General features: G+C 38.5%; 2 protein-coding genes and 1 pseudogene across 11 annotated transcripts; 1 reads left to right on the top strand and 2 right to left on the bottom strand.

Moving 5' to 3' along the window:
• Positions 1–15,815: 15,815 nt before the first annotated feature.
• DLC1 (DLC1 Rho GTPase activating protein) lies at positions 15,816–440,498 on the bottom strand. Of its 10 annotated transcripts, XM_045879747.3 has the most exons (18): positions 439,169–440,257; positions 424,449–425,593; positions 328,544–328,693; positions 311,890–312,030; positions 220,029–220,062; positions 46,184–46,255; positions 41,243–41,324; positions 33,658–33,721; positions 30,173–31,596; positions 29,509–29,685; positions 26,252–26,411; positions 25,933–26,131; positions 23,797–24,010; positions 22,190–22,304; positions 21,374–21,592; positions 20,341–20,558; positions 19,196–19,369; positions 15,816–18,431 (listed from the first exon to the last, which is right to left on the bottom strand). In XM_045879747.3, the coding sequence occupies exons 2-18, from the start codon at positions 425,466–425,468 to the stop codon at positions 18,311–18,313; spliced, it is 4,584 nt and encodes a 1,527-aa protein (XP_045735703.1). In that variant the 5' UTR covers positions 425,469–425,593; positions 439,169–440,257; the 3' UTR covers positions 15,816–18,310. The 10 variants fall into 10 exon arrangements, with proteins under 10 accessions (XP_045735703.1, XP_045735705.1, XP_045735707.1 ...); XM_045879749.3 differs by lacking the exons at positions 220,029–220,062; positions 311,890–312,030; positions 328,544–328,693; positions 424,449–425,593; positions 439,169–440,257 and adding an exon at positions 191,588–192,185; XM_045879751.3 differs by lacking the exons at positions 220,029–220,062; positions 311,890–312,030; positions 328,544–328,693; positions 424,449–425,593; positions 439,169–440,257 and adding an exon at positions 62,004–62,357.
• Positions 365,749–372,738, bottom strand: LOC123847890 (large ribosomal subunit protein uL13-like; annotated as a pseudogene).
• Positions 440,499–489,366: 48,868 nt separating the features above from the next.
• On the top strand, positions 489,367–492,100 carry CUNH8orf48 (chromosome unknown C8orf48 homolog). The gene has a single exon (XM_045879528.3). The coding sequence runs from the start codon at positions 489,741–489,743 to the stop codon at positions 490,626–490,628; it is 888 nt and encodes a 295-aa protein (XP_045735484.2). The 5' UTR covers positions 489,367–489,740; the 3' UTR covers positions 490,629–492,100.
• Positions 492,101–576,716: the final 84,616 nt, after the last annotated feature.

Below are 576,716 nucleotides of genomic sequence, written 5' to 3' on the forward strand. Positions count from 1 at the left end.
GCCGGTCCGCCGGCTGCTACGTGACTGCGTGCTCGCCGCGCCCCTCGCCGCCCCGCCGGCGCCCCCGTCCGCCCGCTCGGCCGCCGGGCGTCCCGGGGGGGAGGGCGGGGCCTCAGGGGCGGGGCGGGGCCTCCCGGGCCCTCCGGCGCGCCCGCCGAGTCGGGGCAGCTGCAGCTGCAGACGCACGCACGGCCGGGTGCGGGCTTCCGTCTCCCTTCTCCATCCAGGACGCTCCAGGTCCCCGGCGCTCTCTGAGCCTTGCTTCCTCATTATTAGACGAGGGACTGGCGAGACTGTGAGGCCCCTCCAGCTCTAAGGTCTGAGGTTTTGGTGTCAGCAAAGCGCCATGAGGTCCTTGGGATCACAGGGCTGACTTAATTTTATCACCCACGGCTTTTAAAACCCACGAAAAGGCCACTTTAGAAGCAATGTGGATTTAGGTATAATAACCATAACATCATTACTATATAGTTTACCAGTCACTTTAAATGGTAGGTTGGGATCCAAATCATTGCTTCCATTTTATAGATGACGAAGTTAACATTGTTCCTTTTAATACTAATAATCACTATTACTAAAAATGTAAATTGCTAAAAAACATACAGATATGAAACTCCTTCTTCTGGAGCCACTTTCAAAGAATGCTCCTGATCTGACCTTAAACAAAAGGAAAGGGCAAAGTGATGTTATCTTTTAGGTCAGGAAAATAAACAGAGTTTTCTGTTTTCTTCCCTCTTTTGTAAGCAGTGACATTTGAGAGGTTTCTCACCAGCAGGTTTTTGCTTATGCCTGAAAATTATCTGACTGACATTAGCCTAAACAAGGGGCAGGGGGCAATCTGAGGGGACCTCCCTTGTGCTTTAAATAATATGTTGTGAGGCCACAGAAATGGGGGCTACAGTTTTCAGGGAAATAGCTTCTTTTTTTTTTTTTTTTTTTTAAAGATTTTATTTATTCATTTGAGAGAGAATGAGATAGAGAGAGCATGAGAGGGGGAGGGTCAGAGGGAGAAGCAGACTCCCTGCGGAGCAGGGAGCCCGATGCGGGACTCGATCCTGGGACTCCAGGATCATGACCTGAGCCGAAGGCAGTCGCTTAACCAACTGAGCCACCCAGGCGCCCCGGGAAATAGCTTCTTGCTCAGTTTATTGGGTGGGTTGCATAGTCTTCCCGACCCCTGAAAATGGTCAGGAGGGTAGCAAGGAATGAGATTTGTTGGCATCTGCTTGCTTCCTTTGTGAGGCATGGGTGATGTTCAAAGAACCCCAAGGGTAGAGGTCCAGCTATGGAACTGGTGTAGAGTGGGAGTAGTAGTGAGGGTGGTATAGGAATCCCATCTGCAGAGCCCCTTCTCACTGTGCATTTTAACCTGTACTATGGTCTGAGGAGATTGCCATGATTCTTTCTTACGTTATAAAGCTCAGAAAATTTGCCTCAAGTGAAACAGCTAGGAAATAATAATACAACTGGCTTTCAGACCCAGCTATCTGAACTCCAACTTCAATGCTGTCTCCTATTTCAAAGTCCTAGACATCAGGAAGGTTCTCAGGTCCCATCAGAGGGATAGTGCTGGGCTGGCTGAGACTTCCAGGGGAATGAGAGTGGGGGTCTCTAATCTACCATGATCTGGCTCCAAAGCAGTGGGACTCACTAAAAGCGGAGTCACACAGCAAGAACTGGCAAACTCGCCCATGGGACAAATCTAGCTCACGAAAGGCCAGCGAGTTAAGACTGGTTTTTATATATTTTAGTGGTTGGGGAAAAATTTTTTTAAAGATTTTATTTATTTATGTATTTACTTGAGAGAGAGAGAGAGAGAACACATGAGCAGGGGGGAAGGGCTGAGGGCGAGGGAGAAGCAGGGAGCCCAACGCCATGGGACTCCATCCCAGGACCCTGGGATCAAGACCTGAGCTGGAGGCAGACACTTAACTGACTGAGCCACCCACGCATCCTGGGGGAAAAATATTTTTTTAAAGAATATTTTGTGACATGAAAATTGATGAAATTCAAGTTTCCATAGCCATAAATAAAGTTTTATTAGAACATACCCATGCTCGGGCGCCTGGGTGGCTCAGTTGGTTAAGCGACTGCCTTCGGCTCAGGTCATGATCCTGGAGTCCCAGGATCGAATCCCGCATTGGGCTCCCTGCTCAGCAGGGAGTCTGCTTCTCCCTCTGACCCTCCTCCCTCTCATGCTCTCTGTCTCTCATTCTCTCTCTCGCAAATAAATAAAATCTTAAAAAAAAAAAACAAAAAACATACCCATGCTCATTGTGTCTATGCCTGCTTTCACATTACTAATTCTGACTTGAATAAAATCGATTATTATTCACCATAACTATGCTCAATAAAGTCACCAGGAATATTGAATTAGCAAATACTGAACCATTGCTCCTGAGGGAAATACAGGGTTAGGTTTCTGCAAGCCTCTGGTCATAACATTTTTGTCAACAGATGACTACATAACCTTACTTTATGTGTATTTCTGTTTAAAGAAATTTTATTTTTATATACTGTTTATTCACTAACATTGAACTCATGGTCAACTTGCTCTTGGACAAAACTTATCTAACACACACATTTGTCCCCTTCAAAGTCACATCCCAGCTGTCTTGCGCACTGGAACACTATGCTTGGGTGCCATTTTAAACACCAAAATCACTCACCAAACACACGCAAAAAATGACCCGAAATGGACCACAAAAAGGACATTTATGTTCAGTGTGAGAGCTGAAATGAGAAGACAGAATGTCGCCTTGTCCAACTTTACATCTGGGAACATAGGTGTCAGGCAACTCACATTTTTCACTGCTCTGCACATGTCCATGAATGACTGCAAAGGCACCACAAATATTGCCTTTGGGGTTATAAATAAATTTTAGTGAGTGGGACAAATTCGTAACTATGGAATCCAAGAATAATGAAGATCCACTGTACTTGCAGCAGGGACCATGTGGACTGCAAATTTTTGGGTGGCCCTTTGTAAAAAGTTTGCCAGCCCCTGCTATCCAGTGTTCTTAGCTTTTCCCCCAAAGAGAGGGAAATGGGCACAAGGGAACACCATCATGGTGCCCAAAACAGAGGGCGCTCATAAGGAAGAGCAAAATGAAATGGGTTATGAGGTCAGGAAACTGGGAGCTCATGTAATTGAAGGTGAAAAGAATTTCTAAACTGTCGGGCAAAGCTTCAGTTTCTTCTCACCACAGATGTCCTGGTTCTCATTCAACAAACATTTTTTCCAGTACCTTCTAATGTGCACGGATGGGTCTGTACTGGGTGTCTAGTTTAGCTAGTAACCCTCTTACTGAAACTGAAGCCGTGAAGGGCCGGGGGGTGGGGGTAGGGAGAGAAGACTTGAAACAAAGCCTGGTGGGTTTATCTTGGAGATACATATATATACTTGGATATATGGACTTGAATACGTATATACTTGGACAAGCAGCCTCTGAAACAGATGATTTTCAATACTTGTTTGCTTGTGATGACTTCCTGATTGCAGAAAAGGTTTGAGACAGCTCACAACCAAAGCTCGGGCTAACATGAGGATGAGGGAGACTAGTGGGGCGGGTGGGTGGGGAGTCTGAGAAGTTGTGCAATACAAGGGGGCCCTGGGATTGTTACATTGAGTTTCAAATCTGATTCTCAGGTTCGCATCTCAAAAAACTCAGGTTGGAGGAGATAAAGTCAGTTCTGAGAGCAAACTCAGGGGACAAAGGGCTTTCTGCAGTCCTTAGGAGTAAAACGGTTTCCTGATGTGAGGTTTCTCAGAGTGGAACTGGGAGGGACAGGGGCCCTGGCTCCACAAACTCAAGCCGATCCAAACCAAATGCTTAACTGCTTCCTACCACGATGGAAACGCAACTCTGTATTTTCTTTGGAACCTACATATTAAATGTCTGAATATTTACTTTTCCCATGTCTGGCTGTACCCGAAAGAAAGAACCTAAAGTACCAAGAAGAGTGATGCACTGAGTAATTTTGAAATAGCCCCTTCCAGGGGGACGTTCTCACCCAGCCTCTGGCTCAGGCTTGGAAGGCATCCGTTCAGCGCAGAGAGAGACCATAGTTCGTTGTTAATTGAGGGGCAATCCGTAGACTAGAAATTTTAGACTGCTGTGAGGTGTAGAGGTATTTCAGGCAAAGCCAGGAACTTTTCTCAGGAAATGGTTCGGGGTCCACCCTGGCCACGAACAAGTCACAGCTTTATTCTACAGGGAGGGCTAGAGGTGATTTCATCCTGGAAGATTTTCAAAGGCCACCACCCCATGAAAATATTCCAGCAATGCTTACATTTCTATGGACCAAATTAAAAAAAAAAAAAAAAGCGTGTTTCTCCTAAGCCCCTCGTGGAGACCAGTATACCTGAAGTCCCTTTATTCCTCCCCTGACCCTTCGTCTAGAAGACATATTTCTTCTTTCTAGTTCTTGACATGGAGACAGAGGCTCAGATCGATTAAGGACTGGAGCCCTAGAATTCTGCTCCCACTGAGATTTTCCATCGGTCAGGTGCTATTACTGCCAACTAGCAGTGCTTAGTGATATCAAAGTGTAGCCATGGGTGGAATATTAAGTACCAGGCTGTGTGTTGGGTGACAGCAGAATTCTGCTCACCCCCACCCCATGAGCACACACACTACAGAGCTATCAGCTCAGCCGCGACCTAAACCGACGTCATTCCCAAGCCCGACAAGTCGGGGCTGGCAAGTCCTCACGGGGAGGTGGGGTCAGAATTCATCCTAGCCACCTGAGGAGGTAACAGTCCACCTGAGCATTCGGTCGCATGAAGTGGATTTCACGTAAGGGGCGTCACCCAGCCAGTCATTGAACTGGGCATCTCTATATTGAAATCCTCTCCTCCCTCTGCCTCCTCAGCCCCTCCCCTCTGTCAGAAGTCTCTGCAGGTTTCTTTCTTTCTTTCTTTTTTTTTTTTTTTTAAAGGTTTTATTTAGTCATTTGACAGAGAGAGACATAGCGAGAGAGGGAACACAAGTAGGGGGAGTGGGAGAGGGAGAAGCAAGCTTCCTACCCAGCAGGGAGCCTGATGCGGGGCTCAATCCCAGGACCCTGGGATCATGACCTGAGCCAAAGGCAGACGCTTAAGGACTGAGCCACCCAGGCGCCCCTCTCTGCAGGTTTCTAAGCCGTTCCGTACACCTGAGACCCAGCAGGTGCTAGAGATAATGCTAAAAATATGATCAGACGAGTAGACTGTAAGCCCCTTCATGTCGGGGATTAATTTGAAGGGATTTGTCAAGTGCAGGGGTCTCCTCCTAGCTTGGTGGAATCCCAGACCCTCCTTATGGACTGGGGTGGAGAATCCCCTTGTGGAATCAGCATCTTTGAACCAAGATGCGGCCCCTCCCGTGGTCCTGGCAAGTGACATTTGGAAGCACTACAAACGTATGAGTCTCAACTCAGTCTGAACGTAAAACCTCAGTGCGTCAACCTCATTTACGCCTTTTTATTTTTTCTTCCCAGCTTGTTGCAACCCAATTAACTCTCTTTGTGGTTCCTCGTAGCTTCTTCCAGAGGTGAGGCTTTAGGCAAAGATAAGGGAGTGTGAGAAGAGGCCCTTTATCTGGGAAGAGAAATGTGAGGATTGAAAACAGAGGTCGGTGATTAAATTACATATAATACATTTCCTGTCCATTACAGACTGATGTGTGACAGTTCAAAGATTTTGCTTGTCTAAGTCTCGATTTCTGTTTGTGAGCTGTTTGTGCTGAGTGAAATAAGTATCTTCAGATTTCATTGCGTGTTATTTTTTAAAGGAGAGATGCTTGAGTAGGTGAGTAGGTAAATGCCTGGAAAAGTTAGCTCAGATACAATCACACCCACCAGGGCGCATGTAAAACAGAGTCCTAAGGAAAATCGTCAGAGTAATTTGAAGCCGAGAGATGGAATGCAATTACAAACAGCTCTGGTAAAGCCCTAGATAGCTGAGACCTTAATACAAAGGAGGGAAAACATACCCTGTGAGCGTTTAGATGGCCGTTTTCTGGAAAAAAACGAACAGACGCAGCGTCCAATGTGTCTGTCCATCCTCGCCCTAATTAAAATCTCCTCCAGGCTCCATTAGTCCTAACTCGGACGACAAATGCCGATTTAGATTGATGGTGTCGCAGAGTCCAGACTGATAACAAGGACAAGAAAGATACCCACCCTCCAGTTTCCTCTCCGCTCTCTGCATCTGTCATTAAGGGGGCACACTCCAAAGCCCCCAAGATACTCGCTTATGAATTGTTAGATTTCTGTTCCCTCAGTTAGATGGATGCTCCGAGTCAGCGAGAGCCGCATCTCCTGTTGGTTGTATGCTTGTAGCAAGTGCTTGGACATGTTTGCTGGGCGGCCGTAGGCACGGTCTGGAGAAAGAGGTTCCTTATCCAGCAGATGCTGACCACGAGGCAGCCTTCTTACCCTTTCATTTTTCCGAGCCTGGAGCTGGAGCCTGAACTTTCCCTAGTAGAAAATAGATATTCTTCGTCCTCTGTCTTCAAAGGCAAGTCTTGTTGTAAAGCAGAGTGTCTCTGTTCTGCTCCACACTTTCTTATGGAGCTCTGGGCCTATGACAGGCACCAGGTTAGGTGTTGAGGCGACAGAAGGAAGTAAGGTAATGTTTGCCCCTGACAAGGTTACTGTCTGGTCGTAGCAGACCCAGACAAAAACCCAAACAAATCAAAACAAAACAGAGCACAAATCCAGACGATGACAAAATACTGTGGCAACACAGAACCCAGAGGAAGGACACTTTACCCACCCTGGGGGCCTTCTTAGAGTCTCTCGAAGCATGGATTTGCGTGAGCGAGGCAGGGTTAAAATCTTCCACTTAGCCATTTCACAGAAGTGTTTGGAAATGTGAGCAGGCAGGACCCTTCGGTCACTTGGGGGAACATCTGTGGCACTGCTGGGTGGCGCCCACGTCAGTAACCAGCAGAGTGAGTAAGGGCAGAGCCTTGCTGGGGGTTTTCCAGCTCCTCGACACCCAGGATAGAGGTTTTATTTTGTTTTGTTTGTGTTTTCAACCCTCAGGGTCTTCACATTTTGAAAACTGGTGTCTGGTCAATGAAAGTGCATTAAGCAAACCTAATTAATTAGTTTTCTCATAATTTATCAAAACTACCTGTTACCGCCAATGGAAGCTTCTGATGATCACAGGATAGCAAATGACACCATACCGGGGAGGATGTAATTCCTTATACATCAGCAAAGTGTTTTAATCAATATGTACAGATTTTTGTGCTAAGATATGATTGGCATCAGCCTTTTTTGGGGGTCCTTTTTGTTTTTGTCTTTTAAAGCTATTAAAGTAGGGGCGGCTCAGCTGGCTAAGTGTCTGCCTTCGGCTCAGGTCATGATCCCAGGGTCTTGGGATTGAGCCCCACATCGGGCTCCCTGCTCAGTGGGGAGTCTGCTTCTCCTTCTCCCTCTGCCTGCCCCTCACCCTGCTTGTGTTCTCTCTCTCTCAAATAAATAAAATCTTAAAGAAAATAAAGATATTAGAGTAGTAACTGGTACACACAAGCTTTGTGAATCAGGGACTGTGTCTGAATATCAGAGAGTCTAGGGCGAATTTCTCACTTTTTTTTTTACTGATGTGCACACTTATTTCATTTAATTAAGTTTTTTGGTCGACGCAGGTCACTCTTTTTACATTCCACTTCGCCATGAAGCCTCCAGCCCACTATGGAAGGGATTCATGAACAAAATTCATTGTATCCTATAAACTAGGGTATTCGGGAGCCTAAAACATCAAGTTAAGAAAAAAAAAAAACCCCAAACCCCTAGGTTCCTGATACTTATCAAGGAGCCCATCTCCCTATTCCACGGCCCTGGAATCTTTTATAAGGTGACCTCTAGGCATGTGGCCAACACTCCAGGGCCCGCACAGCATGGGCGGGGCCTCTCTGTTCTTCCTGAAGCCAGGCCCCCTCCCTGCCATCCCTGGTTTCAGCTGCCCCCTTTACCCTTCCAAATGCACGCCTCAGGCCAGGCTTCTCTCGGGACCCTCGTGCCAGGTTTCCATTGGCCGTGGCGCAGCTTCACTTAGATGCCCTGCGGAGTCCGCCATGCACCCACAACTTGCCAGACTTTCCCATCCTCATCTCCAACCTGTTTCTGCTCCCGCCTGAAAGGCGTACATTGAAGGGAGAGCATCACCTTCCGCCCGGCTGCGGTGCGGGGCTGTGCGGGGCTCTGCGGAGTTGGAGCCTTATTGCCAATCACCAACCTCTCTCTCATCCCAAGGAGGCTGTCACCAAATCCTGCTCAGTCGGCCTCCTCATTAACTGTGTTCAGGGGCTCCTCCCGCTTTGTTGCCACGGCCCCCTCTTGGTTCTGGCGCTCATGGTCTTCTGTGGGTATTACTGCAAGGGACTCAGTTGCTGATCTCTTCGGGCCGTCCTGCTCCATCTGCTCTCCACACCACCTGCAGACTTCTCTTTACAAAATTGCATTGCTCCTCTCCTTCAAAGCTTTCTTCCGAAGCTTCCCGTTGCCTGTAGGGTGACACCCAAATTCCTAAGAATGGTATGGGAGGCCCTTCTCAATCTCACAGGTGCCTGATTCTCCGGGTCCTTCTCTTGCCAAACCTTCCCGGACAACCCCCCCACCCCCAGCCACGCAGAGCCCTTCTCTGCCTCCTCACCAAGCCAGACTCCTCCAGGCCGCCTGGAATGCCTTCCCGGTCCTCCATCATCCTTCAACACCCAGCTCACGTGTCATCTCCTTCTCTGGGCCTCGGGGTGGAGTTTCCACTATAGCACATTTTATTGAAATTATTTGTCTCCTTGAAAAAAGCTACCTATATCTCCACGTCAAGAGGGGTGACACACTTTTGTGCCTTTCCTCTGTTGGTACGTAGTAGGGACTCCACAAGTTTGTTGAATGATTAACCAAGTAAAAATCTGGGGCCAGTGGTGCTGGATTAGAGACTCCACAAAGAAACGAAGGCATCAGGCCTTCACCATGGGGCCTGGCCACTCAAGCTTGGACAGTGTCAATCTTAATTAGTATTAATCTTATGAGGGGCACCTGGGTGACTCAGTCAGTTAAGCGTGCGACTCTTGGTTTCGGCTCAGGTGGAGATGGAGTCGTGCGTCAGCCTCTGTGCTCTGCGGGGAGTCTGCTTGAAGATTCTCTCCCTCTGCCTCTCCCCCTGCTCTTTCTCTCTTTCTCAAAATAAATAAATCTTTAAAAAAATATTAATCTTATGAGTATGTGTGGTTTATTTTAGCAGGTGTTTTAAAGAGGAAAGAATAAGAAACAGACATTCAGAAGTAATAATACTTACATAGTGCTTCTAATGCATTGGGCACGGTTGTAATATCTTTATTATGATTATCTCCATTTTACATATATGAAAACTGAGGTTAAGAAACCATTTCCCTGAGCCGTTAGTATAAACGGTGGTTTGACCTCTGAGAATCTGTCCAGAGTCTGTGCTCCTACCTGGGACACAATATGAGCTCTAGTAAAAGGCGAAAGATTTATGCGATCTGAAGAGAAACCAGAGTATATATGAGCTCTAGAATAATAATAATAAAGACCAGCAACTAACAGAGCTGAGTGCTGGCTATGGGCCACATGCACGTTCTCTGCGGGGAACCCCGACAACCAGCAGCGCTCGGTTTTCCCTCATCTGCAAAATGGGATCATAATGCCTCCCAACCTCACAGGTTTGCAGTGAGGATTAAATAGGATAATACATGGAAAAACCAGAATCAGATAGACCTACCAGCTTAAATGAACAATTCCTCATGCAACCCCAGGGCTACTCCCAGCTTTGGGGAATAATGATGGCGAAAGTAGAAAGGACAGTGCGGGCTGACAGTGCTGGCTGGCCCAGCCCCAGGAGAGCTAGAGGCGTGACTGAGAGTCAGGGCCCCTCGCTGGAGGTAAACTCAGAGAAAGGGCTGACACTGAGTAGCGCATCTGCTGTTTTACTGGGGAGAAACATGTAAGCCCCTCCAGGGTGACTCTTTCCCGGATGCCAGCCTTAGCCCATGTGTCCCTGTGGTTGAAATCACAGCCCCTCTACCTCTGGTTTTGCTTTAGGAAAATTAGGTACTTGGGTTCGGCCATCTCACAAGCCCTGTGCAGTTCAACCTTCTCTGACTCCACGGCCCCGAGGCTCTGACTCACCAAGATACTTTATTAGCCTGTCCTTCTTTGCCATCCCAGAGGATTTCCCACCACAGAGGAACTTTGATGTCCTCGCGTACCCCTCCCCTCTCTGTTGGTGAACTTCGTCTTCAAACCTATATATTCACACCCCTTGGTTACTTCAAACCCACGCCAACGTGCCCCTGAACTTCAGAAACATTTTCCTAAATCTACTTTCCCTGGCTACCCCCCCCCCCCACGGCTCTCTCCTTTACCTGCCCGACTTGCTGAGTGACTATTAGCTCTCGCCCCAATGCCTTACTACCTCCCATGATATTCCCTCTAGAACAATTTGGATAGTTGTCCTTGGCCAAAGCAGGCAAACGCTCAAGATCCCAGAGCCTGCCTAGCAGAGACAGGCTGAATATCTGTATGTTAATAGAAGCAAGAGAAACACGAAGTCATCTTCCTGCTTTGCACATTAAAGAGATCCTAAGAAACTAAAAAGTTTTGTTTTTATAGTTTTTTGCTTTGTTTTGTTTTTTGGGTTTTTTTGGAGGATGTGGGGTGGGAAGGGGAGGCACAGGCAGGTGTAAGAAATGACAGAAATGGAGAAGGACTGAGGGAAAACAGAGGGAAGAGCCAACTTGGGAGGCCAGGGGAGGGCCCTGGAGTCAGGCTGGTTTGCAGGATCGAGAGGGACAAGTCATGGGAGAGACAAGGAACAAATATGTCCAGAGGGAATCAGATCCACCTGACAAGAGGACAAGAAAAGGAAGAGGCCAAGAAGTTAGGGTGAAAAGTGAAGTAAGAAAAGGCATTTCATCAGTCAACATGAAAGAGTCTGGCTCTTTGGGTGTCTCCCAAACACAGAGGCAGATGGAGGAGGGGTGGATCCTGACTTTAGTGAGTATTTTAGTAGTCAGAAATGCTGCATTGGTCCTTCTTTTGTTTGCTTCCTTCTCATACTGCTTCTTTCTTCTTTCGTTGCTCGAATGAGGGTTTTGTTTTATTTGGAGGCGCTGTCCCTCATATTCCCTGATTTTATCTCCATTTGTACTTTTCTTGGGATTAGGTGGGTTTAGGAGCAGAGAAAACCAGGACGTGGATGACAGCAAGTAAATGGAGTTAGTCTTCGAAACTCCTTTCTTATTCTGTTAGGTCTGCTGTGTCATGAAAAGGCAAAAATCACGACAAATGGCCCCTGGTCCCTTGAAGTCAGGCTGAACTATCCACTGAAGTCATTCAAGAGGGGAGGTCATGGATAGTCCCGTTGGATGTGTCAGGGTAGAAGGCCCAATTGGAGATGCCCACTGGTGGCACCGAGGCTAGAGATCAATCTGACTCAGGGGTGTTGGTGGCATTAGGTGGGTTAAAAACAAACCAACAAGCCCATAAACCAACCGCTATACCATTAGTCTGCCTTCCCAGCCAAGTCATGTTGCTTCTGGAAATTTAGCATCTTCTTTTCTTTGCATAAAGTGGCAGGAAAACATATTCCACTTTCAGTGTTCTGGGTCTTGGAATAAAATACTCTCCATCACTTTGAGATATTGCAACATTTCACAGGGTCCTGGAGGGTTCAGATTTCTTTTTGCTTTAATAATCTTTACAGAACTGTGTGAACTTCAAAATAAAGTTTGGCTTATCTTTGTTATTGGAAAAAATACACCCTATCAGCCAGCCCTAGAAGTCAGGAAAACTAGCTTCTCTGGAGCATGACATTAAATCCTCCATTTCCTTGATTATCTCCTGTGCTAAGTGCTTGCTTGAGCAGGGTGAGGAAGCTTCACTGAGCTTCCATGGGAGGAGTGGCTGGCCTTGGGACAGTCTTTAGCCTTAAAAACCTTCGTAAACTGCTCTTCCCATGACTTCTCCCTCTCGCTCCTGCAAACCAGCCTGACTCCAGGGCTTCCCACTGGAGTCGAGGAAACTGAGGGGACAGGCTCAGACCACGAAGGGACAACCGCTGTTTGTCCCAACAGCAACATCTGTGAGGATGCCTTTGCTTGCAGCCAGCAGAGCAGAATAATCTGAATTATTAAACATTCTCCCAGATCAGCTACATCTTTATCTCTGGTTTGGAAATGTACCAATACTCTGGCAGCAAAGGAAAGAGGTCAATCAACTCAAGCTTGAGAAACTCAGAAGGCTGCCATGGGCTGGAGGAGACGCAGTTTGAGTCTTGTGGCTGAGCTGAAATGTGGCCAGGGAGATTTTAATAAAATTTTAATAAATATTTACCGTATTCCTTCCTTCTTCCTTCCTTTTCCTTCTTTCCTTCCTTCCTTCCTCCCTCCCTCCCTTCCTTCAAGATTGTTATAGGTGGAAGAGAGAAATGGGAATTGGACTCCTTGCAAGTATTCTTTGATCTCTGAAATAGAACTTACACTAACACGGTAGCCGCTAGTTACACGTAGCTATTTAAATTTAAACTAATACAAAATTTAAATGGAACTAAGCATTCAGCTCCTTGGTCACATGAGCCACATCTTGAGTGCTCAACATCCATACGTGCCAGTGCTTACCCTATTAGCCCAGAGAAGGAATATTTCCATCCCGGCAGAATGTTCTGTTGTGCAGGCTGCTCTAGAACTTCTTGAGTCCCTTTGCAAATATTATACAGCTATTCTTTCTTTAAGCCTCCCTACCTCTTTGAGCTTCTTCATGAAATAAAAGGAGTCTAAAAGGCCTCCTTCAAAGGACTGCTATGAAATTTAAATGTGACATCAACTGTACGTAATGCACACATCCCGGTACCTAGCACATTATATTCCTTGGTAATCGGTGGCTCAACAAGTCCATTCGGACTGGAGCTAGACACACTCGGTCTTGAAAGGTACCTGTAACCTACAAAGCTTTCTGAAACAGTGTGTCCTTGGGAATTAGACTATTTTTCCAGGATCAAGTCCCTCACCATGGTTGATGAGAGCCATACTCAAGAGTCCTAAAGAGAGGAAGGCTTTTTGCTTTCCAAAACGCTCTGTATCTTAATAGGAAAGAGAGAGAAAGAAATGAAAATCTCCTCTGAGAAGCAATGTTTTTAGCCCTGAACTAGTAAGTCCAGTGAGATGAAAAATCTCAGCAAAGAGGTGTTTATCCTATAGGTGTCAACACAGCCTTGGGCGCAGACAGGCACACCGCCGCTCTACTGGGAACTGTGTATACACAGCAAGGGTAATTACGCGGGGCTACAGCTGCCAACGTGATTTAGCAAACTCCCTGCCTGCAAAGGACTGATCCTCCCCTGGAGAATGGGCCCAAATGCAGTGCAACTGCACAGACCTACCTGAGCTCCCCCTGCCACAGGCTCTTTGAGGTCTTTTGTAATTTGCATTCCTTAGGCAAATGGAATTTAAATTCCTTAGGCAAATTTCATCCTGATGGAACACCAAGATGACACGCATGCCATGATCTCATTGTTGAGGATTTCTGCTTTATAATCATTAATGTATGCTTCAACAGGCAGGTGAGGTAAAGCATTTGGGCCCAATCCCACTTTACTTTCACGAAAGCTCCTTTCCCTTTCACTAGCCCTTGCTTTTCAAAGCACCTTCACGAAGATCTCAGGTGTACTTCACGGTCTGCTTGTGTGTCGGAAGGGCGTAATGACATATTGCAGAAAGTCACAGGACCGGGGTTCTGGTGTGGGCTGCAAGTTAAGAAGCCTGTAGGTAGGGCGCCTGGGTGGCTCGGTTGGTTAAGCGACTGCCTTCGGCTCAGGTCATGATCCTGGAGTCCCGGGATCGAGTCCCGCGTCGGGCTCCCCACTCGGCGGGGAGTCTGCTTCTCCCTCTGACCCTCCCCCCTCTCACGTGCTTGCTCTCATTCTCTCTCAAATAAATAAATAAAATCTTAAAAAAAAAAAAGAAGAAGCCTGTAGGTAGATGTTTCCCTTGTACCGCTGCAGCAATGTGAGATCAGAGGGGTTGGGCAGGTTGCAATCGGAGCACAATCTAAATGTTCTGCGTTTGCAGATGGGGGAGGATCTGTCCTCTGTTTCACAGGGAGGTCTTTTACGTTTCAAATTAGATATTCAATTTGCAAACAGAACTCTACGTTCTTTCAAGCATTAACTTGGAGCCAAACTTTGCCTCATATTTATTTTTTCCTATGTAATACCACCTTCAGCATCTCAGTCGTAGGGATGATTTAATTTGAGACCTGGATTAATGTGATCATTTTGCTATGAACCTTCATTTTCCTAGTTCTTCTCAATTCTGATGCTGGGGCCATGTGGATTGGCTGCTACGATGAGAAATTTACCTCCTGATTAGGGGAAGGTCAGCAAATGAGATGGTTGAGGCAATGGACCTGGGCTGGAGTCTTGGCTCCTTCCTCCGGCTCTGGGTACCTTAATTATCACTACCTCTCTAAGCTGTATCCTTATTTTAGAATAATACTTATGCTTCATGGGGTATGTGTGAAGCTTAAATTAAGTGTGAAAAGTGGACAGAAATAAAGACCCACGAATGGTGTTATAAAATTCTACACACCTCTATAGCCTGTCTCTCCCTGCACACACACACATCTCACACACACACACACACACACACACACACCTAACTAGTGATGTTAGCACTGATTAGGATCATCTTAATTTTTCTTTAGATTTTACTTTTCAAAAATCTCACTTGTCTTCATCAGCTCTGAAAAACAGCTCTGAAAAAAAAAAACCTCTCTTAAAAGAACCATCTGATTTTGTTAGAATTTTCCAAGTTATTCTATCTATAAATTGGTGAGCAAGATGTTTTGAGTATAATAACTACCTTGACTTTTGTTCCATGAAGATCTTAAGCCACCCCTCCTGAGTGCCCAGGAGCCTGTCCTCAGTCAGTACATGGCGTATCATTTCTGTTCGTGTCTGTGAGCAGGTTTTAGCGTGAGGACATTTTGCTCACTGCCGTGTCTTCAGTACTGAGCGCAGTGTGAGGTAAACAGTAGGCAGTGAATAACTGACTCAAGGAGTGGACGAAGTAAATGGGTAGCCTGACAAAGCCAAATGAATCTACAGTGGCATCTAAGGATGTCTCCTCCCTCCTGGTAACCCTCTGCAGCCTGTCAAACAACTAAAGTTGTAGGTATTCCAGGCTTAGGACATGTTTTGAGTTTTTAAGATTTTATTTGAGAGAGAGCACAGAAGCAGGAGGAGTGGGAGAGACGGAGAGGGAGAAGCGGGCTGAGCAAAGAGCCTGACGTGGGGCTCGATCCCAGGACTCCGAGATCATGACCTGAACAGAAGGCAGATTCTTAACTGACTGAGCCACCCAGGCGCCCCGTGCTTTATTTTATTTAGCTCTGAGGAAACCGGGTCTGGAGGTAGAGAAGAGGAGGAAAAAAAAACCAAAAAAACCTTTGGTCTCTGTGTCTTTTAAAAATTATTGTGAAGTTTGGTTTTTTCCCCTCTACTATACCCAGGCTGAGTGTTTGTCAAAATAAAACCTCTTCTAAAATGGCAGCAGTTTCCAAGAAACAAGACTTAGGATTAAAACTCCATCACAAAGAACTCTCAATTTAGAATCAGTGTCGGCAGCCTCTATATACAGTATCCATGCGCCTTCAACCAGCTCAAACTTTAAGATTCCATTAGGTTTAACCATGTCCACTCTCTGCAATCTCAAAATGGGCAGTGATGCACCAAAGTGAGGGCTTACGACAGATGGCATCCCAGGTTCTCTCCCTTCTCAAATAACAGAAGCGGAGTCAATGAGTTCCATTTAGCAAATAATAAATTTATTAGGTGCCTACAAGTACAAAACACTGAAAGCCGCTGTAGGGGATTATAAAGATGTGTAGAAGAGCCCTGCCCTCAAAGAGCTTACAATCTAGGTGATTAGTCACAATAGTAAGTCATGGCAATAGCACTCGAGGTGACTTACACAGAGTTCTTGGAACATTCACATCCTTTGAATTCTCCTGTTGTCGTACGTGTAAGGAATCCTTTCTACAAGAAAGAGGACCAGTGGGAAAGAGACCTTGTGTGGACTTTAATGGTGACCTTGGCTTTGCTTATGAGCATCTTTCTCTCGCTGGCTCCTTATCCTTGTAACTCTCTCAGCATCGTTTCCTAACGACCTTTGTTAGGAGAGAATCTCCATGCTTCCTGAACCTTCACCAGGGTTTCCTGTTTGTTAGTGAGTGGCTCAGTGGCAGTTTGGCCTTGGAATGATTTGCAGTCCGATTTCTCCTTCAGCAAATCTGATTTTCATTTTAGTTGATGCTAGAATGATACGCTTTGCAATCTGTGGTTTTTAAGGGTAGGAGTGAGATGCAATACACAGGAAAGCAGGCCAGACCTTTCCCTTACTTTAAACATTTAATAGTGCACTTATGGATTATATTCTGTACAGATATAGAGCAAGTTATAAACCTCTTATTTTTTCTTTCACTTAGATTGTATTCATGTAAAGTGTATTTACATTAGGAAAAAAAAAAAAAGCCTTGAGGTACAAAACCCAAAAGAATATCTGAGGTATAAATACAAGTACATTTTAAATAATAATTTTTATCATGCTTTATCTATGTCTGAAAGCACAGTGGACATGTGTACATGTTTCTTTATCTTAATAGAATGGTATATACAACATATAATCTTACAAATCTGAAAGCTATTAAAATTGAATATACAAGTATATCTTCATGAGGAACACTGATAGCCAAAATACTCAAATCTTAAAACTCTAATCTCCCCCCCACTGCAAATTCTTCAAAGAACCTTTGAAATAACACTGACAATGGTAACTAAATTATAACAAAATAAAAATCCTTCTTACAGCTCTCATTCATACATTATTCACTTTTGATCCATACAAAATAAATTCACTAATACTGTCTCATGAGTCAATCTTTATGGTTACAGTAAAACCTGGACAAAGACCACCCACCCTTCCAAAAAACTGTGCTGGTGTTTTTTCAGTTTTTTTTCCCTGTGATCACTATTTTCCTTTACCGCTAAAAAGATAGTCCAAGGGCATCACTATAAAGGAAAAGAAAAAGAAATGTAGGGAAAACAAAGCACACACACAAAAAAAGTTGCAAAACCAGAAAAACTATTTGCTGAAAATTTCAGGACAAATCCAACAACTAAGTATGTGCAGCTTTCAGAAATGCCGTGACTAACAACAATCAGCACCTGTTGTTAAATTTTAATACCGTGGGTTGAATTTACAGGGATTTCCTTGGGACATACATAGTTTCCGATGTTTTCGGAGTGTCTTCAAGACTTTTGGTTATAAACAGGAAAATGCAAAGCATTCCAACAGGTAAAAGGTTCTGAGGCTTGATTTAGGAGTAGATGTTAGGGTGTTCAGTCATTGTATCTTGACTTACAAAACAAACACAAAAACCCCCAAATAAAACTGTGCTTTGGAGCTAGTTAGGGTGGGGCCTCGGGGGGGGGGGGGGGAGTAGTTTCTTCCCTGAACTAATCCATACTGGTTAAAAAATTATATCGCTATTTGCAATCAGGTCTAAAGACAACTGTGTTTGAGAAGGGATGCTGGAATCAATCGACTACAATTACTTCTAAGGAAAGAGGAGGTTGGTGAAAAAGGAATGTGCTTAATGACTTGGAAAAAGAAAGAAGCGACCAAGGGTGTTGGGTCCCCTTTCTGGATGGGTCCACGGGCGGTCAGTATCTCAGGTTAAACTGAACCTGGCGCATCAAAATCCTTCTAGAAGGCGTCCCAGTGTGCCAGACACTGTGATCCAACGTACACCTCTCTCCACTCAACCAGCAACAAACACACGTACAGACACTCCTCTGTGCAAACCTTTCTTTGCTCATCTCAGTGAGAAACAGGTCGAAGAGTACCAACGATTCCAGTGGATACACCGGTCCCCCAACACGCTGCAGATACGACGACACAGGGACACACACACCAGTATCACAAGAGAATGACGTCTCTTCATTATTTTCTGTAACGTATTTATAGTTTTGCTTCGCAGAAGCAACTTGAATAAGAACACTTTTTTTTTTCTCTTTTGCACAGTCTTATATATTCCAGGCAAGGTCTATGATCTAGACCTTCAACGAACAGGAAGCAGCTTTAAAAATGTCTTAAAATCACTACAGGTGATTCCCACACTCCAACTTCTAGCTGTCTTAGTTTCAGGACTAGACTCAGAACCCATTCTTCCAAGGACCGGCAAAGGGCTTCCAGAAACAAACGTCCGGACGGTGGACACAGCCGCTCGGCTTCAGTAATCACCTAGATTTGGGGTCTTTGGTTTCAGTGTTCTGATTGCTGAAAGAGTCTCGGATCTTCACGACTTCGGCTGCACACAAATGTCCAAAAGATTTTGTGTACCACTCTGGCATGTGGCCCCTGCAACGGAAAGGAAAAGCAGATGGGTTCCTCACACTGGAAAGCCCCGAAAGAAGCCGGACGGAGCTCCGAGGACACTTCCATGTCTTGATCCAGAAGCCACGTAAGCAAGGATTACTGCTAGTATTCCACGGTAACCTCCTGGCATAGCCATTACACTTCTGGAGCCAGAAGTTTCTCAAGGAACAACATACCGAGTACAGACACTGAGTGACATGGTTTAGGGAAAGCTTTAGCATACAGAACAAAAACAGATCACACAGATGACTGGAAAAGTACCAAGAGGTAAAGACTGCAAATGAGAATTTAACCACTGTGTAAAGTTTTGAGAGGTTCATGTTTTGGCTGTTATTGCTGCATTTCAGTGAGTTTTCTGATATGAACACACACTCATCAATGGCACCCGCTATAGGCCTGACTAATGGCTGAAACATACTCTATATATTCACATATATTCGTATTTTCAAATACCTTTGAATATAAAACGAGAATCATCTGCTTGCTAGTTCCAGCTCTCATTTCCTATGGCTTTAAATGCACGGCAGAAGCAGCGTATCACACCACCTTCTCTAAGGGACTGAGATCAGGAAGCGGTCCCCCAAAGACCAAGAAACAGGAAGGTGTTACTTTATAAAAACTGCTCTTTAGGGAGTAGACAAGGTACAATGATGTGTTCATTTAAGCCATTCTCTGTAGCAGACAAAAAAAAGTCTCATCTTCCTCATGACCCTCACCATGTCACAAAAATCAGAATCAGAACGTACCTTAAGTCGGCTCTGCACATGTAGGTGAGTTTGGATTTCCCCGACCCGCAGGGTTCGATCAGATACCAGGAGAGAAGCACATTGACTCTCACCCCCACCACAGGTGCCCGGTCATGATCCACGGAGGTGAGTAAAAGGGCACATGCGCCCTTCGGTAAATTAGTCCGCCATGTTCTGTAGAGACAAAACCAGAGGGGAAAAAGATGGAACCGCCAGGAAGCCAAGTTGAAAATGGGCCCCACTGTCAAAAGAGACAACTGAGGGGCAGGATCAGTTCCTATGCTGTGTGACCCAGTCCTAGATGGATGGCACCCTCCGAACTATTGTGCAAGGGCTCTCGAGTGAGGAACTCCGTACAGAGCCGCTACGGTGCGTATATATTCACACATCAGTTCTTTGAAAGAGAACCAACAAGAAGTGTGACTGAAAACCATTTTTACATTTCACGAATTAGCACATGGCCATCCAAATGAGCACTGCTCTGTTGGAAAGCTCTGGACTAATGATGTGCCATTTCCTCAAAGATTTTTGGAATTCCTCGTTCGATAATGTCTCCAGAGAATTTATGAATTACATAGAATTCAGCTTTAACCACAGCTCACTTGGGACTTAAATGTTATTTCCTGGCTTATGCATTCACTTGCTGTTTCTGGTGAGAAAAATCTATCCTAGAAGGGGCGAGAAACTGCTACCAATGAGCATATTCAATTGAAGGTGCCTCTATTTATTTATTGTATTTTTAAATATTTTTAAAGATTTATTTATTTGAGAGAGAGAGAGAGAGCGTGAGTGGGGAGAGGAACAAGCAGACCCTGCACTGAGCGCAGAGCCTGATGCAGGGCTCAATCTCACAACCCACAGATCACAACCTGAGCCAAAATCAAGAAGAGCTGGACGCTTAACCAACAGAGCCACCCGAGCGCCCCAAATGGGCCTCTATTTCTGAGTTCGATTCCAAAAGCGTTCCAACTATTTTCAGGGATGAACACACTGTTGGAATACATACAGACACATTTTCTGTATCTGGAAGGGTTCAACGCTATTTCACAGAGGCATACCTCCTACTTTACTTAATTTTACCATCTCATCACATTCAGTGACACCAGGCACATCCTTGCTACAGGGATTCATTTGGAAGCTCTCACCTCAAAACCACGTAGTCCCGGGCAGGGTGGGGCGCCATACTGTTTTGGACATACTGGTAAATTTCCGTTTGGCTGTCCAGGATTTCAATCACTTTGGAATCCAAGAGGTCTACGTCCCAGAGGTGCTGTTCTTTGAGGAGGCGCTTTAAGATTTCCTCAGGCATGGCAGGGACTTCGATGGTGGACCGCCAAAGCCTTAGGGGAGGTCCTTCGCTCACCTGAAAAGAGGATGTATTTTTCAGCACTAAGACAATTCACACACCCCTACACTTCGAAGGCCAATTGCCGGTTGTATGTAGAGTCATGTGTTTGGAGGCTAATTATTATCTATATGCTGGTATCCCCAAGTATATTCAAGAGCAGGCCAGAAGACCTGGCCTTTGGCCAATTTTCTGATCAAAATTATTAACATTTGTTTTCCTGGGACTCATATGAGGGTCAACGCAATAAAAATCAGATCATTTATCTGCATCCTAACACTTGCATGGCCATCCAGGTGCTGTCACTGTTTATTTCTTTTCAAGGTGGTAGAGACGGGATCACGAAATACTATCACGGGCCTATCATGCTAAGCCATACAAGACATCCCTGCCCTCTAGGGGCTTTTAGTCCTAACAAGTTAATTTCTCCCCCAAGTAATCCCCACTCATTAAAGGGCCAAGAGAAGAGTGGCTGAGAACAGAGGAGCGTGCAGGGGGATTCTGATCAAATTATGGAAATATCTAAGCATGTCATAGGATGCACTAAAGCCCAATACCTATAGCCCAGGGAACTGTACTGTGATTCTGTGGAACCAATGGATTTCAGTAGATGGTCCGATTCCTCCAACAAGTGTGAGTTGACTATGATTCCTTGCTGACCTGGATTCCACTCTTCCCTGGGGAACCGAATCACCTGGCTGGCCAGGTCTACAAGGAAGGGAATGGGTGACAGATGCCCATGGAGAGCTGAGCTGGCCCCAGGGTCTCACCTCTGATGAACCTGAACCCTGACCGCTGGAACTCAACCGGCTGACAACAGAGCCAAGACTTACCTTCTTATAGGAGAGCTCGGCCTGCTCAGATGTGGAGTAGCTGACCCAGCCTTTAAACTTCTCCTTGACCTCTTTAAACAGGCTATCCACACAGGCCTGGAGGAAGTGCTGGTAGTCAGCCGACTCGTCGTGATGCAGGCGCCCCAGTGCTTCTAGAGTGAGGGGCTTCAGCTCCTGTTCTGTGTAGGAATTCCGACATCGACTCATTTCCTCAGGAACCTGTGGGGGACGCGAGAGACCAAAAGGAGGTGAGTGTGCCTGTACTTGTTCCCGATGCCCATCAGGGGAAGGGGCGGGGCAGTGGCAACACGCTGGGCTCTCGAGGTGCTGCGGGCACCCCACCTGCTCCGTCTCCCTGCACACTAAGGGCTGGGCCTGCTGACCTCCCAAGGTATTGTGAGGACACAAACACGTCACCTTCATAAACGTATCCAAAAATCCTATTCTCATGTAAGGTGTTCTTCTTTGAAAAGTCACAGGAGGAGGGTAAATGACGAATACGGGGCTTAAGTGGATGAGGACAGGCTTCTCAGATACAGAATTATTTCAGATCATTGGTTGCTTTTGCTTTTTAAGTCAAGGAGTATGGCGATAGGCAAATTTCATTCAACACGTTAACTCTAATGAGCTCATACATTATAAAATAAGTAAGATGTTCTTAGAAAAGGAAAAAAAGAAAGACCTTCTTGAGCTATGTATATAATCTCCAGCTGTGGAAAGATCTTTTGGTAAGATGTGAGCAAACTCGGTGCCTAAGATTTTGTCCTCATAATTTACGTAATCCTCAACAAATAACAAAGCTCCCCAACTCCTTACCTGGAAAAGCTTCTTGCACTCAGCAATCATATGGGCCAGACCCTGAGTGGCAGCGAGGTTTTCATTCAAATCTTTCTGATCTGGTTTGCCCAAACTTTGCTTTCTTTGCATTACCCTAGGCAGAAGAAATAAGGGAGGGGGTAGATTCAGATATTTATGGGTGTTTAATTAATGTGTTATTCTAGGAAACCCAAAGGAGAGAAAAAAACCATTTTACCGGAGCCTATGCGTTCCCAAGAGGTTCAGGAGAGCTTTACTTTGGTCACTAAAATTCCTCAGTTTTATCAGCAAAGCACAAAAAACATGAAAGGGACTGTTCTCAGTGAGATCTAGGCTGTTTAAAGCCATCACGTTAAACAGGTTCCTATTTAAATAGGGCAGCTTAGAAGGTCTACGGCTGTTGGTGGGGAGACAGAGGCAGCTGCAAGGGGCGCGAGGACAGGAGGCGCTGTGTGGGGGTCACTCTTCTTTACAGTCTAAATAAATAAAATCCCCTCCTGAAGGCCAGGGGACCATCTGTTGTTTCCTAGAGGTGTCTCTTCATCTTACCTGATCTCTCTCTCCTGCTCATCTCTTGTTCCCTACCCTATTGAAGATGGAAGGCCTCAGTTCACGTGAGAACTAGATAAAAAGATATGTTAAGTATTGCACGGCTTTCAGAAGCAAAGCTGACTTCACCTAGCACAACCAGGCGTCAGGCCCGGAGCGAAGGAGTATCTGTCCAGGACCTTCGGAGCTGAGGAAAAGGATCAACTGGATGGGTCCGACGTGCGGGGTTAAGTCCCATTAGGGCCTCCTTTCTTACCTACTCAGCTGTGAGGCCCTTAAGGGAAACCTTCACAGCCGTAAGAAGCTCCAACTGGCTCGGCCATCTCCCCTGTCAGATGTGGGCAAGTTACTTATTACACTGACCCTCCCTGCAGTCTCACCTCCCTGCCAGGATCTTCACCTCCTGTGATTGTTCCCAGGATTAAATGAGAGAATGAATGTCAAGGGTGTAGTCCCGTGGTTGGGTCAGAATCAGTGCTGAGCAAATATCAGCCTTTGATATTTTCCAGATCCTCCGACTTCTTCTTCATCCACTCCCAGCTTATATACGTCCAAGGAGAAGCTTTGTGCACAATGGGCTTAGGCCAGGTCCTGGCTTTGAGGCTCAACGTTATCCTTAGTTCTTTTAGACCCAGCTAACCACCTTACAACTTCCAGCACAGGCTGGGGGCTTGGCTTTCTTGACCCCGCAGAAGCCAGGGCAGTGAGGACCTTATTTCCATCCAGTTTTTGAGGTGAGTAAATCCGCACGATTTTTTGCTGGCAGAAAGTGTGACGGCAAGGTCACAGAGGGTGCCGGGGAGGAGCAGGGCAAACGCTTGCCACGGCAAAGCACATACCCAAATCTCTCTCTCAAAACCTGGGTGCCACTAGACTGTCTAGAAAGTCACAGCCCCAGGGCTGAGAGGGAGGGAAGTGTGGGAGCTGTGAAGGAAGGAGGCAAACTGCTTGACTCAAGTGTGAATCCAAGAAACCCAGGGGGACAACCGAGAAGGAAAGACAGGCTGCCCTGGTCTGAAGAACAGAGCATGTGTGTGCACATCTCCTCGAACCCGTACCTTGGAGAAGAATTCTCTCTCTTCAGGGTGTTGAGGTGGAAAAGGGAAGGCGCTAGGCACACAGCCAGGTTGGTGGGAGTCATCTGGTTTTCTTTTACAGCTGCTGTGACGTCGCTCAAGAAGTAAAGGAGGGTCTGTAGGACCTCCCGGTTCTCATCAGGCAGGAGCATAATGGCGGCCTTGATAGCCTGGAGGCGCTGGTCCTTGGGCACACCTGTTCAACACCGACATTTCCCCCCGTCAGCTCAGTGCTTTTCCACGCACATCGCGAAAACGTCCCAAAGCAAATACCAGCCCCAACGACCTCAGCCCAGGACTGAACAAGCACTTGCAGAGAGTGTACTTGAGGGCGCCTGGGTGGCTCAGTCGGTTAAGCGACTGCCTTCGGCTCAGGTCATGATCCAGGGGCTCCCTGCTCAGCAGGGAGTCTGCTTCTCCCTCTGACCCTCCCCCCTCTCATGCTCTATCTCATTCTCTCTCTCAAATAAATAAGTAAAATCTCTAAAAAAAAAAAAAGAAAGTGTACTTGAGGTTAATATGTAAGAAATTAGGGACCGCCACCAGCGTCACTACCCTCTAGGATTTCCCGCCTGTGGAGGAGTTAACAATTTTTCGACACCCACAATGCCAATATCCTCCTAAATCCACCTCGGAGTTCAACTCCAGATATGATGCCTGTTCTTTTGGTTTACAGAATTAGTTTTTCTTTCCTAAGTATTTTTTTTTTTTAGAAATTCCTAGTGTACCATTCTCGATTACTGAAAACACACACATTTATACTTTGGTTTAGTCTCAGTGAAAAATCGTATCTAAGATATGTACAAAGGGATAAAAACTTTCTCAGCCTTTACACAAAATGTTCATTATCTCTGGGGACTTTCCATAATTATAACTGATCTGCTCATTCGTAAGATGTGGAAAGGAAGCTGCTAAAATACTCAGTTGAAACAACAGCTATTTTTACTAGTGATTTCCTTAAGTTTTGGAAAGCATACTAGGGGACGATTATAAAAATACGTGCTTGAGAAACAAGCCAGTAAAATAATATACATGTAGAAAATGCTGGGCCCAACCTTCAGGTCTCCTTTACTAGGCAGATCTGTCTTTTAAGAGGCATGTGGTGGAAAAATCAAGTCACTCAAGTGCAGCTCCATAGGACAAACTGATTAAAACAGCTCCATGGTTACAATACATAACAAATACCTTGGTGGGGAAAATGTGACCTGTGTTTTCATAAAATCTGAAAGGATGAAACAAATAATGAAATAATCCAGACCAGCTCCATTTCTCATAAAATAAAGTCCAATGCACTGGTTTAAAGACAATTCGAGCACGAAGAAAGAAGCTGCTTTTATATTACATTGCTGTAACACCACATTGAGCCAAGAAAAACACGGGGCTGTAAATGCTATAATCCTGATCTTGATCATTAATTTAGACAACTGTTTGCTTTAAGCTTTACTTAAAAGTGAGAAGGGCATGGGTATTGTTTTCCCAAGTATTTCTGGCAGAAGCTGAGATGAATAACAGAAAAAGATTATTTATTCATTTTACAGCAAGATAAAACACACAGACACCTGTGAAGTTTTAAACCCAACAGGCCCTGCTAGAGAGCTGCACATCAACAGAAATATCTTGGTACCTGCTCTTCTAGAAGCATCTTAGATAACACTGTTCTAGAAGCGAATGAAAAGGTGAGCTCCTGGATCAGCATGTAAGAATGTGGGGAGCACCTGGGTGGCTCAGTGGGTTAAGAGTCTGACTCTTGATTTCGGCTCAGGCCATGATCTCAGGGTCGTGAGATTGAGCCCAGCATCGGGCTCCGTGCTTGGCGTGGAACCTCCTTAAGTTTCTCTCTTTCTCTCTCCCTCTGCCTCAACCTCCCCCAGAAGAATGTAAGAATGTGTAACTGCTCCTATATTGAGAGAATGATGATAAGGGAAATTTATTTTTGCATTATTCAATAGGTATACAGAAACCTGCTCCACAAACAAGGAGAAAAGGAAGAAACAGATGACACATACTTCCAAGAGGTCATCGTGTGGGTTCCAGAGAAAGGCATGACAGGAAGCCACGGGTTTCAGCCGGTCCCACTTTTCCCCAAGGCCAACAATGTGGAAATCAAAGAACACTTACACTGATAGATCTGTAGAAAGGTTTCTGAGAGCTTGTTCGTCATTAGCGGCTCAGGAAGGTCTCGAAAATACTGCTTGAGCATGTCTGCCACATCATAAGCAGACTGCCCCTCATAGCTGACGCAATCTATGGCACTTTCATTCATCTGGCGCAGAGCCTGGATCCGGGATTTGACACCGGATTTTCTGAAAAGCCCCACCTGTTGGAAGAAAAACATGACATGTCAGGATAGAAGCAATATTTCCACTACAGAATCATAAAAGGAAGCTTGAGCCCGAGGCCCCATGATTCCACGGGACCTGCGCACAGCGGTCCTCACCTGATCCAAACAGTGGTTGCGGAGGTAGCGCATGGCCTGCTGGATGCTCTGGGGCAGGGGCTGTCCCGTGCGCTGCACATTGACCGTCAGAGGGACCCCGAACACATTCCGGTCCTTGTAGTCTGGGACCTTGATCCTTTTCATGAACTTGGGCACAGCCCTATTTAAAGAACAGTAGTAGAGGTGGGGAGAGAGGTTTATTTGTCTGTATACTCTTACCCATCTTTGCAGGTAAACCCTGTGGGCTTTAGAGCTGTGCTAATAAGGTGGCTATTTAAATAAAATTACAGATTTAGTTCCTCAGTCGTATTAGCCACAGTTCAGGTGCTCACGAGCCATCTGTGGCCAGGAGCTACCAGATGAACAAATATAGAACATCTGCACTGTCACAGCCAGTTCTGTGGGACAGGACTATTCTGGATCTTCTAAGAGTTGGGGGCTATGAGACCCAGGAATATTTTCTCTGTTGGGGATTCTCCTTCCACTATTAACTCTGAGAACTGGGTCTATATTCTTTTTTTTTTTTTTTAAGATTTTATTTATTTATTTGACAGAGAGAGACAGTGAGAGAGGGAACACAAGCAGGGGGAGTGGGAGAGGAGAAGCAGGCTTCCCACTGAGCAGGGAGCCCGATGAGGGGCTCGATCCCAGGACCACGGGATCATGACCTGAGCCGAAGGCAGCTGCTCAGTGACTGAGCCACCCAGGCACCCCTGGGTCTATATTCTTAAGGGAGCCGATGGGCTTCCTTACAAAATGGCAGCACAGGAAGGAATAAGAAACAGAAAACATTCAAGACCTGAATGAGGCGCTTCACTACAAAATTTGAAAAACATGTTCCCGTTTGTCCTGTAAATGGACAAGAATCATTTCTAAGTTTCTGATGAGTTTCAAAGCATTTAAGGTATAAAAGGATCATATAATGCTGGATGAGAAAAGAGCAAATACGTGGTGTTGGTCCAACATAATGAGAACCAACTCCAGAGCGCAACAATGGGGGCCCAGCTAATGACTGGAAGTCAAAATAAATCCTCCTGCTCATGACCCCGGAGAGTACATCTTCAGGTTTCTAAAGGAAGATGAAAAAGAACAATGAAGGTTTTGTGAGCCTACACGCCAGGCTCCCCGGAGTCCTAAAACCAGGTCCAGCCCCAGCAGTACACGGAACAGCAGGAAACCGATGTCACGCATTTAATGCTGTCAAGCAGAAACTTCAGCTCTAAAAGTGACCTCTCTAAACGGGACAAGAAAGGGCAAGGCCGAACAGGAAAAGAACTTTGTGCAGAATTTCTCCTTATTCCATGGATCCCACAATGCGAGGCTTTTACATTTGGTTTTGACTCACTGGAAAAACTGACCAGAGCTCAAGAAGTATTACGGACTTTCAGATTCTTGAGGGTTTGGTGGGAAGGGGGTGGGCAACTCAGAAACGAGAATGTAAAATATGTACTTTTAAATAGCCAGCAGGGAAAACAGGGCTCTAAGCACCAAGGAACACTGCAGAAGACAGGCTGCTTTGACTTCTGAGGGCTTCCCAGCAGCCACAACACGTTACTGTTTATAGCCCTACGAAAGGTAAAACGAAAGCGCAGAGCCAAATTTGTATTTCCATACAGTTAAGTATATGGTATCGTGGCCATAAGTGTGTATAATACTCGTGTTGTCGGGGGGAGAAAAGCCCAGCGGCGGAATGTGCAAAGAACACATTACGATCTCCACCGAGAATCTGAAGCATGTGGGGATAAACCGGTCAATACTTATTTCTGTCATTCAGAACAAACAACTTCTGTATTTAGCAAGGCTCACATAATAACAGCCTTTGAACGGGAGGTGCTTTGATGCTGAAGTTAAACTCACTACGAGTCCTGAGGAGAGGAGGACCTGGGGAGAGGAGGGACCCTTACGCTGCTTTGCCGACTCTCCCGGGCCCCTCTGGTCGCTGCTAAGGGAAATGGGCTGCTTCTCTGTTTTTATAAAAAGCAGAGGTTGTGCAACTGCGATGATAAACACTCAGATGACTGAAAAGGCTTAAGGATACCCAGCTGACACAGTGAAATGCACTTGGATGTCAATCCGGAGGTAGGTCTCTGCACCGACAGCAGAGAAATTAAGGTATTGCACGCATTAGGTCCCATCCATGACCCATGCAGCCTGACAGTCTCCAGCTCACGTTGCACACGCCAAGGGCTGTATTCTTGAAAGCAATTACGAACAGTTCTCCGATGAATTTTGCCTTCACGTATATTTTAGCCTGTAATATCTTAGAGCAGTGAATTCTTTGTGTTTGTTATTCACTGTTCAAGAGTCTCTTTTAGAAAAAAACATAACCTGAATTTTTTAGCACAGGTAGATTTTTGAGCGATGCTTCAAATATTTACATCAGAAATGATTTCTTTTTTTTTTTTTTAAGATTTTATTTATTTATTTGAGAGAGAGAATGAGAGAGAGCACATGAGAGGGGGGAGGGTCAGAGGGAGAAGCAGACTCCCCGCCGAGCAGGGAGCCTGATGCGGGACTCGATCCGGGGACTCCAGGATCATGACCTGAGCCGAAGGCAGTCGCTTAACCAACTGAGCCACCCAGGCGCCCCCAGAAATGATTTCTAAAAACATACACGAAAAGGGTTATAAGGCCAGGTGCTGTACGTCAAACATTTCAAAGTTGGTCTCAACATCCTATGATACGAACAAAATTTTTCTTTCCTTCTTTCCCTAAGTATGATCTGATACTATGCACATATTTACCTATGGGGGGCTATTTCTTTTTCTTAAGATTTATTGATTTTGGGGGGGGCAGAGGGAGAGAGAGAGAGAGAATCCTCAAGCAGACTCCCTGCTGATGGCAGAGACGGACGTGGGGCTGGATCTCACAACCCTGAGATCATGACCTGAGCCGAAATCAAGAGTCGGATGCTAAAGCGACTGAGCCACCCACACGCCCCTGGTGGGCTCTGCCTGACACCGGGAAGGAGGCACCTGTCCAGTGTGATGGAGCAGCAGTGCAGTCTCACCCCAAGAACAGGCGATTTGTCAACCTGAGAGCTGAAACTCACTCAAGCAATCCCGCCGCTTATTCCCTAAAGAGAGACTGGCTTGAGCAGTATCAAACACGGCCTCAAGAATGCAAAGATTACACTAGGATGATAGTCTAAAGGTATTAATAAAGGATAGAACTGCAACATACTCAGTGTTGGGACAGCTTCAAGGAGCTGACCAAAAACGCTTCCAATTAGTTTACTGAGCACCCTCAACCCTTACCAGCTAAAGCCATGCTTATTAGAAGGTGTGTATTTCTCCAGCAGGGCGGTTAACTTTAGGAGCGAGTATTTCTGCAGCAGGTTCATCTGGGCCACCGACTGGCAGTTAATCTGCAGTGACACAGAATTTAAGCTCGGCCGATGGGAGCTCTGGAAACTGTGCCATCTCAGCCTGTGCCTGTGGGAGAAGAGCGGGGGAGGGAGTGAGTACAAGGGCTCTCTAACAGGTAGACGCGAAATCAGCAGGGGCTGCGCCCTGCAGGGTGTCTTATCTCAGGAACGGAGAGGACTCAACTTCCATCCCATTCTTTTCCTTCCCCCGCTGAGGTAATATACACATGACATAAAGGACCATCTTAACCACTGCTAAGTGTACAGCTCACAGGCCTTAAATACCTTCTCGCTGTTGTACAACCATCACCCCCCAATCACCCCCAAGACTTACTCCCTCTTCCCGAACCGAAACTCCGGACCCGCTGAACAGTGTCCGTGCGTTTTGGATGTCAGGAGCTCCTGGTCTGTCACTTTTCTTGGGAGCCCACAAGGGGCGGCTACGAATGCCACCCCGGACCCTATCCCCCCCCCCTCCCCGCCCCCACGAGAGCGGAAGCAGCCCCTTCCCGGGCCTCCCCTCCCCCATCTCTGGAGGGAAGCAAGGCTCTCACCTATTGGACCTGGTCAGGGAGGCCCCAACCCCAGAATCCCTCCTTTCCGGGATGTCCGAGGGCTCTTCGGGTTCATTCAGGGAGTTGCCCGTACTGTCCAGGTCACTGGGCGTGGCTCGGTCGTTGTCCACATCCAGGTGTATCTGTTTGGGGGAGCTCGGGCACGGAGAGACCGAGTCCAGGGCTGAGTCAGAGTCTCCCTCATCCGAAAACTTCTCCGACCACTGGTTGACGATCCTCTGCATCCCCTTCACATGGTAGAGGATGTCATCCAGCTCGGGGAAGATGTCCTCGTTCTCCAGGTCGGCCAGGTCCCCTGAACTGGAATAGAGGATGGAGCCCGGCACGTTGTCATAGACACTCAGGCGGCTGCTCATGGAGCTGGAGGAATTGCGTCTCTTAAGCTCCTTGGGGCTGTCGCTGCTGTTTTCCCTCCGCAGGCTGATGTGGCCGGGCCCGTGGAAGCTCCCAGTCCTCCAGTTCACGGAGCTGTTATTCCCTGAGGGAGAGAAACTGCCGTTGGAGAGGGCCTTGGGGAAAGTGCCAGGCTTATGATCTTCCGGGATGTAGAACACGGCGTCCTCCCGGTAGCTCTCGCGGTTCTTGAAGTTCTGTTCCGTAACGCTGCTGAGCGTGGACTGACTGAACGGATCAAAGCCCTCCAGGTACATGCCCACCCGCTTGTTGCAGGCGCTGAGGCTCCGGGTCCTGGTGACCGGGCTGGGCGTGCTCACGGCGCTGCTGGTCTCCGACTGGCTACTGCTGCTGCTGGTCTGCGTGGAGTTGGAGACGCTCCGCTGGCGCACGGCCGGCACGTTGATGTGGTTGCCGTTGAGCGCGGAGATCTCCACGCAGTTCAGCTGCTTCAGCTTCTCCTCGTCCAGCCCCTCCCGCAGGATGGGCCCGCTGATGATCAGCCCCAGCTTGGACGGCGCCTTGTGCTTGCCGTGGTGCGAGCCCTTGAGCTTCAGGCTCTCCATGCGCTTCAGCAGGCTGCGCGTCTTGGACTTGGCGTTCTTCTCGGGGCCCTTCAGGCTGAAGCCGAAGCCCGACAGTTCCTTGGGAGACGGCAGGCTGCAGAACGAGTCATCGTTGCCCACGAAGTTGCCGGAGGAGCAGACGCTGAGGACCGAGCTGGTCCGGGGCGTCGCCGCGTCCCCGGCGTGGGGCGCGTGCACGGGGAGGCTGCCCGTGCTGCTGAGGCTGAGGACCGAAGCCACCTCCTGGCGCTCGCTGAGCTCCGTCAGCATGCTCTCGTGGCTCGCCGCGTTCCTCAGGGGGGTGTCGGCGGCGGCCCCGGGGGCTGGGTCCTGCTTGGAGGAGAAGACATCAAACTCTTCCAGCCGGGACCACCTCTTGCTGTCCCTCTGGAAAGTCCATTTGCCGCTGATTGCACAAGGCTCGTCCTCGTCCGAATCCTCACTCTGCAAGGACACAATGGAGGCATTCGTCACTGGGACCGGGCGGACAGCAGGGAGCAGGACGCGAGCTCATGATACGCCATCGGCGTCAATTCCCCCTTTATGTCTCTATTGCGTCCTGTATGATTATTTGATTTGATGACGACGATTTTATTACTGTTCTTTACATTACAAAGATGTACACCTCAGGACTTCAACAGGAAGAAGCCTGACCGAGTGTTTCAGGCTAAATAAGGGTTATTTGGTAGAAACTCTTGGATCTATAGGCTGTTCTTTAATTGCTCACAGAGGAAACCTCTTGAGATCTGTGAAAATTCCAGGCATGCAAAATATTTTGAACTGGAGTCGGCAACGGGTAGGACTCCCTCTGGTCTGCCTCCAGTTTTGCTGCCTGTTGATAGCATGTGTTTATATTCTCTTTTGCCATTAAAAAAGGTAGTTTTCAAATCCTAAGAAGAATGGTAACTGAAATCTGTAGCCACCCTAAAAGTGTACAACATCTCCTAACAGACCAATGGAGACACCAAGCCAGGTAATAAGCCCCCACAATTTTTCAGTCCGATACTTTTCTGCTTCTTACCTGTTCTTTTTCAGCCCCTCCCCCACCAGACACGGGGTGGGGAGCTAATGCCACACGTGTCCTGTGAAGTTTCAACCTCAGACATGCTCCAGGCCATTTAACAAGGCTTCACAAATACCCAGTCCTGACAGCGTGGAACATTCAAAAACGTGAAGTAACATCTTTGCTGACCTTGCTTGATTTATGGGCAGGACTCAGGGTTATGCCGCGTCACAAACTACTGCATCTGAGCCTTCTAGGCGGGATATCAAAAGGCACCATTCAGTCTGATGCAGGTCTTTCCCACTGGTGTGGAAAATATCACATGACCCACGTGTCACAGGACAATGAGTAGAGAGCATTAAAGCTGACTTGGAGACTCCTCTCCACAGCTCAGTGGGTGCTGAGGTTCCAGTTCATTTGTTTAAAAGGTTTAACTCCCCCCATGGAGGCAGCTTGCTGCAAGTCAGGGACTCTAGGATAATTAAAATTTGTACTCTGAACAGTCAGAAATATGTTCTTTGACCAAACTTATTCCTGTTTACTCTAATTTGTGACAATCACTCCCAGGACTACACCCACCTCTTCTCCTAAGATCTCATAAAAGGTCCTCACATTTCATACACAGAAGTTACATACCACCATTTGACTAGAATGTGTGGGATTTCCTGCCCTTCCCTCCGTCTCCCCCAGCTCTTTTCCTCCCTCCGGTCTCTCATTATTCTTCAGTACCCCACAAGCCAGCCTTCTCTTCCATCCCTGCAGCAGCTCTGAAACACGGTTACTGTTAAGTGTGGGGAGAGAGTCCCCAAAGAACTTTAGCTTTAATTTCTGAAGGGAATAATGGAGGATTCACTGGGATTGCCTAAGCCTCATTCCTTTAATCTGTAGTAGGCATTGAGTTAACAAGGCAAAATAATAGATGATTTGTTCCAATCAAAAACAGTTGGAAAAAAACCTTCATAGATACAGAGACCAGACTGGTGGTTGCCAGAGGCAGGGGTCAAAAGGTACAAACTTCCAGTTATAAAGTAAGTTTTGGGGATGTGATGTACAGCATGGTGACTATAATTCATAATACTGCACTGTGTATTTGAAAATTGCTAAGGAAGATCTTAAAAATTCTCATCACAACAAAAAAAAATGTTATAACTGTGTAGTGATGGATGTTAACGAGACTTATTGTGGTGATCACATTGTAAGATACATACATATTGAATCACTATGTTGTATACCTGAAACTAGTATTATGTATCACTTTTATCTCAATTAAAAAAAAAATAGTGGGAAAACGTCAATTTATTGGCTAGCTGCAACTACTGGTTTCGGTTACATAAGGCTACTTGATCTTTGGTAAACCTGACTGGATTGTAACATTAAAAATGTAGATTTTTGGAACAAGGAAGTAATAAGAATTTGAGAGACAAAACCTCTTACAAAACACATAATCCAGTTTTTGGTCTGCCTCCTTTCCTCCCATCCTATTACACATTTTATATACTCACTCTCTTCCGATGAGGACTAATTTCCAGCTTCATCACCGCACACTTGTTTAAAGTATTTAGACGCCTACAGGGCAAAGAAATAGTATTAGCAAAGATAGGAAACCACTGATAGGTAGATACGTATTTTTTTTTCCAAACAGGTGACATGTGTAATGAGTTTCTTTATTCTATAAAATATTATTCGATAATTTAGAACAGTGTCAGAAACTTCTTTACAAAGTGAATAGTTTAAAAATACCTTGACATTTCTTAAACTTCGTCATTTAGATTGAGTATTACTATTTTATAGTAAAAGGACACATTGCTAGGGTACTATCAGGTGCTTCTTATTCTTCACAGGACAAACAACTCTCAGTGAGGAAATTTATTCTTCCAAGAGTCCCTAGGTTGATCCATTAGGTAGCTCCTCATAGTGCCAAGAAGTAAGAGCCAGTGATGTCCCCTCTCACAGAAATAGCAACAGCAACAAGGAACCAAGCAGTGTTCTCGGTAAATAAAAATAAATGGTATATTCTATCTCAAAACAAAATTCAAACAGAAAAATAAGCCAGCTTTTAGACATAATAATCTTAGACACTCTGTTCAAAAATTTAGCGAGTTCTTATACAGAATAGAAATTGGAGCCTCTTTAATATCCAGTTCTTTTTACAACTTCCTGTATGGGACAGGATAATGTTTGGAACAGTCATAGCTATAGTGGAAATGATTACTGAAAAATTTCTCATACAGCAGCTTCAAGGGTTACAACAGAGCTCAAGAATCAGCACTTGAATCAGATTCTTCTTCGGAACAAGAGTGATATTTTTACCTTAAACACTTTTTTACCCCTGCCAAGGAGTAATGTCAATTTATAATTATGGAAATAATTTCGGTTTGTTGAAAATGCAATAAAAAAAAAACACAGGAAAAAAAAACAACCCCAAAATAAAAGTCCTCATCAGGAAATAATGAAATAGCTGGAAAGAGAAGACCATCCCATACTCAGAAACACACGGTATTGTAGAAGTGTGAATGACAGCCCCCTCTAACAGCTTCTAGATGACCAGCACTTGGTCTTCCTCACATAAACCTTCGGCATATCTGCTGTCTTCCACGCTCAGCTTTCCAGTTTTTCCTACAATTGCAATTCTTCCTTTTTCATAGGGTAAGAGCATTTGATTCACACAAATTCAAACTGACCAGGAGACTGCTTCTAGGCTTTATCTTTGGGATTCTGTTCTTGCAACTCGTCTAACAACTTGATGCACAAGGATAGAAAGTATTTTTGCCTGCTGATAAGACTGCCTTTGATTTTATAGATTACGTGGTAGCCTGTTTATAGAATAAACAAAGATAACTCAGAACGCCTATGTTGCCTGTGTTCAGAAAAATTCTGTTGATGGGGAGGGAAAGAAAACAAGTAACTAAGAAAAAGCCCAAACTTTGAAATGAGTGGATATTAGGTCCCTCCCTAAAGGGGCATGCATTACTTAAATGACTTAGATCCACAGTGTTTCGAGTTCTCAAACGTTTTCAAGATTTAAAGAATCCGGAATGGTTACAGTTAGTCTTACGTCTGGGTTTCATTAATCAAACCTGTAATCAAATACCCACTTGACTTCATTTGGGCTTTAATGGTTGAGTGGTGTTTATAACCAGGTTTACTAGGCATGGAAGCCTCTGGCGGCGGGGGAGGGGCTCACTTCACAAATTCTAGATTTGAGTCAAACAAAAAAGACCCTGGAGGCTAGTTTTATAAAGGTCAACATTATCTTTTTTATGTTGGTAGCAGCAAGCTAATGGCAGTTCAATTTTGAAGCCAAGAAGTCATTTCTTGGGGTTTCTGTAAGATTCATTTGTTCCCAGGACCTCCAAAGAATGCCCACTGGTGAGACCTTAGCTACCTGGAGAGGGACCACACTGACACAAAACAGTTAGAGCTAGATGGAAGGGGGCTCGCTCCGGGTCAGGCGCCATGCCCCGCACCACAGAGGTGTTATTTCATCTTGCTTCTCACAAGAACCCTATGGCACAGACACTACTGTTTTCCTTTTATAGATGAGGACATGGGGGTTTGGAGAGGTGACGAATTGCCACAAAAGTAAAACATGGCGGCTCTGACATTCAAAAACAGTATATCCTGTATTCTTTTCCAAAATCAATCTTTTTTTTTTTTTTAAAGATTTTATTTATTTATTCATGACAGACAGAGAGAGAGAGAGGCAGAGGGAGAAGCAGGCTCCCCGCGGAGCAGGGAGCCCGATGCAGGACTCGATCCCGGGACCCTGGGATCATGACCTGAGCCGAAGGCAGACGCTTAACCATCTGAGCCACCCAGGCACCCTTCCAAAATCAATCTTAATGATGCTAATACACAGGAGCAGCTTATACCTGAAGTATGATTCCCCAAATGAGTGGCAACTGGTATCCCGCACCATCTGTCCGGAAGGCGTGGTCCCTCCAACCCCCCTGGGCCCTCACAGGGCCCAGCTCCACAGGAATGTGTCAGTCTTATCTGCTGGGCAACTTGTACCCTGCTCTGAAGGGGGAGGGAGTACAAGGTGGGCCATCAAAGGCTCCTGAGTTTTGCGGCAGGAAGCTGCAAGCACCCTGATAAAAGCAAAGCAGGGGGGTTTGGGGCCCTTGTATTCAAAATTAAAACAGGGACAAGTACAAGACACATGTGAGAAAAGAAAAGGGAACTATTTTCCAAGTAAGACCTGACAAATAAAAATTGTTCCAATTCTTAAAAGATACTTTCTTGGAATTAGTGCAATTGCTTTAGGGTGGTGGCGTGATAGACACTGGGGAGGGTATGTGCTATGGTGAGTGCTGTGAATTGTGCAAGACTGTTGAATCACATGTCTGTACCTCTGAAACAAATAATGCAATATATGTTAAGAAAAAAAAAAAGAAGAAGATAGCAGGAGGGGAAGAATGAAGGGGGGGAAATCGGAGGAGAAGACGAACCATGAGAGACGATGGACTCTGAAAAACAAACTGAGGGTTCTAGAGGGGAGGGGGGTGGGGGGATGGGTTAGCCTGGTGATGGGTATTAAAGAGGGCATGTTCTGCATGGAGCACTGGGTGTTATGCACAGTGAATCATGGAACACTACATTAAAAACTAATGATGTAATGTATGATGATTAACATAACAATAAAAAATTTAAAAAATGTACTTCCTTTTAACAGAACAGAAATAGTAACAAAGTTGAAATCCACTATGTGGCAGGCTGCTTGACATTGGTTAGGCATTCAAGGACTGTTTTACAACAAAGTGGAGACTGACGATGATAGCTGGGATATGTACTTATCATGATATGATTATCACCTTATTTACATAATTCTTTGGTGTGTTGATAGGAGTCAGTTGTTAACTCCAAAGGAAAACAGTGATATGGAACATTTTTCAGAAGCTAGAGAGACAAGATCATCTCAGTGATCTATACACCCAGCGTGGGGCTCGAACTCATGACCCCAAGATCAAGAGTTGCATACTCTTCTGACTGAGCCAGCCAGGTGCTCAGAGACAGAGATCACTTCAGAATAGGTGTTCTAATAGTAGGTCGCAGTTTGCATTATTACTGTATATGCTTCAAGGCAAGCAAACCACTCCCCCCTATTAATACTGAATGTGACCCTCTCATGATCTTGGCCTTATCACTGGGGTTCGATTATACAGCAAAACTAGCGAGACTGGGACAAAAGCCAACCTCTCAAAGGAAACAAATACAAAAATCCCTTACAAGTGTAAGTGCAAGAATGTTGGTGAGCAATCCAAATCCCAAAAATGCAGTAGTTTCAAACTGTAACTTTTGGTCACTACTAAACTTTGTATTAAGGTACTATTACCATGAGGGGCACCTGGGTGGCTCAGTTGGTTAAGTGTCTGCGTTTGGCTTAGGTCATGATCTTGGGGTCCTGGGACTGAACCCCACTTCGGGCTCCTGCTCAGCAGGGAGTCTGCTTCTCCCTCTCCCTTTGCCCCTACCCCCGGCTCGTGTGCTCTCTCTCTCTCTCTCTCAAATAAAAAAAAAACTTTAAAATAATATTATCATAATTCTCAAGAAAACATTAAGTCGGGGGCACCTCGGTGGCACAATTGGTTAAGCATCAGACTCTTGGTTTTGGCTCAGGTTGTGATCTCAGGGTCATGAGATTGAGCCCCACATCAGGCTCTGCACTCAACGCCAAGTGTGCTTGAGATTCTCTCTCCCTCTGCCCCTCCTGCTCATGTGCTCTCTAAAATAAATAAATAAATCTTAAAAAAAAAGAAAAAGAAAACATTAAGTCTATGGCTTCTGCCCTAAGTAGACTCTGCTAAGAGATCAGCAAATATTATCCGTATAAGAATATTTATAATCGGGGCGCCTGGGTGGCTCAGTCGTTAAGCGTCTGCCTTCAGCTCAGGTCATGATCCCAGGGTCCTGGGATCAAACCCCGCTTCGGGCTCCCTGCTCCGCGGGAAGCCTGCTTCTCCGTCTCCCACTCCCCCTGCTTGTGTTCCCTCTCTCGCTATCTCTCTGTCAAATAAATGGGTAAAATCTTAAAAAAAAAAAAAAAAAGAATATTTATAATAAATTTTTAAGCAGAACACTAATGTGTACATGGGAGCAGTTTAACATTTATGTGTGGGGGGGTGGTAGGAAAGAGAAACCATGTAAGAATTATTTTATTTATTTATTTAAAAGATTTTATTTATTTGAGAGAGAGAGAGAGAGAGAGAGAGAGAGAGCATGAGCAGGGAGAGGGGCAGAGGGAGAAGGAAAAGCAGCCTCTGCTGAACAGGGAGCCAAACACGGGGCTCGATCCCAGGACCCGGGGATCATGACCTGAGCCGAAGGCAGATGCTTAACTGACTAAGCCACCCAGGGACCCCAAGAATTATTTTATTTAAAACAAACTTTAAAAAGTTTTCTTTAAGGTAAAAATGTTAAAATTAATGTTTAATAATATTTTATGAAGTAAAACTTTTCACCTTTCTGTAACCACTTTACTATATTTAAAATCAACTTCTCAAAATATTTCAACAGGGCAAAAGATGGAAGTCTACAAGACATCTGTCAGTCTGGAGAGAACTGGACAAATCACAAACTTTCAAACCACACCACAGCTTCATGATTTACTGGCCCCCAAATTCCATGGGCTGAGAGACTATGTGGAAGAGGCTAGCGTAGCTAATGAGATGGATATCACATCATCAGTAAAATAGGTTATCCCCCACCACTGTGCTGACAACTGGGAACCTATTGGGCATTTCAAAAGAGGATGCCCCATCATTTTCTTCAGAACATTTGTTTGGGCCTCTCAAAAGGAGAATCATTTGCCTTGGGAAGTCTGTGTGAACATGGATAAGAGCCCTTGGTGTTTCCAGTACAAACAAGTTGATGACCATTACTATGAATTCTGAAGCTTTTTTTTTTTTTTTTAAGGATTTTATTTATTTATTTGACAGAGAGAGAGAGAGAGCACAAGTAGGCAGAGTGGCAGGCAGAGGGAGAGGGAGAAGCAGGCTTCCCGCGGAGCAGGGAGCCCGATGCGGGGCTCGATCCTAGGATCCTGGGACCATGACCCGAGCCGAAGGCAGACGCTTAACCGACCAAGCCACCCAGGCACCTCTGAAGCATTTCCTTTTTGAAGAGAAAACCCAACTTCAAGATTTTCTCCACATACTCAAATCTGGGCCTCCGTTTTGGGCCTAATAATTTTCAAAGCCCTTTAACACCCATTACCTCATTTCTTCCTCACACTTAGCCTTTGAGACATCATTCTCTGCATCGGAGAAAAAAAGAAACCCAACCAGCATACACTGCAGAGTCCAAATACAGATGAAGGTCTAGCTGTTTTCACAAAAGATCCAGAAACACAGATTTATTCCCTTTAAAGGGAGGTGGCTTCTCGAACAGAACAGAGAGCCAGTGGAAATCACAAAGGGCAGAGGATGACCTTCTGCTCAGAGGAGCGCAACACAGTTTCAAACTGATATTAAAAAAAAAAAAAGTATTCAAGAATCTAATCATGAGCCCTTTGGGCTGCAATGTTGTGGTGATATTTTCATGACCCAGAAATGCCTAAGCTGTTGCTGCTGTTCAGATGGCCCACTTACTAAGTGGCGTAAAATGTGTGAAATGGGCGATCTGACTCAGTGCGTAAATATTTCCTAGGATCCATTTTATGAGTGACCTCATTTATATGCGTTATCACCAATGACGAATTGAAAAATAAATTAATTCTACCCCACAGCTAAGCATTAAAACATTTAAAAAATGTCTGGAGTAGTTTCTATTCCAGATGTTGACTTTTTCCCTCCCAAACTGCATTAGTGACATTTTCTCGTTCCCGATGACATAGCTTTGGTATTACACAGTGCAGTGAGGGACGCGGGATTAGAATGCTTTCAGAAAATGCGTCCATACTCTGGACAACCCTAAGCAGCCGTTCCATTGGATTTGCGAAGTGACAGTGTTTCTGTGGTTAATATGGCATTCTTTTTTTCTTCAACAACGAGAACTAGTCTTTTTCGTACACGATTCTAAAGATCCTACCTGTATTTCCCTAAAATCACTGCTTAAGTTAGTGGATTCAAAAGACACTGCATTCCATAAGAAAGGCAAAAAACTGTACTTTCCCTGAGCTACTTTCTGTGCCTACAAAGCAGTTAATAAATACCGAGTGTCATTCTACCTTAAAGATGTTCTTCCAAGTTAAAATAAGTACTGAATAAAAGAAAATTCATTTCAATTTTACATATAAAATCAATATGTGGATTTTTTCTGTGTATAATTTTTCCCCAGAATTCAGCTTTTATAGCTTGTAGACTTTGAGGAAAATGACGAAGCATGAATGACTTAAAAATGAGTAACATGTCACGAAGAGTTGGGGAGGATTATCAGTGTCTCATCATTGTCTGCTACATGTTTTATCACTTCTACTTCACTGAAACCCACCAGCTGCCCCTCAGCCGAAAGACCCACCAGCACAACGAACAAGGATTTCTGACAGTTTTATTCACGTCTCACATCAATGCTCATTTACTGCCTGTCCACTGTAGCTTAAAGGCTGTGCTGAGTTCTTTTACAAACTTACTTCATCCTATTGTTACTTTTTTGTACCTGGGGAGGCTGAAGAGATTCAGAGAAGCTTCTTTGGAATTCAAACAATGGTTCTCCTGACTCTAGCATGCCGTAACTCCCCACCCCCCCTTTATTCCTCTCAATGTGTTATTTTCATTCAATCTAACAGCAGCTTTGACTCTGTTATCAGAGTATCTGGCTGGGACTGTACACTCCATTACCCTGTTCCAAGTTTCCGGACCATCTGAACGTTCTCTGTTTCAGTAATCATATGGTATCGAATATGGAATGGTCTATTTGAGGACCTTCTAGGGCAGTGCCATTTAAGGGCAATACTAAACAACAAGATGTCACTTATTATCATTAAAAGGCCTATGATTTATAATGAAGTAAATTACCGTAACCATTCACTAATCAAACACCTGACTTAATTAGTAGAACCGACGTGAGCAAAACCCATTTTGATGATAATACCTCATTAAAACAAAAAAAGAAAAAGAAAAAGAAAACACTCAAAACATTTCCATTTACCTGCATAAAGCCTCAATGGCGTCTCTGTCCAAAAAATCATGCTCTCTCTTGACCAAGGAAATATCAATGGGGAACAGAAGATCTACAAGAAAAATAAAAACATACATTTATTGAACACCTAAATTCTTGCCAGTCTAGCCCAGCAGAGGGAAAAATAAGTAATTTCTTGAATACCTATTGTGCGCAGGACACCTTACTTCCTTTCAAGTGCTATGGGAGAATAAAGCAGTTTAGGACAATTCCATCAGTGTCCTCAAGGAGCTTAGATGTAAAGTGGTCTGTACACTCAAATATCCCTCTTGTCACAGAAGTGGTTCAAAACACGTTCCCCCCTTGAAACAAATGAGCAGGCAACAGATCCCTGCTGTAAATTATAGTTTCAGCCAGAATCAACACCAGAAGGATGCTTCCTTTCAATGGGGTGGTTGTTGTTGTTCTGTTGTCTTTCCATGTGTGTCTGCTCACATTTGGTCAGGGGAAGAGGTCATGGAAAACTGAGCCAAGGAAAGGTCTACAGAACAATGGCAAGTGGTAGGAAATGGAATCTAACCATTTGCATGACATCAAAAGCTAAAGAGAATTCAGGATATGCTATTTTTAAACAAATATTAGCACTTCCATATGGCTTTTCAGGAGTTTATATAACTCCCCTACAAAACAAAAGGCCAGCTACAAAGCTGCTGGAGAACAATGGGATCCCAAATCCCTTAATCTGCAGGAGAGTTCAATACTTTTAGAATACTAGGAGTTATATCAGAACTGAAAAGGAGAAAGGGGGAGAAAGTCAACTCAGTAGAAGAATTCCCTTTTTATCCCTTTTTGATAAAATACATTCAAGAAGAGGGGAGGGAGACCCGCAGCACCACTGTGGAAATTTACAACAGCTCTGGAATTGCCACTAGATAAAAACAAGTTACCCTCTTTGGAGTTCCAGCTGTTAGGGTATAATTGGTCTTTCCTGTAGAATGCTTACATAATATGATGAGTAAGAGTTCTTCTGTGCACCTCTGTAGGTCAGGAATGGGCAAAATAAATCAGCACAGCAGGAAACTGGGATTACCATAACCGAACAAAAACAAAGACAAAAATAAAAACAAAACAAAATAAAACAAAAAAACAACCCCATGGCCTCTGAAATGGCTAATGCTTTATACTGGGATAGAAAGGGCTCTCAGGAGATGCAAGTGATTAGTCATGTTCTAGTTCTTGGGTTGACTGTGACGTTTTCATGGTTTCCAACTTCCAGTCACCGGTTTCACAGAATGGAGCTCCTTATTCTTAACAATCTATTTGCTAGAGATAATGGTTAAGAGTACCTTTTTTTTTAATGTTGGAAAGAACATACTGTTACAGTCCAATTCTTTTTTCTGAAGGCATAGAGTTAGATTACCTTTATCGTTTCCTGAACAACGTAGGCAGACCAATGAGGCAGCCCATGATTTACGAAGAAATATGTGAAACTCAGTATTGCAGGAATTTCTCTTTTCATTATTTGGCAGACCAACTCTATAGGCTTATAGTGAATGTCAGCTATTAGTAAATACGGCGGACTGTAAAACTGTTGGAAGGTTGTCACATTTTATTTCACTTTGAGCAGACATCAAGAACTTTTAAGTATTAAATAACAGAGCTGACATTAAAGAATATATTTTAATACTTCCAGAGGGTAATGCCAGATCTATAAATGTAAATGAAAAGCTCACGTCTGTTAAGTGTATAGGAAACCATGACTATGTTATTTTAACAATTCTAACTTCATGTACCCAGAACTGTACTTTAGATTCCTTTCTGATCCAAATTAACTTTCAGATTCTGTTAAAACAAACAAACAAACAAACACCAAATCTAGGGTAGGTAGGGACCAAATATAAGAGAAGTGAAATAATTAAATAAATAAATTTCTCTTATTTGCCTTGACTCTTCTGAAAGGGCCGGCTTTTAAAAGATATGATTTATTGATGAATAGCAGTTCTCAGAGTTCTTTAGGTTAGAATTTGATCTTCCAGCTTGAGTGTAAGGGCAGGAAGTATAAACTGCCAAAGACCAAAATAAAGCAAAACAGGAAGACAAGGAATGTGTAGAGTGTGCATACTCACCCTACACAGAGGGGCGGGATGAAGGGCAAAAATTATCACCCAGAACAATATACAGTATATATCCCCCAAACAGGCTTATGCTTCAAAAGACTTGTAAATGAAAGGACCACAAACACATCCCGTGAAAATGCGGTCTGAATTTTAGGATTTACTAAGAAATAAGACAGAGACTGGAAATGAGTCTTAGCAAACATACACTCATAAGAAAGTGCTGCTTGGCAGCAAATCAACACCAAAAATGAACATAATTGAAGGAAATTTAATTTCTAAACAGGAGAACAAAAGAACAGAAGGACAGCCACCTTACTGCCCCTGCAAATGTAATTATCTTTCCCCATCTCCCCTGGAGTGTGAATTGAATGCGATAGAATGGCGGCCCCTCCCCAGCCCTCCCCACCTCCAAGCCTTCTGAAAGACAGAGATACTGTAAATGTTAATAGGTCAGAAATACCCTCTAACGGAAAGATAAGCAACTCCACCATAATAAGCACACAGGTTAACCAAGTACCTTAAAAAAAAAAAAAAAAAAAGGAAAAAAGAGAAACAAACAAAAAAGGGAATACTTTTGGAAATACTCTCTATAATGTAGGAATACTAGATCTTTTACACAGTCTAGCAATAAAATAATTCTGAATCCAACTTCATGGGAAAATATCGCACATTCAGTCTGGGCTACAATGAGTAATTGTTACCTACAATTAGGTAATGAATTAATTAAGCTGAGTGAGATAGGAAAATAAAAATGGTCTCAATGGTGTCTCTCTGCCTGATTTGCTTCTGGGGAGTACCCACCCACCCACTCCATATCCCTCCTCAAGGCAACCCGCTGATCCTGTCTAGCACTTCCAAGCTTACAAACTATACCCACTCTTAGCACCGGCTTTTTGCTCATGTGTTAAAGAAGGTTGGCAATGACCAGTATCTCCACCACAGAGCCCAATGCCACTGTTACAGGAAGAAGAATGTTACTATCCTAGAAGAAGAGAAGAATAAAAGACATGATTTTAAAACGATTTATCGCGAGAAGAGTCGAACATCTTTGGTGAAAGTATGTAAGTGACATCATTTTATACGAATCTTTTAGAAATTTTGTCATGTGGTGGCTATCTCTTAGCATCCCCTTCCTTCTTAAGCGATGAAAGAGATTATTTTTAAAATGTAATCAACCAAAACTATGTTTGTTTTTTTGAGATTCTGGAAGTCCCTTAAAGGTCTTATTGGCTGTTGGAATTATGTTTTTATTTTATAAAATATGTAGCATTTACCACAGTGTTGGGCATCCCTGTTGGTGTAGAATTAATAGTGGCTTGTTGGTTAGTTGAATGGATGGGATGGTGGATGATGAATGAATGAATGAATGAGAGACATCTAGTGTCTCTAGTGTTAGGGAAACAGAACGCTCAAGGTAGAAGCAGCTCCAGAAGTCATTTAACTTATTCCCAATTTAGGAATCACTTCACTATTCACCCAAACTTTGCTTGCAAATTACCCACAAAAATGGGAGTTCACTGGTTCATAACTCAAATTCTTTTTAAATGACATCGTGTAGAGTATGATAAAAATCCCACATAAATGAACAGCTTATTCATCTCGCCATGTGCATGGCATGCTCTACCCACACCAGGCAGCTAGAGGCTCAGGATGAGCCACGCCTGAGGAGCTCTTCACCCCTCAGCCACAGCATCCGAGTGACCCCCAGGGCACTGATGACAAAATGAAGGAGTATAAATTCAGCCTAGATCTTCATTTTTTTTTTTTAAGGTCCATTTTCCTTAGTTAAAAATTTGAATGCCACAGAAAAAATAATATTCATCAAATGACAACCTAAACAAAGGTAAAAAGCCTAATTACAACCCAGGGGAATATATCTGCAACATATGACCCATAAAAGCTTATTATTTGGAATAAAGAGCTCTTAGAAATCATTATGAAAAGTGCAATCAACTCATGAGAAAAATGGGCAACAGACATCTCACAGAAGAGCAAATACATATTGCTAGATGATATGAAGAAATGAGCATTATCATTCATGATTAGGGAAATGGAAGTCAAAATATATCCATGTGATTGGCAAAAATTAAAGCCTGACAATATCAAGAGAGAGCACATGAACAGACAGGTTCCTTATATATTACTGGTAGGGGTGAAAATCTATACAGGCACTTTTGAAAAATCTGCATTATAAAACTGAACATACAAGTGTTCTCTGTTACCCAGTAATTCTGCTCTCGGTATACAGACAAGACAAATTATTGCAGATGTCCCACGAGAGTACAAAACTGTACAAGAATGTTCTTAAGCCTACAGTTTATAAAAGCAAAACAGATAAAGCCAAAATGCCCGCCAATGAGAGTGTGAATGTGAATAAACTGTGGTCTACCCACACAACGGGCTATTACACAGCACTCAAAGCAAGTGATCCAGAGGGAGACATGGTATAGAAGAATCTTAATATATGTGTCAGAAGAAGTGAAGAAAACTAAGTCTTACAAGATTATATAGAGCATAATACCCATTTTATAAGCGTAAAAGCAACTTTATAAAAATATATATATTAGGAAAATGCCATAAAACTATATAAAAGGAAAGCAAGAAAATGACAAACAGAAGTTTCAGAATGAGTTGCTTTGGGTAGGGGGTGGCAGAGGGACCTAATGGGTGCATTATTATCAAGGTCCTAGTTTTTGGTTTTGAGTGGTGGGGGTCTTAGGACTTGCTACATTGCTTTCTTAATGAAATATTTTAGTAAGTAATAAAATGTCTGAAAATAAATCATAGATCAGTAATATCATGAACCAAGGATATGAATATGCCAATTAAAAAACCCCCAGCATTCCCCACTCACCTTCATAAAGCTGTGCATACTGGGGGAAACCAGTTGCCCGTAGCCAATCACAAGCTTCCTTGGCTTCAATTTCTGTAACAGAACCAAAGAAAGAAAGACGTATCAGTCACGTGCACCTCAGCATGCTTTCTTCCTTAACAAACTCTGATTTTGTTAGATAAGCAAAATACGTCTGTTGACAATGGATAAGCAAAATACATAAATACACATATACCTATATAAAGTCGACTTAATTCAAATGGTTTAAAATATGGTGCACCATGGGCGCCTGGGTGGCTCAGTTGGTTACGCGACTGCCTTCGGCTCAGGTCATGATCCTGGAGTCCCGGGATCGAGTCCCGCATCGGGCTCCCTGCTCGGAAGGGAGTCTGCTTCTCCCTCTGACCCTCCTCCCTCTCACGCTCTCTGTCTCTCATTCTCTCTCTCTCAAATAAATAAATAAATTCTTTAAAAAAAAAATAAATGGGGTCCTAGCAGTAGGTGACTCTGTGCTGCTTCTGTGTTCTGGTTACAAACGATTATGAAAATAGCGCGTATCGAGCAGGTTGAAGAGGGATTAAATAATTTTAAGCCTTGATGGTCTAACCTGGTTTACTTTTCACATCATGAAAAGGCCACCAAAGACAGGTGACACCCTGGAAGAGAACTAACCTGACCAAAGGAACAGACCTTCTGTCCCCCCCGCCTGGGATACGCAGAAAAGGCCCAGGTATGGTGCCAATGTGGCTTTAGGTGCATCCAGCAGTAGAGACCCAGGCTGTCAGGTGACCCAGAGGGCATTAAGTCAATAAATCCCACGATCCTGGCAGGCTGCAATGCCTAATAAAGCCCTACTTCCCTGTGGTTAACATCTTGTAGATAGTATTGATAAACAGCAAGGCCAAGAGCAACTGACACACTGTGTTCAAACTCACTCAAGCACGTATTTACGATCCCGTTAAAACTGACTCACAGAGGAGGTCTGGGGCACATTCATTAGTTTCTCTGCTTGCACAAAGAATATTCTTTCAACTCTTCTTCCCACCTTCCACAGGCCATCAGAGTACTTAGGTATGTAAGGTGATTCACTCATTTATAAATGTCTCAACATTGCTTAATTTATTCCAGATTCAAATCTTCATTAGGCATCTCTCTTCTGAGCCAGATGGAAGCAGATAATCCATATTAGTAGAAGTACCCATAGCTTACTTTTGTCTAGTAACTTTACGGTTTCGAAGCATTTTTTTTTTCCCTATTATTTCGTGAGTTCCTTGGCCTATAAAGAAAGGTAATTAAGAACACCCGAATTCATTAAAGCAAGTAGGGTTGTCCTCATGGAGCATCCGAAGAGAAAAACAACCTGCTGTCTTCTGATGAGTTAGTTAATACCCAAACTAAAAACAGCGAAAGCACTAGAGTGGAAATAAACGGCATGGCTAAGTCTGTTTTCACAAATTTTTTCAGTGTGGTGATGAAAGCAGCATTTTTAAACACGAGATTCAGGAGTGAATTTGGGGTTGGAGATAAGTGACAGACATGTGGAAGAACCTCAATGTTTGCGCTGAATAAAAGAATATATAGAATTGTCCAGTGTGAATTACCTGTACTTAACAGTTTATTCGTGTATTAATATGCACACCTTGTCTCAGAAAGGAATTAAAGCAGCCTTACATAAAATCATAAACATTTTCTAGAAAACTGTATTGCTGGAAAAACATATTTTTTCTCTATCTCTGTGGCCCCTGCTCACAGACATGGAAAGAAAAAAAGCTAAGTGCTTGTTTAAAAAAAAATATTTTAAATAACTCGCTCCTCCTGACTATTTAGAGGTTATTTCCGGGGAACAGACTGTTAGACTCTAAACAATAGATTGTTCAAAAGTAGTGGTGAGTAACCAGAAATTCTCAATGTGCACTCGATTTTGACTGTCTTCAGAAATGACATTGGATCAGCATACACACAAAAGCCTTAATTAGACATACTCCACCAGCCAGGATTGCCACCTTTTTTAGAGCATGTTCCTGATTTTCTGATTAAAATGGCTTCCTGACAAGAGGCACATAAGAACGCAACGTATTTTTCTAAAAAAACTTTACATTTATTTATATAGTACTTTACAAATTACCAAGTGCTCTCATATATACTGCTCGTTTAAGGCCCCGAGTGAGTTCAGGAGCCCATAAATGCATATTGCTGAATTGTCATTCTCTTACTCACTTTCCAACACTAAGGAAATGAAAAGCTCCCAAATGACCACAAATTCGTTTAAAAAGCTGTGTCCAAATAGCCACTCTGCTCAGGGCCCCTTCGTTAGAAATAAATGATGTGAACAGGCAAAGGTTTGTATCTTCAGCAGATAATCTAATTAAAGGCTTACAATGGCTAAAAAGCAGTATTTTCAAGAACTGCGAGATCCAGAAATTTGACCTTCCTTCTCCTTACCCTAAAACAGATGAAAATGTGTCTTTCTTTTAGATGTGAAACCATGGGAAATAGGCAAGTCTGTCAGTATCTACTTGTAATTTAAGAATGCCCACTCATGAAAACTTGGGCTGCATAACAAATGAAAACTTAACACACTGTTTCTGTGGAAATCAGAATGAGAACATCGGTAAAACTATAAAAAGTTGTCACTGATTTTTTAATAAACGGAACAATTATTGACTTCATTCCTACCCCCTTCCGATTACTGAGAGAAAATGGTAATAACAATCCAATGTAAGTACTGATTTTTAACAAATCAGTATTTTCATTTTATTTAACATGAAATGAACCTATGTCTATAGGTTAGTTGGGTAGAGAACACCCCTTCTAGTTTTACTACCCCACCCCCAATCCAAGCCATTACTTTCCTTCTTGTCTCCCAACTAAAATTCCACGTCTCCAATTCTCTCCTCTCTCAGAGAAACCATCCACCAGTCCTGGCTCATCACACCTCCAAAAGTACAGCCTTGATCTTGTCTCTCCCTCACAAACTTCACTAGGGCCCCACTGCTTGGAAAATGAAGTCTAAACACCATCTGCATGATTTTCTGGGCTCTCCATGAGGCACACAACCTAATTTTTCAGTTACCTGTTCTCACTCTACCTCCCAAAGTAAACTCAATGCTCATCTCCCCATACACCACCGTGACTTCCTGGCATGAAATGCTCTCCCATCTTCTCAGTGTCAAATTTCCCTCATCCTTCAAGGTCCATCCTAAATGTTGCCTCCCCTAGGCAGACCTCCCAGATGCCTCCTGACAATTCTATCAATGCTTACTTCTATTGCGTGCTTACTATGTGCAAGGACCTGTCTAAGCACTTAAGACATATTATATTAATTCATTTACTTTTCACACTGATCCTAAAACATGGGTTACTAATATCCCCAAGATACAGAGATGAGTAAACAAGCAGAGAAATACCTTTTTTTTTTTTTAAGATTATTTATTTATTTATTTGACAGAGAGAGACACAGCCAGAGAGGGAACACAAGCAGGGGGAGTGGGAGAGGGAGAAGCAGGCTTCCCGCTGAACAGGGAGCCCAATGCTGGGCTCGATCCCAGGACGCTGGGATCATGACCTGAGCTGAAGGCAGACGTTTAACTGACTCAGCTTTTCTTTACATTCAAATGCCATAGTGGAGAGAGAACTAAGACTCATAGAAATGAGCAAGACAGGGGCTCCTGGGTGGCTCAGTCAGTTAAGCGTCTGACTCTTGATTTCGGCTCAGGGCACGATCTCAGGGCTGTGAGACAGAGCCCCGTGTTGGGCTCTGTGCTGGGCAGGGAGCCTGCTTAAGATTCTTTCTCTCTCTCTCTCTCCCTCTGCCCCCGCACCAAAAAAAAAAAAAAACCCAAAGAAATGAACAAGACAATTCTTCACTTAAAAAATATTTAACAATGAGCGACATTTAAAATATTAAAACCATGGACACATTGCATTACTTCAGTCACTAAATCTCCTGTGCCTGTTTTTGGAGGCCTCTAACTGGCTCTAAAAGGTTTGACTTTTCCTTCAGGATATGCAACTATGAGGATTATTTTTTAAAAACATTCTCCACCAGGCAAAAATGGCACCAGAAACTAAAAGTACAAGGGAAATACAGTGTCACTCTAATGCCTGGGTTTTCTCTGAGCAAACAACAGACAAATGTGTTAAGGAGGAAACAGGAAATATTTATTGGAAACAGCTTTAGTGGTTAGTTGTATAAGATGAATGAGGTCCAGGAGACCCTTCTGTGTAAGGCTGGGAACTATTAGTCCATATTTGCACATTTCCTGACATGATGGGATGACCCTATCTTCCCTTTACCCCTCAACGGTGAGTTAAACAGAAATCCCCCAACTGCATCATCATTCTGTTGAACCCGCTGATCTCAACCGGTTGAGCAACAGTAAATGGGTCCAAGCGTTATGTGATTACTTCCATCTTCTGTGTGCCCTATCTGCCCAGTGGGAACCATCAGGCTCTCTGCCTTCTTTGACAACATGCTACCAAAATCAGGACTCAAGGCAAATGCCACAGCTACATGGAATGTATTGCTTAAATAAAAGTCTAAGGAATTGGAGGAATGCAAGAAAATCCCAGATTCCTTAGATTCCCCCCAACATGACAGACCCGTGGCCAAAGACCCACGGAAATGTCTATCGATGCTTTCATAACCACGGAGAAGTACATTCGCTGTGTAAAGGCAGGTGGTATTTTCGGATCCCAAACAAAACTCATTTCTCTGCCCTGGTCACACAGATTCCCTCCAACGGAAGAAGCTTCTTCTTACCCATTTTCCAGCCTCCACTGAGGTGGTCAATTTATAGGACTGTCGTGCAGCTGGGCACCAACGGTGCATCTGTCCCTGGCAGGCGGGCTTCACAGGGCAGCCCACTGGAGAAGCAAACCATGGTTTCAAAACCTTGATCTCAGGGGCTCTGAGCCCTGTATGCGGTAGGCATCACTTGGGAAGAGTTTTCTAAAACCACCAACCACCACCCACTCCCAGGCATCTGGATTGTCTCGGTCTAGGGAGGACCCAGGCAGTGTCTTTAAAAAAAAAAAAAAAGCTCTCTAGGTAAATTTAAGGATAGCCATGATTGAGAACCACGGAGCCAGGCAACATTTCTCTGCAATTCTTGCATCGGGAACTCTTTCTCCCCAGATTACCTTAAAAGTCTCCCAAATGAATTCTAAGCTTTGCTCCTTGCTGCCCACAACAAATCTATCCTAGTCCAAGAGTCCCTGAGCCCCCGGATTTGCTTTTATGAAGTGCATAATTCATTACATCACTCCCCTGCTTATAATTCTTCAGTGACTCTCTAGCACCTTCCAGATACAATCCAAACTCCTCAGCAGACCCACAGCCTTCTTAATTTGGCCTCTGCCTTATCCATTTGGCTCCTGGAAGGCCTTCAAATGCAAGCTTTGTTCATCTTACTGAACTCCTTGGGGTTCCCAGGAGGCACCATGCTCTCTCACTGCGAGCTCTTAATCTGTTCTCCCCTCTACCCCCAAATGCCCCCTTCTCCACCCCATCAACTCCTCTCTCCCACCTTCCCCATGCTGGCTGAGATGCACCTATCAAAAGTGTCCTGATTCATTTGTATATCCTGAAAAGACTACTCTTCCACATTGGAAGCACAAATATGCTTGTTTGAAGGAAAAGAGAATCTGTTACTATTTTCCTTCCTTCAAAAACAGACTAAGAACTATAATATGAACCCCTTTCTTTTTGCAATTAATAAAAATAAATGTTAAACACGACTGCCAAAGACCAGGTATCAGGATTTACTTATGTAAAATGAATACCTAGATGGGCTAAGAATGTCTGTATTAATATTTATCACACTCTAATGTTATCTAATCACAGCAAAGAGTTTGACTAGCAACTAACAGCATTCCTACCCTCAGGTGCCTAAAAACATTCTAAACATCTGTTGTGCATATTCTGAAAGAAACCAGTTAGGAAGCTTCTGGAAGACCAGCTGATACTAACTCAGTTTCTAAGGCTGTTTGGCCTAACAGTAGCTGACCCAGACCCACCTTCAGGTATATTCTAGTATAGTCATACATTTAAGGGAAGCCAACCATCCTTCAGGTCCCCCTTCGCTCAATATTTACTTATTGGACATCTCTCTTTTTTTTTTTTTTATTTGAGAGAGAGCACATGAGAGTGGGGAGGGTCAGAGGGAGAAGCAGACTCCCTGCTGAGCAGGGAGCCCGATGCGGGACTCGATCCCGGGACTCCAGGATCATGACCTGAGCCGAAGGCAGTCGCTTAACCAACTGAGCCACCCAGGCGCCCCTGGACATCTCTTAAGCATGCTGCCGACTGTGCTAGAGGTCAGTCAGACACAGGTTCCTGCCCCGAAGCAGGAAGCCAAATGGAAAGGTAATTCACAGTTGGGAACATGGTGTCCCATGGTCCCCTACTAAGGAAAGATCTGGTTTCCTAAGGGCTGTTCTAAGGTCCTTGTATTAAGTCCCAGGTGACCTAGTATGGGCATCACCAACGAGTCCCCATTTCATAGGTAAAAGCCCCGGTCTTAACTAGGACGCACGCACCCTAGCTTCTTAACATACCATGTCTGTCACCCAGTCTCCCTCTGCTATCTGATCCAGCCACGCTGGCCTCTTCTCAGCCACCCTATACTCCCTTCCCTGATTTATTTTTTCTCCTTCCAAAACATTTACTTATTATGTTTACTTTCTGTCTCTCCCCTCTGTAAGCTCCAAAAGGGCAAGTTTCTTTGTCTGCTTTACTCTCTGATCTATCCTGAGCATCTACGGCACACAAAGTAGTTGCTCAATAAATAAATATTACATAATACAGTATGATTTTTGTTCTAGTGACGGGGTCTTCTTAATTTTTTTGACCAGGATCATAATAAGAAATACAGTTTACGTTATAACCTGGTACACAAATGTATGCATGCATGTGTATACACACACACACACATTTGCACATGCCAACTGAAACTAGTTTCACCAAATAACACTTAAAATACGTAATGCATTCTGACATTTTTCTATTCCACTTAAAAAATAGTTGTTACCTACCAGAGCAACCAGTTTAAAATCTATTATTCTCACACCACAGCTTTTTCTTACAAAGAAAGAAAGAAAAAAATGGAAACTAAGAACTTACTATATACTTAATAGAGTACAGAGAAGAATGCGATGTGACCGTCTGAATTCAGAAGTGGGGGGCGGCTAGTTGAGCACATTGTTTACGCTCAGCCTTTATTGAAGGAGGGGTGATGATCTCACATGGAAGACTGGATGGGGAGAGAAGATTCATAGTAAAGGAGACAGAGTAAGTCAGGAGGAGATGCTGAAGCCCAGGTGTTTGTGAAAGAATGGCGAGCAGTCGGATTTACTCTAACACTGACCAAGGAAGGAGGCGGGTTATCCCATGGAGCACATATAAGCATCTCCTTAGCCTGGTGACCCAAAGAGCAGCCAACTTCATCTGCTCACATGTGAAACAGATTTGCATCTGAGTGTCTTGACACTTTCTAATAATCCGTCACAGAAAAAGAGGGCCAAGTATTACCTGTAACAGGTCAGGAAACAGGTCCAGGAAAGAATGCATTGCTTTGTTAAGTAGCCTTGAGAAAATACTCTCTGGATCTGCTTCCTCATCTGTAAAACCTGGGATTGCCATAGGCTTTGTAAATTCCCCAAGGTTCTGACTCTGGTTTTTCCTTTATGCCAACTTCCCCTTCTCCCTAAGACAACCTTTAGAATAGGTTACGTTTCTACTGTTAAGTTTCCAGATGTATCATCAATTACATGTGGAGACATTTCTCTTCCCTCAAAACACTGGTTCAATAGTTCAGTTCCCCAGTTTTGCAAAGTGACTGAAGTTTATTGCTAAAATTTCTAATTTGGTTTTTAACAGATCAGTTCCTTGTTCTATCTCATGCATACTACAGGGAACTCAAAACACTACATATTTTTGCTTATGTGGGCGTCCACAGTCCTCACACTAAAATTCATCTTTATAGGAGGAACACACTTAGGAGACCCTGAGTTTTCCTCTGCTTACTGAGCTTTTCTGTTTGTGCTCTCCCCCAACCCCCCCAGCCCCCACCCCCAGCAGCATCCTGGCTTCTACAGAATCAGTGGGCTGGGTGCTGAAATGCTTCTTGGCGCTTCTCATCCTTTCTCACCAATGAGGAAGCTGGTTCAGAGTCTGAGGTAATCTGCTCAAGGTTCCACAACTACCATCCTGCTCTCCCCACGCTGGAGCACTTTCTGCATACTTTGCCTGCCTGCAGAGATTACTCTCACTTTGAAATCACCAGATTGTTTTTCAGTGCAAGGAAAAACTGCAAATTTGGGAAAGTTTTCTTTTTAAATTTTTTTTTTTTCCTCTCTTCTGCTTGAGGTCTGGAGACAGATATGTTGCTTTCTAATAAAGGACATTCCTAGAAATAATATAAATGGGGGAAAAAAAGGACCCATTTTGCCCAATGACGTGATGACAACTTAATAAATGGTTTTGCCTTGAAAGAAGAAAACCATGAGACACACCCTGCAAGCCTCTACCTGGGATTATGCAGGTGAAGAGACACTGCAGCAATGTGAAATGAAATCAACTGAAATCCCCTTTGGGGATCATTTAGTTCAAGTGTTTGCAAAATACTGTTTCTTTTTCATATCAAAAAATAGTGCTCTTCCCTCACAAAGGTGAACGGCTCTGTATTCATTTGAGCCTATGGTTGACATGGTTTGAGCTCAGGTACTCCAGACTTAAACTGATCCAGTTATTTCCAGGAATAGAAAATATCTCCCAGCTAATCAGAAACTGGCACTTACTACCCAGCACAAAGAAGTCAAACTGAAGTGGAAATAAACTATTCAGGAAACGGAGAGTGCATCATCACATCTTTCTATTTCATTTCTATGTGGGGTGGATAAAAAAAAAAAAAACAACAAAAAACCAAACCCTTTGGTTTACATACATACACACAAACACATTTCTAATATTCTTTTTTTTTTTTTTTTTTTTTTAAGATTTTATTTATTTATTTGACAGAGAGAGACACAGTGAGAGAGGGAACACAAGCAAGGGGGAGTGGGAGAGGAAGAAGCAGGCTTCCCGCAGAGGAGAGAGCCCGATATGGGACTCGATCCCAGGACCCTGGGACCATGACCTGAGCCGAAGGCAGTTGCTTAACAACTGAGCCACCCAGGCGCCCCAACATTTCTAATATTCTACATCAAATATTTATGCATTTCCAACCATGCACTGCTAAGAAAAATGACTTGAAATAGCTCTTAAAATACAAAACTCTTTAAAGATGGTAATTGCAGAGATTAGGAAAACAATTTAAACAATTTCGAGTAAGGAATCAATCTAAATAACATACTTACAGGGACGCTTATTTTTCTGAGTCTCATTTTTTTTCCCGTAAAATGAAACAGATGTTTTAAGATTATATAATCCACTTCCTTTATAATTTAGATTCAAGGCAAAATACCTGGTTACAAACCTGAAGGAACACCCCCCCCCCATCTCCATGATGAAAGGTTTTTGCAGGCATATCAATTCTTTCATTTACATATTAGCAAAGCTTATTTAAGTAACCCCCAACCCCAATCTTTGGCTTTTGGCTTATAGAACTAGGTTCTATAGTGCCCTAGCTTGGGAAATAGAAATACTGTGTAACTGCAGAAACCTTAAATTAGAAAATAAAGGGAATAGTGCCGAATTCTAAAGAAACTGTCCACTCTGGTTTTAGTCAATTCTGACAGAAAAAAAGCAATAATAGAACGAAACATCAAACTGCCTTACACAAAGACCAATGAAAATAAAAAACATGGCAGATACTGGTGAAGATGAGCTGCCTTTGGGTATTCCTATGTGGAACCTCAAACAGGAAACACTGTATGATTTGACATTCTCAATTTTGTGCCAAAAAGTTTAAGAAAAAATAAGGACTACTGTCTTCTAGGTGAGCTAAAGAATTATTTTCATTAAAAGTGCTGGTGACAACCAGCCGCCCTGACACACAAGATCTCATGACCAAAATTTGATCCCGGTACATCTGTTTAGTTTGGGCAGGCTTCTGCTTTTATATGGATACATTTTCCCTAGGAACAGGAAGATCCTCATTTTGTTGCTATCCCCATTTTGTTTACACATGTGGGCAGGAAGGGGTTTGAAGCACCACGTAACACACAAATGACCTTGGACTAGTCACTGAACTTCCAGGCATCTCAGCGGCCCCGCAGTGGGGAAGAGGCAATGTTTTTCCAGGCTGCCTTTGCAAAGTTCTGGAATTTCCCATGAAATGACTTGTAGAAATGCACAAGCATTACGGAAGATCCCTTTTTCGTGCTATCCAGTTTGAAAATGGGAGTTGTGTGGAGATTGACCCCTGTGCGTTTATAGTTTCTCCAGACTCGGGAGGCGGAGATGATATTCAGAATTTTAGCATCTTCTATCTACTTTGTCACCTGGGTGCGACAGCCACGTCATCGCCAGGGTCCCTTCCTCTACGGCTTCCTCAGTGCTCGCAGCCTGGGAAATGCTACAACCGCAGGGTGTGGAAAACTTCTGTCCCTCACACATCCTCCAGAGACTCCTGCAAGGAGAAGGAAGGCGCCTTTCTGACAAGCTTCAGGAAGCTGCCTCCAATCCTCTCTGCGGGACACTTGAAGGTGGGGCGGGAAGGGAACAAAATGTGGATGGGAGGTGTCAAAGGCATCTGAGGACTCCTGCTCTACTGACCTCAGCCTTCAGTTAGTTTTTGATTTTCCTCCTGGGGACAGGAGGGGGTAAGACATGAAAAGGCCACCACGCAGAGGTTTGTGTGAATGGAAAAGGATACCCTTTCCAATGTGACACTTCGTTCGGTAGCAAAATAAAATACAAGGATGAAGGATTACGAGAAATCACCTCCCACCTGAGTACTGTATGATGGGGGCTTCAGTCAGGTGTAACGTTTTATCCTTTGCTGTCCAAGGACATTATCAAGATGCTATTCAAATGTCTTCACTGCCATCTGGAAGATTTTCCCTTTGAAGTATTATTTTCAGATACTTTCACGGCAGAAAGCATTATTCAGGACAGTCCACAGAAGCTAGAAAATGGAATCCCAGATTCCTTCCCTGAATGTTAAAGGCAAAGGCTCAAGTGTCCATGCACTAGGCCCCAGAGAGGGGACACAGAAACCTCTAATTTGTCCATTTTGGATCCTCAAGTTGTAACCCCCACCTAGGAGCAGAAGCCCCCTAAGAAACTGCAAAGTGACTGCCAGGCTCTCCAGGGCCACCAAATGCTGTCTTCTAAATGGAACCAACCGCAACTGAGCACAGCTCCCGGAGGTGCACGTTACTGCGACACACATCTGGTTGAAATCCTGGCTCTGCCATGTACAGTGAGTGATCGGAGGCAAGGAATGGAATGCTCTCTCCCAAGCCCCAGATTCCTCATCTGTAAAAGGGGAATAATCACACCTGCTTTTCCAGAGTTGCTGAGGTGACAGCTGAACGGGACCAGAAGAGCACACTACGCGATCAATTTCAGCTTCTATACTACTATTAGTATTCTCCCAAAAGTCTGTGGATTTTTTATAAAAATTGAAAAGGAGCATTCATACTAGAGACGGTTGACTGTTCCTTGTGAGAGACCATAAAAATATACAGGCTAAATACGCAAGGCATTCTTGCTGTCCACCATGGCAAGGAAGGTGTCCTGAAAAAAATGTTAAGGCAGAGTAGATCTAATTAAAGAATCCCCAGCAGGACTACTCCCTACTCCTTATCACTGATCATGATAATCCTTAACAATAACACAGGATCCCACGAGGAAAAGGACAGACAGACAGGAAGAGCCCTTCTCGGCTGGGAATCTTACCCCTTTTACATTAATTAGATTTCTGACCAATTTGAGGTTGAAAGAAAACACCACTGATGGCACTCAAACCCGTAACCCATTGCTATAAAGCAAATTTCAATCTTACAGCACATCTTTCTTCAAAGAGGAAGGACCCTCAAGTCTCAGAATTCCTCCATATGCAAAGGTGAAGAATCGGATAGAAGGAAGATTGTGAAAACTGCTCCAGAAAAGCATTTTCCTCTTAATTTCAGAAGAGGAACTGGGGACTATTGCTCTTTAGGGACACAGTGTTTGGATGTGAACATTTATGATTGGGCATTAATTCACCTGGATCATCTCAACAAGGAAAAATTTTTAGGTCCTGAATGCTGTGTACATCATTCCTTTGCACTGTAGTCCCACGACTCCAAAGTGTCTTAGGGGTCAATCCTGTTAAAAATGAGCGCTCAGTGAAACTCAGAGGAATGACCACGTTAGAAATTCTTTTCCTCTACTGCGTCCCAACTCATAGAATTCTAATCACTGAACTATGCAACATAGAAAATGAAGATCACCTTTCTCCCCCAGGTCCGTTTTATAATTTTGAGAACAGCCTTGGCATGATGTGTGCCTTGATGCCCATTACACCATGGGGCCAGGTTTGACTGCAGTGTTCTAAAGCTCCAAGAATTCAGTCTTTAGTGATCTGGCAATATCCAGAGAGGAAGGGGAAACATCTGAAGTTATTTTTACTTTTGCAAGTCTTCTGTCTGTACAGGGAAAATGCTAGGGTGGGTCAAGTATTGTCTGGAGCCCTTCAGGGCCTTTTTTTTTTTTTGCATGGCCTCATTTCCTTCTTCCTGTTGCTAGGAAGGAGAGTTAAGCATGAGAAACTCGTGTTTACAATACTGGACCATCCTGTCCAGCACAAGGCTCTCTTCAAAAATGTACGATTCACTTCACCCACTGTACTTTGGATGCCCCCATTCTTCTGGACCAACTCACCCTTTCCTGAATATTTTCAAATGGCCTATTTACCTGCCTCAGTCATAAAAATACCACTCTCATTTTAACATTGCATCATGGCTTAAAATCTCCATGGGGACACCAAGGGAAACTCAAGTACTTATTTTTGTATTTCAAACCACCTCTTGGAATCCCACCAAGCCTCTGATTGGAAGGCAACTTAATGGGGCCTCCCATATCCCCTCTAAGCCCCACGGTCGTTCTACAAGTAAGAGTTTAAGTACTATATACATTTTTCACTCTTCCCAGTAATAATTTATTCGATCATAGTATGCTTTTCTATTAATCTGGTATATTTTTCAGAAGCAACCAAATATCCCTTTTTAATGTAAAAACACCCTAAAATTTTGCTTAGTCTTTGCTCTTTGAACTATAGCATTGACCAGTAACAAAATAATAAACAACAAAAAAAAGGCTTTAGGTTAAAGGGCAACTGGCCTCTCACCTTCCCTCCAGAACTATGGAAAATCCTCTGGTTGGCCCAGTGTATGAAAACTTGGAACACTGCCTTCAATTAGCCATAGTCAATTGCTTAACTATTCAACCTTTTCACTCTTAAGGAGTAAGTGGTGTTTCTCATAAGATCTAAAATTGCTAAGTTAAAGTCATAGGTAAGTCAATGAAACCGTATTTCTCATCCACTTTAGGGAAAGATTTAAGTTGGAAGCTACTCATTTTTATCCTGGAGAGTCGAAGTTGGGAAACAAAGTCAGTCCCTGTTCTGGCCAGTTTGGTGTAAGGTGTCACTCAGATTGAATTAAAATAAAATCCGCCCCCCCCTTTTTTTTGGGGGTCAAAAGAAACTTTTAAAGCAGCTGGGAGAGAAAGTCAGTCTGCTGTGCTTCATTTTAAACTCTGAACAGTAGTGCTAATGAAAAAAATATGCAGCCAGGCTTGGGCCACGCTGTAAATCTGGCATGCCACAATAAAAGTTAATACATGCAATTGCCAACATTTTCTCAGAAAATGTCTTGAAATAACTTCTGAACGCACATCTGCTAACTATTTGACACTCATTCCCCAGTACTTTAGTTCTTCTATTAGGGGGGCTGTTGACTTACAGGGCACCCCTCTGGCCATCTGCTACAGTCTGCAAGCCAAGATGGCACTGGGTGCCACCATTAACTCCACACTTATGGTCTGCATATTATCTCTGCAGAGGACCAGCCTGAGTCCAGATGGATGCTGAATTAGTCAAACTCTTGGAGCTGCTGATAGATTTACATTCAGAGTTCTGCTGGGCTATTATTTTCCCTCATCCCTTCAGCAAACAGAGTTTGGGGGAAAAAATGTAATTTGAGACTCAGTATTCTACCTTGTCCAGAGCTGTGATTTTTTTTTTTTTCCTATCCAAATGCGTCATATATGCCACCCTCGTGAATCTTTCTGTAATGGATGGCTGTGCCTAGGCTGCACGGCTCCACCTCACCAACAAGGGCTGAAAGAGCTTCTGAATCCCGAGAATGAACCCATTCGCTAACTCTGTTGGGTGTAAAAAGGCTCAGTCAAAACTAGCGTGCGCCAAGGTTTTCTTTTCCGTGGTGCAGATAACTGTACGCAGGAGTTTCCTCCTACAGTAATTAGCATAAATTGGGTATTAGTGGAGCATCAGTACCAGACACGTGCTAAGCGCTTGTATTAGCTCTTTTGATCCTCTCAACCTCCTCGCGTGGTAAATACACTTATTACCCCCGTGTTGCAGATGAAGGAGGTACAGAGAGGTCTCAACACTTCCCAGATGCGCCCACCTAGCAGCAGGCTGCGGACCCGGGGTTCCTACTTCGCCAGCCTCACCCCGGTCCGCTCTAACTCCCCTCGCAACAGGGGCTGCGCGCTGGAAAAAACGAACGGATTCAGTAATAACCATAATCTGCGAATTACACGTGGCATGGCCAGTGTGCTGCAGCCAGGGGAGAAACTCCTCCGGAAGGATGAGAGTCTCAGCCCGTGACGTCGGAGATGGGGACAGGGGCAAAGAGGCAGAGTGGGGCAGGGTTCCCAAAGGCCGTGACTTCGCTACGAAAAGTCAGGTCGGGAGGCGGGCTTCCTTCCTTCCTTTCGCCGGCCCAGGAACTCGCCCCGCGCGGGCGCCTCCTCCCGAGCCAAGGGCGTGGGCACCTCTACCCGGCCTTTTAGGAAACCCGATTCAATGCCCCAGCACGTGAAGGCACACCGCAGCCCTCCCGGCAGGCGCCCCTCACATGCAAGCCAGGGGGCTTGCTAAATAGCTTCAACGCTCTCCCGGGGCCCGCAGCCACCAGACTTTCCTAAGTCGAAATTACTTTCCAGCGTTTCAAAAAAGTTTAAAATTAAAACAATTTTTTTCCCGAATTTACTTTCAAGCAGTTAAAAAAAAACCCAAATTATTTCCAAGTGCCACTGCGGCCTAAACATCGCTAAATGAGAAACTCTCAGGGAGTCCGCGCTGATTTTGGACTTGCATGGGTGAAGGGCTGCAAGCGCCCAGCTCAAAACATGCCCGGAGGGAAGATAGTGGAAAGGCAGTCGCGCCGCGCCCCTCGGAAGCAGAGGCCGTCGCCAGGGACTTAGAATAAGAATAGCAGGGCCGCCGGCGCAGCCGGGCTAGCGGCCGGCCCGCCCTGTGCCCCCGCCCGGCGTGCACCCCTGGCCCGGTTCGGCGTCCCCAGCCCGAGAGGGAAGTTAACATAGGCTTCACTTCATTAGTTGCGGTCACCCCCCGCCATCAGCCCTTCCCAGAACCCACCCAACGCGCCGGCTCGCGACCCCCAAGCAGCGAGTAGCCAAGGGTCATTACCCGAAATTAAGACCTCCCTCCCCAAACTATGACCCTTGTTTTTTCCCACACTCCACCTCCTCCACTCCGAGAAAGTTGGGCGACTCGGTCCCGAGCCTCCTCGGAAAGCCGTTTAAAAGCACAGAACGACAGGCACCGACTTGACAAGGCGGGGTGACATTTCCTCCGCGGCGAGTCCCCTCCGCAGCTGGCTCCCGCGGCTGGCACGACGGCAAGGCACAAGTCTAGCTTACGTGTTAGGATCATGATGTCCGGCTTCTCCCTGCACATCAACTGCGGCGAGGGGTGGCGGGAGTGCGCTAGGGAAGTCGAGGCAGCCCGAGGCAGCTCAGCCCGCGCCTGGACCCACGGAGGCACCCGAGACGCGCGCGCTGGCGGTCCTCAGCGCATCCTTGCTCGCCGCTCGGTGCCCCTCGCCACGGCCCCAGAAAGAACGCAGGGTTTTCCAGAGGTCGAAAGGAGAAAGAGCTCAGGGAGAGGGGCGAGAAGCACCGGAGCTGTCGCTCCTGCTGCGGAGAAGCTCGGCCATGGCGGGGTTAGGAACTAAGCGCCCTCGCTCGGGCTGCCAGAGCGCTCTGCCTCCCGCGCGCCCCTCCGGCCGCGCCCTCCCGCGGGGTCCGCCCCCGAGGGGAGGGGCGAGGCCGGGCAGCTTGGACTCCTTCACGCCGCCTGGGTGCTGGGCGGCAGCCCCCGGCTGTCCTCCTGCCCCGAACCCCGCCCCAGACCCCGCCCCTCGTTGCTCCGCCCCTTACCTCCTACCCGCCGCTGGGCTAACCAAGCGCAGCCTCAGGCGGTACTCTGGCCCCGCCCCCGCCCCCGGCCCCGCGCCTGTTCTGCCCGGGGCTGGAATATTTTCCCCTAGCCTCCCGGTCTGCAGGGGGAAGCGCCCCAAACTGTCCAACTGTTGGCCTCAGGGGTGAAGGCAGTCCCTCGAGGCGTCTACTTGTCGGGGAAGTCTGAGCTGGACTCTGGGACACCGCGCACTTCCCCTCTTTTTCTTGGTAGCTTTGCACACTTAAAAAAAAAAAAAATCTGTATGATTGTGCCTTATATCCTGGTGGGAACCGCATAAATTTGCGGAACGAAGGGGAAGCGGGAGGTAGGGATGAATCAGTGTTTCCTCATCTGTAAAATGGGGAGAAGATACCTGTCCCTTGGACGTTCGTCATTCATTGCTAAAGCCCGCCTTTAGGGATAGAGAACAAATGTAAGTAATTAACACTGCTCTAGAGAGGGACTGAATTTTTACTCAGCACGTGTTGAGCATATTGTGTGCACATTCACAGTGTTTTACAAACTATGGACCTTGGGCCACAACCCCATGCAGCTCCTGCAATTTGTAGGCCCTGCCTCTATGTCAGAATGATAATCTCTGATGGCGATAATCTGCGTTTTAACAAACTCTTGGGTGATTTGGAGGCATTGTAATTTGGGGGCCCTGATATAGTAGGAAGCTTCATTTTTAAAGATCACAATTGAATACGACCTATGCAAGATTTTTAAAAATTCAGACCGAGTTTTCATGAAAATTTACTTTGGGGCTAATTGGTGTTTTCTGCCTATTACCTCTGCGCAAAGAAAACTACTAAATCCATTCATTCAAAAAATATATCAACAGCATTTATTATGTGCCAAACACTGTTCTGGACTCTGGAGCTATAGCAGTGAGGAAAAAAGCCAAACATCTCTTCCCTCCTAAAATTTTCTTTCTAGTGGAGAAGATGCGCAATAAACAAGGTAAACACGTGAAATATTCATAGTGTCTTAGGTGGAGATACATAAAGCAGAGGAGGGGAGAGAAGGGTTGTGGGAAAGTTTCTTTAAATAAGGTTAAATGCAAATGGGAGACTTTAGTCTGTCTTAAATATAGCGTAAAATGTATTGATTTCATAGGCATGCCTTAGTGTACATACAGAAGACTCTTTTTCACCCTGTTTTTTTAAAAAAACAATAAAAATGCTAACTCCATTGGCTCTCTAATGTACCGGAATCAAAATTCTGGCTCTGGAGAATGGCCTTGCAGGTTTGGGGCTCTATTCAGTAGATATTTCCAGGGCTTTTTTACCTACTTATAATTGCTGGGGATGCCAAGGTAAGCAAGGTTACCCCCACCTCTGTCGGCAGGCACAGAGTTTACAGTCTGGTGGGGAAGTGACAAGGGGCGTGTGAAAAAGAGTTGCTGTGAACAAGGAGCTGGAAGTAGAGCCCAAGACAGAAAGAAGAAGAGCTGCCCTCTGAAGTTTGGCTGCTGGGGGAATTGCAAAAATGCCTGCAGTCGCCAGCAAGGTGCAGTATGATTCAAGGGGAAGTTGGAAAAGTAGGGGCAAGAACTTTTCAATTCCTGCGTGATTGTGTTAAGGATTGTTTTATCCTTTACAGTTATAAACAGTGAGAAGCCATGTTAATGGACGAAGGCATCCCATAGCCAGATCTGCATTTTGAAAAGACCACAGGCTGCAGTGTATACTTTAAATTACAAAAAAGGAATATACCTCCTAAACATACTAATTTCCCTTATTTATTAAAAATCCAAACCTTAAAAATATAGATAGCATCTCCTCCAAAGCATATCAACTCTCAGAATAAGTTCTTAATGTTTATTATTAGCTGGGTGAAGTTGCATTCAATTTAATTAAGCTCCTAGGAGTTTGTGCAATCCCTCTACACCCACCCCCCACTAAGTATTTCAAAATAAAACATGCTACTCTTTTTGTCTCTTCTTGTTCAAACTCCATTCATTTCTCCTTGATTATTGATGTCTTCTCTGGGTCTTCTCTAATTTCATCATATTTCTCTGGAGGTTTCTGCTATGTGGATTGTTCATCATCTAATAATACCAATAACTCCAAAAACAATTTCCTTGGTGAGATATTGTTTTGCATTTGGCCTTCATTGAATCTCATCACCTTCTTCCATTCTTTGGTTTATTGACATGGTCTGTGTCCTGGGCCAAATCCCAATTTTCATAGTTTTAGTTCTTTTTTTTTTTAGAGGGGCGAGGGGAGGGCAGAGGGAGAAGGAGAGAAAGAATCTTAAGCTCCCAGTGTGGAGCTCGACTCAGGATGAGATCCCAAGACCCCAAAATCATGACCTGAGCTGAAATCAAGAGTTGGATGCTTAACCGACTGAGCCACCCAGGTGCCCCCATCGTTTTAATTCTTAGCCCCTTTAGAAATGGACATGCTACAGTTTGAAGACTGCTGTACTTGTAGAATAGTGAATAGTGGTTGAAAGCAGGACTTTTGTAGCAGGCCACTTACTAGCTGTGTGATGAATACAATTTTTTGCCTCTGAATCTTCCGTTTCTTCATCTTTAAAAAAAGGAGGTTGAACTAGTGCCTATCTTATGAGGTTTTTAATGAGGATTGAATAAGATAATGTGTGTAAGTGCTCAGCACATAATAAGCACTTGATAATGTTAGCCATTATTATTACATATTACTAAGGGGGCATATCAAACAAAAACATGCAATTTCTATTTAAATAATCATCCAGGGGAAGATTAAAACAAAACAAAATGAGCCCTTGATTTTACCCTTTCTGAATCTGAGGAGCCTTCACAAAAGGGGGATGGAAGGAGTGGAAAAGTCATTAAGAGTATCAACAAAACAGGGGTGCTTTACCAGATGAAAGAGGGTTCCCAGGACAGCTCAGACTCCTTCTTCTTCATTCAACCTTTAACTCATCACCCAGTGTTTCATTTTCTTCTGTTGTGGGCAGATGACATTAGATTAGGCTTGTTAGCTGATTTGCATTAAGTGACATTGGGTATTGAAACACTGGACTCTAAGAAGCAGGGATTAAGTGGCCCATTTCCCCACCAGAAGTCTAGGATCCTCCAAAACCCCTTCAACACATGACAATAAAAAACCACCACAAATCACATTAGGTTTTGTTGCTACAATTTGACCCAAAGACAAGGACCTGTGCTGTTTACTTCCTGCCATGTTCTTCTCAGTTTGGGCATCAGGCTCATGGAAGCTACTCACAGGGATTTTTTATCCTGTCTATTTGGATGTTTTCACATTTAACGGTGTATTACCCAGGTAAGAAAAAATCACGTAGGTAGTTCCTAAATTGCATGACAGAAAACTAAATGACGAAGAGGTCACCTCTCTGGTTCCTATGCTATATTAATGATTGATACTAGGTATCACTGATACTGCCCAAGGACATCCTCTAGCATTTTTTCCACTATAATGTATTTAAAAAAAAAAAAAAGTAAAATTCAAGTGTCTATAGGTACTCAGGCAGATAATACTGCTGAGGAAGACAAGCCACATTGGGGTAGGGAGAAGTGGGGAACCTAGAACCTCCCCAAGGGCAGGGCCAGTCAGGCTCACTTGATTGTTGGCATGTGTTAACACAGCAGCCCCAAGGTTCTGGGTTTAAAGATTGTTCAAGAGCCTCTTACTTAGACTTTTATTTTATTTAAAAAAAAAATTTTTTTTTAAAGCTTTTTTTTTTCTTTTTTAAAGATTTTATTTATTTATTTGAGACAGGGAGAATGAGAGAGACAGAGAGCACACATGAGAGGGGGGAGGGTCAGAGGGAGAAGCAGGCTCCCCGCCGAGCAGGGAGCCCGATGCGGGACTCGATCCAGGAACTCCAGGATCATGACCTGAGCCGAAGGCAGTCGCTTAACCAACTGAGCCACCCAGGCGCCCTTACTTAGACTTTTATAATTTTATTTCAATCCTTCAACTTTTACATGCTGGCAACTAATTAAAAAAAAAATCTAAACCCATTCCAAGTAATTTCAACTTTGGGCTTCATTTAGCTCCAGGGCAACTAGTTTAAACCTCTGCTCTAGTGATATGAGCCAAGCAATGTCTTTGTAAATTTATTTCTCTCCCACAGGAACTAAAAGCCTCCTGAGCTTGGAAAATGTTGTAATATAATTTGTGTTCAATGGAGCATTGGGAAATCAGTGTGGAAAAAAATTTACTTGTAACATTCAAAGGAAATAAGACAAATAATAGGAAGTTTTGAAAATAATTTTTAAACAGTATTCAATTAAGAGACATAATTAAATTTGAAATTTAATGGTTGTCCTTAAAATATTCACTTATGTTTAAGTTTCCATGACCCATGCCTGGGCTCTTCCCCACTATCCACCCTGGTATTTAGCCTTTGCAGAAATGTTTAAAACCCAAATGCTGGAGGTGTCAGATAGGGAAAGAAGGGAAAAAGAAAGGATTGGGCAATAATATAGATTCACCTCCTTTTTAATTTTACCTAGAGCAGCTCCCTTGTTCAGTCAGACCTTTTTTGACTACTTCTTTTGAACAATTTAAAAGTTTAAAATATGGGGAAGGTGACTTAGTCTACCAGTGATATTTTTAGTTAGAGGGGGAGGAGACCTTTATTCCTGCATAAAGGTAATATAAATCTACTTTTGGGATAATCACTTAAGCCTGAACTATGAGCCAGCCTGACATAGTACTTTTATCATTCAACAAGTATTTATTAGACCCTGGAAAAGGCAGTGTGCTGGTGAAACAATAATGAACATGAATAAATACATCTTTGGGATGTAAAGTACAGCATAATGACTATAGTTCATACCACTGTATTATGTATTTGAAAGTCGGTAAGAGAGCAGATCTTACAAGGTCTCATCACAAGCAATGGGCACCTAGGTGGCTCAGTTGGTTAAGTGTCTGACTCTTGATTTCAGATCAGTCATGATCTCAGGGTTGTGAGATGGAGTCCCTGTCAGGCTCAGTGCTGGGCTTAGAACCTGCTTAAGATTCTCCCTCTGCCTCTCCTCCCCCCACCCTGCACACTCTCTCAAAAAAACCTTTTTTTCAGGGGCACCTGGGTGGCTCAGTTTGTTGAGCGTCTGCCTTTGGCTTAGGTCATGATCCCAGGGTCCTGGGATCAAGCCCCGCATCGGGCTCCTTGCTCAGTGGGGAGCCTGCTTCTCCCTCTCTCTCTGCCTGCCGCTCCCCCTGCTTGTGCTCTCTGTCAAATAAATAAATAAAATCTTTAAAAAAAGGTTTTCATCACAAAAAAGGTGTTTTGTGATTATGTGTGATGCCAGTGTTAACTAGACTTATTGTGATGATCATTTATACATATATATATATAAAATATTTCAACTCTGAAACTAATATTATGTATGTCAATTATATCTCAATAAAAAATACTTCAGTAAATAACAAAAAAAAAAGAACATGAAGAGAGAGCTTGGAGGAGAAAACTCTTAGGTGGAAAATAGGTACAAATACAGTTCTGTAATAGTAGAGGATTTAAATATACTGAATTCTCAATCCTATTTGATAAATCAATGGACACTCTTCCTGAGATAATTACAATATTTATAGTAGAGTCTCCTTTTAAAGACAATTTAATTTAGCAACTCGGGTACCCCATTAGCCTAGTGCCTCGCGGCTCAGCGTGCAGGGAAGGTGGGTGCCCAGGAGTAATGGCACCAAGTCAGAGTTCTTGCCACCCCCAGTTCCCATTGGATCTTCACCAATGACTGCTCTGGTTCTTTCATGTGGGCTCTGATGACACAAAAATCAAGCCAATGAAAAGTAAAAATTGATTCCATGAAAGAAACTGGGCTATTTTCCCATTGACTTAGCCAATTTTAGTGGCATGCTTTGATTCTTTGTCTATTCTGACATTGTTCTCCATTTAATAGTTATTTTTTGGACTTGTAGCAAATAATTCATTTAAAGCTGAGGATGGACAACATTATTAAGTACTACTAATATTTATCCTCTGCTTTCTTATTATTTAAATTTTATGATTATAAAATATCCATTGCTAGAAAGAAAAAAAAATGGAAAAGCATAAAGAAAAAAATAATAAAACCTCGTCATAATCACATTACCAGAGACAACTACAGACATCTGTATTCCATTTTTATTTCTATCCTCCTAGTTAGGTTTCTAAGTACAGATACTTTGATGTACAAAATTGAAATCACAGTATATATTGTTTTGTAATATCTTATTTCATTTAGTATAAATGAAGAATAGGGCATTTTATAGTTGCTTCATATTCCATCTTACGGATTTCCATGAATTAATTAACCAATGTTGAGTTTCTCATTTTCCAGCATTTTATGTGATGAACATTCTTGTATAATAAATTTCAGAGCGAGAATGATAATTTCTTTAAGCAAATTTACTTACGTACTACTTTGAACAAGAAGCCAAAGGGTTTTGGGACATTTGACATATATTTCTGAACTGTCATCCAGAAACTTTTTGATTATTTTACATTTAACCAGTGTTTGAATGTACCCATTTGTCTAATGGAAATTAGAATTTCCATTCCTCCTGCTAATTTAATGAGCAAAATAGTATTATCTCATTACTGTTTAAGTCTGCCTTTGTTTGAATACTAAACTGGCTGAATTTGTTTTATTGTAGTAAAATACACATCACATAAAATTTATCATTTTAGCCATTATTAAATGTACAGTTTAGTGGCATTATGTCCATTAACCTTGCTGTGCAGCTATCATCACTATCCATCTCCAGAACTTTTTCATCTTCCCCAACTGGAATTCTGTATCTCTTTAACAGTAATTCCTCATTCTGCTCCCCCAACCCCCAGCCTTTTGGGACCAGGGGTCTACTTGCTGTCTCTAGGAACCTGACTATCCCAAGAATCTTATGTAAGTGAAATCATACATACTTATTCTTTTGTTTCTGGTCCTTCTGTTACATTGGACTAGCTGTATTTTTAAAAATTACCTGTTTTGGCCTTTAGCTCTTTTTTTTTTTTTACTCAACGAAGCAGTTTGCCTTTTGTGACTGATTTTAAAATATTATTTATACATTAGGAATATTAACCATTTGTAATTTATTGTAAAATATTTTTACTAGTTTGTCATCTGCCTTTGAAGCTTGTTTATTTGTGGTATTAAAAAAATTAACAAGATTCAAACAAAATTCAAAGGTCTTACTTATTTGTTCCTTTCAGTTATTAACTAGGAATTTACTTAAGTAGTTTTCTCTATACAGTTTGAAGCCAGAAATGCTGACACAAAATCAATTTGCAAAACAAGGTCATTTAACACGTGGGATTTTTTTTGCTTTATTTTTAATGATAGGTTTTATTATTTACTCAGAGTCTAGCTGTCTTATTTGATTTTCTATCTTCCTTAACATCAAATAGAGATGCCCTGCATTGAGGAAAGCCCCCATAAAAGCCTCTGCAAAAAAGCTAGCAGGGTCAGAGTACCAGATGGAGACCTAGGGGCATTGAATTTTTTTTTTTTAGGGATACCATGTCATATTTAATTAATACAAATCACAGTAGCACTGAAAATGGCTCTACTGAGTGGGCCTCATTCAGTTTAGGCAGCTAAAGGGAGGGAGGATGTCCTAGTCCTCTCCCTGGAGCTAAATGATCATTTGGGGAAATGTGGGCTCTGGAGCACAGAGCTATTTTCTTAGAGGAAAAAAAGAAACTGAACTCCCAGCACTGGATAAAACTGCAAAAAGGAAGAACTGTGCTCAGGCCCTAACTACAAGGCCACGCCAAAGAAGGAAAGCTGGATCCTGTAAGCTTCTGGAAGAAAGGAACCTTTCCATGTGAAGTCTCTCCCCAGCACCTAGCACATAGTAAGGTGCTCCATTAGTGTGTGTTGAGTGAATGAACGTTCAGGGTTATTTCCTGATCATTGTGTTCAGGAGTCTACTGGGAAGGGCTTAAACCTTGAATTTCCCTTTTGGGAAGTCTCAAATGTGGTTCCCTCACTTGGAGAAGACAGATTCTGTGGGAAGAAGGCTGAAGAGGCAGCAGGGCATGTGTTTGCCCACAGCCCTGAGCCCTCCGAAGAGCAGTGATCGGGGGACTGCTACTCAACACCAACCTGCTGAGTCCCAAGCGCGAAGGGATTATTTTACGGCAGGATGTGGAGAGGCCCTGGGCTTAAGTCCAGTCACTGGCCAGCCTCTCTGGTTCCCTCTCTGGGACCCTGCCTCATTTCCTGTCCCTGCAGAGCACCCAGCACCACAGGCCTGAGGAACAAGTTCTGTTCCACATGGGCCCAGGCTCGATGGCCCACCCAGAGGCACCCCGCTGCTGACTAGGAGACCAGCGAGTGCCTACAACCTCAGCTGAGCCCCACACGGTGACACCTTCCAGGGAGGCCAGGACACCGGCACCTTGTGGTCAGGCTCCTCACATCAGCCATTGCTCCTTCTCTTTGATGAAGGGGGCATTGAATTTTTGAGAAGCTTTTTGACTTTCACATTCTCCCTAAGTGCAGTGTGTGTGTGTGTGTGTGTGTGTGCGCGCATGTGCACATACATATCTACTAGTAATAAATCTTGGGACATCTGAGTTTTTCTGGAACCAAGTACAGTAACAGTATGGCCATTTTAGCCTTTCATCTTGTGGGAAAAAACTATTTTTAGTATTGTTTTCTACCATCTTGTTCAAAAGAGCCATTTATTGGAAATAGATTCCACGCTCATGGATTGGAAGAATTAATATGGTTAAAATGTCCATACTACCCAAAGCACTCTATGGATTTAATGCAATCCTTATCCAGATACCAACAGCACTTTTCACAAAACTGAAACAAATAATACTCAAATTTGTAGGGGACCACAAAAGACCCCGAATAGCCAAAGCAATCTTGAGAAAGAAGAACAAGGCTAGAGGTATCACAATCCCAGATTTCAAGATACGCTACAAAGCTGTCGTCATCAAAACAGCATGGCACTAGCACAAAGACAGACACAGACCAGTGGAATAGAAGGGAGAGCCCAGAAAGAAACCCATGCTTATATGGTCAGTTAATCGATGACAAAGGAGGTAAGAATATACAGTGAGGAAAAGACAGTCTTTTCAATAAATGGTGGTGGGAAAATTGGACAATTACATGCAAGAGACCAAACTGGATCACTTTCTGACACATACACAAAAATAAGCTCAAAATAGACTAAAGACCTAAATGTGAGACCGGAAACCATAAAAATCCAAAAAAGGACATAGGCAGTAATGTCTGACATCAGTGGTAGCAACATTTTTCTACATGTGTCTCCCAAGGCAAGGGAAACAAAAGCAAAAATAAACTATCAGGACTACATCAAAAAAAAAAAGTTTTGCACAGTGAAGCAAACCATCAACAAAACAAAAAGGTAACCTACTGAGTGGAAGAAGGTATTTGCAAATGAATATCCGATAAGGGGTTAATATTCAAAATATATAAAGAACTTATACAACTCAACACCAAAACAAAACAACCTGATTTAAAAATGGGCAGAGGATCGGGGCGCCTGGGTGGCTCAGTTGGTTAAGCGACTGCCTTCAGCTCAGGTCATGATCCCAGGGTCCTGGGATCGAGCCCCGCATCAGGCTCCCTGCTCAGCCAGAAGCCTGCTTCTTCCTCTCCCACTCCCCCTGCTTGTGTTCCCTCTCATGCTGTGTCTCTCTCTCTCTCTCCCTGTCAATTAAATAAATAAATAAAATCTTTAAAAAAAAAAATGGGCAGAGGATCTGAATAGACATTTTTCCAAAGAGGACATACAGATGGGCAACAGGTACATGAAAAGATGTTCAACATCACTCATCATCAGGGAAATGCAAATCAAAACCACAATGAGATATATCACCTCACACCTGTCAGAATGGCTAACATCAAAAAGACAAGAAATAACAAGCGTTGGTGAGGATGTGGAAAAAAAGAACTCTCACAAACTGTTAGTGGGAATGCAAATTGGTACAGCCACTGTGGAAAACAGTATGGAAGTTTCTTGAAAAAATCCAGAAATACCATATGATCCAGTAATTCCACTATGGAGTATTTACACAAAGAAAACAAAACTAATTTGAAAAGATATACACACCTCTGTTTATTGCAGCATTATATATAATAGCCAAGATATGGAAGCAACCTAAGTGTCCATCAATAGATGAATGGATAAAGAAAATGTGGTGTGTGTGTGTGTGTGTATAAAATATATAATAGTATAGGGTGCCTGGGTGGCTCAGTTGGTTAAGCGACTGCCTTCGGCTCAGGTCATGATCCTGGAGTCCCGGGATCGAGTCCCGCATCGGGCTCCCTGCTCGGAGGGGAGTCTGCTTCTCCCTCTGACCCTCCCCCCTCTCATGTGCTCTCTCTCTCATTCTTTCTCTCAAATAATAAATAAAATCTTAAAAAAAAATATATATATATATAATAGTATATTGTGCAGCCATAAAAAAGGATGAGATCTTGCCATGGATAGACCTAAAGGGTATTATGCTAAGTGAAATAAGTGAGACTGAGAAAGACAAATACCATATGGTTGCATTCACATGTAGAACCTAAAAAACAAAACAAATGAATAAACAAACAAGTACAATCAGACCTATAAATACAGAGAAAAAGCTGTCGGTAAGAGGGTGGGCGGTGGGGAGATGGACAAAACAGGTGAAGGGGAATGGGAGATACAGGCTTCTAGTTACAGAAAGAATAAGTCATAGGAATAAAAGGCATAGCATAGGGAATACAGTCAATGATATAATAGTGTTGTATGGCGACTGCTGGTAACTCCACTTGTGGTGAGCACAGCATAAGGTAGAGACAGAAGTTAAATCATTATGTTGTGTACCTGAAACTAATGCAACATGGTATGTCAACTATACCCAAAAAACTAAAATTAAAAAAATTGTAAAAAGTAAAGAAGTCATTTATGTGTTTCCTCCTACTTTGACTCTTAAATCAATATCCAGATGTCATTCTAAAGCATCTGTTCAAAGAAAATTCTCTACCATGGTTTTGAAAATTTGGGTTTGTTTTCACTAAGTGGATGTTTAGTGTTTATCTGAGTTGTAATGTGTTGCTGTTTCTTCATATAGATTGAATCATAAAACAATGATAGTATGGCATGGGTTTGAGCAATGCCTGAAAAAAATAAACAGTTCTTTTTCTTAGCTGCTAACTACAGCATGTTGGTCATTACAGTGTTATTTCTGGAAACCCCTACACAGCTCCAGATCATTAACTTACTTTAATAGGCAACAGAAGAACGGGGCTGCAGTAGGTCATCAAGTTTGGTTTTTCATGCATAACCAACTCAGTCAATTATCTCTTTGGGATCCAGTTGAAGTAAACTGCATCTTGGGGAATTGCAAGGCAAAAATTTAAAAGTAGACCTGGCAATGAGACTCATGAATTGTGGAAAACTGATATTTGAAGACTGATATCAGGAGAGAACAGACTAGATTGGACCTCTCCAATACAGATATTCTATTGTTGAACAAACAACTATTTCTGTACTGATTGTTGTCATCTTTTGGGTGAATTGACAAAACAGACATATAAAGGGCAAAAAAAAAAAAATTAGAGAAGCCCATTGAATTTCACAATTGAGTCTTCCAGGTCTGAAATTAAAAAAAAAAAAAAATGAATCTGTGAGGATCCTGAATCCATGCATGTATAGAGGAAAGAGATCTGACTTAAGTCATGTTCCTAACGTGGTCATAAACACCATCAGTGGCCTTGAGTTGCTTATATAATACTATCTTTGCTCCTGAGTTTATTTTTAAAATATCATATATGATTTATAATATACTACATATTAATTATGTATTATTGTATATAAATACAAAGATATAATTTATATGACAGAACAAGGATACTAGATCATTTAGCTCAGGATTTTAAGTTGTAGACACAATATAATTGGGAGGTAAATATTATTATTACAGATAAGTAATTCAACTCAGAGAGGTTACATAGCTTGTTTGATTTCACACTTGTAATAATTAGAGAAGCAAGAACTTGAATCTGGGTCTCTCTGCAACGATGATTATGACCAGGGCTTTTAAGTCAAACTCTGTGAGTTTGGAACACTCTATCAGGTCTCCTCTTTCCTCAATTGTAAAATAAGAGATTGGACCAGATATTCTCTCATGTCCCCTCACTTTAGGTTCTAGTTTGTCTTGATACAGCGTGTACCAGTGAATTTATATTCACATTCACTTCCTTGGATAGGGTTCTAAACACACCCAGCATTCAAAAATGCTACTCATTAAAAGCAAAAATGTTGGAAAGGAAAAAGCATCTACTCTGTCGGCTACCATGCCTCACAGCAATTCAGAAAAGACAACCGTGGTCCACCGAGTATGCAGCTGCAAATCCCAGGACCATACCTGCCATAGTAGAACTCTGTCCTCTTGGGGGCCAGTCTCTTGGGTTTCGCAAATCTGTTCCAGAACCACACGCGTCAGAAATCCATAAGTTAAGCTCTACTCCTTTCTGGACAAGCCTCTCCTGCTACCACTGAGGCCTCGAGAGGTATGTGGTGTGGTCCCTATACTTGCTAATGAAATTTGGGCCCTGCAATTTGGTAGAATTTCGAGGGTCTTCACCCAAATGACCTACTTAAAAATGAATTCCTCTTTGTCTTCTATGCCACTGCTCTGATTTGCCAATGATATTTTGATCTTAATCCTCCCACCCAGCCTTTTAAAATGGAAGGATTGTATCATTATGTGAGTGATTTCTTTTGCACTTTTTACTAAGAATCGTTTCCCAACTTCTGTACACTTCATCTCTCTTCTAAGTGTATTCTTCCTTCGAAGAAACCTATCGTACTTATCTGAAAAGAATACTCAACCACCATCCCAACATCCCAACTACTCTTAGAATACTTTGCATTCAAGCGTTTCCTTGCAGTGACACAAACACTTTTTTTTTTTTTAAGATTTTATTTATTTATTTGAGAGAGAGAATGAGAGACAGAGAGCATGAGAGGGAAGAGGGCAGAGGGAGAAGCAGACCCCCGCTGAGCAGGGAGCCCGATGCGGGACTCGATCCCGGGACTCCAGGATCATGACCTGAGCTGAAGGCAGTCGCTTAACCAACTGAGCCACCCAGGCGCCCGACACAAACACTTTTGAGACAAGTACCACACTAATAAAAAGTGACAATGCATGTGCAGGCTGTCTTGTTTGCTTGTACTACAACCTTCTCCATCATTATGTTGTCTGGTATGTAATACTATTCTAGATTTGCAGAGTTCTCTTAAGTATACATTCTATTTCCCTTAACATTCAATAACTGAGCAAGGTATTTTGTTGTATGTTCTTTTCTCACCATCTGTCCCCTCCAACAAGCATCACCTCCTGCATTATCAATACTCTCCACCAGAGCGGTACATTTGTTACAACTGATCAACCCACGTGGATACATCATAAGCACTCAATGTCCAGAGTTTACATCAGGCTTCACTCTTGGTGTTATACATTCTATGGGTTTGGACAAATGTATAATGCCACATATCCACCATGATAGTTTATATAGAGTAGCTTCACTGCCTTACAAATCCTCTGTTCTCCACCTATCCATTCCTCCCTCCCTCCTAACCCCTGGCAATTGTTTTACTGTCTCCACAGTTTTGCCTTTTCCAGAATGTAAAATAGCTGGGATATAAAAGGCAAACAAATATGTTGGAGGGCTTGGGGTTATAGGAGAAATCTCTCTTCCTTCCTCTCAATTTTGCTATGAACCTGAATCTTCTGGAAAATATAAAGCCTATTAAAAATATATGAGAGGGGTTAGCAGAACATAGAATATTAAATGATAAGGTCAAGCATAAACATTTTGGTGTTCTGGAAGGAGTTAACATAAAGACTGGAGCAAAGAGGCAACTCTTGGAGTTCATAGTGGTTGAGGATTTTCCCTTTTTTTTTTAAATATTTTTTAATTTATTTGAGAGAGAAATTGTGAGAGCACACAGCTGGGGGGGAGCGGGAGAGGGAGAAGCAGACTCCCCGCTGAGCAGGGAGCCCAACACAGGGCTCGATCCCAGGATCCCGGGATCATGACCTGAGCTGAAGGCAGACGCTTAACTGACTGAGCCACCCAGGCGCCCTGGGGGAAATTTTTTTTTTTTTTTTAAAGAATAAGCATATGGCAAAATGCTTAAACCAATTATTAATCAAAATGCAAATTGAGATCATAATTAACTACCATTTTACATGTACTACATTTACAATTAAAGAGTCTGGCAATGCCAATTGTTGCCAAGGATGTGAAATGATGAGAACCTATATATGTTGCTGGTGGAAGTGTATATTGACACAACTGCTAAAAAAATAATTTTACATTTATTTTAAGAATGAACATTAACTATGCTATGATCCAGCAATTCGACTCTGAGGTATGTACCCTAGAGAAACTCTTGCATATGTGCATCTAGACAACTCAAAAATGTTAGCAGTAACATTGTATCAGGAAAAATTGGAAATAATCCGAATGTTCATCAACCTGAGAATAGATCTCTTGAAATGGCATAGTCACACAGTGGAATATTACACAGTAGTGAAAAATGGGTGAGTTACAGCTTTGTGCAACAACATGGATAAATGTTTACGACAATGTTGAATGAGATATCAACACTGAAAATAAAATGCTTATGTGGTAAAAATAATTCATAAAATGTGAAGGGAATGATAAATTCAACATTGAGGATTATGATTACCTCTGGGGCAAGGCAGGGAGACAGCTGGGGAAGAACTCAACTGGGTGGCTTTAACAGGAAAGGTAATATTTCAGTTTTTCAGCTGGATTTTGGGTGAATAGCTGTTGTATTATTATGTTTTATAACTTACATTCACATATATTTTTCTTGTTGGTATTAAGATTTTAAAAAAGAAGTAACACTAGAGACATTTGATTACATTGCTTAAAAAAAATCAACTTTTGAGTCAGATCCAGATTTGAATCCTGAAACTGCCAGCTATTTGCTGCATTATCTTGGAAAAGTTACTTTATCTTCAAATCTTATTTTCCTCCTCATCACATGGAAATAATAATACCTCACTGGGTAGTTGTGAGGATTAAAATTGATTATTTACAAGGGGCTTAATACATACTTATGCACTTAATAAATAGTAACTGAAACCTTAACTCAAAATCTATTTTTGGGGTGTGTGTGTGTGTTTAATCTGTTTAGGCTCTTAAATATACTATAATATTTGTAGTTGTAATTGCATTGCACTGCTATTCACCTGTGTCTTAAAAGGACTCTTTTTTGTTCAATTATTGTTCTGGCTATCCTCTGTCATAGTGTTATTACTGAAAAGTTCCAGAATGAGGCAATCAGTGATAGTGAAAAGAACAACCACTAACTTTTTAATATCTAAATTTGTAAGTTATTCAAAACAATTTTCTATACCTTATTGCCTTTATTTACATTAGTTTATATTGTCAAAGCTAAATAATATTAATAATAACAATAATGATAATTTGACTCTGTAAGGAAACATCTACTTTCCAACGTTTAAATTTATTCCTTTCACATCGCATCTAAGACACAGGCCTTCCATGTTTATTTCAGTTCTACGCTTAGAAAAATAGTGTGTCATGTTGCTCACGCTACCAGAATGTTTAAAGTTGGGAAGATAAAATCCGAGATAGGTTTATGGAAAGATTTATAATAGTCCCCAGCACAGAGAACCAGAGGGAAAAGCAAGCAGGTAATTTAATCTAGAAGTCACAGGGCATTCCTGGTTAGTTTTGACTTGACTCGGTCCTGATACAGCCCCGCTCCTAAACCATCCTTTGAAATCTGCATCAAATTTAGAAAGAATGAAGGAACACTGATTAATGTGGTATAAACTTTAAATCTTTCTGCAATGATCTATCTAATTTTAGGCAAGGTGAAGGCAGGAGTTTCCATCAGCATCCTCCAAAAAAGTGTTAAATATGAATCAATCAGCTCACAATTTATATATTTTTTCCTTCATTTGCACGATAGGGTAAATTGGCATGTCTGGGTCTAGGAGCTATACTTCCAGTGAAAAAATTTTTTTTTCCTCATGAGGTTATAACAGAAAAGGAACATATCAGTTGTATCATTTGGACTCTTCCTCAGAACTGAGCTTCTAAACAATACTCTCAGTCTCCTGGGGGGAAGTGACAGATCTAAGCAAATACTTGGGCCTAAATAAATCTCCAGGGCAAAATTGAAGAATGGCAAATGTAGGACCAGTAGCTTCCCTCAAGTAATATGTGTGGATTTCCCATCCCTCTTTTCAAAATGAATTTAGCGCTACTCTGTACTAACAGTTTGTGATCCAAATTGTCTATCCCAGTAGCTTTTATTCCCTCTATCACCAGTCTCAAATGTTAAAATCAGAAAAGGAAGTTCTTTCATGCTCATTGTCAGATCTTGTGGGTTACACTGATGAAGCTAAAGCTGGATATCCCACAATTATGGAGAGGCAGGAGTCCTCCTCTGAAAATGACATGCAGGGGGTAGCAGGTCTATTGCAGCGAGGTGAAGGTTTGAATAGTGCTCACCAGCATCTTCTGTGATTGAGAAAGTGGGGTTTCAGGGATACAGCACATCCAGCTTTGGTTTCTAGGCCACTAACAGGCAGGACTTATAGGGAGAAACTTCAACAGCTAAATCTTGTGTGTGCATGGATGTGTGTGCATGGACGCGCATCCATGCACATGCATGTGATACATAAATGGGGTATTTTCCTAAGGACCTAACCTTAAGTTTTCAGGGTCAATGCTGTCACTTCTCAACTCCTCCAGGCACTTCCTGGACAGCAAATACCCAGTGGTCAGTAGTAGCTGTTTAATATTTTTATGATACTGATCGGAAATCTCAGCAGGAACAACACACAGAGGGCACGGTCTCATTCCTGACAAAGCTTAACTTAAGCAGATTTTCAAGGTTTGCGTTTGTTTCCTAGTTCCAATCCCATCCCAGGATCAGGCTCTTTTTCCTAGCTTTTTGTTCATATATGAAGCCTATTCTTCTTTAATTTTCCCCAAATTCCAAAACAGTGCGACTAAGATGCCCCATTATACTCTGGCCATTAATGATCTCCTCATTTCCTACTCTGAGAACTCTCTCTGGAGCAGTCTTTTTCTTTCCCAGGGACAAACTGACTCAGGGTCTTCTCTTGCTCTCAGCTCTTTACTGAAGCATGCCCTGCTCATAGTCTGTCATCAAATCTTCCTATTTGCCCTCTCTTCGCCTACTCCTCACCTCATTCACACTGTCTGATCTGGGTCCTTCTTCTCGGCTCTATAGAAGCTGACCCACTCCTTCGCCCTCCCCAGACAAGCAATGACAGCCCTCATAGTTATCAAGCTCTCATTGATAGTTACTACTTTTTCTTCAATCCTCAGAAAGGGAAAGAGGTCCTATATACTCAGCTCGCTTTACCATCAGTTGGAAGAACATATGTACATAGGACGGGAAGACATAAAAACAAAGTGAAATCCTGGCTGACTGGGGCGGCAATAAAACAGGGGATTGTGAGGGAAAAAGACCCCATTAACCGTCTCTAGGGCCATCGGGCCTCTTGTCTGCACTTGGTTTGAGAAGGCTTGCCCAAGTGAATTACTCTCCAAGTCCGAAACTGAGATTTCATTCTGCTGGTAACCACAACACTTGATTACAGAACTCTTCCAAAGGATGGAATAGGCATTTTTCAAGATCTGTCAGCTCTGGGCCAGTATTAAATCAGCCATTCGTCTCTGAAGGGTGTAGTATTGCCCATAAAACCAACAGCATCTGAATGTCATTTGTGGTCTGGGATGTATACAAATATGTGTGTGTGTGTGTGTGTGTGTGTGTGTGTTAATACGCATCCCTCCCAATCCTCTCAGGTAGCTTAAGAGAAATGCACTGTTCAGACGGGAGTATACTTAGGGTTGGGGGGAGGCTCCGTGATCTCTTTTATTACATGCATCTATTTTTAACAACCTGTTTCTTTATTTTTTAAAAAATATTTAATTTATTTATTTGACAGAAAGCACAAGCAGGGCGAGCTGCAGGCAGAGGCAGAGGGAGAAGCAGGCCCCCCTCAAAGCAGGGAGCCCGATGGGGGGCTCCATCCCAGGATCCTGGGATCATGACCTGAGCCGAAGGCAGACACTTAACTGACTGGGCCACCCAGGCGCCCCAACCTGTTACTTTAATTAGAAAAAAAAATTATGAGTGTTTTCTTTTAAAATTCATCTCACCTTTAATGTAATAAAGGCGTCCTAAACAAGGAGAACTGACAGAGAGTAAGAATTGTAACGGCTTGCCCAACAGGCTCAATTATTCCCTTAAAGGTGTTTTTTTTTTTTTTTTTCTTCTAATTACATCAGGCAGTGATTGGGAGGATGGCAACCGATAATAAGGGTTTCATTGTCTCGCTTTTTTTTCTCAGTCACCAATACTCGAATTCCTCTTACATTGTCCTTTGCAAGGAGCTCTGGAGGAGCCGTGGTGTGGACCCCTGATCATGTGGCTCGTGAGTACAGCACAGGGCTATAAAAGAAAGGAGCCTGGGATGGCTTTAATATCCTGTTAGACAGAAGCATGACAGATTAGTGGGGGACTCCTTCCTTCTCAGGAAACCAGGCCTCTGGCTATAGCTTTGTCTTCAGTTCAGTCTTAGATCTTTATAAACACTTTCCCCCTGAACTTTAAAGGACCCATGCTTTTTAGCAACAGTTTAATGTGCATGAAACAAAAACTGAGATAAAGGGTTCAAGCATAAAATCTCATTGAAGGGTCTGATTTCTCAAGATGCTTTCTACAAACTGAGGCTTCACGTATAGAAAAATAGTTCAACAGAGAACTTTTTCATTAAGGAAAATACCAAGTCTTAAAAATGCATGGGCCTTTATAGGTAATGTTGAATCTTAATTGCTTTAAAGAAATACAACCTGCTACACCCATTAGAAACAGGTTGTAATCAGGGTCCTCAGTTGAATAAGAGATGTCTTGAATAAGAGATGTCTAAAAATGGAGCAGGGCAGTTGGGAGGCAATAAGTAGGAATTATAGGGATTGAAACCATATGATGGAGAAATATCTGGGGAAGATGAACTATAGAAAAGGGAATGTGAATCTTTATAGAACATGGATAAAAATCTGTAGCAGATGTCTGAAGACAGTCCACTCAAAAGAAGACTCACATACATAAAAAACACATGATATTTACTTGGGAAGACTTGGTAATTACATCCATCAGTTCTCTCTTAATTAATCCATCAATTTAGTGATATACCAATAAAAACAATAACAAGAATAATGATCAGTAATATGTATTGGGTGCTACCTATGTCATGCACTCTCTGCGTGTTTTCTTCCCCCAATAATCTTATGATTATTCATTTCCCCCTTTAAGAATTTAAAGACCTTGCCTAAGGTCATGCAGCCTGCAAACCAGAGAACAGAGATTCAAACCTGAGGATTCAAACTCTAGAGCTTAAGTATTATCTGTACTTTCAAATCAACAGAACTGAATAGTGAGTCTAGAAATTGACACAAATACAGGAATTTAGATTTTATTAAATGTCGCACTGCACATCATTGGATGACTATTCGTTATCGGAGGGAGACATCTGGAAACAAAGTTGGACCACAGCCCACTCTTTACGCCAAAGCATTTTTTAAATGTATCAAAAATTAAAACATGTAAAAGAAAACAAAAACCATCAGAAAGAAATGGGTGACTGAATGACAGATGTTGGGGGAATTTTATACTTAAATTTTATACTATTTTACACACTTAAATTTTATACTATTTCCATTTGTTGTCTGTTAAAATTAATTATTTTAAAAGAGAAAGAAAATAACAGAGGAGGGCTGCCTACTGTGAGCATGTGTGTCATGGATAAATGCCAGTGACATTCAGATCTGTTCCAGAAGGAATAGCTCTCTGGGGGTTCTCTCTACCCCAGAAAAATGTGGCTGTTTTGTGCCTATGTCTATGTGATATTAGAGATGGATCACTTTTTACAGTTTCTTATTAATTGAACAGTATAAACTTCCCCTCCAGGTTACTAAATAGAGCGTCTGAGTTACTTGAGTGAGAGACTGTGCTAGAATCTGAGGCACCCTGTGTTGGGGGGAGGCTGATCTTTTAGAGAATTTAGTTCAGTGCCTCCAAAAAGTGGCAGTTATGCCACACTTTCTGCACTTCACATATCCTGGTCCATAAGAGGTGTTCTGAAATGGCCCAGAAGATAGTAGCGGGTCATCGCCAACAATGGTTGACAAAACTGTGTCCTTTGCTTGACAAGTACAAATCAGTCTTTTGGCTTCATTGCAAGTTTTGAAACAGAACCCAATAATTCCGAGTTTATAGATATATATGCAAAAGAAATGCAATATATTTGATTAGTTTCAACAGTATCTTAAATGTGTTAATTGAAGCATCTTTGTTTAGTGAAGTGACAGCTTATGTACAGTAAATGAAGCACTGATTTTAATTTCCATGGATTATTGAGGCAACTATTAGAAATAAGTTGAATTATTCCCAAATATCCATTTTTAGAAATCCGACTGACTGTAAGCTTTAATATGAAATGAATGCTGTATTTTCATTATGTTTAAGAAATGGCCACACGCAACCACCTGGGACTTCATCAATTTATCTGAAAATCTGCTGCCATTTCTGCCTTGGGGAATTAGTTGGTGAGAGGAATTCATTTTAAGCTTATGATTTAATCAAGCTTTGGGTAACTATTTTGACCTTATACACTTTCAGGCATATCCCCTCCCAATATGTTGCTTCTGTACAGTTTTCTCTCTCCTGAGAATGTCCCGTTCTCTGCTTTAAAAATGTTTCAATTCATTCTTTATTACACAGTTACACATACTTAGTGTAGAAAAAATAGATAATACAGGGGCACCTGGGTGGCTCAGTCGGTGAAGCATCTGCCTTCGGCTCAGGTCATGGTCCCAGGGTCCTGGGATCGAGCCCTGCATGGGGCTCTCTGCTCAGCGGGGAGTCTGCTTCTCCTCTCCCTCTGCCCCTCCCCCTGCTCGTGCTCTCTTCTCTCAAATAAATAAATTTAAAAATCTTAAAAAAATAAATAATACAGATGATCAAGGAAGAAAAAAAAGATAAACCATTTCATCTCCCATCAAGAAATACGTACTACTAATATTTTGATATGTACATAAGAGAATTCTATTATACCAATCACTGCTTTTCTACAAATTCAAAAAAATTTATACATATAATACATGCTCACATTTAAAAGACCAAATATTATAGAATTGAGTGAATTCAAAAGTGAAACTCCCCTATTTATTGTGGTAGCTAGTCTGATTATGCTAATCATTTTCTATGCCTATATGACTATATTCTCTTTATATAGGTATGTATATGTTATATAAACACATCTTTTTTTGTTCTCAAATTTCTTTGTCTGCTGTTTTACAACTTGCCTTTTTTTTTCAACATACATAATATACATGAAGACATGTATATTATATATTTTGTAAATATAGATGTACTTAATTTCTTTAAAAGTTTGTGTAGAACTCTGATATATGGCTATACCCTAATTACTTAACTAGCCCTCCATTGATGGACATCCATAATGTGTCCCATTTTTACTGCTACAACTCTGCCAGTGAATATCCTGGTACCAGTTGGTTTTGCACCATGGACACATAACAAAACCCCCTCCTCCAAAAATCCAGCAGAAAGAAAGAGAGACCACATATGGTTGAACATCAGCATTTTTCATCTTAGAATCATAGATACAGTAATTATAACAAAAGTCCTAGTTTATAATTTTTTAAGTTTAAATTTTTAATCTACTTATAAGAAAAAGCATGTTCACCAAAATCGGACATTTTCAATGCCTCAGGAGGTTCACTAATAAAACATTGAGATAAATGCTTTTAGTTAAATAAAACTTCAATGTTCTAATATTATTTGTTTTATAAGTTCCCATATATTTCAAATTACATTGTTTACTGTATTAATTTGTAATGTGAAGGGCTTCATCATGCTAAATATCTTGCTAATTTAGGATCACCCCCAAACTGAGAGCTCCTAATAAATACTTATTGATGAAAATGCACTAAAGATATCATTTAATAGTTCACCTGAGAAATTAAAGAACCTAAAGCTACAGGTCAGTAGCAACTTTTCTGAATATATTAACTATAAGCCAAAAGCCTATAAAATGGAATGAGAAATTCCTAACTAGCTTTTGTTTTGTAAAATTAAAATATTTTTAAATAGATGAAATGGAAACTAGTCTGGTTTAAGTTTTCATTCCGATTCCTAATTTTTAAGAAGTTTTTAAAAGTAAGTGCTCTCTGGATTTATTCTGAATAGGGCATCCCTCCTTTTCTGACTTTTACAATTTGAGAAAATATGATAATTTATTTTCTTGCTGCTTTCCTTAATCAGCAAGAGAATCGACCCAGCAATCTAGCAATACTGGCTATAGTATTCAAGATGAATAATCCCTAAAATACAGTACTATTCTTTTCCACTGGGAAGTTAGTTTCAATTAATATATTATTAAGCTCATTGCTAACCAACAGTTCCAACCTTACCTTAAGCTGTGTCCTAGGGCAACTTCCTACCACCACCATGATGGCCAAAAGGCCATCCCAAAGGCTCGAAGTTATAGTCACACAAAGGATATTGAATACTTAGTTTTGTTTTGTTCTGAATTTCTTCCCGCTGTGCCAAATGATTACAAGGTTACGAGGTTAGAGTGTGCTGGATGCACCAGATGCTTTTTATATATTAGCTCTAACTTTGCCTCACATTGTTCTGCCATGTGAGATGCCCTGAGGAAAACTCTTCTCTTCCTTCCCATCAAAGCCTAGAGAGAAACCCATTGGATATTTTGTCTCTCGGAAATTCTAACTCTTGAGTCATTGGTGGGCTGTGTATTCACATACTTCCCATCCTTTCTTTCCAGGGCTTAATCATAGTTGTTAGTTAGGAGGAGGAAAAGGGTGGGTTCCTACATTTATAAAGTCTCGAATGAAAGGTTATGGAAAGTCCAAATGTTCCTGTATCTGATCTGGCCAAAGGGAATGTTTGCAACTCAAAAGTTTCTTGAAAGGCTTGCTGAGAACATCCCTAGGTAGGAAGCAGCCAGCAGGTCAGAACTATTACAAGACCTACTCAGGAGCAACTGAACGCCTCCGCCCCTCTGAAATTGAAAACCTCCCTGAAATCAATGTGTATTTTAAGAGAATACACTAGGGAGAGAAAGCATAGCCACCTTCTAAGAACTGCTCTTGTGAGGGAATAATTTTTTTCAGGTATGAAGATCAGACTAAAAAGGCCAGGCTTAACTGCAGTGGCTGGAATCTGATTCCTAGAAAGGAAGTATAAACAACTGTGTGAATGGCGTTCACACAGAACCTCCAGACTGATTTACAGGGAGCTCTTGGGAACTTGTCATGCATGTCGCGTGGACCTTGCAGACTCAGAAGAGGCAGGATACTTCTCCACACCATCACTTACAAATCAAATCCAGTTACCCCAGGCAACCACCTTTCCCCCTTTTTGGTAGAGAAGGACAAGTATGTTTGCAACACTCTGAGACATAAAGAACTCAGAGACATTAAGAATCTTCGGTGGTAAAATTAAAAAACAACAATGTACATGCCATTTGAGGAGGTGGGGTTGGAAAAGAAGCAAAAGTGGGAAGTGACATTGAGCCTGCAAGAGTGGGGGAAGAGAAGAAAATTCACCACAGAGAAGAACGTGTTTTGGCAAGAGAGACCCTGCCACTAGTCAGTTCCAGAGAGAATGATAGGAATACGAATAGAAATTTAAAAAAAAAAAAAAAAAAAGGAAAGGAAAAAAGAGGGGGCAGTGATTCAAGGTAATTTAGCATTTGAAAAATAACAAAGCATTGGTAATCACCACATAGCTATTTATTGGCTTCCAAATCATAGGCTAACTGAGCTTAATCTAGGCTGACTGAGTGAAGAAGGGTCAGAAGTCTGTCCCCTCACAAAAACAATAAATATATTACTGGGACAGTGACTTAAAGGAGAAATTCTTTTATTTTTTAAAAGATTTATTTATTTATTTGAGAGAAAGAGAGAGAGAGAGCAGGAGGGAGAGGAATGAGAGAATCCTTAAGCAGACTCCCTGCTGAGCACAGAGTCCAACCTGTGGGGCTCCATCCCAGGACCCTGAGATCATGACCTCAGCTAAAATCAAGAGTCAGACACTAAACCAACTGAGCCACCCAGGCACCCCTAAAGGAGACATTCTTAACAAATGCTTCTCTGAGCTCTAGAATTTAAATGGGTAACAATCTGACTCTATTTAAATTCTACCTAAATGTAAATCCTTGGAGATTCTCTGGTATACTTTTCACACTCTGAGTGGGAACTTAGCTTTTGTAATATTTATTACATTTGGATCACAATTATATTGCTTTTCCTTTCCTACCAAATCAATTTACATTTTTCCTCTCGATTTTTACTTATCATATGTAATGCTTGATAACAAAAATTTTTTAAAGAGAAAACATCACTTACCAGTTTAGTTTACCCACTAGTTTACAGTAGTTGAATTCTTTGAAACTAGATATCATGAGAATATTTCAGGGTTTGGAACTTGTGCATACAAAACAGCTGGGCTTTGTTTAAAAATTTAAAGCCTTCAAATATTTCACTGAAAGAAACCCAAGATATCTGTTTTTATAGGTGCCAAGAGGTCACATTTTTATTGGTTCATCTGTATGTCATATAAAAAGTCCTTAGTATTTTTAACCATAGTAGGTCTCTAGGTTCCCCACCTAATCACCCCATATCATCAAGTGGGGTTAATTTGAGTCTAACTTTTGTTAAGCACAGGATTTTTTATGGGAGCCACATTTAGTCAAACTGGTTCATCTTTCTATTAAAAGGCATGTAGTGGGACACCTGGGTGGCTCAGTCGTTAAGTGTCTGCCCTCCGCTCAGGTCATGATCCCAGGGTCCTGGAATCGAGCCCCGCGTCGGGCTCCCTACTCAGCAGGAAGCCTGCTTCTCCCTCTCCCACTCCCCCCTGTTTGTGTTCCCTCTCTCGCTGTCTCTCTCTTTCTGTCAAATGAATAAATAAAATCGTAAAAAAAAAAAAATGCATGTAGTAAACAAAAGAAACAAGAAATGCACTTGCTCTTCATGGAATGACCAGGCTACATTTTAATTTAGAAACAGTTGTGTTGAAATAATTTTTGCATTTGGGGGAAAATTCACGGTTATCTAACTGTACCTTGGCCCTAACTCCTCTATTCTCACCGAAAGCAAAGGTGAAAGTTGTTGTCAGACAAGGTGTTGAGGTTCTGGAACAGATAAAAGAGGGGGGGAATGCATCCCCAAATATCTGGTTATTCTTCCTCAGGTCAAACAGTATCTTAGGGGGTACCTGTCAAGCCTGATGATCCTTCCCATAGTGAAATCTGGAAGTTTCCACACTGATTATTTATTGCTAGTTACTGTTCACAACCAACACACACACACACACATACCTCTCTCGCTCTCTCTCCCCTTCTCTTTCTCTTTTTCTGTCTCTCTCATTTTTCTTGGATACCTCTGCATCATAGGACAGTTATTTGGCTTCATTTTATCGAAGAGTAAAACAAATCGAGGGTGATCTAACATAGTTAACAGAAACAGGACTAGAGTTTAGGAGTCTGAGTTCCAGACCAGGCATGGGTGCCCTGAACCCCCGTGTGGAGAGGTGCCATTTCTGGGAACCAGAGCTGTATTCGTATAAACAGCTGCAGAATCTAGCAAGGAAATTTATGTAATTAGCGAAGCAGGCAGAGATAGGATTTTTGGCTTCAGGTTCAAATTCCACTTCATGATTCCAAGGTGGAGAGTGTTTTGTTATCTACCCACGTGGGACTGATTTCCCTCTCAGGCCTCTAAATCAAATACCAGTACTGTGGCGGGAGCCCAAGAAACTGTAAGAGGCAGCAAGTTCTCAGGCGTCCACTCCCCCAAATCTTGGGGTCACCGTTCCTAAGGGAAATTCAAACAGGGGAAACAAAGCTGGGCCCTTGATACTATGCGCCTTGTCAGGTAGTGGTGTTAGCCACCCAGAGGCCCAGGACTGGGTCACTCGGAATGACCCCGGGGCACCGTCTTTATCAAGGACTTGGGAGACAGCTGCATATTCTTGCTTTGAGGTCTTTCTAGGGGTGGAAAAGGGACTGAGTTGGCTCTCTTTGCTCTGTGCCCTGACATGAAGCTTAAGAACGCCCTCCCTTGCTCCAGGCGCCATCTCCTTCAACATCCCTCCTTTTGTTTATTTATTGTGCAACCTATAGGTGTATGACCTCAATTAAAAACCCAGACAGGGGCTTTCCCCTCCTCACACCTCCATTCCCATTGTCTAATAACTTTCCTTGGGTGAGTTGGCACAGATCCTATGGAACCGGTCCCACACATGTCCACTGTCTCTCTAGGTGGCACCCAGGGCGCTGCTGGTCGGCATCCGGAGCCCCTGGTGGCTTAGCTGATGCCCGGTCCTCGGAATGTTCTCCCAACTGGTGTGTGAGCCTGAAGGGCAAAATGGCAGAGACAAAGCCAGGAGGGGTGGAGGGCCGGCGTGGAAACCTAGCAAGGAGAGGCGAGGGGAGGGCCGTAAGCTGTAAACCTTTTGAGTCATAAAGAATGACTCCAATGAGTGGACCGAATGCTGTTTGACTCAGAGAGTATTCCAGTACCTGTCCCAGCCTGACTTACAACCTTGACATGTTTCTCACATCTGCACATGGTTTTCAGGGGGGCTGCCCTCCTGGATTTGGCGCCTAAGCGGTCCCCCCTCCATTTCACCTCACTCACAGGGGGAGGGCCTTGGAAATGTCTCCCTGCTTTCTCCTTCTCCTCTCTCTCTCCTACTTGGCATCCGTTAAACTTCCAGAAAGGTTTGGCTCTGAAACCGCAAAAAGCTTAATGCATGCTAGCGCTCTTTGAGAGAGAGGGCTTGTATCACAAAGGGGAGACGAGCAGGTAATGACTGTCAGCGTCCTTTAATGTTTTTGGGGAAATGGTATGTAGGAGAAGGTGGTGATCAGGATGGATGGGGGGTGTTGGCAGTGGGGGAGTTTGGCCTATAAAAGATTATTCTGTATCTGACCTAATCTAATCTAATCTCTTTCTTCACTCAAAAGTCACCACCTAGGGGCACCTGGGTGGCTCAGTCGGTTGAGCGTCTGTCTTCGGCTCAGGTCATGATCCCAGAGTCCTGGGATTGAGCCCCGCATCGGGCTCCCTGCTCAGCAGGGAGCGAGCTTCTCCCTCTCCCCCTGCCTGCTCGTGCTCTCTCTCGCTCTCTCTCTCTCTCTAATAAATAAATAAAATAATAAAAAAAAGATACCACCTATGTGAACATGAAGCAGCACTGAAACCCAGTGAATATGCATATTAACAACTCTGACATAACAGCTCCAACAGTAATAAAGCTAAAAAGCCCAGGAGCAGTTTCCAGCATTTCAACAGCGGGTACAAGTGGGGGTGATCTTTTAGCATAACCCCGTGGGCACTTTTTCAAAGAAAAATTCCTGCCCTGATTCGGATCCTAAATTATAACCCCACCTCCCCACCTCGTCCCCAGCATGAGATTGACTGGTTCACGTGCCTCTGCTACTTCTGGAAATGTATCACCTCCCTTACAGAGAACACTCCCTGGCCAGCATACCTCCTGAGATAGAGGACACATAGTGAACAACACAGTGCTTCTCAACCCGTGGGATGTGGGCCCATTGCAGGAGCCTCGCACTTCCTGTAAAATGCTCGTAAATCTGTATTTGCAGCATTTGTAAACTGAAGGCGCCAACTAGTTCACTCAGATACCCACACTGTTATCCAAGCACAGGTCGATGCTTTCGTGATGAATAAAATGCAAATTCATTTCAAAGTGCACTAAATTCACAGCAGCTTTTTTTGTATCATATTTCAGTCAACAGGGAATACGAGTACAGATACAATTCTGAGGGGAATTACAAAATTTTTCTTTGCTTTTAATACAGAATTGATCCTTGGAAGGCTGAGAACCACCTCTGAAGGGTGCCCGCCTAGATACGGAGACTCCCGGTAAAACAAAGACTGTAGTTGCTGTTATTGGAGCAACTTTCCTACTTAATAGGAACATCATACGAAGGAGTTCAGGAAAAGATAAACAGGGGTATGGTCCTGGCAGAGGAACTGAAAACAATTTTGGAGACTGAAGAATATCAAAGGAAAAGCAGTTACTGTCTTGGCAACTAAATGGCGGTAGACTATAGTTTTATTAAACAACTGGGTTTGGGGATTCATAGATACTTCTCAGATTGGCAGATCTCTCTCAAAGTCATTGTCTGCATTTGTGTATGAAGCTGATACCAGGTAGCCTCTTTAGGTATGACGTTGAGCCTCCCTAAGCAATAACCAGATCTTATTATTATTATTATTTTTTAAAGATTTTATTTATTCATTTATTTGAGAGAGTGAGAGAGAGAGAGAGCACATGAGAGGCGGGAAGGTCAGAGGGAGAAGCAGACTCCCCGCCGAGCAGGGAGCCCGATGTGGGACTCGATCCCAGGACTCCAGGATCATGACCTGAGCCGAAGACAGTCGCCTAACTAACTGAGCCACCCAGGCGCCCCAGATCTTATTATTATTACAGGCATACTCCCAACAGGCATACAAGGCCAGCTCAAGGACAGCCAGGCAGCCCATGATTTTAGCCTCAACCCTAAATTTGTGTTACCTAGCTAGTAGTTAGCTGGAGTCCATCCTCTCATAATATCACCATACTTTAACATAAGTTAAAATTGCAAAAAACCCCAAATAGGAATTCATACCTTCACAGCACATTTCACCTGCATTCAGTCAGTACTATATTGTTTGATTGGTGAATTGCATTTTTAGCTGATCAAAATTGGGGAAAGAAACATAATTCATTTAATGTTTAGCACTAGATTTGAGAAAGTATCCAGGATCAAAAAATGATTTTGAAAATGGAAAGCTCCTTATTCTAGGGTTAGCAGACATTAAGGTGGAGGAGGAGTGGTTTCTCCAAATCTCACTTGAAGGATTAATTCAGCTAGATGCCTGTGGCAACACTAGCGAGGGTGGTGGTGGCCCTTGTGTGTGTGGAGTGTGGTGGGGAGGTCATGGGTAGGGGTGCACTGTGGTGGATGAAACAGGAGGAAGCAGGAGGAAAGGTGCTTACTACATCTAGAACAAGGTGACAAAAACTATCCAGTCTGGGAAGGAGCTAGCAAGATCAAGATGGTACTCATGGTCCAATGTGGTGGTCCAATATTCATTCATCAAACCAGGTGGACCGGTCATTGGGGAATATGGCCCAATCTCTTCCTTTGGTTTCCTAGGATCTTCTTGTGACTTCTCACCTCCTGATGTTTCTTTGAAGCCTCCTGTGGCATTGACTTTAACCAGATCTTATCTATATGAAAATATTAACTGGAGACCACTGGTATGGGACACAGTGTAAGGCTTAGTTTGGATCTCACCCCTCTGGAACTAGCAAGGTATAGTCAGAGTAGACATTCATACTTAAACAGCAGGAGAAAACTCTTTTCATAATTATGTTTTAATTCAGGGACTTTTCCTTCCAGAGCTTTTGCAAATGTTCTACACAAAAACTGCTGGTTTGTGTTGATTGAAGTTGTTTGTTGACTTGGATAATTCAGTGTAAGAACCTGCAAAACTACATTAGTGAAAAGGGGGCTATGATGGCTATAAAATTAAATCCAAATCAGTGGAGACTGTGAGTATGGATTTTCCACTTTCTGGTGGGTTTTGTGTATTTTGTGGGTGCAAGTCCATGAACATGTAATAGCCCTGGAAATCAGTAAAGGGGAGCACTATCAGAATAGGTGAGTTGTAGAATGGATACAGATCGGGCTCTGTGATTGGTTCTGTTGGTTTCTTTTTGTACTTGGGTTGCCAGATAAAATGCAGGATGCCTAGTGACATTTGAATTTCAGACAATTAGCTAATAATTTTTTTTTTTTTTTTTTTAGTATAAGTATGTCCCATGTGCTATTTGGGACATACTTATACTAAAAAAAAAATCTCATTGTTTATCTGAAATCCAAATTTTACTGGGTATTTCATATTTTTATTTGCTAGATCTCATTAAGTCTACTTTATACTGTGGTCTTAGTGGATTCTCAGTGTTAACTTAAAAAAAAAAGTAGATGAAAGGAAGATAAGTGGCTTAATTCAGAAAGGGAATAAATAGGCAAGGAATGTGAAGTGGTTTGGGCATGATGTACTGACAGGTGGCTGGTCCATGGACTGAGAAGCAGTATTTCTGTATTTCTAGAGATACCTGAACTTGTCACAAAGTGCTCCAGTCCTGAGCTCCTAGTTTCCACAGCCAGTAGTGGTCTTTACTCGAATGTTCTATGGGCCCCTCTAACAGTCCTGTTCACAGTCCATTGTGAGGGTGGACACATGGCCAGGATTTCTGTTTGCCATGGCTCCTTTGGAGAGGAAGATTTCGCCAGGATCCCTGAAACTTAAACAGCTGCTACTTCAGCTACATTTTCCTGAAGATATTGCACAGGCAGTGGATGTTCTGATTAAAACCTTAGCCTCCACACCTTCGTGTATTCCTCTGCTCAGGTACAATGAACTGACACACATGCGTGGCAATGATTGTCTTTCCACTTGGTCATGTGGCCTTGACCAGAAGTAGGGTGAATGGCCTCCTTGGATCCATTTCTTTAACTCACATGGCTAGATGAGTCCAGAAAGGCAAGCTGAGGAAAAAGTATTTAATCCAGGTCCACGGATATTACATCCCCTCGTGGTGCATCCTGATACTCTATCACTAGTTATGCCATTGAGTCAGGCCTCATTTCCTTAGAGGTGGGAAGGGGACCATGGGGTTGGGCAGGGGCTATATCTCTGCACCTTAAAGCATATAGCCAAATAACATTTCCCCAAATAACTCCCAACATTTCTTCTCAGTCTTTCGCTTAAGGACACGATATCATTTAAGTATACAGGCTCAGAACCCTGGCTTCTTTCCTTGACTGCCTACTCCTTACTGTTGTTCTCTTCCCCTATAGCTGATGAGTTATGAAGCCTGGCACATTCTGCCTCTGCACTGCTTCTCCCATTGCCCTTGTTTTTACCCTCATTCAAGCCGTCACTACTTTCCATCCGGACTACGGGCCATTGACAAGTCTTCTACCTGCTTTCTCTGCCCTTTAAGACATTTTACTTAAACTAATTAAATAGGCCAACTTATTCAGACTGCTGATTAATTTTTCTCAAGCACACCTCTGATTATGTACTTGGCTATTTAAAAATCCTTCAAAGACTCCACGTCTCATAGCAAGTCTGGCTGTGGGGACAGGAAAGCAACAGACGTGGAGAACCAGGTGGGGGCTCACAGGTGAGTCTAGGGGCCACTGGGAATTTGCGGCCCTGTGGTCCTTGAGAGAATTATTTATTTGTCAGAGTTGGCAAGGAAGCAGGTAGGCTAACTGAGCCATCAACTCATTTCCATAGGATGAAAATGAAGAACGAGTTGGAGGAATTTTGTCCAGTTCATCTTCTTTCAAAGGAAACAAAACCCTAAATACGGACTGAACTCTGAATGAACAATAAAAAGACGCCAAGTGGGCTGAACTGCACAAGTAGAGGAAATGAACAAAGGACCTCTTCTAGTGGAAGGAATCTGTGTACATTGTAGGGTAAACACTTGGCTAGAGGATAATTTGGCAAATGGTTACAAAGGGAGTTAAGGGGGTAAAAGGTACAAAAGCCAACTGAGGTAGACTTTGCTAAGCCTCCCTTTGTCTTAACATTTCCTATGTTCTTAAGTCTAATTGGTCGAGACTTTTTCTGAAAGGTTGTGAGGGAATTCAATCTATACATTAGGGATTTGGGGACTCCTTAGTAAGTGACTCTGATTACACAGAATTATATATATTATGTGTGTGACCTGGACCATAGCTCCCCTTGGATTTACCTGAAGTTCTTATACTCATTTTCCTGAGGATTATGGATTAAAACTGAATGGCTTCTCAGTGGGGAAAGTGGGGTATTTTATTTACTGGGTCTTGATGCTGTTATTTGTCGCCTGATTGATGATGCCTGAAATCAAGAGTCCAGCTCCTGAGGACAGCACAGCTTTTCACGTGAGCCTCGCTATGTGAGAAGTCACCAGGGCAACTACGAGAATGAATTTCTCAAGACAACTACCACTGGATCAGTGACGTAACTCCAGGAGGAGCCCTCCAAACCATGTGTATTTGATCCACACAGTCCTGCCAATGGCATCACCTCCATGGATTGTTTTAACCATAAAATCTCCAACTGGGCAGTCTAACTGACATTTGTTGTTTCATGAAATCATGACTTAAGACAAAAGCAAAAACTAAACCTCTTATTTTGGGCCACTCAATCAAAGAATTTGGCCTGTGACTGACAATACACAGTGAGGACCATTTCCTTAGTCTGTGTAGAATGTTATTTTGTTTAAAAAAAAAAAAAAAATAGCAAGTCCACATTCTCTCTTCATTTTCTGTGCCCTAAGGAAAATGAAGCTTTTGAAAATGAGGATCATGCTAGAAGTTGTCTCAGAGAAGGTCTCTCTATGTGACATTTCTAAAAACACTGCCACACTGTACTCACCTTCCATGGCTTATTCCCTTATTGTTCTTATGAGTCCATGTCTAAGACCAAAAAAAAAAAAGTGTCTTTAAGGCTTTTCTTGAAAGGCTGTAAAGAAATTATTAATTTGAGTATTAGAGGGTTTTCCACAACTTTAATGTTTGGGCGAGCCAGTATTATTTCCTAGATGAACTTCTCCTCAGAGCTCTGGTCTGCATCTAAATCTTGTCCCAAATCCATTTCAGTTCATTGGAACATCAGGTGTCAGAAAGGAATATCTAACAGGGCATTTTAAGTCTCTTTTAGCCCCAGCAGCAACTTGATGCTATTTCTATTGTTCCTGTCATGAAAATAAATGAGACAAGTCCCAGAAATTGATTTTTATGCTTAAAATACATAGATTAATGGTCAGGATATTATTGCCAATCAGGAAAGGGAGTGGAAAGGAACAGTCACAGGAACCTCAAAGGAAAGGAAAAGACACAATATCTTTTGTCTTTTGTTCTGAGATGGAAATAAACTGTCTCCAGTCCTGATAAGCCTCCTTTTGATCTTCCTCTTGCAAAAAAGGAGAAATAAACAACTCACTGTTTTGCATTTGCTTTTAAAATTCAATGTGAAGGCCACACCAAACTAATTATTGATGGGCATTATTTTGGTCAGTGAGCCACACCAGTGACCTTCTCGTTATTTTATCTATCTGCTTTCCTAAGGAGGCCCCAAAATCCCCCACAGCAGTCAGGAAATGGCCTCGATGATTAGAGTTCTGTTTTTCCTGATGGTGACCCTGTGGTTATGACCGTTGGATAGAAGAGTTTAATTTATTATGATAATGTTAAGGGGAGCCCATACTCCTCTGTGCATTATAGAAAAGGTCATGGGTATAGGAAATGAGATGCAGAGTTTTCTATGAAGTTTATTATTAGTCCAGAAATAGTACATAGCCATATATCTTTATCTTCACCATGTTATGGGTCAGAAGGAAATGTGATGTGTAGTACTTGGAAATTTGGGGGCTTTACTACTAGATAGGTCAAGGTTAGAACCTAATTCAACACGACATTTTTAAGTTTTGATTTATTTGTTTCTCATAGATAGGTCAATTATATCCAGTGAGATGCTATTTTTAGAATGTTTACATTTTATATATCTAAGAACCAGAACTAGAAGGAAGCTGTGGAATGTGGTACTCCCCGCCCGTGCCTTTGGAGTTTGGATATAGAGGAATTGAAATTTAGGCTCTGTTGTTGAATTATCTATAGGAACTTGGGCAAATTTCTTAATTCCCCAAATGGGAGTGGTGCATCCTGAAATCTAGGAACTAGGAAATCTACCCTATAGAGTTTGATTGCTTTTAAATTTAGAATACGTGTAAAAGATCTTGGACTATCAGCTGGCTTTTAGTGGAAACCTCAGGAGAGAACAGCTCTTACTAATAAAAACCACCACTGGTCAGGTGTCAGGGTACCTGGGTTTCTGTCCACACGTGGGTATGCTAGAGCTGGCTTTTTGGCTTTGGCTGAGTCTTAGCCTGTGCAATATCAATTGCTTTCTCTGAAAAATTAAAGAGGGGGTCTAAATCAGGACTTAAGGAGCATCTGATCGACCGGATCCTGGGATCGAGCCCCGCATCTGGCTCCCTGCTCAGCGGGGAGTCTGCTTCTCCCTCTCCCTCTGCCTGCCACTCCCCTTGCTTGTGCTCTCTCTCTCTCTCTATCAAATATATAAATAAAGTCTTTTAAAAAAGAAAATAAATAAATCAGGACTTAAAAAAAGAAAGAAAAAAAAACACCTATTGGCCCATTGGTTTTCATCAAATTCTCCAAAGGATTAAGAACATGAAAGAACATTTCATGAACTCTAAAATTCTGTGATTTATGAAATAAAGCTGATTTCAAGCTTAGTTAGCATACAAATTTTAATTTTTGCTAATTACTAGAGAAGGCTACTGATGTATACTAAAATTCATCAGGGCTAAAAGATATAAAGTTTACAATTCTATGTATTAGTATTTGAAGATCCAGCAGTTCTTGTAGGGTGAGCCAAACACAGTAGAAAGTTTCATTTAAAACGTAGTCATAGCATCTGAGAAGAACATTCATTAAACAGTCTTTCAAAGGAATTAGAAATGAGTATGTCTCATAAACTGAGAGTAAGATGTAAACAGGCATGCATTATCGATTCCGGAAGACCACTTTGAAAATGTATTTCTATACACTACAGAAAGCATGAGTTGACAGTATTTTGCAGACATCTAGTGCCTGAGGGGTAGAGTCCGTTAGGATGTCTGGTGAGAAAAATGAGAGAAGTGGTCTCAATCATGGGCTCTTAACCTGGGGTTTTAGTCTAAGGATCTAACCTTTTATACACTGCTCAAAAGCATGAAGGTCCACAAAAGACCACTTTGTGGCTGAGGGCTCCTACCACTCGGAAATTCTGTGACTGATGAAACAGAACTCAGTTCACATTTATTTATTAAGTATGTTAATTTCATTTTTTATTCACTGGTTTTTAGAGCATGCGAGGGGTGGTCATCTCAGAAGCTGCTGAAGCAGGGGGAGAGAGTGAACTGCTAAGCTTATTAAAGATTCAGAAATCCTTCAATGGTGCAGGAGAAACCAGCTATTTCCCCTCCCCCTTCTAGTTACAACTGGGGATGCCAAAGACAAAGAAATAGAGCTGGTACTAAATTACCATCTCCTCCCAATAAAGTGTCAAGGGTTTTTACAAAGGACTCAAGGAGACTTTCACGAATGATACAATTTATGCCATTTAGGCTGAACTGACCCAAATTTATTCTTATTCTCAATTCATATGATTTTTGAAAATTGTGAATAGATGTGCAATCAGTAGGCACCTAAAGAGTTCACTGAGCTTCCACAGGTTCTCCAATTCTTTTTAAAACTTAGTTTATATGCAAGAAAAAGCAGGTTTCTCTGGAAGGTCTAACATATAACATCTAATTAAGACTTGCAAGGGGTATTGCTAAAGATTACACTGAGGCTCAAATCCCTTGGGGAAGGTCAGTGTTTCTAGTGTAGGTGATGCCTTATGTCAGGACCTGTTGGGGAGGGAAGGAAGGAAGACACTTGGGCTTAAAGTATCCTACTGCTGTAGATAAAAGAATGCCTGTCCTTGGGAGCAGGCTTGCATCCATGCAGAGCAGAGCCTGGGATTAGTTTACGGGCTCAGAACTGAGTCTCTGAAGATAAGTAAGTCTACACGTGATCAACCCCATAAAAAAGTTGACCATAATAACACCAACCCAACAAGAACAATAATTATGCTTCATATATATGGCGCCATTCTTTGGAGAAAAAATGTACTTTTTATAGACATCATTTGGGGGTGCTATTTTTATAACTAATTTATAGAGTCTGGGGAGTTAAAGAGGCAATTATGTATTTTAAGAGTTAAGTTCCTAGCCTTGTAAGGTGAGTGTGCAGATGTTTCAGTAACATACTTTCAGCCTCCCTAATAGAGACCCCTGACAGGGTGTGGCAGGCGGCTCCTCAAAGCAAAATCACCGCTGGGAAAATATCTGAATAAGAGAAACCAAAGGAAGGAAATCAACAATTACTTAGTACCTAGTATGTTCCGCACTGCCCGGGTTTTAACACTTTGTTGCTCATTTATTCCTCACATTTAATCATTTCCTGTGAGATAAGAAGTAGTATTTCAGTAAGTGTTACTGCTACAGTACGATTAAATGAGGCCATGCGTATAAAGAATTTAGATCCGGCTTGGAAAACAGCAATCCCTCAATAAATGTCAGCCATTATTGTAATTCCCTTTTATAGATGATGCAATTTAGACTCTGTTTGTTTTAGAGACTTCCTAACTGACATAGTTAGCAAGTGACAAAGTAGGGATTTGAACTTGCCAGACATCAATTTGTCAGGAATATGTACCATTTTGAGTGAACTTCTCATACAGATTTGTATGGTTGTTTGAATTTCAAAAAATGGAAGTTCTATTCCTCAGTAGCTTAATTGATCTAACAAGAGTTTACTAAGTCCCGTATCAAAAACAACACAGGAATCAGCTCCCAGAATTGTCCCGAGGCTTCAAGATTCAATTTAACAAACCCCAGAATACTCTCATCCTGAGTTCCTTGTCTTTTGTTAATGTCTCCTTTCTTCTCCAACCTTCTCAAATTGATGTTGCTGCTTCTCTGATTTCAGACCCCCACTAAGTAACAAAAAAGGCATTAGTCTGTATAAAATATTTTCTCTTCCCCATATGTTTAATGGCAATTGATACTGCATTTCTTTCCAGCACATTTACGATGAGTGTTTTGAAGTGTCTTGAGCTTTGAGGAAACACATTTTTTAAAATCAACATATTTTTGAAAGGTGCTTTCTGGAATTGTCTTGAATATCTTGAAGTGAATAAATATTTGAGCCCTGTTCTTAAAGTTCCCCATCAGAAGTCTGGCTTCTTGCAAACTGATGGAAGAAATCCTTCTGGCCACACTCTAGGCTCTTCCCGGAGCTCACGTGGGATGGAAATCTAAGCTTTCCATGTATTCTCTTTTTTCAGACCAATCTGATTTTTTAACTTTTGGTGCTTCTCAGGAAACCAAATAACATTTCCCTTTCTTTCTTGTTCTGCTTTTTTTTTTCAGCTACTGGATTAAGGATAAAGCTATTAAGTTTATTGAATTTAAAGTACCCATGAAACTAGAGGTTTGGACTAATTTGAGAATTAGAATGCATTTTTGGAGCTTACATTAATTGAGCTGGACCATGTCTCTACCCAAATGTTAAGTCATAAATAAAGTCTACTTTTTCTAGCTTAAACATTGCCAACTGATGTTTATATGCTCGTCTTCTACTTTTAACCATCTCCCCACACTCTCACTTCCATCTTGTTTTTTAAACACACTTTTTAAAAAAATCAATGTATCTGTGAAATAATTATAGACGCACAAAAAAGTTGCAAAATCACGCAACTTTACCCCAAACCAGGAAACTGACTGGCGTCATACAAGTAACTGTAGACTTTAGTCAGATTTCACAATTTTTGCATTTTTTTTTTAACAATGTCTTTTGGATGATTCTATGACTCTTCATCACGTATGTATCAACATCATGTATATATAGATCCGTACAACCATCACCACAACCAAGGTACAGAAGTGTTCTGTCAACGCAGGGGAACTCTGTCCTGTTGCTCCCATGAAGTCACACCCTGCCTCCTCTTCTTTCCTAGCCTCTGAAATCACTTCTCTGTTCTCCATTTCTATGTTTGTCTTTCACAGAATGTTTTATAAATGGAGTATACAGTATATATCACTTGTTTCTTGAGAACAAAGAATAAACGTATCCACTTTGAGACATGAATCTCTAAATTCATAGAATCTTACTTTGTTTCTAGCTTCTTGCTTTGCTTTTCTGGATATGCACTTTCTTATTTCATCTCATAAAAATAAAACAAATCACAATCAGGTCAGGACCTGGTTTGGTTTTATGGCTTTTGAAGAAAATTTTAGTATGCCTTTCATGGGTACTCTGTTTCCTCTAGGGAAAAAAATGAGGGGTGAAAACTGCTTGCAACTAGGAACGTCTCTCCTCTAGAGAAGATGGCTGTGGTCGGCAGGTTACTGCCTCCTCCCCCGCCATGTCCGTGTGCTAAGCCCAGGGACCTCTGTATGTGTTATATTGCATGGCACCAGAAAATTAAACTGGCAGCTAGAGTTGTTTGCTAAACAGCTGACTTTCCAACAGGGAGATTATCCTGGATTATCCAGGTGGGCCAGTGTGATTACAAGGGTTCTTACTTGTGGGTAAGGGAGTAGAAGGGGAGGTTGGAGTTGATGCAGTATGGGAAGCATTCGATGGCTATTACTGACTTTGAAGATAAAGTCCTGGAGCTGAGGAAGGGGCATGGCCTCCAGAAGCCGACAAGGGCAAGGAGCCATTCTCCTCTAGAGCCTCCAGAAAGGAATGCAGCCCTACTACCACCTGGAATCGGGCCCAGGGCAGCCCATTTTGGACTTCTGATTTCCAGAACTATAAGACGGTAACTTTGTGTTTTTTAAAGTTTTGTGGTAGTTTTTTACACACATAGTACATTCACATTGTTTTAAGCCACAGAAAGTCACATGAAGTGATAGAAAATGAACTCAATGGGCAGCCCGGAAATGAGAATAGAAATATCTCTCTGTGCTCTTTAAGAGCAGAATTCAATTTAGCGGGTCTAGACTGATGGTGAGTTAGCAGGAAGCTCTGATAGGAGATTGGCCTATTACTTTTAAATTAAATTATTAGGTCAGAAGAAGAGGCTTCCTCTGAAGAGACGTTTTATTATAAATGATACTCTCAAAACTTAAAATATTTCCTTAACTGTCCTTCCTGTAAACAAATAATAAATGTCGAGAAAGCAATCGGAAACTCAGCTTTAAATAATCTCTATTAAAGACAAAATAAACAAAATAGAGGCCATGTTATTTTTATTTATTTATTTTTTTAAAAGATTTTTATTTATTCATTTGAGACACAGAGATACAGAGAGAGAGAGAGAAAGCATGAGCAGGGAGAGAGGCAGAGGCAGAGGGAGAAGCAGGCTCCTCGCTGAGCCAGAAGCCCGATGTGGGGCTCGATCCCAGGACCCTGGGATCATGACCTGGGCTGAAGGCAGACGCTTAACCATCTGAGCCACCCAGGCGCCCCGGTGCCATGTTATTTTTATTAAGAATGAAAACATATCATACACTTAGTTCTCGCATATCATCCATTAACCAATTTTTGTTCATTACCCGATACTTCCTGGATGAATTAGCAGTGTGCTAGGTCCAGAGAGATTCTGATGGAGTTTACAATTCTGTTTCCAAAGATAAGATTCACATGCAGATCTAGCCATAATTAACAATTCCACCAGAAGATAGATAAGGGTTCTACTTCTGTCAGACCTAAACTCTGTAGCAGCTATGAAGGGGACCTGTGAAGGTGGGAAGCTCACGGAGGGCTTCCTGGAGGTAGAGGACAGGCGCTGGGCCCGGAAGGACAAGGAGAAGTCACGTGGCTGCAGATGGTGTATATCCAGCAGCAGCGGCAGCTTCAGTGATACTTACTGAGTGCTTACTTTGTACCAGGCACTGTTCTAAGTAATCCAATTAGATTATTTAATCCTCGTATGACCCTATGAGGGAGGTATTATTATGATTCCCATTTTATAGATGAGGGAAGAGAGGCCCAGAGACTGAGTTGAAAGAGAGTTAAAACGAACTGGTATGGAGGAAATCATCGGGTTCTATATGACACCGAGATGGTGTTAGGTGAGGACCTTTTGCTTGGGTTTTTCGTGTGTTTGCTACATGCTCACAGGACCCATCAGTCCTCTAACAGCTGCCTGGAACTATGCCTCAGTGGTAACCAAGACACATCAGCAAAGGGAACACAGCAACTCTAAACTGTGTACTCTTGAAGGGAAATAAAATTCTTTAAGGTAAAAATTGTGAGGGAGAAGAAGCAAGGACTTTTCTGTTTTTATTAAAGAAGTAAAAGTCAACTAGCTCTGCTAAAGATTTCAAGTGTTGTTGCAACAAGAAGAAAACAGCCTAAGATGGAAAGCTTACTTGTGCAGGAGACCTATTGGTATCAGTAAGAATGAATCGTGTTCAGGGGCTCAAGGTGGTGATCCCTAGGAACAAGATACTGTACTTGGATTGGCCGTCGGTCATGGAGAGAGGAGAGCTGTAGAAGGGTGACAAGGCCAAAATGTGTCCAGTGACAACTGGCCTTGCCTTGGGCCCTCTGGCTTTTTAAAAATTATGTTTACAATTAGCGTTCAAAGAAGATGTTTCTCTGTGGGGTGTAATTATGTATGCACACAAACTGTCTTATGTATCACCCATAATACACATTTGCCTTGTTACCTGGATTACTCCTCATTAAAGACATAGTTTAAACGAAACTACATCTTCAAACTGGAAAGAATGCTCTTTGAATAAAGTGAAGGAGCCTTTCTCTGAGCCATTATCTCCAATTAGAAGGATGAGTGCCTTTGACAAAAGTGGGCCAGTGGTGGGCAAGGAGGGTGGCAGGGCCAGGCCAAGTAAATGGGGAACAACCTTGAAACGTTATTTTTATTTATTTATTTATTTATTTATTTATTTATTTATTTATTTATTAAAGATTTTTATTTATTTATTTGACAGAGAGATAGAGCGAGCACAAGTAGGCAGAGGGAGAGGAAGAAGCAGGTTATCCACTGAGCAGAGACCCAGATGTGGGGCTCGATCCCAGGACCCCGGGATCATGACCTGAGCTGAAGGCAGCCACTTAACCGACTGAGCCACCCAGGTGCCCCACTGAAACGTTATTGAACACGGTGTTTTTGTTTGTTTTTACCCTTGGAGTAGAAGTAGGTTTAACAAATATGTCAAGCTAAGACTGTTTGTAGCAGGTATTTATTTGCTTACTGAACCTATATGCCAAAAGGATTTATGGAAAATGCCCTCAAAACTGAAAAAATGAATTCCTACTTGACCCACTAATATCATCAGCATTTCTGTTGTGTCAGCAGCATACCTTTGTTGTGAGTGTGCATGCATATATGATGAGTCTGTGATTTTACATGTAATGTATGCATACATATATTGGTGTGTTGTTATTTTTACTTTTAAATTAGGTAGAAGAACAAATTTCCAAAATGAAACAGCTCAGGCAATTTTAGGAAAACAGTACATATATGAGAGACACTGACAGAACTCAGAAAAGCCTTAAATTCTAGTTCAAGAAAAATGCAAAAAAAAAAAAAAATGAGGAATAGCTACTGCTTCAGCATGTTAATGAATATTTGAAGTAAACTATTTTTGAAACTTTTATTGTGGAAAATTTCAAGCATAAGCAAACATAGAGAAAGATAATATAATCAATTTCTATATACCAATTACCCGGCTTCAACAATGGTTCATTGTCAATCCTGTCTTGTCTATATCCCATCTACTCCACCCCAACTTCAGTGGCTTACGGTGAAGTAAACCCCAGGCCTCATAAGAGTTCATCCATAAATGTTTCAGAACGTATCTCCAAAAGCTAAATTTAAATTTTTAAAAAAACTTAGCAATGATCACACCTAAAAAAATTATAGTTTCTTATAATACCTACTAAATGCTCACATTTCTTAACTCTCCCATAATTCTTAAATTTTTGTTTTTTTATAGCTGAGTGTCAGAATGATGCAAAGTATTTTTGTGTGACAATAACCTATTATTGCATCTACTCACTCTGAGGGATTTGAGGTTAAATTTTGTTTGAGCAACAAACTGTGTTATTTACTTGGGTTGTATGAAAATTCATCATATACATCCCACATTTTCTGTCATTCTCTCAAAGTGTTTTTTAAATATTTATTTATTTATTTGAGAGGGAGGGGGAGAGAGAAAGAGGGTGAGACAGGGGGAGAGGGAGAGAGAGAATCTTAAGCAGGCTCCACACCCAGCGCAGAGCCCAATGCAGGGCTTGATCTCACAACCCTGAGATCATGACCTGAGCCAAAATCAAGAGTCGGACACTTAACTGACTGAGCCACCCAGGAGCCCCTGAAACTGTTCTTTTAAATAAAAGCTAGATAGTGGATGATATAATATTAGTCTTCTGTATGTCATCTATTTAATTTGAGAAATGAAAATTGTCCTTGTTTTAGTAATTACAGGAACTACAAAGAACTGAAAAGCACATTTACGTGATAGCAGGTCTCAGCCAACTGAGTGTATCGTTGATCGACATTTTATAAGTGCTATAATCCCCAGCCATACTTCCCTCAAATTTCTCTATCAGAGATGTGGTAACATAACACACCCGAGGTTTGGGGGTTTATTGATATAAAAATCACTAAGCAATCACTCTTTCAAATGGAATTTGAAGGATGCAATGCACAGTGATGCAAGGGCTGCAAATGAAATTGTGGTAACCTAGGGCAAAGGTGTCAGCAATCCTATCCATTTTGCTATTTTATATTTCAGATACTGTTCCAATCATTAGTGTAACCAGGAGAAATTTTGGTTCTTAGACTGGGAATCATGTAAAAACCAGTGCTATTTCTGGACAGAATGGAAAATGCAGAATCACAGTAAAACTACTCCAATTTAAGATCTGTAGGATAGATTTATGGTAGTGAAATTAACTTATTCCTTCTCTAATTTCCTCCCTTCTATTTGCTGGAAATTTGAGTTAGTCTCACTCACACTCACACACACACACACATACACACCCGTGACACTTAAACTAAAATTTCAGATGATAGGGAATAATTAAGAAGATAGGCTATATTTAGTTATTTCTTATTTCAGTGGGTATAATATGTCTTAAGTGAATTGAAACACTTGCTTATTTCCATAAAATGTTTCTGAATCACTTGGATATCCATAAAGGAAAAAAAAAACTTAACTCTGACCTTATAACAGATTTTAAAAAATCAATTCCATGAATTGCAGCTCTAGATGTAAAAAGCAAACAAATACAGCTTTTAGAGAAAAAGTAGAACTTCTTCCTGTCTTAAAGGTATACAAAGACTTTGTAGGCAACCCCAAAAAGCACCAACAATACAAGAAAAATGACAGATGCTTTATGTTAAAATTAAAAACTTCTGTTTATGAGAAGATACCATTAAGACAGTGGGAGAAGGTTTTCATAATACATATATCCAACAGTTTTGTATCCAGAATATATAAGAACCTTCAAGAAAAAGACGGACAATCCTCTACACATCCACCAGAATGGCTAAAATGAAACAGATGGGAAATATCAAGTGTTGGAAGTAGAGCAAACCCAACCCTCATAAACTGCTGGTAGGAGAGCAACATTGTAATAGTTGGAAGTCTATTCGGTAGTATCCATCAGCTGTGATACAGCAATTCTACCAAATATATACCAAATAAAAATTTATCAAATAGAAATGGATACATCTGTTCACCAAAACACAAGCACTGGAATGCTTATGAGCAGCACTGTCTGTAACAGGTCCAAACTGGAAACCATCCAAACACACATCAACAGTAGAATGGATAAATACATCACAGTTTATCCATACAACAGAATGCTGCAGGGCACTGAGAACACACACATGACAACCACACGTGGCAAGAACGGATGAATCTCACGAGCATAATTCTGAGCGAGGGAAGACGGGCACAACACCGTGCACACTGCGTGACGGTATTCATGTGAAAGCAGAAGGAATCCCTACTGCTAGAAATCAGGAACTTTGGGGGTTGGTCGTCGTGGCGACTGCCAGGGGGCCCAGGGGGTCTTCTGCAAAGCTAGCAATATTCTGCTTTTTAATGTGGGTTCCTGGTCCAACAGGTATGTTCCGTTTTTAAAATTCACCAAGCTGTACACGTAAACATGCCCTTTTCTGCATGCATGTTGTTCTTTATTAAAAAGTTACAAAGGCAATTACTCAGCACACATGCTCCGTGTGCCTATGTGGTCTGATCCCCTTTAAAACGTGAACGCATCATTGGCTCGGGTGATCCCGGATTTGCTCTCGGTTACTGAGTATCAGTGGCAGCCCCCGAGGTACACCTTGAGTTTGTGGTGAACTCATATAGGTCATTAGTAATCCTAGCACTGACCAAATGCCGACTGTGTTTGCAGACATTTCTGTACCTCCTTAATTCATATTTCAAGGTTCCCACTAAAGGAGATGGCTTTCCTGAGGCCTGCCTATTGTCTTTAGTCTAAACTCACTGTCTGTTGTTCTGCACTTCCACGGTGCTCTGTTTGTACCTCTGTGACTCTATTACTTACGAAGTTTTAATTCGTTGTTTCTGCATCTATCTTATCAGTTAGATGGTTAGCTCCCTGAGGGCAAGCATCTTTCCTGTGTCACAGAGCACAGTGACTTCTACATATCAGATACAAAATAAATACTAGTTAGATTGCCTTTATTTTTTTGTTAAAGATATTTATTTATTTATTTATTTATTTATTTATTTATTTATTTATTTATTTATTTATTTATTTGAGAGAGACAAAGAACACGAGCGGGGTGAGGGGCGGAGGGAGAAGCAGACTCCCTGCTGAGCCGGGAGCCGGATGCTGGGCTCGATCCCAGAACTCTGGGATCATGACCTGAGCCGTAGGTAGATGCTTAACTGACTGAGCCACCCAGGCGCGCCTAGATTGCCTTTAGTACTCCAGATCTGTAGCCTTTTAAAGCCGGGCATTATTAAAAATCAAACCTAAGCGTAACCTTTGGGTTTGCTGCTCTGTACTTTTTTAAAATAAGATTTGTAATCAAACTCCGGCACAATGTGTATTAAATAAACAAACAAGGCCCTAGAGATTCTGTGCCAGAGGGACAGACAGGAGGAGGGTACGCTTTGCTTGTGTTGGTTGTGTTCCTGATGCTCTCCTTAAGAAATGCACAGACCAATGCCATGAGTCAATAAATAATTCAGATAAAGGACCCCTGCCAAAATTGACATTTGCTGTAGGCATAACCAGATGACTCATTTTATTGACACAATCATGTCAAGAATTTATGACTTATTTATGAACGTCAGAATCCATGGAAGCAGGGGAGGCAGGAGATCAACAAATCGGTAGAAACATGGCTGAGCACACAAATTCATTTTCTTCTTCACAGCACATGCTTCTTAACTATTTGTTTAGTTCCTTATTATCTTGCATGAAACATCATGCTTTCATATGGCAAGAGTCTGGAGTTTTAAACAGCTTCAGGACAGATAAGAGATGAATTGTAAATTAAAGATAAGGAATTGGCCTGAAAAGGGGTGTAGCAAAATGAACATAAACTGAGTACTTTCTTGAAGTTTTTCACTCTGTTCAAATGACACTAAGAAATATTTATATAAATATCTATTAATCATCCATCCATCCATCCAGCTACCCAGCTTTACTCCTAAATAATGACCTTGTTACCAAGAGAGTTCATTTAATTATTTTGGATAAAAAGAACCAAAAGGAGCATTCTGATAATTCTTATATTTTCCCTCTCTCTTTTGTATCATCTCGCCCTACAGAATTCCTTAATAATAAATTCTTGTTAGATGCAAGAGTTTAAACTATAACACCTAAAGGAAAATAGCTTTTATACATTTTGCTTAATTTTACAGAGGAAACATAATTTAAAGTAAATTTGATAATTCTTCAATGACCACAGAAGATTAAGTAAATGCTTTGCTGTTTTCCAGATGTGCCATAGTAAGTCTGCCTTTTAAATTGTTCTTCAACATGACTACACTGAAAAAGTTTTATGTGGCTTTCAGAATTTAAATGGATGTCACCTTTGATTTTCAAGGCTTTCATTTTTGTAGCCATAGCATGGGTTCTACAGTAGATGGTCCTAGGAATTTGCACAAGAGTGTACTCTTTGGCTCATTTAAACTCAGGGAGTCTCACTTTAAAATGTTAAAAACAATCCTTCTCCTACAGACATACCATGAGGCTAAATGCCTCAGTAAAGGTTAACTGTTGTAATTATGAGCCCTAAACTAAGCACTTTTGGGAGCCTTTGTCCAGTACACCATGAGTAGAAAGATCACAATCCTGGAAATAACATTCACTGAGAAGCATCAAGTTGAATTTGAGAGGTTTCAAAAATGAATGTTGTAGGACTGGTCACTAAATCAACCCATCCATATATAAGCCAGCTATACCATCGTTATTCATTGTGCAACTCATCTCAGTTCTTAAAAGGCTTATATTGTCCTATATCAACCAATATCTCATTAAGAATCCTACTAAAACCCAAGCAATTACATGAAACTAATTTTCTGAAAATGGAACACCTGCTGCATTTAAACACTGAAAAATGGAGAATTGCCCCATATGGGCAAATCCACACTTTTAGTAATGGATATAAAATATAGATAAGAATTTTTATTTTCTCATTCAGAATTTCTACTTATATGGAACGAATAGCTCCTTTTTATTTTGCTATTGAAGATACATATATATTTTTAAGTTTATCAGCAGTAAGTTCCCATTTTAGCTGAAATATGTATCTATTAATGTCTAGTATGGGCTTTCATAGTGGCTCAATATTTAATGGGAACAAAAGGAAGTTTTAAAGGGGAAGATGTAAGTAAAAACGATTTTTTTTTAAAGATTTTATTTATTTATTTATTTGACAGAGAGAGAGAGAGAGCGCGCACAAGCAGGGGGAGCAGCAGGCAGAGGGAGAAGCAGACTCCCCACCAAGCAAGGAGCCCTACGTGGGGCTCGATCCCAGGATCCTGGGATCGTGACCTGAGCCGAAGGCAGATGCTTAACCGGCTGAGCCACCCAGGCATCCCAGTAAAAATGATTTTTTTTGGAGGAGTGGAGCAGAGAGAGAGGGAAACACTTCAGCTTCATAATTTCCTACCACCTTCAACTCTTTCATCATGAGCTTATTTGCCAGGTTGTCCTTAATTTCATTTATGTATTCATCTAAGTGTAAGCAAAGACTAGATCCCAACTTCCTTGCCCACTTAAGGACTCCAGAAATTCTCCCCCTTTTCTCCTGCATCACCCATTTTTTTCTTTCTTCTAGATCATTTCTATAAGATAAAAACCCTCCTTGAATCCACTTTCCTTTCCAGGTATTTCAATTCATCTCCTTGTGCCTTTTTGCTGTGAAACTGTGAGAATCTTCTACCCTAGACTATCTTCAATTCCACTTCCTCCTTTCTCTTTGTGCCCACTATCTTCTCGCACTCCACCAGAACTGCCCATCTGGAGTCACACAAATCCAATGGTGAGTTCTCAAGGCTTCCTTCATCTTCTTGACTTATTAGCATCATTTGATAAGTTCATCATGTTTAATCATCCTTGAAAAGCTTTCTTTCTTTTGGATTCCAGAGCCCTACAACTGACCCTTGAACAACACAGGTTTGAACTGTATGAGTCCACTCATATGCAGATTTTTTTTTTTTATAAATCCAGAATAGTACTATAAATATATTTCCTCTTCCTTATGATTTTCTTAATAACAGTTTCTTTTCTCTAGCTTACTTTATTATAAGAATACAATATATAATACATATAACATACAAAACATGTGTTTATCAACTGTTTATGTTATCGGTAAGGCATCCGGTCAACAGTAAGCTATCAGTGATTAAGTCTTTGGGAAGTCAAAAGTTATACTTGGGTTTTCAACTGTGTGGGGGTTGGTGCACCAACCCTGTGTTGTTCAATGTTCAACTGTACGCTCTCCTGGTTTTCCTCTTATCTCATTGGCCACAACTTTCCAGTCTCTTGCCGGCTTTTACTATCCCCCAGACTTTTAATGTTGGAGTGCCCAAGGGCTCAGACACCTTTGATCTCTTTTCTAACTAAACTCTTTTTGGTGTGAGCTCATCCAGCCATGGCCTTGATACCATCCATATGCTAATAACTCCCAAATTTATATCTCTAGCTCAAACTTCTTCCCTGAAATCTACCCAATTGTCAAAAGGCATTTAAAACTTAATGACCAAACCAATAAACTCCTGATCCTTCCCTCAAAACGTATTTTCCCCTCAGTCTTCTCCATTTTGGTTCCTGACAACTCCATTTTTTTTTTTTTTTAACATATCTTCCAGTCATTCCCAATTCCTCTCTTTCTCTCAGGCCCAGATTCACATTAGCAAATCTTGTTGGCTCTACCTTCAGAATATACCCACAACTGAACCAGTTCTCGTCACCTCCACAGCTCTCAACCTGGTGTAAGCCAATGTCATCTCTTGCCTGATTATTCCAATAGCTTCCTAGTTTCCTCGCCTCCACTCTTGTCCCTTTGGAGTCATTATCAATGCAGCAGTCGCATGGATCCTATTAAAACTTAAGTTAACTAACATCACTCCTCCGATAACCCTCTGCTGCCTTTCTATTCTACTGAGAGTAAAAATCAAAGTCCTTTCAGTAGCTTACAAGGCCCTTCCTTCTGTCACCTCGCTGACCTTTTCTTCCACTACCTTTCCCTTACTCTCTCCTGTTCCCGTATTGGCCTCTTTGATGTTTCTTTAAAAGGAATCTGGGGGGAAAAAAAGGGACCTGCAGCTCGCTTTCACTTCATGACCTTTGTACTTGCTGTTTTCTCGGCTTGGAAAGCTCTTCCCCCAGAGAGCAGTATGGCACCTCACCCTTCATGTCTTTACTTAAATGTCACCTTCTCAGAGAGTCCTTCCCTGACCACCTGATTCCAAATGTCAGTCACATTACTCTTCCCCCCAGCACTTCTTTTTTTTTAAATTTTATTTTATTGTTATGTTAATCACCATACATTACATCATTAGTTTTTGATGCAGTGTTCCATGATTCATTGTTTGCGTATAACACCCAGTGCTCCATTCAATACATGCTCTCTTTAATACCCATCATCAGGCTAACCCATCTCCCCACCCCCCTCCCCTCTAGAACCCTCAGTTTATTTCTCAGAGTCCATAGTCTCTCATGGTTCGTCTCCTCCTTTGATTTCCCCCCTTCAGTTTTCCCTTCCTACTATCTTCTTTTTTTTAACGTATAATGTGTTATTTGTTTCAGAGGTACACTACACTGTTCTCCTTCTCTGTTTTATTTTTCTTCCCCACAGCACTTACTGCCTTCCAAAAGAATAATGCATACATAATATATAATTTCCTTACTTATTTTCTTTATTGTTTACCTCTCACCAGTAGAATATAAGCTCCAAGACAGCAGAAAATTTGTCTGTTTCAGTCACTGATGTGTCCCTGGAGCCTAAGAGTATTTGGCACATACTAGGTACTCAATAAATATCTGTTGAGTGAAAAAGTCTCTTTAACTTCTCTGCTTTTCTCACTAGAATATAAGTTCCTTTGGGGCCAGGATCATGTCATATTCATCATTCTGTCTTGCAAGTTTAATATAGCATCTGGCAAAGAGTAGGTGGTCATTAATATTTGTTGAGGTGAGCTGTTGAATAAAAACACACTCTACGATTCTTTGAGTACGCATTCCAAGATGGACAGACGGATGGTAGAGGACCACTTAGATGATACAGAGAAGAGACAGAGAAAGTCAGTTAACCAACACTTAACATAAATATGAAATTTTACATTATGTAAGAATGTAGGTAGGATTTAGGAAATAGACTGAGGCTAGGGAGGTTCTGGACTTCTACCACCAAGAGAGTAGGAGTAAGGAAATTAATCATAATCACCTGGGAATATCTGAGGTATTCAACATTGCTACCTCTTCAGGAGAGCCACTAACATTTGTGAAATGTTTATTATGTGCCAGACTTTTTGATGCAATTTCCAGTGGCTGCTCACTAGTGTTTTCTTGGCCCTTCAACCCTCTAGCTCCAGCCTGAATCATTGCATTTCTCTCTGTGGTGGCACTTTCTTATATAAAAGCACAATCATACAAGTTAATAATATTTTTTATTCTTGCCCTCCTTCCCTCCACCTCTTTCTCCTTAATGGCAAAATATTCATAAAAATAGGACAGTTGCTTTGGGAGTTTAGGTTGCTACATAAAATCCAGGATAAGTATTTTAAGCAGGCCCATACAATGGAGGTAGTTTTAAATGGCTAAACCAGCTTTTTAAAGCAGCTCCTTTGGTAGTAAAATTTTCACTAAAAGGAAAATGATAAACATAAAATTTTGACCAGTGGTTACTCTGGAAGGTGGGAGGGACTTCCTAAATTATTGGAGACAATTTCTTAAGCTGGATGGTAAGTGCAAGGGTGTTCATTTTTGTTACTTTTTCTAGATTTTTATGAAATTTGTACATTTTTATGAAATATTAAAAAAAGAAACTGCTCCCCTGAACCAAGACTCTTTTCAAACAATTATTTAAAGATCTTTAATGTACACTGGACTTCAACTCGCCAAAGTCACTTCTATAGCATAAAAACATTCCATGATAAAATAATTGTAAGAATTTCAGCGCTCTATGAATGACTCTTACGTAAGAGCTCTTCAACAACAGAGATTAAAATAGCTTCTTCTTGTGAAGTTATATACAGATTCATTTTGTTTATTTGTTTATCAGTTATTCGTTTCAAACTCCAAATACTCTTCTCTTAACACCAACATCATTGGAATTCCAGCCAAGACAGAAAAAGCCTATTTAATGCAAGGAATTCTAGTGATGATATGCAGGCCTTCACCCCTAAATGCAACTATAATTAGGTAAAAATACATTCAGATCCAAATTAAGAAGACAATTAGCATAGAGGCAAAAGAAGATAGGATTACTGGTGAGCACAACCTAAGGTATAAACTTGTGGAATCACTATGTCGTACATCTGAAACTATTGTTAACGCTGTGTGTCGACGATACGTTCATAAAAAAAAAAGAAGAAGAAGAAGAGGAAGATAGGATTCTTGATCTTTGCATTCCTACAAGCTCTAGGCTTCAGCAGGGCAGGAGAGAAGCATCTGGCCTGGAATAGGTGTGTTATGAGAGTTTGGAGTCATGGCTGTCCAATAAAAATATGACGTAGACACCTTTTTATTTTAAATTTTTCTCGTAGCCACTTTAAAAAAGAAACAGGTGAAATTCATGTTAATAATGTAGCCTATTTAACCCAACATATCCACAGTATCATCATCTCAATAGGTAATTGATATAAAGATCATTAATGAGAGATTTTACATTATCTCATAGTGAGTCTCTGAAATCTGGTTTGTATTTTATACCCAAAGAGTGGACCTAAGTGTCTTGAAACCTAATGTTACACAATTTTGGATGATGCCCTCTTTAAGAAAAAGACACCAGCTACTAATACAAAGTTAGGTGTGAAAGTGAATATCAATTTAGAACAAGAAAAGACATCACAAGGAATTCCTGGAGATTTGAAGATTCAGGTCTTTCTCTTTTGATATCGCTTGGCAATTTACCAGACACACGTACACAGAAGTGATCCAGTGTAGCTTCTCTTCTCCGCCTTGAACACCACAACTCCTGGCACTCACAAAGGCCCATCTAAGTTAGGGTTTCTGAAGTGTGAGTTTCATTAGTGTTCAGGCTGAATTGTGTCTCCCTAAATGCATATGTTGAAGTCCGATCCCCTATTACCTGAGAATGATACCATATTTGGAGAGGAGGCCTTAAAAGAGGTGAGTTAAAATGAGGTTATTAGGGTAGGTCCTAATCCATTTGATTGGTGTCCTTGTGAGATTCCAGGGGCACAAGTACACGGAGGTTAAGACTACGTGAGGACAAAACAATAAGAAGGAGGCTGCAAGCCAAGGAGACAGACCTCAGGAGAAACCAACTCTGCCGGCACCTTGATCTAAGCCGCCTAGCCTTTGTTATGCTAGCCAGAGCAACGAATACAATCAGCTTCTTGCTAAAACTTCTGCGGGGGGACTTTGTTCTTTCCTGTCTCATCCCCTTGCTCAACAGCACCTTCTTCCTCCCTCTGTTCCAATCCAACCCGACTCCAGCCTTCTGCCTTCTTGAGGTCTTCCCTGTAGAAAAGGACCTTTGGGGCTCAGAGCACAAGTACTCTCACTGACCTGCATTCATTTGGCAAGTGAGTATGAGTTTCCATGTGACTGCTCTTATATTATTATCATGTAGTATTACTTTTACTTTTCAACAGATAATATCTTCTCTGCCTCACTAGGTGAATCCTTTGAAGACTATCAGGGACCATATCTTTTATCAAATTTGAACATCAGAAACATTTCTTGAGTAATCCTTTTTGAATGAAGAGAGAGGAGTTCCCATTCAGGGCTGTAGGATGATTAAAAAAAAAAAAGGCTTAAAAAAAAAATACACTTTTAAAAGGATAACCTTCCTCCTGCACTAAAAAGAGAAAAGTGACATCACAACAGTGGTGGCTGAAGTCCCTGGCTCCCTCCCGCCCGTGGGTCAGAGGCACTGATCCTTGTTTCTGCCGTAGCCACCCATTTCTGGTTATTGCCTTCTGTTTTTCTACTGCTTACACCAGCAACGGAAGTTCACAAGAATATCTTCCAAAAAGCTTTGGCCAGAACCAAAGGAAGTGAGTACATTCAGGGGATGAAAGGATGATTCAACCTCTTTGCGTGCTTAATTCTTGGTATCCCTTCTGAAATTGCTGAAAAGAATGCCAACAAGTTGTAATTACCATGGTGCACCCTAGGAGGTGGACATCTGCCAGAACTTACTGGATTTCAACCAACAATCCATTTTAAGTTAAGTCATTGAAGGAAATGAGCATCTATTCTGGTCATCTATAGGGAATATCTGTGGCCCCTAAAAAGTCCACAAACATGCTTGATACACAGCTTCATAAAATCATGCTTCTCATTGGCATTTTTTGTGCAGGTCTCAACGTGCACTAAATATAGTAATTCACTGGTGACTGGGTGACAGAGAGTGGTCAACACTTGGTCTCAGAATACGAGTAAACTTTTCAAAGAGCTACCCACAGGGAATGCACACTTACTTTCTTAGTGAGAAAACATATCTGGGTTCAAAATATTTATCAAATGCCCTATTTTTCCACGGAACCCAGGTCCTCGGGGTGGGGGCAGTGGGACATCCATCATCATCCTCAGGAAAGTGAGAGGACTGCTTTTGCCATCAGAACAGCTTCCAAGGCCCTCGTGCCAATTGCCGTGCGGAATGATTCATCAGCTTCAGAAACTTCCTTGGGAGCTGAGTGGCCAGTCATGAATCATCTCTCGCCCTTTGCACATATCATTACTGATCTCCTTGGAATATTATGTGAAAATAATACCTTGCATTTTTGTGAAGAATGCTTTTCCTGATGGCATCAGACATCGGGACTGGAGTAAAAGCAGGCCCTGGTGAGCTGTGTACGTTGGGATTGGATATGTTCCAAAAACGTTTGCAAATGCTGTTTTGAGTCTGAATCAACACACCTGATCTGCAAGGCTGTCGCAGGCAGAGGCCAGCGGTGCTGGCAAAAGCTCAAGGACTCCGTTTTGGGGATTAAAAAGAAACGATGAATTTTATCCCCTTCATAGTCAACTTGAAGGGGCACTGTACACTTGAATTATCCTGTTTTGTTATGGATAAGAAAGTAATCCTAGGAAAATCAACCTTTCCTTAAAAAAAACATGGTGCACATCCACTGAGAAAAACACTGAGTGTGCTTTTCCCCTCTGAGAGAGCGATTTCTCATTTGCTTGGCCAGAGCTGATATCATAATAGTTTGTCATGGGGGAAGGAATAGCTAGAACCTCAAAATCTTTGGGGTCTAATCCCAAACTTATCACCAATTTGCCAAGTAGTTTTGGAGTTACCTGGACACCCCGAGATACCCACTGAAGTTGACTAACGTATTTTGTCAGCAACTGGAGATAGCAGTCATTGTGTCGTAAATCAAAAGCAGATGTGATGTCTCATCAAACATGTTCTTACAAGTAGCACCAGCTGCAGTGGCAGTTTTGAGCCTTCATATATAAATAAACAGCTCCTGACAATGGCGAACAATCCAGTTGATGTGACTGTAAATGCAGCTTGTTGTTCCTGGAACCATGTTCTATGAAGAACAGTTGACGGAAATAAGGATACTCAAATTTGTAGGAAAGAAGATTCAGAGAAAATCTAATAGTGTCTCTTTCTAGCAGTGAAGGAGAATTCTTCTGTGAAGAAGGAGAATTAAACTTGTTTCTCCTTGTGCGACCTCAGAGTATAGAATACAAAGTACAGAATAGCAGAAGACACGTGGAAACAGATTTCAGACCCACTCAGAGGACTATTTTCTAACAGCTCCTTAGAGATGATACCACAGTCCCACAACGCCCTTCCTTGGAGGTGTCCAAGTGGATGCTTGAGGGCCATGTGGCAGATATACGGTGATTTCATTCCCCTTCAACGTTTCAGAGATCATGAAAAATAAATAAATAAATAAAAGCAAAGGATCACTGTAGAAACACAGGCTGCAGCTTTTCAATTTTGCCAGTTAAAGGTACTTTAATTGTCACCATTTAACAAAATAAAAGATGTTCTAAGCTAAGAAGAATAGAAAAGAAATACTGTAAGAATGGATAGTTCTTGAATACGATCACGAATAATTCAATAAATTCAAATCTATGAAAGAGATATCATTTATGTAAATGAAAACACACAATCGATATGTACACACACACACACACACGCACGGATGGGAAGAAGACAATATCAACTCATGAGCATTGTTGCCTCTGGATGGGGAGAGGAGAAAGGGACTGGAGTGGTGTTGAAAAGGACAGCGTTGTCCTCAATATTTTATTTCTTTTGTAAAACAATGATAGCACAAAGAGGAAAAAACATCCACATTTGTCAATTCTGGATGCAGGATGCAAGGATGTTTGTTATATGATTCTTTTGTATTTTTCTGTATTAAAAAAATTGCTCTCTCCTCTCAAACAAAATACCAAGCTTTACCATATTGCCTTTATTTTTCTCATTTCAACAGCTACCAATGTAAACTATATTGTCCATTATTGCTGATCCACAGACTATTATTTGGGGGATAGATGACTATTCATTTATCAACTGTATCCTACAGGCTTACAGTGGGCTGTGTACCATGTTCATGCTTCCTCCCATCCTGTGATTCTGTAGTTCTACAATTCTTAATTTTCAAGATACTCCTTTTACAGTTTCTTTCAGATTTTATATTTCCTCTGAAAACAGAAAGAAACTCTTATTCAGCGATCCTTTGGTAATCTGTGCTGATTATCCTTTGGGGCTAAGAGAACTTTTCCCTATTTCACAGTCATGGTATTATACTATGTGACGTCACATACCTAATATCAAAATATCCTTAAGTACTTCTTTAAGTGAAGTCACCTATAATCATGGCCTGAAATGAACTGGGAGTATTTCTAGTGATGGGGATGTTTGGTAGAGGGGGCACAAGTGGGACTTTAATTTGATTTCACTACTTCAGAGAAGTTAAAAACCATTCCAAAATTTCCTCCAATTTATTTTTTCTCTACTTGGTCTTTCTTTACATCTCTTTTCAAAGTATCTGGCCTATGACATATACCGAGTAGTCATTTTTTTTTTTTTTGATGGATGAGTACCTATAAAATATTTCAGTTCCTGTTCTTATCAATTTCATACTTTTTATCTATTTCTGGGAATAGTTTCTAACCTAGGGCCCAAGGGCATCTAGTGGAGCAAAGAGTGATGTGTCACTGAGCCATTTGCAGATTTCAAGAAATCTGACTGAAAGTATCCAACTTATTTGAATGCAATTATAACTACACAGTTTGCTATCGGTAGCTATCATAAGGTGACCAGTCCCTAATTGGTAGGTATTTAAACCATTGATTTATTTTTTTTAATTTTTATCTATTTATTTTTTTTTTAAGATTTTATTTATTTATTTGACAGAGAGAGAATGAGAGAGAGAGAACACATGAGAGGGGATAAGGTCAGAGGACGAAACAGACTGCCCGTTGAGCAGGGAGCCCGATGCGGGACTCGATCCGGGGACTCCGGGATCATGACCTGAGCCGAAGGCAGTCGCTTAACCAACTGAGCCACCCAGGCGCCCTGATTTATTTTTTTAAAAAGGAAGTGAGATTGAAGAAAAAAAAGATTTCAAGAAAATAAAAGATCTTCTGGAAGCTAATGTTAGTCCTGGAAGAGATTCACAATCAGAAACATGGTCTGAGCTAATAATCAATTTTTAATGTAGTGTTGGCAAAGGGACAAAGCAAAAAAAGTTCACACTGAACTGACACCAGTAATTCTCTCGCGTTCATAGTTTGCCCATTTGTTTTGAACTGCACCACTTAGAAAGGCAAAGTGGAGATGTTGCTCTGCTTCTTGAGGTTACCTCTCCCAATATATCAGGAACTCAGATAAAGTTGCAACTCCTTGGCCTGGCATTTCAATCATGAAGTTCAAGCAACATTTACAACTAATAGTGATTTATAGCTTTGAAATGGACTTTCACATATAAACTCATCTTAATCACTGATCTCCAAACATGATGCTTTTTTTCCTTATGCCATTGAATATACTGACTAGCAAATTTCTCTTCATTCCTTAGAACAACCCTTGAAACGTCACTTCCCTTAGGGATCATTTCTTCCTGCTCTGATAGTCCAGACTTTTTACTGCCTTCTCTTTGTTCTTATTGCATTGTATATGTATTTTTATTAAATCATTCTTATTTTATATTAAAAGTTATTCATATTTTACATTAAAATTATTTTCATATATGCCTTCCACACAAGACAGTGAAAAGAGGATGTTACTTCTATGTGTTCATGAATTATCGATAACATAGGGGTCAGAGAAATGGGTAAAAAAGCAAATCATGGAGCCGATAGGTTTTAGAGCTTGAACTTCAAACTGGGTCTTCTGTCCCCAGCTCATGCTTTTTCCATTCTACGTCACCACTTTTTGAAGCTATGATGCTCAATTTTGCTAACTATTATAAATATCACCATGTTTTTGTTTATTAAATTTGTGGCAATTAAACATTTTAAGAGAAGTAACAATGACCCTAACAGCCTGCATTGATTGAGTGCTTATAATTGGCCAGGCAATGTCTAAGAGATTTAGACGTATCAATTCATTTAGTTCTTGTAAAAGTCCTACAAGATTATTAATAATTGCAAATTATTATCTTTCTCTTATAGATAAGGAAACTGAGGTACTGAATGGTTACATAATTTGCTTGAAGTCACCGAACTGAAGAGTGGCAGAACCGTGATTCATACAGAGGTAGTCTGGCTTTGGAATTCATATTCATAATGAAAGTAGACTGAAACACTGATGTTTTCTCTCCTCAGTGGAATTTTGGACATGAACACTGTCTACAAGATTGGCTTCCATTTTGACACCATGCAGACCACGGGACCAAGGTTTGGCTGTGGTTCTCCATTTCTAGCCTCAACTATAATTACAGAGCACAGAAGATAGATGGAATTGATTCAGATGATTGAATACATTGGATTTCATGTGGATAGCCATTATGAAACAAGTAGGGTTTTTATTTTGGGTCCCCCCGCCAACTTTTCAAATAATAAAGCAAACTGACAATTGAGGAAAAAAAAAGAGAAAAGAAAACAAATCCAAACAACTTGTTTCTGATTTGTTTGGGACTTCATTCAAGGTTGTAGGCAGCATTCAGAATTGCATTTCAGAGTGTCCAAAGCAGCACTCTCTTTTGAAATAACTTTGATATGAAAAAATAAAATTGTAAAATATGTTGTGTCAAGCTGTGTTAAGAACTTCTCACATGTGGAACAATAACGAAGGAAACAAAAATATTCATTACAGTTTACATTGTAAAGACCACCTGACTATAAAACCCAGATAAAAACAAAATAAAATCATGAACAAGTGCCTCGTAAATATTTTATGCCTTGTGATAATAATCAAGAACTTCATTAAGAAAATATATTTAAGAAGGTGATATTTAACAACTACAAGAACTCTAAAATGGACCCAAGAATGTGTCTAAAGAAAAATTTCTAATTCCTAATATATTAGGTTAAAATTCAGTCACTATTATAGTTATTTAAATCCTATTGTAGTCTAGCAATTTAGAAAGAAAACAACTTATGCCACTTTTTGGTCTCTAAAATATCTAGAATATATTCTGAACATTCTTGTCTATAGTTCTACACAACTAACCTACTTGTTCCTAATAGTTTGCCTAAAATACATCTTGAATGCTGTATATAAATCATTTCTGAACATGGGCCAAATGACTTGGGTCTTTATTTTCCAGACCTTAAATTACCTTCCTTCTTTTATTCATATTTCCTAACCTGCTTGTCACATTCACGCTCTTTGGGCTTCTTCTTCATTTCACTCTTATTCATCCATCCATCCATCCATCCATCCACCCATCCAACATTCATTTCACTTCTCACACCATGACTTTACTCTTATCAAACCAGAAGCTTCTCCCTTTTAACACATTACATTTCTTCTCTTTTTCAAGGAAAGCTTGAGATTTTAGTTTTAGAGTCAGTCTTTCATGAAAAATTAATAAGAAAGTGGGATTCACTCTTTTTCATCTCCTGAACACTCACCTCACACACTTTATCCTTCTTTGTCCTTTTTAAACCAAAAATGGTGGTAACATCATAGTATTTAGGTTGTGTTTACTTACATGTTGTTCAGTTACTAGTTTCTATGGTTTCCATTTTGGGTTATAAGTTACTAGAGGTAACTTAGCATCCAGTGTCAATAATCACCATCTTACTTTTAAAATTTTTATTTGGATGATTTTTTTTTTTTCAAACAATACCGGGGCTCTCCTCGGTATTGTGACTAGGGAATTCACTATGAAATTAGAAACAGGGGAGGGAAATAAAGGTGACAAGGAGTGTCTAGATTCCTTCCATCAGTTTTGGAATTGCGTTGGGGATTTGTGTTTCTAACTTTGGATTATTCCCAAAAGTGAAATGAAGATTGAATTTTCTCTGAAAAGGAAGAAGTTGAACAAAGCTGGAGGTTGTGTATGGTCCTGTCTAAATGATGAGTCAGCCATATGTGAACAAAAGTGACATGATAGAGTGGGCTGGGGTCTCATCCTCTCTTCTTGCCGGTTTTATTCTAAGAATATCTTTCCCCTCCATCTGTACCAGTTGTAAACACAGGCTCTTACTTTTTAAGGCAAGTGTTCCTCAGGGTTATAGGCAGAAGAGGAAATTCCTTTTAAAATAGCTTCGGGATAGGACTCTTGTCCCCTACATGAAATAAACCTTTTGGGAAATGAAATAGAATGGATGGGAAATAACATGATAAGAAAACAACTGTAGTTTCGTGTGAATTTTAAGTCCAATCTCTGCACTGGGGGAGTTGTTAATGGTTTGTGCTGACTCATTTCCCTGACTCTGCTATTACCCTAAAGTGAGACTCCATTACAAGTCTTGCACATACTCATAAGCATTATTAACTTCTTGGGTCTTTGATGTGCTTTTGGTCAACAGAATCATTGTAGTGTGCCTATCATGGGAATGGCTTTGAAGAGAGTCTTGAGGCTTGGAGGGGCAAAAATGCTCAGGGGGAAGAGATTCCTATTAAGGAAAATATTGCGGTAAAGCTAGAAAAAATTCCAAAGTCTTCATTTGGTGTAGTAAATTTCAAGGATTAGGACAAATGGACCCATGAACTAATAAATTCTGCTCTGTGAGCTAACATATAGGGTCTGTGTGGGCTGGGCGGTTGGAAAACAAAACCTGTGGATAGTGCTAACCTCTGACATGAGTGAATGTCTTTACAAAGCTCACTTACTTTCAGTTATTTGAAGGTCAAGGTAATGAGAACCCCTCACATAGGTTAAGGTTAAATACACTATTTCCCTCAGACTTTTAAAGATAGCTTTAGTATTCTGTTGATTAGTATTGATATGGGTAAAGCTCAAATTCCACATTAAAAAAAAAACCTTTCTACACAGAAATAAATGACTGTAGATGTAGACAGTTTCAGGCTAAGTTCAGCTCTTTTACATATGAATATATATATATTCATATATATATAATCTCCTCACAGGATTTAAAAGCAATAAAATATTTTATTAAGCTAAAGTCATGGTTATTTCATTTCATTATGAGTAGGATACTTTACAAAAGAAATAAATCCCTGGCAAAAGAATGCTGCACTTTAATCATCTGAAAACATAGATGGTTTTTAAATGGTCACTAGATATTTTGCTGATTTCACCAATTACTTGTCACACGTGGGCTGGAAATTCTGAACCATTCCATTCATTTATTAACTCAGCCAGGGAACTGTTTTTAAAATTTTATGAGAATGTATGTGGTCAAATTCCTTCATTGCCTTTACCTATGACTAAGTGGACAGAACCCTTTTCAACTGCTTAATGGTACAAGCGCCTGCCTTTTATTTTGCACTGTAACCGTAACTATGATGCTAATTGGCTTGCTTCTTAGCACCTTCTTGATCCTACTGCCTGAACTTGGCCAGCCTTGCAATGGAGCACTTTGTGATCACATGTAAAAATGAAACTGTTACAGACCAGATGGCATTATTGGGTGGTCACACTAGCAAAAACAAACTGCACTGCACGTTTTAATTGTAGATAGGAAAATAGAGATCATTCCAGTCTGCAGTGTGGTCTAATATACATCATTTGCACCTCTAAGAGTAGCTAAGACTCATTCTAAGGCAGCGGCCCTGAAAGACCCAGTTTTGCACCCCAGCGAGAATGCAAGAGGATCCTTGGGGTCTGGGCAGAAAATATGATAACTTCTATTTACAGGTTTTTTTATTAACAGAAAATGATCTTAGGCATTACTAATATTTATTTAGTATGTAGACTGACACTGATTCCCACCTTTATTCCACATGTCATGTCTACTGTGGGAGGATTGTGAATTTCATGGCTTGGATGGGTTAATAGTCTCTGGTACTCATTTGCTTTCAAGTAGGTTTCAATTTACCTGTGGGTAAACACTGGTAAACTTAAGGGATCTAAAAGACATATTATTGCATTTGAAAAGAAATTTGACTGAAAACAACGCTGCTGAGTTCATACAAAGTGAAGAGGAAGAAGTCGATATTTCTTCAACTCCTAATACGAACTCTTAATGTGTTGACAGTCTAATCAGATTTGGAAAAATGTCTGCCTCCATCCCCCCCTGCCATGAAATTATCAAAAGGATTATGAAAATATTAATATACATTCACTATTTTTCAGAGTGAAGTTTGACCTGGGGGAAAAATGTACCTTGAGGTATCAGGTAAGCATAGAACAAGGTCATCATGATTAGCAAGAAATTTTAAGCCTACACATCCAAAACAGTCTCTTGATTTCTTCTGTGATGTATGGTTATATGATACTCAACCTAATGTTTAATGCTAAAAGTTTAGAAGCCACACTTGAAAAATTTCACTCATGACTTAAAAGGTACATTAAGGAAACACTTGTTCTTCATGCCAAGATAAAAATGGCTAGAAGAATCCTTGAAAAACAATATGATGTCAAGCTACAATACATTCTTTTAATGTAAACACTGGTAGCAAATGCAAAGTAAACATCATTAAAGATTGAAGAAACAAGTTTTGTAAGAGGTAGTGTAAAAGGTTTGGGAGGTATAGTTAAATGAAAGCACAGATGTTTCTAACAGGTCTCAGACTATAATATTTGCTAAATTTTGTTTCAGTGATGGAATATAAATGATTACCTTCCTACTTTTATTATGAGTCACTAAAGGAAAGAAAAACCAATGAGGTGATATTCTCAATAAATGACTCTTTCAATAAAAATAATATTCTGCAGAAAAACTATTAATTTGACCACAGAAAGAATTCTAGGCTAAGTTTACAGAGACAACATTGGAAAATTAATAGATGAGCTATTTTAACAAATAAGTCAAAGCCAAAAGTGCACAAAATGCTATAGGTCAACACTGATATTCTATATTTTAATTTAAAAATTAATAAACTATAATGAGTTCTTTACCATATTTGAAATGAGGTAGGAAGTGACCAGACAAACCATTTATCATACAGCGACTTACTGGTTATCTCATCAAAAAGAACCTGAACCTGAAGATAAGTTACTCACTTCTCTTTAACAAAAAGCAAATACTTCAAATTTGCTGACATTTCTGTGATGACAAGTAGCTGTCACTATGTTAACTGAGCATACATTTTTCAGAACTCTATATATAATGTGTTTCTCCAAGATAAAGGTGTCATTTGAACAATGGGTGAGGAAGCAACTGCTTTAGAAGACAAACAACAACTTGTGTTATTTACAAAGCATTCTTAAAATATTTTGGAAATGTGCACATTGTTATATGAATTTATTATTGAAAATGATGTGTATGTACCACCTATTAACACTCCCATAGGTAACATTAAAAATCTTAATACAGTTTTCTCACCAGCTAAATTTTTTCTAAGTGAAGAGCTTCAGTAATTTCAAAACATACATGTTAAAAATATAAAAAATGCAGTTTCTTATTTGTATCCAAGACATTAAAGGAGAGATTTATTAGTAAAATTTCAACAGAATCCCTTGGATGACTGTTAGACTGGATGGAAAATTTTCTATCATGACTTACTTAAAAAGTTGCATTTTGTCAATAACAAGTTACACATCTTTTTGTCTCCTGATGGCCTTTAAAATCAAGTATTGAAATAAACTGAAGTTTGAATCATGATGCTACCTTTTGTTAAAGAAAGATTTAAAAGGCAATTTGAAGCATATTCTGTCACGATTCTGTCTCTGAAAATTATTAATAACATTTATAGGAAACCAAAATATTTTGGGACAGCACTACTCAACCTTAAAAATAGACATCTTTCATGTTTGCTTTACATATTAATATAGAATTACACATAAATGATTTAGAGAAGGGGTTCTTAACTGGGACACTTTGGCCCCCAGGGGGCATCTGGCAGTGTCTAGAGATGTTTTCAGCCCTTCCAACAGGGAAAGGTGCTGATGACATGTAGCTGGTAGAGGCTGCGGATGCTGCTTAACATCCTACAAGGCACAGGACAGCCCCCATGACAAGTTATCTGGCCCCAAATGCCAACACTGCAGAGGTTGAGAAACCCTGTTTGGAGATACATGAATGATTTTTAAAAATTTTTATTTTATTTAAATTCAATTAATTAACATATAGTGTATTACTAGTTTCAGAGGTAGAGTTCAGTGATTCATCAGTCTTAAATAAAACACCCAGTGCTCATTACATCATGTGCCCTCCTTAATGCCCATCACCCAGTTACTCCATCCCCCCCCACCTCCCCTCCAGCAACCCTCAGTTTGTTTCCTATAGTTAGGAATTTCTTATGGTTTGTCTCCTTCTCTGATTTCGTCTTATTTTATTTTTCCCTCCCTTTCCCTATGATCCTCTGTTTTGTTTCTTATGTTCCACATATGAGTGAAATCATATGATAATTAGCTTTCTTTGATTGACTTATTTTGCTTAGCATAATACCCTCTATTTCCATCCACATCATTGCAAATGGTAAGATTTCATTTTTTTGATGGCTGAGTAATATTCCATTGTGTGTGTGTGTATACACACACACACACACACACACACACCACATCTTCTTTATCCATTCATCTGTCAGACATCTGGGCTCTTCCCATAGTTCGGCTATTGTGGACATTAGCCATTGTGGGCTGCTATAAACACTGGGGTGCAGATGCCCCTTTGGATCACTATGTTTGTATCTTTTGGGTAAATACCCAGTAGTGCAATGGCCGGGTCGTGGGGTAGCTCTATTTTCAACTTTTTGAGGAACCTCCATACTGTTTTCCAGAGTGGCTGCACCAGCTTGCATTCCCACCAACAGTGTAAGAATGTTAATATACATAATATATAGTGTACACAAAAATATTTTACTCATGTGTATACTCGATTTAAAAAGTTTGGAGACTACTGTAGGTTACAACTTCTGAGAAGTTATCAGTTGATATGCTATTTGGTTCAAAGTGCAAAGTATTTGGTATTTTGCACAATATCTTTTGAGCTGTTTTGTTGTTTTTCTAAAGTACCAAAATATTTAAAACGAAGTTAGATTTGTACCTCTGAAACAAATAATACATTATATGTTAAGGAAAAAAAAAAAGAAGAAGATAGCAGGAAGGGAAAAATGAAGGGGGGGAAATCGGAGGGGGAGACGAACCATGAGAGACTATGGACCCTGAGAAACAAACTGAGGGTTCTAGAGGGGAGGGGGCGGGGGGATGGGTTAGCCTGGTGATGGGTATTAAAGAGGGCACGTACTGAATGGAGCACTGGGTGTTATATGCAAACAATGAATCATGGAACACTACATCAAAAACTAATGATGTAATGTATGGTGATTAACATAACAATAAAAAAACGAAGTTAGATTTTCATAAGGTCATATATACATTTGCATGCAGAATTCAAGAGATTTAATCTCAAAGTATGGGCATTATGATGAATTTCATAAAACTTATTCATATCTTATCACCTGTGAGTTTCTAGGCAAAGAAGGACTGAATTTAGAAACACAACTAGAGATCTTTGTTATCAAGAGTCCTCCTGGTCCCTCTTCCGGTCAGTCTTCAAAAGAACATTGTGAAGATAAACACAATTTTTAGTACTTATCAATCACTTTTTTTCAGTAAAATGAATATTAAATCTTACAAAAACATTTCAGATTCATAGTTTCAGTTTTAAAAACCTAGTACAATTAGTTTTCCTGTCTTCAGTGCATGGTTTTGGGATTAAAATTGCCCAGAGGTACAGTGATGACTCTCTAACTTTAAATTCTTCTTATCTGATATTCTATCGAATTTCTGTTTCCTTGCTGCAGTGTTCAGAGTTTCAGATCAATCATGAGTCATGACTTTGGAATAGAGATTTAGGGACTGAGTTACAAAATTAAAAAAACAATGGACATATGAATAGGACTACACACATACACACACACACACACATCCATTTTAGTATGCCTAATAAAAATATAAAGAAGCAAGATAGTGTTGTAAGTATTTCCTTAAAACCTGGAGGAGTTGATGATGGGGGAAGATCATAAAAACCTATGAAAAAAGAAAAACTAATTGTCTAATATTCATTATTCAGAGCTGAAGTTTTGAGAATGCCATTTATATGGTTTGTATTAATTATATTTCATATAATATCTTATTTTGATGTTAAGGAATATAAGCAATGTTAAAGAATATGAAAATAAAAAGAATGTTAAGGGTCACTGAGGACTTCTATTTTTCTAATTATTTTTTCTAAAGCCTGTAAATTCTAAAGCGAAAATACTCCCTTGGAAAAAAAATGTTTTGGGAGGTAGTGGGGGGGCTGGGAACTACCTGTTTAGAAAGGCTCTGACTTTTTATTTGATATATATTAATGTATGTGTGTATATCTGTGAATAGTCAGTCCTTTCTAGAGATATCTGTAGAATATCTACGAAGAGTACCTAAAGTTTTTTATGAGTGCATGCAGTCTTAATTTCCACAATTGTATATAATTTCCCCCCAAATTATATATAAATTTATATATAAAAATTGTATATAATTTTCCCCTAGTCCTTCAGGAGAGTTACTGAATATGCAACTGTAAGTAGAGAACAATAAAGTCATGATGAGATACAGATGTTGGGTAGTTGGCTAAACTCACTCAAGAGCTAGATGACTTCTGCCCAGGAGGCTCTCTGACAACAAAATTAAAGGTTATTTGAGATTATATAATGTGCTACTGCTCACAGAAATACCATAGAAGAAGATAGAAAAAAAAAAATAACAAAATCCTATAAATGTTAAATATGGGGATGGGAAGTCTAAGGCAATGAATTAAAAGCAATTATGGGCTTTCAAATGCAAAGATTACAGTTGATAAATTTTAGTGTGTTTTGGGGGGTAGAGGGTAGGGAGGAAATGTGTATGTGTGTGTGTGTGTGTGTGTTTCTTCCTTTCAAGTTTCTATAGTTAAATGCTACAGGAAGAGTAAGGAAGGAACAGCAAACTTGTTGCCCATCTGTCATTATTGATTGCTTGCTAATTTCTTGCCTTTATTTTCTTTTTAAAAACAGTTAACAAAACACAGCGTATTCCCACTTTTCTCTCCTGTTCCTCTGTCCTAAGCAAATGTCCCTCTCCCCCATCCTGGCTACTTTTACATATTGTTTTAGTAATACAAAAATATTCATTAAAGGAGCAGATCAAAGATTACAGCACTGAAAACTGTCAACAGGATTATAATATTTAATGGAGGCAAAACTTCAGAAGAATAAATAAATCAAAATACACTAAGCCTGCTAATAAATTATAAGGGACATAAGGTGAGCAGAAAAAACAGGATTTGATCTAAGATAGAGATCCATATTTCAAAGCCATATCTGCAAATTCATTTGCCATGTTAAATCAGTTTTGGAAATGCTCTTTCTCTGACTTTTGGAAAGAAGGAAATTGATACCTTGATATTGCAAGGCAGATGGTTCTCATTTGTTATTTGGTACCAGGTTGTTCAACAGAACCACTTTAAGTTTTCCACCTTTTAGTGGTTTGGTAGTTAAACATGTATTTTGACATCTTTTGAATAAATTGGTTTATGCCTTCATTATCTTCAAAATGATAACTACATAAAGCATTTGTCATTCTTGCTGCTTTTAAATCTTTCTCTAGTCTGAAGATCTGCATATAGGCCTTAAGTAATCTATTTATTCTAGGTCATTTCATCTGTACGAATATAATAGTACTTTGCAATGAATGGAGTCTTAGCTTTCTCCTTCTTACAGACTTATAACTACCAAGCAAAAAATAGTGAAGGGGATAAAAGGTAAGAGAAGGAGAGCAATATCTTCTTCAGGGAACTTTTAAGATAAATATTGATCTGCTTTCTAAAACTCATTGTGAGCTACTATATTAGTTATCAACAAATACTAGTCATGTTCCCTCTGCCTGTGATAGATAATATAATAATACCGCATCACGATTGGTAGGGAAATGTCAATTTCTTTTTTTCTAGTTCCTTGTAACTGAAACTATTAGTTACAGCATGATGGCTATATAACAGAAATAAAAAGGTAGGCTGGCATTAAAAAGAAAAGAAAGGAAAAGAAAACAAAAGAAACCCCTAAACCGAGGAGTCCTTTTTTTTTTTCGGTATAGCTACAGGAAGTCTCCGTACATAAAATGATCCTATGTATTGTGTATATCAGCATTCTAGAAAGGAAACTTAATAGACCAGACACATCGTATGTTGCCAACTAAAGCTGATCAACAGTGAGGTTACGTAAATCATAACCAGGACTTTAACACAGCACAGAAAAGCCATTCCTACAAACAGCTGGGACCATGCCTGATACCCAAGAGATAGCCAGTGACTCCAGTTTAAACAAACTGCAGTATAAATACGTAAACACTTTATGGAGAATTTAAATTAATATTACAAAGACCTCCATCTCTGCTGAATAACAGAATAAACAGCATTCTTTTTATTTTGTTCATATAAGATGATCAGCCATGCTGGCCTCCCAAGCTTCCAGAGTTGCCTCTATCCCTGTCTGTATCCCAATCCTCCCCTAGACCTGCCGTGGTTATTATGTCTCTGCCTGCCACATCTTGATATGAATGACTGATTGAATGAATGAATGAATGAATCCATGTTTGTTGTCTTCCTACGACCGTATTTTCTGCTTGTGTTGGTTTATGAGGATTTGGTTTTGGTATTGCTTTTGGCACTCATTTTACAAAAGAAGACTGCTTTAAGAAAATGTTCATTATAATGTGATATTTTAATGTCAAAAAATACTATCAGAGAAAGAGGAAATGGATGAAAAGTGATTGCCTGGTTTTAATGATGGACAGCACTTATGGTATTATTGACGGTGCTTATGTTTTCTCAAGTAGCTTTCTCAGAATAGTTTCAAGAACTTCAAACATGCCTTTCATCCTTGTGTTATCTCTGTGATACGTGAAATATTTTCAATATCACCATATAACAGCTTGGGAGGCAGGCAGGTCTGAAAGACAGAAGTCCAGAAATGTTTTCCATTTGACCAAATGGTTTTTTTTCTAATTCGGGGACTTGGCTCATTTTCATTTGACCTGATCAACATTTGCTTTATTCTAGGACATCGTTCTGATTTTTATTTGTGTAGCTTTCTATTTGCTATAGTAGAGATTTTTTTAAAATGGCTTCTACTTTCTTTTTAAATCTTTGAGTTTCAAGAAGAGGTGTTTAATGGAGTAGGAGTTTAACAGCTACAATTTATTTGTAATTTCACATTTACAAATAACATTTATTTACATTAATTGTATTAATTTATTGCCCTTCTCTTTAGTCACACTCAGAGACAAGATGAAAGACTTTAATTTTTTAAATTTTTTATTTTTTTAAAGATTTTATTTATTTATTTGACAGAGAGAGAGATAGCGAGAGCAGGAACACAAACAGGGGGAGTGGGAGAGGGAGAAGCAGGCTTCCCACCAAGCAGGAAGCCTGATGTGGGGCTCGATCCCAGGACCCTGGGATCATGACCTGAGCCAAAGGCAGACGCTTAATGACTGAGCCACCCAGTCGCTCCCAAGGTGAAAGACTTTTAATAACGACGCTGCACAAGACATTCTGGTGGCTCAGTCAGTTAAGTGTCTGCCTTCGGCTTGGGTTATGATCCAGGGTCCCGGGGTCCAGCCCCATGTCCAGCTCCCTGCTCAGCAGGGAGCCTGCTTCTCCCTTTCCCTGACCCCTGCTCATGCTCTATCTGTTTCTTTCTCTCAAATAAATAAAGTCTTAAAAAAAAACCCCAACCCAACTCTGCATGATATCATCAACATTACAAATGCCTTAATAATGAACTTAAAAACACAATTTTCCTCAGGAATGATTATTGGCTACAGGTAGCTCAGGAATGCAAAGTGACCACACCTACATACACCCATGCCCACTGCACACAGGCTCACAGTCGTGCAACTACACTCCTTCCAGGACACTATTCCAATCTTGGATACACTTTATAATCTTGAAATATGTACACCTAACAACACATACTTCTATATTTCCTTTTTTTTTTTTTTAAGATTTTATTTGAGAGAGAGAGAGCAAGCAAGCACAAGTGGGAGGAAGGGCAGAGGAAGAGAGAGAAGCGAGCTCTCTGCTCAGCCCCGATGCGGGGCTCGATCCCAGGACCCTGGGATCATGACCTGAGTCAAAGGCAGACGCTTAACCAACTGAGCCACCCAGGTGCCCCTATACTTCTATATTTCTATATAAAGATTGAAAAGGGAGGTCTCACTGAATTTATCAGGACTCCAGATTTTCAGAAAACGTAAATTTCAACTTGGGAAGATGTTGGAAAATTATTGGTTTTAAACCCAAGAATATACTATCTTCAAGGACATGGCATTAAAGAAGAAACCTAGTAAAGTTGGCTTTTCCCAAGAATCAATTCTGAAACTGGAGGGACTTCCATTTCTGGTGAAGAGAAACCCCGTGGTAGATTCCTTCCTCTCCTGAACTCCTCAATGATGAAATCTCACCTTTTAGGAGCCTTACTATGTCTGTAGTAAGGCCCCAATGGTGCAGTAAAATCTCAGACCAATGTTTAATGAGAATTTGATAATTCAATGCATATCAGAATAAATACCTTTTTGTTTGCTTGCTTTCCTTTATAAGAAGATATATTTTGAGTAAAATATCCTTGGGCTTCCCTCCTACCAAACGAAGACTTCAAGTATCATAAGGAACACCTTGCAAGCTGATGTGGAAAGTGAAGAAATGATATTCACGACAAGGAAAATGGCTAACAAGGATGGAAAATGTGCCAATGAGGGACCTCTTAACTCTGTAGGGCACCTGTAAATGACCTATTCAGTGTTCTTCCGTTGTTATAATAGTTTCTTAGGAAAGCTATTTTTTTTTTTTTTTTTTACATTTTCAGAACGACGTTGGCAAGCTTTGAGGGTAGCTGTCCTATTTGTTTTGTTTGGTGGCCTTGCAGCCCTACATTGGGAAACATGGCCAGTGGTGTGTGGTGATTTGTTGGTGTTTCGGGCTTCTCTTATCATTGGCAGAACTGGCGTACTGTCAAGTCTTACTGAAGAGCCCTTATTTCTGTAGCAGTCGAGTTGACTGGAGTGCAACCATCCTGCCAGATGCACACCCTCCCCTGGGATGTTTTCTTCTTCGGGAACATGGAAAGGCCACTCTTGGGGTAAGGTGTAGGGAGACAAACCAATTCCACTTCCGGGGGGCCGGGGTGGGGGTGGGATTTGATCCCTTTGTGCTCTTATCTTCCTCCACTTCCAACTTTACTGATTTACCTCTGCTAGGTTCCAGAGGAGGTAAAAAGGAGAGGAGAAAACACTTGATTTGAGTGCTTGTGGCCATGAATGAGTGACAATAGATGGGTCTCAGTGAGACAGCTTCGATAACAGTCTCAGTTCATGACTGGGGGTCAGATACTGTCATACCCAGCACCCCAGAGGCACACAGCACTCCATCAATCACACAACCGTCTAGGAAGAGTCCACAAACCACGTATGCTTCTTGTTCATTCGGACATTCTCTCACTCATTCGACAAATAATTTATTGAGTGCTATCATGTGCCGGGCACTGTTCTAAGCACTAACATTAAGGCTGTGAACAAAACAACCCCAAATCCCTGCCCTTTGGAAGCTTACATGCTAATGGAGCCCACATTCTCTACATTCTTGTGACAGTAAAACTGCTGGCCATCACCCAAATGTCTTAGAAAATAAATTATTTTAAAAAATAATTAATATCGGAAATTTTCTGTCTTGGTGCCAGGCTGGGAGAATTTGAAGTAATAAACGTGGGAAAATTAAACCTCAAAGAACTATGAAAATGCATTCCTTTACAGGAAAGCTTCAGGAAATATTACCATGGTAGTGCTGTTGAAGGTGAGACAAAGCTCAGGGTAAATTCAGAACCCACATTTTCATAGAGTTCCACGTTGATGATAAAATACTAAACACTCAGTCTTAGAAACCACATGTAGTTTTCACTCAACACTTAGGACTAGTGCATAAGGTCATGGAGGGACCTGCCTCGTTTTCCGTCCACTTCTACAAGAGCCATGACTTATCCCTCTGCGTGCCCCTGGAAGAGCTGCTCAAGTCACTTTACTGCCACCAGGCTGTGGATGAGCGTCCACAGGGGAGGCAGCTGCCTGGAACATGGTGGCACAGTGCCTTCCACCAGCTGCCTCCCCTGTAGCACTTGTCAACCACCCACGCTGTTTCCCTGGAAAGGTGTCCTAGATGATTTTCCTCACTATACTCCCTCCCTGCTCCCATCTTCCCTGCACACCGTATCCAAGTGAACCTTCCACAACATCACTCCCCTCTAACGGCTTTCCTGCTCCAGATGGTCCCAGAGATCCAACCCCCTCTCCTTGCTGGGCTTTCAAAGTCCTCACACTCTGGAACCAACTCAATCTGGTAACAACCACAATGATAAAGTTAACAACAATACTTTGTATTTTCAGTTACACAATTGTTTGTACACAGAGGATCTCATTTGATTACAATTATCCCCATCAACAGAGGGTTACACTGAATTTCAGAAAGGTCAAGTGATCTGCTCAGAGCCGCTCAGCTGCCAAGTAGAATAAAAAGGGTTAGAGACCAAATCTGAATTCTAAACCATTCTCTAGTTGCTGCTGCTTCTTTTATGACACACTCTTTGCTCAAATCCATTTCTAGTTCCTACTACTGGCTACACTCCTCCTGACCGGTAATGCTATCTTGATCTCTTTGCCCCATCCCTGTACCTACTGGGACCTGCCCGCATTCCAAGGCCCACTGAAGGGTCCCTTCCTTTTGGTAGTCTTCCTGAGAGCTCCTGCAACATTTGCCTCTTCTTTCTCTGAAATATTTACCCTAGTAAAGTGCAATACAGGGTTTCTGAACCTCAGAATTACTGGCCCATTGAAACAAAGAATTCTTTGCTGTGCAGGAGCCATCCTTGTATGTTGCAGGAAATTTATCAGCATCTCTGGCCTCTACCCATTAGATGCTAGTAGTGCCTTCCAGTTGTAACAGCCAAAAATGTTTTCAGGCATTGCCAAATGCCCCTGGGGGCCCAAACCATCCCTGGCTGAGAACTGGTTTAGCCTGTAGTTGTTCTCTAGTTGAAGAATGCAGGTCAGGTATGTCTCCGCATGAGATCTGAAGTGTGGGCAGGATGTTTGTATTTTCTTCGTATTCCTTGAAGATGTTCTGCATTCAATATGTGTTACAGACCCTTCTCTTACCTTCCAGTTTCAAACTGGGGCCACCAATCATATCTTCATATTTCTGGTTGACTTTGAGTTATATAGTGTAGTCATTAAAAACCTAGGTTATAGAATTTTAAGAAATAGCTATAAATATCACCTCTATCACTTACTAGTGTCTCTGTGAGACACTTGCTTGATTTTCTGTTTATCTATGTCAGTATTTTCCAGTGGAAATATAATATATGCCACATTAACAGAGTAAGAAGGAACAGTGAAATTAGATTTATGATATTTTATTCAATCCAACATACCAAAAATTTATCATTTGAAAATGTAATTAATATAAAAATGACTAATGAGGTGTTTGACATTCTTCTTTTTGTATTAAGCCTTTGAAATCCAGGGTGTATTTTGTTCTTTTAGCAAATCTCAATCAGAATTAGGCACATTTCGAGTGCTCAATAACCACATGTGTCTGGTGGCTATCCAATGTGCTAATTTCCCCCACTAGTCTATGAACATCTTGAGGGCAGAGACTGTCCTACTACTTTTATATTTTAAAAAGATTATAAATTATCTTTTAAATAAATTACCCTGATTTTCCTGGGTCAAAATCTTGAGTTGTCTCTGACTTTTTTTCCTACTTTGGAAACCATTTTAGCCCTTATATAAAACATAGGAAACATTAAAGAAATCTATCTCCTCCCTTGAATGGGTTTCTTATAGAGAGAGGACAGACATGTATGGGTAACTGAAAAAAAGCAATATACAATTATTAAGTAAAACACTTTTGGCTTTCAAAACTGAATGGTTCAGGGAAAGAATAGTTTCTTCAACAAATGATGCTGGGACAACTAGATATCCACATGCAAAAGAATGATGTTGGACCCTTACCTCATGCAATATACAAAAATTAACTCAAATTTATCAAAGATCTACACTTGAGAGTTAAAACTATAAGACTCTTAAAAAGAAAACAGTTATAAATGTCTATGATCTTGGATTTGGCAATGGATGCTTAGGTATAAGACCAAAAGTACAAGCAACAACAACAAAAAAAGCTCTAGGCAAACTGGACTTAAACTTAAGACTTTTGTGCCCTATTAAGAGAGCAAAAAGACAACCCATAAAGTGGGAGAAAATATTTGCAAATCAATAGCCATTTTCTCCAAAGAAGGTCAGCACATGGCAACAAGCACATGAAAGATGCTCCAGGTCATTAGCCATCAGGAAAATGCAAATCAAAACCACAGTGAGATACCACTTCACACCCACTAGGATGGCTGTAATTAAAAAAAAAAAAAAGGAAAATAACAAATGTTGGCGAAGATGTAGAGAAATTGGAACCCCATACATTGATGGTAGAAATGTAAAATGGTGCAGCCTCTGTGAAAAACAGTTTGGCAGTTCCTTATTAAGTTAAAAATACAATCATATGACCTAGCAATGCTACTCCTAGGTATATATCCAAAAGCACTGAAAATGGGTATTTAAACAGAAACTTGTGTAAGGATGTTGATAGCCGCCGAAAAATAGCTAAATAGCTAAATACATTTCGTGAGAGCTGAAAATTATAAATGATCCAAATGTCTGCTGACAGATGGATGAATAAAATGTAGTATAATCACACAATGAAACATTATTCAGTCATAAAAAGGGAATGAAGTACTGATACATGCTACAACATGGATGAACCTTGGACCCGTTATGCTAAATGAAAGAAACCAGACACAGAAGGCCACACATGTTATGTAATTCCACTTATATGAAATATCCAGAATAGGCAAATCCATAGAGACAAAATGATTAGTGGTTTCTAGGTGCTAGGGAGCTACATAAATGGGGAGTGACTGCTTAATGGGAATGCTGGTTTCCTTTTGGGGTCATCAGAATGTTTTGGAACTACATAATGATGATGTTGGACAACACTGTGAATGTACTAAATGCTCCTGGATTATACATTTTAAAATGATTAAAATGGTGAATTTTATGTTTTGTGTATTTTACCACAATACACCCAACTGAATGACTGATAATGGTTTCAGGGGTGATGGTATCAATAAGGGCCTTTTTGAACAAGGTAAGCTTCTGAGCACAAAGAAGACGTAAAATTTGAATTTCCGGCAAAGAAGGATAAGATAAAGAAGGACTCAGATAGACAGAAGCTGAGCAGAATGGCTTGTGGGACAGTGGGGTTCATTTGGAAATGCTCTTTACATTTAAAGGAAAGTGTCCTTACATTCTGTTATCTATTACATTCTATAATTTTGATCCAAGCAGGAATTGCTTTAAAGCACAAAGTATATTTTCTTAAGAGACCAGATGTTCCCTAATTGTTAAATATAACTATCAGTAAGTAAACACAGAAAACAGGATGACATATTCTTTGGATCTTGTAATCAGATATTATGTTCTTACTGCTCTGAAGAAAAGAGGCAAATATTCCTTGGGATCACTCACAGTTCATCACTTTTTACAACATTTGTTTTACAACACGGTGTCACCGTGGAGGAGAGAGGTGGGGGCACACACAGCATATTTATTTTTTCTATATCCAGAGTGAATCCATACATTATTGTTTTAGGAACTAAATACAGGCAATTTGTTGTCAGTTTATTATTGCATTAATTAAAGTACAACCTGAAATATACAGAGTTCGAAATGCGGATTGTTAGCCGTTCCCGTGGAGATCGATAGCCTTGGGAGGTATGACTGCGGGCCCTGCCGGGGAAGCTCCGTGTGAGAGCCACGCAGGCACAGCGGAGAACTAAGACCAGCTGCTGGCTGAGTGATGAAAGGCAGCTACACAGAAGGTGTTAGGTGATGAGCATTTTAAACTGAACGGCATAGACTTGGGCCACAGGAGGCCTGGAGGTTACTCCCATGCAGAAGGTGAAGGGACGATCTTTTGAAGCTTCACTCCTTTGCCACTTTAAACTCATTTGTTTTCTCATCCCTAAACTAAGGTCATCACCTTTCACAAGTTTTCCCTACAAACTAAACAGAGACTGTCCACCTCGGCAGCTCCAAGGGGGATGTTAGACGCCACTGACCCAGCTGACTGCCACTGGCAACACACCCAAACAGAGACATCTAGATTGGGAAGAGGGCTTAGAAACCGGCTGTCGACCAGAAAGCTCACTCCGGACCCATTCTACTCCCTGGGAAAAACTGCTTCCAAAGGTGCTCCGTTTCTTAATGTCAAGGAAAGCACTGCCAAATAGAAGTTAAACTCAAGCTGTTCTTCTAAGAGACATCCAAGAATCCGATATCTAAGAAGGCCTTTTTATTATTTTTATCAATTAGTATCTCCTGGCAACCTCTGGCATTCATAGTGCTGTATAACAGAATATATCAGAGAGAACTGCATTATAATTAAAAAAAAAACACTTAAGGCCACCCTCAAAAATATTTTTATTTAATCTCTTAATCACCCATTCTTGCTATCAAAAGTAAGAAAAAGGCTAAAGGAAGGGCCACGTCTTAAATCCTTATAGTTTACTAAGGAAAGTTAAACCTAAAAAGGTGGTTGGTGTAAATGATCCTCTATTAGATTTTGAGCTCTTAGGTTAAACGTTTTGAGAAAGGAAAATAACATTCCACGTCGGCATGTTGTTGAGTATACTGATATTTTATGTAAGTTAGACACATCTTTGAAAAGGAATACGATACTAACATTTTTTCTTTCGCTTTTTCCCCTCAGACCTTGCCATTTAGATTGCTCCGTCATCCGAAGTGCCCAAATTTTACCTGCTAAAATCACAAAACTGTTTCTGAAATCTGAGTACCACCTGGTGATTCCAGAACTCTTGCTTCTCACTATAGTTTCCCTCCAGATTCTGCTGCTTATTTTCCTGTGATACTGCTATTCTATGCCATTCTGCTTTCTAGTTACTGCACTTTCTTTCTGTATTAGGAGGGGGGCTCAGGATTTAGAATCAAACAGACCTGGGTGAAATCCTATTTCTATCAGTTACTGGTGGTGTGACCTTGTGCAATCTTCTTAAATATTTGATCCTCAACTTCTTCTTTTGCAGAATGGGGAGAGTAACACTAATAGGTTTGTTAAAAGATAATGTGAAAGCCTACCACATATTACAGAGCAATGCACAGAGTAGAAACTCACTAAAATTCATTCTTCTGACCCATCAGACTGGAACTGTCCCTGTCCTGCTAAGTCGTTCAGTTGGTGCCTGATATTTTACGCAGCATCTCTGCACATAAGCCAGCTATGCTTTTTTTTAAAGAACGGTAAATGCTTAAACACAATAATCTATTTACCTTTGTGAAACCTTGTTTCTGTTATGCCTATTTTTGATTATTCCCTTGCTATTTTTCTATAATGTAACAAAGATTAAAAATTCTAGAAAAAAAAATTGACTACAATGATATTCATTAAATATGGTAAAAAGAGAACATATAAAACTAACTTTAGTTTAATGTAATGTTCCAAACCAAACTATCAACATTAATTGGTATAGAAACATTTCTTTGTACACATTTTTGCACAGGAAACTTTAAAAAAGAATTACTTAGTTGGCTAACACCATTGGAATGTCCATTTCCAATAAACAACGAGCACTCCATTTTATTGGTCTGCTAGGAATACATATATATGAAAGTAGAGTATTATAATTTGAAAAATTTATTTTAGCCTTAAAGTCTTAAAACTGGCTTCAACTGTTCGTATTTTTATATTGCTTTTAATTTTTCAGTGGTTAGTACATTTCAGTAAAAGGTGGAGAGTTTTAAATTACACAGTAAAACAGAAACAAATCAAAAGATTTCCTAAAAATGTGAAGAATGTCTGAAACCAACTCTAATAAAAAGCAAAATGTACTGAAAGTATGTGTAAGAAGCTGTTTCTTTTTTGCATTTATTTTACCCTGAATTGCCACGATCAGATTATGTAATTTTTGGAGTGACTCTGCGTTCTGAGGGTGTATAAAATAACTGGCACACAAACAACTTTTTTTTTTTTTTAATAAAAACATTTGGGATCTTTTGATTAGAAGTTATTTAGTATTTCACATAAAGTCTTTCCATCTAATACCTCACAATTTTAAAGTGTGGTGGTCATTAGAGCCCGAGGTTTTTTACTGGGCGTATGTCATATATCACATTTGTCCTTCACCACCTTCTGGAAGACAGAGATGTCTATATGGCTTGCACTGGCAAATAGGGCATTTCTAAGGAGAGGTCTTTAAGAGCTAACCATGGAAAAATTATAGGAAAATATGCTGCATACTCGAATGTGCATGACAGGGTGAATGGAATGTAGAATATAAGAAATGTGAGGAAGCTGGTAAAGCAGTGGTCAAGATTATGGAGACATTCAGTGCCAAGCAGAAGCATTTGAACTTTATTTTAAAAACAGTGGAGGAAGGTCTGTGAGCAGAAAAATGAAGTGACTAGAGCTGGGGTATAGTAGAGGCTGGAAAGATTTGAGGTGCATGCTAGAAAAAGCCTAAGCACAAAAAGTAATCGTGATGGACCATTAAGGGTGATTCTGGTGGCAGAAAGAAAAAAGAAAAGAGAAGTAGGCTCACATCAGACACTGAAGCTTCCAGCACTTTGATCTTGGACTTTTGAGCTTCCAGCACCAGGAGAAATAAATGTTTGTTGTTTAAGCCAAACAAAACAGAACAAAACAAAACAAGAAGTTACTTAGAGCCAGGTGAATGCAAGAAATACTCATTTACTCTTCCGAGGAGGCTGAAATTCTTTGGGGAAATTAAATTTGTTTGCTCTATAAAGCAACCATGCAGCTTTTATAAAAATAGTGAACCTTCTATAAAAACAATGAGTATCTTGGTTTTTTGAGACATGTACATGAAACCAGTCTATTTTCTAGAGGATCTCATTGTCCACAAGCAGATTTCAGTCCTGTTGGTCAAACAGCTTATCTATGAAATAGCTGGCCCCTAAATCTCATTAATTTTTTGTTTCTCTGCTGTTGTTGGGGGTATGTAAAATTCTTTGCAAAGTGAGAACAAATGGTGCAGACTCATCTGTTTATGAAGGACAACTAAGTAGTATTTGAGAGCTACAAATGCCAGTGACATTAATTTCAGAAAAATATCCATGATTGTTTATGGGGAAGGGCAGGCTCAGACAGGTTTTGACATGTGTAGCCCTGTCTGGCAAAACTTGGACATGGGGCGAGGAGCCTGAAGTGGTAGTCAAAGGTGAATTCTATTCTGGGAAGGTTCTGATTTGTTTTTCCTGCACTGCCCACATCCTTACTCAAGGAGCTGCTTCCTCCTAAACAGTATTTCCTCACCTCCCCCAATAATAGCACAGGACAGGGTGTACAGTAAAGGTGAGACAGGGCGGTATCCATAGGAGTGAGTGCTTATATGTTTTCTCTCCTCCTGCTACTTCTATGATAGCTACTCCTCCCAGGGTGAATGGCCAAGTTACTTAGCCCATCATAGTATTATACATTAAGTAAGTTAACCTCCAAGGACAAAACCAAAAGGAATTTTGTAGGTGATTACAGAAGATGGGCTCTTGGATTAGGGCCTCTGTCATTCTTTTCTTTGATAGGTTTTCAATGAGTTTTCCTATGAAAGGCCAATCTGAAGAATTCTTGGAGAGCCCAGCCACTTAATCTCAAGGAATTAAAAGTCTGTTGCATAGGTTGCATGGGGCTGAAGTGTCTGTTTCTTTTATACCTCTCTGTGACTTTAAATAGAAAGCTGATATTCTTATGTAAAGTTGGGAGTTCTGCCTTTAAGAAAATCATACTTCTTTTGCAAAGTGGCTCTTAACTAAGAGCAAGTTTCCCCTGGATTGCTGAAGTAGCCCTAAGACGCTTTCAAAGGCTTCCTTCCTCAGGCACTCCAACCAATGTCATCATCACATTTACATTTGAAGATTTCCCAGACATGGTAAGTCAGATTTGTCTAGCAGAGTTCAGGAAGGAATGTGAACAATCTGGCTGTCACCTACAAGCAGAGGGCAAACATTTCATTCGCTCCTTTCCCCCTGCACAGGTATTTCTGATCTCACCACTGGTTGAAAGGGAGCTAAAAACTCTAAATTAAGTGTACAGCACATAGAAGGTGAGATTTCCATGTCTAAGGGTCCATTTTTGGCAAAAAACACCCCCCCCAAAAAATGGAGACTTCCTTTTTTTTTCCACCATTGGAAAATTGTTATTTTTCCAAAAATATATTAATCAATTTGAATGTGACACTCTTGGTTAGTATTAATTTTAATTTATATTTTTAGTTTTCTCTGGGAAATTAAAGGTATTTTCACATATGCTTTCATATTCTGGTAGACACAGAAATTAGTGTTTCTTACATGACAGTGAGCAGCACATAGATTTATATAGCACTTTATAATCCAAAGAGATCTGCCCTACTGTTTTATTTAATATTCATAACTGTCAATAGACTGACTAAACTTGACTCAGAGAGCAGTTACCCTTTCCCACAGTGGACCGCACAATCTGCTTGCGTGGTCAGGCTCAGAACTTAAATTCTGGAAGTGTGAACTTTGCTTCCCAAGCCACCAGTCTGTCCTTTGGGGAAGATGCTAATGGCATCTCTTGAAAGTCACAAAAATATGGCAATCGTAGGTTCTAGATTTTCCAGGATGGTCTATATATACAATATTCTCTATTGTCAGACCATGGGACCTGTCTCATTTCAGAGGATATTTTTCTTTATGTGGATGGAAACTATTTGATTTTCTGCCGTTAATATAACTTTAGAGTTCCTCTTGGCTCTGGAACCTTGGCAACCCTGGAAAATGCTTGGGCATTGATCTGAGGAAAGATCCTGGTCTACTTTAGTAGATTGTTCTAGGTATAGACTTGATTGCTTCTGAACCTCCTTCAAGTGGTTTGAATCAGTCTTGGGTATAGACTAAACTGGAACTCCATGGACTAATGCTGTGAAATGGTAATCTCCATTACAACTGTGGCAGAAAATTGGGCTCAAATGAAAAATAGTTCATAAGTACTCTGTGTAGTCTATGGGGGACGGGGAACGGGACTGCCTACTGAGCCTAATCCGTATCACCTGCTTGCTTTAGCGATAATATTAACAAAAACAACTCCTCCTACTTTTACATACAGCCACACGTGATGACCAGCAATAAGACCTGCAATACCATGTCATTATTGCTACCTCCTACTCGGATACCAGAAGATCATATCTTTTCTTATGCTCTTCCCCCCTTGTATTTAGGTCCCAACCCCTATCATCTGAGAGATCATGCAGCAGAAACCTACAGGCCACACAGGCCAGGAATAGGAATCTTAGTGGATTTCCTAGATGAAGAAGATAAAACTGGGAGAAGCTTGTGGATTGCCTAAGGTCACACAGCAAGTTAACTGTGGAGTAGTGTGTACTATTCTCAGGAGTATATGCATCACTGCTGGATAAAAACTCAAGATATATCCTCTATGGTTGTACTGTGTTCCCAACAGCAGTGTGCACGGTCAGGGGAAAAGACCTATGTGTTGCAAGACAGGATAAAAGTTCAAGTTTTTTGGATGTTTCATATCATGTGATTATAACTATGGCTAATTTATCGCAACAGAGACAGTTGTTTTACTTCTCATCTCATATTCAGATAGCACATACAAATGTGCATAGTCAAAAAAATCATTTGTACAACTGGTTTGATGGCTTTTGTATTGTGTTTAATGAACTTTGGCCTGAATATTTTCACATTTATGTAGCTGGTGTTTAGGTTGGATTTAGTCTTAAGTGTGACAAAATACTTGACTAAATGTCTCCACCCCTTTTCCCTTCCCCTATGTTTTTTTTATTAGTAAACAGGATAACTGTAATATTTCACAGAGTTGATTACAACAATTATGTATATCATGATACTTTGTAAACTCTAACTGTGTATACAAACATGAATAATTACTGTTGCAACAAAACTAAAATGGCCATGGTAACTTTACTTACTAAGTTCTTGTTCTAATATTATTAGTTTTTTTTTCACTTTGATTTTGTATATTTGGCAAGAAGAGGATTCTGAAATAGACTTTATTTCCTCTGTTGTGACTCATGATTCCTTTTTAAGGAGTCTCCTACTCAAATAAACAGGAAATGCACAATTCCCAGAGAGCATTTAAGTAAAATTAAAAAGAGAGATTTTGAAAATCATGTATTTGATAAAGGATTTGTACCTAGAATACATGAAGGACTTATAACTCAATAATAAATAGACAAATAACCCAATTAAAAAATGAGCAAATGATCTGAATGGACATTTCTTCAGGGAAGACATATAAATAGCCAATAAGCACTACAAGTTGCTCAACAGCATTAGCCATGCATAGAGAATGGGAAATACAAATCAAAACTGCAAAAAGATACTACTTCGTACCACAGGATGGCTATAATAATAATAAAAAAAAGAAGACAGTAACAAGTATTGGTGAGGATGTAAAGGAAATGGAACCCTCATAACATTGCTGGCGAGAATGTAAAATGGTGGTGTTGCTTTGGAAAACAGCCTTGCAGCTCCTCAAAAGACTAAATAGAGCTACCATATGACACAGGAACTCCACCCCTAGGTATAGACGCAAGAGAAATGAAAAGTTATGTACACACAACTTGTACATGAATGTTCACAGCAACATTAATCATAATAGCTAAAAAGCAGAAACCACCCAGATGTCCACCAACTGATAAATCAATAAATCTAATATATACATACAATGGAGTATTGTTTGGCAATAAAAAGAAATAAAGTACTGACACATGCTACAACATTAGGAACCTTGAAAACATTATACTAAGTGAAAGAAGCCAGTCATCAAGGACCATAGATTGGATAATTTCATTTATATGAAATACTCAGAATAGGCAAATCCACAGAAACTGAAAATAGATTAATGGTTGCCTAGGACTGAGGGTGGGGGAGGTTTGGGGGAAAAAGGAGAGTGACAACTAATGGGTACAGTTTCTTCCTTCCTTCCTTCGTTCCTTCGTTCCTTCGTTCCTCCTTCCTTCCTTCCTTCCTTTTCTTCCTTCCTTTCTTTCTTTCTTTCTTTTCTTTCTTTTTCTTTCATCCTTCCTTCCTTCCTTTCTTTCTCTTTCTTCTTTCTTTTTCTTTCGTTCTTCCTTTCTTCCTTCCTTCCTTTTCTCTCTCTCTCTCACTTTATCTTTTCCCCCAGTTTTATTTAGAAATAATTGACTTATAACATTGCACGAGTTTAAGGTATACAGTGTGTCAATGTCACATAGGGTTTCTTTTGGGAGTGATGAAATGTTCCCAAATTTCACAACTCTGTGAATATACTAAGAAGTATTGAATTGTACACTTTAAATGGGTGAATTGTAGTATGTGAACTCTATCTTAGTAGAGCTATTGAGAGAATGAGAGAGAAAAGGCAAGAAAGAGAGAGAATCCCTTTTCCTGGATTCAGAAGTTTACATGACATTTCCTTAATGAAAACTGTTAACTTCACAAGATGCATGAGCTCAGAGGCTCTCTACCTCCAGACTCGTAAAGAGAACTTGTCCCCTGAAAACTAATGATAAATACTGAAAGTGTTCATTTCCCTCAAATTGGTGACCTGCACTTATTAGGAACATTTATATCTTAGACCAGATGGATTAGTAAAATAAATTCGGTCCCATGTGGACCAAAGAACCTAATGGCCAAAAGCTTTGATGTTGTCAAACAACTAACCAAATAACACGTTGGATAAAAAGAAAACAGATGTACAGACACCACTGACAGAGGCTTTGATCTCTACTGTGGTGGCTGCACGGTCATAAAGGACACTGGAAACTTTGTTGCTCTTCCTAATGAGCCCTCCGTGCTTTATTAGGTTCACTGATTTCATGCACACCAAACAGGCGGGAAACAGCATTGCTTTCTAAGAAAGGACTTTGATGTTTTACTCATACTAGCCAATAAACGATTCTTGCACTCTCAGCCAGTAAATAGTGATTATAGGATATCTTCAAAAATATGATATTCAGTCTTTGCTGGTGTGAACAGACAGCATACCAGAAAGGGTCACAGCCAAGAGTGAAGAACACCTTGGAAATCCTAATCAGACTCATGCAGCAATTTGTTCTTACTAGTTTATTGCATTTTTTTAAACTTAAAAGTCATTGCCTGTCTGTCTGTCTTATGATAATGGCAATTTTAAACGTAAACTGTAAAGCAAGATTAGGTTGCAAAACATCTAGGAGAGCTGATGCCGCTCCTCTTTTTGGTTTTAGCACTTGGTGAGCTGAGGGGAGATAGGCTGCCTAAATGGAGTGTATGTCAAGGTGGCTTCGATCCAGAGACAGACAGCATTTTCAGGATGACTTTTTGAAGGAATTCATGCCTAAGGATTTGGGCATTTGCCACTTTGTTTGTGGTGTGGAAAAGGGAAGGGGGGGTGGGTCAGAGCAGGGAGAGGAAAGGGACCTTCCTAATCTGGGCCAGTGTACTAAGTACAGGAGAAAGTGGGGCTAGCCTTTGCAGAACGAGTATACTTTACAAATCAGTGCCTGGACTTCAAGTTCTTTAAATTCTTGGTTTTATTGCTAGTCCTCAATGTTCTTTTAAATCCTGATAGGAAGATGAAAAAAATCAAGTGAGGATTTTTATCCTGCCATTTCATGTTTAATGCTTCCCATGTATCACCAAAGAGCACTAGCCTAGGGGTCAAAGGAATTTGGTCAGGATCCTGGATTCACCATTGACTACTGTGTACATTTGGGCAAATTCCTCAACCTTCTCAATCTTCTGTGACCTCATTTATTAAAGGAGATGATCTCTAAATTTTCTGTTCCTGTATATTTTAAATATTAAAAAAAAAGGATACAGATCAGTTATTACTTCCTAATTTACAAAAGGAATCTCTGTTCCTTGTAGAAAATTTAGAAAACAGAGATAAGCAAAGAGTTGGAAATTTCTTTTAGTTTTATTGGTCCTCAGTCCTCTACAATCTTGTATACTTCCAGCTAAAGGTTGATAGAGCAGGGAGATACAGCAGTAATCTGGCCCAACCTCTTATTTAACAGATGAGGAGACCAGATAGGATTTGTCCAAGGTCACAACATACTTTATGGACCACATCACTGTGCTCTAATTACTTTAAAATGTCTTGTCCTCTAATTGTTTGCAAATGGAATTTTTTTATCTTCACCTCGAAAGCTCTCACCAAAAGTATTAACTGTGAACGATGATTTTTTTTTAAAGATTTTATTTATTTATTTGAGACAGAGAGAATGAGAGACAGAGAGCATGAGAGGGAGGAGGGTCAGAGGGAGAAGCAGGCTCCCCGCCGAGCAGGGAGCCCGATGCGGGACTCGATCCCGGGACTCCAGGATCACGACCTGAGCCGAAGGCAGTCGCTTAACCAACTGAGCCACCCAGGCGCCCCGAACCATGATTTTTAATATGCAGATACACTGAGTTGCATTTTCTTTACAAAGGGAACCTTTGTGGACTTTTTTTATAGGCTGCTATGTCCAAATGTTGGTGTCTCCAGAAAACAAATAACCCAAGAATCCTGCAAATCTGGCACATCCCATTTAGCCCACTGTGTTTACTTTTGTTCACTCTAAGACCATCACAATGGCCCTTCTTGGGTCCTTCGTTCTTTGGTCAGTGTGGTAACAGCTGTTCTCCTATGAAAAGAGGTGGCCCCATTGCATTCAGCCATTGATATCTACAGCAGACATCGTATTGGGTTAGGGATGAAATAGTATCATGAGAGGAAAGAGCCAAGCATGCAGGGTGGAGGAATATAGACCGTCCCAGACCAGTAGATGCTGAAGCTGGGATGGGCTACAATGCATGCGGGCAGCTTAGGATTCCATCAGCCATACAGACGAAGTAAATATGTAGTCATTCTTATTTCTTTGCTAGTCCAACCTGATGATTTAACTAGAATCTTAGTGTGTGAGGAAAGCCATGGCTGAAAAGCTGCCCCCCGTTACCCATATTTGTTTCAAGTGACATGAATATTGCCTTGGCACTTGCAAGAGACTTATGTCTCTACCTCATCAGTTTTGGAATTTTAAATGCAAGTACAAGTTAGTTCATGCATAAAATGTCATATTGTATTAAACAAAATTCTTAGAAATAGCTATTTATCTCATTACATTGTCTCCTTCGTGATAGGTGAAGCTTTTTTTTTTTTTAACATAAAGGAAATAAAGGTCTTTCCTTTACTGGTTCTGTTTATTTGTCTGCTTTCTCTGAAGGAACAACAATATTTTGGGAGAAATAATGGCATACTAAGCAAAACAAAGTATTAAAATACAGTATTTATTTACTATATGTATTTATATGCATATGTATTAATACTATATGTATTTATTTATATGTATATGTATTAATATTCTATGTATTATAGTATATATTTACACTTTTGACTACTCCTAAATAGGAACTTTACAACCTGGTTTACTTTGGTTACAGCCCATGGCCATCGTTAGCCTCATTTCAGACAGATACTCTTAATTTTAGCTGAGAGAAATTTCAATACATTTAAAGATGTTTTATTTTTTTTCTAACAGTTCAATTTTTTTTCTCAAAAAAACCCCCAAGATATTTTAAAGACTGAATATTATTTTTAATATTTGATTTGGATCACAGAGTATATTCCACAGAGAGAAACTGCATAGGATAAGAATGTACTCCACAGGAATTTCAAATAAAGGTCCTCTAATCTCACAATCAATATGCACCTCATCTTCTATCACATTGCTTCAGTTTCAATAAAATATTTCAGCACATGAATGAAAGTGGCATAATTTGGCCTGTCCTCTGGATATTTTGTCAATACAATGTTTTGATACTTGGGACACGCCTGACTTGTTCATTTTCATCCAGCTGTCTGGTATTAAATAAATACAACCTTCATGTGCCATAAATCCTTAGAGTAAGAGTCTTGAATTGAGGATCTGGTTGCAGGGAGATGAATTCTATTGTTGATCGTCTATCTCTGAGGCTAACATGATAACACTGAATGCCTCAGAAGTTTCACTCAAAAGCTATAATAAGTACTGTTTCCTTTCTTTATTATGGATCAGGCTGTAGTTATTTTTCATACAACTTATTTGTCTTCAATGTAGTTAACTCTAAACTAGATACTGGGCCCTCATCCATTAGATGAAGACAAATGCAAGTTCCAACAAAACATTTAGTTTGTAGCCATGTAATGTAGGTCTATTTCAAGCCTATCTCCCCTTTACATAAGCATCCAAGTCTAATTCTAGTTAGCATCCTGAAATCAGCCTTAATTAGTATTTATATTTTAGCTACATTGTTAACTTAAGAAAACACACTTAGCCTATGAAGAAAAGTTCTGGACATATGGAAATCCAAAGACAATATTAAAAATGAAGAGAATTGTTTCTTAGCACTACCATCTTAGAGCAAAGGAGTCTAGCCAGGATAATATCTGTTAAGTGATAAAACACCTTTGCTCGATTTCTTTTCTAAACATCTGCCTTAGGGGCGCCTGGGTGGCTCAGTCGGTTGAGCGACTGCCTTTGGCTCAGGTCATGATCCTGGAGTCCCGGGATCGAGTCCCACATCGGGCTCCCTGCTCGGCGGGGAGTCTGCTTCTCCCTCTGACCCTCCTCCCTCTCATTCTCTCTGTCTCAAATAAATAAATAAAATCTTAAAAAAATAAAAATAAAAAAATAAACATCTGCCTTAGGTTCCACTTAAAACAATGGTGCTCGGCAGTTACACTTGTCAATTAACGCTGGAGAGCTGTATGGGTTACATTTTGAGGCCACACTGAGCAAGATAAAACACACAAATGCTGAAAAGTTGAATCTTGGTGGGGGGAGGCTGCTTTGGCGTGGAATCTTGGCAAAGAAAAGAGAGATTTATCTTAAAAAACCCAAACCCAAACAACTGATTTGTAAATAAGGTATTTGAAAAGAAGGCAAACCAGAAGATATTTTGAACTCCTTAGTAAAGGTATGGATAGGCAAGGCTGAATTCTGGGGCCTTGACAAGCCTTGTCTATGAAGTTTTGCTCTTATTCTGCTTTTTTCAGGGAAGGAAAGAGAAAGGAAAGGTCATTCCCAGAGTGTCAGCTGAGTTCTAGCCACTGCAGTCAGTGGTTTACCAGTTGTCTCCTTTAAACACAATTACCATTCTATAAATGAAATATTATTATTCCTATCTTTGCAATGAACAACAAAACTGAGATCCAGGAAAGTTAAGTACCTTGCCAGGACACCCAGCTATTAAACTGCATGGACAGAATTTGAACTCAACTTTTCTTTACTCCGAACCCCATGCTCTATGGCCTATGGCGAGATCCCTCTCAGGACTCATTTGCACTACGTGGGTAGGACAATATGTAATCATTGCACATGTTCTACCAAAAGTGACCATTACCATGGTATATTAATTTTAACAGGTAAGGTTTAGCAAATTTATGCAATAAAAAGAGGCATTTTGAAAATGGAGTAATTTGTGTACTTTTAACATTTGCTTCATCATATTTGCCAGATGTTTCCCCAAAGAAAAACCAGTTGTTTAAAGCATACAAGTAAGTTGTATAGAAGCATATAATACATTCATTAACAGCCAATTAATTGACAATGGCTGTTATATTCTGGTCATTTTAGTGTGGTAGGGTTGTACCCAATAATTTAATAATGGAAGCATGTTGAGTTTTCTTGCATTTTTATAAGGATGTCCATTTAATAATGAAGCAGTAAAAGAAACAGGTATACTTCATCTTTTACTCCAATTTTATGGGTGAAAATGAAGTATCTAATGTCTTTTGGATTGTGGAGTCCCATTCAATGGGCCACGGATGGTGGTGGCCTTATTTATATTTGCAAAAAAAGATAGGTAAAAGCTGGGTCTAAAAGCAGTACTTTTTTTCATGTGGGATATAGAAGCAAAAAGGAGAGAGAACACATTGCATTTCCAAGGTGTAAGGCTAAAAAATTTGCATATTCAGTATCTCTAATCTTTATCATTTTTCATTTTCACAGAGTGACAAATTTCTTTAGTCTGTTATTCTAAATCCACGTATAAAAATAGCTATTCTGAGGATAATTTGTGTCAGTTTTCTTGTGCAGTAGAAATAGATGAGATACTGAAGGACAGATCCTCCTGAACTAAAATTTAAAAATAATTAATCCACAGGATAACGAGAGGTTTTGTTTAGATGAAAGGTAATTAAACCTGCTCCCAGAAATCACCCTCATAGAGGACATTTCCTAAGAAATGGAGCCAGATGGCTCATCATCACCCACCAGGCCACAGTAATAAGTTAATTTGGACAAATTGCCACATACACACTCAGCCTTGGCGACCTTTAATTTCTAACAGCTTTAAAAGCATCCATTAAAGTAAAATAGAGAAGAAAGAACTATAAATAGCTGACAGTCTTCAGAAGGACTGTTTGAAGATTAGAACTTTTGGTACTTATTATACAAAACCTTAATAGTAGGAGGAAGGAAGAAGCAGTAAAACGTAAAGTGAAATTAAAAAAAAAAAACCCTGCAATTAAGGTTATTACCTATTTTCTGAAGTTAATGTGGAGCCCATTTTTGAAATTCTGAATAATTTATTTGTAGTAAATCTAAAATACATTCTGTGAACACAAAACATAGAAAATCATGTAAAATATAGAAATAACTAAGAGAATGCCAAAGACAGCATCAGCATAAAATGTTGCAAGATCAAGGCTCATCAACCTTTCTTTGGATATGCTCTCTTTAAATCTCATCCACTTTTCCAACACTTACTGTTACAGATTTTGATTTTCTATAAACTTCACGGGTTATAGTTACTAGTGCAATTCTTTTTAACAATCTTAGTTGAGGTGATTGTCTGACATCAGTGAATGGCGTTATTGTAGAGTTATCTCAACTAATGGAAGATATGATTACAAGATTCTGTCTGCTCCTCTTTGTAAAGTGATGTTAAAAACAGAATTAAGGGGCGCCTGGGTGGCTCAGTTGGTTGAGCAACTGCCTTCGGCTCAGGTCATGATCCTGCAGTCCCAGGATCAAGTCCCGCATCGGGCCCCTGCTCGGCAGGGAGTCTGCTTCTCCCTCTGACCCTCCCCCGTCTCATGTGCTCTCTCTCTCTCAAATAAATGAATAAATAAAATCTTAAAAAAAAAAAAAAACAGAATTAGAACTTAAAATCTCGGACCCACTAATTAGCCTGTCAGCCTTGTCATACAGTTGTTTTACTCACATCCATAGGAAATTGCCTACAATCATGTCGACAGTGAACAAAAGAAAAATGGTAATTTGTTGGAGTATACCAAACCATAGATTCTTGGATTCCTTTAAAAAAATTATTAAACTTGGGCGCCTGGGTGGCTCAGTTGGTTAAGCAACTGCCTTCGGCTCAGGTCATGATCCCAGGCTCCTGGGATCGAGTCCCACATCGGGCTCCCTCCTCGAGGGGAAGCCTGCTTCTCCCTCTCCCACTCCCGCTGCTTGTGTTCCTGCTCTCGCTGTCTCTGTCTCTGTCAAATAAATAAATAAAATCTTTAAAAAAAAATTATTAAACTCTAACAATCTTCCTGTTACAACTCTGAGAGAAGTAAATCTTATTGTACTCGCTTTGGAGATGGATGGAGCCAAAAGAATAAATTAGGAATATTTATGATAAATTGTGTGCGGTGCAAGGAAAATCACTTTTTTTTTTTAAGATTTTATTTATTTTTATTTGAGAGAGAGAGAATGAGAGAGAGGGAGTCCATGAGAGGGGGGAGGGTCAGAGGGAGAAGCAGACTCCCCACTGAGCAGGGAGCCCGATGCGGGTCTCGATCCAGGGACTCCAGGATCATGACCTGAGCCGAAGGCAGTCGCTTAACTGACTGAGCCACCCAGGCGCCCCCGGAAAATCACTTTTTATTCCGAAAAGCTTATCGAAACCAATGCAACTTGAGATCAATATTATGAGATTATCTCTACCTAAAAGGATTTACTGCTTCCCCAGGTGAAATGTTAAGTGCAGGGAAAAAACAAAGCCATGGTAGATGTTTCTGACTTCTGAGTCAGAGGGAAAGAGGAGACATGGTAGCTTCTGAAAATAATTTGACATTTCTAAAACAAGAAATAAAATACAAACCATTGCACCTTTTCAGATTTCAATTTTCTCTCTGTGAAGTGAAAAGACTGATTGTTTAGATGGCTACGAAGTCCCTTTCAACCCTGGTCTTTTATGATGATACACAAATTATTCTCACACAGCAGTCCTTAGATGCCGTTAGTTGTTTTGAAAGGAGAGAATGAAGCTTTCCACTGCTCTGTCTCCCTAGCATTTTGCTGGCCTTTCTGACCACAAGGTTGCACATCTCTTCCTGCATTATAATTGATTATTTTTAAACAGTAAGAACCTAATGCATCTATTGAAAGAATAAATGAATAAGTGAAGGAATCATGAACAGGTAAAAATGCTTCCTTCTGACATCCTTTTGAGTAAGTTAATAAATATTGGGCAGCTCTGTGCTCCTAAAAATTTCATTTGCAGTTATCTTCATTTTTACCCCATATCAAGTTCTGTGTGTGTGTTTGTGTATAAATATACATATGTTAACACATGCATTTATATTGGTAGTCAGATGTATTTTTATATTTTTAAAGGAAATCTTAAAAAGAAATCTATATAGACTCTGTGATAAAAGAAAACTAAAATCTCCCAGCTCGCTAAACTAATTTTGATCATCTTTCCTTTCCCTATGTTATACTTGAACCTTGCTAACCCACACAAAACCATAAATTGGGAAAAGGTGCCCTCTCAGGAGACACTGCCCCGTAGGTGTGTGGCTTAGTGAGGTATCAGTACCTTTTAACAAATTAGAAAAAGGCCTCCCTTCTTCAGCTGGAGCTGTCTCCCCCCCAGGGCTTAGAGACCCAGGGACAGGCTGGACTCCTGCTCCCAGGTGTCCTCTTGGCTGAGAGCCCCTGAGCTGGGCATATCCTGCCCAACTGTGGCTCTGGGTTACACAGTTAGCAAAGGGAATCGGCCTAATTTCCAGGAAGCTCGTAAAAGTCATTCCTCCCCAATGAGGTACATGTCCTTTGAGGTGTTTTTTCAGGAGGGGCATGTACTTACTTTGGAACGATCAGAAGCTGAGCAAGGCATCTGCTGAGCCTCGCGTGTGCATTGCACTTTGTCGGGTGGTAGGGCAGCGTATGATTAAGTTAAGACAGGTCCCTGCCTTCAGAGCGCAGTCTAGTCGGAATGTCAGAACAAAACCAGGCAATGTGGTATGATCTGGAAGTCAGTTTCTGAATATACAGCCATTTGGTTTTTCTCTTTTTATATAAAAAGGAGATCGGGCAGGAGGATTTGGGGTGTTATCTACCTAGGGTAATAGGTTTTGTAATCTCTAGTCTGCAAGAACAACTTGCAAATGTTTTATCTACTGCTCACTGTGAAGAAACAACTACAAGAGTTACATGCAACTGGCTGGGAGGCTTCTTAACATCACTTCACATAGTATCAAATCAGTGGTGAAGACCAGGGTGAACATTACAGGGGAAAGGGATTGCTACAGATGTGTGTGGAATAGAGGGGAATCCAAAATAACTGAAGCCAGGTGCTGATGTTGGGTTATACCGCCAGAACCTCAGGTAAGGGCAAGATCAGACTGGGGTCCGGCACGCCATGCTCTGCAACTGACCACACGCTTGTAGCTGCCAAATGATTTGGTATCATTTGGGGATGTGAGCTGGATCTGTAGCTGCAAAGCAGGCTTCTTCAGTGTGAAATGTTCGGGGACTGAATCCAGCATCCTGGCCAACATTATACCACGCTCTTAGGACCCAACAAAACAATTAACCAACTCAGACGCACAATCACACTCACGCACGGGCACAGAGCTCAAGAGGGAAACGATCCTGATATGTAATCTCTGGCCTGTGCTATGTTCTCCTACTTCAAAGGGGAACCCAGCGAAGGGAAGTATTAGAAATGGGAAGTTTTCCAGAAGAGGAGTGTTAAAAAATCAACTCCTATAGAACTGTAACCCAGCGAGAAAATGTTCTCCTCAAACAACACCACCATTTACAAAGCGGCTTGAAGTCAGTCAGAGAGAACGCAGAGTTTGGGAGGCGAGCCAAGGATCCTGCATTTCTGTGATGCTTGTTCTCGTGCCAGTGATAAACATTAGTGCATCCCTTCGGCCCTCAGCCTCTGGAGAGCCATCTAAGGGGCCGCAGTACCCCCTGAACATAAATAATCTTCATCTTCAAATGGACAGTAGATGCATGGGAACAAGATTAGGGCGACTTTTTTTTTTTTCTTTTTTCCTGAGCTCTTTATGGAAACTTCCAAAGGAACAAACTGCAGCCTACTATGGAAGTTTCACTTTGAGTAATGTCTCTGGAGACCAGGGCGTACCTCTGTGCCATTTACCAGATGGGACTTGCTCTTTTCCCATAAGAGTGGCCCCTAAGTCTCAGAGGCCTTAGAACACGTAAGAAGCTTAACCAGATGCAAAGGTACAGTTTGAAGGAACATAAAAATGACCTTCATCTGTGTCATGGGACGGTCACATGGACAAGTTCATCTACCTTTCCTTAAGATGTTTTTAATTTTGGTAGGAGAAAAGGATGCAAAGACCACTGGGTGAAGTTGTTTGTTTGTTTTAAAGCAACTCTGGATAACCAAGTTATTAATGACTGATTTTTATTCAAATGGAAATATACATAGTCTCTTTGATTTGAAAATATCTTTGCTCTGAATGGGGAAAACCCCTAATTGTGTAAAATCTGATCCTTTCCCAACACAGACTGGGCTGTTGGTTTCACACTGTCTCACGGTCAGCAGGTGAGTGTGGTTTGGCATGCCAAGTATTAGGTTATAAGTTGTTCTGGATAGTATTAGGCTCTCACTTCTCATGAGGCTCCAGAGGCTGAGACAGAGATGGTAGGGAAGGTCGAAGGGAAAATGGAAGTAAATGCATGAGGAGAGAGGGAGGCAGTGGGGCTCTTCTCCACCCCAGTTATTCTTGCATAGACTCAACATTTGGTTGAGAGATACTACACCTCCATAAAGGGGCTCTGGGAGGTCACACTGGGGATTTATATTATCCTCGCAAGCACACACTCTGAGTTTCTCTTCACCTGACACGAAAGCAGATGCTTGCAAATTATCCAAAGAGGTGAGAAGTGCTTTCAATTAAGAGTTAAGAAAAGGCCACTTAGGTGAGTAGTATTATGCAAATATCCACTGTAGACACCGTGAGTGTGAACGTGCAGGAGGCTACATCACACAAGTATACAAGTTTTCCTATGCTAAAATTCTCAGCTCGATTGGGGCCACATTTTCCTTTTTCCTTGGTTTCTGGTTTCCAAACTCATTATACCCTGTTGTATGTTTTTATATTATAGATCGAGTTCAACTGGGAGACCATAAAAGGAAGATATCTCAAAAGTTAATATTTTGGTAGGAGTCTCTATGAACGTGGCAGAGAAAATGTAAGAAAAGCTTTCCCCTTTCCTTCTTCCCCTTCACCCCCAAGCCCTCTAAATGGCAAAGTAACACTGTGAAGAGGGGCTTTCAGTTCTTTCAACAGGGACAAAGGACACCGTTGAGAATCTCTCCTTCTGCAGTGACCCCCCCCTCCCCAGTTGGTGCTGGATTCTTCCATGGAGGCCCTGCTGAGCTGTTAGGAAGTAAGAGGCATTAGCACACCACTCACTATCTTTCAGGGGCCAATTAGCCAGTTTGGAATATACAGACCCTGGGTTCCTTTCATTTCTCTTTCAGCAGCTTGCCTTTTGGTCATTTGCTATGCTTCATTAAGAGGGGGCAAAGCTTAGATCTGTCCATTTGGCTCACCCTTAGGAGCTCTGATGGGAGCTTTCTTGGGGAAGGCAATTGGAGCCATTGAAGGGAAGATGTGGGGATTATCCATAGATTAGGATTATCTTAACCAGTGGTTTTTCAACCCTTTTAACTAGGAGAAACCCTTTTATGGGTGGAAAAAAAAACAAAAACAAAAACAAAAACCAAAAACCCAAACTTGTGCATGCCTACCTGACAGTAATTATACTGAGTAAGGCAAGCACCTGATCATATGAAGGACAGGCTTGGTCTTCTTGTCTTCCTGGTCTTCAAACACATTCTGTTCCCCTGCCAATTCCTCTTGGAAAAACATCTTTCTTAGGGCATCAATATTCTGAATTCTTTGTCATTCAGACTCGAAAAGTAAGGAAGATATACAGAGGAAGCCTGGTGGAAACTCATACTAACACACAAATATGGATTGTTGAGATGTTTTGGAATAATGAACACTAAACACCAAGGGAAAAGACAAAAAAAGATAACCTCTTTCCATTTCATTATAGATGTTTCCATTTGTGAAGATTTAAATTTGGAGATGGTTAATGATTTTCGTGTTTAGTGATTCTGCAATACGTATGTGGATCAGAAGGAACGAAGTCAACTGTGACAGTGTTTGAGATTATACAGAGTATGACCCTAACATGTTTTTAGCAATGTTTTCACCTATTTCATGAGTGGGACTCAGGGTTAGAATTTCTGAGGACAAGTAGAGGGCATTGGGAACAATTACAAAGACTTGCACAGTACCAACAGAGAAAACTTTATCATCCCCTTTGTAGGATCCATATTTGTTGTTTCTCTTTGTTTTAAAAATTGTTCTCAGTATTTGGGCTCCACCTTCTCTCAACATGGAACTTTGTTTTCATCATCAAGAAAATTGAACTACTTCAAGTTATTAGCAACATCTGCATTCTTGAAGCCAAAAAAGCTGCTTTGTCTTTTCCATGTATCCTTCTTAGACTTTCTCTTTTCCTATCTGCTGATCATTCCCAAGTTGATCTCTCCTGCCCTGCCTTCTTTCCCAAGTTTAGACTCAGACACACACGCGACCACTGGCCACGGGCACCTGCACTGCCACAGGGACCTCATCCTCACCATCTCCTCCCTAACCAATTCATCCTACACAATTCCTTGTCTCACTGGAACCAGCACACCTCCAAGCACCCAGGGTCAGAACCTGGTGGCAAACCTACACTCCACCCACCCAATTAACCCCCCAGGATTATTTTACGTCCTTAATATTTCTCAAATCCACCCCTACTAGTTAGCTCCAGCTATATACTCCGTTCAGGCTTTCATAATCTTTACTCTAGATACTGACAATGACCCTTAATGACTCTACACTGCCTGAAAATAAGGTCCGGCCTGTTAATATGACACTCAAGACTTCTCATGACCTTCCGTTTCCACTTTCACCTGCCACTCTCCACATTCCACTTTACCAAACTGCATACACCGAGCGGCTGCTTTTATTTCTCCTACTTGAAATCTCCTCCCTACCTCCATTGGATTGACGTTAATCCATTTTCTCTGAACCCATGACGAAGCTAAGTGTCACTCCTCTGTGATCCTATTATACTTTGTACCTACCTGTTTCTGATCACCCTATGTTATGTTATATTGTAATTATCTACTCGTTATATTGTAATTACTTGTTATTTCATATTTTGCCTTCCCTTTGATGCTTCTAGTCAAGAAGGAAATGGTTGCCTACACTGTGACAGATTTTTTTGGTGTGTTTTGTTTTTAGAAAAAATGCTAGAAATTCTTTGACATACTTCCACTGAGAATTGACCTCTATTTTTCCCTCCCCTTAAATTAGGGCAGGATCATCACTTAAAAAAAAAAAAAAAGATTTTATTTACTTATTTGAGAGAGACAGCAGAATGAGAGAGAGAGGAGCGCACACAAGCGGGGGTGGGCAGAGGGAGAGGGAGAAGCAGGCTCCCTGGACTCAGGGCTCCATCCCAGGACCCTGGGATCATGATCTGAGCTGAAGGCAGACGCTTAACGACTGAGCCACCCAGGTGCCCTGGCAGGATCATCACTTGCTTGTAACCAACACAATGTGGTTAGAAGAGTTAGCTTAGAAAAGTTGAGGCTGCTTGGCCTTGTTCTCTGGGACATTCGTTCTGGGGCCCTGTTCTACCTGTAAGGAGCTTGACTGCCCTGAGACTGCGGTGCTGGGAGGAAGTCCAGGCCGTGTGAAGAGACCACGTGTAGGTGCTCTGCTGGGCCCCAGCCGAGGTGCCACCCAACAGCTAGCATCCACCCCCAGACGCTGCTGAAGAAACATCTAGGTGATTCCAGCCCCAGCTGTGGAGGCATCCCAGTCTTTGAAACTTTCCAGTGGAGGCCCCAGACCTTGAGAGGCAGAGGCCCCCATGCCCATCCTAACTCCTGACATGCAGTCTGCGAGCATCGTGGGTGGAGCTTTTACATGGCTGACTTCCGGGGCAGTTCTGCAGTGGGGTAGCTGGAACACAGGATCCCGGCTGCAAGCTGCTTGCTAGCCCCTCGTAGGCTCCCCTCACTTTCCGAGCTCTCCTCCTTCCTTCAGTGTGTCTCTGGGGCCACATCTTAAATATACCCCTTGCACCCAAATCATTGTCTCAGGGGCTCCGAATTTCAATTCTGTCCAGACCCCAGACCCTGCCATCAGACGTTATTCAGGTGGATGTAAAACGTTGTAAGATGCTTTAAATAACACTTTAAACAACCTGCAGAAGAAGCTAAAACTTGGACCAGGGAGGTGGTCCTGAGGACGCATAATTATGAGAGAAGGCAGTTGGGCAGGTAGAAGGAATCCAGTCATACTTCTGCCTGGAACTGAGATTTTTAAAGGCCCTTTGCAACAATGGCAAATTAAAGGAAGAAACTGAAGTTAAAGATACATTTTCGTTTATGCAGTTTTCATTTGGAGAAAAAAAACTTTGCTTCTAAAGGTCTGAAAGCATGCCTTTTTAAATATCTTAGACTTTCTTTTTCTATAGGATTCCCAGCTAACTGTTTAGATAGGATTGATTTGATCAACAGAAAATTAGGAATTAAGATGACAATAGAAATACCATTAGTATAGAGTGAAGTTCCTAATGGTTCAACATTTACCAGGATTCCTGGTATTGGCTAGATTCGGTCATACGGCAGCATCCTGGATTGTGTTTACGTGTGTGTACCTCATCTGAAATAGAAGAATCTGGTGCTCAAAAAATATTTCAAAATGAATACCACTCAGAAATCTTGTTGACCAAAGAGTACACGGATAGCAGTCCACACCAATCTAGATTCCAACCGTGTTTGTAATAAAGATACCTATGAAAGTAGAATAAGTCAAATGATTTTTTCTTCACACGACAACATTCCATCATCCAGCACTCACTTGCATACCACTGGCTTGCTCATCTCTTTATCACACTTGTCTGAGTCCATATTTAAGTATCTGCAGATAGTCTAGGGAGCAGGGCTATGTCCTAGGGTCTAGCACAGTACCTGAAACATATTTACAATATTTGTTGAATGAATAAAGCAGTGCATCGGGCCAATGCATCCCATCATTTAGATCATAAATACTGTTCATTCCTGTTTTGTTGTCAGTACAGTGCCCCACCTAGAAGTGACCCTTGATTGCAAAACTCTGCTGAACAAAACCCAGACTGAGTGTCTCTCTTAAATACAGGCAGAAACAGACTCCGCTGTTAACAAGCATACCATCCAGATATCCCATGTCCTTAATCACGTTGCAAGGAGTTTCACCTATCGCCCAGAAGTAAGTTGCTTTTCACAGGTATTTAATGCATGACCACTGCAAATCAAGAGACAAGAGGCAAAAATACTGCTGAGATGATGACAACGATTCATTGTTTGGTTGGGTGCCAAGTAAAAGTTCCAGTTGTTCCATTAACAGTCAAAACTTCAGGCACTGCCAAACATGACTGTCTGCTTGTGCAATTTGGCACAGTTGTTACTAGGTCAGGATTGCAACTGCAAAGACAGCACAGCCAATACTTTGCCAGCAGGACTGACTATAGACAATATAATACCTTTCGAAGCGTGTCACATTATGTGCAATTATAGTAACTGTTAACACTTACTTAGCACTTCCAATGTGCCAGACAGCTTTCTAAGTGCTTTGCTTTTTCTGACTCACTTAATCTTCACAGCAACCCTGTGTGGTAGATGCGCTAACGTCATGCCCATTTTACAGATGTGGACACTAAGGCACAGAGAGGCTAAGGAACCTGTCCATAGTTACCCACATTATGTAAGTGGCAGAATGAGAACTGAAACCCCACCAGTTATTCTTAGTTGTCACATAATACCGCTTGTCATAACCATGATGTCTAACGGCCCCAAATTGGCACAAATACCTGACTTCCAAGGTATGTTACAGGTATGCTCCAACAAGGGCAAAGAACAGACCTGCTTTGTATTTAAGATGAATTATCACAGACTTAAGGCTAACAATGGTTCTAGAATAATTTTCTAACCAAACTGAGCAATATTTTAATAATATTGTAACTAGCTTCATAGTCCTACCTGGAACTGCTCGAAGCTGAAAGCACCTTCTGGTTTGCATTCATTTTAGTGGGAGATTGCTTATGGCAATTTCGGGTAAGCAACGTGTAAATGCTTAGCTATAGTTTTGCCCTGACCTGAGACCATGCCTCTGCTCGCTGTAATCTTTAGTTATGAAATGAATGGCCAACCGTGTGATACCGAAGCTCCAGGAAGGCAGGCCCTTGGTTACTTTTGGTCCTCAGCTGTGTCGGCCTGGCCAGGTGCTCAGGAGGTCACAAAAGCATCTCTCCCACCTTGCTGCGTGGCACTCCCTCACTCCTGTCTCCTGGCTTTCCCCTCCTCCCACCCCCTGTTCCTGGGCCACTGGCCTCACTTCATTGTTCCCCGTGCTCTCTCACATCCCCAACTTGGGCAGCAGCTTCCCCACCTCCTGGTCCTAATGGAAAACCCAGGCCACTCCTGCCCCCTCCTCTTCTTGTGCAGCTTTCTCTGGCTTCTGAGAAGTTCTCTCAGCTGCTGTCTCCCAGTCCTTATTCGCCGGTCTCCTCAGTCGAGCATCTCCCATTGCTCCTCCTTTTTCACTGAAGACTAGCACTCGGTTCACACATTTCCCTTTCCCTCCAACTTCGGCAGCCTCATCAGAAGAGGCAAGGTCCTGGTAGACAGCCTACACACACTGTAACCTTGCAACTCCAAGGCCATCACTGGGCATCCATCTATGCCATTTTATTCCCTACAGTGCATCATTCTTTCGTAAGTCTTCAACTGTGGACTCAGTCTCCCATCTGGACGCAGCCTCCCATCCTATCTCCTGCCCATAGGGGGTTTCTGGTTGTGCCTGTCATTTATTCCTGGCATGCACCTTCAATTCCCTGGATTCTTGCTTCTTCAGTGCCTTCAACCAGGAAAACCTCCACACTGAATTAAACCCGCAATCCCCCCTTTCTTCCCTCTCTCCCCTGAAAAGGTAGCAAATTATTACTGGAGAAAATGCCAATGCTTTGTAAATCACAGTCATCACCAATTCAAGCACCCTAACCTCATTTTTGGACTTGACCCTCTCCATTCCTCCTCGATTCCTCTGAACCTCCCCCACTCATCTCAAGCCCCGATCCATTTTTAGCAGACTGTGTTGTCAGGGGCTGCAGTAAGAAAGTTGAGGCCATGGGCTATGGTCTATCTCAGCTCCCCAGACACTCCTTGTCAAGTTATCTGTTGCCACAGCAATCTCTGTCCCATTTCCACTGGTCTCGGGGTGGGGCTGCACGCCTCCTAACGAAGACTTTCCTTCACCGTGCCTTTCACCTATCTCAAGTCCTACCTCAACAATGTTCTTAGCCCGTACTCAGAGTTTCAGCTTCCATTTCTTCCCCCCACCCCACCCCTACTTTAACTGGCAACTTCCCCTCAGCCTGTCTCTCTCGCCCTGATTAAAAAACAAACAACCCGAGCGCCAAAATAACAAAAATAGCAATAAACAGAAAACCAGAACATACCCCGAAGCCATTATCTCCCACCCCAGACTATTCCCATTTATCATTCTTTTTTCCTTTTCAGGCAAATGTCTCCACTGATGTTGTCACCTCCTTCATACATGTGACCACTTCCTGCGTCTTTGGATGCCATCCACTCTCCCTGAAATATCTTTGCCTGCCAGGACGTTGAGGCCTCATCTGGAGTTGCTTTGGGACACTGGCCCCATTTCTACCACCGCACTCCCCTCACTGTCTTGAGCACGAGACCGTGAGCCCCTTCTGTGCGTGGGATGTGCCACGGTCACTGGTGTATCCTCACTGCCTGACACTGCCTGGCACGTGGGAGAGGATCAGTAGGGGTTTCTTGAATACACATTTCCATATAAAGTTCTACCAAATGATTCTGCTCCACTCAATATTGCTTCTACAAAGCTTTAATATGATTTGATCATTTTTGACCCAAAATATTGCTGCTCCCTGCCAGAAGAATATTGTTCCCATCTGCTGCACTAAGCTTCGCAAAGATCTTAGTTCTTTGTAGATCAGAGTTCTCCTGGTTGAAGTCAGCTGAAGTCAGATCATCACTGCTACACTCACACGGTCTCCTCTAACACTTACCGATACCATAGACTAGTAACGTTTCCAAACTATATGGGCACAGGATTGAATTGCTAACCTTTACTATCTTAAGTGAATGTATTAATCTACATCACCCAAAACCAACCTCTATCATCACCCTAGTTCATAAGCGAGGATATATTAATAACAATAAAAAAGTAAGAAGGGCAGAAAAAGGACAGGGTTTTAAACTGAGTACATTTGATACGATTAAAAATTCAGTACATTGCTGTTGGTCAGCTTGGGGCTGCCGTAACAGAAGAGCACAGACTGGGTGTTTGTTTAAACAACAGAAATTTATTTTCTCACAGCTCTGGAGGCTGGGAGTCTAAGATCAAGGTGGCTGTCAGGGTTGGTTTCTGGTGAGGGCTCTCTTCCTGGCTTGCAGACAGCTGTCTCTGGCTGGGTCCTCACATGGCCTTCCTCTGTGTGAGCTCACTCCTAGTATCTCTTGCTCTTCTTATAAGGACATCAACCTTATGACCTCATTTAACCTTGATTACCTCCTTACGGATTACATCTCCAAATACTGTCACATTGGAGGCTATGGTTTCAACATATACATGGGGTGCGGACACAATTCAGTTGATAACAATTGGCCTCTTATTTTCTCATTTTACTGCAGATCATTGGGAATTTCAACCTGGATTGGCACCAGTCTGTAAGCCAGGATTTGGAAAACACAGTTCTAAATATTATAAATACCACACATACAGACTCTTAAAAAATTACCTACTGTATTTATTTACACGTTCAACTCTTGTTACTGCACTTGCTAGTAAAATGGAGCTTAATTTTTGTTCTTGGAGAAATTGGCCAGCTCTTTTAAATGGCAAAATGCTTTGAGGCAAAGTCCTTGGATAGAAAGATTTTTTGAACAAATTTATCTATTCAAAAAATATTCATTGAGCACCTAACCATGCAAATAGAATGCAATTGAATCCTGTTAGCTGTGGTATCATGGAAAAAAAACAAAAAACAAAAATCAAAACTGTATTTAAAATAACAAGATCTGGATTCTAGCCACCTCTCTGAACTTCAGTTTCTTAATCTTTAAAATGGAGATAATCAGGGGTGCCTGGGTGGCTCAGCTGGTTAAGTATCTGACTTTTGATTTTGGCCCAGGGTCCTGAGATCAAGCCCCGTGTTGGGCTCCATGCTCAGCAGGGAGTGTGATTGAGATTCTCTCTTTCCCTCCCCTTGTTCCTCCCCCGCAAGTCTCTCTCTCTCTCTTTAAAATAATCTTTAAAAAAATAAAACAAAGATAATCATATATGTTTTCTTAATCTGTTTAAAAGGATTTTATGAATGTGATTTATGTTGAAGTATTTTTTTAAGTGTAAAATACTATACAAATAAAGGTACATGCTAATTATTAAAGATAACATAGTTGGAGTAAAAATATTGAAACATGCAAGAATTAAACAAAAAAGCAATTCTTAATAATACCTGATACCATTTTATAAAGTTATTACACGAGTAAATCAGAGAAATGGCATGCCTCCTTATATCAGCAAAGCATTTTGCAAAATCTTAATGATGTTCTTTTAGGCTGAATGGGTGCTGGAACAATTAGATAGAGTCATATTTTGGCTGAGCAACTGGCTTGTAGGGAGTATTGACAATTAAAAATGAATACGGACCTAAAGAGAAATCTCTGTTTTGTCATTGATCATATCCTAAGTAGTATTTTGATTAAATTAAGGCCAAAGTCCCTGACTAAAAGTTCCAGGTGGTGTGCTTATAAAGTCTATGAGTGTCACAAAGCTGAAATAAAAAGCTAATATATGAAGAGATAAAGACTCCAAATTATCTCAATAGGCTGAAATGATGGGTAAGGGAAGGTATATGTAAAATGAACAAGATTAGATTTGACTGGGACATATGCCAACCTTATATCTGGGCCTAAAAAAAACTCTGCTGCAGAAACAAAAGGCTTGAGGATTCTATTTCATGTTAAAAAGATCTGCTTATACATGATCACAAGCTTAAAATGAACCATCAATATGGTGTAGGTGACAAGGATATGAAGAGTAAATGTATTGCAATTATAGGTTATACTAATATTGTCATAAGGCCTAGAACAAGAGAGGAATTCCTACCATATCCTACCTTGCTCAGAGTACATGTAAAGTATCTTGTTTACTAAAGAGGACTATTAACAAACTAGAAAGCATCTAAAATGTTCACACAAAATCATCTAAAGGACTGAGAAAAATGGGAGGCTATCATATGATCTGTTCCCCAAAACTTGCAATAATAGAACAGAACTTGGGGTAACTCCTAGCAAGTTGTAAGAATAGTTTCAGGTTAAACCAAAGCTGAGTTATTAACACCAAGTAATAAAATGTTTGGAATGCATATGGAGTTCATTAGCATAAGAAGGGAAATCAGTTAAAAATATGATTAGCCATGTGAATATTTTAGATAAATTAATGGATATAGAACTAAAATGGGTTTTGAGGGAAGAAATCGTTTTGGGAGATTTTCTTAACTTCTTCACATGGATGTTAGGGAGTAACAGTGCCTTTTTCAACCTGTCCTTGGCTGCTCATTGGAAATGGCTCTGCTGTAATGTGGTTGCTGTTGTGAGTGCTGGTTCCCCTCTTCTAGAACAATAAAAACAGTGTGTGTGTGTGTGTGTGTGGTGCTTATATATGTAGAGATATATATGTATGTGGATATATAAAATTAAAATCAGATTAAAAGTCAACAACTGTAAACATTTTGGAATATTTATTATTGATTTAATTCCTTTTCCTCTTTCCTTCCTATCGGGTATTAAACATGAGTAGACTTATTAGTCAATCACATAGACTGTTTTAACTGAAAATAGCAACGGAATGGGAATATCCTTATCTCAGCAGGCCCTGGAGCCTGCCTTCCCACAGGCTGCACGTTCTGTGATGGCCTGAGACTGTGTTCAAAAGGGGAGGCATTCAGCTACTCTGGGTCCACGCCGTATGCTAATTTCATCTCCCCTCCTTCTCTAATACCTTCATTTTTAAGAAGTTAGAGTCTGAAAAAACAAAACAAAACAAAACAAAACCAACAAAGGCAGCAGATGCTTAGAAGTAACAAAAACATTGCTAAGTTATAACATCTGGACTTCATCACTGCAGCGCTGACGTCAGGACACAGCCCAGATGTTAACTATAGTAACCATCTAAAGTTTGGGTGAATGCGGTCTTCCCTTTAATTTGCAAAATCCTTTTTGCAAAAATGTTGAAAACATAACAGGTTAGGGATATAAGTAGTCTACCAAATATTTAGGAGACCAGGTTTGGGATTACACAAGTACACCAGCTTTCTAGGTGTATTCATTTCCTTGTGTTGTGGTCTCTTACTTGGAATTCCCACTCTCCCCTACCTCCCAACTCCCCTTCCCCACAAAAAAAAAAAAAAAAAAAAGGTAAAGGAAATAAAAACACCTAGAAAAAATAGCCAGAAGGGAAATTGGGAATTTAAAAATGAGACTGAGCCTTAATAGACATGTGGACATAAGTCAGCATGCTCTTCTTACCCATTCAAGGGCAGTTAGTTGTAGCCTGCTGGGATAAGCATCCTGATTTCTATGTTTTATGTATATGCCTCCACATTTTCTAGGCAGTTGAAGAACAAAAGAAGACATTCGGATGCAGATAAACCATATCTTAAATTTTTGTTCACCTTTAGTCATTATATTGAATGCATGTGTAAATGATGGCTGGTCCAAGTTTTCACGTCGAATAGCTAATGAGGCTATGCTACATGTGCTCATGTTTAGGATGATGATTAAAATAAAATGGCATAAAATTTTCATTAGTGGTCTCTTAACCTCACCACACCCTCTATTACCAGGTATCATTGGTAAAACTGCTGACTGGAGAAAGACCAAACTACAGTTAAAGAAAGAAAAAAAAAAAAGGATCTCTAGGAGTAAGGAAAAGGGATATAGATTTCTGAGTTACTCATAGATGGAAGTTCTGAAAATAAAAGATATTCTTTTTTTGTGATTTCATATGCTGGGGTTGTGACATGACTAAAAATCACTTTGCATTAACAAAATATCTGGAGTTTGTTTAACAAACACTTAGAAGGCAGAGTAGTGCTGATTAGGGGCACAGACCCTGGATTCAAATCCTGACTCTCTCACTTACTGTATGATCTTGGAAGAGCTACAGCCTGCTGGGGTAAGTTTAAAATATTGCCAAGTAAATTTCATCCACTATAAAATGGGGAAAGTTATATCCACCTCACTGTATTTTTGCAAGAGTCAGTTATAAATGTATGCAAAGCCTACAGCAGTATCTGCTATATAAAAGTTTAATAAACGACATTATTAGTTATTTACCTCCTTGCACTTTGCCTCATTTGCCTGAATTTATTAATCTAGTCCCATCACCACCTCTGTCACGATCACTTTCCAGACAACTCCAGGGACAGCTTCCTTGTAATGCCCACAGCACTGGGGGACATTAATGGTGTCCAGAGCCATCTTTGTGGCATGTGGCAGGGTGCTTAACCTATAGGAAGTACTCAATTTATATGTGTTAAATGAAGGAATACTGCCCTTTGTGATGTTTAATGGTTAATGTACCTGTCTTGAGAGTAGAGCCCGTGTCTTATACTTTTCACTCCAATGCAGCACGGCAATGAACAAATATGTAGGCATATAGCAAATATGGATACCCCCGTCTCTCCTGAGGGAGAACATGAGGATTACATAAAGTTTGACTTGCTTGTCTCACAGAACTGGTTTAGTTCCAGAGTGGGGAATACAAATCAAAACTCCTGACTCATGACTCCTGGTTGAATGGATGAAAAAAAAAAAAAAAGTTTTAAAGGAGGTTTATTAAGTGATTATATGTATTTATTACTATGTAATTGAGACTTTCAAAATTCCTAAGAATTCAAACAAGGTCTTCCTTAGCCCACATTATTGCAATAACAATGACTTGAATTGTCACAGATTTCTAAAATAGTTTAACTAGTCTAGAGACAATGGCAGGCTCTCTGGAGATGGCTATAGGTGTTCTGGAGTAAATAATGTCTACCAGTAACATATTGATTAGGGTATAGAATGAGGGATATTCTTTTTTTTTTTTTAAGATTTTATTTATTTGAGAGAGAGAATGAGAGACAGAGAGCACAAGAAAGAAGAGGGTCAGAGGGAGAAGCAGACCCCCTGCTGAGCAGGGAGCCCGATGCGGGACTCGATCCCGGGACTCCAGGATCATGACCTGAGCCGAAGGCAGTCGCTTAACCAACTGAGCCACCCAGGTGCCCAGAATGAGGGATATTCTTTAAACACATTTTGCAGTCTCAGACCCTCTATTTAATTTGGGGTCTGTGTGCTGTCCTGTTTGTATTGGAAGATATGATCAGGGACCAAGTTCCACCCTAAACTTTTGTAGCACTGCAACCTGGATGTCCTAAAACTTGTCCATGGTGGTCGCTTGTGTCACAAAACCAAGTTCTCTCACGAGAATTCTCTATCTAATCTTTTTTAAAAAAATATTTATCTATTTATTTGAGAGAGAGCTAGAGAGCAGGTGAGTGGGGGGAGGGGCAGAAGGAGAGAATCTGAAGCAGACACCCCGCTGAGTGGGTAGCCCAATGCAGGGCTCCATCTCAGGACTCTGAGATCATGACCTGAGCTGAAATCAAGAGTTGGACACTTACAACTGTGCCACCTAGGGACTTCAAATCTATCTAATCTTGTCAGGCAGTTCCCAGGACCACATATGCTTACCTTAAAAAAAAAAAAAAAAAGGTAAAAAGTCTAACATGCCTATTGAGCAAGTGAATAGCAATTAAAGCTATTGCTAGCAATGATCTTGTGTGATATAATTTACTTTATATGTTTTAGTCATCCTGTGAACGCTTGCTCTGGTTAAAAAGCAGATTCTCGAATAATGAAATGTCTGCTGTACTCAGCATTGAAAATAATTTAGAGAAATAACTTTATTGTATCAAAAATGTTAACTGAATACAGGATATGACGCCAACTTTGTTTATGTCAGCTCCAGAAAAAAAAAATAAAATAAAAAGAGGAAAGAAGCTGTGGGAAAGCTGTATGCTGAAGGTAGAACGTTCTCCTAATCCTAACCAGCTGTTCTTGCTTGAATGCATGGGAATTTAATAGCAATCTCTCCCTCTCTCTCTCTATGTGTTAACAGAGTAGCAAGCTTGTATGCATTTTATTAAAGCAATGACAAAGCTGTTTTCTAGCTACAAAAGTATCTAAGAAAACACAAGAGGGAAATAATCAAAAGTCACCTTGAAATAAAATATATGTACATAATAACTACAGATTTCTCCAAGGCTGTTAAATGGCAAGAAGCCAAAATTAAGTAATTACTTAAACACAACAAGTTCAAATTCACTCATACTGCTTTCGAGTGGCTACTATCTCAAATGGAATCACGCAGCAAATCACAAGAGCAAGGGTGACAGAAACACAACATTCCAGCACCTGAAGATAAATAGCCCAGGCGTCACACTCCAAACTCTTCAGATCTTTCGACTCCCCCTCCTTCACATTTTTCTTTAGGGACTGACAAATTATAAATTCTTGACTTCACAAAGGAAACTGCAACTTTACTCTGAATCTCTTGAAGTAACAGGTCAAGAGACTACAGAGTAGTACAGAAAAGAAATAACATTTTTACATTTTGTTTACATAAATATACTATGGGAAAATATGTAGATAGGAGGGTATTTAAATTTTTGCTAGTTTCTTAAAATGGTTATCCGTATATGCCGCAATTTATTTGTAACATCTACTTCCTGATTTTTGCTTCAGTCTGTAATGTTTAGGAACATCATGGGCTTTGGATTCAGAATTGAACTCACCTCCAAATTCAAACTCTTTCTAGTTATGTGACTTGCAATAAGTTACTTAACATTTTCAGCTTGGGTTTTCTCACTTGTCAATGGAGAAAATGATTATCTGCCTTAAATAGTTATTACAGCACTCAAAGAGATCAATGACTTATGTACACTGTTGGAATATAGTAGGTCCTCAATGAAAATTCATTTCTATCTCTTCTGACACTTAATTTCCTGTTTGTCCAGGGTTCTGTCATTTCTCATATGGGCAGGAAACAGTCTAGAGCTAGCCTTAGAACACCCAATTTCATTTTGTGACTAAGGAAATAATGAGACAATAAAAAGCATAAAAATCATAATTAAAAAACACTCGTTCAGTCACTCCAGTGGTGCTTGGCATCAAAAATTATGGATACAAAAGGCCTTGGCCACCTCACATTGCTCTTGCACCTCTCATTGCTTTTTAGAAAAAGCAATATATGTGATTACAAGGGAGGGGTTGCTGACTTGAACAGCTTCTGAGTGTTTTGATTGATTTAGAAACAATACCATCCAACATGAGAAATTATGAATGCCGAATGCCTACCGACAATCCATGATGACCTGAATTGAGTGCACTTAGACTATCTTACTTTTATAAGTTTTACAAAAACATGTGAACACAGTGCTAGGGTTCCCTTAGGACCTTATAGGGAAGTGGGCAAGTGAGGGATCCTGACATTACATCAGCTTCATTATAAATCTGCCTCTGACTATGGGGTGTGGGGAATCAGTGCTTTGTTGTTGTTGTTGCTATTATTATTACTATGATTATTATATAGATACTTCAGTCTTAAATCTCATAACTTCTCCAAACCATCACATTGTCCTCGTTTCTTTCCCACCTGTCCTACTTGAAATGGCATGTAAACTTGTTTTCTCTGAGTAAGCAATGAGAGTGTTGACTTACTTGAACTGGTGTGTGTGTGTATGCTGCCTGAAAAAAAAGGACTGGTATGCTATGCGGGTGCATTCCAGCACTATATAAAGTACATGAGATGGTTTTTTTCTGTTCAAGTAGATTCCTATCTAGTTGGGTGGAGAGGACTAACACATGATATAGCAACAAGATGAAATAAATAAAAAGAAGCATAAAATTAATTACGAACCTTTTAAAAATCGGTAAGCACTACAAGATTTCAGATGAAAAGGACATCAGTAAAGGCTGACACTGTTGTAAACATTATAAAGACAAGAGAATTGAGAAGTGCAGATTTGGGTTAAGGGGATCATGTTACATTTGTTGGCGAACAGGAGCAAATGATAGAGAAAGGAACACAGTGCTTTGGTGGAACTGTAAGGCGACAAGTACGATGTAAGAAAGCACAGCCAGATAACAGAGCATCGTCACCAGCAGGTAGAGGCGTTTTGGTTTTATGTGCCTGGAATTGCATGCCATTGAAGGTTTTTGAGCAAAAACAGTGACAGGATGAAGATGGAGGTGGCCTACATGATGCTGGAGTCACAGGCAGAAGCTTGGAAGACGTTGACTCTGTGTAGGTGGGGTTAAAGGCGGTTGGTGCCATGGCGGTACATATGGGATGAGAAAGGAAGGGGCAGATACAGAGGGACACAGAACGTAGAAGGGATGGGATCTGGTGACTGACTTAATGTAAGGGATGAAAGTGAAGTAAGGCAGCCCGTAGAAGAGGAACAGACTCTGAGCAACAGAGAATGGGGTTAACCTTGGAACTGGTTTGAATCTGATGTTGCAAGACCTCCAACATTTACTGGTCATGTCCAGTAGATAGTTAAAGATAAGGGGTCAGAGTGTAAAGGTATGGATAGGTCAGATTAAGAGAGACAGATGGATAGGTAGGCAGGGGGACAGAGAGAGAGAGAGAGAGATGAGAGAGAGAGAGAGAAAGGAGACTGATAATAGATGAATACAAGTGTAACTCTCATATTATTTGAACTTTAGGAGTGATCAACATTGAAACAAGAATACGATCTGGAAATAATTTATGAAAAAGCAATATATGTGATTACAAGGGAGGGGTTGCTGACTTGAACAGCTTCTGAGTGTTTTGATTGATTTAGAAACAATGTGAGGTACACATGTTGCATCTACTCCCTGGTATCTATTTTTCCTTCGATGTGGTCCTACACAAAATGCACTTGTCTTTTAATATATAATATTCACTTACGCATTTCTGCATTGGCAGTATGTGTGTGTTCATTTGGGTTTATACAATTGTCTATGGATTAAATCATTCTACAAACGTTTGTGCGTCAGGCACTGTTTGAAGCACTAGGAAGACCTAGGTGTACAATACTGAGTTCCTGGCCTCAAAGAGAAGCTTAGATTCTAGACAGAGAAAGAGACCATAAGCAAGCATATACAACATGCTGGGATAAATGGATTACAATTGGTTGATAGGGCAATGTCATTTTATTAGAGGGACCCAGAAGGGCCTTTCAGTAGAGGAAACATTTTATGAAGACTTGCATGGAGTGAGGGAGAAAGCCTTGTGACTATCTGAGGAAAGGGTGTTTCAGGATGGGGGAACAGCAATTACCAAGGAACAGCAAAGAGGCCAAAGTACGTAGAATGGAGTAAGCCGGGGAAAGAATATAAGAAGGCAAAGTAGGAGGGGTAGGCAGGCCCGGGTCAGGTAAGGACTTCTTGACCATAGAAGGGATTTTATTCTAAATGTGAGGGACAGATATTGGAGGGTTTTCAGGTGAGGAGTGACAGGACATGATTTATGTCTAAAAATGTCACTCTGGTTGCCACATTTGAAATAAATTATAGGAGGGGGCAAGGGTGAAAGTAGGGAGGCAGTTAAGAGGCAGTTAAGGATACAGGTTCGAGGTGATGGGTGGCTTGGCCTAGGGTGGTAGCAGTGAGGGTGGTAACAAGTGGTTGGATTCTCCACGCATTTTGCAGGTAGAGCTGATGTGATTGGCTGATGGAAGGAATGTACGGTCTGAAAGAAGAGAGGAGTCCTGCCATGAATGGAGGTGAAAAAGATGAGTTTTACAAGAAAGTGAAGAAGCTCAATTTTGGACATATCAAGTGATTTCTGGCAAGATACATAACATCCCTGGACATGTTTCCTCATTTGTAAAACAAGGTTCATAACAGAATCTACTTCATAGGGTTACACAAGCATTAAATAACAATGCAAGGAAAACTGACCAGAGGCTAGCACTGCATGTTAGGTGTCCAGCTAAAATTAGATATCAAGAAGTTGAAGAAAAACTTCAATCTTTTAATCTATGACAAAAGAGGCAAGACTATCCCATGGAAAAAACACAGTCTCTTCAACAAATTGTGCTGGGAAAATGGGACAGCTACATGCAAAAGAAGGAAACTGGACCACTTTCTTATACCATACACAAAAATAAACTCAAAATGGATTAAAGACCTAAATGTGAGACCTGAGACCATAAAAATCCTAGAAGAAAGAACACACAGTAATTTCTCTGACATTGGCTATAGCAACATTTTTTTAGATACGTCTCCTGAAGCAAGGAAAATAAAAGCAAAGATAAACTATTGGGACTTTATCAAAATAAAAATCTTCTGCACAGCAAAGAAAATAATCCACAAAACAAAAGGACAAGACAACCTACTGAATGGGAAAGGATATTTGCAAATGATGTATTTGATAAGGGGTTAATACCCAAAATATATAAAATATATGTACAACCCAACACCAAAAAAAATCCAGTTAAAAAACAGGCAGAAGATGGGCGCTTGGGTGGCTCAGATGGTTAAGCGTCTGCCTTTGGCTCAGGTCGTGATCCCAGGGTCCTGGGATTGAGTCCCGCATCGGGCTCCCTGCTCCTTGGGAGCCTGCTTCTCCCTTTGCCTCTCTCTCTCTCATGCATAAAATAAATAAATAAATAAATAAAACAGGCAGAAGATATAAACAGACATTTCTCCAAAGAAGCCATGCAGATGGCCAACAGATACATGAAAAGATGCTCAACATCACTCATCATCAGGAAAATGCAAATTAAAACCACAAGGAGATACCATCCCACACTTGTCAGAATAGCTGACGTAAAAAACACAAGAAATAACAAGTGGTGGGGAAGATGTGGAGAAAGGAACCCTCATGCACTGTTCCTGAGAATACAAACTGATGCAACCACTGTGGAAAATGGTATGAAGTTTCCTCAAAAAGATAAAAATAGAATTATCATATGATCCAGAAATGCCACACAAAGAATATGAAAACACTAATTTGAAAAGACATATACACTCCTATGTTTACTGCAGCATTATTTACAATAGCCAAAATATGGAAGCAACCTAAATATCTATCCATAGATGCATGGATAAAGAAGTGGGACACACACACACACCATGGAATATTATTCAGCCATAAAAAATGAAATCTTGCTATTTGCAACAACATGGATGGATCTAGAAGGTATAATGCTAAATAAAATAAGTCAAATAAGGCAAATATCATATGATTTCACTCATATGTGGAATTTAAGAACAAAACAAATGAACAAAGAAAAAAGGGGCAAACCAAAAAACAGACTCTTAACTATAGAGAACAAACTGGTGGTTACCAGAAGGAAGCAGGTGGAAGGATGGGTGAAATAGGTGAAAGGGATTAAGAGTACATTTATCATGGGGCATCCGGGTGGCTCAGTCGGTTAAGCTTCTGCCTTTGGCTCAGGTCATGAGCTCAGTGTCCTGGGATTGAGCCCCACATTGGGGCTGAGCAGGGAACCCACTTCTCTCTCTCCTGTCTCTCCCCCAGCTTGTGCTCTCTCTCTCTCTCCGCCCCCCTCGGTCACTCCCTCTCTCAGCTAAATAAATAAAATCTTTATTTTAAAAAAAAGAGTATACTTATCATGATGAGCACCGAGTAATGTATAGAATTGCTGAGTCACTATATTGTAAACCTGAAACTAATATAACACTGTATGTTAATTATACTGGAATTAATTAACTTAAAAACCCCTTCAATCTCATATTGTTTCTGAATCTTAAAAAAAAGGGGTCTTAAAAACCCTTCCTACAATTTCTTCCCCATCCCCCCTTTTGGGATATGGGTGCTACTGCTATGGGAGAGAGTGTACATTCTAAATGTCAATCATGTCATGTGTGCTAAAAATAATAATAATGCTGATGGTGATTGTGACAGAATAAGTAAATGAGGTATAGAAATCATGGTCATTAGAGAGCAGTTCAAACTGAAATCAGGAGACTATAAAGAAGAGAAAGTCGTTTATATTCTGAAGAAAAGAATTTAAAGAATTTCTTGAGGGGAATATATTCCATGAGAAATGATAAAAGGCATTAAAATTAGGAGGAAAAGGGATAATGATGTGATGATGAAGAAAATCAACACATGTTCTACAAAGTATGACTTATCTCCTTTTGGACCTTACATTGTAAAGAGATGACTTGTGGTCACCTTAATAAAATGAAAAGAGATTATTTAAGACAATATGGCCAGGCAACTAGGAGGGGCTGATTGTATCCCCATTTTAAAGATATCTGATATTTTCCCAACACAATCTAGTATGTTGCTCCCAATTTATCCATGTGATGAGAGGAAAGACTGCTAGGTGGATGGATGAATACCAGTGCAGAATTCTCCATGTCCATGTTCAGTAGCTTAAACTTCAAAACTGAAGAACCATCATGAGTGAAGTATCTCTCTGGTTAAATGTTAAGGTAGAGACACAGGTTTTTACCATGCACATCATGTTAAAACATGATGCTTTCCTTACAAAAGACATTTAAAAAAATAAATTATTACTATTTACTCCCCTGATAGGGTAAAATTTAAAAAATTCTATGCTTATTTTTGCAAATTAATGCTTCCTCCACTTAAAGATAATTATCTACTGTTTGAGGACAGGGTTGCTTTTCAATGGCATTCAAATAGTTGGTCCTCTCTGTCAGGTTTTCATACTTGGTTCCAGGGAACCCTTGGTCTTCACGAAGCCTCCAAGAGATTTGTATCCAGGATGGTGGAGGGAGGTATTCTGTTAGGTATTCTTGTAAGCATTTCTTAATATAAGTTATTGGGACGATGTTCTCTGTGAACCACATTATTTTCACTTCCTCTCATTCTTAGACTTTCCTTTTATTCTCTATTCTCATCACCTACCTCAGCTGCATTTGTACCCAAATACAGGCTCAGAATGGCACAAATGAACTTAATGTTTATTATCACCTTTAAAAAATTTTTAAATTCCAGTTTATGTAGTTAACATACAATGTTATATTAGTTTCAGGTGTAGTTTAGTGATTCAACAGTTCCATAGGACACCCAGTGTTCATCATGACAAGTGCACTCTTTAATCCCTACCACCTATTTCACCCATCCCCCCACCTTACCTCCCCTCTGGTAACCATGTTTCTCTATAGCTTCTCTATAGTTAAGAGTCTGTTTCTTGGTTTGTGTGTGTCTCTTTTTTTCCCCCCCTTTGCTTGTTTGTTTCTTAAATTCCACTGATGAGTGAAATCATAGGGTATTTGTCTTTTCTCTCTGACTGACTTATTTCACTTAGCATTATACTCACTAGCTCCATCCATGTTGTTGTAAATGGCAAGATTTCATTCATTTTTATGGCTGAATAATATCCATTGTATACATATACACCATATCTTCTTTATTTTTATTTAAAGATTTTATTTATTTATTTGTCAGAGAGAGAGAGAGAGAGAGAGAAAGAGAACACAAGCAGGGGGAGCGGCAGGCAAAGGGAGAAGCAGGCTCCCCGCCAAGCCAGGAACCCGACACAGGACTCGGTTCCAGGCCCCTGGGACCATGACCCGAGCCAAAGGCAGACACCCAACCAACTGAACCACCCACGCATCCCCCATATCTTCTTTATTATCACCTTTAAACAGATACTTAATTACATTTTTGCTTGACCTATATTAAAAAACCACACTAAAATGAAACATTATTATTTACAATCTTCATTCCAAATTTACTCATCTAGTCTTTGCTTAATTCTATTAAAATTTAAAAACTTTCCATGATAGTTATATATATGATATAAACATATACATTTATATATGTATGCAAATATATATGTATATATGCACATATATATGTATCTACACACACATATATATAAAACTGACTTACTATCCTACGTATACCATTTATATTTCCATGTTTTTCAAAGTAAATATTCTATGATTTTTATAACATTTGAAAACTTCTCTGCTATATTGGGTATTATATATCATTGGTGGGTGTGTAATACATGTTGAACAATTTTGCCATTTAAGATGTGCGTATCTTAGACTATGAAGTTTTCTCCTTCGATGAATACTCTTCCATAGAGAAACTTCTACACATAAATCCATGGAGGTATGAACGATTGTACTACTAATAGCAGGTAATTGTAATAGCACATAATTGGAAACAACCTAAATACCTCTCAACAGTAGAATGATTAAGTAAATTATGGCATAGTTACATAACAGCAGTAAGAATAAATGATCTTTATGCTTCAACATGAACAAATCTCAAAAATATAATTCTGAGCAAAATGAATTGCCGAAGGATATCTGCAGTATGGTATCACTTCAAACCTGAAATGTGAAAAACAGTAATTATTATTGTCTTAGGTTATTTAAGTATGTAGTAAGACTATAAAACCAGTATAAGAATGATTCAACACCAAGCTCAAGATCGGAGAATTCCAGGGGGAGTTGGGAGGAGGGAGGAGGAAAATATGATCCAGGAGGCGCACACAGTAATTTTACATTTTAAACCCTAAACAGTGATTTTAATTTTTTATTACTTAAATGGGTTTCTTAGATTTCTAAAATATTTAATAAAGGTAATACTGCTATTAGTTAATTGATAAGGTATCTAAAGATAGTTTTAGAGAAAAGATTTTTGGTAAGCAAAGACACCAATTTCAGATGCTCCCAAACTGTACTGAATCAAAAAACAATGAGTATGTTATGAAAACAGCAACTTAAGCCACCCAAGATACTTGGATCAAATTTCCCAGGGTATGACCACATGGACGATTAGCTATAGCAACATCACCTTTATTTTACAAAAGCAATTAGTACATGCTTCAGTCTTCAAAGTGAGCAAGGATTACCTACTCTTCAAAAGTTATTAAAAGCACTTGGCTTTTGACCCTTAGAACTCAACTGGCACAAAGTCTTGGGGTCAGCTTCTTGCTTTCCTAATAAAAGTTGTCAAACATCATTTTCCTAGACTCCGTATAAAAACAGAGACATTATATAAGTTATTGTGATTTGAAAACATGCACTTTTATGTAGAGATGAGTGGATAGCTCAAGTAATGGTCTTTTATTAATCAGTTAAAATATTTTAAGTCAGAATACGGAGAAAAATCTGGAACAAGGAAAAGCATGTACACACAAGGACAAATTACTCATTGTAAGCTTATTAAACTCAGTATCTCACTTAAGTACAAAATGAGTAAAGAAAAAGAGTAGATAATCACAAAGAAGTTTGAGAGTTGGGGGTATGTGTGGGTTGGTGGTAGGGATTAATCACGCAAGGCCACGAAGGTTCACTCAGGGAAACTTTAAACAGCAAACTGGGAGTCATGCTCAGGGTCACAGAAATACAAACATTTTCTGTGAACTGGCCTCACAAGAATGGGAGCTTGGAATGTCTGTGGCGGTGGCTGAGAAAGTGGGTGTGTGGCTTGGATTCAATTGTCCTCGTCTCCAAGAGGGCAGTATAAGCAGGCGGCGGTTTGCCCTCACCTCCCTGGTAATGCCCTTCCCAGACTATACTTTCTTTTTTCCTTTCATTTTTTTCAAATTAAATGTTTGTTTCCCCCTTTCCCAGACTCTTAAATTTGGCTCTGATGTGCTGGCTAATCCTTGGGGTATGAGCAGAGGGACCAGTCATGGACTGCTGTTATTGTCTTAAATGGTGCAAAGGGCATTTACAATAGATTTTCAGGCACCATTTTGAAATAATTTTTCTGAAGTTTACCCTCTATGTTTATCTTCAGTTGTGCAATGATTATGCTGTGCCAAAGAGCTTTGGCTGGAAACACATTCTTGGGTTCTAAGTCATCAATGTACAAAAGGACTGAAGGACTAAAGAAAAACATTTCTCTATCTTCCCTTTACACCCTACCAAAAACAAAAACAAAAACAAAAAAACAGAAATGAAGAGGCTAAATTTATGCACAAACTGTTGCATATGGATTAGAATTGGTTACCAAATGTACATCTCACAAATTTATAATATCCTAAGTATAAAATTTCCAGTGTTACTCTCACAGGACTGCTGTATGTTCCACCTGCATACAAAAGACAAGAGTAAGGCAGACACTTTGGGCTGTCTGGTCATCCTTCTACATTCCCCAACCTGGTGCTCCTCGCTGCAGGCATGTTTTGTTGGTGTTAAGTTGGATGTGGTCTGAGGCCCCAGCATAAAGGATGGGCCCAGTTTCCCCCCGGGACTCAGTGGCAAAGTACTTTATTCTGGTGGATTCTGGCTCTTAAAAAAGCCCGCTGCAGGGGCCTGGGTGGCTCAGTCGGCTGGTTTTGGCCCAGGTAGCGATCTCATGGGTCATGAGATCCAGCCCCATGTGGGGCTCTGTGCTCAGTGGGGAATCTGCTTGAGATTCTCTCTCTGTCTTCCTCTGCCCCTCCCCCTGCACTCTCTCTCTCTCTAAAATAAATAAATAAATCTTTTTTTTAAAGCCCTCTGCATAGTTTCAATACAGTTAATAACTCTTAGAATATGATATTCAACCCATGTAAAATAAAACTTGAGAAGACCTGATAGTCTACCCATCCCCACTTGCTGTGGGTTTGGTCCTGTCATCTCTTTTCCCGTCCCCACTGGTTTGTCATCTCATCTGTCCACCCATGAGCTACACATGAGTCAACATGCATGTGTTAATTTCATTTGGTTGGAATTCACTAAATGAAATTCTAGCTTCTTGTAATAGCACAAAGGAAAGATGTTTCTACTGCAGTCTGAAATTACATGTTCAAACTTGTTTTCATCAGTGAAAAATTATAGTCCAAAGACTGTCTTATCAGAGTTGAAAAACAATATGTTTGATGACATCCTTCTCAACCTGAGATGGGCTTCATTTTAAAAAGTTTTATTTTAAATATAGCATATTGTAAGGTAGATTAGGAATGTTCTTACTCATCTAGTTTAGTTTTTTTTTTCTTTCTGCCAGATATTTATGTTGGTGAGAAACCAATAACACTGTCTAGACCTCTAGGATACAGTAATCAAGCATGAGTAGAAAACATTCAGAGGTCACACTTCAATCTGGACCCACAACATCCTGCTATTCAAAACCAGATTAGAGATGATGGATCATGATAAACAGAACCACACTGAATGCTGAGTCAGTGATTGAGTTGTCTGCAAAAAGCTAACTATGTCACAAAAAATCTACAACATAAAACAAAGTCTAGACATCATTAAATGTGCTGTACTCCCACCTCCACCCTAAGTTATCAACAACCAGATGCTACCTTGTGACTTTTACATCAGCATCCTGTAAATCAGGAATCCTCAATTTTTTATGGAGGAGTTCCTTGAAGTGATGACTTCCTGAGGCATGTGTGTGTGTGTGTGTGTGTGTGTGTGAAATCGCCTACATGTGCTCATGCAAATAAATGCCCTAAAAAGAGAAAGAAGAGAGAGAAAAGTGATATATGGTGTCAGGATGTTCAGAGATCACAAAGCAAGATTTTACCAAGCAATAATATGCCATGTTTTTTTACTATGTCTTGGTGGTTTTGTCTAGAAGTCATTAATTTGTTTTTATTTAGAGTATTTCAGTTCTTGACTGAAATAATTGACTGATTGGAGATTCCTGCTATGGAGGATCAAAACTGACACCTCTCTGTCATGACACCAAATTCAACACTAAGATAATTTTACTGTCAAATAATCAGGAGTCAGGGTCAGAGTCCTGGCCAATCATAAAAATGTCTTCTTCTCACTCTCCACTCACAAGTCCTTATTGAACTTCTGGTCTGGAACACATTTGAGTTACACGGAATACAAGATGTAGGTCAATGACTGTCTCAAAGAGGGCAAACCTTACTGCTTCCTAAGGCAAACTGGAGTAAAATCATAGTGGAGTACTTTATGTTTTTGTTTTATTTTTTTAAATTTTTATCCAGTGGAGGGATCATCCAGGTGAGTCAGTTACTAGTGTAAGAATTTCTTTAAACATTGAGGAACAGCCAAATAACTTACCTGGCTGAACGTACCAATGCTACTATGCAAAACAATTTCAATCTGCAATCCCTGTATTTACCTTCACGCCACCCTCCTGGCACGTGCACGCGCACACACATCACTGCTGTCACACCCTCAGAGTGGCACAGAGGCTATGTTGTGCAATGGTTCAAATGCTTTCATTTCCAGCAACAGTGAAAAAGTGAAAATTAGGACTTTAAAAGTTAGCTGCGTCAAGGAAATTTTCACTTAAAAATAATGTTCATTGGAGTACGAATGAGCATGACTGACAAAATACAGAAAAGTGAGTGCTGATAAAATAGTGTGGATATCCTTTTGTTATAATGCACTTGGACCAGAGGTCAATTCATGCTGCAGAGAGGAGAGCAGGAGACAGGGAGGGAAGGGCAGTATTGACTGGTTGAGCAAGTACCATATGATACCTGTCAAATCAGGCCTTAGGGTCTTGCCTTCTCTGTAGGTCACTTTTTCCTGCCAAACAGACTCTAGACTACTGAAGTCCAGACAGTTTTTATCTTTGCGTCTTTTCTACCACCTAGCATTCTGTCTTTCATATAGTGAGGGCACAATCAATATTAGCTAATTTGTAGTTAATAAAAGATTATGCCCATTCAGTACAAAACCCCTCTTTGTCACTTTTTGTGTCAGTGGATGGATGTTTTGTCTGCCTTCTTGACTCTTCAGTGTCTGAACCATGTCCCATACTTTCTCTGTTTCTAAGCCCCTTATTTGAAGGTGAAACATTCATTCTAAAAAACTTTCCTGCTTTCTTTCATCCTTCAGCCTTTCTACCCAGCCACACTAGAAGCCAAAATTAACTAGATTCTTTGAAATTACTAGTGAAATCACTCCTAAGAGAAAATAAGGCCATGATCCATGAACATATTGTCAATATTTAAAATATGCTTTAATTAAAGATGTAAAAGCTAATAAAAGCAATTTATTAATGCAAATTCATACCTTCTTTGGTAATTCTATCATTGATTTCATTAATATCTCCACTGAATAGATGATAATTAATTTTCAAACTACCGAAAGCAATCTAGGATGCCATCGATCCAAAATGGACTAGAATTTTTAAAGATCATCTTGTATATGCTTCACTATGATTATATACTTAATCCTTCAATTCTATCATCTCAACTATTTTTCTACTCAGTGTGACATAATTTTGGTTACTGGTAAACATTTAATAATATAATAATTATGTCATATTTTTTTTAAAGATTTTATTTATTTGACAGAGAGAGAGAAAGAGCAAAAGCAGGGGGAGTGGGAGAGGGAGAAGCAGACTCCCTGCTGAGCAGGGAGCCTGATGCCAGGCTTGATCCCAGGACCTTGGGATCATGACCTCAGCTGAAGGCAGATGCTTAATTGACTGAGCCACCCAGGCGCCCTGTCATATTTTTAATATAACTCACCCATCATTATTTTTCTTTTCCTTTAAAAATGCAATATGACTCTCTCTCTTAAATTTATGATGGAAAGAAAAGACGTCCTGACTTCCAGTTTGGTTCCGTAAGAAATTCTGTGGAATCACAAAAGACTTGGGACAAACTATTTCAGTTCTATAGCCTATGTATTTTGAAATCTGAGAGTAATCTCCATAAATTGAGATATTTAAAGTACAACTTCCAATTTTAGTTCATTCTAATTCCTGAATGAGTCCAGAGCACCCTGTTTTAGCGAGTGACATATTTTATTTATTTATTTAAAGATTTTATTTATTTATTTGACAGAGAGAGACAGAGAGAGAGGGAACACAATTGGGGGAGTGGGAAAGAGAGAAGCAGGCTTCCCACGGAGCAGGGAGCCCGATGCGGGGCTTGATCCCCAGACCCTGGGATCATGACCTGAGCCAAAGGCAGACGCTTAACAACTGAGCCACCCAGGTGCCCCTTAGCGAGTGACATATTTTAGACTTTAGGGTACTTAAACTTTGGGAAAAGGTCAACATCTCATCTTTAAAAAAATGATTAAAGATATGGCTCCATGGTACTTTGGAAGTCATGAGTCTTTGTCCTGTGGAGACGAGAATGGCCAGTTCCTTAGGGAAGATGGACTAACTTGCCTGTTCCTTCTTTGCAGAGAGGCTCTCCCCCCGATGGGCACTCTGCTGATGGTCTGATTTCTTATGTGTACAACTTATTCTCTGCTCATTAGGGGAGCTGGACCCACAGAGACCAGTACAGCAGTTTAAACTTGTAGTTTTCAAGCTTTGTACGCATGTCCCGTCCCTCTCACCCATGCTTTCCTTCTCTATTTTCAGCATTTTGTACTATGAAGACAATATATTGATCGAGTATATTTTTAAAAGCTACATACGCTCTTTCTGATACTGTCCCTAACAAGTGTGTCTTCTTCCATCTTCCTGAGAATCACTGGCTTAAAGAACAAATCACGGATGAGTTTTAGACATCCCTCAGTGTCCAAGAGACACCACATACCTCTCCCTTACTACAATGGAGTTCACTTTACCATGTAGGTCCTCTCTTGAATTCAAAGGTAGAATTCAGGTGTTATATTCATGGCTGGTAGGCAAGGACCATGTCTGCCTTGTTTGTCAACCATTATCTAGCACAGTGTTTTGCATACAATTGGCTCTCAATAAATATTTGTGAGATTAATTAATGATGACTGACAGATTTGGATGTTTCTGAGTTTTGTCCCTGGATACTCAGTAATTTTTAAAGTATTACCAAAAAATATGTAAATGGGAATAAAAATAGTAGTGTATACCTCTCAGGATTGTTTTAAAGATTAAATGAGAAAATGCTTTTAGAGCCTTCAGCCTAGGTTTTGGCACTCAAATGACAACTCAATTGCTGTCATTATATTATTTGTCATAAAAAATGCATCCAAATGATAATGACCGCCTACTGCCAAGTGCCATATTTAGTTCATATTCCACGCCCAATCTTCGGCTGTGCCTAAGAAGTATAACAGTAGTACTACAGTCATGAATTTAATTATTAAAGGGATAGATAACTTTAGTCTTTGGTTAACTTTAGTTAAGTCTTCATCAACAATTCCAAGCACATGCTTCAAAAGTATCAGAAGTTGTTCTCAAGCAATAAGGAAAGAGCACAGGAGGAAAAGTGCAAACTCATCATCATTATCATACACATACAATCCCACCCTGAAACTTCTGGATGGTATATCCTCTTTCTTCAAAAATGACAGGTTACAGAAGACACACAGATGGCCAACAGGTACATGAAAAGATGCTCAACATCACTAATCACCAGGGAAATGAAAATCAAAACCACAACGAGATATCACCTCACACCTGTTAGAATGGCTAGAATCAAAAAGACAAGAAATAATAAGGGTTGGTGAGAATGTGGAGAAAAAGGAACCTTCATGCATTGTTGGTGGGAATGTAAATTGGTGCAGTCACTACAGAAAACAATATGGAAGTTCCTCAAAAAAATTAAAAATAGAAATACCATATGATCCAGTAATTCCACAACAGGGTATTTATCCAAAGAAAATGAGCACTAATTTGAAAAGACATATGCAGCCCTACGTTTACCGCAGCATTATTTACAATAGCCGAGATATGGAAGCAACCCAAGTGTCTACCCATACATAAATGGATGAGGAAAATGTGGTGTATATATATACATATATATATAATGAAATATTACTTAGGCCATAAAAAAGGATAAGATCTTGCCATTTGAGACAATATGGATGGACCTAGACAGTATTATGTTAAGTGAAATAAGTCAGAGAAAGACAAATACCCTATGATTTGTTTTACATGTGGAATCTAAAAAACAAAGAACATGAATGAACAAATAAAAGACAGAAACGGACCTATAAATACTGAGAGCAATCTGATGGCTGCCGGCGGGGGTGGGGGGGGGTGGGCGGGGCGGGGCAATGGGCAAAATGGGTGAAGGGGAGTGGGAGGTACAGGCTTCCAGTTATGGATGCTGTAAAGCACTGTTTGGTGACCGACGGTAGCTACACTTGTGCTGAGCACAGCATCACACAGAGTTGCTGAATCACTATATTGTACACCTGCAACTAATGTAACAGTGTGTGTCAGCTAAACTTCAATAAAAAATGATAGATTATTATGAAAAGCAAGGGACTATAATCAGCAATTGGAAAATATATACAATAGCAAGTTTAACTTCAATCTGTACCTTAATGAATTCCTCTGGAATAGAGAACTTGCAGTAGAATGTTCCTTTATATCAAGTTTTGGCTTCAAGATACAGCTTCAGATCCTTAGGCATACCTGTGACTAATTAATCTATCCCTTCGACCACGCCTTTGACTTTGGATACATTTTGTTATTGTAATTATAAGGACCTTTGGCAAAATACGCAGACAGCTTACAAATACTATTTTAAATGAGGGAAGTTGCAGAAGTTTTGCTCCAGAAAGGGAGGTGGCCAAATACCCCTTTCGAGTGGCAGCCTTGACATTTAGCATACTTTTTCCCATACCAGAGCTGTGCCGCGTGCTTGAAACCCCAGCCTGCTGGTGCTGGTGCTCTTTTCCATGTTTGGCTCCATCTATGTAACAATTTTCAAAGCAGGTTCCAACTCGTTTGGGGAGACTTTCAGATATTGTATATGCAGCTTGACAAAGTCAAATGCAAGGACTCATTTCTTCACCAGTGTGCAAAAACAGCTATTCTCATGAGTCATTTCATTTTGGAATTCAACAAGGTCTGCACAGAAGTCACCTGATTTTTCTTTTTTTTTTTTTTCTTCCAGAGGTACAGAAATAAATTCCATCTGGCATTGATATTTTACCTTTTATTTTCTGTTTTTGGACTGGTTGAGCTATTTTTGTCCAAAAGGCTTAGACAAATTATAGTGGTGTCATGCTAGCAGGGTGAAGCTTCTATGGATGTCGGGCATGGGGAAAGAGAAGAGGGTTTAAAACAACGAAACTGATGAAGTACTTTACTATATGCCGCTGACTCTTCTAAGTACTCTACACAGTAGCTCATTTAATCTTTGAAATAATTTTATGACATAAGTACTATGATTATCCTCTTTATATTGGTAAGAAACAGACTGACCTTCCCAAAGCTCTCAAGTGCAAGGGCCAGGATTCAAATCCAGAAGTCTGATGTCATAGGCAGCTCTCTTCGCCAATATATTATGTTTCCTCTCATCAAAGCTGACCTCGACATCAACATGCTCCTCTATTATTGAAAGAGTAATATCTAATTTAATAGATACATACTACATCTACCCTCCATAAATGTGATAGGGTCTCATGAAGCACCCTTAGTGGTTGTCTCTTAGACCCTTAAAATGTTATACATAGTATTACATACAGCCAGGGAAGTCTTTGTTTACTGGAGGAGCCTGCATATTTTGAGGCATACATCATTCTTGGTTAGAAGGCATTATATATGCCCTTACTTGCTTTTCACTGTGAACCAATGAGCAGAAGACAGTTCACAGGAGTCAGTGTTTGTGGTTTCTCATCGTGGGAGGTGGGCCAGAATTCCTGATGCCCCACTGAATTGAGAGCCAAAATACTACAGACCATGTCAAACATTCGTTTTGCTAGTGAATTGGAGACCTGGTCAGCATAAATGGAAAACTCTATTTCACAAAAGACAGAAGCTACCCAACACTCAACAGAATACCCCCAGGGGATCCAACCTAATGTAGATACTTGAATTCATTCTATGTCCATTGAATCACACTTGGATTGAGATTTGTCTAAATTTTCCTGCCTTCTTCCTAGACAATTCAGTTTTCTTCCATCTTTAAATTGTTTAGCTATGGAAGTAGGGACACATGTCCCACAATAGGCTGAGGCTTTTATATTTTTTTCCCCTTATATGTTATATTTCTCTAATAGAATAGATTGAATACTTTTTAAACATTCGGTGGGTTTTACACTACATAAACTGTGCTTACCTTATGAGATGCCATTAAATAAAGGCTAATATTTAATTTCTTTTTGGTTCATTTATCCATTCTACTTTGTAAACTGATGAAAGATACTGTACATGTGTATAGTCGGGGTTCTGCCTTTCTTTTAGCCTCTATCTCTTTCTAGTCTGAATGTTAGGATCTTTTATTTTTCCTTAGAGGCAGTCTAATTGGTACATCAGTCCACACTTGTCTGCGGAGCTTTGTTGAACATACATCAATGAATTCCAGCTCTCTCATGTATGAGAGCCCAGCATCTCAGTCTATGAGAATGTTTGACTGGAAGTACTGGGAAGGCAAAGTCTGGATAAAGCAGGGATTCTTAATCTAGGGTCTACTGGTAGAATTCACAGTGTCTATGACCTTGGATGAGGACAAATTTCACTTTTTATTTTCACAAAACTCTAACTGGAATTTAGCATTTCTTCCAATTATGAATGTTGACAAACTGCTACCTCCTCCTGCCTCACACACAATGGTATTAGCTGTCCCTGTGTCTTTGTCACCAACAGAAACCAGACTTTTCCATAGCATTTAGAGTCATTTTAGATATCACAAAATATCATTTACACACATTCCTACTCCACAGTTTGGGGAGTTAACAAACCTGCTCCAGATCACACTTGACTGTGGTTTTTGTGCAATCTACATCCACAGATGTTCACGTGACATCGTGGCTGGCCCCATTCAGCCACCGAACAGTAAAGTTGAAAGTCTGCACATTGCTGACCTAGATGTGGACGTTGCTCCCCAGTGTTCTATCTATAATGGTTGGTGACAAGGAGATGAATCAAAGACTACTGTACAGTTCAATGCTCTTTTTCTAGCTAGCAATAACAATCTACACACTGGTATCTTTACAAAATATTTAATTTATAGGTACTTCCCTATATTTTAAACATCATAGTCTATTATACAATTCACTCATTTTTTTATTACTATACTACAATTTTGTGTTTGGAATACCTTGGTAACTATATTGCACTATAATTGATTTCCTTCATAATTCTATGCATTTTATTCATACATCAAAAAATATTTTTCTGAGAAGTGATCTGGAGGCTTCACCTGCTAAATGCTAAATGCTAAAAAGATCCATTAGCACAAAAAAGGCTAAGAAGCCCTATTTGAGAGAATTAAGGGGTAACAGGTTTTGGGGAGTGAGATGCACTCTGGAGTCAAGAAGTCTGTGTACCCAAAGGGAAGGAAGAGGCAGTGGAGGAGTTGTGGTTGATGAGGGGTGCACAATTTGCCCAGAGAAGGGCTGTCTACCTTATCCATCACCCACTGTTAACCTCAACGTTGTAACTCCCTGAAAACTAGATGTCATCCTCTGCTTTTATTTATTTTTATTTTTAAAAAGATTTATTTTATTTTTATTTTATTTTGATGGGGGGAGGAGCAGAGGGAGAGAGAGAGAATCTCTCCCTGCTGAGCAAAGAGCCCGACACACAGCTCGATCCCAGGACCCTGAGATCATGACCTGAGCCAAAACCAAGAGTCAGACGCTTAACAAACTGAGCCACCCAGGCGCCTCCATCTTCTGCTTTTAGGAAAGAGACTGTATACCTATGGGTTTGGGAATAACGGTCAGAGACAGAATAGGAGTAAGAGAAACTCTATGGGTTGTGGTTGGGCAGAAAAAGGCACTTCCATGGAAAGGAGGATACAATTAAGACAGTCTGTTCCCTCACTCCTTACAAGTTGAAGGCCTTTTCCTAGCAGCAATTCTGTATTTCATTTACATAGGGACAGGAATCCTTAAAAATAATAGGCAGAATCCCTGTTTTATATATAAAGGATTTTAAGGTAAAGAAATGTTAATGATGGGGGCGCCTGGGTGGCTCAGTTGGTTAAGCGACTGCCTTCGGCTCAGGTCATGATCCTGGAGTCACAGGATCGAGTCCCGCATCGGGCTCCCTGCTCAGTGGGGGGGTCTGCTTCTCCCTCTGACCCTCCCCCATCTCATGCTCTCTCTCTCTCTCATTCTCTCTATCAAATAAATAAATAAATAAAATCTTAAAAAAAAAAGAAATGTTAATGATGGTTTTCATACATGGCATCATGTGGGGTAGAAGAACTAGGAACTGTTAAGTTATGTAGAGTGTGTGTATTTGTGTGGGTGAGAGAGACAGAGGGAAACACACACATACAGGCAGAGAGAGAGAGAGAGAGATTGATTGATTGAGAGAGAAAATAACCAAACAAGGAAACTTAAAACTTTGTCTCATGGCCAAATATGTTAAACCTCTGGAAGAAACTGAAATCTCAGATTAGTGTTTGAGAGACTTGATCAAAGTCAACAAAGTAATGATCATCATGAAAATAACACTTCGGGTAGTATTAAAAGGAAGTATTTTCCTCAGAGGCTTCAAAACACTTGTTTACCTGTCCCTTCATTAATTTCACAACATGAAGTGAAGCAGGAGATTTGGACTTGGTACTACTCTGCAACAGAGGGCAGAGTGGTATGATATAAAATAAAGACTGTATCTGGTGTTTAGAGAAGTGACTTTTTGTGGATAACTCATAACTATCATTTAGCTTTGGTCGGCAGGAAGGTTGGGTGCAGAGAAGTTTGAGGAGAAGGAGAAAAGTAAGTGCTCTTGAGATCTGGATGTGCACCAAACTGGTCTCCATCTGACAAACACTGATTGAGCTCTGAGCCGTGTGCCAAGCACAGGGGAGGCATGAAAAGGGTCCAAGTCCCTAGTCACCAGTCAGTTGTGGTAGCCAAAATTCTTTCTTTCAAGTTTAGTACCTGGATTCTCTACTGTGTGAATTACCTAATAGGTCATACTCATCTTAGAAAAACTGGGCAATATAAAGAATTTCTTCAGTGGACATGGAGTAGGTAAAATCCTATTTGCTGTTAAAGCTGTGGAAATGTTTAACTTTCCTCACATATAAAAAGTAACTATTTTTCTTTAAGTGTTTTTCATTCGATGCTACATTTTTTACCCCATATACATATACACACATATATAAATGACAAGACAGGGGCAGCAACTTTCCAGGGATAATATCCTTATTCTAGGAGGTCAACAGCTGTCAAAATCTCATCATTTATGAAAATATAAGGGGAATCCTGAGAAGCAGGAATGTTTGATTTAGTCTTACTCTCAAGTTAAAACACCAAACCACAAGATACTTTTGTGTTGTCTTTAATAAGACATTATTTGTGGAACCTTTCTGCTTGTGACAATGGATTTGTCAAATAAGACAAAAATGAATGATCTACTTTTTTTTTTTAAAGGCCAACCAATTAGAGTTGTGGATTTTACAGTCCCATATCTTATTTCTTAAACTTCCTCTGGCCATTTGCAAACTGTCATCACTAGATACTACAGCTTAAAAAAAACTTATGGAAAGTTGGATTTCTTTAAGGCATCATATTTATTCTAAAGCCATAATAAAATGGCTAAATTTAAAATATTTTGCTCTCTCTCCCGTACTTTATGATTAGACTTGACATTGTTTACCCTGCCCTGTACTGGGCAATATTGTTTAGTTTAACAAAGAGAAAGATTTTCATGAGCATTTAGGACAAGCTTATAGCCTACGAAGGGATATAACTAGCATGTTATCTTCATAATCTGTTATCACAATCACAACCCTTAAATTTCCCTCTCTTCAAGTCATGTCAGGACTATTATGTGAAAGTCAAAGGACCTTTTATCAAGAACGCACAGTGCAGAAATCTGTTGACACTTGGAGGCCACTTGTAATATTTTTAACAATTCAGAACTCCACCACAGAATATGAAAAGCAACTAGATTAACCAAAAAGGTTAAGAAAATATCATCTCTGACCCATTCACGTAGATGACATAAATACAGAGACTTACAGAGCAAACAAGGAGGAGCCATGAAACAGGACTAGGATACCTGTCTTGAACTCAGAGAGATTATTTTATCGTGAGATGCTATTTTATATCAATTTACATTCTTAATACCAGGATCAGGCAGAAGTTGTTTTAGTGTACCCCTTAAAACACCGTCTGCCATTTGGTTGCTGTCACATGAGCCCTAATAAGCCTGAATTGCACCACTGTATTTATGTTTTATTATATTTCAAACGCCTGCTTCTAGCATACCTGACACCCTCTTGGAACTCAGAGCAGCTCCAGGCTGCCAGAGGAAATGCCAGCAGGCTTTCACTGGGCAGCGCAGATCACTCCTGGGACACACAGCCCTTCTCCAGCAGAGACCAGGCCACCTGGGGCCAGACCAGCCCCACCACGGACCCCCGCCAGCACAACAGACCTCGCTCCTTCTGCCTGCCACGGCTCATCACCGCTGATTTCCTGACACTCAAAAGGACCTTGCTTTTCTTTTCAAGGTTAAAAAAAACCACACCTCTCATAAAACCTTATCTAGAAATAATCAGACCAGAAACCAGAGAGGCATTAGAGAAAAAAAACAGCCCAGAAACGTTAAATACCAGAGGAAGGTAGATGGAAAGCATTGCCATGACGGTGATGAACTTTATCCAGCCGATGAGATCATTCATTAACCGAGTTAATATCTGCGTCTGTGCACTGAATTGCTTTCCTTTTAATACCTCTCATCCCTCCCTCCCCCTCGCGCCCCTCACCTGCCAGCCTTCTGTCTCTGGTGTTTTTCCAAATAACATCCAGGGCTCTAGCCGTGGAGTCTCGGATGTGATCGCTAAAGGACCTCCGGAGAGGGGCTCGCAGGGGCCGAGCCATCACGTGGGCCTCGGGGTCCCCCATCCACGCGCAGGGGACTTCAGCGCAGCCCGGGCGCCGAGACCATGCTGGCCTCCTCCCGCTGCAGACGTCCTCCGCCGCCTGCGGGCTGTGGCTCTGGCGGGCGGCCGGGCTGCGTGCGCGCCGGGCCCGGGGGCGAGCCGCGAGCGAGCCCTGCGCCCTCAGGATCCCGGCATTGCGGCTCGCGCTGCGGCCCGGGAAGCGCCGACTGCAGGCGGCCTCCTGGACGGCCGCCAAGCGCGCGCGGCTGCCACATCTGGAAGGGCTTACAAATGAGCCAGCGACACGCTCGCGCAGCGCTCGGGCTGCCTTCGTGGCTATCTAGATGATTCTAGCTTCCTGTGTAATCCAATAACTTGACTCTTGGTACAAGCTCGGCCGTTCGTCTATTTAATAACTTGTCTCCTTCCCTGGCAATCCAGGTTAACCTTGCACTTTTGAAGGAAAAGGCAGAGCAGGAGGCAAAAAAGTGAGGGAGGGAGATGAGGGGTGGCAGGTAGGGTTCTCTTCAGCTCTTCAAGGTAAATTCTCATGCACCTTTGCATTTGATTTGTGTTTTATTTTTTTAATTTTTAATTTTTTTAAAAAAATTTTATTTTATTATGTTCATCACCATACATTACATCATTAGTTTTTGATGTAGTTTATTACCTCGTGGTTTTAGATTAGGCTGTTTATGACAGAGAAAGTTCAACCTTTAGTTGTGGGTGAGGGAAGGAAGGCTGTAGCGAGCATCCTACACGTCAGTCTGGATTCTCTCTAGGAAATGGATACCTGAGTTTTAAAGGAAACACTAATCACCTCCTCATATCCCCTTCTAACTATGCTTCTACTTACTTCAAGTGGTGTAATCAAATAATTCTAGGTTTTGCCTCCAAATAAGGTTCAAATGTCCCCTGGTTTTGAAAATCTTTTAGTTCCAAGTAAGCAAACTTCATCATTATAATTGCACATCAAAAACTCTCTCCCAAAGGGTAAAAAAACTGCCAAGCACCAAGAAATCAAAATATGGGTCAACTGTTTCTTTAACAAGATCTGTTTTTGAGTTTCTAAAATGCCGAATAAATCTATTTCTTTGCCAATGAATTTGGTTGATTTTCTGCTTTTTCCTCTCTCACTCTCCATTAAATGCCATCTTTTAACTTTCAAGGTTTGGCATGGAGGCTGACTATCGGCATCACCATAGTATCTAAGGGCCAGTCCATAACCTTTGCGAAATTAGAAAATGCTGTAAAAGTACTTTGTAAATTGCAAAGTACCATGTGAATGCTAATTATTATCATAATTGTTTTTATGCACGAAATCCTTTTCAACTTACACTAATCTCCTGAGTCCCCAAATTTCTACAGCATGCAACCTCTTTCCCATGAACTTTGACAACTTAATTATACAAAAGATGATAATTAAAATAGCGAGATTGTGTTCATGAGTTATAGCTAACACTCGTAGCACTGCTTATTAGTAACCCACATGTCTTCAATCATATTGTTCCCAAATTGTTAAAGCCCATGAGTCTCTCCAACAGAGAATGTGCATCTCGATATTGTCTTCTTTGCCTTATCATTGGGCTGGGCATAGATCAGGAGGTAACAAGTACTAACTGTTGAGGTATGTGGACTTCTGTGCCCCGTGGGAGCCAATTCCGAAGGAAAATTCTCCATTAAAAAAAAAATCTCAAAAAATTTGATTGCCTAATACATGGCTCTGTTTTAAAACAAAGTACTGGAAGTCTGCGTGTGCGTTGCGTGGATGTGTGTGTGTGTGTGTGTGTGCGTGTGTACGTATGTGTTTCTCCTTCAAAGAGGTCTGGGCACCTTGAAACAGGTTGATTCATTTCTGGTCAGGTTGAACAGGGCAGGTCTGTTTGTAGAGGAACAGTATGAAGTAACCATACATAAGTAGTGAACCACACTCTGCGTTAGGCATGGGGAAGTTGAGGATGAGTAAGACATCAACTCTGTCTTTGAGGAGAAATTCCATTGGCCACAAATCATTTCAAAATAGTGTCATAAATTCTATGACAGAAGCATGTACCAAGTGTTATGGTAGCACAAAGAAGGAAAAGGTGGCTTGGATTCCTAACTCCTCTTAAGCACTGACCTCACCTAAATTTCCAGTCTAGATTTACAACATACAACCATTCTCAGCACGAATATCAACAGCTGATTGTATGAGTCATGCAAAGTGACTGACTGTGATGGCATGAAGTTTTTCTATACCCAAACATAGAACAGGAAACACCATTTATTGAGTCCTATGACATGCCAAAAACTCTTCTAGCACTGTAAATAGATAGACCCACGTAGGTAGACCCCTATAGGTATTATTATCTCCTCTTTAGAGATGAGGAAGCTGGAGGGCAGAGAGAAGAGATTTGAGAAAGGTGAAATAGTAAATGCCAGACCTAGGATTCATACCCAGAGCTGTTTGCATTCAAAACTCATTAGCCTCCCAATCAACTTGATTGCTCATAAATTAAATGACATTAAATGACAGTGATGATAATGACCCATTAGGGTTTATCTAGGCTCAGCTGATACTAAGATAAAGGCCAAAACTCTTTAATCTTAGCCAAATAAAGTCACCACTGGGCCCATGGTGTGAAAGAAGCCTGAGTCTCAGAGGGTATTTAGATGATCCCAGCTATGAAAACTGAAGGGCAGTGAATCAAGAGAACAAAGGCCTAGTCAACACATATTGCTTAATGATAGGACACTCCAAATGATCTCCAAAGTATTCTAAAATACCCTCCTCCTCCGTGACATGCTCTTTCAAAGACAATACTCCTAGTACTTCACTGTAGCTCATCTCAGCAGGTATTAAAAAAGCCTACTTATTCTAAGCACAGGTTCCATTTGGTAGAAGAGTCCAAAGACCTAACCTAATATATATATTTATATATATATGCTTACGAACATAAATGTAACTTTTATAAAATGACAGCCTATTGGAGAAGGGGATCACAGCTATATTTTCAAGCAAGGTGGGCTTAATTATTGATTTTACCATATTCCAAAGTAGGGCTGGCAACTTTACCCCTCATTTCTAAAAACTCATTAAATTCAAATTTCATTGTGAAGATATTTCAACTCTTTGTAAATGAGTCTCAGCCATGTATCATGGGTATGATGTAAAAACTATCTAATACACTGCCAATTTTAAATTATTTTTATTTTTTGTTTTCTGGCTGTATTTATTGGCCATTAGAAGAAATGTTCCATGCAGAAGAAGTGCTTTTCAAAATTCACCATTTATAGAATAATTCCTCAAGTTTTATTTCCACAAATTTCAAATAACCCAAGTCTCTTCTGACTAAGAGGTGAGGATAGTATACCATACTTAATGTTATCTCAGTTTGGCAGATGGGGAAAGTGGGAATATGAGAAGTTTATTGATTTTTTTTCAAATCCTGCTGGAAATTATAAGAGAAATGAAGATAGCAACATTATGCTTTGATTGCTTTTCAGTTCCTTTTTCTTGTGATAAAGGGCTAGTTTCAGCCATTGGTGGAGCTGCTGTCTGAACTGGGGGACTCTTGTTTGTATATTAAGCCAGAGATTCTTGCTCAAGTATGTCCCTAATATTTTCCACCTAAGAAAACCATTCCATTTTGGTAATGTATTATAGATTTTATTTAATTTTGTCTAATTTATAATTTTTGTCTTCTTACTACAAACAAAATTTTAATTTTATAGTGTTTCTAGGTCCTATATGCTTTGATCTAATGTTAGGGACACCTTCTTTTCCAAGCCTGTGTAGCATAAATCCACTTTGGTCTTATGGCTACTCTTATTTGCTAATGCAACTAATTTAAGCCTCCTTTGGAGTAATGAGAACATTAGAATTACCCAAAGTGCTAGTAGGTTCCTTCAAAATAGTATGACTAATGATGGGAAATGAAATGTTTATTAAGAGTCAATGCCATGCTTATATCTGGGTCTTTGGAACAGGAAGGAAATTATTAAAACCCCATTTGGTTAAGCCCTGTGAGAGACCTAGCCCCTGCAACAGGACAACAGGTTAAGTGAATGACAGTGGCTATCTGGCATAATAGGTCTGCTTAAGGGCGGCAGTTCCACAAAAGTTCTTCTCCATTATGTATCTATGTCTCCAAAAGCCCATGACAAAATTCGTAGTATGAAGCTTCTGTAACTCTGAGGACTATATAAATGGTTCCTGTTTTTTTCCAATGAAGAATGCCTAGCATATAGGTTACATGCTGCCAATCCCTGTTTCCATTTTGAATTTTGTTTATTTAGCATGACCATCTTGAGTGCATTTACTCTGGTGCAAGTGGCAATTTTGTTTGTTAATTCACTCCCACAATTGGAACCCTAAGGATTTCATTCAGTTTGGTTGAGAATCTCCTCTGTGATAAATTGTTAAATATCTTCAACCAAAGGGTTCAAGGCAAGGTTATTTACACTATCAATTAGGTATCTATTGATGCTTGATAGGCCAATAGGCCACAAGGACAATATTCTTCAAACTGGTGATCTCCAACCTGAGGGCAGACAAGAGTCTCTTTGGAGGGCAAGAAGAAAACCTTAGAATCTATGTCTATTTATAAAGCTCTTTGAGTTTTTCTATTTTTCTAATATATAGAGGACACAAATACAGTGATTTATGGATAAAATTTATAAATAAATGTATATATTGGGGTTCTAAACTCAGAAACTAATGGGAGTTAGCAATCAAAGATCTTCAGAGACTATTTCTCTACAAATCCTGATATATACCAAAATCACACTATCTTTCAGAATAAAATCAACTTGTTGGGGGAATACTGTTGAGTAATGCATGTTTTTTTTTTCCCCTCATATTCACTTCTTGTGATACATGAGGAAAGTAAAAAACAAGAAGTGAATATGAGGAAAGAAAAACGTTCTTTTCTTCCTGACACAATAATACCTTCTTTCCTTTTTAACTACTGAATCTCATTACTAACTGCTTTCTGAAACAAAGTTCTTCATCTGGGCTGAGAAAAGTCACCTTGCCTGTGAGAAAGGAAACTGCTCTATACTGAATGTTTGTGTTCTCCTCCAAATTCATATGTTGAAACCTAATCCCCAATGTGATGGTATTAGAAAGTGGGGCCTTTGGGAAATGATTAGGTCATGAGAATCGAGCCATCGTGAATGGGATTAGTGCCCTATAAAAGAGAACCTGGGGTCCTCCTTGCCCCTTCTCCATGTGAGGGCTCAGCAAAAAGATGGTGTCTATGAACCAGGAGGTAGGTCCTCACCAGACACCACATCCGCTGGCACCTTGATCAACTTCACAGCCTCTAGACTGTGAGAAAAAAAATTCTATTGTTTACAAGTCACCCAGTCTATGGCATTCTGTTAAAGCAGCCCAAATAGACTAAGGCAGAGACAGACCTTATTTCAGTCCTGCCCCTTGATAGCTTTGTGATCTTAGGACAGCATTTTCACAATTGCTATAAAGGGGATTAACTAGATCCCTGATTCTGGTACAGAAGGGGATGGAAGTAAAGCATACAGAATCCCACAGGATGGGGCCTGTCCTACTGAAGTGGGGTAGGACTTCAAAAAGATTAAAACAAAAAGGTTAAACAAAAAGGTTAAATAACTCTACTGGGGTAGGTGGTCTCATTCCTCTTCTAAAAAGTATCTCCATAGAATCTAACCTATTAGTAAATTAATTGGCCATTTTTACACTTTCCTCAAGCTATTTTCAAGTTGCTTTGAATATGTGTCTTTGGAGTTGTTCATTTGTTTGTTTTGGTTTACTCCTCTCTCAATTATTTCCTTTCCATTTTTTGTTGACTAGTTCACTCTAGTTTTCTATACTTGTAATTTTGGCAGAAAGACAGGAAAGAAAAAGTACTAGAGAATGGGAAGAAGAAGTAGTGATGCTTCCAGAATTTTTTTTTAATGTAAGGATATCTGATTTTTTTTTTCTGTGTCATGATTTCAGAAGGTTAAAATATTTTCAGTTATATAGAAAAATTAACAGGGGTGCATCACCAATACTAGTGCTAAAGAAATAATACATCTATAATTTATATTGCCTTAGCAAAGGATAGACTATCTACTGGTAAAATAAATTTCAGACATAGTTAAAACTTTAGGAGGAAATTCAGCAAGGAAATGTCCTTGCTCTTATTCATTTTCTTTTATTCCTTTTATTCTTCCTTTTGTCATTTTATTCTCCTATTGTTTATTCTTCACAGTATAAAATTTCAGTATATTATGAATTAAAGGAGTCCAACATATGACACAGAATTACAGTGATGTAATTTCTCTGCTTACTGAGACTTAAGAGTATATTATGACTATTTGAATTGCTTTTAAATTGCATTTATTTCAATTCATACTAGTTTTATATGTATCTTTATGTTGACATTGGAACCAAAAAAATCACACTCTTGCTGATTCTGAATAAAAGATTTCCTTCTGAGAAACAAAAATAAATATTCAATGTTTTGTTTTACCTTCATGTAAACTCACTGCCACAAGTCTCTATAAAGAATGTCAGATGTTGATTATCTTTTGGATCTTAACAATTATCAATAGCCTCTAATAATATGCTATGCTAATTATAAAATCAAAAGCAATTAGGGATAATAACTGAATGGTATACTCGAGCATATGCATTCAGGGATAATTTTGAAGTCAGACCAAACAGGAACACAAATATTTTTCTATGTTAATATAACCTATTGATTATACCTTTTCAACCATATTATTAATAAATGTTATTTATTAATAGGACCCCCAAAACACTGCCAGTACTAACAGGTTTGAATATTTTCATAAAAAGTTATTTCACAGGTTGCCTTAGCTTTTGTCCATGAAAGGATCCTGATGATATGCCACCACCCCTACCACACATACACAAAATATAAAATAATGTTTTTCAGAAATTGCACAATAGGTAATGCAGGATTGTGATTTCTGAGAGTTAAAAAAAAAAAAAAAAAAGATGAGCTCTACCATGGCTCCAGCTTACTGCCTGGGGGTATTTTCTAGGCACAGAGTAAAGAGAGGAAAACCAAACATAACCTGAGAATCTTGAGGTGATAGACATCAGAGTTTATGGAGACTGAAGCAATTAGAATTTGCAAGTCAGAGTACCAAATGGGTTAGCCTGGTGATGGGTACTGGGGAGGGCACGTACGGCACATAACTCGGTGTTATATGCAAACAATGAATCATGGAACACTACATCAAAAACTAATGATGTAATGTATGGTGATTAACATAACAGAGTAATAAAAAAAACTGTAAAATATAGATGATAACACCAAGAAAAACAAAAGAAAACTAATGATGTATTGTATGGTGACTAACATTAAAAAAAAAAAAAAAAGGTTAAACATACCCTTACCAACTAAATCCACTCAGGTATTACTCAAAAGAAATGTAACATATATTTGTACAAACACTTGTATGATATTGGCAGCACCTTCTTCCATTTACAGATAATTCTATAAAAGACACAACTACAGTGATAGACACTAGCTCAGTGCTCACCAGAGGCTGGCGATGAGGGAGAGGGTAGGGTGAGATTCACTATAAGGTACATGAGGGTTATTTTGAGGGTGATGAAAAAAAAAGCAGAATGATAAATGGAAATATTTTCAACATAAATAACCAACCGAGTGTTAATATCTATAATAAAGCACTTCTACAAATCAGAAAAAGCAAAATAGAAACAACTCAATTGAAAAAATTAATGGATTTTATGAGAAAGCATTTTACAGAACATATGGAGGTGACAGAATTGGGAAATAGATGCTCAGGGTTCACATTTTGATACCACTGAAAATTCTGGGATAAAAGCAAATCATCAAAACTCTGAAGCTTTGAGAATCAGATATAAGTCTTCACAGAGAGGTGGGGAGGAATCTGCTGCTTAGAGTGTGATTACTGGCTTGGAGTGTGTATGGGATGTATATAAGGAAATAATATCCCAGTGCTATGTTACTGGGCCAAATTGTATGAGAGAGTTTTATAATAAGGCACTTTAGATACTATTAATAATAAAATTTATTTGAATGGTGTCATGAAAGACTCATTCTATGTTGAATAATTATTAGTATAATGTCATGCAATGTTATTAGTATTGGCATGTTATTAGCCAAAACAATAAAAAGATTTCAACTCAATAATGACAGGTTACTATTGGATTCCACTATTATATTTGGATATGTTATTTGTGTGGATATATATTCCTTTCTGGGGCACCTAATGGAAACTTAAAAATATGATTATTTAAGTAAACAGGTATTTTGCTAACATTAGCAGAAAAAGAAAATATAATTTTCACAGTCTCTTCCTGATAAATAGGAAGCCAAAAATCTCTTCACAAATATTTTAAGAAAAAAAAAATAGGAAAAAAAATGAAACTTACTTTTCTGACTGGCAAAAAAAAAAAAAAGCTAAATAAATACAAGTCAGAAGAAGAAAGTAAAAAAGAAAAGTTTTGAGAAAAGGAAAAATAGTAGAATTAAGGGAGATGGAACTCATTTGCATAAATTATGCTGTACAGGAAGTGGCAGTCTGCAAACTTCACCTGAAAAAAAGGAATCTGCATAGAAGGTTGAGCATACTCCCTACTGAAGAAAAAAGCAGATGATGGAGGGCAGTGGAAATTATTAGCAAGTGCTTCTTTTGGACAAATTCTTTTTTCTTTTCTTGTTTTTATTATTTATTTATTTATTTATTTATTTATTTATTTATTTATTTATTTATTTATTTATTTATTTATTTTTGTGGGGGGAGGGGGAGACCCTCATTAACAGACTTAAGAAACATGGTGCCTGCACTGCTTCCTTAATCTTGAATTGGAGACTCAGGGGGTTCTTTTTTTTTTTTTTTTTTTAAGATTTTATTTATTTATTTGACAGAGAGAGAGTGGGAGAGGGAATACAAGCAGGGAGAGTGGGAGAGGGAGAAGCAGGCTTCCCGCCAAGCAGGGAGCTCGACACGGGGCTCAATCCCAGGACCCTGGGATCATGACCTGAGCTGACGGCAGATGCTTAACAACTGAGCCACCCAGGTGCCCCAACTCAGGGGTTTCTGACCCTAATTTTCCCTCACACTCACTATTGGCTTGAGCTTCTTGGTCTTTGAGAATTTTTGTTTATTTATTTTTTTAAGATTTTATTTATTTATTTGACAGAGAGAGAGCACAAGCAGGGGGAGCAGCAGAGGGAGAGGGAGAAGCAGACTCCCCGCTGAGCAGGGAGCACGATGCAGCAGGACTCTATCCCAGGACCCTGGGATCATGACCTGAGCTGAAGGCAGACGCTTACTCAACTGAGCCACCCAGATGTCCCTCTTTGAGACTTTTTAATGTGAGGCCAATTGCTGGTCAGAGTCTGGATGAATGACTAGAGATGAGCATAGGAATCTAGAGGAAGCATTTAGAAACTTATAGTAGTTGGACAGAGTAATTTTATGTGTCTTGAATCTAATGATAAAACACTTTGGCTTCTATGTTTTTTGTGGTTTTTTTTGAAGATTTTATTTATTTATTTGACAGAGAGAGATAGTGAGAGAAGGAACACAAGCAGGGGGAGAGGGAGAGGGAGAAGCAGGCTTCCTGTGGAGCAGGGAGCCAGATGTGGGGCTCGATCCCAGGACCCCGGGATCATGACCTGAGCCGAAGGCAGACGCTTAATGACTGAGCCACCCAGGTGCCCCTGGCTTCTATGTTTTATGCTTTGTGTCCCCCCCCAATTTTATTTTCTAGTACTCTATTTTCATATTTTAAAATGGTATGTGTCACCAGAAGAGTGAAAAAAAAAAAAGGTCACCATAAACAGTTTAGGAAAAGTTGCTCTAAATATATGTATAAAATACCTAGAGATAATAATTATTTGCATGTTTCAACGGGTGGTACTTTAGCTCTCATGTGTCTAGATGGAGAGAAAAGGTAAAAACACTGTTCTGTGCAGCATTTAATCAGCCTCTAAATTAAACGATTGTTGGTATTTGCACATTTCTTATTATTTGTTATTTACATGGAAGAGCAACATGGTAGGCATTCTTAATATCTCAAACTGGAAAAAATGTTTAAAGGAAATGGAAGCATTTTTGCTTTTGCAGTTTCATGCACAATGAGTGGTTCACATCTGGCACCAAGATTATAGATCATCAGTGATGCAAGAACGTTGCAAACTGAAATATTCAAAGAAAAACAAAGGATGGATGGCAGGAAATAGAGCAGGCAAATTTGTCATTTAAGTGTAAAATATGATTATTCTAAAGTAAACCTTTTTATCTAACTAGTTTTTAGGAAATGGTTAGCATTTCTTAGGAGGATAATTTGCTCTAAAGTCTGAAAATTGGAGATCTTTAAAAGAGGCTATTTTCATTAGTTCTCTAAATTCATATATCTCTTCTTTATCTTAATGGTATCACTTGTTATTTATTATCATGAGCAATGGTTGAATTATAATAAAGCAGAATTCAATTTTTAAAAACATATCACCAAAAACAAAGCACAACTCAAAAGCTTTTGACTTTTTTTTTCCAACCTCATTTACTAAATCCCCTGTAATATATACTATATCAAAAGTCCTTATGAATAGTTAGTATCTGATGGGTTTCTGGTATTGTAGTACATCATCTAAAAAAACCTGGGGTTTATAATAAACATGTTATTATTCAATGAAAAAAAAAAAAACCTGGGGGTGCCTGGTTAGCTCAGGTGGTTAGGCATCCAACTCTTGATTTCTACTCAGGTCATGATCTCAGGATTGTGAGATCGAGCCCCACGTTGGCTCCCCGCTGTGTGTGGAACCTGCTTGGGATTCTCTCTCTCCCTCTCCCTCTGCCCCTCTCCCCCTCTAAAAAATAAAAAGATTGTTTCTGCCTCTTTTTCCTTTACTACTGACTACAGAGTTTAGAATAAGGATTTTTTTTTTTTTTTTTTTTTGCAGCTGGGATAGTACCACTGATTAATAAGATTTACTATTCTTAGTAAAAGTTACAATCACTCTCCAAGGCCTGATGAGTCTGGACCCATCCCATTTTTCCAGTTTTCTCTCCTTCCAAACACAAACTCCATGCTCCAGCTAGCCAGGCTGCACAATTGCATCATCGTTCCTTGTGCCTTCCCACTGTTCTAACTTTGCCAAGTTTTCCATGCCTAGAATTGTCTCTGATCTCCCTTTCCATTTTTTCAAGGCTTTCCTTTCCCCCATGTCCTCTCTGGACCACTCCAGCCCAGTGAACTCTCTCAGCTCAATGTCTAGGGTTTCTTGAGTGTCTTGCCACTTAACTGTTATGACTTATCTTGCTCAGCAGGCTGGAAACATTCTGAGGGGATATGTTCTTAAGGTCTAGACCAAGGAAATCCCTAGACAACAGGAGGAAGAGCAGGACACATCAACATCATTTGTTCCTAGTCCTTGTTCCCTTTGCCACTGGCCCTCAGCTTTCTAGTGGAGGGGGGAGAAGTGAGAGAGAAAGAGGGTAGTGAAGAGAGTCAGATGGGCTGACGTTTGGCTGGACTTGGGTTAACCTGGAGCCGGGAAAATACATTCCATTAAGGGCAAGCTGAGGATTGTAGTCTTATTGGAGAATTAAAACATTTATATTCGTTTTCAGCAATATGTGGTAGTGATGTCACTTGGGCTGTTTCTAGGATTACAAAATTGAAAAGTAGGTAATGTTTGCTGTGTCATTCCCCCATGTCCCTCCCTGAACATCTTCACACCAGAGATCTCTTCCTTTTCCCTAAGGCATTCAGTCCTTCTGCCATCTGACTGTCCAGAGTCACCACTGCATGGTGGTGTATTTCTTCTCCCTCAATGTCCCCCCATCTCACAGTCTCACAGAGATCAGAATTCTGTTATATGGGTTCTTGATAAATACGTGCTGGGTTATTCCAAGAGGAAGTTTAAGCCCTAGGAGAGGAGGAGGAAGTATAGAGCTGTAGAAAAATTTATATATATATATATAACATTCCACATATAAGAGAGATTATACAGGGTTTGTCTATTTTGGGTGATTTACTTCACTTAGTATGATGCTCTCGAGGTCTATCCATGTTGTCACAAATGGTAAGATTTCTTTCTTTTTTATGGCTGAGTAGTATTCCATCGTGTGTGTGTGTGTGTGTGTGTGTGTGTGTGTGTATAAAACCATTCATCCATTGATAGGTTATTTCCATATCTTGGCTATTGTAAATAATGCTGCAATGAACATGGAGGTGCATATATCTTTTTAAATTAGTATTTTCATTTTTCAAGATAAATACCCCAAAGCAGAATTACTGGATCTTATGGTAGTTCTATTTTTTAATTTTTTGAGGAACCTGTTTTCCATAGTGGCTGCACCAATTTACATTCCAACCAACAGTTCCCTTTTCCCCACATCCTTGCCAACACTTGTTATTTCTACTCTTTTTGATAATAGCCATTCTAACAGGTATGAAGTAATATCTCATTGTGGTTTTGATTTTCATTTCCCTGATGATTAATGAAGTAGAGCATCTTTTTATGTACCTGTTGGTCATCTGCATGTCTTTTTTGGTAAAAAACAATGTCTATTCAGATCTTCTACTCGTATTTTAATTGAGTTGTTTATTTATTTTTTGATATTGAGGTGTATGAGTTCTTTATATATTTTGGTTATTAGCTCCTTATCAGCATATAATTTGCAAATATTTTATCCCATTCCGTAGGTTGCCTTTTTATTCTGTTGATGGTATCCTTTGCTGTGCAGAAACTTCTTAGCTTGATATAGTCCTGCTTGTTTATTTTTGCTTTTGTTGTTTTTGCTTTTGGGGTCAGATTAAAAAAATCATCACAAAGACTTATATGAAGGAGTTTACTGCTTATGTTTTCTCCTAGGAGTTTTATGGCTTCAGGTCTTACATTGAAGTCTTTAATCCATTTTAAGTTAATTTTTGTGTGCAAAAAGTAGTCCAGTTTCATTCTTTTGCATGTGGCTGTCCAGTTTTCCCAACACCATTTGTTGAAGAGACCATCCTTTCCCCATTGTATATTCTTGGTTCATTTGTTGCAAATTTATTGACCATATATACATAGGTTTATTTCTGCACTCTCTATTCTGTTCCATTATTCTATTTGTTTTTATATAGGTACCACACTGTTTTAATCACTGTAGCTTCATAATATAGTTTAAAAATCAGGGAGGGTGAAGCCTCTGGCTTTGTTCTTCTTCCTTGAGATTGCTTTGGCTATTTGGGGTCTTTTATGATTCCATATAAATTTTGGGACTATTTGTTCTATTTTTATGAAAAATGCCATTGGAATTTTGATAGGAAATGCATTACATCTGCATGTTGCTTCGGGTAGTATAAACATTTTAACAATATTAATTCTTCCAATCCATGAACATGAAATATCTATTTATTTGTGTCTTTTTCAATTTCTTTCATTAATGTCTTGTAGTTTTCAAAATATAGGCCTTTCACCTCCTTGGTTAAATTTATTTCTAGGTATTTTATCCTTTTGATGGAATTGCAAATAGGATTGTTTTCTTAATTTCTCTTTCTGATAGTTCATTATTAGTGTATAGAAATGCAACAAATTTTTCTGTATTAATTTTGTATCCTGCAACTTTACTGAATTCATTTATTAGTTCTAACAGCTTTCTAATGGAGTCTTCAGGGTTTTCTATATGTAATGTCATGGCATTTTTACTTTTTCCTTTCCAATTTGGATGCCTTTTATCCCCCCTCTCCCCCCTTCTTCTTCTGCCCAATTGCTCTGGGTAGGACTTCCAATTATATTTACTACTTTAACATGTTGGTATCTTTAGTTGATTGGATAATGATTAGGTTGACTAGTGGCAAATATGTGAAAATATGACATAATATGGCATCTTTGATTACTTTGCTTGTTCAATAAACTTTTCACATATATCTTTTCTCTCACCTTGACTGTAAGCTCTTTGAGGATAGTGTCTTAAATAGTTTTATAAGTCCAGTACACTATTTGGTAAAAATAGACACTCAGAGATATTTCTGGTTACATTTATAATACAGTATAACCTTTCACTAGTCATTCAGTGTCACAATCATTTGTCTTAAGCTTTAGGATTTTGTTATGCAGTACAAACTTGGAAGTACATATTAAGATTGTATGCATGTGGTGGAAGAATAAATGGGAAACTTTCATTGACATTAACCAGTGATGCCTCAAACTTTATTGTGGACAAGAACTCTCTGGGGAGTATATTACCTTTGAGATTCTTAAGCCTATGGGATTCTGAGTCAGCAGGCCTGGAGGTATCTAGGAATCTGAATTCTTAAAGAAGTATTCTAGAAAATTATGAGGTACATTTTAACAAACATTGCATTAAAAAGGTATGCCTTTCTTTTCTTTTTTTTAAAAAAACATTTATTTATTTTAGACAGAGAGAGTGTTAGTGGGGGAGAGACGGGGGGTAGGGGAGAGAGAGAGAGAGGAATTCCAGCAGGTTCCATGCAGAGTGTGGAGCCTGATGTGGGACTTGATCTCAGGACCCCGAGATCACGACCTGAGCCAAAACCAAGTGTCAGAAGCTTAACCAACTGAGCCACTCAGGTGTGCTGGTATGCTTTTATTTTCAAATTGCAGATGCTATTTTTCTTTTAAGCAAAAAATAATTGAGTGTCCTTTAGGTGCAGGACATTTAAAGATAAACTGGACATGTATTTTATGATATAATAGGGAGAACAAGTCTTAGTAATCATAATAAAGAACATAAAGGAATAAAAATCTTATGAGAACTTCAAGTCTAGTATTTGAGAATTCTGGGGAAAAGGGCTAATTTCAAAGCAGAGGAGGTCATGGAAGGCTTCAAAGGGGAGGTAAATATAGAAATTTGGAAACAGTATGAAAGGAAATTTCTGGAAAAGGTAACAGTATTAGCCAAAACACTGCAATAGAAAGCGTAGGGCATGGAGTATGGGTATTTCTGTGTTGGAGTCTCAGGGGCAGCTGAATATGAGGAGGGTGGCTTGGTTGATAGGCTAGGGGCTGGAGATTGTGAAGACATAGCTTTAGTTGGGTGAGATTCCCATGAGAACGTGTAAGGACAGATAAGAAAAGAAAAGATGGACGAGAAAAGAAAATCCAAACATCATGCTGTATAATGTATTTAAGTCTTAGGAGGGGATTTGGTGAGGTGATAATTTAACAGTAAAGATCTCTTCTTAATCATATTAAATATGATACCAATGAGTGCTATGATACAAACATGTAACTTTATTTCTATGTGTTTTATGATATTAACTTCTATCACTTGAGACAAACAAAATAAGACTCTTAAAATTAGAAGTTTAAAACCAATATTAAAACCATTAAAATAAAAATCAAAGCATTATCTACCTAGTGTATTTCTAAAATATAATTCCATAGAGTTGATCAGATATTTGTATTTGTTACTGTCTATATCACTTATGTAGACATGTCAAGAACTATAAATGAGGCTAAATTCTAGAGAATCACAAAAACAGTGTGAGGTATTCCCTTGCTCTCCTTCCTCCTAAAAACAAAACAAAATAAAACAAAACAAAATAAAACACCCAAACCCCTAAGGGTTAAATAATTTCACTAAAGAAAACAAAAGAGAGGTAAGTTGAAGTCACAGGAAATGGAAGAGAAAGAGCAAAAGGCTGGAAACCTACCACAGATGGAGCAAAGATTTTCCAGATGTGGAATTCTTTCTATGGATCAGTGCTGTTAGCTTGGCTCACTTAGGTTCTACCAGGAAAAAAAAAAAAAGGAACTATGGCTTCCTTTTAACTTCTATCTGTAATCTAACTAAACCTACTTTGCTGAAATTTTATATTTTGTTTCCTTTAGGAAAATGTCTTGATATCTGTGATCTGTAGTTATTTTTCAAAACTGAGCTTACATTGTAGATGGGAATGCTTTTGGAATGCCTGAAGATATTTGTATGTGTGTCAGAATATCTCCATTTGGAAAGACATTTCTAACATCTCTATGTCACGGTCCCCTTGTCTGCATCACAAAAAGACCAGGGCACTGTCTGCAATCTGAGGATGAGGGGTCACTGTTCTGTTTATGTTCTGTTGTCATGGACCATCTGGGAGGATGGTTCTTGATTAGCTGCAGAATGATGAGTGCCGTCTCAGTGTCAGGGTCACAAGTTACATGGAGATGCCTTTTTCTTAAAGGCCCCCAAATTTGGTGCTCAAAAATATTACAAAATAATGAAAGTTTCTGTGTATAATAAACAAGCCAGCTTCCCACTTCACTATAGTCATAAAAGAAGAAAAGCCTCATGTCCCCTTTTGGGTCACCTGGCTGATCTTTGCTTTGCATCGATGAAAGCTTCTGTCTTCATCATTGTAGCCATTGTACAGCCATTGGCTCTTAGGGGGAAGAAATCACCAAAATAACCCCCATGTGAGTGTTTTTTTAATTAAAAAATACTAAGTCATAGAATACAGGTATGTCTTGTGGAATTCTGATTTTTTTCTCTGAAAGGTATTTTATTTAAAAAAATGTATCAAGTGTCTCATACCCTGATTATTTGTCTGTTTATTCTTCCTTCTTTTGGTTTTACAATGGTAGCTATTATTATTTAATATCTTACTAATTGTGTTTAGTGGAATGAAGGAATGTGAATATAGTTTATTGAACATATTAAATTGTTGAGGGCAACCACACTTGACAAAGACATTACAATGCAAATTAAAAACCAAATGGCATGTTCAGGATCAAGTTGAGTGGTTTTAAAAAAGAGATAATTTATTTGGTCAAGGGGAAAGAGAAAAATCCATGAACCTCATAAGATAAGATGGTGCTGATGTAGATGAGTGTAGCTAAAAGAGCTGGGAGAGATGTTCTATGGGTTGCAGGTAATTATGAAGTTGTAAGATATCTCTATAGCCTAAAAAGGCAGTATAACTCTGAAAAATTAAAATTTTATTGAACATTCATTATATACTTAGGTCTTGGTAGGTCTTACGGAGTAAAATTAAATAGCAAACAAAGATATGTCATGGCTTTTCATTGAGGCTGCTTAATTTTGGAGGATAGGACATATATGTAAGAAGCAGAGAATGATGTAAGACATCAGGTAAAATTAAGTAATATATTAATTTTGCATGCAATGGGAATTTGGAGAAGGACGATCTAATCAACTGAGTGCCAGGAACTAATTCATGTTTGGTCCAACTAGAAGCCTGAGGCATGAGGATACAGAGATATTCTGCAGATGTGGGACAGAGACCTCCTAAGTGTTGGAGCTGACACCTAGGGAGTCATCTGGGATAGAAGGAGTTACTTTTTTCATGTCTTTCTCTAGTTTGCATGGTCTCTTACTTCTCTGTTTTGGCCCAGTTGCACCATTATTCTGCTTTTCTTTGCAGGATGGTTTCCTCTGTTACTTCACCTCACAGTCCATGTGAACTTTTAGCCAAAACACCTGTTGTAGGTTGACTATTTCTTCAGCTCATAATTTAACTGAGAGAGAGAGAGAGAGAGAGAGAAGAGAGAGACAGAGGCAGAAAGAGAAAAAGAAATTGTCCATTGGTCAGCCAGTGTATTCTCTGACCTTGAGTCAAGTGTGTCCCCCCGACTCAACCCCTACCTGCCTATCTCTGGTCCAACGGACTCTGGCATGGGTTAGGATAGGTGGTCACAAGGAACTAGGTTGCTCCTTTCAGGAGCAGAAGAGAAGATGAGCAGTGAAGCCTGTCTGATTCAAGGGAAGAGTTCATTGCAGAATAGAGCCATCGGAGGAGGCTCGGTGGAAAAAGTGGCACTCAAGTAAGTCCTTGAAGGAAGAGCATGGTTTGGAGAAAAAGAATAGAAGAGTATATTGGGGGCAGTAAACTTCAGGAGCAAAGTCGTAAGGACAGAAATATGTATGTAGATCATATAAATTATAGGAATTAGTATAGTCTTACTAATTTTGGTCATACTTTTTTTGAACATCAGATGTGGAAGAAATGGTGATGTTAGGCATGAAGAGGTAGAAAAAACATCAGCTTTGGAGCCAAAGGGATTCATGTACCGTGTAGCTTAGTATAAGGAGGCATCTAGTTCTCTTCTCAGAAACTACATGGTAGTTACACAATAAATAAAAGCTGTTGTAATACATATACTTAGTAGTAGTATTTTTCATTTGAAAACTTGAAGAAATTCCACAGGAAGGAGATGAAGTAATTGAAAGTAACTGAAATCAATGGCTAAGAGAATAGTTACTTTTGCCTAAAGAAGAAAGGATAAAGATTAATGTAAGTGGAACGTGCAATTTATTTTATGATCAATGAGTTTTTAAAAAGTGTTTACATTAAGAATATATTAAGTAAGCTCTTTAAACTGAGGCGTATCTATATAATGAAGTATTACTCAGGGGCTATAAAGAAATGTGCTATCAAGTCATAAAAAGGCATGGAGAACCTTAAATGTGTATTACTCAGTGAAAGAAGACAATCTGAAAAGCCTACATGCTGTACCATTATAGTATCACACACAATACTTTCCTGTCCCCCAAAGCCTCTTCGTTTCATCAATTCATGCCTCCCTACCCCTAACCCCTGATCTTTTAACCATTTCCACAGTTTTGCCCTTAAAAGAATGTCATATATTTGAACTGTACTTTCCGCTAAATTTTTCTGTGACTCTAAAACTGTTCTAAAAAATAAAGTTTATATATTAAAATAAACCCTTTTAGGTGCACAGCGCTATGCTAAATGACTTTTAGGAAGATGTTTAAGACTACTGGAGGCAGGGCGCCTGGGTGGCTCAGTTGGTTAAGCGACTGCCTTCGGCTCAGGTCGTGATCCTGGAGTCCCGGGATCGAGTCCCACGTCGGGCTCCCTGCTCAGCAGGGAGTCTGCTTCTCCCTCTGACCTTCTCCCTCTCATGTGCTCTCCTCTCTCTCTCTCTCTCTCTCTCTCTCTCTCTCTCATTCTCACTCTCTCAAATAAATAAAATCTTTAAAAAAAAAAAAAGATTGGGGTGCCTGGGTGGCTCAGTTGGTTAAGCGACTGCCCTCGGCTCAGGTCATGATCCTGGAGTCCCGGGATCGAGTCCCACGTCGGGCTCCCTGCTCAGCAGGGAGTCTGCTTCTCCCCCTGACCCTCCCCACTCTCATGCTCTATCTCATTCTCTCTCTCAAATAAATAAATAAAATCTTTAAAAAAAAAAAAAGACTACTGGAGGCAATGCTGAGACAAATAAATCACTCAACAGACAATGACAATCCACATATCATTAAGTATGAAAATGGCAATATTTCAAAAAGTATGAAATTAATACAAGTAGGAGTTGTCATAGAAGACTTCATGGGGAAGGTGAGACCCAAATGAGACCTTGGGAGCTGAGGGAGTTAATTTCTGGAAGGGAAACAGGAGGATCAAAGGTCAAGTTATGCAAAAGCAAATTTAGGCTAAAAGTGTTGTTGCTACCATGGCTACAGCGGAAGGTGCATATGTTAGAAGAGGATGGGAGATAAGGTTGGGAAGGAAGGCCAAGGTCAGATCATGGAAAAATTTGTTCATCAGCCTGAGGAGTCTTGGCATTTAACACTACACACAGCACTGTAGTTAAGAGCATGCGTTCTAGTCTGGGTTGCTTGCTTTGAGCCCTGCCTTGAACAAAATGTGACTTTGGGTAATTTAGGAAATCTCTGAGTCTCAGGTTCCTCGTCTCTATAATGTGGAAAATAGTAATACTTAACCTTATAGGGTTGCTAGAGGATTTATTGAGTTCATATCTATAAAGTGCTCAGAAAAGTGCAGGCACAGAATAAACGCTTGCTATTATCATTCATTCAACCATTCATTCGACAAACATTAAGTCAAAAACCTTCTAAGAGGCTGGCATTACATAGATGCAGAGAAAATGTCTGCCTTTCAGGAAATCAGAGCACAGCAGGGAAAATATTTGGGTAAATATATCAAAGAAGACCATAGACTTAAAAAGGCAGGTAAATTAAACAAGTGAAGAACTGTACTATTATCCTCCATTTATCTACTTCCTTAAATCCATAGGAAAGAATTGATTGAAAATTTGTATTAAGAAGAATTCTATAACATTAGCAGTTGGGAATCACTGGAATGCATTTTCTGGTTAGAAAGATTTTAAAACCAAAACCAAAACCCCATTGTGGTGGGCAAGTGAGGGCTTTGGGGAATCATTTTGCTTAAACATCACTTACAGAATTCTGTAAGATTTCTTCTACCCGATTACAGGAATCAGGACAAAATGCCTTCTTAAATCCATGATCCATTCTCCTGAAATAGCCAGACTGGTGTTCTGCACAGCCTTCACACAACAAAATGGGCACCAGCCTTATCTTGGGCATCAGTAAATTTGTTATGGTTGTTAATAACTGTCTTGGATTTCCCACTTAGATAAACCACATCTCAAAATCATATTTTTAGTCTACAATAGAAATGCTTACAAATCCATCTGTAAGAGATCTTGATCTCAAACTTTTGCCCACAGAAAAACAAATCAAAGTCCTTCAAACCAGGGGAGGGTCAATAAGAGAAGGAAAGCATAGTCATACCAGTAGAGTTGTAGGTCATTTCATACTCAGACAGGTTGAGGTAATACTTTGTTATATGTACCTTTCCAAAGTCAGTGCACCTCTTTGAAGAAAGCAGAATCAATGTATAATTATCTTGTGGGTATATATTTGTGTATATATTTATATTATTTATTTATTTTTTAAGATTTTATTTATTTATTTATTTGAGACAGAGAGAATGAGAGAGACAGAGAGCACATGAGCGGGGGGAGGGTCAGAGGGAGAAGCAGGCTCCCTGCCGAGCAGGGAGCCCGATGCGGGACTCGATCCCGGGACTCCAGGATCATGACCTGAGCCGAAGGCAGTTGCTTAACCAACTGAGCCACCCAGGCGCCCTGTATATATTCATATTATTAATAAAAGTAACTAAACTGTAAAATGTGCATTGTGAACTCTATGAAGGTAAATATTTGAGGGCATCTAAAAATGGTCAGATATGATTTTCAAACTAAATTTAAGTTCTTCTATTGCTCTGTAAAATAAAACTGATGGAAAGGGAGCTTTTAATAAATTGCTATTCAGGGAAGATTAGAAACGACAAATTCATTTTTCTATTGATAAAATGTCAATGTCAATTAAAATACCGAAATGCAAAAGTGTCTTATAGCCTGGACTGGTAGTTCCTAGCTACTCCTTCACAGTCCTGATAGCTAGTCTTTCAAGGGATAAAGTAGGGAGCAAAATACTCACAAGACTTTTGGAGGAAGAAATTTTAAGCTCGTCAAATGTGAAAAGTTATGGTTATTGATAGACTGGAGATTAATTTAGTGTCTGCAGGAGTTGCTGGTATATCAAAAAATGGATTGACTCAAAACTACTTCTTGGGCATCTGCTTGTGCAAGGATACTACACTGGGTGTGGGGTGACAAAGATGAAATCAGGGCGTTTATGCCTTCAGGAGCTCAGAGCCTGATATGGAAGATAATTCGTGAACAGAACTACATCACAAGTATCACTATATGCCATAGAAAGATATAGTCACCTTTGGCTATGGAGACCTGGGAAGACAACTCCAAGTAGAGGAGAAATCATTCAAATTGGAACTCATGAAAGAGAAATTATCATGTACCTGTGTCGCTTGAAATATAATTGAGAAGAAAAGGAAATACGTTTGATTGGTTCTGGTGATAAAGTAGATTTATTTTCCTACTTGGTAATAAACGAAATTCCAACAGAACATTTAGAAACAGATTCAGAAAGTTATCTGTATTGGAAAGTATCCTATGAATTCAAGATTTTTGGCATTTAAGAATAGCTTACTTATATTTTTCATGAATTCCTTGATACCTGAAAGCTAATGTGTTTCCTCTCAACAGCCCAGTCGACCACAGCCAACTTTTCATGGATTAGTTTACATTAGGTTTCAGAGAAACTGAGAGGTTATGTGTGGGCATACCCTAAATTCCTTCCTCATAAAAAAGCAGGCAAGCAGAGACCACAATACTAAGAAAAGTGAAGCAAGTGAGTATTTATAAGCTACTAGTATAAAAATAATGAAATTCATTTTTGGAGAGTGAAAGGGAATACAGAATGTGGAATGTTGGCCAAAGCCCAGCCTGGCCAGATAAAGACACTTTTCAGATCCTGTCGAACCCCGTAAAGCAGTTGTCACAGAATGGTAAGATTTTGCTTTTGGCTCTAGGAGTATTACGCATATGGAGTAAAGCATGTGCTAAGTGCTTTTTAAAAAAGATCTTATTGATTCCTTTATTTGCCAAACATCAAGCAACTACTGTAATGTCAGGCATAGGGAGTATGAGTTGAATAAAACAAGATTCTGTCTCTCAAGGCGCTTATAGCCTAGTGAGTACAACAGTACTAAAACTGGTCCCATCTGCACTACAACAGAAACATGATATAGAGCAGAGTCTTCTCAGAAGGAAAACTCTGAACTAGAGCGTCCTGTTTTTATTCTTTCATTAAACCTCACATCTATCTGTAGATGTTGAAACATGACTTAGAGCAGCATACATCGCATGGATAATTCCCTGAATAGAGCAATTATAATCAGATTGGAAAAGGGGACACATCTTTGCATTTCGGTTTTTTGTTTGTTTGTTGTTGTTGTTGCAGTCTGTATTTCCCTCCTCAGTGATCAAAGGTGGCCAAGAAAATTCATACCAAAAGGCACCAAATCTAGGCTTTGTTATTAGTATGTTTACAAGGGACTTGGTATGAAATTATGAAAACCCTGATTTTCCCCCTCACATACTTGTCACAAAGAAGCGTTTGATTTCTGTGTTCTTCCTTACTAGCCTCAACACAACGTTTGGAGAGAGTGGGAATCTGTATGCTTCTGAAAGCTATCTTTCACAAGTGTTTCAGGCTACAATTATTCATTATCTTGATTTTAACATTTTCTGGCCAAAGAACTAACCTAGAGACAGGAATACAAACATTCTAAGAAAAATGACCAAGGAATGCAACCAAAGTCAGATTCTAAGTCATCTTTCTCAATGGTACCTTTTACACATTTGTATGGGATAGATCCCCAAATAACACCATTAATTAATTACCCAGCTGAAATATTTGGCAGTTGTGGGGGTAGTAGGAGTCATGGGGGGGGGGGGAGGAGCAGTTAAATAAATTTTTAGAACCATATCAACATTAAGTCATTAAGATTGAAACCAAAGCATCTTTGTAATTATAATTTATTGGTTAGCATGTATTTATAGAACACTCACCATGTGCTTATTAGCTGTTTTAATTACAGGGCACACAAAGACAATATTCCTTATCTAGAAAAGATCATGGCTGAGAGATGAGGACATACAACAAAGCAAGATAATAAGATTGCTGCTGTAACAAACATAGAAGAGTTTTCTAGGAGCACAGAAAAATCAATGACTAATTCTGCCTGGGACATAATTCATTAAGGAGACAATATTATTGGATTTAATAAAACAAGTAGAATTATCAAGATATACAGGGCAAAAAATTTGCCATTTTTGGCTAGTGATAATGGTCTATTTTCCAGAGGTGCCATGCATTCTGACAAAATTTGCAAGGTGTTCTGTGATTTAATTTTTTTTAGAACAAGAGATTTCATATTACTCTATATTGCTATTTTCAAATATGCTCAGAGAGTCAGTCACATTTTGGTAACTAAAATGCAATGCTAATATTCTAATTTATATGCATCTAAGCAATAAAAGACACATTCTAAATCGTAAGTGTAGATATTTTCTCTCCCATACAATTAAATGAAACTCTATTCATTTAGGATGAAGAAAAACATGGTCCATATCTTTTTTTTCCCCCTGAATAAGCCATTTCTCTCCTTCTCTATCTCTGCCTATCATCTATATTTTTTGAAAGGTAGTTGCATGATCCAGGCAAAAGTAGAAATTTACAGAGTTAGAAAGTGTTCCATGACTGTATGAGGTGGCTGAAATTGGATGAACAAACCAGCAAACCAACACAAGAGAAGACGAAGAAGAGAACATATTGGTAGGTATATTGGTGAGACTCCTAGCAGGAAACAGATGGTACACTGGGTAAGCTGAGGAAAGCTTAGTAACAGAACTATTTACAAAGATTAGGAAAGCCAGAAGGGCAAGAAGAGAGAATGGTTTTCAGCACCTGGGAACTTGTGTGGAAAGGGCCACCTAAGAGAAGCCAGCAGTGATTCCTTGGGAAACAGATGGGGGATAACTACCCAACCTCACAGTCCCACTGTCATGCCCCACCTTCCTCTACTCCCAGTCACCTCTGGCTTCTCATTCATGGAATAGGGAAGACAAGAAGGTGAGCAGCCCACTAGATCTGTCCACACTGGTCAACCTCCAGGACACAGAGCTGGGAAGAAGTAGTGGATCTGAGTGACAAAATGGCCATATCCAGTATAATAAATTATACTGCTTCCAGATTACAAATGGCCAGGTATGATGCAGGAAGTTTGACCTTGCCTGTCGAGAGCAGGGAGACAAAGAAAATGTTAAGGCAGGAATTGATATGACCAGGTGGTGCTTTTCAAACATCACTCTGGTGACGGTGTACAGAGTGGATGGGCGTCATGACAGGTTGAGGCAGGGAAACCTGCTGCGAAAGTCCAGTGGGAAGTGGAGGGCTGCATTAGTGCAATGGCAGGGAGAAGGCATGAGGGTTGATTAGAAGGCAGTGTTGACAGGACTGTGTGCAGGAGGTGAGGGAGATAGGATGGGAGCTGGGAAGACAGGATCCAATTACCCAGGGACTAGGGATGCAGTGGATAATGCAGTCATAGGAAAATAGGACGCAGGACATATATTTCTCATGGACTCATTGTTTGTGAAGATTGAAGATTATCTATTCACAAGAGAGAATTTCACCCTAATAGAGACAGGAATTTCTAATGAGAGGTTAAAATATGACCAACTCTGCCTGTGCTGTGATAACTTCTGTCTGAATTAACTCACTCAGAGGTTTACAGAGAAAGTGATCTCTTTTCCACATGGACAGCTGCTTAACTGTTAATTGGTGCCCTGAGGAAGCATTTAAGAACTCTTGGAGCAGACATGGGCAGCAGTAACACAGCTAGCTTCTATTTGGCTTGTACACATGGTAGTTAGAAGCATAACCAATTATCATAAAAAACAGCTACCATTTTTTAGGGCCTATTTTGTGCCAAGCATTGTTGCCTTACAACAACAACATGGCAGCCCCTTTATTTATACTCTAGAAATGGGAAAACGAGGTTAAGTAACTTGCTCAAGGCCACACAGATAGGAAGCAGATGTGCTAGAGAATATACCAAAGGCATTGGGCCTACTCTTTAGGGGCATACAGATGCTGGTGGCGTAAGGCAAGTTATATGAAAATATTATGTGTTGGATACAATTACACATGAATACTTATGTGATTAATTATGTTTTAAAAACAAATTAATTCACATCCTGAGAATGTACATTTTGATACTTTGATTCTTTTCTTGGGAACTTTCTGAATAAGGTGGCTTAAGAAATTCTCAATTGAGAAGAGGAAAAGGAAGATACTGGCTCAAGGGAATATTCTTGACCAGACTGAGTTCCTTCAGGGCAAGGAACATGCCTTATTCATAAACTGCTTCCTTGATAGAACCTAACAAAATGCCTAGAATATGCTACTGTTCAATACGTATTTTTGGAATGAATGAACCAATGGGAGGCTCCTTCAAAAGTGTTTCCCTGTGGAGATTTTTGTCATCACAAGGTGGAAGATGAGCAGCAGGGTTAATTCCGCCAGGATGTATTTACATAGCAACATGGATCAGAATAGAAGATGTCTACTTAAAGCACACACAGAAACAACCACACAACTGTATCTCAAGAATTATTAATGGAATGTACCCAAAATGGTTTTTTTTTTAGCGCTTCACAAGGCTTGGTGGGATTGGTTCCAGTTGGCTTGGATGGGAGGTCACACAGATTAAAAATAGACTTTCTTAATATGGAACAATAGGCTACATTCATTTAACAAGACAGAAAAAAAAAAAAAATGACAGGCCTTAGGGGCGGGAATGAAGCTTAATCCTATTTAAGAGCTCAATTAACCCCCAGAAGATTGAGTAGGTCCTCCGCCTTCATTGCCATTCTTCTGTCTAGCAGAGCTTAAAAACAGAAATTCGTAAAGAGGAATAGAGATTCACATTTGTATATGATATTGAAAATATTTTAAATAGGGCATAATAAAGTTTAGGAATATAAGAATTAGTTTGCTTAGACTGTTACAGTCCTTTAAAACTTGAAATAAGTCATATTCTCTTTTAATTGTCAAATCTGTTACCATTGTTAATAAAATATTCAAACACAAGCCTTTATCTTGACACATAAATTCATTGATTTTTAAAAAATAATTTCTTTCTTATAATTATATTATCAAACAAAATTACATTTCCTTCTGAACTAATCAGTACATTCTCAAGAAATCTATATCAAAACCATGTTGGAGTACATTCCAGTCACTCTAATGTTTTAATACACAGAAGCCAGGTTCTGTTCAAATTAGTCCAAACCAGGTTAAGCATCTGGGGGCTTGGGTAGGTCATTTGTATCAATTGCTAGATCTTACTTTTCACAGATCACCCTACGGAACCTCTGTGAATGGAATTTATCAGCTCTTTTCATTTGTGCCCCAGCATTACAGAAATGACTCAAATTGAAAAAAATTTTCAAATTGAAAAGTGACAATTTCTCATTTGTGTTTTTGCCTTTGGATTATGATAAAAAGTGGTGGTTACATTATATGTACACTTTTTGTTCTTTGTTTTAATAAACATATTTTATGTTTATTAAGTATATCTTTGAGTTTTTAACTTTTTAAATAAACATATCTGAAGTATTTGAGAAGCTTGAACAATTGAAGGTTTTCTCCCTATCACATTGAAATCATTTAAGTGGCAGAAGGAAAAGATCACTTTTTGCCTCTCCATTCCTTCAAGCAGTGGCATTTCCATCCTTTCTTCCCCTTCCCCACCAGCCAAGAATTCACATCCTAATTTTCTCCTTGGGGTATGAGAGAATTTGCTGACGTTCTGGAATATGATGACAACTTTGCTCTGTTATACACTTTGTTTAAATTGTAGCTACTCTTGGAAATTACAGAGAATGTCACAACCCAAGATAAAGCATGACTTTGGCTACGTTTCTTTCTCTTTGTGACGCAAATGTTACTTAACCATTTATTTCTTGTCCCAACTAGACAGCTAACACATCTATTTAAGGTATTAGAGCACTGGCACTATAATTGGAATTCAGTTATTACATGCTACTAATCCATGTAATACCACTCCCTGTTAAATTGAACAGTTTTTCTCTTGAACCGACACATGATGCCAGTTCAATATTTTTCTTCTGTTTTGAAGGGCTACCTTCCAACATATTAGAGTAAAGAAAGAAATCAGATGCAGCGTAAACATGAGAGAAACGTTTAGCTCATGGAAGGATACAAACTATGAAAACTTTTGTGTGAAAACTACCTTGCGGTGAAAATAAGATCACTAAACTAGAAAGAGAAGATCCTCCATATAAAAATCATCAGAAAAACTAATGTTTTAGTGTAGAGTCATTTAAGTCATGTCATCTTTTAGATGACACTATAAACTCTTAATACGGCTCTTCAAAATCACAAACATCTAATTTCTAAGTGATATGCTTCAGTTTTGGTAGTAAACCCTTTCAATCTCTTTTTTTAAGATTATTATTATCATTATTATATATAAAACATAAAACAGTATTGAGGAAGATTAAAAGATTTTTTTAAAAGCACCTGAATCCACCAATCTAAGTCTAATTTTTCACATTTCCATGTTTCTCATCAGCCCTTAATCTATCTCCCATGATCCTCCTAAATAGTTACAATCATAGCACAGAGCATAGAAACATATTCTAATTTTCTCATATAATTGTTCATTACTTCAAAATTATATTTTTGATGGTATAACATCAGCTTTAAATAAGTATATCTCATTCTCTGACTACTATATAAGCTACTTAAGATGACAAAATAAATCTTGATAATTATTGACAATTGATTTCCAAAGGCTGTTCCCCAGTACACTAAGCAACATCTCATTCTTTTCCCCAAGAAAAAAAAATTGTGGATATGGTTACAAGTAAGTCTACAAGAAGCATACATCTTATTCTCACATGATATAATGTTCTGTTAAGAATCTGAGCAAACCAAATTGATTTTTCAGGAATTAAATCATAACATTTGCTCAGAGATTGATGAGATTGCCCAGAGATTGATGAGACTTACACTTTTAATATTTAATGAAACGTCTACATGAAGATGGAATTTTATTCCAAAATTGGATGGAAAACATAACCAAATGTCAACTTACCAGCCGTTTCCTTGTCTGAAATACCTGGAAGTGCCTGAAAAAAAAATCCACAAAATTACGTTATTACTAGAAAGAAATATCACAACATTATCAGGAACAAAATGAACTACCATAAATGGAGCAAAAATTAAATAGAACCCAACAGCAGAAAAATGAGCAGGCAGAGGAACTGAACAGACATTTTTCCATAGAAAGCATACAAATGGCCAACAGGTACATGAAAAGGTGCTCAACATCACTAATAATCAGGGAAATGCCAAAATCACAACGAGGTATTACTTCCCAACTGTTAAAATGGTTATTAAGACAAAAAAATAACAAGTGTTGGCAAGGATGTGAAGAAAAGAAAACCCTTGTGTACTGAATGGAGTGTAAACTGCACAGCCACTATGGAAAACAGTATGAAGATTCCTCAAAAAATTAAAAAATAGAGGGGCGCCTGGGTGGCTCAGTCGTTAAGCGTCTGCCCTCGGCTCAGGTCATGATCCCAGGGTCCTGGGATCGAGTCCCGCATTGGGCTCCCTGCTCAGCGGGAAGCCTGCTTCTCCCTCTCCACTCCCCCTGCTTGTGTTCCCTCTCTTGTTGTGTCTCTCTCTCTGTCAAATAAATAAATAAAATCTTTTAAAAAATTAAAAAATAAAACTACTATATGATCTAGCAATCACACTTCAGGTTATATATCCAAAGGAAATGAAAAGAGGATATCAAAGAGACAGTTGTATTTCCATGTTCACTGCAGCATTATTCACAACAGCCTAGATACAGTAACAGCCTACATGTCCATCAAGGAATGAATGGATAAAGAAGATGCGGCATATATACAATGGAATATTATTCAGGCATGAGAAAGAAGGAAATCCTGCCATTTGCAATCACATGGACCTGAGGGCATTATGCTAAGTGAAATAAGCCAGACAGAGAAAGACAAATGCTGCATGGTATCATTTATATGTGGAATTAAAAAAAAAAAGGGTGAAACTTCTAGAGTCAGAGAGTAGAAAAGTTACATGGGGCTGGAGAAATAGGGAGAATTTGGTAAAAGGGTATATAAACTCTCGGTTATAAGATGAACAAGGTTTGAGGATCTAATGTATAACATGATGACTATAATTGATAACACTATATTGTATAATTAAAATTTGCTAAGAGAGTAGAACTTAAGTGTTCTCACCAATAAGCCAAAAACAAAAACAAACAAAAAAACCCAACAACAAAAAACAAGCCAAAAACCAGATAAACATGAGAAGAGATGAAAGTGGTAATTAAGTGGAAATCCTTTCACAATGTATATGTATTCCAATCACCATGATATAAATTTTAAATATCTTACAACTTTGTCAATTATACCTCAATAAAGCTGAAAAGAAATAAAAAGAAAAAGAAAAATGAGGGTTGGGGAACGATCAGTAAAGTTACCAGATCCAGGTGTAATTGTCAGTCATCATGTAATTCTTTTCTTCTCTGAAAACACATGTTACCCTTAAAAAGATATTGACAATAAATGAAACCAAAAACAATCTTTGAATTTAGGTAGAATTTTTATAGTTTAATTTCTCTGTCCTGTTTTGGGGGACAGAAAAAGTAAATGGTGGTGGTTTCTGGGCATTTCAAATCTCTGCCCTGTATCTCCAAGGCTCAGATTCCTCCTTTATTATTATTATTATTGTTAAAGATTTTTATCATTTATTTTAGAGAAAGAGGGGAGCAGGAGCGGGGGGGAGGGGCAGAGGGAGAAGCAAACTCCCCGATAAGCAGGGAGCTCGAAGCAGGGAGCTCAATGCAGGGTTCCATCCCAGGACCCTAGGATCATGATCTGAGCCAAAGGCAGATGCTTAACCAACTGAGCCACCTAGGCACCCCGAGATTCCTCTTTTATTAGATGGGGACAATCACATCTACTTCCTAGGGTTACTGAAAGGACCACCTGTGGTAGCTTCGATGAAGCATTTGAGGTCTTCAGGAAAAGGTAACTGCTGTTACTATTTGTTTCTATGGACATTGGGCCAATGGGCCAATTTACTGATAGGCATGGTTTAGAAGTTCCATTCCCAGGAACTATCATCTATCACTATCATTGTTTAAAAAATAAAGTTCACAAGGAGATGTTTTCAAAAGACTTTAATGTATAAATGTCTAATTCTACTCTCAGTGGATATTCTAAAATAAATTAAGGAAGTTGAACTTCTGGTTGCCATTCACCTCAGTTAGTCATGTTTATAATATTGTGAACATGAAGGTATAACTTGTATTGGAAGACTTCAATCCATCTGACCCACTGGGATTTGGATTTGATACCTTTTTTTGATTTGATACCCAAACCACTGACCAAACAGGATGTCTACGACTGACATTTCTCCTTCTCTTCAGGGACAAATTCCTCAGAGTTGGGGTAAGAGAAGTAGGCTCAAATGGGTAATTAATTTTGTTGTGTGTGCGTGCACATGTGTGTACACATTCTTTAGCATCGATCTTCATTTCCAGAAATATCAAGTATCAAGATACCTATATCTTTGTGAGATACTGATTATTGCCGAGATCCTCACTTTTGGAACTTACAGAATTTGGAGATTGAGGCAATTTTCAAATAAGAGGCGAATCTCTCTATGGGTAAAAAATAGAGGGGGGGTTTATTTTGGCAAGATTAATCTATAGTGAAGGTATATTTTGACTTAATTTCTATCTACATTTAGTGGTTCACTTCTTGTTCTCTGAATGTGAATGCTGACTGCATCCTGGCAAAGGTACAGCTGTGAGGAGAGTATCAGGTGAGTAAATGGCAGAGTGGAGGGTCATGTCCAGAGACCAGGGCATCGAAGGGACTGCATAGGCTTTAGGCATCTTCCTCAGCATCCTTTCATTTGTAGCAGGGTCATCTATTTTTCCCTCTCTTCAAGAAGAACTGTGTGATTCTACACTGTAGAAAAGATGTTTTCCCCTTTACAGGAAAATTATCACATGGTTTTAGTGATATTTGTTGACTTGTTATATATCTTTTTTGAGAAGGGTTTATTTAAAAATGGACTTAAATTGGGGGCACCTGTGTGGCTCAGTTGGTTGAGGATCTGGCTCTTTATTTCAGTTCAGGTTGTGGTCTCAGGGTTGTGGGACTGAGACCCCCCTAACAGGCTCTATGCTGAACATGGAGACTGCTTAGGATTCTCTCTCTCCCTCTGTCACCACCCCACTGCTTCTCTTGCGTATTCTCTCTCTCTCTCTCTCAAAATAAAGGACTTAAATTCATACTATGTGTTATATTTTAAGCTTAGCCCCTGGATTTCCTCCCTCACTGGAGATGAGGTCTTTCAAATTAAATTTTCTCTTCTGTGACAAGAAAATAAACAACAAAACCAAAACCTTTCCATTGAGAAGATTGTAAAGGTCGGTGATAAGCAGTTAAAAGACGTTCATGGAGAAAGCGCCTCAGAAGGAAATAGTGAACACTTACTAGGTTCTGAATAGGTACAAGGTACCGTTTTAAGCTTTTGCCTGCATAAACTCACCAAATGCTTAGAATAACCTATGGGGTCCTGGAAACTTTTGCGAGGTCACTGTCGGTAATGGGAGCCAGGACACAACCACTTGCATGTTGGCCTCTGAGGTCACTAACACTAGTTTCAAAGTACTAATCAGAGTCTTTTTGAAACAAGGAAGAAGAAAAATTTGGAGAGATTCCATGATAAAATATTGACTGGGATCACAAAATATCTGTGCAGGAATATCTGTATGAGCTATTTAGAAATTATCTAAGTAAGTTCTCTCTTCTTATAGCCAAGGCCTTTAAGACAAATTGAGTGTCTTGCCCCAAATCACAGGTTGACCAGTGACAGGTCTTTTCCATATTTTGTTCTATTTGATTGCAAAGTGTGTCACTGAGCATGTATAAGTAAATATTTAATAAAAATGTTAAGCAATGAGTTGTGCTACAAAGCAAAAATATTTTAGCCTCCATGTAGCCAATTCCTATTACTTTAGAGCCTCACCACATTCTGTATGATTCTTTAAGCCACCAAGGATCACTTCCATGAAATAACTGTCAACAGTTTCATGCACCCAGAATTTTATAACTGCCCTTTCAAAGTAAAACCAGGCAGTCAACAGCTGAATGTCTCTCAGCTGATTTATCTTTGAATTTGAGGGAGAACTGTCTCTCTAGAAAAGGTTTATAAATAAATTTTAAAAATGCTGACACTCCATTTTCAATTAATTGAAGCTATCTGTTGATTCCTAAATTAAATGCCTCACATTATCCTGTGTGCAGAAAGCCTTGGCAAAATGTTCCTTCTTTGTGGAATTCACAATCCCGTCGAAGAAGGTACATGAAAGACAGAGAATAGTTACATACAGTGGGTGCTCAATGGTCATGATTAGCACCATCACTGGTGTGACATCAAAAGGAGTGAGAAGACAGTCGATAATTAGGACCACCCAGGTGGAAATGGAATGGTTTTCTTAGGCACTGAACTCTTTGGAAGGAGACGTTGGTCCAAAGATTCTTTTTGCCTTTGAGTTCAGAGAAGAGGCATGGCTAGATTTGGGCTTCAGGTCTTGAGGTTCCGTAGTGTTTTATCTGTTCCTATGCTTGGAACAAAACAGCCCATGCAAGGTGGCTGTATAGTCTGATATAGAGTAAGTGTTCATCAAACATTTGTGGAATTAAAGTACCAAAAACATATTCACATATACAGTTCAAATAACATGTATGACTGTTGCTTATGAGAAAGGTCCTATAAAAAGCATATTTTTGAATTCATTAGGGGCTTTTGTTAATACTTGCCATATGTTTCATTTGAACTATATCCTCAGGAAGTGATTTAACATTTCTGGCAATAAAGCAATTAAATAGGACTTTCCTGCTGCCCATATGGGTTCGCTGTAACTTCATATTTTCTTCTCTCATTTCTTAATGGAACAAAGGGAAGTCTACTAATAACTTCCAAATGAGAGAAGAAAATCATTCGTGGTCTTGTTATTCTCCTTTGTGATATTCAAATGATAGGATAACAATCTTAAATATTTTTTTAATGGCTGTACTGACCCTCCAGTAGTTCCTTACAAGTAAAGATTTTCATTTAAGTTGATCTGTTAAGGTGTTTTATAATTGAATTTTTAAAAAGCCATTAAAGAGAAAGCTTTTTAGGAAAAGGGGAGAAAATAATTCTCTTTCTCTTAATGAGGTCTTTTAAAGCTGTGTGTGGGAGCTTAGTCTGTGTGTGTGTGTCTGTTTATGTTTTTGACGTGAAACATGGTTGGGGGAAATGCTGGTTTTGACATGCCTTCCGGAACTGTTGTAGACATATGTTGATTCTTTTGGTCTGTTGCTAGAATGACTTTCTACACTCAGCTGGACACCTTTGAGGAACTCAAACCAACTCCACAGAAGCTGCTACCAAACAGTCACATCAGTAATAGATGTCATATCTGAATTCATTTTTGTGTAATGATAATTTGTTGACCTAATTTCTTTTTGATGATTTTAGTTGGAAATGGAGTATGATTTTTCCTCTTTAATGTGCTATTTTCATTAATATGCCATGTCCCTCACTTATATAAATTACTTTTTCTCTTAGTTCTTTGGAATCAGAACCATAGAATACTACCGTTAAGAAGGACCTTTGAAAGCCAATCCTTCAATCAATGGGCAGCTAGGATAGACTGAAAGATCCTACTCATGTTCTAGGAAGGGATTTTTTTTTTTTTTGGTCCTGCAGTAAACAACAAAGCACTACCATTTATTTTACATTTTCTCTCTTTATAGGCAGTACTTGTTTTGCATATTTTATTAGACATGTTCACACAGAAATGTCTAGGATATTCTGTTTTGTTCTGTAGGGATTCTCTTCATTGGCCTTTTTAAAAATGGCAAGAATCAGTGGAAAAGTAATTTATTCCTTTCCTTTAAAAACATTCACTTTTGTTCCCACAAAAATACTTTACAGACAAATTTCAAAATGGGTAATTACGTCCTTAGAAATTGCAGGAAAACATCCCCCAGTGATGGAACAGCCTCTGTCTCAGATGAGGGCACAAGAGCCCATTGTGGGCACAATGGGCAATAGGAAGAGTTTGGAGATTCACATTTTGGGGAAGACATGAAAGACTACATAAAAGAAAAGAAGGTACATTGAAAAATGGGTTTGTTTCCATCTCTTTATTTAGACTCTTTTGAAGTCAGTCCAGTCTGTGATATTGTTAACTAGTCAATGATTTCTATTTGATCCCAGTTGAACAAAGAAGTTCATTGAAAAGCTGTGTCTGATTGGTAGTCTGATATCATCTGTTTTGGTTTACAAAGTATTTCTCTAGTTTTGACAGTCACCATTCGTTTATTAAAAATACAGACTCTTCATGGTGGAAGGGACTTAGATATCATTTAGTTGTATTTCCCAAACTACTTCAAATACCACCTTTTCAATCTTAACTACATACATGTAACTTATAAGTTATTTATTTAATAAAATTTAAATATTAAATTTAAATAATATCCTCTTTTTTACTTGCTCTAAATAAGAAAAATAAAATACATGAATTTATGGGTTTGAATTATTGGTTATATTATTCATAAAACACATGAAAATAACTATTAAAATTTAAAATATTTATCCCTGTATCAGCTGATGTTCACCCGTAGTCTATGAATCCAAATGTTGGGAAACACTGATCTACTTCTTTCTCTGTCATTTTGCCTATAAGGATGTTGAGATCCAGAGAGATTAATGATTTACTCAATGTTACAGACCTTAAGTTGGCCAATTGGGGATTAGAGTAGAATCTGGGTCTTTTTTTTTTTTTTTTAAGATTTTATTTATTTATTTCAGAGAGAGAGGATGAGAGAGAGCACATGAGAGGGGGGAGGGTCAGAGGAAGAAGCAGACTCCCCGCCGAGCAGGGAGTCCGATGCGGGACTCGATCCAGGGACTCTAGGATCATGACCTGAGCCGAAGGCAGTCGCCCAACCAACTGAGCCACCCAGGTGCCCTAGAATCTGGGTCTTAAAGCACTGTCTACTATACCTTTAAGACTGGTAAAGTCAAAGGTCACCAAGGTTTTATCCCCTTGCATTCATAATTTCAATTTAACTTAGTTTCTGAATCATTCAATGGAAGATAAAGGAAATTCAGTTACAGTGGAAGAGACAATGTGCTAGTATGAGGATTGTCTCCAGGGTACACATATATATGACCAAAGTGAAATAAATGCATGCATAATTACCTGAGAAACGTAATTGTGTATCCTTATTTCCAAAAAGAATTTGACATGTCTTATTTAATGAAAGTTGTCAGCCTACTGAGGAATCTTTTTTTTTTTTGGCCAACATCACTGACTATAACAACTGTTTATATATAGGTGTACAGACTGAAACCATGGCTTCATCTATATTCTATGGTATAAAAATTTGGGGCCTTGACTTAAATTAGTTGTGTAAGCATTTAAGCAAACACAAAGTTGATTCTTAAAGGATGTTTTGGTGTTTATCACTCCTTTGAACAGAGGTGGCATGACCCTCTCTGGATAAAAATGTAAGTTGGGCTTCTAACATTTATTTTTTTATTTTTTATTTTTTTAAAGATTTATTTATTTGAGAGAGGGAGAGAGCAAGTGAGCAGTGGAGTGAGGGGCAGAGGGAGAGAGAGAATCTCAAGCAGACTCCCTGCTGGGTGCAGAGCCCCACACGGGGCTTATCATGGAGCTTGAAGTGGGGCCCGACTTGGGACTCTGACAAATCCCACCACCCTGAGATCATGACCTGAGCCAAAATCAAGAGTTGGACGCTTAACCGACTGAGCCACCCAGGCGCCCCTGGGCTTCTAACATTTAAAAACATTTTTTCTTTTTTAAAACACTGGCATTTCCTGTATTCAAAGCTGTGACTCTTCAACAATAGTCTCATTCCATGCTCACTTCAGATAGCTAAATAGTGATCTTAAGTCTGTCCAGCTCCTGATAAAACTCTTATTAAGGCCATTTTTAGTTGGAAACATGGTTTAAGAGAAAAGCTACTTATTATTCTAAATTGAAAAGAAAATCATTTCTTTAGCAAGTTAGATAAACAGAAAAACCCATGGCTGGGTCACATTGACTTTTCTCAGCATTTATAGAAGTTCTTAATTTTAACACTTCTGTATTTTCAGTAAATCACTGATTAAGATATTATTCATGACAGAACTCAGTATCTTTTAGATACATTTTCATGTTATAAAATCTTTTCAAAATTTAACAAGTCATGTCTCCCTCTCCAATTGTAATTATAAAAGTTCAGTACTAAATGCAATGTTTAATTGTAGTAACCATTTTGGTATAATTGTTTTACCTTTTACATGGTTTTATATAATTTTGGTATTTTATTAATCCTACTTTGTGACTTTTGCAGTCAGTTGCTCTATTTTTGTGAATTTGTAAGTTATGTATTTTAAAACATCTGATTTTATGCTCAACCTTAGTAATTCTGGAAAAAGAATTGTTGCCGACGTACCTGAATATGTTCACAAATTTCACTACAAAAATTGCATTATTTCTTCCTTCTTGGATATTTGCAACTTCTTCAAAAATCAATTTGTGACTTCTTCACACAAGTATTCTTTTACTCTTTGGTACAGTGATTTGCATATGGTAGCCATTTAGAAATACTGATTATTCAAGGAAGCTTTGTTTTTATTTAGAGTCTGGTTAATGAAAGTTCACAGTTAAGGAGCACCATAGACATGTAGACTTATTTTCAGTAAAGATGATACTCAAGATAGGTGACTTATTCAGGGAGCAACTAACTCAGATTGGCTGTTTATTTTTCTTGGTGGACAATGTTAACCAGCAATTCATCTGCTCCTCAGTGTTAAAGGTGTGCCCTTTACTCCCCCTAATATTCCTCATAATGGATTTTTTCATTTTGTCCATATCCTCATTTTTCTAGCCTGAGTCATAGTGTTTTGCTGGTGCAACCCTCCTTCTCACTATATCTGATGGGCACTACAAAGGCAACTGGCCCTGCTAAAATTTATTACTATACCACTGTTTTCCTTAAAATGCTTTAATGACGACCTCTTCCCCACCTCCTTCCTGGAATGCCTGGTCATTAGTCATGTGCTCTGAGATTCTCATCCTCTTCTGCTTCGTTCTAGCGACTCAGTTAATAGACACACATGTTAAGTATCCACTGTATGCACAGCCCTTTACTACGTGCTGTGGTGGCACTAAATGAAATAAAAAGATAGGCTTTAAAAATAAGTAATTATGAATTCAAGACTGAAGACTAAAATAGAAAATCAGAGGTAAGATATGAACAAGTACTAGGTTCCTTGCTGCTACCGATTGGCTCTGTTACTTTGGACAAGTTTTTAGAACTCTCTGAGCTCAGTTTCTTCATCTCTAAAAAGAGGGTAGAGGTAACATCTACATCTCAGGGCTATTTGTGACAATTCAATGACATGCTGCACAAAAGAGGATTATCATAGTACCTGCCCAAGTGCTCCCTAAGTGTAAAGTATTCCTCTTGTTGGGTTTGTTATTATGATATGAGAGTAACTACATATTTATTCTGAAATAATGCAAAGAAGCATGGGTTGTCTGTCTCTGCTTCCTTCCCTGCCTTCTCTCAGATTAACTTGTTTTCTCAGGTTCATTCCTCCTTTATTTATTTTGAACTATTTATAATTATTTTCTGTGTTATGTTTTTTTTTAATTATGTTATGTTTGTCACCATACAGTACATCATTAGTTTTTGATGTAGTGTTCCATGATTCATTGTTTGCGTATAACACCCAGTGCTCCATGCAGTACGTGCCCTCTTTAATACCCATCACCAGGTTAACACCTTCCCCCACCCCCTCCCCTCTAGAACCCTCAGTTTGTTTCTCAGAGTCCATAGTCTCTCATGGTTCGTCTCCCCCTCTGATTTCTCCCCCTTCATTCTTCCCTTCCTTCTATCTTCTTCTTCTTCTTTTTTTTTTTTTTAAACATATAATGTATTATTTGTTTCAGAGGTACAGGTCTGTGATTCAACAGTCTTACACAATTCATAGCGCTCACCATAGCACATACTCTCCCCAATGTCTATCACCCAGCCACCCCATCCCTCCCACCCCCGACCTTTTGAAAGAAATGTTTCTTTTTTTTGGTCAGCTACTTACTTTAAGTTTCATAAAGCCCAGTTTGGAAGCTATCATCCTCAGCCCTCACCTTTAATTTGGAGCCTGTCACCAACTGTTACTAGATGGCTCTATTCTTGGCCCCCTTAGGTGTCAACAAGTGAGGATATTCTTCTTAGGTCCTTACACTGAGGAATAGGCTCCCAGTTCTACAACCTGGAGCAGCAGAGCCTAAGGACATATGTGGAAGTCATACCTGTATCAGAAAATGTAGAATATTTGTCTTCTGCACTCCTAGGACCTTTCAGTGACCTCTGAACTATAAGAGATACCTGGGGCCACCACTCACATTTAACCAGAACTCTTGGGGCGCCTGGGTGGCTCAGTTGGTTAAGCGTCTGCCTTCGGCTCAGGTCATGATCTCAGGGTCCTGGGATTGAGCCCTGCATTGGGCTCCCTGCTCAGCAGGAAGCCTGCTTCTCCTTCTCCCACTCACCCTCCTTGTGTTCCCTCTCTGACTGTGTCTCTCTCTGTCAAATAAATAAATAAAATCTTAAAAAAAAAAGAACTCTTAATGGGATTTATCACCTACTGAACTTCCCTGAACTAAAATGAATTCCATACATGATTCAGAAACTATTGGAGATATATATAGATATAGATATATATCTTATATATTGTATAAAGTATAATATAAAATTGGTTAATAGACTAGATATATATATATGAATATTATACATAATATAATATTGGTTAATAGACTGGATAAAAGTATAGAGGCAAGTAAACACTAATAATGAAGTAGCAGAAAGAGAAATTAAGAAAACAGTCCCATTTACACTGTACCAAAAAATAATAAAATCCCTAGGAATAAACTTAACAAAGGAGGTGAAAGACCTGTACTCTGAAAACTATAAAACATAGATGAAAGAAATTGGAGATGACACAAAGAAATGGAAAGACATTCCATGCTCATAGATTGGGAGAACAAATACTGTTAAAATGTCCATACTACCCAAAACAATCTACAGAGTCAGTGCAATCCTTATCAAAATACCAATAGCATTTTTCACAAAACTAGAACAAATAATTCTAAAATTTGTATGGAAGCAGAAAAGATCCTGAATAGCCAAAGCAATCTTGAAAAAGAACAGAACTGGAGGTATCACAATCCCAGATTTCAAGGTATACTACAAAGTAGCAGTAATCAAAAAAGTATGGTACTGGCACAAAAATAGACACATAGATCAATAGAACAGAATAGAGAGCCCAGAAATAAATCCATGATTATATGGTCAGTTAATCTCCAACAAAGGAGGCAAGAATATGCAATGAGGAAAACACAGTCTTTTCAATAAATGGTGCTGGGAAAACTGGACAACTACATGCAAAAGAATAAAAATAGACCACTTTCTTACACCATACACAAAAACAAACTCAAAATGCATAAGAACTTAAATGTGAGACCTGACGTCATAAACATCCTAGAAGAAAACACAGGCAGTAATTTCTGACATTGGCAGTGGCAACATTTTTCTAGATATGTCTCCCCAGGCAAGGGAAAGAAAAGCAAAAATAAACTATTGGGACTATATCAAAATGAAAAGCTTCTGCACAGCAAAGGAAACAATCAACAAAACTAAAAGTCAACCTACAGAATTGGAGAAGATATTTGCAAATGAAATATCCAAAAAGAGTTAATATCCAAAATATATTAAAAAAGCATACAACTTAACCCCAAAGAAACCAAATAATCCAATTAAAAAATGGACAGAAGACAAGAATACACATTTCTCCAAAGAAGACATACAGCTGGCCAATAGATACATGAAAAAATGCTCAACGTCACTCATCATCAGGGAAATACAAATCAAAACCACAATGAGGTATCACTTCACACCTGCCAGAATGGCTAGAATCAAAAACACAAGAAATAGCAGGTTTTAGGGAGGATGTAGGGAAAAAGGAACCCTCGTGCCGTGTTGGTGGGAATGCAAACTGGTGTAGCCACTGTGGAAAACAGTAAGGAGGTTCCTCAAAATATTAAAAATAGAATTATCATATGATCCACTAATTCCACCACTTGGTATTTACCCAAAGAATATGAAAACACTAATTCACAAAGATATATGCACCTCTATGCTTATTGTAGCATTATTTACAATAGCCAAATGACGAAAGCAAAGTGTCCATCAGTAGATGAATGGATAAAGAAGATGAGGTATACATATATATGTATATACATACACATGCATATACACACATACAATGGAATATTACTCATCCATAAAAAAGAATGAAATCTTGCCATTTGCAATGACATGGATGGATCTAGAGGGTATAATGCTACGTGAAATAAGTCAGTCTGAGAAGGACAAACACCATATGATTTTTATTCATATGTGGAATTTGAGCAACAAAACAAAGAAAAAAGAGAGAACTAAAAAAATAAGACTATTAATTATAGAGAACAAACCGATGGTTACCAGAGGGGAGGTGGGTGAAGGGATGGATGAAACAGGTGAAGGGGATTAAGAGTACACTTATTGTGGTGGTGCCCGGGTGGCTCAGTTGGTTAAGCGTCTGTCTGGCTCTTGATTTCCGCTCAGGTCATGCTCTCAGGATTGTGAGACCAAGCCCCATGTTGGGCTCCTCACTGGGTGTGGAGCCTGCTTAAAATTCTCTCTTTCCCTTTCCCTCTGACCCTCCTCCCCAGTCATTCTCTCTCTAAAATAAAAACCTTTTTTAAAAAAAGTACACTTATTGTAATGAGCACTGTGTAATGTATAGGATTGTTAAATCACTATATTGTACACCTGAAACTAATATAACACTGTATTCATTATACTGTTTCAATTATACTGGAATTAAAAAAAAGTATAGAGGCAAAGTATTTGTCAATGCTTTAACATAGAATTGCATATAATATCTATCTTATAAATAAAATAACTTGCATTATGAATTTATTTGTTGTATTTTAACTTAGTCTATTAGAAGGCTGAGAGATAAAGAAGCATTTCACTGATACCCCATCTTGACCAGGTTAGTTACTACCAGTTATATTCCAATATAAGTTTAGCTTCACATCAATAATTCAATACCTACATGTTCACCTGTATTACCTAAAATTTACTAATATTCTCATAGCTTCCTACTTTCCAACTTAAGAACTTTTGGCAGAACTAAACTTTTGTTAGAAACGCAAAACATATACCACTAAGTCATAACTGCAAAAAGAATACAGATTACAACTACTTAAATGATATATATATAAATCTTTTTATGACAAATTATAACCTTGTTCATTGAACTGGAATTTACTCTTATCAAATATTACTTCATGTAAGTGGGCTCTTGGCTGGGGACCAGAAACATTTTTGTTACAGGGAGATATTCATTGTAGTGGTATTCACTAAAAAAAATTTGATTTGAATGAAATATGTATTTTATGTGTGCTCTAAATCACAGACCTGAGTGAGGACAAGAATGCACTAAATGTGACTGGGACCTAACGACAAAACTTGGAGTAACAGAGGACAAATAGAAACTGAAAAAAAAAAGAAATCACAAACCTAAAACTAATATTATACTGTATGTTAACTAACGGAATGTAAATAAAAATTAAAACAAAACAAAACAAAACCCCACAAAGGCTTGTGAAATAAGGATGCTAATCAAATAATAACCAAATGTTCAATGCTTTTGAAGCTTTGTATGAACACTGTATGGACATTGAGATATTTAAAAATGTTCTGCTCTTTGAGAATGCATACATAGACAGAAGAGGTGTCTGTTACTATTTCTGAGGTACATGCCTGAATTAAGTCATAAAATGTAAGAGGTGTCTACCCTATGAGGAACAAAGATGGGTTAATTTATATAAACATTATGTCGGGGCCATTCTTTTCTTTTTTTTTTTTTTAAGATTTTATTTATTTGAGAGAGAAAACACAAGTGGGGGGAGGGACAGAAGGAGAGGGAAAAGCAGACTCCCCGCTGAGCAGGGAACCCAACTCGGGGCTCAATCCCAGGACCCTGGGATCACAACCTGAGCCCAAGGCAGACAATTAACTGCCTGAGCCATCCAGATGCCTGTAGGGACCTTTCAATTGCCTGCTCTTGATAACATGACAAATATTCTAGGACCTTCCTCTCCAAATCACAAGGTCATGGAGTCCAAATCCATTTCTTTAACCACACTAGTGACTCGAATCCCCTTCTTTGCTGGTAAGTTTCAATTTGACCTTCCAGATTTCCCTTCTACTCTGTGCAGGAAGTCTGACCTGGATGGGAAAGGGTGCCATATGCCCTGGTTTACCTGGGATAATCCCAGTTTATATGGGCATCCTGGTCAGTTTAGCACTTGTCTCAGAATGTTCCTTTAAAAACAAACAAACAAACAAACAAACAAACAAACAAGCAAACCAGATATTATTTTTTAGGACAGTTTTAGTTTCACAACAAAATTGAGTGGAAGGTACAGACATTGCCTCTCTGCCCACTGTCCTCACACAGGCACAGCCTCCCTCAGTACTGACAGCCTCCACAGAGTTGTGCATTTGTGACATCTGTTAATTGATTGGCACATCATGGTCACTCAAAGTCCATAGCTTACATTAGGGTTCACTCTTGGTGTTGTACAGTCTATGGATTTGGACAAACCGATAATGACATGTATCTGCCATTACAGAATCATACAGAATGGTTTTGTTGCTCTAAAAATCCTCTGTGCTCTGACTATTCAACTCAGCCTCCCCCCAACCCCAGGTGACCACTGATCTTTTTACTGCCTCTGTGGTTTTGCCTTTTCCAGAATATCAAATAGTTGGAATTATGGAGTATGAAGCCCTTTCTGGTTGTTGTTTTTCACTTAATAATATGCATTTAAGTTTCCTCCATGTCTTTTCATGGCTTGATAGCTCATTTCTTCTTAGTGCTGAATAATATTCCATTGTCTGGATGTACTAGTTTATTGATCCATTTACCTACTGAAGGACTTCTTGGTTGCGTTCAGGTTCTGGCAATTAACTATGAATAATGCTTCTATAAACATCTGTGTGCAGGTTTTTGTGTGGACACAAGTTTTCAACTCCTTTGGGTAAATACTAAAGAGTGCAATTGATAGATTGTATGGTAAGTGTATGCTTGGTTTTCAATGTTATTTTTTAATGACATAAAATTATGAATAGTTGTATTAATACGAGTCTGGGCATGTTTGCCTTTCTGGCTTCCATAGTCTTATCCAGCAGTGTGTGATATGCCTGTGAAGAGAACAAAGTTCTCACTTTAATATATGGTTACATTTGAAAGATGACTAGTGATAAATAGCTTCTCTCCCTGACCCTTTCCAGACTCCCTATGAAGGGAGTACTGTCACTGTTCCATTTTACATAAGGGGAAATCACAGAGAGACAAGGTAACTTACGGTCCATGGTGTCACCTTTTGTAAATGGTCAAGCCAAGAACTGAACCCAGGATTTTAACACAGATTACGTGTATGTTCTTAACCCCTATTATACATAGTTTCTCTAGACTGACATGTTACTTTTTCTGTAAATACCCAGATAGCAAGAGAAAAAAAAGTGAGAAACCAAAGATACTGGTATTGTTTTTAATTACTGGGAAGCAAAAACCTAACTGGAATGTGAGCTTAAAGGAATAATTGAACAGTCATCATTTTTGAGATGCCTACTGGGTGGGTGCCACAAATTCTAAAGCAGCAGGGGACTTGAACACAAAGTTCAACACAAAGCTCTGGCACTTTTCCTTTTCTACATGTCAGTCCTGGGCTGGTCACCCCTTCCCCCTCTTCTTTCTCAAGCAGACATCACAGGCTAAGAGTACACTTAGTGAAGTAAAAGGAGAAGTCACTTAATTTTTATGACCACACTAGAAAATGTTTATACACTTTCACAAGGCAGATTGAATGCTCTGCAGTTTGGCGTCACGTGATGTCTCTCTCCCAAAGAAACACAAGAGAGTGAGGTTCACTCCAAAGCTGTGTGCTGCAAGGAGCACTTCAAATGGAGCTAGCTTTTGCAGACCTGGAGTTTTTCCATCAATCATCAGGGATGCTAAAGGGCTGATTTATACCTATAATGCGTATGCCTTTCATCAAGGTCCAAAGTAATTGATTTAGCGGCTGTTTCATTTATAAGACTGTTTATGATTACAGGCACATCCACAAAATAAAAAACATTCTCCCAAAGTGAAACTAAGGCAGGAAGCGTGTGATAGACACCTGACCCTAAAGAGTAACTTTGCATGATGAATGAGCTCCCATTATTTCTGCCTTGTCTGCTTCCCCCACACACCCTTTTCAGCATCTTCTCTAGGCTGTTATTCAATTCTGAGAGTGATAATTAGGACTGACAAAAAGCTGGTTTGGGTTTTAAACTAACAATCAAATTGGCACTACATCAAATGATTTCTAGTTCTACATATCAGCAACACACTACTTCATTTTCTTTCTTTTTTTTTGTGGGTCTTGGTAATTATAATACTTCTTTAAAAATTTTTATTGTTATGTTAATCACCATACATTACATACTACTTCATTTTCTTAAACTGTGTCCCAACCACATTTGGGATATATGGCCTCCTTGCGATTTCCGCAATCCATGAAATGGGTTAAAAACTTGCCCTACCAATTCTTCACTTTGAGAACTCAGGCTCCTCTTGGAATAACTCTTAGCTTTTGCATTGGGTACAACATTGTCCATTGATCTAGTTTCTGTAATTAACAAAAGAAAATATTTGGTAGCATGTTTTAAAATAACAGTATGAAAACAATATCATATTTCCCCTATTTAAGGGTTACAATATAGCAGGCTCCTGAACTCACAGAACTGACATCAATCCAATAATTTAAAATGCAAAATCTCGTAGTAGGAAAGGATCATACATTTTTTTGAATATTTAGATTTATTCATCTATGTGCTAAACAGGGAAATAGTCAAAGGAACTAGACACTATAAAGTGATTCCAAAATAGGATACCTAACGAGGTTCTTTCCCTTTTCAATTAACCACTGTCTTTCCTATAGGAAGTTTCCATTATATGAGCCCTGAGTCAGGGGGATAATTCATCTAGTTTTCAGGAAATTTCCTTCTTCTTCTTCTTTTTTTTTTATAAGAAACAAACGTAAAAATTGGCTTTTAAAAGTGGTTGTTATAAGACATCCAAATGGCCAACAGACACATGAAAAAGTGCTCAATATCACTCGGCATCAGGGAAATCCAAATCAAAACCTCAATGAGATACCACCTCACACCAGTCAGAATGGCTAAGATTAACAAGTCAGGAAACGACAGATGTTGGCGGGGATGCGGAGAAAGGGGAACCCTCCTACACTGTTGGTGGGAATGCAAACTGGTGCAGCCACTCTGGAAAACTGTATGGAGGTTCCTCAAAAAGTTGAAAATAGAGCTACCCTATGATCCAGCAATTGCACTACTGGGTATTTACCCCAAAGATACAAAAGTAGGGATCCGAAGGGGTACGTGCACCCCGATGTTTATAGCAGCAATGTCCACAATAGCCAAACTGTGGAAAGAGCCAAGATGTCCATCGACAGATGAATGGATAAAGAAGAAGTGGTATATATACACAATGGAATATTATGCAGCCATCAAAAGGAATGAGATCTTGCCATTTGCAACGACGTGGATGGAACTGGAGGGTATTATGTTGAGTGAAATAAGTCAAAAAGAGAAAGACATGTATCATATGATCTCACTGATATGAGGAATTCTTAATTGCAGGAAACAAACTGAGTGTTGTTGGAGTGGGGGCTGGGGTGGGAGGGATGGGGTAACTGGGTGATAGACACTGGGGAGGGTATGTGCTCTGGTAAGCGCTGTGAATTGTGCAAGACTGTTGAATCTCAGATCTGTACCTCTGAAACAAATAATGTAATATATGTTAAGAAAAAAAAAAAAGAAGAAGAAGAAGGTAGCGTGAGGGGAAGAATGAAGCGGGGGAAATCAGAGGGGTAGACGAACCATGAGAGACGATGGACTCTGAAAAACAAACAGGGTTCTAGAGGGGAGGGGGGTGGGAGGATGGGTTAGCCTGGTGGTGGGTATTGAGGAGGGCACATTCTGCATGGAGCACTGGGTGTTGTGCACAAACAATGAATCATGGAACACTTCATCTAAAACTAATGTTGTAATGTATGGGGATTAACATAAGAATAAAAAAAAAAAAGTGGTTGTTATTTGTAGGCTCTCCAGATAATGACTCCCAGCAAATCCACATGGCCCAGATGAAAGAGGTGACTTATATAAGAATTCAGTAAATGTGCTACATTCTCTGGCAAGCCTATTTTTAATTCCCACAGCCCTTTTCTTTAGTATTTGGGTCAAAATTCCATTAACAAAGGGAACTTTTCTACGTATTCTCCACTTTGGGAACCTTGAGTACTAGAAAATTAAAGATTTATTGAAGTAGACCTGAGAAATATTTCTATTCAAATGTATTATCTCCACTGGGGTTTTGAACATGTGTTTTTATCAAGAACTCCAGTGAATTTTTCTTTATAATGAGCAAAATTCTGAATAGAAAATAAATCAAAATTGCTTTTATTAAATCCTTTAATTTCTTAATCAAAACATTTAAGAGATTATCTGCTGGCTGTTTTAACTGGTACCCACTGCTGTTGAAGCCCCTCAATCATTTTGGTTTTGAAAGACAGGAAAAAAAAAAATAAAGGGAAGGCAGCAATATGTTGGTTGATAAAATAAACAAATAATAGTCTTAATTGTGTGGTTATGTTTGGAAGCTTTTTGTTCTACTTAAAGTGCAAGTACCTTGAGGGCAAATACTATAGTATTTTTATCTGTTTATATCTCCTATAAAACTTTCTTACTATGTTTCTTACTTTTTTTTATCTATTTCTACCTCCTTTAAAACTTTACAACTTTCATGAACTGTTACATTGAATTTTTATTGTTACCTTGAATTCCATGTAAAGGTGGACATTCTAACATGTAATTAAACCTCCAAGAATTTATAGTGGGTATCTAGGGACCTCAGATCTTGTCCTGTAGCCTTAAGAAGGTTAATCACTTTGGATCATAGTTTTCTTACTTACATAGTTTTAGCTTATCTTTAAAGTTCCAAATTCTAAATAATTCTTAATTTGTGCTGAAGCATCTGAGTTTCTCTTAGAAATGTTTCTTAGCAAAATACTTAACCAAACTGAAACCATATGAGCTCTAGGAGGTAATATTTCTTTACTGCACAGAGGTGGCATTACCCATAGAGCTTCCTGTAATGGTTTTAATATATGTCCACAAATTCTTTGACACTTTCTCCCTTTAAAAGGTAGAGCCTCATTTCCCTCCCTGAGTATGGCTGAAGTAACACTGTTACTTCATAAAAAGTGTAGCAGCTTCTTCCTCGCTCTCTCTTTTGGATGGCTTGCATTGGGATAAGCTAGCTCCCATGTCAGCAGGACACTCAAGTTGCCCTATGTGTTCACCTGGCAAGGAATGGATGCTCCTGCCAGCAGCTGGGTGAGTGAGTCTTATCAGAAACAGATTCTCCAGTCCTAGTTACACCTTTAGACATCTTAACTGCAACCTCATGAGAGATGCTAAGCTAGAATCAACCAAACTCCACCTGCATTTCTGACACACAGAAACTGTATGAGTATAAATGCTCACTGTTATTTTAAGTTGCCAAATTTGGGGGTTATTTGTTATGCAGCAATAAGTAATACACTTACCTATGTATTTAAATCAGGAACTTTTGTAAATACCAGCAAAACTGCAGCTAAACTAAAATTCATCTATTTCCTAGAGAACTAGGTTTTTGAAAGTCCTTTAAAAGGCTATTTCAAGTTTAAAGACATCAATATACTCTTAATATAAAAAAATCACAAATTCCCCTGCTACAGTTAAATAGCATTTCCTTTTGTGGCCGACCTAATGAAAATGGGCAGAGGGCGCCTGGGTGGCTCAGTTGGTTAAGCGACTGCCTTCGGCTCAGGTCATGATCCTGGAGTCCTAGGATCGAGTCCCGCATCGGGCTCCCTGCTCGGCGGGGAGCCTGCTTCTCCCTCTGGCCCTCCCCCCTCTCATGTGCTTTCTGTCTCAAATAAATAAAATCTTTAAAAAAAAAAAAAAAAAAAAGAAAATGGGCAGAAAGCTGGCCTCTCTTCTTCATTATTATTCTTTCTTCATTCTTTGCAGTTAAGCTTTCTGCTTGGGTTGATGGTCATCATTTATTAATTTGTGTTTATTGAGCTTCCCTGTATATTTTGATTCAAAATAGGAACCATATATAGCATAATAAAAGTTAATTTCTACTCTTAAGGAATTAAGATTTTCAACAAAGAATGATGTGAGCATACACAGTCAGACATATCGTATTCATACCATATTGATAAACACAGAGATAAGGTAATGCAACAAAAGGAATACCTTACTGTAATTAAATATTTATAATATATAGTATCTTATTTAATCCTCACAGTAATACTATGAGGCATAAAATAAGCATTTCACTAGTTGGTGGTATTATTTCTTTTGAAAATAAGTATTTTTCTGGTTATACATGTATTTTAGAGACTTTGATAATATGGAAAGATAACCCTCGTGCAGTGTTATTGTAAATCATCCAGCAAGCTGGCTTAAGAATTATGTGATATAGTTAATGTATCTTAATGCATTTAATTCTGTGGCTTCATTAGCGCCTACCAGGAAGTGCTACTGAACACAGGCAGGACAAGTCTGTTATTTGAGAACAGTGAAAACAGAATCTAACGTATCAGACTGATTTTTTTAAAATCATACAGTAGAGAGAAAACTGGCCATCTTTTAAAACTTTTGTTGTTGTTGCTATTGTAGTTTTGCCTTTTATAATACTATGTTTTTGCATATCTTTCTTAAAAGTGTTAACAAGGGGATCCTCCAGAAATACCACAGAAAGAAAACAGAAGATTTTTTAGCCACTCATATTATTGAGGAACATGTAGTAGACATGTCTCTAGGGTAATTCCTTAAAAGTAACTTTAAAGTAAGCTGAGTTAATTTGAGTAAGCCCTTAGCTTCCAAACCAAATTCAAACCCTACGTACTTTTACTTATGAAGTGACAATTGGAAGATTTTTTTTTCAGATTAGAATCTTATTCCATATCAAGCTGTTTTACTAAACTTGAAAATTTAGAATTTAAACCAATCAAAATGCAATTACAGTTGTGTTTTTCTTGATAAATCTCAAGAATTTATCTTGAACATATATATCATAAACCTTATGTTTGTGTGTGTGTGTGTGTGTAATGTGTGTGTGTATATGGTTTTTTTTTTTTTAGGCAACAGTTAGAGTATCACATAGTCTTTTGACAATACTTTGATGATGCTGTGTAAAGATTATTTACCATAAAATCACTTGGACTCAAGTGATTGATCTGTTTAAACATTGTACGCTAAAAACTGTTTCGAGTTTCTTGAAATTACATAGGCATATAAATTAACTATATAGAAAACAGACACAACAAAAGTACTGAGAGTGAGGATCACAACAGAGAAATGTTTTCAGAGTCCTGTAACTTATGGTGATTATTTTATAAAACTAGGGGGGAAAAAAGAAGAAAGGAGAAATCTCAGAAGTTGGTTAGTCTTGGGTCTTTGCTTGTATGGTTTGTTTAGAGCCCTGAAAGCCTGGAGAGAAGGAGTGAGGCTAATGAACTTGGCTTTCAGACCAGAACCCGTCCCTTGAGGAGACTGTTGGGTTATTTCCCATATTGCAAGAAGGGATAATGTGATACATAGAAAAAACTTTTTCTTGCTTCCAATAGTCATACTAAATTGCACAATACTTTATAGCACTTCTCAAACACTTAAACATGTTCTGGGACAAATAATTTTATACGTACACAGAGAAAATCTCAGAAGGCCATAAATGCTGCTCTGTTTCATAAAAGGAGGCTGATGAGCGGGTGGTTTCTGAGGCCTGATCACAGGTAGAGACATAAATGAAGTGGGCGGTCAGTGAACAATTCTTGGTAAATAATTGGTCTTTCATGTGAAGACAAACAGCTGCTGGAACTCTTTGGAAAATTCTAAAGAGACTTAAGGATTCATAAAAAAACGAATTTGTGGCATTATCACATATGAAGGTCAGGACGGGATGTTCTCTGGGAAAGGTAAACACGAAGGGAAAAACTGTCTTCTTGTATCACATTTTAAAACACACAGTGGTTTATATTTATTCCAATTTAAAGTAAGAAAATGGCTCTTGTCAAACACTTGAAACATAGTATTGTAAGGCAATGAGGAGGGTATTAAAATTATGAAGTACAATTCCTAATCTCAGTGAATTTGAGATTTAAGAGAGAGAAAAAGACATTTACATGCAAATTTCACTAATGATTCAAGAAACTGAACGGTGATGTTTGACTTTAAGAGGGTCTAGCTTTTTACTTAAGAAAGGCTTGTCTACACTTAGACCATAATTCTATGAAGATCAGTTGACCTCCACTTAAGTGTTCAAGATGTGGTATAGTAGAATATCCAAAGGCTCACAACATTGTTTACATAAATGTATATATTACTATTTGTAACTCAAAAGCCACCGGAGCCAGCTTATTAAGTTGGACAAGCAATTATTTGCTCCCAATATCTTTCCTCCACTAAGTCCATTAAAAGAGCCTGCCAAATTAGTTACGTTTAAGTAATAAAAAAAGGTAAAACTGGGACTTCCAGGCATTCCCATCTCTGATTAGTTAGGTCAGGGCTTCTCAAACCGATTATGCATCAGAATCACCTGCTGGGCCCTGCTCCCAGAGTTCTCAGATTCAGCAGGTCAGCAGATTTAGGGCGGGGCTCCAGAGTTTCTATTTCCTCGAAGTTCCCAGGTGCTGTGGTCATTGCTGCTTTGGAGACCCTACTTTCAGAACTGCTGCACTAGAAGAATAAGCTGGTTTGGTTGTAGTTCTGAAAACAGAATCAGTGGCTGGAGTCTGGTGAAGGAGAGAAAGGATGGCATGACATGCTACAGAACTAGGTGGTGTCCAGGTCATATAAGAGCTTGTCATTTATGGGAAGCACCGAGCATCTCTACGTGGGGTTTTTTTTAGGTAGATGCGTGATGACGTGATCCCCACTTTGGCTACTCGGAAGAGAACGCAGGGGGAAACAAGAGGGCCAGAGACGGCATTAGCGGGTAAGAGATGAGAGTTTAGGAAAGAGAAAGGACTTGTTCAGGCTACAGTGAGGGGATGGGATGAAGATGGGAGAAGTGGTCAACCCTAACTTGCATTTTGGAGGGAAAATCATCAGTGGACATTTGGTAATGGATTGACTGTGGGAGTTCAGGAGAGATGGCTGCCAAAGAAGACGGTCAGCCTCCTGTCCTGTGAGGCTGAGTGGATGGAGTATTGCCGGGAGAGAAAGCTGCAGGGGGCTAGGACTAGGTGGTAGCAGGAGCCAACTTCAGTTTTGGATAAGCTCAACCAGACTTTTTTAAACTGATGGTTACAGACACACGGAGGTCAAAAGAGAGGTCTGAGCTAGTATAAATTTGCTGGGGCCTGAAGCTAGGGAGAGGAGTCCTCATGGTGTGAGAGTAGGACATGGGAAAGGAGTGGGCCGGGGACTGGATGCTGGTCTCTGAGGGTTGGTCAAGAAGAAGTCAGCAGAGCACGCTGACAGGACCAGTCAGAGCAGAAAGAGAGAAACCAGAAGGCTGTGATGTCACACAGGCAGAAAGAAGAGATTTTAGAACTGAGAGGGGCATTCTGGAGATGGGAGGGATACTATAAGATGAGAATGAAAACGTGATCATTTGATATAGCAGCATGGGGGTTGAGGAAGTGGCTGAAAAAAATCGGTCCAGGTAGATGTGGAGACCTGGTGGGAATGGGAAGTTGGGCTGGAGTGTGTTGAAGAGAAAGGGCAGAGAAGGAAGCCAAGACAGTTGTTAACGGAATCATTAGTCCAGACATGGATTCATCCAATTCTATTTCACTTTTAATTTTTTAAAAATATTTTATTTATTTATTTGACAGAGAGAGAGCACAAGCAGGGCGAGCTGCAGGAAGAGGAAGAGGGAGAAGCAGGCTCCCCGTGGAGCAGGGACCCTGATGTGGGACTCAATTCCAGGACCCTGGGATCATGACCTGAGCCAAAGGCAGATGCTTAACCCACTGAGCCACCCAGATGGCCCCATCCAATTCCATTTCAAACAGATAATATGCAAAAGGCATCTCAGCCCTGGGGAAAAGATGAAGAATAAGGTTCCCACCTTGGAGTGGCTCATTACAGTCTAGGTGGGAGACACAAGTAAACACCTTCTCCATTCTCCCTCTCCCAGACTTTCCTCAAGCAAGTGTGACTTCTTGGAGTTGTGACTATCTGATGGTCTTGAAGAGCTTCCTAATTTTTTCATATCAAGACATACATAAAAAAAATGATAATATTGGTACAGAACATTGGGATACCTAGAAGGGCTACTCAAGGCTGGGGCTGTATCCTAGAAAAACTCATCACTGTCCTTGGCTCCAGCCTGCAGGATAAACAGAATCTCAGTCATCCTCAGACAGATCCCACCTGTCATCACCTCAACCTGTGGTCAGTTCTATTCATATCTAGGTTCTTCTCATCAACATGATAGTTCAAAAGGCCTGGGGGAAAGAAAAGACTTCCAGAAATAATGATATTTCTGCTGAATTTTTGGGTGGCCTGACTTTGGGGTATTTTTTACACATATGTTTTATGATCAGGAAATAGTACCACTACTAATCTAAAATCTTTCTGATACACATTATTATTTAAAAATCTTTTTATATATTCTTGTATATTTATACTGTCACAACTTACTTCTTTTTTTTTTTAATTATTTATTTGAGAGAGAGAGAATGAGAGACAGAGAGCACGAGAGGGAAGAGGGTCAGAGGGAGAAGCAGACCCCCCGCTGAGCAGGGAGCCCGATGTGGGACTCGATCCAGGGACTCCAGGATCATGACCTGAGCCGAAGGCAGCCGCTCAACCAACTGAGCCACCCAGGCGCCCTGTCACAACTTACTTCTTGAACTAAACTCTAAGATCCTTCAGGATGGGACCTATTTCTTTTTGTTCTCCCTATGCCAGCATAGTATCTTTCATTTTGTAAGTGATGCTTATGATGAATACATACACAGATATGTAAAGTCCACATATGATGCCCAGGCTTTGTAGTACAAGAGAAAGGAACATTGCTTGATTACCCAATGTTTAAAATCAAGACTGATTTTTGCCTTTGGCTGGTAGACTCATCTGATACTAAAAGAGCCTGGCAAAATCTGGCTGAGGTGGAGCTTTAGCAGACTATGCACACATACTCTGGTTATTGATTATTAGATATTTAACTCAATACATGTGAACATTTGACTGAACACAAAGGTCTTCCTCACTAAACTTGGTGCTGAGTCTGTACCTCTTTTTTTTGCTTCACCTTCCATTAGTAGAATGTTGCATATTCTGTGAGCTCTGAGCAATTATAGGTAATTGTTTTGAGGCCAACACATTCCAACCAGTCACCAGCTACCTTTCTACCTTTTTGCTAACTGGGGACCTTTCTCTTGTGTGGCCGTGGTGCTTCTGTATCACGTTTCCGGGCCCCAGATCCCGGGTATGCAACAACACACAGGAAGAGGGTAAGAGGCGATTGTCCAGTCTCGGAGGTGGGGGGGTGGTGAGGATTCCATACATCTGTCTTTCCTTACTTTACACCTTTTCTGTTTGTTGGTTTGCTTTACTTGTTTAACTTCTCTCCAGACTCACACAACAGCTGAAAACAACTATTCACGGCAACCTTCCTCACATGTACAGAATCATGAGCATGGACACAAGTCAGCCTTATAGATAAGGTTTCCTCACTCTGAAAAATGTTCACACACCGGAAATTAGGCTAAAATGAATAAAGTAGATATGAAATAAAGTAGATATCTATACAGATAAAGGGAAGAAAGTGCCAAAAGGGGCTTAAAAGAAGTCTCAAGGATAAATAAGCCGGTAGGAAAGAAGCTCACTCACTCATTTATGACTTGCTCTGAGTCAGGATCCTCTGGTCACAGAGGTTTCCGTGGATTCCTGGCTTCTTTATGCCAGATTCTGAGTAAACAGGTTCTCATATTGGTTATGCTGTATTGACGGTTTGTAAATAAGCTTAAACTTTCAATTTTTAATTTTTATTATTTTGTAAGTACCAAATTGCTGTTTTTCTACTGGCAAGTACCTAGTTTCGTTTTAGCTTAAAGTATTTATAAACAACAGAAGACAATCCAAGTGGCATTTACTTCTCTGAGTCAACCCTAATTCTGCAGCATAATTTTTAACAGAAAGGATTTTGACTGCAATAAAAAAATACGCCCCTCTCTTGACAATTAAACTGAGGCCTTGTGAGTGGTGGTTACCTTTTTATTTTATTTTATTTTTTTAAAGAATCTATTTATTTATTTGACAGAGAGAGCAAGCCCAAGCAGGGGGAGCAGCAGACAGAGGGAGAAGAAGGCTCCCCGACTCGGGGCTCAAGCCCAGGACCCTGGGATCATGACCTGAACCAAAGGCAGACGTTTAACCAACTGAGCCACCCAGGAGCCCCGGTGGTTTCCTTTTTAAAAAGACGCTTTCTTTGCTTTCATGTGGAAAGTAATAATTGATAGGAGAAAATGTATCCTTCTCGTGGGTGGCAGTTCCAATTTTTAGGATTCCTTTTTGCTCAGTGATCTGATCAGGGCCATGAAGCCATGGCCTAGATGCATGAAGAACAAATTCTAAGCCTAATAGTATTTTAAGAAGTCTGACTCAGTAAAAGGTGACATTCCGAAGAAGGTTGAGAACAAAGCATGTCCAAACTCAGGACTTGTTAAGAGGATTCATATTGTTTTGTTAAAACAGCTATTTAGGGACACCTGGGTGGCTCAGTCAGTTAAGCATCTGCCTTCGGCTCAGGTCATGATACCAAGGTCCTGGGCTCAAGCCCCGCATCAGGCTCCTTGCTCAGTTGGGAGCCTGTTTCTCCTTCTCCAATTCCCCCTGCTTGTGCTCTCTCTCTGTCAAATAACTAAATAAAGTCTTTAAAAAAATTAAAAAAATAAAACAGCTATTGTTTTGGAGGATCAAGAAGGACAGAGAAGGGGCGCCTGGGTGGCTCAGTCATTGGGCGTCTGCCTTCGGCTTGGGTCATGGTCCCAGGGTCCTGGGATTGAGCCCCGCATTGGGCTCCCTGCTTGGCGGGAAGCCTCCTTCTCCCTCCCCCACTCCCCCTGCTTGTGTTCCCTCTCTCGCTGTGTCTCTCTCTGTCAAATAAATAAATAAAATCTTAAAAAAAAAAAAAGGACAGAGAAATCAATATGCCCAATTTTTGTCACTTAGCTGAATTCTGTTTACTATAGCATGTTTTCAAAGTTAAAATATCTGTGTCCTAATTCAGAAATGATGCAGACAGAAACATCAATAAACAAACAAACCCCCAACCAAAAAAAAATTTTATATCAACCCTAAAACTCAGGATGTCCACTTTCTGTTTAAAAATACAATCTATTTTTTGAAATTTCTGAGATTTCAGAAGCACAAATATTTTTCATACCAAAAAGAGTAAAATACTGATACTGGCATCAAGTCAGGCCTTGCTCCTTGTTTTAAGTGGCTTTAATAGTATCCTTTCTGTGCCTTATTCCTTTTTGTTAGTCTGTTCCTTGACATAATGCACTGAGAATGTAACCACAGTATAATGGGTGTAACTTCTGAAGATGAAGACTCAAACCATGCTAGGTTGACATCAGCATCCATAAAACAACAACAAAAATCATTTTAAACCGATGACTTAGCTTCAGCATTTTTAATGATCTCTAAATCACACACAGTAAAATCTTGAGTGACCAGAATGTTTGGGAAATGGAACATAAATTACATTTTTTCCTTAATGTAGCTTTAAATTTAATAAAGGAAAAAGTTACTTTCAGCCATTGTGGACAATCGTTGTAAAGTGGATGGGATGTTTTCCTGCCTTAGCAAATAAAGCATAATGAACACAATGTAATCTCTCTGTCAAGACTTTGGTTCTTGCAGTACTGCCAGCTTCCAAGGATCCGAGCTGCCCACCCTCTGGTTTCAAGAAGTACATGTGGAAGCCACAGAGCAAGCCCAGCCCACACGGCGTGCATATGTACCCTGGAGGCTGCTGGAAACAGTAAATATAGGTGATTTTCTTGGATTTGCCTTTTCTCTGCAGAGTAAATTATGGGTCACTTGATTAACCTATCAATTAACCCGGGCTAACTGATATTTTAGAGAATTAAGATAGTTTATTTAGAACAATATATTTGAATATGATCTTTTTGGAATGATACTGAGTAGCTAGTGAAATTAACGCATAAGGGTGGTGGTGGGATTCTGCAATCTGTCCAGAAGGTTACAACAATGAGATCTCTATTTCTCCTCCTTGAAGGCAGAGAAATGGATGAATCACTTCTATAGAATGTCTAGAGCACTGTGATTCTTGAAAAAAAAATATTTAAGTGAAATAACTAACTGAATTTAATTGTATTTTTAAAGAAAAGATTGTAGTATTTTTCATATAGCACTTATTACTGTATAAATAATTGAAAAAGTTTTTTTGTTGTTGTCTGCCTTATGATTAAATACATGAGAAATTCTTACAAAATAGCCTTCTCCTACCAATAATTTTCTTTGCAATGAAGAATAAAAATTTTCTAAGACCCAAACTGCTCAAAGGGGGAATTTAAAGCCGCAGAGGGAAATGGGTCTCCAATTTGTTACAATGGGTCCTTTATATCTTGTCTTCCCCCATTTAAAACATGGCTTTATTTAGAATATATAAAACAAAATGCACAGCAACTCAACCTAAATGGTCCAGAACGACTTATTCTCCTTCCTTACCTAGCATCAATTTGTCACTACCTACAAACACATGGACTTTATTAGACTCTACTTTAGAGCAGGAAACACATTATAAGATCGTAGCAAGCCCAGAGTTGGTCAGACCAAAACATTTTTCAAATGCTTCCTCTGTGTCCCAGGCACTGCTCTAGTACTGGGAAAACAATAATGAACAGAACCAGAAAATCCTCTTCGCTCACAAAGCTAACTTTCCTGTTGGGTAGACTGACTAAAACCATGAAGAAAAGTAAGCTGATGTCATATTCAGGTAAATGTGAGGAAGAAGAGAAAATAAGGCCATGTGCTGGTGAGTGACAGAGTCTTGGAGAGGGCGGAGAAGGTGTCTCTATCCAAAGTACTCAGGGAAGTCAGCTCTTGGGGAGGTGATATTTGAGTTGCCACCTGAGTACTAAGGAGAGAGCCCTGCACAGATATGGGGAAGCAGCGGGAGCTCTGAGTGCAAGGTCCTTGGAATGAAAAGGAGTTTGGTGTGCTCAGAGGACAGAGATAAGCCTAGAGTCACTGTGGCATAGTGGAAGAGGGGCAGGATAGAAGGGCAAGAGGTCAGGGAGCAGGGCACATGTAAGACCTGTAAGCCCTTGTGGGCATTTTATGTTGATTTATAATGGGAAGCAGCTGGGAGGTTTTAAGCAGGAAGAGTAGCTTGATCTGATATGTGCTTAGAAAAATTACTCTGTGCAGAGGATAGACCGCAGGGGCAGGAGAGAAGGCAGACCAGTGGGGATACTGGGAAACAATGGTAACTTGAACTGGAGTTATGGAAGGCAAGTATCGATGGTCTCCAAACAAGAATAAGGAAAGGGGGAAATATCAAGAGCTTTTTGTAGGTAGAGTTGGCATGACTTCCTCAAGCATGCATTGGATGCGTCATTTGAAGGAAAAAGAATCAAGGATGGCTTCTTGGGTGTTTGGCTTGAGATACTGGCTGGAAACTGTGTGTATAGGAGATAAGAAACCAAATTGTCCTGCTCCTGTCTTGTTAAGCATGAGATCCTTGTTAGATAACCAAAGGGAGATAAGTACTAATTACAGCTATGTTTTATTAATACCGGCTATGTTCCAGACACTGTTCTAAGCCTTTTTAAGTGTAATAACTAATTCATTCCTTTCAACTAGAGCTGGAAGTACAGGCAGCTTGTATGACTGCTAAGGTTATAATAAATGGCATAATCCAAACTAGCCCACAGAAAACCTGGCTCAGGAGTCCTGGCCAGTTGTCACCGTGCTAAGTTGAATGAGAAGAGGCAAGTCTGTGTTCAAGGGCTAGAGATCTAAGCTTCACATATACATTTTAGAGTCATCAGCCTCTAAGGTATTTTTAAAACCATGGGACAGGATGAGATCTCCCAAAGAAAGCATGCAGACAGGGCTGGAGACAGTGTCTTGGGCCGTCAACAATTTAGGTCTCTTGAAGAAGAAAGAGCAAAGGATCATGAGAAATAGCAGCTGGTGTGATTGGACGAAATAAGGCAAATGGAAATAGAATCTTTTTCAACTTCATAGAGTTCAAATATAGGACTTTTTTTTTTTTTTTTTTTAAGTAGGCTCCTTGCCCAGTGTGGAGCCCAATGTGGGGCTTGAACTCAGACGACCCTGAGATCAAGACCTGAGCTGAGATCAAGAGTCTGACGTTTAACCGACTGAGACACCCAGGCACCCCAGGACTTTTTTCTAAAGACAACCATATTCAGAGAATATGAAAACTAAGGACATGGGGGTCTAATATTTTCTTCTTTGAAATTCTAATATTTGTAGAGAAAACAAGGTGAGCACACAAGAAAATTCAGATAACTTCATGTTTACTATCAAGCCATTTGACTTTCTGATGTAGGGTGGAAGACAATTAAGGGAGGGTTGTCTGAACTCTGACATTTTTTTTTTTTTCAGGTGACATGATCTTTTTTTTTTTTTACCATTTTTTTTTATTCTTATGTTAATCCCCATATATTACATCATTAGTTTTAGATGAAGTGTTCCATGATTCATTGTTTGTGCACAACACCCAGTGCTCCATGCAGAATGTGCCCTCCTCAATACCCACCACCAGGCTAACCCATCCTCCCACCCCCCTCCCCTCTAGAACCCTCAGTTTGTTTTTCAGAGTCCATCGTCTCTCATGGTTCGTCTACCCCTCCGATTTCCCCCGCTTCATTCTTCCCCTCCCGCTACCTTCTTCTTCTTCTTCTTTTTTTTTTTTTTTCTTAACATATATTGCATTATTTGTTTCAGAGGTACAGATCTGAGATTCAACAGTCTTGCACAGTTCACAGCGCTTACCAGAGCACATACCCTCCCCAGTGTCTATCACCCAGTCACCCCATCCCTCCCACCCCACCCTCCACTCCAACAACCCTCAGTTTGATTCCTGCGATTAAGAATTGCTCATATCAGTGAGATCATGATACATGTCTTTCTCTTTTTGACTTATTTCACTCAACATAATACCCTCCAGTTCCATCCACGTCGTTGCAAATGGCAAGATCTCATTCCTTTTGATGGCTGCATAATATTCCATTGTGTATATATACCACTTCTTCTTTATCCATTCATCTGTCGATGGACATCTTGGCTCTTTCCACAGTTTGGCTATTGTGGACATTGCTGCTATAAACATCGGGGTGCACGTACCCCTTCGGATCCCTACTTTTGTATCTTTGGGGTAAATACCCAGTAGTGCAATTGCTGGATCATAGGGTAGCTCTATTTTCAACTTTTTGAGGAACCTCCATACAGTTTTCCAGAGTGGCTGCACCAGCTTGCATTCCCACCAACAGTGTAGGAGGGTTCCCCTTTCTCCACATCCCCGCCAACATCTGTCCTTTCCTGACTTGTTAATTTTAGCCATTCTGACTGGTGTGAGGTGGTATCTCATTGAGGTTTTGATTTGGATTTCCCTGATGCTGAGTGATATTGAGCACTTTTTCATGTGTCTGTTGGCCATTTGGATGTCTTCTTTGGAAAAATGTCTGTTCATGTCTTCTGCCCATTTCTTGATTGGATTCTTTGTTCTTTGGGTGTTGAGTTTGATGAGTTCTTTATAGATTTTGGATACTAGCCCTTTATCTGATATGTCATTTGCAAATATCTTCTCCCATTCTGTCGGTTGTCTTTTGGTTTTGTTGACTGTTTCCTTTGCTTTGCAAAAGCTTTTTATCTTGATGAAGTCCCAATAGTTCATTTTTGCCCTTGCTTCCCTTGCCTTTGGCGATGTTTCTAGGAAGAAGTTGCTTCGGCTGAGGTCAAAGAGGTTGCTGCCTGTGTTCTCCTTTAGGATTTTGATGGACTCCTGTCTCACACTGAGGTCTTTCAACCATTTGGAGTCTATTTTTGTGTGTGGTGTAAGGAAATGGTCCAGTTTCATTCTTCTGCATGTGGCTATCCAATTTTCCCAACACCATTTGTTGAAGAGACTGTCTTTTTTCCATTGGACATTCTTTCCTGCTTTGTCAAAGATGAGTTGACCATAGAGTTGAGGGTCCATTTCTGGGCTCTCTATTCTGTTCCACTGATCTATGTGTCTGTTTTTGTGCCAGTACCATGCCGTCTTGATGATGACAACTTTGTAATAGAGCTTGAAGTCCGGAATTGTGATGCCGCCGGCTTTGCTTTTCTTTTTCAATATTCCTCTGGCTATGTGGGGTCTTTTCTGGTTCCATACAAATTTTAGGATTATTTGTTCCATTTCTTTGAAAAAAGTGGATGGTATTTTGATGGGGATTGCATTGAATGTGTAGATTGCTCTAGGTAGCATTGACATCTTCACAATATTTTTTCTTCCAATCCATGAGCATGGAACATTTTTCCATTTCTTTGTGTCTTCCTCAATTTCTTTCATGAGTATTTTATAGTTTTCTGAGTACAGATCCTTTGTCTCTTTGGTTAGATTTATTCCTAGGTATCTTATGGTTTTGGGTGCAATTGCAAATGGGATGGACTCCTTAATTTCTCTTTCTTCTGTCTTGTGGTTGGTGTATAGGAATGCCACTGACTTCTGTGCATTGATTTTATATCCTGCCACTTTACTGAATTCCTGTATGAGTTCTAGCAGTTTTGGGGTGGAGTCTTTTGGGTTTTCCACATAAAGTATCATATCATCTGCAAAGAGTGAGAGTTTGACTTCTTCTTTGCCAATTTGGATGCCTTTGATTTCTTTTTGTTGTCTGATTGCTGTGGCTAGGACTTCCAATACTATGTTGAATAGCAGTGGTGATAGTGGACATCCCTGCCGCGTTCCTGACCTTAGGGGGAAAGCTCTCAGTTTTTCCCCATTGAGAATAATATTTGCTGTAGGTTTTTCATAGATGGCTTTTATGATATTGAGGTATGTACCCTCTATCCCTATACTCTGAAGAGTTTTGATCAAGAAAGGATGCTGTACTTTGTCAAAAGCTTTTTCTGCATCTATGGAGAGGATCATATGATTCTTGTTCTTTCTTTTGTTAATGTATTGTATCACATTGATTGATTTGCGGATGTTGAATCAACCTTGCAGCCCAGGGATAAATCCCACTTGGTCACGGTGAATAATTCTTTTAATGTACTGTTGGATCCTATTGGCTAGTATTTTGGTGAGAATTTTTGCATCCATGTTCATCAGGGATATTGGTCTGTAATTCTCCTTTTTGATGGGGTCTTTGTCTGGTTTTGGGATCAAGGTAATGCTGGCCTCATAAAATGAGTTTGGAAGTTTTCCTTCCGTTTCTATTTTTTGGAACAGTTTCAGAAGAATAGGTATTAATTCTTCTTGAAAGGTTTGGTAGAATTCCCCTGGGAAGCCATCTGGCCCTGGGCTTTTGTTTTTTGGGAGATTTTTGATGACTGCTTCAATTTCCTTAGTGGTGATAGGTCTGTTCAGGTTTTCTATTTCATCCTGGTTCAGTTTTGGTAGTTGATACATCTCTAGGAATGCATCCATCTCTTCCAGGTTATCTAATTTGCTGGCATAGAGTTGCTCATAATATGTTCTTATAATTGTTTGTATTTCTTTGGTGTTGGTTGTGATCTCTCCTCTTTCATTCATGATTTTGTTGATTTGGGTCATTTCTCTTCTCTTTTTGATAAGTCTGGCCAGGGGTTTATCAATCTTGTTAATTCTTTCAAAGAACCAGCTCCTAGTTTCGTTGATCTGTTCTACTGTTCTTTTAGTTTCTATTTCATTGATTTCTGCTCTGATCTTTATGATTTCTCTTCTCCTGCTGGGTTTAGGCTTTATTTGCTGTTCTTTCTCCAGCTCCTTTAGGTGGAGGGTTAGGTTGTGTACTTGAGACCTTTCTTGTTTCTTGAGAAAGGCTTGTATTGCTATATACTTTCCTCTTAGGACTGCCTTTGCTGCATCCCAAAGATTTTGAACAGTTGTGTTTTCATTTTCATTGGTTTCCATGTATTTTTTTAATTCTTCTTTAATTTCCTGGTTGACCCATTCATTCTTCAGTAGGGTGCTCCTTAGCCTCCATGTATTTGAGTTCTTTCCGACTTTCCTCTTGTGATTGAGTTCTAGTTTCAAAGCATTGTGGTCTGAAAATAGGCAGGGAATGATCCCAATCTTTTGGTACCGGTTGAGACCTGATTTATGACCTAGGATGTGATCTATTCTGGAGAATGGTCCATGGGCACTAGAGAAGAATGTGTATTCCGTTGCTTTGGGGTGGAATGTTCTGAATATGTCTGTGAAGTCCATTTGGTCCAGTGTGTCATTTAAAGTCTTTATTTCCTTGTTAATCTTTTGCTTAGACGATCTGTCCATTTCAGTGAGGGGGATGTTAAAGTCCCCCACTATTATTGTATTGTTGTCGATGTGTTTCTTTGCTTTTGTTATTAATTGCCTTATATAATTGGCTGCTCCCATGTTAGGGGCATAGATATTTACAATTGTTAGATCTTCTTGTTGGATAGATCCTTTAAGTATGATATAGTGTCCTTCCTCATCTCTTATTACAGTCTTTGGTTTAAAATCTACTTTGTCTGATATAAGGATTGCCACCCCAGCTTTCTTTTGGTGTCCATTAGCATGGTAAATGGTTTTCCATCCCCTCACTTTCAATCTGGGGGTGTCTTTGGTTCTAAAATGAGTCTCTTGCAGACAGCATATCGATGGATCTTGTTTTTTAATCCAGTCTGTTAGCCTGTGTCTTTTGATTGGGGCGTTTAGCCCATTTACATTCAGGGTAACTATTGAAAGATAGGAATTTAGTGCCATTGTATTGCCTGTAAGGTGACTGTTACCGTATATTGTCTGTGTTCCTTTCTGGTCTATGTTGCTTTTAGGCTCTCTCTTTGCTTAGAGGACCCCTTTCAAGATTTCCTGTAGGGCTGGTTTTGTGTTTGCAAATTCCTTTAGTTTTTGTTTGTCCTGGAAGCTTTTTATCTCTCCTTCAATTTTCAATGACAGCCTAGCTGGATAGAGTATTCTTGGCTGCATATTTTTCTCATTTAGTGCTCTGAATATATCCTGCCAGTCCTTTCTGGCCTGCCAGGTCTCTGTGGATAGGTCTGTTGCCAATCTAATGTTTCTACCCTTGTAGGTTACAGATCTCTTCTCCCGAGCTGCTTTCAGGATTTTCTCTTTGTCTATGAGACTCGTAAGTTTTACTATTAGATGTTGGGGAGTTGACCTATTTTTATTGATTTTGAGAGGGGTTCTCTGTGCTTCCTGGATTTTCATGCCTGTTTCTTTCCCCAAATTAGGGAAGTTCTCTGCTATAATTTGCTCCATTATACCTTCTGGCCCTCTCTCTCTTTCTTCTTCTTCTGGGATCCCAATTATTCTAATGTTGTTTCGTCTTATGGTATCGCTTATCTCTCGAATTCTGCCCTTGTGATCCAGTAGTTGTTTATCTCTCTTTTTCTCAGCTTCTTTATTTTCCATCATTTCATCTTCTATATTACTGATTCTCTCTTCTGCCTCATTTATTCTAGCAGTTAGCGCCCCCATTTTTGATTGCACCTCATTAATAGCCTTTTTGATTTCTACTTGGTTGGATTTTAGCTCTTTTACTTCTCCAGAAAGGGTTTCTCTAATAACTTCCATATTTTTTTCAAGCCCAGCTAGTATGTTTAAAGTGATGATTCTGAACTCTAGATCTGACATCGTACTAATATCCGTATTGAGTAGGTCCCTGGCAGTCGGTACTACCTCTTGTTCTTTTTGTTGAGGTGATTTTTTCCGTCTCGTCATTTTGTGCAGAGGAGAATAGATTAATGAGAGAACAAAATGCTAGCAGAGTAACCATGTCCCCAGAAAATATACTCTAAACAAATCAGAAAAGACCTTCCAGAAAGTGGTCGCTTTTCTGATGAGAGAGTTGTTGCTATTCTTTTCTTCGATCTCCTGTTGAGTTTTTAGGTGTTCAGAATGGTTTGATCCTTATCCAGCTGAATTCCTGAGAGGAGACGAAATCCAGGTCTCCTACTCCTCCGCCATCTTGCTCCGCCCCCTGAACTCTGACATTTTTGAAAGCATATTTTAAACTAACATCCTATCGTTCCTCATGGTAAAGTCATTCCTTCCTCAACCTGATGAAAACCCCTATTCTTCATAAGAACGGGTCTCAAGAAGTATAGGATAACATATATCATATATTCTGCCCTAAGGAAAACACTAACAACAAACACTTGAACGAGCCAAATCTGGATCTATTGTTCCATAGAACCACAGCACTAGTCCATTTATCCACGTGATATAAAGTGCCACAAGTGCATGACAATATAAAGAAGCAAAATTAATCAATCATTATTCATTGGACCTATATCAAAATATGTATAATTATAACCTTATTAATTAATATTAACCTGATTTTTTTGACAAGAGGATAGGTTTTCATAAACGCTTGTTTTTCAAATTATGAAAAAATACTTCATTTATGTAGGCAAAGCTTATTACATATTATACTTGAATTTTAGCTAGGAGATGAAAAGATATGCTATTCAGAATCCTTCCAAAAATTGCAAAGAGTGCATATTTCCAAAGGCTTATCTTTCTTTTGAAAATACAACTGAGTTATTTTCCTTCTGAAACTTTTAATAGGAGCTGGAGACCATTCATCTGAATCTATGAGGTATATTCCATTATTTGCTAAAATCCAGGGAAGGAGAATCTTTAATAAAATTTATTTTTCTAACAAATACCCAGTCCCAAGGTGAAGTTGCTTGATTACCGGATAGTATGGTTTACTATTGGGACTGCAGGTATAATTGCAATAGTAGAAATTACAGTGTATCAATACATGTTATGATATTTGCTAGAGTAATTTAATATTTCAGACTAGGAAATGTAACAATTTTATTAACTCTCAAAAAGAGAAGTTCTATTTTTTCTCAATGCATGAGATTAGTTTGTGCGTTATAGTTAAGTTTATAGCTACTGAGACCTTATAGAGATAAGGCAGTCAAGATTAAGTAATTGTGTTGACCCACAGAGCTAAACTATATTCTATGGTCGGAACCTGCTGTGTGATTAAAAAGAACTGGACGAATCAAAAGACTGGCAGTGAAGACAAGCTCTGTCACTTACTAGCTACATGCTCTTGGCTTCAATCTCATCTTTTTCTGTTGTTTGTTTATAAGAATAACAACAGTACTTGCAGCATTGTTATGATGATTGATTAAGAAATTTGAAAACAGGGCGCCTGGGTGGCTCAGTTGGTTAAGCGACTGCCTTCGGCTCAGGTCATGATCCTGGAGTCCCTGGATCGAGTCCCGTATCGGGCTCCCTGCTCGGCGGGGAGTCTGCTTCTCCCTCTGACCCTCCCCCCTCTCATGTGCTTGCTCTCTCTCATTCTCTCTCTCTCAAATAAATAAATAAAATCTTAAAAAAAAAAAAAGAAATTTGAAAACACTATGAAGTACACCACCCAAATATAGACTGGTATTATTGCTATATGACATTAATAGTACCTCAAGAAGACAAAATCAAAACACTAATACTGGTGTCAAATTTGTCATTTTTTTCTAACATACTTTAGATGTATATATAAATCATTGGGTAGAAGTGAGTGATTTGCTAAATAATCACTAAAGATAAAAGAGATAAAATGGAAAATGTAAACAAAGTACATAAAAACAAAATCAATTATCTCTAGCCAAAGGCAAAAGGGAAAGTATAACCTTCTTCCTGGAGGAAAAAATAGAGATAGAATGAAGACTTGTTCAAATACTTGCTTGACAATACTTTTATGTAGAACTGAATTCCAGAATATTGTAAGAACATTCAATTTTATTGTATTTCTGCTATGCTAAAATCTTGATTATGTAACATATAAAAGGAGGTCTTTATTAAAGAGTATATGTGGATATATTATTTCTATAATACATATTAAATATTGGCAATATAGTTTTTGAGTTCAAGTAAAGATACTTTCGATTCAATGAGGATTGTTTTCAAATTAAATAACCTATTATCTGCCTCATTTCAGAATGATGAATTACCTCATTTGTAATTAAGGATGAATTCATTCATAGTTACATAAAATAATTGGTCCAATATTTTCAAAGGTCATGATACAGGGTATTAACATATTCTAGGAAATTTGTATTTTGTAATTATTTTTAATGCCTTGATTTGATTTAATAATCATATTAGCATCATGGATTGTAAATATATGGAAAAGTAAGGGGGAGGGTTCTGATGTCCCACCACATTGTTCAAATTTACTGCATATGTATCAGAGAATTTAGGAGGATATGACAAATCAAGAAAACTGAATTTCTAAGATAATGTGTATATTACAATATGTATATACATAATTATACCTACAAAGCACCTTCCCCATACATTTTGATAAAATAAGACTAGAAAGCACAAAGTTATGATTAACAGAGACAGATTCAGGACAATAAAGAAAAACTTTATATAGTATTAACTAAATGACTAAATTAAGCAGGAGTTCCTTAGCGTTGAGTCCCATTTTTTCAACTGTTACTGATATAAACTGCATGAAAAGAAATATTTTCCCATAATATTAACTGTATGCAATTTTTAAAGTTAAAACAGCTCAACAAAGGGATGAATGTAGTTTAAATGATACAGTAATTGGCCTCTAAGTCAGAGAGGACAAGGCACAGTATGTGACTCTTCCGGCCTCAGGTGACCACCTGTCTAGGGTAGAGTATTTATAAGAAAGAGTTGACGCATGTGAAGCATTTAGTAGGGTGCCAGCAAATAATAAGTGCTCAAGAAGTAGAGTATTTGTAATTCTGTAGTTTCAGTTTACCATTTTTCCCTTTTAGAGGGTCTGTTGTTAGGAATGATCATATCAGACAACAGATCACAGTTTAGTATTTGAGATGTTTTGTTCATATTTTTGTTTGTGTGGTTTTTTGTTTTTTTTTTTAGATTTATTTATTTATTTGAGAGAGCACACACATGCACATGAGTGGGAGGGGCAGAGGGAGAGGGAGAGAGACTCTGGAGCAGACTCCCCGCTGAGTGCCGAGCCTGATGCTAGGCTCGATCCCATGACCCTGAGATCATGACCTGAGCTGAAATCAAGAATTGGACGCTTAACCGACTGAGCCACCCAGGTGCCCCTTTGTGTGTATTTTTAAACCACACTTGTTTTCTGGCTTAAAACAGGGGAGAGATGCCCTATCCTTGTTTCAGTTTTGAAATACGGAGAGTGGATTGCTCTCATCCCCAGAAAATTTTCTTAAGTATCAGAGATTATTTCTGATTTAATTTTAAAAGCCCATTTATACAAAAGTAAACCTAAATATAAAGCAGATTTTCTTAACCTGCGACCCCTAGTTTTTGAACCCCTAAAATTGCATGCTGAATTTATTTGTGCATGTGCACATTTATTTAAGAAATAAATATCTTTCATTAAATATACAAAGGGACTGTGATTCTCTCAAAATTAAGGATTATTGGTATAGAAAGTCTATAACGATTATAATTTATGATGTGTTTCATTTGTGGCTCACGGGCTCATATTCATTTCTTCCTTCTTTCCTTTTCCATTCACTTAACAAATATTGATTGAATGTCTATTATGTGCTTGGAGCAACAGAAATACAGCAGTGAATAAAACATGTAAAATCTCGCTGTGCTCATTGGACTCATATTCTAGAGGGGGGAGATGGACAAAAAGCAAGTATAAAATATAAGATCAGCAAGAAAAGCAATTAATATAATCTAAGTTAGTAACAGGTGTTATGAAAGAAAGCAGAGATTGGGGTAGAGCATGATAGGTAGGGTAAGATCCCAGATGGGGGCTCAGGGTGTCCTCAGAGCAGACACCTGAATGAAGGGCAGGAGAAAGCCACCCACAAATCCTTTAAAGGCATTCCAGGTACCTTTTTAGGCTAGATTTCATCCTCAATGTTGTATATTGACTTTTTTCTTGCATATAGTCCTGCTTACTTTTTGTCACTCCTTGTTTTGGTTGTTTTCTCTTTCATAAGCCCAATAGATGTGAATTTCTACTCTCAATTTCCTCTCCTATTAAATGAGGGTGTTTGGCTGATTCCTTAAGATGTTAACGCATCGTAGTGCCTATTCTTGTTTCATTATTGTTGTAAACTTCACGTTTCAATGTTCTTCCAAACTCAGTAACAATCTGGGCTAAGTCATCAATTCTAAATTAATTCATCCATCAAAGATTCACAAAGAAGTAAAATGTATGCCTTTGCTTCTGAAGAGCTTAAAATCTGACAGTGACATACTTCTTGGAAAGAGCTCTATGGCTATATCCAATTGCAGGTGAACTATTCTTGTTCTTTGAGGTGGTTTTACCAGCACCTGAGTCTGTCTGAAGGTTTAGGGCTTCCCAAGCCGTGGTACTGACAAAGGCATATTCTCATGAAGCTATAGGGTTACTCAGGATCCATAGTGCTCCTTTGAGACTCACGCTAGGGCCAACACTGTTTGGTAGGATCCGAGTAAAAATAATGAATATAAGATCACATTTCAGCAAAAATACTGTTTTTCATGTTGAACCAATTTCTCTAGCTTGTAATTGTAACACTCTCCAAAAGAAATTAGTAATAAACAAACAGCAGAGAAGAAAAGAAAGGGAAGGAAAAGAAAACTCTCAAGAAACTGGACAGCTTCCCGCATGTGATCATAAATAGCAGGACCACTGGGAACTGTCCAGTCTCTATGGCCTTCTGTAAAACAGACCAGCCTGCAGACAGGGATGAAGTAGGTGAACCCGTAATGAAGCCGTGAGTGTCACTCGCACCTCAGGGGTGGGCATGTGCCATGCCTCTAGCTTAGAGCAGGCTCTTGAACTCTAGCGTGCACGGGGATCCCCTGAAGGGCTTGTTGAGACATAGGTCTCAGGGGCCTCAGAAGTTTTGATTTCTAATAGTTCCTAGGTGATGCTGATGCTGTTAAGACCACATTTTGAGAGTCGCTCGCTTGGAGAATTCCCAGATAGTTCCTGACTGAAGCACCATGAGGGTGTCATGGTAGCTGGAATGTTGTAAAGAATCCTTGTGGAAGGCCTTGAAGCAGGGCAGTCAAGATGGTGAGTGTAGTAAGTGAAAAAGGCAGGCTCATCTTCCTGGTATGCAGCTGCCGAGATGCAAGTCACTTTTCAAACATTGTGCAGCTTTTAGGTTGGTGCCCCAGGGAGGAACAGGCCCCATCAAGGCCAGCCAAGAGCAGACTGATTGCATCTGTACTCGAAGTGTAAAGGCCCAAAAGTCATCCATCAAATTCTCTAATCACATGTGAACATGAGATCAGCCAAGTTGTCAGCCGAACAATCTTTCAATAAGTAAAATAATAAAATACCTAAACTTTAAGCCTTTCTATAAGACAGGTAGTATTTACTTTAGCAATAAAGACACACTTTAAATTTAAATATATAAGATCAAGAGGATACATCTGGCAAGTGTCTATTAAAGGAGTTAATTTGCTTACACTCTGTGAATTCCAAACTAAAAACCATTTCCAATCATAAAGAATCTAAATACGATTGATCAACTATGACAAAACAAGAATAAAGCCCTACTTTTCTTCTATAAGGACATATTAAATATGAAGTAATACATGACAGGTTATAGGCACTACCCTATTTACAATTTAATTTACTACAATTTACTATCATACAATAAATTTACTATTTAATGCAGATACTAAGAAACTGTCACTTCATATTTTCAGGAAAAAATGTTTAAAAATACATAGCACTGGGTGTTATACACAGACAATGAATCATGGAACACTTACATCAAAAACTAACGATGTAATATATGGTGATTAACATAACATAATAATAAAAAAATACTTAGAAAATATGGAGGAAACTCTGGAAGATTCTATGTGATTAGAATGGCAAGAAACGTGAACGGTTTGGTCAGGCAAGAGGTATGTAATGATCGAATTTATGTGTTAACTTGTCCAATCTATGGTACCTAGCTGTTTGGTCAAACACAAGTCTAGATATTGCTGTGGGGAAGATATATATATATATATATTTTTTAGATGTGATTAACATTCAAATCACTAGACTCTGAGTAAAGCAGATTATACTTCATAAGGTGAGTGGACCTCCTGCAATCAGCTTCCCAAAGAAGAAGGGCTTCTATCTCAACACTGCAACATAGAAATCTTGTCTAACTTTCCATCCTGCTGCCTTGTGGAGTTTGGACTTAAAACTGTAACATCAACCTTTCCTGAGCTTCCAGCCTGCCCAGCCTACTTTAGGATTTCAGACTCGCCAGTCCCCGTAAGCACACGAGCCAAGTCTTTAATATAAGTCTTTCTGTTTCTACCTGTGTCTGTCTTTCTGTCTTGTGTCTATCTCTGTGACTCTGTCTCTCTGTTGTTCTTTTTCTCTGAAGAACACTGACAAATATAGTACATATCAAAGTCAAGACTAAATCAGAGTAGAGGTGTTGAACTCTATTTTTAATAAAGTTCAATAGAGTTTAATAGAGTTCAATAGTGACTATGGTGAATGCAACAATCATTTTTACTTTGACTACTTGAGAGTGATTTAATTTCCCTCTTAATCTCCATTGTCTCCACCCTTTACCCACCAAAAAGCAGAGATGCTTATTTGCTATTTATTACTGATATTTCTGTGAGGCACATTTACCTGTGCTTTCTATAATTTCTTTTGCTTGGAAGATGCAAGGAGAGGTGGATTTATGATTTCTCAGTGATTGAGTGGTTTGAGAGATTGGATCGTCCACTATGGTGCTTCCTCCAGTAATTTCATGTTGTTAGCAGCCCTACGTGTAACTACACCAAGTGATTATTCTCACCAGAAAGTGATGGCTCATTGCCTGAGACAGGAACATCATGTACAAGGCTGCCGTTTACACAACTCCTGGGATTATGCAATGTGGTGTCGCCAATCAATTATGTTCACTGAATGGAAAAAAAGCATTAAAACTGCATGTCTTGGGGCGCCTGGGTGATTCAGTCAGTTAAGCGTCTGCCTTCGCTCAGAACATGATCCCAGGGTCTGGGATGGAGCCGGCTATCTGCTCAGTGGGGAGCCTGCTTCTCGCTCTCCCTCTACTGCTTGTGCTCTCTCACTTGCTCACTCGCTTTCTCTCAAATGAATCAATAAAATCTTTTTTAAAAAACTGCATGTTTAGAGCTTAAATGTTCTTAAATAGAAGTTATAAGATGGAGAAGAATTTATTGTCCAATCTGTGCAAGGCACTATGCCAGGTAACTTAGATATATAATCTTATTTGATTTTTTAAAAAAGATTTTATTTATTAATTTGACAGAGAGAGAGAGACACAGCGAGAGAGGCAACACAAGCAGGGGGAGTGGGAGAGGGAGAAGCAGGCTTCCTGCCAAGCAGGGAGCCCCACGCGGGGCTCAATCCCAGGACCTTGGGACCATGACCTGAGCCAAAGGCAGACGCTTAACAACTGAGCCACCCAGGTGCCCCTCTTATTTGATTTTTAAACATGTCTGTAAGGTAGATGAAGAAGGAGGAGGAGGAGGAGGGGTTAGGGAGGAGGAATAGAAGGACTCCCATTTTCTGGGTAAGAAAAACAAGGTCTAAGATTAATAAGTGACCTGTCAAAGTCAAGCTGTTAGTAAATTAAAAGGCATGAATTTAAGTCCTATTTGATTCCAAAGCCTATATTCTTTTCTTACACTGGATTGCCTTTAGGTGAAAGACTCTGGCAGTGGAGAACATAGTTTTAATGCCATTGGTTCAATATATAGATATACCATCCTGATTTTTCTTAGAGAAGTATCTTTTCTAGATCATTGGTCTGAAAATAAATCTGTAGCAGGTAAACCTAAAGTCAATATTTCATAACATTTGGACATACTATGGACCCAAATTTTAAATATTTAGTTGTGTAAGTGTCCAGAATTGTAGCACAAATGGGTTAAGCCATCAAGATGTTTGGTTAGTACTATTTCCTTTGGGAAAGTGATGAGGGTTTCTCTGAATCTTGGGATTTCTTTTGCTTTGATGTTTTCTGAACTCATGTTATTGTCTTATAAAACACTCATTCATCTACTCGTTTACTCAATCAATATTTATTGAACACTTATTTTTACCCAAAGTCTATATTTCATGTTTAGTAGAGTACAAAGATAAATTAGCTATAGGTTCTCCCCTTACAGTACTTTCAATTCAAAAAGAAGTTCTAGTAAATAAGTAGAAGACAGAGTACAGAGTGACAAGTAGTTTTTGATGTCTGCCACCAAGCAGTGCCAGAAAAACAGTTCTTGCAAAAAGGTGGTGGATGAAATAATGCACACGGTAGCCATTATTCCTCTATAGCTATCACAGTGACCATGATCATAATACAAGTCAGGCTGACGTGGCAGGAAAGCAAGTGTGGATAAAATCATTTGGGTAGATTGTTTTCTCTTGGGGCTCAGAGATAAGGGAAAGAAAGCAATAACCCACAGAAGTAGGTTTCACTTTGTAATTAGACATAGTTTGCATATGGTGAGGAAGGAAAAAAACCTAATTGTGCACATACATCTGACCTACTAAGTTTAGTCAATTTCTAATTATGTAATTATTTTTGCCAAACTGGATAATAGGTGGATAATGAGAAATGATAAAGCTACTTTAGTAGACAGAAAAGGCAGATAGATATAATTCCAGAACAGTGAAGCAAACAGGAATTTAGAGCCCTCTCTCTCTCTTTTTATTTGGCATGCGAGGAGAGTAATTCTCAGAGGGGAAACACATTTGTCCATACGTGATAGAACTGGTGGAAGAACCTGGGATGAAACTTGAGAGGACAGAAACCTTGGGGACAGAACTTGTAACCCTGTTTATCCCTTCTCAACAATATCCAACTGTCATACACTGTGCCTAACGTGTCAAGAGTTGCTGTCCTAACAACCAAATTGAGAGTTGAAAAGACAATTGATGTCAGTTCACCTAGAGTGAAAAGACAAAGTAATCATTGCAGAGAAAGCAAAGGAAATAGATCTCCTTGAAGCAGGAGTTAAAGGCTACCCTGGGAGGGAAGGAAAAGGAGGGAAGTAGCTAGAGACAGTTCAGAGGTCAGGGGTGGGGAGGATGAGGGAATCTCTTGGGAGAGATCATCTATGTCTGTGGTTAAATCGAGGGCTAGCTGAAGTAAGTTTTTCATTCACACTTGCAAACTCAGAAATGAGTTAGGGTGAAAAGATGACCTTAGAAAAGGACTTATAAAGCTTTGGTGGTGTTAAAGTGTTATTCGTATAAATACTAGAAAAAATTTCATATCTGTTATTTGGGAGTTTTGGCTGCACATTTGCTGTATCATGCTACATAAGCTAGATACCTGTAACTACATTAGGAAATGACTTCACAAGAATCTTGGACATTGAAAAAGCTCTTTCAAAACACTTCCAGAGTTCTGTACTTTGGGATTATATAGTGCTATCCTTGGAGAATATTATGTTACTCTCTAAAACTTGGCTAAATTTTGAGTGTACATATTTTCTTATGTGAAGAGATTCACAACAGCATTCAGAAGAGTCTCTTTCAATTCAGATAGAATTTTGAACCATATTTCAAGTCTACTGGCTTTGAGGGGAGAAAAATTTTTCACAATCATAGTCTAAGATTTCAATCAGCAGCAGGAATGAAATGTAGACTTGTTTGAATTTGTAAACAAGTTGTGGTCTAAATGTTCACTTTCAAGTCTGCTGTATGGAACTCTGAAATCATCTTTTTCAGAGACAAAAGGACTGACGTGGTGGGCTGGATTACCAGGTCTGCTCACAAAATCCCTCTAAGACATCATGTACATAAAGTTTAACTGTTTTTCTAGTTCTTTGTAACATGAGCGGGAGGTACAAGAACTTGATGGCAAAGTGCAGAGTTCCTCTCATGTAGTGGAATCACTGACTTGCCCATTGTCCAGGGTGGGGATGTGTCCAGAAAGGAGGTAATGGAGTGGCTGGGTGGTCTTGCCAGTGTAAACCTCAGTTCACACTATCCTTTTTATTTTGCAGCCCCTGTGATTCGTTCTCTTGCTTCCCTTTTCCCAGGTGCAGCAGATATTTCTAACAACGTTTTATTTCTTCTGGAATCCAGAACAAGAGGAAACATACCTAAAACCAGAATATACTGCTTTTGGTATTCTATGAATATTTTAGAAAATAAAAGGAGAAAAAAATCAGGTGACCATTAAATCAATTTTTTTTTAGTGCATCCCTTTCTCTCTCACTTTATGAAAAAAGCCCAAATCACACTTCAATAATAATGGTGATGAAGAAAGCTTTTATCTACATTTCGGAAGAAAATCAGATACAGCTCCAAGCATGTCATCAATAGAGGTTAAGGGTGTATGAGTGTTTTGAGAATGAGAGCAACAGGGCTGGGCATAGTTGGAGTAGCCATGTTGGAGGTGGCAGCATGAGAAAGATGCAGGTCTGGGTATTTAATCTCTTCTGTAATATACAGCCCATTTGGGACCATGCTTAGTGTGCAGATTTAACCCTCAGTTAAATCAGTTTGAGGGTTAGAGGTTAGTCCCAGGTACCAGTAAGTAGACAGGGGAAGGAGGAAAGAAACGAAGTATCAGAAATATGTCTGTGGCCATGTCCAGGAGGTTTTGGTCTTAAGCAAATCAGGAAAGATGAATAAATAACAGTCCCTGTCCTGTGGGCACAGAAGATGAGAAACTCATTTCTGTATATGAAGTATGTATGGATAAGCTGCTTTCTATGAGTACAGAGTAGGGGCTTCTAATCCTCAAGAGAGAGGGAATTAAAAAACAAATGCTTCCTGGAGATGATCTCACTTGCAGAAATATGGTGTATATGGGGAGGAAGAAGAAAAAAAAAAGTATGTAGTAAGGCAAGGAGGTAGGAGAGAGCCTGATCTCCATGTGAGGGTTTGTGTGTGTTTGATGGTTGTGCACAAGCATCTCCATTTGCTGGAGCTTAAGGTACATGATGTGGCATGGAGTGCAAAGCCAAGCTAGAGGGAAGGGACCCATCAGGGTTGTGAGCCATACTAAGGAAGTTGGATATTATTCTCTAGAGCATAGAGAGTAGTTCAAGTAGAAGTGACAGGGAGAGATTTGCATTTTGGATGGATGAACAGAGAGGTATGTTGGAAGTAGATTTAAAGATGACAGACTGCAAAGGTTACCAGTTAAGAGGTTGTTGCAAGAGTCCATAAGAAAGATGATGAAGACTACGAAGACTTTTTTGTTAGAGTATAGATAGTAGGAATGGAGGGTATGGTTTCAAATTCAAAAAGTATTTAGGTACTTCTGATTCAATAGGACTGAATAAACACATTCATTTAACTTAGATTTCCTCCCCCAAATATATTATAATAGTTAAAAAAAAGCAGAGAGAAAGAAAAAGAACATACAAGGCGAAAAATGGAAAGGAAGGTGACAAAAAAACACAGAGAAGATGCAAGCCATATTAGTAACATTCTTACCTTGGAAAGATGGACTGTTTGTAGCTATGTTATAGGCTGCAGAAAGCTGTGGTCTCAGCCTTCTTGGGGGAAAATCAGTAAGAGGGAAATATATTCATTGAGCTAAAAAAAACTCAGCCCTGATAGTGCTCAGGAATTGGGGATACCAGTTACTCTGGAAGATCTGGACAGCTATATGGGGATGAAAAGAGGAGGAATGGCTTTATATGAAACAGTTAGATTCCCAGATCCCAAAGTCTATGCTGTATAGCCAGTTAACTGTCCATCGGCCATTTCAGCAGGAGACAGGAAGTTTGCTCTCTGGAGAAACTAACTTGACAGGTTTTGGACCCAAGGATACTGGGCAGAGCTGAGGGCAGGATGAAGCATAGCACTGAAAATAGAGAGTAAGTGAAAGTCAGCATTCGCTTCTGCTCGGATCCTTGAATTCTGATAGCCAGGCATTACCTAGGAAGTGCTAGAGAATTTCTTTCTGGAGAAACTCGTCAGCCAAAGAGAGAAGACTGATAGATGGTAAGATTTGAAAAATTTCCCCAAAAGACTTGGGTCTCAACCAGATTACTAGCCACCAGCCAACAAATCATAGATTACCCTTCTCCCATCCCCATTCCAATGCACAGCATCCAATCACTTCTTTTTAAAGATTTTATTTATTCACGAGAGAAAGAGAGAGAGAGAGCATGTGAGAGACTGTACAAGAAGGAGTGGGGCAGAGAGAGAGGGAGAAGCAGGCTCCCTGACCAGCAGGGAGTCCCAGGCAGGGCTCAGTCCCAGGACCCTGGGATCAGGACCCAAGCCGAAGGCAGATGCTTAACTGACTGAGCCACCCATGCATCCCAGCATCCAATCAATCACTTTTAATGACTTATTTTTATGTAAGTAGCCAAACTCACCAGACATATAGGGAAGGTTGCTAACATGAAAGGCAAAACAAAAAAGAATACATACAAAACATGAAATTTGGAGGAAACAGAGATAATGCAAGGAGGAAAAGAAAAGGCAAAGGAAACCATAATTAGAATCAATATAAAACTAAGTGATAAAAAAAATGCCATAATAAGACCAGGATTCCATAGAGAAGGACTATGCAGAGAACATGAATGGCCTCAGGTATCTTTTTAAAGGGAAATTAAAAAATGCAATAGAGGTTTTGGTAAATAAATTAGTATAAAATTTCTCATAAAGAAGATTAAAAAGAATAAAGACCTAGAAAATAGAAGACAAAGGTTATAAAAATTAAGGGTAAGTCCAAGAGGTCTAATATATAAATCATAAGGAATTTGAAAAGAGAACACAAAAAAACAAGAGGAAGAAATTATTTTTAAAAATGCATGAATATTTTCAGAAATGAAAAAATGAGTTTTCAGATTTTTTAAAGGGACAAAAAAATAGAGAAAAAAGGGAACAGATTAACACTGAGGCATTGTAAATCATTGTAAATTCTCACTAATTAGAGATAAGTAGAAGACTCTAAATTTTGGATAAAGTAGATGAAAATAGATCACATATAGGATTGGGACTGAGAGAGACATTGGTCTTCCCAAGAGCAAAACAGCAAGCTAGAAAGCAATCAAGTAATGCTTAGAAATTTTTAGGGAAAATGATTTCTAGCCTAGAATTCGATACCTAACTGAACTATCAACCTAGTGTCTAGGCAGATTAAAAGCATCTTCAGACATGGAAATTAATTTCAAAAATTACATTCCTTGAACTGTTTCTTAGTCATTAGAGAATCTGTTCCATCATAACAAGGAAGTAAACCAAAATAGGGAAATATGAACAAATTCTAGGAAATCAGGGATCCAACCCAGGATGAGCTAAAGAAAATATCCTGGATGATGGTGTCAGGTTGACAGCTGGGAAGACGGATAGATAGCACATAGTCCACAGAGAAGCAGAAGAATGGAAAGCCCAATGAGAAATACCCTCAAGAAAAAATTAAAGACAAAACAAACCTGATAGATACAAGATCAATAATATTAACATACTGAAAAAAGTTTTATAGTTCTGGCAGAGAGTTTGGAAATGAATAAGTAAAATGAATGTAGAAAATAAGCCCTGTTTCACTCAAAGGAAGCAACTAAAAGGAAAAAAAAAGAGTTGTTTCAAATAAGAGAATGTAATAATATAATATAGTGTGTGTGTATGTGTGTGTGGGGTAGGAGAGCGAAATCCTTACCTTCTATAGCTAAATAACTAAAAGGGAAAAATCAAGAAATATCAGCATGTTATTAAGCATGTTCTTTAGAAATATATAAGTAGGGGCACCTGGGTAGCTCAGTTGGTTGAATGTCCAACTCAGTTTCGGCTCAGGTTGTGGTCTCAGGGTTTGGGAGCAGAAATCAGGAGAGGGGAGAGACAGAGTACAGGTTTGCTCATTTTTGTTAGACACGGATACAAAAAAGGAGTAAGTATTACAAAGAAAAACAGGCAAAAGGATCTGGATTTGATGTGGACTGGGTAGGTGAGGTGAGGGAGGAAAGGAAACCTGACCAACTCCTAGTTTTCTAGGTGAATTCAGATCAGGCAATATGAAGCTGACTATGAGAAAGGAGCAGGTATCTGATGGTGAGAGATATGGAGAGGAAAAAGAAGATATGTTGCATTTCAGACATCCTGAATGTGAAGGCGGCTGTGGCCTCCGGGTGACTGGATCTAACGGTCTCAGGACTCCCTCATACTCCTTTGCTTGTCTTTGGTTTTGCTGACTTTAATTTTTGACACCAGCTTCTCCACTCAGTGGGCAACACGACTATAAGCATATTGGGAATTATATCTTTTAGTCTGTCACCAGAAAGTAAAATAAGCAGTCTTGTTTGAGGGTCCGAAAAGTTCGGGCGCTGTTATGAAGAGCCAAGCTAGATCACGTGCTCCCCTCTGTGGCCAAAGGCCAGATCTGTTACTAGGAGAAGGTGTCTGGAGAACCAAAGCACTACATACCACACCTATATTTTCTCTTAAAATTTGTATTGCCTTCCTCCAAGGCCCACCCCCAAATGTACTCTAATGGTAGATGTTATAACTACTTCAACTGGTATCCATTTAACCTTCCTCCATAATACTCCTTGCTTTATTACTTGTATGTCCTTTATCATTTATGGCACGTAGTTGAATTTTTTTATGTGTGTAAATTTCCTCTCCAAGATTTTAAGCTCCTTATGTGAAAGTGTGAAGTGTAATTATAAAGAGAAGCACCAGAAGGATTATATATAAATGAGAATTGTTCACGTCAGGATGGTAAGCTTAGAAGACCGCAAACTTGAATGATTCCACTAATCCCACCTTACCAAGAAGGCCCTCTTTGTAATTGTTTTCAAACTTAGTACTTGTTCTTTTGAAATATTTGTCCTTTTCAAGATAATTATATTTTGAAACAGTCAAATCTAGTAATAAGTTTCAAAGTCGATTTTTGATACAAATGTTTGATTTAGATTTAGATTTTTGAAATGGACAAATTCAGGGACAGTTTTCATGAATAAAATAGGTAACTATAGTGTGGTGATGTTTTCTCCCAGGATTTGTAACCTGGCTTTAAACGTCTTTCTAAAGGAGTCCTAAGTATTTTTAAACAATAAGGTTATGTATTTACTAAACATAAATGTAGTATTTATTATATACCAGGCACAGTTGTAAGTGCTTCATATATATTAATTCATTTATTCCCACAATATAGTAATGAGGAAGGTATTATTATTACCCCTATTTTATAGATGAAGAGCCTGAATCACAAAGAATTTAAGAAATTAATGTCACAAACTAGGAAAAAGAGTTGGGGTTCGGTCCCAAATCCATGTACTTCACCACTGATGATACGCTACACTCTCAGTGTAATGTTAATGTTTCCAATATAATCACTAAGAAAAGGGTTGCGCGCTTATGACTCTGAGCCAAATCCATCCTCCCCAGTTTTTGTATAGTCTGTAAGCTCTATTTTTTGATGTTTGAAAAACAATGAAAAAATATATTATGGCACATGAAAATTATATGAAATTGAAATCTTAGTGTTCACAAATAAAATGTTATTAGAACACATCCAAGTATATTGGTTTATGTATTGTCCATGCTACTTTTGCAGTGGCCCACAAAGCCTGAAATATTTACTATCTGACCCTTTTTACAAAACGTTTGCTATTAGAAGCATAGTAATTTTCTGAATGTTTAGGTTCTGACACATTTCCCAAAAGAAATTCCAAGTAAAGCCAGTTGAAGCAGTTATCCTTTTTCAAATTATTTTCAATTATATTAATTTCTATGCATATAATAACATATAGCCAATCATTCAACAAATGTTTACCTCACATATGCCAGACATTGCCTGTGGAAACTTTAAAAAACAGGAAAGTATAAAGAGTTAAAATAAAAACCTTTGGTAACATTTTTTACAGTCAGTTCTCATGCTCCCCAAAACATCTATGTAGTGCTTTGTACACCATTAAGAAATCAATAAATCTTTATTAGTGATTAATTTTGTTGTATTTTCCACATAGAATATGTTTCCCGTTATGCCCTGAATGGCTCCATATGCTTATAAAGAGATAAAAGGAAATCATGTAGAGACAGCTTTATGATGAAAAAAAAAAAAAGTTAAATACTAAATGCAACTAGAAAGAGTTAATGGAGCACTGTGGTTGAAGGCAGGTCATGGAGCCAGGCCGTCTGCCTTCAAATCCTGTTATACTATTTACTTCCTACCCCAGCTACACACAGAAGCACTCAGCTGGATAGATCACTCACTCTCCCTGGCTTTGGTTTCCTCATCTGTAGACTAATGGCTTTGAGATGAAAGGATTTGTAAGGTCTCAAGAATGTTATGAACACATAAGGTTACAAAAAGGAACAGATATGATGGGTTTCACTTTTTAACATTAATTATTAAGAGACATTGTTTGGTTTGGTGTAAAGTACCAAGCAGATAAGAACGAGGTCAAATAAATATTTACCACTGGCTAAACATTAACCCTTGCTTTGTAATATTAGATGAATTATTTTATCCTTTGTTTAAAAATAGAATGTTCACTCATGTGTGTATAAGCATATCAATCCTTTTAGTTTTCAAAATAAGGTGATAAGTATATAATAGCATATATATATATATATACACATTTATATATACTATAGATAAGTTTGATAACTGAACGAATTGTCCAGAACTATAGTTAAAGCTGAGTAATTTTTTCATTAAATCAAAATATCTGGAAAATTCCATTTTATTCTTCAATTCAAAACGTGACTGATTTAGAAATATGTAGAGATGGGGGCGCCTGGGTGGCTCAGTTGGTTGGGCAACTGCCTTCGGCTCAGGTCATGATCCTGGAGTCCTGGGATCGAGTCCCACATCGGGCTCCCTGCTCAGCAGGGAGTCTGCTTCTCCCTCTGACCCTCCTCCCTCTCATGCTGTCTCTCATTCTCTCTCACAAATAAATAAAATCTTTAAAAAAAAAAAAAGAAATATGTAGAGATGGGTAATAGCCCATTTTGGATAAATACTTTTCATCTAGAGTTTTACTTTAGGATACTGTACAATGTTCATTTCCCAGATGATATCACTCTGCCTTCTTGGTTGTCTGTAACATAGACCACTTTGTCCTGAAGGGTGGCTAGAGGTGGCTTTGCTCTTTAGGCTACAACCCAGACAGGCTGTAGAAGTTAAGCCACAGTGAGGCTTGTCCTGCTCAGTTCTTTGGAAGAGGAACTCCCAGGGAGAGGACATGGAGAGGAGGGGGCATTCTGGTCAGGGGTTTCAGACCATCTAAAGAATTTTTCTTTCTCAACAATATACGTGGCATATCTTCTGAGTCAGATAGCGAAAATATGTTTGAACTTATATATAATACCTATAAAACGTTTCACAACCTCTTATTGCTTGTTTACTTAAAACAACAAAGGATTATTTTTTCAAAGCCCCCTCCAACTCTCTAATGTTCTATACTACACAGTGACACAGTTCTCGATTTACTCAAAGATGGTTGAGAGTGAAATAGGCTAATGGATTCGTTCATGGAGACATGCTTCTCTACATTTCAGCCTCTTGGGATTCTGCCTTCCAGCCATATTGAATTTCTTTTTGTTTCTGTAATTGGCTATGCTCTTTCACTTCAGACCTTCAAACATGATGTTTACTCTGCCTAAGAACTCATTCCCTACCTCTTTGCTTGACTAATTCCTACTGATTAAAATTCCTTCATTTGACATAGTTACTGGTACCTTATATATGCAACCTCTTTCCAGGCTTTGCTTAAATAAACTTTTTCTAGGAAACCTTTCCTGGCCCTTCTAACCAGTTAGAAGCTCTTCCTGCATGCTCCCACAGCAACCTGTACTTCTTCCATAGCCCTTAACATACTTTACTGTCTGTCACTGCCAATTTCATTGTCTTATGGACTTGACTATGAGCTTTAGTGAAGACAGAGAGTTATTCCCATTTTTGTCTATTCCTAGGGCCCTACATAGTATCTGGCATCAAGCAGCTGTTAAAAGATTTATGTTGAGCGAATACTAAAATAATTACCAGAGATTTTAGTATAGCCATGCACATAAACAGAGCTCCTTGGGCACATGATATGATGAGCACTGGGTGTTATGCTCAACTAATGAATCATTGAACATTATATTGAAAACTAATGATGTACTATACCTTGGCTAATTGACTTTAAATAAAAAAAGGAAGTAAAAAAAATTAAATGAACTTGTTCGATTTGAAATTCACTTACATACCAAGTTCATTAGCCCATTTCAGTTCTTTGTCACTAATACTTAGCTCACTGATAAAGCTCAGATATGTAGACAATGAGAAGTTTAAAATCAATGATTATTCTCATTTCAAAAGAAATGACATCACTAGAAGGGCTGTTATTTTTTAAAAAGATTTATTTATTTATATTAGAGAGAGAGAGAGAGAGAGAGAGAGAGCACGAGTGGGAGGGGCAGAGGGTGAGGGAGAGAGAATCTCAAGCCAAACTCAATGCTGAGCGTGGAGCCCAATTGGGGGCTCTATCTCATGACCCCAAGATCACGACCCCAGGATCATGACCTGAAGCAAAACTAAGAGTTGGAGACTTAACTGACTTTGCCACCCAGGTGCCCCTGGAAGGGTTGTAATCATCATATAGTTGTAAGATCTGTTAAAAGCATAGTATTTTCTAGTGCTTGATAATTACCACAAAGAACTACTAATTCAAAAGTTCTAAAAACTGCAATCACATTTTAAAAATAGATTTTGATATCTTAACTGAAACTTAAAAAAATCTATCCCATAATAAATGTCATTTATTTTCTATCTGTATTAGTCGGCTTGGGTGGCCATAACAAAATGCCATAGGCCAGGTGGCTTAAATGACAGAAATTTATTTCTCACTGTTCTGGAGGCTCTAAGCCCAAGATCAGGGTCTAGCAGACTTGATTTCTGGAGAGGACTCTCTTCCTGGTTTGCAGCTGGCCATGTTCTTGCTGCATCCTCACATAGCCTTCCTCTGAGTATACACGCCAGGAGAGAGCAGGCTCTCTGGTGTTTCTTATATGATCAGGGCCCACCCTTATGACTTCATTTCATTTTAATTGCTTCCTTACTCTAAATATAGTCACACTGGACATTAGAATGCAATATACCAATTTTGGGTGATCCAATTCATTCTGCAGCTTTATCATTCTAGAATAACATTTTAAGTAACTCAACTTGAAATCCTGGAAAGTATTCTTCTTGCATGTATAACACAAAGTAGTGTTGATGAAATCTTGCCATTTGCAACGACGTGGATGGAACTGGAGGGTGTTAGGCTGAGCGAAACAAGTCAATCAGAGAAAGACATGTATCATATAACCTCATGATATGAGGAATTCTTAATCTCAGGAAACAAACTGAGGGTTGCTGGAGTGATGGGGGGGGTGGGAGGGATGGGGTGGCTGGGTGATAGACATTGGGGAGGGTATGTGCTATGGTGAGCACTGTGAATTGTGCAAGACTGTTGAATCACAGATCTGTACCTCTGAAATAATGCAATATATGTTAAGAAAAAAAAAAGAAGAGGATAGCAGGAGGGGAAGAATGAAGGGGGGAAATCGGAGGGAGAGACAAACCATGAGAGACGATGGACTCTGAAAAACAAACTGGGGGTTCTAGAGGGGAGAGGGGTGAGGATGGGTTAGCCTGGTGATGGGTATTAAAGAGGGCACGTTCTGCATGGAGCACTGGGTGTTATACGCAAACAATGAATCATGGAACACTACATCAAAAACTGATGATGTAATGTATGGTGATTAACATAACATAATAATAATAAAAAAAAAGAGAAAAAAAAAACAAAAAGTCACCCCACCTTGCACTGATATGATGATGTAAGGAAGAGTATTCTTCTGGAGTTTGGAATAACAGTCACTAACTTGGCACTATCTTTACAGGAATTGATATTATCTGGCCAGATTTCATACAAAGCATTTCCTCTTGAACTTTTAATGTAATCTTATTTAGACTTTTAAACTTGGTTATGAACTCAGAAATGGTCTGGTCCAGCTCCCTTATTTAAAGATGAGGAAATTTAGTCTCAAGTAGCCTGTGTAGCCCAAATCTCTTAGCAAGGTATTCAAAACTTTTCACAATTTGTCTCAATTTACATTTTATCTCAATTGTCTTTCTGCACGGTGTATTTTCATCATACTAGATTACTTGGTGATTACCTTTCAAGGTCCTGACTGAAACCTCTCCAGATGCTTCTGCTTGCACTCCCCACAGAAAACTGATTATCCATTTGTCTCTTCAGAATTTTTTCAAATGCTTGCATATCATTTCTCAAATGTATCATCATACTTTGCATTAATTTATACTCTTTATTACATTATGAGCTTCTTGAAGCCAGAAAAACAAAACAAAACAAAAAGAAACTGGTTCTATATGCACCAGTCTTACCCTACAGTACCAGTCTTAATCTTAGTACAGGACCTTAATAAATGATTTCCAAACTTCATTTCTGAAGGTCACATGGCTAATAAGTGGTACATTAATAATGGGAAATCTGACTTTCTTACCAGTGTTCTTTTTTTCACTCCTATGCCCTATTTCACTTTTAAGATGCTAGTTTTAGAGTTCTAGAAGGTCTTTTGGTTCAAAGCACTTCATAAGCTTAAGTCAGAGAAGCCTCAGGAAAGTTCTTCCCTGAGTCAGAGGTTACATCCTAACTCACTGACACCTACGTGTTTCAAATATGCCATCCCAGAGAAAACGGATATATTTCTTATTGGGCAAATTTACCCCAACTCTACGGCACCAAAAGTCAAGTTTGACGTTTGCTGTTACAACTCTAGCTTGCAGGGAAACTATGCAAGGCTCGAGCATGGTCATGTGGTAAAATGCCTTATAGAAAAATCACCGATGCCCCAAAGAGATTAAAGGTCAATGAAATTAAGCCTGGGGCAATTGTTCTTTGAACTCTGGCACATTCTTACTGGTTTTCTGCCATTTTATTGTGTTTGGCCTTTCCTTTATGGTTTAGCAAGGATTGTGAAATTCTGAATAAAGTTACAAGAAGACATGTTGATTCTCTTTTTGTGAGTCAACTCACAATTTTTCAGAATTTCCTTTCTCTAGAATTACAAAAGTTGAGATTTTTTGTGACAGATAATGAACTCTTATGAAAATTGGGATGAATGAAGAAGACCTATTTTTTTCAATGCCCTGTGAGTACCCTGGATTAGTAACATACTAGAAATTTTGCAATTCTCTGAAGACGTAAAAATGCTTGGAAGAAATTAGAAGTCCACTGGATAATACAAAAAAATACAAATTCCACTTAGGATACACATTTTATTAAAGTACCTGCATATATATTCTTATACATTAGGTATTATCTTGAAAGAGATAAGAATTTTCTATAAATCCCCAGGTAAATCTTTAAAGGCTAATCTTAGTATAGCATGTTGCTTTTATAACATACATTCTATCCACCTCAAGTTTTTTGGAACTGACAGCTATAAGTCAGATGTCTTATAGAAACTGGTGATGTCAGAACAGGTCTCTTTCCCCTATATGCAAATCCACAAATAAAATCTACCCGTATATAGAAGTACACGTACATAGATGTTTTTACTTATAAATAATAAAATAACTTCAAGAACTTCATTAAAGCTCTGATCAGACTTCCATCTCAAAATACCAGTTTTGTTTCCTCCAGATTACTGAGACTGCAAAATATAAGTGCTATCTTGGTAGAAGGATGAGGGATGACCTTTCGTTTGCATTTAGTCCAAAAGCCCTTGATTCCTCCAGTAAGTACTTTTTTCTTATTTGTTTGTTTAGCAGCATCGACTAGCATTAATTTGCCTCCTATGTTTTCTCCTAATCTACAGTAGATGAAAGAGATGTCGTAAGAGTTCTTTTTTTCCTTTTATTAAAGAATAGACATTAAAATATTTTTTCTATTTTATCCATTATAGTACAACATAAAACTTCCTGCTAAGGAAGGAGCCAAATAAAAATGCTAAAAGATTTCCCTTTTATCTGAATCCCAGCACCCAAGATGGCCATTTCTTTTTTCTTTTTCCTCTTCTTTTTTTCCCCCCTCTTTTTGTATATGCTCACTGCCAAAGTTATTCAATTTAAGACTATGTTCCACTGAAAGTTTGTGGACGATATTTGGTTGCAACATTATTTGAAAGGTAATGTTTATTTTATCATGCAAAAGCAAAACAGTTACAAATGATCTTTTTAAACAGTATTTATTCTCTGGCTTTTCTGCGATCTCACAAAACCTGCCCCATAAGCTGATCCGGAATTCCTGGTAATTGAAATGGCTTATTTTGTATCCTCAACCCATCAATTTAGCTTTATTGGGTAAAGTTACGCTCAGGTAATGCTATACAAATCTGGGCAAATGAGTTTTACTTCAAAGGCCTGGGACTCAGATTAATAGAGAAAAGGGCCCCGTTCTGCTGGTGATGTGCACCTGCAGTTCTGCTTGAGGTCGGTGGGAATCTCGACATCTGAAGGGGTGAAGTGTACTTTCAGCCAGTTCAGCGAAACTCAACTCATTCGAAATGAAGCATCAGAGAGGAGATCTCAGCAAATCCAGTGATATTGAAATCTGTCTGGAACAGATCAATCCCAAAGCTGGTTTTGTGACATCCAAGAGTGTCTTCAATTATGTAGAGTTTTGCAAAATTCTTTAAGGAAGTCTCAAAATATTTATTACCAAAAAATGATGTAAAATAAAATAAAAATACCAACCATACCATGATTTCAGAAGACGGACAGTGTCATAAAGTTAAGCAATGAGACACTATTATACATTTTAACAAGTTGGAAGTTTAAATTCTAAAGCATTATAATATGCACCAGAACATACCTGAAGTTTAATGCTATATACGTCATTAAGGAATAAACAGAATGTCCCAGAAATTGCAGATGCGTTTATACTTGATGGAGATCCACATGGAAATTGAATAGGGCAAATTGCTAAATGAAAGACTTGATATGAAGAGCTACTGTATCAACAATTAAAAATTAAAAGTGGGTATGCCAGATTCTCCATTAGGGAATTTAGAAAGCATTCTTCCCAGTTTCCCCATTTCTCCCCAAACTGGGGAGAATGCTTTCTTTGCCTATCCCCACATGAGACAGACAACCTGGGTTTAAAAGAGGTAGAGGGGCACCTAGCTGGCTCAGTGAGTTAAGCGTCTACCTTCAGCTCAGGTCATATTGAGACCCATGAACCCCATGTCAGGCTCCCTTGATCAGCAGGGAGCTTGCTTCTCCCTCTCCCTCTGCCGCTCCCCCTGCTTAAGCTCTGTCTCTCTCTCTCTCTCTCAAATAAATAAATAAATAAATAAATAAATAAATTTAAGAGGCCAGTTGCCTAGAGCAATTTATTTCATGTTTTTGAGTCCTAGTTTCCTCTTCTGTGAGATGCAGGTAATACTACCCACCTTGTTGGATTATTCTGAGAATTCAAGGCACATAAAACACTCAGCTCAGAGCCCTGCCCAGAGTGAATATTCAACTCATGTTAGTTTACCTGACAGTGGTGGGCGACCCTGTCTACACATCAGAATCACCTGGAAAAATTTAGAACATACTGGTGCCAGGGCCCTACTATAAACCAATTAAAATCCGAACCTGGGGTTAGGGACCATATACTGGTCTTATAAAAACTCCCCAGGAGATTCTAATTGCAGCCAGAGTTGCAAACCACTAAGCTATTCAATTAGTCTACCGGTGGTTCTTAACCTTGGCTGCCCATTGAAATCACCTGGGAACTTAAAAATACTGATGCCTGGGTTTCTGCTTCTGATTTCATTGGTAAAAAGCTCAGCCTGGGAACTGGGAGTGTTAAAAGTTCTCCAGTTAATTTGTTTTTTTTTTGAATCCACTTTTTGAGATCTGACTGACATACAAAAAGCTGTCCATATTTAAGATCTACAACTTGATGAGTTTAGAGATAAGTCTACACCATAAAACTGCCACCACAGTCAAGGCCATAAATGTATCCATTACCCGCAAAAGTTTTTTTCCACCCCTTTTATTTATTTAATTTATTTTTCCCCAGGTAATTCTAATGTGTTCCAGGTTGAGGACCACATAGAATCAGGAGAATGACACTTATTCTGTGCATTCTGGCTGTACAGTGTGATTGCTTTTCTCTTACAGTCTATTTTTTTCTGATTATGCAAGTAATCCACACCTTAAAAATTATTAAATACCGAAAACAATGAAAAAAAAATAATTTAAAAAATCCACAATCTCACTGCCCAGATACAGATATCATCTAAGTGTGGTTTGTTTCCTTCTTTGTATGCTGTTTTACACCATGGGGCTCATGCTGTATACAATCTTATATTCCCTTTCTTTCTTTACAACACAAGTATTTTCCATGGAATTTAATACACATATCAGGTATCAATTTAAAGAAGTGGCATATATCTAAAAAGTCTCCTTGACCTATTATCATTTTGCATATTTCAAAGAAAGTTCCAGACAGAGTCTCTAGGAACTTTTTTGGGAAACTTCCCTACCAAAATTAAATGTCCCTCCTGATGGGGTAGGAAGGAATAGACACAGGCTTCTTGTTCAAGGCAGAACTCCAAGGACTGACAACACTAGTGTTGCCCAAATTCTCCTAATCAATCACATTTATCAGTAATCTTCCATAAGGAAGTCATGGCATTAGACATCAGGCATTGGGCCAGGTAACGATTTGATTGCTAAGTTGACCTAAGATGACCTAAGATGGATTTCCAATAGAAATCTATTTCTATTGGAAATAGATTTCCAAAAAATTCTATAGAAAGAAGAAAGAGGAACAGAGAATGTCCTAAAATCAGAGAAATAAATCTAAGGTCAGAGCCATAAAGCCACTGGACACAATAAATGCCAACCACTAGCATTTTGAAAAATCAGCAGAACTTTCCATTTTCCTGCCCCAAAGGAAGAAAGTATTAAGAAGTGGCTTAAGTTGATTCTGCTTACGGGGCAGATATGAATTAGCACGTACTTAGTCTATGGGGTTAGACTGCAGACAGAATCTGCAAGGAAGGTGAACTTGATGATCCTAGAGGACATGAAGGCTAAGGAATGAAGCCTAGCTGACTTGCTGGCAGGCAACCAATAACACTGGAGAAAGAGCCTGTGTTTGGGGCATTGTGAAGTCCGCCTTGGGAAAATTTCCTAGACATCCTCCAAAGTGGAGGCAACCGAGTATGAAATTAGAACACTTTGTCTTGGTGCAGTTAAATTTCTGGGTACTCTGTAAAATGGGGAGCCAAGTGCCTGATAATGTAATAATCTCAAGGATAAGCCTGAAATTAGAGGTGAATTCTGGTGTAGGTTAACCTTTCCTGGATGCATTAGCTCACATCCCTTCCACTTTTGAACATGGGCATCTATATCTCATAATCCATGATTAATTATCCACACTCTAGTATTGTTGCCTAATTTTTTAATGTATGTTTGTCTTGTTACCAAAACAAAACTATAAACAAAGAGAGGCGTGGAAGAAGGAAATGGAGCTTACATTATGTTTAGAATAAAACTCACACTTAGCATAGTCTGCCAGGCCCTGTGGGATCTAGCTGCTCACCGAACATCAGCGTCATCGGCCCCTTCCTGTCTCTTAAGCATTCCACACTCTTTCCTGTCTCCGGGCCTTTCCCCTGGGTATTTCCTATCTAGAATTCTCCTCTCCTGGGTCTCTCCCTCCACATGGCTGGCTTCTTCTCATAATTTACATGTTCCAGATTCCTAGAGAAGCCTTTCTAGACTATCCTAGCAAAAGATTTACTCCCTCATATCTCTGTTTTCTCAATTATACTCTTCTGTTTATTTCTTTACCACAATGCGTTCATTCATTACTCTGTACCTGTGCATATTTACCACCTCTGTGCATGGTATGGGCATACAGTAGTTGGTCTCCGCCATCACAGAGCCTACACTTTAGTGGGGGACATGAACATTCATCACACCATCACATGACTACTTGCAAAATCCGAATTTTGTTAATATCTACATGAGAGCCCATGGAACTAACCAGCAAGTATTTCATGTGGGATTTCTTTACAGTTTGCTACCTATTTCTCACTTGAATATTTGCTCCCTGAGGGCAGAGTCTTTGCTTTGTGTGTGGATCTGCACTGTATCCCCAGAGCGAGCATGCGGTGGAGACTTAACAGAGGCCATTGAATAAATGGATGCTACACATTTACATTTACTCTTTCTTTTAACTTCATGGTAACCATGAGAACTATGTTCAATTATCCTTATTTTATGAATTAACAGCACAGAAACTCAGATAAGACATTGGTCCAGGGTCATAAAGCTGGTGACAGAACTGAAATTTAACCTAGTCATTATTCCAAGTCATTGCTCTTTTCATTACACAAAGGACATGGAAAAGGCAAAGAATAAATTATTGTAAATTGTTTTACTATAATGTAGAACTAAACTCACTGGTTAAATTATTTTCACATGCTCTCCCCATAAAACCAAAATCAAAAAACAAACAGACAAAAAAAAAAAAAAATCCCCCAGAGTCATGCAAAAGAATCCTACAACTTCATTTCCCAGGAACATGGCAGGACCCATAAAATCTCACCTCACCAAGCATACTCAAGTATTTCTTAGTATTTGGTGGTTGCAGAACTGGATTTCATTTGGATCTCTTTACATTTGGCACCAAAATGATAACTTGAAGGATCAGGAACAAAGATGTGTGCTGGCGTGGCATTTGCTTTACTTGGCTAAAGGAAACCAGGTACAAAGGTACATGCTCTCTTAACTCTTTCTGTACTCTCAGAAGTTCTCTGAAACTTGAAGCAATTCCTACAGTGGTCTCTTTGTTACTTATGACTTGAGTGCCAGCAGGGAGGAGGAGGAGGTGTGTGTGTGTGCGTGAGTGTATGTGAGTGTGAACACATGCAAAGGTGTGTATTTTGCAAACATGTATGCTTTCCTCTCTTTCCCCTCCCCCACCCCCCCGGGGACTTCTTCCAAATCTCGGATAATACAGTGCTCAGTTCCAGCTTTCGAGAAGAGGCAGGAGAGCAAGGGAAGACAGAGAACAACTACTAAGGTGGTTTCTGGTCCATAATCTCAGATGACACACTGAACTCAGCATAGAACAGCAGTCTGTCCACTTTCTACTCAGATTTGCTCTCCCAGCGTCCTCTTCCTCACAGTCAAGCATTATTTTTAAGTTTCCAGGCCTCTGGCTAATGCCATTCCTAGCTCCCCTTTCACTTGGTGGCCTCCAGTACTGGCCCATAAATCTCTAAGTTCACAAGGACTCCCTTTTTGGATAGGGATAGGTGATTTATAAATCTATCACGTGCTACAACTTCTTTCCAAACCTTTCAAAGATGAATCAAAAGTCAACACCTGTATACACAGAAACACGTATATTTTAAGGAAAATTGTCTCATATCTCTAATTCAAAACATAAGAATGAACTGTTGTCTAAGAAACTCTGTTGTCTTAAGGTACTTGTAAAATTTCCCCCTCCTATTTAATGAACCTCATATTTTGCCAAGGATTAAACTCTTGGTATGTTTGAGATTGCATGGTAAATCTGTGCCCAAAGACTTTCAATACCTCCTTTAACTGGGACAAATGCCTTCCTGTTCTGATACTTAATCAACGTTTAATCCAACCTGTATTCCATTACTATCATCCTTAGCCATCCAATTCCGATTTTAATTTCCATTTCACAACCTCTATCCTATTACTAGCCTTTACCTACGTCAAGAGAATGCCCTGTAGGGATACCTCCGTTGACATAAACTGAGAGATTTATTGACTGATTACCTCTGTCCTTTGGAATAGAAGCATGCTAGGCTATACAATGTAATCAGTCAAGTGCCCACATGGCTTGCTAATGTCCAAGCTTATGTATGAGGAGCTGATCCATCCCTTTAAGTGGTGTGTTATCCTTCCTTGTAGGTGGAATTACTGCCCCTCAGTTCACCTCAAGATACTATGATATTTCTAGGATCCTCTGGAAGGTCAGATGATTCTGTGCCTTCATCCAAACACCTGCGGGGGTGTTTGGCCCACAAACATAAGACACCTTTGAGTGCACTGGAGGGACAGATGCCAGATGCCTAAGGTGCCACCGATTTCTCTTTTGAGAGACTTGGAGTCTGCCTTCCTCAATTAACCGCTTACAACACCTTCATTGTATACCACTGAGCAAGCACTTGCGAGACGGTGTTGCTTCTGGGTTTCCAGACATGTGTCATTTCCACCGCATATTTAGTAGCACATAACTGCCTGAAGTGGGGAGACCGGAATGTGAGGCATGTCTCACAGCGGAGTAGGGTTTTTATTTAAAAAAAAAAATCACTCAACTGCTAATGGAAACGTCAACCTCCCAGCCCTATTCTTAAAAATAAATAAATACAAGGAGTTCCCCGTGTGAGAGGCACATTAGGGACGCAAGATATTCATTTCCATGAAGTCACTCACAGCAGGCCTGTCTGGAAAAATGCTTTCATCTTCTGCAAAGGGAGGGGGGAAATGTACAGCAAGAAGGTTTAAAGACCAAGACTTTGAAGTAGAGTGTGAAGTGGGAAAAGCGATCCTTTAGTCAGGTGAATTTAGGCCAAACCAGATGAATTTCTACACTTCAACTCATTGTGTGCTACACAGAAACCAAAGAATTATGATTGGTAGAAGAGAAGCCAATGGTGTTCAGACTGGGTGTCCCACAGTCCTGGTGTTCCCATGGGGGCCCCGGGGTGAAAGAGGGCAGGTGAGGTCGTAGGGTGCCACATTGCTTCGGCCAGGATCGCTCTTATCTGCCTCATGGATGGTTGTCTGCTTTCATTCATCTTGCACACATCATAGAGCATCTACTACGATGTGCCGGGCCCTGTTCCAACTGTGGTGACATGGTAATGATCAAGATAGACATGGCCTTGGCCTCATGGAGCCTGTGGTCTGTGCAAGGTTCTTTGTGGGCTGGTGGGAGGTGTGTGAATAGGGAGTTTCTACTGTTAAAACCCTGAGTGGCGTTCCAACATGCTCATTTTAAGGATGAGTAAACTGACACCCAGAGATAAGAGTTCCACCCCTAATGAACTGAAGAGTTGGCAATAGAATCCAGAGGCCTTGACTTATCCTCCAGTGTTATTCCTTCCAAGTTCAAACAGGAAGAGCAAAAATAAAAAAAACTGGAAATTTGCTCAGCTCGAGAGGATGTGAATTTTGGTCCATGAACTTCCCCTGACTCGGCCTTATCTCCATTTCTATCATTTTGAGTGCTCTCTCAAGATGCAAGCAGCGCTGTACATCCTTGGACATGGGGAAGATCATATGCACGGCCTTGTCCCTTCTAGACCAACATCTCCGTTCCCCTCTGATGAGAGGTCATCTGGCTGCAGCTCATCCCAGGGGAGCCCCCATCAGTCACTCTCCATGTTGCCCTACTGCACGGTCATCTCTGTGAAATTGCTGGGACTCGCTTGCATTCTCCCTGCATTGCATCACTTCCTTCCTTCCTTCCTTTCTTGTATGCACAGGGAACACTTTCTCTCTAACCCCCATTCCTGCCTGCACACTCTCCCAACCACTAACTTTGCCTCTTTCCCCTTTCCTCTCTATTTTCCCCTTGAGGCTATGTTACTGCATTGTATAATGCTGAAAATTAGAATAGAGGTAGGATAAAATTCAGTTTATTTCTCTTTTGATTCTGTGCTTCTGCCTTGTTCTCTCATTCTCTTCTAATTTGGGATTCAACTTTAGTCCTGGTCACTTGAACTGCCTGCTGTGCGTCCCTTCCCCTTCACCGCATCCGTGATCCTGTCTCCTGGCCAAGTTAGATCTGATCAGGCTTATATAAAGAAAGGCGACCTGCAATGTTTGCGACTCAGGATGTGGAAGGCTCCTTACTCAGCCAGTCCAGACCTTGACCTGCTAGGAAATGTGGCACAGAGAATTGCTGGTCATGATCCCACACTGTCCTCAAAGGTCCTGTGACACACTCAGCATCCTGTTCTGGGAAGCTGCCTGCACACTAGCTCACTCACCTCTCTCCTCACCTCCTCATTGGGGGCCCGATGGAAGGAAAGCCAAAAGCAGCCTGCACCTACCAAAGATCTTTTCCTGAATTATTTCTTTGTGCAGCACTGTTTCTTTATTACAGCAACAAAACAAAAAAAAGTGGCCCACTTGAAGCCTAAGCCAGATCATGAAACGTCTCTCCTGTGCTTATTTGTTTTTGAAAAGGGTTTTTTCGGTTTCTTTTTATTTTTTATTTATTTATTTTTTATACAGACTAACATACTAAATCTTTTCTTACCCTCTAATCCTACAGTCAGGTTCTCTGTAAGGTTTAGTGACACAGTTTATGGAAATCACACTCTGTGGCTTATTCATCTCTTTTGTATTTTTCTGCATCTGAATTGGGCTACTTGAGGCTGAATTCAGCAGGCTTGGCCTATCTGCCAGCACCATTGTGAAGAAGGCAGAAGAGGAGAAAGTCACAAGAGATTCTTGGAGTTAAATTTGCAAATGAGGATGATGTGGTATTGTTAGAACAAGAACCTTGGGGAAGTTTTCCATTTAGAGAGCAACTCCGCAGAAATAAGCACGCATTCTCTTCTAGCCCCAGTTACGATTAATCATTGTGTGTGGTTTGAGTAAGTGCTGATGGCGTTCAGGCTGTTTTCTGTGTGTCAAGCTAGTGGGTCTAGTCAAGGACCAGATATGTGACCCTGGCTTCAAGTGACCACTGTGTTCCAAACAGCTGAACTGACTCCAGTGAGACAGAACTCAAGAGTGGGAAAGATTAGAGCTGTTTTGTTGGAAGAAACGATACGGAATTGTCAAATGGATAAGGTTTTGATCCCCACTTCTGAGCTGAGAGATTAATGTCCCACATTGATACAGTGCCTTTAAACATCGCGTCTTCTATCTCCTCAGGCAGGATATTTTCCATTACGCCAAACCCAAAGTCACGTGGTGTCTCTCTTTCTTCCCCCCCTTTCTTTCCCCAGAGCCTCAGCACCTTCTCCTTCACAGTAAGGGCATTTCTAGCTGATTGAAGTGTTGCCTTTGCACTTCATGTGATGGCACAATAAGGTTACTTACTATTCACTGCAGGCAGATCACGAAGGCCTGAGGTTGAGACAGTGGGTTGTTACCCACGTGAAAATGCAAGACAGGTTTTCCCAATGTGGAAAAAATTCTTACAAAATGCCAGTGTTCTATCAGAGGACACGTTCCATTCAAGCTGTTCCTATTTGTGTACTGGGCAGGCAGTGCTGGGAGGTGAACCTCGGTGGTCTGGAATGGACACATAGGCTCTGAGCTTCTAGGCTAAACAGCCCTCACAGATGGTAAAGGGAGTGCTGGATTTTTCCTGAGCAAAAGAGAAGTGGTACTGATGTTAGCAGTGCTCTTCTTACTCAACCGTTCTTTGATGATGTTTAGATAATGGAGGCGTGCAGGGCAAGGCCGTGTATGACTGCCTTATCCATGTTCCCAAGTGTCTACAGAACAGGTATTGTGTCTTCAACCTTCGACCTCTTCCTGTCTCCCAGCACATTGTGCATCAAGTAGATGTGCTGAATTTGATTGAGCCTCAGATAGGTTCACTCTTTCTATTCAATCTAATTTTTTTTAAGATTTTATTTATTTATTTGACAGAGAGAGACAGAGCGAGAGAGGGAACACAAGCAGGGGGAGGGGGAGAGGGAGAAGCAGGCTTCCCGCTGAGCAGGGAGTCCGATGCGGGGCTCGATCCCAGGACCCTGGGATCATGACCTGAGCCGAAGGCAGATGCTTAAGGACTGAGCCACCCAGGTGCCCCTCTATTCAATCTATTGATACACCTCCTTTCATAGTCTTGGCATACACTTTGGGGGAAAAAAAAGAAAAGAAAAAAGGATGACAATACTATGCCAGGTTTTACCACCACCACTGCTACCCCCTTGGCCCAGCCACCGTCCTGTCTGGGACCTGCCTTCTCTGATTCCCCCCTTGCTGTGAAAGGCTATTCTGACAGCAGCCAGAATGGCCCACTTGAAGCCTAAGCCAGATCATGAAACGTCTCTCCTGAGAACCCCCTCCACAGGCTTCTTATCTCACTCAGAACAGAAGTGAAAGTTGTCACTACGGCGCACAAGGCTTTTGCGGCCCTGGTCCCTCTTCCTTGCTCACTGGGCTCTAACTCACTGCGCCCTTGCTGAGTTTCCCAGCACAGCGGGTGGGTGTCTGCCTTAAGCCTTCAGGGCTTGCTGTTCCTGCACATACTGTTCCCTCACATGCTGTTCCTGCACCTGCCGTGTTCTTCCTAGGCTATGTATATCATTTGCTTTCTCACTTGCTTCCAATCTTTACTTAAAAAACTGTCAGACTTCTTAGTGAGGCCTACCCTGATCACTGTCTGAATACCCAAACTCTACACCTTCCTCCTATCTCTCTTTTCCTTGAACATATCATTATTACAAATACGAATATGCTTTTTTTGGTTGTTTCCTTTTCCTTCCACTATTCTATCAGTTCTAAAAGAGCAGAGACTTATAATTATTATTATTGTCACTTTTGTTCATTGATGTGGTATTTGTTACAGAGAAGGTGCTCGATAAGCATTTGTTGAGTGACTAAGTGACTGAATGCTGGTGTTTCCCAGGATTTTCTGTCCTTTCTCATGTCATTGGGTGATCATTTCATGTTTAAAATCACTACCTGCAGATAACACTCCATGGCAGATTTCTCCTTGGAGCTCCAGACACTTCTGTTTAAACTGCCTCCTAGACATTGCCCTTGACTTTGCATTCACTAGGACTCTCTCCTACACATGTCTTAAGCATATTGATGTGCATAACCGAAAGTCCAGTTGTAGAAATGGGTGCAGGTGTGGCAGAAAGCAGAGCTCAAACAATGTTACCCAAACCTGCTTGTTCTTGTTCCCTCCCTTAACTCTTCTTCTCTAGAGTGGCTACATTCTTAGTTTCTCCTCGGGGGGTGGCAAGATGACTACAGTAGCTGTACTCACATATTCTTACAACTCCAATTCCAATGCAGAGGAGAAAAAAGCCTGTTTTCCATAAGTCCCACAAAATTCCTCATATTCAAACCCTAACTGGACTAGCTTAGAGCACATGGATCCTAGCCTTTCTCCCTCAGCCACCAGCCACACAGACACACATATTCACACACGCTCCCACATCACCTCGGCCATGGGTCGCAGCACCGACTCTGATCTGGATCACATGCCATGCTCTTGGGGGCAGCCTTGCCTTTCCATGTAAACTGGGTATTGTGGAGGGATCCTCCAATGGAAATTAGAGGTTGTTTTCAGAAGAAGGGAATGAGGAGGCCAAAGATATTCCCTGTCGTGGTGTTATCATCGAGTTGCTCAGTCATTATGAGGTCTTGCTTCCTTTCTCCTGTTTACATCCAACATATTGCTTTATTATACAGATTATAATTCCTTAATATACTTTAGATCTACCCATGCCTCCTCCTCAGCATTCCTGCCATGGAGGCCTTGGTGTTTTGCTTTGTGCCTGGGTTGCTATGAAAACCCTCAAAATAGTGCCTCTCCTTAGAGTCATTCCAATGTGTTCCCTTGCTATTCAGAAGAAACTTTTCCAAAATGCATACATGATCACCCTGCTCCCTGATGTCCTTTGCTAGTCTCTCATCTTCCTTGTCATGGTGTAGGAGACACTTTTGAATCTGACTCTCACTGGCCTCTGTAGCTTCTGCGTTGAGTTCAAAGCCCTTGAAATTGTGCTGGACCAAACCATCTGCTAGTCCCCACACGAGCTATGGGCTTTCTCACGTCCATGTCTTTGCTCTCACTAACTGCTTAGCCTGCACATTTCTTCCCTTGGCTCTCTACACCTTCACCAGGGTAGATCCATCTGTCCTTAAATATTAAAGAAATATTTGAGAGCAGCTACTGCATGCCAACTTTTCCCAGTTGCCTCAGAACTAGCCTAGATGTCCTTCCCTGCCTCCCTTGAGTTCAGATTAGTTGTTTATTAGTGTGTCTCCCTGTTTAACTGTGAGCTCTCTGAGGAATCCTACTGCATCTCTAATATACGGCACAATGCTTGGTACATAGTAGGCCTTCAGGAAATGATTACTGGATAAGGAAATGAAATGTAAATAACCAGAAGGTAATATGTGGTATTTAAAAAACATTTTCACTCCTGAGTAAGTACATGATAAAAGGATCCAATGAAAGCTATGGTGCTATAATGATTCATTCTCAAGAGCCAAGTCCTCTTGAAAATATGTTCACGGGGGAATAATGAAGGCAGATAATGAACACATTAAAATAGATTGGGGGTCATTCATTTGACCTGCGATTTGAGATTTTGCTTATTAGGAAGTACTTATGCCTCCTTATCGTTTATATTGCATTTGTTCATTCTTTCAAAAATGTGTGCATGTGTGTTTCGATAATGGGAAACAGGATACTAAATGTCTGGAAAAAATGGGGCCAAAGAGAATTGATCTTTACCCCGGATCATTTTAAAAGTCCTAGAAAATTCTGAGTCAAAGGTTCAAAATCATGCTTTCCCTAAAAATTGCTAATAAAGATTAAACATTTACAGAGAGAAGTGCCATCAGTATAAATCACTGTTTCTGCGGGGAGCCTGTTTATGACCACTTTGTACACAAACAGCAGTGTTGTTCTGGGACTGGTAGTCAGTTCACTAGCATTCCAAGAAAAGGTCCAAATTCTTCTATGGTGATGTGGGAAGAGCATCATTTCTTCAGAGGCACCAACACAGTGCAGAAATCCCTTCTTTAAATGTTTGTATTCATCATTGATGAAAACTCATGCTTACTTTTGCCATTTGAATTACTGCAATTACAAGACAAAGTTCATGAACTTTCTGTCGCATTTTAACCAAATGCTAAAGTATTTCCTCATCTTCTCAAGTACAAAACAAAACAAAACAAAAAAACACAAAAAAATAAAACATCACAAAACATGCCATTGATAAAAAAAAAAAAAAGAAATAAAAAGGAAAATTAAGAGAGGTATACAAGAGACTTCATTTTAAAAGAAACAGTCTTATTAACTCGTCTTAAGATACTATTTAGCACAAGATTTTTGCTCATAAAGAGGCCTGTGCATTTAGCTATTAAGAAGCCAGAGAAACAAATTTGCCAGGAATATATGTATTTCTAGTTTATAATGTATGTTCTTTGGAATTTTTCCAGTGAGGAAAGGTGAGTAGGACACCATAAATACCAAGACCTGGCATCCACCATGGGATGGCTTGGAAAACAGCAACCAAGAAGCATAGCTACAGGAAGTAACATAGATGACTATAGCTGAAACCCAAATGACAATTATTAAGATGGATGCAAAGAGGGGTGACTGAATTATTCATCTTTTTCATAATCCTTGTCTTCCCAGATAATGACCACATTCATTAGTGTCATTTTGAAAACAAAAGTATGCTGTGGGGTTTTTCTTGATGATAAAAGGCTCCTTCATCTTTCACTTTCCTCCATGGTGGGTATTCCAATCTTTCTGGGAATCTGACTCTGTAAATTGCTCCTTATCCTATGCTGGGACATGTAGGACAAGGATGTCCTTTCTGGGCTGTTGATCTTCTTAGTTAACCCAATTGTCTTGGGTTGCCCTTTTTGAATTACAGATGGTGCCTCTCCTTAATTCATTCTAGTACAGAAAATACTAGAATTTGATTCAGCACAAAGAACAATTTCATATAGAACTTAAGCAAAATGCAAATATGATAGTTAAAATATTATTCTATTCATCATAAAAATAATTGTATTCCTCTTAAAGAACATATTTATTGTATATATTGAAGTATAATACTGTCATTGGTAGAGGGCTTACTGTGCATTGAGCACCCTACTAAGCGATTTACTTCCACAAATCATGGACTCTTCTTAAATACCCTTTAAAAGGAGCCAGTTAAACTATTTAATTGAAATGAAAATATTTTAGAACTACTTTATTAAAAATACAAAGAAAGCAAAAACATAAGTGTGCCTAGCTTTATAAAATGTTAAGAATAATTTTATAAATCTGTATTGCTTTGTTCCCTGAAAGTTTGACTATTGTTTCCAGGCCTGGATTGCTTTAACAAAATTTAATACGAACCTAATCAATTTCTAAAAGAATCCCATAAAACAGAAAAATAGAAAAAGCATTAATGAGGAACAAATAATATGTACCTATAAGGTGATATTTTCTGCTTAAGGGCAAATGCTATAAATGAAAGAACTGGATCTTCTTTTAATTTGTGATTTTTAATATTTAAAATTTTGCCTCTTTAAATAGTTCTCAATGGAATAGAAATGCCGTGTCAATGATGGTGTAGTTTGTTACGGACTGAGATCTTCCGCAGTGAACATTCTGAATCCAAGCTTCCACTTAACCTCTGAACCAGGAGGACGAAGGGCAGGTTGACACAATCTCAAATTCTTTAAATCTACTATCTTAACTGAAAATTTTAATAGCTATTGTTTTTTTTTTGCTCTATGATGAGAATTTAAAAAATTATATATATACTTCACAGCTTGGTTGCCATTCTAATTCAAAGAAGGGCATAAAGTACATGTAACTATGGTATAATGTATTAAACTTCGATTTGAAAACACAGGAATACAAATACTACATAAAACATATGTCAGCTCCAAAATAGCAGGAGATATTGATATCTAGGATAATTATAAGAGTGACTTGTAGATTTCCTAATTTTTATCAGTGTGAAGGCTGAAAGAGTTTAAATTGTACTCTAACAACTGCTCTAAGAAAAAGCATCCAAAAGAAGAAGGGCCATCCTTCTGCAGTCTTAGTTGGGTCTTGAAGGTGAAGAGAATGGTTTGACTGAGGAACTGATCACATGACTTCTTAAGAATATGTTCTGCGCAGTGGCTCATATTTTCTCTTACAGAGAATACGGAGAGCATTTTCATATAATCCCTTGCACACCACTCAGCAATGCATGTGATCTTTTACCTGTTTCCTTTTGATAATGGGGAAAATAGTAGAGTGCCATGAGTGAAATAAGGCAAAGCTGGGGAGAGCTGCTAACGGCATGCTTTCCTCCTTCCTCTGAGCTCTAAGGTGGCTCTTCAATGAGCATCCTTCATGGCACTTGGCACTGTCTGCTCTGGATCATGCCCTGCTCTGGAGCACAACACCCTTTCCCTTCTCCCTGTCCAAAACCAACCTCTTTAATCAGGCCATTTTTGAACATAGCTAGGGCAGTATATCTAGAATACTGTCAAGTAAGTCAAATCAGTGGGTCTCACTGTGTCAAGATTCTTCACCTATTAAATATTGGTTACTGTGCTGATTTCATGGCTATTGGGTGTGGATTTTATGTGTCAGCAAATTGTAAATATGATGAGGGGGAAAATAAAAAATTTGGCAGAAAGCATCAGTGACAAAAAGAATAGCTCATGAGTCTTTTAGATGCTTCATACTCTTGCACTGTGATTTGCTAGTTTTGGGTTTTGGTAGATTAAAATGTTTTTGATGGATTAGTAAAGACTGTGTGTGTGGTCCAGGGAGGATTTCTAGGACTTGGCTAAAGGAACCCACTAAATTGCATGCTTTTAAATCTAAGGATGGCATCTTCTGTTTGAATTTTCAGTGCCTACTACAGAGATTGGCACATGGTAAGAGCTTCAGTTTTTTTAAATGAATCAATAGAAAGGAATAAAAACTAGAGTGTGGGAGTAGGAGTATACATACAGGGAGTTACATATACTTGTGTATATCAAATCTAGCTCTTTAAATTACATATCCTTTAATAAATAACTTTAAAAGAAGTACAAATATAAGCAACTCTACGACAAAAAGACAGGTGTCACCACAAGAATCCACTTTGTTGAAAGGGGGACATTTACTACGGGTTTTTATAAAATACTACAGAAATATTCTTTTAAGATGAGTTACTTAGAAAATTAAAGGTTTTAGAAATGAACGTAGCAAATATATGTCAAAATTGCTTAATTATTCTTAGCCATAGATTTTTTTTAAAGATTTTATTTATTTATTTGACCGAGATAGAAAGAGCCAAAGAGCACAGTGTGGGAATGACAGAGGGAGAAGGAGAAGCGGGCTCCCCACTGAGCAGGGAGCCCAACGCAGGGTTCCATCCCAGGACCCCATCCCAGGACACTGGGATCATGACCTGAGCTGAAGGCAGATGCTTAACCAACTGAGCCACCCAGACGCCCCTAGCCAGAGTCTTATAGAAGTAGAACAAAGTCATATATTCCCTACAGATACTTTGCCTTATCTGTATTTCCCTATGCATTTACTGTGCAATGTATATTTTGATAGCATTACCAGTCCTGAAACAACTTCTGTGAATTTAACTTTCTAAAGTTCCCGAAAATTATTTAAAGCTCTTTAGTTTGGGGACAATAGAGGCACAGATCTTAAATAGGTGACCCCTAATGATAAAAGATGAATTTATATAAACCTAAATTGCCTCATATTGTGGATCTTTTATTTTGTGTGTTTATATTACTTCATAGTAATATACAATTTGACCAGAAGATGGCAGCATTCTGAAAGAAAAAAAGAAAAGAAACCAAACATAAAAACAAAAAACAAGATACTGCAACTACCTTGGTTTTTATTCTTCAAAGTTTTAATGATGACACTATTTTAACTAGTGTTAATCTTTTATTTGGTATATTATCCTTTTCAAGGTGTAAAACTTCCGCATTCCAAGAAAAATAACTTAGTAGTTGTTAAGAGCCTATCTGTACTATTTTGGCACCAAAGAAGAAAGTCTTTTGAAAGATCTAACAATCATCTGAAGGCTACAGAACTTTAAGTCAGTGGTATATTAATTTTCTGCTGGAGTAAAATATAATATCTGAAAATAATATATTTAATAATTAAACTTATGATCCAAGAGATTAAATGTGTTAGAATTTTTCTCCAAAGTAACTTTTTGGGGTGGAGGAACATTCTTTTTTTTTTTTTTTTAAAGATTTTATTTATTTATTTGAGACAGAGAGAATGAGAGAGAGCACATGAGAGAGGGGAGGGTCAGAGGGAGAAGCAGACTCCCTGCCGAGCAGGAAGCCCGATGCGGGACTCGATCCAGGGACTCCAGCATCATGACCTGAGCCGAAGGCAGTCGCTTAACCAACTGAGCCACCCAGGCGCCCCTGGAGGTACATTCTTATGCACTGTGAAATATATTATATAGAAACACAATTTAAAAAACATGAAAAGATTCTTCCATGGAGAAAAAAATATATAATATATATAAAATACTATATACAATATAATATTCTATATATATTTTATATACTAATTTTATTTATTTACAAACCCCTCAAAACAATGTGCTCTTAAGTCTATTTTAAATTTAAATTCTGATTATGTATATTTTTGTTTGTTTGTTTATACCAATACTGAAAGTTCTTTATCAGCCTGAAAGAGTAATATAACTTTTCTTATGTGCCAACTTACTGACAACTTTAATTGAACTGATTTGAAAAGATGCACAGGGGAGCATATAGTCATGCCCTTGTAATGCCCCTTTAAACTTATACAGCAAATGGAATCATGGATAATCTATGACAATATTCTTTAAACCAATCAATGAGTAATGTTTACTCTGTGTAACTCAGAAATGTGCTAGGAATAATTATGGAAAAAATAATAAATATATGATGTTAACAGTAATAAAAATATTGAAATGATTTTAATTTTGTACCTCCAGCTTTTAAGTGGCATTATATAGTTTTTGTCATATATGCAGTACTTCTTTTCTGGTTTGATGACAATATTTTAATTAAAGTTTTCAGAAATTTTGTAAGAAAAAATTATGTTTAATATTCTATTGTTTTGAAAAATTTAAGAAAAATAGTCCTTCAGCCTAAGTATAAATATAAGTAGGTATCCTTGGGACCTATTCCTGCTGTCTATGCAGCAACTAAGCCAGAATATATCATCTTTCCTCCCCTGGAGCGAACCTGACCTGATTCCCTCCACCCATGCCTATCTGACCATTTGAAATCTAATATGAGTACTTATTGCTGAAATCTATCCTTCTTCATTTCCAGAAGCTGCTGAAGCTTCTGAATCTCAGCCCCAAATTGAACTTCCAGAACCTTTGGCCAGACAGAGCCCATCCTTTGTCATAGGCCTTTTCCTCATTACACTTCCCCAAAAAAAGTCTGACTTGTGTGGAAGGATGTTTCTTTAGCACTTGGAGCTGAAGAGAAAACCAGGTCACATAATAGAAAAAAAAAATTATGTCATGTAGACCATAAACTAGAAAAAAGTCAAAGTCTAGGCAAACTGCTATTTTTTTCTCCCTGCAAAATTACTATGATTTATTATCTCTGCCATTATCAATTTAAAATTGTGTTCAAATTTGTTAATCTATGGCTCCATTGTAAGTCAACATACAAATTATTTTGTGTTGTTTTAACATGTTACCTTATTAGCATGTATTCTGACAGTATATTGAAGGAAAACCAATTTTTAAGTATTTTCCCCCGCTTTGGGGTATATAAATTCTACCTTTAGCAGGCCAATTAAGGAACTGAAGAGTGGTGGTCAACCGACTTTGGGTTGTGTGTATCTTATTTTTAGTCCTGTCTGAATAAGGTTTTAGTGAGTGACAAAAAAATACCACCATAACCTCACATCTGTGATTTTATCTTAATCAAAGTGTTCTCATCTCTCAGATACCAGCAGAGAGCAAATGTGTTCCTGGCACTCATACCCCCAGTTCAGGACACAGATCCCTGTGATAGGATGTTAAAACTGAGGTTTGGACCTAAGACCTAAGGTGACAGGTTTCATATCAAAATGAGTAGTGATAAGGACAACAATGTAGAGGCTGCAAAATGTATTTTGAGGACAATGTGTCAAGTGTTCCCTCCCCCACCCCAAAGGATATAATAGGATCAGGAATCAGAAGATTTTGGAAGAAGTGATTTCAGGGAGAGATTTTGGTGTGCGATGAATCCTCCCCTACATCTTGCCCTGAAGTGTTAGTAAGTAGGGTGTCTGCTCTCATTTCAAGGCTGGTTAAAGGGGCTTCAAACATACCCTTCAGACACGGAGAGTCTGGTATGTGTCCCTGCAGCCTGGGGGACACAGGACCCTGATCTGGCCTGGTTGGGCTGCCTAGCTGGTGATGAGTCACAGGAGAAGTGGCTGTATTAGTATCAGCTGGATTCCTAGATCTTTCAGGAAAAGGCAGTGTGAGTGTTTCTTATGGATCAGAGATGTATGCATGGCATAATTTGAGGACCTGTTCAGAGGACTGACTAGAGGTGTCAACAGGCCTCAGCCAGGAGAAGCTACAAGTGTCTGCCTTCCTAAGGGCTGTGGAAAAACTAAGTGACCTGCAAAACTAGAAACATAAAGACCACATTAAGGGAATTAGAGATGTGGTAGCTAATCTCCAAGACGTCTCCCAGTGAGCTCTGCTTCCTGGGACACATGCCCTGGAAAGTCCCCTCCCACACAGATCAGTATTGTATGACCAAAAAGAATACAACAGACATTATGGTGTGTGACTTTCAAAACTAGTTCATAAAAAGCATTGCAACTTCTGCCTTGGTCTCTTAAATTTCTTACCCCGGGGAAGCCAGCGCTATGATGTAAGGAGACTAAGGCTCTCTCATGAAGGGACTCACTTGGGGAAAAACCAATTTGCCAACCACGTGAGTAATTATCATTTTGGAGGTGGATCTTGCACCCCTAGCCAACACGTAACTGCAACTTCACCAGAGACCCTGTACTAGAAGTGCATGAATAGGCTAGTCTTGAATTTCTAGTATATGAAAGCCATGATACATTGACCACTGTTTTTCTATGCTACTAAATTAGGCTTGATCTATTATGCAACAACAGACAACTAATACAGATTTTGGTACTAGGGATAGGATGATACTATAACAAAAAAGGTAAAAACTGACAAAATGTGGGAGTGGCTTTGGGATCAGGTGGCAGGTGAATGTTAGCTGGGCCTTGAGGGGAGTGCTTTTGAAAGGCTAAAGGACCCCAAAGATACTGTGAGCACTAGCTGTACGGTCTTTGAGGAAGCTTTCAGTGAGAGCTTAAAGAAAAGTGAGGGAAATATTATTAGAAGAAAAGGATCCTTTTCATTTAGTGACAGAAAGTTTAGGAGGACAGTTGTGTGTGGTCCTATGGAAAGCAGAAAATGTGGAAGGTATTTCAGTGATCTAGCAAAGGAGATCTCCAGGCTGGGTTAAAGGTATTGCCTGCCTTCTTGTTCCTTATACTAAAATGCAAAAGGAGGGACATAGGCTTCTTCACAACTTCTCCAGATGATGAATGATAGTAAAATTAAGAAATCATTTCTGGGTAAGATCAAATCTAGGTTGCAGCCAAGAAAACATATCTAAAGATAAAATTCTTTGCCAAAGCCTCAAAGCTATTTAAGATAATGCCTCAGAAAATTGTCCACACAAAAAGTTCACCAGGGATGTTTAGGATGTATCACAGATCCTTTATATTAAACAACAGGATTTCTAAGAATCATCAGGGCACTGCCTCTCAGAAGCCCTAGTGGGGGTCCGAGGTAGGGAAAGACTTATCTTGAAGAGATTTGTAAGTTGGTTCTGTCTAATGGAGTAAGCTCTTATAAGACACACAGGAGATGCACAAAGTTTCAAAGATATTGTACTAGCAGAAACACCTTTATCTTAGATCGAAAGATTCAGACACAGTGCAGAACCAATGGAAGGCTTTGGAACCCCCAAACTCTATAGGCAGAATCCAAGATGAGGAAACTACTTAGCTGCAAACAGCCGTCAATTTCATAAGAAAAAGGAAGGATGACTCAAGGGGCAGAACCAAGATCTCAAAGGGGGTGAACCAGGAACCACGGAGAATAATTCCCAGGAAGTAGTAGGAAAGATTCTTAGCCAAAACATTCAAGTATCTGCTATTCTGTTTTTCAGAATTTCTACAGGCCACTGACTCCCATGTGCTTCTTTTACCCTCTTTGTGTATGGGAGAATTTATAGTGGTGATGTGGTCTATCATACCACTGATTGTTGGGCATGTTCACAGGCCTTCAGGTCAAGAGGGCTGTACTTGAGGAACTGGGAAGTCTCACTGAACTTGGATTTGATTTATATGACAAGATCTTGAACTTTGATTTATATGACAAGATGCTGTCATGAGATGAGTCTTCTGAGGGCCTTTGGAGGCGGTGAATGTCTTTGCATGTTTGAGAAACATGGCTCATTTTGCTGGTCAGCCTTCAAGATGGCCCTCAATATTTCTCACCTTTATAAACATGTCCTTGTTTGATCTCTTCCCATATTCAACCAGGGCTGGTCTGCATGACCAACAAAATATGGCAGGCATGCTAGTCTGACTTCTTGATTTCTTTGACTCCCTCTGGGGGAAGCCAGGTGCTATGTACAAGGACACCCAAACAGCCCCACTGAGTGATCCACATAGAAAAGAACAAATTTTCCAGCACTACTCTCCCAGTCACACTGAGTAAGCCAATTTACAAATGGATCTTGCAGCCTCCATAAAACTTATAAATGACTGCATCCCAACAGATACTTGACTGCAACCTCATGAGATACCTTAAACTAGAACCACATGCTGGAGTTTCTTTCAGATTCTGAACTTATTAGAAACCATGAGAAATAATAATAATTATTATTTTAGATCTTAAAGTTTCAATATGCTTTGTTACATAGCAACAGATAACTGATAATAGCAGGTAACAGTTTCTTAGATATCTTCCAGACCCATAGAGCATTCATGTGCATCCAGTGAGAACTTTTCTGTTCTCTGTGTTATCCAACCTCTCATGACACAGCTGCTAGCCAGTGATGCATGGAGTGAGCTAGGCAGGAAAAGGAAGCTGAACCTCTACTCCCAACCTTCCCTATCTGTAGGCAGACACCTGCCTTCAGCAGGACCAAACTAGGAGACAGGGAGAAACCTTACAGGTAAAGGAAGACTGAAATGTTGATTATTACAGAAATTAAACCTTCTCATTTCTGATTCATGATTGCTACATATTGGAATTTAAAATGATTGTAAGACTCATGGGAGTCTCTGAGTTTTTGTCTAATCAAGGAGGGAGAAAAGTAGCTGACATGGGTGTTTGTTGTGGAAGGTGTAATAAAAAATTAATGTGTTTTGTGATTTCATTCTATTGGGTAGTGCATGTTTAGCTAAGATGACATTCCTGGAAAACAATAAAACAATGCAAAAAAAAAAGGATAATAAAAATTCCCTCAATAAAATTTCCTCTGCTAGCCTTTGTTTTTCTTTCTTTTCATTATTACCAAAAACATTCTGGAGGTACACACACTTAAAATGGGTATATTTTATTGTATGTAAATTATATCTTAAAATAAGGTTGATTTAAAAACCTTGCTTTTTCTCCTTCTCATTCTTACTTCTGCTTCTTTATCCCTTTAGTCCATGGCCCTACCATTGTCTTACTTCTTCAAGATGTAAATCTTGAATCCACTTTAAATTTTTTCCTTTTGCTAATCCTTTGCAAAAGGTCAGTTTTCAAAGTCTATGAGTTCTACCTTCAACAGTACACATGAGCCTGCATCTTCCCTGTTCCTCAGGGTTGTTCCCTCCGGGTCTTAATAACTATAATTTGGTTCTTGTTAACATCTTTTCATACCCACATGTTTGGGTATCTGCTGCTCGCACCAGAGAATGCACCCTATGAAGGTGAAGGTCATGGCATGTGTGGTGGAGACTGCAGAGCTACTCCCTCTTCAGGGACAGTACGTCAGCTCCCTTCCTGCAGCCAGTGTGGGAAATGCCCTGCCAGCAAGGAACTGGCTCACTCAAAGTTACATCACTTTCTAGGGGCAGCCTAAGACTGACTGGCTGGTGCCAGGACCTAACCCTCTTCCTCAATTTGCGACAATGCTGAAGGGTCTCCCAGCTCCAGAGATCTCCATACAACCAGCTGAGGCCACAGCTCTTACTGTACTGCAGCTGAACCAACTCTGCCTTCTGACCAGTTTGGCCTTCCTCACTTCCAAACATGTCTGTATCTCAGAAACCCTTACTGATACAACTTCTCCAGGCAATTCTTGGTCCCAGAGCCCGATTCCAGAGATTCCAATCACGTCCTCTCCCTCCAAACGTTTTTTTAAAATTCTATCCCAGTGCCTAGCACAGTGGCTTACACGTAGCTATAGCAAGTTCTTACAGCTTCTTGAAAAAAAAAAAAGAATTAGAGTCCATAAAATTAATGTTCATAGCATTAATAGTACTATAGTTCACCTACTAGAAATGCTTTTTAAGTAAAATGTAGAATAATTTTATGAAGCCATGAATATATCAGTTATTACACATGGCTGCTAATATTGTTCTTTACCTTTTTATTAAAGTAAGATGTACAAATGTCTGATAAATATAAAAGTTCTCTATTACTAGTAATAAAAAAATTTCTCCTTAACAAATACACAATTCCTCTTTGGTCTATGAAACCACATAAGAGAATTTTGGAAATGCAGACAAAAATGTATACAGAACTGTCCATTGTAGTGTTATATATAATAAACACACACACATATATAAATGATAAATGTTTTACAAGTAGGGAAATGATTGTACAATTTTGATATCAGAAAATTCCAATTGTAAAATTAAATACTTAGCTAATATTTGCTTAAGAAATATATCTAAATGGAAATTCTAAATGTTCTGAGTTCTAAATGTTAATCCATTAAAAGTTATTTATTCATTTATTTATTATGTTATGTAAATCACCATACATTACATCATTAGTTTTTGATGTAGTGTTCCATTATTCATTGTTTGCGTATAACACCCAATTCTCCATGCAGAATGTGCCCTCTTTAATACTCATCACCAGGCTAACCCATCCCCACCCCCCTCCCCTCTAGAACCCTCAGTTTGTTTTTCAGAGTCCATAGTCTCTCATGGTTCGTCTCCCCCTCCGATTTCCCCCCTTCACTAAAGTTATTTAAAATTCTGACTTTATTCCCCAATAGAAACAAAGTATACAAACAAAAAGGCAAACAAACCTATCTACAACCCAATGTTCTGAAGTATAGAATTTGTTTCACATTTAAAACCTTAATGATTTGGGCCAGCAGAAGCCCAGACCCAGGAGAAGTCAGGTTGTTCTGATACAGACAGTCTTCTCTCTCTCTCGCACTTAATCTTATCTCCCAGAGTTTGGGATTCAGTGACGATGAAGCTTTAGGAATGAATAGCTTGCCCTAGCAGCATGGGAGTTCTAGGGGCAGCTTCATCACAATGATCTTGGAAATGGAGGAGATATATATCAGAGGCTCTCTGGACACACACAAAAAATTCTTCAACATTTTCTCAATCTTATTGTTTAGTCTAGGATTTGGACAAAATTTATGCTATGGATTGACCAAAGAAGATCTCATTCATAAGGCCAATATGTAAAAGAGATAAAAGTAAGTAAGTCTGGTTGGGGCAGGTGGAGGAAGGCAGTTCTGGGGGTGTCCCAGAGCACGGTCTGAACAGCACTAATTTATTCAGGTAGTTTTGCCTGTCTGTATGATTCTCCGCATTTTGCATTATGGATAATTTGATAAGTGCCCATTTGGTGAATTACTGTAGTATTTACATACAAAGATGGGGCCTTCAAAGTGAATCAACAGAACAACAAAATAAAATGGATAAAGCAATTTACAGTGAACAGGAAACAATGAGAGTCATTTTCATGAACATCAACTGATTTTACTTTGAAGGAGTTTACAAATCCAGAACTCATCTGGATTACACTAAGCCATTAAAGTGGAAAGAAAAGAGAATCACTAAAAATGGCAGTGGCGGCAATAATGTGAAGAATATGAACTACTGACTTAAAAAAAAAAGGAAATTAGCACACAAAATGTTCATTAAATACCTAGAAGAGTCAGGAATATTGATATTTTTCAAGCGATGGTGTTTTAGGACATCGTGAATTGAAAGTAAATAATTCCTTTACTTTCATACTTTTGTTATATGACTCCAAAGTTTAGATGTGTGATGTTCAGAATACTCGAATGCATGGTGGATGTTTTTACTTTTTCATTTAGAAACTTGTTATGTGGTAGACAGCTCACAACTGAAGAAGACCCAACTGTAAACTTCGTGTAACTGCTAGTGAATGTTCCCATGGAGTCCTTGGTTCAACATTTCAACTGACTTCAACTGTCTTTAAGAAGTGAGTGTTGAGGCCAACAAATGCCAGGGCTGAAATTAATTATCAATCAAAGAATCAAAGTGGAAAAGTTAAAAAAAAGGGGGGGGAACATATTGAATATGTAATTAGAGCTTTGGGACAACGAGGTCTGAAATGAAGAGAGCGAGGACTGTGAAAATGACTTAGTGGTTATTATTATTGCTCAGTGCTATGAATTATATTCTTGGTTGCTGTGATGTGGCATGCTGCTGGCTTGCCATTTTACATTGCCCAGAAATAACTGGAAGTTGTTATTGCTCTTGGACGAAAATATGAGCTGGATTCGAGAAGTAACAACAGCACATGGAAAAACTAAATTTTTCTCATTGTAATGATGATAACGCACAAAAGTACTATTCATATGACTAAACCTTAGATTGTAGAGATGATTTTTCATTTTGCCCTAATGGAATCTATTCAATTCTAACTGTCCCATGATCCATATGTGTTCCATTCCCTACCCCCCCTTTTTGGGGGGTTTTAGGAATTCTCCTCTGGACAACTTAATTAACTAGACTATTATAAAATAAACACAAACAAGATAGAAAAACACTTTTGCAAAATTGAAAAATTCTTTCAATACCATGCAGTCAGTGTTTAGTATTAAGGATCAGTGTATCTGGGTACAAGTTATGCTTATTTTTGACAAAACAAAACTTCTAGGTTCAAAGTGAAAAGGCTGATGTGAGGAGGTCATTGTGGAGATCAAATAACCCATCCCAAATGAGACTGTCATGAATTAATGTGTAAATGCATTGGAAACAGATGTCAATATCTTCAAACACAAGAAAGGAGAGAATTTTGAATTTATTTTAAATATAAAAGAAAATGATTATAAAAATATTTCTATTTTTCAAAGCCCAAGGTTAATGAATTACATATTTATTATTTCAAAATCCAGAATATGTGAATGGATGCCTCTATGCTTTACAATCATAGAATTCTAAGAAACATCTCATTATAATAATCACAGAATGATGTCCTTTTTAAAAACATTTTTTTCCAGTTCTTTAGTGGCTCAGTTTTTCTTAAAAAAGCAATAAATTTTGCTTTATTTTTCTTTCTCATAAACAATGAGGATCTTAGTGAACAAAGACAAATATTTCTTTAAAACTCCACATACTTTAATGTTACTGCTTTTCTATGTCAAGAGTAAAATTGCCACATTCAAAAGCATTACAATCAAAGACATTTTTCTAAGACCATTACATTTTGCACTTATTAATGGTAAACTGTACTAATTTAATTTTTTTTGATGTTTCAGAAGAGGCTGACTTAAACTTTCTTCAAAAATTCTGTGTGTCATTTTTTCCTTAACTATGCTATTTTCTTTACTTATCATGTGACATTACGAAATACTATTAAATTCTAATTAGTTTTATATATTATCTTGAATTTTTTCCCCCAGACTTCAGTAAAAAGGAGTATTTGCAGTTCCTCTTTGTAAAAAAGACAATAATGCTTTATCCCTCTATTTTGTTTTAAATAGTGGGCAGCATTAGGAAAAATTACCAGTTGTGCTAAAAATAACCATCTGATAATGATTTAAACAAAAATATAGTATATAACATAGTATATAATTTAAAAATATAGTAGGTAATACCCTGGTAAAACAAAATACAAATAGTACTAAAATTCTATGTATGAATTGGGTTTTAAAAGATACTTTAAAATGATGTGATTTGGACTCCAGAATCTATATTCTTGTTTTCAGTTTTAATGCCTGCCATTTAATACATCTCAAGCATAATGAGGTTAGCTTAATGATCATATGTATAAGATATGTGATTTCATTTAGATATAAAATTTGATTTACAAAAAAAAAATTGATTTACACTGAAACTATTATGGGAAAACCCTAATGATTTTTCTTTTCTTTCTTGGATCATTTTTAATTTTATTGAAATTCTGTATAATTGAGACAAATGGTAATGGGTACTCTATTCCATAGCAGAATTAGTTTTCACATATCCATGAAGCATAGCCTAATTTATTGCAAAAAGGCTACTGTGGAATTCTCCACCAGGAAATAAACTTGAATGAAATAATTCCTGTCAATGTGCCTGAAGTATATTGTTTGTAACAAAGGTGTTCTTATGCTCATCAGATCTCTTCACTGGAAAACTGGCTGAATCATCAAATCTCAAATGAGCATTTCTTTATGGTAGGCTTGGAGAGTCTTTTGAGAATCTGATGCAGATATTGACAGTCTTCCCACGTGTAAATGCTGGTGTGCATATACAATTTAAAATACAACTTCAAGGGGTTCAGGCACCCTTTTAAATAAATCCATAAATTCCAGGTTAAGAATACTTTTTTAAATCTTGTGTGGCTAATTCGTCATAAATTAATATCATACTCCCAATCAGACTGTCTGTGACATCTTTAATAAATTACTCTCTATCAAAACAGTATTTCATGAGTTTTATATTTGTTATTTTGAAGTAGCCTACATGGAAGTCCTCCTTTTACAGAAGCAACAATTAAATTGATTATTGTTTGTCAAAGGTGTCCATTAACCTCTGTCCTCTACCTTATGAGCTTCCCTTTAGAAACCCTTTCTCAAGCCTTTTCAAACCTTACATCTCCTAACCCAGATACAGACATCACCACACCCCACACCTGGTAACAATGAATAGATCTGCCTTTGTAGTTTCTGTGTGTTTCCTAAGAAATAGGCTTAAACAAAATTAATATAAAAATTTATACTGGATAATAATTTTATGACTATATAAAAACTTAATTACTAATTTGGTTTCATTAAAAATTGAACCATTTGGTTAAGAATTACTCAACACAGGTTTCTGGAAAATAACACCAGAGAATGTATGTCTGTATATACACATATATACATACACACAAATAAATGTATATATTTTCTGATATATATATAACACATATATATGTGTAATTTAATACACATGTATATATATACGTACAAACACGTAAAAAATCTATGGTAGACAGATGACCTAGAAAATGATGTTAGAACAATATGACCTATGCTATGCTCTGACGAACCAGTTCTTTATTGTGCAATGAAACTGTGCTTGTGCACTCTGATAACTCAAACATCAGCGGCAATTTGCTTCCGACACAAAACCTCTCAGACCAATTTATGTTGATTCTGAAGCCAGGTGGTCGGCAGGTGAATCTCTGCATAAAGCAGTGTTTAGGAGCATGGAAGATCTGGGTGTCATCCTGGCCCCATCCTTTCCTAGCAATGAGGCCACAGGCAACTCAGATTAGCCATTATAAATACTAGTTTCCTCATCGATGAACTCTAGGAAATCATAGCATCTACCTAAAAGGCTGTTGTGAGGATTCAATGAACTATGCCCTACCAGTCCATAATATAATATCTGCCACATAGTGTGCACTCCATAAATGTTTGTCCTTTTTCTACTTGATACTATTATTACAGAGGAAAAATGCTTTTCTCCATAATTATTACCTGGATAAAACTTGCGGGTCTTTCTTAAAGTTCATATTCTTGTTGTCTCTGCTTTTACCATGGGGAGATATAGATTCATAGAAATACTATGAGTGACAATTTATGGTTCTCATATGCACAGTGCCCAAAATACAAATTGATACTTTCAAGAACAGTGTAGATTAGACCATATCTCATTGGCTGAAAAAAGGGAAAATAAGATCCTGGTTTTTAAAGACTTGAACTTAAATAACATTTATTAAAAACGACATGTCAAAATTCTCACCTAGTGCCATCATCACCCTCCTTTTCTCTACACCTCAAAACATTTATACCTTTTAGGGAGGACAATGCTTTGACAAGTAAATGTCACACCAGAAAATTACTATTTTGCTTCTATCATGCAGAGGGGAGAAAAATAATAGATTGTATGTAAATGCCTCACTAAACTGACTATAGCATAATCAGTTGTGTTGGGGGTCATATTGAGAGATTGTTCTCTTCAACAATAGAATAGACCATGCAAGTTTTGGAACTGTCAGTAAAAGCAGTGGGCTATTATGTTGATTATAGTATCGGGAGTCTTTTTAAAAGTCATCTAGAAATGATCATGAACTGTAGTGAGGGCATACTCCAGAGCTCTATTTTTGTCACACCATGGCAGCCTTTAGGCAAGATTTATTTTCAACTTCTCTCTAAAGGAGTTGGCAGGGTCTGGCTGGGCATCATTCTGCCTGCCCTAAGCTCCCATCCCTCCACCAGTTGATCTTTTCCCTCATCTATCCCATTGCTATTTTGGTAGTAATGATGAAAAGATGAGGGGTGTATTCAATCTGTGGAATTAGACCTACTGTTGCCACCTTGAGTTAAAATAAGATGTATCTGTCTTTTTTATTCTGTAGCAATTACAATAACGAAGGTTAATAATTTCTGCTGTTTTTGATGTCTTCAATAAAAGGGTTATTTTCCAGTACATAATACATTCTGATGTGAATGCCAATATGTTTCAAAATTCCTTTAGATAGTTTAGGACATACTCAAAGCTGCTCTGTCTAGCTGTGGTTCCAACATGCCCAAATGATTGAGGGTTTCATCACTGTTATTAGAATTCTATCACAAGGCAACTAAGGGAGTTTCTGGGACAAAGAGGGAAGAGGAATTTAGACTAAATTGAAACCATATCCTTGCATTGCTCTTTAATGATGCTCTCGGTTATTCTACAGAATGCTAGACTGTCCCTGTTCCTCCAGTTACTTATTCTACAAATGAAATACGTTGTATTCTTTATTTTCTAGGGCTCGGTTTCTCTCTTCATAAATGTATGATGAATAGTAATTTAATGAACACCTACACTTACAAGTATCTTCAGAAAAAACAACAAAACCCCTGAGGTTTTAGTGTCCTGCTTTAAAATCTTTCATGTAACAACCCCATATTCATGAATACAGGAACAACTTAAGCAACTGATACCATGGCCAGAAGGATGTCAGTATATCATTCTAGAATGAGTCATAGCACTTTGTATAAAAGTAATATGACTAATCATGGGTTGTTTGTGAAAGTGTCTCTCAAGAAAGGCATTATGAGACTGTTTCAAAAGAAAAAATCACAGATTTTGGGAGAGAAATTGGTGATTTTTTGGACATGAAACACTAGATCTCTTTTTTCTAATGTGTGTTTTGGTAGGTACTGGGTATCCTACCTTTGGACTTTTTCATTTTTGTGTGAAATACATCACAGAAATCTACTTTAATGCTCACTCTTTGGCATGATATATACATAGTCTTCATGAAAAATCTGAAGATTACTCATTGGTCCTGTTCTAATAATACATATAAAAGAAATCTTATAGAAAAAATAGGCACGGAGAAACCCAGAGGTCTTACATACAAAAGGAAAGCCAAATATTTGTGATAGTTAGTCACCATTATAAATAGATTTCACAGCAGCAAATCAAATGTAACATTAAATAATTCTGAAATAAAAGTAAACATTTTGTAAACATATTACATTATGGAGCAGAAGTTTAGTTCATTATGAGTGGATGTTAGAAGTAGGTGTTCTTAGAATTTAATGTTTCTGCTTAATATTAAATTTGGAATTTTAGTTCCTGGTGAAAAGAATGGCTCTGTAGGATACTGGAGCTTTCTCGCTTTTCACAAAGGAGCCAGACTGCCATTACACAAATAGATAATTTCCCAAGCTCCAAATTGACAGGGTAAATATCTGTTTACTCTCTGACAAAAGAGGTAAAAGTCTTCATTCTAATATTCCTACCCAGAAACAACTGAAAACATAGAACTGACCCATAAGGCCAAAGAATTATTTTCAAACTGTAGTAAAAAGGAATTGTACTCAAAAGCATCAACACCAATAATAACACAAAATTAAATACACACACACATTAAAACAACCCTTCCCCCAAAACAAAAACTTGCTTTTCAAGCTATTTTAATTATTGGCCATTTTCTTTGAGAAATTTCCTAAAAGTCAGTTGTCTTTGACAGTGGGGTGTTTCTTTCTGGGTCCTTCTCATGGCCTGCTGGAGAATTTTACTAAATTATAGTTCAGTAGCTGGACAGAGTTTCATGTACAGTTCTCTAACTGCCTGTGGTATTGGTCAAGATGGGTTAAGCAGTTTTTGGTTGTCTTGAAGTGGAATATTGTGTTTGGAGGCGAAGTCCACTGCATAATGATTCCCAGTGCTCACTGACTAATGAGGGGTGGCATTACTACGAAGCTGTGACTGTGCGCCCAGGTAACAAGTCACACCTGAACAGCTGGGTAGAGAGTCACAGTTTTATCCAAAGTTGACTACTTTTCAGTAAATATTTGTTTTAGGGGCATGGAAAAGTATGTTTCTGTTCAATAACTGATTTTAGTATTTCTTTTTTTAAAGATTTTATTTATTTGAGAGAGAGAGAGAGATCACCAGCTGGGGGCTGGGGGTGTGTGTGCAGAGGAAGAGGGAGAAGTAGGCTCCCTGCTGAACAAGGAGCCTGATGTGGGGCTGGATCCCAGGACCCTGAGATCATGACCTGAGCCAAAGCCAGATGCTTAACCAACTGAGCCACCCAGGTGCCCCAATTTTAGTATTTCTTAATTTTGCCTGTGGGGTGAATAGTTTGGTCAATTGATATGGCAAACATGAAGAATTTGAAAACAGACCCATCTTCAAGTATTTTAAAGGATTAAAGTCCCCCCCAAAACTGATGGTTTTATGTTTCTCATTCTAAAACTTTATATATATATAGACATATCTCGGTAGAAATGCATTTATAAACATGAGCACATTTATAAACATGGGGGTATTGAAGAAAAGGGACAGAATTGCACACAAAGTTGTAAAAATTGTTACAAATCATAAGGTGATCAAACACTAAAATATGTATCTTTCAAGGGAGAAATAGCAGATACCAATGGTAATTACTCTAAAGTAAAAGATGAGCGTGGAATAAATATCAGAGAGAAAAGAACTGCTCTTCAGGATAATAGCATGTGCTTTAAAAAGAGAATTTAAGCATAAATACCTTTAAAAAGTGAATTCAACTTCCTTTCTACTTTTTTCTTATAAGTCAGCCCCATACCTGTCCCAATGTTCAAAGAGCCAATGCTCCAATGGTTCCTAAACCTTCAGTTTAAAACCATTGAGAGGCTTTGACCTTTTACTTCAGTAAGAATGTGGTGAAGTGAGATCATTTTGTTCCATATTTAAATTTTGCATTTTAACCTTCTTTACCCATTATGAAAAATAAGAGCACCAATTCATTGCAGCTGCCTGTTGACACACATTATTTTTGACCCTGTTTTTCATTGTACCCAACAACAGCATTATGTAGCAGATCACTGGTTCCTATTTCCAATTTTTTAGCTCTACCATATAGTATGATATTGCATTTCACTGTTTACTTACCTACCCCGCTTTGCTAGATTGTGAGCTCTTTAAAGATGGAAAATATGTTTTACTCCACTCCCACTCTTTCATCTAGCATAGTGCACTCAATAAATATTCTATTAAAAAATGCTCTAGATATTCTTGCAATTGAACATATCTACCATGTTAAATTCAGAGTATTCTCTTTTGAGTCCTATTTCAAACTTGCCTTTTATTTTAAAGTCAGGCAAACAAGCAATCCAAACTTGTTTCTCTGTGTTAAGCTAACATGGGCATTAAAAAAAATAATACGCCACTGTGATTTTCACTAAACTAGGAAAGGTTATTTTTGAGCTGCTGGGACTTCAGATATTTGAAGTAGTAATTACTTCCTCCATAAATGTTACCTTTTACAGTCAAATACTGCTTTCCTGTAGCCGTTCAACTTTTTACTTAAAGGAAAATGTCTTTTATTTACAATACACCCTGCTATATTATTACATGTGGTAATTCTCCTTTTATTTGTTTTGGTAGCACTGTAAAGTTGAGGAAGCATCATAATAATAATGACGGTAGCTTACATTTACTCAGTATTTATTCTGTGCCAAGCATTTCACTAAGTACTTTACATGAACTATGTCATTTAATACCCACATAAAATTTATGATGTGTGTGAATTTATATATCTCTATCTCTCTATCTAGTCTTAGGCGATTTTCTGACTAGTAAGTGGTGTGGTCAGGATAATAATTCAGGGAGAACCATCTCTAGATTTTTTGCTCTTGGTTCTTTAAAGATCTGAGTGTACAGCAAATGTTTATACTATATTTTGATACTATATTTTACATAATTCTAGAACCATGACCTGTTTTAGTGAAGTACTTGTGTTATCGGTTATAAAGCAAACAAACAACATATGTTGGATTGTACTTAATTAAATGCTATCAAGTCACTGAAACTAAGACTCAAGGAGTATTTCTTCTATATTGAATGGATGAGATATCAACTCTTACCTTATGATTATCAGCATTTCATGTTAAAACTGACTGTTATCATTTATAACTTACCGTAGACTTGGGTTTGGTTCCAGAACTGGCCACTGGGCTGGAAGATGGTAGGTCGGTAGATTCAGAGTTGGAAGACAAATTTATTTGTGTCTGATTTACTGAAATGGTATCTGCTCCACTCTCAGATCCTGACTCCAGATCCTATTAAAAAAATGCATTGATATGAAAGGCATGTACATACTCTCTTCAGGCCTTTTTCCCCTGCTACCAGCATCTTTCCACCTCTTCCTACTCCCAACACACACTGACATGCTAGAGTTGCTGACAACTGACACTGACATGTCACCCATAACCATGCATTAGTTTGTAATAAAGAACTGTAACTTTTCAGAGGGTCTGATTTTAAAGGGCAAATACTAGAGAAAGTGTTAATATACTTCTTTAGTAATTAAACAGCTTATTGAAAATTAGAAGGGCAGTAGTGGGAGCTAGCTGGGCACTGCAGTAAGTCAGGAGGTAGAAGCCCATAGATACCCCTTACTCACTATATGACCTGAGTAACTCACTTAACATCCCTTATGCAAGAGGGAGATTGTGAGTGTCAAATGAAAAGACAGTTCTCATTTCTCCTCACCTCATTTTTGTCTGTGTTCTCATCTGACCTCCATGGTGATACCTACAATGGCTTGGATTCATTTAGTCTGTCTACCTAATAAATTATGAGCTATTTGAGTGCTAAGAATTATGCTTTGACATGTGTGATTCAATTCCCTCATTTGGAAATGGGTATAATAGAGTTCAGGTTCAAGATGGTGATGTAGGAAGATTCTGAAATCACCTCCTCCACAGATCATACCAAATTACACCTATTAATAGAACAAATCCTTGTGAAGAACTGAAAATTGACTGACTAGCTACTGAACAACTAAAGACAGAGAGAATGGCAAGAGAACAGCAATAAAGATGGATGGTAACAAAGGGAACTCCTGCTCCTAACACTGCAAATGGCAGTGGGGAGGGAGGGATAGCACTGAGGGACCAGGAACAGGCCCCTCTGTCTTTGGGCACAGAAAAAACAAAAAACAAAACAAAACAAAAAACACAAAAAACAAAACATGGTTTAAAAGAGCAACTAGCACAGAAAACAGACAACAATAGAACTCTGCCAGGCTGCAAAGGAGCTGCAAGAAAGCTCTCCAGGTCTGAGGAACTGGAGAACAAGCCGGTTTATATTCCCATCCCACCTTAAAAGCCTAGACTGCAGCAGGATCCAGACACCATAATGGGAGTGCCCAGTTATCTCTGTGAGTTTGCAACTCCAGTGAGCCCAGGGTCTGCAAGCCCACACCAGCCCTAGTCATGCTGGGGCACAGAAAAGAGAAGGCAGAGTTTAAAAGGGCTGAGGAACTGTGAGGATGCTCTCTCCCCCTCAGCCTTAAAAGCCCAGGCTGGAGCAGGATTTGGCTGTCAAGAGGAGAAGTTTCAGACACCACAAATGGAGGGTCCTAATGGCATACCAGGAAGGTCCTGATGGGTCTAGTTGTCATAGGGAGTTTGTAGTCTCAGTGAGCCCAGGGTCCACCAGCCTACACCAGTCACCCTGTGACTGGGGCAGAGAAAATAGGCCAGCCATGGTTTTGTGTTTTGTTTTTTTAACTTTTAATTATTCTAATTTTTTTTTTTTTTACATTTTAAAATTTGTCCTGTCTTGTTTTAATTTTATTCTTTTTGATTTTGTTCTTTCTTCTCTTTTTTCTTTTCTTCTTTTATTTCATTATTTTCTTTTGTCTTTTATATTATTTTTTTCTTTATTTAATTTTTCTAATTAATTTTTTCTAATATTTAATTTTATTAGAAAATAACTAGCACATACAGCTAGCCAACAAAAGCACAGCGCAGAGTCTACATAGGGGACACCATACACAAGACCACTCCTTCAACTTCAGGACAAGTAGCTGTTTCATCTAATCCACAGAAACAAACAACAGGAAGTCAAGCAAAATGGGGAAAGAGGAATATGCTCCAAAAGAAAGAACAAGAAAAAAACCTCAGAAAAGAACTAAATGAAACAGATATAAGCAATCTGTCTGATAAAGAATTTAAAGTAATGATCATAATCATGCCCACTGGGCTAAAGAATGGAAGAGCTCAGTGAGACCTTCAATAAAGAAATAGAAAATATTAAAAAGAACCAAGAAAAGTTGAAGAATACAATAACTGAAATAAAAAACACACTAGAGGGAATCAACAGTAGATGAGGGGATACAGAACAGATGAGTGATCTGAAGGAAAGGATAATGAAAAGCATACAAGCTTAAGATCAAAAAGAGAAAATAATTTTAAACCATGGGGATAGACTGAGATCTCTTGGACAACATCCTGTGAACAAATATTCATATTATAGTGATCCTTGAAAAAAAGAGAAAGGTGTAGAAAACAGATAGAAATAATAACTGAATACTTCCCTAACCTAGGAGGGAAATAGATACCTAAGTCCAAGAAGAACAGAGAGTTCCAAACAAGATGAACCCAAGGAGGTCCATGCCATGGCACATAATGATTGAAATGTCAAAGGTTAAAGATAAAGAGAGTATCTTAAAAACAAGAGAGAAACAAAGAGTTACTTACAAGGGAAAACCTGTAAGATTATCTGCTAATTTTCCAACAGAAACTTTGCAAGCCAGAAGAGAGTGATATATATGATATATTCAAAGTGCTGAAGGGGGGGAAAAAAAAACAACCTATAAATAAGAATACTCTATCTGGCAAGGTTATCATTCAGATTTGAAAGAGAAATAAAGAAATTCCCAGACAAACAAAATATAAAGGAATTTATCACCACTTTACTAGCCTTACAAGAAATGTGAAGGGAACTTCTTTAAGTGGAAAAGAAATGGCCATAATTAGACATAAGAAAAATATGTATAAAAAGATATAAAATATAACAACATATATTCTTTCTTTCCTTCCTTCCTTCCTTCCCTCTTCTTTCCTTCCTTCTTTCAATGTGTTTGAACTTAAATGACCATAAAATGAATATGGACTGCTATTAACTTAGGATGTTATATGTGAACCTCATGAAAAATCACAAACCCCAAACCTATGGTAGATACACAAAAAATAGAGAAATAAAGCCAAACAAAACACTACAGATATCCATCGATTAAAAGAAAGAGATCTAGAGAAGAAGAAAGGAACAAAGAACTACAAAAACAACCAGAAAACAAAATTTTAAAACGGCAATAAGAATATACCTATCAATAATTACTTTAAATTGAGCCCAGATGTCCATTGACAGAGGAATGGATAAAGCAGGTGTGGTATATATATACAATGGAATATTACTCAGCCATCAGAAAGGATGAAATCTTACCATTTACACTGACGTGGATAGAACTGGAGGTTATTATGCTGAATGAAATAAGTCAATCAGAGAAAGACAATTATCATATGGTTTACTCATATGTGGGATATAAGAAACAGTGCAGAGAATCCATAAGGAAAGGGAGGGAAAACTGAATGGGAAGAAATCAGAAAGGGAGACAAGCCATGAGAGACTCTTAACTATAGGAAACAAACTGAGGGTTGCTGGAGGGGAGGTGGCTGGGGGGATGGGGTAACTGGGTGATGGTCATTAAGGAGGGCATGTGATGTGATGAACACTGGGTGTTACATGCAACTGATAAATTACTGAACTCTACATCTGAAACTCATGATGTACTATATGTTGGATAATTGAATTTAAATAAATAAAAAATAATTACTTTAAATGTAAATGGCCCAAATGCTCTAACCAAAAGACATAGAGTGGCAGAATGGATAAAAAAAAACCAAGACCCATCTATATGGTGCCTACAAGAAACTCACCTCAGACCTAAAGACACATATAGTCTGAAAGTGAAAGGGAAGGAAAAGCATTCGCCATGCAAATGGAAGTGAAAAAAAAAAAAGGCAGGTTAGAAATACTTACATCAGACAAAACAGACTTTAAAACAAAGACTAATGAGACAAAGAAGGGCATAATATAATGATAAGTGGATCAATTTAACAAGAGGATGTAACATTTGTAAATATCTATACACCCAATACTGGAGCACCTAAATACAAAAAACAAATACTGATGGACATAAAGAGAGAAATTGATGGTAATACAATAATACTAGGGAACTTTAACACTTCACTTACATCAATGGATGGATAGATCATCCAGATAAAATCAATAAGGAAACAATGTCTTTGAATGACACACTGGACCAGATGGACATAACAGATATATACAGAATATTCCACCCAGAAACAACAGAATACACATTCTTTTCAAGTGCACATGAAACATTCTCCAGAACACATCCACATACTAGGCCATAAAACAAGCCTCAATAAATTTAAGAAGACTGGTATCATACCATGCATCTTTTCTGACCACAGTGGTATGAAACTAGAAATAAATCACAAGGAAAAAAACTGGAAAAAACACAAACATGTGGAGACTAAACAAGAGGATACTAAACAACAAACATATCAATGAAGCAATCAAAGAATAGAAAATTTAAAAAAATACATGGAGAGAAATGAAAATGAAAGTACAATGGTCCCAAATCTCTGTGACAAGGCCAAAACAGTTCCAAGAGGGAAGTATAAAGCAATACAGCCCTGCTTCAAGAAATAAGAAAAAAAACAACAAACAACCTAACCTTACACCTAAAGGAACTAGAATAAGAACAAACAAAGCCCAAAGTGAATAGAAGAAAATAAATAATAAAGACCCAGAGCAGAAATAAATGACATAGAGACTAAAAAATAAATAAAATGATCAATGAAAACACGAGCTGGTTCTCTGAAACCAAATCGACAAACCCTTAGCCACATTCATTAAGAAAAAAAGGGAAATGACCCAAATAAATAAAATCAGAGATAAGGAGGAGAAGTAACAACTGACATCACAGAAATACAAAGGAGTACAGGGGAATACTATGAAAAATTATATGCCAACAAACGAGACAATAGAAGAAGTGGATAAATTCCTAGAAACATACAATCTTCCAAAAATGAACCAGGAAGAAATAGAAAATTTAACAGACCAATTATAAGTAATGAAAATGAACTGGCAATAAAAAAAACTACCAAAAAATAAAAGTTCAGGAACAGAGAGATTCACAAGTGAATTCTACCAGACATTTAAAGAAGAGTTAAGATCTATTTTCCTCAAACTATTCCAAAAAAAAAAAGAAGAGGAAGGAAAGCTTCCCAGTACATTTTACAAGGTGGGCATTACCCTGATACCAAAACCAAACAAAGACACCATAACAAAACAAAACAAACAAAAACCAAAAACAAATTATAGGGCAATATCCCTGATGAACATAGATGTAAAAATCCTCAACAAAATATTAGCAAACCACATACAACAACGAATTAAAAAGATCATTCACTATGATCAGGTGGGATTTATTCCTGGAATGCAAAGATGGTTCAATTTTTGCAATCAATCAACATTATACACTACATCAACAAACTGAAGGATAAAAATCCTATGATCGTCTCAATATATGCAGGAAAAGCATTTGACAAAATTCAACACTGATTCATGATAAAAACTCTCAACAAAATGGGATTAGAGGTAATATACCTCAATATAATAAAGGTCACATATGAAAAACCCACAGGTTACATCATCCTCAATGGGGAAAACTGAGTTTTTCCTCTAAGATCAGGAACAAGCCCAGGATGTCCTCTTTCAACACTTTTATTCAACATAGTACTAGGAGTCCTAGCCACAGCAATTAGACAAGAAAAATAAATGAGGCATTTATATTGGTAAAGAAGAAATTAAACTGTCACTATTTACAGATGACATGATAGTATACATAGATAATCCTAAAGACTCCACCAAAAAACTACTAGAAGTATAAATAACTTCAATCAAGTGGCAGGATACAAGATTAATACCCAGTAATTGGTAGCATTTCTATACACTAACAATGAGGTAGCAGAAAGAGAAATTAAAAAACAAAACCATTTACAATTGCATCAAAAAGAATAAAATACCTAGGAATAAACTTAACCAAAGAGGAGAAAGATCTGTATTCTGAAAACTATAAAACACTGATGAAAGAAATTAAATGTGACACAAACAAATGGAAAGATATTCTGTACTTACGGATTGGAAGAATTAGTATTGTCAAAATGTCTCTATTGCCCAAGCAACCTACACATTCAATGCTATCCCTATCAAAATACCAACAACATTCTTAATATAACTAGAACAAATAATACTAACATTTGTATGGAACCACAAAAGACTCCAAATAGTCAAAGCAATCCTGAGAAAGAACAAAACTGGAGGTATTACAACCCCAGATTACAAGTTATACTACAAAGCTGTAGTAATCAAAACAGTATGGTACTGGCACAAAATAGACACATAGATCAATAGACTGAATAGAGAGCCCAGAAATAAAGCCACATTTAAATGGTTAACTAATCTATGACAAAGGAGGCAATAATACACAATGGAGAAAGGACAGTCTTTTCAATAAATGGTGCTGGGAAAACTGGACAGCTACATGTAAAAGAATGAAACTGGACCACTTTTTAACACCATACACAAAAATAAACTCAAAATGGATTAAATACCTAAATGTGAGACCTGAAACCATAAAAATCCTAGAAAAGAACACAGGCAGTAATTTCTCTGACATCAGCCATAGCAACATTTTTCTAGCTATGTCTCCTAAGGCAAGGGAAACAAAAGCAAAAATAAACTATTGGGACTACATCAAAATAAAAAGCTTTGGCACAGAAAAGGAAACCATCAAGAAAACAAAAAGAGAACTGACTGAATGGGAGAAGATATTTGCAAATGATATATCTAATAATATCCAAAATATATAAAGAACTTATACAATTCAACACCAAAAACCAAGCAACTTATTAAAAAAAATGAGCAGAGGACTTAAACAGGTATTATTTCAAAGACACACATATGGCCAATAGACACATGAAAAGATGCTAAACATCACTATTCATCAAGGAAATGTAAATCAAACCCACAGTGAGATATTACCCCAACCGGTTAGAATAACTAAAATCAAGAAGACAAGGAACAAAAAGGGTTGGCAAGCAAGTGGCGAAAAAGGAACCCTTGTGCACTGTTCATGGGAATGTAAACTGGTGCAACCGCCATGGAAAAGAATATGGAGGCTCCTTAAAGAATTAAAATAGATATATCATATTATGTAGTGATCCAGTAATTCCACTATTGGGTATTTATCCAGGGAAGATGAAAACACTAACTCTAAAAGATGTATTCATCCCTATGTTTATTGCAGCATTATTTAAATAGCCAAGACATGGAAGCAATCTAGGTGTCCATCAGTAGATGAATGGATAAGGAAGATATGATATATACATATATATGGCCATAAAATATTTCATGGCCATAAAAAAGGATGAGATCATGCCATTTGAGTAACATGGATGGACTTAGAGGATATTTTGCTAAGTGAAATAAGTCAGACTGAGAAAGACAAATACCATATGATTCCACTCAAATGGAATCTAAAAAAGGTGAGTAAACAAAAAGAATTTCTTTTTTTTTTTTTTAAAGATTTTATTTATTTATTTGAGAGAGAGAGAATGAGAGACAGAGAGCATGAGAGGGAGGAGGGTCAGAGGGAGAAGCAGACTCCCCGCCGAGCAGGGAGCCCGATGCGGGACTCGATCCCGGAACTCCAGGATCATGACCTGAGCTGAAGGCAGTCGCTTAACCAACTGAGCCACCCAGGCACCCAAGAATTTCTGTATAAATACAGAGAACAAACTGATGGTTGCTAGAGGGAAAAGGGATGGGAAGTTGAGCAAAATGGGTAAAGGGGAGAGGGAGATACAGGCCTCCACTTATGGAATGAGTAAGTCATGGGAATAAGAAGCAGAGCATAAGGAATATAGTCAATGATAATGTAATAACAATGTAATGGGACAGATGGTATCTATGCTTGTGGTGAACATAATGTAATATATAAACTTGTCAAATCACTAAGTTGTACAACTGAAACTAATGTAACATTGCATGTCAACAAAACTCAAATTTAAAAAAGGAAATGAGTATAAATAATAGCATGCACTCATAGAGTTTCATGAAGATTAAGCAAGATATATGCAAAGTACATGTTATTTTTAATATCATTATGTCTTCTTAAAACTAGTACATGGTATGTATATAAGACATGTCTGCTGAGTAATGCAATTACTTTGTAATCTCTCCAAAGGCAGTGCATTTAATCCATCAAATGTTCTGTTTATGTTACAAGGTAGCCTGAGAGCATAAAGGAAAGTTGGGGGTGAGAGGAATCCCCAGAGGAGGCAGCAGAGGCTCATTTCACTTTATAATTTTAACCTGAGAGAACTATGAGTTAAATACCTCTGTGCCTACTCTCTACATCTCAACTTTCTCATGGCCCATATGGTTGAGTATCATGTACACTGCATTTATACTTTCTGGCCTTATGTTCTACCATTCTCTTGTTTCTTGGTGTGCTTTAGCCATACTGGTTGTTTTTCAGTTCTTTTTTTGTTTTTGTTTTTTGTTTTATTTTTATTGTTATATTAATCACCATACATTACATCATTAGTTTTTGATGTAGTGTTCCATGATTCATTGTTTGCGTATAACACCCAGTGCTCCATGCAGAACGTGCCCTCTTTAATACCCATCACAAGGCTAACCCATCCCCCCAGGCCCCCTCCCCTCTAGAACCCTCAGTTTGTTTTACAGAGTCCATCGTCTCTCATGGTTCATCTCCTCCTCCGATTTCCCCCCCTTCATTCTTCCCCTCCTGCTATCTTCTTCTTCTTCTTTTTTTTTAACATACATTGTATTATTTGTTTCAGAGGTACAGATCTGCAATTCAGTTTTTCTAAAACACCAAACTGGTTTCTACAGCAGGAACTATGTCTTTCTTGTCTCTCGTCTCAGAATTTCCCTTTGCTGGCCAACCAGGTTTTGCTTGAATATTCATCGACATTTCAAGCTAAAGGAGTTTCTTCCCTTCAACCTCTACAGTATATCATTATTTTATAATCTATTACCTTGTTTATCTACATGTATCAATTATATCCATCCATCATCCTATTTATCTATCCATCCATCTGTCCATCCATCCACCCTCCACTCATCTCTTTTTCTAATCTTATGTTTCTTTTTTTGAAGATTTTATTTATTTATTTATTTGACAGAGAGAGAGAGAGAGAGAACACAAGCAGGCAGAACAGCAGGCAGAGGGAGAGGGAGAAAGAGGCTCCCTGCTGAGCAGAGAGCCCGACGTGGACTTGATCCCAGGACCCTGGGATCATAACCTGAGCTGAAGGCAGACACTTAACTGCTGAGCCACCCAGGTGCCCATCTGTTTCTCTTTATTAGAATCTATGTATCACAACAGTATGGACTTCACCTGTCTTGTTCACCGATATATCATAGTTCCTGGCATGTAAAACATGCTCATTAAATATTGTTTTAAGAAAGAATAGCTAGACTCAAAAATATTAATAACTCTTTCTTAGTCCTCACAATCAAAGTAGTTTTATAGTTTTTTTGCTATGAAATAATAAATCACCAATAGCATTGAAAGGGTCCAAGGGGGAAAGAGAGAGGGGTTGGTAAAAAGGGTACAAACTTTCAGCTATAAGATGAATAAGGTCTGATGATCTAGTGTAAAATACAGTGACTACAGTTGATAAGACTATATTAAAAAATAATAATTGAAATTTGCTAAGAGAGGGTGCCTGTGTGGCTCAGTCAGTTGAGCATCTGACTCTTGATTTCAGCTCCAATCATGATCTCAGGGTTATGAGATTGAGCCCCATGTTGGGCTCTGCAATCAGTGCAGAGTCTGCTTGAGATTCTTTCTCTCCTCTCCCTTGGCCGCCCACCCACTCTCTCTCTCTATACAATAGATAAATGAATGAAATCTTTAAAAAAATAAATTTGCTAAGAGAATAGATCTAAAATGTTCTTTTCACCAAAAAAAAAAAAAAAACAAAAACAAAACCAACACCTAAAGATAAATATGTGAGGTGATGGATGTGTTCATTAACTGGCTGATGGGAGTTTTTTCACATGTATACACATATCAAACCACCACAAAGTGCACTTTAAATAGATCACAATTTTATTTATCAACTATACCTTAATAAAGCTGAAATAAAAGAAAAAGATAAAGACTGAATCATGAAGAAAGAGAAAATCTTGACAGACCAATAATTACGGAGATTAAAGTAGTAATAAAAAATCTTCCAACAATGGAAAGGCCAGGATCGGATAGTTTCACTGAGGAAGTCTACCAAACATTTAAAGAAGAATTAATGCCAATCTTTCTTAAACTCTTCCCCAAAAAAATGAACAGAAGGGAATACTCCCAAACTCAGTTTACAAGGCCAGCATTACCCTGTTACCAGAGCCAGATAAAGACACTATAAGAAAAACAAAACAAAACAAAACAACAAAAATAAAAAAAAAAACTACAGGTAAATATCCTTAATATAGGAGGGGTAGACGAACTATGAGAGACGATGGACTCTGAAAAACAAACTGAGGGTTCTAGAGGGGAGGAGGGTGGGAGGATGGGTTAGCCTGGTGATGGGTATTGAGGAGGGCACATTCTGCATGGAGCACTGGGTGTTATGCACAAACAATGAATCATGGAACACTACATCTAAAACTAATGATGTAATGTATGGGGATTAACATAAGAATAAAAAAAAGATTTTCTTAATAAGAACTAAGGAAAAATACAAGGAATTTCTATAGAAAGAGTTGATTTGGAGAAAACCTTGCCTTAATAAACATCAAATATACTTTGAGCCTGTTTAAAAAAAAATATCCTTGATATAGATGCAAAAATTCTCAACAGAATTCTAGCAAACAGAATTCAACAGCACATTAAAAGCATGTTACACCATGATCGAATGGGATGCAAGCATGTTTAACATACACAAATCAACAAATGTGATGCACCACATTAACAAAATAAAGGATAAAAATATAATCATCTCAATAGATAAAGTATTTGACAAAATTCAGTACCTTCTCATAATAAAAGCTCTCACCAAATTGTGTATAGAAGAAATATATCTCAATATAATAAGAGCCATGTATGACAAAGCCACAGCTAACATCATATTCAATGGTGAAAAAAATGAACTTTTCCTCTAAAATCAGGAACATGACAAGGGTGCCCACTCCCATCACTCCTCCTCAATTGAAAGTTCTAGCCAGAGCAATTAACCATGAAAAATAAATAAAAGGCATTCTAATTGGAAGCAAAATTTCAAAGTGAATCAACATCAAATTGACAGTTGTAAGTAGCAGGTAATTTATAAGCCATTTATATTTGACCTTTATGTATATCAGAACTCCTTTTGCCTTCCTGTTTATAATTTGATTAGGTGATTAACAGGGTAACCTTCTGCCTTTCTAACAATACAACAGTTCTGAGGCAAACTGAGAAATATTTTAAAAATTTACCATTTACTGTGTTTTTACCTTTTAAAGACAATGCTATATAGCAATTACTTGCTTCAATATTCACCAACCCTATGAGGATATTATCATCATCACTTGACATGATAAAGTTAAGGCTTAAGGCAAGTAATTTGACCAAATTCACATTGTACAGCAGGGCTGACATTAAAACTCAGATTTCTCAGACCCCAGAGTTCAACTTCCTTAATAGCTACTGTGACATTCTGCTGGGAGCTTAAAACACAACTACGGGAGTGATTTAAGGAGGGTCACAAATATGTAGTTTAGTACAAATCTTTATTATTTTGTTTGCTCTCTCTTCACTGTGAGAGATAAAATGCAAGCTCTCTCAGAATCTCTCACATCCATTCCTTCTTTTCTTTTTCCACTGCTACCATACCTAAAATACGTGGTTAACAAGCCCTAAATTATCATTACAACTGCCATCTAATCATTTCCCTGTGACTCACCTTTGCTTTGTATAATTCATCTTCCACATCATCTCCCTACTAGGCTCCATTTATCACTGTTACCCCATGCTTCAACTGTGCCAGGCAATGGGAATATAAAAATCTTGGAGTAGTTCCCACTATGGTAGGGAATACAGTATGATGTGCTATAGTAGAGATGCATACACAGTACAATTATGGCATAAGGGAGTGAGTAGCTAGTGATCCACTGGATATACAGATCTGGAGATAGCAAAAAAGGTCTCACTGGTGACCCTCAAATATGAAGAAAAAGTCATGTAATCCATGGTGATTTCCAGAGAGAATATTCGGTCAGACATAGAACCAAATCTAAAATCTGGAGATAAAATTTACGGGGTAAATATAAGAAGAGGAGTCACTTTAGTATATGAAAAGTACATTTGAGGATATGAAAGAAAAGGAAAGAGAGGAGCCAGAAGTCCAGGGAGTTGTGAAATCCAAGGAGGAGAGGATGTGCAATTGCATCAAATGCTACAGCTGAAGACTGAGGAGCTACTACTGGATTTTTCAGACGGAAGATGAGTTGCAGAGAAATGATGGAGCAACAGACAAGAATTAAATCACAGAATATATACTAGGTGAAGAGGAGCTTGGCTCACAGGGGAGGATGTAGGAGGAAAAAGGAGAAGAAAAGGAGTACCTATAAATATTTGCAGTTGTGAGGCTGCAAAGTTCCTGTCAATTGTCCATTTTCTCTATGAAGAGGAATGCAAGGATGTTTGCTAAGAGATAGGGGTAAGGGTTGGGCAGCATTTGGGGAGAAGAGTGAAATTCTTGAATAGCCTCCTTGGACTATGGGAAAAGGTCCAGGAAGGCCAAAAAATACTGTAGATCAGTGCTGGAGGTTCAATTAAAGATAGTGAAATGGGTTCTGGCTTATATGTTTCTTAAGCTTCTCGATGGCATGGATGAAATACCTGAAGATATTATCAATATTGCCTTGTTTACATGTTAATTCAAACCCAATTAGTAACTTAATATTCAGAATACCTTGTTTGTTTGTTTTTTTTTTTAAGATTTTTATTTATTTATTGAGAGAGACAGTGATAGAGAGCATGAGAGGGGGAGAGTCAGAGGGAGAAGCAGACTCCCCGCCGAGCAGGGAGCCCGATGCGGGACTCGATCCCGGGACTCCAGGATCATGACCTGAGCCGAAGGCAGTCCCTTAAACAACTAAGCCACCCAGGTGCCCCAGAATACCTTGTTATCAGGAAAAAAATTCCTCGACTGTCAGAAAAGGGGATTCTGGTCCTGGAAATGGCACTTATTCCATTGTGAATGAACAATTTGCATCTTGGGAAGGGTTATAATATAGAGTAATCAGCAGAATATAGCAGAATGAGCATTGAAGTCTGACATATGTGGAAATAAATCTTACCATCCGTCTGTCTGTCAGTAAATTACTCACCACTCCCCACCTGTATGACCTTAGGTAAATTACTCATCTTCTCTGGAGCTCAGCTTCTTATTTTAAGATTGTTGAGGGTAAATGAAATAACATATATACAGATTAGTGCTCAGTAAATACTACTGTCTTCTCCATTCCCCACTCGCATTCATTCCATGAGATGGGCCATCATTTGCCAGCTCTAAGAGATTGACACGAAGTGGGTACTTGGACAAAATCAAATATTTGGACTTCAGAGGAGAAAACCAGATCCTGGGCTGGGGTGAACCACCCAGGTACAGCCAACTTGCAAGTCTCTATCAAGTCAGCCTCCTTTAAATCTTTATTTCTATTCTGTTTCTATTTCTATTCTTATTTTATTTATTTTTTCATCTTCAAGCCATTCTTAAAGACTTTAGTCTATTATTTTATTCCCTTTATTATAGATAAAAAGCTTACTCCAGCACTTTCTCATAAGGAATCTCAAACTGAGATCACTGTTTCATTTTGTGTCTTGTCTTTCCTGTTAAACTGTAAATTGACAGGGGAGTATAAGGGTGTGAAAGAGGGAGTGTCTCCTCCAAATCTGGGACAGTGCTCCTTGCTAGATGATCAAGGTCATAATCATGCTGCTATATTCTTTTATTCCATGGTGCAATTATCAAAAGAAATGGAAAGTGCCTGTGGAAAAAATTTTGAATGATGAGAGAATTTTAAAATTAGCTTTAAATACCAAGGAAGAGAAATAAAGAACAAGTGAGGACCTAGAAAAACCAAAAGACCAAAAAGATGTCTTGAGCGCTTCAGGCTATGTGTTATTCATCTTCAGCCTAGTGCCTGGTGTGAGTACATGGGAGAAGGAAAGGGAATAGCACATTCTAAATATGTGCTCTGTGTCAGATCTGCACAATACATCTTAACATATATTCTTTCATTTACTCCTCCCAATGAGCCATTAGATAGGCAATAATATTGCCTTTTTCACATGAATTTGAAGTTGAGAAATCAAATATTCTTCTTGTATTTTAGATATTCAGTTGTAGAGCTTGTATTTGAACCCAGGCCTGCAAACTTTGAAGTTCATAAGGTTTCTATGGTATTATTTTGCCTATTCCAAATGTATACTGAGCTGAAAACTTAGAAACAGATCTCTATTCATATAATCAACCATTGCTCAGCAATGGTGGTGATATTCCATGAGACAGTGCATGTAATTAAAATCTAGTTTATATTTTAAATGGAGGCAGAAGATGTAGATGTAGGTGAATCCTAAAATCATCACCTGTATTTGTTCCTGTTTTTGTTTTGTCTTTACCACTGAACAAAGAAACATGTTTAGCAGAGAAGAGCTGTCTTGCTTTCTGAGATGGAGATGACAATATGAAGGTGCATTCAGCAGAAATCTGGGTTGGGTTTTTTCCTCTAAATACATGGGGATTGAGGAAAGTTCAATATAGATGGAAAAGGGGAGAGATTAAAAAGATAGGGAGATATTAACAAGAGAAAATGTGTCCTGTGCCTACATTCATGGCAAAGAACTACTAAGAAATACCTCTTATTGAAAAATATGGTTATTTCTGGCTTTAAAAGTGATGAAAATGAGTATAATTGTTCTACACACCCTTCATATGTAATCAAGATTAAAACACCCCTTCTTGTTGGTCTTCAGATTACTTTAATTGTATTTCTTCCATTGGGATGCCTGTCCTATTAAAGTATGTGCAAGACACTATGGCAGCACCATGGAAGGAGCAATTGATTATGGGAAGACAGAGGGAGATGTAGGCAAGATTTCACTGTAAAGATGAAATGAGATGAATCCTGAAGGGTAAGAAAAAATTATCCAGAAGGTCACAGGCAAAAACAAAGATCTCATACTATTAGATTTTAAGCTGAAGCACCTAATTTCTTTTCCTTCCTTCCTTCCTTCCTTCCTTCCTTCCTTCCTTCCTTTCCTTCCTTCCTTCCTTCCTTCCTTCCTTCCTTCCTTCCTTCCTTCCTTCCCTCCCTCCCTCCTTCCTTCCTCCCTCCCTCCCTCCCTCCCTCCCTTCCTCTTCATCTCTTTCTCTCTCTCTCTCTCTGCATCGATCTGTCATCTATCATTTGCTTAAGCTCTAAGATATCCACCATAGTCAGCTAGAGAAAGCAGTGGTGTAGTGGTTAAATGACATGGCTCTAGATCAAGCCTCACTGGGTATGTACTTCAGCTCTGACACATATAATTACTAACTTCTCTGTTTCACTCACTTGAAAAATGTGAGGAATGAATGTGTTAACATATATAAATCATTTAGAATAATACCTAACATATTCCAAGGTTAGCTATCATTTTGTTTATTTACTTTGAAATATTCTGCCTCATAGTCAGAATAAGTCTTGAATAACTTCAGAATCAATGATAGAACTACACTAATTAAAGAATATGATCTAGTTTGGTAGGTGCTCAGATTCATATATATAGGACTTTCCACCCCTTTGATCTTAGGTAAATGCATAATTTCTTGCCTTAATGTGTTGATTATTGCATAGTGAAAGTAATAGATTAATTGAAAAGGGATTCATGGCTTAATTAAATCTACCATCACGTTTGCTTGATCTATACAAACTAAGCCATTTAATATAAAGCTAATAGTAAATATGTAAAGTGTACAGTCAGTCCTGGCATCTGCCTTCCAAATTTTATTTTGAATGTCAGAATCTCAGAGGAGTGTCTGTCTTATATGAAATTAATGCACAATAGAATAAAATTCTCCCTCTGGCCTATTCATTGTGTTTCACAAAGTGAATTTTAGAGTACTTTCAAGTTAATCTCATCTAAATTATTTCTTGTAGTATGCTGGGTCAGTCCAGCATCCATTCATCCATTCACGCATCTATCCAAACATCCACGCATGCATGTGTGCATGCTGCAGATATTTAGGCATCTTTCACATGCAATGTAAATTTGTGAGATACTGGAAAAGAAATATTAAACAAGATAGACATAGCATTGTGAATGGTGTTCATAGGATGTCAGAGAAGACTGACAATGAGAGAAACAACTACAACAAAGATGATTTGATCTCTAGGAAACATAATTTCCCCAGGTGACCCTCTTTTTCGTCTAACTAATAATAACCATTTCCTTTTTAATCACACTTCTCTTTTAAATAATATTGCATCAAGCACAGAATTACTTGAGTGCTCTTTATGGAACACTTATCAGGGCCACACACAGGTAGTGCTCCCATCGAAGATGTTTCATTTGCAAGAGGGACTGTATGAAATAAAGAGGTAGCATTCTCATGGGGAAAAGAAGCAGAAAGGAAAGCTCACAGGAATGTGCCGCCGCAGGTTCGTTGGTGTGCTGGACGGAGAGGAGCTGGTGCTGAGGGCATTCTCAATGTCCTGATCAAGTTGGTCCAGTTTCATAATTAGCAGCACCATGGAGTCCAGCCGCGCCCTATCTCGATCTTCTCTTATTTCCTGAGGAACAGAACATGTTGTTACTGAATCTGAAAGGCCATTTCTTAGAAAGAATAAAAAGTTCCCTGTTCCTCAGTGTGACAAAAAGGACACTGAATAATAGGCAGCCTTCTACTCAACAGGGAAAGGAAGTTCTATTCTGTATCATCAATGGGCTCTTCATTGGGAAGATACTGACCTACTGCCAAGGAAGCATTTTACTTGAATTTTAAATATACATCTTTTGGAAAAAAGTGCAATGAAAAAGTAAAACATCAGCGAGGACTGATACATATTTACTACTTTTCAGTTCATTATTCTTGGGAAAAGTTATACATTACTTTTTTCATGGTACAAATCAACTATGACATACTAACTGTTTGTGGTTAGACATTTAAGGATCCATACAAGAGAATATTTTTGAAAGAATATTTCTGAGTATAGTAAAAAATTGGGAAAATAATCAAAGAAGGCAGGATTTCAGTTTGTGCAGTGGACAGGTTTTTTTTGTTTTTTTGATTTTTTGTTTTTTGCCTTGTACTCTTTATTTTTATTGTTATGTTAATCACCAACATTATATCATTAGTTTTTGATGTAGTGTTCCATTATTCATTGTTTGTGTATAACACCCAGTGCTCCATGCAGAACATGCCCTCTTTAATACCCATCACCAGGCTAACGCATCCTCCCACCCCCCTCCCCTCTAAAACCCTCAGTTTGTTTCTCAGAGTCCATCATCTCTCATGGTTCATCTCCCCCTCCGATTCCCCCCCTTCATTCTTCCCCTCCTGCTATCTTTTTTTTTTTTTTTACATATAATGTATTATTTGTTTCAGAGGTACAGCTCTGTGATTCAACAGTCTTGCACAATTCACAGCGCTCACCATAGCACATACCCTCCCCAATGTCTATCACCCAGCCACCCCTTGTTTGTTTTTGTTTTGTTTTGTTTTTGCATGGGGCCATTTACCTACTGCTACTTCAGGCTGTATCATTGTCAATATTTCTCTTCAAGCTTCTTTTTCTTTCAAACACTTGAAAAAAGCCCCCACAGTTGTATATATTTTTGTAAATGATCACGGTTACACGTTCTAAATTCTCTATAGTAGAGAGATATGTTTATGGAAATACTGTTGCTTACAGGAATACCTAAAGCTTCTCATTAACCTTATAGAGTTATTTGGCCATGACTACTTACTATTCTTGCATATTCAAATCAAGTCAATTAATATTAGGAATCTTCCAGATTCCCTGTGTGTTGTTTAAGGTATCAAGGTTGGGTAGAGTATTGGGTGGGGGAAAAAAGGCCATGGAAAGCACAGTAAGGTTCTTCAGAAGCAAAATCTGTTGAGAGATATAACAGACTTGGGGCTAGCCCTTTTGAGGAAAATCATTTGTCACTCATGTTGCCATCTTTTCATCTGTCTTTGATATTTATCTGGATGAAATCAGCTTTGAAAGGAACACTAGTAGAGACCTCAAAGGGAAAATATATCACAACAGAAGCTTGAGGGGTGTGGGTACAAGAGAGCTTGTGATGGTATTGGCAGTGGGATGGTAAGATGACTGCCTGAAACAGACCTATTGTTTTTGGCATTTTTCTTTTAATCCCCTAAATTCTCTAGCCATCATTAGGAGGGAACCTCAAAGAACAGGGACTTACTAGGGTAATTCCATGATTAAATAATTCTATAGGGGTCTCTGTATCCATAAGAGCTAGAGCAGATTGTTAATATTACAGAGCATTATTTTCCAGATGTCAAAGAATTGGTTTATTAAATTAAATTGTTCGAAGAATCATTAATTAAGTTTGGGTATTAATTAATACCCAAGTAAGTTATTTGGGTAAGCTGAACTTGTGTTTGGTTTAACAGACTAATGTCAAAATGAAAGAGTTAGTCCTACTTCCAAAAGGACATCAATTTTGAGAATAAACTAAGAATTTTTTTGTTGTTAATTACTTCAGAATACTGTGCTGTGATTATTACTTAAATTTCCTTTCATTGTCCCTGCTGTCTAAAACATGTAATGAGACTCTGACACAATTACAGACTCTTGTCATCATAAAGTTTTATGCTTTGTACTTAAGAGTGTCCAGGATATTTGCAAACAGACTTAAACCTTACTATATATCATGTCCCTCAGTGTTATAGAACTTTATTTTATTCAAAAGAGCCTTATTGGGGTACCTGGGTGGCTCAGTTGGTTGAGTGCCCGACTCTTGGTTTCGGCTCATGTCATGATTTCGGGGTCGTCAGATTGAGCCTTGCGGTGGGCTCTATGCTGGGTTTGGAGACTGCGTGAGATTCTCTCTCTCTCTCTCTCCCTCTGAGCCCCACCCCGACCCTGCTTGTGTGGGCACACACGGTCTCTCTAAAAAAAGCAAAAAACAAAAACAAAAAAACCCAAAAGAGCATTATTTATAGTAAAATCCTGCTTCTACATTAAAATGGAGTCCTGGAAATACTGGAGATTATTCAGTGTAATTCTCTTTTAAATACCCGGAAAATGGAAAATCTGACTAACAGACGACTCAAAGTCCTCTTAATTACTTCTCCAATGTATTTGCTCGTATAATTTCCTTCTTTTTTAAACCAAAGTTTGTGTTTGGCAAGACAATGTTCTTTGCATCTCTATATCCACATATGTTTTTTGTGTGATTTTCATTTCCCAATTATAACATCCTCAAGCACAAAAATTATGTTTTTCTACCTGGCAGATGAGTCAAGTTATACATTGCACATGCAATATGTTTTTAGGAATAACAATAATGAAATCAGTGGGAGCCAGTGAAATAACATCTCCCAAAGCCTTAGAAAGTATATCTTGATATTTTTCCAGCTACTAAGTTAATGCTGGATAAAGCAGGATGTCATGAGTTGTCCTAGCCCTACCAGCAGTGGTCTCAGAAACAATTTGTCTTTGAATTAACTGGATGCTGAGATTGTGCTTTAAAAACATTTTCAAATCCATGGGCTGAGCGTCAAATTATTTCAAATGCTCTGCCAAAAGGAATAAAACCAAACATCCCTGGTCTAAATCATTCCTTTAGAGAAATAAGCCTATTGCTTTCCCCTTCCTTCCTGGATACTTCCTTATTCACCACTCATCACACTCAGCCTAAGTGTCAAATACACAGACCAGTATCCTGTGTTATACATCCATAAAACTTCACAAAATAGAGCTGACTATAAATCAGATGTTTTGGATGAATTTTATTGTCTTTGTTTTTAAAGCCCAGATATTAATATCTTACTGTTCTAACCTTTCATATGCCTATGGCTAAATTCCAGCAAATAGCTCATGCCTGAAAACAGAGCTGTATATTTGCAGGTTTTGGCTAGGTTGACTTCTATAGTGAGCCTTTTACTTCATGCTTTCCCTGTCGTCCATGAAGAGGAACTTCTTAATAAATGAAGCCACCTATTAATGAAGTTTTCAGTATTTCAATAACTTAGCCCACTCAAATCAAGGCCAAGACATTAAATTCTCCCCCCTCCCATCTTTCCTTCCTTCTTTCCTGCAGTCATAGCTGTTATGGGTCAAGCACCATTAAAGGGACAAGATAGTCACCAGTGATAAGAGATTAAAAAAAAAAAAATCCCGGCTTTCCTGAATATTATAGTCAACCATGAGAAGACAGACAACAGAAGTTAACAAATTCATAAGTAGGATGGTTTCATATAGGAACAAGTATAAGAAGCAAATATATAGGGTAAGAAGCTACAAAATCACTGAAGAGGGGTTGTTTGTCCCACTTGGCATAGGGTGACTGGAAAAGAGTTTTCTGTGGAAGTGAGGGCTAAATCATGATCAGGAGAAAAAGAATGGGGTAGAAGAGAGATATGGAGGTGGAGATGGAGAGAGAGAGAAAGAAAGGGAAAAGAAGGAAGGAAGGCAGGAAGGCAGGCAGGCAGGAAGGAAGGAAGGAAACAAGGAGGAAGGGAAGGAAAGAGAGGAGAAAGGAAGGAGGAGAACTGGGAAAATAGTATTCCATGCAGAGTGTTGAGTGACACCAAGATACTGAGACAGGAATGAGTTGGATGAGTAAGAGGATCGGATAAAAGATTGGGAACGCCGGGAAGGAGAGTAACAGGGAAAGGAATGAGTGCTAGGCCAATGTGAGGGTGAGTATAAACAGGAGCCAAATTATATTGTTATGAAGGTCACTGTAAAGAGGCCAAATTTATTCTTTGTAGTGGGGCCACTGGCAGGATGTCAGCAAATAAGTGGTCCTCTACCCCAACTTTTAGGGTTCTTACCACATATTGACAACTAAACATTTTGGAAACATCACCCTACTTTACAGCCAGTGATGCCACATAACTAATACACACTAAATAGTTCAATTTATCTTGATTATTTTCTAGTCCTATAGTCTTTTTTTCCCCCTGAGGTCTGAATTGGACCCATTATGGTAATTATAAGGAAATAACAAATTTAAGAGCACACTTATCTTGATGAGCAATGAATAATATAAGGAATTTTGAATCACTATATGGTACACCTGAAACTAATATAACACTGTGTGTTAACTACAGTAGATTAAAAAAAAAACAACAACAATAAATACTTTCATAGCATGGCCATACATATTTTGAGATCAAAGTGAAAGAAGAAGGCACTCTTTGGGGAAGCTGTTTCTTGGAAGTAGGGAGTGGTATGTTGGTAAATGTTTAAAAACTAGATTCCACATAAAAAGAAAGTCCTGATTTGTAGCATGTGTCAATTTTTCTGTGACATAAATACTGCCATGGCCTATTTCCAGCTACCAACGAGACATTACTGAATGCAGAATTGGAAGAGATGCCCCAAGTTTTCTCTTGTGAGCTTATGTGAGCTGGTAACCAATAGTTGTAACTATGGTTTAGTCAATGTAATAACATATTGAAATAATGCATTTTATTTATTTAATGCATTTACTTTCCTTAACTTTTGCTTTTGTTGCCCAGGTAGAGTTCAGGCTAAATTTTAGACTTAAATTTAGTGTTTTTCTGGAGACTTCTTTTTTCTTAGTAGTCCTCACTTATCTGCCTTCCTTGAACTATCCATTATTTATGTTTGTAAAATACCTTAAAATTCATTATAATTAATATATCTTTATACTTGTATTTTTGACAGTAAGTCAAAACATATTTCTTTGAGGAACTCATTATGTACTTGGATACCTTCCTCAGAATTTAAGACTTTAGACATCTAGGGTGCCTGGGTGGCTCAGTCATTAAGCGTCTGCCTTTGGCTCAGGTCATGATCCCTGGGTCCTAGGATCGAGCCCCACATCCGGCTTCTTGCTCTGCGGGAAGCCTGCTTCTCCCTCTCCCACTCCCCCTGCTTGTGTTTCCTCTCTCGCTGTATCTCTCTCTGTCAAATAAATAAATAAAATCTTTTAAAGACTTTAGACATTTAGAACTCTAGGATCATGGCTATTGGTTCCATAGTGTCCTGACTTTGCAGAAGAATTCCAGGGAGCTTTAAGTCCAGATTACTTCTCTTTTGACAAACTGAATAGAATAGAGCCCATCTCTCCTGACTCTCTGTCCTGGTCTCTTTACAATATTCCATTTTGCTTTCCTTTCATGGATGCAATTATTAATTTAATGCCATTTAGGTATCATTTATTCTCTCCTCAATTCCTGCAACCTGGTTTCATTCCTTCCAATATACAGAAACTATGTTTTGGAAGAACACCAATAACCATGATTAAATGCACAAAACTTTTGCATCTAGGCTAGTTCTTTAACACTTTTATTTAACAATAATTTGCTATGTTTATCGACCATCTCCTGTGTGCTATGCACTGTTCCCTAGGAAGCTACCTATTTCATATTTGTACAGTTATAATGTTTATAAAAGCCATGGAGTCCAGTTATGCCTTCCTCTAACTTCCCAGTTTCTCCCTCCAGAACTAGACAGCATAAAGTGGTGTCTATTCCATGAAAGAGTCTTTTAAATATTTGAAGAACTCCGTTGTGCCCATTTTCTTCCTTTTCTAGGTGAATCATCCTCAGTTCCCTTAATGATTTCTCATATGACATGTTTTCAAACCCTCATTAGTTATGTTTACTCTTCTCTGCATACGACATAATTCTGTCAATGACCCAATTAATGGTTGGTGGCCCAGAATTAAATATATTACTCTACACGTTGTCTGACCAGGGCAGAGTAGGCAAGTATTTCCCATGTTCTATACACCCTCTTTAACACAGCTAAGAATTAAGTGCCTGTTTAGAACATGAATAGGCTATTCTTAATAGGTTTGCCATGATTTGCTTTTTTAATGAGGAAAAGCTATTTAGTTGCCTGTGAGCTGACCTTGAGTCAATGGTGTGATATATGTCTCCTTTTCCCAATATATGCCTATGTAGCAGTAAGAACAGAAACATCCTGTTGTCTTGACACTGTAACTAGCTGTTGTCAAGGTATAGATAATATATGTCACTGTTGTGGAAGAAATTTCCAGTTGTATTTCTTTCTTAAACTCATCAGTGGGATACTTAGGGAAATTTGGAGAAAAACTGTTCAATTTGATTTGTTGTCAAAAGCCTAATATGGCCAACCCACATGGTTTTTCACTGGGAAATCTGAAAGATGATCTTTATTTACCCCCAGTAGCTATTTAGTCCCTGGGCAGGGAAGTCACTTTGATCACAATGGGATCTGGGGGAGATAAACAGGGTTTTTAGGGCGTCATTCTCTCCAGGTCTCTGAAAAGGAATTCTCTGAACATGAGACTCCACTACTCTTCTTTCCTTCTATCTGGGGAAGATAATTCCAACCCTCCTCTTTCTCCAGATGCTCTTTATTGAACAACACAGGACACAGTACACATACACGGAGTGGGGAGGAGGTGGAAATTACCAGACATTTTACAGACTGGGCAAATATGAAGTCCAGAGAAAAGGATACTGCCCCTAGAGATGCAGGGGCTCTGTTTTCCTAATACCAAGCATTTGGAAGAAAACCAAAAAAATTCAGTAAAAGACCTAAATGCTTCCAAATAGTGGACATTTGGCTCAGCAAATTTCGCACTGCCTGAATGTTCTGCTTGTCAGTGAGTTGCGGCATCACATAGACAGCCATAATAAATTAAAGGCTAGGCCAGGAATAGAACTAAGACTTCCTGATTCATAATCCAAGGTTCTGGCCCCTACACTGTCTTTGATTCTATATGCATCTTACTGGCTATTCTGGGCTGGTAATACTCCTTGTTCACCCGTAGTAGAAAGGGACCTTTTAGCAAAAGACTTGGCCCAACTTCATTCTGAATTATTTGATCTGCAGCCAGCTGGACTAGTATGAAATCTCATATTAGTGTTATACATTTCATTGGACAATAAATTCCTCACTCTAGACTTGCCTTTCTTAAAATAATATCCTGCTTAAAGAACCAGAAAGTTATTAATTTTTTTTTCTTCAGAAGCAGTGAAGATTTTCATCTGAATAGCAGTCAGAAACTAAAGATAATATAATTATCCTAGGTCAGAATTTCTAGGCAAGTTAAAAGAGTCAACCTTAATTTTTATTCTGGTACATTTCAAGATGAAACTTATGTAGATTAGGAGGTAGGTAATAAAACAAACCAGGAACTATCTCCTATTTGCCAGATATAGTCTGTTCAGCCACAAAATCTTTGCATGCTATCTTTAATTAATCTTAACATGTGCCAATATCATTTTAGTATTAGATGACACAGAATGATAAATAATATCCTCATTCAACGTTACTACAAGGCAGCTTTTAACTGATATGTAAATCATAGCTTTATCTTAAGTGTTTGTATTCATTTCCTATGTGTCTCCTCCCATTTATAAAGCATGGCGTAGAAAACTGGTTTCTCCTTTGCTTGATTTTTAAACTCCAATGAGTCTTCAGATAGAGCATTTTTAAGGTGGGACTTCTGTCAATTGTTTACACAGTCTCCTGCATAGTTTCAAAGGACATCTATGCAGGTCCTAAGGAGTGCTCAGAAGTGGCAGGTGTGAATGGGGACGAGAACTGTGTGCGCAATTCCTTTCTATTCCAGGGAAATCTGAGGATGACTCCCTCCACTAGGTTTAAAGGCCCATTTGGGGGAGTGGGATATAATTTCTACTGAAATAATTTGGTAGACATTATGAAATCAGTCTTTAAGGGCTAAAGTTGAAGACTGACCTTCAGGGACACTTAGTACATTTGTAGATACAAAGTCAGCCTTTCTGGGTTGATTATTTATTCTGTATCATCATGCTGACCTGGTATCTGCAAATCCCTGCTGTTTTTGCTTTTTTTTTTTTTTTTTTTAAATAATTCTCAGTAGTTCTGTCCTTGGGCTCAGATATTTAAGGATACATGACTTTTCCCAGTTTGAAAACAAGAAAAAAATCCATTTAACATTAAAATTCCATCAGTTGTTTTCAGGAATATTATGATGGTCTTTCTTTAGGTGTGGATAACAGAGAGAGACAAAAGTAAAAATTTCTTCCTCTTCCATAAAAATATATGACTTAATTTAGAAAAAAGTCTATATTGACCTGGCTTCAACTTTTCTAGTTTTAACTCTTACACTCTTTCTGATAATGCCCAGTGTTCCTCAAATGTCTGTCATATTGAGGACTACAACTACATAATTCTTAATATTTTTCTTTAATTAGACTCACCTTTTTTTACAGTTAAAAATAAATTTTTAAATATCTTCATGCTATATATGTGATAATTTTATATTTTCCTAATGTATATTAAACAATAAAATTATCAAAATAAATTATTATACTATCTGATGTGATCTCACGTAAACTATACTATGTTTTAGGAAATGCTTAGAAGTTCAGAACTTCTTTTGGTTTCTCGAACATGCCATGCTCTCTCTCTCATTGCAACCAGAATTACTAGGTTTAGCAAAAAAAAAAATAAGAATAAATTAAAAAAATATATATATAGGATACCCAGTTCTATTTGAATTTCAGATAAACAAGGCTTTTTAGTGTAAGTATATCCCACACAATATTTGGGTTATACTTATACTAGGACATTTTATGTTGTTTATCTGAAATTCAAATGGAGCTGGGCATCCTGAATTTTGTCTGGCAACTCTATTTTGACCCATGTTATCATGCTCCTTTGGTTAACATACTTCTCCCCTGCCTGGGTATAATAGAGGAAACCTTTGGTTTTGAGTACAATGTCACTCTAATGGAGAGTTCTTAAAAACGTTGTGTCCTTGAATGAATGAATAGTAATTGCCTCTTAAGTTTAGTTATACAACTTCAAAGAATGGAAATTTCCTTTTCTCAGTGTCTTATTTAGTGTTATAATCCCAGGCAAATCTAAGACTTCCCATTTTGGTTTTTCTTCAGTAAAAAAATAAAATTTGATAAATGCATGAGGCTAGTCTTTTTAGAATTGCAAATTTCTTTGAATTGTTAATATTTTATATGAAATTTTCTAGGAATGCATAAATTCAGATTGAAACTTTTGCCATTGTCTATTTCTTCACTACTAGCATGTGCAATGTGTCTGTGGCTTTGTTGACACAAATGCAGAGTCCTCACATTGAAAAAGTATGGGAACTATTTATCTAGCTCCAGCTTCTCATTTTTTTGTGATGACTTACATTAGCAAATTTAAGACTTTCCCAAGCTACAAACTTAGGTTAATGGCAGGATTGGAAAACAAAGGTTTCTTGAGTTCATCTTTGCTTCAGGTTACCCAAATAGCCATTAACAGTATTAGTCCTCCAAGGCACTTTCTTCAAGTCTACAGGTGACCCGAAAAGATATATTTCCCATACAAATTTACATGCATTGAGAGATCTGGGCTGAATATGTGTAGATTAAAAAAAGAAAAGTCACACATGGGTGGCATCTTCTTACTGTTATTAATCTATAAATTTAGAAGATAAATCATCTTATTGATTTGTTCCTTTCTACCACCTTCCCTCCCTCCATCCTCCTTTCATTTTCTTTTCCTTCCCTTTTCCCTTCTTACTTTCCTTCCTTTCTTCTGTCTCTCCTTCTGTCTTTTTGTTAACAATTAACTCTATCAGTGGTTCTCAAATACGACTATGCATCAGAACTCCCTGAAGACCTGGTTAAAACACAGATAGCTGCTGATTCAGTAGGTCTGTGATGGGGATGGAACATGTGCATGTTTTACAAGTTCCCAGGTAATGATGTGGCTGCTGTATGGGAAGCTACACTTTAAGAACCTCTGAACCACATGTTAGAGTACTAGTTCTCAACAGTGGCTGATTATAGGTATACTGGTATAGCTTTGGAAACTTCCACATACTAAGGCTCCACCCACCAAATTTCATAGGTGTAGGATGGGCCCAAGCTAGTGTGTTTTTAAAAAGTTCAACAGAGGGATGACTGGGTGGCTCAGTCAGTTAAGCATCTGCCTTCAGCTCAGGTCATGATCCCAGGGTCCTGGGATCGAGTCTGGCATCGGGCTCCCTGCTCAGCAGGGAGCCTGCTTCTCCCCCTGCCTGACACTCCCTCTGCTGATGTGTTCTTTCTCTCTCTCAGTCTGAGAAATAAATAAATAAAATATTTAAAAAAATAAAAAGTTCAATAGACGTATTCAAAGCATAGCAAAGGTTAAGAAACATTAAAATAGGTTATAATTTAACAGATTCCAGAGAAAGCTATTCCATGGTTTCTGACAAAAAATAGGCATAGATTCTTATCCACAGTGCTTCCACAATAAGAAATCCATTAATCACTTATATTAACAGAATAATAAAAAAATATAACACATAAATGTCAAAAAAGGAATTTATAACATTCAAGACCTATTTTAAATCACTTGTTAGTGGTTTAATAAGCAGAACAACAACAAAACTCTCTCAGGTAGTAAGGATTTAAAAGGTAATTAGAGGAAGTTTTGAGGATAAATATTAGAAACATTTCTATACTATTAAGAAAAGGTAAGAATACTAATTATCACTCATTTTATTTAATGTTGTGATTAAGGTTCTGGCCGAAGCAAAAAAACAACAAACAGTAACAACAACAACAATAACAAAAACAGAGTTTATTATATTACAAAGGAAGAGAGTTTGTACTTTAAAAATCACAGAGAATAATCTGATAATCAACAAAGAAAAACACAGGAACATCCTTATCCACTGTCATTAGCCATTTAAAAAACAGAATAGGGGTGTCTGGGTGGCTCAGTTGGTTAAGCATCTGCCTTCGGCTCAGGTCATGATCCTAGGGGTCCTGGGATCAAGCCTGGAGTCAGGTTCCCTGCCCAGCGTGCAGCCTGCTTCTCCCACTCTTTTATACTCCTGTTCTCTCTTGCTATCTCTGTTGTTATCTCTGTCTCTCTCTCTCTCAAATAAATAAATCTTCAAAAAAATAAAATGAAAAACAGAATAGAAAAAAAATAAATCACAGTGACAACAAAGACTAAAATATCTAGAAGTAGCTGAACAAGAAATAATCAAGATTTTCATGGAGAAAATTAAAAATGTCACCAAAGGATGTAAAAGAAGACTGAACAAATGGAGAGGTACATAATTGTTCTGGATAGGAACATTCCTTCTAATATACTTTAAAGTGAATTTGTTATGTATATTGTCTGTTTCCCCTCTAAAATGTAGCGATCATTGCCTCTTTTGTTCGTGATACAACCCAAGAATCTAGAGCAGTCGTTAGCACATAATTATCATACAATAAATGTTTGTTGAATGAATGAATGAAACGTTAGCTGTCTTGCAATTCATTTTTAGATCCAAAGTAGTCTAACCCAAAACTCCCGGAATTTTTTTTTTTTTAAAGATTTTATTTATTTGACAGAGAGAGATACAGCGAGAGAGGGAACACAAGCAGGAGGAATGGGAGAGGGAGAAGCAGGCTTCCCGCTGAGCAGGGAGCCCGATGCGGGCTCGATCCCAGGACCCTGGGACCATGACCTGAGCCGAAGGCAGACGCTTAACGACTGAGCCACCCAGGCACCCCAACTCCCGGAATTTTTTTAAAATGAAACTTGCAAAGCTGATTCTTAAAAAACAAAAATAAAGAAATCCCAAAGGAAACAAACAAAAAACGTCTTTAGTATAAGTATCTTTAAGCATATATGAAAATACAGAAAAAAATATTATAATAAACTCTGATGCTGAATGTGCCTGTCAGCTTAAAATTTGTTAGGATTTTGCTAATTTTATGTATCCCTCCCTACTTTTTAAAAAAACGATATTTTAGGTAAATCCCTGACATTATATTTCACCCACAAATGCTTAAGTCTGATAAATTGATTTTAAAATTCACTTGCAAAAGGAAAGGAGGGAGTATTAATTGTAAAAATCTTGAAACAAAACAATTCAAACATTCTTTGACACGGTATAAGAATCTACAAATGAAATTTAAGAAACGAAACAAAGAAAAAAAGAGACCAAAAAAACCAGACTCTTAACTACAGAGAACCAACTGATGGCTATCAGAGGGGAGGTGGGTGGGAGGATGGGTGAAATAGGTGAAGGGGATTAAGAGTACACTTATCATGAGGAGCATTGAGTAATGTACAGCACTGCTGAATAACTATATTGTACACCTGAAACTAATATAACACTGTATGTTAACTACACTACAATTAAAATTAAAATCCACAAATGAAAAAAACATAAAAGTTAAAAGGCAATTGACAGACCAGGAGAAAATATTTGGAGTATATATAATGGAGAATTAAGAAATTATTAAAAAATTAAAAATGGCAAAAGCATTCAGAAAAGCTATTTTATAAGAATCACTAATTATTTAAAACTCTAAACTTCAGTGGTAATCAAAACAATGCAAATTAAATAATGAGAATTATTTTCCATCCATCAGATTGTCAAAAAAAAAAAAAAAATTCTTGACCACACTCAAGATTGAGAATGTCTTCGGAAATGTAAATTTCTGCCTTTTTTGGAGGGCGGTTAGGCATTATCTATTAAAATTAAAATAGGGGGGGCGGAGCAAGATGGTGGAGGAGTAGGAGACCTGGATTTCGTCTCCTCTCAGGAATTCAGCTGGATACGGATCAGACCATTCTGAACATCTACAAACCCAACAGGAGATCGAAGAAAGGAATAGCAACAACTCTCTCATCAGAAAAGCGACCACTTTCTGGAAGGTAGGACGTGCGGAGAAGTGAATCCGAGGCGATATTTGGGAGGATAGATGGCGGGGGAGGGGCCTCCGTCGGCCGCTTCTGGCAAGTGATAGAACCACGGAGCACAAAATCGGAACTTTTAAAAGTCTGCTCCCCCGAGGGACGTCACTCTGGTGGCTAAGCGGGGGGTGGAACCCTCCGGGACAGTGTGGTCTCAGGACCCTCGGGATCACAGAAAGACTGGGGGTGCCTGAGTGTGGCAGAGCTCCCAGGGATCGGAGCGGGGAAGCCGGCTGCAGAGGCGGAGCCCAGGTGCGGGCTCTCAGCTCGGGGTCGCCATTGACCGTGATCCGCGGCACAGTCGGGCCCCTGCTCCTCCAGCAGGGACCCAACAAGCGGCAGATCCGGGGAGACTCACCTTCCTCCCCCAGGAGGAGCCGCGCGGGAGGGCACCGCAGGGATCTGCAGGGTTTGGAGACTCCACTCCGGGTCGGGTGCCAGAGATAGAGGCGCGCGGTCACAGGCCGGGTGAGCACGGAGTGCGGCCGGAGACCGGGGAGACGGGAGTGACTGACGGCTTTTCTCTGGGGGCTCACTGAGGAGCTGGGCCCCGAGTTCTCGGCTCCTCCGGGGGGCGGAGATTGGGAGGCCGCCATTTTCACTCTCCGCCTCCAAAGCTGGACGGAAAGCTCGCAGGGAACAAAAGCCCCGGAGAGCAAACCCGAGCAGATGACTTAGCCGGGAGGGGGCAAGGGCGGGGCAAGTCCGCCTCCGGCAGAGACATTCGGAAACCACGGCAACAGGCCGCTCCCCAGAAGATCAGCGAAAACAGCCAGCCAAGACCAAGTTTACCGATCAATGAGAACGGCAAAACTCCAGCGCTAGGGGACTACTGCACATAGAATTCACGGCTTTTTTACCATGATTCTTTAGTCTTTTAAAGTTAATTTTTTTTTAACTATCTTTTTGTCTTTTTATTTCTTTTTGAATTTTTCTTTTTCCCTTTTTCAACCAACATCTTATCAATCCCTTTTTTTAAAAAAAACATTTTTATTTTTCATTTTTAGAGTCATATTCTATCCCTTCATAGTAGTTACCCATATTTTTGGCTTATATATATATAAGTTGTTCTCTCTTTAAAATTTTGAGATAGTTTCTTCTAACAGATTAAAATATACCCTAAATCTCTAGTATATGGTGTTTTCTATTCCCCTGCCTGATCACATCCTCTCCCTTTTTTTTTCTTTTCTTTTTCTTTTTTCTTTTTTTAAATCCTCTTCTTTCTTTTTTCAAACAACTTCTTATCAATTCCTTTTATAAAATTTTTTATAATTTCCATTTTTACAGTCATATTCCATCCCTTCATCATATCAACCCTTATTTTTCTACATATATAAGTTTTTCTTTCTTTAAAATTTCGGGAGGCACTTTCTTCTAAAAGACCAAAATACACCCCAAATCTAGTGTGTGGCACTGATCTATATACCATATAGATCATATTTGATCACATTCTGGTTTTTTTTTTTGTTGTTGTTGTTTTGTTTTGTTTGTTTTTTTTATCTTTATCTTTTTCTTTTTTTTTTCTTTTTCTTTTTTCTCTCTTTCCCTTTCTTATCCCACTGCTTCAGGTCTTTTCTGATTTGTTTAGAGTACATTTTCTGGGGATGTTGTTACTCTGCTAGCATTTTGTTCTCTCATTAATCTATTCTCCTCTGCACAAAATGACAAGACAGAAAAAATCACCTCAACAAAAAGAACAAGAGGTAGTACCGACTGCCAGGGACCTACTCAATACGGACATTAGTATGATGTCAGATCTAGAGTTCAGAATCATCACTTTAAAGATACTAGCTGCGCTTGAAAAAAATATGGAAGTTATTAGAGAAACCCTTTCTGGAGAAGTAAAAGAGCTAAAATCCAACCAAGTAGAAATCAAAAAGGCTATTAATGAGGTGCAATCAAAAATGGGGGCGCTAAGTGCTAGAATAAATGAGGCAGAAGAGAGAATCAGTCATATAGAAGATGAAATGATGGAAAATAAAGAAGCTGAGAAAAAGAGAGATAAACAACTACTGGATCACGAGGGCAGAATTCGAGAGATAAGCGATACCATAAGACGAAACAACATTAGAATAATTGGGATCCCAGAAGAAGAAGAGAGAGAGGGGCAGAAGGTATAATGGAGCAAATTATAGCAGAGAACTTCCCTAATTTGGGGAAGGAAACAGGCATGAAAATCCAGGAAGCACAGAGAACCCCTCTCAAAATCAATAAAAATAGGTCAACTCCCTGACATCTAATAGTAAAACTTACGAGTCTCATAGACAAAGAGAAAATCCTGAAAGCAGCTCGGGAGAAGAGATATGTAACCTACAAGGGTAGAAACATTAGATTGGCAATAAACCTATCCACAGAGACCTGGCAGGCCAGAAAAGACTGGCAGGATATATTCAGAGCACTAAATGAGAAAAATATGCAGCCAAGAATACTCTATCCAGCTAGGCTGTCATTGAAAATTGAAGGAGAGATAAAAAGCTTCCAGGACAAACAAAAACTAAAGGAATTTGCAAACACAAAACCAGCCCTACAGGAAATCTTGAAAGGGGTCCTCTAAGCAAAGAGAGACCCTAAAAGCAACATAGACCAGAAAGGAACACAGACAATATACGGTAACAGTCACCTTACAGGCAATACAATGGCACTAAATTCCTATCTTTCAATAGTTACTCTGAATGTAAATGGGCTAAATGCCCCAATCAAAAGACACAGGCTAACAGACGGGATTAAAAAACAAGACCCATCGATATGCTGTCTGCAAGAGACTCATTTTAGAACCAAAGACACCCCCAGATTGAAAGTGAGGGGGTGGAAAACCATTTACCATGCTAATGGACACCAAAAGAAAGCTGGGGTGGCAATCCTTATATCAGACAAATTAGATTTTAAACCAAAGACTGTAATAAGAGATGAGGAAGGACACTATATCCTACTTAAAGGATCTATCCAACAAGAAAATCTAACAATTGTAAATATCTATGCCCCTAACATGGGAGCAGCCAATTATATAAGGCAATTAATAACAAAAGCAAAGAAACACATAGACAACAATACGATAATAGTGGGGGACTTTAACATCCCCCTCACTGAAATGGACAGATCGTCTAAGCAAAAGATTAACAAGGAAATAAAGACTTTAAATGACACACTGGACCAAATGGACTTCACAGACATATTCAGAACATTCCACCCCAAAGCAACGGAATACACATTCTTCTCTAGTGCCCATGGAACATTCTCCAGAATAGATCACATCCTAGGTCATAAATCAGGTCTCAACCGGGATCATTGCGATTGGGATCATTCCCTGCCTATTTTCAGACCACAATGCTTTGAAACTAGAACTCAATCACAAGAGGAAAGTTGGAAAGAACTCAAATACATGGAGGCTAAAGAGCATCCTACTGAAGAATGGGTCAATGAGGAAATTAAAGAAGAATTAAAAAAATACATGGAAACCATTGAAAATGAAAACACAACTGTTCAAAATCTTTGGGATGCAGCAAAGGCAGTCCTAAGAGGAAAGTATATAGCAATACAAGCCTTTCTCAAGAAACAAGAAAGGTCTCAAGTACACAACCTAACCCTACACCTAAAGGAGCTGGAGAAAGAACAGCAAATAAAGCCTAAACCCAGCAGGAGAAGAGAAATCATAAAGATCAGAGCAGAAATCAATGAAATAGAAACTAAAAGAACAGTAGAACAGATCAACGAAACTAGGAGCTGGTTCTTTGAAAGAATTAACAAGATTGATAAACCCCTGGCCAGACTTATTAAAAAGAGAAGAGAAATGACCCAAATCAACAAAATCATGAATGAAAGAGGAGAGATCACCACCAACACCAAAGAAATACAAACAACTATAAGAACATATTATGAGCAACTCTATGCCAGCAAATTAGATAACCTGGAAGAGATGGATGTATTCCTAGAGATGTATCAACTACCAAAACTGAACCAGGATGAAATAGAAAACCTGAACAGACCTATAACCACTAAGGAAATTGAAGCAGTCATCAAAAATCTCCCAAAAAACAAAAGCCCAGGGCCAGATGGCTTCCCAGGGGAATTCTACCAAACATTTCAAGAAGAATTAATACCTATTCTTCTGAAACTGTTCCAAAAAATAGAAACGGAAGGAAAACTTCCAAACTCATTTTATGAGGCCAGCATTACCTTGATCCCAAAACCAGACAAAGACCCCATTAAAAAGGAGAATTACAGACTAATATCCCTGATGAACATGGATGCAAAAATTCTCACCAAAATACTAGCCAATAGGATCCAACAGTACATTAAAAGGATTATTCACCATGACCAAGTGGGATTTATCCCTGGGCTGCAAGGTTGGTTCAATATCCGCAAATCAATCAATGTGATACAATACATTAACAAAAGAAAGAACAAGAATCATATGATCCTCTCAATAGATGCAGAAAAAGCTTTTGACAAAGTACAGCATCCTTTCTTGATCAAAACTCTTCAGAGTATAGGGATAGAGGGTACATACCTCAATATCATAAAAGCCATCTATGAAAAACCTACAGCGAATATTATTCTCAATGGGGAAAAACTGAGAGCTTTCCCCCTAAGGTCAGGAACGCGGCAGGGATGTCCACTATCACCACTGCTATTCAACATAGTATTGGAAGTCCTAGCCACAGCAATCAGACAACAAAAAGAAATCAAAGGCATCCAAATTGACAAAGAAGAAGTCAAACTCTCACTCTTTGCAGATGATATGATACTTTATGTGGAAAACCCAAAAGACTCCACCCCAAAACTGCTCGAACTCATACAGGGATTCACTAAAGTGGCAGGATATAAAATCAATGCACAGAAGTCAGTGGCATTCCTATACACCAACAACAAGACAGAAGAAAGAGAAATTAAGGAGTCGATCCCATTTACAATTGCGCCCAAAACCATAAGATACCTAGGAATAAATCTAACCAAAGAGACAAAGGATCTGTACTCAGAAAACTATAAAATACTCATGAAAGAAATTGAGGAAGACACAAAGAAATGGAAAAACGTTCCATGCTCATGGATTGGAAGAACAAATATTGTGAAGATGTCAATGCTACCTAGAGCAATCTACACATTCAATGCAATCCCCATCAAAATACCATCCACTTTTTTCAAAGAAATGGAACAAATAATCCTAAAATTTGTATGGAACCAGAAAAGACCCCGCATAGCCAGAGGAATGTTGAAAAAGAAAAGCAATGTCGGCAGCATCACAATTCTGGACTTCAAGCTCTATTACAAAGCTGTCATCATCAAGACAGCATGGTACTGGCACAAAAACAGACACATAGATCAATGGAACAGAATAGAGAGCCCAGAAATGGACCCTCAACTCTATGGTCAACTCATCTTTGACAAAGCAGGAAAGAATGTCCAATGGAACAAAGACAGTCTCTTCAACAAATGGTGTTGGGAAAATTGGATAGCCACATGCAGAAGAATGAAACTGGACCATTTCCTTACACCACACACAAAAATAGACTCCAAATGGTTGAAAGACCTCAATGTGAGACAGGAGTCCATCAAAATCCTAAAGGAGAACACAGGCAGCAACCTCTTTGACCTCATCCACAGCAACTTCTTCCTAGAAACATCGCCAAAGGCAAGGGAAGCAAGGGCAAAAATGAACTATTGGGACTTCATCAAGATAAAAGCTTTTGCAAAGCAAAAGAAACAGTCAACAAAACCAAAAGACAACCGACAGAATGGGAGAAGATATTTGCAAATGACATATCAGATAAAGGGCTAGTATCCAAAATCTATAAAGAACTCATCAAACTCAACACCCAAAGAACAAAGAATCCAATCAAGAAATGGGCAGAAGACATGAACAGACATTTTTCCAAAGAAGACATCCAAATGGCCAACAGACACATGAAAAAGTGCTCAATATCGCTCGGCATCAGGGAATTCCAAATCAAAACCTCAATGAGATACCACCTCACACCAGTCAGAATGGCTAAAATTAACAAGTCAGGAAAGGACAGATGTTGGCGGGGATGTGGAGAAAGGGGAACCCTCCTACACTGTTGGTGGGAATGCAAGCTGGTGCAGCCACTCTGGAAAACTGTATGGAGGTTCCTCAAAAAGTTGAAAATAGAGCTACCATATGATCCAGCAATTGCACTACTGGGTATTTACCCTAAAGATACAAAAGTAGGGATCCGAAGGGGTACGTGCACCCCGATGTTTATAGCAGCGATGTCCACAATAGCCAAACTGTGGAAAGAGCCAAGATGTCCATCAACAGATGAATGGCTAAAGAAGAAGTGGTATATATATACAATGGAATATTATGCAGCCATCAAAAGGAATGAGATCTTGCCATTTGCAACAACGTGGATGGAACTGGAGGGTATTATGTTGAGTGAAATAAGTCAAACAGAGAAAGACATGTATCATATGATCTCACTGATATGAGGAATTCTTAATCGCAGGAAACAAACTGAGTGTTGTTGGAGTGGGGGGTGGGGTGGGAGGGATGGGGTGACTGGGTGATAGACACTGGGGAGGTTATGTGCTCTGGTAAGCGCTGTGAATTGTGCAAGACTGTTGAATCTCAGATCTGTACCTCTGAAACAAATAATGCAATATATGTTAAGAAAAAAAAAAGAAGAAGAAGAAGGTAGCGGGAGGGGAAGAATGAAGCGGGGGAAATCGGAGGGGTGGACGAACCATGAGAGACGATGGACTCTGAAAAACAAACTGAGGGTTCTAGAGGGGAGGGGGGTGGGAGGATGGGTTGGCCTGGTGGTAGGTATTGAGGAGGGCACATTCTGCATGGAGCACTGGGTGTTATGCACAAACAATGAATCATGGAACACTTCATCTAGAACTAATTATGTAATGTATGGGGATTAACATAAGAATAAAAAAAAATTAAAATAGGACATGTCCTTTAACTTGGCATTCTAATTTTAGGTATCTATCCTAAAGAATTACTTGTATACATGCAAAAAATTAGTATGCCCAATACTATTCACTGAAACATTTTTTTTTCTTAGTGGCTAAAGAACTGGAAATAACTATGTGGCCATCAGTAGAAAACTGTTTAATGTAATAAATTATAGTACCATTATTGCTTAGCTCATTTTCCAGTAGTAACAAATATGAGGTAGGTTCACAGGCACTGACACAGCCGCGAGTAACCTCGTCAGCTCTTGAATGTAAGTTAGAAATTGTGGCCCTTGGAGGGATACAGCCCTGTGCCAGGGTTCACTGCTTGACGAGTAAAACACGGTTGCCCAGGAGTTCTCACTTTTGTCTGGTGTCCTTGTGCAGGGAACAGCCTGCAAAATTGTACTTGGGGCCCTGCTACTCATAAGGAAAGTACTCCAAGAAGTTTTGTTAAGTGGAGAAAGAAATGTGAAGGACAATATCCTATAGCATGAAATCTTTTAGGTACCAAATGAGCACACATAAATGCATGCATGTGTGCACACACAGGCACACACACAAACACAGACATGAAGCAAAATTCTGTATTTCCATATGCATATATATAGATGCACAAACAAGCATCTGGAAAGATACCTAGCCATTGGGAGTGGGGGTAGAACTGGGAGGGGGCAAAGGAAGCCTATATGTTTTTCCATATAGTTTGAAATTCCTACAGGGAATATATGATTGTGAATTACATTAGTGATTATTATTTTTTATTAGGTAAAAAAATAAGTATTTATTCAAAACAAGAAAATAAAGCACTACAAATTACAACTTAAAAAAGGTGATAAACATCACAAACACGAAACTGCCCAGAAAAAATTTTGTTAGTGAACTGTATAACACACTTTGTTAATACGTTTTTTTTTCCTCCTATTTTTCTGTTACCATGAATGATTTTAAAAGACTTGGTATATCCATATATTGTCATACTGTGAAGCCTTTAACTTAGTGATTGAAAATCCTCATTAATGATATGGAAAGATGCCCACACATTCAGTAAATAAGTTTACTAAATTGCAAGGTTACTAAATTTTCACATGTGAAGAGATGATCTTGCCCATGGTTCTACCTCCCTGAGTGCCACTCTCTGCAGCCAGATTTGTTGAGATCTGGTGGTCATCTCTTTCTGTGACACCACTTTCAATAGATTGCATCCTGGCTGGAACCATTTGATGGTTCCTGATCTTCCTGGTTACTCATCAGAGTTACAATTCTCTTCTTACAGATTAGACAAATTCCTGAATAGGTGCACTGTTTCTTTTAGCCCAAAGATAGAAAAGAGTACCATTATGACCTTGGCTCTCCACCATAAAGCCAAACTGACATTTTGTGAGAAATGATATAATGATACCCCATACAGAAAAGCTAAGATTTATAGAGCTCTAGTTAGTAAGCATATAAAATATAATTTAGATGATTCTGTATTTGCGATTTTAAGGCTAAGTTTTAGGGAATTAGCTACATACTTGCAATGAGCTAAGAAAAATATCTTATTTGACAACATTTTATTTTCTTAAGTTAAATGGCAGCTAGTGCCATGCAATGTAACTTGATAGAATTTAATAAAATTGTTGACTATTGATAAGTACTTAACCCAAATAGTGATTTAAGTAAACATATGTCAGAGTTTTTAAGATATTATTAGGCAATCTGTTATGAAGGAACACCTACAGAATGGGAGAAACTATTTGCAAACCATCAATTGATAAGGGCATAGTATCCAAAATATATAAAAGAATTCATATAACTCAATAACCCAAAGCAAATAATGTAATTAAAATATGGCAAAAGACCTGAAAAGACATTGTTCCAAGAAGACATACAAATAGCCAATAGGTATATGAAAAGGTGCTCAACACCACTAATTATCAGGGAAATGCAAATCAAAACTACAATGAGATACGACCTCACACCTGTTAGAATGTCTAGTATAGAAAGACAAGAGAAAACAAATGTTGGAGAGAATGCAGAGAAAAGGGAACCTTGTGTGCACTGTTGGTGGGAATGTAAATTGGTATAGCCTCTATGGAAAACAATATGGTAGCTCCTCAAAAAATTAAAAATAGAACTACTATATGATCCAGCAAAAAATTCCACTTCTGGGAATATATCCAAAGGAAATGAAATCAGTGTCCCATAGAGATGCTCACTGCAGCATATTCAAAATAGCCCAGATATGAAAACAACCTACATGTCCATTAAAGGATTAATGGACCACCCCTAAAGGAATATTATTCAGCCATAAAAAAGAGGGAAATATTGCCATTTGTGGTAACATGGATGAAGCTGGAGGACATTATGCTAAGTGAAAGTAGCCAGACAGAGAAAGACCGCATGGTATAACTTCTATGTGAAATCTTAAAAAGAGAACCTGATTTTATAGATTTTTAAAGATTTTAGAGATTTTATGGATATGTAGATTTTATAGAATAGAATGGTGGCTGCCATGGGCTGTGGGATGGGGAAAATAGGGAAATGTAGGTCAAAGGGTACAAACTTTCAGTTATAAGAAAAAGAAGTTCTGAGAACCTAATGTACAGCATGGCAACTATAGTTATTAGTATAGTGTTGCATATTTGAAAGTTGCTTACAGTAGATCTTAAGCATTCTCCACACACGCACGTGTGTGCATGTGCACATGTGTGCGCGCACGCACACACAAGAAGCTAACCATGTGAGGTGATGGATCCTGGTAATCATTCCACAATGTGTATGATAGCATATCATCATGTTGTACATTTTAAATATACACAAATATATTTGTCAATTATTCCTCAATAAAGTTGATCAAGATGAACACAAATCATTGACAGTTAAATTCCAGCATGTATACAGTTTCCTTTTAGTATAGATATTTCTTTCATTATTCTCTTTTTGATGATCGCTAAATTAAAAAGGAATAACCAGTCAGTAGTAGCTCCCTTATATTATTAAGCATTTCATGCACATTAGTCTCCCCATCATTTTGAAAGTCTGCAGGAGACGGGGCATCCAGCTTCCCTGGAACCACGGAAGTACTCAGCAGAGAGAATGAATGTAGTGGAACTCAAAAGTATTTTTTGATTAATTAATAGTTGTCTACTAAGTCCCAGTCTTTAATGACAATATGATCAGTCTCTGAAAGTCAGTTTCTACAGAAAGAAAGTATGAACAGCTGCTATGGAACTTTCCCTTTTCTTTCTTTGTGTGTGTGTGTGTGTATGTTTGTGTGTGTGTGTGTTTTATTATGTTATGTTAATCACCATATATTACATCATTGGTTTTTGATGTAGTGTTCCATGATTCATTTTTTGCGTATAACACCCAGTGCTCCATTCAGCACGTGCCCTCTTTAATACCCATCACCAGGCTAACCCATCCCCCCACCTCCCTCCCCTCTAGAACCCTCAGTTTGTTTCTCAGAGTCCATAGTCTCTCATGGTTCTTTTTAAGCGAAGAGGACTTTTCAAATGCACTGATTAGAAAATGTGTTGGCCGTAGAGTAGGTCATTATTTGTGTCCTTACAAGACTTCATAGAAACTCAAAAACGTCTTTGTGGTATAATGCTTCTGAGGGAAAGGGACATTTGAAAAATAGCTTTTTGCTTCCAAAATATTGAGGTTACTCATCTTCCAAGTCCCTGAGATCATTAAGACCTGTTTGTTTGCCTTTCTCCTGTGCATAAGGAAACCAAATGATGCCTTCTTTTTTCCCAATATGGTAATAACTCTTAACTCAAATTTCTGCCTGGGGAATCTCTCCAGCACATGGAAGAAATTTTTTTCTTTATCTATATATCTTGTTTGTTCTCCATATAAACTATGTGCCCATAAAAGGGACCAATAAGTTTCTGTGGCTTTTAATTCAAATAGTTAAATTCTATAATATATGAATCTCCTGTAGTGTGGACTTGTACCTATTTCCTACGATGGGTAGTAATTCCTTGGTTATCATTTGTGTAATCAAAAATAAACACAAATAAAAATGTGACTGGTAAAGTTTGTGAGTTAGAGAGCTTAAGAATATTAAATGGCATTTTAAAATGGGATTCACGTTCCTTTAAAACATTGTTTGAAGTGTATATATAGAATATGTATGTAATGAGAGTTAAATAATTAAAAGTAATTTTCTGTGTTTTCAAAAGGTGAGGGTTAAGAGAATATAATATCACTCTTTTCAGAAGTCCAAGGTAGATGGGACATTACTTGGTGCTAAAATTCTGTTACTTTCATGGTAAAATTATGAAACAAACCACAAAGTAGTAATTTAGAGCTAGAGAGTACTTTAGAGGCTGTGTAGCTTTTTAACCAATGGAAAAACAACTGTCTAAGATTAGTAATATCAAGAAACAATTGGCTCACTAGGTTTTGACCACAGGAGAAGGTTAGCTGGAGAGAAGATTAAAATATACCAAGGAAAACTACACATGGTTCCTGCGTATGATGGTTGACAAAAGGGTATTTTGGCACCTGTAAATCTCTTCTTTTTGAGTAGTTAACTTACTCTTGGGGCAAATTTGGCTCATCTCTCTTTCTCTAGCCCTGGTTTCAGGGAGAGGTCTGTGTAATTTTTTTCCATATTTATTGAGCAACTATTAGATCAATTAACACTATTTTGTGTTACAAGAGATGAAACAAATCCTCTTTTCTTTTAAGAAGTTTATATTACATCTTGTAGACTGCCATGCAAACAAGCAACCAAAGGGGGAAAAGAGAGAGAGAGATTGTGATTGGATGATACGGGGTGAGCTTCACAGAGAAGACCACAATTAAACTGAGCCTTGAAAGCTGAGTAAGAATGGGAAGGACGGTAGGCATGAAGTGCTAGGGATGCTGGGAACAGGACATGAAACATGTTAATAAAGTAAGTTTGCACCTGATTCAGTGGAGGGTGGTCTGAGAATAACACTGGCTACAATTTTGTACAAAGTGCAGTAAAAGATATAAACTAAACACACATAAATAGTTGTCTAACTGAATTGAACTGCACAGCTTTGCCCTGTCTCTCAAGCTTACCATGCTTGTGTTTATCTATTTTTTTCTCTTCACCCACCAACTCCCCTTTTCCAGGTCTTTATTATGATACTATTATAAGGAAAATAATTGTATTTTTGTAAAAATATTGTGCTCTCTCGGCAATCCCTACTGCCCCCGTGTAGGTCACCTCTGTTTAGGGTCTCTAAGTGGCACAGTATTTCTTCTGTTTGTTTCAAGGTGAACCTGTATTTGCCATTTAAGTAATTTGCAGACATAGACATATTTTACAAGTTGGTGAAGAGGATACTCTGCTGCGTCAGTGAAGTTTTACCTCATTGTTCTTTGTGGCCAATAGTTGAGTCCTAGTATAAAATAGTAAGGATAATATATTTTTACATATATCAAATTAATGGGCACTTCTTAAACATTCTGTGACTACTTAATCAGAAATGTCATTTCCACACAATTTCTGCTTTGGTGTGTGCCATTATTCAATTTGATTAAATTCTATTCAAATTGTATTCAACCACAAATGTTTGCTGATGACTAAAAGGTCAAATACATGAGAAAGCACAGATCTTATAGTATTCCGACCTGTCACCATTACTGATAAAATAATTCAAAGTACATGTTCTTCTACTGAAAGCAAGTTAAAGGAGGACTGGATATTTTTATTCTAAATGTTTCCTTGTAAATTGAAAGCACTGATTCATTACAGACTTAGAAAGTCCAACCAAGGGGAAAATAAGAATTATGATCTCATTATTTTTAAGATTCTGTTATTTGCTTAGAAAAATATAACCCAAATGTAAATTTATAGCCATAAAAATGGGAGGTAAATTAAATAATCCCAATAAATGTCTTTATTTCACTTAATAGGAAAATAAGGAGATATTTCCTTATGTTATTGAAAATAGAAACACAGAAATACTCTTCTGGTAGATAGTTGTCATGAACTTCGGGAATTACAACAAAACAAAACAACTCATTGTCCCACCCGGGAAAAAATAACAGCAATGGCAAAAAAAAAAAAAATCAGATCTCCATTATTTGTCTTAAGATATTTCTTGTGCTCTTGGTCAGAAATTAGTTGTTAATAGAACTGACCTGTTTTTGAGCAAGTATTTATAACAACCCCTGTATTCGGTAACACAATGCACCCGCGCATATTGAATTTGAATGGCCATAAATATGATAATATGCCTTAACTGCTAAATTTTGTGGGAGAGTGAGTAGTGAGAGTTCTATGAATTTTCTCACACACCACATCTCTAGGAATATTGTCTTAAAAGCCTTCTAAGCATTTAGAGTATGCTTCTTTCTACTTCCTGGAACACAAAGTGCAGCAAAGGAAGAAGGGTTAGGAAGAAAGGGTCACTATCTCTGAGGGAAATATGCAAGCCCCACAGATGTACGAATCAAGCTGCTATTTCCCACAAACTCCACAGCTCTTCTTGAGCACAGGAAAGGGAAGAAAAATCCTCTAAAAAATTAACCACATGTTAGTATTGAAACGTTGCCAGGAACACAGACAGCCCTAGAGGGTTTGTTTCAAATCAATATTGATGGAGCCGTGTGGTGGGTCAAGAGAATGGCACATCTTGCTCTCAGAGTTCACAGGACTGAGTATTTTTATTCAGCCAAAGAAGAAAACTCAGAAAACAAACAAACAGCAGTGGGAATGATACTAGCAACACTAACAGTCTGACATTTTTAGATTCATGTATAGTGAGAAAGTGGTTCACTACCTCAATCTTTTCATTTAATGAAATCCCTGGGAGGCAGAGGGGCTGTGTTTGGGCAGAAGGTGGTGTGGAGTATTACAAAGCCCTCCTGGTAAATGAGGCTGCTGCAGGTCGCTGAAATTTTTGAAATATTGGGTGAGTATTGTTATTATACCATTTCGAAGCAAAAATATGCCACATTACCATGGCCACGCTGATTGTTGTTTAATGCATATAAAGCAAAAACAACCGTATCCCCCTAAAAAAAACACCTAAAAACTGTTTCTCCCCCTTTTTTTGAGTGGATCTATTTGATTGTATACAAATTGAATAGCGGCCCATGCTTAATCTTTCAGGTAATTGTTACATAACAATTTTTTTCCACAAAGAAACTATAGCTATTAAGTACATAAACATCTAACATAAAGTTGGCAAGCAGTAGACAAATGCCTCCTTTCACTTCTGAGCCTCCATAGCACTTGCTAAATTACATACTGCTTTAGAGATGTGAAGGGGTTGGATTAGTAGTATTAGCAACAATTGCCTTGGTAATAGTGAACCAGTATCTTTTGGTTATCTCAATACTTGCGTCTATATTGTGATAAAAGCCTTCTTTCCATTTCTCAGATAAAACACTTCTGACAACACTCTCTACGTTCAAGTGAACCTTTACTTGGCCTCTTTGCCTCATTTTCTCACTCTACCTCTTTGTTCTGATGATCACAGAATTTAAAACTGAAGGAGAACTTGAGACCATTTAGAGTGACTTCATCATTAAACAGATAGGACTTCTGAAGCCAGGGAGAGCCTTAGTAGCGGCAAGGTAGATGGAGAAATCGGTCGTTCCTACTCTCAGATCTGTGTCCCAACATCTTTTTTCTATATCCTTCATATCCCATAGGGCCTCCTGTTTTTATAGTGCCATTGCCTAATTCTCTCTATACTTTCCCTTCTCTTAAAGAGTTGCCTACATTTGTCTTACCCTAGGATTTCCTTGAATTCTCCCTGCAGTCATTAGAACTTACCTCAAGTTTACTTACAATGAGACCCTACTGAAAAGTGTCATGTCAGGGGTTTTTCTTAACTTTGTCCGGTTTTTGCCTACAACTTGCCACTTTGAAGTATTAATTCCCTTAGCTTTTTTCTGAAGCAGATGTGGCCCAGACTTTAATCTGTAGGACTTCCTGCTATTTGCTTTGAGCCCACACCCCTTGCACTATTCTGTGATTGCATAAAGGTGGTGAGCGGCACTGGGCTTCTCTCCCTGTCTACTGAGTTCAGCACCCTTTCTAGGTAAAGTCCCAGGTTTCCAGCTGTTTCCCCAAACTTTTATCAGCTATCAATGCACTGCCCCCTCTCTTCCAGCTTTTTCCACAGCTCTCTGTGGACTCCTGGCTCTTAGGGCCCTGTCCTGACCCTGGGGTGTTCTGTATGCCCTCTAGGCTTCCCACCCAGGGATGATAGGCCAGCTCCAGAGGATCATTCCACTCTTCACTCATTTCTCCTCTCTCTGAAGGTGCATCTTGCCTAATGACAGCAACATAATGTCACGCCAATTGTTTCTAATTTCACAGAATCTGATTTTCTTAACATACATAAAAATTAAACAAACCTTTCTTAACCTGTTTCTGTCTCTGTCAGCCTAAAATCTATGCTACCCTTCAGCTCAGAATCCACCTCTTTCCCTGTTCTGTGTGGAAATAACTTATCCATTCTCCAGGGCATAATTTATTAGTCATCCTCTCTATGACCCCTTTCTTAGTCCCTTTTCTCTCAGAATTAATCAATCCTTTCGCACTGCCCTCATAGGCTCCTCATTCTGTGATAGTCATTTTTGTCTATTTTCTTGAAAAAATGGTGAGCTCTTTGAGGTCAGGAATAAATCTTGTTCCTTTCAATTGTATGCTTTTCTCTAGAGCATTTCATAGTTTCCACCCTTGTTAGAAACAAACTCTTAATCCTTTATTAGACTGAAGCTCTGGGATGCAGGAATAATATCTTCTTATGCTTTTGCACTCCTCACAGTTCCTAATAAAATGTTAAGTACATGGTGGTCACTTTATATACTGACTGCTTGACTGTCTGGCCAGAAATCTGGTAGCAGAGTTCCCAGTTTGGTCTTAGAGAGACAAAACCCTCTGTATAAATGGCTTCTTTGAGAACAAGGGAAGGGCTATGATTAAAATGTAGAGCTCAGGAAGGAAAGGACTTTTGTTTTTCTTATTAGTCTTTTAATCTCAGTGATTTCTAGGTCTTTGTGTGAGAGTGTGCTAGTGAAAACAGATAAAGTTGGGGCGCCTGGGTGGCTCAGATGGTTAAGCGTCTGCCTTCGCTCAGGTCATGATCTCAGGGTCCTGGGATCGAGCCTCATGTCAGGTTCCCTTCTCAGCGGGGAAGCCTGCTTCTCCCTCTCCCTCTACTGCTCCCCCTGCTTGTACTCTCTCACTCTCTCTGTCGAATAAATAAATACAATCTTAAAAAAAAAAAAAAAAGAAAGAAACCAGATAAAGTGGCAAAAGAGAACAGAGGGATGGCAGATGCAAACATATTTGCTGGGTCTATGCAAGTCATGGGATAAGAAAATATGTCTATTGGCAAGAGATGCTGTGTGCTTTACTTTAATCATAACTTTATTTCAAGCACACACATGGGCCTAGCTTAATGTTCTCCAAATTGGTACTTGAGGATTTTAGCAGGGATTTTTCACTCAAAATGTTAAGAGTTGTGACTTGAGAGAAATGTTTGAATAATCAAATTTGTGAAATTCTGTTTTCTATGATTTTTGCTTTCTGTAATTATTTTCTGAATCATCATAATGTCCATACACATATTGAAAACTTTGAGAATTCCTGAAGTAAATAAAATAATTTAGCTTTATTTAACTGAGCATTTCTCAAACATGTCTAAGCATAGCACCTTTTTCTCCATTTGTTTGTTTTTCATAGAATAGTACTTTGAGGAATGCACCACTACTCCATGGTGACTTGAGTTCGGAAAAAAAGATGCTCCCCAGGAGATTATAATGCACACTCTATCTGTTGAGTCTCTGAGAGGTAAGAGCTAAGTTGTCTAAGATAGATTTCCTGCAGGGTGGACTTCCAGGTGGAAATAACCTCCAAAGAGCTCTAGAAACTGGCCAAGCTAATGCTGAAGTAAATCAATTTTAAAGGTTTTATTTATTTATTTTATTTGCGAGGGAGAGAGAGAAAGTGGGGGGAGGGGCAGAGGGCAAGACTCTGAAGCAGACTGCATGTTGAGCATGGAGCCCAACATGGGCTGGATCTCAAGACCCTGAGATCATGACCTGAGCCAAAATCAAGAGTCAAGAGTCAGATGCTTAACAGACTGAGCCACCCAGGTGCCCCGAAGTTAATCAATTTTAAAAAAGCAGTGTTTCTCCAACTTGAAGGGACATACAAATATCCTAGAGATCTTGTTAAAAATACAGATTCTGATTTAGTAGGTCTGTTTTGGGGCCCGAGATTCTGAATTTCTAGCAAACTTTAAGGTGATCCTAATGATGTTGATCTTTAAAAAGCCCCTTGAGTTGCAAGAGAGTGGAATATTGGGATGGTGGAAGAGATCTGGAATCTACCGGGCTATCATGGACCCCAGTCCCATTATCATTCCAGGGAAAGGGCTGGTGCTCCCCAAGCAAGGAATGCTGGGATGGTAAAACAGGGCTGGAGGCCAAAGGTTCTGCAATGTCATATGGCTGTTTGGCTCCAGTTCTGTTTTTTTGCAGCATCTAATGTCTGTTCCAGCTGGATCCCAATGGGTTGTACTTCAATGTGATGGGCAGTAGTGGAAATTCATGCCTGCTGCCACTTCTGTCTCAGTTTCCCCCATATATTCCATTCCAGAAGGCCAATGAATGTTCTGCTGGCCATTTGCTTCTCTTTATTTGACAGTATTTTAGGGTAATTTTTCTGAATAGAGTCGTAGAGGAATTGAGAAGTTTAAGAAATTAGGAAATAGGTTAGGAGTGAACTATTCATACTGTTCTTCAAAAGTTCCTTCATACACTGATCTTAAGCCATCACTGCAACCTGATTTTCCCCTTTTCCTCAACCCAGAGCTCATAGGCCCTTGTATTCTAGTCTCTTTCTTAGCATACTCACATGCCATGCTAAGGTCCTCCTTCCCGCAAGGGCACATCCATGTGTTTCCTTTCTTTCTAATTCTTATTCCAATTCGAGCCTAGTTCAAGTTCTGCTTTCTTGATAAGGCCTATTCTAATCATCCCAAAGCACATAGTACAGAATATAATTTGCACTAGTACTCTTTGTTTCTTATTCTAGTTTCACCATTCTTGTCTCACAGTTACACTTTAGTTTCCTTGAGAACAGGGGACATCTTATTATCTTGTAATTTTTTATTTTCTTTTCTTGTTTTCTGCTTCTCTAGGCTCTCATATTTTCTAGCTTTATGCTCATGGGCAGCAAAGAAAATTTGTCTAAGGACTTGGTTATCTCATTTGTGAAATACAAACATTGGACTAATTTGTGGTTTTCATATTTCTTGAAGACAAAGAACCATTTCTTCAAAGAATATATTACACAATAATCCAATATATGGAAGAGATCAAAGGCAGGGCTGTAGGGCAACATGATGTGGTGAGGGAAGGCAGAGACTTTACCCTTCTCTGTCCTTCTACTCTTTGTAGAATCTCTGCCTAATCATAAAGTTACACAGGAATCCAGAAAACCACTTGATTCAATGAAGTCTAAGGCCTTTTATTACTCTGAAGACTTTGATTTTAATCATTAGAGAAACTTTGCTGGTTTATGATAAAATGGGCAAACACATCATGACAAATAAAATGAAATTATAAGATAAAATGTACACGCCATAGTGGTATTTAAGGTGTGGCTCATCAAACAGCTCTGGCAGAAACGTTGTGATGCTTTTTAGAAATGCCAGATCACAGATCTCCTTCCAGGCCTACCAAATCATAGTGGGTGAGACTGGACACTTGCATATTACCAAGTGCCCTAGATGATTCTTACAAACATTGAGGTTTGAAACCCAATGATACAGAGTAGTGATTTTAAAGAAAAGAATCTGCTTAATTACTCTCAATCAGTAGATATGAATATTGGACTTTTAATTTGTGATGGGTGCTAAGTGACAATTATGAATTAGAATCCAAGAAGCAGGAGATACACTTGAGGGTCACAGACCACTGAGATACCTTAAGTCAATATTTTGAAAAATGGCTTTTAGTTGTTCTTTGGTGGCTCAGTTGGTTAAGTGTCAGACTCTTGATTTTGGTTCAGGTCATGATCTCTCAGGGTCGTGAGATTGAGCCCCGTGTCAGGCTCCATGATGGACATGGAGCCTGCTTAAGATTCTCTCTCTCCCTCTGCCCCTCCCCACACCCCCATATATATGCACTTGCTTTCTCTCTCTTAAAGGAAGGAAGGAAGCAAGCAAGCAAGCAAGCAAGCAAGCAAGCAAGCAAAAAAAAAGAAAAATGGCTTTTAGGATTTGAGGTTGTACTTACTGTCTAAAAATTTCTACTGTAGTTATGAAGGTGAAAAGTAGAGGTTCAACTTGGAAATGCACTTTCTCCATTGAATGAAAAATAGGCAAAATTACCTGAAATACTTTAGTCTATGGAACTTGGTAATTGATCCTATACAATAGAAAGGCTGAGAAGAATCAATATCATATTTCTCAGAAATACTCAATCTTAAAACTAAATGTTATAAAATACAGAATTTTATAAACTACTAGATTTTTTGTAAAATGTATTTCATTGCCACAAATTCCAAACAATGGGTTATATGATGAATAGATAGTTATTGAGCTAGAAAAAAAATTCACAATATAATTTGAAGTTTAAAAGCATTATAACATGGCATATGCAACTAATTGCTGTTATATCTAGCTGCATGAAGAACATCGATAAATGAAAAAAAAATAAGAGAGAATGAATACGAAACAAATAAGGATAAGCTATAAAATCCACAATTAATTCTTCCATGTCAGTCAAAAGTCAAGTGAGGGTTGATTAGGCTATGGCATTAGTTTGAGTTATTTTAGTGGTCCTTCACTAAAAAGAAAACTAAACAACATGGTGTACATGGGAATTGTGATTGAATTTGGGAGGAAAACCCAAAAAAAGTTAGTGTGAATAGTTACAAAACAATATATTATCAATCACTAAATGATATAATACATCTTATAGGCACTCATGCAAATAGGAACACTAGAATTCTCATTTTAATCCCACAGTTTTATAACTCACACACACACATAGCAAGTTAATTTACATTCTAACATTACTGGGGAGGTGTTCAATTCTTTTCACTAAAAAAGACAATACTCTAAATTTTAGGGATGATCTTTGCTTTACAGCATCAGGGCTGGAAATCTCTTTCTCCTATAGGAAGAGATTATTGGTAATAGAGAGTGTGATGTGGTCTGTGAAAATGCAAGAAAAAGAATCAAATGCCTTTTAGTTTTGGCAACTAGGAGATGGCTGGTGATATTTGTAGGAGTAGTTCCAGTATAGTGGTGAAGGTGACAGACAGAGTCACATGAGGTGTAAACAGGAGGTGAGATTATGAAGAGAATGATATCAGACGGGCCTTACAAAAGGCTAGGCTGAGAAGAAAAAAAGGGTTCCAGAGTAGCTGCTATATGATTATGTACAGTTGGTGCAGGTTTATTTCTTTTTCTTTGTCCTGCCCTCCTCTCCTTTTTTCTGTTTTCCTTTCTTAAAGATAGAGAAGACTAAATCTAATTTGTAAGTAGAAGAGAAAGAGCCAGTAGAAGGAAAAGTTGTTGATAGCATCGATATTGAGGAAAATTGATGGAGCAGAGTCACTGAGGTAGAAGGGATGGGATCCAGGAAACAGGTGAAGATATGGCTATATGGGAGGCAAGTGGGATTCCTATTTCATTAAGGCGGAAAGGAAGAATTCATGAAAAGACATGTACATTTGTGGGGAGAAGGAAAGGAGAAGGAAATATGCGACCCGTGAATCTATATTCTCTTTGAACAAAAAGGCAAGTTTCACTGTGGAAAGTGTGTGCTGATGTTTTGGGGCAAGGGTGCCCAGGAAGGCTTGAGGGAAGTGGTGAAAGAAATCTTTGGTATTGCCACTCTGGAGGGCGTGGTGGAGAGTCACATTTCCAACAAGGAAATTTCTATTAAGGTAACCTGATGTCAGGAAAAAAGCATGGACTAAGGGTTATTTTGGGGGCACCTGGATAGCTCAGTTGGCTAAGTGGTGGACTCTTGATTTTGGCTCAGGTAATGATCTTAGGGTTTTGGGACTAAGCCCTGCATCAGGCTCCTTGCTCGGTGGGGAGTCTGATTGAGATCCTCTCTCTCCCTCTCCCTCTGCCTGTTCACACACTCTCTCTCTGGAATAAATTAAATCTTTAAAAAAAAGTTGTTCTCACATAAACCAATCACAAATGTCTGTCCCTTGTGTGACGAGTTAACAATTAAGTCTGTTTTTCTGATTGTCAAATACCTAAGTGGTAAATCCTATTATAAGTTGCATGACTCTTAAGCTTTCTTCATTCGAAATGGCAAGTAAATGATTTGTTTTATCTCTAAAACTCACATACTGAAATAAGATTATGCAATTACATTCAGGCCGTTTTCTTCCATTATGTATGATGTCAGGGTACTTTGGTCCTATAAATTTTGTAAGACATGATCTGTTGACTCAAAAAAAAAAAAAAAAACCCTCTCTTTTGGGAACAAATATAAAAAATGACAAAATTTTCCCCAATTACTCTGTGTTCACTGGAAGGAGAAAAAAAAGTGGATGTTCCTACAGAATCATGCATTTGATAACAAACTCTAATTTAATCATGGACTTGGTAACAAACTAATTCTAGAGTGTTACAAATGAGGATGATATTCCAGATAGTGCTCCTATAACTAGCTAGCTAACTAGAACTAACAAATTCGGGGTATAATAATGACTTCTAAGCCACCATTCTTTTTACAAAATAGATTTCTATAACCCAACACGTCCCTGCTCCAGATTTTAAGCATATTTAGAGGAAACCAGTAGTTTCAGTTTCCCATTCTCAATCCACAAAATTTATTAGCATTATCTTTGTAACTGTAAAATTGTGCAGGCACAGGAGTAAACAATGGGAATGTACTGAGAGAGAGAGAGAGAGAGAGAGAGTGTGTGTGTGTGTGTATGTGCATGTCAGCATAAGAAAGAACGAGAGTGACAGAAGGATGATGTGGCTGAGGACTCTGGGTGGATGTTGGCAGGATGAAACTGAACCCCATAACTATTGTGATAGTCTGTCAATTGAGTCATTATTGAATTATCTGTGGTATATAAGAAACCAGACTAGACTAGGGGGAGAGGCAGATAAAAAACATAATACCTTTTAAGATTTGGGAATTCAAGATACACTTAAGTATTTAATAAAAATGTAAAGCAATATTTGATAAATTATCAAAGCGGGTAATAGTGAGCTGGAGTGGATTGAGTTTTGTTAACAAAAAATGAGGTGAAATTTCTCTCGGCCTCTGTCAATAAATCTAACTATTCCTTGAATTTGTAGGATGCTTTATTGGACATGGTAAACAAACAGGCATGAAATACAGACCAGAGAGTAAATATTCTGATTATATCTCATTTAAACATAATCTTAGGTAGCTGAGTGGTTTCATACACATTGTTCTCGGTTGAACTGTGTTCCCCAGAAGATATGCTCAAGTCTTCATCCCTGGTACCTGTGAATGACTTTACTTGGAAATAGGGTCTTTGCAGATATAATCAAGTTAAGATGAGGTCAGACTGGATTATGGTAGGCCCTAATCCAATGACTGGTGTCCTTCTAAGAAATCAGAAATTTGGACCTAGATGTAGACACACAGGAGAGAAGAGTGAAGACCATGTAATCACAAAGGCTAAGGTAGGAATGATGCAGCTTCAAGACAAGGAATACCGAGGATTATTGACAACAGCAGAAGCCAGGAAGAGGCAGGAAGGGATTCTTTCCTACAGCCTTCAGAGGGAGAAGGCTCTAGATTTAAACACCTTGATTTTAAACTTCTAGCCTCCAGAACTGTAAGAAAATAAATTTCTGTTGTTTTAAGGCACCCAGTTTGTGATACTTTGTTACACAGCCCTAGGAAACAAATACACACATATTCTGATAAACCTACCGAGGGAGTACAAATGGTAAGTTAACCAAGAAAGAGTTATAGATAAGGAATTTTAGAGCTCTGGTACAACTTTCTCAATTATAAATGAGGAAATTTAGGACTACAGAAATAACAATTACTTTCCCCAAACCAAATATGGGAAGCAGGGACCAGAATCCAGGTATCTTGCTTCCCACTCTTTTTTTTTTTTCTTTCATATTGTCCAAATGTATATAGGAAACATGTGTTCTGTAGAGATAAATTGGAAAAAGAGACTACTACTCCTGATTTGGGCTTATTGTATTAGGTCAGCAGGTTTGTGCTTTTCTTGAAAATAACATTATATCAAATTTTACTGTCCTGTATTCAATTACCTATCAAGACTAATCCTTGAAATGAGAAACTGTGTCAGCACACCAAAAGCACTCACCCTTTTCCAGTCTTCATTATTTTCACTTTTCCAGACTCTCTCATAAAAGAAATTCTTAGATTTTTTTTTTTTTTAAATCATTGTCTGGACAATTGGGGCTTTATAAATTTAAAAATCCCTTTAGGAGTAACTAAAAAACTTTTTTTTTTTTAGTTTAACACACAGCAACTGGACAATGAAGAAAACAGACAAGCTGAGGAGGAAATTGTGTTTTCCCAGAGCTCTGTTCCATTGCTCTATCTTTAAGATCCAGTGCCATGTAAAAGATGCTTGATGTTATAATGGCTTATTTGTTTGACACATTGCCAAAATTTATAAAACATTTAAAAAAAATCACATACTACTAGAAATGTGAGAATGTATTTGATCACCAGATGCTCACGGATTTAAGGTTTGAAAAAGGAACTTTCCCTATGTCTTTGTACCTTTAGGGGGAAAACTAGCGTTATGTGACCCAGCTCTTGTGTTAAAGGAGAATGAGGGTTTCTTGTATAAAATAGTCAATAAAAATCTGCATTTCTAAAAATATATGTTAAAATGCAAACCTTGAGAGAATATATTTAATTTATAGACACATAAGTTTTGAGTTAATCATCTTGAGGCCTGTACCCGAAAACACTGAAATCATTTTCATCGTGACACTAAGATTTACCAAAAGCTCGGATGACCTGCTGAGCTCCTACTTTGTCCTCAAAATTTATGTAGCTCCCACCTCTTTTTGCCCTTTTCTCCTCGATGCCATTTCTACTGTTCCTGAAGTTGACAGGTGGAGAACTGAAGGCTCTAGCAAACAGACCCAGTTTTCCCTTGAATGAAAGCATTAATCAAGGTGAAACAAAAACAGGGAAGGAGAGGAAGGAGTGATAGTGTATTTGAAAGCCTGTGGCCTGATTTTCATTAGACATGCTGCTGGCTCTCTTTTAGGTCCACACTGATTTCTTCTGTTTCCAGGACATGCCTGTGAACATTTTAGTCAATGGAACATCTTTTGAATGTCAAACTATGACTTCTATTTTCTTACAGTCAAAACACAGAATTCTATCTCACACGTGATCGAAGCCAAGTGAATCATTTTCACAGTAAGAAGGTCTCTTTTCTCATGATTGATTCTATGTTTATTTCTTTCAACAAGTCACATCAGCACACATGACCTTATGTAATGGCTATGTCTGAGGCTTAGAAGGTCCACATGCTTATGTATAGCAAATAATATTGTTGTATTACTCTGGTAACTAGCTCCCAGAGACCCCTGTGTAGGCAGATCTGCAGCGGCCTCTGTGGCTATCATTAAGGGGCTTGTCTGGTCACAGATGACTGTGTTTAAAACTTCCAACCTATGAAATTCCCTGCCAGCAAACACCATCAGGTCATAAATGTAGTACAAATTGATTCAAATAACAGAATTGAGAGGCTGCTTGGGATCTCTAAAGGCCATTTGATACCGACACATCTAAGCAGAGTTATGCCTCCTTCAGACAACGAGGTCCCTGATCTGATTTTAAAGTTGTCCAGGGCACTGAATAGTTCTGAGATTCTTATAAAGTCCCTAGAAAGAGTGAACTTCTGGACAACTTAGGTTACACATCAATCTGCTTTCTTCTATGGCACTGTATATTTAGCTATCATATAAAATTAACATTTTGGGTGCCTGGGTGGCTCAGTTGGTTAAGCGACTGCCTTCGGCTCAGGTCATGATCCTGGAGTCCCAGGATCGAGTCCCGCATCGGGCTCCCTGCTCAGCAGGGAGTCTGCTTCTCTCTCTGAACCTCCCTCTTCTCATGCTCTCTATCTCATTCTCTCTCTCAAATAAATAAAATAAAATCTTCAAAAAAATAAATAAATAAAATTAACATTTTGTTGGTCTTGTATATTTTTCTCTAAAGCACTGGTTCTCACTCATGGTTGCACATTAGAGAGGTCTGGAGAGCTTTAAACAAACAAACACACAAAGAAACAAACAAATCAATGTCCCAAACCCCACTGCAATCAAATTAAATCAGGATCTCTTTGTGTACTTTAGCACCTGCATTTTTTAAAAACTACCAAGGAGATCTTATTATGCTACCAAAGTTGAAACTACTGTCCTCATGTATGGCCTTTACTGGTGACAGGTGATTAATCAGTATTATCTTTGTAGCTGATGGTAGAAGACATATTACAGTTTTCGTTTGTTTGTTTTTTATTTTTTATTTTTATTTTTTTTTTTTTTTTAAAGATTTATTTATTTGACAGAGAGAGAGACAGTGAGGGCAGGAACACAAGCAGGGGGAGTGGGAGAGGGACAAGCAGGCTTCCCGCGGAGCAGGGAGCCCGATGCGGGGCTCGATCCCAGGACCCCGGGATCATGACCTGAGCTGAAGGCAGACGCTTAACGACTGAGCCACCCAGGCGCCCCTCGTTTGTTTGTTTTTTAAATTTAAAGTTGCCCTACTTCATTCTTAGTTATTTCTCTGGAATTAGTTTTCAACAAAACAGCCAGAATGATTGTTTTAAAACAAGTGAGTTCATGTTACTTCTCGAACTCCGAACAGTTCAAAGGCTTCCTACCACTCACAATCAGAATCTACTGTTGCAAGAAGTAGTGATCTGGCCTATCCCAAGGCCCACGTCTCCTACTACTCATGCGTTTCTCACGTCACCCTCTGCCCACTGCATTCCTAGTGTTTCAAACTGCCAGGTGGGGTGCCTTTGCCAAGCAGACTGTTCCCAGAGTTTCACAGGCCAGCTTTCTCACTTGTTTTCAGGTCTGTCTATGCTCAAATGTCATCTCTGTGCAGAGACGTTTCCTATCCAAAACAGTCACCTCCTCTCCATGATTACTCTCCATCCACTGACCCTGATTCATTACACATATCAGTACACACACCAATACACTTTGCAAACCAGGAGGCAGCAAACTTTTTTCTATAATTGGCCAGAGAGTAAATCTGTGTGGTTTCATGTGTCTTAGAGCCTCTGTCACAACTACTCAGTTCTGTTCCAGCACAAAGGCGGCTATAGACAATATGTAAACAAATGAACATGATTGCGTTCCAATAAAACTTTATTTAAAGAAAAGGCAGAGGGTCAGAGTTGGCAAACAGGCAGTAGTTTGCTGACCCTTGCTGAATAAGTGAAGTTCTGCCACATGTTTGGGTTTAGGTACTGCATTTTCTGTTATTTATACAACCCTCTCTAACTGAAAAAATTCCAAATTGATAATGCACCCAAGTGTAAATTAACAAACTTTAAATGTAATTAGTATTTGCACCAATCTTAGCATCCTTTCAAATTCTAATAGGAACATATACCTTGTATGTTATTTTTGAGTCAAAATTCCACTGAAGGATAAAAACCAAGCTAAAACTCAAGTTTTTTGTTTTTGTTTTGTTTTTTTCCTTAAAGATTTTATTTATTTATTTGAGAGAGAAAGAGAGGGAGCACAAGCAGGGGGAAGGGCAGAGGGAGAGGGAGAAGCAGGCTCCCCGCTGAGCAGGGAGCCCAATGAAGGATTCGATCCCAGAACCCTGGGATCACGACCTGAGCCGAAAGCAGATGCTTACCCAACTGAGCCACCCAGGCGCCCCTAAAACTCAAGTTCTTGTGTCTAGCACTCTGGGGGACTTGTAGCAAATATGACATCAGAAAGCTACAACTAGTTGATTGTGGTTTCCTAGGAAGAAGTGTTACATCATCTTCCAAGTACCACTACCCAGTTGAGGCAGACTTGGTGCCTCTGTCTTTCTTATACCTGTTTAGTACAGGAAAGAATGTCTTTTCCTTCACAATTCATTTGTGATAAAGAAGCTTATGATAGCTCTAGACACAATCATCTGGTAGAAATGATTTTTTTTTTTTTCTGGACCAACAGCTTTTTGAACTTACTCTAAGAATACCCTTCCCAACAGGAGGATAACATGACCATAAAAACAGTTCAGCGTTCCTGGAAGTGTATTCCAGTGAACACTGGATCTGTGAGATGATCATAGGTATTGGAATGGAAAAAGTCTTTGGTCAAATAAATTTTGAGAGACACTAGTTTCTTTACTGCAGGATTTTCAGAACATCCTTGATAAAAGTAGCTATACATTTCTAGTATCTATGAATTATCAAGAAAGTCTATAAATACTCTAGAGTATGCCCAAGTTTCTTATTGTTTTGATCACAGAAACCTGTTTTACCTATAGTTTATCTTGCAAAAACAGGATTCCATGGAATCTAACTTGAGAAAAACAATTAAATTCTATGCTCACTAAAAGTTATTTAATGATCTCTGGAGACTTCCCTTGGTATTATTGAGTTTCACAAGTACTACTCATACAAACGGCTTTGTTTATTATTATTATTATTTGAAAACATGTTAGTAAACATAAAGAGATATGTAAAGTAGTTTGCCTATAAAAATCTTAACATTCTTGTCTCAGCTCTTGTTGATTAACCATATATCTCAGTGTAATGTCTACAAAGAGTGATGTTACTTTTACATACTTAAAATTTCAGTAGAAATTTAAAGGCGCCCTGCTTATTTTTTTCTGAATCATCTAGTTCTTTTTCTAAATAATACAGAAATACTTCAGAGTAAGCCATGGTGGTGAGTCCTAAGAATAAAAGCTCAGTAAGAAAGGACATTAGATGAAAAAGTACACCTAAGGAATTCTGTAACTAGTGAGAAGGAAGGAAGCAATTTAAAAAGACAGAAGTGACAACTACTTCTCTCCAACAATAATTTCCCTGTCACTTTACTTCTTAGCATTTTGTGTTGAATTACTTTTACTCTTTATTCACTATCCACATATATGCCTAGAAATATTTTGCAAGAACAGTGCTTTATTCATACCTCCTCAGAAAGTGAATTCTAATTATGATATGTGATACTAACAAATAGTCCAAACTTAAAATATGTCCTGGCATAATTCTACCAAACTACCATTATGAAAAATTTTATTCATCTTCAATATATTCAAAGCCCCCAAATGGACAAATGTTCAGGATTTGGAAGCCAGAAGAAACATGGTAGTCTGTACACATCTCCTTCATCCCTATTTTGTTTTATTGCCCAGTTTGAGTTGAAACTAAAGGAGAATATGAGGGTAATTCCAGGAGCACAGAGACTAGCTTTGCTTTCCCCTTAACAATCATTATCTATAGTTCTTCTATTAGTTAAAAAAATAGAGCAAAAATTTGAGCTAAAAACAAACAAAAAACCCCAAAAAACTATAACAAAAAACTCAAGAGAAACAATATATAAACATGTTATAATTCTAATGCCTTGATTTTGTCTACTACACACATTGGTCCTCCATGACTTGTTAAATTATGCTGAACTGATACGAAATCACCCCCCATGGCCACTGGAAGCTTCAAGTTCTAATTAGTGCTTTATCGAAGTGTTCAAACAAATGTTAATTTCAAAGAACATCAGTATTAACTAAGGATTAATAGTAAGGATTCTAGTGGCTACTTAATTTGAGAAACACGGGCAAAAAGATCTTCTTGGAGAAAATGTAATACTTCTCTCAGCCTTTGTATGACAGTGAGCATTATGAATATCCAAAAGCTGTTGTACTGCATTTCTCTCCTTCCCCTTAACCCAGGATTTACTGTTCTTACTTAGATGCAAGCTTAGTCAGCAATATCCTGCAGTTATCCAGAATCTGCAAAGCATTGTATTAGTCAAGTCTGTGATATAAATACACCAATATGTTTTTAAGCTTTAGTGTAGGTCCATAATGCACAAATTCTTCTTAATAAGCAAAGCAAAAATATTTCAGAATCATAAACTCAGAGGATAGGCTTAGAGTTCCCAGTCTTAAGTAGATAGAATCAAATGAATAACAAAGAGAAATTTGCAATGATTGATGTGGTAGGTTTAGGTGCATTCTACACTTCCAAAGCAATGAAGAAAACCACTGTTAAAAACTTTAATGTGTTATTTTTACGACCAACATAATACTGACTCTTTGATTAATTCAAGCTACCATATTTTTCTTCTCACAAATTTGTCTTGATCCAGTTATTTTTTATTATAAAATATTATTCCACAGCACTCTGCACTTTCTTAAAATTACAAGAATACAAGTAAGTATTATTCAGTGTTAGAAGAGATTCAGAGTGATTATCTGCAGTACTTAGTGACAGTTACAGTTTATGAAAATCTTCAATGTAATTTGAAAAACAGTCATCTCACTTCAGTAATAAGTTTTTGCTTTATTCCTTTAATTACATTTCTTATTGGTTTGTACATTTCCATTTTCCTCATTTCTCTAACTGGAGGCTCTATATAAGCTAGGCCCATTTTCTTCATTGATAAGGCATTATAAACCAATAGTCATAATACTCATACGATTCTAGACTTTTCCCTTATTTCTCCTCAAATGTGTACTCCATTGTATCTAACAGTGCAGGTACTACGTATTTAATTATTGCTGAGTCACTTGTTCTTTTAGGTATATTGTTCATCTTTTGATTATAAGGCTGTTTTTTTTCTACTTGCTTTTAAGATTACCCTTTTGAATTTTAAGTTTTATTACAACTTCCCTAAAAGATTACCCTTTTGAATTTTAAGTTTTATTACAACTTCCCTAAAAATGATAAAAATATCATTGTATTTATTCTTTTTTTTTTTTAAAGATTTTATTTATTTGACAGAGAGAGACACAATGAGAGAGGGAACACAAGTAGGGGGAGTGGAAGAAGCAGGCTTCCCGCAGAGCAGGGAGCCTGATGCGGGGCTCGATCCCAGGACCCTGGGAGCATGACCTGAGCTGAAGGCAGATGCTGAACAACTGAGCCACCCAGGTGCCCCATTATATTTATTCTTATCTGTATTTGTAACATTCTTGAAATTGTCTTTTAACCTGTTCTGGAAAATTCTTTTTTTTTTTTTTAGATTTTTAAAATTTATTTATTTGAGAGAGCGCAAGCGAGTGAGAGAGAGCATGAGTAGGGTGCGGGAGAAGGAGTAGCAGACTCCCCGCTGAACAGGGAGCCCGAGGTGGGGCTCAGTCTGGGATCATGACCTGAGCCAAAGGCAGACACTTAAGTGACTGAGCCATCCAGGTGCCCCTGTTTTGGAAATTTCTTTTTTTCTTTCTTTTCTTTTTTTTTTTTTTAGGAGTAAACAGTCAATTTTATTGGGCTCAGACCAGGAGTCCGTGGGTCTTGAGGACCTGTGTGTATTTGTCAATTTTTCTTCTGGTAATGGATCTTGGCCTTCTCCTTCCTCTTCTCCTCCAGGGTGGCTGTTACTGCGTGGTACTTCCAGCCAAATTCATGAGCAGGGCACCCCAGGTAAGCAAACTTCCATGTAGGCTTCAGGTGCACCACCTTGAGGGCAGCAGGAACCACCATTCGCTTTTTCCTGTCCCTGGGGTGGCGGGATCCCATCAAACATATTAAGGTGGTCCAGGGCAGCCTGGCCTTGCTTGGTCTTATGGGCAGCATGCCTCTGTCTGCCAAAAGATGTGGCTGGGTGCTTGGAAGTGGTAGGGGCCACAGGATGGGTTGGTGTTCACGCAGAGGAAGGCCAGTACTTCAACTTGTTTCTGTAGAAATTGCCAGAAATGTTGATGCCCTCACAGCACACGATTACAACCTTCTGACTCAGAAGCACCTGTTTGGTCACAGTGGCCACCAGGCAGCCCAGGAGATGGCCTTGGCCATAGAGCACCAGGACCTGCTACTCCGCCATCTTCAGCAGCCTCCTGGGAAAGGGTTTTGGAAAATTCTTGACCATATTCTCTTCAACTATTGCTTCTGTCCTTTTTTTTTTTTTTTTTAAGATTTTATTTATTTATTTGAGAGAGAGAATGAGAGAGAGCACATGAGAGGGGGGAGGGTCAGAGGGAGAAGCAGACTTCCTGCCGAGCAGGGAGCCTGATCTGGGACTCGATCCAGGGACTCCAGGATCATGACCTGAGCCAAAGGCAGTCGCTTAACCAACTGAGCCACCCAGGCGCCCGCTTCTGTCCTTTTTCCTATCAATTCACCTCTAGAAATCAAATTACTTGTTGTTAATATTTTTTAAAAAGATTTTATTTATTTATCTGACAGAAAGACACAAGCAGGGGGAGCGGCAGGCAGAGGGAGAAGCAGGCTCCCTGCTGAGCAGAGAGCCTGATAGGGAGCTCCATCCCAGGACCCTGGGATCATGACCCAAGCTGAAGGTAGAAACTTAACTGACTGAGCCACCCAGGTGCCCCTGTTGCTAATATTTTTAATATCACATTTAAAAATTCCATTGTTTTATCTGTGAATAAGCCTGGCTACTACTGATTTTCTAGGTCAAGAAGTTAAATCTTTTATAAAACTTGTCTATTAAAATCTTAATTCCAGTCATGTAGGTTTTATACCTAGAATTTCCATTTGATTCTTTCTTAAAATTTTTGAAGTATTTATTATTTATTTTTTATTCTTATGTTAATCCCCATACTTTACATCATTAGTTTTAGATGAAGTGTTCCATGAAGTATTTATTTTTTGAGAGAGAGAGCATGTACATGAGCAGGGGAGGGGGGAGAAGCAGGAGAGGGAAGCAGGCTCCATGCTCAGTGTGGAGCCTGATGCAGGGCTAGATCCTCACAACCCTGAGATCATGACCTGAGCTGAAATCAAGAGTCAGATGCTCAATGCACTGAGCCACCCAGGCGCCTCCCACCCCCAATATGATTCTTTTTAATAGATGCCTCTGGTGAATTTTGTGCATATCTTTGTTAAAATTCTCTATTTTATTGCTTGTTCTCTTCAATATTCTCACCATTTTTTTTTTATTATGTTACGTTAATCACCATACATTACATCATTAGTTTTTGATGTAGTGTTCCATGATTCATTGTTTGCGTATAACACTCAGTGCTCCATTCAGTACGTGCTCTCTTTAATACCCATCACCAGGCTAACCCATCCCCCCATCCCCCTCCCCTCTAGAAACCTCAGTTTCTTTCTCAGAGTCCATAGTCTCTCATGGTTCGTCTCCCCCTCCGATTTCCCCCCCATTCATTTTTCCCTTCCTGCTATCTTCTTCTTCTTCTTTTTTAAACATATAATGCATTATTTGTTTCAGAGGTACAGGTCTGTGATTCAACGGTCTTACACAATTCACAGTGCTCACCATAGCACATACCCTCCCCAGTGTCTATCGCCCAGCCAGCCCATCCCTCCCACCCCCCACCACTCCAGCAACCCTCAGTTTGTTTCCTGAGATTAAGAATTCCTCATATCAGTGAGGTCATATGATACATGTCTTTCTCTGAGTGACTTATTTTGCTCAGCATAACACCCTCCAGTTCCATCCACATCGTTGCAAATGGCAAGATCTCATTCCTTTTGATGGCTGCATAATATTCCATTGTGTATATATACCACCTTTTCTTTATCCATTCATCTATCGATAGACATCTTGGCTCTTTCCACAGTTTGGCTATTGCAGACATTGCTGCTATAAACATCGGGGTGCATGTACCCCTTCGGATCACTACATTTGTATCTTTGGGGTAAATACCCAGTAATGCAATTCCTGGATCACAAGGTAGCTCCATTTTCAACTTTTTGAGGAACCTCCATACTGTTTTCCAGAGTGGCTGCACCAGTTTGCATTCCCACCAACAGTGTAGGAGGGTTCCCCTTTCTCCACATCCCCGCCAACATCTGTCCTTTCCTGACTTGTTAATTTTAGCCATTCTGACTGGTGTGAAGTGGTATCTCATTGAGGTTTTGATTTGGATTTCCCTGATGCCGAGTGATGTTGAGCACTTTTTCATGTGTCTGTAGGCTGTTTGGATGTCTTCTTTGGAAAAATGTCTGTTCATGTCTTCTGCCCATTTCTTGATTGGATCATTTGTTCTTTGGGGGTTGAGTTTGATAAGTTCTTTATAGATTTTGGATACTAGCCCTCCATCTGATATGTCATTTGCAAACATCTCCTCCCATTCTGTCGGTTGTCTTTTGGTTTTGTTGACTGTTTCTTTTGCTGTGCAAAAGCTTTTTATCTTGATGAAGTCCCAATAGTTCATTTTTGCCCTTGCTTCCCTTGCCTTTGGCGATGTTTCTAGGAAGAAGTTGCTGCGGCTGAGGTCGAAGAGGTTGCTGCCTGTGTTCTCAAGGATTTTGATGGATTTCTGTCTCACACTGAGGTCTTTCAACCATTTTGAGTCTATTTTTGTGTGTGTTGTAAGGAAATGGTCCAGTTTCATTCTTCTGCATGTGGCTGTCCAATTTTCCCAACACCATTTGTTGAAGAAACTGTCTTTTTTCCATTGGACATTCTTTCCTGCTTTGTTGAAGATTAGTTGACCATAGAATTGAGGGTCCAGGGCGCCTGGGTGGCTCAGATGGTTAAGCGTCTGCCTTTGGCTCAGGTCATGATCTCAGGGTCCTGGGATCAACTCCCGCATCGGGCTCCCTGCTCCTTGGGAGCCTGCTTCTCCCTCTGCCTTTCTCTCTTGCTCTGTCTCTCATGAATTAAAAAAAAAAAAATCTTTAAAAAAAAAATTAAAAAAAAAAAAAAAAGAATTGAGGGTCCATTTCTGGGCTCTCTATTCTGTTCCATTGATCTATGTGTCTGTTTTTGTGCCAGTACCATACCGTCTTGATGATGACAGCTTTGTAATAGAGCTTGAAGTCCGGAATTGTGATGCCGCCAGCTTTGCTTTTCTTTTTCAACATTCCTCTGGCTATTTGGGGTCTTTTCTGATTCCATACAAATTTTAGGATTATTTGTTCCAATTCTTTGAAAAAAAGTTGATGGTATTTTGATAGGGATTGCATTGGATGTGTAGATTGCTCTAGGTAGTATTGACATCTTCACAATATTTGTTCTTCCAATCCATGAGCATGGAACGTTTTTCCATTTCTTTGTGTCTTCCTTTGAATCTAACCAGTTTTTTTTTTTAATATTTTATTTATTTATTTGACAGAGAGAGACACAGTGAGAGAGGGAACACAAACAGGGGGAGTGGGAAAGGGAGAAGCAGGTTTCCCGCAGAGCAGGGAGCCCGATGCGGGGCTCGATCCCAGGACCCTAGGATCATGACCTGAGCCAAAGGCACACACTTAATGACTGAGACACCCAGGCGCCCTCTAACCAGTTTTTTAAAGTTTATGACTGATAACTTTAATATCTAGATCACTTGTGCATCTATTTGTTATTTGCTTTTCTTTGCTCCTCTTTCTCAATATGCCTGGATATATATTTTTTTAATGGATTAAAGATTTTATTGTTTTTATGGTCATCTCTCATTTATTTCATTTGAAGTTTCTGGCAAAATTAATTGTAGAAAAAATACATATAAGTTGTATTATGTCTTTGTAGGCATGTAGCATAAATAGCTCTCATATAGTTTATTCAGCATGTGCATACATTATAAGATTTTAGAAAAAGGTGTTAGAAGCCTATCAGATTAAATATGCTTTCTGCTGTTTACCCAGATATTAATAACTCTAGCTTTCCTATATAGATGCCATTCTATAACATCCAGAAGTTAATTTGTCTTTCATGGTAATTTTAGATAGGAGATAACTCCAGTGTGAGTTTCCCAGAAGTGCCTGGATATTTTTGATCATCTGTTAGAAATTTTGAATGAAATACTGTAGAGACTCAGGATAATATTTTCTTCCTTCAGATAGAGTTCAACCTATTTGCTGGTAAGCATCCATAGTGGGGGCCAATCACATTAATTCAACTGGGAACTGAGTTACCTTTTGGCCGGGTTGAAGTCTTGGTAAGATTTACTGTTTCTGGTTCACTCCCCTTCCAAGTGTGTTACCCTCCAAGTATCCCAAGTGAGAACTGAGGGGTTTACTAATCAACTTCTCCTTGGTTAGACTTGCTCTTCAGTTTTTCTCTCAGCACCATATGGCGGCCGAAAGCTCTTCTTGGCTTCTTGCTCTTTGGTCCTGCCTAGGCTTAGAATTCAGTAATGTCCTAAATGTAAACCCTTGCGTATCAGGCCCATTTTCCTGTGCCCCTTCTCCATGGAATATATTCCTCATGTCCTGGCTGTTGTGACACCTCTCATTGCCAATATGTCTCTCTTTAATAAGAGACTGCTGGAAACTCTCTTGCCTTCTTGCCTTTTAGCAGTGGCTCTCTTCCTCATTCTCTGTCTCTTTTCTCTCATTTAATGCTTGAGAGGATTAGGAAATAGTCTGAGAAGAATGTCACCTCACAGTAGTTGGGGCGACCTCTCCGCAATTCCCTTGTTTCTGATATCTTGAACACTAATCCCTACCTGCTTCAATAGCTCCCTGATGCTTTCATATATAGGGTTTCTTTTGTATTTATTTTCTAGCATTACTATTATTTTTAGTGGGAACATTGATTTGCTGTGAACTATTCTATCATGGGCAGAATTTTAAATCTCTATTTGGTTTTAAGTTGGCAGACTCTAAGAGACTCCATGAAAACTGAAAAATTAAACTCTCTGTCACAGTTTTGGAAAAAGTTGGAATGAGGCTCCTGACCCATTTATAGATATATCAAACTGATGTTTCAAAAGAGCACATACATACTGAATCCTAAAATGTAGTAAAAAGGAGACCTAAAACATAAATATATTGTATCTTTAGGAAAAATTTACCAGAAAAACTGAAACTAAGGAAGACAAAAGCAAAATATGAAAAATATATAAAAATATAATTAGAGAAGAAAATGATTTGCTTTACATTTTCTTTTTTTTTTTTTTTAATTTATTAGAGTGAGAGAGAGAGAGAGAAAGCACATGAGAGGGGGGAGGGTCAGAGGGAGAAGCAGACTCCCTGCCGAGCAGGGAGCCCGATGTGGGACTCGATCCCGGGACTCCAGGATCATGACCTGAGCCGAAGGCAGTCGCTTAACCAACTGAGCCACCCAGGCGCCCTGCTTTACATTTTCTAAGATAATATTCAAGTAATTGGTGATCTTTTAATACCTTTATTTTGGATTGGCTTTTATAGAAATTCAGTTGAATCAACATCATTATAAGTGTGTGTGTTGGGGGGGGCAGAAACTATAATTTTAAACTAAGTGTAAGTAGTATCAGCCTGTCTCCAAGAGGGCCTTGACTTACACTTTAGTTTAAATACGGAATTTGGAAAATACATGACTTTATTAATGAATGTCCTAGTCCTTTCACTTTTGGGGGGGGAACTTGTGAACTGAGTGATTTTAATTTGGGGACTGTTTGAGGAGAGAGGGAAGCAGGCAGAGAGATTGTTGTTTATTGGCTTCATGGTTTGATCTTATTGCAAGCTCTTGGTATCTTTCCACTTCTGTCCAAATCAGTAAGCAGCTGGCCTCAGATTGCTATATTCATTTCATCTTTAACCAGGAAAAGAAAGCAGAATTGTTTTGGAAAAGAGGAGGGAGAGTAAATCAGTGATCTAAAGAAGGAAGCAGGAAGCTCTAGGCACTAACAAACACAAGCCTGTGCTTCAGAGATAAAAGTACAAATACATAGTCTATATCTTCACAGAACTTGTAAACCAGAGAATGGAACAACAGCTGCGGAGCTTATAGTATTTGGCTTTCTACCCTAAACATAGGCACAAAGTAAAGAGCCACTAATTATTAAAGCTATTACCTAGAACAACCCCAAAAAGTAGAACATCTGGTTAATTCCACAAAAACCACAGTAATGAGTAGGGACAAGATTAGTATCTACGACATGCCAGTGACTACAGACTTAACTAGACATTATTGTAGGGAGGCCTCTTTTTTGAGTGATATCATCCTACTCTGAGGTGCAACAGCTGAAAAAGGAAAACAAAACAAAAATAACCCGGACATCCCTCCTTTTCTAGATTAAAAACCTGAGGAATCTGCATACTCAGCACCCAAGAGTTTTCCAGGGAGCCTGACTTAATTCAGCATATCAGTGTACTGAGAAATACAAACAGAGACACATTTCAAACTCTTGTGTCCATATTTAACATACTTCATCTCTAAGTTAGACTTAAAGAATCCTGAGAAAAAAGCTGGGGAATAGTTTAAGTCATTATGGAATGGGATGGTTATTGACTGAAATAGTGATCAACCCACTGGCAAAATCACTATAGGGAAAGATTTGGTAGTATATCAACTACAAATCAGAAAAGTCACAACAAAACAAAAAACTTTTGATTTGTCTTCTAAAAATTAAAGAAGAAAAAGGTCCCCAATGGTTAGTTAGTCTTAAATTAGCTTTATGATATTCAGTGAAAGAATGGTAAACTTCCCTCTGGAAAGAATAAGAAATAACACAGACAAGTCTTCCATAACTGAGAACAAAGAAACATGAAAAATGAGACAGAAAATAATATTTGCCCTCAATACCAATGAAATTTCTACCTTGCTTATTGTACTGTCCTGGTACCACTTAAGCAACAATCCTCAGGAATGTAAAATATCGGATATAATGTATTTCAGTAAGAGTATAACGGAATTTAATCTCATGTGTAATATACTACTTTGGGGCATTAAAATACGTCCATTTGTTTTCTTTCTCTGTTACTTCCAAATTGTGAGAATTGAAAAAATAACACTCATTTTTTGTTTTCATCTTCTGATTTCCACAAACCCTTCCCAATGGGCAAAACTTATTGGAAACCATGGCCTAGGCCTGTTCATTTAGCTATGACTAAGATTTAAATCATCATACACTGGAGGCAGAAACTTTTGGCCCTATGTAAATTAAACAATACTAGGACTCAGCTCTCATGTCTCTTTTGACTTTAAAACACTCCTCCAAACTTACTGTGTTCAGGGCTCAATCTTTCAACTGCATTAACTGAGATATATGCTGTTGAGTCTTTACTTACTAGCAACATTTTCTCCAAATGTTAATTTTTGGAATCTGATCACCCTGGAAGTCTTCTCATCTCCCAAACTGAGATTAAAATATAAGCTGTTTTTTACTGAACATTTTTGTGTGTATGCATTTGCTGTTAATATCATCCCATTCTTACATTTTCTTATTAGGTATATGATTTATGGTATCAACTGTTTTGTGACATTGAGTAATATCTATTTGGCATAAACTAGATTTGGTTCAGGTGAATGTGTGGTTGTAGAGAATTGATCTGCGATACATTTTCAAATGTTTTATCTTTATTGACCAGATTCACTCAACCATTAACTGGTGGAGACAGGATTATTGTCCAGGCAATCTCACTTCCAGAGCTTTTACTCTTTACTAATTCTCAAAACTATTTCAAAAAAGAAAAATGTAAGTTGTTTATTAGATATTTAGTCTTTATTTCTTCCAGGTCATAAACTTAAAATAAAATCTTTTTCCTAGATTTTGTCAATTTTGGTTTATGTAGAGAATAGGTTAAGAATTAAAGTACAAGATCATATAAGAAAAATTTAATATTGGCTTCCATTTTGGAATAGGTGTTATTGTAGTTTACTTGTCCTTTATTTTTTATTTTTATATTTTTTTCCAGTCAGCCCAGATAAATTGGTATTCCTGATTCTTTGAGAATACTTTGTAAATTATTACAACATGAAAGTGTTCTGCTTACTTATTTAACATTTTTCAGAAAACATACGCATACACTCTTTCAGGTTTTAAGAGATTTTAGAATACTATACATTTAAATCCTCCTAAACTTTGCCCCCAGTACACTGAAATATATAGGTCCAAAGTACTGACAGCATGGATAAGTAAATGTTTATACACTTTTTACTCTGAAGAATAGGATTTTAAAAATAAAATTCATCTTGAAAACTACTTCTAGTTGACTTGGTCAACATCAGTGATTACGTCTGGGCGGGCTGCTTACCGGGTGACTCACCCCCTTTGCAATTGCTCAGTCCATGGTATCCCACTGTTGGTATCTACTTACACTCACATGGAAAAAAGGTTGGTAATGAATCATGAAACCCTGGAATATAAGCATACTTTTAAGCAAAATGCATGGGATTTCCCAGGGTTGAAAAAATAGTTTCTCTCCTATATCTCCTAAAATGTTTCTTTTTTTCAGAATGTTAGCTACATTATCCTTAAAATTAATCCCACCCCCATCCTTTCTCCATAATGTTCAGTGTTTAATTTTTCCTTTTATTTTATTTATTTATTTATTTATTTATTTATTTATTTATTTATTTATTATTTATTTGACAGAGAGAGACACAGCAAGAGAGGGAACACCAGCAGGGGGAGTGGGAGAAGGAGAAGCAGGCTTCCCTCTGAGCAGGGAGCCCGATGTGGGGCTCGATCCCAGGACCCGGGATCATGACCTGAGCTGAAGGCAGACGCTTAACGACTGAGCCACCCAGGCGCCCCTAATTTTTCCTTTTTTTTTTTTTTTAAATATTTATTTATTTTTAATGAGAGAGAGAGAGCACATGAGAGGGGGGAGGGTCAGAGGGAGAAGCAGACTCCCTGCCGAGCAGGAAGCCCGATGCGGGACTCGATCCCGGGACTCCAGGATCATGACCTGAGCTGAAGGCAGTCGCTTAACCAACTGAGCCACCCAGGCGCCCCCTAATTTTTCCTTTTAATTTCAGGAACATTCTATCTCAGCTTGGAATATTTTTGGTGCAGATGATGTAGTTTCTACTATACAGCCACAGATGTACAATAGTGGAAGTGACAACAAGGGGAACAACATCGTTTCTTGACCATTTTCTGGAGCTACAGGGGGCTTGCAGGGGAGGGGGATCTGTGCTTTCCTATTATGGGTCCCTTTAGCCATTTTCTTTTGAGACCAGGATGGACACAGGCAACCGAGGCCAGTTTGCAGGCACTTCATGGATTACTGAGGAGGCCAGTTTAATGAGCATCTTGTACCTTACAAGCCACAATCATTCCAGAGGTTAACCTTATGAAGCAATTAAGAAAAATCATCCCAGTATTGTGAAATGACCTAGAATCAGAGATCACTGGCCCTAACAAAGACTCTTTTTATGTAGAAAGTTAAGTATACAGTTGGACTTGAGTAAATAATAGTCTTTGGAGATGTGGAGATTGGCACATAGCTTAGCTCCAATGAAGCTGATATAATAGAAAGAAATAGAGGTAACTTTTGCCTCTGTAAGAACAAGGAAGGGACATTTGGAACTCATGAGACAATATTTCCAGTGTCATTTGAGGGATAACTGTCTCTTTCAAAGAGGAGATTACCTTGATTTGTTTTAGCTAATGCAGGAAATGCAATTGCCAAATTTTACCTATTATTTACTGGATATTGTATGCACCACAGGCAAACATAGGACAGAAATTGACAAAGAAGATGGGAATCCTGGATTGCTCCTTTGCATGCTAATGGCAAGTTGTGATGTGATGTGAAGAAAAATAAAACTCGTGATCAAAAACACAATGGCGTATTCTCTAACTGAAGAAAACTTTTCAACTTAGTGACAGATACAACTTTGTAATACCAGATTACAGGTTTCTTCAATTCTACATTTACTGTGGAAGTCTCAATAATTATATGTGCTATTGGGATTTTCGGTTTTTACTCCCCAAACCTTATCATAATTCACAACTCTTAATATCATTTTCTTATAAACTTAAAAACACATTTTAAAAAATCAAAGACAAATTCTACAACAAAACATTAAAATTAAGGGTAATGAAACCTAGGTTTAGTTTTAAAAGAGAATTAGAATTTGAAAAGTGAATTTATTTTTAACTGAAATTGTACACTTTATTTTCTGAACGTTTTTTTCTTTTTCTGTGTAAGTGTATAAGTGTTTCCTTTAAGTGTATAACTTAATGATGTTTTGATGACTTTTTATTTTAAGGCTAAAAAGTTTTCCTTAATAAGTCTTGCAAAATCAATGGCCATAAATAAATTTTTCCAAATAAAATAATCATCACAACAAAAAGAAAAGATATACATATATGTATATCAGATTTTCTTAAGATTTATTTGAGATAAAGGAAAACAGATTAAATAAATTTGAGAAAACAAGGTGTATAATTATCTTTTGCCTTATTTAGGTCACATTAAATTCATTTACTGGCTATTTCTTAATCAGACTTTGCTGACATTAAGCCTGACTTGTTTTCAGTTGCATCCAGCATCCAATTTTGTTTGAGATAGCTTTATACATCTTACATAAAAGATGAAAGAAGACTGCAGCAGTAGTTGAAGAGTTATCTAATGAAAAAAGTTAAATATAAGATACAAAATAACTTTACTTCTTTCTTCTTCTTTTTTTTTTTTTCTTTTTTAGAGAGGGAGGGGTGTGGAGGAGGGGAAGAGGGAGAGAATCTTAAGGTGGGGCTTGACCTCACAATACTGAGATTATGACCGAGCCAAAATTAAGAGTCGGACACGTAACCAACTGAGCCACCCAGGCGCCCTCAAATAACTTTTCTTCATACATATATCTTCATAGCTATATTAAAATTAAGTTAGTTTATTTTTGAAAATTGTTACCATATCATAACTATACCTACATCTGCCCATAATTTGACTAACCTTAGCACTTATATCTGTTCTGAAATCTAAACATCACCCAGAATAAAAGTGTTACTCAACTCATGTTATTCTATGTTTGGCTAGAGGAGATACTGAAACATTAAAATATCCAGATATCCTCATGTCAAATTGACAATGTGATGGCTAGAGTTTTTACTTTTCAACTATTTCCTGAAGGATTAGATACATATAATCATCATATAATCACCAGAAGGAAGCAAAGTGGCTAACTGAAATTATTTTTCTCTTCTCCAACTTGAGCTGCTTCCATATACTACAGTGATCCCAAATGATCTTAGAATTCAAGCGGCTTGCCCTGGAACTTTGCATATAGCAACAGTGGTAACCAAGACCTGGGAATGCTGACTTAGCTGTACATATGATCAGTCTAAACCATGCTGATCTCACCTGACCAAATCTTGAGTCTCACAGTTAGTGTAAACCTACAATCATACATGCTTGGTTGTTCTGGGGCTGCTGGGTTACCTCAGTGGGGCATTCCAATGACAAGGTTGTCCATCACAGCTGTATTTGCTCAGTACATCCACAGCTGAACCACCTGCATCTTCCAAATGAGAATGACTGTGATATGAGTAATAATAATGAAATGACAATACTGGCTTATAGTTCTTGCTTTTATTCCTTTCAGAATGAATTCACAGTTATTACCTTACTTGTTCTTCACAACAACCTTTCAGGCAATTTAATCTTTAACAGAAGAACTGAAAAATAGGTAAGTGACTAGCTCATATCACAATGAATTTCTTCAGTATTTCCATCAGAATCAGTGGATGAAATATTTTTAAAATATATAACTACTTGTAAAATAAAAAGGAAATATAATTATGTACATGTAATAATTACTCATTTTATCAAAAAAGAGTAATAAAGCAGAGTCATTTATATTCCAGTTTTTGTTTGTTATAGTTATGAAAATAGAGAAATTCCTTATATGCTTACTAACAGAATAGATAGCCCAGAGTATTTTTTTTTTTTCAGAGAGAAACGTTTACTGAGTCTAAACTAAACCACCAATTCATTTGTCTGGTTTAAGAAAGCATATCTCATTGGAAATCTCATGACTATCCTCAAAAGAATTTATAGAAATGCCACTACCCACTACCCTGGTTAGGTTTTCTTTTTATTCAACTTCCTATAATTTGAAACTCAATAGTGCTTCATTACCATTGTAAAAATGCTATTACTTTATAGTTAAATGTAATTTCAAAAATGACTTCTTTATCTGCTGAAATAGATTTTAGAATCTCTGCTAAAATATGTATTAGGATGTAAAAGATATTGATTTCAGCTAATTGTTTAAGCAAATAAATACATTCTTCAGTTGCAAACTATGACTGCCTTCATTTTTCTTCATGTCCATTCAGCTTACAAACAACAGTTGGGAACACACTGTAAAGGCTGTCTCAGATTGTTAAATTATTTCGTTCTATGTGCCAAGGTTTGAAATCCTCCTCATGGTTAAATGATAAAATTAAAATGTCTCAATTGCCATTATACTAGTATTTCTTGAATATGGCATTTTAAAAGAGTGTGGTGAAAAAGGCAGAATTATTTTTTGGACTACGTGCAGTTTGGCTTGTTCATGTAGTTACAAAAAACAAATGTTTGTCCAACAAAATGCTGAGAGTCATGTCTCCTGGGAAACTTATACAAGGTCATAGTTTCATGAGCATAAAAAAAAAAATCTTGTAAAGGCAAACTAGCATGTAATATGAGAAAGTAAAAAAAGTGGTTGGGGAAAAAATTGATTCTGTTGGTTGAAACATCAATTAAGAAAAAAATAAGTCACTGTCTTCTTAAAATACTATATTTACAAACACACTCACAGAGTAATGATCAAATTCCAGCAATGTTACAGAGAAGGGAGGAGTCAGACTTGGAACAAAACTGCTTGAGGGGTACATAATGGAAAAGGGGGTGTGAAAGAGCTTAATATTGTAGAATGTGCAGTATTGGGATAATTTGCTGAAGGGTATATAGATGGTAAAGATTATGAAGGATAGACAAGTGTGGCTGTGACTTCTATCAACGCTAGGATCCTGTTGGTTTCATTCACTACCAAATCCCCATGTGCCAAGTGCCTGACACATTGAGGACTCTCAACAATTACTTCTTGAATGACTGAATGAGTAAATTGTAAACAATCTAGTTAGACAAAGCTATGATCGTTGATTTGATATCAGAATCTGTAGACAGTTCATCACCTCAAATTAGGTGAAATGACTCCTCTGTTTATAAATTGAACAAAATGACTTCTTTGTTAATAATAGCAAGTATTACAAACAAATATCACAAGCATGAAAATATTTTCCCTTGGTAAAGGAAAAGGGAGATGGCACTCTGCAAAGAGAATCATTAGTGTTCAGATACCCACACTCTATACTCCTTGCCCACACAGAAACATACTTGACTGGCATGTTAAAATGTGAGTATCGTATCATGTTACTCTTCTCTTCAAAACTTTCCAAAGGCTCACATGACATTCAAGGTAAGAGCCATAGGTCCCAAAGATTCTCACTTCTTGGAGCTTATCTCCTGCAGGCTTCATCTACCTCACTCTGCTCCAGCTGCACCTGCCCCCCGCCCCCACCTCTCCGCAGCTCCTATTTTAAGCCCTTCCTGCTAGTTGTGTCCACTGACTTGGCAGTTTCTTCACCCACACCCACACCAGCAAAGCTGGGTCACTCTCTTGTGTCCTTTAGGTCTTTACTCCAATGTCACCTCAGTGGGGCATTTTTTGGCAACCCTGTCTAAACTTGCATTTCCCACTCACACTGTTTGATAAATGGTTACTGAATAAAGGAATAAAACAAAATTACTTTATTTTTAGAGATTTCATTTATTTATTTTAGAGAGAGAGAGAGAGAGAGCACTAGAGCAGGGGGAGGAACAGAGGAGGACGGAGAGGAAGAGAGAAAGAATCTCATACAGACTCCGTGCTGAGCAGGGAGCCCCACATGGGGCTCAATTTCATGACCCTGAGATCATGACGTGAGCTGAAACCAAGAATCGGAGGCTTAACTGACTGAGCCAGCCAGGCGCCCCAAAACAAAATTACTTACTTGAAAAGTCATCATTTCTATGGCTATTTTGTTAGATTATTTAAAACATGCTCCTGTCAAACAAATATGATTATATATTATGACATATGCTCCTGTCATGTTGTATTATAATAATGACTAGAAAATTCTTAGATATTAAATCTGGAGTGATGAAGCCAGAGGTGAGATGTATCTTACAAAAGATATAAAATGAAGTAGAAAATTATTTTATAAATATCAGCCATGAGAGAAAAAAAAGAGAGAAGTAGTATAATAGTAATTTATTTTTAAAGCAGCTGTAGTTACTTTACTTGAATAATTTGGTGTTATAGGAAATTCTAAGGATACCAAGGAGAATAAAATACAAGGAGTTTTCCAGAGGGAATGCATGGATAAACAAATAACGCTAAGTGAGACTGAAAGTAAAAACAAAGTTCACACAAACGCTCATTGGGAATCTAGTGGTTTTAGCCGCACTCACCCCTCCTCCCCCACCGAGAAGTAATTCAGCCTTTACTTTTGGCCTCTGTATTATGATATAGTGTGAGAATAGTTGAAAAGAGGAATTAGTCATCATTTCTCCAAATTATCATAATTTACCATTTTCTCCAAAACACTTTATTAAAATACAGAATAGGCTCAAGAAGAACCAACACAAACCACAAGGTTGAACAGTCAAGCAACAGTTGTATGAGAATTGTGACCCTCCGTGCAAGTCTCTAGGTCACCAGTGGACACTAGAAAAATCCTCCAATGTTGGGGGAGGGCTATTACAAAGCCCTTTAAAAAACAAAGCAGAATGATTTTAGGGACTACAAAACACAAAGTTTAAGTCATATATGGATATACAACAATCAAATGTCAGCAGTTAAGAATTTAAATTCTGGCCAAAATTTAAGCAGTAGGAGCCTATCACCATTAGGTGTGGTGTGCAACTTCAGCGGAACAATTTTGGCAAGATTCGTAATTTTAGAGCTGGAGGGAGTTTTCACCATCATCTAGTCTCACTCCCTTGCTTTATAGATAAGGGACATATCTATATGAAAGATAAAGTGTGTTTCCCAGAGTCAAATTGGGTAAAAATTAAAACACAGAACTCCTAACTCCCAGCCCACTGCGATTTCTACTAATTGAAGTTTTGATTTTTTGGAGCCTTGATAAGATATAGTCAATAAAATGTTCTAACATGGGGTGAGCCTGTTAAAGCGTTCCCTTGTTACTTGAAATGCTAAGTTGGCATTTGAGAAAACTCCAAAGTAATACTTTGTTCCCTGCTACACAGAGCTCGTGCTGTAAAATATGTGAAAATAGTGATCTGATATTCAGTCACTACTATGGTTTTGAAATCACAGATGTTGCTGACACTTCATATGTCAGTAGTTCAAAGTACTTCAGATGACCTTTTGAAATAGGGGCTAAATCTATAATTCCATTTTTCCCCCTCAGACCAGAGTTGGTGACATTTCTACCACTATCCTACCCCTGTCATAAAATCCAAGCTCACGGTTTTTCTTCACTTACAAAAAAAGGTGTGCTTATTACTTTTGGTAAAGATCCTCAAAAAGCATATTTGTTATTAATTTGGTAACCAATTTTGTAAAACAGCATATTATATAAAAATATGAAGTCTTCTTTTGAAGAATAAAATTCAACTAACACACTAATCAGCTAAAAATGTTAGCCTTCAGTGCAGTTCCATTACCACAGATCAATCTATTTCTTGTGTCCAGCTAATGAATAAGAATTCTTTCCTAGTAGAATATGATTTTAAATAACCAACAAACTATAGTTTGATTTTCTAAATGTAGCACTTCTAAGAGTTCTCTAAAAAGCAGTTCTCTTGAAAGTCCCGTTTTTTCTTGCTTTATCTCTGGAGAATTTCTAAGTTCCATGTTTTTCAAAGTTCTTTCTTTCCCTCCCCCTCTTTCATTCTCGGTCTCTTTTCTCTTTCTCTGGGACAGGAAGTTGAGGGTGTTGACCTCATCTGGATCTTTCCCAATGTCAGAAGGTGGTCTTTTCAAAAAGATTCCTAGTTGTGGATTTTTCTTCCTGATTTTATTTTTCAGATAACTGTGTCAATAAATGAGTTCTAAATGTTTTTTCTCCTTCCCTCCTCATAGCTGTAAAATGACCAAGTGACTCCTTTGAGGCTAATTACTGGGCAGACTCTTAGAGAAATAAGTATTATCTCTTTGTTCATTGAAAGTGCACTGTGCTTTCCTGATGGGGCAGGGCTGTGTGCTGGGAGTGTAAGCAACAAGCTCTCCTGTTCACAGGACCCTCAGCTCCCAGGCTGTGTGCGGGACCTACTTCTCCTGCACAGTGAAGTTAATGAAGGGTTGCTATTATGATTTCCTTTTCCTATCCAATCTAAATAGTAACTCCTTTGATTTCTAGAAAAGGGAAATGTTATAGAAAAACTGCTTCCTGCAAATAAGCATACTAAAACTAGAATGCCACATAACATACTCTATAAAAAGATTTTTGTGCTCAGTTCTTTTCGTAAGTTTATGGGGAGGCGGAGGGCTTGGGGAACACCCCCTCCCCTCACCCAGTATTGCTTTGTGTACATGTGTCTGGAATGCCATCTTGAATCCTGTCTGCCTGTTCCTGAGCCTACCCATCCTTCAGTTAAATTGAAATTCTTCATACTGCCCCCTCTGAAACTTGCCCAAATGATTCTGCTCACTGCCATGGGATTAGCATGTAGGATTGTGCTTGGAATTTATTGGACACTCAATAAAGAATTGATGAACACATGAAGAAATGAATGTCAGCAACCAGTGAGGTTGCCTCACCCCGATATATATTGTCTGTAACCCTTGCAGGTTTTTAAAATATGCTGCCTTGTACTCATTTGTATCTGAAAAGGTCTGGCCTATCTGTCTAATTGTCTCACAGTATTTAAAGGGCTGTGTTTCATCTCTTCATAGCAGCTTTTTATCTCTTGCAGCTCCTTGTGAAGTACCTTCTTTGTTCATGACAAAAGCTCAGCAAATGTTGGTTGCCTAATTAAAAGACTTCCATAACCGTTTTCCTCAAACTCACTGGAAATGTTCTACGCATCTATTCATTTAGTCATCATGACACAGTTATTTAGATCTGTTTATGTGCTGGAGTTGCAAAGGCAAAGAAAAAAGTCTCTACCTTGGAGGCTCTACCAAGGAATGGACAAAGAAAATAAACATTTACAGCTCAAGATAATGAGCGTCACTCTAAATGTATGAGAATACAGCCATGGGAGAACAGGGTTCTGAGAACAGACAAAAGAAGGCTTAGGGAGATATTTGGGGAGGTGATGGTATGGATCAAAATAAGGAACACAGGGAGAGACTTTCCTCCCATGTTTTCTGATAGCACACTTCTGTTATTTGAAAGATAAAAAGGATTACCACATATGGGTAGACATCTGTTACTGAGGCCAGGCATATTTAGGAAATCACAGTGTAAACAACAACCACTAATACTATGAGCACTGACTCTGAAGACAGATTCCATTCCTTTCCTCTATGGAATATGCTGGTCATGTTTCACAGTGTGAGTGAAAAGCAGGGTCCGTCGGATGTAAAAATATGTGTAGAAATAATGGGATGATAATGGAAGACTTCTTACCACTGACAGAGCATCTCATACCAAGGTGTCTTGGAATGAATTCACCATCTCTTTACGTGAAAATTCAGCACATCAGTCCACACAGTATTTTTCCACATTTAAATATATGCAGTTGTTTTCTTCCACATCTTTAACAAACATTCACGTCTTCAAACTCTTCTTGGCCTTCCCTCTCAACCCCTGTACCATCCTGGGCATGTTTCTGCCTTCAGGTGATAATCACCAAATATTCTATCACTATCCATCAGGCTAGATTTCTGTAGAGTTTATCTTCCATAGTTTTTAACAATTATAAATTTAAAATACAGGGGCGCCTGCGTGGCACAGCTGGTTAAGCATCCCACTCTTGGTTTCGGCTTAGGTAGTGATCTCATGGTAGTGAGATCAAGCCCCATGTCTGGCTCCGTGCTCTGCAAGGCGTCTGCTTGGGAGTGTCTCTCCCTCTCCTTCTACCCCACCCACTTGCGCTCTCTCTCTAAAATAAATAAAAATAAATCCTTTTAAAAAATAAAAAACAGTAGTTAGTTGTCCCTTTCTCAAATACAAAATTATATTTATTACTGATTTCAGACTACACATGGTCCTTCAGAGAAGGCATTTCTCCCAGCCTGTGCTCAGTCCCCTTGTGAAGTATTATATTCAGTCCCCTTTTCCTACAAGTTAAGGAGCAGTTTCACTGACTTACCCAAGATCAAAGAGCAAGTTAGTAGCAGAGCTGGCATGAAGCTCATGTCTTCTCTCTGATGCCAATGTGCTTTCTATCACACCATAATATCTTCTTATTCATATAAGTCAAGAGATATGGTATGCAAAGATGCTACCGAAGACATACTGTGCTATGCTTCTGTGCATCTAGAAGCAACACTATCAGGACGACACTTATTTCCGATAACATCTAGCCCATTTGCCTGAGCAGTAGTGGAGAGAAAGCCCAGTTCTGGCAGCTTTATTCCTTTTCCACCCTGCTCTGTATCTGCACTACATGGGAGAAAGCCGCATTATAGAGACAGATGGGACAGAATGAGACCCTTATTGTTGTTCGACTCTAGCCTTTTCCTAGGAGGACCATAACTACTTGCTGCCAAGCTGTTGGGTACATATGTCTTATCATTCTGCAAATAAATTTTCAACTTAGTCCATGCAAATTCTACCTAAATCTATACAAGATAATTTTATTAAATATCTACCAATGTTTTTAGCTGCTATTTCATCCTGTAGTCTACAGGAACAGATACCATACGTTCCAAGAGTAATTAAAAAGCCCATATTCACCTGGGACCTTTTCTTTCAGAACTTAGTTGGCACTCTAGCCTGAATAGGAAGAGGGAGAAATAGGAAGAATAAAATAACTTTGCATTCTTGTCACCAGATTTGGTGACATTTCTACCACTATCCTTGTTCTTACTGCAGATGTGTCTGTTCTTTTTTTTTTTTTTTTAAGATTTTATTTATTTGTCAGAGAAAGAAAGAAGAGAGGGAGGGAGAGAGAGAGAGAGGCAGGCAGAGAGAGAAGAATCGGGGCTCCATCTCAGGACCCTGGGATCGTGACTTGAGCCAAAGGCAGACACCTAACCAACTGAGCCACCCAGGTGTCCCAGATGTGTCTGCTCTTTACATCTCAGTATACTACCCTTCTGAAAGTAGAAATGAACAGAGTTGTTATCAAAGGAACTTTACAAGGTGTTGAAGCTCACTCTACCCACAGTCTTTAGAGAAGAGTGCTAAATACGTTTTATTAGGTGCAATACTACTTCTTAGCTCCCATAACCCTTTCGTTTTATTGTTGCTCTTTATGATGCATTGGTAGCATTAGTGCAAAGAATAACAGTAAATCAGAAGTAACAGGCCCTTCTTTTTGTCACTGCAGACAATGTACATCTGGCAACTTTGAATTGATATATCTTGACTATCAAAGATAGCCTCTTATACATTAGAAAAACAACCAAAGGAGTTAAGGAGATACTTTTTATTTGGTTGTCAGCATTCAAGAAACTTCACAAAAGACTGTTATCTAGCATGGCAACTTTGTATGACTGAATATGTATCAGGTTTTCCACACTATGGAAATAAGATCACTGGAATTTGGGCCTTATGACTAAAAATCTCACTGATATGAGGAATTCTTAATCTCAGGAAACAAACTGAGGGTTGTTGGAGTGGTGGGGGGTGGGAGGGATGGGCTGGCTGGGTGATAGACATTGGGGAGGGTATATGCTATGGTGAGCGTGGTGAATTGTGTAAGACTGATGAATCACAGACCTGTACCTCTCCAACAAATAATACATTATATGTTAAAAAAAAAAAAGTAGGAAGGGAAAAATGAAGGGGGGGAATCGGAGGAGGAGATGAACCATGAGAGACTATGGACTCTGAGAAACAGAGGGTTCTAGAGGGGAGGGGCGTGGGGGGATGGGTTACCCTGGTGATGGGTATTAAAGAGGGCACATACTGAATGGAGCACTGGGTGTTATATGCAAACAATGAATCATGGAACACTACATCAAAAACTAATGATGTATGGTCATTAACATAACAATAAAATAAAAAAATAAAGCAATAAAAAAATTTCAGATTCTATTAGTTACAAAGAAGAATAACTACTTTGGGGTGATTTTGACTTCTTTGATATAAAGTAACAGAGAGTAATCGTAGAAAGGGAATGTTTTAAAAATATGACCTGATAAAATGTAGATTAATTTCTTCAGATCTATTTCAAGAGTAAAAAGACTATAATCTGATATGTATTCATACTACATGGATATTCACTATTTTGTTTTTCCCTTTGTTTATGAAAAAGCTTTAATTTTGTTTAGCTTTGGAGAGGCCTATTGAAACTAGTCAATTTGGTAGATTTCATGTAGATTAGATGAAAGAGCTTTGTGTGCTCAATGGTCTCCAAGTTGGGACTGGTCATTTCTGGTCATGAGGAAGCAACATTGTTCTAATGGTTGTTTAGAGTTATTATTTTTGGCTTATTATTCTCTGATGAGGAAACAGAAACCTGACATTTTGCTGGATTCCCAGGACCTATTTCTTTAAGGACTGGGATTATCAACCTTCCCCAGAGAGCTGTCTGTGAGGGAAAGAGAGCCATCTGGGACTAGACTTGCAGGGCTATTTGTGGGGACATGAAAGAGCTCAGAAGAGCTAGAAGGAGAAAAACGGCAGCTAACTCACTTCCTTTTCTGAAGTCCAAGGGATAAAATAAATGAAAGAGATAAACTAAAATAAAAGGAAGGAAAAAAAAAAAAGATGAAATTTGAATACAGAAAGTTTTTCCCCAGAGTCAAGACTCAAGTTCAAGGCTATTAGTGAGGTGGGATGAGGCCTTAGGGCAACTTGTAGAGTTGGTGCTGGAGGACACAGAGAATAAAAACTTCCTGAAGCCCTGAGAGCCTTGGGAAGAGGGACCTTTGTCTTATTCTAGAGGTGTAGTTGTTCTGTGGCCAAGTGCGCATGGTCAGATGTAATCTAGACTCACACATGTAAACATGTAAACAAAAGGCAGGGGTAGACGCTCTCTTTTTTCTTCATCAACTTGATGCATTCATGTATCATATTTACAAAGTGTCACTGAGAATTCTGTCATAACCCTTCCCTTTGAGCAGTTTCCAATCGAATTACGGAAGATAGATAGCAAACACAGCAATTTAGAACACCACAATAAAAATTTCTCTAAATCTTTATGGTACAAGCACATTTGCCTTTGCCATCGCATTTAAGTATCTCTTTATTGTATTTTATTTTATTTTTTTATTTTTTTTAAGATTTTATTTATTCATTTGAGACACAGAGATACAGAGAGAGAGAGAGAGAGAGAGAGAAAGCATGAGCAGGGAGAGAGGCAAAGGGAGAGGGAGAAGCAGGCTCCTCACTGAGCCAGGAGCCTGATGTGGGGCTCAATCCCAGGACCCTGGGATCATGACCTGAGCCGAAGGAAGATGCTTAACGATCTGAGCCACCCAGGTGCCCCCTCTTTATTGTATTTTAATATATCAGTTGATATGAAATGTGTGCCCCAGATACATAAATTATAAAGCCTACTATTACAGTGACTCCCCTGTGAATCTACCACCTCACTCTGGAACTGGAGCACTACCAGTGACCTGAATCCATTTACATGCTCCTTTCTTATCTCATCCTTGTCTTCCTCCACTCTGCTAAGGTTTTTAGTTTTGTTTTTTATTCCCTTGCTTAACAAAAAAAAATAGAGGCTTTAAATTGTGTATATATATGTATGTGTGAACCTAAATAAGATGTTATTTAGTTCTCTTTTTGAACTCTATAAACATATTGAACTCTGTGTAGTTTTCTGAAACTTGCTTCTTCCGTAAATGGTAAATTTTAAAATTTACATTTTCTAAATTTTTGTGGGTTTGCTAAATTCTTATTATTTTTAATATTTGGACTATTTTTGTCAGATGTTCTTAGTAGAAAATCATAGCAGTCTGCAAAAAAATTGATTCTTAGACTTTTATTGCCACTGCCCTCCCCATATTGGTGTGGATCTTCAACATAAAGTTGAAGAGAGCACGTGACAGTGTGTCTCCATTAGAAATGCTCTTTGCTGTAGGTTTTCTTTTTAAAATAAGTGTGACTTTGTAAGGCTAAAATAGCTCTAGTCTGTTCCTACCTTCTCAATTAAAAAAAATGGATCTGTTAAGATAATCATACTTTTTTCCTAACCCACAAATGATTATTTAAAATGACATATACAGGGCGCTTGGGTGGCTCAGTCGGTTAAGCGACTGCCTTTGGCTCAGGTCATGATCCTGGAGTCCCGGGATCGAGTCCCAGGATCGAGTCCCGCATCGGGCTCCCTGCTCGGCAGGGAGTCTGCTTCTCCCTCTGACCCTCCCCCCCTCATGTGCTCTCTCCCTCTCTCTCTCTCTCATTCTCTCTCTCAAATAAATAAATTTAAAAAATCTTTAAAAAAATAAATAAATAAAATGACATATACAGATTTTTAAATATCAAACCACCCTTTTATTCCTAGGATTAAGCTAATTTGGTTAAGGTGTTTTATACTGCTGAATTTTTCAGGTTTAACATCTATGTTCATGAGTGAGATTTATAAAGAGATTGGTGATTTGTTCCTTGAAAGCTAAGTACAATTTGCTTATAAAATCATCTGTTTTGGGTGTTTCCTTTGTAGGAGCATTTTAAGGGCTTTTTATTTTTAAAAGTGTTATAAGATTATTTTATCTTTTTGGTTGAGTTCAGTGAAGTTATTTTTTTCTTTTTTTAGTAATTTGCCTATGCCATCTAATTTTTCAAGTTTATTGACCTAAAGTTGTACATTATATTCTCTAATTAATCTTTATCAATGGTTATATTCTACTTTCTATTTGTAATATTATTTGTTCCCTCTCTCTTGACTTCATAGGTTAGTATATTCATTTTTAGGTTTTCCAAATAATCAATTTTTTGTCTCCTAATTTTATGTTTGCTTTTATCCTGATTTTTCTTTTTATCTTAATTATTTCCTCTCTTGAATTGGGTTTATATATCATTCTTTTTCTTAATCCTTAGGACACCTGCCTTATCATCTTTCAGCTTTTCTTCTTTTATAATGGCATTTAAGGTTTTTATATTTCCCTACAAATACCTCTTTTTTTGCAACCCACATGTTTAGATGAACACAATCTTTTTTATCAATTATTTTTAAAATTTCAATTATGAGTGCCTACCTCTTGAATTATCAGTATGAATATGTTTTAATTTCCAAATATATGGGAATTTCTATTATTAAATTCTAACCTAATTGTCTAATTTAATTGCCTTGTGGTTTGAGTACATGGTCTCTGTGACAGCAATTTTTTGAAATTTGTTGAGACATACTTCATAGTCTACAACATCAATTTTCAAAATGCTCCATATGTGATGAGAGCAATATGGATGTTCTAATTATTGGGTGCAGAGTTCTATATGTGTATCAGATTAAGCTTGAATATTGTGTTGCTTAAATCATCTGGCGCTTTATTAATTTTTTACTTGCATTTTCATTACTTAAGAAATCTGATAGCCTCCCACCAAAATTGTAGATTTTTCAAAATTTCTATCTAGTTTATTAATGTTTTATTTATATATTTTTAGTCCATTTTAGTTGTATACAGTTGAAACTTATTATATTTTCATGCTGAACTGAAACTTTTAACAATATTGGTGACTTACAATTTTATGCGGTGATTTTAATAATTTGTCTTAAATGCCTGTATTTCAGTTGTATTTACCTTTTATCTTTTCCTTTACCTTGCAACCTTTAAAAATCCTTAAACATTACATATTTTTGTAAACAGCATTTGACTGGAGTGTTTTCCATGCAATAAACTTTTAATTGATTATTCAAATCCATTTCCCTTTATTGTGATTACTGATATAGTTGGATTTTTGTTGTTAACATTTTTCTTTTTTCTTTTTTTTAAAAAAGATTTTATTTATTTATTTGAGAGAGAAAGAAAGCATGAGCTGGGGGGAGAGGGGCAGAGGGAGAGGCGCAGAGGGAGAGGGAGAAGCAGACTCCATCCCAGGGCCCTGGGATCATGACCTCAGACAAAGGCAGATGTTTAACAGACAGCCACCCAGGGGCCCCTGTTATAACATTTTTCTATTTTATTTATCCCATTTTTAATATTTTGCTTTTATTTGGGTATTGACTGATGTTTTGTTTGTGTTCCATTTTGTTTTTTAAACTTATTCACCCAAGTTCTATTCCTTTATCCTTGAAATTTTATCATTTATTTTTAGCATGACAAATTTACATTATAACAACATCTAAAATTAAAAAAACCACATTAATGCAACCCCCATTTTCTACAAAGGTATAAGGAACTTGGATCTTTTTAAATCTGATCACCACCGTCCTCCCCCCAACCCAGATTTACCCTCAGCTCTAGCAGCTGTCTTCTGTTTTGTAATCTGCAACTGAAGTTCATTGCTTGATCTTAATAGATGGGAACTCTGTGGGCTCAAGTTGGGGATTGGGAACACTTTTTTTGCCAGAGAGATATTTTGCTTCTGCCATCAGCTAGGAGAACTCCTAAACTTGAGGGGCTTAGCTCAGCTTGGGCTGGCTCAGGACTTAGTGTCCCTGTTGCCATGTTGATCAGGCAACTTTGTTCTTCCTGTCTGCCCACTACTCAGGTTCCTATCAGATTTCTGGGTCTTCCCTCTATCCCTAGCTCATGTTAGAGTGTTTTTAAAAGAATACTTCATTAGTGATCTTCTTACTCTCTGTGAGACTAATGGCATCTGAATTTGTTCTTTCCAGAGTTTAGTTGAACTAAAAAAGGAAGTTTCTTCCGGGCAATACTACTGAAAGCAAAAATCTCCGTTTCAAGCATTTTAATACTGAAGCAAATTTGGAATTATTACATTTACCTTGAAGAAATTTTGACACGGAGAGCTTAATCTGCACAAGACACAACAGCAATTTAAGTGGGAGGTTAGACTCTTGACTTTGTTTTATATTTCAATTTTATATTCTTTTTACCTTAAAACTATTACAACACGAAAAATAGTGCACAAAGCAGTGACATACCAATCCTGAGGGGAAGTAGAATAAGGACATGATCAGAGTTTTTGTTCTTGTAGGAGCAACTGTTGTTTTCTTAGATATTCAGTCACACATGTACTACTTCTCATATTTTCCTAGTACTTCTTACCCTGCCCCTCAGTTTCCATGAGTCAGATCATCATCAGCTTTGCTACCATTTATTTGCCTCCTTTGTGACAGATAATGATGATAATCATCTCCCATACTTAGGTCTCATTGTTCCTCCAACCCTACAGATAGATGACTGAGACCAACAGATTGAATTACTTTCTAACATATGGTGAGATCAAGGAATTAAACTGAATTTTGTCTATTTCCAGAATCCACTGTCTTACTCTTTCTTTTACGAATTGTATGTCACAGCACAGTTTCCTGGGAGCAAGAAAGAACTGGACAGGGGTTATAAGTCTGAATAGGAGCGCTGCTTTTTAAATTTTCATTGGCCCACTTTCCAATGCATAGGTCAAAGAATAAAAGTGCCTCCCTTTCAATTTTGTAAATAAACAATACTCTTGCAAGTTCTGATGTCTTCTATATTTTAAATAAAGTCTTAAAAGCTGAGATCAATACTGCTGCTCTAAAAAATCCTATGTATTCTGTTAGAATTGGGTTTTTCACATTAATGCCTTATCCTAAAGCCACACTATGGCCAGAACAATGGGCATCTGAGGCCTGACTTGATGAGCTCTGAATAATAGCTCCAATACTTAATTGCTCTGTGGCCTGGAGGTGTGTTACTTATTTGCCAAGGCCTTGGTTTTTTCATCTACTAATTTTTACCAAATTTGTAAGTTTTGTGACAATTAAATGAGACAAGGCATACAAAGAGTCCAGGTCTGGTACTGGCACACAGTTAATGCTAAAACAGTAGGAATTACAGGAATTTGCAAAAAGTAAATTATAGATAGGTTGTGCATATCCTAAAAGTTTTATTGAAATTTATGTTGGAATGTTAAAATTAACATCAAAGTTTGCAATAAGAAATGATTGAAAGCTATCATTGAAATACATACCCTACATAATTTGACATGATTTTGACCTTCTAATAGTTATTAACATTCAATATGTAGAGAAGTGTGACACTGCTTTGGTAACCTCTATACAGATATCCAAATGGTCCAAAGCTGTTGGGTTTTCTTGAAGGGAAAGCATAAATTGTGAAGAGAATTAAATATAGATAGCAACTCCAGTTTCTATCCTCCCAAATAATGGTGTAATAGCTCAATATTGTAGGAAAATATCAGGCAGGGCAGCTTATTTTGTATAAAAAGTGGCAATTGGATTTCTCTTGATTTTCTGTAGTTTATATAAAGCACGGCCTAACAATAAAGCCACTTGTGTTCAACCACCCATTCAACCTCATTTTTTCCCCCTCACTGAACAAAGTTACTTCCTCTTGTGGAAAAATTTAATAAAACATTTGAATAAAATAATCCTTTGATACAGCTGAAAAAGAGGAAAGCACATTTGTCTTATCTGACTACATAACTTAAAAGCAATTTAGGAAGAAGTCATTTATTGCCCAAGGGACTTTTATTTTTATTTTATTTTATTATTTGAACATAATGTGCTAGGTAACTGTTCTAAAGGCCATTTAAAATAAAGAATGCCTTTCAGCAGAGTCCTTGGAATGCTCCCTAGCAAACCCCCCCACCCCTTCCACCCCAACTGGTGACATCAGCCTGGGGCCTGTCTCCAGAAGGAGATCTTGGACCTGAGGGGCAGTCATGGGGTTCTCCCACTCTGGGGACCACAAAAATCCCAAAAGTTTCTTAGTTAACACCCTTTAAAAAATTGAGGCCTGTGGAAAACCTACGCACGGAAAGTCTGTTTCTATTTCAGTTGTGTATCAGTTAAGATGGAAAAATTTTAAAGTCCACACAGATGGTAAATAAATTTCTGCTACATGAGGCAGTTCCTGGAATAAAGCAATTTTCTCAAATAACAAGTGCCAACTTATTTTTTCAACAGTACTTATTTTTAACTTTCCCAGGGAATAGTTGAGAGACTGGGAGCAGTGTCCTTCACCTTAGGAATCTGAGGCTCCTTCCAGAAGAAACTAATGCTGTTCTCACTACAGACTTACGTGTATGCATACATACATACGTATGTTGAATGAAGGGAGTGGTTGTTCATTTCCTTAGGGGAAGGGAATGAAGAAAGGCTGAGAAGTTGGAAATTTTGCAGAAATATTTATGTTTTAATTCAATGTTTAATTTTCTATAACCTACTCTAAACAGTACGAAATTAACTCATGCTTGCTTAAGAATTCATTAAATATCTTGAGCGAATGGCCATTAATCCTTGGGAATTCTTTATACACTATTAGACTTGGCCCATGTCTCCAGAAGCCTTCAGTGCTGAAGTCTCCTAGGACATAGCTGAATCCCCTAATGGTTTGCTGGGTCATGCTTCATTGGGAGAACCATCCCTGGACTGCAATTGGCAGGGAATTCTGGTGTCTTAAATAAAACTATGCCATTTGCTAAATCAGGGTGATGCAAACATTTCTTTTAGTAGCAGAGATTCCTTATTCATAAGATACACAAACACTGGCTATTAAATAATTAAATTGCTATAACACAGTTTTAGTGAGGGTATTACAGCAGAGTGCTAAGGGCCAGCCCTTACATATTTATTAACATTTTTTTAGTAAAATATTTTACTCAGCAATATAGAGGTATCAATCTATCAATAAATTATTTCCTGAGTGCCTAAATACTAGTCATTGTAAAAGTAAGGAAAAAAACAAAAACTTGTCTTTGCCTTAGAGAGGTTATAGTTGAGGAGACAAACATGAAGGAATCTGAGAACCACCAAGAGCCAAACTGTGTGATGCTGAACATCAAGAGTTTGGGGTAGAGGGTGATATGCTGACCTGATATGTCAAGAGAGATACTTCTGTGGATTAAATATTTTTGTCCCTCCAACCCCACACCACCACCCAAATAATGTTGAAGCCTTAATCCTCAGCACGATGGTATTACAAGGTGAGGTCTTGAGGAATTAATTAGTTTTAGGTGAGGTCATGAGGGAGCCCCCATGATGGAATCAGCATCCTCATAATAAAAGGGAGAGAAACCAGAGCTTCCTCTCTTGGCCATGTGAGGACACAGTAGGTGGCCATTCATAAACCAGGAAGCGAGTTCTCACCAAAACCAGACCATGCTGGCCCCCAGATCTCAGACTTCTAGCCTCCAGGACTGTAAGAAAACAAATGTTTATGGTTTAAACCACTTAGCCTATGGTATTTTGTTATAGCAGCCTGATCAGACTAAGACAGACACTCAATGCTCAGGTGAAATCTATGAGTAAACCATCCACATGGGACAGGAAGATAGGTTTTTAGAAGGGAATTTTTGAAGTACTTGTTTTTCAGGGACATGGTCATCATCTTTCCATTGCAGTGACAACTTTGTGTGACAAATTCTAATGTTTGAAAGTAAACACTGACAAATAAATAATACTTGCTATATTGAGACCCAAACACAATTTACTAACAAACAAGTATGTGGTAATCAGAAAAATGGGGAGCTGGAAGGAAAAGAAAGATTTCTTAATTTAATAGCTTCCCTTAAACAATGAGGAAACAATCCTGAGGGAAAGGCTTGCTCTAAGTAACAGGTGTTGTCAAAGCTGGGATGAGAAAAGTACTCTTCCAGGAGCTAATTCTGTGCCCCCTCCATTATAATATAAGAAACAATAACAGTTCCATGTTACTCTTCTGTAGTATTTATGCAAAAATTTGTCAATTTGGCTTACTGGGAATAAAAGACCTCTGAGAATAATTGCCAAAATTTTCGTAAATTGGTTTTCTTTTATTTGGTCACGCTAAATCTCTTGTGGTTTTATACCAAATCAAAGTGCAGGTCTTAACCATTAAATGAGAACATATTTTGATAGTGATGTAATTATAATGGCATTTTTAATAGACAAGACCAAATTATAATTTCAGTTTATAAAAATAGTAAATTTCTAAATATTTGTAACTGGTTTTCCTTTTTTGACTTAAATGTGTTGCATCAGGGTTGAATTTGTTTTTAAAATACTTGAAAAAAGGTGCTTTTTATAATACAGTGCAGATATCTTAATAATTAAAGTTTATTTCAAAAATCTTTAGTCTGAAAAAAACCTTGATTTTCGATTTTGGTTCAGAAGGACTTTAGTTTTCTGATTCTGAGGGCCCAGCAAAGGCCATCTTTCCTATCAGGGCTTTGGCTAAAACATAGTGGTTGTAATAATGAATTTCCTGTTATTCTTAGCATGTGCCCAGAAGCCATGGAGATTTTTGGACTTAGTGAATTAAAGAAAGAAAGTGAAAAAAGACGCTTTTATGAATAGCAACCATAGAAAATAGAGATTATAAACAGTAGTAGTTTCAAAATGAAAAGAAAAATACAACCATAACCATAGAATCTCAGAGATGGGGAGACTCCTTGGTGTATTTCAGCTATCAGGTAAATTTGGGGAAATGTAAATCCTGAGGCTGATTGACAAGTGCCGGGTATGTGGCATTAAGAACTGAGCCTGTGATGTGAAAGAGACCAGGATGTCAACTCAAAAAACTTATTAGCATTGAGTGAAATTAGTCTCTAAAAAGAGAATGAACCTAAACTCATCATTACCTTCAATCTTGTGTTTTTTGTGGTTCCCACATGCTTGGGTCATTAACTATTTCACAACCAGTTCTCCACTGAGTTATGAATGGATCGTGTAGAAGCTTTAATGAGATAACCAGTTCTTAGTATATTTACCATTTCCAAAGGAATAAGGAAAGTGAGTGAGTTGCCTCCTAAAGCAAAAAGAAGCTATGGGGAGGAATTGTGATGTATGAAATGATCAATTTAAAAGTAATAAGTGTTTTATACTTTTTGAACTTTAAATAGAATACATAATTAGTTATTTTAGTATTTCTTCAGAAATGTAATTAGTATCATTTATAGCTTTGTGAATATTAGCATTTCCACAGCTTTCTGTGAACAGCCAAGTATAAGAGGCCTTATTTTCCATGATATTTTTAAAGCATTATACTAGTCATCTAAAACTTAATCTCTATCAAAACAGATTGGATTGAGGTTTTCAAAAAATTAGGAAAATTAAAAACAAAAGCAAATATATTCTACTAATTTCAGCAGGATTTTTTTTTTTTTAATGCTACTAAGAAGTTTACATTTAGAAGAGGAGACAAGGCACGTTTCATTTTTACATACACATCCACGGACCAATTCTTTTTAGTTTGGCTAGTATATAAGTAGACGATGTAATTTGTCACCTAAATGAGACATTTCAGAAAGTGAAAGGGGGAGTAAAGTAGGCAGGAGGTGGGGACAACAGGCATAAATCAGAGTGGCCAGAAAACCAGGATGAATGGTCCTCACACTAACGGAGCACTTTCCTTAAGAGTTAGAGTTATGAAAGTTTACCCTTCATGTTTTTTGAGTTTCTTAAGGAGAATGATAGTAACTTTTTCACCTTTGATTACCAGGCAACTAACATGATGCCTAAATATTAGATCGTAAAAACAATGCTGAATGAATGAATGATTGAATATATTAACAAAAATATATGTCCACGCAAACATTTATAATTTTATTATGGGATACTCTTTCCTGTTCGTAAAACCAAAGATTAACACAATAGACTCAAGGATATGAGAGGACATCACCATAACAGAATCTTTCTCCCTTCAACCAGACACATAGCAAGGGAAGTTGTTCTTTTCTCCTACACCAAACAAACTGAAAATGGACACAACTCTGGAGTCAACTATGGCTGGGGGAGTACACACTCACTCACCCATCCCATCCATCCATCTACCTGCTACACAACTCCCTGTTTCTCACTATACCATACCAATCACTGAGACTACACAAGGGACATACATAGTCTTTGACCTCAACGTGCATATGGTACCACCAAATCAGGGCATTTATTAGGTTCACCTTCAAACAAAATTTTTAAAAAGATTAATTTTCGGGGCGCCTGGGTGGCTCAGTCCGTTAAGCGGCTGCTTTCGGCTCGGGTCATGATCCTGGGGTCTTGGGATCGAGCCCCGCATCCGGCTCCCCGCTCGGCGGAGAGCCTGTTTCTCCCTCTCCATCTGCCTGTCACTCTGCCTACTTGTGCCCTCTCTCTGTCAAATAAATAAATAAAATCTTAAAAAAAAAAAAAAAAGATTAATTTTCATTCATTTTACTTCTTTCCTCAGTGAAGATATTTTCAGGGAGGAAGACGTAACTTCAGGAACTTAAAGAATTCGAAGGAGTTTGAAACGGTTAAGTGGTAAATGCTGGAATGAGGCAACTAGGTGTTTAGAGTGACTAAGAGAACCTAAGAGTCCATAGAGGCCAGAGAGCATGAATTTGTGGTGGGTCTCTATAAGACTCATTAGAATAGTGAGAGTAAGCTTAAAATTTTAACAAGGACTAAACAGAGAACTTTAAATTACAGGCGGGAGTTATTATCCTCAGTTGATAAAAACCAAGAGATTAGGTTAGCTTTTTAATGAAGGGAAATAACCTGGTTTGAATGTGTTTTCTTAGCAAGTTTATATCTGACTATACTATGTTGAATAAACTAGAATAAGAGAAAAAAAAACTGGATCCAGAGAGATAGCAAGGGATTTATTATAGTACCTCCTAATGCTGAGATGAGTGTGTGGGTAGGATGGAGACATGAGAAGTGGAAATAAATGATTCCTACACTAAACATGGATTCCTACAAAAATCATTGGGAGATCACACACCAGTTACCTACGCTATCCAAATTTCCTTAGTCATAACAAGGAAGGGGAACCAAAATCACTAAATCGTTAAGAAAAATCAATAGCAGGGAAACAGACTGCTGCACAGAAAGAAATAATTCAGGTAATACCAACTCCACATTAAAAACCTCTAAACCTCACATTAAATTATCCCTATAATTAGTGTTCTCAGAGAGGTTTAAGAGAATGCTCCATCTATAAACATGAACACATTACTATCAAAGAGCAAGCAGAGAACATACTCCATATGCTTCACCTTCCCTCTTGCTACACATATGAGGTCTCAGCTCCATCTAAGCCCAATCCCTCCACTGGCCACTGGGTTGCCTCCTCCTTTACCAGTTCAAGGACATCATTCCTAGAGCTGCTGCCTTTCTTGTAGCAATGATATTTCTTCTGGGTCATTTTTTGAGCTTCCAAATATGACGGACAAATATCTCCCATTAAACGTTAAAAACAATTCTCTCCTGGGCGCCTGGGTGGCTCAGTTGGTTAAGCGACTGCCTTCGGCTCAGGTCATGATCCTGGAGTCCCTGGATCGAGTCCCGCATCGGGCTCCCTGCTCGGCAGGGAGCCTGCTTCTGCCTCTGACCCTCCCCCCTCTCATGTGCTCTCTCTCTCTCTCTCTCATTCTCTCTGTCTCAAATAAATAAATAAAATCTTTAAAAAAAAAAACAAAAAACAATTCTCTCTTGACTCCACATCCTCTTCTGGCTTTCACCCTCTTCCTTCATTTTCTTTTACAGAAAATATTAAATCATTATTTAATAGCTGGCTCTGCTTACTTTCTTCAATTCCTGACCCCCCTTTTGCTCTTGAACCCTCTGAAAGCAAGCATCTCCCCCCACCAAACTATGAACAAGACAGCCAATGGATTTTATGTTGTTAAATGCCACGTTTCTTCTTGATCTACCCACAACATTTGAAATATTTGATTTCACTCTCCTTTTAGAAACAGTTCCTTCACATGGCTGCTAAGATCCTACTCTTTGATTCTGGCCATTCTTTTGTTCGTTCTACTCCTTAGTTGGCTTACCATTCATTTGTTGGATTTACTTTCTGCTTTCCTATATTAGAAAGTAAATCCTTGAGAGCGAAGATGTTATTTTTTATCTCTTACATCCAGAAGAGTGCTTGGCACACAGTAAGTGCTCAATAACTGTTTATCAACTAGGTAATTAAATGACAAAAAGAAAGAGCTATGTAAGTTAAAAATAGAATTGAAATAATAAATTTTTTTCCTTTTTTTTTATAATGTTATGTTAATCATCATACATTACATCATTAGTTTTTGATGTAGTGTTCCATGATTCATTGTTTGCGTATAACAACCAGTGCTCCATTCAGTACATGCCCTCTTTAATACCCATCACCAGGCTAACCCATCTCCCACCCCCTCCCCTCTAGAACCCTCAGTTTATTTCTCAGAGTCCATAGTCTCTCATGGTTCATCTCCCCCTCCGATTTCCCCCCCTTCATTTTTCCCTTCCTGCTATCTTCTTCTTTTTTTTTTTTTAACATATAATGTATTATTTGTTTCAGAGGTACAGATCTGTGATTCAACAGTCTTACACAATTCACAGCACTCACCATAGCACATACCCTCCCCAATAATAAATATTTTAATGGACAACAAATGGTAAAATGAATCTATCTGAAGATTCAAGTTGCTGATTTGGTCCAGTGAGTCGAGGAAATCTCAGAGTAAATATGCAAAAATTCAAAGAAGTGTTAAATAATAGATAGAAGTTAAGAGACATAGACACAGGTTATTCAAAAACATCTAATGGGAATTCTGGGTAGAAACAAGGGGAGGTGGCAGTACTCACTAAAATATTGTAAGGAATATTTCCTAAGCTGATGAAAGACATAGCTTTTCAGACTGAATGATCTTAGTAAACAACAGGTTGCATTCAAAAGAAGCAAAAATATTCATAGTCACATCCTAGTAAATTTTATAACTCCAAGGATAAAGAATATACCTTAAGAACATCCAGAGATTTAAAAATAAGTTACTAAAACCAAGTTATCAGGGTGGCATAGATCTTCATATCTTATATACTGGGTCACAGGCGAGTCAAGGAATGTCATCAAGTTTCTCAAGGCAAAAAAAAAAAAAAAAAAAAAGAAGAGAGAGAGAAAGAAAAGGAAAAGAAAAAAAAGAAAAGAGCCTAGAGTTCTAAACCTGTTTAATCGTTAATTAAAATATGGAACAAGTAACAACCCTTATGGATATAAAAGAACTTAAAAAATAATCCTAATTATGTGATAAAGTTATTTAAGGACATATGTCAACCAAATAAATAAGAATATAAGAAAGCTAAAGAACATGGAAACACAAAAGATGTGTGACATAGAAAATGGGAGCAAATCAGAAGGATTTTAAAATAAAATCTATTAGACCTCGATGCCTGGGTGATCTCCCTTTTAATGACAAGATTTACATCTGCTTCTCTGTGATCCGATTTTACTGTTTTGTTTTATTTATTTATTTTTCCTGGAATGGATATTTACATATTATAAAGCCTTTTGTGGATTTTGAATTTTATAAACATGGAATGATTAATTTTAGCCACAAGAGAGAATGTATATGTTAAAGCCTTGAAAATATAAAAATTATACTATCAACAAAAATTGGAAGACAGAATGGGGGAGAAGAGGTAGACCAAGAGACAAGTGCTAATTTTCTAAACTTTCAAATGGAAATACAATACGATTTAAAATGGATAATCAACAAAAGGACAAATAAGCATTTACTTAGCAGGCATATTCATGAAGGCAAATACCAGAGGAACTAAAAATACATAAATAGGGACACCTGGATGGCTCAGTCAGTTGGGCATCTGACTCTTGGTTTCAGTTCAGGTCATGATCTCAGGGTCCTGAGATTGAGTCCCGCATGGGGCTCTGCATTCAGCGGGGAGTCTGCTTGGGATTCTCTCCCTCTGCCCCTCCCCCCACACTCTCTTTGTCTCTCTCTCTCTCTCAAATAAATAAGTAAAATCTTTTACAAAATACATAAATAATAAAAATCAGTAGGTACAGGGGAGAAACTTTGAGCTAGTATGAAAACACTAAATTCCATCGAAAGTAAATTTTTGATGATAGAAAATTTGTCAGCCATTGTTTTAGTCCATTACATCGATTGTGCTTAGCATAATATAAGCGATTGTTATGGGTTGAATGACAACTTCATATGTTGACAATTTATGAAGTTGCAGTAGAGTAGGATGGACCTCCATTCCCATATGACTAGTGTCCTTACCAAAAGGGGAAATCTGGGCACAGACACACACAACACCATGTGGACATTAAGGCAGAGATCAGATGATTGTCCATAAGCCAAGAACACTAAAAATTACCAGCAGACCATCAGAAGCTAGGAGAGAGGCACGGAAAAGCCAACAGAAGGAACTAACCCTACTGACACCTTGATCTCAGACTTTTGGTCTTCAGAATTGTAACAATAACTTTCTACTGTAGTACGCAGTTTGAGGTACTGTGTGACAACAGTCCTAGCAAACTGTTAATGGCAGTCAAAGAATACTTGTTAAATATATGAATGAAATAGCTTTCACAAGTGAACATCATAAATTCTATGTACTGTCACTAATTTATAAATATTTAAAAAGTATATATTTATAGTTATTTAGGTAATGAACCAGAATTGGAGACAGTTGACAATGGTAGTCTGGAAAAATGGGACTAGTCAGAGAAGAAATTTAACTTTCATTTTATACTTTTTTTTTTTTTTTGGCTCTATGCATGTATCACTTATACTTATAAAAAGATAAAAATATGGAGTCGGTAAATAAATCAATGTTATCTTACTGGAAGCATCTTTTCTCGAGTTAAGCACCGAGATAATTTAAGGCTTGGAACTGATTCAGGGATTTTTACTTCATATAATCACTTATAATTATGGAAAGCATGCTCTCTCTCAAACAAAATAAGTTACATTCTCTGTAGAAGTGTCCTCATGTTATTGGCTATAGTTTATAGTTATTTTTATTACAATTTCCAAAGAACTATCAGATAAAATTAAAGATGAGGAAATATGGTGTGAGGCGATTAAGTGATTTAATTGGAACAAGGAGAGAGTGAAAAAGTAGTGTGAATTATTACACTAAGGTAATGCTCAACGTGCTGTGCCTGTCTTCCCTCACTCACTCGTTCTACAGAAATGTAATAAGTGCATCCTATATGCCATGCACACTCTAGGCATTAGGGGGAGAACGGTGAATAAACTGGGTATGCTAGTCCCTGATTTCAAGGAATTTCATATGATGTGTAGGGTTTTTTTTTATTTTTTTTTATTTTATTTATTTATTTATTTTAAGATTTTATTTACTTATTGGAGAGAGAGAGAGTGAGAGAGAGCATGAGAGGGCAAAGGGTCAGAGGGAGAAGCAGATTCCCCACCGAGCAGGGAGCCCAATGCGGGACTCGATCCCGGGACTCCGGGATCATGACCCGAGCCGAAGGCAGCCGCTCAACCAACCGAGCCACCCAGGCGCCCCATGATGTGTAGGTTTATGTACTACAGAAGTCCCCCCACCTCCCCCACTTATCCGCTGGGGAAACGTTCCAGGACCCTCAGTGGATTCCTAAAACCGCGAATAGTACCAAACCCCTTAGGCACTGTTTTTCCCTCTACATACATACCTCTTACAAAGTTTAACTTATTCATTAGGCACAGTAAGAGATTAACAACAACAATGAAATAGAACAATTCTAACAATATACTATAATAAAAGCTACTTGACTATTGCCCCTTTCTCATAGTATCTTATGGAACCGTACTCACCCCTCCCGCCAGGACGTGAGATGGTAAAATGCCCGCAGGGCGAGAGTACGTGCGGTGATGAGGTAGTTCGGGGGCCTCTGCGGGCGACTGTGACGTCAAGATTCTGCGTCAGAAGGAGGAGCCTCGCTTCCAAAGGCAGCTGGCTGGGGGGTAACCAAAACCGCGGAAAAGGGGGGCTACCGTATTTCCTGAGGCTGCCTCTAATAAATTAGAACAAACTTAGGGCCTTAAAAGTACAGGATTTTTTTTTTTTTTTTTGAGAGGGAGTTGGGGGAGGGGCAGAGGGAGAGGAAGAGAAAGAATCTTAAGCGGGTGCCATGCTGCTCAGCGCAGAGCCTGACGTGGGGCTTGATCCCACGACTCTGCGATCATGACCTGAGCCGAAGTTGAGTGTCAGACGCTTACCTGACTGAGCCACCCAGGCACGCTCAAAGTACAGCACTTTTTTCTCTCACGGTTCCTGAGGCCAGAAATCAAAGTGTGTTGGCAGGGCTGTGCTCCCTCAGAAGGCTCTGTGAGAGGACCCTTCCTTGCCTTTTCCAGCTTCTGGAAGCTCCAGGTGCTCCTTGGCTGCCTAGTTCCAATCTCTCCCCCCATCTTCTCACGGCCTTCTGCTCTGTGTCTGTTGTCTCTTTTGTCATGTATAAGGACACTTGGCATTGGAGGTAGGGTTCACCCAGGTCATTCAGGGTGGTCTCATCTTGAGATTCTTAATTACATCTCCAAAGACCCTCTTCCCCCATCAGATCACATTCACAGGTTCCCGATTTGGATATGCACATACTTTGGGGGGGCTCCACAATTCAGTCACTACGATATGGATAAGTGAATAGGTTAAGCCCAACCCAGTGTGCTAAGTGCTAGGCTAAGATATGTACAGGGGATTACAGCACACACAGATGACACCTGGAAGGAAGGAGCCCCCAATTCAGGCTGAGGGGTTCAGGGGAGACTATTTGAGTGAAGTGACATGCGACCTGAAAAATGCCAGGGGCAGGACGGTGGGCTGAGCGAGCTTTCTGGGGGAGAGCGAGCATATGCTGAATTCAGGTCACAGAGAGAAGTTTAATGTGGCTGTAAAATGTGAGATGAGGAGAAGCACGGAAGAAAGTACAAAGGCGAACAGGGCCCAGGATGTGACTGTCCTTGAAAACCATGTCTAGCATATTGGAATGTTAAAGGTACGGAGGGGAATGGGGCAGATTTGCATTGGATAAAGATAATTTGGAGTGCAGCATGAAGTGCGTGAAGTGCGGATTTGTGGTTTTTAGGACTGGAATCCAAAGAAATCAGTTAGGATGATGTTGCAGTAACTTGATTAAGGGGAGGGGGATGAGAAATATTGAGGATGGAGAATTATTATATTCATAACTATTGTTAGTTACTGCTAAACTCACAGGTGTATCTCTACAAGTGTTTCTAAAGTGAAGATGTATTCCAAAGCTCTCAACTTTTCATCTGAGCTTTCTTTCTGGCTCTATGACTAGTGCAGAGAGAGAGAGAGAGAGAAACAGAAAGAGAGAGGGGAGGAGGGGTAACGATATGGATCTAGCAACCGCTTTTAATAAACATTTTGAATTTCTGAAACACATCTTTTACAAATGGATTGATCTCCTTCCGTTCTTAGAGCTGTGGATACACTTTAATTGGCACCGCTCCAAAGTGAACTTGACTTTTTAAACCCCTTCCTAAGTGAAAGGATGGGACTATACATTTGGGGGTTGGATATTGCTTATGACTCACTCTTAATTATATGTACCTGTTTAGTTCTTTTGGTTTCAAAAAGTTTTCATGAAAAGGTTAGGAATGCAGAAGGGTGTTATCAAAGTGGCAGTGGAATTCTGTGCAGAAAGAACGGAGGCGGCAGCAGGGGCAGAAGGTAAATATGTCACTTTGAACATAAGCAGTCCCTCAAGGCAAACAGTAGTGCGTTTCGGGAAAAATCTGCCTGCAGCTTCTCACCTGGGTGCCCACTGCCCCTGACAGGGGTGGTACGTAATGACTGACACATGGAAGCAAGACCACCGGGCATCAGTGAGGGGACTGGCCAGCAACTTCAGCGGATTAAATGCTTGTGAATTTGCTAATAATTCCTTCAGAATCAAGTTTTATCGTTAAGTGGTTGAAATGGTAACAATTACTTGAAAACACTGTGTCAAGTATAACTCTTTGGATTTGAAATGCAGAACCATCACCACAAAAATCCCTAGTCAAGGTTATTATTCACTGCAAGTGTGTCGCCTACCCCTCTTTGGTAGTTTAGGCATGACTTTGTGGCTGTTTTACATTCCCTTCCAATAGCAGTGGTTCCTAGGTTCGACTAACACACTTCGACTATTCGCTTCTTAGTAGAGACTGAGACTCTTAACATTTCTTCCACGAGCCCGCCTCCATGTTATGTAGGAAATCAAACCACAGTGTGGGCATTTTTGTTATTCGCAGTATTCTGTTTTAGTCTCTCATCATAAACAATGGATTTTACATGACTTCAATGTACGTTGATAACAAATAGTAGCACACAAATTTTCCTTCTTCGAGACCGCAGCTCTTCTTGCCCTTCTTTACCATCCTCCCTTACCTCCAGCAACTTTATGTCACCAAGTTTCGTTCCAATGACTTGTACGGTAATTGGAGCTCCAGCTAAGTATTGTACAGTGCTCTGACTTTAGAAGGGAATACTGGAAGCACAAATATTGGGCAGCAGCTCAATATAAGTGGATAAGTGACTATATCAGCATTGTGTCTTATCTATTGACATCTCCTGAGTAAATCTGGCCCCCTTAAAAATGAAAAGATTTATGTGAAAGTTAGAAATTAAAGTTTGTAATCAACTGGCTTCCTGTAAGCAATTATGACTATTGCCTATTTATTTTCTATCAATAAAATAAATGATCTCAGGGTTCAGGTTTGGAAATTTAGGATTACAATAAGTATAATGTATTGCATGTGAAGAACAGATTTATTTCCATTTTAAGTTGCCCAGAATAGGCTGATGGACAATTTCGCATGCTTTTTATTTCTAGTCTATGTCAAATTTTAAGTATAAAAATTTAGTGCTTTACATAATCACTAGTATGCTTAAGAAATTTGCATGAAGATTATACTGAAATCTGCTGGCTAATTTCCTTTCTCTCCTTGCCTCCTTAATGATTGCTCACAGTATGGAACTTGTTTGAAATACTTTTCAGCTTGTTTAAAATTTATCATGCCTCAACCCAAACACTGAAGACATCTGAGAGAAACCACTTTGTAACTTCTAAGTGGATAGAGATAATATTTATGATATAAGCCTATGTTGATCACAGGGAAAGAGTACAGAATAATTGAATTAAATGAAAATTCATGCCTCAAGAAAGAGTAACTTTTTAGTATAAAACTAGAAACCAGGAGAAGCTGAGAAAAATAAACTTTATTTTAGACTCTATTTTCAGTTTTTTAAAAATATATTTTATATTCTTGTCAGCAGATACCTGAAATGGCAGTTAAATTCTTAAAGCTGTGGGTTTTTTTTTTTTCTTTTTTGCACACCAAGTGGACAAATGTCTGAAATAGAAGGATAAAACATTTCTTTTCATCGTTCAAAAAAACCTTAATATTAGGTTTGTGTTACATTTTGATGTTGGCCAATTCTTTCTGATTACTTTTAAATTATAGCTTCTCCATGATAATATGCAACTCAGCATCTTCTCCGTGGGGCAGCAACTTTACGTTGGTAACAGGACATACCACTATTAACACTCTAAATTATAGCCCCTTGTCCTTGTCAATACACACACATTATTCCAGTTAAAGTGAAATGCAAGAATGTTCGAAGTCCCTTCCAGCTGGAACATTCCATGAACCTATGAAAAGCAAATTCTGTCTCTCATCCCATATTTGTTTGTAGGATGCTGCCTACACCAATCTAGTCAAGCAGACAATGTCTTGCTTGTTGGGTAAATGAACATGTGACAGGATGTTAAGCATCATGCTACTATCTTACAGCAAGATGAAGACAAAATGCAAGGGATGTTATTGAGAAATGGGTCAAAATTAACGTCCTGATACCCAATGGCAAATACATCCTGGGAGAAATAACAACTCTGCACCCAAGAGCTCAGCTATTTGTTTCTTAATGTAGGCACTGGTCTGCTGTGTTGACCAAACTTCACTTCCCTGTGCCTTTGGTGGGAGGGTGGAGGAGTGAGAAAATGGTCCATTGACCTTGAAGTTGATATTTACCACAGAGGCCTCGCCTGCATCTGGTTTCCTTTTACATCTCCCTTGGAAACATGTGGGAGTAGAACACCACCAGCCAACTTGCAAATGTCCCTGTGGTAGTGACCACTTACTTCCTCTGTGTTTTGTCACATCCTCTACTCCAAGTCTCAATAAAGACTGCATTGTTGCAGGGAGCCAAATACGGCATCTCAGATTGTGCCTGATTATTGCAGACATTGAAAATTAATTTATACAGGTATGTAATTTTTATATATGTATTATATATATTAATTTACATCTGTGTATATACTTATATAATATTTTCGTTCAGTAAACATATTTTATCCTTAATATTCCGCTTACAGGCTTTAGACACTTCACAATTCTCTTAAGAAAAAGTTGAACTCATTCAAAAATTCATAGAATGGATTTTATGCTACAAATTGACACAATCTAAATAATATTTAAATCACAGTGTTAAAAACGAAGGTTGTCATCAGCACACTGAGCGTGAGCCCCAATCTTTCACTGTGTAAAAACAGAGGAGGAACGGCATGGTCAGAGTGCTGTCCTCTGCACACATTGTCATCCATCAGACAATTCACATCACTCAGAGAGACTGTGGGCTCTTATTATTAAAGAACTCCTTTATTTAAACTCAAGGAAGATGAAAATTGAAATTTGACCTTTTATCAGATATTCATGAAGCACATTTCTCATCTGTTATACTCCGACTGAAATACCTTTGGGTACCACTTCAAAGTGACTCTAAAGAAAATTTTCAATTGTATCAGGCCAGTATGTGAGTGGAATGTGAAACATCGCAATCAGAATTGAATTTTTAACAAGCAAGGAATTACTCTCTTGTTTTTTACTTCTTACATTTTTAGTCAATTATGCTTTTAAATCGCCTTGTTATGATTGCCCATCATAAAAAATTAATTAGTAGCACGCCATAGGTGATTCTTACATATCTATGAGACTATGAAAATTATTGAGAATCACTGTCTCATCACCATTTTATAGTTGAACCATTTGTGAGTACATCTCCCAATAATGTTTTAGTCATCAAGCAAATGTCCACGTTCTTCATTTCACTTTTCTGCTAACCAAATACTAGCTGGGAGCAAATTAACACAGCTAGCTTTTTGTGTGTGTGTGTGTGGGGGGCTCATTAGTATACTGAAATCTGATTATTTATTTATTTATTTATTTAAGGTTAAGTGAGCCCAGAAGCTAAAAATCTAAGTTTGAAAACAAAGTTGCTTTGCCTAAGCTAAAGCATGGCATATGAAGTACTGTCCTCCTCTTTTGATGTTTATATCCCCATGAAAGTTTGCAAAAGACACCTTAGCATTTAAAAGTGACTGTTTACAAAATGGCTTTCTTGAAGTATTTATTTCATTTACTCCCTAAGACTGAAACCTGTGTATTTAAAGAAAATAAAGTTTTACTCCTCAAGAACATTTAAAGTAGAGACAGAGAGATTCCTCTCCTTCATTCTCACAAGGGCACTGTCTTTGCATTCCTCAAAGCGCAGCTCAAGCATCACTTGGTGAAACTTTCTTTGACTTCCTCACTAGGGACAGAGTCCCTCTCCTAGCCTGTAGTGCTCCTAGCTCCACAGATTTTAATACTTTCTACCTTGGGTTAGGTTGAATTATGATGTTAATGTACTTGTGGTTCCAAACTTAATATCATATTAGGTTCTAAAAGGAATAGTTTAATTAAAATTAATTTAACTGAATATTTTGTTGTTATTTGTTATTATGTTACATTGCCCTTTCAATATGTAAACTCCTTTAGGTAAGGATGCATATATGATTTTTATTTGGATCTTATACCACACATGACAAAGTGCTGGGACAGGGAAGGTCCTTAATATTTTAGTTAATGAATACATATTCCAGGCCTTACTGTATAATGATATTTAGATAGCAAAGATGTCCATGAGGGTTGACTTATTTTCTAAATCCTCTCTCAGGCTTTGTCAGTCTTTCCCCACACCTGTTCTCAGACAGTTCATCTTACTCTCAGATCTACAGGACAATTTAGTAAAACAAACAAACAAACCAAAACTATTGCTACTAATAGCTAAAGTCCATGGGGTTGTCTACCTGTCAGGTACTGTTTTCATTACTTCTCTATATTAACATTCACTCTTCCTAACAACAGAGTGACGTATTCCATTATACAGATGAAAAAACTGAGGCACAGAGAAAATCGGTAACATACAAGATTACAAAGCTACAAGTGAGGGAAAGCACCTTGGTTTCAGAGTCCACTGGCTTAATTACTTATGCATACCCACGGTGTAGACGGTGTGGAGACTTACCATGGGCCATGCAGCACTCCAGAAATCTCCAACTAAAGTGGCTACTGACCCTGGCTGCTATTTATGCTGTGAATATAGATTCTGCCTGCAATTTTTCAGTTATGTAATTGTCAATTCACCTTGAATTTTGGTTAAAAAATGGATTGTTACAGGAATTGTACTGGGTAGTTTGTTTAATCACATTTTCTATCTCATTTAATGTTGTAGCAACCATGTGATGTAGGGAATGTTGTCTTCATTTTTTTTTAGGGACAAATCAGCTTTACAAAGACTAAATGACACCCTGCAATTTAGACTCTGCTCTTTCTCCTCATCAACAGCTTATTCTCTCGGTTAGAAAATCAAGGTCAGACTGGGGCACCTGGGTGGCTCAGTCAGTTGAGCATCTGCCTTTGGTTCGGGGCGTGATCCCAGGGTCCTGGGATGGAGCCCCACAGTGGGCTCCCTGCTTAGCAGGTCCCTGCCTAGTAGGGAGCCTGTTTCTCCCTCTACCCCCTGCTTGTGCTCTCTCTCTCGCTCTCTCTCTCTCAAATAAATAAATAAATAAAATCTTAAAAAAAACACAATCAAGTTCAGACCAAGCCATTCATTTTCTAGACCAAATAATAATGCTATTTCAACTTTTTTTTAAAAAAAAACCTCTGGGTTAACTTTTAATGTATATAAAAACCCTTAATGTATATAAAATCCTTTTGAAGTTAGTGGCTCAAAAAATAGAATCCCAAATCGAAGAGTTTGATGAATCACTAGCTTTATTCCTGTGCCAATGCAGAAACAGAACTGAAAAAAAGAATAAAAGTGTATTTTCTTCTTTGCTTATGTTTCCTTTGAAAATTGTAAGGCTATCTCTAAAATAGCACTATAATTTTCTTGACAGTTAGAACATTATCTGTGGAATAGAGATCTTGTTGGCAGCAGGGATAAGTACTTTATTTCTAAGAGCATGAGCCAGAAAGTGAACAGAGTCTGTTGGCACCACTGAACTTGGTGCCCAGATAACAGAGGCAGGGTCCTGTTCCATAGGCGACGTTAGTTATCCCAACTTTTGTGGATATTGGCATTTCTTGGAGGGACGCAGCCAAAGCCTATGATGGTTTTGTTGGTATTAAAAGATTAATAAGTTGGTCCTGGTTTATAGTAACAGAAATCCATGAGGAAGAAACTAAATCAGTTTTACTATTACGATAGCCTCTAATGTGCAATTGGCTCTGAAATACCTATTAATTATTTAAAATAACATCATAAACATGTATTAATTCTTGCTCCAATAAACTCTGATGTTTGGTTAATGTGAATTTATTAATGATCTTGCTACTAATAATGTAAATTTGCAGTTTGGGCCCAAGTCACTGCTTGGATCAGAGGCTCACCACACATCATAACTACTTTAAAAAAAAAATATCTGGAACAAGAAACATCCAGATCTAATTGCTGTCATTCAGAGTATATTTTTCTGCCTTAGAGGCACCTGGCAGCAAATCTCCCTACTTCATGTGGTTTTCACGATATAAATTACAAAGAAATTTACTATTGTCTGACACTTTCTAAACAAATCCCTTAATCTCTCCTACTTATTTGTCTTTCAATCTCTTACTCTATTTTTCCTGTCATTTCCCCTCCACTCCACCCCCAACTTCCTCAGAATGACATGAACCAGAAAAGCTGGAGAATTTCTGAACCAGTGGCTTCCCAACATTTTTGATCATGTGCTCCTCAGTGACCATGTGTATGTTATTTACTTATAAACTGTAACATATACTTTTGTATTAATATATATCTTATAAACTATATATAAAATTAAAGGATAAATTAAAAATCAATGTGAATGAATATTCTAATATTTTCCTCCTCTACACTTACTCTTGCCCATTCGTCTCTGGAAATAACTGAGTAGATTCTAAATAACATTAACCCCCATGATTTCTCTGTACTGGATTAGTTACAATGAATTAGTTGTTTTGAGACAAACAGTAATAATAATCAAACTTGAAGGTTGCCTCACAGACCCAGATTTTCATAGTTCTTTTCTCCCTCTTCCCTCATGCCCTGTTTTAGCATGGAACTAGCAGGGAGCACAGATAGGAGATTATGGTTTCTGATGTGGGTTGTATGGTTCCATTTCTTCTACATCTTTATACGTATGCTCTAGACACCTGATTTTGTTTTCTGAAAATAAATCCTTTACCATGACAGGAATATTCATTTATTCAAACACTTATGAATAGAGTTCTAAGCCTTGGGCTGAATGATATAGACACAAATTTGAACTGTTACAGACACAAAACTGCCCCCACCAAGCTTAGGCTTTAGTTATCAAATGGTTCTATAGTAAATGTTATAAAAGAGATGTCTTCTATGAGTGAAGAGAGAATCAAGCAACTAATTTGGCTGAGGAGATTTGGGAAAGTCCCCCCAAAGGGAAACTATTTGAGGAACTTGAAATAGCTCATCAGGGCTTTACCTTCAGCCTGGTGGATATAAAACCAGGCAGGGCTGGCTCTATTCAGCGGAGTTCCTCAGGTGAACTGATAATAACAATAATAACAATAATTTCCACCTGCTCTATAATTACTGGACTCAAATTCACATTCCTTGTCTCCTCCTTAAACTCCTGCTGGTGATAACCGCAATTGCATCGTGCTGAACTAGGATCTGATTCCAGCCTTCTACAAATCCAGTTTTTGTCAAGGACTTGTTGCTTTTCCTTGCAATTGACTGGGGCTTCTTGGTATCCTATCATAGCTTATCCTTCTCTCTTTCTATCTCTCTTTCTCCTTTCCTTCTCCTCCTCTTCCTGTGCCCCACCCCTTCTCTCTTTCTCTTGCACTACTGTTCCCTCCCTGTGGTGCTCGCCTTATGTGTTAGTCAAACAGGAGTCTTACTTGGGAACTCCAGCAGTGTTTCAGGGACTACATGCATCACCATGTAAGGAACCGCTATCTGGCTCACAGTGGTATACCAGATACATGGAATGGGGCTAGTCTTATCAGATACTATATCTGATGTTATCTTTTATCATATAATTAAATGATAATTTTTCTTCTTTATGCATTTCTACGTGGTTTTAGGGGAATCATGTTTATTATGAGGCAAAATATTTGAGCCCCAAATACTTGCAAATATGTTTTTGGCTTTCTCGTTGTTTGTAAGGCAAAAACCAGTTTAAATGGCATAAAATAATTTGATGGTTTTCAGTGGCCTAACAACACAAAATGAGCTATTAGTGAAGTTACCAGATGTACCTGGGACACAAACCCAGCTAAAATATGGCCGGGAAGACCTAGCATTAACTCTCTACATGCCAACTTTCCACTGGGTAACGACTTCTCTGCCAGCCCTAAGCCTTGACCAAGGGAAACGAAGTTTAAAAAGAATACAATCTACTCAACGAGACTGTGTCTTTAAAACCCATGTGAACTTAGTGTAAAATCATACTGTTATTATGAATCTATCTGCAAAGCTATATATACTTTCCCTGCTTTCTAGTCCTTCCCTCTTTGTCAAATGATACTAGGCTTATTAACAAACTCTAATTCTCCCATTAGTCCTTGCTTTCATTCAACATATCTTAGGGCCTTAGCTTATCCATCCTTTCGTTTTTTATTTCTTAGACAATCTTTTCCTTCCCTTTTATATTCTTCCAGCTGGCTTCCTATCTTTGTCCATTCTATCTTTTGCGTAATTTACTATGTTCTTTATGTCACCCATCGGTCAATGACAGCCTCCTCATGCTACAAGGCTCCCACATAGGCATTCAGGGGACAGAAAAAAACAAGAAGGTCATAGAAAGGAATGAGAAGGTCATTTCAAGTATGAGTGCACTTTTCCTGAATTTATACATATTTTGGAGATAAGGTAAGGAGAACATCCTTGATTTTATCAGTCATTTCTAATTAATGTATTACATTTGTCCAGAGATAAAGTGCAGTATAATGTTTTGCTCCTGGGAAGTTTTCCACAAAAAAAGTGCAGCATTTGGTCAATATCACTTTGAATTGTTTCTTAACACAGAAAGATATTCTGTAGTGTGAAATTAAATCAAGTATTTATAGAAAATACCACAGAACATATAGCAGCCTGTTTATTCCTTTCACGACATGCCATTATATACTGGAATATATTTATGGAAGGGTGTTGTTCTTCAACATATTCAATGTTATGAGTTAGCCCTCATTATAAAATTTCTCCTTCTTTGATAATAGAATTTTTAGCAGACACCTGCTTATCCAGAATACAGGCTCCATTTCTCAGCCCTTATTGCTAGGTGTGGCCATGCAACTAAAGTCTAGCACGTGAAATATGAGAGAAAAAGAAGTGTGTCCCGTCTGGGTTCTGCCTTTACACAGGAGTGTGTCCAACCCTGTACTCTCTCTTTTTCCCACTGTACTATTGACTTGACTATCAATAAGGGATCAAGGTGGTAGAGCAGTTAGATCAAAGAAGCCTAGGGTTTTGAAAACATAGAGGCTACATATTGGTCCAGAACTCTTTATACCCAATTATTATGTGTATGTGAGCATAAAGATATTGTTTAAGTCACTTTTATGCTGGTTTTCTACAACAGCAGTCAAAAGTACAGCATAAATGATATAGTTTAGTTTATTGTTGGACTGTGAGGTTTTTGTTCGAATGTGGAATTAGGTGTCTTCTCAAGGTTCAGATCATTTTTGCATATTTTGGAGTTTATATTGCTTTGTAATATGGTTTATGTTTTATGTGAGCAGATAAAAATATGTTCATACATTTATATAATATCATGGTTATGCAAAACTTTGGGGACTATTGAAATAGTCTCTAGAGAAGACTGAATTTTGAACTCTCTTTAATTAGCTAACCACCATCGAGAATAAATACACTATTTCTTTAAAAAAGTCTAACCTCAACTCTTTCCCTACATATTTTCCATCTTCACATCTCATTTGGTTTAAAGAGACCACTTCTTAGACTGACTCCCTCCTCCAGATTTCTGTGGAATTTGTCTCTGAGAATTGCTCTTAACCAGCTGCCTTACCCCAAAGACCCACCCACACTCTATAAGCGCTGGTCATATGCCACACGACCTTCTGACCCATTTGCTAATGTCTGTTCCTAATCTACTTGGTTTTCCTTTGATTTCAGAGGCTTCAATTCAATGATGTGTTTCACCATATTTAAGAGAATTATTAGCTTAAAAGATTAATATTTATATATCCTACAAATGCAGTCCTCTCCACTTGAGACTCTTAATAAATATATGTGTAGCTATCCGTGATGGCCAGAAATAACACTGGAAAACAACAAAAAAATACATCATGCAAAACAATGAATGCCTGCCAAGATTTATAGGTTTCAAGGAATGATAATGTATATCTGAAGTACAATGATATTTCAGTACCTTCTGAGGATCACTCTTAGAAGCTCTACTTTAGTTTTCTTCTTTTTTCCAAGTCTTAGAATCTTGATTATATCATGACCCCCCCCAAAGAAAAATCATGCTCATAAATTCAATGAAGGATTTGTTTCACTCATATGATCATCAGATAGTAAGCTGATTAAAGTTCTCCCACTAAAATTTTATTAGCTTATATTCTACTTCACCTTTTCATGCACTAATATTAAAGCTGTCACCATGGCTGACAAATAGTTTTACAGATATAGACAATTAAGCAAATTCTTTTCGGCATCTGGTACCTAACACCTTAGACATAAAAATGTGGCTTATGTGTCTCCCCAAAAGGCCTATCTCTTTTTAAACGACTTTCACGGGCATTAGGAATGGAATAGTTGATTGGAACTCTGGTCAGTATTTTGAAAAACTTTATAAATACTTGTTTCCATTTCGTAGGAGTGATGATAACCATAATAACTATTTAAGGGGTCATTTTGTGCCATGCAGAAAATGCTCCAAATAGTTTATGCATCTAATATTTTGTTTTTGTACTTTTGTTCATTGTATCTACTTCACCTATAATTCTATCACCTTTTATAAAAATTATATAGGATAAAAGGTGAAAATCCCCTGCTTCTACACTTTTAATTCTATTCTTTCAAAGTAACTGCTTTTTTTTTTTTTTAAAAGATTTTATTTATTTATTTGACAGAGAAAGACACAGCGAGAGAGGGAACACAAGCAGGGGGGGTGGGAGAGGGAGAAGCAGACTCCCCACTGAGTAGGGAGCCCGATGCGGGTCTCGATCCCGGGACTCCGGGATCATGACCTGAGCCGAAGGCAGTCGCCTAACCAACTGAGCCACCCAGGCGCCCATCAAAGTAACTGCTTTTAACAGTTTCATGCCTATTTAGCCAGAACTTGCATAGTCTTATTTAATCATATAGGGAGATTTATACCCCTGTCCCTATTTATATCTATATACACAAATTTTGTCCTCTAAGGTTGGTATATGTTAGACATAGTGGTCTGCTACTGCATTTTTCCACGTACACTATATCATGAGCATTATTAAGTCAATGCACACAGATCTCACTCTGGTTTTTTTAAACTTTTTTTTAAGATTTTATTTTTATTTATTTGACAGAGAGAGAGTAAGAGAGCACAAGTAGGGGGAGCAGCAGAGGGAGAGGGAGAAGCAGGCTCCCTGCTGAGCAGGGAGCCCGATGCAGGACTCGATCCCAGGACACTGAGATCATGACCTGAGCCGAAGGCAGACGCTTAACTGACTGAACCACACAGGAGCCCTCACTCTATTTTTTAATGGCTATATAGTATTTCAACTATAGATAAGCAATAATGAAACATTCTTTATTGATGGAAATTTAGGTTGCTTCTTTTTTTGTCAGTAACATACAATATAATGATGAATATCTCTGCCCATATATTTTTATGAATTTGTTTTACTATTTCCTTTGGTAGAGTTCTAAAATGGCTAGTTGCCAATTCAAAGGTATTTTAATATTCATTCAGTATAAAATAGAACAGAAATTCCTACAGACTTTGATTATTGAGGCTTCTCCCATAATCTTACTTGTCCAGAGTAAATCCTAAACTTGAAATTTTGCATTTAATCGGTTTATTACAAAGCATCCCGAATGAGCTATAGAGTCAAAGCAAATATTTGACCAGACAATGCCATAACACTTTAGAATGATGAAATGCTTTAAATAGAATATTTAAGTTAGAACTTGTAAATAGATTATAATTACAGCTCTCATAATGTAGCCATGCTATAGTGACATGTCCAAGAGCAAATTCTTTCCAGCATTCTTAGTATTGATATAAATGTCCAAGTGGTGAGCATATGTTTCTGGAATGTTTAATGTTTCTGTCGGCTGTTGGGCAAGGTTTGTCTTATTTTAGGGGAGCTCTGTCATAGGTCAGTTAATAATTTCTTATGTCATTATTGCATTCCCAACAGATTTGATAGGATAAATGGACATTTCTGAAAAAGTGACCAGAGCATGCCAATCATAACAACTTTATGGAGCATTAATATTTTAATACAATATATAAGGAAGGAAGAGTTTGCCAGAAGCACAGAATGCTCTGTTGTCATATAGTTTAAGCATATTGATCTTTGTTTTCAAGTCTTTGACTTCATTTAAACTAACTTATGATAAAACTACAGATCTAGTTTGTTAGCAAAACCACAGTTTATGGAAACCAGACTTTTTTTTTTTTTAACCACAAAGAGAATTAGAGATTTTTTTCCTCATTGTAGATAGCCCCAGTTGAACAGAACTAAGAACACTGGTTTTGTGTTAGGAGAACTGCAACTATGGATTAATATTATTTCATAAGAGGGGGAAGGATGTTATCCAATCTGCAGGGAGTTTTCAATGCCAATGACCATGTTGGATTTATAGAAGAAATTATATTTGTACTTATATCGGGATGTAAAGCACTACACTGTTGGAAGAATTTGGAGAAAATCCTAAAGATAAGACAAACTTTGGCCAAGAGTCTACTAGCTAAACCATGCTTCCTGTAACTCCAATCTTTGCTTCTCTCACTTGAAAACTTCTTAGGGGAATATGGCACCTACAGGATTAGTTAAAGGGGCCTTGCATCAAGAATAATTTCAGTTATTAGCTCTTTCTGGTTAAGAGTTAAAGAAAAGTTGATACATCTATTGATGGCAAATCTGCCAGAATATTATTTAAAATAGTATCAGCATAAGGGGCGTAGGAGATACTGTTGCCTTTGTATAGTAAAGGAGTCCTTTTCCACATGCAATCTGTAGCCCTTTAATTATGATAAAACATACTTTTTAAAGGGAAGAAGAAATAAGCCCAAATAATTGACATTAAATAAAGAAAATACTATGACTTTCTTTCTTTCTAAAAACTAGAGAACACTCTTCAGATAGGCCTTGACCTATGAGCTATCTGGTGGCTATTTAATCCCAATTAAAGAAAGCAAAATCAATTCTGAGGGAATGTTCATACATTTATATGATATCATGGTTATGCCATGATATTCCAGAATACAATGTTCACAAACTATTATAAATACTATTAGTGAAATGAATTGGTTATTATGATATTTTAATTTTTGCAGGTTTTGAAGGTTTCTCCAAGAAGACCTTCATGTCCATGATGACATGCTGGGTTATAATCATCAGAATTAAAAGGCTGTCCCATCCATTGGGTCACAGTTTGAGTTATAGAGCTACACTATAGGGCAAAAGAAACATCACATATCTCTTGAATCTGAGCAAAATAATAAGTGACGGCCACAAGGATATTTATAAAATCCCCAAAGCCAGATAATCTGTGCATGCATCTTACCTTTCTTTTGCGAAGCCTGACGGGGTTGTCTGTGGGCTCCTGGGTGGCCAGAGTTTCCTTTAAGTGTAAACACTGCATGCCATCTCCTGAGCTGACCTGTGGGAGACTTTTGTTTTGATGTTCTGAGAAACCACTCTTCTTGATGCCATTTTCAGCTGACATTCCACTAGGGCAGGAAGGAGGTTGCAGGAGGCAGCTTCCAGAATCTGCTTTTAATAACGGCAGTCCTCTGTCCATGCAAGGAAGAGCCGAGAACTCACCCTGTACTACATTGCAGGTGTTTCTTCCATGTTCATCTTTAGGGAAGTCAAGTTTCCTTCGTTGCTGAGCAATTACAGCAGAATTAAACAATTGCTTCTCAGGCACAATATCTTTCACATTCGAAGAGTCACATGCATTTATCTTATTAGATGCATCTTTTCTTTCACTTAAGCTTATATCATTACAAAACTCCAGGCTTTCACTTACAATGTCAACAACTTTTTTCTCCTCCCTTTCTTCTACCAGTGCTGAGTCAGATCCAGCAGCCATTCTCCAGGAATTACTTGGGTGACCTTCCATGATGGGCAGCATCTTTACTGAGGAGCCTGCTCCTCTGTTGCTCTGTTTGTCTGATATTTTTTGTCCTTGGGCAGTTAACATCTGTTTATCATCTGTAATATATGGATCGGAATCGGTATCCTCATCAGAAACATGCACTAGTGTTTCTGTGCTGGCCTCCAGAGAAAGAAACTGATCTTCACCTTCGTGGCTGTCATTTTCATCCACCTCTTTTGAAATGTGACCCATGGGCCTCCCAGGAAAGTCTCTCAGCTCTGAACCATGGCAGCAGTCCGGTAGTGAAACACACCTCTCTTTACGATCCACATTTAAAGATGCATCTTTTTCCATACTTGCCTGCAAGCTGTCAGCTACTAGTCCATGATGACATGCTGGGTTATAATCATCAGAATTAAAAGGCTGTCCCATCCATTGGGTCACATGTTCTTCCCAGCTTCTCTTTCTGATAGCTACAGACATGTCATCGTAGTTTAACAACAGTTAGAGAGATACGTTCCATATGAGACTAGAGGAGATGGAACTTGATGAAAGATGACTTCATACGCACTGACTGAAGAAGAGAGTGAGTTTTGTCATTTCATCACCTATTAAAAAAATGTAAAAATATATATATAGTTCAGGATCATCATTCTCAAGTCAAAATATATGTTGGAAAAGAGAGCATTTAATCTGTGCTATGAAAGATTAAGTAAGAGATCTTACAAAGCTTCTATTCAATGGCTTTAATGATGTTACTTCTTTAAGAAGTCGCCTCACATTAGAACAAAATTTCGCATTTAATATTTCTGGTCAAAAAACAATGACAACACTTTAAATGCAGCTGGATTGATTGACCTACTAATGAATGAAGATATAAGTACTGAATGTTTGAAACTCCCTTAAGAACATATTTGCATTGCAGGACTTAATAAAATTCACCAGAAGAAACTTCTTGCTTTAGCTTCCATGCTTTTGTGCTTTACTTTTATGAACACGAGTCCTTATAGAAATCTATTTGCTGTTTGGCTTGAATTGCAGCAAAGGCCACCAGGGAACCGTTCATGCAAAATTTGAGCCATAGAGACAGCATGTGCAATGTCTTAGTTTGTGAAAGAGCTAACATGGATCCCAAACTCCCAGGATGTAATTTACTCCAGGGAGTGACTAAGAAGCATGGAACAATCTAGTTTAGCTCCTATTAACACGTAATTCATAAGAAAGTGTAACGCAGACCACTGACCATGCCTTAGGATAAATACATTTATATGCATGCTATCACTGTTACTACTAGCTAGCAAGCTCGTTTTGTTGAAGCTTAAAGACATTATATAAGTTGCCCAAGGTCAAACATCCAGGAAGTATGCCAGGATTCAAACTAGACCCTGGTTCTAACTTAGACAGCCAACAAACTTCACTGTTTCCATGGAATGAGATTCTACCCGTGCCCCTTCCCTCCACCTAGCTTTAGTATGTATAAAATCTAAACTCCTTAGGTAGGAATTCAGCAAACCAAAAAGAAGATGTGAGCATGATAAAACAATTGGGACAATTCCTCAGAAATTTCAGTCGCATTCTTTTTGGCTTCTAAGGAGTTTAGTTTGTATACTGCTATTAGAATTTGACCATAAAAATGTAAGTAAACCAGAAAACCAGGCCTAAGATAAGGTAGAATATAAACACATTCCAGGTAGCCTTCCCCTTTTTGCCCTGAATTATTCAAACCCTCAGTTCAAGGAAACAAATTATACCAATGTAAACTGAACTTTACAAAAAATGACTAACCCAAATGTTGTCCCATAATGAAACCAAATTATTGGACCATAAAAGAAAAATCCCGTTCAAAAGAGCAGACACTTCTAGTTTTTCCTCCACACAAGAACTGTCAGGACATAACATGGATTGGCTTATTGATTTCGGCCATAAACAAGATTAACTGCTGTGCTGGTTTTGGGTCACTTCAGTCTATTGAAAAAGATTCTGAGTCCCTACCAAAAATTTCAAACTATTCTGACTAAGCACTTGCCAGAAAGGTAAATAGTCCCATCCTGTGAAGACCAGCGGAGTTAAGGAATGTGCTAGAATTTGGTACCCTAGCTGACCAAATATCTTTCTGGATACTATCAGGTTCCCTCAAAGGTCTGTGACCATTTGAAAATGGTCAGCCTGCACATTTTCCATGTTGGCATTCGTTTTGTACTCAAAAGAAAATATAAAGTCCCCGAATTCCATGCATAAGTCATTATAGTGTGGGAGGCTACGGAGAGTGGAAAAAACGCATAGATGCAGGCCAGAAAATTTCTGCTTTCATGGGCAAATTTGGGTTGTAATAGGGCGGTTCTGTTTTAGATGCTTTCTTTTCTTTATTTTTATCCAGTGTAGAGAGAGCAGGCTAACTTAAGAAATGCCAAGTGGTATTACTGTGTCATTCCTAAGCCACATTTACATTTGAGACTAAATTCTGGATTCATTTCTTTAACTAAAAAAATTGAGTTTTATTAACTCCTTGGGGGGACAGATTACATAAAAGTTTTACCCTTAGGACTTTACCATAATATTAATTTATTTCACTCAACCTTGGCAAATAGGTGAGTGTTTTCATAATGTCAAAGGAAGACAGTTCAACAAATTCTGAACCACCTAGTTGCTAAGAGAGATTGTAAATTAGGTAGATTGAACACATGAAAGCATTAAAACTCCTTCTGTCCTGCTCATCTAGGTTCTTTGGACATTTTCAAATCATTCCTGTGAATGTATAGTTTCTATATTTTTTTAAGACAAAACTTCCTAATTATCCTTATGACCATCATCTCTACATTTTCAGGGCTCATTCCATATCCTGTGATCTGATAGATTTTTAAAAATTTTCTCTCTTCAAACTTTGTTATTCACACTTCCTATTTAAATATTATTTATATGCTCTATAGTTAAAATCTGCCTCCATGATCTAAAGCTTAACAGATAATTAAGAAGAGGGAATACCAGATTACTGTCAGTCACATCTGAGCATATTGGCCTCATTTTCTAAATCATCTGAATTGACTAGAATCCATCCTATAAGTTATAGATGTCTTTGTAAAAGACTTGATTTTTCCCTATCAGTCTCCTCATCAGACTGCTCTCTTTAAAACTATATATCTATTTTGCAAATATCAGCTATCTATTTTGCAAATTTCTGTTACATTTTCTTGGTAATCCTTTTTGTGCATTTTCATTCAGAATGAGCTCAGCTGCTGAGGATTTGGATGAAGGATCTGGAAAAGTATAGGTCATTGCAGGATGTTGATTTTATGAAGTGAATTTCCATGGGGATTTTTGACTTCTTAAATGCATGTGGTCAAACACCACTATATTCATATTACAAGAGACTCTACATACCTCTAATGTTGTAACAATTCTGGAAAATGTTTGTAAAATGTCCAAATTTGCTTTTTGTAATATTAGTGCATAAGATGTTTAGATGCAAATTAATTTCAAATTTATTATTTGAGTTAATTTTGTAACATCACTCCTTAACATAAGCATTTTATGCCATACAGTATTTTAAAGTTAATTGAAACTAAACGTAATTATATTAAATGACAACAGCAATTGGAGACATTCTAGTTTGAGAATCACTGACCTATATCTCATATCAAATGATCATGCTCTCCTTTGCACCTGCTTCTGAAATAAACACATTCTATATTTTGGCCTAGCAATTGTCCTTAGAGAAGATTCTGATGATCATCACCAGTGCTCATTCTATAGCCTGGGAGAATATGATGCAAATAAAGCACTTGTGGCTGAAATCAAGTGGGCAGGAATGAAGAACTGATAGTAACGCTGCCTGGCCAAGATCAATTCTTCAATCCTTGTTTATTTAGTGCCCAGTGGGCCACAGACACTCTTCTAAAGATTAGTGATATAAACCTAAATAATATATTTCACCTTTCCTAAAGGAGCTTACAATTTTATGGGAGAAACTCATGTAGAGAAAAATAATATGTCATCTCATGGCCACAAATATCATGTAAAGTTTAACATAAAGCATAGGGTCATCAGTTTCCCCTTCCTCCCTCCCTCTCTCCTTCCTTCCTCTTTCTTTTCTTTTCTTTCTTTCCTTCCTTCCTTCCTCCCTCCCTCCCTTTTTTTTCAATAGTGAGTCCTGTGGGATGATGGAAATGTTAGGTAGGTCTTCCGGAGGAGAAAACCCCTAAATGAGGCCCTCTGTGGTAAATTTCCTGCCTCCACAACATCCAGATCAAATGGGAGCTGAGGTTCAGAGTTTCACTGTTCTAGAATCACCTCTTTGGGAAAGATGGCAGAGGCAACAATAAATTCCAGAGAATTACTAACAATTTGAAAACCCATTTGACATCTTGGAGGGGAACTACATTTCTCAGGTGCATTCAGAGAAAATTGAGGGGAGAGATTTAAAAAAAAATTTTTTTTTCAGAAAATTTCACAGACCTGTCTTCAGATTCAAGGGAATTTGTGGAGTATGCAGTAATACAAGAAATAAAAATAGACCACACCAAGAAACATTATTGTGAAATTTCACAACTTTAGAGGTAAGCAAATGAACGTAAATGTTATCAGAGAAAGAGAGAAAAGAGGTTATATATTATGCATTGGGAATCTCAATGTTGTTGGATTTCTTAATAGCAAAACTGGAAACAAGACAGGCAAATATATCTTCAAAATTCTGATGGGAACTTATTTCTACCTTAAAGTTATATGAGGAGACTGAAAAATATCCCCCCTCTTCTCAAGAAGCTACTGGAGGGATAGTTCTACCCAAATAAGAGAATAAATAAAATGGAGAAGACATGGCAACAAGGGAGGCAGAAACTCAACACAAAGACCAGGGGATGGGATTGCAGCAGGCCTAGCAGGCAATCATTTCACATAAACCCTAAAGTTCTCCACAAGAGATATCCATAAGGAAAAAACCATGGAAATAATAGATTATATGAGGTATGTGACCACACTGAGAGGAATTTATAATAAAGTCAAACAATTTAGGTGGAAGAGTTAGTAATATTTACATAGAAAACCAAAAATCAATTATTACCTCCAGGAAACACAGGGTTTTAAAAGAAAGGAAATATAATCATAGTACACTACCTGGCTTAGCTGTGAATTTTTTGTGTAGCCAAATAATGCAAACAGCAAATACTGACTTAATAAAAAATTATGAAAGCAACTATTTTTGAAGCATAAAATTTTTGTAGGGGATGGGGTTAGGGATGCTGGGAAGGATAGTCTCAGAGAGCTGACTCTTCATTTTCCATAATAGGAATTTAACAAATAACGTCTAAAATGGGAAAAAATATAGTATAATCATACTGTTTAGAAATATGGAGGTAATAGGAGAAACAGCTAAAGAGAGTTTAAATTGTTATAATTCTGTGTGGTATTTGCTTGAGGCAAAAAAACACAAAATTTCCGAATCTCAGAAAGCATGTTAAATAATAATCTAAATTTAATCTAAGTTTTAATATGTTCCACAGCAGTAATTTTAAGATTGACTTGATACATAAACACGTCTACATTTCCTCTACAATATGTCCAATAGGACCCCAATATTCCCTGTATTCCTTTCCCTCCTCACCATACCACCCCCTCACAAGTATAAATATACCTTCCTCCTTCCAATAGCACATTAAAGGTGCCAGTTTGGGTATTTATTTTGGGCCAATAATGTCATGCAATTTTCCATAAGATTCTTGGGTGGTTTTTTTAATGACCTTTTTCTTCCTCCAACCCTTTTAAGAACTCCTGCAAGTCAGGACAAATATTCTTGGTAATTCTCTTAGCTATAGCCTTCTAAAATGTTATCTGAACAGAAGTTTTAAGATACAGAAAATAAAATATAAATAACCTTAAGTGAGTAAATGCATATGAAAAGAGAGATTCTCCATTACATTATCTTGCAACTTCTCCTGGACACCTCATCATAGTACTTAGAAAGATGGCAACTTTTCTCATTCAACCCCTTAAACTCTTAAACGTGGGTATCTCATTGTATCCTTTCAGAACACAAATGACATACAGAGACATACACATGCATACACTTGCACAAATAAAAATTTAAAAATACATGTATATGCACACACACACACATGATTGGCTCCCAGGTTGTTTTAAAACACCTTCACACAGATCCTACATATTTAATAGAAGGGAAAATACAAGCATAATAGTACTGACACTTTCTCTTTATTTTTCTCTTTCCTTAGGTGGCCTCAGTTGCTTTGGTTTCCCTTAGGGTCTTTCTTCTTAATTACCCATCCCATGTTAAATGTTTAGGTCATGTTTTCCTTCTATAACTGCTTTAAAGTGTATCTATGTGTAATATATACCACATAGCATATTCTCAGTCACTGTGGGAAAGAAGACAAGATATGGGGAAAATAACCTCCTTTTAATTACAAGTGGTTTCAACTCTCTAAAATGCACTCTTAAAAGAATAAAGAATGCATCTGAACCGAGAAAAGAACATTTCTAGGTTGACCCACTTTGTTGTTAGTATGATAAGTCAGTGAAATGGAGAGATTGGGAATCTGAACACCCTATCATGCTTTGAAATCATAATGTGTCTTAGCCTACACCCAGGGAGTCACATTTGCAAATAGAAAGGGACCCCAAACCACTTAGGAACTGAATTAGACAACTAGAATAGAAGCAACAACATAGACATGACCACAGCTTAATACAGTTCTTCAAGTATGTGCTCGCTAGCTTCAAAGTGAATCTTTACAGTGAGCATTTGCAGAGGCCAGAATGAAATTCATTTTCTTGATGGAGCTGTCAAGGAACAAATTATCTAGCAAACCAAATTGTGCACATTTGGGCATCTTCCCACTGCTCCCCAGCTCCATGATAACATGAAGAGGAATGCTTTTCATTGCCAAACTGATGTCTCATACTCAAGATGCTCAGGAGCAGTAAGAAAGCGTAGGCAGATACGACTTTTCCTAATTCCTTTATGTAAATGCATGAACAAATAGCCAAAAAAGATAACACATTTTAAAAAAGCATTTCTATGAGTCTAGTCAGGGTCGGAATAGCCAACTTTTAGTAAAAGACAATTGGTGCTTTTCCTTTAAAATATTCATGCTGTCTAATCCAAATAAGACAGGGCCAGAAATAGACTGTGGGAGAGAGAGACCTTTAATAATAAGATAGCATGAATTTATCTCTATATGATTTCATGCAGATTTTCTTTCTTTGGTAGCAATCTGCATCCTAATTCTTCACAAAATCATTACCCATCTACTTCCGCATATTTTGTCAGGTGTTGGAATTTACTCATTATTCCTCATTAGCTGTCTCTGGAAAACAAACTCTTACTGAAATTCTTTATTGGTAAATTGTTTGGTGAAGCTTAAAGTATTATATATGAAATAGCTTCCATGTATTTAGGCTGTCTAGATATAAAAGAATAGTAAACTATAGAATAAACCACCCATAATGAACTAAGTCAGTGGAATAGGCAGTATATTACTTTTTCCAAAAGACACATCCAAGCTTCCATCATTTTTGGTCTTTAGAAGAAAAAGAAAGAAGTGGGTACCCGATTTAAAAATATTCTTTTAATATCTATCTATTTTTATGTATATCTCAACTTTACTAAGCTTTTCTTCTACTTAGCTTTCAGAGTCAAAGATTCCAGGAATTAGGCAGATGTGAAAATGAACTCTGTCAGTTCGCTAGAAGTCAGCTCATCATAAAAAAGCAGGTTTCTAAAATTGTAAAAATTATTATTCCTGTGGTGCCCTATTTTTACCTTCAGGTTCCTGCTGTGTAATGCAGCCTCAGTAATTTCTAATTTTTTTTTGCAGAGAGGAGCCCAGATACTGGCAGTGTTTGACTTACTACCACTTACAGCTCAGGTCAACCAGCTCTCCAGGTTCTCTTAACGTTTTCTTAAGTCACCCACATGTAATTTGAGGAAATCTTGGAATGCTTCATAATATTTGCCTGATATCAATAAGACCACTGGGGAATAACTGGTTTCCAAAAGATCCCCAAATTCATACAGTCATGGGGAGCGAGACTGCGTCATGGCTGCAGTAATTTCTAGGTATGTGTGTTTTCTTTGGGTTTCCCTATTTTATTTTTATATATAAAAGTACACGGTTTTCTCAGGGCGCCTGGGTGGCTCAGTTGGTTAAGCGACTGCCTTCGGCTCAGGTCATGATCCTGGAGTCCCGGGATCGAGTCCCATATCGGGCTCCTTGCTCAGCAGGGGGTCTGCTTCTCCCTCTGACCCTCCCCCCTCTCATGTGCTCTCTCTCTCTCATTCTCTCTCTCAAATAAATAAATAAAATCTTTAAAAAAAAAAGTACACGGTTTTCTCAATGATAGTGTTCCATCCTAGGCAGAATCCTTTGAGTATTTAGAACTATACTGTATCTTAGATATTTCTGCAGATAAATTCATTAATAATTAACCATTTGGGTTTTTGCCTTAATATCTATTTCCTACAAAACAAAATCCCTTACAACCAAAGAAAAGTATTGCCTTTGCTCTAAGCTTGTTTCAGTTGAAATTTTTCATGTAAGAGGAAATAGATTAGAGTTAAATTTGTCATCAAGAGCTTGGCTGCTTTTTTTTTTTTTTTTTGAATGGCAAAGCAGCATTTCTATTCAACAAGGGACATGGATTATAATGCTTTATCATCAGCATGGTGAGATGTGTCTTTGCTTTAAGTGGCCACTTTCTATTTTTAGTTTTGCTATCATTTCTAAGAACCCTCTAACGGTAGACACAGTAATCACTAACTGCAAATAACAGATGCCTACATCCACACAGGTGCTTGGATTGCTAAGTGCCAACAGGATACTGAGATTTCACTCATTCAAATAAGTACGACTTTCACTGGAATTGGGAACATGAAATCATTGGGAACTTAGCTACTTCTGTTAGGTCAGGATCCTACCAGTGGTTGATGCCTCTGACATCAACTTTGCCTGCTGTGCTTAATATCTATAATTCTCATCTTATTTTGTCATCAACCTACGTACAGTTGAGCTTGTTTTTATTACCAAGTGTTCCTCTACATACCCAACTGACAGTAGGCACATTGAAAATCTGGATCATGATAACAGTAACAGTAACAAAGGACTTCCATTTACTAAGCATTTACTGTGGGTAAGGTACTGTACTTACACTATCTCCCTTGGTAATAGTACTCACAAATACTCCATGGAGTAGTTGCTATCATTGCCTTAATTTTATAGGGAGGAATTTTGGCAGGACTTAGTAACTAGCTCAAGGTCAAATACCTACTGATGGGCCAAAGTAATTATCTCCATTTTTTGTGTGTGTGTGAAGGTAAGATGCCTGTTAAAGAACCATTATTTTTTTCCTGGTGATTTGGATTAGTTACCTAATTTTGTGTTCCTCAGTTTTCTCACCTCTATAATGGGAATAATGAAACGTTGTTGAGGGGAAAATAATAGTATTTAGCTAAAATAATAATAGTAAGCTAGTGATACACGTAGCGCATTTAATCCATTGCATATTGTGAGAATTCACTAGATGTTCAGGGACACGATGCTGCTGCTGCTGACAACGATGATTCCTTTAGTTTTTGATTGATTTTAGCCACAGAACCCATGGCTGAGTTTGAGCTGCAACTATTCCTTGCATGCCCATGTTGTTTCAATATAGATGAGCGATTTGACCAAAATGTGAAACACCATGAGTCTTTCTTCCTTCCTTGGCTAATTGACCTATGCTTTTTTAAACAAAGATTTGTTTGTTATACTGTGTGCAAAACAATTTGCCCATATAAAATCTCATGTGATGCTCAAAATGACCCAGTGATATAATTGTTTTCGTTATCTTCCTCACTTTACCAATAAAAAGCAGAAGCTCAAAGTAGTTACGGGGTACGCTTCAAATGACAGAACATCAACTGGTGAAGATGCAGATCAGAGCCAGCTTTCGGACTCTGCCCATGAGCTTTTCAGTTCACCAGCCCATTTCAATTGTGGAAAATTCTCTAGTGCTCTGCTGTCCCTGGCTTCGTGTAACTTTTAATTTTAAACTATTTCTGGATGCTCATGCTTCCTTCTGGCTTTTAATGAATTTGTAATGTTATCTTATGAGAATGTTGATAACCTTTGGCCTCAGGCTCTGATGATTCTCTTTTTTTTTTTTTAAAGATTTTTTATTTATTTATCTGAGAGAGAATGGGAGACAGAGAGCTTAAGAGGGGGAGGATCAGAGGGAGAAGCAGACTCCCCGCTGAGCAGGGAGTCCGATGCGGGACTCGATCCCGGGACTCCAGGATCATAACCTGAGCCGAAGGCAGTTGCTTAACCAACTGAGCCACCCAGGCGCCCCAGGCTCTGATGATTCTTGACAACCTCTTATTTTCTTTCCCCTGTAAAAATTATTCTATCATCACAGGATGTCTGGAAATTTAAAAAAAAAAAAAAAGATCCACAATACCCACTCTTTATCATCAGTTTTCCTTTCCTTTCTTTCCTCTTTCCCTCCAATTTATTCCGCAAACATTTATTGTTAAACAGGTATGGATAGCATCTGACATGCTAGGCTATGTTAGTTGCTGAGAATAAAAAGAAACATTAATTGAATTTCTAAACCTGCTCTGATCTTCCTACTTCCTTTCTATCTCATTTCCATTATAGGGCTGATTTTTCTCTTTGAATTATTTGAATTGCATTGCTGAAACACTTTGCTAATCCAATCTAATACAAAACAACTTTTTACACATATAATTTGCACAGTAATTTTTTCTACCTATGTATCTTAATTAGTGAGCACATTCATATGCACACGGTTTACATTGCCTTCCCACTTTTTTTTGCATGGGAATCCTTATTTAATCTTCTCAAGTGGACTTACATACTCTCTAATCTACTGAATCAAAATCAACAATCTCTTTTTAACTAGGTCTCGAGGTCCACACTTCACCTTTATTCTGTTTAATTTCATTAAAAACTAAGTCCATCTATTTCTCAAGACTCTATGAATGACTAGCAATTTAATGCCAAAATGGAACCATGGAAGTAAATGTTGCATCCCTATATCCACACCAAAGTCAATCTGGAGTTGGACTTCTTTCCAAACTTGTTTGGTTTAAGTTGTGGACATAAGGGGTTATCATTCACATGGGGGAAGAAAGTACAACAGTCATACCAATTCCTTCAAATCTGGGGGTTTTTACTTTTCTCTCATCCTCTTTAAATTCATATGTACAATTACTGACATTTCTCTATTTTCATCATAAAATTCTCTGATCCAGATCTAGGCCAACTCTTTGGAAATTTGTTGTTCTGTAATGATTTCTACAGAAAGATTCTTATTGTAAGATCATACAGTAATTCATTCATTCTCCAAGAAGAAACAAGATCAAAACAAAAGATTAATTTAAAATGTCCCAAATGTAGACTTATTTAAAGCCTACAAGACCCAATCCTCTGTGAGTGAGATTAAAGCATGCCTATAGTCTTTATAGTGAGGTGTATGGTATGGGCAGGTTTAAGTGTGATCAGAAAATCCTCCTTTTAAATTATAAGATCCTTAAGAAAAAAATAAAATGATGTATTCTCTTTTGCTGGGCTCTCTGGTAACCATGCAGTCAGTTATATAGGCTACTGTTTTCCTGCATTGATTCCTCATTCCAATAATGTACAGGATGGAGACACAGAAAGTGTTGAATAGTGCATCTTTTAAGTGTAATAACATCAGGGAATTCAATCTGGTTCATAAAAATGGGGAAAAAAAGGATCATGACACACATTCTAAGAAATGGCGTGCAGTAGAAATGACATATATTAGTTTTATGAGAAAGGTTCTTGCCTTGGAAAGGGCAGTGTTCAACATGCATGGCAACATACACTGTCATACATGAAGTATGATACAGCTTAAGCAGCCAACTCTCTCATTTTACACTGCGCTGGTCAGACATTTATTTACATACTGTAAGAAATTCTATATTCTACAACTAAAGGACTTTGTAGAAGGCTCAGAGTAGATATATGAACCAATTAAAGGATTGGAAATAAGCTGTACAAGGGAAGATGAAAGGAACTGACTTTATTTGGCCCACAAATGTACACTTATGTTTTCTTATGTCCATTTAGGTTTTCCATATTTCCACTGAGGAAAAACCCATGAAACTGGAAATAGGCTATAGCAATAGAGCTGTAGGTTAGATAAAAGAAGGAAGGTCAGGGTACATGAGATCCTTAAACCGATTCTGATGTGAGGTAGTAAAATCTCTGAACTTTACTGGTTGGGACAGATTGGTTATGATACCATTTGAATACGAGGATATCAATCAGACAAACTCCTTTCTAGCCCTACATTTTTAAGAAACATCAGTTTAAAATCAATATAATTATTAGCACATGGATCGATTTTCTTGGCATAAACATAAAATATAACAAAACAGTCACCAATGAGTTACTCCATTGAAGTGTTTGTTGAAGGCGTAAGAAAACTTTTACATTTGAGGATATTTCATTATTTAGGTGAATTTGGTTCTTTTTTTAAAATCATGATTTTTTTTTTCCCATATTGTACATGCATGGCAGCTTTGAGCCTTTCTTATTTTTTAAAGAGGTACTACAATTATATGACTGAAAGTAGCCCTCTACTGGATATAGTCATACTTCATTCTGCATAATTATTATCTGAGAGCAAGCTGATGTAGTATAAAGATCTCTGAATTATGAAGTGGCGTTCCACTGTCATCTCTTCTACTAGCTAGCAGTGTGCCCTTGGACAGGTCATTTTTGAATGTCATTCCTCAGCCCTCTGTGGCAACCTCAGGACGGTGTTTGAAGAATTGATCTCTTATGTTCTTTCCTTCCTTGAAACTCTTTTCAGGGATTTTATTAAATCATAATTCAGATAAGTCAGTATTTTATTTTTCACATGCTGAACAATAGTTTTTTAAATCATATTTAAAAGTTTTAACACAAATTGTTAGTGAACAGTTAAAATATTATCAAGATAACTTATTCTAGCATAGAATCTAATAGTAAGCTAGCTAGTACAACAAATGGTCACCTTGTACTGTGTAAAAGTTTAGAATTAAAACACTTGATTTCTTATGATCCAACTGTCAAACAACTTTCATCTTTCATTTATTGTATTTTGTGTTCATCTAATTGATTTGGAAATATACATGAATATCTATTCCCTTCACATACCATTCCACATCATTTCTATAAAATAATCATTTTCATTTTTAAGTCTTCAGAAATATAAATGCAATAGGATGTTATGCATTATAAGTCCATTTTATTTCAGTCATTGCTAGATTTCTTTCTTCATATATTGCACGTTTAGACATTTAAGATACCTTAAAGAGATTATAGTCCAGTGGAAACCTAATTTTATGATTGTATGAATTATGAATACATGATTGGTTTTTCATGTGATTGCAGTGATTTCCAGCTGCCTTAAAATAATAATAATGAATGTCGCTGTCATTGAGATTGACTTCAATTCTTCAAAAATGTTCACAAATATGACCTGAGCAGGGAATCCAGGAAAGTTAATACAAACTAAATCCAATTCTAATATTTAAATTTTTGAGAGTCAGATTAAATACTATTTAGGATAGAAATAATTTTTGAAGTTTCATGTGTTTACCTTTTTTTTAATGAAACCTTTAAGTTGTACATTAGCAGCCTGCACTGTGGTTGAAACTGGTTTGGGGAAATACAGAGGAGTCCAATCTTCATACTCTACGTGACACATAGAATATTCTTTGGAGATTCATTATTAAGAAAAGTCACTCTGGTGTTATCTACCCTCCCTGTTCGCAAAGGAAGGGGAGATCAAAAGAAATCATTTACACCTCACACTTAAGTGTGAGAATATGTATTTGTTTTGTACTATGCCATGGAATAGGAAACCTGGTCTTATTCATAAAAAAGTTAAGATAAAAAGGGATTAAAATAAAATCTTAGTTTATGGAGGAAAAGAGTAAAATCTCTCTGGAGCCTATTTTAGAATTGACATTGTGCTAAAACAATTTGACTCGCAGTTTTCTCCTCCCTAAACATTTTCCACTTCTAAATTTCATAGCTTAGCTCCCAAACGTAGGAAACCACCACTCCGGGCATGATGCTAACATTTCTGTCAAACTTTCTGCCTCTTCAAAGACCGCCTCAAAATATAAAGACAGAGAGTCCACAGCGTCTTACCTAGACAACGAGCAGCTGAAACGCCCAGGCATGACATTGTTCAACACTCAGGCTAGGAAAGAAGTCCGTCCCCGTGAGTTCCTCCAAAATATAAGTTCACATTTCGTGGTTGAGATCATGGCTCTATTCTAAGCAGTTTCACGCAGAGTGTGATTCTCACAAAAACACCCTCTGCAGCTGGAGGGAGCCTTGGCTAAAGCAGGAGTCTGTCGAGGCGTTCCTAGTGACTTCTGTCCACTCAATTCAGACTGATGTCTTGCGAAAGGGGCCTCCACAAGCAGGCCCAGATTGCCTGGGAAGCATTTCCTGCCTCTGAGGAGTGCATGTGAGAAAGAGTGCACGAAGCAGAGGGAGGGGGGCAGAGCAGAGCCCGCCTGGGCGATGTAGGAGTTCTGATTTTACACAGAACTGAAGTGAGTTTGTCAAAGCTCTTGAGGTGATTAGCTGGAGAGTCATAAAATCGTAGAGCTTTCTCTATCCCACACTGCTGGTGAATTAAAAAAGAAAAGAAAAGAAAAGCAAGGAAGGAAAACAGTTTTCTCTCTCCTCTACAGCTTTCCCACTATATTAAATGTATATGCACAACTTCTTCAAAATACCTTTGCCGTTCTCCTTGCAAAAGATCTCTCGTGAGAGCAGGATCGATTCAGAGTTTTAAAACTGTCATCCCCTAAATAGGAAAACTTTTTTTGTTGTTGTTGTTTTTACACTACTTACAATTTAAAATGCTGCCCCCCTACATCCTGTACCTGAGAGGATCTGTGAGTAAAATCCCAAGAAGCCAGTAAATAGAACATGGTCTTCCAATCTCTCCCATCCCAGGACTCCTTCAGGGAATGAAAGCAGTTCCTGTCATGGCACTTGCAGCGTTACCTCCAGTCAGAATCCTCCAGGCACACAAATGCAGTGCGGGGAAAGCTGAAGACAGACTCCATCTTGATCCTATTACAGTCTTGCTGACATTAACCACTTGCAACGTCTTCCATCCAGCATGACAGAGTCCCTGAATCACATCTCCAAAGCAGCTCACGGTATCTGCCTCCTTTGTCCGACACAAATTTTGTGAACTATCATCTGTTTATCTTTTCTGCTTTCTTGTGCCTCCACTGAATGACTTCCTCCTAGCTGCTCCAGGCTGGGAACTTGGACTACCATTTGGTTTTGATTAAAACCAGACAGCCAACTCTGGAGAATTTAGGGAATAAGCTAATGGAAACTGCAAGTATGGCTTTAATTAGTGCATCAATTAATAATAGATGTTAGCTCGTCTTATAATAAGATGACACAAATATCAACACAGAGGAAGCTCAAGTCCTTTCAGGAAAGAAGTTACACCAATTCTCATTCCTTTATGACCCAGAATTCTCCTTAGGGAAAGGGGAAGGAAAGAAGAGGGATGTGGCCTTGGGACATCCAGGTTGTGGGGAGGCCAGTGGAGCAGCTTTGTTGTTTATACCAGAGAAAGAGGAAACAGTATCTCTGAGTTTAATTATCTTGCTTGGGTGAAATTGCTCTGTAATGTCTCCCTTCTACTTTATTTATAATCAATGGATTCTCTTGCTATTTATGACTTAAGCATTTTTTTTTCCTGTGACTGCTGATTAGATTAATCTGATTATTGGGTCTATGTGCAGCTTACAAATTCCTAGGGATTTCCCATAATCAGAGTTACAAGAACAATTCTAATTCCAATATGATAAATGAGTAACTTATAGAGAGCTACAAGAAATATTAAACGCTTTAGCCCTAAAATCCACTCTGTACGTCTCTGACATTGTAAGTAGTTTGCATTGTTCATTTTTTTTTTCAGTTGGTTCTTTTTATAAAGACCTGACAGATACCTGGATATCACAATGGCCATCTTTTTAGTATCCCCAGAGAATACTGGGTAGGTGGTAACTCAAAGAAGTATGATGTGATAACTACTATTTCTTTTCTCATTGGATAACTAAAATCTCTCAAAATTAATGCAAAGCATGGACTACGAGAGAAATAGGAAACGGCAAGATTAACATATCACATGTGAATTTGAAGACGAGAAGCATTCAAACCCAGACAGGTGGGCAGAAGCAAGTTTTAAAAGTTTCTATCAAAACATTACTGACTAAAAAATGAGCACTTAGATTCCTTTCATTTAAGCTTCAACCATATGGCAAGAGGGAAGTCCATACTCTCCTAAATCACTTAAAGAGCTATCTTCATATTGATTGAAAATACTTCCACTGAAACCATGCCCATATAATCTTCCCAGTAATCTTTGCGTGTGCTCTTATTTTTATTTTAAAAATAAAGCACTAGATGTTTGTGGAATTATTTTTCTCACAATCACATGATGGAAAGTGACCAGGTCCATACCAGAACTCAGATTTTCTAACTCTCGATTTTGTGTCTTTTCCCCCTCCCTCTGAGAGCTCGACTGCCTCTCTTGACTCATACTTAATTGTTGTGTGAAATTGGGAAGACTTTGTAAACTTTCTGAGTTTCAGATTCCCCTTTAAAAATAGGGACAACTCCACATAACTCACAGATTGGAACGCAGGACTAGCTTTATATACACATATATTTATAAATTTATATTTATTTCCTTCGGAAAACACTGGAGCAGAACGGAATGAGAATTGATGTAAGTTCTTTCCTAAAATAACTTGTTTATCTCTATCTCTGCTCCTAGTCCTCTGGTCTTCTAGTAGATAGTAGGCGCTCAATAAATATTAGCTCGCTACTAATTCTCCTTAGCTAGTTTCTCCTCATGAGTAGTATAATCGCTCCTCATACAATCTAGCCTTGTTCCTGTTTATATTGGCCTGAGGTAACAACAAAACCCTATTCGCATGCATTTATGAATGCCTTTATAGATATCTAGACACTCTTAAATACTAATTTTCTCCTTAATGTTCTCGTCTCTAAACAAGTAAGACTTCATGCTTTATTCTATTATTAGAAGGATTACTTCCCAAATCTTTAATCACTCTTATTTATTTTTCATCCTTCAGTTGCCTGACTCCAAACAAATCTCAGAACTTATATTCTCATAAGGGCTTTACCAAATATGAGTATGAAGATAAATGAGATAACTTCTTAATATTTAACATGGTGTCAGGCACATAGAAGGGGTCCAAAGTATGTGTCCTCTTCTCCTTTCTGCATGTTAATCTAAATACATCACTTCCTTAAATGTTTGCTTCTTACTCTATGCTAGATAAACTAATAAACTATGGTATAGAGGCAGTTAGGAAGTTGAAAGTAGAGTATCAGGATAGGAGTCTGGCTCCCAAACTAATAACCTCGATGACCCCATGCAAGTTACTTAAGCTATGTAAGCCTCAGTTTTAGCCTCTGGATCTAAGGATTTTTCAAAATTAGAGATGATAGTCCATGTAGAGCCATTAGACATTATGGCTGGTGCAGTATTTATTTTTAACTAGAATTTTTTTTTACTATTTAAATTATCACGCTTTCTCATCCTTACATTGCTCTTCTGTGATAATTAAAAAAAAATCTATCGATCTTTTGAACTCTGCGTTAAATGTATGCACTTGGAACAGTTTTATTGGTGGAGAAATTATCTACTTTTTGTTTTTAATAAGAAAGGAAAATAGCAGACTAAGGCTTAGAAGTTATTGTGAAGAACAACTTTCTTCCCAGGTACTATGATGTAAATAATGCACATCAGCTGTGACAGACTGGCCAATTCCCAGTCGTCTTCAGGAAATCTGTCCCTGGATTTCTTCTACAGGATGGCTTGAGGACTCTCATGCAGTCCAACAACCCCTCGGCTGTGCAAAGGGAGATTTATTCTGTGGAAAGAATGTTGTACTCTTTGTAATTGAGCAGCAGACATCATTAGTTCAGCACCCACATTTAACATTTGTGATATTGTGAGTGTAAGTAGGCTTTGATTCTTTCCATTTGTAGGAAGGAATAGCATCATTAGAATGATAAACTTGTAGTTAATACACATATAGAGAGAATGGGTGTCTTTACAGCACTCCAGAAGGACCCACACGTGTACATTTAGTATAATAAATGTAGGAGCATTTTGCCTATGAAAATTAATCCTCTAAACATCTGTATTTATTTGCCTGCAGCTTATTGGAGTTACCACATGTACGTCAAAGTAGTAAAAATATATTTGACTGGATAAAATAAATATATTTGACAGGATTTCTAGTTAATTTTTTAAGTATTTTTTACGTGTACTTTCTGCAGATAGGCTCATTTTGATAGACATACAACTGCTTAGAAAAAAATACAATTTTGCAGTTTGCATATAATACTATGTACGTACATTATTAGTTTTTTTGAATCAACTTTGTCAAACTTCTGACACTCCACTTTCACTAAACACATAGTATTCATCCAAAAGTGTTTATTAAAGGAACACAATTAAGTTTGATGATCAACTAATAAAAGGATCAAAGTCATATAAATTCTCCAAAACTAACTGTACCTGTTTCTTGGGTTATTCTCTTCATTGCTTCCCTTTGTTGAAAATTATTACAACCCAAGAATAACTATAAAGTATCTTGATAAATTTCAAATAGCTTGGAAAACAATCTTAGCAAGTACTAAAAATTATAATTGGCACAAGCACAATAGTATATATGGTTTTGGAAATGGATAATTCTCCCTGCCTGTCCAGCAGGGCCAGGATGCTCTCAGAAACATGAAGATTCCAAGCCATGCCTGACTTGTTTTAGCCAGTAGAGGCTGAGGTTCTATGCCGCACAAAGAATTTGTTCTCTATGAAAACTTAATATCACCATGCAGGACATTTCAGTATTCTTGCTAAGCATTATGTTAACATTCTCCAAAATTCTCATTTCATGGCTAAAAATGTCCCTGTAACTTCAGTCTATTAAAGAAAAATGTTCCCTCTTCATCTTTGGCCTAGAGCTCACACTCTCTAGCTTCTCCCACAGTGCTCTCAAGTGAGGCCACACATTACCTTTTATATGCTCTGTTCACCTGGGAAAGAGGTGAAATTGCCTGTGTCCAGGTTCCTTCTCCTCAATAAAATATGATCCACGCGGCGCCTGGGTGGCTCAGTCGTTAAGCGTCTGCCTTCGGCTCAGGTCATGACCCCAGAGTCCTGGGATCGAGCCCCGCATCGGGCTCCCTGCTCCGCGGGAAGCCTGCTTCTCCCCCACCCACTCCCCCTGCTTGTGTTCCCTCTCTCGCTGTGTCTCTCTCTGTCAAATAAATAAATAAAATCTTTAAAAAAAAATATGAGCCAGTTAAATCTCTGTCCTTTGAGAGCCATTCGACCTCACTGTTTGTCCCATAGACTATTCTAGAGTACAGGCCACATTCTCAGCCCACCAGTGTGGGGAGGTGGGGAGGTCATGAAGTTGTTACAAAGGCTTGTGTCCTTGAAGGAGTATCTGGTCCATTTCTATTAAAATATAAATATACTTTTTATGTTTTTCCCCTTAAAAGAACCATTTGAGAGCTTCAGTATACACAAAAAGGAAATATACTTAATATCCATCCACACATTCTATATTTACTTGCATTTATTGTATTCATGGTACTGTTCTGTACTTGGGATACATCATTAAAAACAACCAGAACAATGAGCGCTGTGAATTGTGTAAGACTGTTGAATCACAGACCTGTACCTCTGAAACAAATAATACATTATATGTTAAAAAAAAAAAAAAAAAAAGAAGACAGTAGGAAGGGAAAAATGAAGAGGGGGAATCGGAGGAGGAGATGAACCATGAGAGACTATGGGACCTGAGAAACAAACTGAGGGTTCTAGAGGGGAGAGGGGTGGGGGGATGGGTTAGCCTGGTGATGGGTATTAAAGAGGGCACGTACTGAATGGAGCACTGGGTGTTATGCACAAACAATGAATCATGGAACACTACATCAAAAACTAATGATGTAATGTATGGTGATTAGCATAACATAATAAAACAAAACAAAAACAACCAGACCAAAAAAATAAATAAAAAAAAGAACTTTGCCCTCAAGGAGCTTAAATGGGAGGTAGGAGGTCGGTGATGAACAATAAACATAATAAATAAGTTATCTAGTATATGGATAATTACTAGGGAGAGCAGAAAATGTAGAGGGTGATAAAGAATATGGGGAGTGAGGGTTGAGGGATAATTGTGTTACAGAATTAAATAAGAGATATCAGGGTAGGTCTCACTGAGGGACTTTTTTAGTAAAGATTTTTAAAAGATGAGGGAGATGCCTACACAGGTGTCTGGGGGTCACAGAATTTCAGGCAGAGTAGACAGGTCCTAAGGAAGAGTGTGCCTTGCCATTTCCAAAAATAGCAAGGGGGATCAATGTGGCTGGAATGGAAGGAGAAAGCTAGAAGATGCACTCAAGGAGGTAAGGAGTTAGGTAGGTAGGTAGTGTCTTGTAACGACTTTGACTGACTTTGACTGACTGAAAAGTGGAGTCCTTGTCGGGTTTTGAGCAAAGGAGTGGTAAGGTCTGCTCTAGGTTTTAATATGGTTACTCTGGCTTCTGTATTAAGAATAGACTTTAAGGAACTGAGGGCCAAAGCAGGGAGGCAAGTTAGGAGGTCACTATGATAATCCAGGGGAGAGACACAGATGGTGGCTCAAATGGAGGTGAGAAAGGTCAGGTGTAACATTTTTCTTCGGTATTTAGTGCCAAGAGTGTTTCCTGAAGAATTAAATTTGCTACATGAGAAGAAAAGAAGGGATGGAAAAGCTTCTTGGGCAATTCAAGGGTGGAGTTGCCATCATCTGAATAAGAGAAGGCTAGTGGTAGAACAAATTTTCATCCTATCGAGTAGAATTGTAGTTTTAGACATATTACATCTGAGATGTCTATGTCTATTAAACACTTCTAATAGAAACGTCAAGGAAGCCATTGGGTATATGAATTCTAGTTTGGAAGAGAGGTCTAGCTGGAAAAATAAATTCACAAGCCTTGAACATATAGTTGGAATTTAAAGCAAAAAACTGAGATCCCTTAAGAGGGAATATAAATAAAGAAACAGGAGAAAGAACTAATTGATCATTGCCTTTAACAATGTAGAAGTCACCATTGATAATGACAGGAACGAGCTCAGAGAATCATATGGACAAAAGCCTAATTAGCATGTTTTTTTAAAGATTACTTATTTATTTATTTGAGAGAGAGAGAGCGAGAGAGCACAAAGGCATGAATGGGGGGGGCGGGGCAGAGGAAAAGGGACAAGCAGACTCCCCACTGAGCAGGGAACCCAAGGGTGCAGGGCTCTATCCCAGGGTCCTGGGATCATGACCTGAGGCTTAACTGGCTGAGCCACCCAGGTGCTCCAATTAGCATGTTTTGAAAGAGAATTTGAGGAAAGGAATTGGAGATACAAGTAGAGTCAACGTTTTTGAAGTTTCCCCGCAGAGGGGAGCAAACAGATGGCAGGCTAACGGTGTGGGGCCATGAGAAGCTTCCATTAGGATGGGAAAATTAATAGGATGCTTGCAATTTTTTTTCCATCAGTATGCTATCTTCCCAAAGGGAGGGGAAAGATGATGATGCGAAGAGTGGAGAAATATTGGAGTGGACTTTTGAATAGGGGAGAGAACTTGGGATCTAAGTGCACAGAGACTGATTTTACAGGTGAGGGGGATACAGGTGAAATGTTAGTGGCTATTCGATATGATTCAGTTAATCGTTCGGCACACCCCAACGAGCCACTATTATGGTTTTCATTGTTATACAATTTAAAATTAGTTTTTGTTGTTCTTAGTCACATAAAAATTATACCCATAAGAGATAGTTGCCTCATAGGTGGTAGCTGAGCAAAAACCATGAAAACGTCACAACTATGCTTGTCTATGTGATTGTATAATCCCACCTCCTTCATTTCTCTGATGGAACCTGGTCCAAGCAGGTGTAGGAGGACGTTTCCCCCTGGTAACACCACATGCCAGCTCCAGCCCTGAAAGCTGTGAACAAACATCCTGCTTTTGTGTCTCACCTTCAGAGAGTGTATTTCTGCTGTTGTTTTCCAGGGCAGAGTCCTTTTGCTAATTTCTTCATTTCTATTTCTCAATTCATCTCTCAATTCTTCTAGATTTTTATTGCTTTTGGCATTTCTCATGTGTTTTTTTCTTACCTTTATTGAGATATAATGGATACATAATAAACTCTGCATATTTAAAGTCTACAAATTGATTGGTTTTGACAAGTGCACATGCTTGTGATACCATCACCACCATTGAAATAATGAACACATTGTATCCATCACAGTTTCCTTGTGCCTGTCTGTCATCTCTCCCTTTGCTCCTTTCTCCTCCTCCACCACCAACCAACAACTGATCTGTTTTCTGTCACTGCAGGGTAGTTTAAATTGTCTAGATATTTATTTACATGAAATGATATGCATGGATTTTCTTCTGGATTCCTCACTTGGAATAATTATTTGAGATCAATCCATGCTATTGCATATATCAATGGTCCGTTCCTTTTCATGGCTGAGTAGTATTTCACTGTAAGGATATATCAGTCACAGTTTATCCATTCACGGGCTAATGCACCTTTGGGACAATATCATTGGAGCAAAGTTATTTGACTATTACAAATAAAACTGCTAGGAATATTCATGTGCAAGTCTTTGTATGCATATATGCTTTCATTTCCTTGGATAAGTACCTAGGAATGAATGCTAGATTCATTTGATAGGCAGATTTTTAACTTTTTTAGGGACTGCCAAACTGTTTTCTAAAGTAGATATTCCATTTTATACTTCCATCAGAAGTTTCTGAGAACTTTTGTTTTTCCACATGCACACTGACACTTGGTGTGATTCCTTTCTTTAATTTTAGCCATTCTTATAGAGGTATAGTTGCATCTCCTTAGCATTTTCCTAATGATTAATGGGGCTGAGTATCTTTTCCGATGCTTATTTATCATCAGTATATCTTCAGTGAAGTGTTTGTTCAAATATTTTGTCCATTAAAAAATTTGGTTTGTTGGTTTCCTTATTACTGGGTTGTGAGACATCTCTGTATATTCTGCATTCAAGTCCTTTATCAAGTTAATTGAAAATATTTTCTCCCAGTCTAGCTTGTCTTTGATTTTTAACGTCTTTTGGGGAGTAGAAATTCTTAATTTTGATAAATGAAAAAGTTACCAGTTTTCTCCTTTTATGGATTATGCTTCTGATCTCATGGTAAAGAAATTAGGTATCCTAAGAGCACAAAGATTTTCTTCTATATTTTATGCTATAAGTTTTATGATTTTAGATTTTACATTAAGTTCTTTGATACATTTGAAGTTAATTTCTTTATGTGGCGAGAGTATGGATCAAAGGGTTTTATTTTCCCTTTTTTTAATATGGATATCCAATTATGCTAGCACCATTTGTGATAATCCTTTTCCAAAGAATTATCTTTGTCCCTTTAACAAGAATCAAATGACCAAAAAGTGTGGTTCTATTTCTAAATTCTGTCCCATTGATCTATTTGTCTATCTCTTTCATAATACCTCATTGTATTGATTATTGTAGCTTTACAATAAGTTTAGAAATCAAGTATTGTAAATATTCCTACTTTGTTCTTTTTCAAAATTGTTTTGGATAATCTAGACCATTGCATTTCCACACAAATTTTAGAAGCAGCTTGTTCATTTCTACCAAAAAACAAAAACAAAAACAAAAACCTGTTAGGATCTTGATCAATTTGGTATTTAGATCAAATGAGAAAGAATTAACATCTTCATAATATTGAATCTTCTGTTCCATGGACACGATGTATCTCAAATTTTATTTAGGTTTTTAATTCCTCTTGTCAGTGTTTTATACTTTTCTCTGTAATAGTCTTGCATATTTTTGTCAGATTCGATCTATAAGTATTTCATATTTTGATGCTACTGTAAATGATGTTTTTAAATATTGCCATTTCTAATTGTTTATTACGGTTATATAGAACACAACTTATTTTTGTACATTGACTAGTATCCTGCAAACTTGCAAAACTCACTTACTAGTTCTAGTAGCTTTCTGAAGATTGCAAAGATTCTCTGTATACGTGGTTATGTTGATATGAATATAGTTTTTTTTTTTTTTTAAAGATTTTATTTATTTATTTGAGACAGAGAGAATGAGAGACAGAGAGCATGAGAGGGAGGAGGGTCAGAGGGAGAAGCAGGCTCCCAAGGAGCAGGGAGCCGGATGCGGGACTCGATCCCGGGACTCCAGGACCATGACCTGAGCCGAAGGCAGTCGCCCAACCAACTGAGCCACCCAGGCGCCCGATATGAATATAGTTTTGCTTGCTCTTTTCCAATCTGAATACTTTTTTTTTTTGAATTTTTTTGAATACTTTTTTTTTAAAGATTTTATTTATTTATTTGAGAGAGAGAGAGAAAATGAGAGACAGAGAGCATGAGAGGGAGGAGGGCCAGAGGGAGAAGCAGACTCCCTGCTGAGCAGGGAGCCCGAGGCGGGACTCGATCCCAGGACTCCAGGATCATGACCTGAGCTGAAGGCAGTCGCTTAACCAACTGAGCCACCCAGGCGCCCCAATCTGAATACTTTTTATTTCTTTTTGTTGTTGTTGTTGCTTTATTCCATGGGTTAGAATCTGCATTACAATGTTGAATAACATTGGTGCAGTGGACATTCCTGCCTTTTCTTGGATCTAAGGGAAAAAGCGTTTAGTCTTTTACCATTAATAATGAATTTTTTGTAGATGCCTTTATCAGATTAAGGAAGTTCCCTCTATTCCAGTGGTTCTCAACTGGAAGAAATTTTGTTCCCCAGGGATATTTGGAGATGATTGGAAATATTTTTGGTCAAACTGGGGCAGTGTAGTGCTCCTGGCTGCAAAACATATTGCAATGCACAAGATATCTTCCCATACAACAAATAATTATCTGACTCAAAATGTCGACGATGTTGAGGCTGAGAAATCCTGACCTGCTCTATTTCTAGTTTGCTGGGAGTATTTTTTCACCCAGGAAAGGATATTGGGATCCCCCCCAATTTTTTATGAATAAGATTTTTCTTTAAAGTGTGTATAAAGTTTTCCTTTTTTTAGTCTGTTAATAATGGCACATTTCACCGACTGATTTTCAAATGTTAAACAAATCCTGTATTCCCAGGATACTTTGTCATGATGTATAATTATCTTGTATACGATATATATTTTATATGATGTGTTATCTTTTATACATTATTGATTTGAATTTGTGAAATTTTTCTTAAGAATTTTTGCATCCTATGTTCCAAAGAAATAATGGTTTGTTGTCTTCTTGTTACCATTGCTATTGACTTCTGATTTAATTCCATTATGGTTGGAAAACGTACTATGGATAATTTGAATTTTTGAATATATTGAAATTTCTTTTATGGCTAAACATAAAGCCTATTTTGGCAAATACCTTGGAAAAGAATGTTTATTATTTTTTTCTTACAATGTTTTCATAGATGAAATATCTGATCAAGGTCCAGAGAATTGAAAAATGTTCACCATTATCTTCCAAAAGGAAGAAATAGCACCTATTCTATATAAACTGGAGGCATATTTTTAGATAGCCCTTAGTTCCAATGGATTCCTACTGAGTAACCTAATATCTACTGGAACAGAGGTCACTCTGCTCTCAGAATTTTTAAGTATTATCCAGTTAAAACTCTTCATACCATATCTTTGAATATTAACTAGATATTAGTCAAATGTTTGACAATTAAATTCAGCCAATTTTTAAGTGTAAGCATATCAGCCATATGCCTACATGGGCATCCAATAATAATCATTATCTTGCTTATAAATTATCAGTCTTGATAGAAGTGGCATGTTAGCCGTTAAAAATAAAGAACAGAATTAGAACTGCCTTTTACTGAAATGACATAATTCTTAAACTCTCAAAAATTTTTGATATTCTATTCAATAACCTATAGGATGTATACACATTTATATAGTATCACTTCTGTAACCCGGTCTTAATTATTTTCTTGGATAAAACAACACACAACAGTGCTGTTTTCTCATGAAAGTCAATGATGAGGTTTCCATTTAGTATGAAAAATGAAAACTTGAAAAAGTATATAAAATTAAAGCTTTTGTGAAATCACATTATCTCATTTAAGTTGGAGAAAAATATGCTGGGCAGAAGGTAGCAAAACCTTTGCCAAAATTCAAATGTTAGAAACACAGTCTGAAAGAGTTTTTAAACATGTGTCATAATAGGTCTCTTCTATCCTTATATTGGAAGGTTGAATTTCACTACTAAAATAATCCTATTGTGGAATAAAATATAGCAGAGTTTCCTCTACTTATATTAGTTATTCGTGGGCCAAAGTAGAGTGTAGATTATGGTTGCCAAGTTCCTATGTAGACAAATGAATCACAGGAACACAGTAGCTATTTTATTTGGGGCCTTGCTGAGCTTCAAGATTTTTAATGAGTTAAAATAATATTTTGGGTTTTGAGTAGAAAGTGTGAACTATCAAAAACACAGACATTTGACTTTAAAGTTTAGGACAAAAACAACTCCACCTGCAAAGTCATTCTGAGCAACAGACTCACTGAACTGGGAGATAGAATCCCCTGAGTGAGGGTCCCTCTGTTTCCCTTGGGCTCTGCATCAGCGAAACCAGTCTGACGGTACTGAAACTCGTGAGAAAAGATCATGCTATTCCCAAAATTCGCAAGTAAGAAAAATCATTGTGGCTTATGTCTGAAATGCCACGAAGAGATGATTATTTGCTTCTCTTCTAGTTGGGAAGACAGTAATAATGATAACTATTGCTAAACACCAAGAAGATAGAAACCACAGATTGTGCAAGATATGTAAGCAAATGAAATAAGTGAATTAGAAGAAATATTTTTCTTCAAGTGGGCCAAGTAGTTTTTTTTTTTTTTAAAGATTTTATTTATTTATTTGACAGAGAGAGAGACAGCGAGAGCAGGAACACAAGCAGGGGGAGTGGGAGAGGGAGAAGCAGGCTTCCCGCTGAGCAGGGAGCCCGACGTGGGACTCGATCCCAGGACCCTGGGATCATGACTTGAGCCGAAGGCAGACGCTTAACGACTGAGCCACCCAGGCGCCCAGGGCCAAGTAGTTTTGTTAGCATTAATCTAGTTTTTTCCCAAATGTTGATTAGAATAAAGATGCTCAATTAAACACAACAAATGTTTTTGAACACCTACAGCAAGATTCGGTATTGTGAAGGATTTTGAAGAGAATTGTGACCATTTAAAGATAATTGCACCAATTACTTTATAATCTGATGTGTGTATAAATATGTAGACATGAATGGCACCCTATAATCATTTGGTATTGTTTTATTTTCCATTTTAAGTAAACGTCATCTTAAAATTTCACTCCAAATCTTTGTTTTTCTAAGGCCTAACTCTAATGTCTGCTTTTCTGTAAATGCCTTCCCAGGTGATCCAAAAGTTATACTTAGTTACTTTCTTTTCTGTTTTCTCTTAATGCTTTATTTATATCTCTATTCAGACATGCCTTTTGTCTGGGGACTATCCTAAGGGAGAATTGTGAGAGAAGTACCCTAAACTAGAGCTGAATATGCACATGTAGGAAAGCCATTCCCTGCAACAGGGAGAAGAATTTCAGGGCAAAAGAAGGCAAATAGATAAGAATAAAGGGAACATCTATCCTGCCAGAAAGATGAAACAACTAAATCCTGTAAATCAATGGGGATGTCACCGCCAGAGAACTAGTTTTTCCTGTATTGTAAATATATGTTACTGGCCTGCATCCTAAGTTGAATCCCATCTGACTCTCTGACTTTGAGTACAAGGCCATGTCTTATTTCTAGTTCTATTCCTAATACTACACAGTTAAGAGCTAGGGGAAGAAAGGATGGAAGGCTATCAGGAAATCACAGTTGAGGATTAGTTTAATTAGATCCTTTTCTCCTGTCCGTACATTGGAAGGCACAGGAATTTTGATTAGTGTGGATGGTGGAAGAGGAGGGGTCGGGGGAGAAGCAGGGGTACAAGGGGCACATCTGTGCACAGAGGGCCTGAGCATTTGTTTTGTAAAGACACCTTGGGGACTGGAAGGAAACATCATGGCGTCTGAGGGACGGAAGGCAAAATTCAGAAGATGAGGGCTGTTTTGCATCTTTATTTGGACTTGACCAATGTCTTATTTTTCTTTTCTCATATCATGTTTATATGCTTTCTCTAAGTGCTTACCTACCAACTGCTGGTGTCATAAGGCTAATACATCCATTTCTTAAGAAAAATGGAATTATGAGATGATAGAGAAAGAACTTTGCCTACTGCTGAGTTTTAAAAATTCCTTGAAATGCAAACCACAAAGGAAATACCTAGTTGCTTCTCTAAGAGATGGTGGAAATTGGTAGGACAAGATACTCAGTTTCAGATTTTTGCTTTCATTCTCTGAAGACATTTCTGTGTTTCTTGGCTGTGTGTGTGTGTGTGTGTGTGCGTTTCCAGAAACATGTAGCACATACTTCAGCCAGACCACATGTCTATGAGTCAATATTTCAGCCTGCATTTGTCTTAAACTGTGAAACTCTGGGTGTAACCTAACAGAGCCTGGCAGGTTGTCTGAGCACTTCTTTCACCACTTGACCCAAAATATAGTAAATCAGATGACATCTTGTTCCAATTTTACATTAGTACTCATATTTTAATAAGGAAAGGAAGAGTGTGTTCTATCAAGATTTTTGAATAGAAACAAATCTAGTTTCAGACCCAACCTATTACAGAATGTAATGTTGGAATCACCAAATGTAGTTTGCTTTACAAAAAAAACAAAAAACAAAACAAAACTAGATATGTACATGTTTTGGCATTTGCTATGGACTAAATTGTGTCCCCACCCTTCCCAACCTCCAAATTCATATGTTAGAGTCCTGACCCCTAATGTGATGGTATTTGGAGATGGGGCCTTTTATTATTTTATTATTATTATTATTTTTAAGATTTTATTTATTTGACAGAGAGAGACAGCGAGAGAGGGGACACAAGCAGGGGGAGTGGGAGAGGGAGAAGCAGGCTTCCCATGGAGCAGGGAGCCCGATGTGGGGCTTGATCCCAGGACCCTGGGATCATGACCTGAGCCGAAGGCAGACGCTTAACGACTGAGCCACCCAGGCGCCCCGAGATGGGGCCTTTTAGAGAGAATTAGGTTTAGAGGAGGCCACAAAGATGGGGCTCTTCATGGGCGTAATGATGGGATCGGTGCCCTTATGAGACAAGGAAGAGACACTGGGGCTCTCTCTCTGCCATGTGAGGACACAGACACACAGGGCGTTATTTATACATCAGGAATAGGGTCCTAACCTGGACCAAACCATCCAACACCTTGATCTTGGACTTCCCAGCCTCCAGAACTATGAAAAATAAAAGTCTGTTGATCAAGCCTTCCAGTCTACGGTATTTTGTTATAGTAGCGCAAGAAGACTAACACAGCATTTTACAAGTTTGGGATGTTCATTTAGCTGCATTTAAGGTAAGACTTGATACTATAAACTCAATATCTAGTATTTTTATTATTATTGTTAGTAGTAGTGATGGTGGTAGTGAGGGTAGTGGTAATATTAATAATAATGGTTGGACTTTAACGAATTATTACTTCTCTCTTGTGAAAAGCCCTGGGAGGAAGTCAGTTAAGATGTGGATGGAATTTTATCCTTTCTTCTAAATAAATACTGGTGCTATGTATAGTGAGCACAGGAAACATTCTCACCTCTGCTATCTCTAAGTTAAGATAAATCAAAACATTTTGCCCACTTAGTTTTAGAAAGACCTATCCTATATTACAAAGGGACAAAAACCACTATATATTTCTGGTACTTAAAAAAATCCATTTATGGAACTTCAATTAGCTTAGGTGACTGGTCCAGTCGCTCAGCTGGTTAATGACAAGGCTCTAACCTCCTCTCAGGTGAAGGAAAGCTCTTCTTGTCTCAGGGCAGACACCTAGCTCTAGCCTGTGATATTTTTCTCTAAAATCTTTTGCTTATGCTCTGAATTCATTAAGGCCCCCCAACTCATGCCCAAAGAGTCAAAATAAAATAAAATAAAATAAGAATTGGGGGCTTCTCGTAAAAGCCAAAAGAGGCTTCCTTTCCCTGCTTTCTCCTCGCACATCCCTCGAGGCAAGAAGCACTGAACTATCTACTTAATGGTATGGAATGGGGATAAGAAAATGAAAGGGAAAGAGAATACTGGCAAAAATGTTTTTTCGGAATACCACTTCGCCAAACTAAAAAATATTTTAAGGGTAACTCATCTCTCAGTGTCCCTCTTCATCTGTTTCTTTCCTTCTGTACTTACATGCACTTCAACTTCTAAAATGAGGAAGCCATCATTCAATCCTGTCTCCACTTGGAACTGTCATCCCTAACTGTTTCTTGCTACTAAAACATTGGGAATCATAATGGATATGTATTGAGTGCTCATTAATTGTCAGGCCCTATTCTCAGGGCTGTATGGAATTGCTTTTTAAGCCCAACAACAATCCTAGGAACTAGGATCTATTAATATGCTCCTTGTGTAGATAAGGTAACTGAGGCTGAAGTTGTCAAAGTTCTCACATTGGAAAGTGTGTCAGACTCCAAGGCCCAAGCTCTTAACCACTGCCTTTCCATAAGTTTGTGTTCTCCTCACTGTACTTTCTGACCCTGTTGAAACTCATCTCTCCATCTCTGAACTACCCGTACTTGACCATTTACACAATTTTTTTAAATACTAATCTGAAATCTTTCAATTTTATGAAGTTATAAAGTTATATCCAAAGTTGTCCATGGCAGCATAATTCCATGTGAAATTTGGAAAGAACCTGTTGAATTCTTGTCAGATAAACTTGGAGTGTGCATTAGTTTCAACTAATGCTCTGCACCATTAATAATGCTTATTTTAGGGGCGCCTTGGTGGCTCAGTTGGTTAAGCGACTGCCTTCGGCTCAGGTCATGATCCTGGAGTCCCGGGATTGAGTCCCGCATCGGGCTCCCTGCTCGGCAGGGAGTCTGCTTCTCCCTCTGGCCCTCCCCCCTCTCATGTGCTCTCTCTCATTCTCTCTGTCTCAAATAAATAAATAAAATCTTAAAAAAAAATAATGCTTATTTTAGAATACTGATTACTCTAAACAGGAGGCAATAAAACCACCACAAAGTGAAAACAAAAACTCACAAAAATCTATCCATAGAGAGAAACACTGGAAAAATATATCAAAAATAGAACAGTGATTCTTTTTGGGTAATAAAATTTTGCTTATATTTTTCCATGTTCTCTAATTTTTAGTAGTCTCTGCTTTCCATAGTTAGCACATAGAAAGGGAAGGACAAAATACATTTGAAATGTAGTAGAAACAGTATTTGTAAAGAGTTAACATTTAATCAGTTTCCTCATTTGTAAAATTTGTGGCGGGGGACTAGATATTAATTACAGTTCCCAAGTATCATACTGTAACTTTCATTTCCTTTAGCTTCTTAATCTTCCAAATAATCATAAAAAGTGGACAACATTAACCCACTCTTTGTGGACAAGGAAGTTGAATTTCTGAATACTTAAGAAACAAACAGTATGCAATGATGTGGATGGAACTGGAGGGTGTTATGCTGAGCAAAATAAGTCAATCAGAGAAAGACATGTATCATATGACCTCACTGATATGAGGAATTCTTAATCTCAGGAAACAAACTGAGGGTTGCTGGAATGGTGGGGGCTGGGAGGGATGGGGTGGCTGGGTGATAGATATTGGGGAGGGTATGTGCTTTGGTGAGCGCTGTGAATTGTGTAAGACTGTTGAATCACAGACCTGTACCCTGAAACAAATAATATATTATATGTTAAAAAGAAGAAGAAGAAGAAGATAGCAGGAAGAGAAAAATGAAGGGGGGAAATTGGAGGGGGAGATGAACCATGAGAGACTCTGAGAAACAAACTGAGGGTTCTAGAGGGGGAGGGGGGTGGGAGGATGGGTTATCCTGGTGGTGGGTATTAAAGAGGGCACGTACTGAATGGAGCACTGGGTGTTATGCACAAACAATGAATCATGGAACACTACATCAAAAACTAATGATGTAGGAGCACCTGGGTGGGCTCAGTCCTTAAGCGTCTGACTTCGGCTCAGGTCGTGATCCCAGGGCCCTGGGATCGAGCCCCGCATCGGGTTCCCTGCTCAGCGGGAAGCCTGCTTCTCCCTCTCCCACTCCCCCTGCTTGTGTTCCCTCTCTCGCTGTGTCTCTCTCTGTCAAATAAATAAATAAAAAATCTTAAAAAAAAAAACCTAATGATGTAATGTATGGTGATTAACATAACATAATAAAAAAAAAGAATAAAAAAAAAAAGAAACAAACAGTAAGTAATGAGGATCAAGAACCAAAACCATGTATTTCCAAAGAGGATTTTTAAAATCCCCTCCATCACAAATATTTTGTATACTCTGTTTCTATAGTTCTGATTATTTATGACTCCCTTTCTTAACGTCCTCCTTTTGAGTATTATCTCCAAATTCCTTCTAAGCTTTTTAGGTCTCGTTCAGTTGACTCCCATTTATGCTAGCAGTCCCAGAATATATCACTTATTTCTCCAGAAACCCTTCCTTAATAAGCCTAGTTAACTGTGTCTCTTCACCATTTTTGATGCACGCAACGAAGCTGTTAAGACCTTGTGTGTTTATGCCCCTGTTACTTCATTAATGATAAGGAACATATCTTCTCCTGATTGTGTTTTTCTCCTTTTTGCTTAAACACACGCACGTGCACAGGGGCGCACACAGACACACACACATACACTGCTCACCAACTGTAATTCAACAGAAGGCTCAGCACATTGTAACTTGGATTTTGCAGAGTACATCAATTTGGGGACACAGAACACACTGTTTTGGAAGTCTCTGGAAAGTGGCCTGTGTGTCTGGCAAACTCCTTGGCTCCCATAGGGCAAGTACCATTTTTTCCCTTTCCTGTTTCAAATAAGGCTAAGGGGTGGCTTCCCTGTCCTACAGATCCTAAGGGAAGTTAAGGTACTGATCTCCAGCACCACCACTCCGCCGACCAGGCATGGAATACACTTCCAGGGATATTTACCTGTCATTGCCACGGCCAGAGCCAGCCGTGGTCAGCCCCAAAAGCACTGCCTTCTCTCTCAGTGGCAAAAACCTCAGGACTGATTCTTCCAGTATTTTGTTCCTTTAGTCTTCTACAGAGTTTCATTTTTATAAACTAGTTTTTTTTTTTTATTGCACTCCTTCGTGAGTCTTTGGGGATTGTAATGGAGGAAAATCTGAGTGACCTTACACTGAACATCCTATCTGCCCCCCTGCAATGCTGCCCACCCTCCATCCCTGACCTGGTCCAATGACTTCTACTCACGTAAGTTACAGGAGATGCCTTATTTCTTCATAATCATCCATTCAATTATTCAATACATATTTATTGAAAATTCATTAGGTGCTAGGCACTGACCAAGGTTTTGGTCACAGATCAATAACAAGACAAAGCCCCTTCCCTTTTGGAATTTATATTCTAAAGAGGAACACAGACATCGAGTAAGTAAGTACAGATGAATTGTAACAGCAGCTGCTATAAAGAAAAATAAGTTAGAGCGAGGGACTAGAGAGTGGTGTCTACGTGTGCCCGGTGTGTAGGTCTGTGCGTGTGCATATGTGTGCAGGAATGCCTGCCTGTGCACTAGTTTAGACAGGTCATCAGGAAGGAAGTCTATGTGAAAGCAGCCTTTGAACAAAAGCTTGGGGAGGGGGTTTCACAATAAGGGCGAAGGAAATAGAAATGCCACTAGATAAGAGTATCCGGATCTCCCTGAAACTCAGGGTGGACACATCATGGGCACAAATTGAATCTCCTGCTATACACGATTTACTGGTTGATAAAGAAACAGAATAGACTTTCTCAAGAAAATGCTTATAAATGCAAGTTCCAACATCTAAAAATTAGAGTATGTGTCTAAACAATAATTCCCTTCATAAAGTCATCTCCAGGGACATGGAGATGTCATCTGAAACTATCAAAGTGGGATGTAGCAAGATTTAAATGAGGTAGTGGGTATGACTGCTCATAAAACAAACCAAAAATCTATACATTGTGATACAGGTCTTAGGGATGATTCTACAACACAGTATGCTGTAGTTTGAAATATATTATTAGTAATGACAAAATGACTATTGGTTTGTATGATTCTGCTTATCTGATCACTAGATTTTGAGAGCTCAGCATTCTATATAGTTCCTTCTTGGCCTTATAAAACCAGCTATACCTTTACTCGTGGATGGAGGTGCAGAATTGCATCACTGTGAACGAGACTTTGGGGGCCCCTAAAAACCAGGCTACTATGTCTGTGCAGAGGTAACAAGTGAGGCTGGCTCTCTTGTAGCTTACAAATTAGTTTTTGTGGAAAGGAGATTCATTTTACCACCAATGACACTAACAGCAAAGAATAAACCGTATCTCCCTCTTTATACACCAGTGATGTCCAACTAAATAAGTTGTAGATACTGACTGATGAAGAATGAGAGTCACATGACCTATACAACGTGCAGGCCAAGGGCATCACTGCACAAAGGCACATGGAGACAGGAGGTTCTCTCATGAGAGGGGACAGGTGAAATTGGAAGGACTGGGGAATTCTAAGGATTATAAGTTATAATCACAGAGCAGAATTACAGAGTTCAAGGCTTTGATTTAATGTGCAGAGAGATAGGTAAAAGATGTGCATATTTTTAGGAGAGACTACAATGAAGGAGGAATAAAAGCCTTAAGAAACAAGGTTCTTGGAGCTACTTAGCTGGCACTTCTCACTAACTATGTAAAGCAGGAAGGCAGTGACATGCACCCCCTATTTTAGAAATGATCAGAGTGAGGCCCCGACAGATAAAATGCCTTGCACCCTGACAGGTAGTTAGTGAGTTACAAGGCAGGACTAATCCAGGTTATGTTGCCTGTGGTCACAGCCTTCTTCCACAGTCCTGGGTGACCTCTGAATTTCAAAATCACAGGGCAGCTTTGCACAATGACCTATAGCCATAAGCCAATGGTAACTTTTGGAGAAGGGATATTGCATCTCTATATGACATGATGAAATAAGTCACATATTTAGAGCATCTTCAATCTTATTAATCCTTTGTAACTCTGAAGTACTAGGCCATCTTCAAATAAAAAATGGTTTTCATGTACCTAAGAATCAGTCCCAAAGTTACCCTATTTTTGGAAAACACATTATATTTGGGTATTATTCGATGTAAGGGAATTTTAAATCATTAGCATCTTTTTTTACAAAATAGTCAATATACTTTGACAAGATCTGTAAAAAAGTGGGAGTGACTCAATTAATAAGGTAGTATATTTCTGAGTCTTTAAGCTTCTATTTTAAGCACATTAAATCCTTAGTCAAAAATCATAAGGGCAAATACAAACCCACTAGTCTGCGGGACAGTAGCACAAACTCAAGCTAGAGGGTCTCACTTGTTTTTAGATCAAGAGAACAGAATCACGGAAGAGAAACACTCTCTCTTTCCATGAACACATCAAGCATCCCTTTCTGTAGCTGTGTTCTGGTTCTGTCATTTATACCCTCCACGATAAACTGCGATCACATGGTACACACGGGGTTGGCTAGTCATCCTAACACATAGCGTTGTAAAATAGTATGAATGGCACTGCTGAATCTCACGGACTGTTCTTCCATCCTCTTCTGGAACATAATGCCACACTGAGAATGTTGGAAACGCAAGCTGAGGATGGCATTCTGCTCCTCAATCAAAAATAGGACAAGCTGTTAATGCCGCATAACAACCTCAAGTCTTGAGTCAAGATTTTAGTGAAAAAGGGCACACAGGCTATGGGATTGAGGCACATTTAGACAAAGGATCAGCGCAGAGAGCTTCTACTGATGACCGCAGCAACAACAGGAAGAGTACGAACAATAATAGTAGTAACAGCTAACTCTTGGAAGGCCAGTGTGTTCCAGGCTCCGGCCTGGGCATATTACATCAATTACCTCATTTAAATCTCATAAAGACTCTATGAAGTAGTAATAAAAATATTAATATTATTTTAAGTATAATTTAAATAATTATTTAATATTATCAAATATTTAATTAATAAATATAAATATATATCTAATATCTAATATATATTATATATTTATATTGAACAATAATATAAATAATTAAATATTTAATAATTAAGTAATTGATACTGAATATTCACTATGTGCCTAAAACTTTACAGGATTATCTCATTTAATCCTCATAAAACCCCCCAAGCTTCCCTGGGGGAATTGGTGTTTTGTTTTGTTTTTTAATTGAGGTTTAACTGACATGTAACATTATATCAGTTTTAGGTTCACAACATAATGATTTGAAATTTGTATTGTGAAATGACTGGCAGAATAAGTCTAGTTAATACCTGTCACCACAGAGTTACAAAAACATTTTTTTTCTTGTGATGAGAACTTTCTGCATCTACTCATTTAGCAACCTTCAACTTTGCATACTGTATTATTAACTGTAGTCCAAAATGCTGGCAAGTGAGAGCAGAGATATGGCTACTGAGCGTTGTTGCTGTCTTCTCCCTCCAGGTGAAGTAGGGGACTTGCTGAGACTGAATGTGACTTAGGAGCCTGGAGGACCCAGGGGAAATAGGAAAACATCTATTTTGGACAGGGACTTTTGGAATGGTGATGTAAGCACCGAGTATAAAAGGATAGGAGCATATTAAGAATTAGGGTTTCCAGATCTGGGGAGACTCTCCTCTTTGCAGGTGGTGTCAGGAGCAGTACTGTGTCCTTGTTAGGGATTTTGAAGGCAGTGGGGATATGATACTAAAGTAAGTTGCAGCAGAGTACTCTTACGCTGTGTGGCCATTTTGCTTTAGAAGTTTGTGTGCATCCTTGGCCAATGAAATGGGGAGCTCATTCCAGCACTGTCTATGTGTGGTGTATCCGTGGGTGTGACTTTGTGTTGTCTTCAGTCAGTCCTCCTCCTGAAACACTGCAGCAGGGTGAGATGAATACTCCGTTTTACAGATGGAGAACCAGAGACTTAGGGTCACTCTGTAGCATACCCAACATTCTTCAGGTAGTAAGTGGTGAACACAGGTTTCAACCTCAGGATGGCTGACTCCAGCTCTTCACTTACCATCACCGTACTATGTGTGAATAAAATACAGACTGGTTGAAGAAATAGTCCTCCCCTCTGCAGTCCGGGTATGTGGATAACAATGTTATCAATTAGATCTTTTTTCTTTCACCTTCAAAAGATAATTTCATCTCATAAAATCTTTCCTGTTCTTACATTTGCTTCTCAGGCTTAAAATATATGGCCAATTCAACACTGTCTTTGTGTTTTGCATTTAGTCATTTACATTTGTTTTGTTCTTCATACCTGTCTATCTTTAATTGTTGTAAAACAGTATTCTTTTGAATAACTTCACATCTTACTATCATATTTGGTCACAGTCATTATTTATATAGATTACTGGTAACATTTAATTCTGATTTTGTTCAGTAGAGCTCTTAATTGTATTTTGGTGAAAGCTCAGATGAGATCAGCAAGCTGAGAGCTACTTTAAGAAAAACAGGTTCATTGACCTCCCTCCAATCTGCCCCGTGAGCCTTCTTAGGGGAGGTCAATGGGTAGGGTAGGGCTGGGGGAGCCTTCTTCCCCTACCAGTGACTGATGCAGAATGCCCAGGAAATGCCTTTCAGTTTAAATATTGCAATCTCTGCAGGTCAGCCAGTGATAGATTTTATTCTTTGTTTTTGTTTCTCTCTGGAGATGAGGTATTGAAGAGTGTCAGGGTGGGGGTGGGGGTTCATTTTAAAATTTAAATATTGAAAAATTCCACAGAGTGCATGATTTCTAAATATTGGGGCGGATGGGGTGATAGAGAAAAAATGATTTCAGGCAGTGCTGATTTAGAAAATTATTGTTATTTTCTTGACAAAAGCTAGGATAAACTTTAAAATATTTTCCAATGCAGTGGTAAAGAGAAGAAAGATCTTTTTTAACACTAGTCATTGGCATATTTTTAAAACTCTGCGGGAGACACCATTTACATATCCATGGTCCCAGGTAAGCATTTCACTACCATCTCAGTAAAGGATTGCTATGATTAAAAATAGGTTTAAACTTAAACTTACTGTTCATACATTCCACTCCACAGTAAAATTTCAATTCTTATAAGCAAATGGCTTTTGTGGTCTTTATGAAATCCCAAGTCTAATGACCCTCTCTAGATATGATTAAAGAGAGGTGATTGAAGTTTGTTACTAAACAGAAAATCCCACTCAACATTCCAATTCTTGAACTGAATAAACCAGATAAGCACCATCCCTCACAAAATGGTGTCTGGACAAATCGTAGGCTTTGGACACGTCACGTGTTTCCTCTGCAAGTATTGATCAAAAAGCATGCATTCAGGTCAATCAATTCCTGTTATTGCCAAAATGCTTGTAGGCTTGAAGTATTATACTAATTATCCTGGAGGATAGCAATGAGGCTAAGACAAGATAAACAACCTGAACCAGTTAGTCAATGATGCCTTGGACGTGCCAATCACTCATCTGGGGATTTGTTCAAATAGCCATCTGAAGACATGGTTTTGAATGTCAGGATAGACACTGATCACAGATGAAAACCAGGATAGGATTTCAGAGAGTCCTCTCAGGACTAGCAAATACCGTGCTATTGGCTTTTATATAATAAAATACAGGAGATTAACTATTTAGAACCATCCCAGTCCTCTGATATTCCACATTACTGTGCTATCATATGAACAGTTTAACACACTAATTCTTCTTTATTGTTATTATTAGCTTGGTTGAGTTATAATTTGCATACAATTAAAGTCACCAATTTCAGGCATATAATTTAATGAGTTTTGATAAATATATAAATTCTTACAATGATCACCACAAACATGCTAGAGAATGTCTTATTCATACCAGGAAGTTCCCTTGGTAAACAGTAATTCTTCTCTCTCAGTCCCTGGATCTAGCAGTTATTGGTCTTCTTTCTGTCAGAAAGAGTTTCACTTTTTATAGAATTTCATATAAATGAAATTATACATTATATTTTCTTTTGGATCTGATTTTTCTCTTTCAGGATAATGTTTTGACAGTCATCTAGATCATTGTGCATGGAAATAACATCACACTATATACCACAATTTATCTATTTACAAGTTGATAGACATTTGGATTGTTTCCAGTTTTTAGTTATAACAAATAAAGCTAATACAAACATTATACACAAGTCTTTGGGTAAAAATATGTTTTCTTTCTCTTAGATAGCTTCCTTGGATCATATCATAAGTGTGTATTTAATTATATCAAAAAACTGCCAAACTATTCCTCAATGTGGATGAACTATTTTGCTTATACAACTATCTCTGAGACTGTTGCTCTGTATTCTGAAAGCTTTTAGTATGGTCAGACTTATAAATTTTAGTCATCCTAACTGGTGTGTAGGGATATCTAGTTTTGATTTTAATTTTCATATTTCTAAAGGTATTAAGAATATTTTCATGTACATATCTGACATGGATATTCTTTGGAAAAGTGTATATTGTACATTCAAATATTATATATTCAAATCTTTTGCCGATTTTTTACTTGGGTTTTGTGTTTTCTCATTACTGAGTTGTAAATATCTAACATATTCTGAATACAAACTCTTTATCAGCGTATATTTTATCAGTATTTTCTCCCAGCTTGTGTTTCCTTTTATTTCTCGGGTGTCTTTTGATGGGGCAAATGTTTTTAAATATGATGAAGTTTTTTTTTTCTTTTTTGTTTTGAGGTTTTTCTCTTATCTAATTAATATTTAAGATCACAAAACTTTTTCATTTGTTTCCTTTTAGAAGTTTTATAGCTTTAGCTCTTATATTTAAGTCTATAATCTATTTAGAGGTAATTATTGTATATTGTGTGAGCTAAGGGCTAAGATCAATCTCTCTGTGTCTATATCGCATATCGATATATAGTTTTTTTAGTAACAAAGGATTGTTGAAAGAATCCTTTAACTACTGAATTGACTTTGCACTTTTGTTGACATTAAGTTGACCATATATGTGTGAGTCTCTTTCTGAACTTTGTAGTCTGGTCCATTGGTCTATAACTCTACCTTCTCAACAATACTATACTGTCTTTACTATAGTAACTTTGTAAGTCTTCTTTTTCCCCCAAAACTTGTTTTGGCTCTTCTAGGTCCCTTGAATTTTCATGTTAATTTTAGAAGCAGTTTATGAATTTCTTTAAAAGAAAGTCTTCTGAAATTGTGATCTGTAGATCAATTTGAGGAAAATACAACTCTATACACTTGATTGCTCAATCGATAAACTTGGGATGTCTTTAGATTTATTTAGGTCTTTTAAACATTCAGCAATGTTTTATAGTTTTCAAGTTATAAGTCTTGCAGTTTTTTGGTTAAACTTATCCATAAGTACTCATATATATATATATATATATATATATTTTAAAGATCTTATTTATTTATTTGTCAGAGAGAGAGAGAGAGAGCAAGCACAAGCAGGGGGAGGGGCAGAGGGAGAGGGAGAAGCAGGATCCCTGCTGAGCAAGGAGCCCAATGCGGGACTTGCTGGGATCATGACCTGAGCCAAAGGCAGATGCTTAACCGACCGAGCCACCCAGGCATCCCCGTATTTGTATTTTTGATGCTGTTCTTTATAGTTTCAATTGGTTGTTGCTAACATATAAAAACACAACTGATTTTTGTATATTAATATGAGACATGATTAAATCAGTTACTAATTCTAATAGCTTTTTTGTAGATTTCTTAGAATTTTCTATTAATGATAGTTTTACTCTACATATATTTGTCAAATTTTCTGCATTTATCATAATTCTTATATGGTTTTTCTTCTTTTTGCTGCTAATATAAATTACATGGATCGATTTTCTAATCACGAACTAGCTTTACATATGGATAAACTCTACTTGGCAATAATGTTTTAAATTAAAGAAGAAGCAGTAATATTGCTTGTTCTAATAATTACTATGTCTTGCATATGACTGGTGTTTAGTGAACATTTATTTTAAATACAGTTAATTAAAAAATAAATGCAAAGCAGGGAAAACACTTTTGAAAGATTAGACTTGTAGAAAATATAACGTTGTAATCTTTCCTAAAGTAGTACCTTGTAGAATTATGATATTTTGTTTTATAAACTTCCTTAACTTCAGAAATAGATAACTTGGATCAAACAACCAACACAGTAATCAATATCATCAACAGATAGATATTCTTAGAGTGGCAAATATAATTATTTTGTTATTTTATATCATTTGCAGCCCATGTATAGTAGATACCTAAAGTGTATATATGCATATAAATTAATCAATTTCACTCTTTTCTATCATTGTCTCTGTCACTCTTTCACACACATGAACACATATACACACACATACGTGCAAATAGGAAGTGCCTTAATACATTGGTGATTTAACTGACAAATGCAACAGTTTGCAACCCAAAGATACTATTAAGGCTTGGGGCAGCCAAACTGAAAAAAATTTTATCAGTAATTTTTCTTACGTATTTCCTCATGGTCTTAATGATTGGCATATGGTAGGGGCGTCTTGGTGGCTCAGTCTGTTAAGTGTCTGATTCTTGATTTCGGCTCAGGTCATGATCTCAGGGTCCTGAGATCGAGCCCCGGGGCAGGCTATGCACTCAGCAAGGAGTCTGCTTGAGATTCTCTCTCTCCCTCTCACTCTGCCCTTCCCCCCAACTGATGCACTCTTTTTCAATAAATAAATCTTTTTAAAAAAAATTTTAAAAAAAGCAATTGGCATATGGTATATATAATTGCTCGGAGCAAATTTGATTTTGTGGCTTATCTCTACATAGTAGATTAAACGCAGTACTTTAGCATGAGAAAATGAAACTTGCAATAGGTGCAGAGATGGGAGGATCCGAGAACCAACAGCATAAAGGGAGAGATTATAGAAAGCGGACAAAAGAACTGAAAAGTGTAGCAGCTGGGCCAGCTCAGTGATTGCATACTATCGTGCATGATTCATGCCCCTGAGAATAATCACCAAATTTTAGCACAGTCTAAGAGCCTATGTTCAAGATGATGAAATGGAGTCATTAAGAGTAAGTTAAGTCTAATCAGACTATTCTGTTTAACAAGGCATGGAAGTGTACAATTCATTTAAAAAAGCTGTCCATTAAAACAGTTAAAAGTATTTTGGCACCTTTTGGAGTAAGCTTTATTTCTTTTGGGAAATCTACTTGGACAATATGCTTCACCGTCTCTTTGTTCAGGAATGCTGCCTAAAGGAGGAATGTGATGTGTCCACAAGCAGAGCAGTCACCACATAAGGGCCACACGGTCAGCACCCTGCCGACTTCAGGGGATGCTCTTCACATAGATTTACGGTTTAGCAGAACTCCCCTTGGAACTGTGCAGGACTGAGGTCCTGTCCACAGGGGCTGGGATTTAAAGTTGCTGTTGTATTCACTGTTGTATCTCCAGTGCTAGGACAGCATGGGGCACATAGTAGGCACTTAGTAACTTTTTTATTAACTATGAATGTCAGCATATGGAACTACATTCAAGTTGCAACATTTAGAAACAAAATGTTTGAGTTCTCAGAACTAATATTTCATTAAGTGCCCATTTATAATATGATCAAAATTTTCCAGATATCCTCTTTATATCAGACCATTTGACTAAAAGGTCATAGGGAAGTGTCTATAAAGGAAAGAACTGGGAAAGCTTCAACTTTATGAATGCCATAGAGGAGAGCTTCGAGTTTGTTCTAAGCTGCCTTTGCTTGCCAGTTCTTTCTTTCTTGGCCAAAAGTGGGAGCCAGAGTGGCTTCCTGCGTTCTCAGGATTTGATCTTGGTACCTGGTATGGACGAAGTTTATCGTTCTTATTCTCTGCTCTTAAAACCTCAGTCTATTGTAAATGGATTTTGTGGTAGTGTTGGATTCTGTCTATTTAATACACTTTGTCAGTTCTGGTTTTATACCATATATAGAAAGCATTTAGCCACATGATGATACTAATGATGATAAGGCATTGAATTTGGAATCTGCAGATTAAAATTCTACATCTGGCTGAACCATTTATACTAAGATAAATGATATCACATTTGAAAAAAAAAAGACTATTTGCTTGCTAACTTTTGTTATGTGGGTAAAAGTAACTTTAGAATTATTATGCTATCATGGATAGCAAATAAGCAATTTGGACTCCAGTGTTTCCATACTTTATGATGAATAAAATGCTATGAACCCTATTTAACATATTAAAAATTAACCATTTTCACAACTTTATTCATTTTTTTAAAGGCACATTGGGACACCAGCCAAGCACAATAGTTCGTACACAGTCATTAGACATGTACATTGGCTTCGAAGATATGTTGAAGAGAATAGGGGAAGGGATTAAGAAAACAATTTTTTTATGGTATCTTGGAGTTCTTATCTTTTATAAAGTCAAAAATAGTTTTGAAAATACTGTAAAGGATGTGCTATTTATAGGCCCATGGTCAGCTTGTCAGATGTAATGGTTTTCTCATATTGGTCATTAATCTTTGTTTCAGCAATAATTGCAGACCACCATAAATTCTAAATACCCATGGAATTTCATGGTCTGAAATTATTCTGCAATTTAATGCTCTAGCATTAAAAATAGACCAAGAATTCAAGAATTTGTTTTCTTTTAATCAGTTGCAATGTAAAATGTTTATGAATCTCAATCTTGAAAAACTATTTTAATATGATGAAGTATTTTGGAACATTTTAAAAAGCCATAACAGGATTAAATTACATCCTTTATATTGGAATCAACAGAGGAACTTTTTAAAAAGCCATATTTAGCTGCAGAGTTTTACAAGATTATGCTTAAGGTGCAACTTGAAATCACCTTCCAGATGTCTCATTTATAGAATATGGTTCATCCATGAATCACCAGCATGTCATTCTGCTTCCACATTGAAGTTTCATGCAAACTAAGGAAAAACCAAAGCTCTCTGTTCTCTTGGGTCTTTTATTGTAGGATCCACACAGTCTGCACTGCCTTTTGATAATGAAAGCCAGCATTAGAAGATAGGCTATGCTTCCAATGGGGTCGACATCTTAGTAATTGGCCCTAATCACTTTGGAATATTATATCCCAGGTTTAGGCTGTTTTCCATCTTCCATATTTTATTCATCAATCATGGTTTCTGTCATAACTTGGCAAGAGTCTCTGGAATGCTGTATATTGTTAAAACAGCCCTCCATTTCCTGAAATAGACACTCTATGTATCCTAGAGTGAAGAAGTCTTTCGAGAAGGCCTTTCTTCTTGAGTTAAGTTGTAGAGAAGAAACATACTCTTGGCTTAATAATGATCATATGTTAAATATCTATGACATGTAATTTCTTAAGATCCTTTGATGAATCAACTACTTTTATTGCATATGGCTGTTCCACTTAAAAAATGAGGAAAATCTTACATTACCTGATAGAAAGTTGATGATATAATAATAGAAGTATTACCTTGTATCAAAATTAGTTTAGTTGGGAAATAATAGTATTTTTAATTCAGAACCCACGATAAACAACTGAACAGATTTTTTTATAACCCCTCGGAGATTCTTATTATTGATCAAATATTGATCTTTCCATGGCTTTACAAATAGAACTCAAAGCCCTCAGCACTATATGAAACTGTCTTCATATAGACTCGGGTAAGAGGAGCTCTCTTGCTATGGGCTCAAAACTCAAAAGGCTACTCATAGCACAAGTCACATTTATTAAATGTAACAAAGAAGAAAATGGGTACTTCCGTCAGTGACATAACATGATCTGTAACTGTAAATATCACTCTCTTGACTAATACTCTTCAGGCACCAAGGAAATACTTCTTTCCATCTGTTATTCTCTGTCCTCCAAAGAAAGGTGGTTACATCCTATTGCTCTCAATGTCATGAAGGTTTATGGGTTTGATCAATCTAGGGCAGCAGAGACAGACATGGCTTATGGATTAAGAAGGCATATTTGTTAAGGTTGGGAAATACAACATACTTTATCTAAGTATTTGCTAGTTTGACATAATTTTTAAATGTTTAGCCTATATTTGTGCCCTTGCCTCAATCCCCACCTTCATATATCTGACTCCTCTACTCTCACTAATCTCTGTTCCCAGCACCTATCTCCATAGACACTTTAGCCATCTTGAAATACTCGCCATTTCCTAGGACACCCTTATATCTCATTCGTTTTCACTGGTTGCTTCCTTTCTTGGAATATCTCTTCTTTTTCCTCCAAATGAAATTTTGTCATATTTAAGATTCTATTCAAGTATTACTACTTCTTTAAAATTTTCTCAAGCACCCCACACTTCAACATAGATTGATGAAAAATAACACTTAAAATATGAAATGCTAATATTAAGTCCCAGAACATTGACTGCTAAAAATTAAGTGCTAATATATATATATTGACATAGTACCTAGGACATCGTAAGAGTTAAAAATGTTTGCTGTTGTTATTAGTTCATGTTGAGCTTAACTGTCCTCCCCACCACACACACGCACACCAGATCAGCTAACTCTATTATATGTTTCCAGAGCATTCTGTACTCCCATATTGGCTATTTTTAACACTCACACAACTTGACTAATATTTGTCTTTCTGGGTCTATCTCATTCATTCTTGTAAGCCAAACATCCAGTATTAAACTGATTTAATGAATTAGTTTTGAGAGGGAAAATAAGAGGGAACTTTGGAGAGATGTGTGAGGGTCTGGAATACAGAAGTAAGTATGATGATGATGGAGCACATTAAGGAATTTTTAAAAGAAATTTAAAAAGATATAAGAAATATAAAATAAATATTTAGAAAAGTAAAAGAAGGGATATTTAGACATTTACTTAGATGTCCCAAAGGATTATTCATCTGAAAATGGTAGAGAATTACTAAATTAATGAGTTCACCCCCATCCTTTTACTCCAGTTCCATTAGAGATATTCAACTGCCTTACAACAACTGCTAAGATATTTTTCTTCAAAGTTAATGTGCCTCGTTTATATCTTTTTCAAGAAAAATAGTCTCAGTTAAACCTGAGGTAATTCTTTTTAGTGTAATCACCTGGCATATCATTGGTGTTTAAATAATGTCAAATATTTGCCTTATGCACAATAATATAATTATAAAAAATGCATAAATTTTATCACTTTTTGGAAAAAGAAGTTTGATATAAAAACTGTAGTGGATGTATAGGAAACTATTCTTACTCTGATCAGCTTTTATATGGATTAGCAATACTATGGCTTTAGTTGATAACATATCTTAAGAAGACACCACTTCTTGACAGCATAGAAATATGGTATATTTCTTTTTTTAATTAAAAATTTTTTTGAAATATGGTACATTTCTATGACAAAATAGCGGTAAACAGCAAGATTGGTGGGAACAAACACAATCTAGTTTCTTTGGACTGGTATTATTGTTGATTAATTTTTTAGCTGAGTCATAGGGAGCATCTCCCATGTTTTTGACAACAGAATTTCTTTTTTCAGAAAATACCTTTTTTGCGTTGCAGAAACATATTGGAATGTATTGAGTGAAATTACAATTATGATTATTATTTCAGTAAAAGAACTCTTCTCTCCTTTATATCTTATTTCCCTGATTTATAAAATATAAGAAGTCTTTTATTTTTTGAACTTTTCCCTTTCCTTAAAATTGCGTTATAATTGACCAACTTATATTAAAAATCAAGAAATAAGTCTCCACTTATAAAAAAAAAGACTGATTTTCTTACTCTGGGGCTGACAAAAATTAGTAGTAAAAACACAGCAAAGAAATAAACATCTTAAGTAGAAATTAAGTCAAATCTTCTAAAGTCTGTTAATGTTCAATAATCAGTCTTAGTGGGATTTTAAGCCTATGAGTATTAGGAGAAAACACTGAAGGTCAGGTAACATAATTGTATTACAGGAAAGTTAATAGCTTTTTCAAAAGTCTTTTCTTTAGGAGCTCATTATCCTGCACAAAGTTACAAACTGTATTAGAAAGTACTTCCATCTGAGTTGAAAATTCTTCAAAACATACCACAAAGAACTAGGTAAGGAGCAAATTTAACTGCTTTAACCCTATAATTACATTTCAATTATCTGTGTTTCCACATATCCATGAAGTATCCCAGTGAAATCACACAGAATCATTGCTGTGTACTTAACACACATAGTTCATGTATGTGACACAGTAGAAAAAAGGTTGATATATTAAACAGCAGAGGGATTAAATTTTTAAACTATGTTAAAAAGGATGTGGTAGAGAAAACATCTGGAAAAGAACAGGTTGACTGAAATAGGCCTGCATGGTTTCAGGAATGGAAGGTCATATTAAACTAATCTCCAAAAGAACCCTGAGAGTATTACTGCCAAGATAGACAAAGGCAATTCAGGGATGTAATACATTCAGATTTTCAAGGATCACGGGAAAATACTGGAGCTTAAAGTCAGTCTAGAAATACATTATACTTTATTTTTTTCCTTTCCATTGTTTTCAAAGATGACTATCTGGCATGTTTTTAAAATACATATGGATAGGCAGAAACAGCTATATTCATGAAAGAAATACTTATTGTGCTTACCAGGTGCCAGGCAGGTACTGATATGAGAGAAACAAGTGATGTATCTTCATCCCTGAGATTCCAGAATCTGATCTGAGAACCAGACAACTACCCTGACTATACAATAGAGAAACACTAACCAAGACTGAGGTTTTGCATGATCTGCTTGAGATGTTTAAGGATAATTTGAATTTTAATATTAAGGATGAGGATAATCCTCATTCCTGTCCAATGGTGAAAAAATAAATATATGGAGGCATATGGTTTTCTGCAGAAGCACTTTGTAGAAAGAGAAAAGAAATGAAATAACAGAATCTTAAAGCAAAATATTACGTACATTCTTTTAGTTATTTCTAAAGCAGCTTTAGCTGTCTTAAAATTAGCTTAAATCCTACTGAATAGATGAGTCATTTAATCAGATTGCTAACTACAGTTATGACTTGAATCTAACTGCATGTTTCATGTCTAATCATGGAACTATACAGCCATAAAGAAGAGTGCAATCTTGCCATTTGCAACAACATGGATGGATCTAGAGGGTATAATGCTAAATGAAATGTCAGTCAGAAAAAGACAAATACCATATGATTTTACTAATATGTGGAATTTGAGAAACAAAACAAATGAACAAAGAAAAAAAGAGACAAACAAAAAAAACCGGACTCTTAAATATAGAGAACAAATTGGTGGTTGCCAGAGGGGAGGTTGGGAGGGGGCGAGGAGGTAAAGTAGGTAAAGTGGATTAAGAGTACACTTATCATTATGAGCTTCAAGGAATGTATAGAATTGTTGAATCATTATATTAACACCTGAGACTAATATAATAACACTGTGTGTTAATTATACTTTAATTAAAAAAGGAAATATATATTTTTTTAAATAGTAGAAATACACAGCTAGAAAGAATCACAGAAAATTCTGGTTCAGAGATCCTTTAAATCTTTTCTTTAATTAAAAAAATTAAAGATATTTTATTTATTTATTTATTTATTAAAAATAAAAATAAAAATATTTATTTATTAAAAATAAAAATATTTTTTATGGTGAAATAGTCTAGAAATCAATGGCCTAAATGAAGATAAACAGGTTTTTCTCCTGCAAGAATTCTCAATGAATTTACTCTACCACTGTGCGTTGTATTTTCTGCAAAAACAGCACAGCTTATAGCATTTCCCAAACTTCTTTGATTAAGAACATTCATGGGGAGTGTTAATTTGAAAACTCTTTGGAAAATATTGCCTTAGCCCAACTCACTTGCTTTGCAAAGACAGAATTAAGATTCAGTGAACTAAGTGATTTATACAGTGGGTTATAGTGAGCCAAGACTAAGAACTGAGCTTTTAAAGATTTATTTATTTATTTTAGAGAGAGAGAGAAAGAGAAAGAGTGAGCATGAGTGGGAGGGCAGAGGGAGAGGGAGAGAGAATCTCAAGCAGACTCCGTGCTGAGTGGAGAGCTCTATGTGGGGCTCAGTCTCATGACCCTGAGATCAGGACCTGAGCTGAAACCAAAAGGTGGATGCTTAACCAACTGCACCACCCAGGCACCCCAGAACTGAGCTTTTAGATATTTACTTTAGCACTCATTCTTTCAAACGATGGTCTTCAATTTGCACACACATATCTCTGGGAGCACAGAAAGATTTTCCAGACATATCCAGGCATAGAGAGTTTTAAGGGAATCTGGCTTCATATTTATTTCTTAAAATTGATTTGCCTACAAACAAGTCTGGGGGTTGATCATGGGGGCAGCATTACTCTCTCCTTTCTTTCATCCCCTTCTACAATGGTACATTGGAGGAGAGATTTCCATTTAAGGATAAGCAGCATGTTTTTAAGGAATTTAGCTGGCTGTCATTGCCTATCCACAGAACTAGGAATAGGAATAGCAAACTAAAATCTTGTTATTTCAGCTTACACGATATTGGTCTCATTAATGCAATAGCTATCAACACCCACAGAACCTTAACATATTAAATTTCGAGAGTAGTAGTTACTAATGTGCCACTGATTATTAATGATCCATGAAGTAACCTTTATAAATCATTATATTGCAAATTATGGACCAGCAGCTTTTATATATGTATACGCCACCTTTCTTTCTATTATTTTGGATGAGGTATCTGTGCATCTCTTGAAGGCCCTTCCATTCATGTACTAAATCCCTTTATCTCTCACCTGCTGTACATAGAACATCACTTCTGCCTTTCTCTTCCTGTCTCTGCATCTACATATTTTCCCATTTGATTGGATTTCACATCAGTACGCTCACATACTATTTTTCTCTCATATTAAAAACAATCCTCTTTTGAGTTCACTTGCACCTCCAGCTATTTCTCATTTTTTTTGTTTCCTTTCATAGCAAAGCATTTCAAGAGTTACCTACACACATTGTCTCTATTTTCTCTCTTCTATTCTCTATAAACCTAGTTCCCATGAATCTTTGATCCCCCCAACTCAAAGCTATTTTTGTCAAGGTCACCAAAGTCCTCCACATTAATAAGTCTAATGGTTAATTCTCAGCCTTTATCTTACTTAAGGATATTTGATACAGTTGATGACTTCCTTCTGTTTGAAATACTTTTATCCATGGGCTTCCAGAACACTACATTCTCCTGGTTTTCTTTGTATCTCCCTTGCTACTCCTTCTCAGTGTTCTTTGCTGGATCCCCCTCACACTCCTATCCTCGATATTAGAGTCCACAAGGCTTGCTTGTTTATCTTCTCATCTATAAACACTCTTCTTGTGATCTCACCCAGCTCCATAGCTTTAAAAACTATCTATACACACATGACTTTCAAACTTCTATATCGCCATCCAGCTTCTTCATCTTGGTTTCCATACTTATAACCTGGAATATCTACTTGAAATCTCCACATAGGTGTCCAAAAGGCATCTCAGAGTTAAAATTTCCAAACATTGTTCTTCCAGTCTTTTAGTCTTTTCTATTTACATTACTGACAACCTAATCCTTCCAGTTTCTCATCATTGACTCTCCTCTTCCTCACACCCCATGCCCAATGCCACTGAGAAATCTTTTAAGCTCAAATTTCAAAATGTCTCAAAACTATAACCATTTCCTACCACTCCCACTGCTACCATTCTGGTTCAAGAAACTATGATCTCTTGCTTGGACTTTGCTGCTTCTATCTTTGTACTCCAACACCATAACACTTCCCCATTCCTCCTCTAAAATCTGTCACAGCAGGCAGGGATATCTTGTTAAAATGTCTGCTTAAAATATTCTAATGACTATTTATCTCTCACTCACAGAAAATACCAAAGAGTTTACAATAGCTGACAAGGCCCCACACAATAAGGTTTTCAATTCATGCTCCACTATTAACCTCCAAGTCCATGAATCTGCTCTAGCCAGCCCAACCACTTTTGCTGTTCTTTATGCATGTCAGACTGCTCTCGGTGGAAGACATTTGCTCTTGTTGTTCCCTTAGTCTGTAAAACTTTTCATCACCAACTTCATGGCTCATTCCCTGACCACCTTCATGTCTGTTCAAATTTCATCTCTTTGGAGAGATCTTCCCAATTTAAAATCACAACACACCTCAGAGTTTCCTTGTTCTCAGTCTTCTGTGCTTTATTTTTCTCCATGTCACATACCACTTTCTAATGTAATTCACTGATTTATTATGCTATTATATGTCTCCCTACAGTAGAATATAAGCTGTCTGAGGTCAAGTTTTCTTGTATGTTTCATTTGCTATGTTATTCCAAATGGGGGAAAAAAGTATGTTTGGAAAGATACAAAATATACCAGTTTTGGAATAGTGAACACATCTGGGGAGGAATGGTAAGGAATAAAACTGGATAGGAATGACGAGGTGGTTTTCATTTTAGTATTGTAGCATGTTTTTGTTTTTTAACGACAAAGGATCCAATCATTTTTGTTACATGTTAATGGTAGGTACAAGGGTTCTAGTTGCATCTGTCCTCTGAACTTTCTGCATGTTTAAAATATTTTATAATGTGAAAAATACCAATTTACTAAGAATGAAAACGTGTGGCACATCCGGCAACTGTAGGTCTGAATGATTGGAACACAGATGGGGGGAGAAGGGCAAATGGCAGAAAGAGAAAAGAGAGAGAGCCCTGGCCAGGCATAAGGTAGTCATAGGAAGTGTGGCTATTTTATAAAAGGGTATTTAGAACAGATGTCAAAGAGCAGTTCTTCTTAAGCCTCAACATGGGTAGGAATTATGGAGGGCTTTGTTTTAATGTGCAAATTCCAATTCAGTTGGTCTGAGAGGGGCTGTGTCCCTTGTAAGACTCTGCCAGGTGATGCCAATGCTCCTGGTCCTAAAGAACTGATAATACGGTCCTGGGGTGTAGGATCTGTAACATGGCTACACATTGGAATCCCCTAGAGCATTATAGAAAATACTGATGTCTGGGTCCACCCCTCCCCCCAAAGATTCTGATTTAATTATCATTGAGTGTGGTCTGGCTACCACCAAATGTTATAAAAGGTGATTTTAAAGCACAGCCGAATTTGAGAAAAGCTATGTGGAGTCCAGGCCTGGTGCCTTCCCGGTGCACTGCCTCTTCTGAGACTCCCTCATGATGCCTATTTCCTGCAGTCTCCTTCTGAGGGGTTTTGGGGCAGAGGTCTCTGGGCTGCACCACTTGAAGCTGCTGCTCAGGTCAGGCCCCACACCAAAGATTAGGACCCAAATGCAGACATAGGCTGTACATTTAACTGGAGTGCTTTTTACTGAATGAGGCCTGGCTGGTCAATTATTTCAAGTAGCTGACTCAATATTACATGCAATGCAAAAGCAGGGAAAACCTAGGCTTACTTCTGAGGAGGAAGCCATCAGAGATGCTGCCATCTGTTGGCAGACCAACAAATCAATGATTTGATCATTTAATTCATTTATTATTTTCAAAATGTATTGATGGTCTGATATGTACAAGACCTATAACCTAATGGTGAAGAAGCCAGATGTTTTGCAGTCCTGGTAGGGCTTACAGTCTATCAGTTATGACCTACCATGAAAAACTTATGACACCATTGTAGACTTATAATGTGGTCATTGTTGTGTGCATATTTTGTTTTCTGAAAGCAGGAGCAGTAGAGGTCTTAGGGAAAGCTTGTCTCAGATGATGGATACGCTGAGACCTAAAGGATGAGTAGTAATCAGTGAGGGGAATGGTTAGGAGGCAGGAGAAAGTTGCTGTTGAATACTGAGTGTTAGGCTCTTTCTCGGGTGGATTTTCAGCTGCTTAAGCAATTTCCTTTCTCCTTCTTCCTCAAGTATTTTTTATGTCAAGACTTTAGTAACTATTATCCTGAATGTTTCACTGTTGTTTTTTGTTTGTTTGTTTGCTTGTTTTCAATCTGAAAGAGCCAACCTGCGTCAGCTATGGTTCTGACCAGACAAACCGATGAGAAGCAATAAGAAACATGATGCAGGGGAGCTGTGCTCTACCCTAGTTGCAATGGGGATAATGATTTGGAGAGGCGTTGGAGTGGAAAGAAGGGAGAAAGGAAGTGAAGGGTGTAGGAAGAGTCTAGAGGTTTTGAGGCCAACTTGAAGACAAGTGCTCTGGATCCAGTGAAGGATGTCAGTGTCAGGGGTGTGACTGAAGAAAAGCAGCCTGGGGTGGGGTGTTATGACAGGATTTTGTGACTGGGGGGATCTGGGGAGAGGAGGACGCATCAGTGATCCCAAGGATTCAGACTCCTTGGCTCATACATAGGTTTCTTTCCTGTGTTTCATGAGTTTCTAACCTCATAACCACCATTTCTTTCAAAAAATTTTTTTTTAAGATTTTATTTGTGAGAGAGAGAATGAGAGACAGAGAGCATGAGAGGGAGGAGGGTCAGAGGGAGAAGCAGACTCCCTGCTGAGCAGGGAGCCTGATGCGGGACTCGATCCCGGGACTCCGGGATCATGACCTGAACCGAAGGCAGTCGCTTAACCAGCTGAGCCACCCAGGCGCCCCACATAACCACCATTTCTTGACCATACTCCTATTACCCAATTTCTGTTATTGTCTAATTACTTTAATATCTAGTAATTCTAGACTTTCGATGGCACAAGTATCTCCAAATACTTAGTAACAGTAGGAAAAGGTGTAGGAAATCAAATTAGTTGATTTTTAAAAAATATCTGCTGTCTTTTTATGGGAAACAGTATACTACATAAGTGGAAGTATGTTGCTTGGCATTCCTTTTGTTCCGCGTGCCTTAGAACACAGTGTTGCTGAGTCACTAGGCCATGGCAGAACTGACTGAGATAGTTTAATGCTGGGAGGTGGGGGTTGGGTGGACATGCCAAATAGATGGAAAAATTAGTACTTACTTTAAGAAACATCCAGTCAAGAGGAGAATTTAAAACTCAAACATAAATTGCCAAAAATATTGACAAAATACCATGACAATTGTCTTTACCTTGGTTAATCATTCTGTTCAGATATACTTGTCGTGTATTAAATAGACACCTAGATATCTTTTCCTATGAGATAGCGAAATACTTAGAAATGAAGATCTGCATATAATCTTTAAAAAGTTGGCAGAAACCATAATTGTAATTTTCAACTCCCACTCCAAACAATTGCCACTCCAAAACTGATTTTAATCTTTAACATACTTCTAAGCAATACAAATATTAAGTGAGGAATGGGGAGAAGGGTTGTTATTTCAGAATTTTTTGTTAGAATTCAATAGTTTTTCTGGTATACTTTAAAAAATATTTTATTTTATTTTATTATTATAATTTTTTTTTGAGAGACACAGCGAGAGAAGGAACACAAGCAGGGAGAGAGGGGGAGGGAGAAGCAGGCTTCCTGCGGAGCATGACCTTGGGATCATGACCTGAGCTGAAGGCAGATGCTTAACGACTGAGCCACCCAGGTGCCCCTAAAAAATATTTTAATAGGTGTTGGGGAGAGGTGATTCAGCAATTATTGGAGAAACTATAGGTCTGACACAATTGCATTTCATGCTATTATTATTATGATTATAATATATGAATATATTATAATACTATTACATATGTCCTAACATGAAAACAAAATCTGAAGCTAATTCAGATGATAGATAGCCTTATGCACTAACAGTACTTTCCTTAACCAAAGATTTAAAAATTTGATAGAAAACATTTTTTAATCTAAAAATATGAAGAGAAAAAAATTAAAAATAAATATATGAAGAGAGGAGGAAAGCAAAATAAATTCTATGCAGGGAAATATATTTGCATTTAAAGAGTTTAATAAATTTGGTACATGGATTTTAGTAAAGGAAAGAATTCAGCTTCTACTAGGTAGAACAATGGCTGGTATTGTGAGATTAACTTTTCTAACATTTATATTCTATTGACCTGAAAAGTTTGATCATCTCACTAAAATTGGGAGATCAGACAACCAGAAAAAAATATGAAGATGATAGAAATGTTGAAATGGTAGAGCTCAAGGAGTTCCTGTGTATTCTTTTCTTTTCTTAAGGGGGGGAGGGGCAGAGGGAGAGGAAGAGAGAGAATCTTAAGCAGGCTCCGTGCCCAATGCAGAGCTTGATGCAGGGCTTGATCTCACAACCCTGAGGTCGTGACCTGAGCTGAAATAAAGAGTTGGATGCCCAACCGATTGAATCACCCAGGCACCCCAAGAATTCCTGTGTTTTAATTACTTCTGCTTTTTTTTTTCATTGAGGAAGTAACTTATGTGTTTGTAGTTATTTGCTGTTCAGTGATTTTTACACACTTAATTGTACTAGTGCTTTGGATAAGTCTTCCTGAGTAGGTAGAATACAAAGGCAAAAAATCAGAATCAGAAAAGTAGGATTTTTGTTAAAAATTAGTTTACTCATAATGTAGGAGCCCATTAGAAGGATCTCAGTCTTTAGGTTCCCTATTAAATCTACCCTGGAATTTCAAGGATGGTGATCGCAATTACCCCATATTGGGTAACAAGCTCTATTCTATATTACCTTATTTAATAGTTAACAGCACCCAAGAGATGGGGGCTTCTATCCCTATTATATTACAAGAAACAAAAATGAAGGAGCTGATACAACTTGAGTTTGGGGAAGGGGTTCATAATTTTTTCTTCTTAAAATTTACAAGCTCTGAGGAATCTCCTAACGTTTCTTGTTTGTATTTAGGTTAACCGAAACCCATATTTTATAGACTCTTATGGCAATCACTCTCGATTGTTCTTTAGGTCACTTTATCAAAGCTTGCGTTGGGGCCTATCCATATAATAATAGGTGAGGGAGTCTGATGCCCAATCAGATAACACAGTATGAGAATAATATGTTAAAATATGACAAGGGGACCACTTTTAATGCTTCGTATTTAGGATTAAGTAGTCTAATTAGGGTTGATCCATTTGATGCCGTTCTCTTCATTCTGGACGAATTTTATTCTTGTTCTTGTTTTTATAATGTTAAGTGTTATCACATATTTCATAAAGAGGAGGGACCTGCAGGAGGCTCAGCGGCTTTCACCTCCAAGCTTTTATCTCCACATGATTTCAAAATTATAGTTCTTGGCTTTGGGGGATGCAGTAATAAAAAGGGGCAGATAAAAACAAAACAAAACCAACTCTACAACTTTACAAACAGCAAGAATTAGCTTAATGGCATCTAGCCACACTTATTAGTAAAGGGTCTAACAAGTTTGATGCATGAAATGTAGCCACAGAAAGGACAAGAAACAGTCTCTGCTAGCTAGAACAAAGGCTGATATTGTGAGATTTCAGTGGCATAATATACAGGCTTCAAATAAGAGTTCTGGTCAGTGAGACATAAAGGAAGTGCTTCATTAGCTATCATAGTGCATACCTCTCAAGCTGGTACCACGGGACAGCATGCAGCAAGGACATGGGCACAAAGAATGAGCTATTCACTCAGGTTTCATAATCTTGCTCTGTTTCAGCCTCCTGGGTTGACAGCTTTCAAGTTAAGCATGGAAGGCTCTAAAGAAACAGTCTTACATTCTTCAGTGATAGAGTTTGTTTTTGGAAAATGCCTATCTAAAATAAGGAGATAAAATAAGTTGAGTCTGTGAGCTCAATTTATTGCATTAGATGTCTTTCCAGAGCATAGTGAGATTTTTATGATTGTTTTGAACACTTCAACAAAATAGTTCTATGGAAATATTGGTCTCAAATGAAATTATTTGCAATTTCTATGACAGTCAACCCTATGCAATCATATGAATATTCATTTTACTGTGAGAGCTCACTTTGTAAGTAGGAAAATTACAGTAAAATGCTTTGCAAAGATATTGAGAAGAAAAATCATTCTATGTAGTAGTTTTCAGGAAAACCACTGTGAATTCAAATCTTGTTCTCCATCATCTAGAGTCACAGACCTCTGGCCCTCAAGAAAACACAAAACTATATAACTCAAACTTAAGTTAATGGCAAAATTTCTGGATTCATTTCACACATCTTCTGTGCTTTGAAGAGAAATATATTATAATTAGGTTATGATTTATATTAATTTCCTGGATGCCAATGTCAGTATTAAATAGTATTGCCCAAAGGCCCAGGGACCTAACTTCATAAAATTCACATAAAGATGCTGAAAATGGTTCTCAACTTGAAGTACAGTGAAAGGGAAGTAAATAAGCCTAGAAAACCTATATATTATGTTGTTATCATAGAATTCTCAAGAAAATGGCAAAAGAGATCATACAATTCAATTTTATACTTAACATTATTTGTTGTGAAGAATATCACCATTGATGCGCTTAAATATATTGGAGATATTTATTTCTAAAATAACTGAGTAATTTCTGCCCTATACTTGTTTGGAATTTCACCAGATACTCAAATGAAGCAGTGGGAAATCAATGCTTAAAAACATTAAAAACCCTGAAATATACCAATCAAAATATTTTATTTTTTTCTTAAAGATTTTATTTATTAGAGAGAGAGCACACGCACAAGTAGGGGGGTTGGGAGGTGGAGGGGCAGAGGCAGGGGAGAGGCAGGCTCCCCACTGAGCTGTGAGCCTGAAGCAGCTCCATCCCAGGACCCCAAGATCATGACCTGAGCTGAAGGTAGACACTTAACTGACTGAGCCACCCAGGTGCCCCATTTTATTTTTTTTCAATCAAAATATTTTAAAAGATCTGTATAAAATTAAAAATATAAATTTTTCTTATTTTCCAGGAAGAACAATAATTTCTTACTTAAAACACTAAATGTGAGCAATCTCTCTAAAGTCTGGCCAGTCACATTTGTAATAATGCCAGAGAATATAAGTTGTATTCACGTGGCCCCCAAGGGCCTTCATCCGAAACAAAGATACTTCTTAATTAACAGACAAATAAAGTCAAAATTACTTCCTAGGATGTAGCTCCACCTACACCTATAAAGCAGTTGGTCTTTTCTTAAGTCCCTGTATTTAACTACTCTATTTTTCTCACTTAGCAAATCACAAGCAGTTTTACAGTAAAAGTCTATCCTGGAGGCAGACTATCAAATTAAGCTTTAATCTGTTTTTCATAAAAACCACATGCTATGGGTTCACTTGCATCCCCACCAAATTCTTCTGCTGAAGTCCTAACCCTCAGTACTTCAGAACGTGTATCCTTTTAGAGATTTGGTCCTTACAGAGGTAAGCAAGTTAAAATGAGGTCATTAAGGTGGGCTGCCAATATTGGACACCGGTAGAGCTGGTGTCCTTACCAAAGGGGAAATTTGGACACACAGACATGAACACGAAGACAGCCATCGACTAGTCAAGGAGAGAGGCCTGCAACACACCCTTCCCTCACAGCCCCTGATTTCAGATTTCTAGTTTCTAGACTGTGAGGTATTTTCTGTTGTTTGAGCCACTCAGTTGGTGGTTTTTTATTATAGCAGACCCAGCAAATTAATACACCACACAGATAAAATAATTGATGAATTTCTTCAATATTTTATCTATCTATCTATCATCTATCTATCTATCATCTATCCATCTATCTATCTATCATCTATCTATCTATCTATCTATCTATCTATCTATCATCTATCTATCTATCTATCATCTATCTATCTATCTGTCATCTATCTATCTATCTATCATCTATCTATCATCTATTTATCTATCATCTATCTATCATCTATCTATCTATCTATTATCTATCATATATCCATCTATCTATCATCTATCTATCATCTATCATCTATCTATCATCTATCTATCTATCATCTATCTATCTATCATCTATCTATCATCTATCTATCAATCTATCTATCATCTATCTATCTATCTATCTATCTATCTATCTATCTATCTATCATCTATCTATCATCTATCTATCATCTATCTATCTATCATCTGTCTATCTATCTATCTATCTATCATCTATCTATCATCTATCTATCTATCATCTATCATCTATCTATCATCTATCTATCTATCTATCTATCTATCTATCTATCTATCATCTATCTATCAGAGCTTTGCTATAGTAGCATTTATAGGGCAATTCTACGTCACGCAGATCATTCTGACTTTTGTTTTCCAAGATCAAAACCATTTCTAAACTATCAGAAGTTTTATATATGTTTTACAAATCCAAGACAAAGATACAGCTACTCTAAACAATAAACATTTACTAAACTATCAGGCTATAAGATAAAAATACAGGCATCAACGGCATTCCAGTATATAAATAATAATCATTTGCAAGATACAGTGGAAGAAATAACCTCCTTTACGGTCACTAGCATAAAAGTATATAAAATAAAACAAAATAAAATCCATAAAGAGCCTAAATGAGGACACTACCTGAAAGATTCCAATGTACACTTGAATATTTGTAAAGACATGCCATATTTCTGGATAGGAAGACCCAATTTAAAAAATCCTCAATGTTTATAAACTTAGCATATTTTAATAAAAGCATATATATATATACACACACACACACACACACATATATATATCCTGAAGCAAGACATGTTGGTTATAAAGTTCATTTGGAAAGATAAAAAATAAGAACATATAAGAAACTCCTGAAAATGAGGAGAGGGGTCTGGTCCTGTGAGAAGTTAAAAGATATTATAAAGTCTGTTAAAACAGTATAGTGTTGGTATGTAGAAATAGAAGGACAGACCATTGCATTAAAGTTGAAATTCCAGAAAAAAAAAAAAAAAACACAACAAAACAAAAACTAAGTGTGTGTGTGAATTTATGATAAAGTCAGCATCTAAAAGCAGTAGGGTAACAAAGAACATTTTGGGAAGTATGGTTGGGATCACTGGGTAGCCATACAGAAAAATATAAAATTAGGTCCATTCTTCATATTAGAGAAGACACTATAAAAGGATTAGAATGTTAATACAGAGAAGAAGAATCACAAATACTATAAGAAAACATGAGTGAGTTTATTTATAATATGGGAGTAGACAAAATTTTTCTAAATATGATTAAGAATTCTAGAACACTAAGGAAATGGATATATTTGCTATATGAAATAAAAAATCCAACTTTTGCACGGCAAACAGCATAACCAAATAAAAAGACAAAGTGGGAAAATCATTTGGGACTTATCTCAGACAAATGGCTAATACTTCCAATATTAAAGTGATTTTAAGTGCTTTTTTAAGAATCAGAAGAATAAATCAAAAATCTTGTGGAAAAATGGGTAAAATGAATAGACAGTGCACACAAAAATAACTGTAAGTGGCCCTTATTCACATAAAATGGTGTTCAATCTCACTTATAATAAGGAGAATTCAATTTAAAATTACACTGACATACCATTTCTCATCCATTAGATTCACAAAAAGTCATAAATCTGAATACATAATGTGATGGCTAGGCTCTTGGGAACCATTGTTCTTATACGTGGCTGGCAGGAATGCAAAACATATACTCCCCCATAGAGGGGAATTTGGAAATATGTTAAAAAAAAAAAAAGAAAAAAAATCCAACAACTACACATGCCTGAATTTTTGATTTGCTAATTTTAGTCCCAGAAATCTTATTGGAGATATACTCCCCAAATACTAAGAAAAATTTGATTCCTTATAGGACCACAATGCTCACCAAAATGTGGGAATGACTCTGGTACATTCCCACAGTACAATGCAGTTGTAAAGAGAAATGAGGAAGGTGTGTATAGGTTGAAGGGAAGTGATATTCCAGAAACGTTTTTAAGAAAAAAGCAAAAAGAAAGTGTAAAGCAATGTGTAGAGTATGTGGAATATATATTTTTTTTTGTAAGAAAGGGGGTACAGATATGTATTGATGTATAATTTCAAAAGGAAACTCGAAAGACTAAATCAAAAACTTTAATGATTGTCTATAGGGAACATAATAGTAGATACAGAGAAGAAAGCTAAATGTGTCAGCTCTTTTCTTTTTCCTTTTTTAAAATTGTTTGTACTTGGGAAGAATTTGTGGAGTAAAAGAGCCTTGAGAGTTGTATCAGCCAAATGCACTGAACAGACCTCGCTATAAGCACGCAACTCGCAAAAAGGCATTTTTGACACAGAGAAATTTGAATACAGAATAATTATTAGATGATATTAAGGAATTATTATATTTTAGATGTGATAATCATCATGGCATATTTTTAGAAAGGCCTTACCTACTGGAGTTATAAACTGAAGTATTTATGGATAAAATAGTATTATATGTTGGATTTTACATACTACAGAAGGGGGTAAAATGTGCAAGGGAAGAACTGATATCTTAAAAGCCTTCAAACTGCACATGCATTTGACCATCAATTATAATTTCCGGAATTTATCATAAATGTATAGCTATGAATGCATATAAAGATTTAGCAACAGAAACATTTATCCTGATAATTTTTAGGAGCAAAAAACCTGGAAATACCTTGTGCCTAAATAATTTAGTTAAATAAATCAAATATGTTGAAATTATGTTGAAAAAGAATTTTTACAAATTGAATGGAAAAGCCATATTATTACTAATTGAAGAAAATAGTTTATAAAACAAAATATAATCTAGATTTTATTAACAAAAAATTATTCAAGGAAAAATAGAAAATGTTTTATAAGTGTTTGTAGTATAATCTTTGGGGAATCAGAATTCAGGTAACTTACTTAAAAATCAATATTAGTGGCTTATCCTTATCTTTTAAAGTACAAAAAACATATATTACCTTTGCAAAACAATAATTATTAAAGTAAAAGGCAACTCTGCATAAGGCAATCAATTTTAGAAAAATTATAGAAGGCACACAGGAAACAAGAATGGAAAAATGGAGATATTTGTGAGGGAAAAACACTTTAAAGAAATGAAGAACCAGTACTGTCCTGTAAGTTGAAATAATTATTTTAACATGAGTGATGTAAGATTCTTTACTTTGCAAACATCGTTTCTCACAGTGAGGTTTCTGACGCATTCATCTTAGACCCTCAGGAGGAGAGAAAATATTTCATTTTGTTTGATCCACAGAACTGAGTACAGTGCTGTGAAGTTTATGTAAAGGGTAGAATATTGTTGAAAGATTTGTCAACTTGATTTCCCTTATTCATACACTAGGTTCCCTCCTGGTACCGTGAACACCACAAGGGCTCCAGGAAGGGGTACAGGCTAAAGGCCACCTAGGAAGGAAGGAGCTATGATACCTGAGGGGAGAAGTGTTTGTCAGACAGGAAGAAACTGAAAGTGTGTCCTTCTCCCTCCAAGAAAAGAGAAAGAAGAGAGAAAGGGAATCAGACAGGAAGACTAATTTATTTTGACCTCCTCTCTCTGGGGTTAAGCCCCATAGCTGTAAACACATTTGATTGTTGAGGAAAAGCTGGAAAAAGAGCTTTGCCCTGCTCCCCATTAAGAACTCGGAAGGAAGAGACCGTGTTTGTAAGGCAATTAAAGTCGTGCCATCACATGGTTAGGCCAGGAGCACCTAATTTCTCTCTTTACTTCCTATTCCGCCCACCCCCCAACTCCAGGCAGTCTTCAGCCACAATTCCGTCTGTAAAGGACCCCAACATTCCCATCAGCCCCTAAGAGATGCCTGAGGTTTCTGGAGGACAATGTTGCCAGAGGAAGTCACCTGAGTGACAGTGTGGTACACTCTGGGCGCCAAAGCACCTTCTCTCTGGCACTTCTCACACATGCTTTTGAAAGAAAAAGAGCCAGCTTACAGGAGGAAGCCGAAGTACCATGGGTGTCCAAGGCCTAGACAAGATAGCCAGGAGAGGTTCTGACAAGTTCCCCTAACCTTCGATTTTGTCAGGACCCTAGAAGGAATGTGACTGACTGTACCTTGGAAAACACCCATGTTAGAGTATTAAACAATTTACTGGGTCATGCTGATTATTACCAAAAAAATGGTTGATAACAGAATATTCTCCCCAAATGCATCTGCTTCTAGGATAATGTTATTAAAAATAGCTTACTGGATGATATGAATATGCTTTATTATAAAGTATAGCTCTTTTGATCAATATTTTTTGGGGAAAATATGGGTTATAATGAATTACATATAAATATTCAGAGAATAAGGAAGGTTTTTAAAATAAAAATTAAAAATGAAAATCTTGAGCCCTTGAGATGCTGGAAATCACTTGCAGCTATCCACAAATTATCTGCTACCTCTTTTTAAAGGCTAATATTATATGATAAAATATTATCGGGGTTGAATACAGGAAGTTGCAATCTCTTTATCAGCAATGTGAAGCTGGTTCATACTTGAAAGATGCTTTTTGAATATTTCAGACTTTTGACCCTTTGCTCCTAAAAAGATGAACATTTTTTGGGATAACATTGAATATATCTGGTTAGACTTGAATAACAACATGGGGGGTAGGGGGCTGACCTAGGGAGCCCATTCTCTTGAAATTATCTCAGATACTAAGACCTAGACTCATATATTTATTAAGACCTAGAAAAAGCCAATCTTCAGAGTCAACATATTATAATTCATGAGAACAGCTATTAATAAAATTCTACCATGTTTTTAAAAAGGCTCTCTTTAAGGGATATGTCATGGGTAGAAGAGTAAATTGGGGTGGGCGGTTCAGAAAGATAAAGATTGGAGTTCCTGAAGCTGGTAGTACATTGGATCTGTGTGAGGTTATCTTTATTTCTATTTTCACAGTCATTCAATGCATTTATTTAACAGATTTATCCAATGCCTTCTAATGTGTCAGGTACCTGGTGAGTACTGGGCAACACAGGCTTAGTGTCTGCCCGCACGGAGTTTTTAATCTAGTGGGGTGATGGGGTGAGGGGGCATCATCATATAGCTGCAAACCATGAAATAAAGGCTGTAAAGAGTTTGGGGCAGGGTGGGTATGAAGTCCTTCCTGAGAAAATGGGACTTGAAGGAGGAACAAAAGGGGTGTTGACGTGCCAGTCTGAGGGGAACTGCCTGAACCAAAGACCTGAAAAACCTGTGTTTGGGAAAATCCGAGCACAGAATGTCGTCCCAATCCTGGAGCACAGAAAGTTGTGCAAGATGTGCAGGCAGGAGTCTCGTGGGATAGTTTCAGTCGTTCGATATTTATTCTAAGACATGGTCTACAATTAGGTGGTCTGGCTATATGATCTGCAGACGTGTTTTTGCCTGCGCTTTTTGGCCAGCTTTTTTGGGGGGGAGGGGCGGGGCATCATTCTCGAATTAGAACCTGCCTATGCCCACTAGCCTCACACACGTACACTTGTGAGACCCCTGAAGAAAAACAGTTTGCAGCTTCTCTCAAGGACTGATAGATTTTGTACTCAAAATAGCACCAAGGAAGGGTCGCTACAGAGCAAACGGAGCCTGCGCTTTGCGAAGCCAGCGAGATCCGTGCCCGCTCAAGCAGTCTGAGCTGGAGAGGGCGGGGAAAGAGGAGGAGCCCAGCTCTGACACCCACTGCGCATGACCGCCCTCGTTGCCAAGGCAGCCGGGAAGGCGTAGCCCGGAAGAGGATCCTTGCCGAGCCGCCTGCTCCGGGACCGACCCCTGTGGACTCCGGCGGGACCAGTTCCTGAGCCTGTCTTAATCAGGGCAGAGCAGATGAAGAGCCAGGTCTGATGCAAAGTGATAGCCATTCGCCTAGAAGCCTGGGGATTGACAAGAGCAAGGGGAACTGGCCCAAACGGACATCAGGGCTATGGCAGACCTTTCTGACGAGTCGCTGACTGATGAGGTACGGAGTTCCAGTGCTTTCAGCTCCTCTGGAGGACGGCCGCCCTGGTCCCATGCCTCTGGGAGTGGAAAGACCATGCACTTGGAGTATCGAGACAAACAGTCTGAGCTTTCAGACTACCAAAATAATGAAAAGAAGTTCAGTAGAAAATGGATCAACTACCACAAGGGCAAAGAAACTAACTCTGGACAATACCAATCAGACACTAAACTTCAAACAGAAACCACTCGGGTATCTGATGAAGAACTGAATGCCCTGCAGTCTTTTTGTGCCGTTAAGATAAACCTGATCCATCGCAGAGCAAACTCTAAGGAGAAAAAGAGGAGCAGACACCAAAAGCCACAGCTTAGGTTGACTGCAGAGGCTTCGGAGAAAGATGCCTTAAACTGTACCGTCCCTGATGAACTTTTGAACAGAATCTACCTAAAAAACATGAGGACAACCCCAAAACAGGTGGCGACAGCTAAGCAGCACATTTCTTCTTGGTGTCCCCATTGCAACAGAAAAAGAGCAGAACTGGCCCAATCTGCCTTTCTGCGACAGAAGAAGACTTCACTGGAGTCATTTCTACTCCAAGAGAAGATAGACAAACACCTTTATACCAAAGACTTTCTTACCCTTATTGGAGATGCACATCAGGAGGGTTTTCCCAGGCTTTCAGATGACCCCAGAATAATCTGGAAAAGACTGAATGAGAAAAGTCAGATCAGATACTATGGTTTTGAAAGGTCAGATACAAAGCAGATGTGGCAGACTGAAGAAAGCGCTTGTCACCCACCTTTTCTCTACTACTTGACCAAGCCACCTACTCTATCCAAACAGGAGATAGAGTTTACCAATGATAATGTGTAATGTGGATAAATGTTTCTGTTGTGTATTTGAATAATCATCATTTTTACAGGCCCTTACAAAACCAATTTAAGACTTAACTTTGCTTCCTTCACAGATACGTGGACTAAAAACTCTCCATCCAGTACTTTTTTTTTTTTTTTCAGATTATAGAGGGCAACGCTGTAGTTGGTATACTACAAAGTGTTTACAAAAATCCAGGAGAGAGATGGCGGTTTAGACTAGGGTTTGACAATACAGATAGAAAGAAGTACAGAGATATAAGAGATACTTAGGAGGTAATAATTAATTAAGAGTCTTCGGTGAAGAAATGGACATGGGATTTAATAAAAGGTAAACATTAAAAATGTTACTAAGTTTCTGCCTTGTGCACTTGGATGAAAGATACCATTAGAAGGAACATTGGAAAAAGATCTTTTTTGATGGTGGTGATTAAGAGTGTGATTATTTGAACATGGTTAGTTTAAGGTATATTTAAGACATTTACATTGAGAGATTGGGAAATGGCTGGTTATTTGTGCTTGCAGTCTAGAGAAAAGGTCATACCTAGAGATTTGAAATAAAGCGTGGGGTGGAATCACTGACCTCTAGTTGGAAATTGAAGTCAAAGATATGGTAAACTTTTCTAGAGGAGAGTGGAGTGAGAGAGGAGGGGCTATGAGCAACTCCTGAGAAATTCAGCAACTAATGGCTGGGTGAAAGAGAATAAGCCAGCAAAGGAGGTTGAGAAGAAATGATCATAGAAGGATAAAGGAAGCCAGAAATGTGTAGTGTTACAGAGATCAAAGAAAGAGAACATTCCAAAAAGGATGGGCTAAGTATGCTAATGCAACAGAGAGTTCCTGTGAGATAATTTAGTTATGTGTTGGACTCTGTTGACCTTAGCAACAACCACTTCACTTATGGATATTGGCCAGACAAAGTAGATTGAGGAATAAATGTAAGGTAAGGAGATGAAGACTATGAATACACACTACTCTTAGAAGTTTAGCTGTGTGGGGAGAAAGGGGGTAGCTGGAGATAGATACAGAATTGAGGGAAGAATGCTTGCAGAGAGTGCTCTAAAAAGTCATTTTGTTCATAAAGATTTTATGAAACTCTTCTTGTTCATCTGATGAAACAATAAAGACACTAGAGAATACCTAGAGAATACCATGGTATTTTGAAAGTACATTTATTGGGAAAAGTTTTAGATGGCATTCTGAAGAAATCATATCTGTTATTTCTCTATAAAAATATAAATCCTTAGAATTAGTGACAGTATCTGGAGGTCAGTTTTCTACATGTCTAACACCTAAGCTATCACGGTCAAAAATAAATTTGTAAAAAACAGCACAAAATAGTTTTTGTATCATATTCCAATAATACTCTTTAAGTTTAGATCTTCATTGATGTACAAAGATACTGTTTTGTCCTGTAGAACTTAGCATACTTCCTCTTAGTCATTCCTAAATAAAATGGAAAACATTACCATTTTCATAGTAACTTTTTATTTGAAATCCACATTATGTCATGCTTTATCTTTGCCATCTCAATATATTCACATTTCACATAATCAAAATTCTGAATAATTTCCCATTTAGAATTCCCCTTTAAAGGTCATAATCCACCCCCTTTGTAAACGAAGCTAGAAATCTTAGAGTCATTATTTATTCCTGCTCTTTTTTATTAACATCCCCCGAGCTAACTTTTTCAGCAAGACCATTGGATCATTCTTCTTGAGTATCTTCTGACCGTGACTTCTTATTTCCATCCTGTTACCACTTTCCTCATCATCTCAGCCCTCTCACTCCTGGCTTCTCTCCTCTTCACTCCATTACCTACACAGTTGTCAGAACTATGTTTCTAACACACAGACCTGTTCAAGTTATTCCCTTGATTAAAAAAATAATGATTTATCAGGGCAGTAGAAATAGCTCGAGTTAATTTTTTTTTAAAAGATTTTATTTATTTGACAGAGAGAGACACAGCGAGAGAGCGAACACAAGCAGGGGGAATGGGAGAAGGAGAAGCAGGCGTCCCGCAGAGCAGGGAGCCCGATGTGGGGCTCGATCCCAGGACCCTGGGATCATGACCTGAGCCGAAGGCAGACGCTTAACGGCTGAGGCACCCAGGCGCCCCTCGAGTTAATTAATATCACATAAATGTTCCTTCATATCTGGCCCATGTTTACCTGTCTAATCTCATCCTCCGTGCCTATCCCCTGACCCCCCATATTTAAGCCTTTCCACAAAACTTGAACTTCCCCGAGCTCTCTTGTTCTTTGTGCCACTATGGTTTACAAGTATGCATTTGTGTTGCTCAGATTCTCTTAATTGCCTTTTATAGCTGGTATACTCTTTTTATTTTTTTTATATTTCATTATAGTAAATAGGTAATACACTTACATGATTCAAACAATCAAAAGGATGTCAATAGGCTGAGTGTGCAGTTTTCCTGCCACCCTGTTTCCATCCCACTTCATTCTATGCTGGCCTGCTAGAGCCCTGCCTGCCAGAGTTAATTCTTTACCTGCTGGATCATGAGACAATCAGGTATCCCAGGATGAGAGTGGAGGTAGAAGAAATTCAGGGAATTGGGGAGTGGCCACTTACCAATCAGGACAGAGTATTCCTATATTTTAGCCCGTACAACCTAATTAGTGTGTATGAACTGAATATTCATGTTAACTCTAAGTAGCCACTTATGCTAGTTTCTTATATCTTTCCAGTGTTTATGCGGATATAAACACCAAAGATAATTTATGATGCACTCGCTTCTGTACGTTGGTTTTTCCCCCTGTGATAATATGTATGTGTATATAAAATTAGCTATTCAGCCATGGCTAATTGTACCATTCACTGGCATTATTTACATTAACAATATTGTACAAAAATTTCTCATCACCCCAAACAGAATCTCCAGATCCATTAAGCAATAACCACCCCACCCCTTTTTCTCCTCCTCCCAGTCCCTGGTAAGCTCTAATGTACTTTCTGTGTCTATGAATTTGCTTATTTAGATATTTCATGTAAGTGGAATCATAACATTTGTTCTTCTGTGTCTGACTTATTTACTGCACATAGTTTTAGTTTCTTTCATATTGTAGCATGTATTAGAATTTCATTCCATCTTATGGCTGAATACTATACCATTGTATGCATGTACATTAGATGTATGTTTATTCATTCATCAACTGATAGACACTTGGGTTGTTCCCCCTTTGAGTTATTGTGAATAATGCTGCTATGAATATTGGCATACAAACATCTGAACACCTGTTTTCAATTCTTTGGGGTCCATACCTAAAAGTAGAATTGCTGGGTCACATGGTAATTCTATGTTTAACTTTTCGAAGAACTGCCAAATTGTCTCCACAGCAGTTCTAGCACTTTACATTTCTACCAGCAAAGTACAAAGGTCTCAGTTTTCCCATGTCCTTGCCAACACTTGTTATTTTCCATTTTTTAAAAATTATAACCACCCAAGTAGGTATGAAATGGTATCTCATTTTGCTCTGGATTTGCATTTGGCTACTGAGGTTGAGTATATTTTCATGTGCTTCTTGGCCATATGTGTGTCATCTTTGGGGCAATGTGTATTCAAAGACCTTTGCCTGTTTTATAAATTGGGTTGTTTTGACTATTTTGTTGACTTGCAGGAGTCATTTATATATTTTGGATATGAAACCCTTATCTGGGGCACCTGGGTGGCTCAGTCGGTTAAGCATCTGCCTTCGGCTCAGGTCATGATCCCAGGGTCCTGGGATCGGGCCCCACATCGGGCTCCCTGCTCCGCGGGAAGCCTGCTTCTCCCTCTCCCACTCCCCCTGCCTGTGTTCCTCTCTTGCTGTCTCTCTCTCTCTCTGTCAAATAAATAAAATCTTAAAAAAAAAAAGAAACCCTTATCAGATATATGAGTTGCAAATATTTTCTACTGCTCTGTGGGCTGCCTTTTCAGTCTCTTGATAGTGTTCTTTGGCGCATAAAAGTTTTTAATTTTAATGAAGTCAGATTTGTCTATTTTTTCTTTCGTTGTCTATGCTTTTGGTGTCATATTTAAAAAGCCATTGCCAAGTCTAAGGTCATGTAGATTTGTCCTCTTGTTTTCCTCCAAGTGTTCTATGGCCTTAGGTCTTATGTTTAGGTTTTTAATCCATTTTGAATTATTTTTTTAATTTATGGTGTGAAATCAGTCTTCATTCTTTCGCATGTGGAAATCCAGTTTTCCAGCACAATTATTGAAGAGACTGCTCTTCCCCTTTAAATAATCTTGGCACCCTTGTCAAAAATCAGTTCACCATAACTGTGAGCTTTTATTTCTAGACACTAAGTTCTATCCCATCGATCTCTCTATATGTCTACCCTTATGTTGGTGCCACAATGTTTCATCACTGTGCTTTGTAGTTAGTTTTGAAATGAGTAAGTGTGAAATCTTCATCTCTGTTATTATTTTTTCAAGATTGTTGCGGTGGGATGCCTGGGTGGCTCATTCGGTTAAGCATCTGCCTTTGGCTCAGTCATGATCCCAGTGTCCTGGGATTGAGCCCCGCATCCATCGGGCCCCTTGCTCAGCGGGGAGTCTGCTTCTCCCTCTGCCTGCCACCCCCCTGCTTGTGGAGCTTGTCCCCCTCCCCGCTTGTCCCCGTCTCTCACTCTCTCTGACAAATAAATAAATAAAACTTAAAAAAAAAAAAAGATTGTTTTGGCTATTCAGTGTCTCTTAAAATTCCATATAAATTTTAGGATGGGGTTTTTCCATTTCTGTCATAAGCGTTATTGGAATTTTGATAGGGATTGCATTGAATCTGTACATTGCTTTGATGGCAGTGTCATCTTAACTATATTAAGTCTTCCAACCCATGCACAGATGTCTTTTCATTAGTTTTTTAAATTTCTCTCAGCAGTGTTTTATAGTTTTCAGTGTATAAGTTATGTGCTTCCTTTGTTTAATTTATTCCTAAGTACTGTATAAATAAATACTTTATTCCCTTGTTTGCTATTGTAGACGAATTTTTTTCCCCAATCCAGTTTCTTTTTGGATGTCCACTGCTAGTGCATAAAAGTACAACTGATTTTTGTATGTTGATTTCGTATCCTGAAAGTTTGCTTCAATTCACTTATTTGCTCTGACATTTTTAAATGGATTCTTTAGGGCTTCCTAATGATATGATTATGCCATCTATGAACAGAAATAGTTTTACTTCTTCTTTCTAAATTGGCTACCTTTCTTTTCTCCTTGTCTAATTGCCCTGGCTCTAATTTCCAGTACTATAATGAAGAGAAGTGGAGAAAGCAGGCATCCTTGTCTTGTTCCAGGTTTTAGGAGAAGAATTTTCAGTCTTTACCATTGAATATGATATTAGTTTGTGGGTTTTTTATAAATGGACTTATATTGAGGGAGTTCCCTTCTAAATTTATCAAATGTTATTATCATAAAAAATTTTGGATCTTGTCAAGTGTTTTTGTTTTGTTTCTGCATCTGTTGATATGGTCATATGGTTTGGTGTACTCTTTGACCCAGCCTAAAAACTTACCTTTGTTTCACTCATCCCATAACCTTAAAACAATGACTAATCAGAATTAATTATGCTCCTAAGGCATTAATATAAATTCATATTATGACACCTGTGTCTTAATATGTTTTTCTTTCTTACTTGATTGTGAGCATCTTAAGTGCCAAGACTTTACATCATATCTATGGTGCTTAGCACAGTTGAGCATGATGTTGCTCAAGAAAAGCTTCATGGATGAAAAAATAAGCGCCTCAAAACCATGCGATTTAATATATCTTTTGCACCAAAATAAGAAAAATAATCTGATGGCATGCTCTTTTCTGTCAACGTTTTGCTTTTGTGTAGCTGTTTTCTATAATTTTTCTTTCTCTTTTCATGTATTGGATTCCTTTTTATCATGAATATACATACATTTTCTCAGTGGCAAATTAGCAGAATGTTTTGATAAAACATCTTTCCTGAAGTATGTGACTAATTAATACAGCATTCATTTATAGATTATACAAATATTTCTTTGGAATCCACATTTTCAGGTAGAAAAAAATCATCTGAATTATTAATTTTAAAGATAATTCATGACTTTCTGCAATTTTGAACAGTGGTAAAAATTCTTGATGCTAAACTTGAACAAAATTTTTTATTGTCTCTGAAAATATTCAAAAGGAATGAATATCCTTTTTCCAAGCTCTTTAGAGCTGAACTCAAGAGATTCCCATGCAGCTGGAAAGGAAAGCCCATCCGATCAGATGCTAGGAAACCACATATTTCCCCAATGCACAAAAAATGTATCCAGCAATTCGGACAGGATTATACAAATATGGAATTCATGTAATTGTAATATATAAATTACATAAATATGCATCTCTTTAGTTTTTGTCATCTAGAATTTTTATCAAAAAAATTCTGCATCTGCAAATCTCTATGCATTTAACAAACATTATAATAATGAAATCCTTGAAACTGAAGTAAGTGATGTGCCAGACTGAGAGAAAAGAAAGTTCAGTTCTGAACATCTGAGTCATTCAAATTCCAATCTCAGAACTGTTTAGGAATGTTTGGGACACCCAGCTCAGAATACCTCCAGTTTTAAACATACTAGTTTATTTCATGATGAAACCTAATATAGTAACCTAGATGTTTCTGCAGCCGTGTAAACAACTTGCAGAGAAATAGGAATTATGGCTCTATGAAGGTGTGGTCCCTCCCCTTTGTCTGGAACTGACAAATGAAAATTATACACACAAATAGTTAATTTAAGAAACAGAAAAGGAAAAGACAGCTGAACTTCTATTCTTAGTTGATAATTCCCTTTGGAATAGAGAATTCAGATATTTTCCAATTTGCAACAGTCTCAAATTACAGGGAACATTGCAAAATTCTATCAGGGTGGCTCAAATAATCCTGAAGCCTAGTTTCACTGAGTCCACTGTTCGTTGAGGTATTGAGGTTGAGGAGAAAGTATGCTGCAGGTTGTCCTCCCAAAAATTTGCTTTGGATGTCAAGACTGATGACCCCACACGATGCCTGAGAGGTGATGAAAAGGCTTATTACTCATACAATGAGGGCTTCTCGGGGGGGGGGGGGCATATGGCAGGCTCCCAGGCAGATCTGAACATGGCTCGAAAGGGAGGAAATGAGACTGGCTTGGCTCTTCTTGTGATTAGAGAGTAGGGCTGAGATGAGGATTCCCACCTGTGGGCTGAGACTAGCATGGTTTGAATTTCCTGCCAGTAACAAATGAAGGAACACCTGGGCTTTCTTATGAGCTGGCCCAAATGCAGGGCAGGAGGGTGGGGCCTGAAAGTTTTGACTGTCAAACATCAAAAATGGAATCAGACTCTTTATTATAATCCACCCCTGATATCTGACTGATGATAGAAATACATTGTATTGCATTTAATTAAATTTTAGCTTGCTAAAGTACGCCATAATAGTGCTCTGTGAAGCCTGTAGCCCGAGACTGCTGAGGGTAGTAAAGTTCCACTGAATCCCTTGTTCAATAGCCCAGCACCATGTATTTTTAGAAGGGAAATGGTCACTTTTAACCATGCCTGGAGCTCCAAAGTGAGTAAAGTGAGGCCCGTACTGTGGCTTTAGGATGTAACCTTGATTTACATTTTGAGCATCTCTGAGGCGAGAGATTCCCATAGTCACGTTCGCCAAAGTGAGAAACTCTGGATAAGTAACTGCCGTTGCTACCCTTGGTGGAGCCACTGACAATGGCCCAAGATGTAAACATGCACAGATGGAGCCAATTGTTAGCCAGGGTAATATGACTGCCTGAGGTTCAGCCAACCTGGCTGACGCTTGCATCCCAGTCTTTACCAAGGATGTCCAAATTAAGGAATGAAAGGGAGCAACTCTCCAGTAAACTCCATTGTGGGTAGTTTTGATGCAGTCCTTAAAGGGTACATACTCCCAGTGCTGTTCACTCATTTGATCCCGAAGGGCTACCCACATAGCTGGGGGTTCGAGAGAGCAGTAAGCTCCTCTAGCACCTATCAACTGGCAAGGGACTGAGGCCAGAAGGGGCACCCTCTCCTGTAGGTGGAATACCTCCAAAGGGTCCAGACTTCGCTCTGTCTTGTAGGTAACATTTCTGTCTTAACAAGGAGGCCGCGGTATCTGTGCTGAGTTGGTAGAATGCTGCCTCCATGACCCTCAGGAGGATATGGAGCTTCACAGGCTCAGGGCCTGTGAGAACCTCTGTTTCCAGAAGAGCTCGGTATACAGCCCCCAACTGCCGCTCTCATGGAACTGAGAAGGGTAGTTCTCCACCCAGAATCTATGGGTGGTCCAGAAATTTTAGGAAGTATGAGAAGTATGAGAGGAGCTTGTTAAAGCCTCTACAGGGAATGATTCTCTGTGGGCAGGAAGAAGGAACGACTGTTGTATTGCAATGCGAACAGATTCTAGAGTCCTTCGTTAGAGGGGGGCCCAATTAAAGATGGGCCAATTTGTAAATGAGAGCATAGATAGATTTAAGTAAAATTTGTAAATGAGGACTATGTTGCCTCCAAATACAGTGTTAAAGACGTAGAAGTCAACAGCTTAACAATTTTCTGGAATTTAACCAGGGGTGCTGGGCCTTGAAATGCCTGTTTCCCTTTTTGAGCTCCCTCTTTTCTTAACTTCTTTGTTTTTTTGTTTTTAATTTTGTCTTCCTATCTAAAAAAAAAAAAAAGATTTACTGTATTTCATGCAAGTTGGAGTACACACATCAGAGTCACCTAGAAAAAATTTTAATGCATTAAAAAAACCAGCAACCTGAGTGTGTGTGTGTGTGTGTGTGTGTGTGTGTGAGAAGTAGGTAGAAAAGATGGAAAAAATTCTAAGCCCCATGCCGGGGGGAAGGTTTGGAGAAAGCACCTCATCCATTAACTTCATCTTTTAATGAAAGAACGTTTCTACAGCCTCCGGACGTAATCGTACATTGCTCTAGGATGGCAGCTTTTCCAAAATCAGGATGTGATCATGCACAGCCCTGGCGAGATTTTCTTCCACAATGAAGTGGTGGCAAGACAAAAACAAAACGAAACATTTGTGCGACCGCTATCCTCAAGATAACACCATAAATATGATATTTAATGTTTTCATTTTACAGTATTGTCCATACAGTTAACTTATTAATTCTTTAGCAAAATATTGATTCTCTAGGGGAAAAAAGGAAGTAAGGCTACATGAGAGAATCTGTCTCTGCCTCTTGCTTAGTTTCTGGTGGTTTGCTGACAGTTTTTTATGTTCCTTGGCTCACAGATACATCACCCCAATCTTTGCCTTCATGTCATCCTCCCTGTGTGCCTGTCTGTGTCCAAATTTCCCCTTTTTCTAAGGATGCCTGATCATACTGGCGTACCCCAGGATCTCATTTTAACTTGACTATCTCTTTAAACACCCTATCTCCAAAGAAAGTCATATTCTGAGGTACTTTGAGTTAGGACTTCAATACGTAAATTTGGTGGAACACAACTCAAACTATGGCAGAGGGGGTGGCAAAGCAGAAGAAATGCCCAGAATTTCATTTTAGTTAAATCATTCTAGAATCTTAAGTTGAAGACCGATATTCAAGGTAATAATTTGCAACCAAGCTACCCATTAAGATTACCTGAGAAGCTTTCAAAATAAACCAATGCCCAGACTTTCCTTCTATATATTCTGATTTAATTGTTGTGGGGTGGAGATCTGGCAGTAGCATTTTTATTTAATTTATTTATTTGAGAGAGAGGGAGAGGGAGGTAGAGTACGAGTGGGGTGTAGAAAGAGAGAGAGAGGGAGAAGCAGGCTCTCAGGACCCTGCGGTCATGAGCTGAGCCAAAGTCAGACACTTAACCAACTGAGCCACCCAGGCGCCCCTGGCAATAATATTTTTCAAAAGCTTCCCAAGAAAGTATAATATACAGCTGCATTTGGAACTACTTTTTTGGAATGATAAGACTTGAGGCAAGAAGATCAATTTGGAGGCTGTTTAGTGAGTCAAGGAAAGAGATAATAATGCTCTGAAACATGGCATCAGCAGTGGGAAAGAGAAAGAGAGGAAGAGATCGATGTTTTAGATGTTTTCTAGAAACAGGAAGTGAATCAGCAGGACTGAAGACTGATGGAATGCAGGGGTGGTAGGGAAGAACAAGGTCGATGCCTGTGTTCCCATCAGGTAGGTACATGCTGGTGTCATGAGATATTAAAGATAAAAGTTTATTCTCTTGGGGGAGAGCATAATAATTGAATTGATTGAGTTTTTAACATGTTTGTTACTTTGAGATAATTGTAGATTCATATGCAGTTCTAAGAAACGGTACAGAGATTTGATGTACCATTTACCCAGTTTCTTTCAATGGTAACAACTGCAAAACTGTAATAGAGCACTGTAATAGTACAGTGGACATACAGAACAGTTCGATCACCACAGGGAAACTCTGAGATGCCTAGAGATACTGGTCAAGTAAGGCTTGTTCAGGTGGAATTCTATAAAAACTGTTCCTTACTTAGTTTTGATCACTCCAAGGTACAAGAAATCAGAAATCTGCCAAAGCTAAGGAAGAATCACCTGTATCAGGTAACTCAATGTAATAGTACACAGAGGAATTTTTTTCTTAAGATTTATTTTTTATTTGAGAGAGAGAGAGAACAGGAGCGGGAGGGGAGAGGGAGAGGGAGAGGGAGAGAGAATCTCAAGCAGACTCCGCGCTGAGCACAGAGCCTGATCTCACGACCCCGAGATCACATCCTGAGCTGAAACCAAGAGTCGGAAGCTTAACCGACTACACCACCCAGGCGCCCCAGGAATTTTTTAAACTTAGGATTTTATGTATGTCTAGCAGGGTGTTGGAAATACATTAGGTAGCCATTCCACCTATAGAACAAGATCTACTCAGGGAAATTGTTTATACACATACTCACACATGCATGCGTGCCCACAGATGCATGCACTACACACCACAAGAATGTACAAGCAAGGTACAATTCTTAGAAGATTCAGAAGTCTGTGAGTGGCCACTATATGAACCCCTCACATTTAAAGTGACAATTCTTTTAAAGGGTGTGTTTCATTTTAACTACAGCCAAAAAATGAGAGATTAAAGACAGCTGGAACATATGTCTATTTTCACCTCCTTCATCTGGAACTTTGTTTTTGGATATCACAGACATTTTCCAAACAAAACTCTGCTGAACAAAATGATAAATGTGGAGGAGACATGTATGTTCTTTTTTTTTTTTTTTTTGTCTGAAGAGCTTTATAGAATTCAGAGCATTGGTGTGTTTTTCAAACATAAAACCAAACCTTTGAACATCACAAATAGAGTTTGCTTTTGATGGGTGATGTGGCATTGACTTTATATTTGCAATTGGGCAATGCTGTGAACTACAATGCTGGTTCTTTAATCAGTAGGTCCTATTTACGTGGGAAGTAAAAATGAAGTCTTTCATTATATGTTGATATGTGAAATAAAACAATTAGACAGCTAAAATAATATGCTAGCCAATCTTTCAAGTTTCTGTCAGTAATTTACTAATTCATCCTCTCCTTAAATTTCCCCTCCAAAACTATGATAGCTAGACCCTTATCAAGTCATACCCTGATTATTAGAATAACTTTTTCATTCTTCTTCTGACTGCAGTATGCTTTTTTACAATACGTCTATATATTTCCAGGTTAACATTTTAAAACTGCTTTGGTAACATCATTCCTATTGCGTGGAGGCTAAAAATCCAAAATCCTTGACCTTTATTATATAGGTATGACTTTGACCCCAGATTTTTAAAATCTTTGGTTCAAATGCCAGTTCTTCCAATTACAACTACATTTTTGCAAAGGCTCATTGTCCTAGACTAACTGATGAGTTATAAGGGTCTGAAATCAGGTAATAGCAGAGAAAACAGATGGAAAATAGAAAAATAATGGAGATAATAGAATGGATAAATTTTGGTGACCAATTGATTAAAAGAGAGAAACTGGTAACAAGTATGTTATTTACCTTAAGCTACTTTGCGGATTACCTGAGAGAGACAGAGAATCCAGGAAAGAGAGAGGTTTGGTATAATGAGGAAGAAATCATTATTTTGAATCTTGTGTACGACATCTAGGTGAATATATGTACTCCACAGTTGTTGAGGGCCAGGGAAAGAGAGCAGAGGCAAAGATAAAAGTTTTGCAGGCAGTAAAAAGTTATAATTGCCATGTTCATCCAACATAAGACTATTAAACATAAATTCACTGTGCTACAAAAAATATAGCCTAGGGGTATAGCATATTTAAAAACCTCCAATTTTATTGTATAATAAAGCAGTAAAATTAAAGTATATTCCATAAAAATGACAGAAACAGTATTAAACAAAAGTTCAAATAAAAATCTCGGTACCATTTACCTTGAACTTTTGGCTCAATGTACCATGATTCAGAAATTATGGCTACTTGACTATCTCAGCAGCTGTTTTCACAGACTAGAGATATGGACTTGGGTTTCATGGTTAAGTGATATTTATTAGACTAGGAGAAATATGGGGGGCTAGGAGGGGTCATGGCTACTCTCTTGCTCCACATGAGGGAAGTTCTTTCGTTTTGTGACCAAGCACATAGTTTTGAGATAAGTAAGAAAGGAGAGGGTCACCTGCCTAACAAGCTAGTTTACCCCAGGGCAGTCGACCAGGTGATAGATGGAGTCAGATTGCCCTCACATTCCTATAAGAGAAGATATTTTTCACAGTTCTGGACCATATCCACTCAACATAAAACAGAATCTGATAACAATTACGGGTTGCTAGTGCAGAGTGAGAAGTCAAATACCAAAGCTAGTCCTTGCCAAGTTTTTCTTTGTATTTTAACCACATGATCCATATTCTTCATTAGGCTATCCTTCATCTGTCTAAACAACAGGCTGGTGTTAGTTTATAAAACTTAACCATTCTTAGCCCAGATACTTAAGCATGCTTCTTTGGAATATATTTGTGGAGATCTAAAATCAGCAGTTTGATATAAGTATCTGGAGTTTGGCAGGAGAGATCAGATATTGATTCATTGACATTTGGGAATTGAAGTCTTGCAATTGGATGAGGTTGAATAGGGAGCACCTGTTGATAGAGAAGGAGGCCAAGGATAAGGCCCCTGGGTAATCCAACAGTTGGAAGCCAAACAGCGAGGAGACCAAGCACGTAGAAAGAAAAAAAGTAGCTATGTGAGGCAGAAGGTCTGATATTTATTGACTTTTGGAATGACTTATAGAAAATTTTAATTCAAGTATTCTGCCTCCTCCCCCTATTTTTTCTATTAGGTGATTTATGACTTTTTATTGAAAGTATAAAAACTTTTCATACTTCAGTGTAACTTCTGTTATAACAGATTGTTATAATGCTTGAATTCCCTTCCCCCCTTTGTCTGTTTGTTTAATTTATATTTTGGTATCTTTCTCATTTTTTAGAAGTCAAACTTATTAGTTTCTATTGATTTTTTTTTTTTTTTTTTGAGAGAGAGAGAGAGAGAGATCGTGAGCAGGGGATGGGGAGGGAGAGGGACAATCCCAAGCAGGCTCCACACTCAAGCGTGGAGCCCGACACAGGGCTCAATCTCATGACCCTGAGATCATGACCTGAGCTGAAATCAAGAATCAGACGCCTAACTGAATGAACCACCTAGGCACCCCTCAAACTTACTAGTTTTTGAAGGTACTATAAAACTCATTGCTTTTTTTTAAGTGTTCTTGTCCATCCAAAATATATATTTTCAATTTTTGACAAATATATTTTTCTCAATTTTTATAAATTCATAAAAAATTTTAGCTCTTTATTTCATCTGGGATGCATTTTTTATAAGTAAGCAGACATTTGTTGAAACTATGAAGTGAATCGTGGCTAGGCAATCCTTCAGTCACGGTTCTTCCCACTGAGATTTCTCTCAAGTCTCCTGAGTACTACTCGTAAGAGGGGCACTGGGAGCAAATTCAGCCGAAGATTCTACTGCCTGAACCTGCAGCTTCTAATAGTACAGTTTTGGGGGCCTTAGGGTTTTTTGTTTTTTTTTTTTAGTGGCTACACAATGATCAATCTCTGTTAACCAGGTTTGGTCATGTTAGCTTCCCAGCTATTCTATTTGAATCTGTTGCTTGTAATTAATCCCAGAAATCTTATTGAGTCATGCTCTTTAAACAGGGTCACACCCTCATGCCCCCTCCCTTTTTCTCCCAAATATTCCAAGCCTGAGTGCTATTTCTTTTTACTTCTGTTTAAGGGATTAAGCTTCAGTGTATGAATAAGGTATTATGGTCTGAGGTAGCAAAGTTGTTCAAATTTCTTCCGAATTTCACTGCAGCATTCCTTACTGTACCTCACCCAATCCGTGTTCCAGTTGGACCTGATTTTTAATAAGAGCCATCGTCAATTTTGTGACCAACAGGCCAAGAGAAGGTGTTTTGGAGAGGGAATCTGGCATCCCTAATTCCAAATGCCTGGACCCCTTAATTGTTTTTATCAGCACACCCACTTTAGGAGCAGCAAAGAATTTAACTGCTTAAATTCAGCTGGGAACATGTGGTAGCCATTAGTTCTATCAACTGTTTCTAGTTTTCCTTCTAGGCACATGGTAGGATTGCAATTCTTTGCTCCCCTGAAACCGAGTGCGACCATCTGATTTGCACTGATCAGTTGAGTGCAAGTGATGTGTGTCCCTTCTGGATGGAAGCTTTAAGTATCGATTCACTCTTTACCAACCTACCAGCTCTACATTGTGGCTGCCCTACCAGTTTGGATGCTGGAGAGATGGGTCAACGTAAAAGAGAACAATAGATATGTGCCTCCAATGCAGTTATTTATTTTTTTAAAGATTTAATTTATTTATTTGAGAGAGAGAGACAGTGGGGAGGGGCAGAGGGAGAGCATCTTCAGTCAGACTCCCTGCTGAGCTCGGAGCCCAAGACTCCAGGCTCCATCTCATGACCCATGTGACCATGACCTGAGCTGAAACAAGAGTCGGACACTTAACCGACTGAGTGAGCCAGGCACCCCTAGGGTTATTCTTAGAGTGTCATGGAGCACCTCCTGACTGATGCAAAATTGGGTTTCTCAAAGTGGGTTTCTATGGGACTAACCTGATTTGACAATTTTAGTAAAGCAGATCTATTGCTGTTTGTTAGACTTAGAAGCGATACAGTAAAAATTGATTAGGGGGCGCCTGGGTGGCTCAGTTGGTTAAGCGACTGCCTTCGGCTCAGGTCATGATCCTGGAATCCCGGGATCGAGTCCCACATTGGGCTCCCTGCTCAGCAGGGAGTCTGCTTCTCCCTCTCCCGCTCCCCCCTCTTGTGCTCTTTCTCTCTCTCACTCTCTCTCACATAAATAAATAAAATCTTTAAAAAAAAAAAAATTGATTAGGAAATCAGTCCTGCACATCCCTGAGGAAAGGCAGTCCTGGGGACAAAGAATTTCATCCATGTGGGTGTGCTCATAATGGTTACATTGTTGTACACCAGGGTGAAATCGTCAGATTGTGACAAAGTGCAAGCCAAGAAATTAAGAGAAAATACTCATGTAAAAATCCTCTCACCATATGATAATAATAAAACTTGAATAAAAATAAACACGAAGCCCAAATATAAGACTTCCTGACTTAAACAAATAAAATCCTCATGACCTTCTGAGGTATAGGCCTCTTTTATTGATTTTGCCTCGGGCAATTTGGCTTACTTAGGCCTGTATTCAGTTTAGAAGAGTTTTCTGTAGTTGTTGATTCTATAGCCAATGTTTCGATTTATTTGGGGGGAACAATCGAATTTCTTGCTTCTCTCACTGCTGTCTATCCTAACATTGCATCAGATTCTCTCCCAAGTCACTTCTACCCCTTTGCCTGCATTCTGAGAGAATTTCCACAAATCGATGCCTCACAGAGCTCTTCAATTTTCTGCATGATACTTCTCCTTATCTATAACCCTCATTTTCATGGCACATTATACATTTCTTTTTTTCTAAAAACCCAGGGTCTCTAACTTTCTTATCGTTGACTTTTCAAAACAATATTCTGACCACCTTCGAGACATATACTTGCAATCTAGAGATCATTGCAGAAGGTTTTCAAGCAAGTTAGGAACAATGACCTAATTTCAGGTTGCTTTTATTTTAAAATTCCATACACAGTATGTATAAGTCAATAATTTATGTCACCATCACTTTTAATCTTGTACACAGTGCAAACTCCTTTTAGTTTTGACACTTGATTGACTCTCAGTCTTTGATTCCTAAGTTATTGTGGCTTTTTATATATTTCTGTAAAGATATCTTTATTTCTTGTGAAAAAATGGGATAGTCTGAATCACAGACACTATCTCTTCATACATGTAGAGAATCTGAGTGGAATGACTAAAGGTCATTGGTGAAATTGTCATTTTTCTTTTGCAGTCACAGGCATTAAGATCACTAAGAAAGAAATGATAGAGATGCTTCTTGCCCCCTTCTCCAATCAAAGGCACATTTAGTAACTTTACAATTTTTTTGCCAGTAAAAATCACAAGCATGTTCTTTTTGAAAGAGAGCAGTGTTCTACATGTCAGGTGGCAATCCTCCTGACTGTTTTATTATAAATGTGTTCATTTTCATGAAAGTATATTAACTAGGAAACCAACATCAGTGAATACTTGGGCTAATGGAAATAACAGTTAGGTAAACAGAAACAACATTATGTTTTAGTACATCAAAAGTCATTTTTGTGTTTGGAATTTTGATAAAGAGCAATGCATCAAAATGTCCCACTTTTGGCATTTTGAATAGCCTGGCCATGAATGAGATGAATATCAAATAAATATTGAAATTTATCTTTAATCTTGAAGTCTTAAAGATATTTTACAATCATCAAAGAAGTGACTCAGGTAAAAAGTAGGAAACATACACTGACTTTGTTGAACAGTTTTGACTCTTGTTGAGTTGAAGAAATTCTGGTGAAAGATATGCTGGTAACTACTAGAGATACATATTAAACATAAACATCCTCTAAAGTAGAGAAAGATTACTAATTGTGAAAATATGTGTCATTAACATAGTGCCAAACGTTGCCTGTGGTTTGTTGTATTTCAGTATCTTAAAGGAGATCTTTAAATAGAACTGCTTTTTTTTCTCTGTAGACTCACGAATGTTAAATCAACCTAAATAAAATGGTTTCAAATAAATATTGTGAGAAACCTATGATCATGGCACATTATGACATTGGACTTTTTGTTTCTAAATATGTCACTCAAAAATGATCTAAAAAAAAAAATCAGCCTGAAAATAAATGTAAAAATCTATATTTTGAAACAAACAAACAAAAAAATGATCTAAAAAAATACAACATTAAGAAATCTCTTCCTTTCGGGCGCCTGGGTGGCTCAGTTGGTTAAGCGACTGCCTTCGGCTCAGGTCATGATGCTGGAGTCCCTGGATCGAGTCCTGCATCGGGCTCCCTGCTCGGCGGGGAGTCTGCTTCTCCCTCTGACCCTCCTCCCTCTCATGCTCTCTGTCTCTCATTCTCTCTGTCTCAAATAAATAAATAAATAAAATCTTAAAAAAAAAAAAAAGAAATCTCTTCCTTTTATATATGCTACCCTCACATGTATGTACACATGCATCTTCTGGACATATATCTGATGAGTTTAATAATTTCCTGAATTAACTATTCTTAATATACCTAGCTAGGGGCACTTGGGTGGCTCAATCAGTTAAAAGTGTCGGACTGTTGGTTTCAGCTCAGGTTATGATCTCAGGGTGATGAGATGGAGCCCCGCATTGGGCTCTGCTCAGTGTGGAGTCTGCCTGAGATTCTCTCTCCCTCTGCCCCTCCCCCTGCTGTGTGTGCTCTCTCTCTCTCTCAAATAAATAAACAAACCTTAAAATAAATAAATAAATATATTTAAAGATTTTATCTATTTATTTGACAGAGAGAGACACAGCGAGAGAGGGAACATAAGCAGGGGGAGTGGGAGAGGGAGAAGCAGGCTTCCCGAGGAGCGGGGAGCCCAATGCGGGGCTCAATCCCAGGACCCCAGGATCATGACCTGAGCAGAAGGCAGACGCTTAACGACTGAGCCACCCAGGCGCCCCAGTAAATACATATTTTTAATATACCTATAGCAAATGGTCCACTTTGTATAGGTTCTTTTGAGATGCAAATATAAAGACTATGTGGGGGGAAGTTAAAATAGTGAATAAATTAATTTCAATAGTATCACATTTAATAGTCTGATTGGGGGGCTGCTTCAGCACAAACCTTGTTCCTTGTTGAGAAGAGAAAGTCTTGGGAACTCTTTTATGTGGTCTTCTATGTGATTCTTACTTTGCCCTCTGGAAGTAGTAGGATGGTGAGTTTGGAAAGAGTGTGAAGACAGAAAGGTGGCCTTTCCTGGCAGAGCTTCTCAGCTGCTGTGGCTCATCAGACCTTGAAGTAAGTGCCTTCAGCCTTGAGGGTGTCTGAATTTCAGGTTCTGCCACAGAGATTCTGTGGAACTGTCCCAACCCTCCTCAAGTATTTTGATAAACAGATTCCTAAAGGTCTGTCTTAAACTTAGTTGATACTCTCATGGAAAAGATAATGCTTTAACTTCTTAGAAGGTTAGCAGAGGAGTAGCATTGGGATTTTCAGGACCACTTGTGTTTGGAAAGACGGCAGATGAGCTCAGAAAGGAGGCAGAGAAGAGAACGGGGAAATTTATTGAGATATATAGGGTCATTCAAATGAAAGTTCCTCCCAGGTTCCTTCTAAAACCTTGCATCGTGAAGCTAAAAATAATCAGGTGGAACACTTCACACAAACTATGGTTGGGCCAAGAAGTTAAAGCTCAAGAAATACTTAGTAAACATTTGTTTACTATAAACATAGCCAATGTCTTAGTAATTGTTACCTGCAAAGGTAAGTGTTTTAAGATCATATAACTGTTCTACTGCATTAAATGCCTGTGTACCCCATGTGGGGGTGGGGTAGAGATCAAAAGCATGCTTCTAGAACTCTGACTTCTAAATTGAGATGTAAATACACTCTCTTCTTTTTTTCAATGTTCATTTGTTTGAAAGAGAGATGAGAAGAGTGGTGCCATCTTGTTCCTCATAAGAAGTCCAGCAAGGACAAGGAAAATTTAGATTTTCCATATTATATGTCCCCTTGGACTTTAATTGGCCATATATTTAATACTGTTATACTTGCATTATTGGAGCCAAAGTTCTTACCAAATTTATTGATATTATTTTTGAATACGCTGAAACAAATTATCTACACTTAATTTGGAAAGAAAAATCAGTGAAAGATGGATGCATTTCCAGCTTGTATCTCAAGTTTTTTTTATAGCTGACATTGGATAATTTTCAAATTAGAGGAATGACATAAAAAGTGACTGGGCCATCTGCTTTGCTTCTCCCATCACTTATGAGAATTAATCATGCAGTGTTTGTTAAGACTGCTAATTGTGGCCACTTGAATGAGTTTTAATGCCATGTTAAGACTAAAACAATTTTCCTAAAATATCATCCTATTTTCTGGGCCATACTTTTCAGCATATTGATAAATTTAAATATTTTACTCTTTTTAGTTAAAATAAGCAACTCTTACTGTACATATCTACAATAGGATAAAGATCCCAGTGTGTGTGTGTGTGTGTGATGGAGGCTAAAAGCTTGAATGGAATTGCAGTATGCACAAACATGAGAGACTTCAACCACACTATAAGAAATACTATGATATATGAAGTATATATATTTAAGGAAGATATTTTTATTCAAAATCAACATCTTTTTTTAAATTTTTTATTTTATTTTATTTCTTTTTAAGATTTTTATTTATTTATTTGAGAGAGAGACTGAGATAGAGAGAGCATGAGAGGGGGGAGGGTCAGAGGGAGAAGCAGACCCCCCGCTGAGCAGGGAGCCTGATGCGGGACTCGATTCAGGGACTCCAGGATCATGACCTGAGCCGAAGGCAGTCGCTCAACCAACTGAGCCACCCAGGCGCCCCAAAATCAACATCTTGCTCTCTTGGAAGTCCCTACTCAAAATACACTCCATAACTATATAGAAGGACTGAGAAAAACAAACACTTACAGACACCTATTTTAATCAAATTAAATCAAATTGCTACATGCAAGATTTGAAATTACATCATATATAGAATAAGAAAGCCACAAGACAACTAAATTTAGCTACCTTTGTGTGGAATGCAGAGTTGAATAAATTATCAGGAATTAAAGATGTTTATATAGAAAAAGAAAAGAGGTATCAAGAGGCTGACTACTAATTTTACTCTGCCATCAGGAGTGGTCTGGCCTTTATCTAAAAAAACTCACTAGGCTTCCATTTTCTCATTTTATAGAGAAGCTTACTTTCTTGAGTGTTCAGATTTTTATGTGTAATTAGAATTATTACAATGTCAAATGAATATAATTATGATCCTTCAGAGAAGTATAACAGAGAAAGTGAAATCCAACTAAATTTTCACTGTTTTTCCCTTCATGTGATTTTTCAAATATAAGAGTGTTTTCTGCATGCTGCTAATTAGAACCCTTTCAAGGACTGCTGTCTCCTGAGTAGGCCAAGGGGAGAATTGGACAAGCCCATCCCTCCCCATCTCTACTGAGCCCACTCACAGTTGGCCACTTTTATTATTTACATATTCAACACCTATATTCTTTGAAGAAAGACTTTCTTGGCTAAATAAAACCTACAAGTGAGTTATCTTTCTTTTACTTCAACTCATAAGCTGACATCAATGAATTCACATTTGCATACAAAAATACACATTTGTATTTTTCTTCAACTGACTCAAAGTAAAATTATCATTATTGCATTATTGCTTTTGTTACTTTGCTTTAATAATCAGTATGTGATAAATCAGTTTAGGCAGTGACTTTACAATATGACATATCAACCCCAAGTCAACTCCCTCGTATATACCAACTTTGCCTCACACTATGAATGAGCTGAGATTTCGAAAAATAATTAGGAAATAATTTTTTTGCCATTGGGAATAGTTGCAAAACTAACATTTTAATTATTCTGGATTAGAAAATATGAAATTCTGTATAGAATATAAATGTAAAAATAATCCATGTTTTCGTTACACTGAGAAAATTGTAACTTTGTTTCTGTAACTAAAATATAATTAAAAACAAGTTAAACTAGACATTTAAGTTAATTATCAAAAAGAAGGCAAAATAAAAGTAGCCAAAAAAATTACCACAGATGACACTTAAAAATTGTGAATTAGAAAACAAACAAGCATATGGCTTGAAAAGGTCTGTTTCTATAAAAAATACCAATAAAAAAATTCCCCTATCATGTGTGATCAAAACAAAAAGAAAGAAAAGAAAAACATGACATTAGAAGTAATAAAGCCGAAGAGCTTAAACAATTAAATAAATCAGTATGCCAATCTCATGTCAATAATTTTATACATTCAGGTAAAAAGAATGTCCTAGAATAATAATAACTTACTAAAAGTGAGTTGGAAAAATAAAATGAATCAAGATCTATGGGAAAATTTTGTTAATTGTTTATCAGTAAAACAGAAGCTGGGCTCAAGTGGTTTTTTTACTAACATTTTTATATTAGTCAAAATATTCCAGATGCCAAAAAGATGGAGAACAAGTCAACTTCTTTTATAAATGTATTGCCAAATACTGATGAAGAAGACAGAAACTAAGGCTAAATCAAGAACATAAATATCTGGGAATAAATTATAGAAGTTATAGAAGTAGGGGCGTCTGGGTGGCTCAGTCGTTAAGCGTCTGCCTTCGGCTCAGGTCATGATCCCAGGGTCCTGGGATCGAGCCCCACATCGGGCTCCCTGCTCGGCGGGAAGCCTGCTTCTCCCTCTCCCACTCCCCCTGCTTGTGTTCCCTCTCTCGCTGTGACTCTCTCTGTCAAATAAATAAATAAAATCTTAAAAAAAAAAAAAGAAGTTATAGAAGTAATTTATCCAGAAACTTATAAAACACTATTGAGAGACATTAACAATGATCTAAATAAATGGATGCATATACTAAGTATATAGATTAGAAGACTCAATATTGCAATGTCAATTCTAGCCAATTTCTATGTAAATTTAATTCCAATAAAAATCTCTCTTTTTTTTTTTGGTAGACCTTGACAATCTGATTCTAAATTGGGAAATGTAAAGGCCCTTGAATAGCTAGTATAATTCTGAAGAAAGGAAAAGCATTATAAATGTCCTCATATAATAAGTAAAATACATATTTGAGAAAGGAAAACAGATCTCGAACTTGCTATGTACATACGACAGTTTGTATGATGTATGGACTTCCTGGACATTCTGATCAGGTTTAGCATCCTCATTATGTGCACCATTTGCAAATGAGCCTTGCCTGAACCAGAGGCACTACCCGGTTTTACTAGTTGGAGACACTGACCCAGATGGCTGTGTCTCAAGAACCCTTAGCCCTGTCATTAGAAGGTAGTAACAAAATTATGCCTCTCTTAGGAGTTGTGCCAAAAATTTGGACTGTAAGGGGCTCCAAATCATGTAATTCTCAAGTATTTCTTTATGGACTTGTATTTAAGTAAGTGTACTATGAGGAAACATGCCTGTTCCGCTGATAACCTTTCAATTAATTTACAAACTCTCTTACGGCGTGGATTGAATAGAATTCACTGATTGAAACCTCAAGTAAGAGGAAATAAATTAAGGCATTCTTAGGGGAAATTAAAACCTGAAGTAATTAAAACGTCTCCGTGAGGCTCAACATTTCCACTCAAGAAGTATACCAGCATACCTCAGAGAGATGGCAGGTTCGGTTACAGACCACTTCAATAAAGCAAATATTTCCTCGGGGCACCTGGGTGGCTCAGATGGCTAAGCATCTGCCTTCGGCTCAGGTCATGATCCCAGGGTCCTGGGATCGAGCCCCACATTGGGCTCTGTGCTCAGCAGGGAGCCTGCTTCTCCCTCTCCCTCTGCCTGCCTGTCTGCCTACTTGTGATCTCTCTCTCTCTGTCAAATAAATAAAATCTTAAAAAAAAAAAAAAAAAAGCAGGGGCGCCTGGGTGGCTCAGTCATTAAGCGTCTGCCTTCGGCTCAGGTCATGATCCCAGGGTCCTGGGATCGAGCCCCGCATTGGGCTCCCTGCTCAGCGGGAAGCCTACTTCTCCCTCTCCCACTCCCCCTGCTTGTGTTCCCTCTCTCGCTGTGTCTCTCTCTGTCAAATAAATAAATAAAATCTTAAAAAAAAAAAAAAAGCAAATATTGCCATAAAGCGAGTCAAATGAATTTTTCGTTTCTTAGTTCATATAAAAGTTATGTTTGCACTACACTGTAGTATATTAAATATGCTCTACATTATATCTAAAAAATGTACATATTTTAATTAACAGCACTTTATTGCTAAAGAAAATGCTACCCATCATGTAAGCTTTCAGTAAGTCATAATCTTTTTGTTGGTAGAGGGTCCTACCTTGATACTGATGGCTGCTGACTGATCAGCGTGGTTGTTCCTGAAGGTGGGGGTGGTTGTGGCAATTTCTTAAAATAAGACAACAATGAAGTTTGCCTCTTGATTGACTCTTCCTTCCACAAATGATTTCTCTGTAGCATGTGATGCTGTTTAATAACATTTTACCCACAGGAGAAATTCTTTCAAAATTGGAGTCAATCCTCTCAAACCCTACTGCTGCTTTATCAACTCAGTTTATGGAATATTCTAAATCCTTTGTTGTCATTTCAACAATCTTCAACAGCCTTTTCACCAGGAGTAGATTCCAACTCAAAAAACTGCTTTTGGGACACGTAGGTGGCTCAGTTGGTTCTGACCCCTGATGTCAGCTCAGGTCTTGATGTCAGGATCATGAGTTCAAGCCCCGTGCTGGGCTCCACACTGGGCATGGAGCCTACTTAAAAACAAAAAGAAAAATAACAAACACTTTCTTTGCTCATTCATAGGAAGCAACCCCTCATCCACTCAAGTTTGATCATGAGATGGCAGCAATTCAGTCCCATCTTCAGGCTCCACTTCTAATTTGAGTTCTCTTGCTTATTTCCACCACATCTGCAGTTACTTCCTCCACTGAAGTCTCGAACCCCTCAAAGTCATCCATGAGGGTTGGAATCAACTTTGCCCAAACTCCTGTTCATGTTGATATTTTCTCCTCTTCCCTTGAGTCATGAATGTTCTTCATGGCATCAAGAAAGGTGAATCCTTTCCAGAAGATTTTTTATTTACTTTTCTCAAATCCATCAGAGGAATCACTGTGGCAGCTACAGTCCTAGAAGGCATATTTCTTAAATAATAGGACTTGAAGGTCAAAATTCCTCATCGATCCATGGGCTGCAGAGTGTATGTTGTGTTAGCAGGCATGAAGACACCACCAATCTCATTGTGCATCTCCATCAGAGCTCTTGGATGCCCAGGTGCATTGTCAATAAGCAGTGGTATTTTGGAAGTAATATTTTTTTTCTGGTCAATAGATCTCAACAGTGGGCTTAAATATTCCATAAACTATGCTGTAAACAGATGTGCTGTCATCCAGGCTTTGTTGTTTCATTTATAGAGCACAGGCAGAGTAGATTTAGCATCATTCTTAAGGGCTCTAGAATGTTCAGAATAGTAAATGAGCATTGGCTTCAACTTAATGCACCAGCTGCATTAGCCCCTAACATGAGAGTCAGCCTGCCCTTGGAAGCTTTAAAGCCAGGCACTGGCTTCTCCTCTCTAGCTATGAAAGTCCTAGGTGGCATCATCTTCCAAAATAAGGCTGTTTTGTCTACACTGAAAATCTGTTGTTTAGTGTAGTCACCTTCATGAATTATCTGAGCTAGGTCTTCTGGAAAACTTGCTACAGCTTCTACATCAGCATTTGCTGCTTCACCCTGCACTTTTATGTTACGGAGATGGCTTCTCTCCCTAAGCCCCATGAATCAACCTCTGCCAGCTTCAGACTTTCCTTCTGCAGCTTCCTTACCTCTCTCGTCTTCCACAGAATTGAAGAGAGTTACAGCCTTGCTCTGGATTTGGCTTTGACTCAAGGAAATGTGGCTAGTTTGATCTTCTATCCAGACTATTCAAAGTTTCTTCCTATCAGCGTGAAGGCCTTTTCACTTTCTTATCATCCCTGTGTTCACTGGAGTGACAGTTTTAATTTCCTTCAAGAACTTTTCCTTTGCATTCACAGCTTGGCTAACTGGTGCACAGGGCTTAGCTTTCAGCCTATTTCCGCTTTCGACAAGCCTTCCAAACTAAGCTTAATTATTTCTAGCTTTTGATTTAAAGTGAGAGATGTGACACTCTTCCTTCCACTTGGATACTTACAGGCCGTGGTTGGTTATTAGTTGGCCTAATTTCAATATTGTTGTGTCTCAGGGAATAGGGAAGTCAGAGGAAAGGGAGAAAGATGGGGGAATGGCTGGTCTGGGGAGCAATTAGAACACACATTTATCAATTTGCCATCTTAAGTGGGGGTGGTTCAAACAATCACAATAGTTATATCAAAGACTACTGATCACAGGTCACCATAGTAAATAAAATAATAATTCAAAAGTTTGAAATGTTGCAGAATTACCAAGTTGTGACAGACACAAAGTGAGCGAGTGCTGCTGGAAAAATGGCACTGAAACACTTGCCCCACCCAGAGTTGCCACAAACCTCAATTTGCAAAAAAAATGTAATATCTGCAAAGCACAATGAAGTGAAGTACAATAAAATGAGATTTGCCTGTATAGTTACTCATGTTCTCTGAATCCCAGAAAACTAGTTATAACGGGGTGACCAAGGAAATTTAAGAATGACTCAACATTAAGAAATTTTGCATTTTTGGTCAATTACTAGACAACCTTCAAGCAAATCATCTTGACTTAAATCATAAAGTACAGATATAGTTACAGTGAAGGAAAAGTGATAATATAAAACTATATAATCACATAAAAATATGATTTCTTTATTTGTAATAAAGATTTCCTTCTATTTTTATGCCTTTCAAAATCTTAGGTAATGGAAGAGTTCTTTTTTATTTAAACACATTTTAGCATCAAATAATGGGAAGTGGCATAAATGAAGCATCCAAATGAAGTTCTTTTTCATTCTTTTCTTTTTTTTTTTTTTTTAAAGATTTTTATTCATTTATTTGAGAGAGAGAGAGTACACTCAAGTCAGGAGTGGGAAGAGGGGCAGAGGGAGAAGGAGAAGCAGACTCCCTGCTGAGCTTGATGCAGGGTTCAATCCCAGGACCCTAAGATCATGACCTGAGCCCAAGGCAGAAGTTTAGCCGACTGAGCCACACAGGCACCCCATTCATTATTTTATTTTCATATTGTGTACATATATACATTTATAAGTATCAACTGATGAAGGCTTTTGTTTGTATGTATTTGCCTATTTGCAGTGTAAACTCATACTCTAAATGAAATATGCTGATTTGATATGCAATACCCATTTTATGAAATCATCATGGATACTTTCCCAATTTAAGTTGTATTTCATTTTTTGCTTGTTCAGTACTTCCTGACAAATACGTATTTATTTATTTCAGGTCTTATACATTTTTAAAAATGGCACTCCACTTTCACCTAATCTCTTAAGATAAAATCATAAAAATCCCACCTGAAGGATGCCCTCTCAGGTGTTATTTATTTATTTTTATTTATTTATTTATTTTTTTAAATTTATTTGAGACAGAGAGAACGAGAGAGAGAGCACATGAGAGAGGGGAGGGTCAGAGGGAGAAGCAGGTTCCTCGCTGAGCAGGGAGCCCGATGCGGGACTCGATCCCGGGACTCCAGGATCATGACCTGAGCCGAAGGCAGTCGCCCAACCGACTGAGCCACCCAGGCGCCCCTTCAGGTGTTATTTAATGTTATTCTCGGTGACGGCTTGAAGCAGTTCCAATATAATGCCTAACTTTCCACCAATAAGTTAGCCTTGCTCTGGGTCTGGCTTCCCATGTTTTAGCTCGAGGAATCAGGTTTCTGACTAGCTCTTGAGGTCCAGTTCCCATCTTCCAATAAGCAGATACTATCTTATATTTTAATGCGTAAGTTCCTACCTGAGAAAATTATCACAACATATTCTGTCTATTTGATCCCATAATATAACTTTTAAAAAGTTGGCATTGGGGCACCCGGGTGGCTCAGTCGGTTGAATGTCCAACTCTTGGTTTCAGCTCAAGTCATGATGTCAGGGTCCTAAAATGGAATCCCACGTACATGGGGCTTGCTGCTCAGCAGGGAGTCTGCTTCTCCTCTCTTTCTCCTTCTGCCCCTCCTCCCACTCCTGACTCTTTCTATCTAAAATAAATAAATCTAAAAAAAGTTGGCATTTTAGCATATGAACGGGTTTCCTCAGGTCACTAGAAGTAGGGCAAATATTACGTTTCAGGCTATGTACCCTCTTTTTGATTCCTAGAAACATCACTATTATAACCAAGTTAATATTCATAAGGAAGTACTTGTTACAATAATCAGGATAACAATAAAGCTGGTATATGAGATGGCAACTTGAGTAACTTGGTTAAGTGTCCCCTGAAGAGCTAGAGTAAGAGAACAAAGAAACAAAAAACAGAGAAAAGGGAACAGAGGAAGGAATTGGGTGTGCATTCTCTAAGAAATCTGAGACATTTAATTTTTACTCCATATAATTTCAAGTTCTAGAAACTGCAGTTCACATAGGAGAAAAAAAAAAAAAAACCTGCTTTGGTGATTTTGCCAGCCAAATAACCCAGAAGTGATATTCATACTTCATTTTGGGTTGTTTTTCCATAAGTATCTTCAATGTGCCCACGGTTTTTCAGAATTAGCTCTATGTTTTTACATTTCAAAACAAAATATACAAATATATACAACACTGAACACTAATCATGGCTGCAAAAAAGGAGAAACAACCACATGCTAAGTGTCTCCTGATAGAGGAAGACAAAGCTAACTTGGAAGTTCCTGGCCAAAAACTAGAACCTGAATCTGAGCAGTTCTTTAGACTCGAACACAAACTTACAAGATGGAAGGCAGAAAAACATGTAAAGTCACACCACAATATTATAGTCAGAAAGTCCAGATGGAAATCCTACAAGACAAAAATCCAGAGATTTTTCAACAAACAAAGTGTAAGGGAAAAAAGAGATAGATAGGAGAATTTTAGATTAAGCAATGTCCACAATAGCCAAACTGTGGAAGGAGACGAGATGCCCTTCAACAGACAAATGGATAAAGAAGATGTGGTTCATATATACAAAGGAATATTACTCAGCCATAAGAAAGGATGAACACCTACCATTTGCACTGACATGGATGGACCTGGAGGGTATTATGCTAAGTGAAATAAGTCAAGCAGAGAAAGACAATTATCATATGGTTTTACTTATACGTGGAACATAGGAATAGCATGAGGGACATTAGGGGAAGGAAGGGAAAACTGAAGGGGGGGAATCAGAGGGGGAGACGAACCATGAGAGACTATGGACTCTGGGAAACAATCTGAGGGTTTCAGAGGGGAGGGCGATGGGGGGCTGAGTTAGCCTGGTGATGGGTATTAAGGAGGGCACATGTTGCAATGAGCCCTGGGTGTTATAAGCAAATAATGAATCGTGGGACACTACATCAAAAACTAATGAAGTACTGTATGGTGACTAACATAACATAATAAAATAAAAAGAAATCTAAAAAAAAAATCAGTGAATTGCCATGTGTGAACTTTATTTAGATTCTGATTTAAACAAATGTAAAAAGAAATGACATTTAGGCGACTATAGGATAGTTATACATTTACTATTTATTTGGTGATAACTAAGGATGCTTATTTTTTTTAAAAGATTTTATTTATTTATTTGACAGAGAGAGAGATAGCGAGAGCAGGAACACAAGCAGGGGGAGTGGGAGAGGGAGAAGCAGGCTTCCCGCTGAGCAGGGAGCCCAATGTAGGGCTTGATCCTAGGACCCCGGGATCATGACCCGAGCAGAAGGCAGACGCTTAACGAGTGAGCCACCCAGGCACCCTAAGGATGTTTATTTTTAAAAATGTGATCATGCTATTGTACTACAGTTGACCCTTGAACAACTTGGGGGCTAAGGGTGCCCACCCACCACATGGTTGAAAATCCATGTATAACTTTTGACTCCCCCAAAACAGGTGTATAATAGCTGACTGTTGACCAGAAACCTTACCAGTAACATAAATAGTAGCTTAACACATATTTTGTAATGTTATATGTATTATACACTATATTCTTACAATAAGTAAGCTGGAGAACAGAAAATGTTACTAAGAAAATCATACAGTAGTGTACTGTTTTTTTTAAAAATCCACGTATAACTGGACCCTCGTAGTTCAAACCCATGTTGTTCAAGGGTCAACTGCATTTTAAAGAAAAAAGTTTGTTAGCAATGCATGCTTAAATATCTACAGATGAAATTATATGATGTCTAGAATTTACTTCAAAATAACATGGGAACTAGGATGACTGAGGGCGATGTGTGAGGCAAGAATGGACCCATATGTTAATTACTAATCCTTAGGGTAGGCTACATAGAAGTTCATTACTCTGCTTTTGTATATGTTCAAAATTCTTCATAGATTTTTTTTTAAGTTATGGAAAAATCAAGGCTTTTCCAGGCTACTGAACAAAGAAAGAAAAATAAAATAAACTTTTCAAATTCCTACTATTTCCAAGAATTTTTTTTTTATACTTCCCAATTCTGTGAAGGTTTTAAGGGAAGGCCTTTGTATTCTAAAAATTTGTTTTGATAAAAGTATCTGCAGCAAATATAATTTTCTGTCATCAGACCATTTCCACCTGTACTGATAATATAATTGAATTTTTTTTTTAATTGAAGTATAGCTGACATACCATGTTATTTTAGTTTCAGGTGTACAACACAGTGATTTGACAATTCTACACATTAAGGTCTGCTCACTGTGGTAAGCATAGTTACCATCTGTCACCATACAATATTATAATATAATTGGATTTTAAGACCCTAGAAATTAAGATACTCAAGGTTTTTAGGTGGCAATACTTTAGATAGCATAGATGTTAATATAACATAAAGTAAACACGCTACATTTTAAGTTAGCTAAATTTAAGATGATGAATAAATTAAACAGTTCAAAGAATGAAGTTTTGTTTAATAAAATTCAAAAAATCTTGCTCTGTACATTGTCTATAATATGAAACACTAAAAACATACAGAGTAATACTTAACTTGTAATCATTTACTCTTGTGCATGAAGACAGTAATGGATGTATGGGCTTGGTTTTCTCATCTAGGCATTAGGGTGCTGACTTTTACTGTCACACATTTCTATGCAACGTTTCTAACTTCATTCATTGGTGTATGAGTCTTAGCAATATTTAAAAGATAGTAAATACAATTCGCTAATCTAGGCAGAGTCTGATTGATGAGAATCACAGATTTTTTCTTTAATATTTTATTCAGAATTTCCTACATGATGCAGAAACAGAAAAGCAATTGAATCAACCAGAGGAACTAATAAGATCATAATTGGGGTCTTATAAGGTCAATTTGTAGTAATATTAGCTTTCTTGCTAATCATAGTAGATAGTGTATTCAACATAACATCAAAAAAAAAAAAAAGATGCACAGTAAATTTTAATTACTTACCCTGAAAGCTCCTACACTCTACATCATATTGACAATTTAAATCTCTCCAGTACAACTGTTCAGGACCTTTGCCCTGTTTGAAAACAACTGAGTAAATGCAAGTGATTTTAAATTAAGGATGACTGTGCAATTACTTTAGGGGAGAAAGAATTAGCTTATCCATTAGTCTTATAGGTTGCTGTAAGGAAAAACACGCTGTCTGTTCATTCAATTAGCTCTCAACCTCAAGGCAACCAATCATTTCATTTGTAACATTGTTGATTAAGCAGCTCTGCATTTTGAAATAGCTACCCCTTTAGACATTATAACCTTGCTAACATATTTCTCTGAGACTGCTTGAATCTATTTGCCACATTAGTTAATTGTCAGGTGACGGAAATGATTTATTTTATAGGTTTTGATCAAATACTATGAAAAATTTTATGATAAAAAGAACACTATAAAATTAATTTTTCTAATCAAAATAACCATAAACATACATAAAGACTACTTCAAAATGCAATGATAACTTTATGATATCTGTGCTGAAATTATTCAATAAAATGATGGAGATGGAAACAAAAATGAAAATGCAAATCCCACATCATCTGCTTTAAACTGAACAAATATTTCACTTTGAACTATGCAGCAGAAGTCATATTTCCAAACAGTTATATAACCGATCCCTGCAACTATCAATTATTGTTCAAAATTCCTACTTCCACGAGAAAACATTACACGTCTTTAGATGAATGCAACTTCCATCAATACAAGAAAGTGACCCTAAGCATCTCAAGGTTTTTTTTTTTTTAATGTATATTTATATATAGGCATTCTTCTCTACTTACAGGATGTCCCTTCATGAGTAAAGCATTAGGACTACATTTTCAGAAACGTGTTACTATGCAAACCTCTCACATAATAATGCTATATATGATATTAAATATAAAAGGAAGAAAAAGAGTTTTACCTGGTTAACCACCTGTGTTGGACTAAAGCTGAGTAGAACAAATGGATTCACCAGCAATGTCTTGTCTGATAAGCATGAGTGAGGTGGTGGCTGCAGTTTCAAGGGATAAGGGCAGCCACAGTTTCAAGGGGGTGGGATTTATCTTCAGTAATGAATACCCAAGGGACTGTTTCCAATCAGGGAATGCTATTGCGGACAATGAAACCATTCTCTATTTGTTTTGTATGTACAGTCTGCTGTGGGTGTATTCATGGATCAGTGCAGGAACCAACATATATTTCACTGAAGTTTATGGCACGAAGGGTATTTTGAACCAAAGATTACAGGAAAATAAAATTTATCTTTCATTTCTTTGAAGTTTTTCCATTGTATATTCATTTCTCCTAATTTCCCCACTGTTGGAATGAAAATCATAAAATGGCTTAAGTCCAAGCAGTATAATCCCTCAGCTGATGATACCGGAGCCCTATGGGATAACACTGTAGATGGATACACATTGTCTCTGCCTTGAAAACTTTAATGATGGGAGTAAGCTCACTGTTTTGTGATCTACTTTATTCAACTCAGGACAGTGTTACCTGTTAGACATTTCTTTATATTATGGTTATTTATGCATAGTATTTTCACCAAAAGTGTATATCATTTCTCATTTCTATATTACACATCAGATCATTTTGGTTGATTTATCTGAGAGTTGCATTTTCCAGTTTCGTAGTTCTAACTTATTTTGACACACATTCTTCACCCAGTCCTGTCAATTCCTTTTAGGTATATATCCATAATCCAACTTCTCAACACTCGGACCACTGCGGCCCTGGCATAGCTGAGCATCAGCTAAGCTTCGTAACTGCCTTCCCCTTTCCTACTCTGCTGCCCTGCAGCCTATTTTCCATAGAGAATGAGTCAGATCGTGTTATTCTCTGACCCTCCAATATCCTCCTGCTCTAATAAATGATCTTAAAAAATTCTCTAATAACTTCCAACTCATTTAGAATAAAATAAAAATCTTTTAGATGGCTTACAATAGCCTGGCCTCTCACCCCAGCTCTCTGACCTTACTTAACACCCTTCTCTTTGACTTCCCCACCTGCTCCCAGCACTCTCTGGGTTAACTGGCCTTCTGGTCATTCCTCGCATGTGTCAATGGCACTCCTGCCTCAGAAACTTGACCTGCTGACTACCGTCCTGGAATACCCCTCCCCCAGACGGATTTCTCTATGTTTAGTTCTCAGTCCAAATGTCAGCTAAACTGTGGGATCGTCCTTGACCACCTATGGAAATTGCAAATACTCCCTTCATCATACCCTTCTTACCCTTTATTTTTTCTTCATAGCATTTATTTATTTATGCGTTTCTTTGTTTACTAGTCATCTCGCCCAATAGAATATAAACTCCATGAGAAAGGAGATTTTATTTTATTGACTGATGTATCTTAGCATCCTGAACAGGACTTTGCAATGAGTCAGCATTGAAAAAAAAATTTCCTTTTTTTAAAGTAAAGATTAATTTATTTTAGAGAGAGAGAGAGTGTGTGTGCAGGGGAAGGGACAGAGGAAGAGGGAGAGAGAGAGAGAGAGTCTCAAGCAGACTCCATGCTGAGCACAGAGCCTGTCGTGGGCCTCGATCTCGTGATCTTGAGATCAGGACCAGAGCCGAAACAAAGTGCCCAGCATTTAACTGACTGTGCCACCCAAGCACCCCCCCAAAAATTTGTTAAGTAAAATGTATGATTAAGCTTTACTTCCTTCTCCATTTTATAGAATATTCTAATCAATAAAATCTAATGGGATAAATGAAATATCAATTTACAATACAGGCATATCTCGGAGATAGTGCAGATTTGATTCCAGACCACTGCAATAAAATCAGTATCTTGATAAAGTCATTTTTTTGGTTCCCCAGTGCATATAAGAATTATTGTTTACATTATACTTTAGTCCGTTGCATGTGCAATAGCGTTATGTCTAAAAAAAGTGCATGCCTTAATTTAAAAATATGATATTGCTAAAAACTGCTAACCATCATCTAAGCTTTCAGTGAGTTGTAATCGCTGACCACAGATCACATAACAAATATAATAATGCAAAAATTGCAATATTGTGAGGATTACCGAAGTATGACCCAGCGACATGAAGTGAGCAAATGCTATCAGGAAAATGGCATCGATAGACTCGCTCAACAAAGGGTTGCCACAAACCTTCAAATTTGCAAAAAACAATTATCTGCAAGCGCAATAAAGCCAAGTACAGTAAGACAAGGTCTGCTTGTAGTGCCTCCTTATTCACGGTTTCACTTTCTGGTTTCTGAGGTTTCAGTTACCCACAGTCCACCTGAGGGCAGAAGCAGATGATTCTCCTCCCGATGGACTGTCAGGAGGTCAATAGTAGCCCAACACTACGTCTCAGTGCTTATGTCCTTCACCTCCCTTCAGCTCGCTATGTAGGCATTTCATCACCTCGCTTCGGCACAAGAAGAAGGGTTGAGTGCAGTGCAATAGGCCATTTGGGAAGACAGACCACATTCATATAACTTTTACAGCAGTATGTTATTGTAATTGTCCTATTTTATTACTAGTTTTTGTTGCTTATCTCTTACTGTGTCTATTCATAAATTAAACTTTATCATAGGTATGTATAGGAAAAAACACAGTATATATATGGTTCAGTAGTGTCTGTACTTCCAAGCATCCGCTGGGGGTCCTGGAATGTATGCCCTGTGGATAAGGGTGGGGGCGGGGAGCTACTATATTCTAATAATGGCTTGTGTGACCTTGTAAATCAGCATAACCATCAAGCACATCTTAAAATCTGAAGAACTCTTAACATTCACTATTCATTCATCCTCTGTTACCAGGCAGGACTGCACTGAACTCATGGACATTTTTTTCTTGATCTCCTTTTATGCCTATTCAATTGGCTTACTTGCCTTTATTATAAGAAAATATTCTCTGCATAAAAATTGGTTTCTTTCTACAAATACTCTCTCAGAAGCTTTTGAAAAGCTCTTAACAGGCCTTTTTATTTATTTTTTTTTATGCAAAGCTTTTTCTGAAGCACTAATTTACTACAGGTCTCAATTTATATCTCGCTCACAATCAAATTATCTCTTGATTCATTTCAGCAAAATCTCTACATTTATATTAAAAGCTACAGCTAAAATAGGAGGTATCAGTTTTGTCAAACTGCATGCAAGTAAAAGCGTCTTCATTCCTGTTTCAAGTGAGACTTCACTTTCTAATTCCACCTTCAGTTAATCCTAATGGTTATTTCCAGACAATGTGAGGGAAAGTGACACGACCCACACATAGCTCCCAATTTGTGAAAGGCCTCTATCAATTTGTAAAAGTTTTGAAAGTTCTGATAGGTCATAGATCAAGATACAGGAGGTGATATGAAAGCTATTGTGTTAGAAGTCAGGGATGTAGAATGCTTGGGATTGAGATAATTGAAGATTATATATATATATATACACTAGTGTTTTGGAGGTAGCTATCATCTCGGTAAACCAACCAGAGTAAACAATACCAGAATCCTGGTTGTTTTAAAACAAACTGTCTCCAAATAATTTTTGTTTCATATCACTACTAGGATTTTAGCATATTTGTTCATGTCTCTATGTCTCTACCTATCTGTCTATGTAGGTCCCTATGTCTTTATGTATGTATGCACGTATCTATTTGTCATCTATTATCTACCCAATCACATACTTAGAGGAGAGATATTCAGAATATTTAGACAATAATTGGAATGAATGTTGGCCATAATCCTTAGAGCAGGGTCCTGGAGGCTCCTTATGTCGCCAAGTATCACTCTGATTTCATGGATTATAGAGAGACAAAGTCACAGTGTAGGTGCTGAACTGCAAGACTGCACTCAGGGCTCTTGAGTAGCTCAGAGCAAATGTGTTACTCTCAATACTGCACAGACATTTGATTCTTAGTAAAAGCTTTTTAACCTTAATTTTTAAAAATTTTTTACTATAAATATATAAGTCAAGGTGATGGCTTTCTAATGACTTTTTCCCCTAATGACTTTTATAATCGCTAAAGAAGAACTCTGTCCTTTATATTTGTTTTAGAGTACTTTCTCAATAACCTCTCAAGTAGTGTTCATAAAATGGCTATGTTCCAGGCTTTGGAAATAATTTTCTCAGATCAAATACAAGCTTAAAGGTACCATTTAACCATTCTTCAGTAAAGGAATAAATTTGTTCATTTCTGAATTCTGTGTTGTGCTTATATTAAATTACTGTCTAACTGGTTTCTATCCACTTTCCAGATTACCTTAATAGAAAATAACATTACTGCCCCAGGTCATTTCTCCTGATATAAATGGATTAGATACATATATTTTCTTATTCTCCTTTAGAGAGGTTTAATCTGGCAACAGCATTTTCTGAATTTGACACTGGTTAAGGAACACTGTATCCATTAGTGGCCAAGGTATAGTTAGATGTTAATTAAATCACCATATTCCATTTTGTAGGTGGCTTATGTTTTCTGTTAGAGAAAATTAAATTCTCTTGAAATGGACAATCTTTTTATATGGTTAGCAGCTGTCCTTCCAAGTATGATAGAAAAGACCGAGTGCTTCATAATCGAGACAGTGTCCCAGAAGAAACTGCAGTCATTTCTATACCTGGGAGAAGGCTCATTTTATATTTGGCAAGTGAACGTTTTTTTCTGGAGGCCTGAAGTCAGACCCTTTTCTCTGACTATTGAGAAATTAGGAATGACAATTTGTATTTCACAGCATCTTTACTTTAAAGCGCTTCGAGGATTATAAGCATGTGATTGTGTCTTTAGTTTTTCTTTATAAAAAAAGAACATCAAAATGCTTTCCACATGGTGTTGGGTTTGTTAGAAGCCCTCTGTGTCTACAGGCTGGAATAAAGCCTATTATCCTAGTGATCTTCTGTGCCCCTTCTGGACTAAGCCACAGGATTAATGACATTATTTAAAATTGGATTTAAAGAGTTATCTGGATGTTAAAAATATGGTAAAGAGTTCCTTTACCCCAAATTCTATACCCAATGTCTTAGAAATCCCCTCTTTTCTTTGTTCCTCATTATGCAGTTACCCTCCTCATTCCTAATGCTAGTCTGGCCTCCCTGGGTAGAGGGGACCAAAGTGGGTATAGGGAGGGAGGGGACAAGTGACATTTGCATTGGCTTGAATGTCAGCAGGCAGAAAGGGGCTGTTCTGTGTGAGAACAGCATACATTTTATTTATTGAGGCCCCAGAGAGACATACTTAGAATGTCCCAAGCTAGAAGAACGAATTCAAAATATTGCTTTTAATCCTAATATGTTAACATGGGCACAGGAAAAATCTCTCTTTATTTTACTGACTTCTTTGTTTGAAATATTAAAATAACAATGAAAATGAAGCCTATAAAATGTGCGTTTTTAAGTTCTTTAGGTCTAAACATGTTAGCGGATTATTCCCTAATTTTATCTTTTAAACAGCTCTGTGTGTTTATGGTATCTGTATGTTTAGGATAATTAGGTATTACCACTTTTGACCTACTTATCTGAACACTGGAGCTGAGAAAGATTACACAAGTTTATCAAGCAGACTGAAGCTGTTCTTTCCACCTTCCATGCAGACATCCTTAGATGCTGTCCATTCTCATACCCATCCTATGACTGCAGCATCTCAAGAAATCACATCAACTTTAGGAAAGTAAAGGCTTTCTAGAAGCTGCATCCAGAAAACTTGACTGAGTCTAACCACTTCTCAAAAAGAAAGAAGTTACTAGAACTGGCTTACAGTACTAAGCATTCATCCCTAGGGGCTCAGGTAGTGACCACTTCTATCTCTAAAATTAAGGAATCTCCACCATTGGAACTGTGAGCAGAAAAAGAGAAGGGGATTGACATCGGTTGGCAATGGCTGGTGTCAGGGGTGCCACACCAGATGGAACTCCCTGCTTGGGATTCTTTCTACTGGGAGGCAGATTTATAATTTTGTCTTGCAGTAGTTTAATATATAATGCCCCAGAAAACTATAGTCACCAGCTCCCGGAACAGTAATTAATAATGATTATAATATTCCCCTTTTCCATCACTATGGGATAGTATCAGTATCAGTACAAAAAATACTTAAGTTCTGTGTAAATAAAATATAAAAATGCAATTCATAATAGAAATGTATCAGATAGTTGGAAAAGCATTCAGCGTGTTTTTGTGGAAAATGCAACAGCTTTGAAAGCAATGTTCAAGGTTTAGTTCTGCCATTAACTAACCTTGTTACCCTCGGAAATTTATTTATCCTTTTAGAGACTCGATTTCTTTACATAAAATAGGAATTCAACTTGCAGGATGCTGTGAGCATCAAATGAGTTTATGCTTATAAATCACTTATCACAACTCCTGACACATCAAGCTTCCTAATAAATGGTAGTAACTATGTAATTTATGCTCTAATACACTCATTTTATCGTAACGAAATCTTATGATCTTATATGTTTCTAAGGGTGTACATGTCCCATCTGGAAAATGCCTGGCTTTCCATTTTAATACTCCAATTAATGCAGACAAATCATCACTTAGATGGGGTTAACAATCCGGTGTATTAATAAGGTAAATGAATTCTATCCTCCTTTGCTATTAAAAGCAGGTTTCGGGTGCCTGGGTGGCACAGTTGATTAAGTGTCCAACTCTTGGTTTCGGCTTACGCGGTGATCTCAGGGTGGTGAGATCGAGCCCCGTGCAGGGCTCAGGCTCAGCATGGAGTCTGCTTGAGATTCTCTCTCCCTTTCCCTCTGCCCCTCCCACTTGTGCTCTCTCTCTCTCTCTAAAATAAATGAATAAATCTTTAAAAAAATAAAAATAAAATAAAAGCAGGATTTCTAAGCAACAGGCACATGATCCGTCCTTGCAGGTTCATTTACAATATACCATGGAAGTAAGCATTATGGATATTATATCCTGTAAAATAGAGCTCAAATCTAATAGGAAAATACAGCTTCTATTCATGACCTTGATGGAGAGGTAAACAGTTTTATTTTGAGTACTATGAGGTATAAGTTGCACCCTCACTTAGAATAGGGCTGCAGAAAAGCTCACATGTTCCTTTTTAGAGTATCAGGTGAGCTCAGAGGGAGGGTTGCACCAGTAGCTTAATAGACTAAATCATTTTTTAATCTTTTTTTTTTGCACTCACATACAATTCTAACTATAAAATAATTAGAATATTATTAGATAACTGAATAAATTTTCATGAATTTATTTAAAGGTGAAGTTAATTTTTATCTAGCTGTTAAAAAGTAAAATTAGTTATTGGACTAGATTTTTTTTTAAATTTTATTGTTATGTTAGTCACATACAATACATCATTAGTTTTTGATGTGGTGATCCACGATCCATTGTTTTCGTATAACACCCAGTGCTCCATGCAGTACGTGCCCTCCTTAATACCCATCACTGGGCTAACTAATCCCCCCTCCCCCCTCCCCTCTAAAACCCTGTTTGTTTCTCAGAGTCCGTAGTCTCTCATGGTTCATCTCTCCCTCCGATTCCCCCCCCCCATTTTCCCCTTCCTTCTCCTAATGTCCTCCATGCTATTCCTTATGGTCCACAAATAAGTGAAACCATATGATAATTAACTTTCTCTGCTTGACTTATTTCACTTAGCATAATCTCCTCCAGTCCCATCCACGTTGATGCAAAAGTTGGGTATTCATCCTTTCTGAAGGCTGAGTAATATTCCATTGTATATATGGACCACATCTTCTTTATCCATTCATCTGTTGAAGGGCATCTCGGCTCTTTCCACAGTCTAGCTATTGCGGACATTGCTGCTATGAACATTGGGGTGCATATGGCCCTTCTTTTCACTACATCTGTGTCTTTGGGGTAAATACCCAGGAGTGCAATTGCTGGGTCATAGGGTAGCTCTATTTTTAAATTTTTGAGGAACCTCCACACTGTTTTCCAAAGTGGCTGTACCAACTTGCATTCCCACCAACAGTGTAAGAAGGTTCCCCTTTCTCCACAACCTCTCCAAAATTTGTTGTTTCTTTCCCTGTCCATTTTTGCCATTCTAACTGATGTAAGGTGGTATCTCAGTGTGGTTTTGATTTGGATTTCCCTGATGGCTAATGATGATGAACATTTTTTCATGTGTCTGTTAGCCATTTGTATGTCTTCTTCAGAGAAGTGTCTTTTCATATCTTCTGCCCACTTTTTGACTTGATTATTTGTTTTTTGGGTGTTGAGTTTGAGAAGTTCTTTATAGATCTTGGATACCTGGACTAGATATTTTAAAGCTGATTTCTTACACACAGGTGTCCCTTACTTTTATAAGCATTCACAGGAAAAAAAGAAAAACTAGCATATTTTTTATCTGCTGTCTCAGATAACAAATGATTGAAGACTTAGAAGCATTTTAAGTACCACTTAAAATAATGAAATTGGCTCTACTTACCACCACATTGAACAATAATTTAATTTACCCTATTAATAACTCAGAGCACATTTAATGCAAATAACAAATTTACTTTTTTTGATATCTAAATACACTAAAAAATGCTTCTAACTCCAAACACACCTATATGTATATACATATACATATGCATATGTATATACATATATATATATATAAATATATATATGTTTTACTTGAAGTGATTTCATCAAAAAAAAAACCCTGAAAGCTAAAAAATGTGAAATATTTCATTGAAAATACATTTCCACTATTGCACCTACCATGTGGGGATATTTACCACAAAGCAACTAGCAATGGCAATGAATTTTGGAGGCTTAAGGTATTAGGTTTCTGTCGAAAAAAAGTCACTGTACAAGCTAGGTTAGGCAACTGCTGTCATAAACAACTCCCAAATCTCAGTGGATTCATATAAAAAAAAATGTTTGTTCCTTGCTCTTATCATAGTCAAGAGTGAGTTAGATGGCTCTCTTCCAGGATTGGTTCAGAGTTCCCTCTTGTGATCTTCCCATTTTATAATTTCAAGATAACCCTGGCACCATCAAGCTTCGAGAAGGCAGAAAGAGTGAGGAATCTCACACATTTGATACTTAACTACCTCAGCCTAGAAATGGATATCTATCACTTTCACTCGTATTCTATCGGCAAGAAATAGATCCAATGTCTGACCTATCTACAAAGGACAGGCGACTTAGGAATATAGCTCCCTCTTGCTCAGCCACTTCCGAGAACTTACTCTATACTATGGAAGGGGAACATGAAACCTTGGCAGTCAGCTAACTGTCTCTGCCACCATCATCAGCCCTCCAAGCATAGATTTAAACGGTGAGAAAGACAGTTAGGGAGGCTAACATGTGATAGGTGGCTGCAAAGTGGATTAAATATCATCTTTCTAGGGGCGCCTGGGTGGCTCAGTCTTTAAGTGTCTGCCTTCGGCTCAGGTCATGATCCCAGGGTCCTGGGATCAAGCCCTGCATCGGGCTCCCTGCTCCGCGGGAAGCCTGCTTCTCCCTCTCCCTCTGCCTGCCGCTCGCCCTGCTTGTGTTCCCTTTCTCGCTGTGTCTCTCTCTGTCAAATAAATAAAATCTTAAAAAAAAAAAATAAATATCATCTTTCCATGCCCTAGAATCTATGAACAGTTTCTAAAAATGACTTTTCAGAAAAAGTATATACAATCATTCTGTCTTTTTTTTTCAACTTAATTGAGAGATGAGCAATTTTTAGAAGTCACATAGGACATTCATTTTAATTTATTTTAAAAATTTTTTTTAAGTAGGTTCCATACCCAGCGTGGGGCCCAATGTGGGACTCGAATTCACAACCCTGATGTCAAGACCTGAGCTGAGATCAGGAGTCAGCGATTTATTTATTTGTAAAAGATTTTATTTATTTGAGAAAGAGAGAGAGAGAGAGCATGAGCAGGGGAGGGGCAGGGGGATAGGGAAAAGCAGACTCCTTGCTGAGCAGGGAGCCCGACATGGGGCTCTATCCCAGGACCCCAGGATCATGACGTGAGCCAAAGGCAGACGCTTAACCAACTGAGCTGCTGAAGCACCCCAAGAATTGGATATTTAACTGACGGAGCCACCCAGGCACCCCTATGACATTCTTTCATTGCCCTTAGAGAATCAGGGTCTACAAGAAGGTATTGTAACCAACATTTTTGACAGGAGCTGGGCAGAATGTGTTTTAAAGAGCTACTCCTCCACATAAGCTTTGATTATTGATATCCGTATGGACAGTCAGAAAATAGGAAAAAGTGACTTTCTCCCTTCTGTCTTAATAATCGTTAAAAGTTTCCATTATCTGGAGGTGGAAGTTACCTTCCTCATTATTCAACTGATCGGTTTGAAGGAGACATTAACAGGAAAGGGAGTACAAGGTGAAGATTTTCTGCTAACAAGAATGGACTGGTATGGAAGAAAAGCCTACCCAACAAACAAACAAACAAACAAACAAACAAAAAACCAAAATCCAACTACTGTTTATAAAATAAAAATTTAAAAATTCAAGTGCATAACTGAGTTCACACATACACTTTTTTTTTTTAAAGTAAGATAAATCTGTACAGGCCACAAATAGAGTGGGTAAAGCTTCTAAGGCTAAAGGAGAAGTGGGCCAGGAGAAAGATGGAACATATGACTTCTAAATGAATAAAGCAAATCACATTAAGAAATAATTTTAAAATAGGAAAGATAAAGGAGAAGAGAGAAAAAAACCCAAGTTGACTGTAATGACAGTAGAAACAAATCCAAAACTATCAATGATATCCATAAATATGAATGGACTACACCTGTCAGTTATGAGAAAGAGATTGCTAGATTGAATACGAAAAGTCCATCTAAAACTAAAGGATGAAAAAGGCTGATGGTAAAGGGACAATGATAAGCCAGGCGAATACTAACAAAAGAAAATTGGACTGACTGGACTCCTTTAAGGAAATAGACTTTAGGGTAAAAAAGTAAAATAGGTATTAAAAGGGCTATCACATAATGATAAAAGGTTCAACCTCACTGAGAAGTATAACCATTGCAAACTAGATTGTAGTTATCGTATCACAAATATTTATAGGCAAAAATTATTAGAACTGTAAGAAAAAATTGAAAAATTCTTCTTTGGGGGGAAACTGCATCATCCATCTCTCAATAATGATAGATGCTGCAGATAAAAAGTCATAAAGAAGATCTGAACAACATAATTAACAAGCTTATGAAATGGACGTAACTGGTAAAAAGAAAGGCACATTCTCTTAAACTATTCACAAACAAAATATCATTATGTAAATATGTTTATTTACATAATATACTAATGATTAAATAATAGTAAATTATTGCATTATGTTAAAAAGAAAACCACAGTGCCAAGGTTGAGTCACTTGCCCCCAGGAAAGCAAATCAAGACTTAATTGCAGTTTCAATCTCTCCTGGAGTGGAATTTTAAGCCAATGATTCTGGATTCTTCTGGCCAGTAACAATGGGGTAATCCTTTACTTGGGCCCTCTATATCCCCAAAGGAAGATGGGGCACTCTGCATGATAAGAGCCCCCTGCCCTTCCTCCTAATAAGGGAAAGTGATCTTGTCTAAAACAATCCTTTCCTTTCCCTTTGCTAATAACACTTTGCCCCATCCTCCTTCCTATCCAAAATTTCTATTTTGAACAACTTGTCAGAGGTCTACTTGCTAGGTGGGATGCTTGCTAGATGCGATGCTTCCAGATGCATGAATCACTTAAAAAACCAATTACATCTTCAAATTTACTCAGCTGAATTTTGTTTTTAACGCATATTAAATGTAGTAATACTTAGAAAAATGCATGTCCATAAATGCAAATATTAGAAATGAAGGTTATCTAAAAATGAGTGACATAAAAACCCAAGTCAAGAAATTATAGAAGAGGGCGCCTGGGTGGCTCAGTTGGTTAAGCGACTGCCTTCAGCTCAGGTCATGATCCTGGAGTCCCGGGATCAAGTCCCGCATCGGGCTCGCTGCTCAGCAGGGGCTCTGCTTCTCCCTCTGCCCTCTTCCCTCTTGTGCTCTCTGTCTCTCATTCTCTCTCTCTCAAATAAATAAATAAAATCTTAAAAAAAAAAGAAATTATAGAAGAAACAAAATGGACCTGAAATGGTAGAAAAAAGATAATAATAACAAATGAGTGTGAAATTAATGAAATAGAAAAAGTTACAACAGAGAGGATTAACAGTCAAAATTGGCTCTTTAAGGAGACTCAAAAAGTAGTCAAATCTGGAAGATTTTTTTCAAAGAAAAAGAAAGAGAATGCACAGATAATTTTAAAATTTTTTAAATGAAATATAAATTAGTGATATATGTATTTATGTATGTATTAAGTTTGCTAGATACACAATCTACAAAAATAGTTTACTACATCAAAGAAAAAAACATTTGAAACCATAAAATTCACAAAAATTATTCATAATAGCAACAAAAATATAAAGTAACTAGGATAAAATCAATCATAAGATCAGAGAAATATGAATTTAAAAGAACTTAAAATTAATGGAGACATTCTATGTTCATGGAGAAAAACAACCAAGTTTAGAACAATGTCAATTCTTTACCAGTTCTCTCCATAAAGGTAATGCAATTCTAATAGAAATCTTTTTTTTTTAAGATTTTATTTATTTATTTGTCAGAGAGAGAGAGAGAGCACAAGCAGTGGGAACTGCAGGCAGAGGGAAAAGCAGGACACCATCCTAGAACCCTAGCATCATGACCTGAGCTGAAGGTAGCCACTTAACAGACTGAGCCACCCAGGCATCCCTCTAATAGAAAACTTGATAAGGGTTTGTTTGGCATTTGATGGGATGACTCTAAAGATATATTTAAAAAGATCAAAGAACTCAAAAGAGATAAGATACTTTTAAAAAAGAAAAACCTAGTGGGTGTACTTGTCCTACGATAGCAAGACTTATGAAGTTTTATTGAATAAGACAGTATTAGACAAAAGAGACAAATAGGCTAATAGCAGAGAAATAAGAATCCCACGAATTGGCTCTGACATATATAGAAACTTTATAAATGACAAAGTTGGCATTGTAAATACGTCCCCCAAAAAGAAACAAAGAAAAAAGAAGAGAAGAAAACTTTTAAAGCATTTAGAATAAAAGAAAGTAGACCATTTATGAAAATGTAGGGTGAGGAGAAGGATTTCTTAAACAAGACAAATGAAGTAAAATGCTAAAGGAAATGATTAGTAAATTTGACAGTTAAAACTAAAAATGTCTGGGTAGCAACAGACACAACAAAAAATGAAAAAAGGGGGGCAGTCTGGAGGAAGATACTTGGAATACAAAAAATTACTGAAGATTAGTATTCAAAATAGACTTTTGAAACTACAAATCAAAAACAAAAAGAAAACAACGAAGTAGAAAAATAGAAAAAGATATGAAAAGGTGATTCACAGAAGAGGAAACATGAATGGCCAACAAACACATGAAAAAAAATGCTCAGCCTCACGAGAAAGCAGTGAGATGCAAATTAGTCACAAGGAGATGCCATTCCTCAGCCCTCAGACTGGGAAAAATCTAAATGGTCCAACAATAACAAATGTTATAGTGGGGATATGAAGCAACAGGATTTCTTCTTACTGATGAAGAAATATAAATAGTTTTAACCAGGCTGGAGAGCAGCTGGTTGTAATCTGGTAGATTTGAGATATATATATATCAAGTATGATATATATATATCAAGTATGATATATATATATACACATACATATATATATATATATATTTATTTATTTATTTATGTCCCAGCAATTCCATCCCTAGACATATATATGGCAAATTCAGGAGACTTGTAACACAGTGATCATAGCATTGTGAGTTTTAGCAAATCAGAAAAAATGAAGTGTTATCAATAGGGGAATGGGTGGATAAATTATGGTATGTCCACCAAAAGTAATATAAACATCAGTAAACAATGAGTCAATAAGACTTAATATGCTCTTGGATGGGTCTCACAAATATTGTTAAGCAGGAAATAGCGACCTGTCAAGGAATTTACCAGTATGCTATGATTCATAGGAAGTGATGGTTTAGGATACATACATATATGGTAAAGGACCAAGAAATGCTTGAGGATGATAAAAAGTAAATACCTTGGGGAATGTATTTGGAGGGGGCACATAGGAGGCCTTAACTGTGTTTCTAACATGGGTATTAAGAACATAGTTGTTCATCATATCATTATTTATGCCTTTTGTATGTTGGAATGATTTCATGACTTCTCAAAAGAATGTACTTGTGAAATGAACAACAAAAAATCTAGTCTGATGCTTTTATATATTTCTGTCTGTCTGTCTGTTTTATTGGTTGACTGGTCACTGAGGGTCAGAGGGAAGAAAAAACTTCATCGATGCTATCTAAATAGTTAATGACACAATGAAGACTAGAAACCATGTATCTGACTCAAACTCCGGTGCTTTCATAATTACTATTGCTAAACAACATTAGGGAATAAAATGTTTAGCTCCTTTTGGTAATTAAGAGAATTGATTCCAAGAAAAGTTTAATTGACTGTTTTAGGATTACAGAATCCGAAAATAGAACAGTGTTTTTTCCCCCAATCTAACATAGTCAATAAACATGTTCATCAACAAAAGTGGCGTAAGTGGCTATGAGTTTTAAATTGGGTAAAAGGTAAGCATAATCTATCTGAATTTCCAGACAGAACTTGCCTGATGAAAAATGTCCACTAGCTGATTCTGACATTTCCCCTTACCAACAGAAGGAAGGGCTTAGGGGGAAATATTTCTACCCATGGGGTTGAACAATAACTTCACCTTCAGTTCAGAGGTGTTACAAAAATATTTTTTGTTGTTGTTTATGGGCTAGGCTGTGCACATATAAAGTAGATTAGTTATATTTTTGTAAGGTGTGTGTGTGTCTGTGTATTTGTGTACTTGCCTGCATATAGATTTTCTAAGTTGATGGCAGAGAAGGGCGTTAGCTATAAATATTCAATTTAAGGGGGCTTAAAGAGTGTTGGGAGGGAGGATAGCAGATTTATAATACTAAGTAAAATCTACCTGTCAAGGCAGGCATCCAGAGTGCCAAAGAGGGTATAATATGACCCACAGATAAATGAGAAAATAGGCCTTCCATTGTGGATTGGTATGTAATAGATGGTGCCAGTAGTCCAGAAACTCATCTACTATTTAAACCATCAGGCAATGTCCAGGTGAGAGAATGAAAATTTTAGGAGCTGAGCAGCTTCACTGAAATCCCTTTCACTTTGATAATCCTTGAGATGTAGAATGGCTATTTTGCATCTTCTTACAAATCCTGCAAACCTACTCAGATTTATCTTGACATCTGAGTGATCTTCTTTCCACTGTATCTTTTTTTCCACAGGGGATTGGGGCAGGTGAGGAAAATAGGGAGATGTTGGTCAAAGAGTATAACCTTTTAGTTACAATATGAGTAAGTTCTGAAGACCTAATGTACATCATGGTAGTTATTTTTAATAATATGGTATTATATACTCAAAATATGCTAATAGACTAGATCTTAAATGTTCTTATCTCAAAGGGGAAAAGATAATTATGTGATGGATGTGTTAAATAGTCTTATTATGGTGACCATTTCACAATATATATGTATATCTAATTACTGTGTTGTACACCTTAAATTTATACAATTTAATTTGTCAATTATACCTCAATAAATACGGAGGAAAATCAATTTGCCCTTAGGTTCTTACTAGTCTATGGAGAAAAGCTACTTAGGCTTAGCCTGGTAGAAAAAGTGAACAGTGGTACTGTCCAAAGACCATGCAAGCAGTAGCTGTGACAGAATCTCTAGTAAAAAGTTGAGGGGGGCTCTCCTCAATGGAGAAGACCCCATAACTTTTCAGAACATAGGTGATTCAGATGTAACATAACATATTCAGAACACTGGTGATTCATATGTAACAAATACCCCTCCACATGAAGAGCCCCCTTCACTGGCTACCTGACAAGGCTATGTCTGAGGTGATGTTGGATGGTAGAGTCAATGAGAGTAATAGGGAAGGCACCAGGAGCATCCTGTAGGAAGGGCACTTCTCAATGATCTCCTAACTTGACAGAGAGAAGACTCAAGGAAAAATGACCTCTCTTAGTTGCTGCCTCTGAGGTCGAGCCCCACTCAGAATGCAGAGGAAGCCCTCATTTAGAAAGCAATCTGCTCTATCCATTCAAGATTTAAAGCAATTATTCAGGGTCATCCCCCAAAAGGGCAGGTTTTGGTATTTAAAAAAAAAAAGTCAAAGTCTAGTCAAATTCAAGGAAGGAGTCAGGCTAAGATGAACTGGAAAAAATTTTAATGGCTATATTAATTGGCTGAAGGCCAAATGCACCCAGATGGGGCCCAGCTAAAGTTACAGATGGTTTTATTTCAAAACAACCAACGAAAATCTCTTTAGGTCCACCACTAACAGACAGACTCACTCCAGGGGCCTCTGAGGATTCTACATTACACCAACCAATTGTCACCACCATGGTCGTGTTAACAAAAGAGGGAGATTTAGCAAGATATGGCCCAAAGATACTAAAACCAATTCAATATTCCTAACCTTTTTTTCTTTACTTCACCAATACATTTCTGACAATGGTATCCTAAAATCTCCAACTATGACAATGAATTTATTCATTTCTCATGGTGATTTTAACAGTTTTTACTCTATGTATTTGGAGGATATGTTTTCAAATGCATACAGATTCAGAATTATCATATAGTTCTGGTGAATTATTTCTTTTGCCATAGTTACTCTTTATTCCTAATATTTTGATAATAATAATAATAATATTTTGATTATTTATCTTTGATTATTATTACTATAAATTTGATTTATTTTTCCAGTTTAGTCTTTCTGTGATCTATCCTTTTTCCATCTTCTCCTTGGAACACCTACTGCAAAAACCTCACTTGCAAATATATGATGTTTTCACTAATATGAAATATAGGGGGAGTCTGGGTGGCTCAGTCAGTTAAGTGTTCAGTTCAGGTCATGATCCCAGGGTCCTGGAATCGAGCCCCTCCCCCCCAACTGGGCTCTCTGCTCAGCGGGGAGTCTGCTTCTCTCTCTCCCTCTGCCCCTCCCTCTGCTCTTGCTCTCTCAAATAAATAAATAAAATCTTTAGAAAAATAAGATGAAATATATGAGTGTTATTGGAATTGTATTAAAGGAACTTAAATCTGTAATTCAGACTTCATGAATTTCCAAGAATGACAGCATTAGTCTAGTAGCTTGCCTGATGTCATATTGATAAGATAAGACATTTTTAAGGTAATGGGCACTCATTTCTGGAAGAGATGTGATATGGTCTCCCCTATGGCTGCTTACTTTTGATGTTCATTTAACTTTGACAGGTTGCAGCTACATCCCTCTCACTAGCCTGCAATTCTAGGGTTTTTTTTTTTTTGCTTGCGTATTTTCTTTCTTTGTTACTGGTGACACTTCGTAGGTGACACTGGTAGGTAGGGTGATCTTTTAGAGCCCACTGCCATACGTAACTGCCAGTGGTGTTGCCAGCAGGGAGAACAACTGTGACCAGCTACAAAGAGGCACCTCACACCTTGATACGTTCCCCTATGGCTGAGCCAGTTCTGATAGTGGATTATAGGAGAATATGGATAGTATCCAGTAATGCATTATATTGGGGTGGAAAGGCTCCTCCTCAAATGTCATTACTGAAGAACAATAGCTCTGCATGTCCGCTTTCTAACAAATGAGTAAGACTTAACTTGACCTTGCTGCTCCACGTGTAGTTAGTGCCCTGACTAGCAGCACCATCTTTGCAGCCCCTGATCTCCTGACCCCAAATCTGCATTTTAACAAGAACCACCTATGAAAGTTTGAGAGCCAGAGAAAATGTAGGTGAGGGATGGAGTATGGGGTATAGTAAAGGAGACACTCCGGGTAGAAGAACTAGCATTTTCAAAGACAGCAAAGCACAAACTAGCTTGAACTATTTGGAAAAGCAGAGCTCTAAGACTCTTGAAATTCTGAGTGAGTGAGTGTGTATGTGTGGGAGTGGTGGTAGGAGAAGCGCAGCAACAACACTAGTAGCGATAGCAAGAGTAGGGGTAACGGTAGTAAGAAAAGTAAAGGGTTTGATGCTGCAGATGTAGGCAAGAATGCAACTCAGTTCATTATGAGAGCTCTGGTGGAATTTAACCAGAGAGTGATGTAATGGAATTTATGATTTGCAAAGGTCATTAATGGCAGCAGAGTGGAGATAAGATGGAGGAAAGAAAAGCTGGAGTCAGGCAGACCGTTAACAGATAATTGTGGCAATACTGATAAAAATGATGGAGATCTAAACTAAGGCCCATTCAAAGAAAGGGTGATTATTCAGAAGAGAGTATTCTCAGAGTGTGTGGCCCATTGCAGGAAGGAGATAAGGAAGATGGGGTCAGGAAGACTGGCACTGACTTCCTGCTCCTTCGGTTGGGTCTCCCGAGAGAGATATGTTGAGGTGAGATTTTGTGCAGGCCGCTTAGTGGGGAGTGCTCTCAGGAGTAACACTTGTAACAGACTGAGGAAAGCAGGATTGGGCAGAGTGAGAAGTTGACCTGTGATGTGCTTGCAGTAGAGGACTCCACTGATCCTACTGGTGATCTGGGGCTGGGATAACCCATCAGAGTTGTCCCCAACAGAGACAGGAGGGTGAGCCTTTGTTCCTCCATGTTTAGCAATCACTGGATATGGGCTGTCCCTGGGAAAGGGCCATAACCTTGGGCAAAGGAGCTCCTTTTAGCTAAGGGCACTTTCTGGAGCGGGACTCATCAGTACGCTGTCAGCATTCTTGTAGCAACTGGGGAAATGCATACCTTGGTCTTAAAGAGAGGATCTGGGTGACATGCCCCAGAATCCACTATTCTTTCCTTCTTGTCTTCTGTTCCCCTGGCAGATGGCTCTCATAAATTTGCTTAAGTGAGAGGATTCAGGAGAAGAGATGGTTGGAGATAAAAATGGGTTAACAAACAGACATGTTTGTTTTGAGGTATCCAAGGTATCAAATCAGAACTGATACATGGGCCTTAAATTAGCAAAAAGATCTGGAATTAGAGATTTAGGAAGCCTCAGAATATAAGTGGTCATCAAAAACCATAGTTAGTGTTACAATCATATAGAATTAGAGCATTAGCCACAGAGACTTGGAACACAACAGCATTTAAGCTAGGAGTATCAGATAAAAGCTTCTAAGGAGATAGAAGAAGAAAGTGATATGGTGGCAGCTGAACCAAAAATATTTGAGAAAGAAAGCATGAATAATATTCTCCAGGGCTTTGAAGGGCACAAGTAGTGTAAGGAAGGCTATTTTGAGAGGATTAGACTTGTGGATGCCAACCACAACCAGGGAGAGCAGATTCAGTGGGGCAGTGATGGACAGTTGAGGACTTGCAGGCAGAGGAAGTATATGGCTCTTACTGATTGTTAGAGCAAGGAAGAAGAGCAGTGGTTAGAGAACAAGGGAAGAGGCACGTTTAGTTTATTTTCAAAGATATAAATAAGTTAGGTGTAAGGGAACTAAGAGAGAGCATGTGAGAATCCCAGGGCTATTAAGATGCTAAGATTATGGTATTGAGAAGGAGGGAGGGAGGGAGGAAGGGAGGGGGAGAAAGAGAGGAGAAGGGAGGGAGGCAGGGGGAAGAGAGAGAGGTGGGGGGGCATTTGTGAAGAGTGTTCCTGACATTAACTATGACCTCTTTAGTTGAAAGAAGTTGCTAGTCTGCAAGGTGACTCTCCAGGGAAGGGAAAGGGGAGGTTAAGTCCCTGATCCCATTCTCCTCCCTCCCTTTTATTCTCTTGCTGGTGTTCTCCATTCAAATGAAACTGAAGTCAGAAAATAAGGGACCTTTCTCTGAAGTCCACACTGAGCTGAAGGAGAAGAACAGAGAGTGGAACGTGGGGGGGGGGGGGGGCAAAGAGAAGATCTAGTACAACAGAGGAACAGCATAAAGCCCCAGATGGCCTCGTGCTCTTTTCCTTTCTCACATGTAAAGAGAATTTTCTCCATTAAAGGAAAACCAAAAGGATCAGTCAGCTATGCAGACAACAGGAATGAAGATTTAGATCTGTAAGACTAGAGATATTTTCATGACAATGAAAAATATAAACATATTTCAATTTATAACATTAGAAAAGTTCAAAGAAGTGAACACATTATGATACATAGTAAAATATGTGATAGAAACTGTATATTATTAATAATATGTAGACTAAGATTATGATACTAGATTATAGAAAATAACATGATGCCAGAGTTTTTAAGTTCATGTTTTGTTTTGTTTTGTTAAATTTATTCTGAAGAAATGGAAAGCAGAGAAGCTTGGAGATTTACCAGGACTGAGTCCTTCATAGTCAACAATTGGCTTTTAAACTTGTAAAATATTTAGAGCATGTGTTTTTCTTTGCTTGTTAGTTTTCCCACACTACAGATTTTCTAGATTTTGCTAAACTAATCCAAGTGCCTGGCTCATTTCTCCCTCAGCATCCTTATGTATTTCCTCTGTGGATCAAATTCCCTGTCTAAATTAGTACACATTTTTTCTTGAAGGAAAGGCCAAATAAAAAAGAATAAGCACAGGCCAACATCTCCTAGTGTTTTTTTAAGCAAACATTTCTAGTATTATTCGTTGCAGTCTGTTCACTTAAAAGTCATGACAGAGACGTACTAAAGAATTATTACAAATCACAGTTAACGTTTTTGTGTGCGATAAGAACACTCAATATAAGATCTACCCGTCTACTGAATTTTTAAGTATACAATACAGTGTTGTTGGCTATAGGCACTATGTGTTACAGAAGATCTCTAGGACTTACTTACTCATCTCACATAATGGAAACTTTATATCCTTTGACTAATGCATTTACGTATTCCCCACCCCCCCATCCCTGGCCACCACCATTCTACTTTTTGATTCTAATAATAATAGTAATAATAATAATAATAATAATAATAATAATAATAAAGAAGGTAGAAGGAAACCTCTGGAGGTGATGAATATGTTTATAGAATAGATTGTGGTGATGGTTTCATGATATGTGCTACTTCTAAACTCGTCAAGTTGTACACATTCAATATCTATAACTTTTTGTGTCAATCACACCTCAATAAAGTGGTATAAAAATCAAAGGTATGTTTAGTTTGAGCTTTAAAAATCTTAATTAAAGTTACTAATTTGTTTTTGGTTTTGTTTTCTGTGGCTTTTTTGGTAATGGAGGTATTTGGCTTGGGGCTGTTTAGGGACAAAAGGAGAACAGAGGAAGAAACAGGTAGAATCTTTCAAAAGAGTTTAACTGTTTTCCCCACTTGGAGCCATTGTTTACCTAGAGAAATAAAAGTAGGAAAACCTAGATTGTATAGGGCAAGGAGAGGCGGGGAAGTGGAATGTGGACAGAGAAACCTGGGGAAGTCTACTGAGTCTTTACTAACCACTGGCTCACTTAACATTAGGGAAGAATAGAGCCCTTCAGGAGATATAGGTAAGGACACGTGGATTCTGGACCACAGACTGATGACTAGAAGGCAGAGGTGACCCTCCAGTGGCTTTTATATCGAAGTGGTCTGTGAAACTGTCCCATTGGGGATGCCTCTCTTGCGGTTCATATTTGCTTTTTTGGGTATGGCCTAGAAGTCTAAAGGGATTTTTAGAAGCACTGACTTCTGTCCTAACCTATGTGTTTATGAGAAATATTTCTGGGCACCCTTAGCCCTCCAGGTATGCTTAACATTGCTTTAATGAAATCTCAATTATAGGATAGGTTTATATTTACTGAGCTTCATTACTCAGACCCAGGTATAGACTGAGTCAGTAGAGAATGTTAGGCAACATTGTTATTAAACTGGTCAGATGGCTTTGATTTGTTTTCCTTCTAATCAATAATGATATAAAAAAAATTGGAAAATATTTTTTTTTTGGTGATGGTGGGTGGATGAGGAGTAAATGTTCACTGATGTCAAGATTAAATGCAAACCCTATCTCTAAAAGGTCCTGTTACGAATGCCTTAAATCTTTGTCTCAAGCCAATAGCTAGGTAATCATAGCATACCCTAAATGAGAGCTGTACATATGTTATAAAATCACCAATTTTGCAGGGAACATAAAAATAGCTAAAATTTGTAATTCATTCTTTTGATTATTGTTGTGCCCAAACTATTTGCCAAAAAGGTTTTGGGTCTCACTGATAAAGAGGTGAACAAGCAAATTCCCCGCCCTCCTGGAACTTACCATTTACTGCTTAGTAAGCCAACCAATGGAAAAGCACACCCTTCCAGTCTTCTGTGGGGAACTTATACATGAAGGGTGCCCAATATGAATGGAACATAATAAACCTAAGGTCAGTCCTTTATTGTCTGAACAGCAAAAGAGCCTCCTGCTGGAAAGTCTGCAACTGTTTCTAGTTAAGATTACGTGTTAAGTGTTCTTTGTTGTTCTCACTTCCCTCTTTGGAAATCTCTTCGTTCTAACCTGGAATCTATCCTGTACCACCATATTAATTTAAGTATCAACCATAATTCCATAAAAAGCTTCAAGGACAGATCCTGCAGGCGCTGTGACATTATTAAAGTAACTTTTCAAAACAACAAAAAAATCATAAAACCTTTCAAAATCATAAGAAATAAAGTAAGGCGGTGATTTGATAAGCAGTTGTGGTTGGCATTTTTGGTTGAGGGACCTGCCTTAGTTAATTCATCATGAAATAGCTCCAAATTAGTAGGGGCCTTCTTACATTGTTCACTTTGTTTTTGATGTTATCAAGTCCTTAACAGCAAATCAACAAATTTATCGTACACTTGGAGGATGCCCTTGGCATTTTTGAAAGGCTGCTAAAAACTTCAGCCAGGTAACAAAAATGAGGTAAGGATGCTGCATTCTTATTAACAATGAACACGTTCTTAAAATGAAAACTTTGATTTTCAATACCCCCTCCTATCAGCCCTTCTGCCCCTTCCCATTTGTTCTTAGAAACTTCCTTGATTATTAGTACTTAGGAAGGACTTTGGAAAAAGAAATCCTAAGCAGGAGGTCTCCTGTGGCATTCCAAGACAAGAGCATTTATCAGCAGTAATTTCTATTTTTATAAATGTCTGAGATCATGTGAGTTTACAAGAAAGAGTTGTCTATTTATGATAATGAGGTTCTCATGTTCTCCCACGACAAGAGCAGGCACAAGACTAAGAATTTATCTTTCCACTCTCTGTATTTACTTTGAGAACAGTGATTCTCCCAGCACAGATTTATGTCTGTGTCAAAATGATTTCTGTTAAATATTTACATGTTATGTACACAGAAGCTTCAATTTTCAGAGTACTGGGGTAATTCATTTAAATAGAGATATATTGGTATTTTTATAATGAAAATTCCATTAATCCACATTAATTTAAACAAAAACAAAAACCAGACTGTATTTAGATATATCAGTTTCAGGAAATGTTTAAAGAAAGCCAGTCTTATTATTTTCACATGCATATATAGAGAAGGGATACAATTATTAGGGATCAAAGTCTTGAGATGATGTATCTTAATAGGTAAAGATGATCTATAGATAATATCTATCCAGAATGTAAAAACAATTCAAGAAAAAATTATAAAATAATATGTTGTTAGCATTCCACATCCTGCTTTGAAAATATATGTTCTCTCATACTCAAAACATATATTTTATCATAGCTTTGAGCTTAAGCTCATGTTATCTCAGGATATCATGCATTCTAAAATCTGGAATCTTAAGATTTTTCACAATAAGAAGTCATTGATTTTTAAATGGATGATATTTAAAAATGTTCAGAAGTATTGTTTGAGACCCTTCACATTTCACATAAAACTATTTATTTGTTTGGATTCCTTGGATGGCTTCATAAACTCAAACGTGTTGGATACGTAGCACTGTATTACGTGACTACAACCTCAAGTTTGTATTTATGGTCAGTGAGAACTTGCACAGCCATTTATACATCACTGTACAGCAGGAAAAAAAAACCCAGCATAGGCTTTAGATAAGTATCTTGATAGGAAGAGATTATGTGGGTCCATTTCCATTGTATGTAAATTCTGGAAATGTCCTTGAATTAGCATATCCACAAACCCATGTCCCCCTGAATAAAATTCATGGCTGACTACTTACTTCCAGTCCAGAGCTTTTTCAGTACCTCTAAGGGAATGATTGCAATAATGACCTCAATTTTTCACCTCTCTCTCTACCTACACACTTTGCCAGGTTACTTTGCAATTCTTCACACTAAAGTGTCAGAAAAGATGTTTCTAGCCTGTAATTCTGAGTCTGACAATGGTATTTGCTTTGTCTAATAGAGTTTTAGGTGGAAGGGGCAGCAAGTCTGTTCTGAGCCTAGGCCTCCTGAGACCTACGCTGTTTCTACTTGCTCTTCAGCATCTCTGCATGACCATGGGGACACATCTGAGCTGGTGTGCTGGAGGATGACAGGTGCCCCGGTCATGTCAGCTGAAGCCAGTCTGGATGAGCAGATTGGTGGGCCCACCCCAGACATACAACCAAACCCAGCCTTCATACACAGAGCTACTTAGGGACACCCAGCTGATTTCAGCCATTCAAACAATAGATGCTTATTGTTATACGCTACTGAGATTTTGCATTTTGTCATTAAACAGCAAAAATTAATTAATACAACCAGATACGAAACTTCATTACTTTGAAGCAAGAGAGTTTTTGCAGTAGTTTTTCAAAACAGAGGCTTTTCTGTGCCTAGGGCAGAATCGTTTTAGAGTGCTTGCTCGAATGCAGATGGCTAAGTCACATTGCAGACCCCATTGAATCGGAATCTCTGGGGGTAGGTACCTGAAAATGGACGTATAACCCAGTAATTATTATAGACATGAAAATTTGAAGACTCCTGTTGCTTTTTCTCTGCTAGGTGGTGGCAACAGAAAATTTCCCAAGAGATGTATCAATGGGACATTTTTTGGAGGCCCCAGAGGTTGTCCTTTTTGCTAGATTTCCACAAGCAGAGAAAGCAAAAGAGTCACAGAGGAAAACAACCACATGTAGATTTTCATAGCCCTGTTTTATGTTCTGTAAATACAGGGTTCTAAAATCATTACGTATTTTTGCAACCATAGGCAGATTTACTGGCAAAAGCGTAGAAGCTAGATGAATTAAGTCCTGGGCTAAAATTTACTCAGTGATCTAAATTTCTAGATACCTTTATATCAGAAGAAAGTTATTTTCAGTCTTTTTTTCCCCCTGCATACTAAAAATGTAGGAAGTCCTACATTATATAACTATACATATAACCTCAATATAGTCTTACATAAATTATATATTTTTTCTTTTTTCTTTTGGGATTCATAAAAACCATTTGAAATGGCAGGCACTGAATGTTCCTATACCAGAGGTGGATACCCTAAGACCTCCCATTTTAGACTATGGGTTATTTAATGATCTGGATTCAATTGTTGAAATAACATACATTATTACTTTTTTATATCCTGAAATATTAGTGAAACCTTTTCTATCCCTTTAGTTTTATGATTAACTGATTTTGCTGTGATTATTAAAATACGAACGCAGATAACCGGCCACTGTTTGAGCTTCACACATTTTCAGCACAGTTTTGGACTCTGTGCTCCAGAGATCAGACAAATGCTACTTATGAGCTCATAAAGGCCACATTTGATCCCTTTTTAGTGCAGCTGGTGATCCATTGGTAGTCGTATCTACAGAGCTTTTCCGTAAAGGGGCTGATAGTGAATATTTCAGGTTTTTCAGACAATAGGGTGCCTGTCTTTACTATTCAACTCAGCCGTTGTGACACAAAAACAGTCTTCTGGGAGGGTGAGACTATATTCTAATAAAGCTATTTACAAAAACAGGTGGTGGGCTAGATTTATTCATGGGCCATAGTTTTCTGACCACTGTTCTGGCTGAAAGATCCATTGACGATTGCTTCTATTGTCTCCTGCTCATGAGGACTGCAGCTTTTTCTAATTGCCATTGTGATTAATTTAACGAAGTGAAATTGGCATTTATTTTGATATATCCTAGCTATATTTTGTTGGGGGGGGGGAGGTTTTGGAAGCCACACAATACTACCATGGAAATTTAATGGTCTATCCTGGAAATGTTTGTCCCTTGTGGGCCTAGGGCTTGGGGAAAACAGTGTGTGGTTGAAGAGCCGCAGTCTGTTTTAATCAACACCTTTCCATTACAAATGGGCAGAATTCCAACTTAAAAATGGTTTAAGGAGAAAAAAGGACCTTTATTGGCTCACATAACTGAAGAGTCCAAAAATAGATTTTCAGGTACAGCAAGATCCGAATGATGAAACAATATCTTTAGAAATATCCCTCCATCTCTCAGCTACATTTTTCTATTTGTGGTCTTTCAGGTTTAGGTATAATTTCCAAGTGATTTCAAAAATACTCTCCAACAGGCCTGTGCTTATATTCTACTTGCTTGGTAATCTCAGTAAACACATGGATCTTCTCCCCCTATTTCAGCAAAAGTTGTAGAATGATGCTTATTTTTCTAACTTATATCCAAGGCTCATTCCTTATACCTGATGGCTAAGAAGATGAGATAAACTCTTTGGCCAGGTGTGCATCACCTTCCCATACTCTGCGTATGGGATGGGTTTGGTCCCAAGAAATCTGTATGGACTAAAACTGAGGTAGATGAGGTTAAGCAAAGGAAAATCAGGCTGTTATACCAGAAACTGATGAAATATGTACTAGGTGAGCAAAAACAACAGATGTCAACCATATACCATAACTCAATGAATTTATTTTTCATAGTTTTCCAATAAACTTTAGGTGAATATATTTTAAAAGACTCATATATGACTTCTTCAGGGTGGGGGGATAAGGAAAACAACAAAAATTTGTATAAAGTTGAGTTCCATCCCTAGAGATGCTATCAATATAAAATTAGATTTTGTGTTAGTTAAAAACTGACACAATGTTCCTACCTTCAAAAAATGCAAATTTTGGGGGGAGCTTGAGTGGCTCAGTTGGTTGAGTGTCCAAACTCAGGATTTCAACTCAGGTCATGATCTCAGGTTCATAGATCAAGCCCCACATTGGGCTCCACACTCAGGAGGGAGTCTCCTTGAGATTTTCTCTCCTTCTCCCTCTGCCCACCCTCTTTTCTCTCTCTCTCTCTAAAATAAATAAATAAATCTTTAAAAAACTGTTTATCAACCTAAATGTGAGACTGGAAGCCATGAAAATCCTAGTGAAGAACACGGGCAGCAACCTCTTCGACCTCAGCCGCAGCAAATTCTTACTAGGTATGGGTCCCCAGGCAAGGGAAACAGAAGCAAAAATAGACTATTGGGACTCCATCAAAATAAAAATCTTCTGCACAGCAAAGGAAACAAGCAACAAAACTAAAAGGCAACCTATAGAATGGGAGAAGATACTTGCAAATGACATATCAGATAAAGGGCTAGTATCCAAAATCTATAAAGAACTTATTAAACTCAACACCCAAAGAACAAATGATCTAATCAATAAATGGGCAGAAGACATGAACAGACACTTTTCCAAAGAAGATATCCAAATGGCCAACAGACACATGAAAAAGTGCTCAACATCACTTGGCATCAAGAAAATACAAATCAAAACCACAATGGGATATCACCTCACCCGGTCAGAATGGCTAAAATTAACAAGTCAGGAAATGACAGATGTTGGTAAGGATGCGGAGAAAGAAGAACCCTCTTACACTGTTGGTGGGAATGCAAGCCGGTGCAACCATTCTGGAAAATGGTATGGAGGTTCCTCAAAAAGTTAAAAATAGAACTACCCTACGATCCAGCAATTGCACTACTAGGTATTTATCCAAAGGATACAAAAAAACTAATTTGAAGAGATACATGTACCCCGATGTTTATAGCAGCATTATCAACAATAGCCAAATTATGGAAAGAGCCCAAATGTCTACTGACCAATGAATGGATAAAGAAGATGTGGTATGTATATACAGTGGAATATTACTCAGTCATAAAAAAGAATTAAATCTTGCCATTTGCAATGACATAGATGGAGCTAGAGAGTATTATGCTAAGTGAAAATAGAGAAAGACAGATACCACATGATTTCACTCATATGTGGCATTTAAAAAACAAAACAAATGAACATAGGGGTGGGGTGGAAGAGAGGAAAGCAAGAAACAGACTCTTTTTTTTTTTTTAAAGATTTTATTTATTTATTTGACAGAGAGAGACACAGCGAGAGAGGGAACACAAGCAGGGGGAGTGGGAGAGAGAGAGAAGCAGGCTTCCCACGGAGCAGGGAGCCTGATGCGGGGCTCGATCCCAGGACCCTGGGATCAGGACCTGAGCCAAAGGCAGACACTTAATGACTGAGCCACCCAGGCGCCCCAAGAAACAGACTCTTAACTAAGAGAACAAACTGATGGTTACCGGAGGGGTGGTGGGTGGGAGATGGGTTAAGGTGATGGGGATTAAGGAGGGCAATCGTTGTGATGAGCACTGGGTGCTGGGTGCTGTATAAGTGACTAAATTCTTCATCTGAAACTAATATTACACTCTATGTTAACTAACTGAAATTTAAATAAAAACTTGGAAAGGAAGAAAATAAAGATACAAGTACTGCTAAACGTTAGAAAAAAAAATGTTTATCAAACACCTTAGAGCAATTGCTGCTTTTTAAGACACTGACTGAAAATAATCTATTCGAACATGAAACTACCCCAATAAATGAAGTTTCTGAATTTGTAATATGAACATAAAATACAACAGTTTATACCACAAAAATATCAATTTTAATGAAAATAAAATAATGATGTATTTAACAATTGGATTTAAATTTGTTTCAGTGGTTACCCATTTCAGATGTTTACATTTATTACTTGCTTGTTAATAAATACAGATTTGAAATTTACTGACCAATTTGCTCTTTTCATTTTGTTCTATATTTATGGCTATGTGTGCCAAACTTGCCTTCCTAGAATACTATGTAATTCTTTTATTCCAGAAGGAAATAACATCCACCAGATGGTACAAGTACACACGCATAAAGCCCAGATGTCAATATTTTCAAAACTTCATTTTTAGTGAGTAGAGATGAACACCAACATGCATTACATAATGGTTAGCATTCAACATTATTCAAATTCTGGGGGAAAAGCTGAGAATGTTCTCCACTGTTACACTTGTTGCCCATTTATAATCATAGAAAATTAGATAGGATAAGATATAGGTAAAATCTTTTTGCCTGAGATGTATTAAGGAACTTGTAAATCTTGAATTGAGGCACAAAAAGTCATCTGCAAAAGTGCAACATTAAGATGACATTTAACAGAAACATATGTGGAAAGATTTAGGAGCCTCTCAACATGAGACTTCATATGATGCCACTTGAAAAAATAAAAGTTAATGTGATGATGAGTAAAATAAATTCAGGAGATGACAGTCTTTTTCCAGTATGCCCTAGTGTGAAAACACATGGGGAGTTTTGTGAAGTTCTAGGCAATAAGCACTACATGGAAAAATGACAAACAGGAATTCACCCAGAAAATAGCAGCTGCGTCATATGGGGAATGCTTATTACAATTGGGAATATTTAAGCTGGAGCAAAGAAGACTTAGAAGAAACAATGCATTGTCACAAGCCTGCCATATGGAAGAATCTGTGAAGATAATAGAGGGCAAATTTCCCATTAACATAAACTAAAACATCCTAAAATTAATGTTGATTCAAAATGGAACAGTTTTTATTGGAGAGTTGTAAGTTTCCTGCACTAGGGAAGAACTCTTTCATGGAGACCTGGAACTCTAAGGGCTGATAGCAGGTGTTCTATCAACATTTTGGGGATGGATAAGTGCAGATAGGGAAAATGATTTAAATTTTTTAAGCACCTGCTTTTTTCTATCTAGGAAAAGAGTCACATAATTTCTTCAAATAATCCTTTCCACAGCAAATATAATTTTTCATTTTGCTGATTAGACATATAAAGCTAACTCACTGAGGATCACAAAATAAGTGGAGACTCAGAATTCCTCCAAAGATCTTTTTGGCTCCCAAACTATGCATACTCTGTCTAGGATTTTTTTTTAAGATCAAGATTGTATGATCCATTGGTTAATATAGATAATATGGGGGTGGATGCTGATAAAATGCAGATACATGACCATGTCACAAAATATTAGATATGTGTAAATAAAGACAACACTACCAATCATGAAGCTTTCTTCTGCTGAGGGGAAACCAAAAACTAGATTATTTTAGATAATGCTAAGTGTTGTAAAGAAATGGAGGAGACATTTACATAAGGTGGTCAGGTAAGGGCTCCTTGAAGATGTGAGATATAATGAGACCTAAATGATAAGGAGGAGGCAGGTGTGCAGACAGCCAGAAGAATGAGTTTCAGGTCAAAGTAACAAGAATGAGCTTAGCATTTTCAAAACATGCAAAAACAAACAAACAAAAACAACCCACCCCCAAACAAAACAAAAAACAAAAACCTCTATTATCAAAACTTAGTGAATAAGAGAGATAATCCGTGAAATGAAGTCAGAGAGAAGGGCATACAATAGATAGACCTCCAGTTCTATGCCAAGTTGTCTAGATACTATTCTATGTCCACTGGAAAGCCTAACATGATCTGGGTCATGTGTTAAAAGTTGTTTACTGCTGATGGGGAGGATATTTTCAAGATTGATAAAGATAGAAGCAAAGAGATCACCAAGAAAAATCGTTCAGAAGAATGAGAAAGAGAGGTTACCAGTAGAAATGGAGTTAATTGGATAGTTTCCACTGTATAAAATAATCTTTTAAAAAATTTTTTATTTCTTATTTTTTTAAAGATTTTATTTATTCATTTGAGAGAGAGACAGAGAGAGACAGAGACAGAGAGAGCACAGACAGGGGGAGGGGCAGAGGGAGAAGGAGAAGCAGACTCCCTGCTGAGCTGGGAGCCCGACGTGGGGCTCAGTTCCAGGACCCGGAGATCATGACCTGAGCCGAAGGCAAATGCTTAACTGACTGAGCCACCCAGGTGCCCCTAAAATCATCTTTATTGAAGTGTAACTTACATGCAATGAAATGCACACATTTGAAGTTCCATGGGTTTTGACACATATATGTACTCTCAACTACATTTTTGAGGAAGCACAAGTGGGATATAAGAAATCTCTTGTTTAATAAAAACATAATTAGCAAGATAAAAATTAAGTTTTGGGAAATAAATTGAGGTAAACATCCAGAGTGTAGGGCAAAGACTAGAAACATTGACAGAAAAGATAAGAGACTTACAGCACATTGCATTCTCAACTATTAAAAAAAAAATGGAAGAATATAAGTGATATAAAAAATGTTTCTTATAATTTTGTAAGGGAAAATGCAGATAACTTTGAAAAAAACAAAACTTGGGCAATATCAGTCTCATGAATAGTATGGATTATTAACTGACAATGCAACAATGCCTTTAAAAGTCTGAGAAAATTATTTCCAGCCTAGAATTCTATACCCAGCCAAACTATTAATCAAATATGAGAGTAAAATAAAGTCATTTTCAGATATGCATAATCTCAGAAAATGTACTTTCTACCATTTCTTTAGAGTTTTGGGGAATGACCTTTAGCAAAACATGGAAGAGGAAGATATGGGACTGGGGAAACAGTAACACCAGCCCAAAGTAATGGGACTCCTAGAGGGTCAGTTAGGTTGCTGGTCCAGCAAGCCAGAATGAGAGAAGTTAATGAAAATATCTTGGAGTTACCTCTCTGAGAAAAAAGTGTGATCTAATTTATGATGGAAAAGTTTAGAAAAACCTGAGACTAAAATTAAGGTTAAGTGGCAGTTTGGAAAATTTTTGTTGTTATTTGTTTTTTGTTGTTAAACTCCACTAATTTCAGAGATTAATTAGATACAATAGAACATAAATAGTATCAACTCTGATGGTATAAAGAAAGGAAAGGCATAGCTGACATCATATGTGGAAGGGGCAGGAGAGAGGAGGGAAGGGTAGGAGAGATAAGTTCCTCATTCTACCAGGTGAGGAGCAAAGTGATGCTGTGAATAATGGATCAAGAATATTTAAACTTGCAACAGCAATCAGGGAAGCATCTGTCAGGGAAGCAATGAAGTCACTATGAGGAGGGAAAGAGCAGGAAAGATGTGGCTTACGTGAGCTAAATTCTCCTATCTCCTCTCAGAAAGTCAACAAACAATATCTATAGTCAGTAAGTCAAGAGCATCAATATGAATGCATGATTTAGAAATGAAGAGAACTACCAGAAGAATTCAGAACAACAAAGCGTTTTTGTCTCTGAAAGCCAGGAGAAAAATAGTGATTAGGCAGATAACTGTTTTCATCTTAAGTTTTTCAGAAATGTTTGTGTTTTTAAAGCACACATATGTTTCATATATTTCTTGGATAAACATTTTTTACATTAAAGGTCTTATTGATAATTAGTAATATAATTTCTAAAAAATAAGGTATGTTGAAAGATTTGTAGTTGTTATGAATTGTTTTCCCTAACATATATCTAAGATGTCCCTCCAATACTTTCTCAGTAGTATTAAAAAATATCAATGTGATAAAAAGTGTATCTGTGTCCAAATAGGTAGAAATGTTCTATTACCTTTGGTGAAAAAAAAGTAATGGATTTAGAATTGATAAAAGAAAAACCCTGTGATAATTTTCTGGAGTGAGTTTCAGTTGATAATTATTTATCTTATTTGTATGTTCTTTCTCATTGCCAGGCAATGGAGATATTTATACAATTACATCACAGATTTTTATTATTATGTGCTGGAAACTTTGATAATAAAATGAGAGCTCATCTTGCTCACTAAACTCAATTCAGAACAATTTTAATAAAAAAAATTTGGAAGAATTTTGGAAGCAACGAGCCAAGCACTAATAAAAATCACATGTACTATAAATTGCACAAGATCTGAATATAATCTGTTCTTTGTTAACATCAAATAATTATTCAGTAGCATGAGGTTTCAATTCACTATATATTAGGGATACTCAATAGTTGTTAGTGATAAATCACATAGCAATCATTTATCTTATTAAATGTAATAATTAATGAAGTTTGATGTGTTGCCATTTCTTGATGTCAGATTATCCATTAACCTCTGAATGATTTTTAATTGAAGTAACTGGTATAAAATTTGAAAAAATGTGATCTTTATTATTCAAGATTATTTGTAGCAATATGTCCATATGGTTGGCAATCTTTATATTCTAGAGCACAAAATGGATTGCACAAAATGGATTGGCGTGTTCTTATTTCTTGGCTAATAATAACTTCTATGGCATTTGACTGTCAAAGCATGAACTTGAAAGCAATCCAAGAACTTTTACATCTCTGAGGGACCAAGGAAAGGAACATGTAAACTCTGATCAGAGATGTTTACTTTAAAAAAAAAAAATGTGAATTTTTATTAAACTTCTACTTTTATCTAGTTTCTAGACATTTAAATCATGCTCTTGAATCAGGATGTTATATTTTGAAATTAATTTTGGTAATGTTGCCTTAGGAAGGCATTATGAAATCCTGACTCCTCAGGTTGATTTTCTCTATTCTGACTTCCTCCTTTTTTCTCTGACCTGTCACACAATTACTGTTTTTGACCTCTCTCTATAAAATTTGCATTATTCAAATCTCAACTAATCTTCTTAATGATTAACTATGAAATTCTTACGGCCATGTATTTACTCAAGGGTACTTTCTGAGTAAGTTATTCTTTTAATTTGTTTTAGCATTTTAATATAACCCACTTCCATTGCAAAGAAGATAATTGTATCTGACCCCAAAATTTCTGAAAGTCACAAAAACACCAAATGGTTGGGGCATGGGGAAAGCAATGGAAACTGGCCTAAACTAACACTTATTATTGCCTTCTCATTTCTCTTTCAGTTAAGTTGTATCAACTCCCCCATTTTTGTGTGTTAGGGAGAAGCACAATTTGTGGGCACAATTGGCTCTAATAATAATATCAATTAATATATCAATTAGAGCCAATTACTGTGGAATATATTATTGCCTTTCCCACACAGCTACATACTAGTAACTTCCAAATCGTAAGACATGCAGAAGTAGAAAACATACTGAGAACTGAAAAAGAGGAGAGAGGAGAGAAAAAGACCATGCACATAATCTGTTTAGATTATCAGATATGGTCCAAAGAAACCATCCGATACTGTGCTTAGTTTCTGAACTCTTTAGACAAGATTCTTAGAAGTTAACTCTTTATTTGAAGATGAAGTTTTTTTCTTCCTAAGATTTTTTCTATGTATGACATGTGTGTTTTTAACTTAGAATTAGGATGGGCTGGCAAGTAATGTGAGTTCATGGGGAGGTGCCTCCAAACCACTTAGCGTCAATTAAAAAAAAAATAGAACTCAATCTTTAAAAGGTTAAACAGTGGCTCCTTATGGGACATCCATTTGCAGGCACACTCTGAGACCACTGCCGGACTTGACTACATCCTTGCAGGAGTGCGTGCTCCCTGCCTTTGCCTAGGCCATGATGAGCTGTAGTCAAGTACCCTTCCCTATGGAATTGAAGCTGGTTACTAACGACTATATACTTGTTATATTTTAAATATTAAGAATATCTTATTATGCCTCATTACACTACTCTTAAAACCTCTTTTCCACTTGGTAATTAATCCCAACTTTTGAAATTTCCTTTAACAAATTATTTTTGCAAGCCTTTTAGACTTAGGAAGTTCTTGTGAAACCACCCCAGTATATCCAAGCCATGCTAAAATTTTGGCCAAGGTGTAAGATGGTGTGACCCATTCCACCAGTTAATGGATTTGGATTACAATCAGGAAAGTATGAGGTAGGGGTGCCTGGGTGGCTCAGTCAGTTAAGCGTCTGCCGTCAGCTCAGGTCATGATCCCAGGGTGCTGGGATCGAGACCTGCGTCGGGCTCCCTACTCAGCGGAGAGCCTGCTTCTCCCTCTCCCTCTGATCCTCCTCCCTGCTTGTGCTCTCTCTCTGTCAAATAAATAAAATTAAAAAAAAAAAAAAAAAGGAAGGTATGAGGTAGAGGAAGTAATTAACATCTCAGCCAGTTAAAAAGCTATCACTAATGATTTATTTGAACACAAAAAGGTTGACTGTAATTCTCTAGCCAAATGAATGAACCTCATCTAAGACCATTGGTTTTTGAACCACTGAGTTTATGAACCACCTTTTAGGTGATTGAACCGTCACCTAAAACACATGATTTCTAGTTGAAAAGTGAAAAAAAAAAAAAACAAAAAGCAAACAAATGAAACAGTCAACCGATCTAATTCTTTAATCTCCAAAATGCCAGGTAACTGCCATTTTTTTTCAACACATTATTGGCCAGATTATTTTTGGTTGGATAGAAAATAGGTTTTATTAGAGCAGTAGGAATTTTTCAATTCCTGGCAGTTCTTTTCTCTGTTTTTTAATTGTAAAAATTAAATTGTATCACAAAAAACTCAATTATTCATAATGCCAGAAATCTAACAAGGTTATCCCAATTTTGTCTATTCCTTTCTTATCTTTGGTAGGAGCAGTTAGTGGGCACAGAAACATGGCTTACATCCTTTTCAGCCTGATATGACAAAGGGGGTCTGAAAGGGAAATCAAGAAAAAAAAAAAAGAGAGAGTAAAAGGTTTACTGTTTCCAGCAGGGCAATCTTCCCAAAAGTAATTCCTTCTGGCCCCAAATCAAAGGGACTAGATAAGCAATTCCTCCCACTATCCTGGGAAAAGTGCAGAGCAGACTGATTTTGCAATCCACTCAAAAAGGACTGTGGGAATTATGAGATTTGAAACGTGGTCAAGATGGGGTCTGTGAAAGGGTATTCATTCACTCATTCATTCACTCCCTCATGCAAACCTTTAATGAGAACCTACTATGTGCTGTACTTTGTGCTATGCACTGGGAAGGCAAAGGTAAATACAGTTTCTGACTTTGCAAAGTTCATGGTCAGTTGGAAGACACTGATGTGCAAACAGGCTAAGTAACAATACATCATGGCAAGGTTGCAACAGAGTTTGGTTGGAGCAATGGGAATGGACAGCTCAATTTGATTATGGAACTCAGAAAATCTTCAACAGAAAAACTATAGCCAATTCCTGAAGAATGAATGGAGATTGCAAGGTGACAGGTAAAATGATGGAGGAAAAGAGGAGCATCTCATGTTATTCAGTTAGATTAGTTCTTGGGTGGCCATTTGGCAGGGTTCACACTGAAAATCAGAAAGAGATATATAATAGCTACTATTTAGCTTCTAAGGTATGAGACACTGCTTACTACTTTACGTGCTACATTTCATTGATTTTCACCACTTCCATTTCAAACTAGGTATTATTATTCCCATCTTACTAATAAGGAAACCCAACTTAGAGAAGTTAAGTAATTAGCTTAAGGTCACAAAGATTCCAGTCCACTTTTGTCTGATGTCTTACGATCAAGGAGCTCATTCTGTTCAGCTATGCGGTCATCAGACTACCAGAAAACCTAAAATCATTCTTGGGAGCCAAAGAGAAAGAGAATCTTAAAACAGACATCCAACTTTTACTGCAAAGAACAAAAAGAAAACTGAATTAAAAGCTGGGTGAGTCCAAGAGTGGTCAAATCAATGACTGAAAATTCACTGAGGTCAAGTGAACCATCTGCAGCTGGCCAACATGGGCTCAGAGTGAGCATTCCATTTTGATCTTGCTGGGTAGGTAGAATCCGCCTTTCTTTCAGATTTTTAGGATGTTACATACCTGCCACTTTAATTCAATAGGATTTTTTGGATCAGGGCCTAGTGCAAACAGAAGACTTGTAGTACCTCCTATTATAATTTTAATGAGGTACTGCCATCTAGGGGTAATCTACAGAACTGATCGACAAGCCAAGATTGGATTCAGGGTAGGCATTTTGAAGTCAGACATTATATTATAGGAAAGTAAATTAAAAATATATGCCTTAAGGACATTATTGTACTTAACATATACCAGATAATTTGCCTGTAAGCATTGCTAAGGACTCTTTAAATTCACTATTTAAAAAAGAGTTAGGGGGCGCCTGGGTGGCTCAGTTGGTTAAAAATCGTTCTCTTGATTTCGGCTCGTCATGATCTTAGGGTCGTGACTCACAATTGAGCCCAGAGTAGGTCTTTGTACCAGGCATGGAGCCTGCTTAAGATTCTCTATTCCTCTCCCTCTGCCCTCCCCCGTGCCACCACATGTGCTCTCTCTCTCTCTCTCAAAAAAAGGCGGGGGGGGGGGGTTAAAAAGATTTTAAAAATATTCTGGCCACATACACATTTTAAAATTTATTAAGTTGTTTTCTTTATTTTTAAAAATATTCACTATTTGATTTGTGTTGTTTTTCTTAAGATTAGACTTCATATATCTAGGATGATCAACTTTGCATTTGTTAAGCAGAGGCAAGTATTTATAGACCAATTTTCAATTATCCAGTTATTGGCTGTGTTCCAAAATTATTTAGGTGGTTGTGGAAGCATACTTTCTTTTGAAAGACAGCTATTCTTAACAGGAAGTCACAGGCCAATTTTTTTTTTTTTTTTTTACCATACTACTGTGTTGAAATGCTTAATGTTTCTAGTGGAGAAAAAAGAATACAATCTTGATGCATAGGTGGTGCACAAAAAAGCAGAGTTGGATGTGAGGTAGGCATTGAATTGGAAATAGGTTTTTGTTTAACATCAAATATCATATCTGTATGTTTTCAAAAACTTCCTTCTAGTTTTCATCTTTTTGAAGCTAAATTATATATTTTTCTTGCTTTATGTCTTAGTCCTCATTACTTATCTAGAACCTTGTCTCCAGATGATCTGACAACCTACTTTGTACTTCTTTCTTCTTCCACCTTGGTAATCTTAAGCTTGTTGGTGCTCTGCTTTCATTCCCTAACATGTCAACGTGAATTGTGAAGAATGATTCTTAAAATAAGTAGGAGGTGCAGAGGACAGGGGACATACCCAAATCTTTAAGTGAGGATGATCATTTGAATCTGAGCAGTTCCATCTCCATCTCCCTGCCACGTTGATAACCAGGGAGCTCACGATATAAATTTTGACCCATTAATTCATTTAATCATCACTGATTCATCCACTTATCCATCCATCCATTTACTCACACAACAGTCATGCATTCAGCATCGATTTTGTGCCAGACATTAGGCTAAGTTGAGTACTAAATGTGATAGCAGGGATTTGTAAATCTTACCATCTACTATTCTACCTTCCCCTTCCAGTGTTTCCCTAATGTCTTCCTTGCTCTTTCCTCCAGTTAATCTCTTTTTCCTTGAACATGTTAAACCATGAGCAGAGAACTTTGGTCTACTCAGAAGATTCCATCTAGGCCCTTTAAGATTAGAATAGAATCCTTTTAGCAGGGGTTTGTGGGAAATCTTGGGCATCTACCTTAATCTAACAATAATCTGGATGATTTCCCTTATTCAACTCAGTTTGTGGTCAAATGTTTGGATTCTTCAGGAGATGACTTCATTGTATTTCTAAATTCTCAGCTGCTCACTCCATGTCCTTATTAAAAATTGATTCAACACTGGATTTCCTGATATGAATATCTCTTTCAACAAGTAAAAGAACATCTACCTTAGTTTTTATAATTCCTTGACCTCATCACTGGGACCTCCTGCCTTACCAGTTTTAGGAGATATATCCTACAAAAACTGATGGGATTTCTATTAGCCCCAGAATCCTCTGCAACTTATCAGTTTTAGTTATTTGTTCCATGACAAGAGCAGTTGTGGATCCCTTGCTAACGGGGAGAAGACCCGTGGGAAGAATGGGCATTTGATCCCTAAAGGGAATAAAAGAGAATCCCTCAGGCAAAATCACTAAACTCTTAGATCCCCACCACCTCCAACTCTCTAGGGCAGGAAAGAGAGGCACGGGGTTCTATGAGATGAAGTGCAGGACACATAAGAAACCTAAGATTTCACAGAGTAGAATGACTTTGAGCAGTGGTTCATTGAGGGTGCTAGTTATCTTGCAGGGAATGAATAGAACTTCATGGAAGAAAAATATCTTTATAGCAGAAAAGTGAAGGAAGGGTGGGGATGGAGTAAAGAAACAGCTTAATTAGAGTGTTTCAGTTTGGTGGGGTGCTTTCTTCTATCCAGCAATTCAGGGAAATGAGTCATTCCATCTTATGGCTCCCCCAGCCCCTCAGTCTAAGTAGACCTTTGTTTTCTGGTCTAAGAAGAGAATGGAGAAAACTCATCAGTTTCCTATAGGCCCTAGCCCAGAAGAGACAAATGTCACATCTACTTACATTCTACTAGTGAGTAGAGAAAATACACAGTATGGGGGGATATTAATGCCATTGACAAATCTTTCCAGTGTTCATCATGGTCTGAAAAGTCTTCCATCACGAACAACTCCTAATTATATTGAACCCACAGGATCAAATGTCTATTCTTCATGAATGTTCAAAAGGTATGATGCTTTTGGTTACAAACATACTTTGATTTGGGAATTATTAAGCAATATAACTAAGCAATGCAAGGCATCATTTATTATTTATATCATGTTAATGAACTCAAAATAAGAAGATAAAGTTACTCTTCAGCTTAAAACCCGAGACATCTCAACTCAAAATAAAATCTTCAATGCCCTACATGATCTAGTCCTTACATGCATTTTCAGCCTTTGTCCCTCTACTGTCTCATTGATTCATCACCCTTTTGTCACACTAGCTTTCTTTCCTGCCTTCACTCAATTCAAGAGATTTACTCTGTCAGGACCCTTGCTGCTCCTTGTTCTTGTAATTTTCTTCCTCACATCTGAGCAAGCCTGTCTTTTTCTCAACATTTTGGTTCAACTCAAATATCTCCCATTCAAAAGCCTTCTTTTTTTTTTTTATTTAAGATTTTATTTATTTATTTGACAGAGAGATGCAGTGAGAGAGGGAACACAAGCAGAGGGAGTGGGAGAGGGAGAAGCAGGCTTCCCGCTGAGCAGGGAGCCCGATGTGGGGCTCGATCCCAGAACCCTGGGATCATGACCTGAGCCGAAGGCAGACGCTTAACGACTGAGCCATCCAGGCGTCCGGATTCAAAAGTCTTCTTAGTCACTCTATATTACTTGGTTTTCACACTACCTTCTCTATTTACATATTTATTATCTGATTCCTACTAGGGCAGATGCTGTTCTCTGTTCACTGCTATTTCTTAAGCATGTAGAATATAGGTGTCTGGCTTATGGTAGGCACTCGATAGATATTAGACTAAATATGAGATAGATTTTCCTAATAACCTATGATATAGATTTTTTTCCTTGGTTTGATGATCCAAAGAAAAGGTTTTGGCTTAAAAAGGCTGAAGCAGATTATTGTAATTTTTATCGCAGAGAATAAGGAAAAGTCGTTATAAAATAGAGACAGGTCAGGCACATGTTAGCATTTAGGGTGTGTGTATGTTCATGATGGTGAACCTTTTAAAACCCTATTATGTTCTGTGTTTATGTAAATTATCTATTTAATAATCAAAGCAACTATATGAGGAATGTATAATGATGGTCATTTTTCTGGACAAGGTAATTCTGACTCATTGAGCTTAACAAGTTTTCAGTGTATTCAGGGCATAAACCAATTGAACTGGAATCCAAATCCAAGTCTCCTGGACCTTCCTACTGAGGCCCTCCTTAATCAAAGTCCTCCATATTCAGAAAAACCTCTTGGCAATAGCATCATTTCCATGGAACGCATTTCTTAAAACTCGTGGCCAAATAAATTGCTTTCCTCTCTTAAAAATGAATAAACTAACCTACCAAAACACCCAATTAATGTAATTATTGGAGATAGGGAATAATACAGTGAACTCTCCAGTTCCAGTTTGGAAATCTAACACTTCAGAATAACCTGGAGTTTCAGAGACATTTACATTAAGAAAGAGTGCCACCTTGTGGTAACTTTTATACCACAGGCACTCCTGCCTTAGGAAGGTTCGACAAAAGTGTGCTAAAGCATTTGCATTTTATCCCTTGCATATCTTTGAAATTTGTAGACACACAAAATAAAATAACATTCTATTAAAGATAGAGAAAACAACTACAGGCTTGGAATGCTGGTCATAATTAGAATCCCTTCGTATTTCAGGGCAAGAAAAATCTATCCTGTGCCTCAGTTTGTATTAGTTTTTTTTTCTGGTTTAACTAATGGGAATTTAAGGCAGGAACATTATAGCTCTGTGCCTTATGTACTGTTTGGAAATGCTGGAATCCAAGTGGAAACTTTAGAGAGAGGGTTGGGATGAAAAACCAGATTGACAATCGACAGGGAGGCTTTGCTCATTCCTTTACTTTCCTAGATCAAGGAACATGGCAGGAGCCTCATATTAAGCAATGATGAGTCAAATTACAAAGTGACTTTCTATTTATTAAAGCAAGCTTCAGAATTTTTCTAAGATGCAGCCAAGAATTAGTATTCAAGTTTGGAATTAGTTATCAGATGCTCGTCTAATCTCCTCTTATAGAAATGAACACTCTGGCATTTACCCAGTGATAGTTTTTTTCCTTTCTTGTGGAAAAGTTGGAATTACCTCATTAATTATGACTGTTGCCTATTATTTTCTTAAATTTTTTTAAAAAAGACTTTATTTATTTAAGAGAGAGAGAGTGAGAGAGAGCACGAGAACAGGGTGAAGGGCAGAGGGAGAAACAGACTCCCCGCTGAGGAGGGAGCCCGACGCCGGACTCGATTCCAGGACTCCAGGATCATGACCTGAGTCGAAGGCTGTCGCTTAACTGACTGAGCCACCGAAGCACCCTGTTGCCCATTGTTCTTAAATAAGATGCATCATGATCTGTGAAGATCATTTCCAGGAATGTGGATAATATTGAGAGAAAACTGGTATACCTAAAGAATCTCCTGCTCTAAGTGTCTTTGTCTGCAAATTATTCTGGCTTGTTTTATGGTTCTCTAAATATATTTATTGTACTCAGTGTCGCAAATTAGTGTGTGATGGGATGTCACCATTTAACCTGCATTAAGGTGAGAGTAAAATGGGTAGATACTGAAAATTTCTGCTCTCAGGGAGGAAATAAAAGTAATCAGAAAACACTTCACTTTGACGCAGTCAGCTCATTTCCCACATAAAACGTAGCTATCGTCAATGCTAACTAGTCCTACCAGCCCCCTGACTACGTGAGCCTTGGACACTTGGGGGTCTTGGACGGTGGAGACTCCCACCCTGGCAGAGCACTGGACGCTGTGTAGGCCATATCAGCAACTGCCTGGCTTACATTGACAGAGATTAATTCATCCGTTTCTTGGTGTCCTGAAATTTCTAACACATCGTGGCAAAAATAAGCTGAGTTCACCCTGGTCTACTAGAGAGATGTGATACCTAGTTTCAGCTGGTCCTTGGTCGAAAGAAAAGTGGATTTCTTCATTAGCAAGTAGAGATACCACCAGGCTAATTTGTCTGAAGTGATGCACTTCACATGTTTTAACAGAATATGTGCAACATATTAGGCTCTGGGCGATGAGCTGGGTGCCTCATGATGGGGGCGAACCTTGCTGTTTACAGTCTGGTGGGCGTATGAAACAAAAAGGAACCCCAAAACAAGAACAAAAACCAAGGATGAAAAGGAGTTTAGAGGAAAAGAGCAAAGTGAAGTAAACACACACACCAAACAAAGGAAACAAAAACCCGGAGGGACATTGTCGTTTATGTGATTGAAGAGAACCCTGGGACAAGATAAGGCCAGAGAAACAAACAAGGGCCAGATAATACAGGCTTAGTGCTTTAAGGCCACATATACAGGCACTGTGTATCAGCCGGACTGAGATGAGCGTTTGCACACCTGCTACGTGACAATCTCATTTAAGGCTCACGATAACTCTATATTTGCAGCGTCAGTTTTGCAGATGAGAAGTATGATTTAAGAGGATTAAATCGCTGGACTTCACTGGAAAACCTGTGGCAAACCCTGTTAAAGAACACTGTTCTACCTGCCTATTTTTAAGGGATGTTAACTTAAAATACTCAAATATATATTTGTCATTCATTTTATACACACACACACACACACACACAAACACACACACATCCTTTAAAGACACTGAAGAATTAGAGCAGTTATGGGGTGCCTTGGTGGCTCAATCAGTTGAGTGTCTGTGATTTCGGCTCAGGTCATGATCTCAGGGTCATGAGATCAAGCCCTGCTTTGCGCCCTGCGCTCAGCGGGGAGTCTGATTGTCTTCCTCTCCCTCTGTCCTTCCCCCGGCTTTTGCTCTCTCACGCTCTCTCTCTCTCTCTTAAATAAATAAATAAATCTTTAAAAAAAGAATTAGAGCAGTTACACTATTTTTGTGGGCTGTGGATATCGAACTTGGCGTGTGAGTAGTGGAGTGAGTAATCAGTGTTTGGGACCGAGTCTAACACCATTGGAAAGTTTGTTCAGTTTGCATCGCCTTTCCTCATTCCTTCAGTCCTTCCAGTTTTCTTGCTTCTTCTACCTTCATTACCTTTTCCCTGTACTCCCTTCTGATTTTCCTTTATCTTTCCCTTTGTCTTTTCTTTCCTGTTCTCTCAACTGGGTGAGATTTAATATCAGTTTTACTAACCACATACTAATAGTGTATTCTCTCATCTTAAAAATGTTACCGTGTATAGTTCCCATGCACAAATGAGTAAGTAAAACCAACACCAAAACAATAATAGATCCAGCAAATGAACTGGTGGCTTGGTATTCGCTCAATCTTTTGGAGTCAGAAGAGTCGCACTTGAGCCTTGGTTTCGGGACTAAGACTTTGCAAATCAGGAGAACTTCAGTTTTCTTGTCTGTATAATGAAGATAACTTTGGACTTTCTGCCTTATAGGGTCTTTGCGAGGATCAATTGGGATATTGTATGTGGAAATGATTTGTCACTAATAAGGTGCCCTTAAAAACCACTACTATTTTCTCTATGGGTGCTCAGATCCTTCAGCTGACCCATTTCCTATTGTTAGGACCCAGTTCCAAGGTTTTTATCTTTATTATTATTTTTTAAGATTTATTTATTTACTTGAGAGAGAGAGACGAATTGGCAGAGAGAGTGAATATCCAAACAGAGTCCCGCTGAGCCCAGAGCCCAATGTGGGGCTCGATCTCACAACCCTGAGATCAGGACCTGAGCTGAAACCTAGAGTCGGATGCTTAACTGACTGAATCACCCAGGCACCCCTCCAAGGCTTTTAAATTAACAAACGATTGAAGCACAGATTATATTATGCACTTCTGTTCAAAATCACCCTGAAATCATGAAAGAATAGCATTTGTGAAATTGTTTTTTGTTTTGTTTCGTTTTTGTTCTTACTTTGGAAAGGAGAGAGTCCTTTGGCGGACTTCAGTCATTTGGCGTCCCATCCGCAATTCACATTTCTTAGTATGTTGTCATGTCGCCATCTGCTGGAACTTCAAGAGGCTGACACTGAAGACTTAAGCCAACCAAAGATGTAGAAAGACAAGCTCTTTGGAGTTACAAATAAGCATCAGCTTTTGAAATGATGATTCATTCTCTTCGTATATCATGATATACCCATGCAGCAAGACACTGTGTGGAACTTAAAACAATGAAATAACTCTGAAATGAAAGTTGTTTTAAGATTAGGAAATCTAAGAAACAAGGTACAGAACATTATTATTGCATTATGGTTTGAGTTCAAATGCAAAATGTGTATTTAACTGTCTATATTTGCACAAGTTTAATAGAAGATATTATACATGCTGACATTTTAACTCTTAACGCTCTCTACTTTGGAGCAAAGGGCTTAATGGAGGTAAATTTCTATTATTTTAAAAATGTCTATATTGTTTGAATTTCTTTCTTGTACTTTTATTACTTTCATTTTATTTTTAATAAAATAATTGGAGTTACATGGATAGACATTGAAGTCATTTTGCTTCACTTTATATTTGTCCATTTTAAAAATTATGTTAGTAAATGTGTTTTTAAGGTATTTATTTTTTATTTTTTTTATTTTTTTTAATATTTATTTGAGACAGAGAGAATGAGAGAGACAGAGAGCACACGAGACGGGGGAGGGTCAGAGGGAGAAGCAGGCTCCCCGCTGAGCAGGGAGCCCGATGCGGGACTCGATCCCGGGACTCCAGGATCATGACCTGAGCCGAAGGCAGTCGCTTAACCAACTGAGCCACCCAGGCGCCCGTTTTTAAGGTATTATTAACTCCTTTCTTTATGCTCCTTTCACATTTTGTCTATATTTATTTTATACTACTTATGCTAATTTGGCTTCAGCATAGTTACTGTAACAATATGTCCTACATTTTCCAGAAAAAAACATGATTCCAAATATGCTGGCCTTTTGTCCCCAATAATTGCTTGTGTAGTTTTTAGACTTCAGAGCCTCTTTCTTACAATTATAGTAGGTAGCTCATAGTAACAGGCTTTGTTACTAGCTGTGTGACCTTGGGGAAAATTACTTAATGTCTAGGTGCTTCCTGTTCTTATTTGTAAAATGAAGATAACGTTATCTATTTTAAAGGGTGTTTCTGAAGCTCATAGATCATAAAGCATATATGAAGTATCCAGTATTTATAGTTACCAAGATTGTGTGTGTGATTGTTGTGTGTATGTTGTGTGTTTCTGTCACCCTCCCTAGTTTGAAGTTTCAAGGCTCAGACAAGTCTTATTCATCCTCAGCTCATCAGAGCTAGCCGAGTATGTTACATAATAATTATGCTAATAGAATACAATAAATAATAAATATAATTATTTTCTTACTAATAATATATATTAGCAATATATATTATACTAACATATACTAAATATTCATATATGTTACTAATATATGCTAGTAATAATAACTCTGTGTGAATTAATTTCCTGAGTTTAGGAGAGAATTGCCAGAAAAATAAGGTCTAAGTATCAAGAGACTAGGATGTGAGGGTGACCCTCTTCAAATTTGAATTTCGTACCTCAGATATTTATCTACTTAAGTGATCTCTTGACTAAGGCTTTTTACTTGTTTATTTATGCATTTTCTGGTGAAATAATTGTTATAATCCTTCTAACATGTGTATTCACTTCACCACCTATAAATAGAGCAGGGTACTGCATGCATGAATTTATATCTGAATGTAAAAGTTTGCACCAGTTTTAGAATGTTATGGTGTAACTAGCTTTTATCTTCCAGCACAGGGACTGGTTTATTTACCTTTACACCCCCAGAATCTAGCAGAGTAATCAGAATTGAAGTACTCCATTTACCCATTTACGTATAATTACTAAGTACGATGACTTGTACATTAAGAAAGTTTTATAAAACTCCCCTTTTCCTTTTTACAGATACATTGAGAAACCAAATCCACTTGGTATGAAGGGGGTTAAAAAGGTTGTGAGAAAGTAGAGCAGAAACTGGGTTAACTCTAGTCTACGAAATAGGAAACAAAATTCTAAAAGTAAAAGAGGAGAAACCTTTATATTAAACGTATTACAATGCATATGTTGGCTGTAGCTTGAATTGTATTTAGGAATTATGGTGATAGAACCAGTGGCCCTGAGAAGAAATGTTAAGAGAACTATTACGAAATAAATCAAAAGCACACTGTTTTAAACGGTATTTTTTTTTTTTTTAAAGAGAGTGCATTTGAGGGGGGAGGAGTAGAAGGAGAGATAGAGAAAATCTTTTTTTTAAGATTTTATTTACTTATTTGAGAGCAAGATTGAGAGAAAGAGAGAGAGAAAGACAGCGTGAGCAGGGGAAGGGGCAGAGGGAGAGGGAGAGAGAGAGAATCTCAAGCAGATTCTCTGCTGAGCGTGGAGCCCCACATGGGCTCAATCCCACGACCCTGAGATCATGACCTGAGCTGAAATCAACTCTTTTTGGACACTCAATTGGCTGAGCCACCCAGGAGCCCCAACAGTATTTTTGAGTCAGTTGACATATAATACATTGTATACTTTTAAGGTATATAGTTTAATAATTTTTGACATACATATATACTCATGAAATCATCATCAAAATCAAGATAGTGAACATATCTGTTTCCCCCAAAAGTTTCCTTGTGCCCTTATATAATCCTTCTTCCTGACCCTCCACACTCCTTCCCAGTGCCCCAGGCAACCACTGATAGGCTTTTTGTCACTATAATTTAACTTGTATAATCCAGAATTTCATATATATGGAACCAAACAGTATGTACTTTCTTTCATGTTTACCTTCTTTCATTCAACATATTTTTAAATCCATCCACGTTGTAACATATATCAATAGTTTGTTCCTTTTTCGTAATTACCGAGCAATCATGAACCATGTGCACATACCACATGTTGCTCGTTCCCTTCACCTACACATGGACTTTTGGGTAGTTTCCCGTTTTGACTATGGTGTATCAGAACATCTGTAGATGATCGTATTTGGGTGTTCTTTTTGTATGTACCTAATAATCTTCTTTGGCTCCAATAGAAACACATATTTATAAAATCTTTGACTCTAAACATAAGAGTTATCCTTCCTGATTTATGCTATTACTATCACTGGGTTAATCATCCTTAAAATGCTACTAATTTGCCTAAAACATCTTTGATGACTCCCTATGACCTGGGCATGACTCCGTAACTTTTTAAGATAGTGGAGTCTGTTTTCTTCTCTTTAATTTTTCTCTCCACCACCAATTCCCTTATCTCCAGAAAGTAACTGAAGTTTCCTTTGCCCTGTGCTTTAGGAGATTTTATGTTGTGGGGCCAATATAAAGTTGCTAGGCCAGCTAAATACCACTGATATCCAAGTCTTCAAAGCTTCTGCATACTGAGGGGATTTTAGGGAAAATCATTCCAGAAGGGATGGGTTGGAGGCAAGGATTGTTTGGTTGGAGATCTGAAATCGTTTGGCTGAGAGATAGCTGGAGACCTGCCCTTAGCCTAGAGATCAGATGAGACTTCCATGGATTTTGTGAGTATCTAAGTACAACTACCTGATCTGACGCAGAGTGTTTCATGACAATACTTCTGGTGTTGTTGCAAGATGTCAAAAATAACTGAAGAATAGGACCTGTGGCCTTGGGAGTTACAGCAGAAGACTTCAAGGCCAAGGTTGCCAATGGAGCATGTACGTGAGACATATTATTGACAACTACTGAGGAAAGAATATATGGGGCTATTTCCTCTAATGTTTATGACTATTTTAAACACCTAAAAGTAGAAGTTGGAATCCCCCAAACATAGCGGACATTAAATTTTCTACCAGTTGGGCATCTGGCAGATTTAAACAGGTTAAATTCTATTTTGAAAAAGAGAGAGAGACATTTCTTTCCCACGAGTGTTGCAGATTAAGTCAGACTCTTCACATTTATAAAGTAAAATTCAGGACTGTATCTGGTTACATCTAACAGATAACTCAACCAAGGCTGGGAGTGGTGGGGGGTGGGAGGTATGGGGTTGCTGGGTGATAGACATTGGGGAGGGTATGTGCTATGGTGAGCGCTGTGAATCATGCAAGACTGTTGAATCACAGACCTGTACCTCTGAAACAAATAATACATTATATGTTTTAAAAAAAAAGAAAGAAGAAGAAGAAGATAGCAGGAGGGGAAGAATGAAGGGGGGGAAATCGGAGGGGGAGACGAACCATGAGAGACGATGGACTCTGAAAAACAAACTGAGGGTTCTAGAGGGGAGGGGGGTGGGAGGATGGGTTAGCCTGGTGATGGGTATTAAAGAGGGCACATTCTGCACGGAGCACTGGGTGTTATACGCAAACAATGAATCATGGAACACTACATCAAAAACTAATGATGTAATGTATGGTGATTAATATAACATAATAAAAAAAATAAACATAAAGGTGCGTTTCTCTCACTCGGTGCCAAGTTCAGAGGTCAGCTGCCAGCACTGGTTCAGCTGATCTAGCAAGTCCACCCACCGCAATTAGCAGGGTGGCTCTATCTTCAGGTAAATGTTTTCAATATCATGGTCATGAGGTAGGCCATGATGGATACCAACATTATGTCCATGTTCAGAGCAAGAGGAAGCGGAAAAGGCCACCGTACCACCTCCTTCTGCTCCTTTCTTAGGATAGCAGAGGATGTATGGGAAACCTGGCAATTTCCACTTACACCTCATTGCCAAGAACTCTTTCACCAGACCACCTCTAAGTGTGATTCTGGGAAGTGAGTATGCATCCTGGACACACTCCGTAGTGGGAGTGAATGAGGAATGAGGGGGTTGGGATTGGGTATGTTTCCCCTAATCTACAGGATCTGTGAGATACTGAAGTTCCAAAGTGCAATCCCAAAGCTAGTATATAAGGTTCTCCATAGTCCAGCCTTGTTTGATCTTCTGTGTTATCTAACAGGATTCTTTACTCCAGTTGGGATCCTTCACTGTTCTTCTGATGGTGTGTGAGTATCCCTGCTTTTGCAGCCTGTGTCTGATCCCCCTCCTTGATACCCTTTCTCACACATCCTCACTTACGATTGATTCAAGTCCTACTTGCCTCATGAAACCTTCTCCCCTGGTCTCTCTCACACTGATTTCTATATTTTTAAAATGTACTGGTAGGGTACCATATTAAATAAGTGAAATTTTCATAGCTTTTCAATTTTAGAGTGTGAATAATATCCATATGCTTTATAGAAAAAAAAGAGATGAATTTGGAACTGAGCATTTAATCATTTCAACAGGAAAGTCAGAGGACGTTTAGAAGTTCCTACTTTCCATAGGAAGGCATGATTGCTGCCACCTTAAAATATTTAAATCCCTAAGGCACCTACTAGGAAAGAGAATGAAGGTGCTTGCATACAATTCTTATAATTCAGTAACTCTTCTTGACTATTTAGAGACTGAATTCATATGAAGACTTCTGGACCTCTTTCTAAACATAATGATCCTTATCAGCTTTTAGGGCCCTGGATCTGCATTTATACAAGGGTCCCAGGTGATTGTGAACCAGACGTCTCCTGACCATATTTTGAAAGTTACCACCACCAGGAAGGGGAACCCAGTAGAAAAGCCACAACCACAGACAGTGGGTGAAAGTGGGAGCTACAGCCTTCTTGCGATTGGGTTGAATATGCAATCACTATTACTGTCATTCTTTCTCAGGACCATCCAGACGTTGCGAAATATGATCAATATGAGAAACAAGGAAGGAACTATGGACTAAGAAGTACTTTTCCTTTGGCCATTATGGATAGTAAATACATATAGTTCTCATAATAGAAATAGGAATTCAGGCAGTCTTTTTTTTTTCCAAAGCATATTTATCAAATACATTTACCAAGTTTCAAAAGGTGAATGTGGAGTTTCCCTTCAAGCAGTACGGCAGACTGGATGTTCGGAGAAACTGTTATACTTCGGTGTTCCTAAAAGTGTCGAGCACAGATATAAACAAACAAAAAAACCAAGAGCATAGGTGGGGAGTGCAGGAATGTGAGAGGCTTCCTTCTAGACCAGAAATGACAAGAAAGTACAAATTCTAACAGGCTTCCAAACACTGAGTTCAGAGGTCTAACATACAGCATAGTGACTACAATTAAGAATACTGTAGTGTATACTTGACATTTGCCAAGAGGATAAGTCTCAGGTGCTCTCACCACACACACACACACACACACACACACACACACCGTACTGAGATGGCATGATGGATATGTTGACTGTGGCATCACTTCACAATGTATACATATATCAAAACATCAGGTCGTATATCTTAAAAATATACAATTTCTATGATCAATTATAGCCCAATAAAGCTAAAAAAAAGAAAAAAGAATAGAAGAAGACAGTAGCTTTAGTCTTGAAAATGCCTGTCACTCCTTGGTGGCACAAATAAGGCAGGGGGTACTAAGCTTGGGGTGTAAGCCGATTAGGATGAGGAATTGGGGATTAGCAATTAAGCTGGAGTCCCCAAAGGGAAACATAATCACGTAGTTAAGTAAATCTGTCCTACAGGGGGAGATGGTATGAGTATTTATATATCTCAGTCTAGTCTCTGAACCGAGTAGTCATAAATGGAAATATCCCCTCAGAATTCCCAACCATATGAATGTTTGGAGTCAAGTTTCCTAACTCCTGTATGGCTGAACAAACTCAAGCTAGATTGCTTATGTTCCTGTCTTAGTCTATTTGGGCTGATGTAACAAAATACCACTGACTGGGTGGCTAATAAACAACAGACTTTTATTTCTCACAATTGTGGATGCTAGAAAGTCCAAGGTCAAGGTGTCAACACAGGAAGTTTTAATGAGGCTTCTCTTTCTGGTTCATAGCCAGAGTTGTCTTGTTGAATCCTCATATGGAGGAAGGGGCTAGGGATCTTTCTGGAGCCTCTCTTAAAGGACACTAATCCCATTTATTAGGGTTTACCCTCATGGCTTAAACAACTCCCAAAGACCCCACCTATTAATACCATCACATTTGGCATTAGGATTTGGTGGGGTAAGACATAAACACAGAAACCATAGCATTCCGCCCCTGGCCTCTCAAAAGTCATGTCCTTCTCACGTGTAAAATACATTCATTCCATCCCAAGAGCACCCAAAGTCTTATCTTGTTCCAGGATTCAACTCAAAAGTCTACATTGAGTCTCATCTACATTTCACCGAAAGCAGGTATGAGGGAGACTCAAGATCCCATTCATCCTAAGGCAAATGACTCTCCAGCTATGAAACTGTTAACTCAGATGAAATCTTATGTGCTTCCAAAGATAATGGCGGGGCAGGCATAGGACGGACAGTCCCACTCCAAAGGGAGAAATGGGAAAGAAAGATGGAGTACAGCCGTTCCTCTTATCCTCGGAGGATCGGTTCCAAGACCCCCAGTGGATGCCTGAAACCCCAGCTAGTACCAAACCCTTTATGTACTACGTATTTTCCTATACCTACACACCAAGGATAAAGTTTAGTTTGTCAACTAAGCCCAGTAAGAGATTAATGATAATTAATAATAAAATCGAAGCATAAATTGTTGTAATGCACTCACCTTCCTTCTTGTGGTGCCGGGGGGTGCTAAAATGCCCCCGTGATGAGAGGAAGTGAGGTATATGACGCATTGTGACGTACAGTTAGGGGACGATTGACCTTCCGATGATTTGTCAGGAAAAGGAGCATTGCTTCCATCTGGAGTTAATGATGAAACTGCAGAAAGTGAAACCAGAGACACAGCGTAGCCACTGAAAAGGGGGGTTGTAGCAACAGGTCCAAAGAAGACCAAAACCTAACAAGGTAAATGACATTAAACCCCAAGGCTTGAGAGCAATCCGCCCTGATTCTGTGCCCCACATTCTGGACTCACTGGGGCTGCAGCTGAGCCCCCAAAGCTCTGGGGGGCTGTCCCTGGGATTCTGCCAGGCACAGCTCATGCTGCAATTCTCATGGTTGGGCTGCAATCGCATGCCAGCAGATCTACTAGTGTGAGGTTCGTGACGACGGTTACCTGCTCCCATGGCCCCGCTGGGCAATGCCCCACAGGGGACTCTGCAGTCGTCTCGCTCCCAAAGCAGCCCTCTGCATGGGTGGAGGCTCTCCAGGATATTCTTTAAAATCTAGGTGGCGACGGTTGTGACTTCGTGGCTCTGCACTCTACAAGCTGGTGGAGAAATCACCCCAGACCTGGGGCACCAGACCTGGGGCAGGTGAGGATTATGGTGCCAGAATTGGAATTCTAGAGCTGAACCCAGGGATGTGTGAGGTGCCTCTGGGGCAGCAGAGGTTCTTCCTTTGAAAAAAAAATTTTTTTTTGGCCTTGTGGGTGCCTTCTACTCTGCTTCACTGACGGGTGATGGGAGGGCCAGCCCTGAAGATCTCCGAAACGCCTTCAGGGTTATTTTTTCATTGGCTTAGAAAATAGGTTCTGACCTGTTTAGATGGCTGACCGATTTTCCCCACCACCTTGATGAACCAGCTCCTAGTTTCTGTTGAGATGGTTGATCTATACCAATCTCTATCAAATTTGGCCACAACCTTTGTGTTCTCTAATGAACATGGTTTCTTATTTCTTTCAATATGGATAGGCTGAAAATTTTCCAAATATTGAAGTTCTGTTTCCTTTTTGATTAACCATTCTGTTTCAAATCATTTCTCTCTTCTTGAATTTTATTGTAAGCATTCAAAAGAAGCCAAGCTGTTCCTTCAACACTTCGCTTGGACATAGTTTCAGCCAGATATCCAATTTCATTGCTCACAGTTCTACCTTCCACAAAACACTGGGACACGAGTGCAATTCAGCCAAGCTCCTTGCCACTTCATAACAAGGATCGTCTTTCCTCCAGTTGCCAATAACATGTTCCTTATTTCCATCTGAGACCTCATCAGAATAGCCTTTACTATTTCTCCCATCTTCTGTTCATGACCCCTTAGTTCTGCTCTTAGTAGATTGAGGCTTTCTCTACAGCTCTCCTTTTCTGAGTTCTCACCAGCTTGGCCTTTCATAGTTTGTTCAAAGCAGCGCAGGGTTTTCAAACGTGCATCTTCAGGCTCGGCCCATAATCCAGTGCCGAAGTCACTTCTTCATTTTTTTTTTTTAAGTATTTGTAATAGCAGCCACACTCTCGGTACCAATTTCCTGTCTTAGTCTGTTTGAGCTGCTATAGCAAAATACCACAGACTGGGTGGCTTATAAACAGCAGAAGTTTATTGCTCACAGTTCTGGAAGCAAGAAGTCTGAGATCAGGGTGCTGGCATGATTGGGTGAAGGCTGTCTTCTGGTCACAGACTTCCCATTGTATCCTCACATGGCAAAAGGAGGCTAGGTACTCTTTGGAACCTCTTTAATAAGGCGCTAATCCCACTCATGAAGGTTCCAGACTCCTGACTTAAACACCTCCCACATACTTGTATCCCCATCTACTCATAGCAAGACCTTTGGAAGTTAAGGTCTCAGCATATAGATTTGGAGGGGATACAAATATTCAGCCCATAGCAGTTCCCCAAAAAAGTTAAGACTGTCTCCGAGGTAAAGCAAGGGCACACTTAATCTAGAAGAAAGGAATTGAAACGCAGGCTTACACAACTCCTACAGTTAATATTTCAAGGAACACAAGCCCACAATAAAAAAACCACAAGCACGAGAAAGTCAGGACAAACTCCACCCTTGTGTCTGTGCCAGGATGACTTGTAAGGACTGCATCCCATGCCCTCTGCTTTTAGCTGGAGCCAATTAGGGTGGAGCCTGGGCAGAGGATGGTAGCGGGGGGAGAAGAAAGATGGAATGAGAGTTAATCCTCTGACTTCTCCCTGCAGGGTGACTCAGTCTAACTTTATTTTTCCACAGAAAGTCATGGCTTATCACAAAGTGGACTGCAACACATGGCTCTCTGTCTTTCTGAGCGTTGGAAGCCACTCCATCTCCTTGTTCCTTAGGACCTATGATGTTAGTGGGTCTTCTGCTAGATTTGGTTGCTGCATATGTCCTGGGTCCCCTTTATCTTTCCAGCTTTTTAAATTTTAATTTAAATTTAAGTTTTTAAAAGATTTTATTTTGGGATGCCTGGGTGACTCAGTCGGTTGAGCGTCTGCGTTCAGCACAGGTCATGATCCAGAGTCCCAGCGTCTAGTCCCACATTAGACTCCCTGCTCAGCGGGGAGTCTGCATCTTCCTTTGACCCTCCCCCGTCTCGTGCTTTCTCTCTCACGCATGCGCTCTCTCTCTCAAATAAATAAATAAAATCTTAAAAAGAAAAGATTTTATTTTTAAGTAATCCCTACACCCAA

This window comes from Mirounga angustirostris, unplaced genomic scaffold, assembly GCF_029215605.1.
Source record: "Mirounga angustirostris isolate CCGP_5_RB_7025 unplaced genomic scaffold, mMirAng1.0.hap1 SCAF_2, whole genome shotgun sequence".
Classification (NCBI taxonomy): Eukaryota; Metazoa; Chordata; class Mammalia; order Carnivora; family Phocidae; genus Mirounga; species Mirounga angustirostris.

Excerpts from the sequence above, each read along its gene's own strand:
- DLC1 (XM_045879747.3), bottom strand. The coding sequence starts at position 425,468 with ATGTCTGTAGCTATCAGAAAGAGAAGCTGGGAAGAACATGTGACCCAA. Across the intron at positions 220,063-311,889 it reads GAACCAAACCCAAGTCTACG|GCACTTCCAGGTATTTCAGA; the intron begins GTAAGTTATAAA and ends TTTTTTTTTCAG. Across the intron at positions 41,325-46,183 it reads GTATGCACAGCTTTATGAAG|ATCTTCTGTTCCCCATTGAT; the intron begins GTGAGTGGGGAA and ends TTTTTCTTGTAG.
- CUNH8orf48 (XM_045879528.3), top strand. The coding sequence starts at position 489,741 with ATGGCAGACCTTTCTGACGAGTCGCTGACTGATGAGGTACGGAGTTCC.